This window comes from Bos grunniens, chromosome 20, assembly GCF_055505025.1.
Source record: "Bos grunniens cultivar Pamir isolate PY7600 chromosome 20, Bosgru_T2T1.0, whole genome shotgun sequence".
In the NCBI taxonomy this organism is placed as follows: domain Eukaryota; kingdom Metazoa; phylum Chordata; class Mammalia; order Artiodactyla; family Bovidae; genus Bos; species Bos grunniens.
Window position 1 is genome coordinate 62942242 of NC_141184.1, and position 576716 is coordinate 63518957.

Genomic DNA, 576716 nt, shown 5'->3' on the forward strand with positions numbered 1-576716 from the left:
CCAAGTTCAACATGAGCCAATGATATGACGCAACCTCCAAAAATAACTGATTCAACTTCAGCTGTCTTTAGAGAGCCATGGTAGGCTGCATATGCGAAGCAACCATTCTTGTCGGATTCTACATGGACAGACCACAACTGAACCCTGTGTTCTGCCCCAATATCTCACCATTAAAAAATGAACTTTGTAAACTTAACCTCATCCAGCTGGGAGAACCTAAGACAACAAGAAAACTTAAAACCATGGTCTATGAAGAACTGGACTTGTTTAGCCTAGAGAGACTACTTAAGGGCATCATGACAGCTGTTTCAAATATTTTTAGGACAGTCACATGGGAGAGGAATAAGAGTTGTTCACTGTGAAGCCAAACTGGCTTTAAAAAATCTTTCTACAGGGGTTTGGAAGAGGTACTAATTGACTGAAAATATAAACAATAATAATGAAATAAGAGGTTTCATATTACTTCAAAGAAAGTCTAGTTCAGCCTTCAGCCACTTTTTAATGATCATTAGGCATGGAAGACCATCTCTCAGAAAAAGCCCTTTCCAGAGATTTTGACCATCCTTGTGATTAGGTATACACATCACCACCCCATCTTTAGGGGATGACAATTAAGTAAAGGAAAGGCACTCCAGCAATTTTCTCAGGCTTGAATGGAGACTAGAACTCACCACTCCATTTTTCTCACTCTTCACACCTCTGCTGAAATCAATGGACTTTGATGCCCCTTATCTCAGCTAGTCATCTCATGACAGTCATGAATATGGTGATGGTTTTGGATTACATCCCAGCACCCTGCCTCTGTGTAAGCTGTATTTATTTGTGTACACTTGATTTTCAAAATTCAATGCCCTAGAAGAGTGTTAAGAGAACATTTTAGGAGAGATATGCTCTTAGCTACCATGAAACACAGCTCAAATGTGCATGGTTTCTTGAACACCATCTCAAATTCTCATTTGTGCATTGCCCCAAATATTCTCTGTTTTAAAGTAAGCTATATTTCTTAAGGAACCAGAATCAAGTGATTTGTATTCTGGTCACAATACAGAACTTTGATGAAACAGGTTCAGATTTCTCTCACCTGATCACTGAATCTAAATGAGAAAAGTTGAAATTCCATTCACAATGCAAATATTGCAGAAAACCAGAAATCATTCTGCCCTATAATCAAAACCAGAAAACTGTTATTGTAGCTCTGCACCATTTCCAGAGACTATTAATTCACTGCAGAAACCCTGTCCTAAAATGAAAGTCTGGGCAGAATGACATTGTTTCTACTAAAGTACCAATCTGTCTTGTGGCATCATTTCCAAAGATATGGATGAAATTGACTAACAATAGCTGATTAATTTGGGTACCTTGTACTGGTCACATACTTGTTTCAGAATAAAAAATTAACTTCAATCAAAGCCAGGCAGAAGTGAAGTAATTAGGACAATGACTGCCCTGGTGACATGTATTAGAGATGGGAAATCAGAGTGCTTTCCTGAGTTAACATTATATTTTATAATCACTCTGAACTTCTTGAGGTAAGTCTAACATTGTGACTGTTGATTCTGAAGTATTTAAAATGTTGTTTGAAGTTTCCCTCAGGATTTTATAAATAAATAAATATATATATATATGTATATATATAGTCTTCCACAAAATGTTATTTGGCAGCAAACTTCAAAGGATCCAACAGTGACTTTCAATTATATTTATTATTAGCTCCACAATCAGCCGACATATTAAAAAGAGCAAAGGCGTTAGCTTGGACCACTTGAGCATTGGCATCAAGTTTCAAAGTTACAGCCGGCTCTTAGAGAGGGAAACAGATTTGGTGATGTTCTGATCCCAATTCTGTTTTGGGTTGTTTTGTTTCATTTCAGTTTTCTACCACTGGTTTCCCAAGTCTCAGACAGCATTATTGCCTTTACAGAAGGGTAAAAATAAAAATAGTTTAGGTGCTTTTCTTTAAAAAACGTTCCCTGGGTCTTTATGATACCAATCTATCTCTCTTTGTTAATTTCCCTTGGATTTTTTTCTTGGGCTTCAGGATTCATTTTAATATATTATGACATCACTTCTAAAATTATAAGAAATTATATTGTCTTAAATTTCTGTAATGTTGATTGCTACTGATATAGTAAAACACAAAAAGTATTTTGATAATTATAGGTAGATTATATTACCCTGAATTACAAGTCCTAAGGAAATAAGATTAGTGAGTCAGTAGGTAAGGCCCCCCCCTTTTTTTTTCAGGGTTTCAAATAATAATTTCTAAACATCAACTCCAGTTTTAACTGGAGACACCACTTTTCACCTCCAGTTCTTTCACTTCTGTGCCAGAGCCCCGATATGAGTCAGTTTCTAAAAGGGAGACCAAGAAGACCTCTTCGCTATTATTCCTCAGAAAAGAGGATATTGTTATACCAACAGCCACCTCAATCAAATGCTCTGAAATTCAAAACAACCTTAGTAGCTTTATTCACAGCAGCAGAATGTTGTGCTCTTTAAAAACCAAGGCAGTATCATCATGGGATAGGAACATAGACTAGCACACCAGAAAAAAGCAACAGAGAGAGGAATAGGGTGCCCTCCTCTGAATAGGACAGATTCAGCTACAGGTATCTGTCTCTCTGTAGTCTCCAAAGAGCCTCAAGTTGCTGTCTCTGATAGGGCTCTTTCACAACTTCCTCATAATTTATAACTGCAGTTAGAGTGGTTATCACTGGACGAGAACCAGCCGCCACTCTTAAAGCTGGCCAAAGGCTAGTTACAAAGTTCATGCAGCATGGGTGATCATCCAGGGGCTTAGTGTAAGTTGAGTATATTGAAAAGTATAGACAGTGCTTCAGTTTTCATCTGCCCCAAGGAAAATGCTCAGAGATTCCCCAAGGTCAGGACAACCTCCCACCAACGTGGCTCCCACTGACCATGACTTTACAGACAAGTTTGTAGATTTCTTGGGAGCTTGTCAGGTCCCAATCTTCCCTTGGCTTCTTCATAATATTGGAACGAGGCCTTAGCTCTTTCATCTGATTTAATTCTTGGAATGTGATACTCAATGTACACTAACGTTGAAATGAGAACATCTTGAACATTCTCAATTATAAAATGGTAGGGGTAAGACCTTAATCAGCAAAATAAAGGTTAGCATTTTTTCTCCTACTAAAATTATGACATTATAAAGTGTGCTGGCAGACAATTCACAGCACTTTATAAGAGCTACAGGTTACATTTTTCAAAGTGTATATCTCCTGCTTCATTGTCATTACTGACAATGATTTTATTTACTGTAGACATCTACAGGTTGAATCAAGAGGGCAACATTCCATTAAAAATGAAGATGCAGAAACTCAGGTTAGCCCAAAGCCAGTGATTTTCCAGTCATGAATCAAGCCCAATAGAACATGGAGAAACCAACCACCTTCCAGTTCTTCACTCTCTTATTTCATTCATGTTGATGAGGGTTAAGAGCTTTGGTTTATCATGAAAGCAGACGTGAAAGAGAAGAGCAAATGAAGGCTCTACTGGTTCACGTAACTTATTGTCATACAGAAATATACTTTTGGAAAAGACTGTCATGAGTTTAGATCAATAGAAGTAGAAGTTCATGCCAATAAATCTCTAGTCTTTGCTCCACTAAAAAACTCAATGTGACTTGCAGGAAGAAGGATCCTTTGAACCTGAGTTCCATCCCAACTGATGAACAGATCCAATAGTGAAGCAGTGTCCCCTTCACCACCACCTCCTCCATCCACATCCAAAAACGGGGAGAAAATGAAAAAGTCTATGGAGTAAATGAATTTAAAGATGTAAGGACTAAGAAATTGGTGAATGCTTAATATTTTGGTTCACTGAGTCCTCTGGATAAAAGGTATCTTTATAAAGTAAACATTGAAACTATTGATACTAATTGCCATGAAATTCAGCTACTAAGTTTCTCACTTAAAAATACTGCTTTCAGTAGACAAAGAACAAGGTCTTACTGTAAAGCACAAGGAACTATATCCAGTATCCTACAATAAACTGTAATGGAAAAGGATATAAGTACATAACATATATTCCATGTTATATATAACATTCCACGTATATATTCCATATATATAACAAATATATAACATATATTCCATAACATATGTATATTCTTATATATATATATATATATACACACGTATACCATTGAATCACTTTATTGCACACCAGAAACTAACAGAACATTGTAAATCAACTATACTTGAATATATAAAATTTTGAATTAAAAAAAAAAAGATTTAAAAAATATTCTTGGGAAACATTTCTAAGCCTTCGCTGATTTTGGACGTCACAAGAAAACCTGAGGGTCCTTTTTACATTGAAACACAATAGGTCACCTTTACATTTAGTCTGTTGTTTAATTTCAATGGCTTTAGCTTCCAAGGTTAGCAATGCAATTTTAGGGCAAGGCCAGCGGGAAGCTTATTCAATGCTTTAATTGTCTATTGCACTTGAAAGCCATACTGAGTGAGCTTGGCCTAGTACTGTGGAGTTGGAATTCGATGATTTCCTTGTAGTGGAAGGGAAAACAATATATATATATATATATATATTTTTTTTTTTTTTGCATACAAAGACTGTGACCAGTTCCATAATGACCACTGCAGAGCAGTGATCTTTCCCTACATAGAGACTGTCCCTTTAATTCAAGGGGATTTTCATGTAAAAATGACTGTTTTAAAATGAAAAAACTAAAGATTTCTTTCTCCCAAAGAATCTCATCCAAAAACAAATCAAAACAAAATCTTAAAATAGTTCTTGAAAATATTTTTTTAAGATCAGATAAAGGATTGGTCAGACTGGGAAGATGTAAAGGAAAATATTTTAAATCATCATGGGACTTTCTAGGAATAGAAAAGCAATGTTGGACTTCCCTAGTGGTACAGTAGATGGGAATCCGCCTGTCAGGACAGGGGACCTGTGTTCAATCCCTGGTCCGGGAAGAGTCCACTTGCCACAGAGCAACTAAAGCTGGTGTGTCACAGCTCCTGAGCCCGCATGCTGCAGCTGCTGAAGCCCCCATGCTCTCGAGTCTTTGCTCCACAACAAGAGAAGACATTGCAATGAGAACCCATGAACCACAACAAAGAGTAGCCCCCACGGGCTGCCACTAGAGAAAGTCCATGTCATCGAGGAAGACCTAGTGTAGCCAAAAATAAACAAATTATTTTTAAAAAAAAGAAAAGAAAGAAAAGCAATGTTGAGCCCCCTTTAACGGTCTTCTCTTCTAGCATGGGCTTTAACTCTTGGGGCTTTGTCACAGGCCCAACTGTCTCTCTGAAGACTAATGTGACACCCACCACAGGGCAAAGTTTAACTGAGGTCTAATTTCTGCAGTTGTAGATTTCCAGTCTACAGGGCAATATAGATTGGCTGATGTGTCCACCCTGTCATAAACATTGCAGGCAATTTCTCTCCTCTGACATGCTTACATCTAATTTACCCTAAGAGCAAACAAAAGGAAAATTTCAGTGAAACCTCAAACCCACACAAGAAAGAAATGCTTGCCTCATGTTAACTTACATACATTCACCTGCAAGATGTGTTCCATCCTGGAAGCATTGTGCTTTATAGTTTGCAAAAACCTTTCATTCCCATCTTAACAACAGTGACATAGATGGGATGCTAGTGGAGAAGGCAGCTACGATTGCTTCCATTTTTTCCCCAGGTAAACCTAAGGCTCAGACAAGTAATGGTGATTGTTTCTAGGCTCTCTGAGCTAATAAATGATAGAGTCAGGGTTTTAACTTGGATCACCAGGCCCCCACTCCAATTGCCTTAAACCTACAATTCACTTTGTCTCTAATTTTTACTTTCTCTACAACCTCTGGAATTTTCTCCCTATCAGTTCAGTTCAGTTCAGTCACTCGGTCATGTATGATTCTTTGCGACCCCATTGGCTGCAGCACACCAGGCTTCCCTGTCCATCACCAACTCCTAGAGCTTATTCAAATGTATATCCATTGAGTCGGTGATGCCATCCAACCATCTCAGCCTTTGTCATTCCCTTTTCCCCCTGCCTTCAATCTTTCCCAGCATCAGGGTCTTGTCCAGTGAGTCAGTTCTTCATATCAGGTGGCCAAAGTATTGAAGCTTCAGTATTAGCATCAGTCCTTCCAGTGAATATTCAGGATTGATTTCCCTTAGGATTGACTGGTTGGATCTCCTTGCAGTCCAAGGGACTCTCAAGAGTCTTCTCCAACACCACAGTTCAAAAGCATCAATTCTTCAGCACTCAGCTTTCTTTATGGTCCAACTGTCACATCCATACATGACCACTGGAAAAACCATAGCTTTCACTAGATAGACCTTTTGTCAGCAAAGTAATGTCTCTGCTTTTTAATATGCTGCCAAGTTTGTCAAAGCTTTTCTTCCAAGGAGCAAGCATCTTTTAATTTCACAGCTGCATTCACCATCTGCAGTGATTTTTGGAGCCCCCAAAAATAAAGTCTGTCACTGTTTCCATTGTTTCCCCATCTATTTGCCATGAAGTGATGGGACCAGATGCCATGATCTTCGTTTTCTGAATGTTGAGTTTTAAGCTGGCTTTTTCACTCTCCTCTTTCACTTTCATCAAGAGACTCTTTAGTTCCTCTTTGCTTTCTGCCATTAAGGTGGTGTCATCTACATATCTGAGGTTATTGACATTTTTCCTGGCAATCTTGATTCCAGCTTGTGCTTCATCCAATCCAGCATTTCACATGATGTACTCTGCATATAAGTTAAATAATCAGGGTGACAATATACAGCCTTGACGTACTCCTTTTGCAATTTTGAACCAGTCCATTGTTCCATGTCCAGTTCTAACTGTTGCTTCTTGACTTGCATACAGATTTCTCAGGAGGCAGGTAAGGTGGTCTGGTATTTCTATGTCTTTAAGAATTTTTCACAGTTTGTAGTGATCCACATAGTCAAAGGCTTTAGTGTAGTCAATGAAGCAGAAGTAGATGTTTTTCTAGAATTCTCTTACTTTTTCTATGATCCAAAGGATGTTGGCAATTTGATCTCTGGTTCCTCTGCCTTTTCTGAATTAAATAAACAGATTTGAAGGAATCCAGGCTCCTAGAATCTGAGAGAACCCACATCACAAAATGATGTGAATCAGAAAAGACTTGCATTTTACTTCTTAGGCCTAAATCCATGGCAAGGTCATGGAATTCCCCCTTCTCTCCAGATTTAGTTTAGCTGTCCTCTTGTGGGCTGCAAATTCCATCTTCTTCCTCCAGCATAAAAACTGAAGCAATTCTGCTGGATGCTGAAAAGCTTGAGGAAAGAATCTCTTCGCCACCAAATGTCAATGCGTGCTCAGTCACTTCGGTCATGTCCTACTCTTTGTAACACTGTAGCCTGCCAGACTCCTTTGTCTATGGGATTCTCCAGGCAAGAATACTGGAGTGGGTTTTCATGCCCTCCTCCAGGGGATCTTCCCTGACCTAGGGATGGAGCTGGTATCTCTTACATCTCCTGTGTTGTCAGGTGGGTTCTTTACTACTATCGTCATGTGGGAAGCCCTACCAAATGTCAATACACCCAACCCAACTCTGGTATATTGATGTAGTCAGTCTCTGGAAGTTCTTCAACCCCTATGGTGAATTTTTCATGTACAGGGCAGCATGACTCTTCCCCACAAGAGGAATTTTGAGGACAGAGGAGATATTCAGGTACAAGAAGAGAAGCATTTCTGAAAGAGTTAAGTGCATTCTGAGAGCAGAGAGCACCATGATGCTCGTGATGGTGTTTCTGAGAGCAGCAACCTAATGCATGAATTTCTGAGGCTCAGCCAAGAGCTAGTATCTAACTCCTTCAGTTTTAAATGCCACACACAGAAAGTTGCTAAAATGGATGTGGGAGCTGGGGCCCCCTCCTTCTTCACCACCTGCTCCTTGAGCTCATTTGTAGGAGTTACCCCTGCCAGCAGGACTCTCTATTTGGACCCCGCTATAGCAGAAGGCAGAGAATGGGCATCCCCCGGGCATTTTTCACACTGTGTTTTTCAAGCTGGCACTCCTAGGGGATGATGAAAAATCGATTAGCTTTTCTAAAGCATAGCTGGAAATGAGTGATGCCAAAGAGCCAAGGTGTGGCACACCTTCGAGAGTCAACTTGTTGTGAGGAATCTCCTGGCCTGCTTAGCATGACAGCCCCAGATGCTGAACTCTATGTTAGTGCACCCCAAGGCAACTGCTCGAAAGCTTGCATGAGCCTCATTTGTCAGATTTACGTCTTGATGACTTCCCTCTTAACAAGGAAAAGCAGGCTAGCATGGCTGTGCTGCTCTGTACTTTCAAAAGCAAAGGGAGCCAACCACCAATATCCCCCTTAGAAGCTACATGCCTGCCTATCATATAGGAGAAGCATACTGAAATCAGGTAATTCATAGCTAATATGTAAAATACATTTACATTTGTATAAAGCTGTGCACATTCCCAAGCATTTACATTCATCGTGCAAGTTTCATTAGCTTCATTTGACAATGGAAGATGCTGAAGTCCCAGGGAGGTTAAAAAACCTGCCCGGGGAATTCCCTGGCAGTCCAGTTGTTAAGACTTCATGCTTCCAACGCAGGGGGCATGGGTTCAGTCCCTCACTGGGGAACCAAGATCCCACATACTGCACAGCCAAAACTTACTCCCGATCACATGAGACCAGCTGATGGCAAGGCCAGCACTAGAATCCTGCTCTTCTGATTCGTGATCAGAGGCGACTGCCCATATACAGCATGTGCAATTATTTCTTAACAATATTCAGCTCACGTCTTTATTATCCTGCTAAAGGAATTTTTCTCATCACTGTTCTCTCTCACCAGTTGTGTTGCTCCCAGACTCCCACGCATGACGCGTAGAGCAAAACCAAAGGACACCTCCTAGACAGGGCAGGTGGGTGGGCTCAGAGGCTGTCACGTGTTCTGCTGGCTACCTTGAGGGAACCCTGCTGGGCCTCCTCCCCCATTTCACATTGGCAAGTCCTCAACATACCAAATGAATAGCTTTGGCCTTTTCTGAGCTTTGTTCTTCTGGCCCCCAGAGTGTGCTGGATGTTTTAAGTGGATTGCATGGGAGCGAATGACTCATATGTGGGATGGTAATGAAATTTTGGAAATGAATACCTACGGAAAAGCAGAAAAACTACAGGCCCTCTGCAGCACTCAAAGATGCTGAGAGCTTATCTGCTGATGCAAGAGAATTACAAGAACTCTCAATTTAGACGTATTAAGTAAAGAGGATAGGACATGATACAAAATGGTACAGTAATTTGCTTTTTAAAGAGACTCTCTTCTCTTTCCTCTTCTCTCCCTGTCTCCCTCTCTCTGACTAGCTACACACACACACACACACACACACACAAATGAAGGTACATGCTCAGTAATTCTATTACCAATACAAGGTGAGCTCCTCTCCACCTTACTGCAGCCCAAGGGGATTTTAGCATAATGAGTAAGGTAACAATTTTTGAATAACAGTTCTTCAGATTTGAAGAGGGCCTTGTTTCCAGATTATAGACTCAAAGCTTGGGCAAACATTATGCCATTCTGAAATCCTCTCGGCAGCTCCCTGGGAGTGAGCAGCGCCCACAGGCTCCCCCTGCTGCAGTGAGAGGAACCATGGGGAGAGAGGTAGGAGCAGACTTGTGTCAAGGAAAAGTACTAGCCTGGGAGTCCAGAGGACTAGGGGCTGGCTCCAGCCCTGCCGTCAACCAGACGTGCAATCTCCAGCGAGTCCTCTAACCTCACTGGGACTCTGTGGATCATCTGGCTGCTGAAGAACTCGCCAAGATGATCACCCAGCTCTCCTCCAGCTCTGACGAATGTAACAAGACATCGGAACTGTACAGCACAATTTAAAAGCCCTGTCACATCTATCCACCCAGTCTTCACCACAACTCATCTAATGAGCTGAGGAAACTGGGACCCAGAGACAATAAAGGATTTGCTTGGGGATCACAGAGCTGATAGAAGAGCCAGACTAGAGAACCAGGTTTCTGACTCCAAAGCCATGTTCACGTCATAACCCCAGGCTACCTCTGAAGCAAAGACACCTCTGTGCTTTCATTTCCTATGACAGAAAAGTGATTTTTTAAAAAGAATAGTTAAAACCAAAAAAAGTGAGTTTTCAAGTTTTCCAATCTAAAAGCAGTGACTGTCCACAGGCCAGATCTTGAGCTACCTCTGGAGGAGAGTATGGTTTGACCACTGGAAACTAAGGTCCCCTAGAGAAGACCTCTGTGAAATGTGCACAATCCATATTCAGTTCCTGTGCATCCAGCATTATGTAATGGGGGTGTCCCTGGGAACACTCTCTTTATGAAAATATGTTAGTAAAGCAACTTATATTTTGAACAAAAGAACCTCACCTGCACTTTAAGATGGTCCTCTTAGAAATTTCTTGCAGAGTTTGAAAAGAAAGAGAATATTTTCTAATCCAATAGCTTTCTACTTGTTCACATTCCTAGCTAAGTACCGGAGCAGCTAGGCAGGACAAGGGAGACTATGACCAAGGAGAACAATTGGGAGCAGCTCCCAGCATCATGCCATTCACCACCCTTGAGGACGGAAGCACTCAGTCCTGCAGCTGCTGCAAGTATTGATTGTTGGGTGTTGCTAGCTCATAGCTGAGCCCTCACGTCAGGGACTGTCTAAACTGAAGACAGCTGCCTAACCCAAGGCCAAGACTCAATTCCCTGGAGCTGCCTAGGAAGTAGCATTTCTCATCAGTACACAACAGTATAAAAGCCTGGCCTTTTTGCTCCAACTGCAGATGACGCTGCAAGGTCAGACGCGCTCCAGAGCATCACCGTGGGACTGGCTGCAGCATCTGTACTGGCTGCATCACAGCCCAACTTATCCCTCTGCAGATCCACTTCCCTCACTCCCTCTTAAATACACTGCACCCCAATCTCCATCTCAGAGTCTGCTTCACAGAAACCTGACCTGCCACACATCTTCCTTTCTATCACTCTTGAGCTGACAGAATCTCTAAAATCCCCATTTCTTTTTTGTTAATTGTTAAGAGCAACAGTCCTGGTAAGAACTCCACCGGTAGAACCCAACATTGAGGAGGATGGAACATGGCTGTGTGTGAATACTAATTCACAAACAAAATCACAAATGATTTTGGAAATTGGAAACAGACTTTAAAAATGAGGTCATACAAAGAACAGGTGATTTGGCAGAAGAAACAGCATATAGAGAAACTGATATTACATAATAAAGAGGAAATTCTACCATGTACACAAGGACATCAACCAGGAAAAAATAAAGCTCTCTCTGACTCCTGAAGGCTCATGTTCTCAAGCCAGGCAGTGCTTGCTGCAGTCTGATCAAGCATCGCCTCAGTGATGACTTCACAAACAGTGTATTTTCTGCTTGAACTCTCTACCCTATATTTCAGGGCATTTGTGTTCATGATTCAATCAACTCAGTCTACCCCCAATAAAGAAAGTAAATCATTCAGTTATAAAATCTGAATCAGTTCAGTTCAGTCGCTCAGTCGTGTCCGACTCTTTGCAACCCCATGAATCGCAGCACGCCAGGCCTCCCTGTCCAGCACCAACTCCTGGAGTTCACTCAGACTCATGTCCATCGAGTCAGTGATACCATCCAGCCATCTCATCCTCTGCCATCCCCTTCTCCTCCTGCCCACAATCCCTCCCAGCATCAGGGTATTTTCCAATGAGTCAACTCTTCACATGAGGTGGCCAAAGTACTGGAGTTTCAGCTTTAGCATCATTCCTTCCAAAGAAATACCAGGGCTGATCTCCTTCAGAATGGACTGGTTGGATCTCCTTGCAGTCCAAGGGACTCTCAAGAGTCTTCTCCAACACCACAGTCCAAAAGCATCAATTCTTTCCTCGCTCAGCCTTCTTCACAGTCCAACTCTCACATCCATACATACCACAGAAAAAACCATAGCCTTGACTAGACGGACCTTTGTTGGCAAAGTAATGTCTCTGCTTTTCAATATGGTATCTAGGTTAGTCATAACTTTCCTTCCAAGGAGTAAGCGTCTTTTAATTTCATGGCTGCAGTCACCATCTGCAGTGATTTTGGAGCCCCCCAAAATAAAGTCTGACACTGTTTCCACTCTTTCCCCATCTATTTCCCATGAAGTGATGGGACCAGATGCCATGATCTTCGTTTTCTGAATGTTGAGCTTTAAGCCAACTTTTTCACTCTCCACTTTCACTTTCATCAAGAGGCTTTTGAGTTCCTCTTCACTTTCTGCCATAAGGGTGGTGTCATCCGCATATCTGAGGTTATTGATATTTCTCCCAGAAATCTTGATTCCAGCTTGTGCTTCTTCCAGTCCAGCGTTTCTCATGATGTACTCTGCATAGAAGTTAAATAAGCAGGGTGACAGTATACAGCCTTGACATACTCCTTTTCCTATTTGGAAGCAGTCTGTTGTTCCATGTCCAGTTCTAACTGTTGCTTCCTGACCTGCATACAGATTTCTCAAGAGGCAGGTCAGGTGGTCTGGTATTCCCATCTCTTTCAGAATTTTCCACAGTTTATTGTGATCCACACAGCCAAATGCTTTGGCATAGTCAATAAAGCAGAAATAGATGTTTTTCTGGAACTCTCTTGCTCTTTCCATGATCCAGCGGATGTTGGCAATTTGATCTCTGGTTCCTCTGCCTTTTCCAAAACCAGCTTGAACATCAGGAAGTTCACAGTTCACATTTTGCTGAAGCCTGGCTTGGAGAATGTTGAGCATTACTTTACTAGCATGTGAGATGAGTGCAGTTGTGCGGTAGTTTGAGCAAAGCAAAAAGCAAAAGCAAAAAAAAATCTGAATAAGTCTGCATAAAGCTAGCTATATTCTAAATCACAGTCAAATCATCATAAGCATGTCCCATGTGTGCACGTATGCATGCCCAGTCACTTCAGCTCTATGTCGGGAATGGAGTCAAAGACAGATACGAGAACAAAAGAAATTTGTAGTGTCCTTCTTGTTGTTCAGTCGCTCAGTCGTGTAACCCCATGGAGTATAGCCCACCAGGCTCCTCTGTCCATGGGATTCTCCAGGCAAGAATACTGGATTGGGTTGCCATGGCCTCCTCCAGGGATCTTCCTGACCCAGGGATCAAACCCACGTCTCCTGCATTGCAGGCAGAGTCTTTACCACTGAGCCACCAGAGAAGGTCCATAATCAACAGCATTTATCAGAATCTAATGTTCATGGACAACCAAACCATCCCCGCTGTAGGCAACACAACTAAATCAAAGACAGTCATCGTGCACAGGATTTTACCATTGGATGATGCTGTCTGACCTCTGAGACGCCATAGTTTTAACTATAAGTTGGCAAGTATGGGAAAAAAACTGGAAGAAAAAATGCCGTGCTAGTTTCTAACAATCAGGTCATTTCTAATTTGATTGTAAAAATGTTAGGTACAAATTGTGACATATAATCTGGAGAGAGCTCTGAGATGGAAGTCTGATTTTGTCCTCAAATTTGAGGGTTGTGCATATTTTTTCAGGTAGCCTGAGGAATTCATACTGAACTGAATTTTCAAAGCAAACAGTCTAAGTGCTTGTCCAAAAAAGCATCAACATCCACAGTCCCTCCAGCTTTTCTGCACAGAGACATGTGGATAGCCCCTGAAAATACACACAGCAATAATATTAAAGGGGCAGGAGAGGGGAGGGAATATAATGAATGATTTCTGTAAGTCAGATCCACTACCAATGCTGTCTTCTCTCTAAATGTGACCTTATGACTTCTGGTTGGCTTAATGCAGTATATATCTACAGAGTGATTGTCTGTTGAATAACAGGTTTAATGGTTAGTTTTGAATGACTGGAGTTCCCCACAGAGGACTGATCACAGAAAAATAGGGTTGCATGTCAATGAAAATGCAAGACAACAGAGCACAAGACCGACTAATTAGGAGAAGCACTTGGAATTAGTATCGCTCAGGACACCAGCAGGAAACGAAGTTACCCTCCATAAGGCTGATCCAAGGAGGCACTGATTCTGGAAGCAGACAGGACACAGGAGACCATAAGGAGTAGTGCAGAAGCCACAAGCAAGGAACCGTGGAGCTGCTGCCACTCCTAGAGCCGAATAGACAGAGGAAGGAGCTCTTACTGGAACCCAAAATGAGAAGTGCTGAGGAGAAACATAATGTACGAGAAGAAATGACCTTTAGCCCAGAGCAACAGCCAGCCTGAGGTGACTCCACAGGGAGAAGGCAGGGAATAATACCCCCATCTCCATTTCCTTCCTCTCTGTAATTTACTGCTCATCCTCTCTCATTGGCCAAGACCAAATGAAGCCCCCTTCTGTGGTCCAAACAGGTCAGCCTCCTGGCAAGAGAGCAGGTAGAAAAGGAAATCCTGGCGAGGCAAAGGAGGATACACCCCATTCCAAAAAAGGGAAGATACCTGGAATACAATGTATCAAGATTTGAGCATGAGCATCCTTTTTCTCCTTTCATTCCAACCTCTGATAAAAATTTTAAAAGCATGGGATAAGATAAATAAAGAAAATTTTCCTGGAAGTAGGTCTTCAGCTACATTCCAAGAAAGATGGGGACATGGCTAGGGGATAGTCAAGAAAATCATAGGAAGAGGTTATTGATGGAAGAGGTTATTGGTATTGTGGTCATCTTCATCTGCTCTATCAAATATAGCACAAACACATCACTGTTAATCTATCAAATACAGAAAAAAAATCATCTGCTATCATCTTCCACATGGGTTTTGCTATATTTGCAGGCAAACACCCCAGTGACAGGGAGCCCACATTTTACTGACTCCAATAATGCTGCATTCATAACCATGGCTATCTGGAGGCAATCTGTTGATCTTCTAGAGAACAGAGGATGGAAAAATGCTGCTTCACCACTTGTAGGACCAGATATTTTCCCAAAGTCCTGGCTCTAGAATCACATAGGCCTAGTTTGGTCTGCATCCTGGCTCAGCCACAAAAATAGCTGGATGGTCTTCAGTCAAATTCTGTCTTCTCACTAAGCCTTAATGTCCTTATTTAAACACCAGCTCCTCCTTGCACCGTGTCACAGTGAAAGAGAATAATGTATCTGTATTAAGAGAAGTCCTTTCATTGCAAATCTGATTCTGATTTGCATCTGATTCTGACTGGGAAGGTAGGAGGGAAGAAGAAAAAGAAAAGAGAAGTAGAGAATTTATTGAATACCTCGATGGTCAAGGAAGAAGGGAGGAAAGAGTGGGTTAAAATGCTCATATCACACACAGACCTCCCCATAGTTCTTATGGTTTCAAGCTCTGTAGATCTCTGAGAGAACAGTAAGTAGCACCATTCTGGGATCCCAGCAATAGCTGGGGTGCCCATTCTTTCTGGAACACATGACTATGTGGCTCCATTTCGATGGTTACAGTCCCCAGCCTCCTCATTGCCAATACAAATTCCAGGGGGAGAGAAATTTCATTGGCTCAGCAGGGATCAAGTCAATCAACTGGGTAAACCAACCATGGGATGGGGAGAGGCCCCAGCAGTCGTGTGGGGCACATGGCACTGTGAGTCCACGCTCATGTGTCTAGAGGGAGGTCCTGGGGAAGGAGGAATCTGGATGAAGCATGCGGCCTCCACTATCTAGAGAAAGGCCACAGTATCGGGGACCCATCACATAGAAGTCCTCATGGGCTGTCAGCTATTATTATTTCAATGATTATGATAGAGATAGCATTTAGAAAGTTCAGTTTCTTTCCCCTAGAGAGCTGTGGTACACCATTAGCTGTTGCTGCTAATATCTATAATTTTTAAATTCTGGATTTATCCTATATTTCTTATTAGATTATAAATTCATGGAGAGAAGAGACCATTATATTTCCCACTTTCTCTATATATCCTTATTTTCTAATGCTTAAAAAACAGTAGGTGCCCAAATAAATGTGCTCTACTCCCTAAATCTCACTGATCTATACTTATATTAGAGCTACTGTGACCAAAATATGTCCCCATCTGCCTTTCCTTAAAACCCAAGACATAAAATCAATGTTCACTCAGTGAACTGCAAGTTTAGAGTCACACTCAAAGAAAACTCCTCATATTTCAATTTGAAGAAAAAATTAACTTATCATATTCAAACCTGCCCAACATTTTCAGTTATTGAAAGTGGCTTACAATAAATATATCCGCTACCAATTCTGGTCCAATAGTAGGAGCTGTCTGGCACTATGTGGAAAAGGGTCACGAGAAAAAGCCTGAAACAAAAAATTACCATAATTATTAATGTCTGGCATGGATACAGGATTGATTAAGTTTGTCCTCAATTTTTAGATAACTTGAGAACTGATTTAAGATAGATGATGTGAAAGTAATATTTATTTACATAAATATTACCTTACTATTAGACATTATTATCATCTTTGTGATTATTTAAATACTAGAACAAGAGATGATTATCAAGAGTACAGTTAACTGATTTGTTACTTATCCTTTAAAGTCATGATTTCCAAATCTAGCATTTAAGTGATGATTGTGTATGGATAGCTATACTGTGTATCATTTAAACTTGGCCAAGTACATAAACAGAAAACTCAACTCAAAAAAATTTGAATGAGATAGAGATTTACTGTATTTTTCTCTCCCATAGAAGTCCCAAGATAGGCAATCCAAGGCTGATATAGAGACTCCAAAGTCATTAGCAACCTGGTTGTCTTCTATCTTTGCATTCTACCTTCCTCAACCAGAGGCTTCTGTCTCAAAGCTGCCTCATTGCCCATGACAGCTGCTGGATCTCCAACCATTATATTTGTATTCTAACCAGGAAGGAAAAAGAAAAGAGAAAATTGCTAGTGGAAGTGTTTTCCCAGTGAGTCAGCCCTATTTTAAATAGATTTCCCAGAAGCCCCACTTGATGAATTTCAATTACCTCCCATTCACCATCTCAAGCAGTAAGGGAATGTGGGAACTTCTCTTTTCAGCAGAACACATTGTAATTTGGGAGAATGGGTATTTTGGTAGGCAACTAAAAAGCAAGAAAGTTCCAAAAAAACTATCTATTTCTGCTTTATTGACTATGCCAAAGCCTTTGACTGTGTGGATCACAATAAACTGTGGAAAATTCTAAAAGAGATGGGAATACCAGACCACCGGACCTGCCTCTTGAGAAATCTGTATGCAGGTCAGGAAGCAACAGTTAGAACTGGACATGGAACAACAAACTGGTTCCAAATAGGAAAAGGAGTATGTCAAGGCTGTATATTGTCACCCTGCTTATTTAACTTCTATGCAGAGTACATCATGAGAAACGCTGGACTGGAAGAAACACAAGCTGGAATCAAGATTTCCGGGAGAAATATCAATAACCTCAGATATGCAGATGACACCACCCTTATGGCAGAAAGTGAAGAGGAACTCAAAAGCCTCTTGATGAAAGTGAAAGTGGAGAGTGAAAAAGTTGGCTTAAAGCTCAACATTCAGGAAATGAAGATCATGGCATCTGGTCCCATCACTTCACAGGAAATAGATGGGGAAAGAGTGGAAACAGTGTCAGACTTTATTTTTTGGGACTCCAAAATCACTGCAGATGGTGACTGTAGCCATGAAATTAAAAGACACTTACTCCTTGGAAGGAAAGTTATGACCAACCTACATAGCATATTCAAAAGCAGAGACATAACTTTGCCAACAAAGGTCCGTCTAGTCAAGGCTATGGTTTTTCCAGTGGTCATGTATGGATGTGAGAGTTGGACTGTGAAGAAGGCTGAGCGCCGAAGAATTGATGCTTTTGAACTGTGGTGTTGGAGAAGGCTCTTGAGAGTCCCTTGGACTGCAAGGAGATCCAACCAGTCCATTCTGACGGAGATCAGCCCTGGGATTTCTTTGGAAGGAATGATGCTAAAGCTGAAACTCCAGTACTTTGGCCACCTCATGTGAAGAGTTGACTCATTGGAAAAGACCCTGATGCTGGTAGGGATTGGGGGCAGGAGGAGAAGGGGACGACAGAGGATGAGATGGCTGGATGGCATCACTGACTCGATGGACGTGAGTCTGAGTGAACTCTGGGAGTTGGTGCTGGACAGGGAGGCCTGGCGTGCTGCGATTCATGGGGTTGCAAAGAGTCAGACATGACTGAGCAACTGAACTGAACTGAATGATCTCTGACACAACTTCTTTATTAGAAACATGCTCTTCTAAGTCCTTAGTGATTCCACTGGACAATACATTCCATGGAAGCAGGGACCTGGTCTATTTTGTTCACTATACCCCCTCATCCCACCCTACCTCCAACCCCCCAGCACCCAGAACATGGCATAAACAGTTAATCGGTGAATAAGAGATCAAGTCACAATGAAAACCCTAACTTTCCCCAAAGCCCAAATACCTCCCCAAACCTCCATGCTTTGAGGTTCTGTACAAAGAGGTAAATGGTAGAGCTTTGAAAGAAGCTAGAAAGATAGATTAGAGGTTAAATAGTTACAGTCCTGGGCTTCTCTGGTGGCTCAGACGGTAAAGAATATTCCTGCAATGTGGGAGACCTGGGTTCGATACCTGGGTCAGGAAGATCCCCTGGAGAAGGAAATGGCAATCCACTCCAGTTTTCTTGCCTGGGGAATTCCATGGACAGAGGAGCCTGGTGGGCTACAGTCCATAGGGTTGCAAAGAATTGGACACGACTGAGCCACCAACACTAACTGACAGTCCTGGAAGTCTTTTCACACTAGAGCTTTTAAACACAGATCCCACAAGGGGCCATGTACAGAGAGCAAGGAGTGGAAGAGACTCAGTAGAACAGTACACAGTTCAGTTCAGTCGCTCGTTCATTGCTGCCCCACAGACTGCAGCACGCCAGGCTTCCCTGTCCATCACCAACTCCCGGAGTTTAGTCAGACTCACGTCCTTGGAGTCGGTGATGCCATCCAACCATCTCATCCTCTGTCATCCCCTACTCCTCCCGCCTTCAATCTTTCCCAGCATCAGGGTCTTTTCAAATGAGTCAGTTCTTTGCATCAGGTGGCCAAAGTATTGGAGTTTCAGCTTCAACATCAGTCACTCCAGTGAATATTCAGGATTTATTTCCTTTGGGATGGACTGGTTGGATCTCCTTGCAGTCAAGAGACTCTCAAGAGTCTTCTCCAACACCACAGTTCAAAAGCTCAGCTTTCTATATAGTCCAACTCTCACATCCATACATGTCTACTGGAAAAAGCTATAGCTTTGACTAGATAGACCTTTGTTGGTAAAGTAATATCTCTGCTTTCTAATATGCTGTCTAGGTTTGTCATAGCTTTTCTTCTAAGGAGCAAGTGTCTTTTAACTGCATGGCTGCAGTCATCATCTGCAGTGATTTTGGAACCCAAAAAAATAAAGTCTCTCACTGTTTCCACTGTTTCCCCATCTATTTGCCATGAAGTGATGGGACCAGATGCCATGATCTTAGTTTTCTTAATGTTTAGTTTTAAGCCAACTTTTTCACTCTCCTCTTTCACCTTCATCAAGAAGCTCTTTAGTTCTTCGATTCCATAAGGGTGGTGTCATCTTCTTATCTGAGGTTATTGATAATTCTCCTGGCAATCTTGATTTCAGTTTGTGCTTCATCCAACCTGGCATTTCACATGATGTACTCTGCATAGAATTTAAATAAGCAGGGTGACAATATACAGCCTTGACAATATACTCCTTTCCCGATTTGGAACCAGTCTGTTGTTCCATGTCCAGTTCTAATTGTTGCTTCTTGATCTGCATACAGATTTTTCAGGAGGCAGGTCAGGTGGTCTGGTATTCCCATCTCTTTAAGAATTTTCCACAGTTTGTTGTGATCCACACAGTCAAAGGCTTTGGCATAATCAATAAAGCAAAAGTAGATGTTTTTCTGGAACTCTCTTGCTTTTTAGATGATCCAGCAGATGTTGGCAATTTTATCTCTGGTTCCCATAGAAAAACCACAAAAGGACAGCTAAGGGGCCCAGTAAAATAAGCTAAATCCGCCAACAGATTGGAGGAATAAGCCTGTTTTTAACCTCTTCGAGTTATCACACGCATTATCCTTGATTGTTTTGTAAAGGTTTTCACTTTTTGTTTTGATTACAAGCTGAGCTACTAGAAAAGAAGAATTCATGTGAACAAACCATGGTGGACAAACTCACTATTCTCTGAATACTCACTAAAGGGGGAACCACCAGCATTAGCAGCAGCTCTGCACAGTAAGTGTTACAGGCTGAGGAATCACCTTAGAACAAGTCTTCTTAGAAAATGAAAGTCAATATAATACTGCTAAATGTGGCTTTTTAAAACCTGAGAGCTTAAAACTTTGTACTCCTCCCTTCTGGTTATAATTATCAGGTTTTTTCTCTTGAACTCCACAAGGCTGCAGAGGAGGACTGCATAGTCAGCTCCCCGTATCCATGGGCTCCACATGGGCCAACATGGAGGGCAGTCTCTCCTACACCATTTTACATAAGGGACATGAGTGTCAGCAAATTCTGGCATCCAGAGGGGATCTTAGAACCAACACCCCACAGATACCAAGAGATAACTGTCCTTAGGACAGGACATGCTGGTTGCCCACTTAATCCAGAAGTCATGCAAAGTTAAAGATGGGCAAAGCATCGGGAAATATTGATACCATTGGCCCAAATTGTTCCATAAGTCTAATGTCCTTGTGGCCAAAGCACTGGCCCCAGCTCTCTGGGATTATCTGAACAATTTGATATTCACCAGATTTTATTTTGCTAACAATAATTTGGCCAGAATTCTCTTTCCAATTACAGCTTTATAGATGTTTTGCAAGGTTCTTGAAATAGGAACAAATGTGATTTATGTAGTGGAACGTAACATCGGCAGTTGATTTAATTATGGCGCAGAAATGCATATGGAAATGTTTAAAAGAAATTTCCATTGTCAATTAGTTTTTGAAAACAAAGAAAACTCAAAATTTTAATTATAAAGAGATGCACAGTAAACTATGAAAGGATACTTTAGGTTCAGCAATATATAATTTATTTCCTTCATTTATTGGTACTCCCTCCCCCACCCCCTAAGAAATATTACTATTAAAATGTGTCCAAAATATTTTATTGTCTATTTATTTCCCAAATTGAATTATAACCTGATGGATTAGTTTCATTAAAAAGTTACAAAGAATTGAGAAAATAATTCAGTAATATTAGAAATAATAAATATACCAATGCAAATAAAATAATAAAGTGAAAAAGGAAGCAAAATACCCAGAATACCATAATCTGCTTGCTTCTTAATGTCCCTAAACCAAGTGATTCATAACCAATTTCAAGAAGAGTATTTTATATTTAATCAACTCATTATCAATTAGCTTTTGGTTTCTTTTAGTTTCCTTAGAAGTTAAGGGTCAAATGTTCAAGCATAGCAATTCCTGACTTCTGTCTTTGCGATTTAAGATAGCCATTACTTAGTACCACTTTCTCTAAAGAATCCTTAAACACTTGATGGTACAGTTGTCCACACGTCATTCATTTCCTAATGAGAAAAGTATGTGTGTGTGTCAGTCAGTCATGTTAGACTCTTTGTGACCGCATGAACTGTAGCCTGCCAGCCTCCTTTGTCCGTGAGTCTTCTCCAGGCAAGAATGCTGGAAAGGGTTGCTTTACCCTCCTCCAGGGGATCTTCCCAACCCAGGGATTGAACCCAAGTTTCCCGTGTTGCAGGCAGATTCTTTACTGTCTGAGCCACCAGGGAAGCCTGAAAGTATAATTCTAAATATTCTGAGGTTTCTAAGCACTTTTTTGTTTAAGAATTTCCAGTTGTGCCTTGCATGCTCTGCCCATTCCCAATCCAACCTCCAGGGCATGAGGACTCTGGCAGAAATGGTTTTAGATGCCATTATTAATATTTGTCAGGTCATGAAATCCATGCATTTTAGAGCTTGAAGGAAACTGATAGGTTTGAAGATCTATTTTGGTATTCTGAGATCTCCAGCCTGATTCTCTTTGATGTTTCTCTGGGTATCATTGAATATTTAATCCTATTCATTACCTGGAACATATCATTTCATAAACATTCCAAATGAATATTTTCTGATCTACCCAGTGTTCCATTTTACTTCACCTTTTGAAAGGTAGATTTATGACAGAGAACTGTACACTGTTTTAGAAAATTTGGTCTGAATTTCCCAGCACATTTTTAAGCACTCCAAGGTTATAGTCCAAATATGACCATATGCCTCTCCCCAACCCCATGAAACCCTAGAAGCATCCAATACTCTGTTGCTATACTAACAAACTACCTCCAGCACTCATCCAGGAAACCAAATCTAAATCATCATAATTCCTGGACTGACAAAAAATGACATTTAAGTCAATATCTCTCTAAAGAACTTCTGCTCTCTTACTGTTTATGGACTTATTTTCAAAATACACTCTTAAGCTATAGCCTACTGTGAGCTCCCACTGAAGGCCTAGACATAATTTTCAGCAAATCTATTACTTAGACTGAAAGTCAACTTTGTTACAATGGTGCTATTCTAATTCAAACCACAAATCCTTCTCTAAAATAAAATCCTATCTCTTATGTCTGCAGGAAAAGAAAGTGCATTCTGTACAGGTTAAAAACCCATTGATTTCTGAGCATCTGACAACTCAATTCTCTTTCAAACACCTACCAAAACCCTAGCCCCTCCACAAAAGATCCCATATCTTGGAGGTAGTGATGTCCAAGGCTATACCAAATTGGATGGCTACCAGAGAGGCCGGCACCACACTGTGCAAAATAACACACTTCAAGGAAAAACTATCATTTTGCTTAATAATTTATCTCATTTTTGTTTCATGAGAATTTACCTTGATTCTGTAGCACATAACATATAAAGATGCTGTATTTATTTTGTTTTTCTTTACACTGGGTTCTGTGTTCCCCACTAATTACAGCAGTTCCAACTCTTAAAGAACCCTCAAAGCATTACTTTATGAGGTTTCTCACATAGAAGGATATTTTCAAAGATTAACTTTAAATCTCCTTGTTCTTTAACTTGGGAAAATCAAAGCAAATTGATAAATACCCACACGTAACTATTGCTTACTCACTTACAACCCCTTGGCCCTCTCTTTTTCTCTAAATGAACCAAACGTAACTGACAGGGAAGGGTCAGGGCTCTCATTTAATGGGAGTGGACTGTTGCTTACAGATTATTTCAATAATCTGAGCGATCAAGAAATATAAGGATCTGACATACATGCTCCACTGGAAGGATATCATTATTTTACTTGTCAAAGGATCTTGATGACTGTGTCTCTAGTACCTGGGAAAGACTCAGGTTCTGGAGTCTAACTGCATGAGCTCAGATCTCAGCTCTACCACTTCTATGAAGACCTGGATTTTCTGACTGGTGAAATTGGTACCATCATCACAGTAACATAATGAGAGAAGATCACAGTTTGGGCGGAGGAGGTGGGACAGGAGGGTGAACAGGGACCTCTCTATTTACTTCTTTTTTCACACTCTGACTTCTGAGTATCTCTCACTGTTATTGTTGCTTTCCTGCTGCTCTCTCAATTCAGGGTCTAACTGCAAACATCACAGCGCAGAGAATTGCCCTGTTGTACAAGCATTTACTCCCTGTACAGTCAGTGGGCCATAAGGTGAACTCGCATGATTTGGAAGATCCTATCCATTTTATTTCATCCGAAGCTTGAAATTTTTTGTAAAATATTAGGTTCCACACAAGCTAGGGCTCTTACTGGATGAGGCCTTCCAAGGCTCCATGTTGGAATCTTACTTAGTTTTATATTTCTAGCCCAAGGCTATTGACAGTCATATTCATAACTACAACTTTACAGACAACTTATAATTCTAGCTGGATCGTGGAAAAAGCAAGAGAGTTCCAGAAAAACATCTATTTCTGCTTTATTGACTATGCCAAAGCCTTTGACTGTGTGGATCACAATAAACTGTGGAAAATTCTGAAAGAGATGGGAATACCAGACCACCGGACCTGCCTCTTGAGAAATCTGTATGCAGGTCAGGAAGCAACAGTTAGAACTGGACATGGAACAACAGACTGCTTCCAAATAGGAAAAGGAGTACATCAAGGCTGTATATTGTCACCCTGCTTATTTAACTTCTATGCAGAGTACATCATGAGAAACACTGGGCTGGAAGAAGCACAAGCTGGAATTGAGATTGCCAGGAGAAATATCAATAACCTCAGATATGCAGATGACACCACCCTTATGGCAGAAAGTGAAGAGGAACTCAAAAGCCTCTTGATGAAAGTGAAAGTGGAGAGTGAAAAAGTTGGCTTAAAGCTCAACATTCAGAAAACGAAGATCATGGCATCTGGTCCCATCACTTCACGGGAAATAGATGGGGAAAGAGTGGAAACAGTGTCAGACTTTATTTTGGGGGGCTCCAAAATCACTGCAGATGGTGACTGCAGCCATGAAATTAAAAGACTCTTACTCCTTGGAAGGAAAGTTATGACCAACCTAGATAGCATATTAAAGCAGAGACATTACTTTGCCAACAAAGGTCCGTCTAGTCAAGGCTATGGTTTTTCCTGTGGTCATGTATGGATGTGAGAGTTGGACTGTGAAGAAGGCTGAGCGCCGAAGAATTGATGCTTTTGAACTGTGGTGTTGGAGAAGACTCTTGAGAGTTCCTTGGACTGCAAGGAGATCCAACCAGTCCATTCTGAAGGAGATCAGCCCTGGGATTTCTTTGGAGGGAATGATGCTGAAGCTGAAACTCCAGTACTTTGGCCACCTCATGCGAAGAGTTAACTCATTGGAAAAGACTCTGATGCTGGGAGGGATTGGGGGCAGGAGGAGAAGGGGATGACAGAGGATGAGATGGCTGGATGGCATCACTGACTCAATGAATGTGAGTCTGAGTGAACTCTGGGAGTTGGTGATGGACAGGGAGGTCTGGCATGCTGCGATTCATGGGGTTGCGAAGAGTCGGACATGACTGAGCGACTGAACTGAACTGAACTGATAATTCTAGCTACCATTACGAAGGGCCTTCTATGTGCCTGATATTCCATTTGTCACTTGCCTTACATAATACTACAATTTGGACATTTGTTCTTCTTTTTGTTTAACTTGCAGGGAACTGAGACTTGGGAACTTAAATAAATAACTTGCCCAAGACCACACAGCTAGGGATGGGCCAAGCTGGCACTCAAAGTAAGGTCTGAGTACAAACAGGGCAGAGAAGGCAGACAGATTCCAACTTATGTGCCCAAGACAATGCACTGGCGTCAGGTCAGAGCTGTGTTAAGAAGCGTTTTGGGTTTGGGCCCAGGCTCAGGGGAGAGAGGGCAGTTAACAACAGATGACGTCTTCCAAGGGCTCTTGCAGGGAGAAAGGTAGAGGGTGGTAGATGCTATGCTGCCTCCTGAATGCCTGGCAACCCTTAACCACCTAGTTTCTACACACAGAGAAAAGGGGTGAATTTGCCTTCTTGGAATACCTTCTAGTGCTTTTCTATCTCTTTTCATCAAAGAAAAACATCTCATTTTTGAAACCTTTAACCCCCACAGAAGACTTTCCAGAGCAGTTCCCTTTGTTGAGTGCAGATTTTTCATCTCCTGGACTTCAGGGAGACCAGCAGTAGCTTGACTTCACAATCTCTCCTCAACCGGGGTATCTTCCTTCCCCTGACCATTTTGATCTCCAATTTTCTGACATTGGAGCCTACCTCGGATTGCTTAATCTCTCTACAATGTAATTTCCTTGCCTATCTTTTTGTTTTTATATCTTTAAGTGTTATTGACTTTGTCACAATATTGCTTCTGTGTTTACATTTTGGTTTTTCTGCCGCGAGGCATGTGCAAACTAGCTGCCCAGCCAGGGATCAAATCCACCCCCCCCCCCACCCCCTGCATTGGAAGGCGAAATCCCAACCACTGGACTGCTAGGGAAGTCCCTATCTATCATTTTAAAAAGTTTGTGGGGCAGGGCGGGGGAGGGGGAGGGTACAGAGGTGGACAGTGATTCTCAGTACTCCCTGCTACCAGAGTCACCTAAGCAGCTTTGTAAACATGCCCATGTCTGGGCCCCAGGCCAGATCAGTTGGATCATCTCTGGAGCTGGGGCCGAGAGATCAGCTTTATTAAAAGCTCCCAAATAATTCTAATATACATCCATCCAGGGTAGAGAATCACTCAAGTACTACTAAATAATAACATGCATGATATCAATTAATATCATCAGGTAAATAAACTTGCTAGGCTTAGGTTCACTTTCATGCCTCTTGTAGAGGCTAACTAGTTCCTTTAAATACTTATCTGCAAGTGTTTTAAAACACAAATTTCAGACAACTTTTAAATACTTTGGCTTTCTTATGAAATTGTTAGGTAACTATACTGTTGGGTTTATTAGCCTTCCTCCTTCACAATGTGTAGCGCTCTGATTTGGTTTATAACTTATTATGTTTGCTAAATTAAGTGTTTGTCAAAGTGCAGTCTTTGGACCATCTATATCAGAGCCACCTGAGGTGACACTTTTTAAGGCAAATGAAGATTCCCAGAGCTACTTGAGGCCTACTGGATCAGAGCCTCTGGAGGTGATGCCTGAGAGTCAGTGTTTTTAAGCAGCATCTACAGCAGCTTGTTAGCATGCTAGAATGGAAGAGAAGGACTCCCTTCTTCTTAGGTTGATTTGTACGACAGGTACCGTGGCACCGTAGCACCAGGCACACACGGGCGTTTAATAAACACTCTCTGATAACTGTCATGGTGAGGCATACAAAATACTGACTGCAGCATTTGCACACAGGGCTTACATTGCTTTTTTTTTTAAAGCGTACTCTTTCATTTTTACTTACGTCTAAGCAAACTACTCTTTAGTTGAAGATACTGTTAGGTTTGTGTTTTTATTTGGTTTTGAGTGCTGCCTTCCTTTTTCATCAGTTTTGTTGAACTCATATAGATCTTAAAATTAGGAACAACAGTTGCTCTCTGCTGAGCTTCTCTGTAAACAGGTTTATCCTCAAGGACTTCTTCCCTGCTGCAGAAACCAATTACCTAGGAATTGGGTAGACAAATCATGTGGCCCTGGACCCCAGGTTGAAAAACAGAAGTCTCAATCTGATGTGCAACTCTCCACTGAGCTACTCAGAGCTTAGCCCTGGTCCCTGGATTCCTCAGTCCTGATTTTCTCCTTACAAAAATCATCTAGTATTTGGTTCATAAAGCCCAGTCATCATTAATGAATCAATGGATATAAAATCTTTTTAATATCTGATGTAAAAGCCCCATTTCATGTACAAAACAACCCTTCTTATTGCATTAGTACTAGAGTGATTTGTGTTGGTAAATCTAAAATTCAATTATGATATTTTATAACAGGTAGATTTTACCATAGAGGCTTTTGGAAATTGAAATTCATGTGCAGCTGAATAAGTGATGACCAGATATGGTTTTCATAAAGCATGTTTTCTTCAAGGAGGAAAGTTGTCCTCCTTGGGTTTTATGATCATTCTAAACTAGGGAGGATTTGTAATGATGTCAAAGGGTGGCTTTCTCTAGAAGATGAATAGCCACCCGTAGCTGACTCCGTGAGGTCATATTTTCCTGTTCCTAATGATTCCCAGGATGATTTTGAGTCACTTTTGTAGCCTTGAACAAAATATAGTTTTCTGAATGACCATTTCTACTTTATATTATATAAACCGAAGAGACTAGATCTTTAACATTACGATCTACATGTGCATCCGAACGCAGTGCCAGTAGCCACCAGATTCACCCATTCAGAGGCCCTCGGTTCAGCTCATGTACACTTGGGACAAACAGGAGCTGGTTTAGGACAAAATGAGCTCATTCTCCTGGACAGAGAAAAAGTTCAGTCACTCATGCATGGTTGGTTCTTCAGTACAACCATGAAAGCTTTATCTACTTTAGAATTCAAATGTCAACTCTGGAGTGCTTTAGAGGTAATAATAATTTCATAGTCCTCCCTCCTAGAAAATTCTGGTGAGACTGTCCGTCATCTGTATCATAAACAACAGCAAACATTTTGCAGCATTGGGTACCAGGCATTTCGCAAGTGCTTTACATGCATTATTTCATTCAGTCCCTCCAGCAAGTCCTAGAGTCAGTACTCTTTGTGATCCTATTTCATAGAAGAAATTAAAGTGTACAGCTGTGCCACAGGTAGCCTCAGTTAAAGTGTAGTTCAAGCAGGTCTGTCTGATACCAGAGCCTGTGCTCTTTACCACCCGTGAATTATACTGGTAACAACTAATACTAACTGAATGCTAGCTATGTGCCAGATGAGTTAGAGGTACTTTACCTGTCATTGGTCACTTTATTATCACTGTTTTGCAGAGGAGGAAACTGAGGCTGAGAGAGTAAATTGACCAAAGTCTCACAATCAGGAGGCAGAACCAGGTTCATAGGCTGGGCCTGCATTGACTGGTCAGTGCCTATCTCCCAGTCTTCCATGCTCTTATGGTTATAGAATGTCTCTGTGACCGTGGCACAGAGAAAGTCAAATGGTCACTGATGTCCAGCCATCTCTCCTGTGCACGCAGGAGCAGGGCTCTGACCTGGGCGGGGAGGGCTCTGGCAGCTGAAACTGGACATGGGAGAGGAGCTAGGGTACATGCAAAGCTGCAGTGCAGGGACCCGAGGAACGGGCAGTGTCGAATGCAGGGATGGAGGCAACAGATAAATGTGGGGAGGGGACGATAGACAGACTCACAGTGGTTGGGCAGAGAGGAACCACTAGGTCCAAGGCAAAAGAACTTGAATGAGCAGAATTTACAGAATAGGCAGTTTAGGGAGACAGCCAGAGGAGAGACCCTGAGGCCTGGGAGAGCAGCAGCAGAACCCACACGTGATTTGGAGAAAGGTGGTCAGAAAGTCAGTGGATGAGGGGGAGGGATGAGATCCTGCCAGTGACCTCATCAGACTCCTGATAAACTGAGTTAACCCATCCCCATCTGAATAAAAAGCACGGTCATCATGAACTTTATTTGTAATCTCTGCCCTACAGAGACAGATAAAGAAGTCTGTCATTCTCCCTCCCAGAACTTGCTGACATTCCCGTTTCCCATTTACCCAATTCACTTTGACTAGAACAGCCATCCACTGAATTCATTAAGGGTTTTTGTTGTGAAAGTGTCTTGACTCTGGTTAGTGTCTTCAATAAAACATGTCTCACTTTGTTCTCTCTCAGTCAATCTCCCTGGACACCCCACGTAATCATCCTTTTGTAAACAAAGCAGGCTTTGAAGCCACTAGGAATCCTGCGAGGCTGAGAGAGATGAGAATGAGCTACAGGCTCCCTGGTGGAAACCGGAGACTGAAAATCTTTCATAACCTTCACTGTTTTTCCTGATTACGAAAGTAGCAAGTGTTCATTGTAGAAAATATATGAAAGCACCAAGAAAAAACTATTATCCAACAGAGATAAGCAAATATAACATCTGGTTTAGAGTAGTTCAGTTTTTAGAGCATTACATATATGTAAAACATTTTTAATGTTTAAGTATTGTTATGTGAAATTTTATTTCCTTTTTTTCTCTCACTTAATGTAGACCAAATGTATTTCCCCATGTCAAATCAATATTTAGCATATGAATTTATAATGACTACATATTAGACCATCCTATTGAATTTCTGGTGTTTATATTTCAGGATTTCTTTTTTGCCTTTTTATATCAGGCTGTTATGCTTGCTCTTTGGTTATATATTCAAACCCTGCCTTATTGTTTCCTTTTTATGCTTTCTTTATTTTCTAAAGTGTATAACTTGATTTAATACATGTATACATTGTGAAATGATAACCACAGTTAAGCTAATTAACACATTTATCATCTCACATAGTAACCACTTTAACAACAAATGTCATTGTCTTCTTTTTTTTAGAGTGACATAATGAAATTGACCACTTTATGCTTTCAGAAATTTATAACACTGGTTCTGAGACCCAAAAAAAGCCCTGCTAAATAAGCACTAGAAAATAGAAATTCTGTTTTGTCTTGAGCTCTGCCATCAATTCCCTAAACGGCTGCAGCCAAATCCCTCTCCTCTGAGTGTCATATTCCACATCTGTCACGCACTGTCTAATTTAAACACACCACACGTTAGTAAATGAGAGGATTGTACCTGGCTGCCACGGCACTGAGCCACAGAGGAGCTGGCGTCTCCTGCAGAGAAGCGACTGCAGTGGCAGGGGCCCTTTTTCATTTAATCTTCCCAACACCCCACTGAGGTTAAGAACTATCATTATTCACATGCAGTAGAAGAGGAAACTGAGGCTTAGGGAGGCTAGGTAACTTGGTGGGGACCTAGCAAGTAACAAGTTGGGGTTCAAGCCCAGCTTGAGCTCATAATCACCGGCAGCGTCTATTGCTATTACTGGAGTAAAGCACTCCACCCCAAAGAGTCCAAGCTCTGTGACCACATCCTGTGAGGGAGCATAATGACCAACTGCTTTTCAAAGATAACACATCTGCACATTTTAGAAGCCAATGGGAGACTGTCCATGAGGCAGATTTTCTTAAATGTCCAAATGAAGTAGGAAGTACTGAAAACAGATGTGTGACACAGGAAACAAAAATGGCTCTTCAGACCCTGGAAAATTGAGACAACTCAAGGATCCAAATTTTAAAGACAGTCCCCAGATCCTGACATTTCCGAGGGCCCTGGTCTTCATTATCTTTCCTGAGTATTTTAATCACAAAAGCATGTAGCTCTTTAACATCTCCCTCATCCTGCCCCTCCCCTGCAGAAGGAAATGGTATTTTGAGTTTTTGAAAGCAGCCCACAGATACAGGTCTATTTTTGTGAATCCAGACACATCCCTCCAATATTCCCTCATCGTCCCATCCTCCACTGTGTGGGTCCCTCCCTTCCACCCTCACACACACAAAGGCCCTCAAGGAGGCCTTGGAATAGGGAGGACCTCGCCTACCATGCCTGCCAGCCTCCCTGCCCCACGATGACTCACACACATTTCACAGAGCCACCAAGACCGAAGAGAACGGATCACACAGAACAAGCCAGTTGCCATCCTTCAGTCTGAGATTTCTTCAGCTAAGCCTCTGCCTGCTGGGCCTGGTACTATCTCTGTTCAGCAACCAAGTGACACATTATTCTGGAAGAGGAAGAAAATGGAGAAGAGATGAAGGACAACTTTGGCCTGCTGGGACTAAAGCTGTGCTGACCAATTCAGCCACTAGCCCCGTGTGACTAGATAGTACTTGAAATACGGCTAGTCCAAATTGAGATGTGCTGCCACTGTAAAATAGACACCAGATTTCAAAGATCTCATATGGAGAAAAGAATGCAGACTATCTCAGTAATAATTTTTATGCTTATATATTTTTTCTATTTTTCATCTAAATTTTTACAGCGTTGTGTTGGTTTCTGCCATACAACAATGTAAATCAGTCAAAATTACACATCCCCTCCTTCCCCTCCCCACACTGGCAACTTTGACTTTCTTAGAAATGCAGGTCCCTAGGCCTTGCTGAAATTTTTCTGAATTACAATCTTCAAATGTGAGTCCCAGGAACCAATGTCTAAGAAGATTCCCAGATGACTTGTATGCACATGAGAATCCGAATGATACTACTAGAACTGAAATCTACTTTTTTGCCTGATCAGCATCCGCTTACTCTTGTTCCAGTAACATCCCCTCCTGTGCCTCAGGAAACCCCTTCTCGGGATATAGAGCAGGGCTAGGCTGTTCCTTTAATTCCAAAAAGTACATAAGACCTAGGCCCAGCCAACTAGAGCCTTAGGAGCACCTGGAATCTGCTACAGGTGATCTCTGGGGTAGGGTGAGGGGGATATATTCAGGGTATCCCACCAGCACCTGCTTCAGCCTCTCTACTGTAAGACTCTGGATAGTTTCTTCTGCTTAAAACACATATGAAAAATCACAGCTCTCGATACTCTCTGAAGTCTCTTCCAGCCCAATGGCCCTGTGGTCCAGCCTCACGAGCTCCCTCATGGACACGCCTCTGAGGGAGCAGGCATAGGAGCTGCTTCTGTGTCCTTGGAAAGGAAGAGAGGGCATCACTGTCTGAGAGAATGTGGTATTCTCCTTAGACTTCTCTCTGTTTAGCTGGGGAAGCTTTCTGATACAGGCAGATTTATCTCAGCTCTAATCCCTTTAGGTGTGACACGGTGAACGGGCAGCGGAGGTAACTCCTTTGATGATTATTCTTCTGGAAGTCCAACCCTCGAAATACAGCTTCAAATAATACCAAAAGGTTCACCGATGCCCGGTTTTGGGGGCTCCCTTTATAAACGATGTGAATCCTAGGGTCTTTCATGTTACTGTTGACCCCTCAAGCATCTCACCAGTGTTGGGGCATGATGGGTATGGGTGGGGACTCAATTCACAGAAGACACACAGGGATTGTTGATAGTTGAGCAATCCAGGGGGTCTAGGCTGTATGTGGGAGACTCTGTTTCCTGACCTGGCCTCTCTAAGAGCAAGTCAGACAGGTCCAGAAAGCCAATCAAGGAGAAAATGGAAGACAGATCCACAAAGAAAAGGTCACTTAGGTTGATAGATTCAAAGTCTCAGAAGAGTCCTATGACTTGGGGAACCAGCAGAGAGGAGGGCTTCCCTGGCTCAGTGATAAAGAAGTATCTGCCTGTAAGGCAGGAGACAGAGGAGATGCAGTTTGATTTTGGGGTCAGGAAGATCCTCTGGAGGAGAAAATGGCAACCCACTCCAGTATTCTTGCCTGGGAAATCTCAAGGGCAGAGGAGCTTGGCAGGCTACAGTCCATGGGGTCTCAAAGAGTCAGATACGATTGAGCATGCCTGAAGCAGAGAGGACATTTGCTCAGCTCAAGAGACTAACTACATGGAGCCTAAGAATATGAATTCTGTCTGTAAAGAGGATATTTTTCAAGAACTTAATTACTTGCAGAGATTTTCAGAAGAATCATCTCCTAAACTGACCAAAGTGAAATTTTCCATGTCCGGCATGCACCTGTTACCTCCTGCCCACGTGGTGCAGGTCCTCATGACAGGCTGACTTCTGACTGAAGCTTGTGTTTATCATGCTGGAGACAACTAGCCTGAGACTGTCTGTCCTCCGAACTTCAGAGAAGGCCCTGCAGAGCACAGGAAAGAAACTTCCAAGTTACGCAGCTAGATCTGCTCTTTTTTAATGCTGTGGCCTAGGGCAGGTCATTTCACATGTCCAACTTGATTAAAACCTCTATAAAATGACTGGCTTCAGCCAGATGATCTCTAGGGCCCCTTTCAGCTCTAACAGAGAATCTAAGTACAGACCCTGAGGAGGGGCTAGCCTGTGCAGCCATGGGAGTCCTCATTATCCCGAGTCAAAGATGCAGCTGAGATGCACAGCCTCTAGGTGCACACCTCTGGGACAGGCCTGTTTCACTTGGCCCATAGGAAAATGCCAACTAGAACCTCCCTGAGTGCAGAGTGGGGACATTGGGCTCTCTACACAAAAATATTGCACACTGAGCTGGCTTCCACTGCCTTCTGCTTCACTCCCATCTCCCTGGGGCCAGTCACAGCCTGGCACTTACAGCTCAGAGCCTTTGAAGAGACAGCCTCTGCTAGAGAGATGAGGCATGCTCACCTCGTGCTGAGGGCTATCCTTCTTCCTCCAGGACCAGGTCCCTTTAAGGCACATGGAAACATCCTACAGCCCTTCACCCTCTCCCAGAAGAGGGGGGTGGCATACAGTCTCAAATAAAGGCCATCTGCCATGCATCTATCCCTAAACAGCAAGGCCAGAGCACACCACACCATGCAGCTTGCCCTGCGAGCTCAGACGGTATGCAGTCAGGCTCTGGCAATAGGCTGAGCCTTTCTTTCCACAGCTAAGGAGACAGGAAAATCTCTTTCAAGATTCTTGACTCTTGTCTGGGGTCTTTGGAGCAGAGCTAAAAGTAGCTGGTTGTTATGACTTGGACCTAGGATTTCCTATCCAGATTCAAGCCTGTATGAGAACAAATTCCAAATACTGCCCAGTTGAATGCAGGACCTAAAGCAACGACCCAACAGTGGTGTCAACGTTCGTGAGGGAAATAGATACGGTGGTTCCAGCTTCAAGAATTGTCTGCTGCCCAACATTCGTGGCTTAGAAATTTTCTTTGAAACTGCTTAGTATGGCTACAGATTCCTTTCCTCCCTTGGTTGGGCTGTCACACTGCCTTTAGGGCTTTTTAAGAAGTCATCTGTGAAGTTTTACTTTTGTGTGTGTAGTTTTTTTTCTTTCTTTCCCCTAGACTGTGGCCACTGGACATAACATACAATGGCCTTTACACCCAAAAGAATTGAAACCAGGATCTCAGAGATATTTGCTCACCCATATTCATAGCCATATTATTCACAGTAACCAAGAGTTAGAAGAAACCCAAGCGTTCATAACCAGATACATGGATAAACAAAATGTGATGTGTACATATAATGGAATACTATTCACCCTTAAAAGGGAAGGAGATTTGGATACATGCTACAACATTTGAGGACGTTATGCTAAGTGAAATAAGCTGGTCAGAAAGACAAATATTGTATGATTCCATTTATAGGAGGTATCTAAAACAATCAAATTCACAGAGACAGAAAATAGAATGATGGTTGCCAGGGAGCTGGGGGAATAGAGAATGAGAAATTGTTTAATAGGTACAGAGTTCCAGTTTTGCAAAATGAAGCAAGTTCTGGAGATTGGTTACACAACACTGTGAAGGTACCTAACACTACTATCAGTTCAGTTCAGTCGCTCAGTCGTGTCTGACTCTTCGCGACCCCGTGAATCCCAGCACGCCGGGCCTCCCTGTCCATCACCAGCTCCTGGAGTTCACTCAGACTCATGTCCATCGAGTCAGTGATACCATCCAGCCATCTCATCCTCTGCCGTCCCCTTCTCCTCCTGCCCCCAGTCCCTCCCAGCATCAGGGTCTTTTCCAATGAGTCAGCTCTTCACATGAGGTGGCCAAGTACTGGAGTTTCAGCTTTAGCATCAGTCCTTCCAATGAACACCCAGGACTGATCTCCTTTAGGATGGACTGGTTGGATCTCCTTGCAGTCCAAGGGACTCTCAAGAGTCTTCTCCAACACCACAGTCAATTCTTCGGTGCTTGGCCTTCTTCACAGTCCAACTCTCACATCCATACACTACTACTGGAAAAACCATAGCCTTGACTAGACAGACATTTGTTGGCAAAGTAATGTCTCTGCTTTTGAATATGCTATCTAGGTTGGTCATAACTTTCCTTCCAAGGAGTAAGCGTCTTTTAATTTCATGGCTGCAATCACCATCTGCAGTGATTTTGGAGCCCCCCAAAATAAATTCTGACACTGTTTCCACTGTTTCTCCATCTATTTGCCATGAAGTGATGGGTCCAGATGCCATGATCTTCGTTTTCTGAATGTTGAGCTTTAAGCCAACTTTTTCACTCTCCTCTTTCACTTTCATCAAAAGGCTTTTTAGTTCCTCTTCACTTTCTGCCATAAGGGTGGTGTCCTCTGCATATCTGAGGTTATTGATATTTCTCCCGGTAATCTTGATTCCAGCTTGTGCTTCTTCCAGCCCAGCGTTTCTCATGATGTACACACTACTATACTCCAGTCCTAAAACAGCTAAGGTGATCAATTTATGTTATACATACTTTACAGCAATTAAAATTTTTTTAAAGAAAGAAGCAACAGTGGCAGTAGATGAGGTACGAGGAAAAGCAAGACCTATGTGGATCCCATCTTCACGTGCCTCAGTGAATCTGGTGGCAAGGCCACGATGCTGCAAGAGTACTTGACACTTGGTGTGTCTCAAGGAGAGCCCTTGTAAAGAGGGGGCCCAGTTCTGTTCCACAGCCCAGTGCTGCACTCATGTCAATCAGAATTTAGCCTACTTCCCTGTAAGGTTTTGCCTGGGTCACTGAAGCCTTCTCTGCACAAGATGCCTGAGCCCATGCCTGAAGAACTCACTGCCAGCACTCAGATGTGAATGCCTGAGTGTTACACGCTGAATGAAAAGAACACAGATAGCTACTGCTTCCACTCTGTCTCAGACTTACAGTCTGAAACACACCACCAAGGAAACAGTGGATGGAATCTCATCCCAACAGCCAAGGCCAAGATCATTGCAGAAACATTTTTTTCTAACTTTCCTCCACACTGCTCCCCCCCAAAATAGCATAGCAGCAGAACAGTTCAAATGTCTGCTTAGCAGATTGCCTGAATCTGACTTTGGCTCTGCCTCTTATTCATTGTTTTGATATAACCAAATTATTTAACCTTTCTTAAATTCATCTTTAAAATAGGAATAATGATGCAGTGCTTAGTGAGTTAGTGGGTTTAGTTAGTGTTAGTCACACAGTCGTGTCCGACTCTTTGCAATCCCATGAACTATAGCCCGCCAGGCTCCTCTGTCCACGGAATTCTCCAGGCTACCTACTGGAGTGGGTAGCCACTCCCTCTTCCAGTGAATCTTCCTGATCCAGGCATCAAACCTGGGTCTCCTGCATTGCAGGCAGATTCTTTACCATCTGAGCCACAGGGAAGCCCCTGTTTGGGTTTGGGGAGGATTAAGTGAATTCTGCTTGAGAGCCCTTACCCCAGAATCTGCACACAGTAAGTACTTGGTAAGAAAGGACTTGTTACTATTCTCTCCACCCAGCCAAATCCTATCCGTGTTCCAAGAACCAGTTCAAGCCCCTTCTCTTCACAAAGTTCTCCAACAGCCCACCATGAACCAAAAGCCACCATGAACTCTCCTGTAACAATGATTATTTGCATCCTTCATCCTTGTGGCAACTCATCAGTGACCGAGGCTCATCAGGCTCCTCCGCAAGTCAGGATGGAAGGGGTTAAGAACTGTCATTCTTAGAACTCCCATATGTACCAGAATCACAAGCAAAAGCTCATGGGTTGCACATAATTGATAATATAGCATTGATTCTGTCCCATTTCCACACTGATTCAGTAAACATTTCTTGAACAGCCACCATATGGCAGGCACTGCCCCTGCAAGGATAACTGCTGGGAAAGCCCTCTTTAAGATTCTGAAAAGGGAATTCTCTAGTCTTTCCAATGCTGCTTTGGCAGTCAGTGTATTAAATATCTCTGCCTGGTGATATGCAAAACATAAAGCCATTCAATGGAGCAACTTTAGTTCACGGGCAGTGATTTAATTCTTTCTTATCTTGAGTACCTTGTATATTTCCCGGCTTGTATAGGCTAGTAAGGGCATATGGATGGATGGGTGGATGGGTAGGTGGATGAGTGGATGGATAGGTGGGTGGGTGGATATTGTAGATAACATGACTACTCTGAGTTCCCTAGCAGACCTCAAGACAAAGATTTGAATGCAAGTCATTTACTTGGGCGGTGATTCAAGGAAGCTGATAAGGGAGGAGGGGAGTGAGACAGGTAAGAGAAGGAAGTCAATAAGTGGGGTGTTATCAAACAAGTTACCACCTGACAAGCATCTCGTTACTTACTATGCACTGAATACTGAACGTCTTCCCTGCCACCCTACCCTACGTAACTGAAAGGTTATGGAATTCAGATGTTCTAAATGAGGATGTAAATACACAAATATTGTAGGTGCTGTTACCTGCTTTCAAATAAAGGAGTATCTTTTTTTTTTTTTTTTTACCACCCCTTAACACCAGAGGCTTCCTAGAGATTGCACAAGAATTTGGGTAAATTCAATATCTCCTTGGGCAAATTTAAGTAAAGTTTATAGGAAAAATATTTCTTTTTTGATATATAAAGAAATAGCTTTGTTCAAAGTCACTTATGTATCTCAGGATAGGATACTTTAAAGACTAGCTCAGTTCATATCCCATCATCACTTCTTAGCTGTGTGACCCTGGGCAGGACACTTAGATGCCCTTTGTCTCAGTTTCCCCATCTGCAAAATGGCAATAATAAAAGCATCTATTTTCTAGGAATGTTGAGGTGATTAAATGAGACTGTTTGGCAAAGACTAAGTACTCAGTATATACAAGGTATTTTTATTATTGCTTGAAATGAGTTAAAATGTGTACTAGATGAATTTAAAATTTGAATTCCACTAACATTATTAAAAATACAACCATAATGGGGGGGGTGCTGTATGCAGATAGGTTAAAAATACAGACTTCTGGTAAAAAAAATTTAGCATTTATGAACACTCTACTAATAAAAAAGATGAATTGGACTAATCATCTAATACCAAAGATAAAATAAAACAGTTTTATGAATTTAATTCTTTGAAGTCAAATCTTAGAAGGAGATTTAAGGGTACAAGTACACGTATCCGCCACTTTTCCAGAGTTTATGCCAATTTGCTTTTACAAAAGAACTACATTAGTACCTGTATTCACTAACCGAAAGAAATCAGAAGAGGGTTTTAGCTTTTATGAAGAAAGGTTGAAAGTGAAAGTAGTGTTCAGAGTTTGTTTTGCAGGCATCATGGAGACAGTGAGGACGTCAAGCAGAGCAGTGAGAATGAGACCACCAGGCTCCTTCCCCAGGATCTACACTCAGCACCTCAGCATCAAGCCACTACAGCTCTGAACTGCATCTGTGGGCATCTGTGCTTTATTTTGATCTATTTTGTGTATCTGTTAGCAAAATGCGTCCTCATCTTGCTTCTTCAGTTTATGCCATTTCAACTTAGGGAAGCTTTCCCTACTTTCCGATTGCAGGAAAGGGAAAGTCGCTCAGTCTGTCCAACTCTTTTGTGACCCCATGAACTGTAGCCCGCCAGGCTCCTCTGTCCATGGAATTTCCTGGACAAGAAAACTGGAGTGGGTTGCCATTCCCTTTTCCAGGGTATCCTCCTGACCCAGGGATCAAACCCGGGTCTCCTGCATTACAGACAGACTCTTTACTGTCTGAGCCACCAGGGAAGCTCAGATTGTGGGGGAAACCATATATCAAATATCATTCCTATGGAGGATAATAAAGCTATGGTTTTTCCAGTAGTCATGTATGGATGTGAGAGTTGGACTGTGAAGAAAGCTGAGCACCAAAGAATTGATGCTTTTGAACTGTGGTGTTGGAGAAGACTCTTGAGAGTTCCTTGGACTGCAAGGAGATCCAACCAGTCCATCCTAAAGGAAATCAGTCCTGAATATTCATTGGAAGGACTGATGCTGAAGCCAAGCAGAAAAGTTTCTTGTAGATGAAAGCAATAATCCTCACCACGCCTCTTGGAGGATCCTATGGCTCTTCCACTCAGAGAGGAATCTGAGGCACAGGAAGGTTAAGGAATGTGCCCAAAGTTAAACAGTAGGAAGGTGGCAGAGCAGGGTCGGACTGTCAGAGGGACCCAGAGTCCATGTACTCCCTTTTTCTTTGCACTGCCTCACAGAGGGGAGGTGGAGGCTCCTCTTTGCTCAAGAAACTGATTGCCTGGGATGCAGGACAAGTTTGTTGTTCAGTCACTAAGTCGTCTCGGACTCTGCAACCCCGGCCTCTCCTCAGCCTCCACATAAAATGTCTAATTTAAATCCGCATTACCTAGAGTTGGTATTACTAATCTCCATTTTACAGAGGATCAGACTGTGGCTTAGAGAGGTCAAGAATCTTACCCAGAGTCTCTTGTGAAATGGTGGACAGAGATGCAAATGCAGAAATCTCATCCCAAGACAGGGGAGAGCTGTGCAGTAGTTAGGAACTCGGGTGGTTACCCGTGAGCAGGCTAAGTAAGAGCCAGGTGATACTGCAAACCGAGCGCCCTGGACATTAGCCAACCCTGTGTCTTCCGTTCTTTGTGCTGAGCGTAGGACTCCAGTCTTGAGCCCTGGGCTGCGTTCAGATAGCCATGCCAGAGCTGGTGGTGGCTGCCATTGTCCTGCAAAGGCCAGCCTGGAGCATCATGGTGCAACACAAAACTTTCAGTCCTGCCACCGTGGCCTTTTCCTTCAGGATAAATGCCACAGCATGGCGCTATTCTGGGAAACGGCTTTCCACACCCACCCCCATGCTGCCCCTCCACGGTAGCTGTTCGCTTCCGCTCCAGAGAAGACACATTATCTACCTACACACAACCGTGGTAGGGAGGACGCCTTGTCAGGCTCTCCTGCCAGGCTCGGGCTATTATCATGGCATAACCAAAAGGCATTACTAGTATGGATGTATTCCAGAAGAGACTTGTTTAAAAATCATTCAAGGGGGCAAATGCCTGAAGGCCCTGCTGCTGTTGTGCCCACAGAGCCCTCCTCGGGAGCAGTGAGTCCTGGGCACTTGACCTCCCACTGGAGAAACACAGGCGGGCCTGCAGGGCACAGGAAAGCTTCCCGAGAGAATCCCTACTTCCTTCCCAGCTGTGCTGAGCGAGAGCGAAGTGGGGACTCCCAGGCAGCAGAGTTGCCTGCAAAGGGGCCACAGCATCCTGCTGTCAAAACGGGACTAGACTGGGGCTGATGAGTTGGCTCTTTAGAAAGCTGCTGCTTCTCCCATGGTCAAAAGGGAAAGAGGGCCTCAAAACAGAGGGGCTCATGCTATTTCTCCACAAAGAAATACTGCACCCTCTTAGTGCTAAGCTCATGAAGGATCCTAACCTAGTGTGTATTGGAGCTGGGGAGTCTGGTGGAAAATCAGCAATAACTGCCTTAATCAAGCTGAGGAACTTGAGGTTCATGTGGTAATGATGATAATGATTAGAAACAAAAGCCATCATGTTTCACCACGTGCTAGCACTGATCTAACCACTTTACGCGTGCACTCAGTATCTGTGGCCACTCTATGCTGCCTGCTCTGGGTGTGCTCAGCCGTGTTCGACTCTTTGAGACCCTTTGGACTGTAGCCCGCCAGGCTGCTCTGCCCATAGGATTTTTCAGGCAAGAATATTGGAGTGGGTTGCCATTTCCTCCTCCAAGGCAACTCTATGAGATAAGTATTATTATCATTTCTGTCTACAGATGTGGAAAGCAAGGCACAGATAGGTTAGGTTGCTTACCCCAGATCACACAGCTAGAAAATGACAGAGCTAGCATTTGAATTCAGGAGGCCCAGGGAAACCTATGGGAGCATGTGTGTGGGATAGTATTAGGAGTGACTATTTCGAAGCTGGGAAGTGTTGTGGGGCTCTGGGTGACTACTTGTCTGTTGCAGAATATGGATATTGATTTTCCTTTCTTGTAACAAAGCTGCCTTCCAGGCCCTGTACCTGGGTGCCCACAGGCCCAAGGGAAGCTCAGTGGAGAGAACTCCACAGGTTTCTAGCCAGGAGCTGGAAATCTCTGATGTAAAAGCGTCTGACACCAGGTCACCTGTAAATGTACTATGTCACCTGCTCCATGAACTGGATCAAACAACTCTCGTTCATGTCCCCAAACCAAAGGTTTTTCTTCAGCTCTGAAAAGGAGGTGAAAGAGCAGGAGTCACCTGCCCAGGCTGAATTCGAAGAGTCCTATAGCCCTTGAAAGAATCAGGTTTTTCCTATTTGTTTCTCCTGAGCCTTCTCCTCACTGGCTACTGCCCAGATCAAGTCCAGAGTTGCCAGGGCACCTCTTCAGGGACTGGCTAGTTTTCTCCTGGGTGGTCAATCTGAGTTACACCCACTGCTGAGGAAGAGATCCATTTGGCTGAAGAACCCCATAGTCAGAAGCAATGTTCATCATATATTGTTGCATTTAAAAACCAATTTACAAAAGAATAAGTAGGTGATGATGGTAAAAAAATAGCAATAATAATAGCTAATTTTGTTGAATGCCCACTGTGTGCCATGCACTGTGCCACCTATTTCATTAATCCTCGGAGCAGTACAGTGGTGCATGTGTGCTATAGGGCAGGTATGAGCACCCTGAGACCGAAAAGATTAAAGAAATCAGCCCCAGGTACAAGTGGTGGAGTCAGGAACTCAACCCGAGCTGACTGACCACACACCCTGTTCACACCACCATGCACCTTCTGGCCTCTGTATACACTAAGACGTTAGCTGAGGAAAACTCTGGGGTCAAATCTTTTTAACCTCCTGTATGTCCCAAATTTGACCTACTGAAACATTATTGTTTTTGCATTTAGGGGTAAATGTTAGGCCTGTCCCCTGCACCCCTTACCCCACACTGAGATCATCACAGTAGCCAGAAGCCTCTCCTCCTGCCCTTCTTGGCCCACACGCCTCACTCCTCATGACCCCCATGACCTCTGCAACCACACAGCCCCTCGGGGAGCAGCCTCTCCCATCAGACTGGAGAAGCAAGACCATCCCTGCCTGCTTCAAACAAGATCCCAGCTGAGTCCTCCAGGACACGGGTGTCTATATTAATAGAACCAGTGCAAACATATTTTCCAGGTGGTCACCTCTTGGAGAGGGTTTGTCTGGACTCCGGGCCAGAATACTAGGAAGCCACTGGAAAGTATCCTGAAAATGCTAGCACTTCACAGTCCTCAGCCCTGAGGAGACCTAGTAGAGCTGTCTTCCAAACTCTAAAGAAAAAGCAATCCTTCAATTCCTACACAGTCCTGAGCATTGTCAATCACCTCTGCGCTCTTCTGTAAGAGATATATAGATTCATATGGGGAGTTTGCAGGCCAGTTGAAGAGGTAAGAGAGGCATCAGGTAGGTAGAAAAGAGCACACCTCTTTCAGCACAGCCCATTTGTCACACATAGATTATATTAATTCACTCTGGTGCTGAATAGTGTGTTAGTGTGTGATTCTTTCACTGATGGCCAGTCCATGCAGTGAACAGCATGCTATTGCATGTTCTTAGTGCTGGGAGACAAATCTCTGTGGGTCTCTTGTGTTCCTGCAGGTCTTACAAGTAAGGCACTGACTGCCCTTTGTTCCTGACCATCTTTTCACGAATGTTTGTATAATGAAACACCTTGGAATACCGAGCTAGTGTCTCCTTCTAGAGCAAAGGGTCGCCTTGCTGACTGCCCATTGTAAAAGACCTGGGTTCTTAATGGTTCTCCGTAATGCAACTCTCTGCCTGTGCAGGCAGCATCTAGCCCTAGTAGCCGCACACTGTGAGAACTGGGGCTCAAGGAACCCACTCAACATTGCTAATACTCTATCTAGCTGCTGCTACTGCTCTGAGTAATGAACCGTTCTTTGACCCTAACCTAGGAGTCCCACATCTTCTACCAGCATCCATGAAACTGTAGCAGGCTAACTTGCTGCTTTGCAGGGAGTGTAGAATTTCAGACCCTTCACAGTTTGTGACACATGGTTAGTGGGTTCTATTAATAACATGACATAGTTTAATTTTCTCAATCTGAGGGCCACCATCCACTCCTTTCACTCAGATGATATCAGTCCTCCAGCCATTATTTTGTTTTCTATGGATAGTTTTGATGATTAATGACTGAAGAAAGGGCTTACAAGTAACCATGCTTCATCTGCTGAAAATAAACAAAGGGATAATCCCACTGGCCATAAAGGATAATAAAGGTAGCTCAAGTCTCCTTCCTGAAAATGGTTTGAAAATCAAGGGTATAGGTCAACAAGAAATAAGGGATTGGTTGAAATTCTTCAACATCAAAAGAGCATTAACACGCCACTGTAGTTTGGGAGGGTTGATCAATAGTTGCAGAAAGAACTGGAGAATGGAGGAGCAATGCCTACATATGCCACTGAGAAGGCATCGTCTCAGGGATATACCAGGAAGACCAAATATTGCGGATTTTCTTTCTATCCCCAGAAAAACATTTTCTAAATAGGATATGCCTTAATTCCATCATACAGCACAGAGAAGTACCGTAGAAATTTGTAAACTGAGTCCATTTCTGATCCTAGAGCTGCCATGGGATGTGTGCGTGTGTGCTAAGTCACTTCAGTCATGTCCAACTCTGCAACCCCATGAACTGTAGCCCACCAGGCTCCTCTGTCCATGGGATTCTCCAGGCAAGAATCCTGGAGTGGGTCACCATGTCCTCCTCCAGGGGATCTTCCTGACCCAGGGATTGAATCTGTGTCTCTTACACCTCCTGCGTTGGCTGGTGGGTTCTTTCCACTGGGAAAGTGACCTCTTTCCCACCTCTCAGTGCCACCTGGGAAGCTGCATGTATAAATGTGACCACATTGAGACTTTTTTTTTGTCTTGAAACACAACTGGAGAAAAAAGTTAATTATTAGGTTTAGTCGAAAACATTTCACACAAATGTTCCCTTTAATTTTGTTTTCAGCTATGGGAACTCATGACCATGTTACAAATAATAAACTCTGAAAATAGAGCATTCAAGGAAAGAATTTAGTAATCAAAATGCACGATAAAATCAATCTGACTCAAGTTTTCCAGTACAAACAATCATTGTGCTACCTGGTAACCAGGCATAAACAAATCATGTAAATGAATATAATTAGCATTACTTTGATACAAAAACCAAGCTTCTGAAAGTCTTTCCTTTTTTCTTTTTGTCAGGATCCTTTAACTTTATGCATCAAGGACACTGAAGGACACACTGTGGAGCATTCAAATTACAGGACCAAGCTTTTAATGGCTGGATAGCTCAGTTCAGTTCAGTTCAGTTCAGTCACTCAGCCGTGTGCGACTCTGCAATCCCATGGACTGCAGCACGCCAGGCCTCCCTGTCCATCACCAACTCCTGGAGTTTACTCAAACTCTTGTCCATTGAGTCGGTGATGCCAATGGCTGGATAAATTAAGTTCCTTCTCTTAGCTTCCTCCCTTTGGATTGGAGAGTGGGAGTGTGCTTCTGAAGCACCCCTTTTGCCCTCAAGGAGTAAAGAATGTTAGAAGTAGCACAGTCCTGTGAGAAGAAATGAGGCTCACACATGTTCAGCTCAATTTAGCAAAGTAGAGGAACAGGAGCCAAAACTGGGAATAAAGGGTCTGCATGACAATTGTCCTTGATGTTCATAGAGGAATTCACAGCAGAGACAGATACTTGAAAGATAGAAATCCAGGGTAGGAGAGGTGGGAAACTCTTAGTCCTGCTTTGATCCGTGCTAATAGTTTCCCCACTTACCATTTTAAGGCAAATTATCTATTTTTCTCCTTTCCTCTCCCTCTTCCTCCTCTTCCTCTTCTTCTGTCTACTCCCCTCCCCAGTACACATTCAGACTTTCCTTCTTATGAAAGCACATGGCCCTGAACCTATCTCTGGCCCCAATCTCCATACACATGCATCTTGCTGATTGTCAATATCTGCTTTGGAAAGTCAGTAAACACTTCTCAAGGGGACTACCTATTTCACACAGTCCACTCAGTTCCCTGAGAACTCAGAAGATTTGCCTCACTAGATTGAAACACTCATGTAAGGGATTTCCTGACAGTCCAGTGGTTAGGACCGATGGTTCTCACTGCCGGGGCCTCAGGTTCAGTCCTTGATAGGGGAACTAAGATCCCTCAAGGGGATCGAAACAGACAACAACAAAAACACATGTATTCACACAATGACTTTCTAAGAACTTACTGTCACACCTCCATTCCTCCTATTTTAGGAGAGCCCACCTAGCCATCTCATTTTTTTTATGAGGCTTATAAATTCACATACCAAACAATTCACCCATTAAATGTACAATTAAATGGTTTATAGTATATTTAAGAGTTGTGAAACCATCACTGCAATCAATTTTAACCACCCTAAAAAGGAACTTGGAGCAGTCACTCCCAATTTTCCTCTAAATTGCCACCCTCGCACTCCCATCCCAGTCCTTGGCACTCATTAATCTACTATCTATCTATGAATTTGCCTATTCTGTACATTTGCATAAATGAAATCATACAACATGTGATGTTTTATAAACTAGCTTCTTTCACTTACCATAATGCTTTCAGGGTCCCCCCACTCTGTTGCATATTGCAGTACTCCATTCTTTTTGTTGGTAATATTCCATTGTATGGCTATATCACATTCTACTTATCTACTCATCAGTTGATCGACATTTGGGTTGTTTCCGGTCTTTGGCTATTATGAACAATGCTGCTATGAATACTTATGTATAAGTTTTTGTGAGGATGTATGTTTTTGTTTTTCTTGGTTATTACCTAGGAGAGAAACTACTGAGTCATATGGTAAGTCTATGTTTAACCTTTCAAGAAACTGCCAGATTGTTCTTTCGAGTAGCCATACTATTTTACATTCTCAGCAGCAATTGTCTGAGGGCTCTAGTCTCTCTGTATCCTTGTCAATATATGTTACTTTTTAAAATTATAGCTATTCTAATGGATGTGAAGTGGTATCGCAATGTGATTTTTATTTGCATTTTCCTGACAGCTAATGATGGTGAACATCCTGTTATGTACTCATTCACCATTTTTGTGTCTTCTTTGAAAATATATCTATTAAAATATTTGCCCACTTTTAATAAGATTGCTTTTTTATTAAGTTGTAAAAGTCCTTTATATACTCTATCTACAAATCTTTTATCAATATTTATGAGTTGTCTTTTTGCTTTCTTGATGATGTGTTATTTGAAGCAAAGAAAACAACTTACTAATTTTGATGACAGCCAATGTAACTATTTTTTTCTGTTGTGACTTGTACTTTTAGTATTATGTTGAAAAATACATCGTCTAGTCTAAAGCCACAAAGATTTATATCTGTCTTCTAAGAGTTGTATAGTTTTAGCTCTTACTTTTATGTCCTTGATCCATTTTGAATTAATTTTTGTACACTGTGTGAAGCAGGGATTTAACTTCATTCTTTGCATGTGGATATCTTTAGCTGTCCCAGTATTATTTGTTGAATGATTTTTGCTTTTTTGTTTGTTTGTTTTTTTGTTTTTTTTCTTGTGTATTTTATTTTTTTTAATTTTATTTTATTTTTAAACTTTACAATATTGTATTAGTTTTGCCAAATATCGAAATGAATCCGCCACAGGTATACCCGCGTTCCCCATCCTGAACCCTCCTCCCTCCTCCCTTCCCTACCCTACCCTCCCTCTGGGTCGTCCCAGTGCACCAGCCCCAAGCATCCAGTACCGTGCATCGAACCTGGACTGGTGACTCGTTTCATACATGATATTATACATGTTTCAATGCTCTTCTCCCAAATCTCCCCACCCTCTCCCTCTCCCATAGAGTCCATAAGACTGATCTATACATCAGTGTCTCTTTTGCTGTCTCGTACACAGGGTTATTGTTACCATCTTTCTAAATTCCATATATATGCGTTAGTATACTGTATTGGTGTTTTTCTTTCTGGCTTGCTTCACTCTGTATAATAGGTTCCAATTTCATCCACCTCATTAGAACGGATTCAAATGTATTCTTTTTAATGGCTGAGTAATACTCCATTGTGTATATGTACCACAGCTTTCTTATCCATTCATCTGCTGATGGGCATCTAGGTTGCTTCCATGTCCTGGCTATTATAAACAGTGCTGCGATGAACATTGGGGTACACGTGTCTCTTTCCCTTCTGGTTTCCTCAGTGTGTATGCCCAGCAGTGGGATTGCTGGATCATAAGGCAGTTCTATTTCCAGTTTTTTAAGGAATCTCCACACTGTTCTCCATAGTGGCTGTACTAGTTTGCATTCCCACCAACAGTGTAAGAGGGTTCCCTTTTCTCCACACCCTCTCCAGCATTTATTGCTTGTAGACTTTTGGATCGCAGCCATTCTGACTGGCGTGAAATGGTACCTCATAGTGGTTTTGATTTGCATTTCTCTGATAATGAGTGATGTTGAGCATTTTTCATGTGTTTGTTAGCCATCTGTATGTCTTCTTTGGAGAAACGTCTATTTAGTTCTTTGGCCCATTTTTTGATTGGGTCATTTATTTTTCTGGAGTTGAGCTGTAGGAGTTGCTTGTATATTTTTGAGATTAGTTGTTTGTCTGTTGCTTCATTTGCTATTATTTTGTCCCATTCTGAAGGCTGTCATTTCACCTTGCTGATAGTTTCCTTTGATGTGCAGAAGCTTTTAAGTTTAATTAGGTCCCATTTGTTTATTTTTGCTTTTATTTCCAATATTCTGGGAGGTGGGTCATAGAGGATCCTGCTGTGATATATGTCGGAGAGTGTTTTGCCTATGTTCTCCTCTAGGAGTTTTATAGTTTCTGGTCTTACGTTTAGATCTTTAATCCATTTTGAGTTTATTTTTGTGTAAGGTGTTAGAAAGTGTTCTAGTTTCATTCTTTTACAAGTGGTTGACCAGTTTTCCCAGCACCACTTGTTAAAGAGATTGTCTTTAATCCATTGTATATTCTTGCCTCCTTTGTCAAAGAGAAGGTGTCTATATGTGCGTGGATTTATCTCTGGGCTTTCTATTTTGTTCCATTGATCTATATTTCTGTCTTTGTGCCAGTACCATACTGTCTTGATAACTGTGGCTTTGTAGTAGAGCCTGAAGTCAGGTAGGTTGATTCCTCCAGTTCCATTCTTCTTTCTCAAGATAGCTCTGGCTATTCGAGGTTTTTTGTATTTCCATACAAATTGTGAAATTATTTGTTCTAGCTCTGTGAAGAATACCGTTGGTAGCTTGATAGGGATTGCATTGAATCTATAAATTGCTTTGGGTAGTATACTCATTTTCACTATATTGATTCTTCCAATCCATGAACATGGTATATTTCTCCATCTATTAGTGTCCTCTTTGATTTCTTTCACCAGTGTTTTATAGTTTTCTATATATAGGTCTTTAGTTTCTTTAGGTAGATATATTCCTAAGTATTTTATTCTTTCCGTTGCAATGGTGAATGGAATTGTTTCCTTAATTTCTCTTTCAATTTTCTCATTATTAGTGTATAGGAACGCAAGGGATTTCTGTGTGTTGATTTTATATCCTGCAACTTTACTATAATCATTGATTAGTTCTAGTAATTTTCTGGTGGAGTCTTTAGGGTTTTCTATGTAAAGGATCATGTCATCTGCAAACAGTGAGAGTTTTACTTCTTCTTTTCCAATTTGGATTCCTTTTATTTCTTTTTCTGCTCTGATTGCTGATTTTTGCTTTTTAATAAACTTCCCCCAAGAGATCCCTATGAATTTCTAGTGTTGCAATTCTGTCTCCAAAGTCTGTTTTCAGGTGGCTTCTTCTGGTCACAGAGTCGATGTCATGTTTTAATGTATGGCAGTTGAGAGGAGTTTGTCAGTGACCCCCCAGTACCCCAGATTATTCCCATTGCACCCCGAATCTTCCTTACTGGGTTTCTTCAGCTCAGCCCAAGTGGCATTACTGAAATCAAGTCCTTTGTAAAGAATGAGAATACATGTTCTACCTGGATTTTCAGGTAACCAAAGTTATTTTATGAAATTGAAACCTTTTTAACTTGGGCTTCCCTTGTGGCTCAGCTGGTAAAGAATCCACCTGCAGTGTGGGAGACCTGGGTTTGATCCCAGGGCTGGGAAGATCCCCTGGAGAAGGGAAAGGCTACCCAATCCAGTATTCTGGCCTAGAGAATTTCATGGACTCTATAGTCCATGGGGTCACAAAGAGTCATACACAACTGATCGACTTTCACTTTCTCTAATTTGGGAAGAGAAGTTATGAGGATGGAATGTAGGAGCCTTATGAGTCTAACACTTCTCTTTAAAAAGATTACAGTATCTATCACTGGGCTGGACCCAAGATTAACTATTTTCCTGCTGGGGATCTGCCACCTCCTGAGCTCTGACTTGGCTATCAGCAGCCTCCATGCAAAGCTGATGTTCAAGGAGGCCAGGACCAAGCCAGGAAAGCAGCTGTACAGCAAACTGGGAAACTCTTGACTTCAAAATTCCAGAAAGAGCTTTTATTTTTCCTGGTATCATTTTCAAGTTAGATGATGAGGATAGTCCATTGGATAAAGAAGTTGTTGTTACTCAGAAGAGTTTCCTGGGTTCCTTTACTTACCCTAGGATAAACAGTTAGGACTATTCTGAACTATTTTCATCACCAATGCCTCTATTTTAATCTTTACTTAGGATCAGAATCATCTGGGGTGCTTATTAAAAATCTATCAAGGGACTTCCCTGGTGGTCCAGTGGTTGGGACTCTGTGCTTCCAATGCAGGGGTTATAGGTACAATTCCTGGTTGGGAAACAAAGATTCTACATGCTGCATGGCCAAAAAATTTTAAAAACTTAAAAAAATTTAAATCTATCAGGACAGCCCTGGGGGTACAGTGGCTGAGACTCCTTGCTTTCAGTGCAGGGGTCCAGGTGTGATTCCTGGTGAGGGAACGAGAACACACATATCGCAACTAAGAGTTCACATGCCACAACAGAAGATCCCATGTGCCCCATCTAAGGCCCAGTGCAGCCAAATAAATATTTCCTTTAAAAAAAAAAAAAGATCTATCTTCCTTGGTCTCACGTCAGAATAGAAGTTGCATTTTTAACGGGTAGCCTAGGTGATTCCAATGTAGTCCATTCCTGGACCCACTGTGGCAACACTGCGCTGAAGCTGACCTAATGACTCGGAGTTATACTTAACCCTGCCCCTTGGTGTGGCTGTCTCACACTAGGGTCTCACCCAAGACCAGGGAGAGGGCGTGAGGGCGCTAGAGGCTGCGGAAGGGGAGAGGAGACTGTTAGCACACGCAAGATGGGAGAAAAAGTCTGGCAAAGAACAGCCCAGAGGTCTTCTGAGGATGTTCAGACATTTCAGACAGAAGGTGGAGAAAATCTGTCTTATATGAATATCACCTGTATTATTATTATTATTATTATTATTATTATTATTATTATTTAACCAATATATTTTTCTCTATATCAATGCCTCTAATATTGCCACCACCTTTAGACTTGTCTTGAGAAATAATATACAAATGAATTGTTTTCAAATACACATTACAAAAAATGTATGATTATTGACATTTTAAAAATGCCTATGTACTACTGAAAGTCTTTACAGCACTACCAGCAACCAAAATACCATCCTTGGGAAGACATCCCTTTACTATGCAAGCTTCTAGAGGAAATGTGTTTCCTCCCTTGGCAATTCTTTGTGATGGTCTAGGACCAAGAAAGTTTCAAAAGAAAAGCCTGTTTTCCAGAGTGAAGATTAACCTCTTGTCCACCTTCTAAATAGGTCATAACATCAGAGGTTGAGGGTTTTGAACAGCTTGATCTCCAGATTATGTACATATAGGATTGCCACTGTAATGTACAAAAGCCAGCAAATTTAAAGTGAATAGAGGGTTTCAGAATTACTATGACTACAATACTCTTTATTTCTTTCCTTTTTAGGAAAGGCTTTGGAAGCTTATATATTTAGTTACATAAACTAAAAAATTAAAAGGGAGTTTCTTTGAAATGGTTAAAAAGAGGCAAAAGTAATTTTTTTCCAAGTTTAAGTTCTGTTAAACACATACAAAAGAATGTGTTCAGATGAATTTCAAATATGACTTTATCTGTGGCTATTTCTCCTCCTTCAACACTCCTGAATAAAGGAGGCTTTAAAGAAGCTGTCTGTATATGCAATGGTAAGTTCATATGCCAGTCTGCTAGGGATATAATGCAATCATAGTTTGCAAATGAAAATTCAGGGTAGACATCAGACTTAGTGAATAGAGATTTATGAGATTGTCTCATTAATATTTCTTGGAAACCAGGTATTGCACAAAAAGGGCAAAATGAAATTCTGTATAGCATTTCAAGCATTCTATTCATAATGAGATATGTAAATGTTGCAAATTGGGAAGAATATAATAATGTTTTACATACAAATAGGAAAATTTAGTCCTGCTTATTATATATTTGGTTCAATTTGGTACATAAGTGCTGTATTTATGCCAGTCACCACTTTGAAAGACATAAAATGGAAGCATAAATGTGTTCTTTTTCTGGTTTAATGTCTTCATCATGCTGACTGAGTAAACATCTGCAGGGAAGATGTATATGCTCTAGGCAGAGCAGAAATCCTGTATTTGCATCAAAGCTCTAGACTCCTTTTGTTTGTGTAGCCAAAAGAAAAAAGTATCTCTGTGCTAAAAATACACTGGAGTGAAAAACCCAGAAGAGCATGCTTTCCTTTCTTTAAAAGGTTTTATTATGCTTTGCAATACATATGTGTCTCCCACTTGGAGTGAATTCTGCAGGCTTGGACTGGGACTATTGTATGGCCAGTTGATGGGATAAAGAACAGAGGCCTTTTCCCAAATTTCCTCAATGTCTTAAATCCCCAAATTTCGCTATCCCCTAGATTTTGCAAGGCCCATGGAAGGGACACAGGCTATCCCCAAATTACATATGTATTCCTTGACTCAAATAACTATTTGTCCAAACTAAAATAAATTTGACTTTTTTAAAAAAGTGATGTGCCATTTCTTGTGCCCAAGTGTTATGACACAAATTCATATCTCTTTAATATCTATGTCTTCCGTGAGACTGTAAGATTCCTAAAGTTTGGGCTTCCCAGGTGGCTCAGTGGTAAAGAAACCACGAGCAATGCAGGAGATGTGGGTTTGATCCCTGGGTTGGGAAGATACCCTGAAGAAGGAAATGGCAACCCACTTCGTATTCTTGCCTGGAAAATCCCATGGACAGAGGAGCCTGGTGGGCTGCAGTCCATGGGGTCACAAAGAGTCGGACATGACAGCGACTGAACAACAAGAACACTACAAGTTTCTTTTGTTCTAATATCTGTCTTTGACTCCATTCCTAACACAGGGCTCCTAAACGATTATAGATTCCTAAATGATGAGAGCACTAGAAGCATCTTTCATTCTAATGAGGTGACACTGGGTGATCAAGCCATGATTAGAAGCTTGGCATTTTCAGCTTCACCCTTTATCCTACAGAGGGGGGAGGGGTGCTAGAAATGGAGTTAAAAATTAATCATCCCTACATGAAGAAACTGCCATAAAATCCCAGTAGTAGAGAGTTCAGAGAGCTTCTGGATTGGTGGACACATCTTCCCTACCAGGAGGATGGGGACAGCTCCACAGGGACAGAAGCTCTTGTTCTAGGGACTCTCCCAGACTTTGCCCTGTGTGCCTCTTCATCTGGCTGTTATCTGTATCCTCTATCACATACTTCACTACACTGGTGAAAGTAAGCATGTGTATCTCTAAGTGTGCTCTAGCAACCTAATCAAATCTGAGGAGGAGGTCATTGGAACCTCCAACTACAGCCTGTTGATCAGAAGCACAGGTGATGACCTAAGCTTATGACTGGCTTTTGAAGGTGGGGTGTGGGAAGAGGATGGGGTGCAGGGGTGCACAGACTTATGAAACTGAGCCCTTACCTCTGAGATCTGACAATATCCCAGTAGACAGTGTCAGAATTGAGCTCAACACAGGACATCCAGCTGGTATAGGAGACTTGCTTGTGGTGAAAATCCACCACACATTTGACCAGAAGCATCAACATGAAGTGTCTTGCATGAGTAATACATTTACAGGAGAGAAATGGTAGCAAAGAACTTGGTTTTTCCCTGCATAAAACAGGAAGCTGAGTTTTTCCTTTATAGGCAGGGAAGAAGGTAAAGTGTTAAAATAGCAGCTTGAAAACCAAGCCCTCCTTGTCTAGTGCACCTCCCTATCCAACCCCCAGGGCTCCACACTGTCTTTCTCCAGTATGTCACAGACTCAGAACAGGCTTAGCAACATCTCCAAGGCTAGGCAAGGCACTAAGACAGGCCGACACAAGAGTCCTGTCCAGTCAAGCTAAAATAAATTTCTGTGTTTAAAAATACTCAGAAGGACAAATAGTGTGCTAAACTATAAATCAAGAGCCGACAGCCACAGGGGCCAGGCTCATGAAGGAATTCATGGTCTGTAGCAAATGCTGAGGCTAGAAGGAGGCTGTGAGATCTCTGGAACAATACTCTGTGTTCTTTCTAGATCAGAACATCAGAGGTACAGGGAGGTTAATGAGTCTCAACTGGCACAGCCAGGAAAGCAATTGATGACTTTTGACACATAATATCATCACTTTGAACTAGTCTTCATTCTTCCCACTAAAAGAAGTTTGTGATGGATTTCTACTAGGAGAAACTAGGAGAAAGAAAAAGGCTAAGCTAAAAGATTTTAAGCATGGCAAATATAACTATGAAAACTGACTGAAGAGCATGGGACATGATGGTGATACTAAACCTCAATTAAATATAAATAAAGCATAGATGGATGGCATATAGACAGATAAGTGTTTAATTGAATATCTGAGGCTACAAGAAGGTGAGAGTATTCTGCCAAAGCTGAGAACACGAGTCTAGGAAAGTAAGCAAGCTTGAAAGCCACTGGATAACTGTGTCTATACCACGACTTGTAAACAGAGGTGACAGTGTGAGACCCAGAAATGGATACCCTCTCAGGGAAAGAGAAATAAGAAAGAAAAAGAAGACCCACAGAAAATGCAAGAAAAACAAAGAGCATCTCTCTCTATCCTGGCTCTAGAAGTCAGGAATAAAAAAGTTTCCTCTGGTAACTTGTACCTTCTGATTAGCCCTTAAGTGGATCTAAGGCCCAAATCTGCATGACTTCTATGTGGTCCTTAAACAACTATAATGTAAGAATTGTAGTTAGTGACCCCAAGTCTGTGGTACCTCCTAACAGCTGAATAAAGCAGACACACATCTCCCTTGGAAAAGCATTCTGACACAACCCAGGGCTGTAAGAATTTCAAGCAAAATTTTTTCATCATGAAGACACACACATACACACACACAATCACAAAGCCCCAAAGCCACCATGTACACAAAGCACACAAGCACAGTACATAACAGAACCAGATCTGAACACACATGAGGTATCTTAATGTTTCACATATTAAAATGACCAGACACAGAATTTGAGATAAGTATTATAATTTGATTAGAGAGATAAAAGAAAAAATTTAAAACAATAAATAAGGAGCAACAAACTATCAAGATTTGAAGTAAAACCAAATAGAACATTTAGAAATAAAAGTAAAACAACAGAATTTAAAAGCCAATGAAACAGGTTTAGGAAGAGGGAGAGATGAATAGGTGGAGCACAGAGAGATTGTAGAGCAGTGAAACTACCCTGTACGCTACTAGAAAGGGGGGTTCATGTCATTACACGTTTGTCAAAACTCACAGAAATACAACATAAGAAGTGAACCCTAATGTGTAGACTTTGGTTGATAACGATGTGTCAATGCTGGCTTATTGATTGTTTAACAAATGTACCACAGTGGTGTAGGATATTGATGATGGTAGAGGCTGAGGGTGTGTGGTAAGCAGATATATGTATACTTTTCTCTCAATTTTGCTGTAAAACTAAGACTTCTCTAAAAAGTAAGGGCTGTTAATTTTTTTAAAAAGAGAAACCATGAAAAAAAACTTGATGGATGTATTAAACAACAGATTAAACATAGATGAAGAGAGACCTAATAAACCATAAAGAAATTATATACAATGCAGCATACAAAGAACCAACACATACACACACACACTTTTCACATATATAGAAATAAAGTTCAGAAAGTAAAAGTGAAAGTCACTCAGTCATGTTGACTCTTTGTGATCTCATGGACTATACAGTCCATGGAATTCTCCAGGCCAGAATACTGGAGTGGGTAGACTTTCCTTTCTCCAGGGGATCTTCCTAACCCAGGGATCGAACCCAGGTTCAGAGGTACAGAGGATAAAAACCAACACATGTCTAGTTGGAATTTCAGAAGGAACAGAGGGGATTATAGAAATAATAAAGGAAAGGCAACATTTGGAGAGATGTGTGAAAAATATTCTAAGCATTTTCAAATCAAGAATCACAATGAATCCCAAACAGGATAAATAAATGTAAAGTGAAGTGAAGCCACTCAATTGTGTCCGATTCTTTGCGACCCCATCGATTGCAGCCTAACAGGCTCCTCCATCCATGGGATTTTCCAGGCAAGAATACTGGAATGGGTTGCCATTTCCTTCTTTGTGTGTAAGACACCCAAAACATTATAGTAAAGTAGAATACAACCTAAGATAGAGAGACTATTTTAAAAGTAGCTAGAGACACTACATGGAGAAGGCAATGGCACCCCACTCCAGTACTCTTGCCTGGAAAATCCCATGGATGGAGGAGCCTGGTGGGCTGCAGTCCATGGGGTCTCAAAGAGTCAGACACGACTGAGCTACTTTACTTTCACTTTTATGCACTGGAGAAGGAAATGGCAACCCACTCCAGTGTTCTTGCCTGGAGAATCCCAGGGGCAGGGAGCCTGGTGGGCTGTAGTCCATGGGGTCGCACAGAGTCGGACACGACTGAAGTGACTTAGCAGCAGCAGCAGCAGCAGAGACACTACAAATTATCTACAAAGGAGAGGCAAGTAGACTCATAGCTGACTTTCCAACAACAGTGGAAACCACTGTAGAATAGTTTCTTCAATATGCTAAGTAAAATAAGTAAAAGTGAACTGAGAATTTTATGTTCAGAAAAAGAACAAAACCCTGCCATTCAATAATTAACAAGCATGAAATAAAAATATTTTCAGAAGAACTAAATCTGAGATTCTCAACAAAGAATTTCTAAATCATGTACTCAAAAAAAAAAGGAAAAATTTCCAGAAGAAAGTCTGAGATACTAAAAGAAATGACCAAAATTAAAAACATGAAATGATATCAGTCATTCCATTCAGTCGCTTAGTCGTGTCCGACTCTGCGACCCCATGAATCGCAGCATGCCAGGCCTCCCTGTCCATCACCAACTCCTGGAGTCTACTCAAACTCATGTCCATTGAGTCGGTGATGCCATCCAGCCATCTCATCCTCTGCCGTCCCCTTCTCCTCCTGCCCCCAATCCCTCCCAGCATCAGAGTCTTTTCCAATGAGTCAACTCTTCACATGAGGTGGCCAAAGTATTGGAGTTTCAGCTTCAGCATCAGTCCTTCCAATGAACACCCAGGACTGATCTCCTTTAGGATGGACTGGTTGGATCTCCTTGCGGTCCAAGGGACTCTCAAGAGTCTTCTCCAACACTACAGTTCAAAAGCATCAGTTCTTCGGCGCTCAGCTTTCTTCACAGTCCATATAGACAACTCTAAATTAACACTGATGAATTAAAACAATTATCAAACTGGCACAATTAGTACACTGAAGTAAACATTTTCTGTGTATGATGTTTGCTTAATAAACCAACTTGGTATTTTTCGTTAATATCTAATTACTTTCATAAAAAAACACCATATTCTATTCCATCATGCTACATTTTAAAATAATGAGCACTATAAACAAAATCATTTGCATTTTTTGGCATTTTAAAATATGGCAATAAATGCATAATTTTGAAATAGGAAGCATTTATAGCAACAACAGCCAACTGTTACTGAATGTGTACTATGTGGAAACCCTTATTATTAACTCATTTAATTATCAAAACAAGTCATTAAAGTAAGTACAAAACTGAAAAAGAGAAAGTGTTAATCACTCAGTTGTGTCTGACTCTCTGTGACCCCATGGACTGTGGCCCACCAGTCTCTTCTGTCCATGGAAATCTCCAGGCAGGAATACTGCAGTAGGTGGACATTCTGGCCATTCCCTTCTCCAGGGGATCTTCCCAACCCTGGGATCAAACCCTGGTCCCCTGCATGGCAGGCAGATTTTTTACTGTCTGAGCCACCAGGTACCATCATCATTTTATAGACGAAGTATAAGGAAAAATTAAGTTATTTGCTTAAGGTCACAAACTTAGAAAGAAAAAGAGGCAGAATTTGAAAAAAAGACAATCTGTTTCCAAAACCTTATGTTCATCAGATGGTTCTACATAGTCTCCCAAGGAGATTGCTTATCAGTTTATTCTGACTAAAGTTTCTCACTCAGAAAATAGAGTAAACACAATAGTTTGAGGCCCCATTTTAAATGTCTATAAAATTGAAAAATAGATTCAAAAATGTAATATTTTGAATGAATTCTCTAGTTGTGAATTTTGGCTGATTTGCCACTTATATGAAAACGATATGACCTACAGTATTTGGTATCTACTTTCAAATAAATGACATATATATATGAAAATTAAAAAAAACCAATAATCAAACAATAATTTGTAATTTGTGGACTAAAAATAATGAAGCAAAAATACCAATGAAAGAAAAAAATGCTTCAATTCAGAAAGGAAGGATGACTGTGGCTTTCCATTTTGTAAGTTCCTTTTATTGTTCTGGAAGAGGAAAAACATATTTACTAACATATAGGTTATTTTATTAAAATTTCAAGGATAAATACTAAAATTTGTAGAGGCTTATGAGAGCCAGAGTTGCTTCAGGCAAGAAATTATTGAAAAATAAAAAAATATTAAGAATAAACTATAGATTTAAAAAAAGATTTAAAAGACAGTAAAAATAATAACATGCATAATTTTGAAAATATGGACAAAATGAAAAACTCTCAGAAAAAAAACCTCAGCAAAATAGGATTGTCACCCCATTTACTTAATTTATATGCAGAGTACATCATGTGAAATGCCGAGCTGGATGAATCACAAGCTGGAATCAAGATTGCCAGGAAAGTATCAACAACCTCAGATATACAGATAACACCACTCTAATGGCAGAAAGTGAAAAGGAACTAAAGAGTCTCTTGATGAGGGTTAAAGAGGAAAGTGAAAAAACTGGCTTAAAACTCAACATTCAAAAAACTAAGATCATAGAATCCAGCCCCATCACTTCACAGTAAATAGAAGGGGAAAAAGTGGGAGCAGTGATGTACTTTATTCTCTTGGGCTCCCAAATCTCTGCAGATGGTGACTGCAGCCATGAAATGAAAAGATGCTTGCTCCTTGGAAGGAAAGCTATGACAAACCTAGACAGCATATTAAAAAGCAAAAACATCACTTTGCCAACAAAGGTCTGTATAGTCAAAGCTATGGTTTCTCCAGTAGTCATATATGGACGTGAGAGCTGGATGTAAAAACGTCTGCGTGCCGAAGAATTGACGCTTTCGAATTCTGGTGCTGGAGAAGGTTCTTGAGAGTCCTTTGGACAGCAAGGAGATCAAACCAGTCAATATCAACCATGAATATTCACTGAAATGACTGATGCTGAAGCTGAAGCTCCAACACTTTGGCCACCTGATGTGAAGAGCCAACTCATTGGAAAAGACCCTGATGCTGGGAAAGATTGAAGGCAAAAGGAGAAGAGGGTGACAGGATGAAATTACTAGATAGCATCATCGACTCTATGGACATGGATTTGAGCAAACTCCAGGAGACAGTAAAGGACAGGGAAGCCTGGCCTGCCACAGTCCATGAAGTCACAGAGTCGGGCACGACGTAGCAACTGAACAATACCAACTAGTCTTCTAACACTAAAGAAGTCAAATTCCTTTAACAGAGGCATCTTCCTAATAATCAAGAAGAAGAAAAAATAGAAGCACTCTTTTTGTAATCAGAAACAAGAAATATATGTCTGCTATTTCACCACTTTTGTTCAATATTATCCTTGACCTCTGCAATAAGACAAATGTATATATATAAAGTATAAGAAGTGAAAAGGGAGAGACAAAACTGTCATTATTTGTCAATGTTTTTATCTTCTACATAGGAAAAACTACACTAATTTTTAGAATTAATAGAAGAGTCTCACCAGAAAATTACATAAAAGGTCAAAAAATCATATTTCTATATATTAAGAGAAAGCACCTAGTAAATATAAAATTTTAAAGTTATTATTGTTTGTTGTACTATTCTATGCATTTTAAATTTTTTTAAATAAATAAAAAGGAAGTATAGGACAAATTATCAAAAGAAAACAGAGATACAACATTTACTAGTGGTCACACCAAAAAATAAGATATCTAGGAATAAATACCAGAGAAGGCAATGGCAACCCACTCCAGTACTCTTGCCGGGAAAATCCCATGGACGGAGGAGCCTGGTAGGCTGCAGCCCATGGGGTTGCTAAGAGTTGGACAAACTGAGCGACTTCACTTTCACTTTTCACTTTCATGCATTGAAGGAGGAAATGGCAACCCACTCCAGTGTTCTTGCCTGGAGAATCCCAGGGACGGGGGAGCCTGGTGGGCTACCGTCTATGGGGTCGCACAGAGTCAGACACGACTGAAACGACTTAGCAGCAGCAGCAGCAGCAGCAGGAATAAATACAACATAAGCAGAAAATAACCTGAATGAAGGAAATTGTAAAACTTTACTTTGAAAACTCATTAAGGAATACTAAGATAAAACAGAAATCCATGCTCATGGATATAAGACTCAGTATCATAATGCCAGTTATTCACCAACTGGTCTAATTCGATAGTGATCAGAATCACCTGTTCCAATAACCTAAGCCCAGATACAGCAATGTAATTAAGGTCAGTTCCTTACACAGAAGACAAGGGACCACATCTGTGACCCTCCCTACTCTCCAGGGAAATTTTATCATATCTCTCTGGGTGCTATCATTACACATGCTTCTATTATGCTGGTGGTAACCATTCTTTCTAAACCGAAAGCCCAGATGTAACACTGAGTGCAGAGTTTCTCAACCCTGGCACTATTGACATTTTGGACCAGATAATTCTTTGTTGTAGGCGGCTTTCCTGTGCATGGTAGGATGTTTAGCATCTACTTAACATCTCTGACCTCTACTCACTAGATTCTGGAAGCACCTGCACACACACACCAGTTGTGACCATCATAAATGTCTCCAAACATTGCCAAATATCCCTGCAGGACATAATCATCCCCTACAGGCTAGGTGTACAGTATGACAATGGAGTACATTTCCTGTGGACTTTTCTCCCTCATTCATCTGTTTTTCCACTGGACTTTTCATCAATCAATAGTTATATGAGACAACCTAGAAGCAAAGAATTAGAAATCATGATTGTATCAGACTACCATTCTAAAGGAGATCAGTCCTGGGTGTTCTTTGGAAGGAATGATGCTAAAGCTGAAACTCCAGTACTCTGGCCACCTCATGCGAAGAGTTGACTCATTGGAAAAGACTCAGATGCTGGGAGGGATTGGGGGCAGGAGGAGAAGGGGATGACAGAGGATAAGATGGCTGGATGGCATCACCAACTCCATGGATATAAGTTTGAATAAACTCTGGGAGTTGGTGATGGACAGGGAGGCCTGGCGTGCTGCGATTCATGGAGTTGCAAAGAGTCGGACACGACTGAGCGACTGAACTGAACTGGTTCAGTAGTAACACGGGAAGCCAAAGTAACAAAGCCAAGTAACAAAACAAGAATGCCTTTAAAATTATAAGGGGAAGTGTTTTCCCAGCTGCCTTTTCACTTAAGCAGTCCACATAATTGAGTTTTAACCAATGCAGCATGCGTGAAAATGAAACCAATTTCAAGGGCAGACCTCTAAAATCTTCCACAGGATCCTTTATGGACTCTTCCCCTGTCATCTGAAGGGATGCGGAAGACCTATTGAGGACTCCAAGACCCTGGTAAAGCCTCCAGGTAGATGAAACCTGAGTCCTTAAAAAACACCATGTAGAAATCTACCTACCGAACAACTGCATTTAAAATGAAGTGAGTGAAACTTTTTTTGTGTTAAGACCCTGAGATATGAGAGCTGTTTGGTACAACAGTTAGCCTATTCTGACTAATGCAGCAGTGTCAAATTCTGTACCCATACAAACCACCCATTAAATGGCCAAATAGGAAAAAAAAAAAATCCAGATTTCAAAAATGTACCTCCTCTGTATCTTTTCTTGAAAAAGCAAGTAGAGAATGCACTCTATCAAAATGAGGGGGTAAAATAAAGAAAGAAGTTGTTAAACCCAATCAGATGAAAAGAATTCTCAGGATGATAGTGAAAAATCTCAGGAGAATGGCTAGGCAGCAGGCTTAAAAAAAAACAACCAAAAAAGATCAGAGCAGAGGTCAGGAGCTTTAGAAGGGCATTCAAGAAAAAAAAAAAAGTGGAATTAATAGATTAGCTGAAGTCTTTGGTTATACTGAACAGCTTTATACAGCTTTACCAGCTAGTCTGGGCTACATTAGTGATAAAACACAAAAAACTGAGGCAATCAACTGCAATGGGGGGAAACAAGTTGAACAAGAAATCATAATACACTTTGAGATTTAGCTGTTACAGTATATATGCAGTTGTAACTATGTACATCCTGAATATTGACTTATCCCAAAATTATTATACCAATACATCTGTATAGGGAGAATAATAGAAGGAAAAGCAGGGGGAGGTGTGAGGAGATAAGAATTGGGAATACATAAAACAAGAAGTTCTCCTCTTCTATAGGAGGAAGTCCATTGATAATATCTAAAGTTTACAAATCAAGTGATAGCAGTGTAAGCATATTATTTAGAAACAGTGAGACAAATTTCTCCTTCCCCCAAAAAGAAATGACAGCTGAAAGAAATGGCAATGGTTTTATTGCGAGAGGACTCAGGGATAGAAAAGTTAGAGAAGGGCAGCTGTTCTTTCTTTATAGCCATTTTATTATCTGAATTTTAAATAGTATACATCAAAATTAAATTTTAGGAAAGGAAGGAAGGAAGGAAAAAGAAAAGAAAGAAGAAGGGAGAAGGGAAAGGGGAAGGAAGAAATGCAGGAAAAAGAAAATGGACAACTCACAAAGAAAACTCAGTAACAGTATGAAAAATTACCTCCAAATCAAAAAACTAGAAAACAAAATAATTGATCTTAACCCATAAAACTAGAAAAGTCTTTTTAAAAAAAAAAAAGATTGATAATATTCAACACTGGGTGTGGGAAAAATCCACTCCTGCCATATAAACTTGGATAACTTCTCAGGAGATCAATTTGGCTCATGCATTCTAATTCTCTGCCAAACCCAACATGCACTGCAGATATTGCTTATAAATCATAACTCTCTTTCCAGCTGAAATTAGAATAGAGCTTCAGAATCATTCTCAATACAACCCTCAAGATAGCCACAACCCATACACTGGTTTGAACTGGGTTTGATAAAAGTATGATCTCATTTTTGCACAACTTCAAAAAGTCTATGTATAATATAGGGCATCGGAATTAATGTGTAAGATTATACAGACCTATTTGCATCCTGGGATAAAAATTCAAAAATAATATTGGCCTTACCAAAATTCTCTCGTCGAACATGAGGCTAAAGCTTTCATGCTAATGCTTTATTGGAGCTGCAATCTTAGAGATGCATTAGGGAAGGGAAAAGGGAAGTGGTCAAGGAAAGAGGGAGAGCAAATACATTCTGGTGTCTTATTAAGGAGTAGGGCTGATGGCTCAAATGAAACACCCCCGGAGAGGTGACATGGAACACTGCTCTTAGAACAATCCATTGAGTGAAGAAAGGATGAACAATTTCTCTGCTGGTCCCGTCCTACCTTCCTGTCACTAGTCAAAGTCAAGGGCATTAGCCCTTTCCTCCTTGGCCTCTCCAGAGAGCCAATGGGAGTGACACAGCCTCTGCAGTTCCAATCCAGCCAAAGGATAGGCACAGTGTCCCTTCTTTTAGGTGGCAAGGACAACGGTAGCAGGTGAAACTTGCCAAGACAGTCTCATTAGGGACGCAAGGCAAAGCAGGGCCAAAGAGCTTCAGGTTGTACGTAATTTGCATTTGATACAAATATGATCCCATTTTTGCTCAACTTTTTAATACATACATTTATATGTGTGTGCTGCTGCTGTAATATGTATTATATTTGCATATATGTACTTTCAGTCCTTTGGACTGCAAGTAGATAAATCAATCCTAAAGGAAATCAACCCTGAGTATTCACTGGAAGGACAGATGCTGAAGCTGAAGCTCCAATACTTTGGCTACGTGATGAGAACTGACTCACTGGAAAAGACCCTGATGCTGGATTGAAGGCAGGAAGAGAGGGGAACGACAGAGGATAGGATGGTTAGATGGCATCACCGACTCGATGGACATGAGTTTGAGCAAGCTCCAGGAGATGGTGAAGGACAGGGAAGCCTGGTGTGCTGCAGTCCATGGGGTTACAAAGAGTCAGACATGACTAAGTGATTGAACAACAAATATGTATTTGGATAGGAACGTTTGGAGGAAAATACACATAAACATTTTCTGAGGTTACATCTAGTGATTTTTTTTTTCTTTTTTGCTTATCAAAATATATTTTTAGGTTTGCTTTAATAAACTTTTACTTCCTGCATGAAATAAAAAAGGGGATTCATTTTGATATTTGGCAAAACTAATATAATTATGTAAAGTTTAAAAATAAAATAAAATTTAAAAAAAAGGGGGGGAGATAAATGCTGGTAATTAAAAATTATTTTTAAGGTATAATAGTATCTAACAAGTACATCACAACAAAATTAAAAAGATAATTCTCTTGAACAGAATTTAAAAGTAAAAGCGACCTTTAAAATATTTTTATGTTGCTATTGTTCAGTCACTAAGTTGTGTCCAACTCTTTGTGATCCCGTGGACTACAGCCCACCCCATCAGGCTCCTCTGTCCACAGAGTTTTTCAGGCAAGAATATTGGAGTGAGTTGCCATTTCCTTCCCTAGGGGATCTTCCCAGACCAGGAATCAAACCTGTGTCTCCTACATTGGCAAGCAAATTCTTTACCTCTGAGCCACCTAGGAAGTTCACCATTTTTTTACAACGTATGATAAAAACTGTACCTGCCCATATACGTACTGAATAAAGAATGTGCTTAGTTGCTTCAGTTGTGTCTGACTCTTTGTGACCCTATGACCTGAGGCCTGCCAGGCTCCTCTGTCCATGGGATTCTCCAGGCAAGAATACTAGAGTGGATTGACATTCCCTTCTCCAGAGGATCTTCCCAAGCCAGGGAATGAACTCACATCTCTTACACCTCCTGTACTGGCAGGCAGGTTTTTTTTTTTTTTACCACTAGTGTCACCTGGGAAGCCCACTGAATAATGAATACCAAATTTAAAAATGGAATAAATCAGAAATCCATAAAACAAAAATATATGCATGTGTGAAAAACTATTACAATTAGAACCACAAAAGACCATTTTTTACCACATCAAACTGACAAATATTTTTAAATGGTAATGCCCAGTGTTGGATACAGGGTACACAAGGATACAGGGGGAAACTCTTCATGAGTTGCTGGTAGGCACATAAACTTTACATGTCTCTGGATAATATTTTGAAATACAAAGTACTCTGGATTGAATTGTGTCCCTCTCATCCCCTTCAAAAATATCCATATGTTGAAGCCCTAACAGCCAATGTGACTATATCTGAAGATAGAACCTTTAAAGTCTCACTAAGATTAAATGAGAACATAAGGGTGGGTCCCTAATCCAATAGGATTAGTGTCCTTATAAGAGGAAGCAAGTATCCCCTGGAGGAGGGCATGGAAACCCACTCCAGTGTTCTTGCTTGGAGAATCCCATGGATACAGGAGCCTAGTGGGCTACAGACCATAGGGTCGCAAAGAGTCAGACACAACTAAGCTGACTTAGCATGTACACATGCAAGCAGGGGAAGAAAGAGATCAGAACTCACTTTCTGTGTGCACAGAGAAAGGACAATGTGAGGACACAGCAAGATGGTGGCTACCTGCAAGCTAGGGAGAGAAACCTTCCCAGAAATCCAACCTCTGCTGCATCTTTTATCTTGGATTTCAAGCCTCTAGAACCGCAAAAAAATACATTTCTGTTGTTGAAGCCACTGAGTCTGTAGCCATTTATGTATGGCTTTGGGCAACTTCCTAATGAGTAATTTGTGCCTCAACTTCTCCATCTGTAAAGAGGAAATGATACTATCGACCTCACAAGACTACTGTGTAGATTTAGATAATGAGGCCATAATCAAGGGCTACTATAAGTAGCGGCATCACAGTGAGTACTGAGGACTCAAAGAGTCAGAGGATTCCATGCATGGGTTCAGCCTGCCATAACTGTGTGACCTGGGGTGAGTCATTTCACCTCTCCTAGCTTCAGGGTCTTCGTCTTTAAAATGAGGACTCTGACTGGCTGATCTTGAGGATCCCTGTGGCTCAGTCCTCACAAGAGGAAAACCTGCATCGTTATCAACAATGGGAAATATTACAAGTTTAGGCAGTATGAAAAAGAATGTAAGAAACTGCCTTCTGACGCTGTGCTCCTCTGCAGGTAAACAGTCACTTCTGGCCTTTCTGTATAACAGCCATTCTCCACACGATAGTGTCAGCAGTTTTCACAGCCATTGCTTACAAACATACACCGTGACAAAACGGTACTAGGCATTCGGCACTGCTCTTAAATTAATTTTTATTTTAATTAAGTCCAATAGCAACCTCATTTACTTGAAAAATAGTAACACTTCCATGGGAGACACTTCATTTATCTCATTCACAGGCCATGCTTAGTCCCCCTTAACTTCTTGCAGACCACTCCAAGACCACTCAAAGGGCAATTTGAGAACCACTATCAAAGACATCTTCTCAAGGCTTCTGCAGGGAGGTGCAGAAGAAAGACCTTTTCTTTCCAAGCCTGTCTTCCAGTTTGAAACTGAACCAAAAGGTGCAAGGTGCTTGTAGCCTCCAGGAAGATTGCTCCCGGTCAGAATGTCAGGCAGTGTTTAGATACCTATGCAAACCATGGGCTTTCATGGGGACTGCCTATGAAGTGAGTAATCTTTCCTGGAACCAAAAGTCATTCCCCTCAGTAGAGCCAGAAGCTCAAAAAGTAGTAAACCAGATGCTTTCCTCTTTGGGTAACCTTTATCATCAAAGAGAGACCTTACCATTGATTCATGAGAGGATCAGCCCTTAAACTGAAATCATTGTTTTTTATGATTGCTGAGTATGCAAGGCAAAGATTTTGCTACAGAATACACTGGAACCTGAGCTTGAAAAATAGTTTTCAGTCACTCTCTTAATCTCAATTTCCTTATCTAAGAAATGAAAGTGAAAATAATACCAAATTCAGTGAAGTGTTGTTAATAAAATAATTAAAAGCTCTTAATAAATTTCAAAGCACTATGAAAATAGAAGCTATTAATACTAGTAGCATCATGGAAATTTTCAAGTTAAACGATTCTTGTTTATCTCTCTCTGTGGAAATCTGGCAACCCAGATAGAAAACCTTTTAACAACATATAACCAATTTAATCCCTCAGCAAAACCTGTGTGTGAGCGTCAGCCTGTCAAAGCTGCCTTCTGTGCATAAGAATGATCCATAGAAGCCCGAAGGTTGATTATAAAACCTCAAGTGTCTGCTTGCCTCGAGCCATTTTAGATGAGCTATTCAAAACACATCTAAGTAATCAGTTTGCTCTGATAGACAGGAGTAACAAGGAGAAAAGCTTGATTTCCCCTGGTGGAAAGGAGGCACGCCCATTGTTGTCTACCTTTCCATAGATCATATTTCTAGCTCTTTGTTCTTACTTAACAATATGGCTTCAAGCTTAAAATTTGTTATCAAATGTGTATGCTAGGGAAGACCATGTTAGTTACTTTACAAAAATGTCCAAAAACTCAGGCAGAAATGAAACCAATTAGGTCAGTTGGTATGTAATCTTTTCTAAATTTAAGGGTGTATTTATCATTTCAGAGGAGAATAATTATTTTATATTGTATATTTGGCATTAAGTTCTTAAAAGTAGAATCTTATTAAATGTATCATCAAATATTTACCTCAGTCTTGCCAGTTCTGTCTTGATAAGAGAATACTTCCAATCCAAATTGTTAATTAATACCTAATTAAAATTCCAAAGCATCTTCTTGGATGCTGATGGAGCACAGGATTCAGACCTAGACTCACACTGTTTTGTGTCAATTTAAGGAAGTCTTGTCATTTCTCTGAGCCTTCTTTTCTCATCTACAAAAATGCTTCCTAATGAAATAAGAAATGAATGAAATGAGAAAATGAGAGTGAAAAGGTTGTAATCATTACATAAACATTAGTGACTGCTGTTTCCATTACCAGAAAGGTATTAGAATAAGAAATGTTCAATTATTCTCTGTGACCCAAATGCAACAATTGATACAACATTATCGTCACTTTTCCTCACCATCTCAGTGCAGTATGAACACCCATAGGAAAAAGATATATGTATTCTAAAATACAGATGAAATGATATGATGCCTGAGATTTGCTTAACAAATTTTAAAAAAGCAAGTTGTAAAATAATACAAGCTATGCACTTCCTTGTAGAGAGATATAGATATGGAAACATGGATATAGACACCGAGCTAAATAGAGAGCAACAGAGGCAGAGACATGGAGAGTGATACAGATATAAGGTCTAATAATATCAAAGTGGAGGCAGAGATCAAGATGGCAGAAAAGAAGGACATGGAACTTACTCCTCCCACAAATACATTAAAAGTAACTATACATGTGAAACAATTCTCACAGAATACCTAATGAATACTAGGAAAACTTACACAAGCAAAGTTGCAAGAAAGATCATCATGTAGCTGGGTAGGATGAAAGAAAATAGGAATCGGGATGGAAGGAGGGAGCTGTCAAAGAGGAAATTTTGCCTCACCCTAGGAACTCCCTTCATTGGCTGGGAGATCAGCTGGGACAGATGGGAAGCTTCAGGGTCTCAGAGGAGAATGCGGCAACTGGGCTCCAGCAGGCAAAACAGAGAGACCAGCACAGAGGGTCCTGCCCACCTCCCTGGACTCCCCAGTCCAGGACATGCATCCACTGGTGTGCATGGGGGCTGAGTGCTGGAAACTTGGGCTTCAGTGGACAGACCTGGGGAGAGGACTTGTCTTTGCTGCACAGAGACAGTCTGAAGGCACTGGAGTGTGCTTTGAGCTGCAATCAGAAGCAGACGTAGGACAGACCCGGGGTCTGCCATAGGAGCCACATGGCTAATGGGTGCAAAGAGAGGTGGGGCCCTGCATAGCAGCCTTGTTCTCAGCATGTCCTTAGCAGGCACAGCCCCACCTCTGTGGGTTCTGGGAGCGTGCAAGCACCAGCGGATTGTCCCCACACAAAGGTGGGGCTGAAATCTGAGCCCATCCTAGGCCGCAACCCTCCCCTCCCCCGCCCCTTAACAACTTCAGAAGCAGGGCTGAAATCTGAGTCATCTCCCAGTGGCTCTGCTACCCCATGGATTTATACACTGCCAATGGCTTTGTAAGCTCAGTGCCTGCAGGACATTTGAGCAAATTACTGGTGCTCTCAAGGTTAGGGCAGGTCCAACGTTAACAGCTACAGGCTTTGTGGGCGCATGTGCAGGTGGGGCTGGGGTCTGAGATGATTGCATAGCTCCTACAGCAGGAGCAGGTGCATGACTATAGCTGTCCTGGGGCCTGACTTCAGCAAATCTGTGCCAATGAATCTGCACTGGTGACTTTGGGAACACAGTGCCTAAGGAGCACCTAGACCTTCATTCTCATGTTTGAGGTGGGGCTGGGGGCACTGCCAACAGTATACTTTGTGAGCCCACACAACAAACAGGTGGCAGGTGACACCATGGAGTGCACCTCCCAGCAGACATCTCCTGTAGAGGAACACACAGTGGCTCCTCTCCCAGTAGAAGTACTCCAGTCTCATCTACCTCACATCACAGCTCAGAAATGGATTTGGGGGTTCCTACTCCAACAACTAGGGAGCAGACCCCGTACCAGACAGGGCTCTGACAACCACAGAGCAAACAGGAGGCCCTGCTCAATATCCAGGGCAGGCTCTGGTCACCACAATACCAATCACACCGACAATCAAGGGGATAATAGCCAGCACACTCTGAGGAAAGACATGCCAGGCACCCATATTAAAAACAGCCCTCCCACCAAAAATATTAGATTCATGCAACCAACACAGGGATGTTTTTTGTGGGATATTCCCACATTAAAAATAGATCATCAAGACCACAGTAGATAACAGTTTCTCCTAACCTCATAGAGTCAGAGAAATATAAGTAAAATGAAAAAGAAGAGGAACCACTCTCAGCTAAAAGATCAAGAAAATTCTTCTGAAAGAACAAACAATAAAACAGAAGCTGAAGCTCCAGTACTTTGGCCACCTGATGCAAAGAGTTGACTCACTGAAAAAGACCCTGGAGCTGAGTAAGATTGAAGGAGAAGGAGAAGGGGGTGGCAGAGGATGAGATAGTTAGATAGTATCACCAACTCAATGGACATGAATTTGAGTAAATTCCAGGAGACAGTGGAGGACAGAGGAACCTCGTGTGCAGCAGTCTATGGGGTTGCAAAGAGCTGGACGTGACTTAGCAACCAAACAACTACTCTAGTCTACTAGATCCCAAATTCAAAAAGGAGGGCATAAAATACTGAAAGAATTAAGGAAAACTATCACTAGAAATGCAGATTACTGTAAAATGTAACTAGAAGGTGTAGAGAAGAGCCAACTAAAATTTAAAAACTTATTTGCCAAGACAAAAGCCAAGCTAAAGGCAATAAGTAGCAAACTGAAGAATGCAAAAGAACAAATAAATGGAAGACAGAATAAGGGAAATCACCCAATCAAAACAGCAGACAGAAAGACAAATGAAAAAATGAAAGCAATATATGAGACCTATGGAATAATATAAAGCATGCCAATCTACACACACAAGGAATGCCAGAAGGTGAAGAAAAGAAAAAAGAGGATTGAAACCAAATTTAAAGAAATGATGGCTAAAAACTTCCCAAACCTAAAAAGGAAAGAGATATCCAAGTACAGGAAGCACAGTGAGTCCCAAACAAGATGAACCCAAACAAACCTACACTAAGACATATTATAATTAAAATGGCAAAAGTTAAGGGTAAAGAGAGGATTCTAAAGTCAGAGAGAGAAAAACAAAGAGTTAGTTACAAAGAAACCCCCACAAGGATACCAACTCACTTCTCTACAGAAACATCACAGGCCAAAAGGGAGTGGCATGATATACCCAAAGCCGTGAAAGGGAAAAAATTTTCAAGCTAGGATATTCTACCCAAGATTATCTTGCTGCTTAGCCAAAAAAAAAAATTATTCTAGTTTTAGCAAAAAACTAAAAAAACACAGCAATATTAACCTATTCTAAAAGAAATATTGAAAGGTCTTTTCTAAGTAGAAAAGAAGCAAGGAACTATAGAAAATAGAAAATCACAATTGGAAAGTAAATTACTTAAATAAGCCAGTAGACAGATTAAAAAAAATAATTCCCAGGAGAGTGATGGAACCTACAATGAACAGAAGAAGGATAAGCATGAAAATATAAAAGAAGACATCAAAATAATAAAATGTGGAGGAAGTGAGTGAGAAACTATAGATTTATTTTTTAGAATGTGTTTAAGCCTATATGATTATCAGTCTAAAGAAAATAGCAGGTATCCCTGGTGGCTCAGTGGTGAAGAATTCACCTGCCAATGCAGGAGACATTGATTTGATCCCTGATCCAGGAAGATCCCACAAGCCACAAAGCAACGAAGCCGCAACTATTAAGCCTGTGCCGTCCCTGGGGTCGCACAGAGTTGGACACGACTGAAGCGACTTAGCAGCAGCAGCAGCAGCAGCAGCATAGAGCTCAGAAACTGCAACCACTGAGTCTACCTGCTACAACTACTGAAGCCCATGCGCCCTGGAGCCCATGCTCCACAAGAGAAGCCACGACAACGAGAGGCCTGCATGCTGCAACTAGAGTCACCCCTACTCACCACAGCTAGAGGAAAGTCCACGCAGCAATGAACACCCAGCACAACCAAAAATGAGTAAGTAAATAAAACTCCTGAGAAAAAGAAAATAGGTAGAGTCATGGGTTAACATACTTGAAAAACTGGGTAACCACAAATCAAAAACACACAATAGATTCACAAAAGCCTAAAGAAAAGAACATGAGTACAAGAGAAAACCATCAAACTACAAAAGGAAAAACAAAAAGAAAAAGAAAGGAACAAAGAAGAAATACAAAATCAACTGGAAAACAAGGTTTAAAATAGCAATAAATACATATTTATCAATAATTACTTTAAATGTCAATGGACAAAATGCTGTGATCAAAATACATGGAGTGACAGACTGGACGATGAAACAAGAACATATGATGTGCTGCCTACATCAGATCCACTTCAGGGCAAAGGACACACATAGATTGAAAGCGAGTGGATGGAAAAAGATATTTCTTGCAAATAGAAATTACAAGACAGTGGGGGTAGCAATACTCATATCAGATGAAACAGACTTTAAAACAAAGGCTATAAAGAAATATAAAGAGGGACAGTACATAGTCATAAAGGGATCAATACAAAAATAAAATATTATGCCTGTTAATATATATGCATCCCAATATAGGAGCACCACACAACTGAGCAACTGAACTGAACTGAACTGAAATACATAAATACTAACACAGCCATGCTATAGTCCATGGGGTTGCAGAGTTGGACACAACTGAGCAACTGAACAACACAGACATAAAGGGAGAAATTAAAGGGAATACAAAAAAGTAAGACTCTTTAACACCCCCACTACACCTGCTACAATGGAAAAGGTATCAATGGACAGATCTTCCAGAGAATCAATAACACAACAGAGACCCTAAATGACACAATAGAATAGTTCGATTTAACTGGTATTTTCAGAACATTGCATCCAAAGAAAAAGAAACCAAAGCAAAAACACATTCTTTTCAAGTGCACATACAACACTCCCTAGAACAGATCTCATACTAGGACACAAAATAAGCCTCATCACGTTTAAAATCATAGAAATTATTTCAAGCATCTCTTCTGGTCACAACTGTATAAAACCATTTACAGTAATCAACAAGAGAAAGAGAAATGAGAAAAAAATTACATGGAGGATAAACAGCATGCTACTAAAAACCCAATCGGTCAACAATAAAATAAAAAAGGAAATTAAAAAATACTTTATGCAAAATGACAATGAAAACACAACCATACCACATCTATATGAGGTAGCAAAAGCAGTGCTTAGATGGAAGTTCATAATGATATAAGCCTTCCTTAAAAAATAAGAAAACCCCCAAATAAACAATCTAACCTACCACCTAAAAGAATTAGAAAAATAAGCACAACAAAACCTAAAGTTAGCAGACGGAAGTAACTAATAAAGATTAGAGAGGAAATAAACAAAATAGAGATTTTCAAAAATAGAAAAAAATCAATGAAACCAAAAGCTGGTTCTTTGAATGGGGAAAAAAAAAAATCAACAAACCTGTGGCCAGGCATACCAAGTAAAAAAGAGACAGGGCCCAAATGAAAAAATAAGAAATGGAAGAGGAGAAGTAACAACTCTTATCACAGAAATACAAAAAAGACATGAGAGAATACTATGAACAATTCAGTTCAGTTCAGTTCAGTCACTCAGTTGTGTCTGACTCTTTGTGACCTCATGAACTGCAGCACGCCAGGCCTCCCTGTCCATCACCAACTCCCGGAGTTCACTCAGACTCACGTCCATTGAGTCAGTGATGCCATCCAGCCCTCTCATCCTCTGTCGTCCCCTTCTCCTCCTGCCCCCAATCCCTCCCAGCATCAGAGTCTTTTCCAATGAGTCAGCTCTTCGCATGAGGTGGCCAAAGTACTGGAGTTTCAGCTTTAGCATCATTCCTTCCAAAGAACACCCAGGACTGATCTCCTTCAGAATGGACTGGTTGGATCTCCTTGCAGTCCAAGGGACTCTCAAGAGTCTTCTCCAACACCACAGTTCAAAAGCATCATGGTGAAGATCGCTCAGTCATGTCCGACTCTTTGTGACCCCATAGACTGTAGCCTACCAGGCTCCTCTGTCCATGGGATTTTCCAGGCAATAGTGCTGGAGTGGATTGCCATTTCCTTCTCCAGGGAACTTCCCGACCCAGGGATCGAACCCGGGTCTCCCACATTGTAGACAGACGCTTAACCGTCTGAGCCACCAGGGAAGTCCAAAAGCATCCTACAGCCCACAAAAACTGAATCAAGAATAAATAGATAATTTGAACAAACTAATCGCTGGAAGTAAAATAGAATCTGTAATTTTAAAAACTCCCTGCAAACAAAAGTCCAGGACCATTTAGCTTCACTGGAGAATTCTACCAAACATACAGAGAAGAATTTATATTGATTCTTCTCAAATACTTCCAAAAGATTGAAGGGGAGGGAACACTCTCAAAGTTATTCTACGAAGCCATCATTCAGTTCAGTTCAGTGACTCAGTCATGTCGAACTCTTTGTGACCCCATGGACAGCAGTACACCAGGCTTCCCTGTCCATCACCAACTCCCAGAGCTTACTCAAATTCATCTCCATCGAGTTCGTGATGCCATCCAACTATCTCATCCTCTGTCATCTCCTTCTCCTCCTACCTTTCCCAGCATCAGGGTCTTTTCCAATGAGTCAGTTCTTCGAATCATGTGGCCAAAGTATTGGAGTTTCAGCTTCAGCATCAGTCCTTCCAATGAATATTCAGTACTGATTTCCTTTAGGATTGACTAGTTGGATCTCCTGGCTGTCCAGGGGACTCTGAAGAGTCTTATCCAACACCACAGTTCAAAAGCATCAGTTCTTCAGTGCTCAGATTTCTTTATAGTCCAACTCTCACATCCATGACTACTGGAAAAACCAAAGCTTTGACTAGATGGACCTTTGTTGACAAAGTAATATCTCTGCTTTTTAATATACTATCTAGGTTGGTCACAGCTTTTCTTCCAAGGAGCAAGTGTCTTTTAATTTCACTACTGCAGTTACCATCTGCAGTGATTTTGGAGCCCCCCAAAATAAAGTCTCTCACTGTTCCCATTGTTTCCCCTATTTGCCATGAAGTGATGGGACTGGATGCCATGATCTTAGTTTTCTGAATGTTGAGTTTTAGGCCAATGTTTTCACTCTCCTCTTTCACTTACATTAAGAGGCTCTTCACCTAGAGCCAGATATCCTGGAATGTGAAGTCAAGTGAGCCTTAGAAAGCATCACTATGAACAAAGCTAGTGGAGGTGAAGGAATTCCAGTTGAGCTATTTCAAATCCTGAAAGATGATGCTGTGAAAGTGCTGCACTCAATATGCCAGCAAATTTGGAAAACTCAGCAGTGGCCACAGGACTGGAAAAGGTCAGTTTTCATTCCAGTCCCAAAGAAAGGCAATGCCAAAGAATGCTTGAACTACCGCACAATTGCACTCATCTCACATGCTAGTAAAGTAATGCTCAACATTCTCCAAGCCAGGCTTTAGCAATACGTGAACCGTGAACTTCCAGATGTTCAAGCTGGTTTTAGGAAAGGCAGAGGAACCAGAGATCAAATTGCCAACATCCGCTGGACCATCGAAAAAGCAAGAGAGTTCCAGAAAAACATCTATTTCTGCTTTATTGACTATGCCAAAGCCTTTGACTGTGTGGATCACAATAAACTGTGGAAAATTCTGAAAGAGATGGGAATACCAGACCACCTGACCTGTATGCAGGTCAGGAAGCAACAGTTAGAACTGGACATGGAACAACAGACTGGTTCCCAATAGGAAAAGGAGTACATCAAGGCTATATATTGTCACCCTGCTTATTTAACTTCTATGCAGAGTACATCATGAGAAACGCTGGCCTGGATGAAGCACAAGCTGGAATCAAGATTGCCGGGAGAATTATCAATAACCTCAGATATGCAGATGACACCACCCTTATGGCAGAAAGTGAAGAGGTACTAAAAAGCCTCTTGATGAAAGTGAAAGAGGAGAGTGAAAAAGCTGGCTTAAAGCTCAACATTCAGAAAACGAAGATCATGGCATCTGGTCCCATCACTTCATGGGAAATAGATGGGGAAAGAGTGGAAACAGTGTCAGACTTTATGTTTTTGGGCTCCGAAATCACTGCAGATGGTGATTGCAGTCATGAAATTAAAAGACTTACTCCTTGGAAGGAGGGTTATGACCAACCTAGATAGCATATTAGAAAGCAGAGACATTACTTTGCCAACAAAGATCCATCTAGTCAAGGCTATGGTTTTTCCAGTAGTCATGTATAGATGTGAGAGTTGGACTGTGAAGAAAGCTGAGCACTGAAGAATTGATGCTTTTGGACTATGGTGTTGGACAAGACTCTTGAGAGTCCCTTGGACTGCAAGGAGATCCAACCAATCCATCCTAAAGGAGATCAGCCCTGGGATTTCTTTGGAAGGACTGATGCTAAAGCTGAAACTCTAGTACTTTGGCCACCTCATGCAAAGAGCTGACTCATTGGAAAAGACCCTGATGTGGGGAGGGATTGGGGGCAGGAGGAGAAGGGGACAACAGAGGATGAGAGGGCTTGATGGCATCACTGACTCGATGGATGTGAGTTTGAATAGACTCTGGGAGTTGGTGATAGACAGGGAGGCCTGGCATACTGCAGTTCATGGGGTCACAAAGGGTCGGACACAACTGAGCGACTGAACTGAACTGAACTGAACTGAACTAGTTCTTCTTCACTTTATGCCGTAAAGGTGGTGTCATCTGCATATCTGAGGTTACTGATATTTTTCCCAGCAGTCTTGATTCCAGCCTGTTCTTTATCCAGCCCAGCATTTCACATGATGTGCTCTGCATATAAGTTAAATAATCAAGGTGACAATATATAGCCTTGATGTACTCCTTTCCTGATTTGGAACCAGTCTTTGTTCCATGTCCAGTTCTAATTGTTGCTTCTTGACCTGCATACAGATTTCTCAGGAGGCAGGTAAGGTGGTCTGGTATTCCACCTCTTTAAGAATTTTTCACAGTTTGTTGTGATCCACACAGTCAAAGACTGCAGTGTAGTCAATAAAGCAGAAGTAGATGTTTTTCTGGAACTCTCTTGCTTTTTCTATGATCCAATGGATGTCAGCAATGAAAACCAGTCACAGAAAACTAATCAAACTGATCACACTGACCACAGCTTTGTCTAATTCAATGAAACCATGAGCCATGTTCATCCATATAGTGCCACCCAAAGCAGACGGGTCATGGTGGAGAATTCTGTCAAAACGTGGTCCACTGGAGAAGAGAATAGCAAACCACTTCAGTATTCTTGCCTTGAGACCCCATGAACAGTATGAAGCCATCATTACCCTGATACCAAAATCGGACAAAGATAGTACTACCCTCCCAAAATTATAGGCCAATGTCTTTGATGAATATAAATGCAAAAATTCTCAACAAAATATTGGGAAACTAAATCCAATAACACATAAAAAACATCATATACCACAACGAAGTTGGATTCATCCCAGGGTCACCAGGATGGTTCAACATATGCAAATAAAATAATGTGATATACCACATCAACAAAAGAAAAGGCAAAACCACAAGATCATCTCAGCAGATGCAGAAAAATTATTTTATAAAATTCAACATCTATTCATGATTTTTTTTAAAAATAAAAGCTCTTACCAAATGATTAGAGGGAACATATCTCAACATAACCTACAGCCAACATAATACTCAATGGTGGAAAATGTCTCACTAAAATCTAGAACAACACAAGGATTCCCACTCTCATCATCTCTATTCAACATAGTATTCAAAGTCCTAGCCATAGCAATCAGACAAGACAAAGAAATTAAAGGTATCAAGTTGGAAGGGAAAAGGTAAAATTGTCATTATATAACTATGACATGATATTCTATATGGAAAACACTGAAGATTCCACACTAAAGTACTAGAACTGATAAATTCAGCAAGGAAACAGGATACAAAATTAATATATAGAAGTCAGTTTCATTTATTCACACTAACAATGAAATATGAGGAAGGGAAAGTTTAAAAAAAAATCCCTTTAAAAATTGTACCAAAAAATAAAATACTTAGGAATAAACCTGATCAAAGAGATGAAAGATTCATATAGCTGAGAACTCTAAAATATTGATAAAGGAAATGAAGATGATACAAAGATGGAAAGATAGCCCATGCTCTTAGAGTGGAAGAATTAATGACCATACTATTGAAAGCAATCTACATATTTAATGCAACTCTATCAAATTGCCCATAACAGTTTTCACAGAACCAGAACAAATAATTCTGAAATTTGTATGGAACCATAAAAGACCAAAGCAATTGCCAAAGCAATCCTAAGGAAAAGAACGAAGTTGGAGGCATAAGTCTCCCAGAGTCCAGACGATACCATTATAAAGCTACAGTAATCAAAACAGAGTGGTATTGAAAAAAAAGAAAAGAAATGGATCAATGAAACAGAATAGAGAGTCCAGAAATAAACTCACACATGTACAGACAATTAATCTTTGACAAAGGAGGCAAAAATATGCAATGGCTAAAAGATAGTCTCTTTAGCAAGTGGTGATCAGAAAGCTGGACCGTTGCATGTAAATCAATGAAGTCAAAACTCTCTCTCACACTATACACAAAAATAAACTAAAACTGGCTTAAAGATTTAAATATAAGGCTCACCACCATAAAGCTCCTAGAAGAGAATATAGACAAAACATATTTCTTAGCTCAGTCTCCCAAGGCAATAGAAATAAACAAATGGGACCTAATCAAACTTACAAGCTCTTGCACAACAAAAGGAAACACTATAAACAAAACCAAAAGACAACTTACAGAATGGGAGGAAATATTTGCAAATGAAGCTACCGACAAGGGATTAATTTCCAAAATATGCAAACAACTCATACAACTCAATAAAATAAAACATCAAACAACCCAATAAAAAAATGCACAGAAGACCTAAATAGACATTTTTCCAAAGAAGACAATCAGATGGCCAAGGGACACATGAAAAGATGCTCAATATCAAAAATTATTAGAGATATGCAAATCAAAATTATAATGAGGTTTCACCTCACATTGGTCAGAATGGCCATATTTAAAATGTCAGGAAATAATAAATGTTGGAGAAGGTGCAGGAAAAAAAGAATCCTCCTACACTATAAGAGGAAGTATAAATTGGTGCAGCCACTAGGAAAAACAATATGGAGGTTCTTTAAAAAACTAAAAATAAGGGTTGTCATATGATCCACCAATCCCATTTCTGGGCATATAATCAGAGGAAATCCTAATTCCAAAAGATACATGCACCCCAATGTTCATTGCTGCACTATTTACAATAGCCAAGACGTAAAAGCAATCTAAATATCCATCAACAATGAATGGATAAAGAGGATGTGGTATATTTATACAATGGAATATTACTCAGCCATAAAAAGAATGAAACAATGCCATTTGCAGCAACATGAGATTGTCATACTAAGTGAAGTAAGCCAGACAGGGAAAGGCAAATATCACATGATATTGCTTGCATGTGAAATCTAAAAAAAAAAAAAAAAATGAAATGATATAAAAGGACTTATATACAAAATAGAAACAGACCCACAGACATAGAAAACAAGCTTATGGTTACCAAAGGGGACAGGACAAAGGCACAAATCCGGAGTTTGGGATTAAAATATACACACTTTTTTATATAGTATATATATAGTATATATGTTTATAAATAGTCGGACACGACTGAGTGACTGAACTGAACTGAACTGATATATAAAACAGATAACCAACAAGGACCTTCTATATAGCAGAGGTAACTATACTCAATACCTTATAATAAACTATAAGGGAAAAGAATCTGAAAAAGATATAGTTATATACATATATATATAACTGAATCACATTGCTTAAACCTAAAACTAAAACAGCATTGTAAATCAAGTATACTTCAATTTTTAAAATACTGCAATAAATGTGCAAAAAAATAAAAGATGATACAAATGAATTTCTTTACAAAACAGAAATAGACTCACTAACATAGAAAACAAATTTATGATTACCAAAGGGGAAAGGGGTCAGGGGAAGGGATAAATCAGGAATTTAGGATTAGCAGATACAAACTACTACATATAAAACAGACAAATGACAAGGTCCTACTGTATAGCAGAGGGAACTATATTCAATATCTTATAATAAACTATAATGGAAAAGAATATTAAAAAGAAAATATATAATTTAAAATATATATTAAACTAAATCACTTCTCTATACACAAGGAACTAACATAACATTGTAAATCAACTATACTTTAATAAAAAGAAATTTTTTAAATATCAAAGTAATCATATCTGGATATAATAAGAGGGGGTTTATTCCCCCATGACATCTGTATTTTCCAGCTTTTTATAATCAATACACTTATTTATACAATTTTTTAATGTTTTTCTTATTTGGGTTTTTTTTTTTTTTTCAAAAAAGTTTAGAAAAAAGTTTTAAGTTGCTATATTTATGATAAGAACATGAAACACCAACTCTAGCAAGAACTCCTGGTAATTGTAGCTCTGTACAGGGTAGTCCCTTCACTTGGATCATTCTCCCAGCTCCATCAACTCTTCAAATGGCTGATTCTTTCTTACATGAGTGATTAAATGCATCTCCTCAGAAATCTCTTAGCTAGCCTATCATCAGATCAGATCAGTCGCTCAGTCGTGTTCGAGTCTTTGCGACCCCATGAATCGCAGCACGCCAGGCCTTCCTGTCCATCACCAACTCACGGAGTTCACTCAAACTCACATCCATCGAGTCAGTGATGCCATCCAGCCATCTCATCCTCTGTTGTCCCCTTCTCCTCTTGCCCCCAATCCCTCCCAGCATCAGAGTCTTTTCCAATGAGTCCACTCTTCGCATGAGGTGGCCAAAGTACCAGCCTATCATAATTGTTGCTTTTTAGTCATTAAGTCTTGTCCGACTCTTGCGACCCCGCGGCTCCTCTGTCTATGGGATTTCCCAGGCAAGGATACTGGAGTGGGTTGCCATTTCCTTCTCCAAGGGATCTTCCTGACCCAGGGATCAAACCCCGCATTACAGGGTGTCTGTAATGTAGTGTTTCCTGCATTATACACAGATTCTTTACTGCTGAGCCACCAGGGAAGCCCCGCCTATCAAAATATGCCTGACATAATTTTATAATTATATATTCTTTTATTAATATTTCTTTACTTCAGTGGTTCCCAAGCTTTTTGGCACCAGGGGTGGTTTCGGGGAAGACCATTTTCCACAGACTGGGGAGGAGCGGATGGTTTCAGGATGATTCAAGCACACTACATTTTCTATACATTTTTATTTCTATTACTATAATATCAGCTCCACCTCAGATTGTAAGGAATTAGATCTGGAGGTTGGGGACTCCTGCTCTATTTGTTCACTGGCTGTCTCACATACCCATGAGACTCACTGTGCCAGGAGGCACAGACTGTGACTGCTTTGTTCATCACTGTATATCCAGAGCCTAGCCTAGAGCATGGCACATAAATACAATATAAATATGTATTGGACAAGTGAATGCACCAGAATCCATTCAGGAAGGCAGACATCTTCACCCAGATAGATCCAAGTGCATCAGACTCTAAAGGTGAGGGCAAGATCTGAATAAACTGTCATCAGAGGGCTGGCATATGAACAAATATCTGCTTGCTGTGTTAGAAATGAAAACTGAAGTGGTCATGAATGATTTCCACTTAAATTCAAAGAACTTTTCAAGACAAGGCTTACTTGAAAATTCTAGAGCCACAGCAGTCCTTTAAAATCAAACCCTCTTTTGCAGATGGGAAAACTGAAAGCAGAAATATCACACAACCAGGAACCTTGGTCCCCAGCTACCAGGCCAACATCCACTCATTGGTCCCTCTCTGACCTCAGTTGACAGCAGTGTTACCCAGGCTCTCACAGACAGATAGCCCCAGAGGTTATTCTTGCTTCTGCTAGCACAAGGAGTCTGGACATAAACGAATAAACTCCTTTTCAGTGCTCTTCTTATAGCTTGCTTATTCTATAAAACACCGATTCATGACTAGTTTGACACTGAAAATAAAAAGTAAAAGTGTTAAACACTCATTGTGTCCGACTCTTTGCGACTCCAAGAACACTGAAATGGGTGGCCATTTCCTTCTCCAGGGGATCTTCCCGATCCAGGAATCAAACCTGCATCTCCTACATGGGCAGGCTGATTCTTTACTACTGAGACACAGACAACTTGAAATAACCTGCCTAATTAGCAAGCAGTGGAGCTGGACTTGGACACAGACAATCTGGCTCCAGCAAACACATTCATAACTACTCATGGGATATTTTTGTTGTTGTGGGGGGAGGGGTTGGGATTTGTTTTGTTTGTTTGAATTAGATAGATGTTTGTTTCTGGGTTGTGCCTTATAGCCCAAAGACACAGGATCCGGGTCTGCAGGGAAGAATCTGGTTTCCTCAACATGTGGCTTTTATCTCTATATGAAAGTCTGTCCCTGGGCTAATTGCTATTTTCTAGTCAGTGGGAAGAGGAAGAGGAGGGGAAGCAGCTTCCCTCTCTCCCAGTAAATCTTCAAACCTACAGAAAAAAAAAACAGATGTTTAAAAAGTAGAGCCCAAGAACATCTCACCCAGATGTATCAATTGTGAATATATTATACAGCGTTTGTCTCGTCTTTCTTCATATACCTAGGAAAATACTGAAAGTTACATAAAGGAGTACTTCTCACAGGATGAAGGGAAGATCAACATGCCAGTTAGAAACATTATGAATAATAACAGTTGACTTGGTGAAATGAAATATTGTGGATGGCTTCCTTTTTTATTCTATTAGAAAGTTTGTCCCACAAAAAAACTAAAAAAAAAAAAAAAACACAAAACTTTAAAAAAAAAACATCAAAGCTGCAACAACATAAACATTGCCAGTTTAGCCTCTCTATACAAAGAGCGAATGAAACGACACCTGGTTGGGTGGAAACAGAATGGACCTCAGAGCCTGCGAAACAACTCCAGCTGAAGTTTGTGCTGAACTTTGTGATGACTAGGCGAGTTTTACCATCTGAGCCACCAGGGAAGCCCAACTAATCCTCTGCGTGTAGCCTAGGAAACAGGCCTTCCTGAGCCTCAATTTCCTCATACGTAAAATATGTAGAGTCACTACAAATCTACATTTCCAGCAATTTCTGGATAAAACCCAGAAGTCTGCCTCCTAAGTCCAATGTAGGTGGTTTACAGAACATATTCCAAGAAACACTACGTAGGAGGGAAGCTAACTAAGGAATTTGTGAGAGGGAGGAAGGGGTCCCAAACCTGTTACACTGTTTCCTCAGCTCCCCTCCTTCCCTGTTCCTGCTGCCTGTACCCTTATCCTCTCACACATTACAAGATGCTCAAAAATTTGCCTCTCTGACTCCAGTTTGATCTTCTCCAAGTGAAGTCCTCCTACACCCTCTTCTCCACCCTGTATCCTAACCCCAGTACAGACATGTTTTCCCACCAATCTCCAACATAAAGCTTCTGCTTCAGATAGCTCAGTCTGTCTGGACAGCATTATGACCTACACCATTCTGACCACCTCCCACTTGGCCTCAGTCTCTGCTTCTTGTTCAGAGCCCACCTTAGGGGCCTGTTCTTCAGAGAAACCCTCTTCTCCAGCTACGCTGAGTTCTCCCCTCCTTAAATAATTAGCGTTTAATTATACCTTGCTTTATTCTCTACCCAACCCACATGTTTAATTCTGTGCATTTCTAAATGTGATCTGAGCTCCTTGAAAATATAAGCAGTGATTCTCCTTCCTCATGTTTTTTGTGACACTTAGCACAGTGCTAGACACAGAAGGTATACACCTTAGCCTATACTGATTGGTTGAGTACTTAGCTGATTTATTGAGGGAAATGAGACGAGATTAAGGGATGAGATTTTATGAAGGTAAGCACAAGCGTGGAGCTTGTTGTAGGCTGATGAACGAGGGCTGAACCAATCTTCAAGGGTGTTTTAAATAACAAACTATAAGTGGCAGAATAAAAGCAGAGTTTAAGATAAAATCTCAAATAAATGAAGAGCAATGAGCATGCAGCTGCTGTCACATGCTCTCTTGTGTTTTTGATGAGTTTCAATTAAAAATAGCCCTAATACATCAAAAACAACCTGGTGGATTCCCTTTATTGTCCCTTCAATGTGTTACTAAGGAGTTATTGGTATCATTTCATGACTCCGGCACAAACGCCTCTAGGATTTATTGCTGGGTTCACATCTCTGCTCTTTTATGGATTTCTTCCAAGAGGGGCTTGAATACAGGGCTCCCATTATGTGTCCCTTGTGGGAGGTTGGCTAGAGCAAGCAGCATCAGCGATGGCAATAAAGCTCACCAAGGCAACAACTGTTACTCACCAGTGTAGTCTGATTTAGAGCAGAGTGTTTCCAGATGGGTTCCGATCTAACCCTTTTTCTTCCATCTCCCAACAACATTGAAATTGAAACATCAATTACAGGAGCCAGGTTTTACATGTTGCTGAGTTTTGCTGGGAGTGGTTAAACACACACACACACACATATATTTATATGTATACATGCAAAAGCAAATTTTGTAAATAACTGAAAAAAAAAATGAGAGCATCCAGGAATGTGGTAGGTGTATTTAATCAAGACAACCTAGACAATAGTAAAATAAGTACTATTAGGAAAAAATCTTATTTATTTAAGGGCTTAGAAAAGCTTAAATCACAAGCTCTTAGTTTGTTATGTCAACAGGTTGTCAATAGAAATCTGTTTACTGGGGTCAATAGAGTCACTAGCGCACTCATCAGTCCTGCTTCTTCAACCAGAGGCAGTCATCACATCTCATTAGCTTGCTCTGTCTCCAGGAGAAGGGAGATCATCTATCAGTTACCCTTACTCCGTGACAAACCATATGAAAAAGAGCTTTTAATCCACTGGTGCTCTAATCAAGGAAGGAGAGGATAAATGTCCCTGGATACCAGCTTTAACAGAAAGAGTCTGGAGAAGTAACAGGAGGATCGTATGTGGGTCGCGCTGTGTGGTTGTTTTATTTTAAATTAGCCAACGACTGCAGATGTCATACAGCAGACCTGAGTTGCTCTTTTTGGATATTTCTAAATCTCACTCTCTATAAAGGACTGAAAAATGAATACTGTGAAATTAGCACAAGCTTAGTGACACGGTAATTAGATAACTTTCTCTCATGAAAATCCAACTCCTATATCACTAACTGGATGTGATGGGCTCTTCAGCGTGCATCTGGCTACAAAAGCAGACAACAGATGCAATACGTTTCTAATTAAGTAAATGACAGGACAGGAAGGGACATGGTACACAATGATCAGACTGTCTTTCTTCATTTTAATATCCTCAGGCGACCTTCTTTTTATAAAAATCAACATGCCATTTGAGCAACATTTTTTTTTCCACCTTATCCAGCTTAATCTAAGTGACCACCAGTCTAAACTGTGTCATGGACTACTCGACCTACCAGATGTTCAGCAAAAGTCTCAGGTCATTCAGTTATCCAAATACAGAGAACAGCACTTCCCAAACTTGAGTGCATTTACAAACTACCCAGAGATCTGAGTGAAATGTAGATTTTGACTCAAGAGGTCTAGGTGTGGCCTGAGCATCTGCATTTCTAACAAGCTCCCAAATAATGCTGATGTTACTGGTCTGAGATTCTAACATTGGCCATAGATCATCTTAATAACATTCTGTAAAATTTCCAGCAGAAAATAAAAACACAATTACATAATTTCATGTGGTTTGTTTCCCGGAAGAGAAGAATGATTGTTTAAAGAGAAGTCAATTTTAGACGTGAATTTCAAAATACAATTGTAGTCTTTCTAAATGTTATCTCCATGGATAGACATCTTTTTAGAGCTCAAAGAGGTCCTTTAAGGTCGATGAGTATTGACTTCAGGAAGTGATCCAAAACAGAACACAAACAGATTCATTTAAAGCAAAGCTTAAATCCAATACTTTCCTCCAGCTGTACTATTGATGATGGCTTGACTTTTTCTTTGCAGTTAATGTACACAAACAAATTGAAAAACACTCCCCTTAAGTTCAAAACACTCTTCCTGAAAATAGGACTCAAGTTCATATGCTCTTCTGCTGTGCAAAGTGTATTTATGACATACTTAAATAAAGATTTCTGTTATTCAAATTAATTCTCTTTGAAATTGATTAGCCTAATACAGATTCAACTGTGGAGATCAATGTCAAAGGTCAGAATATTCTAGTTCACCATTAATGATATTAAGGCCCTGTATTTAATAACTACTTTATTCTGGGGAGCTTGTAACACTCCTATTCATCTTCCCACTTCTGAGTTTGATAAGGAAATGGGTATAGATCTGGATTTGCAATAGTAATAGGAAAAACAATTTAATTTGTCTGTTCTTTGAGTAAGTAGATACTAAGTATAACATACTTGATGTGTATGTGACTCTTACTGAGTATAACTTCACTTTTCAAAAGCATGGTTAATGGATTCACAGATACTAGCATAATTTCCTATGCACAAAAGAAACATTGTAATAAAACAGCTAAATATGTTCACTCCACAAATATTTATTAGCTCTATAATAATAATACTAACACAATATATTATTATATATCAATAATAAAATAACTGATACTAAAGACAAGGATAATAACTAATGTTTATAACAAACCAGGGACTATCTAAGTGTTTTACAAAAAGTCATTATTTTTACAATTTTATGCTGTAAATATAATTATTGGCCCCATGGAGCATATAAATAAAGTGAAATACTGACAGGCTAAATAATTTACCTAAGGTTATACAGCTTCTATGTGACTGCTATGGTCTGAACATCTGAATCCCCACCACCCCCAAAGTCTTATGTGGAAATCCAACCCCCAAAGATGGTGGTATGGTGGAGCCTTTAGGAGGTGTTGGGTCATATGGGTGGATCTCATGAATGGGATTATGGCCCCAGAGAAGAGACCCCAGAGAACTCCCTATCACTTTCTACCGTATGGTGACACATGAGAAGGCTCAAAAGCAGTGGACCAGGAAGTGGGCTCTCACCAGAACTCAACCATGCTGGCACTTGACCTTGGACTTCCCAGCCTCCAGAACTGTGAGAAAGAAATTTCTGTTGTTTATAAGCCACCCAGTGTGTGGTATTTTGTTATAGCCCCAACAGCCTAGCTTCTGTATTCAAGCTCTGTCATATGCCAGATGCCACCCTGGGAAACGATGATCATGACAAAAGGTGCTTACGGGGATAGGCAAGCATGTTGCATTTACACCTCCATCCCATTTCTAACCATCAGTAGTCACTACAGGCCCTTCTTTCCAACTGAGCTCAGATTTAGGCTCAGACATATGCACCTTGGGCTCAGAATCCTTCATACCCAGTGTTCTAGGTCAGTCAGTTGGAGCTGACACATGAATCAAAATGTATTTGCCGTAGGAGTTGCTTGTATATTTTTGAGATTAGTTGTTTGTCAGTTGCTTCATTTGCTATTATTTTCTCCCATTCTGAAGGCTGTCTTTTCACCTTGCTAATAGTTTCCTTTGATGTGCAGAAGCTTTTAAGGTTAATTAGGTCCCATTTGTTTATTTTTGCTTTTATTTCCAATATTCTGGGAGGTGGGTCATAGAGGATCCTGCTGTGATGTATGTCGGAGAGTGTTTTGCCTATGTTCTCCTCTAGGAGTTTTATAGTTTCTGGTCTTACATTTAGATCTTTAATCCATTTTGAGTTTATTTTTGTGTATGGTGTTAGAAAGTGGTCTAGTTTCATTCTTTTACAAGTGGTTGACCAGATTTCCCAGCACCACTTGTTAAAGAGATTGTCTTTAATCCATTGTATATTCTTGCCTCCTTTGTCAAAGATAAGGTGTCCATATGTGCGTGGATTTATCTCTGGGCTTTCTATTTTATTCCATTGATCAATATTTCTGTCTTTGTGCCAGTACCATACTGTCTTGATAACTGTGGCTTTGTAGTAGAGCCTGAAGTCAGGTAGGTTGATTCCTCCAGTTCCATTCTTCTTTCTCAAGATCGCTTTGGCTATTCGAGGTTTTTTGTATTTCCATACAAATTGTGAAATTATTTGTTCTAGCTCTGTGAAGAATACTGTTGGTAGCTTGATAGGGATTGCGTTGAATCCATAAACGACCCAATCCAAAAATGGGCCAAAGAACTAAATAGACATTTCTCCAAAGAAGACATACAGATGGCTAACAAACACATGAAAAGATGCTCAACATCACTCATTATCAGAGAAATGCAAATCAAAACCACTATGAGGTACCATTTCACACCAGTCAGAATGGCTGCGATCCAGAAGTCTACAAATAATAAATGTTGGAGAGGGTGTGGAGAAAAGGGAACCCTCTTACACTGTTGGTGGGAATGCAAACTAGTACAGCCACTATGGAGAATAGTGTAGAGATTCCTTAAAAAACTGGAAATAGAACTGCCTTATGATCCAGCAATCCCACTGCTGGGCATACACACTGAGGAAACCAGAAGGGAAAGAGACACGTGTACCCCAATGTTCATCGCAGCACTGTTTATAATAGCCAGGACATGGAAGCAACCTAGATGTCCATCAGCAGAAAGATGGACCGTAAGAAAGCTGTGGTACATATACACAATGGAGTATTACTCAGCCATTAAAAAGAATACATTTGAATCAGTTCTAATGAGGTGGATGAAACTGGAGTCTATTATACAGAGTGAAGTAAGCCAGAAGGAAAAACATAAATACAGTATACTAACGCATATATATGGAATTTAGAAAGATGGTAACAATAACCCTGTGTACGAGAGAGCAAAAGAGACACTGATGTATAGAACAGTCTTATGGACTCTGTGGGAGAGGGAGAGGGTGGGAAGATTTGGGAGAATGGCATTGAAACATGTAAAATATCATGTAAGAAACGAGTTGCCAGTCCAGGTTCGATGCACGATACTGGATGCTTGGGGCTAGTGCACTGGGACGACCCAGAGGGATGGTATGGGGAGGGAGGAGGGAGGAGCGTTCAGGATGGGGAACACATGTATACCTGTGGCGGATTCATTTTGATATTTGGCAAAACTAATACAATTATGTAAAGTTTAAAAATAAAATAAAATTAGAAAAAAAGAAAAATGTATTTGCCATTCCTGACTGAGTGCATAAAGCACATCATTTACTAGTCTTTAAATACTTGAAAAAGTTTGTATAGGTTGCAAATACTTATGTGAAAAGGAGTATATTTCTAATTAATATTGATCTCAACCTGTTTCCATCATCAACTCAGAGGACATGAGTTTGAGCAAACTCTGGGAGATAGAGAAGGACAGGGAAGCCTGGTGTGCTGCAGTCCATGGGTCACAAAGAGCTGGACATGACTGAGTGACGGAGCAACAGCAACAACCCATTTAATAAACTTTGATTCAGTCATGGATCCCATGCTTTGGTTCCTGCCTTCAAGGCATTTTCACATTGGAATCCTTTACACATTCCCTATATAGGCTTTAATATTTCTTTAGCCTAAGAATTTAGGAAGGATCCATAACACCCCTGAAAGAATACATTATTTTATATTATGTAACTAGTTATTTTAATAATTACAGGAAAAATTAAAGTTAAGATTCCTATCTCCCACAACCAAGGTGCATTCAGATTTAAGTTTTTTATTATTAAAAAATTATACTGGGGACTTCCCTGGTGGTCCAGTGGCTAAGACTCCATGCTCCCAATGCAGGGGCCTGGGTTTAATCCCTGGTCAGGGAACTAGATCCCACATGCTGTGAACTAAGAGTTCACATGCCACAACTGACACCCAGCACAGCCAAATAAATAAAAATAAAATATTTTTTAAAATACATACTGGGAAAAATGTTAAATTACAGCTTTACAGTGGTGCAGAGAGGAAAACTTTCTCAAGCATAACAGAAGCCCATACACAGTAAAGAAAGATCTCATTGCATAAAATTGCAAAATCTCTGTACTGCAATGATTCTATAAGCAAAGTTAAAAGATGGAACACGTGTACACCCGTGGCGGATTCATGTTGATGTATGGCAAAACCAATACAATATTGTAAAGTAATTAGCCTCCAATTAAAATAAATAAATTTAAATTAAAAAAGATAATGATATCATTTCTAGATTGCTGAGGTAACAGTGGCCAACTAAATCTGAATCTCTATACACATCTTCCAAAAAACTATACAGATCAATAAGAAGGAAAAATGCACACACATAAATCCAACAACTCGTCATAATTAAAAAACAACACTACTACCAACTTTCAATTATCCGTAATTAGGGGAAAGACGACAGCAGCACTAGAACTCCAGTCATAAGACTTTGCAGAGATCTAAGGAAGGGCTTCTGACTTCCCAGATGACTCGGTGGTAAAGAATCCACCCACCAAGCAGGAGACCTGGGTTCAATCCTTGAGTAGGAAAGATCCCCTGGAGAAGGAAATGGCAACCCACTCCAGTATTCTTGCCTGGGCAATCCCATGGATAGAGGAGACTGGCAGGCTATATAGCCCATGGAGTTGCAAAGAGTCAGATACAACTGAGCAACTAAACAACATTAACAACGACAAACAAGGGAGAGTTTCCAGAAAATCTGCATAGAAGAGAAAAGGGAATTAAGCAAAAATAGCTCCCAGAAAGAGAAAGGCCATCTTAAGTGTCAAAATATTGAAACTGTTCTAGTCATAAGAGTATGGAATACAGGGAAGACACAGAAAAGTGATGACATTCAATGAAGCAGTTCTGGAAGGACTGGAGAAGAAAAGGATTTAAAAATTCAGAAGCAATCTTTGGGCACTACACAAGGCAGACAAAAAGAAACATGGGAGAAAGATTCATGGTCCTGCAAGACAAGAGAAAACCAAAAGCTCAAAGGACACACAAATATTACTTGGGCCAAATCATACTGGGCCCAATTATACCTATTCTGTACACTGTAGAATGTTTGACAATATCCTTGGCCTCTACCTAGAAGATGTTTTTAGCACACCATCCCCCAGTTATGACAACCAAAAATGTCTCCAGACATTGCAAAATGTCCCCTAGGATATGAAATCACATCCAGGTGAGAACCACTGACCTAGAACAAAGATTTGTTGAATTGCTGATTGGTTTGTCTGTTACTCATCCTTAAATGTATGCCTTTTTTGTAGTAAATCATTAAGAGGAAAAATAAAATTAAGGGAGGAAAAGAAACTACTCACTCACTCATTTATTCATTCATCAAATTTCTATTGAATGCCTACTAAGAAATAGGCATTGTATAAAAGATTAATAGGTAAATCAACAAATGAATGGATAAAGAAGCAGTGGTACATATATACAGTGGATTATTACTCGGCTTTAAAAAGGAATGCATTTGAATCAGTGATAATGAGATGGATGAACCTAGACACGATTATGCAGAGTAAAGTAAGTGATAAGGAGGAAAACAAATATCATATATTAACACGTATATATGGAACTTAGAAAGATGGTACTGATGAACCCATTTGCAGGGCAGCAAGGGAGACACAGGCATTGAGAACAGACCTAGGGACACAGAGGTGGGCAGGAGGGAGATGGTAGGATAAATAGAGAGAGTAGCATGGCAACATATATACTACCATATGTAAAATAGACCAGTTCAGTTCAGTTCAGTATCTCAGTCGTGTCCGACTCTTTGTGACCCCATGAATTGCAGCACGCCAGGCCTCCCTGTCCATCACCAACTCCTGGGGTTTACTCAAACTCACATCTATCGAGTCAGTGATGCCATCCAGCCATCTCATCCTCTGTCATCCCCTTCTCCTCCTGCCCCCAGTCCCTCCCAGCATCAGGGTCTTTTCCAATGAGTCAACTCTTCGCATGAGGTGGCCAAAGTATTGGAGTTTCAGCTTTAGCATCAGTCCTTCCAGTGAACACCCAGGACTGATCTCCTTTAGAATGGACTGGTTGGATCTCCTTGCAGTCCAAGGGACTCTCAAGAGCCTTCTCCAACACCACAGTTCAAAAGCATCAATTCTTCGGCACTCAGCTTTCTTCACAGTCCAACTCTCACATCCGTATATGACCAGTGGCAAAGCCATAGCCTTGACTAGACAGACTTTTGTTGGCAAAGTAATGTCTCTGCTTTTGAATATGCTATCTAGGTTGGTCATACCTTTCCTTCCAAGGAGTAAGCGTCTTTTAATTTCATGGCTGCAATCACCATCTGCAGTGATTTTGGAGCCCCCACAAAATAAAGTCTGACACTGTTTCCATTGTTTCCCCATTATTTGCCATGAAGTGATGGGACCAGAAGCCATGATCTTCGTTTTCTGAATGTTGAGCTTTAAGCCAACTTTTTCACTCTCCTCTTTCACTTTCATCAAGAGGCCTTTTAGTTTCTCTTCACTCTCTGCCATAAGGGTGGTGTCATCTGCATATCTGAGGTGATTGATATTTCTCCCGGAAATCTTGATTCCAGCTTGTGCTTCTTCCAGCCCAGCGTTTCTCATGATGTACTCTGCATAGAAGTTAAATAAGCAGGGTGACAATATACAGCCTTGACGTACTCCTATTCCTATTTGGAACCAGTCTGTTGTTCCATGTCCAATTCTAACTGTTGCTTCCTGACCTGCACACAGGTTTCTCAAGAGGCAGGTCAGGTGGTCTGGTATTCCCATCTCTATCAGAATTTTCCACAGTTTATTGTGATCCACACAGTCAAAGGCTTTGGCATAGTCAATAAAGCAGAAATAGATGTTTTTCTGGACCTCTCTTGCCTTTACAATGATCCAGCGGATGTTGGCAATTTGATCTCTGGTGCCTCTGCTTTTTCTAAAACCAGCTTGAACATCTGGAAGTTCACAGTTCACATTGCTGAAGCCTGGCTTGGAGAATTTTGAGCATTACTTTACTAGCATGTGAGATGAGTGCAATTGTGCGGTAGTTTGAGCATTCTTTGGCATTGCCTTTCTTTGGGACTGGAATGAAAACTGACCTTCTCCAGTCCTGTGGCCACTGCTGAGTTTTCCAAATTTGCTGGCATATTGAGTGCAGCACTTTCACAACATCATCTTTTCAGTTCAGTTCAGTTCAGTCGCTCCGTCGTGTCCAATTCTTTGCGACCCCATGAATCGCAGCACACCAGGCCTCCCTGTCCATCACCAACTCCCGAAGTTCACCCAGACTCACGTCCATCGAGTCAGTGATGCCATCCAGCCATCTCATCCTCTGTCATCCCCTTCTCCTCCTGCCCCCATCCCTCCTAGCATCAGAGTCTTTTCCAATGAGTCAGCTCTTCACATGAGGTGGCCAAAGTACTGGAGTTTCAGCTTTAGCATCAGTCCTTCCAAAGAAATCCCAGGGCTGATCTCCTTCAGAATGGACTGGTTGGATCTCCTTGCAGTCCAAGGGACTCTCAAGAGTCTTCTCCAACACCACAGTTCAAAAGCATCAATTCTTCGGCGTTCAGCTTTCTTCACAGTCCAACTCTCACATCCATATATGACCACTGGAAAAACCATAGCCTTGACTAGCCAGACCTTTGTTGGCAAAGTAACGTCTCTGCTTTTGAATATGCTATCTAGGTTGGTCATAACTTTCCTTCCAAGGAGTAAGTGTCTTTTAATTTTATGACTGCAATCACCATCTGCAGTGATTTTGCACCATCTGCATCATCTTTTAGGATTTGAAATAGCTCACCTGGGATTCCATCACCTCCACTAGCTTTGTTCGTAGTGATGCTTTCTAAGGCCCACTTGACTTCACATTCCAGGATGTCTGGCTCTAGGTCAGTGATCACACCATCGTGATTATCTGGGTCATGAAGATCTTTTTTGTACAGTTCTTCTGTGTATTCTTGCCACCTCTTCTTAATATCTTCTGCTTCTGTTAGGTCCATACCATTTCTGTCCTTTATCGAGCCCATCTTTGCATGAAATGTTCCCTTGGTATCTCTAATTTTCTTGAAGAGCTCTCTAGTCTTTCCCATTCTGTTGTTTTCCTCTATTTCTTTGCACTGATCGCTGAGGAAGGCTTTCTTATCTCTCCTTGCTGTTCTTTGGAACTCTTTATTCAAATGGTTATATCTTTCCTTTCCTCCTTTGGTTTTCACTTCTCTTCTTTTCACAGCTATTTGTAAGGCCTCCTCAGACAGCTTTTTGCTTTTTTGCATTTCTTTTCCATGGGGATGGTCTTGATCCCTGTCCTCTGTACAATGTCACAAACCTCCATCCATAGTTCATCAGGCACTCTGTCTATCAGATCTAGTCCCTTAAATCTATTTCTCACTTCCACTGTATAATCATAAGGGATTTGATTTAGGTCATGCTTGAATGGTCTAGTGGTTTTCCCCACTTTCTTCCATTTAAGTCTGAATTTGGCAATAAGGAGTTCATGATCTGAGCCACAGTCAACTCCCAGTCTTATTTTGCTGACTGTATAGAGCTTCTCTATCTTTGGCTGCAAAGAATATAATCAGTCTGATTTTGGTGTTGATCATCTGGTGATGTCCATGTGTAGAGTCTTCTCTTATGTTGCTGGAAGAAGTTGTTTGCTATGACCAGTGTGTTCTCTTGGCAAAACTCTATTAGCCTTTGCCCTGCTTCATTCCATACTCCAAGGCCAAATTTGCCTGTTACTCCAGGTGTTTCTTGACTTCCTGCTTTTGCATTCCAGTCCCCTATAATGAAAAGGACATCTGTTTTGGGTGTTAGTTCTAAAAGGTCTTGTAGGTCTTCATAGAACCATTCAACTTCAGCTTCTTCAGCATTACTGATTGGGGCATACGCTTGGATTACCGTGATATTGAATGGTTTGCCTTGGAAATGAACAGAGATCATTCTGTCGTTTTTGAGATTGCATCCAAGTACTGCATTTCGGACTCTTCTGTTGACCATGATGGCTACTCCATTTCTCCTAAGGGATTCCTGCCCACAGTAGTAGACACAATGTTCATCTGAGTTAAATTCACCCATTCCAGTCCATTTTAGTTCGCTGATTCCTAGAATGTCGATGTTCACTCTTGCCATCTCCTGTTTGACCACTTCCAATTTGTCTTGATTCATGGACCTAACATTCCAAGCTCTTATGCAATATTGCTCTTTACAGCATCAGACCTTGCTTCTATCACCAGTCACATCCATAGCTGGGTACTGTTTTTGCTTTGGCTCCATGCCTTCATTCTTTCTGGAGTTATTTCTCCACTGATCTCCAGTAGCCTATTGGGCACCTATCGACCTGGGGAGTTCCTCTTTCAGTATCCTATCATTTTGCCTTTTCATACTGTTCATGGGGTTCTCAAGGCAAGAATACTGAAGTGGTTTGCCATTCCCTTCTCCAGTGGACCACATTCTGTCAGACCTCTCCACCATGACCCACCCGTCTTGGGTGTCCCACAGGGCATGGCTTAGTTTCATTGAGTTGCTGCTGCTAAGTCGCTTCAGTCATGTCCGATTCTGTGTGACCCCATAGACAGCAGCCCACCAGGCTCCCTCATCCCTGGGATTCTCCAGGCAAGAACACTGGAGTGGGTTGCCATTTCCTTCTCCAATGAATGAAAGGAAAAGTGAAAGTGAAGTCACTCAGTTGTGTCCGACTCTTAGCAACCCCATGGACTGCAGCCTTCCAGGCTCCTCTGTCCATGGGATTTTCCAGGCGAGAGTACTGGAGTGGGTTGCCATTGCCTTCTCCTTCATTGAGTTAGACAAGGTAAAATAGATAACCAGTGGGAATTTGCTCTATAACCTAGGGAACTCAAACCAGAGCTCTGTGACAACCTACAAGAGTGGGATGGGGTGGGATGTGGGAGGGAGGTTCCAGAGGGAGGGGACATATGTATGCTGCTGCTGCTGCTAAGTCGCTTCAGTCATGTCTGACTCTATGTGAGCCCATAGACGGCAGCCCACCAGGCTCCCCCGTCCCTGGGATTCTCCAGGCAAGAACACTGGAGTGGGTTGCCATTTCCTTCTATGGCCAATTCCTGTTGATGTACAACAGAAACAAACACAATACTGTAAAGCAATTATCCGCAATTAAAATTAAATAATTTTTTAAGAAGATCAATAGGTAAAGTCACAACCCAAGTTTTAAGCTTTCCATGTCACTGATTTAATATAATATTATCATGGTTTGATTTAACTTCTATCTGTCCAAGAAATTGATGTCATGATTATTTCTAACCTTTCTTAACAACACAAGCAAAACATTACATATCATTTTACTACAAATGTTTAGAAAACTCACTGAGGATAACTATTAATATATTTATCCACTATATTTATTTGGCATTGGCATTGAAATTTTCTTTATCTATGGATTTATCAGTTAGCTCTTGCTTCAATAACATATGTAATAAAAAATATAAAACCTCAGTGGCATATAGCAATAGCATTTACTTAACTTGCATGTCTGTGATCAGCTGATCCAGCCCGGGCTCAGCTCATATGGCTCTACTCCATGCGTCCCTCATCCTTGTCCTACTATCCCCAGACTAGCTAGACACGTTCTTCTCATAGCCATGGCAGAGGCACAAGAGAAGCAGAATCATGTAAGACCTAAGCTCAAAACTGGCACACTATTACCTCTGCTCCATTCTCCTCAAAAACGATATTATAGTGAAGTCGTTCAGTCAAGTCCAATTCTTTGCAACCCCATGGACTGTAGCCTACAAGGCTTCTCCGTCCATGGGATTTTCCAGGCAAGAGTACCAGAGTGGGTTGCCATTTCCTTCTCCAGGGGATATTCCCCACCCAGGGATCGAACCCAGGTCTCCCACATTGCAGGCAGACGCTTTATCCTCTGAGCCACCAGGGAAGCCCAATATTATAGGCCTGATAAAATATACCCCACCTATGGGACTGAGTAAAACTACAGTTTCATGCAACAGAGAACATGAACACAGGGAGGGTTGAAGAACTATGGCCAATGTTGCAATTTAACATGGTGGGGGGGAAAAAAAATTAGTTTTGTTTTATTATCTCAAACTTAAGATTTCTGAACACAGATTAAGTTTAATTAATGGTGACTACAATAGCAGAATAATAGAAGAAGACTAAATAAACCATCAACCTCACAGGGGTTATTATTTAGTATAATTTTATTATAACAGCAAGCAATACCAAATTCATCTACATTAAAGCAATTCATTTCTAAAGACCAACAGTTCAGTGGTAAATGCCAATAAATGACTTTTTAGTATCATATATGTTACACCATTTGTAGCTATTTTTAGTAAGAAACTTTTCTGATGTCTTTATTTATATTCTACATCTGGTCTCAAAGGGAATTTTCCTGAAACATATATTTCTTAAAATCAAGTACTGATCCAATAGATTTAAATTTCTACATTCTGTATACTACATGGGAGAAAATATTTGGATTCAGCTTTCTCATTCATGACTATTTAAATATTCAGTTTCTGAGGTTACATTTTAGTGTGTTTTTATGTTTTATTCAGGACACAATGTTCCAGCAAATATCACACACTCAAATCAATGGCTTATCCTGGCATTAAATATGCCATTAACATGCTTGTTCTCAGAAAAGTCCAATGAAAAGCTGTCAACAAACCTGCAGAGAGAACCTTGTTGCATTCAAAATAAATGATTAAAAGAGGGACCAGAAATAACTTAAAACCTTTAGAATGATGAAGAGAAGAAAAAGTAATATGAAAATATCGAACTCTCCACTTGGCAAACAAAATTTATGCCAATCTTCCTATGCATAGAGCTGACAGTAAAACCAAGTTCATGCCATTTCCACAGCATTCATGAGGCTGTTCCTTTCATCTCTGTGACTTAGATGCTTATAATGTAATGTTACTAACACCTTAGAGCTCTGGTCTTTAATGTCCCATCACCATGAGGAACAGTGGGATCTCAAAGAGCAGCACTTTAAAAAAAAAAAAGAAAAGAGAAAACAGCATTGAAAGGTCAGCAACTCAAATACAGGGACAAAAAAGAAGATAGCATATTTCAGGTAATAGAATTATTTAACAGTGTTTAATCCATTCATTTACTAAACAGAGAATACTTACTGGCCAAGCCTTTGAAAAGCAATAAGTGTCTTACCAGCTGGGACTGATTTTTAAAATGAATGAGAGAAGGCTGGGCACAGCCTAGGAAAGCAGAGTGAGAACTTCTTAGTACTGGGAAGTAAAGAAGGAGAACAACTGCTATATGGCATGTGAGCTTTACTCTGTATAAATTTGGTAACACATTTGAGGCCAATAGTGCAAGAAATAGAGTTTCAGGTTAGAGGACATGCTGTTGGCAGAAGGTCATGAAGCTAACAGCAGAGAGATGGGCCAGAAGAACTTGAAGAGCAGATCAAATCCAAGGTATAGGCTGAATCACATGGTTGTCTGAGTTCATTTTTGAGGCTGTCTAGTAATAATTCATATTAATAATGATGACCCTAGAGCCCCTCAGAAGGTATTAACCGTGTTCATTTGGCTCTTTTAAGAAATAAAAAAAAAAGGAAATTATTTTTTGAAAGATTTTTATGAAAAAAATTGTTATGCATGTTTAACAACTTTGTGCTCAGATGCTAGCTGTGCCCAACTGTTTGTGACCCCATAGACTGTAGCCTGCCAGGCTCCTCTGTCCATGGGATTCTCCAGGCAAGAATACTGGAGTGGGCAGCCATTGCTTTCTCCAGGGGATCTTCCCTACCCAGGGATCTAATCCGCCTCTCTTATGTCTCCTGCATTGGCAGGCAGTTTCTTTACTATTGTGCCACCTGGGAAGCCCCATCACTATAAATTAGCTCACATTTCTACAGTTTTATATAGATGGATCACACATTATGTGCTCTATTTTGTTTAGCTTCTTTTACTCGGCATAATTATTTTGAAGTTTATCTATATCATTATATGTATCAATAGTTCATTCTTTCAAAGTTGCTGAATAGAATTTCATTACATGAATATATCACAACTGTATTGTCCACTCACCTGCTGATGGATATTTGAGTTATATCGAGTTTGGGGCTATAAAAAATAAAGCTCTTAAGACCATTCATGTATAAGTCTTTGTATATACATATGCTTTCACTTCTTTTGGATTAATACCTAGTATTGGGATACAGTAGGTATAAGTTTAACATTTTGAGAAAATGTCAAGCTGTTTTCCAAAGTGGTTGTACCATTTTACAGTTCAGCTAGCAGTGGATGAGAGTTACAGTTGCACCACATCCATACTCTCACATAGTAAAGTCAGTCATTTTCAATTAAGGATGTGAAAGTATCTCAATGCACTTTTAATTTGGATTTTCGTAATCGTGGTGCTGGAGAAGACTCTTTTTTTTTTTTTTTTTAAACTTTACAATATTGTATTAGTTTTGCCAAATATCGAAATGAATCCGCCACAGGTATACATGTGTTCCCCATCCTGAACCCTCTTCCCTTCTCCCTCCCCATACCATCCCTCTGGGTCATCCCAGGGCACAAGCCCCAAGGATCCAGTATCGTGCATCGAACCTGGACTGGCAACTCGTTTCATACATGATATTATACATGTTTCAATGCCATTCTCCCAAATCTTTCCACCCTCTCCCTCTCCAACAGAGTCCATAAGACTGATCTATACATCAGTGTCTCTTTTGCTGTCTCGTACACAGGGTTATTGTTACCATCTTTCTAAATTCCTTATATATGCGTTAGTATACTGTATTGGTGTTTTTCTTTCTGGCTTACTTCACTCTGTATAATAGGCTCCAGTTTCATCCACCTCATTGGAACTGATTCAAATGTATTCTTTTTAATGGCTGAGTAATACTCCATTGTGTATATGTACCACAGCTTTCTTATGCATTCATTTGCTGATGGACATCTAGGTTGCTTCCATGTCCTGGCTATTATAAACAGTGCTGCAATGAACATTGGGGTACACGTGTCTCTTTCCCTTCTGGTTTCCTCAGTGTGTATGCCCAGCAGTGGGATTGCTGGATCATAAGGCAGTTCTATTTCCAGTTTTTTAAGGAATGGAGAAGACTCTTGAGAGTCCCTTGGACTGCAACTAGATTCAACCAGTCAATCCTAAAGGAAATCAGTCCTGAATATTCTTTGGAAGGACTGATGCTGAAGCTGAAACTCTAATACTTTGGCCACCTGATGGGAAGAGCCAACTCATTGGAAAAGACCCTGATGCTCAGAAAGATTGAGGGCAGGAGGAGAAGGGGGTGAGAGTGGATGAAATGGTTGGATGGCATCACTAACTCAATGGACATGAGTCTCTGCAAACTTGGATAGTAGACAGGGAAGCCTGGTGAGCTGCAGTCCATGGGGTTGCAAAGAGTCAGACATGACTTACTGACTAAACAACAATAACTAACGATGATGATGTGTTTATTTGCCATCCACATTTTTTAGCAAATGCTTTTTTAGCAAAGCATTTGTGCTGATCTTTTGCCTATATTTAATTGGTTTTTTAATTTTATTATTACATTTTTCTTATTTTTAAATTTGGAGAGTTCACTAGTATTTTCTTCTGTAATATCTAATCTGCCAATAATACAGTTGAGTATGTTTTTCACCCCCCAGAATTTCAGTTTGGGTCTTTTTTTTTTTATTTTTGACATCTTTACTTAACATATTTAATCCTTCCTTTAGTTTCTTGAATATATAGCATAGTGTTATCACTGTTTTAATGTTCTTGTCTATTAATATTATCATTTGTGTCATTTTTTGTCAGCTTCTATTAATAAACTTTTAAATCTTATTAGGAGTTTTTAATCTTCTTATTGTTTATATTTCCCTGCTTATTTGCTGGTAACATTCTAGTGGATGCCAGATATTTATTATTGTTGAGTTTTGCTCTGGGATGTGGTCAAGTTACTTGCAAACTTCAGGTCTTGCTTTTAAACTTTGTTAGGCAGGACAGAAAAACATTTAGAAAAAAAATTAATTTCAGTCTACTAAGAGAACATACCTCCAAGAACTTTACCTGACACCCCATGAATATGACATTTCCCATCTCTGCTGGCAGGAGCAGGCGCTGCACCCTGTGCCGTGTGAGCCGGAGAGATCGCTCCCTCTGAGAGTTTTGAGTGGTTTTTCCCTCCAACACAGCTGAGTTGTACACATGCGTGAGCTGATCAGCACTCAGTTGAATAGTCAAAGGGATTCTGTGCAGGTCTCTGGAATTCTCTGTGTGTGTCTCTCGCTTTTCTATTCTGTTTTGTGAACTCTTGATCATTTGACCTACCTGAACTTCTAGCTTCAGTCTCTTAAACTTGGGGAGACTGCTGGACATCTGTCCTAAGTTCCCCTCACTACACCACAGCCTATAGAAAATGCCTCAAAACAGTAAATTTGGGCAACTGTAAGACTCACATGCTTTGTTTTTCACTATTTTTCTTATCTTGTATTCAATATGTTGAGAACCATTGTTTCATATATTTTTCCCTGCTTTTAACTTATTTCAGGCAAGAGGGTAAATCTAAACATTATTACTCCACTATGTGCAGAAGTGAAGCTCCAAAATACTTGTTAACCATTTTAATCTCAGCCAAATAGGGATTTTGTTTTAGTATAAGGATATATAAAAACCTTACACTAAAATCTACCTTTTCCTTTTGATGGCAGATAAATCAGGTTTTACTATAAGCAGTCATTCATCATGAGGCTGCCCAGCTGAAAACACCATAATGAACTCTGAACTAAGAGTTTTATAGATCTGGATGCACATTTTCAAGGAGCAAGAAGAAGAGATCAATAAACAGTTAACTCATTTGAGGAGTCAACACTTTAGATGTTACCAGACTGCTGAATTTTGAATGTCTTCACTAGAGTAATGCCTAACAAAGACTAAAAAAGCCTCTGCATGTAGGCACACTTCCCTTTGGAGAGCCTTTCTCAGTTTAATTCACCCATTCAGCGAATATTTATTAAGCTCCTATCTGCCAGTGATCATTCAAAACTTACAGAGATACAGCAGGGAATGAAGCAAAGGCCTCAACCTTCATGGAACTGAGTGGGTAAAACAGAAAATAAGCCAACATAAAATAATTCTATTGAGAAAAACTGAATCAGAAAGGGGGTAGAGACCTTCAAGGAGTAATATTTTTATATGAAGTTGTCTGGGAAGGCCTCTCTGAGGAGATTACGTCGGATTTGAATGAAGTGAAGGAAGAAACAATGGAAAACTCTAGAAAAAAGTTCTTGTTTTCTAGAAAAAACTTGTTCCTAAGAAAAAGGAACAAGTGCAAATACCCTGAGGCATAAATGAGTAGAACTGATTTAAGGAGTCTGGTAGGAACCTAGCCTAAAGTTAGCAAAAACTAGAAACCACTTATTTTTGTTTACCTACATTCATTCATTCATTTATTCATATAATAAACTACACATCAAGCAATCATTGTATGTGTGAATGTAAGAACATGTTGCCTAAAATATATCACAAGCATAATTTAATGGAAGAGGATCCAATATGTAAATAACAAGCAATGGTCATAATAATAAGGGTAATGGGGCTTCAAGTTTAAGGGTCCAAAGGTATGCTAATTCTAAAAGATCTGATTCACTTGGCTGTATGTCACTGGCCCACTGGCCTTTATTTGCATAAAAGTCAAAGGAGTGTGCTGCTAAGAGATGGGAGATTGGAGGGACAACTTGATTTGTGTAAAGATGTGAAGTAGCTGTTGAAAAAGAAGAGGAATTCAGAGCAGAGCATAGGGCATACAGTTAAGGCCCTTTGGCTCTGCCTCTCTGGGTTCATGCCCAAGGTCTTCAGAAGAGAGATAAAGAGCTTTACTGTTGAAATCTCTATAAGTAGCCAGAGCATCAGGCAATGCTGCTTGGGACATAGTTCGTACCGGGCCCTCCCACACTGGCTGACTGCTGGAGCATACTGGAGCAAGGCACAGTAACGAGGTCACGGGTGGAGTAGTCAGAGCCGCCGTGGACAGAAACCCCACGCCTGCCAAGGCCAGGAGTCAGGGCAGCCCCATGGGGCCACTACCCGAGAGAAGATGAAATGCTACTGTGGTCAGTAAGACTGTGTTTACTGAGCACAAGAGGACATCCCTGGGGACTGCTTAAGTTACCCCCTGAATTTTTCCTGCTGGAAATATGTGACTTCGGAATTATATATACTTCAGTTATAATCTTACATCAGGCACTTAATAGCTGTGTTATCTTGGGCAAAGTACTAAACCTCTCTGGACCTCGTTTTTTTCATCTGCTAAACAAGGATGAAAAGATCACTGTTAGGTATTAGGTTTGCTGTGAGGTTTAAACAGCATGTGGTAAGTGCTTAAACAATAGTGGCTATATTTTTTATTATAATTACTATTATCCATATCATTATTTTCATCACTGAATTTCAGGAGATCTGAAATTCTCTAAAGTTGGTGAGTAAAGGTTAATGCTTATAAACTATCATGAGGATCCAGTTCTACCCACAATCTCTTATGCCCTGGGAAGCCTGGTACAACATTAAAACCACGTATATGACTTTGGGCAGTTTAAGTTCCTCGAGCCTCAGTTTCTTCATCTATGCAACAAAGTGTTAATGATATCACTGCTGTGCTCCTCACAGGGTTGTTACAAGGTTCCCGTCCAACAGTGGGCATGGAAAGTACTTTCCAAAGAGCTATTCATATATCCCTGATGTCCAGCTGTCATGTCCCTCACCAGCCCTGCTTTGTGCAACTCTTAGGACTGAGAAAACTCATTTTCAAGCTATTTTCAGGTCTGTAAAATGCAGCTGCTCAGAGTCAACTGCTATATGGCTAGTAAGGCTCTACAAGCCACCTGTTGGGGCTGCCCCTTCAGAAGCCTGGGGACAGTCTTTCCCCAGCTCCCTGCTGCTCAAAGGACCAAAGGTAAATTATCTTATTCCTACTGTTTTGCTGTGTTTACTTCCTGTTGCCTGACTACCTGCCTCCAGCCTCAGAAATAGCCTCTGAGCCCTCAAGTATATTTATTTTTCATCTGTTGCTTGCCTGCCAGCAACAGCATTAATGCACCCCTAAAGATCCAGTTCCTGGAAATTACAGCCCAGGAAGCACTCAGTGTAGTAGAAGGATAATTTTCTCTCTTGGATTTTCACACGTTAGAGTGTGACTCCAGACCTCATGACCCAGCAAAGCATAATTTAAACCAGTGGGCTCCCCTTACCTCACCCAGTACACATGCACGAAAGGGACAATACTGATTCCCCAAGAAGGAAAATTAAATCCAACTAAAAGGTACAAAGATTTAGACTTTAAATAAAATTAAAATTTAGGACTTTTGGAAGGACAAATTCAAGGGAAAAAAAAAAAAGCAAGAAGGGCAAATGAAAGACAGTAAGAGAGGAGACAATAAACCAAAAGAAATTCATGTTTATATAGCTAGAAGGAAACATTAAAGGTGATGTGTAACTATTGGCAGGGGGAGGTAAAAAATGAGAAGAAAAAAATGAATGATACAGTTCATGACCAGAGTGGCTGAAAATAGTAGAATTTGGAATAGGATCTAGACATAGATTTGAAGATGGAGAGGGCAAAGTCAGAAGTTCTTTCTAATCATTCATGATATTGAAAGAAACAGCAGACAGCTCTTCTGTAAAAGAGGATGGGTTAACTTTCAATATAACTTTTCAATAACTTTTCAATTGATGCTTTTGAACTGTGGTGTTGGAGAAGACTCTTGAGAGTCCCTTGGACTGCAAGATCAAACCAGTCAATCCTGACTGCAAGATCAAAACAGTCAATCCTGAAGGAAATCAACCCTGAATTTTCATTGGAAGGACTGATGCTGAAGCTGAAGTTCCAATACTTTGGCCACCTGATGCTAAGAACTGACTCATTAGAAAAGACCCTGATGCTGGGAAAGATTAACGGCAGGAGGAGAAGGGGACAACAAAAGATGAGATGGTTTGATGGCGTCACTGACTAGATGGACATGAGCCTGAGCAAGTTCCAGGAGTTGGTGATGGACAGAGAAGCCTGGCATGCTGCAATCCACGGGAGTGCAAAGAGTCGGACAGGACTGAGCAACTGAACTGAACTTTCAGTAATAGGGATTTAGGATAGACATTTGAGAGTCAGACACGACTGAGCGGCTTTCACTTTCACTTCACTTTTGCAGGAGACTCGAGTTCAATCCCTGGGTCAGGAAGATCCCCTGGAATAGGAAATGGCATCCCACTCCAGTATTCTTGCCTGGAAAATTCCATTGGCAGAGAAGTCTGGCAGCTACAATCCCTGGGGCCACAAAGAGTCAGACACAACCGAGCGACTGAGAATACACACACACACACACACACACACACACAGGACAGACATTAGAAAATATCTTAGGTATGAGTATTGCAAGAAAAATGTGGAAACCCCATCCCTAAAGATACTAAGGAATCCTAAGGGTAGCCACTGTCTTTTACTAATGGCTTAAGGCCAAACCTGGACACCTAAAGTTTCAAGGATATAGCCATACGTATGTGACTATGATCCTCTGTTTTCTCACTCCATTCCCATCACAGTATATTATATAGAGGTTTTCTTAGAAATCTTCATTATTTTCTAAGTTTGTCTGTCCTGAATTGGCTTCTTAATCTAGTCCATCTCCCTGACCAGTGTGTGGCATTCTTAAAAAGGTTCTCCACAGATCTTCAAGGGCAACAGCCTGTTATTTCTCTCTGTATCCATGGTCAGCACTGTACCAGGCACACTGGTATTTGATAAACAGTCCCTGAACAACTTTCAACTCTGAGAAGTAAAGAAAACCACTTCAATTAAAAACAAAAAGAGCATCTTGGAAAACTCAGCAATATCAAAGAAAAACATTACTTCTTGCCTTTTCCACAGAAAGCTGGTTGAAGAGCCGTTGACTTTCACCCAGAAAAAGACCCTAAGGCAGAGAGCCCACTCATTCTGAGTATTTATGACTACAATACTTAAGGGGGAGAACTGACACTTCCAGGGTCCTGGTTGTCTGACTCAGTTTCAACTTTATTCCATTCTTGAACATTCCCATCTGGAGTAACTAAAGTCACAAAAAGATTCCTAGGGCCCTGGAAGGTGAATGAATGCTGATTCAACAAAAACTGATGTACACCAGCTCTTACCTCTGGCCTGAGCTCCAGACCTCAGGCCAGGAAGAGACTTTTTTTCCCCAAATGCCAGTCACTCACATATTATCTTCAAGATTTTTTTATATCTTCATAATACCTGTTCATATTCATTAGTTAACATTTACATTCATTATTTAATATTTGTCTTTACTTTGTTTTTAAGTAAATCATCCCTGGTTTCTTGCTCACACTGGTCCTAAGTCATAAAATCTGAGAAATTATGGTGCTATATGCTGGCAACATTTTTTATATGCACCTTAAACAGATAACTTTTTCATAAAAAATTCAAGTATAGTTGCTTTACAATGTTGTATTGGTTTCTGCTGTAGAGCAAATTGAATCAGTTTTATGTATACATATATGCACTCTTTTTTAGATTTCCTTCCCATTTAGGTCATCACAGATCACTGAGTAGAGTTCTCTATGGTATACAGTTGGTTATCTACTTTATACATGTGTGTGTGTTAAGTCTCTGCAGTCATGTCTGAGTATTTGCAACCGTATGGACTGTAGTCCACCAGGCTCCTCTGTCCATAGGATTCTCCAGGCAAGAATACTGGAGCGGGTTGCCATGCCCTCCTCCAGGGGATCTTCCCGACTCAGGGATGGAACTCGCATCTTGTACACCTCCTGCATTGGTAGGCGGGCTCTTTGCCACTAGCGCCACCTGGGAAGCCCATTTTATTCATAGTAGTGTATATATGTCAATCCCAATCTCCCAAGTTGTCCCACCTCCCTTGGTAACCATAAGTTTGTTCTCTACATCTGTGATTCTATTTCTGCTTTGCAAATAAGTTCATCTGTGCCTCTTTTCTAGATTCCACATATAAGTGATATTATGGTTTTTTCTTCTTTCTTATTTCACTCTGTATGACAATCTCTAGGTCCATCCATGTCTCTGCAAATGGCACTATTTTTTCCGTTTCATGACTGAGTGGTAATCCATTCTTTATATGTTCTAGATCTTCTTTATCCATTCCTCTGTCAAAGGACCTTTAGGTTGCTTCCATGTCCTGGCTGTTGTAAATAGTGCTGTAATGAACACTGGAGTGCATGCATACTTTCAAATGATGGTTTTCTGCAGATATACGCCCAGGAGTGGGATTGCAGGGTCAACTGGTAGCTCTATTTTAGCTTTTTAAGGAACCTCCATACTGTTCTCCACAGTGGCTGTACCAATTTACATTTACATCCGCCGTGTAAAAGGTTTCCCTTTTCTCCACACTCTATCCAGCATTTATTTAAACACATACTTTTAAAAGTAAAAATATGTATAAATATGCTACCCAATATTTCTCCTGCTGCTGCTGCTGCTGCTAAGTCACTTCAGTCGTGTCCGACTCTGTGTGACCCCATAGACGGCAGCCCACCAGGCTCCCCCTCCCTGGGATTCTCCAGGCAAGAATACTGGAGTGGGTTGCCATTTCCTTCTCCAATGCATGAAAGTGAAAAGTGAAAGTGAAGTCGCTCAGTCGTGTCCTACTCTTAGCGACCCCATGGACTGCAGCCTACCAGGCTCCTCCATCCATGGGATTTTCCAGGCAAGAGTACTGGAGTAGGGTACCATTGCCTTCTCCATATTTCCCCTAGAGGTGAGAAATTCTACACGGGATTACATTTCAAGCTAAAGCCTAGCCATTCTCATTTTTCCCCACTAAGATATACATGGATGCCATTCATATGATTACCATACTCCCACATGAATATCTGAATTTCTGGACAGCTTCCAACAGAAAACCTAGAACCCACTCAGTTTTTTCTCATTGAAGAAAATACATCAGAATGCAAGTGAGTGAACATAAATATAAGGGTAACTATGAACTCACAATTTGAGGATAATAATATCTTCCTCACAGAGCTGTTGAGAGGCTAAAATGAAGCAGTTAGCATGGTGCTTAGCACATGCATGAATGCATGCTCAGTCATGTTCAACTCTTCGCGACCCTCTGGACTGTAGCCTGCCAGGCTCCTCTGTCCATGGGATTCTCCAGGTGAGAATACTGGAGTGGGTTGCCATTTCCTCCTGCATGGGATCTTCTCTATCCAGAGACTGAACCTTGTCTCCTGAGTCTCCTAAATTGCAGGCAGAACCACTTGAGTCATTGAGGAAGTCCACTTAGCACATAATATGTAGTTAATAATTTGTTCCTAGTTTGTTTACATTAGCCACTCATCTTGAAAGTTGATTTTTAAAAATCAACTTTGGTCATATTTCTTCAGTCAAAATAAGTTGGCATGACCTCTGTACTGAGGGTTGTTGTGTCTGAGGAACCTTGTCACCACTCACACCAACGAGAGCTGCTCCACAAAGATAGTGGCCAGCTCCTACAAAACGCACTTTGTCCTGGTCTCCAGGAAATTGTTTTCTATTAATTCATGGGCACTGAGTCCATACTTATTTTTTACTTCCTGTTTTATACTTGACATACAGCACTATATACATTTAAGGTATACAGCATAATGATCTGCCTTACATATATCATGAAATGATTATCATAATTTTTAGGGAATTCTCCCCATCATCTCACTGGGGAGAACCTCTGCAAACATAATTTTCATTTGTGGGTCACCTACCCAGGGATATGAGTCTTGACTATACCATGACTCCATCCCTTCTACCTGTCTGGTTGTGGTACATTCTTTATATCTCAGTTAATGAAGGTCTTTTCTGGTAGGTTTTGATCTTTCTCATCAATAGTTTCTCCATAAGTCATTTTAAATTTGCCATGCTTATGAGGAGGTATGTTTAGGGTTTTCCTACTATATTATCTTGAGAACTCTTCCGACAGTACTCTTCTTTTAATAAACTCCTAATACTTTGGAAGGTATTAACACTCTGCAGGTGTTAATCAGGTATTGTGATTTCAGGACACAGCAGAATGGAGAGATCATATCTTCAGATGGCAGCTTCCAGCATATTCCAGAATGTTAGTGTTGCTGCTGCTGCTGCTAAGTCGCTTCAGTCGTGTCCAACTCTGCGACCCCATAGACGGCAGCCCAACAGGCTCCCCTGTCCCTGGGATCCATCACTCCTCTAAGAAAACTGTAGTGATACAGCCTTACCCAAAGAGATTAGTACTTAGACTTCACTGCTTCAGAAGCTGGTCCTAAGATAAAGCTCATAAAGATAAAGAAAATTGGAAATTGGCCTTTGTTGTGAATGTCTTCAGTCTGAACTGCCAAAAGACTTATATTCTTTTATTGGGCCCTGGAGAGACATTAGATTTAGGTATTTGGATTTTATTAAATTCAAGAACACTGGGTGTTTTTTTTTTTTCCTTTGAGTGTAACCAGGGCAAGACTTTATTATATCACCTAGAAGGGGAAAAAAAAAAAAAATTGATGTACTTAAAGAAAGACACTTGACAGCTCCTGGTTTCAGTTTAGCTGTTTAAAAATGAAAATAATTTTCTTATTATGATTATCAGCCTCTAATTTTATTATGTTAACATATCTGTCTTGTTTCTTTGTGTATAACCAGCTTAAAGGGGCATCTCAGGACAAGTGAAGAAGAGATGTGGTTATAAAACCTTATTAGGATTCTCTTAGTATAGACTCCCTTCCTTAAATCCTTTCTCCTAATTTAGAATCAATCATCCTTTCCCCCTAGGTAAAGGTGTTTATTTTTTTTTCCTCTCTGACCTGTCTAGAATGTAAAGCTATATGATGGCTGTCAGAATCTTCTTTCTTGTGGAATAAAGAAATGATTCTTCCTTTATATATACCATAGCCTTAGGGACTCTATTGCATGTAAAGTGAGAGAAACAACTTCCTGAGGGTCTAAATTCTAACATCACATCCTTTCCATTGCTCCAGCTGTCCTTTGCTTAATGAACTTTCCCTTCCCCTCCTCCTCTCCCCACAGTAATCTCTATAGAGCATGAGGCTTTGGCCAGAGTGCTGGGGATGGAGTTAGAAGATCAGGGTTCAAGTCTTCGTTCATCCACCTACTTGCTGGCAATAGCCAAATTTACAGCTGTGAGACAGGAAGAACTACTGGTTCCACCTACTTCCTCAGACTCTAGTGAAGATGAAATGAGATGCAATGGTCAAACAAATACATGCAGCAGGTAGAGCACCATACACATTAGGATTACAAGAGAAACGGGATGTTTGAGGTCAAAGAGCAGGGGACTTGCAGCCAGAAACCTGAGCTTGAATCCCAGCTGTATTGCTAACCACCTGTATAATCTGAGGCAAGTTATGCAACTGTTCTGTGTCTTAGTTTCCACACCCATGCAAAGATGCTGATAATGGTAGTATCTGTATCATCGGCTTTTGTAAACACTAATTGAGTTAATACCTGGGAAGTACTTAGCACAGTGTCTAGACACCTAGTCAGTACTCAGTAAAAGTTAGCATTATATTAGACTCTTACTTCTCCTTTGCCACAGATAGTAAATCAATCATCAGTTCAGCTCAGTTCAGTCACTCAGTTGTGTCAGACTCTTTGTGACCCCATGGCCTGCAGCACGCCAGGCCTCCCTGTCCTTCACCAACCACCAGAGTTGACTCAAGCTCATGTCCATTGAATCAGAGATGCCATCCAACCATCTCATCCTCTGTCATCCCCTTCTCCTTTCACCTTCAATCCTTCCCAGCATCAGGGTCTTTTCAAATGAGTCAGTTCTTCAAATCAGGTGGCCAAAGTATTGGAGTTTCAGTCTTAGCATCATTCCTTCCAAAGAAATCCCAGGGCTGATCTCCTTCAGAATGGACTGGTTGGATCTCCTTGCAGTCCAAGGGACTCTCAGAAGTCTTCTCCAACACCACAGTTCAAAAGCATCAATTCTTTGGCACTCAGCTTTCTTTATAGTCCAACTTTCACATCCATACATGACCACTGGAAAAACCATAGCTTTGACTAGACAGACCTTTGTTGGCAAAGTAATGTCTCTGCTTTTTAACATGCTGTCTAGGTTTAATCATCAGATCTCACCAATTCTCTCAGACAGCTCATTGTTCCCCTTCAGTTCAGGCCTCTATTGTCCCACTCCTGGGCCACCAATGACATCGCTCGGTTCTCAGATCTTGTTTCTCCCTCTATTTGTTTCTGTGCATGTGTGCTAAGTTACTTGAGTCATGTCCGACTCTTTGTGACCCTGTAGCCTGCCAGGCTCCACTGTCCATGGGATTCTCCAGGCAAGAATACTGGAATGGGTTGCCATGTCCTCCTCCAAGGGATCTTCCCAACCCACGGATTGAGCCCATGTCTCATTATGTCTCCTGCCCTGGCAGGCGGGTTCTTTACCACCAGAGCCACCTGGGAAGCCCATTTGTTCCTGTACTTGGCACCAAGTCCATTCTCTCAAAACATTACTTTGAGCCAATCACATGAATACTTAAAATTCTCAGTGACTCACAAATACTTATAGAATAATTTTAACTCTTAGACTCCAGTTTAAAATGTGTTATAAACTAAACGCACCATTACATCTTTCTCAGACATAATCCCTCTACTCTAGGAAGAGTTTTCCCTCATTCTAGAAAACAGCTTGTCATTTTATGCCTCCATGCTGTTAATCATTCCCTTCCTCCTACTTGGAAGGTCCTCCCTTCTTGGCCAGCTAATGAGAGGCAGTATATCCAGTGGTTAAGAGTTCCAGCTTGGATGCCTAACAGGCTTCCATTATCGACTGGCTCAACAACTTCCTGGCCAGGTGGCCTTGGGCAACTTTTATTCCTGTTCTGTGTGCTTAGCAAGAGCACTCTTATTATAGTTATAGGAAAATCCATTTTACGGTGATAATCTATTGATTTGGGGGGGGTACTTACTTTTTAGTTAATTGATGTTTTATTATAATATGTGAATCAGAACTGAAAACAAAATTAAAAGTTTTCTTCTCTCTATTGTCCCAATACATTTTCTGTTTTCTGCTAAAGAACATCAAATCCATCAGGAACTGACAACCTTCTACTTACTTTCCAGGCTAATTCCTTTATTACATTCTTACTCTGCACAGAGCTAATCTAATTACTCTCTTCCAGGTCACCTAAGAATAATGACCTAGCTTTCAGATTAGCCAAAGCAGGACACAGGTGACTCTGCAATGGGAGGGAGACAGCTTGGTACTGGTGAGGTTAGGAGTGTCAGCCTCAGAAACCCAGCAAAAGAAGATCAGATGAAGACAAAGAGAAATGACCTACACCACAGAACTGTCAACAAAGCAGGAAAAAGGAACATGAAGAGTTTGCTTGTTTGACTCCTCCTAAAACATGGAAATATAAAACAGTAAGACTCCACAACAAAGTGGGCTCCAGCCTGGCTCCACCTTCCTCTGTTATCTCTCCTCATTTCTCCTAGATTTGTTTCTTGTCTAGCACTGAAAGAGCTTTTTGGCAATATTCAGTTCAGTTCAGTTGCTCAGTCATGTCCGACTCTTTGCGACCCCATGAATCGCAGCACGCCAGGCCTCCCTGTCCAGCACCAACTCCAGGAGTTCACTTAAATTCACGTCCATTGAGTCAGTGATGCCATCCAGCCATCTCATCCTCTGTCATCCCATTCTCCTCCTGCCCCCAATCCCTCCCAGCATCAGAGTCTTTTCCAATGAGTCAACTCTTCACATGAGGTGGCCAAAGTACTGGAGTTTCAGCTTTAGCATCATTCCTTCCAAAGAAATCCCATGGCTGATCTCCTTTAGAATGGACTGGTTGGATCTCCTTGCAGTCCAAGGGACTCTCAAGAGTCTTCTCCAACACCACAGTTTAAAAGCATCAATTCTTCGGCTCTCAGCTTTCTTCACACTCCAACTCTCACATCCATACATGACCACTGGAAAAACCATAGCCTTGACTTTAATTAGCCTGATTAAATGCACAGAAACAAACAAATGAACAAAAGAATTCCCTGGCAGTCCAGTGGTTAGGACTCTGCATTCTCTGCCAAGGACCCAGATTCTATCCCTAGTCAGGAACTAAGATCCCACAAGCCTAGCAGTGTGGCCATAAATGAATAACTGTACAGAAACAAATTTACGTCAATCTGCATCTCTTCAAGTCTCTGAACCTGGAGTCCTATAACCAGAGAACATGTGTCACCCTCAAGAGCCACTTTCCCCATCATCAGCCCCTCATCTACTCATTCTATCACTCCACCTTTCTCCTCCTAGCTCCCCTTCTTACCTCTCTGCCTCTTAACCCTTTCCCTTACTACTCCCATTCCAGTGTCTACAAAGAACTCTCCAACACCTTCAAATATTTTTCTCTATTTTAGCTCAACTAGTGATTCTCAAACCTGACTTCACATTAAAAGAAGTCAAAAGAAAAAATACCTGAGCCTCCCTCCCTGCAGAATCTGACAGTCTGGGGTCTAGCCCTGGCATGGGCTTATTTGTTTAATCTTCCTAGGTGACTTCAAGATATATCCAATCTTGAGAACCACAGCCTAAACTAAGACTGGATTCTCCCCTGGCAAACAGGCTCCCTTTACCTCCTTCTGGAGACTACACTTTCTCCCACACCTGAATACCACCAGACAAGAAAGGGCAATCAAGCTCAGGCTCTTTCAGACCATGGGTCTTCCATTTTCATACAAAAGCAAACAACAAAAAATGTCTTTCTTGGAGGTATTTTATTTATACAACTCTGTTTCCTCTACCCCTACCACCAACCTTATCTACCTGAATAACTTTTATATCTGTTAAGATTCAACTAAAACATCACGTCTTCTGAGAAGCCTGGTCTGGCAGGCTGAGTGATCTAGGGCCAACCCTATGTTCTTGCTATATTCAGTGGATGCCATGACATAGCCTTTAGGTCCCTGTTCATAGTTATTATCACTTTCCTGTCTGCCTACCTCAATAAACTGAGTTCCTTGAAAGTAAGAAGTAGACCTTCTTTATCTCTGTGTTCCCACATGTAACCTATGCAATGCCTGGCACATGATTGGCATTAAATAAATACTGGTGAGAGAGCAAGTTGGAAAAAAAGAGAAGAGAAGGAAATTTGAAAATGAGGAAGAGTAAAGAAAAATATCTCTTCTATGTCATCTTCTGGCCTTCCAAGGATAAAACTGATTATACTTAGCATATTTTTGGAGCCATAATATAGAGGCACAGCACAGAAAGTAGGAATCCAAAACAACTCTTCATTTTTAGAAAAAATATACAAATTACAAGAAAGTTAGCCTATATATAGAAAGCACTTTTTGAACATATTTCTAGTTATCAGCTAAGGACAGTACTAGTCATCTCCCACGTCTATACTATTGGTAACCCAAATTTTCCCTGACAATCTCATTCTGTTCATAGTGGCCATGGGGGGAAGAATAATGTCCCTCAAAGATGCTCATATCCCAAACCCCCAGTTATGTGACTACTACCTCACATGGCAAAATGTAATTTTCAGATGTGACTAAGATGTGAATTTTGAGATGTGGAGCTTATCTGGGTGGGTCCAATGTAATCACAAAGGTCCTCTTACATGGAAGAGGGAGGCAGGAAGCTCATTGTCAGAATGATGCAGTGTGAGAAAAACTATCCATTACTGGCTTTGAAGATGGAGGAGAAGCCAAGGAACATAGGCAGCCTCTAGAAGCTAGAAAAGGCAAGGAAACAGGTTCTCCCCTAGAGCCTCCAGAAGGAACAGCCTTGTTGACACCTTGATTTTAGCCCAGTGAAACCCATTTGGATTTCTGACCACCAGAATTCTAAAGTAATACATTTGTGTTGTTTTCAGAGGTCACTAAATTTGTGGTGGTGTTTTTTTTTTTCCACAGCAGCCACAGGAAACTTAAGTGTTCACTGGGCACACTCTCTTCAGAACATGTTTTCTTTGAATTGATATCACTTCTGCCACAGTTATTGTTGAATAATTACTGTGAGTCTTGATGATGACCTTAAAAAAAAAAGAAGTGCCTGGAAAAATGTATGAAATAGTTCTTAACTTTAGACTCTGGCTATACTTGAAAAGCTCAGAGATTCCAGAACTCTAGCACACTGGATATCAGTGTGCTCTGTTATGACTCTGTTATGTCCCCTACTGAAGGTCATCAGGCTCTGCTCTAAGGCTAGGACCTTGAGAGTGGGGGCAGGGAAGAAAGGGGAAGAGGAGAGAGGGCTTCACGGTGCCCATTCTCAGGTTATCATAGATGCGAAATAATTAAACTTGCTGCACTGCCCAGACTGATAATAGCAGGCATCTCCTAAAGGACATTATGCTAAGAAGTGTCTATCCCTGTTCCAGACTGTCTGGAGGAGGAGGAAGGGAGAAGGAAAAGGAAAACAGCATATCAGTGGTGAATTCATACATATTTTAGAACGATTCATTAAAATTTAAAAGAAAATTCAGCTTAACTCTAAAGTATCCAGAAATTTTACAGAATCAGTATCTCTCATTTTCTGAACTTTCTGATCAGTCAGTATTTTAGCATAGAGCTTATCATTTTGGCTTTAAAGACTTTTTTAACTACTGTAATATATTGCACCCTTCCTTCTTCCCACTCAGCACAGAACCAATTGAGAGAGTCATAGGGATCAGAAATACAGGAATAAAATGTCAGCTTCATTACTGACAAACTAAAGAACAGCCATTAGGTGTAGGGCAACTATAGGTGTAGGGCAACACGCAGCACCTCCATGTTAAGCAGAATGACCTACTCAGTCCATCAGGAGCAGAGCTGCCCAGAGTTAAATCCCAGCAAGAGTCCAGAAGGGACCAAAATAGGCGTGCCCATTGTCTCCCAACCTCCCTTCCTGGGAAGATTGTCCCAGGGAGGAGTAAGCAAGGAAGAGAGAGGCCGGAAGTGTTACACTAGCAAAAGGTCAGGAGTAAGAAGGAAGAGAGAGGCCGGAAGTGTTACACTAGTAAAAGGTCAGGAGTAAGAAGGAAGAGAGAGGCCGGAAGTGTTACACTAGTAAAAGGTCTTCAACGTGGGTACAGAAGAATAGGGGATGAATGGTTTTCACCTGACAGCTGCTTCTAAACAACAGCAAATAAAGCTATGCTGCTGCTAAGTCGCTTCAGTCGTGTCCGACTCTGTGCGACCCCATAGACGCCAGCCTACCAGGCTCCCCCGTCCCTGGGATTCTCCAGGCAAGAACACTGGAGTGGGTTCCCATTTCCTTCTCCAATGCATGGAAGTGAAAAGTAAAAGTGAAGTCGCTCAGTCGTGTCCGACTCGGCTCTTTGAGACCCCATGGACTGCAGCCTACCAGGCTCCTCCGTCCATGGGATCTTCTAGGCAAGAGTACTGGAGTGGGATGCCATCGCCTTCTCCGATGCTATAATTAAGCTAAGTAATTGTATCTTGAGTAATCTGAAAGCAGTATTAGCAAGATCTGACTAAAGATCCATCACCCCAAAGCATACATGGAAGCAACAGCCTCCATACTCAGTGATGAGGAGCAGTCTGAGGTATGTTACTAGCAATAAAGCATAGACATTTACAAATGATGCCTCTTGGCTTCAAAAATTAGAGCTTGTTCAAAGGTGTCTCTATAATAACATTACTCTTTCTTGCCTTCTTTCAGATTTACTGTCTTGAGTGGGAGTAAAAGGAAAGGGCTTATAGATAGCATTCCAGAAATTACACATAACCCAGACTCCCTTAGCTGTGAAGTAGCTCAAAGTGAAAGACATTTCTTGGCAGCATTAATAGTTATGGCAACCATGAGTTACTGAAATGCTTGTGAGTTGGGATTTTTATAGTTACTTCTATTTCTTTTTTATTTTATCCAGGGATGAATTTGATTAAGAAAGCAAATGGAGATTTTTTTTTTAAGCATGAGTATCAACATGACACATGATCAAGAATGACCCTACAAATACTTTTGGTTAATAATGACAGAAGAACTACAATAACTTGTAAAAAGCAGACCATGTAATAAAATTTGTGAAATTTTCAAGGCCTACATTAATACCATTATAAAAAATTAATGAACACAGTTCACATATCTTAATTTAAACAATAAAATAGGAGGGTTTTGTTTTATTCTCTAGTTTTATTGAGTTACTCCTAAGGAGTTGTGGTCCAAAAAATAAATTAGAATTCATTTTTTAAATAAGTCACAATTTTTAAAAGCAGATTAGTTTACATATTTATTTTTATTATAACATCATTATGAGATTTTTAATAGTTTATTCATTTGCTTATAAAATGAATTTTTGTATACTTCTATAAACAGATATTCCACCTATTAAAAGATTTATGGCATTTTTTTCTTTTACTTTCCTACAACCAACCTCTCAAGTTGATGAAGTGTGCCAACTCTGAAAATAGTATATATTATGCACACAAATTGCTAAAAAATCAAGTATGAAAAATGAATACTCTTCTGCTATAAAGTCCTCCTCAATCCTTCTGCAACACTATCTTCTTAGGAGAGTTTTAAGTTGCCCAGAAACAAGATTTCCCCTTAACAACAAACCAGTGTTGTTGCTAGGGGATTATGACATAGGAAGAGTGACCTCCAATCAGAGAGGAGCCCCAGAAGTCTGACTGTGACATGCCAGTATAAATATGAGCACTCCCACCACCTGTAGGCCCTTCTCCTCTCCACTTGTAACTGATAAGAACAACATCTGCAATGGCCAGAAACGTCACCAAGAGGAACAAGCGCTGCAGAGGACACCAAAAAGCAATCTCCAAAAAGAAATCACATTCCAGCTCTGAATCTGGCCTTAGGAATTACTCACTCTACATAAACAGGGTCCTAAAAGAAGTGGTTCCCCAGAAGGGCATATCATCTCGCACCATTGACATCATAAACACCATGATCAATGACATGTTTGAGCGCATTTCCACTGAAGCCTGCAACCTAATGTATTACAGGAAACGCTGTACCCTCACCCCTGAAGACATCGAGAAGGCAGTGTATTTGCTGCTGCCTGAGAAACTGGCTAAGTATGCAGTGGCTTTCGGAAAAGAAGCTGTCCAACGATATGTCCGCTCCTAAACTCCATGTTCGAGCTTCATTAAATCTTGGGGAAAGTAACTCTTACTTCCCAAATGATCACTTCAATATTGAATTCATTCTTCTTTTTTATAACATAGTCATATTTCCCTGTATTTTTCCTATTTGTCTTATGTGTAGAGAAGAATTACTCTCTTGCTATTTTATGTTTTAATGATTTGCCTACTATTTAGGTTTTCCAACACCTGCTGCCCATGTGACTCCCTCCCAGAACTCATGATTTTCCTATGAATGTGTAAATCTCATTATATAAATTCAATGCTAATTGTATTGTTAAGGTATTGTTAACTATGTAAATGATTATTTAATCCAGCTATTTTGACTCCCAGGGCACACTGACTTTGAATTTATGAACACAAACATTTTAATCAGAAGCATACCAACACTGATAAATTTTCATCAAAAAAGTATTTTCTACAGCAAACTACATTCAACCACTTAGTTCTTTAGTGGAGTCCCTTTAGAACATGTAAACTATTTCTTTCAATAAGCTCAGCTCTTAACCATGTAATTTTTATCTTTGCGTGTGCGTCTTTTTAATAAGGTGGTGTACATCTGTTAATCTTTTATTCCAATCTATCCCTTTATTCCAGTCATTCCCCTTTGGTAACCATGAGTCAATTTTCTATGTCTATTTTGTAAATAAGTTCATTTGTCTTATTTTTCAGATTCCACATATAAGCGATATCATATCATATTTCTCTTTCTCTGTTGGACTTGCTTCACTTAGTGTGATAATCTCTAGATCCATCTATGTTGCTGCTTATGGCATTATTTCTTATGTTTTATGGCTGAGTAGTATTCCACTATATACATATACCACATCTTTTTTATCCCGTCATCTGCTGATGGACACTTGGGTTGCTTCCCATGCCTTAGCTTTTGTGAGCAGTGCTGCTATGAACACTGGGGTGCAAGTAACTTTTCAAATTACAGCTTTTTTTCCCAGATATATGTCCTGGATTGGGATTCCTGAATCGTATGATAACTCTATTTTTAGTTTTTTAAGGTGCCTCCATACTGCTTTTCATAGTGGCTGAAGCAATTTTTAATCTACCTTTATATTTAATTCACTGGAATGTATTATTCCATATTTATAGCATAATAAGGCCACCACACAGGAACCTACCACTCAATGTATAAACTTTGAACTTTATAGATGTCACTGGAGATATTTCCCAGTCCTATCTCCCTGTCTACTATACTGAATTTTGTTTCCCATTGCCTTGCTTTTCTTTGTACTTTTGCTACCTATGTATACATCTCTACAGAATATGTTTAATTTTCCTAATTTATAATTTAGGGGCCATACTACCTAGATCTTTTTGTGCCTGCCTTTTTCTTTTAAAACTGTTTCTAAGATTTAAATAGTTCTAATTCATTCTTTTCACTCCTGCACTCTATAGTATTCCATAATGTGAATATACAAGTTTATGTATGCTTACTCTGTTTATGGAGATTTGGGTTGTTTTCATTTTTTGCTATTATGACCAATGCTCCTATAACGAACTATAACAACAGCTACGACTTATGTAGCATTTGCTATGTGCCTTCATCTTACATAAATTATTTAATAGGGATGACCTTGTGAGGATTAAGTAATTTTTCCCTCCTACAGATGAGAAAAATGGGGCACAGAGAAATAAGTAGCTGACTGAGGTCACATACCTATGTAGTGGCAGAGCTGGGATCTGACCAGGTTAACAGTTGCTGTTCAGTCGCTAAGACACGTCCGACTCTTTGTTACTCCACGGACTGCAGCACCCCAGGCTTCCCTGTCCATTATCTCCCACAGTTTACTCTGACTCACAACAAAACATGGTCCAGACTCTGACAAAACATGGTTCACTGGAGAATGGAATGGCAAACCTCTTCAGTATTCTTGCCATGGGAGCCCCGTGAACAGGGTAAGAGAGGCCACTGTGAACACATGAGGCACGCTGTGAACATTCTTGTACATACACCTTCTCACACAAATGTACAAGAATTTTTCTAGTTACAAAACCTAACAGTGGAAATGCTGGGTAATTAATATGCCCATACTCAACTTTCTAGATATTAACAGACTGTCTTCCAAAGTGTTTTACCAATTTACATTTGCAGGAGATGAGAGGAATTTAGATTCTTCTGGTTACAAGTAACGTCACTTAAGTTTCCTCAAGAAAAGGGGGTTTCCTGTATATACTGAGATTGGAACTGAGGCTATTCTGTCTCTTGTTTTTATATGCATGCATTTGAGTTAGACTCAAAACCATCCAATTTGAGTTAGGCCCAGATAGAAGTTGTTTGCCATCTGAAAGATCTACTTAATCATTATTCGATGCCCACACCTGCCATTCTGCTAGGGGTTGGCATTAGAAGGGCTTCCAAGTTCTATCTGGGGTCAATAAATTACAGCCCTTGGGCCAAATCTGGAAGCATCCCTCTTTTGTTTGAACCCCCTACAAGTTAAGAAAGATTATTACATTTTTATAGGGATATTTAAAAGGAAAAAGAATATTCAACAGGCATAATGTGACCCACAAAGCCTAAAATATTTGCTATGGCTCTTTACAGAAAGAGTATCTCATCTACACAATGCTGCTCTTTCTTGCAGGGTCTGCGATACAGCAGGTTTTCTAAGGCTTTGCCTGGGACACCTATATCTCTACAAAATAAAGTTGAAAATGATGAAAAATTTATAGTTGGCTTTCAAATCACTGTAGTAGAGAGAGTACATAAATGGGGCAATGACCTAATTATTCAGAAAAATGTTTTACTATATATTGAGGTGTTAAAGTGGGCCTTACTTGAAGGGAACTAGGGGGCTCCTTGTGTATTATTCTCTCTTTGTATATGTTTTGAAACATTTTAATAGAATCTCAAAATAAGATTAAGATTTTTGGAAAAAACTCTGGAGTCGGTTTCAAGTCTGACTATATAAATGCATGTGGGTATAAAAAACACATTTAAAAAATTTTAAACAATTTTTTAGTGTGGTAAAAATATATATAACATAAAACATCATTTTACTCAGTTTTAAATGTACAATTACATTAAGTACATTCACATAGTTATGGAACCATCATCACCATCCATTTTTAGAATTTTTCATCTTCTCAAACTAAAACTCCACAAACATTAAATAACAATTTCATATGCCCCCCTTCTCCAACCTCTGGCAATAACCATTCTGCCTTCTGTCTCCATGAATTTCGCTCCTCTGGATACTTCATATAAGCGGAATCCAGCAACATTTGTCTTTTTGTAACAGAAGTATTTCGCTTAGCACAATGTTTTCAAGATTCATCCAGCGTAACATATGTCAGAATTTCCATTCTTTTTAATGCTGAATAATATTTGATGGTTCAGCAAGTAAAGAATCTGCCTGAAATGTACGAGATAGGGAGATGTGGGTTCCATCCCTGGGTCAGGAAGATCCCCTGGAGAAGGAAATTGTAGCAACCTACTCCAGTATTCTGGCCTAAAAAAGTAATCCCATGGACAGAGTAGCCTGATGGGCTACAGTCCAAAGGGTATCAAAGAGTCAGACACAACTGAGCAACTAAGCAATATTCCATTGTATGTATATAATACATTTTATTTATCCATTCATCCACTAATGATCACTTGGGGTCCTTCCAACTTCTGACTCTTGAGAATAATGCCACTCTGAGCATATACAAATATCCCACATTAGGTGTATACCCAGAAGTGAATTGCTAGGTCACATGATAGTTCCATTTTTAATTTTTTGAGGAACCACCATACCGTTTTCCACACAGCTGTTTCATTTTACATTGCCACCAGCACTGCATAAGGGTTCCAATTTCTCCACATCCTCATCAACCTTTATTACTTGATTTTTACATTTAATAGCTATCCTAATGGATATAACGGAGAAGGCAATGGCACCCCACTCCAGTACTCTTGCCTGGAAAATCCCATGGATGGAGGAGCCTGGTAGGCTGCAGCCCATGGGGTCGCTAAGAGTCAGACACGACTGAGCGACTTCACTTTCACTTTTCACTTTCATGCATTGGAGAAGGAAATGGCAACTCACTCCAGTGTTCTTGCCTGGAGAATCCCAGGGATGGGGGAGCCTGTTGGGCTGGTGTCTATGGGGTTGCACAGAGTCAGACACGACTGAAGTGACTTAGCAGTAGCAATGAATATAAAGTGTTTTTATTTTCACTTCCTTACTGATTTGTGATAGTGATGATCTTTTCATGTGCTTATTAGCCATTTGTATGTTTTATTTAGAGAAATGTCTATTCAGGTCTTTTGCCCATTTTTAAATTATTGTTGTTAAGTTGTAGAAATTCTTTATATATTCTGAATATTAATCCTCTCTCAGATAGTTCTCCTATTCCATGGATTGCCTCTTCACTTTGTTGATAGTGTCCTCTGATACACAAAAGTTATTCATCTTGATAACATTCAATTTGCCTATTTTTCCTTTAGTTATCCAGGCCTTTGGTGTAATATGCCACTTTAATTTTGTATTGCTCCTTTATGAGAAAGTTACATACAATACTACTAATATACTTTTTAACTTGGAATCAATTCATAAAGTCAACATACTTCTAAAATTAGCTTCTATTTTTAATTTTTTTAATGTGTCATACTAGCTAAGACATTAAGGGTCAAAATTATTTCAATGCATAATTTTGACATTAACAGGGCCAATTTACCAACTTTTTAAAGTCTTGAACTCCAGGAACCTGAGACAGTTAAATGAAAGACAAAATGTAGCACTCTGCACCAGTCTTCTACTATGCATTCACCCCCATCTTCTCAGAAATAGAACCCTCAATTTTAGCTAAATTCATTGTCACCCAGGATAAAGATCACATTTCCAAATCTTCCTTTGACTAGGTGTCTAAGTGACCAAATTGTGCCGAATTGTAAGGAACATGCAACTTCCAGGAAGTATCCTTAAAAAACAAGAGTGCTCTTTTCCCTTCTCCTCTTTCCTGCTGGCTGACTTGGGGATGCAAAGACTAGAGCTGAAGCAGCCATCTTAAACTAGGAGTAGAAACCTATATATTAAGGATGGTAGAGCAGAAAAATAAAAAAGCTTTGGTCTCTGATGATTGAACTGCCATCCAGCCTGAGACTGCCTATATTTACACGAGAGAGGGATTTCTAGCTTGTTTAAGCCACTGTTATTTTGGGTTTCTATCATTCATAGTCAAATTTTGTTCTAATACAAACATCCAGAAGATTATTGACTGCTAAACAATGCAGTTAGTTTCAAAATGATTGTATACTTATTAAATAAAAACATATTAATCTAGAGATGGAGGATGGCAAATGTCTTGTTTATTTACCAGAGGATGTTGCTGCTAAAATGAAATCTCATGCTATTTAACAATTTGTTGTCAGAGATATGTAATGCAGATGGCAAAATTCTATTTTTATTAGTCTATTGGACACATGAAGTGATTTTAAAACATTACTTAAAATACAAAAATATGTGAGAGTCAAAGATGATGGGAAAGACAACTTCTGACTAAATCAACAACATGATCAATATGTGGATTCCATGGTAATTTGAAGATAGTGGCATACAACATAATAAAAGACGTCTCATACCAACAAGAAAGAATAGGGCTGATTTTATAATACAAATCACCCAAGCAATAAAATTCCAGCAAACTTAGATTATCCTTCTCTGAGCTTAGAAGTCTTATTTTAGAAATGAAAAATGTAATATCATATAAATATATGTGTCACTTACTATGACTTTTTCAAGTCCTGATATGTACACTGCTAGCTTGCTCCTGTGTGAATTAAACGTGTCAAAGTACTAGGAAATAGGAAAGTACCATAGAGTATTATACCTTACATATGGTACTTATAGTTTACTATGGATTCACAGAAATGTGTTCTTTGTGTTAGGCGCCGAGAAAACAAAGTCCATCCCTTTAAAAGCATAGAACTTTTTGATTTGCATTTCTCTGATAATGAGTGATGTTGAGCATCTTTTCATGTGTTTGTTAGCCATCTGTATGTCTTCTTTGGAGAAATGTCTATTTAGTTCTTTGGCCCATTTTTTGATTGGGTCATTTACTTTTCTGGAGTTGAGCTGTAGGATTTGCTTGTATATTTTTGAGATTAGTTGTTTGTCAGTTGCTTCATTTGCTATTATTTTCTCCCATTCTGAAGGCTGCCTTTTCACCTTGCTAATAGTTTCCTTTGTTGTGCAGAAGCTTTTAAGTTTAATTAGGTCCCATTTGTTTATTTTTGCTTTTATTTCCAATATTCTGGGAGGTGGGTCATAGAGGATCCTGCTGTGATGTATGTTGGAAAGTGTTTTGCCTATGTTCTCCTCTAGGAGTTTTATAGTTTCTGGTCTTACGTTTAGATCTTTAATCCATTTTGAGTTTATTTTTGTGTATGGTGTTAGAAAGTGTTCTAGTTTCATTGTTTTACAAGTGGTTGACCAGATTTCCCAGCACCACTTGTTAAAGAGATTGTCTTTAATCCATTGTATATTCTTGCCTCCTTTGTCAAAAATAAGGTGTCCATATGTGCGTGGATTTATCTCTGGGCTTTCTATTTTGTTCCATTGATCAATATTTCTGTCTTTGTGCCAGTACCGTACAGTCTTGATAACTGTGGCTTTGTAATAGAGCCTGAAGTCAGGCAGGTTGATTCCTCCAGTTCCCTTCTTCTTTCTCAAGATAGCTTTGGCTATTCGAGGTTTTCATTATCAGAGAAATGCAAATCAAAACCACTATGAGGTACCATTTCACGCCAGTCAGAATGGCTGCGATCCAAAAGTCTACAAATAATAAATGCTGGAGAGGGTGTGGAGAAAAGGGAACCCTCTTACACTGTTGGTGGGAATGCAAACTAGTACAGCCACTATGGAGAACAGTGTGGAGATTCCTTTAAAAACTGGAAATAGAACTGCCTTATGATCCAGCAATCCCACTGCTGGGCATACACACTGAGGAAACCAGAAGGGAAAGAGACACGTGTACCACAATGTTCATCGCAGCACTGTTTATAATAGCCAGGACATGGAAGCAACCTAGATGCCCATCAGCAGATGAATGGATAAGAAAGCTGTGGTACATATACACAATGGAGTATTACTCAGCCATTAAAAAGAATACATTTGAATCAGTTCTAATAAGGTGGATGAAACTGGAACCTATTATACAGAGTGAAGTAAGCCAGAAAGAAAAACACCAATACAGTATACTAACACATATATATGGAATTTAGAAAGATGGTAACAATAACCTTGTGTACGAGACAGCAAAAGAGACACTGATGTATAGATCAGTCTTATGGACTCTGTTGGAGAGGGAGAGGGTGGGAAGATTTGGGAGAATGGCATTGAAACATGTATAATATCATGTATGAAACGAGTCACCAGTCCAGGTTTGATGCATGATACTGGATGCTTGGGGCTGGTGCACTGGGACGACCCAGAGGGATGGTATGGGGAGGGAGGAGGGAGGAGGGTTCAAATGGGGAGCACGGGCATACATGTGGCGGATTCATTTTGATGTTTGGCAAAACTAATACAATATTGTAAAGTTTAAAAATAAAATAAAATTTAAAAAAATAAAAAAATAAAAATAAAAGCATAGAACTTTTTGGAACAACAAACTGAAAAGAAATTATTGTGAATAGCTGACATACAGAGAGTCTAGGCTCTGAGCTAGACATTATTCTAGGTACTCCATATGTATCAACTCAATATAAAGCCCAAGACCACCACTTGAGAAGAGTACTAATATCATTTACCATCAGGGGAACTGTGGCATAAAAAAAGGCTAAGAAACATGCCAGAGGTCACACAACTAGTAATAAAAGAACCGTGGTTAAAGCCGTGTACTCCAGCTCCAGAGCCCATCGCTTAAAGTACGGTGCCTGCTTTACCTCTCATGGAGAGAGACATGTTAGAAGATACTGTGGAACATGCAAGGTGCATCTAACCCAGAATAAAAAGGTGTCTAACAGGAAATGACACCTGATCTAGATCTTGAAAACCAGTAGGATATGCACATAGGTAGAAGGAATAATATTTGCAAAAGTTTAGGACATTAATGGTATCAATTTGAGATAATTGCAAATTACATAGCTGAAAACAAGCACAGAAGAAAGGATGGGGAAATAAGGTTGGCTGCTGCTGCTGCTGCTAAGTCGCTTCAGTCGTGTCCGACTCTGTGCAACCGCATAGACTGCAGCCCACCAGACTCCTCCGTCCGTGGGATTTTCCAGGCAAGAGTACTGGAATGGGGTGCCGTTGCCTTCTCCCAATAAGGTCGGAGAGGAAGGCAAAAATCTGTGGGCTGACCTACAACTTGAATTTGATCCAGTACCCTTGGGGAGACTCATGGAGGGACATTAGGTAGGAGAAATATGTGATTTCATTCACTGTTAGAAAGATTATTCCAGGAGCAGAAGTGAGGAGGGTGAATTAAAACAGAAAGAGGCCAGTTTGCGTATGACTGGAGTGATCCATGCAAGTCTTAATGAGGGCCTGAACCAAGTCATTGGCAGTAGAAATAAAGGAGGAAGTGATAGATGTGGAAGAGGCTTAGGAGCCAGAATCCCCAAGAGACATGCGCAATGTGTACCATAACAGAGAAATAGCCAAAAAGGGATTCCCAGGGCTCTGGCTCAGGAGACTTGATGGATGGAGCCAAGCCACGTGGCTCAGCTTGCTGAACACTTCCACGTAAAATATCTAGACAGTATGCAAGAGACCGTTGTAAATGATGCCATGTGTGGGGTATCATAAGAGTGCTTAACATGCCAAGGATCTGGCAAAAGTCAACCAACCTTAGGGCAGATGATTAGCACTTGTTTAATGCTTAAACAGAAGAGGACAGCTTGAATTTTTAATGCTCAAAATCAGTTTTTATCACAACCCTGTGCTAGGCCACACATCATGTGTTGACAGATTTTGTTAGCTCTGACAGCTGATTGTTTTGAAAGACATTTGGCAGGATGGGGAGAAACCAGCAGACTATGTAAATATATGGGAGAAAGTAGCAGCCTGTAAATATAAGTTAAGGTGAAAGGTAAGTCAGTTACATTCAAAATGAGAGTCCCGAAAACCAAAAATGCTTGTCTTTTTTTCTGTTCTTGGTGGAGAGTTACTCAGAGGCAAAAGGGGCCTCTTTTCCTGAAAAACTTTGTGCTGGCCCAGGCACAGGCAGTGCAGCTCCATTCAGGGCCCTGGAAAGGCACTGGGACCAGAAAGTTGAGGAAAGGGTTGTTTTCTCTCTGCCCTGGGATTAGAATTCCAAAGTAGAGACGCAGATAGGGATTCCTGTCTGAAGATGGTAGGGAAAAGGAAGCTCAAAGCAATGTCCTAGGATGTTCCTGGCCAGTTGACCTGTGGGCACATGGATGCCAGGCCCCTCTGGGATAAGCACAGAAATGTCTGTGGGGAACTTTGCCAGGAGGGTGAGTTACAGGAACCTTGACTTACTAAGATTTCGGCTGAAAAGAACATGAAGTTTTACCCTACCTTTGAGTGGCCCTCACTTCCTCTTGTGGATTCTCCAGCAAAGGAGACAGAAAAGTCACTTAAAATCAAATTAATCTCTACAGAGAGTTGCATGCAGATCCCCAGTCAAGTCAGATTTTTAGAACATTATTATTAAACAAACTATCCCTTATTTTGGCTTCCCTGGTGGCTCAGACGGTAAACAGTCTGCCTGCAATGCGGGAGACCCAGGTTCAGTCCCTGGGTCAGGAAGATCCCCTGGAGAAGGAAATGGCAACCACTCCAGTATTCTTGTGTGGGAAGTCCCTAGACAGAGGAGCCTAGCGGGCTACAGTCCACGGGGTCGAAAAGAGTCGGGACACAACTGAGCAACTTTCACTTTCATCCCTTATTTTAGTCTGATACATTTGCATTTGGATTACCCCACAGTTTAAAAAAAAAAAAAAGAGCTTTTAAGAACATTAAACAGGGACTTCCCTGGTGGTCCGGTGGCTAAGACTGTGTGCTCCCAATACAGGGGCCTGGGTTAGATTTCTGGTCAGGGAACTAGATCCCACATGCTGCAATGAAGATCCCACAACTAAGACCTAGTGCAGCCAAAACACACACACACACACACACGCACACGCACACACAACAGTACTATTTAATTGGCAGTCAGTCTCTAAGATGAATCCCTTATGATTTTCTTACCCTATGATTCAAGTCTTTGTGTGGCTCCTCCCACAACATATCAGCATTGGTCAGTGTAACCAAGAGAATACACTTGGAAGTGACAGTGTGTGACTTTCAAGGCTATGTCAAAACAAAAACAAAAAAACACTGCCACTTCCTCCTGGTTTTCTCTTGCATTACTCACTCTGGGGAAACCAGCTACCCTGCCTTGGGGATATCAAAGCAGCCTATGGAAATATTCAAGTGGTGAAGAACTCAGGTCTCCTGCCAACAGTCAGAATTAGCTTACGTGCTGGCCATATGAGTGAAACACCCTGCAAGTGGATATTCCAGCCCAAGTCATGGGTTCTGAAGACAGCTCTGGCCAATATCTTAACTGCAAACTCATGAAAGACTCCAAACCAGAGCACCCAGCCCAGCTGCTCTTATATTCCTCGCCCTCAAAAATGTCAAGACAAATGCAACAAATTAGCATTATTGTTGCAAGTTTGGAGAGTCGTTAAGCAGCAATATTTAACCTATATTCTTAATTTATATCCACATGAATAAGACAATTTACCGAAGTAATCTTCTCAAAACAAAGAGATTGGTGCCACAATAAGCTTTATATTCCATCTTGCTGCTGCTGCTGCTGCTAAGTCGCTTCAGTCGTGTCCAACTCTGTGCCACCCCATAGACAGCAGCCCAACAGGCTCCCCCGTCCCTGGGATTCTCCAGGCAAGAACACTGGAGTGGGTTCCCATTTCCTTCTCCAATGCATGAAAGTGAAAAGTGAAAGTGAAGTCGATTAGTCGTGCCTGACTCTTAGCGACTCCATGGACTGCAGCCTGCCAGGCTCCTCCATCCATGGAATTTTCCAGGCAAGAGTACTGGAGTGGGTTGCCATTGCCTTCTCCGATATTCCATCTTAGGTCAAAAGAAATCTCTGGCACTAAAGCAAATTTCTGGCACATTTCAAATTCAGTTACAATTTTGACTCCCCTTAGAGATAGTAGTGTTCAGAAATATTAAAATCTAAGTCCAAAGCACTCATTTACGCTATAGTACCATACAGGTAGCTAGCTAGGCTGCAAAGTCTGCTAACTTCATTTTTTAAAACAGGAAAAAATTAGTCTAGACAGCATCTACAGATAAACATCATTGCATTCAATGATCTGGCTCAAGAGAGAAAGCAAAAAAAAAATCTGAGAGTAATTTGATTTTAGGAAAGAAAAGCATAATAAACTGCTACTATTATGAAAAAATGATGTATGTTCCAAAGCAAAATATCTGCAGCAACAAGAACACATTCAAAATATCTTATTGAAATGCCAAGGAAAACGCTGGCCTCTAAAATAAAGTGAGGAGCTTGAATAAATCTCAGAGGACTATATGCAATGTTATAAGCAAATCAAGATGTTTCAATTATCACACACATTAAAATAATAACCAGAACTAGAGACAACTACCCACATTTTGGAAGACTTCAGAGATGAGACTGTGAGTTGTCCTCATGCATAACCTTGTATTATGACAGGTTATGCTTCACATACCTGTCTTTTGGCCTAAATTGTAAGTTCTTAGAAAGCAGGGACTTCAGTACCTAGCTCAATTCACTGCTGATAGTGAGTTAATCTGAATTCTCCAGGGGAAAAAAAATGCATCTGAATCCAGAGCTTATTGGCAGGTGCAATCCCAGGGCAGCAAAAATGAAGGAAAAGATAAATGGAAGAAGATAGATAGTCAGAAGACGGAAGAAAATACAAGGTAATGCACTGACCACACTGGCTACTAGTCTGTAACAAAGAATCGCTTTACTGGGGTTCCCTTCTTAGCCATGCAGGACATGTCTGGACAGACTATTAGGGAAAACCATGACTTGGAACAGTCTATTGTAGGAAAAAATGGAGAGGGAATTTGTCTGCTAGCTCCATCCTGCTTTCTGTTCCCCACTGGTCACAGTTTGTTCTATGAGGATTTAATACCCCTAAGCACCCAGACTGTGGCCTCTTCAGCAACCGCTAGGGAAAATACATCATACTTCATACAAATCTGGAATTGGTAAGAGGGGCCAGAGACTTGAAGCATCAGTCTCAAGTATCGTAAATTCATGGCCCTCCCCCACATAGCCCTTTACCACAGTAGCTATGGCAAAGCCATAAAAACCCAAGGTTTAGGGACCAGGAGAGGCTGAAAGAATGCATCCGGTATAGCCAGTGTTGGTAGATACCTTAGATATCTGTGGTCAGAACCTTCTTATAGTCTGGATGACAAACAGGAGACTGACAAGCACTCAGCACAGCTACAAAGTCCAGCTTTATCCATCTTTATACATAAATCTAACTTACCTAGTTAACTCCAGCCCTTTTTCCCTGACACCAGTAAGATATTTTTGTCTCAGAGATGGGGATAAAAGATGAAAGATTTTTATTTTCAATGCTCTTATAAGCTGATCTTTTTAGGAACAATCATCAGGTTTTGGTCAAATTACTCATCTCAAGTCTTCCCAATGACTCAAGCTGGCCTCAAAATCTCTAAAATGAAGCTTTCTCCTGGGTAGCAGACCAGATTAATTCACTTGCTTTCATTTTATGCAAATCTTAAGTACCTGAATTTGAAATATAAGTAAAGGCACATTTTGTGCATAAAATTTGAAACAGTTCAAATTCACTAATTTTTAAGAAATTGTCGATAATTATATACTTTTGAAGCTGGTGAACTATGCTTTTACTATTGTCACTTATTGGGACTAGTTTAGATGGTAACAAGCATACCCATTATCATTTTTCAGAGTTAAGTCATGAATTATATGATATCTTTAAGATATCATATCATATTATGTGGTATCTTTAAGAACAGATGCTCATAAAATGCACCTGCCTCCTATTCTTGCTAGTGTTATAATTTTGCAGATGAGGAAACTGAGTCATCACATGACTGAATTTTGGGACTCAAGCCCAAGTCTTCAATCATCAATACCTGTGTCCTTTTCATTATATCATGTTCATGGTTCCATCTATCTCAACTTTGTGTTATCATCAAACTTTACCTTCAGGCATAGCATCAATAAAAATATTGACTGAGGCTGCAGTATTCTACCTAATATGTAACTTTAGGCAGACATAAAGCTATTAATAGATACTCTATTTATAGTATGATTCAACAACCCAGCTACTTACCTACTTTAAGAGTCAATAAGCCATAGTTCACCATTAATCACCAAGAAAATTAAAGAGAGTTAAGAACCACAAGAATACTATTATCTATCATTTGGGGGAGTGGGGCACCAGGTACTATCTTATAATCTTCACATACATTATTGCATTTAACACTCACAACAGCCCTGTAAGGCAATATTATTTTTCTCATTTTGCAGACAAGAAGGGGCTCAAAAACATTAACTAATTTGGCCAAAATTACCCTGCTAGCAAATACCTAAAATATCCTGCTAAGTGCTGGACCTAGATATTTTCCATTGACCCAAACTGCCAGATATTTGCAAAGGTTTGTGCAAGAATGTTTATTTTCACATGTGCATTAGCTCTTTTTAATATTTATCACAATTTATTTTATATTCAAAGAAATTGAGGCTCATGAAGTTTAGGTGTTTTTTCCAAATTCTTATAGCTATTAAGTATCAGAACTGGGATTCAAGCTTGGATTCTTTCTATCCACTGCTTCTCACCAAATACTATCAGTTGAATCAAGACTGCCTATGTTCAAGTCAGTGTCTGCTAATCTATCATCACAGAAACAGTATCTAAAATCGATTTCTACAAAAAATCACTTAGAACAATGGTTTCCACAGTTTGTACCTTCTGAATTAATGAGAAACCTCTAAGTCCACTGATGTAACTGTAATTTTATGTTGGAAACTCCCAGGGATTTTGGTGAAGAGAGAGATGAGAACTTAGGAAATTATAACAGCCTTATACAGATATTGAAGATAGAGGAATAGCAATAAAGACTTCCCCGGGGCTCAGATGGTAAAGAATCCGCCTGCAATGTAAGAGATCCAGGTTCAATCCCTGGATCGGGAAGATTCCCTTGGAGAAGAGCATGGCTACCCACTCCAGTATTCTTGCCTGGAGAATTCCATGGACAGAGGAGCCTGGCAGGCGACAGTCCATGGGGTTGCAAAGAGTCAGACATGACTGAGCGACTAACACGTGTAATAAGAATCCTCAAAACAGCTGACATCTTAATGGTAAGCCTAAAAGATTACTGAAGGAAGGAAGATAGGACTAACAAGCTAGAGGTGAACAGAAACAAAACATCCTACCATGGAAGTACTTTAATACACTGATACAGACAACTTCTCTTAAAGTTTCTCTCATTTCCCCAGAACATGTATTAGGAATAGGTTTGGCTGCATATAACAGAGCAATCCAAAGTGATGGTGGAAATAAGAAAGTTTGTACCTCTTTCGTATGTGTGTGTGCTCGCTCGGTCATGTCCAACTCTTTGCGTCCCTATTGACTGTAGCCTGCCAGGCTTCACTGTCCGTGGGATTTTCCAGGCAAGAGTACTGGAGCTGGTTGCCATTTCTCCAGGGATCTTTTATAACCAGGGATCGAATCCAGGTCTCTGCAGATTCTTTACCATCTGAGCTACCTCTTTCGTATAACGGCCAGAAATTGGCAGTTCTTGGCCAGTATGGAGTCTCCAAGTGTTAGAGAGCCAAGATCTTTCTTCACTGTTCTTTGCCATTCTTGGCTGCCATTCGACAGGTCACCTCCTGGTTCAAGCTAGTTGCTGGAGCTCCAACCACTATATTCACGTTTCAGAGAATAAAGAGTCTACTCTTTCCCTTTTAAGGAGAATTTCCAGATATAAATCACAGTTTTCCCATTTATATATCACTAACAGAATTTCATACCATAATCACATTCACACTTTGTTGCAAGGGAGGCTGTCCTGTAGCTGGATGTATTATCCCCACATAAATACAGGATTATATTACTCCGGAAGAAACACTATGGATATCGTGATGTGTAATAAGCAGGCTCTGCCACAAATGGATAAAGGATAAAAATAACAAGAAAAACAACAACAGTAATAATATAATTCATTCCATCTACCTACCTCCTCAAAGATATCCGCATCAGGATATTTCAATGCCATAAGTAAATTGGCACCATAGTACAATATTCCAGTTACAAAATTTTAAATCAGTTTAAATACTTTTTCAGTAAGAATAAGGGGAATGGATTGACTATGAAGCCAAAAAATGAGAAAACTTGAGTTTTGTATTATACAAAAATCACAATATTCTTCTAATCTGACAGTTGGCTTTTGTCCTCAGGCTGTGATGGCTGGAAGCATATGATAAGAAACTCTTTCACATTTAATGTCATCTATATTCTCACACTGTAGATTGTTTAAATTGAACTTGCAGCAGCTCTCTTTTCTACTCAACTATATTCACATTTTTAAAAAAACACAGCTCAAATTTCAAAGGAAAAACTCTATCAAAAATTATATTTAACTCCTGTATATTCAAAATACTGCATAGAAATTAAATGTTCACTACTTTCTAAAATTGGATAGAAATATGCAATTAAAGAAAAATTTGAAAAAAAATAAGGTATATGATGCACAGCTGTTCTTTTAAATGTATTTTTATTTCCCAAAACTATAATAATCGCTAACATTTATTAAGTAATTATTATATGCCAAGAGCTTCAGTGTGTAATTTTGCTCCTTAGGGTCTGTCATCCATTCAACCTTTCCATAAATATCTGCCAAACATTTCTTATATACCTAGCACTAGACAGGGGTACACAGACAAAAAACAGATACAATTCTAAGAAAATGGATAGTATTTTTTTAAGTGAACAGAGAAATTAAATAAGTACATTCTAATTCCTGAATACACAAGTTCTGAGACACACCACTGAGACTCAAATGCTACTCCATGAATTCCTAGCTGTGGGATGTGATGCAAATCCACATAACTTCTCCAGATTTCAGTTTCCTCATCTGAAAAATGGGGATAACAAAGTCCTGAATGAGAAAAAGTGTGTAAAGCACTTAACTCACTGTTTGGCACAATGTAAGAATTCAATAAGTGTTACTTATTATTATTTGCATAAATAATAGCACCCAGGGTGCTAAAGGACCACTAAGAAGGATGCTAAACTCATCTGAGTTGGTAATTGAAGGCTGTACAACTCTAATATTCCTCTAGGTTCTCCACCTTTCAGAAGTCAGCCTTCTTTTCCATATCCAAATAACCCTGACCCACATCCCTGTAAAAGCAGAAAGTCTCGTCTTTCATTGGGCTTCCCTCTCAAGGGCAGCAGTAAAAACTCTAATGATGGCAGGTTCCACAAACCCTGGGACTCCCCAAGCCAGATGCTCTCTCTGGATAATGGCTCTACTTTGTGTACAGCATGTTTGCCCACACCTAACCAGCTGTCCCCGGAGAAGGCAATGGCACCCCACTCCAGTACTTTTGCCTGGAGAATCCAATGGATGGAGGAGCCTGGTGGGCTGCGGTCCATGGGGTCGCTGAGAGTCAGACACGACTGAGCAACTTCACTTTCACTTTTCACTTTCATGCATTGGAGAAGGAAATGGCAACCCACTCCAGTATTCTTGCCTGAAGAATCCCAGGGACGGGGGAGCCGGGTGGGCTGCTGTCTATGGGGTCGCACAGAGTCGGACACAACTGAAGCGAGCACACAAGATACACACCCAAGACTTATGAGCTAAAGATCCTATCTAAACACCAAGGGAACCACTTTTTGGACAGTCAAGAACCATTTGGCATTCACATGTGTACCCCCAGAGATTTTATTTATATTACTCAAGCAATAATTTACAAGTTCAGGGACACTTACATTTTTAGTATAATAGTACTCAGGGTATAACTCAAACTATCTTCAATCATCTATTCACTGACATCTCTCCTCTGCTTCAGACAAGCAAGTTTAGACGAGTTTAGACTTTCCACCAATGTATCAAGTTTTTTCTTTACTCTTTGCAATAGAAAACTTTAAAAAATATTTTTATTACTATTGTTAGGTGCTTAGTCATGTCCAACTCTTTGAGACTCTGTGTACTGTAGCATGCCTGGCTCCTCTGTCCATGGAATTCTCCAGGCAAGAATACTGGAGTGGGCTGCCATTCTCTTCTCCAGGGGATCTTCCTAACCCAGGGCTCGAGCATGCTCTCCTGAATTTCAGGCAGATTCCTTACCATCTGAGGCACCAGGGAAGCCCAATGACTATTACTGTTACTATTAAATGTTACTATTTAACTGAAATTTTCAAAGAGAATATTTTGCTAGCCACTTCAATGGATTGTTGGAAAATCAGCTGAGATAGTAGGGTAAAGATAGAACAACTTTTAGGAAACTATGTATAAATTATTATCATTACTATCTTGTTAAGGTGGGAGACTGGTAGATAATGGTACAAATGGCATTTAATATATGGCCTGTGAGAATGGAAGGAAGAAGAACTAATGTGTATTGAGACTAATTTGGCAATCAGTATATCTTAATCCTCACAACCAATGTATGATATTTATATTTTAAAATACTTAACTGAAGATAACAGAGGTTAAATTACTTGCCTTATAGCAACAAAGTTAATAAAAACCTGAGCAGGACTTCAACACAAAGAGAGGGCTTAGGAAAGGAAACATAAGCAGAAAAGTAGCAAAAAAAAAGACTGTCCAACCTACATTCCACAGTTGCCTGTCTAACTTTGCCTGGTTCTCTCTTAAGTGAAGAATGTGAGAGATGTCCTTCTCTAGCCCTTGCAGTTCAGCCTCAGCCCCAGAGACCACCCAAGCACTGTGGACTCTGGCAACTCGACTGTGAGAGTGAGAGCTGGCACTTGGAGTTGGTATGCTGTTGCAGGTCAAATGTCTGGTGAATCTGCTCTCAAGCCCTGAGGATCCACAAACCCACCAGCTACAGCTTCCTCCAGCCTCCACCATTCTGCCCAGGTGATAAAACTGAGGTTCTAACTGCGCTTTCCCATCTGAGTTCGGGCAGGATGAGGTTTTGCCTCATATGAAGGTCTGATAAGGGTCTGCCGTAAATGAAAAGTACCCAAGGTGAAAACAGGCCACATGCTGCAAATATCCAAGAGGGCCACAATTTATCAACGGAGGAGCCTGGTAGGCTGCAGTCCATGGGGTCACTAAGAGTCGGACACGACTGAGCGACTTCACTTTCACTTTTCACTTTCATGCATTGGAGAAGGAAATGGCAACCCACTCCAGTATTCTTGCCTGGAGAATCCCAGGGACGGGGGAGCCTGGTGGGCTGCCGTCTATGGGGTCGCAGAGTCGGACACGACTGAAGCGACTTAGCAGCAGCAGCAGCAGCAGCAGCAGCTTGACTGGAGTCACAGAGCAAGAACACAAGTCCGAGAAGAGGAAGGTACGATGAACTTGTTCCAACTGCTGACTCTGTGATTGTTAGCTGACGTTTTTAGCTTCTTTGGACTTTACTTTCCTCATCTCTAAAATGAAGGTAAGGATACCCATGACTAGGTTTTTTGTAATAATTAATTTAGATAATCTTTGTCAAGGATCAGGAACAGAACTTGTTCTATAAAAGGCATAAATAAATGCCATATACCATGGATTCTAAAATGCACATTCATTTTCACATTTTAACATCTCTGAAATTGGAATGAATTTTATGTTGCATTACAGTTTAGTCAACAGGATTCCCCCCCCCCTTTTTAATGGTACGTAGTGGTACAGTCAATGGCATCTTAAGTTTGATTAAATATCAAAATATCAAAAAAAAAAATATCTTTCTCTTACCACAGACTTCAAGAACATGTTTTATTCCCTCCCAAACCTGACAAGTCATATAGCAAAAATAAAGCAGAAGTAAAATAATGGACAGTGCCTTATAACCATTTAGAACAATTGAGAGTAATTTCCCCCCTATTTTATGCCATAATTCCACTTTTAGGGTTGTGAAAAGAGCAACTGAGATTTTTGTGAAAGGGTAAGATCTTTAAAGAGGCTCTCTTTTGCCTTTTTCACAGACAGCCTTGGTTTAAAAAAAAATGCTAACTCTAGATAATGCAGTTCTGTGAGAGGAAATATGTCCACCTTGTCTAAAACAATGTTCCAGTTAGATTATACTGGTTGATTCTGCCAAATCATCACACAGGATAAATTGTTTTGGTCCGAGTCCTGGTTTTAAAACTGATTCATGTGAGAAGAGCCAAGGGCAAATGAGTCCTGCAAACATACCTATACTCTCACTGGTCACTTGTCCCTTTGCTTCTGGGATGCCCTTTCTGCAATCCTCTCAAAATTGTTATCCCCAAACCGCCTAATAAAACAAGAGAGACAAATTTAAATAATAACTATATTATAATGCTAATAACTATTGTTAAATTTGAGGTGAAATAATGGTGAAAGTGAAAGTGAAAATGTTAGTCACTCAGTCATGTCCGACTCTTTGAGACCCGATGGACAGCAGCCCTCCAGGCTCCTCTGTCCATGGAATTCTCCAGGCAAGAATACTACAGTGGGCAGCCATTCCCTTCTCCAGGGCATCTTCCTGACCCAGGGATTAAACCCAGGTCTCCTGCATTGCAGGCAGATTCTTTATCATCTGAGCCACCAGGGAAGCCAGAAATAATGGTACCTAATTCTTTAAAGGTACATATTGTAATTTTTGTAGATAAAATGATATGTCTGGGAATAATCTAGAATTGAGGAAAATGTGTGAAGGTACAGATAAAAAACTCAGTCATGAAATTATGGAAGGTAGATGTGGGTACATAAGGGGTTCATTATACTGTTCTCTCTAGTTTTGCATATATTTGAAATTTTACATAATGAAAAGTATTTTTAATGTGCCACTGTGAAAAGTACTGCAACATATTTTATACCTAAGATGAATGAATCTTGTAGAATCTTCAAGAAGTACTAGAATGGCACACATGCATATAAATAAACTACCATTCTTTCAAAGTGGTCAAATATTTCAAGATAAAGAAATATCATAGTCTGGAGGAAGTACATATTTAAGTCAACACAAAATTACTTCTCTCTAGTTTTCATCCAAAAATGCACCTTTGGATAGATTTGGCTCCAAACTCACCAATCTTCCTGCATCATTACTTCCGGAAGAGTCTCAGTCACCTATAACATTAATTATATTGTTAGAATATCTTGGAAACAATTGTGTGCATTCTCATGAGTCTCCTAGCACTGTTAAGAGTTCCCATTGGCACCAGGAGCTCTGTGTCTGCCATCCCATGATTTTACACCTCCTAGTGCTAGCAAGTGATTTTATAAAGTTATGCATCCTGGGCTCCTCTTCTGCAGTATTTGGCTCAACTCACCTAAAGACCTTAGGTGCAAAAAACCATTATATTTTCCTAAACAAATCTGCCAGGGCAGAACCTAGGCCGAAACTGGCAGCAATGATGGCAACTTCAGTGCAAAAGCAGCAGCCACAGCAGCAGTGACCACAGCCATGTGACAAAGGAAGGTTCTGCACACAGGTACCTCTGGGACCCATGGTGGGAGGCTCTCACCCCTTCGTCTTTAGAGCCCGACTGGGGCATCTGCACAAATATTAACTCTGGCCTGAGGCTGGGACAGGAACCGCCAGCACATAGGCAGTAAACTTTGTCAGTAAATTATTACAAAATAAAACTGTACACATGAACACTGCAAGAAAGCACGTCAGGGAGTCATTATAATCTTTTGAAGTGTTTAGAACCCCAGGTTTTCCCTGCAGAAGGAAATGGCAACCCACTCCAGTATTCTTGCCTGGAAAATTCCACGGACAGTGGAGCCTGGCAGACTGCAGCCCCTGGGTTCAGGAAGAGTGGAGGCTACTGAGCATACACACCCACACAGAGAGAATAGAAAGGGCCTTGTTAATGCAGAAGAGGCTGCCACTTGCTTAAATATTTCTCGAATGTTAACTCTTAAGAAGTTGAAGTTATCTTGAAAGGATAAGAGCATTCTAAGTATCATTGGGGGAACATGGATAATAAGATTTTGGTGACTTCATCAGACTTTTTCCAAGACAAAGATACTTTTATTTTGATAGTACAAGACTCTGGGACTCTAGGAATAAAATTGGCCCTGTGCACACAACTCTGTGGAACTAGGTTCCTTTCATTTTGTGACAGCTGCTACTCTACAGAAAGATTTTGATTTAGTATCTTGTTTTTAATCCCCATTTTTATTTATTTGTGTTTGGTAAGACCTAAGTGCGACAAAAGCTATTCTTCTGCAAATATGAGGTGGTACTGTGTTCTGTTAGAATCTGAATTCATTCATTGAAACATTTATTTTCAGGTTTACCAACTGTTTATTTTCACTAACATTTGAGCATGTTATTTTATAAATGACAGGATTCCAGGGTGGAAATGGAGTGCTTTTTCTCCTTTTAATTTCTATTTTAAAAAATTATGTCAGTTAAACTCCACTTCAGTGTTGTGGTTTAGCAAACTTGTGTTGCTTTACGGAAGAAGGAGTGTTAAATTTGATATTTTAAAACATGTTTCTTTATGGTTAAACATGATTTCTCAATGTTATTTTTACTTGTATTTTGCTTTTGGTATGGCCAGATAGTCAACTTGTTTTTCATAGCTCCTGATTTTCAGAAAAATCAGAATAAATTAGTTCCCTAAAAAAAAGAATCTCGGTTTTTGAAAACAGCTTCAATACTGCAAAGCACATACCCACAGACTTAGAAAATAAATTTAAAGATCAAGACATTTGATGGGAAGGTATAGTACTTACTATGAAGCTTCAGATGAACAAATTATTAATGAGGAGGCTATTTAAAAATTATTTTCTTATAGTTGAGCATGCATGGATAGAATGCATAAGCAATCACTTTAAATTTTATACAAATTATGAAGTCACATTTGGTTTCTTTTTTTTTTTTTTCCACATTTGGTTTCTTTGTACCACCTCCACAAGTCATAAGAAATGTCAGAGGAAAAATTAAAATGCCATTGTATAAATTTACATTTTTAATTAAATATATTAAAATATTTTGTATGAAGAATGAAATATTTTTAGAAAAAATATTCCATGGAACTCATTAGCTCTATAGGTGCTAAAATTTTTATTTGAAAATAATTTATCAGAAACTTATCCCAAATATTGTCTATAAAATAGACTATAAAATACTCTTAATAGCTTCAACAATTTCATCAGCAGAAGGATCCTTGTCAAAATTTAAAATTATCAAAAATTGTTTGCAACTTTTCATTTTTCAAGGGCAAGTAATGTTTCTTTGGATTGTATCAATTGAAAATAAAATTGCTAAAGGTATATATTTTAAGAACATTTAAAATGAATTTTCCTAAAAGAAAGCCACAAAATTATGATTAAGATACCACATTGATAAAGTATTATTATATTTATTATTTTATATAAAATTATGGCATCAAAAACATTTTTTGTACTTTGTGAGTTATATTGTTATTCATATACCACCATCACCTCTGTTGTATTTTATAAGTAACAAACTGTTTTTAAAGGAAAACTTTATTTGTGATACTTTTAATGGCACTTTTTTCCTGCCTTTTTCAACAAGAGCCTGCTTTTTCATTTTACGCTGGGCCCCTCAAATTATCTAGCTTGCCCTGTTCACAGAAAAGGATATTTTATATGTTTTACCTGATTAAGGGAATAGCTATATTTCTAGATGTAATCAAGGCCATTAAATCTATTCATAGTGCTGTTATATGGAAGAAGAGAAAAGCTGTCTCTTACAAATGTTTAACCAATTTCTGTAAGCCAAGCATTATAGAAGATTCTAGTTCGGTGGGATAGTGGGGACAATAAGATGAGCTATTGTCTTGCACAGATAGCAAAACTGCAACAACAAACTAATTTTTTTCAAGGTCACAAGTAATTTAGACTTGGCATTAAATCTCAAGTCTCTCAAATCTACCTGGTATAGTTTTTACCCACCAATTCTTTCTGATTGTATTAATAACAATTCAGAAAGTGCTCTAGGTATTTCAAACAGTATAATGTGAGTAATGACCACCAAGGAAAACCCATTCAAAGGCGCTGGAGCAATAGAAGGAAACAGCTATTGCTGGAGGAGAGATACCCCTGCATTCTCCCTTCCTCCCTTCCTCTCTTCCTGCCTTTCATCTTTCACTCCAGATTCCCATTAGCAGAACTGAATTCTAAGTCAGCAGACAGAAGAGCCTGGAAAACTCGGTCTGTAGGAGTCAGTCCTCTATGATATTGAGCAGAACAGGGGAAAAGTGAGCAGGGGATTGAAAGCAAATGACTGGTGCACTGAATAAGCCAGGGCTGATAACTTCTTTAGGTCTGAGAGCTTCCTGAAAATCTAAAAAGTGCTGGTAGTCAGCTATTACTGGCAGTCCTCAGTTACTGAGATAATGCATGTAAAGCCCTTAGCGCAGAACAGGGGATAGAATAAGTCGAGCTTACATCATCTTCATCATCATCATCATTACTTATCACTATCACTACTATTAAATGGGAAGAGGTTCCCTGGTGGCTCAGATGGTAAAGAACCACCTGAAATACAGGAGACCTGGATGTGATCCCTGGATTGGGAAGATCCCCTGGAAAAGGGAGTGGCTACCCACTCTAGTATTCTTGCCTGGAGAAATCCATGGACAGAGGCACCTTGTGAGCTATACAGTCCATGGGGTGGCAAACAGCTGGACATGATTGAGCAACTAACACTTTTACTTTACAGAATTATCAAGGAAACAGGAGAGTTTGCCAAAGGATGTTGAGGCCACCATTCAATATGTGAAATAAAAAGACAAAGCTGAATGTAATGCTGGTCAGTCATAGTCTCTCAAGCAGAGCAAACTGTTGACCTTATAAAGGGTTTTTGTTTGGAGGGAACATGAAGTGCCAGGAATTGTCAGATTTTCATGGGTCACAGTTTTCACTTTCATGCATTGGAGAAGGAAATGGCAACCCACTCCAGTGTTCTTGCCTGGAGAATCCCAGGAATCGGGGAGCCTGATGGGCTGCTGTCTATGGGGTCTCGCAGAGTCAGACATGACTGAAGCGACTTAGCAGCAGCAGCAAGTTGGTTGACGTCAACTGCAGTCCATTGCTACTCAGGTGAGACTGTTGTTGATTAGTTGGCACTCAGAGGTATGTTTATTGGATGATTCTGTCAATGATAAGTTGATTTCATGTGGGGCTTACTGAGGCAAGTTATTCTTGACCAAGTAAATGGGTTTAAAACTGGTTTTGTGGCTACTTGTTATCTTTGCTAATAGCAAAAATCAGCCTTTTTCTAAGTTTATGGGAAGTTCTTAATTTTCAGTACTTCCTTTTGATTGTCATTTAATCAAATCTTTAGGAGAAACTTTCATGGATGGTGCAGATCTTTACCACTGTTGTTGATTTTCCTTAAAGGTGAGGTTTCCTCTGTGGAAATTTTATTTTCAGTTTACATGTCTATCAGCAGGATTTTATCCTGTTCATTTGTTTGGTCTTTAAACAATTTCTTGAATCATCTGTAAGGACAGTGGCTGTACTAAAGTATCTAAAGTTAAAGTTAAGTCGCTCAGTCGTGTCCAACTCTTTGTGACGCCATGAACTGCAGCCCACCAGGCTCCTCCGTCCATGGGATTCTCCAGGCAAGAATACTGGAGTGGGTTGCTATTTCTTTCTCCAGGGGATCTTCCCAACCCAGGGATGGAACCCAGGTCTCCCGCATTGCAAGCAGATGCTTTAACCTCTGAGCCACCAGGGAAGCCCTAAAGTATCTAAGGCTCTGGAAAATACACATTTAACAATAGTGAGACAAGTAAGTATAATTGGAAGAGACTGGAAGACATTTCAAAACCACGATCCCAAATTTCCCAGACCTGATCATGAAAAAAGTCTCAAAGATCCTCAAGTCTATTTCAGATAGTTAGGTTACCTTTCCTTTAGCTTAGATAAGGATTATTGCAAATCAATTATAGTACTTGGGTATAACATATCGTCCCTGGTTGGCCAAAAGAAAATCCAAGGCCATTCTATTATCTATAACTACTGGGTTTAAAGAATTTAACCTGGTTTGTTGTGCCCCAGAGTTGGGGATGTACTATTTAATATCTTAGCCAAAGTAATGGAACATATTTTTGATAAATGCCTTTAGTAGTTTAACTCCTCTGGATAGGATCATTATTCTCAGGATTGACTCCTCATCAAAGGTTTTATACTTTTGTCCTCTTTTAAAGAAGATCTAGTCCATTTAGGATGTTTGGATTATGTTCGTTATCTATTGTTCTGTAACAAATAATCTCAAACTTAGCAGCTTAAAACAAGAGTATTCAGTTGTTTGAGGGTCAATCTCACATTGTTTGAGGGTCAAGAATCCGGGAGCAGCATATCAGGGTGATTCTGGTTTGCTGATCTACTTTTTTAGTCAAAAAACCCATTGACAAATAATGTCAGCACTTAGTTTTTGAGCCACAAAGAACATTAAATCAGCAGTTGGTACTGAAGTATCCAAAAACTGTTTTGGCCATCAAGTTTCAAAAACACAATCAGACAGTTCCCTATTGGGTAAGGATTGTAGAGTTGCTGGAATAAGAGTATTTCTCTAATGGATAATAATATGAAATGAAGAAAATATTGGTACTTATAACTTACTAATTGAGGTACAAATATGAGTGTTTTTCATTAGCAACAAGGAGTTACTGTATACGATAACATCAGGTTTGAAGGTAATCATAGTACAAGATCTAAAGGTGTTTTAATATATTTGGTTCATGACTATTCTGAGGCAACTAACCTAGCATTGGCTACTGTAATAAAAGACTGGCCTTATAATAGGTATTAGGTCTTAAGTGTATATCATGTTGAAGGGTTAAAACCCATATAGATGAATTTTCTCATGTTCATACAAAAAAAGAAAAGCTTATATAATCCAGAAAGACTTTTAAGGCCTCTGTTAAAATCTGTCTGTGTCCATGGAATTTTTCAGGGGGTGTTAGTGGTAAAGAACCCACCTGCCAATGCAGAAGTAAGAGACATGCATTCTATCCCTGGGTTGGGGAGATCCCCTGGAGGAGGACATGGCAACCCACTCCAGTATTCTTGCCTGGAGAATCCCACGGACAGAGGAGCCTGGTGGGCTACAGTCCATAGGATTGTGGACATGACTGAAGCAACTTAGCACACACCCATGGAATTTTTTGCCTGTTGCAATTCTGAGACCATAGTTACTCCTTCAGTGAGTTCTTAAATCACACGTGGTATAGGTATATTATTAACAATATCAGCTATAATTTTATTGTAAGAAATTTTCTGTGATTTTTAAAAGCCATCCTTTGCAGTTCATTCTATCTGGTAGTTTCATTTGCAAAGTAAATCCCTACCTACTATATTCATAGGAATTGTGTCATAGAGAAGAAAGGAATGCCTTTCTGATAATGATTCCAAGGTATCCATAACAGGTTGGGACTTAGGGAAGGACTTAGGATTCTTAGACATTCCCATTCTTTTGCTGCTGCTGCTGCTAAGTTGCTTCAGTCGTGTCCGACTCTGTGCGACCCCATAGACAGTAACCCACCAGGCTCCCGAATCCCTGGGATTCTCCAGGCAAGAACACTGGAGTGGGTTGCCATTTCCTTCTCCATCCCATTCTTTTAGTGCTTCCAATAAATCCATGCCTTCCATACTTTACTATATATACTCAAATTTGTCTTTTTTCACCACCTGGCACAGTTGGTCATTTTTAATTTAAGTGAAAATTTCTCTTTTTTTTCTTATTAAAAATCTATTTTAAATTTCAAACAACTTTAAAATTTTATTCTTGGGGATCTGATGAGATTAATGGTAGATGTAGTGGCTCCATAGCAACAAAAAAAGCAATATTAGTCCCTTCAAGAGGTTAGAAAAAGGAAAGGGAAATACTGGGGCTTAATGTCACCCTTGGAGTAACATCAGCGGACCAATTTGGGATAATTATCCCTCTATTCCTTGTGTGCTAAGTCACTTCAGTTGTATCTGACTGTTTGCGATCCCATGGACCATAGGCCACCAGGCTCCTCTGTCCATGGGATTTCCCAGGCAAGAATACTGGACTGGGTAGCCATTCCCTTCTCCGGGGGATCTTCCCTACCCAGGGATTAAACCCAGGTCTCCCACATTTCAGGCAGATTCTTTACCATTTCTTAGCCACTATTGGGCTGCCGTCTATGGAATCGCACAGAGTCGGACACAACTGAAGCGACTTAGCAGCAGCAGCAGCAGCAGCCATTATGAAACATTGATTCTTTCAATTACCATTGTATTTGCAATATCTACAGGTATTCCTAACCACAGGCTCCCAATTTTTCAGGGAATGGAGGCTTTTTTAGTTACTTTTATAGTTTATTTTTATTCATTTATTTATTTGACCACTCTGAGTCTTAGTTACTACACAAGATTCTTAGCTGTATCATGTGGGAGCTAGTTCTCAGACCAAGGATCAACCCCCCACCCACACACAGACACTGAGAGCATGGAGTCTTAGCCACCAAGGAAATCCCTTTAGTTATTTTTTAACTAGCAAGCCAAACACCATTTTCAGCTCCTTTAGTTCCTAAGACTCTGGCAGTGTCTAGCCACAACTTGTCTATTTTCTAAGTTAGCAATTTTACATTTCACTTTCTTTTTTATCATTAAATTACATATTTAAAATTTGACCCCATTTACAAGAGAAGACTTGTCTCTCTACTTTAGTTGTGGGTTTACTCCAGCTTCTAGAATATTTCCTGAAGTATATTTTTCATGTTTGTTTTGGTTACAATTTGAACCTTTTTACAATTTTTTCCTTTAAAATATTATTTCTGAAATTGTCTTATTGTAGGCAATTTTTAAATTTGCATAGCTCTCTTGAGACAACTTTTTAAAATTTATATAACTGGGTGGTTTAAATTTTTTCTTTCCTACCTTTCAGCTTATTAAGCATTTTCCATGAGAGGCTAAGCACTAGCCTAACTAGTTGGTATAGATATATAATAGAGAAAGTTAACTGTAACAAAATACTAAATTCTGTAACAAATTTCTGTCTGTATTCCAAAGTTTAGGAAAATCTTCAATTATATCCTTTAACTTGGCTCTAGATGATAATTTTAATTCAACCTTCTCATCTAGAAATTTTACAATAAAATTATTCTTTCCCTGAGAAAACCCTCAAAAAAGAATAGCTCATCTAGAAAGTCAAGTAAAACTGAGTAAAAAGAATGAAATGCAAGATGAATAGGTTTCAAGGTTACAAAGTTTTTGAAAGCGACTACCTTGAGTTAGAAATTTTTTGAGGTCTTAGCATGACACTTTAAGAATCTGACTATAGGTATTTTGTCTCCTAATATTATTAAAGTTCTTGTTAATGATATTAATTTAATGCTTTGGACATGTCAAACATGACATTATTGAATCAAAATAATTTTTTGCTATTTACCAAGAAAAATACAGAAGTTAGATTATAGAGCTTCTTAAAGGAAATAGAAGCTCTTCCAAAGAGAAGGAAGAGATTTGGCAGAGACAAACCCATAACACACAAGGAAGACAGGCCTCTACAGTCAGTTTACAGTGTGGGCTTTTGAAGGGTATTGCCACAGGACTGGAAAAGGTCAGTTTTCCTTCCAATCCCAAAGAAAGGCAATGCCAAAGAATGCTCAAACTACCACACAATTGCACTCATCTCACATGCTAGTAAAGTAATGCTCAACATTCTCCAAGCCAGGCTTCAGCAATATGTGAACCGTGAACTTCCTGATGTTCAAGCTGGTTTTAGAAAAGGCAGAGGAACCAGAGATCAAATTGCCAACATCTGCTAGATCATCGAAAAAGCAAGAGAGTTCCAGAAAAACATCTATTTTGACTATGCCAAAGCCTTTGACTGTGTGGATCACAATAAACTGTGGAAAGTTCTGAAAGAGATGGGAATACCAGGCCACCTGACCTGCCTCTTGAGAAATCTGGATGCAGGTCAGGAAGCAACAGTTAGAACTGGACATGGAACAACAGACTGGTTCCAAATAGGAAAAGGAGTACAGTCAAGGCTGTATATTGTCACCCTGCTTATTTAACTTCTATGCAGAGTACATCATGAGAAACGCTGGACTGGAAGAAACACAAGCTGGAATCAAGATTGCCAGGAGAAATATCAATAACCTCAAATATGCCGATGACACCACACCACCCTTATGGCAGAAAGTGAAGAGGAACTAAAAAGCCTCTTGATGAAAGTGAAAGAGGAGAGTGAAAAAGTTGGCTTAAAGCTCAACATTCAGAAAATGAAGATCATGGCATCCGGTCCCATCACTTCATGGGAAATAGATGGGGAAATAGTGTCAGACTTTATCCCTGCAGATGGTGACTGCAGCCATGAAATTAAAAAACACTTACTCCTTGGAAGGAAAGTTATGACCAACCTAGATAGCATATTCAAAAGAAGACATTACTTTGCCAACTAAGGTCCATCAAGTCAAGGCTATGGTTTTTCCTGTGGTCATGTATGGATGTGAGAGTTGGACTGTGAAGAAGGCTGAGCGCCGAAGAATTGATGCTTTTGAACTGTGGAGTTGGAGGAGACTCTTGAGAGTCCCTTGGACTGCAAGGAGATCCAACCAGTCCATTCTGAAGGAGATCAGCCCTGGGATTTCTTTGGAAGGAATGATGCTAAAGCTGAAACTCCAGTACTTTGGCCACCTCATGTGAAGAGTTGACTCATTGGAAAAGACCCTGATGCTGGGAGGGATTGGGGGCAGGAGGAGAAGGGGACGACAGAGGATGAGATGGCTGGATGGCATCACTGACTCGATGGACGTGAGTCTGAGTGAACTCTGGGAGTTGGTGATGGACAGGGAGGCCTGGCGTGCTGCGATTCATGGGGTCGCAAAGAGTTGGACATGACTGAGTGACTGAACTGAACTGAACTGGGTTCCCAAACCAAGCAGAAACTAGGATTGTCAAGTTGACAAAAACCACACAATCCTTGACACTTGAGTATGGACAAAACAAAGTGAACAAATTAACAAGAGAGTACTTTGTGAAGGTTTTATAGGGGACCCCAGATAAAGTTTTACAAACCTTTTTTTTTTTTTTCCCACAAATTGATTGCTGGTCTAACGGATCTCCAACAATTAGTCCTCAAGTCGGGCTTGCATTGAAAATTTATCAAGCTTATGCTCCCAGCTGTTCCCTATGGAACACTCCCTTGTGCTTCAAAAGCAACAAGCTTTCAAAGCAGAAATCCAGTTGCAGCTGTAGAAAACAAGTTTATGGTTACCAAGGGGGAAGGGGACAGGAAGGATAATTTGAAAGATTGGGATTGGCATATACACACTACTCTTTGCAACTCCATGGACTGTAGCCTGCCAGGTTTCACTGTCCATGGAATTTTCCAGGCAGGAATACTGGAGTGAATTTCCTTCCTCCAGGGGATCTTTCTGATCCAGGGATCAAACCTGTGTCTCCTGAGTCTCCTGCATTGGCAGGTGGATTCATTACCACTACACCACCTGGGAATTGTATAGCATAAGGAACTCTACTTAATACTCTGTAGTGACCTACATGGGAATAGAATCTAAAAAAGAGTGGATATATGTATAGCTGACTCACTTTGTCATACACCTGAAACTAACAGAACATTGTGTATCAGCTATACTCCAATTAAAAAAGGAAAAGGAAAAAAACAAAACAAACCAATCTAGGAGAAAGCAAAACACAAGAAATAAACAGCACCCAAAGCAAGGCAAGCTGCAGAATAAGTAGATTAATAGCAAAAAAACATTTCTTAGATGTGTGCTAAGTCACTTCAGTCATGTCCGACTCTGGGCGATCCCATAGACAGCAGCCTACCAGGCTCCTGGCATGTCTCCAAAACAAAAGGTATAATGATCTTATACAAAGACCTAAGGCAATGGCACCCCACTCCAGTACTCTTGCCTGGAAAATCCCATGGGTGGAGGAGCCTAGTAGGCTGCAGTCCATGGGGTCACTAAGAGTCGGGCACGACTGAGCGACTTCACTTTAACTTTTCACTTTCATGCATTGGAGAAGGAAATGGCAACTCACTCTAGTGTTCTTGCCTGGAGAATCCCAGGGACAGAGGAGCCTAGTGGGCTGCCGTCTATGGGGTCGCATAGAGTCGGACACGACTGAAGCGACTTAGCAGCAGCAGCAGCAGGCTTAATTTAGTAAATAGTGCATCTCCAAACCGAAAGACCTAATTGCTCCATACAAAGATCTAGGCCTAAACAAAGACATATTTGGTTACAAATCCTAGAATAACAAATTCAGTGATATAAACTCAGTGAAACTACTCAGAGATGAGATTATTGTTGAAACTGACTCACTTGACAACACATCTGAAGAGTAAATAGAATTTTGGCACAATGTGCCCAGTGAGTGTACCTGTTGGCCTCAGGCTTCCCTGGGATGCTCCTAAATGAAGATCTTTAAAAGAATCTAGGTGGACCCTCCAAAAGTGTCCAATGAAGCCATCACTCAACATCTGAAGTAAAAAGACAAAGTTAACTTATTGCTTGTGATAGTAAGAGATGCTGGTCAGACACACTGTCAGAATACATTGTCAATTCTATTATATAAGGATTTAGGGAAGCACCAAGTTCAGGAACTGGTGAACTCTCAGAGGTATAACTGGATTAACATCATCTACAGAAGCATGGTTACTCAGGTTAATTTACTGTTGGTTGGGTACCACTCAGAGGCATGCTATTGGAGTGCATCTGTCACCAATAGGCTGACTTTCAGAAGTGAGAGATTGACAAGAGCGTCTGGCTTGTAAAAGTGTGTTTACCAAGATGAGTCATATAACACAACAGGCTTTAAATTAATTATGGTGATTGCTTGTTTTATGGCTTTGTTATTAAATGCAAGTTCATGTGCCCAATGCACAGTGAAACCAAACAATACCAAAACATCGGAGTCTGGAGCACAGAAAGGTTTATGGTAGGGCCACGCAAGCAGATGGGTGGCTCATGCCTTAAGAACCTTGGAACTCTGCAAAAGCTTTCAGCAGAGCCCTATTAAAGAAAAGGTAAGGGAGGGGCATGGTTAGTGGTTGCAAACTTCTTGGTGTCAGATCCTTTGTTCTTGAAGTCAGGTCACAATCAAGTCACGATGTTTCTGAAAACTTCCACCAGAACAAATATTATTCTATGTTCTGACAAGAAGGGGCAAGGTCCCAAGGCTTTCTGAGGTCCACACCCTAGCTAAAAGGAGAGGTTTCCAGCATCAGCCAGTTACCCTGCCCCAGACCGTTCGACCCACACCCAACTGGGTCCTCCCACCAGTGCCCAGACCCTCCTGAAGAGACAGATCTCAGCCCTCAGTGCCAGGTGCCCAGACAGACCCTGCCCAGCCATCATCACTGAGGGAGCCAGGCGCCTGAGACTCAGCCTGCCCTCAGGCCGCCCAGACAGGGACCAGGTCCCAGGGACTGTGACCCATGAACACTGCAGCCGCCATTAGGTCACTGAGGTAGGGATGGGGCAGACGCTGACTGCTGCTTCGATGCCTGGGTCCAGCCAGTTGGCAACCATGGCAAGGGCTCTGGCCAGTGCACCTCCAGGACCTACCCTCCACCGTATTTTGCTTTGTTTAGAAAAAGACAGAAAGAAAGAAAGTGGGGGAGGCCAAAGGGCAGGGGACAGAACATGGGGGAGAAACAAAGGTGATCAGTCGGGGGTTTGGGGGGAGCCCCGGGTGGGATTCAGCCCTCAGCCTGTCCCCAGGCCCTCCAACTCTCCTGCTGGCCCTGAGGATCTGGAAGGCCAGGGCTGAAGGCCTTGGTTGCTTCTCACTATGCTCATGGCCCCCAGAGCACTGCCCCATGGACTGCTGAGGGAGCGGGACCTCTAATGGCTGTTCTAACGGCTGCTCTAACGGTTGTGGTCTCCACTAAAGATCTCGTACTAACAGCTGTACCCCCGCTCCACCCCATTACAGCTTCAGAATAATCAGTCTTTTCCTACATTTGTAACAAATTTTTTTTCCTCAAGTTCAAAAATAAGATAAAGTAGGAGAACTATTGGAAGCTGCCTCAAGTGGTAAAATTGCCCACTCTGAAACAGGTGCCAGTCTTTAAGTTAGATGACAGTCTTTGGTACAAGTGAGATTTCTGTGTGTACAGCTGAACTTTGTATGGTTGAGCCAGCAGATGAAGAAAAAAAAGGATTCTTCTGGAAGAAGGGTTGCAGCTGAAATTAGTACACATTTAATTTCAAATTTTCATTTCCTATTACCATTAACATTTATTGTACATAATATTCCTTTTTAGTAAACTTACGTGTAAAAAATGTATGTAGATTTGTTGAGAGAGTATTCCACCTTTACATTCCTTGTTTTTTCTTCTTTATTTCATTGTACAGCAAGGTTCTCTTCAAAGAATTTCATAACTCATCTTTTTTCATATTCAATATTGTAAGCCACCTCTAGTTTTAACTTATGATATCCTCTTCATTTCCAAGGCAACTGGTTATAATGTTATTTGTAACCACAGAGTAAGAACTTTATCATGGCATTAAACATTACAGAAAGTAAATCTAAATTTATATTTGGAAAAGAAGAGGAAGTAAAGAGAGTATCAGTATGATTCATTGCTTGATTTCTAGATTCAGACAAACCTGAGTTTAAGTCCTGGCTCTTCCATTTATGAGTTGTGTGACCTGGGGCAAGTTACTCAACTTCTTCAAGCTTCTGGGTTCTCATTTGTGACATGATAATACTAAATAAAACCCTCTTTATGGCTATTGAGAGGATTAAAGGCAATAAATTGTGTAGAGTGGTTAGCATAGCTCCTGGCACCTGGCATATGGTAGGTTTCTAATAAATGGGATGTATTCTTTTTGTAATTAATAGGAAAAATATGAAGAGATGTTAAAAAACGTAATTTGTTGTTCTTATTTCTCTTGTTTCTTGCTTTGCTTCTGTGTAAATAAAATTAAGTATTTTCAAACTCTTTTACTAACATTTGCAACACAAAACCCTGTTTAGATCTTCACAGCCCTCTAAGCAAGAAATGTGTTGTTACTACATCAATATATTTACGGTTAAAAAAAAAAAAAGCTTTATTTGGATGAGGTAACAGGGGTGGGAACATGAAGTCAAAGAAATGTATGAGTTCATTAAATGTGACTAAAGTATCCAGGGGAGATGGCAATTTACACTCCTAGAGAATTTCACTCTCACCACATTCAGGTCCATCTAGTGACATGATAGATCCATCCATGGGCTGCTGCAACAGAAAATAATAGTGTCCAATTGGCGTAGAACCTCCTGAAATTTATGAATGGCTCAAAGAAATAGAGACACAGAAGGCTTGCAAAAGTACCTGTCCTTTTGCAAGATGTGACAAGTATTTGTCACGTCAATTTGTGAAATTGATGTCCTGTACCAAGAAAAGTCCTGAACCCCTCTGGTTGAATAATTATCTATTGAATGAATGTACTATATTTAACCATTCCCCTGGTTGAACATGTTTTCTCCCAATTTTTTTTACATTATAAAGGATAATGCTGCAAGTATCATTGTATACAAACTTCTTTTCTTTCATGATGTAGTGATTATGAGTCCAGTCCCAGGAGCTTCAAATATCAATAATCTTAAGCAATTTACTTAATTTTGATGTCCCTTAGTTTCCTCATCTGTAAAATGGAGATAATAAAACTACCTACTTCATATGGCTGCAACGAAAATTAAATATGTCAAGCACTTAGAAAAGTGCCTGGCATGGAGTAAGCATTCTAGGTGGCAATCACTATTAAAGGTGAAATTTTGCCTTAGGCTGAATCTTCATTTGTAAAAGAGCGTTTATATTTTTATGCTCTCGGTGTTTAATGCTAAGCATCTTTTTAAGAACTAAATTGAGAATTTAAGATTTAAGAATTAATTTATAGCAACAAGGACAATGTCTGGTTGCTTATTTTTCCATAGCCTCTTTTAAAGTTTTATGATTTTTCTTATGCATACTTTTAAATTCATTAACTGTGAGATATTAGCTTATTGTTGTTTTAATGCAAATTTATTTAATTGCTAGTGAAGGTATTTTTTAAAGTTTCCTCTTATTCGAATGCTGTTAGTATCCTTTTGTTCTTTAGGGATTTGGTGTTAGGCTTTAGCTTCCACTGAAAACTGATGTATTTAAAATTCCATTAGCTCACATATATTTAGTACAAGTAATTCCCTAAGTCTGTTTTCTTTTTTAGCTTCCTTCATTAATTTTCATTTTATAGATACTTAAAATGTTTATATAGTAATATATATCCATCTTTTTTCATTTCTCTTTTGATGCTCTTATTTAACTTATTTTCTTACAATTTGATTTATTAATACTTAACTTCAAGAAGTGTTCTCCTAAAGAACAGAGACTCTTCCCCATCGTTGGATCTGTATGCCCAGCCCAGAACATAGTAGGCAACCAATAAATATTTATGGAATGAATGAATAAGTAAAGGAACAACTGAATTGCCCTCAGTAGTCCACAGACCACACAAAACATAATAAGATCATATTTTCTTTAATAGCCAAATTAAGAAAACTATGAAGCTGCATTCCATAAGCTGTAAGAAACCCATTCTTCCTTGGGATAGCCCTCCCACAGGCCTATTACACATCCCCCTATTACACATCAGTTCTGATCACGTAGCATCCCTGTTGGGGTCTAGCAGGTAACTCACACTGTCTATAACCAGTTTCTCCAGAACACCACTCTGTCCAATGGGTTTTCCTCGTAGCATGGACACAGATATCTTCCTTAATTCTCCAAGACACTAAGAAAATAATTTAAAAATTAAAAAGATACACTGAATGTTCAAGAATGAAATAATAATAATATAGAGTACTACTGCTAGGAGGAGTTACTATTAGAACACTCAATACAGCAATGGCCAACTCATTCCCACTAAGAGAAAATCTCAGGCATCTCCACGCTCCAGAATACTGGCCCTATGAACCCCTGTGGTGGAAGTATGAATGGGATTGTGAATATGTATGTGTTTGAATATGTGTACATACACATCGCGTGTGTGTGTGTGCACATATAGAAGAAAGAGAGATGGAGACTTTCCTCTTCAAATCCATGTCCTGTCTCATATGGCTGTTATGAAGATTGAGTTAAAACACTGACGGTAGGAACACCCACCCAGAGAGTATAATTTGGCTCCATGGCTCAAACAAGGCTATGTTAAAGGTCAGCAGTGCTTTACTCAGGTCTGAGTTATTTTGTCTTAAATAACACTATGTGAAAGTCAGTAAAAAATGGTCCAATCCTAATATTAGTGTGCCAAGCCCAGTTCTACTGACTTCCCCTTCACACTTTTAATCTCCAGCATAAAGAGATCAGGTCGACATAATCCTCTTGGCACAGTTTAGTGACATTGCATACGCGTGTGCTGTCACTTCAGTCGTGTCCAACTATTTGTGACCCCATGGACTGTAGCCTGCTAGGCTCCTCTGTCCATGGAATTCTCCAGGCAAGAATGCTGGAGTGGGTTGCCATCTCCTTCTGCAGGGGCTCTTCCCCACTCAGGGATCAAACCCACGTCTCCTGAGTCTCCTTCGTTGGCAGGCAGATTCTTTGCCACTGAACCACCTGGGAAGTCCCACTTTGCAAGGACAGTTCAGCCTAAATCCAGATTCCAGGGTGCTATAGTTTGAGTATTTGAATCCCCCCAAAATTTGTGTGTGGAAATCCCAATACCCAATGTGATGATATGAGGAGGTAGGGGGCTTAGGAAAGTGCTTAAATTATGAATGAGGAGCCCTCATGAATGGAATCAGTACCTTATAGACGTTCTGGCAATAGCCTCAGCCCTTTCTACCATATGAAGATACAGTGAAACGTCCGCCACGCAGAGGAAGGCCCTCCCTGGATCATGTTGGCCCACAGTCTCAGACTTCCAGCCTCTAGAACTGTGAGAAATAAGTTTCTATTGTTTACAAGCTGCTCCGTCTGGCATTTTGCGACAGCAGCCCAAACAGATGAAGACACAGATACATTTTTCCCCTCTGATTCTGAAAGGACATATGCCCGCCAATAAACCTAAAGTTGTCAGCTTATGGGAGACTTCCATTTCCTCCAAGAGTAACAAGTGAATACTTGTTCTACATTTGTGTAATTAAAAAGAGCCATTCTAGTGACTTTCCCAAAACAAAGAAAGTCTTTTCCAAAGATGAATTGATGACTCCACCCCTATAAGAAGCAAACAGCTGGAAACTTTTAAGTGATTTAATACCAGCTTTCAAAAACAGTAAAGTCATAACGGGCAGCTTTTTTTGCAGAAGGGATAAAAATGTAGTGCGAGGTGGAGGTCCAACTTGACTTCTCTTCATATTAATATGTAGAAATGTTAGCTGCTCAGTCGCATCCAACTCTTTGTAACCCCAAGGACTGTAGCCTGCCAGGCTCCTCTGTCCATGGAATTCTCCAGACAAGAATACTGGAGTGGGTAGTAGTTTTCTTGCTAGTTCTTAAATCATGACTCCTCTCTCCATCATTTGGGTAGACTGAGTTCATATATTAAAATTACATTATGTGCAAATGAGGGCTCCTATTCCTTCCCATTACCCTTTCCTCCATTTTTGAACTAATGCCATGTCATTTCCATTCATTTCCTTAAAAATTCTAGTACCTAGCAAAGATAGTTCCTCTTCATTGTTCTTTTTCCCTCCACAGTGTAATATTTGCTAATTCTGCTGATTTGTTTTTCCAAAACAGTTTTGGAATCACTTTACTGAGTTCTAAAAAGTACACTTTGCTTCCCTGGTGGCTCAGTGATAAACAATTTGCTTGCCAAGCAGGAGACATGAGTTCTATCCCTGGGTCAGGAAGATCCCCTGGAGAATGAAATGGCAACCCACTGCAGTATTCTTGCCTGGGAAATCCCATGGGGTTTTTAGTCCATGGCTACAGTCCATGGGGCCGTGAAAGAGTCAGATAAGACTTAGTGACTAGACAACAACATAAAGTACCCTTTGGTTTTTAATGGCATGTGTTAAATCGGTACATTTATTCAGGAAATATCATTTCTGCTATCCATAATCATGCGTGTGTCTGCCTTCATTTGGTTTTTTGAATTGTTTCATTAAGGTTTTTTCTAGCTTATTTTATGTTCCTTTAACAGTCCACATTAACTTCCACATATTTTATAATTCACTGATATTGTGAATAAGATCTCTTTTTGGTTACCTTTCCTCATTGTTTTTAACAATATTTAGGAAAGATATACATATTTACACATTTATCGTGTGTTTTCCCATTTCACTGAATGCTTTTAAGGTCTTAAATAGTTTTGTGGAGGGTGGAAATGGCTTGATTAGGGTCTTCTATTTCTTGAAATAGCGTTTTTGTTTCCTCCCTCCCCCAATAATTAGTTTTCATTCCTTTTGGAGATGCTACTGTGATAAAAACTGTTTCTAGCATTATATCAGAAAATAATAGTGAAAAAAGCACCTTTGTTTTCTTCATTTTCTTTTTTTAAGGAAAATGTTCCTAGTATTTACTCTACCATTTACAAAATCAACTTTAAATTTTAAGTTCTTAGTCTTCCCTTTTTTTATATCAAGAAAGAGCAACTTTGCTCTCACTTTTAAGACTGGATGTTGAATACAGATGGCCAACAAATACGAATAAAGATGCTCAACACTGCTCATTATTAGAGAAATACACATCAAAATTACGATGAGGTATCATTTCACATCAGTCAGAATGACCATCATCAACAAATCTACAAACAATAAATGCTGGAGAGGTGGAGAGGGTGTGGAGGAAAAGGAACCCTCTTGCATTGTTGGTGGGAATGTAAACTGACACAGTCATTAAAGAGACCAATATGGAGATGCCTTAAAAAACTAGGAAAAACTTAAAACTACCATATGACCCAGCAATCCCACTGCTGGGCATGTTCCCTGAGAAAATCATAACTGAAAAAGACACATGTACCCAAATGTTCATTGCAGCACTATTTACAATAGCTAGGGCATAGAAACAAACTAGATGTCCATCAACAGATGAATAGAGAAAGCAGTTGTGGCACATATGTACAATATGTACAATATGTACAATACAGCCATAAAAAAGAATGCATTTGAGTCAGTTTTAGTGAGGTAGATGAAACTACAGCCTGTTATACAGAGTGAAATAAGTCAGAAAGAGAAAAATATCGTATTTTAATGCATTTATATGGACTCTAGAAAGATGATACTGATAAACCCATTTGCAGGGCAGTAATAGAGGTTCTTCCAGATGTTCAAGCTGGATTTAGAAAAGGCAGAGAAACCAGAGATCAAATTGCCAACATCCATTGGATCATAGAAAAAGCAAGAGAGTTCCAGAAAATATCTACTTCTGCTTTATTGACTACACCAAAGCCTTTGACTGTGTGGGTCACAACAAAATGTGGAAAATTCTTAAAGAGATTGGAATACCAGACCACCTGACCTGCCTCCTAAGAAATCTGCATGCAGGTCAAGAAGCAACAGTTAGAACTGGACATGGAACTACAGACTGGTTCCAAATCGGGAAAGGAGTATGTCAAGACTGTATATTGTCACCCTGCTTATTTAACTAATATGCAGAGTACATCATGAGAAATGCTGGACTGGATGAAGCACAAGCTGGAATCAAGATTGCCGGGAAAAATGTCAATAACCTCAGATATGCAGATGACACCACCCTTATGGCAGAAAGCAAAGAAGAAATAAAGAGCCTCTTGATGAAAGTGAAAGAGGAGAGTGAAAAAGTTGGCTTAAAACTGAACATTCACAAAACTAAGATCATGGTATCTGGTCCCATCACTTCCTGGCAAATAGGTGGGAAACAATGGAAACAGTGAGAGACTAGTTTCTTGGGCCCTAAAATCACTGCAGATGGTGACTGCAGCCATGCAATTAAAAGATGCTTGCTCCTTGGAAGAAAAGTTATGACCAACCTAGACAGCATGTTAAAAAACAGAAACATTACTTTGCCAAGAAAGGTCCGCCTAGTCAAAGCTATGGTTTTTCCAGTGGTCATGTATGGATGTGAGAGTTGGACTATAAAGAAAGCTGAGCACCAAAGAATTGACGCTTTCAAACTGTGATTTGGAAAAGACTCTTGAGAGTCCCTTGGACTGCAAGGAGATCCAACCAGTCCATCCTAAAGGAAATCAGTTCTGAATATTAATTGGAAGGACTGATGCTGAAGCTGAAACTTCAGTACTTGGCCACCTGATTCGAAGAACGGATTCATTTGAAAAGACCCTGATGCTGGGAAAGATTAAAGGCAGGAGGAGAAGGGGACAAAAGAGGATGAGATGTTTGGGTGGCATCACCGACTCAATGGACATGAGTTTGGGTAAACTCCGTGAGTTGGTGATGGACAGGGAGGCCTGGTGTGCTGCAGTCCGTGGGGTCACAAAGAGTTGGACATGACTGAGCGACTGAACTGAACAGAGACTCAGACATAGAGAACAGACTTGTAGACACAGTGAGGGAAGGAGAGAGTGGGACAGACTGAGAGAGTAGCATTGAAACATATACATTACCATATGTAAAACAGCTAATGGGAAACTGTATAATACAAGGAGTTCTGTGACAACATACGGGGGTAGGATGCGGTAGTGGGTGGGAGGGAGGTTCAAGAACTGGGGGACATATGTATACTTATGGCTGATTCATGTTGTTGTATGGCAGAAACCAACACAACATTGTAAAGCAATTATCCTCCAATTAAAAATAAATTTAAAAAAACACTGGATATTGAATTTTATCAAATATCACTTGGAGCTCTTATTGATATGACTATGGTTTTTTTATTTTGTTATTAAAGTTATTGATATATGTTTTTACTTGATAATTTTCCTTTCATTGAATCACTCATTAATTCAGAATTTCCCTGATTCCCTAATCTTCAGTAGTCTCCCATCACTCTTTATCACATGCCCTATTTTATTCTCTTCATGACAGTTATGCTTATCAGGAATTGTCTTGCTTATTCATTTACATGTTTACATCTGTCCTTATGCATGGGACCCTTACTAGTATTTCTGCTTTGAAATCCTTACTGATCAGATCATCATTGCCATATTAAATTGTGTTATACCCTGCATTGGAGAAGGAAATGGCAACCCACTCCAGTATTCTTGCCTAGAGAATCCCAGGGATGGGGGAGCCTGGTGGGCTGCCGTCTAAGGGGTCGCACAGAGTCAGATATGACTGAAGCGACTTAGCAGCAGCAGCAGCATTACAGAACTATCTTAGAGCTGATGGATTCCAAATCTGCTCCCTAAATCCTGGTTTTCCCTGTGGATCTATTTGCAAATCACCTCGGGGTAGAAGTTGTCTTTAGTTCAGGAGAAAGCACTGTGTGGAACTGATGTTTCTCAATTTCCGAGCTAAAGTTCTGAACTACTGTTAAGTCTTGCTGCCACAGAACACAGTGAGACCAGGGACTTATATATACTTTTATTCAGAGATTATTCAAATAAGAACCCATCATCTTTAAAAATTTTTAGCAAACTACTATTTCTAAGTTGCTGCTGCTGCTGCTACTGCTGCTAAGTCGCTTCAGTCGTGTCTGACTCTGTGCGACCCCATAGACAGCAGCCCACCAGGCTCCCCCATCCCTGGGATTCTCCAAGCAAGAACACTGGAGTGGGTTGCCATTTCCTTCTCCAATGCATCAAAGTGAAAAGTGAAAGTGAAGTCAGTCGTGTCTGACTCTTCATGACCCCATGGACTGCAGCCTACCAGGCTCCTCCATTCATGGGATTTTCCAGGCAAGAGTACTGGAGTGGGTTTATTTCTAAGCAAATAAGATCAAAATATCAGCACTAGGTAAGAAGTAACACTTGGATTTCAGCCTAGATGTTTTTACTTATTTACCACGTGACCTTGGTCAAGAAATTTATTTTCCTCTTTATAAAATGAGAGGACTGCATTAGATTTATCAATGCCTTCCAGCTGCAATTCCAAGTGAAAAATTTACTAGAGAAAATTATAAAATCAATATGAATTAACTATTCTTTTTATATCTAAGTAGTTAAAATAAACGTTGGTAAACCTTTAAGTACTGCTATTTTACCAGAATATGTTGGTAACTTGGTGGGATTTTTGTACCTGAGCATCAGATCATCTCTTTGAGTTAAATCTCATGACTCAAATGATTTGGAGATGTACTTTTCCAGTGGAGAACTCAGAAACAGTTTCCTTAGCCTAACTGCTTATCATAGAAACTGCACTTTCTCCTCTCTTTTCCCCTCCTGCTGTTATGCAGCCAGTGCAGGGAAGCCATATTGAAAATGACCCTTCATTCTAGCCACAGTTAATCATTCGTGGTCCAAGTTGGGCTCCTCACTCAGTCAAGCCCAATAAGTCCCATCCCCAGGAATTTAGGTTTTAAACAGCAAAAAAAAAAAAAAAAAAAAAAGATGTAGAGTTGGTCCCAAATGCTTGAAAGAATAAAATGTAAACCTTGGTCATATCAGGCAGTCATGCTCCACACAAAAGAGATGTTCATAAAACAAGAGGCAAGCAGAGTGTCTGACTTTTCTGTTCCATAGACAAGCTGTATTCCAATCACTAGAATGGGTAGTTTAGTTTAGGTTTTTTTTTGGGGGGGGGGGGGAACTATTCCAGTATACTTTCAATAAGTTCGTTTTGCCAAGCCAATCAAAATCTGGTTTGCTTGCCTTCCTCTCCAACCCCCAGATCTAAAGTGGCACAACTTCTCTACAAATAAATTGAACTCTCTCATCTTCAGCTAATCTCCCTACCAGGAATGATAACTTCTTTCATAGCCCTGTCCATCTCCACGACTTCTGTAATACTTCCTTGAGTCATCTGCTCACAATCCTCCTTTCTTTTAAATTTAAAGATTTCCATTAGCTCAACTACTATAAGAAGTACATTCTCCAGCTAAAATTGACCTGTATGACTTACAGATATTTTCACCTTATTTCTTTAGTCATAGAGCCTTCCTCCTTCTCTGTTACACAGAGTATTAGAGTTTCCTGTAAAAGAAAATTCTATAGACACAATTCAATGATATGTATGTATATAAACAATAGTAATATATATATTACAGTATATAATATATACTGTTGTATTTGTGTATAGGTACTTCTATCTACTCAGATCTTGAGGAGAGTAGATGGGGGAAAAATGTGTGATACTTTATAAGAAATAATCCTTTGAACCTAACAAGATACTAGAATCATGGTAAATTATCAAAACAGCAATGTGATGACATCCTCTTTTCCCAGCAACCCAAATTCCATTTGTAAAAATATAAATATGCCCTTCACATAGTATTGGGAAATCCTTCTGAGGAAGGAACACAAATTATTTGAGTAAAAATATTGCTAACTGGGGTCTTCCCAGGTGATGCTATAAGAACCCGCCTGTCCATGGAGGAAATGTAAGAGATATGGATTTGATTCCTGGGTCGGGAAGATCTCCTAGAGGAGGGCATGGAAACCCACTCCAGTATTCTTGCCTGGAGAATCTCACGGAGAGAGGAGCCTGGCAGGCTACAGCCATGGGGTCACAAAGAGTCAGACATGACTGAAGCAACTTAGCACTCATGCACACACGTTGCTAACTGGCATAGAAAAAAAAAGCATTAATGAGAAAATGGGAAAGGTGGTAAGGGACACAAATTAATAGCATATCCACAGCTATTATTGAAATATTCTTTGTTTTGGTTTTCTAGATGTCTTATCAGTTTATATGTACTTCATGATAAAATTTCCTAATGGTTTTTCTTTCTGATTTATGTGAATACATATCCTCACAGAAAAATCCAATTCCAAGATTAGAAAGCTTTCCTTCTGTTCAGTCCTTGGGGACCATGAGATACGTTTACCCCCATAGGCAATACAAGTCTTGTGAAATGCAGGCAGAGCTTTCATGCCTTACGATTCATTTCTCTGACTGTACAATCATTACCAGCATAAGCAAAGCAAATCCAAATTACCACTTCTACTGCAAGCCAGCTAGAGAAGAGACAGCCCTCATTTTTAGAATTCTTTAACTCTGCCCCAACAGAAGTGCTAGGAAAAGCATAACACACGGAATCACACATTGGTCTTTTGACAAACGGCCAATCTGGTGACTCTTAAAGGAAGAACGACAGGGAACACTAAGGAAGGGACAAAACAAAAGTAATGGCTGAGAGATGAAGTTGAAAACTGAACTAAAAATGCAGAAGGTGGGGGAAAGGAGCCAGTCCAGCATACATGTAATTTCAGAGCCCCAAGAGAAGCCTGCATAAGGATACATTTTATTGCTTTAAAATTTATGAATAACTCTGTAGCAGAAAGTCCCCATGGTTTGGTGGATTCTTTGGATGCCTGGATATTATGACCCCAAAATTTTTGATGCAGAAATTAAAAGTTAGAAAAAGACCTTCCCATTTTCTGTCTCAAGGGATGATTCATTTTCAAAGATATGCATATATATTTAATCTATAAATTTTGCTATAGCAATCTGTGTTTAAAAATATAAATCTTTCTGAACAGAATGTCTGTGTTCTATGAAAGCTGCTGATCCATTTGTAAATTAATCTTATGAAGAATTTTCATGACATACAAAACATGGAAAATTATATGGCAGTTTATTGGCATCAGTCTCATGTACTATCCCATGGTCTATAGCAAAATCATAACACAGACTCCTAAAATGTCACTGGAATTAAACCTACATTTAATTTTTAAAATACTTAATTCCCAGTTGCTAACCTACTGACTCAAAATTACATACATTAAAATAGTCTCTCTCTTACTAAAAATTCAAAATGAAACCATGTCCAGTGTAACATCTAATAGCTACTTTTTAAAAGTAGAATACAAAATTCTAGTTTAACTTTTAGACATATTTTTCTCTTTTCTGAAATCTCCTGAAAATGACAGCAAAGGGAAATTTTTCAAAGATCTAATTCACAAGCACAAGGACAGCTAGAAAGATGCTACAGCAGACAAGAAATGTTAAACTTCGTTAACAAATTTGTGGAGACAGAAAGCAGATGAAGAAGTGGAAACTGGCTTAAAAGAGAAGAGAAATGTGAAACTAAAATGCCTGACCCCAAACTGAAACAAGCTGAGTCTCTCCATGGAGCTCAGGATGGGCTGAGGAATGGAAGGCATTGAAAGAGGGGCAGAGATGCACTGACAGCAGAACTGGCTGAGAAACATCCCTGGAACCCTATCCTACCCCATGAAGCAACACGACAACTCATCCTTGTCTCACGTTGAGCAAATGGCAGGTTTATTCTCTGTGGCAACTGAACCAGACAGGCCCAGACTAGAGGAATCCAGGCACAGGAGAGCACAAGGACGAGGCACCAACATGAAAATAAAGGACGAATCAGATTTAGGCTCAATAAACAGTGAGACCTCCTACTTCCACCCCTATAGCCTGTTCCAGGTCCTAAAACTCCAGGAGCCATGCTTAACTCTCCCAGTCAAGACACCAGAGAAGTTGTTGTCACAAAAGTTGTCTCAGTGCCTCATCGCTGAGGGGAGGTCCACGCTTAGTTGTTCAGCCGTGTCCGACTCTTTGCGACTCCGTAGACGGTAGCCCGCAAGGCTCCTCTGCCCTAGTATTCCTCTAGGCAAGAATACTAGAGTGGGTTGCCGTTTCCTTCTCCAAGGGATCCGACTCAGGGATCGAACTAGTGTCTCCAGTGTCTCCTGCCTTGCAGGCAGATCCTCTATGCTCTGAGCCATCAAGGAAGGTCCACAAATTCCTCCATCACAGCAGCGCTTACAATCTGCTTTTCAGTGCCTTATTCTTATTAATGAAAATGTCTGAATGAAGAGCCAGTCTCACCAGACCCTTAAGGAAAGCTCCCAAATGACAGGCAAAGACAAAAATGAACAGAAGAAAAAGAACCTGCTGTGGGGCGGGGGTTGGGATGCAGGCAGTAGAATAAAACTTAGTTTTGTTTTGTTTTGTTTTATTTAACTCTGATTAACATCCTCCAAGAGGTGAGAGGAGTAAACTGTCTATTCTATCCATGCCTTCCATAAAAGAGCTGGATATAAGATCACTTTGGGTAGCATTCTAGTTAAGTTTTGACACTATTTGCCATTATTTCTGCCTTGTTGGGGTTAGACAATCTGCCCAACTCCTCTTTAGTAGAGTATAACACAAACACTCAAAACATTTATCAAAAAATAAACATTTTTAAAGGAAAAAGTTCACATTCCTCTATTATACTGTTACTGTTAGTATGTGTGTGTTACTGTGTGTGGTGTCCAACTCTTTGCAACCCCATGGACTGTGGCCCACCAGGCTCCTCTATCCATGGGATTCTCCAGGCAAGAATGCTGGAGTGGGTTGCCATGCCCTTCTCCAGGGGATCTTCCTGATCCAGGGATTGAATCCAGATCTCCCGCATTGCAGGCAGATTCTTTATGGTTTGAGCCACCTGGAAGGCTCAATGCTAGTATAGTTAGAAGTATTTTCAACTCCCCTGGAAAAATTATTCAGTTCAGTTCAGTCGCTAAGTCTCTTTGCAATCCCATGAATCGCAGCACGCCAGGCCTCCCTGTCCATCACCAACTCCCGGAGTCCATTGAGTCAGTGATGCCATCCAGCCATCTCATCCTCTGTCATCCCCTTCTCTTCCTGCCCCCAATCCCTCCCAGCATCAGAGTCTTTTCCAATGAGTCAACTGTTTGCATGAGGTGGCCAAAGTACTGGAGTTTCAGCTTTAGCATCATTCCTTCCAAAGAGCACCCAGGACTGATCTCCTTCAGAATGGACTGGTTGGATCTCCTTGCAGTCCAAGGGACTCTCAAGAGTCTTCTCCAACACCACAGTTCAAAAGCATCAATTCTTTGGCCCTCATCCTTCTTCACAGTCCAACTCTCACATCCATACATGACCACAGGAAAAACCATAGCCTTGACTAGACGGACCTTTGTTGGCAAAGTGATGTCTCTGCTTTTGAATATGCTATCTAGGTTGGACATAACTTTCCTTCCAAGGAGTGTCTTTTAATTCCATGGCTGCAGTCACCATCTGTAGTGATTTTGAGCCCAGAAAAATAAAGTCTGACACTGTTTCCACTGTTTCTCCATCTATTTCCCATGAAGTGATGGGACCAGATGCCATGATCTTCGTTTTCTGAATATTGAGCTTTAAGCCAACTTTTTCACTCTCCTCTTTCACTTTCATCAAGAGGCTTTTTAGTTCCTCTTCACTTTCTGCCATAAGGGTGGTGTCATCTGCATATCTGAGGTTATTGATATTTCTCCCGGCAATCTTGATTCCAGCTTGTGCTTCTTCCAGTCCAGCGTTTCTCATGATGTATTCTGCATAGAAGTTAAATAAGCAGGGTGACAATATACAGCCTTGACGTACTCCTTTTCCTATTTGGAACCAGTCTGTTGTTCCATGTCCAGTTCTAACTGTTGCTTCCTGACCTGCATATACGTTTCTCAAGAGGCAGGTCAGGTGGTCTGGTATTCCCATCTCTTTCAGAATTTTCCACAGTTGATTGTGATCCACACAGTCAAAGGCTTTGGCATAGTCAATAAAGCAGAAATAGATGTTTTTCTGGAACTCTTTTGCTTTTTCGATGATCCAGTGGATGTTGGCAATTTGGTCTCTGGTTCCTCTGCCTTTTCTAAAACCAGCTTGAACATCAGGAAGTTCACGGTTCACATATTGCTGAAGCCTGGCTTGGAGAATTTTTTTTTTTTCTGGCTTGGAGAATTTTGAGCATTACTTTACTAGCATGTGAGATGAGTGCAATTGTGCGGTAGTTTGAGCATTCTTTGGCATTGCCTTTCTTTGGGATTGGAATGAAAACTGACCTTTTCCAGTCCTGTGGCCACTGCTGAGTTTTCCAAATTTGCTGGCATATTGAGTGCAGCACTTTCACAGCATCATCTTTCAGAATTTGAAAGAGCTCAACTGGGATTCCATCACCTCCACTAGCTTTGTTCATAGTGATTCTTTCTAAGGCCCACTTGACTTCACATTCCAGGATGTCTGGCTCTAGGTCAGTGATCACACCATCGTGATTATCTGGGTCATGAAGATCTTTTTTGTACAGTTTTTCTGTGTATTCTTGCCACCTCTTCTTGATATCTTCTGCTTCTGTTAGGTCCATACCATTTCTGTCCTTTATCGAGCCCATCTTTGCATGAAATGTTCCCTTGGTATCTCTAATTTTCTTGAAGAGATCGCTAGTCTTTCCCATTCTGTTCTTTTCCTCTATTTCTTTGCATTAATCGCTGAGGAAGGCTTTCTTATGTCTTCTTGCTATTCTTTGGAACTCTGCATTCAGATGCTTGTATCTTTCCTTTTCTCCTTTGCTTTTCACTTCTCTTCTTTTCACAGCTATTTGTAAGGCCTCCCCACACAGCCATTTTGCTTTTTTGCATTTCTTTTCCATGGGGATGGTCTTGATCCCTGTCTCCTGTACAATGTCACGAACCTCATTCCATAGTTCATCAGGCACTCTATCTATCAGATCTAGGCCCTTAAATCTATTTCTTACTTCCACTGTATAATCATAAGGGATTTGATTTAGGTCATACCTGAATGATCTAGCAGTTTTCCTTACTTTCTTCAATTTACGTCTGAATTTGGTAATAAGGAGTTCATGATCTGAGCCACAGTCAGCTCCTGGTCTTGTTTTTATTGACTGTATAGAGCTTCTCCATCTTTGGCTGCAAAGAATATAATCAATCTGATTTCAGTGTTGACCATCTGGTGATGTCCATGTGTAGAGTCTTCTCTTGTGTTGTTGGAAGAGGGTGTTTGCTATGACCAGTGCATTTTCTTGGCAAAACTCTATTAGTCTTTGCCCTGCTTCATTCCGTATTCCAAGGCCAAATTTGCCTGTTACTCCAGGTGTTTCTTGACTTCCTCATTCCAAATAGCAGGCATTTATTGAGTGCTTACTTTGTAAGTACAGCTTGGTGCTGACAAAATCTTTACAAGCTTAATCCTCTCAACAACCCTAGTCGATGGGCACAACTAATATTTTCATCACACAGAAAAGGAAACCAAGGATCCCAAAGGTCAACCGACATCTCCAAGATGACAAAGCCATCTGAATCTAGATACGCCTGGAACTAAAGTTTCACCTTTAACCTCTGTGATCACTATTCCTCAAAAAAATTTTAAAAGTACATCAAAGTTGTAACGTGAGAGTATGGAGAGGAAGTAAATGGTAAATTGGTAATATGTGTCTCTTGATAGATGGTTCCTCAAAAGTTTTATAAGTTGATAAAAAAAAAAAAAACCCTAGAAATATTACAAAGGGAGCAGAGGTGTCCCTTAACAGGGCCTCACGTAGCACCCTTAACTAGATAGGGTTTTGATAGGGTTACCATGGTCCAAGGGTGGGGTCTTTAGTGCTATTCCAACAGAAGGTGCAAAACAAGATAAAGGGTCACCTGTAAAGACTCCAAACACAGCTGTTCATCTCCATTTTAGGAGCAAACTCTCATTAACAAAAAGTGGGGAGAAACACGCATTAGAACCAGAATATCAGTCAATGTCTAAATATGATTAGAATGTTGTTTCTCCAATAATCAAATTTTTCTGGGAAGTTAAGTTATAATCAGAAGGTTGCTCAGTGAGCATGGAAACAAAGCCAAGGAGTTAGGTTCTCTTAATGTTTCACCAAGTTAGTCATCCATTCATCCATTTATTTATCTACTCTCTACTTACTGAGTACCTACTTTATATCTGGCATTCTTCTTTATACTGAGAATATGATTGCTGTAAGAAAGACAAAGTTCCCACTCTAATGGAGTCCACGTTTTAGTGAAAGAGATCCTCAAATGAACAGAGAATATGATTTTAGATACTGATACATGCAATGAATAAAATTAAGCATGGTAAGAAGATAGAGGTTTAATAAGGTGGTCAAGGAATAGTATCTAGCAGGATCTTTGAGACCTGAAGAAGTAAGAGGGATCATTGTGCTATTTCTGAGGGGGACATCAATCCAGCAGAGGAAACAGCAAGCGTAGGGATTCTAAGGTGGAGATGAGCTCACTATGGTTGAGGAACAGTATAGCTGGAACCCAGTCAACAGGTAGAAAGTGTTAGTCGCTCAGTCGTATCTGACTTTTTGCAACCCCGTGGACTGTAGGCCGCCAGGCTCCTCTGTCCGTGGAATTCTCCAGGCAAGAATACTGGAGTGGGTTGCCATTCCCTTCTCCAGGGGATCTTCCTAATTCAGGGATCAAGCCTGGGTCTCCTGCATTGCAGGCAAATTCTTTACCGTCTGAGACTTCAGGGAAACCTAAAGAAGAGGAGGTCAGAAAGAGGAGGTCAGCAAGAGCCAGATCGTGTAGGGCTTTACAGCTATGATAAGGATTTAATTCTAGGAGTTACTGGAAGCCATTGGGGAGGTTTTGAGAATGATAGAGCCCAACTTCTGGGAGTCAGGCTTTGGACTGGAGTGAGAGGAAAACTTAGACTTTTCTTTGGGAATGGAGTTAAGCCCGAATATTAAGCTAGGTATGTGTCATATAACAAGAGACAAAGTTCTAGCTAATGACAAATGAAAGTGATGTGTGAAACTTTTTCAAAGGGAGGTTCTTACATCTCTCCTTTTTTTTTTTTTTTTTCCTCTCTTTCCCAATGACTGGGTTGTGGTTGTAAATGGCTAAGCTGAAATCTGGTATTCCATACTAGACCATGAGAAAGGGGATTCATATAAAGGATGGAAAAGTAGCAAGATGGAGAAGCCTACATCTGATAATTACAAATCTTCCAGACAAGCTGTGAACTGCCTTTGTTGACATGAAAGATAAATTACTATCTTGTTAGAAGTTTTCTGTCACTTGTAGCTGAGTAATCCTAACGTATTTCATTCTTAGCTTGTTTGAGATTGCATAATGACTAGAAATTTCAAGCCGGGACACTGACTTGAGTTGTCTCAGAAACCCTGATGGAACATACTGGTCTCTATTTATAGTTTATAATAGGTTCTTCATAACTTGGCAGAAGGATTGCTCATTGGGCATCCAAACTCCACTTAATAAGCAGCTCTAGTCTATTCACTGAAGAAGGAAATGGCAACCCACTCCAGTGTTCTTGCCTGGAGAATCCCAGGGACGGGGGAGCCTGGTGGGCTGCCATCTATGGGGTCGCACAGAGTCAGACATGACTGAAGCGACTTAGCAGCAGTCTATTCACTGAAGTCTGCAACTTTTATTCTGGTTGATGACTTGATTGGATGGTGTGTTTCTTTGGCCCTTAAGATATACAGATGAATTCTCCCTTCAACCACAAAAAGACTTTCAAACTTGATGGAATCTTGAATTCTTCCTTTACTTAGAATCCCACAACTTTTATAAACATTAAAGTCATATCCAGTTAAATTTTGGAAAGGCTTTTGATCCAATGGAGAGGCAGAGGTTGAAGATACAGGTTAGAGAAGGCAAGAGGAAAATCAAGCAGAGAGAAGGAACTTTGCTAGGAGAAACCATGGATTGGATTTTTTCCACTCATCATCCTCTGGAGCTTCATCCAAGTTTCTGTGTATATCAATAATTTGTTTCTATTTATTGCTGGGCCTTCCCTGGTGGCTCAGATGGTAAAGCGTCTGCCTACAATGTGGGAGACCCAGGTTCGATCCCTGGGTCAGGAAGATCCCCTGGAGAAGGAAATGGAAACCCACTCCAGTACTCTTGCCTAGAAAATCCCATGGACAGAGGAGATTGGTTGGCTACTGTCCATGGGGTCGCAAAGAGTTGGACACGACTGAGCGACTTCACTATGACTATTTATTGCTGAGTAGTATTCCACATATTGAGTGGTATTATGAATATACCACAGTTTCATTAACCATTCATTCATTGAAGAACATCTGAGGTGTTTCCAGTTTGGGGCTATTACAAATAAAGCTGCTATAAATGTACATGGACAGGTTTTGTGTGAAAGTAAGTTTTTATTTCTCTGGGATATATATTCAAGAGTGCTCATACAGACAAATGCTCATACAGTAGTCACGTTTCATTTTTTAAGAAAGTGCCAAACTGTTTTCCACAGGGACCATACCATTTTATATTCCCGATAGCAATGTATGAGTGATTCAGCTTCTCTGAATTCTCATCAGATTTTGGTATTATCACATTTTTTCAGTTTCATCCATTCAGATGAGTGTGTAGGGATATCTTATCACCTTGGTTTAATTTGCATGTCTCTTGATGACTAATGTTGATTGGTTTCTGAAAACTGATTTAGCCTTGAGTCCCTGGAATACCCACTTGGTCATGGTATATAATTATTTTTATATTATATTATAATTATTTTTATATTAGTAGAATTTCATTTCTACTATTTTGTTAAGAGTATTTGAGTCTATGTTGAATCTATGTTTGAGTCTATGAGAGATACTGGTTTGTAGTTTTCTTTTTTGTACTATTTTTGTCTGGTTTTGCTATCAGGGTAACAGTGACTACACAACATGAGTAGAGAAGTGTTTTCATCTCTTTTTCTAGGACAGACTGTGTATAATTGGTATTAATTCTTTAAATGTTTGGTAGAACTCTCTAGTGAAACCATCTGGGCCTGGAGATTTCTTTTGGAGGAGTTTTAAAATTATGAATTTCCTTAATAGTTATAAGTTTATTTCAAATAATCTGTTTTATGTCAGTAAGTTATGGTAAATAGACTTTTTCAAGGAATTGATGTATTTAATCTACATTCTCAAATGTATGTGTGCTAAGTTGTTTATAATATTCCTTTCTCATCCTTTTGGTTTCTGCAGTGTCTGTCATGATATCCCCTGTTTCATTCCTGAGTTTTCAGTAATTTGTGTCTTCTTTCTTTCTCAGTCTTACTGCTGCTGCTGCTGCTGCTGCTAAGTCGCTTCAGTCGTGTCCGACTCTGTGTGACCCCATAGACGGCAGCCCACCAGGCTCCCCCGTCCCTGGGACTCTCCAGGCAAGAACACTGGAGTGGGTTGCCATTTCCTTCTCCAATGCATGAAAGTGAAAAGTGAAAGTGAAGTCACTCAGTCATGTCTGACTCTTAGCGACCCCATGGACTGCAGCCCACCAGGCTCCCCTGTCCCTGGGATTTTCCAGGCAAGAGTACTGGAGTGGGGTGCCATTGCCTTCTCCTCTCAGTCTTACTAGAGGTGTGACAACTGTATTGATTTTTTTCCCCCAACATGCATTTTGTTTCATTGACTTTCCTTATTGTTTTTCTATGTTCAGTTTCAGTGATTTCTGCTCTTTATTATTTCTTTTTATTTTAAACCTGCTTATATCATATTTGAAGTTAGTTTCTTGTAAACATACTTGGATCATGATTTTAATCCACTTCTGCCAATCAAAATACATTTATGTTTAATGTAATTGATATGTTAGGGCTGTCATTTTATTCCTTGTTTTCTGTCCTTTATTATTATTATTATTATTATTATTATTATTTACTTTTCCTGCTTTCCTGTGGGTTACTCACACATTTTTTGAATTCCATATAGATTTGCTTGTAATGTTTCTTCATGTGTCTCTTTATATAGCTTATTTACTGGTTGCTTTAGGTATTACATTATATACACATATATTTATTTAAATTACATACATATATGAAAGAAAGTGTATTAGCCACTCAATCCTGTCTGACTCTTTGCAACCCCAGGGACTGCAGCCCACTAGGCTCCTCTGTTCGTTGGATTTCCCAGGCAAGAACACTGAAGTGAGTTGCCATTGCCTTCTCCAGGGGATCTTCCCTATCCAGGAATCAAATACAGCTCTTCTCTACCGCAGGCAGATTCTTTACCATCTGAGCCATCAGGGAAGCCCCATATATGCACATATATATGAGTATAATTAGAAATGTATATATATGTTTCTATTATAAGGTTTCCACACTTCACTTAAACTGGTAAAATGGCAGCACAGTATACTCAGAAACATATGAAGTATAGAAACCGTATTGCCCTTTATGTTTCTCTACCTTTCCATTAATGATACAATTGTCTCAAATATTTCCTCAAACTAAATTCAGAATGACATCAGACAATGTTATAATGTTTGCTTCAGCCACCAAATAAAATTTAGAAAACTCAAGAAGAAAGGAAATCTATTATATTTACCTATATTTTTGTCTAACTTGTTCTTTCTTACCAATGATGCTATATTCCTACTTTTATACTTTCCATTCTGTTTAGAGTCTTCCCTTAACCATTCTTTAGAAAAAAGTCTATTAGTGACAAGATCTCTTAATTTTCCTTCATCTGATAATATCGTGATTTTTCCTTCAGTCCTTAAAGAGGTATTGTTGCTGAATATAGGATTCTGGGTTGATGGTTCTTTCAACACTTGAAAAACAGTATTATTTCCTTTCAGCCTCCATAGTTTGTGGTGTGCAATTCACTGTCATTCATATTATCTTTTAGGTAAGGTGTCACTTCTTGTTCCCTAAGCTTTCAGTTTTTTCCTTTACATTTTTAGAAGTTGAACTATGTGCCCTGACATGGATTTTTCTTTTTGTTTGATTAATCCTATTTGGATTTCATTTTTATTTTTTTAAATAACAGCTTTACTGAGGCATAATTTATATACCATGAAATTTCGCCTCTTAAAGTTTACCATCAAGTGTTTTATAGTATATTCATGAGGTTGTGTAACCTCTACTATCTAATTTTAGACTGCTTTCATTCTCTCCAAAGAAACCTACCTAGCAGTAGTCACTCTTGATTTCCCCTCCAGTCTTTGGAAGCTCCTAATCTACTTAGTCTCTGTAAATCTGCCTATTCTACATATTTCATATAAATCTGATTATACAATACACAGTCCCCAGTACTGCTTTCTTTCATTTAGCAAAATGTTTTCAAGGTTCACTCAAATTGTAGCATGTATTAATACTTTATTCATTTTTTAATACCAATTAATATTCCATTGTATGGATATACTAATTTTGTTTATTCATCTATCAATTGATGGGCATTTGAATACAAATATTGCTGCTATGAATATTTGTGCACACATTTTGTGGAGATGTTTTCATTTCCATTAGGAATGGAATTTCTGGAAGATATGGTAACTCTGTTTGAAGAAATGCCAAACTGTTTCCCAAAGCAGTATTAGCATTTTACATACCCCCCTTCCCCACATCCTTGCCAGTACTTATTATTATCTATTCTTCTTACTCTGGCTATCTTAGTACATGTGGAGTGGTATCTCATTGTTTTGATTTGTATTTTCTTAATAGCTAAGACTAGAGATCTCTTCAAGAAAATTGGAAATATAAAGGGAACGTTTCACTCAAAGATGGGCACAATAAATAAAGGACAGAAACGGTAGAGACCTAGTAGACACAGAAGAAATCAAGAAGAGATGGAAAGAATACACAGAAGAACTGTACAAGAAAGATCTTAATGAACTGGATAACTATGATGGTATGGTCAGTTACCCAGAACCAGACATTCTGGACTGTGAAGTCAAGTGGACCCTAGGAAGCACTGCTGTCAATAAAGCTAGTGGGAATGATGGAATTCCAATAGAGCTATTCAAAACCCTAAAGGATAATGCTGTCAAAGTGTTGCACTCAATATGTCAACAAATCTGGAAGACCCAGCAGTGGCCACAGGACTGGAAAAGGTCAATCCTCATCCCAATTCCCAAGAAGTTTGGTACTAAAGAATGTTCTAACCATTGGACAGTTACACACATCTCCCATGCTAGTAAGGTCATGCTTAAAATCTTGCACGCTAGGCTTCAGTATTATGCAAACAAGAACTTTCAGATGTTGAAACTGGTTTTAGAAAAGGCAGAGGAACCAGAGATCAAATTGCCATCATTTGCTGGATCATAGAGAAGGAAAATGGCAACCCACTCCAGTGTTCTTGCCTGGAGAATCCCAGGGACGGGGGAGCCTGGTGGGCTGCTCTCTATGCGGTCGCACAGAGTCGGACATGACTGAAGCGACTTAGCAGCAGGAGCAGAGAAAGCAAGGGAATCCCAGAAAAATATCCACCTATTTCATCGACTATGCTAAAGCCTTTGACCGTGTGTATCATAACAAACTGTGGAAAATTCTTAAAGAGAAAGGAATACCAGACCATCTTACCTGTCTCCTGAGAAACCTGCATGTGGGTCAAGAAGCAACAGTTAGAACCCTGTATGGAACAACTAACTGATTCAGGATTGAGAAAGGATTACAACAAGGCTGTCTGCTGTCACTCTGTTTATTTAATCTATACACTGAGCACATCATGAGAAATGCCAGGTGGATGAATTACAAGGTGGAAATAAGATGGGCGGGAGAAACATCAACAACTTCAGATATGCAGATCAGTTCAGTTCAGTTCAGTCGCTCAGTCGTGTCTGACTCTTTGAGACCCCATGAACTGCAGCATGCCAGGCCTCCCTGTCCATCACCAACTCCTGGAGTTCACCCAAACCCATGCCATTGAGTCAGTGATGCCATCCAACTGTCTCATCCTCTGTCGTCCCCTTCTCCTCCTGCCCTCAATCTTTCCCAGCATCAGGGTCTTTTCCAGTGAGTCAGTTCTTCACATCAGGTGGCCGAAGTATTGGAGTTTCAGCTTCCACATCAGTCCTTCCAATGAATATTCAGGACTGATTTCCTTTAGGATGGACTGGTTGGATCTCCTTGCAGTCCAAGGGACTCTCAAGAGTCTTTTCCAACACCACAGTTCAAAAGCATCAATTCTTTGGTGCTCAGCTTTTTTTAGAGTCCAACTCTCACATCCATACATGACTACTGGAAAAACCATAGCCTTGACTAGACGGACCTTTGTTGACAAAGTAATGTCTCTGCTTTTTAATATTTTATCTAGGTTGGTCATAACTTTCCTTCCAAGGAGTAAGCGTCTTTTAATTTCATGGCTGCAATCACCATCTGCAGTGATTTTGATGCCCCCAAAAATAAAGTCAGCCTCTGTTTCCCCATCTATTTGCCATGAAGTGATGGAACCGGATGCCATGCTCTTAGTTCTCTGAATGTTGAGCTTAAGCGAACTTTTTCACTCTCCTCTTTGACTTTCATCAAGAGGCTCTTTAGTTCTGCTTCACTTTCTGCCATAAGGGATATGCAGATGATACCACTCTAATGGCAGAAAGTGAAAAGGAACTAAAGAGCCTCTTGATGAGGGTGAAGGAGGAGCCAGCTTAAAATTAAATATTAAAAAAAAACTAAGATCATGGCATCTGGCCCCATTACTTCACAGCAAACAGAAGGGGAAAAGGTGGAAGTAGTGTCAGATTTCCTCTTCTTGAGCTGTAAAATCACTGAGGATGGTGAGTGTGGCCATGAAATCAGAAAGCAATTGCTTCTTGGCAGGAAAGTGATAACAAACCTAGACAGTGTGTTGAAAAGCAGAGACATTACTCTGCCAATAAACGTCCATATAGTCAAGGCTATGGTCTTCCCAGAGGTCACATCCGGTTGTGAGAGCTGGACTGTAAAGAAGGCAGAGCACCGAAGAATTGATGCCTTCAAACTGTGGTGCTGGAGAAGACTCCTTAGACGGCAAGGAGATCAAACCAGTCAATCTTAAGGGAAATCAACCCTGAATACTCATTGGAAGGACTGATGCTGAAGCTGGAGCTCCAGCATTTCAGTCATCTGATGCAAACAGATGACTCATTGGCAAAGTCCCGAAGCAGGGAAAAATTGAAGGCAGAAGAGGGCGTCAGAGGCCTCTGTTGCCCTCTTCTCCTTCTGTCTTCAATCTTTCCCAGCATCAGGGTCTTTTCCAATGAGTTGGCTGTCAGAAGATGAGATGGCTGGATGGTATCACCAAAGCAATGGACATGAACTTGGGCAGGCTTTGGCAGATGGTGAGGGACAGGGAGGTCTGGCATGCCATAGTCCATGGGGTCGCAAAGAGTCTAGTTTGCAAAGCAATGGACATGAACTTGGGCAGGCTTTGGGAGATGGTGAGAGACAGGGAGGTCTGGCATGCCATAGTCCATGGGTCGCAAAGAGTCTAGTTTGCCCAGTTGCCCATGACTGGGCAACTGAACAATAACTAATGAGATTGAGCATCTTTTCAAATGCTTACTGGCAATCTATGTGTCTTACTTGGAGAGATGCCTATACAGATCTTTTGCCTATTTTAAACTAGATTATTTGTCTTTATATTATTGAAATATGAGTTCTTTATTCTAAAAAAGTCTATCAGATATGTGACTTGCAAGTATCTTTTTCCCATTCTATGGGTAGCCTTTTCACTTTCTTTATGGTATCCTTTGAAGCACAAAAGTTTTAAATTTATTTAAGTCCAATGTATCTAGTATTTTCTTTTGTTGCTTGCACTTTTGATGTCATATCTAAGAAGTCTTTTCCTAACACAAGGTACAAATATCTACTTCCATGTTTTCTTCCAAGAATTTTATAGTTTTGGCTCTTAAATTTAGTTCTATGATCCATTCTGAGTTAAATTTTGTAAATGGTACAAGGTAGGGGTCCAATTTTACCCTTTTGTGTAAGGATACTCAGTTGTCCCAGGACTATTTGTCGAAAACACTCTTTCCCTCATTTAGCTGTCTGGGGACCTTCATTAAAAATACACTGTAGATGTATGTCTTTTGTCAAATTTCAGAAGTTTCCAGCCATTATTTCTTTGAGTATTTTTAGGCCCACCTTCTTTCTTTTCTCTTTCCAGGACCCTGATGACATGAATGTTAGATCTTTAGTCACTTAACTCCATGAAACTCTGCTCATTTTTTTTTAAATCTATTTTCTTTCTATTGTTAGATTGGATAATTTCTATTTATCTATCTACAGGTTCCCTGATTCTTTCCTTGTACTCCTCCATTGTGTTGTTAAACCCATCCACTTAGTTTTCTGTTGATGTTATTCAGTTGTCAAGTCACATCTGACTCTTTGTGACCCCACAGAATGCAGTATGCCAGGCCTCACCATCTCCCAGAGTTTCCCCAAGTTCATGTCCATTAAATTGGTGATGCCATCCAACCATCTCATTCTGATACCCTCTTCTCCTTCTGCCTTCATTCAATCTTTCCCAGCATTGGAGTCTTTTCCAATGAGTTGGCTGTTCATATCAGGTGGTCAAAGTATTGGAGTTTCAGCTTCAGCATCAGTTCTTCCAATGAGTATTCAGGGTTGATTTCCTTTAGCATTGACTGGTTTGATCTCCTTGAAGTACAAGGGACTCTCAACACCACAGTTCAAAAGCATTAATTCTTCATTTTTTTTTAAATTTCATAATAAAATGCTAATTTTATTATTTTTTTTTAATTTTTTATTCCTTTATTTCTCCCACTCTGCCTTCTTTATGGTCCAACTCTCACATCCATATATGACCACTGGAAAGACCATAGCCTTGACTATACAGACCTTTGTTGGCAAAGTGATGTCTTTGCTCTTTAATACACTGTCTAGATTTGTCATAGCTTTCCTTCCAAGAAGCAATTATCTTCTAATTTCATGACAGTAGTCACCATCCACAGTGATTTTAGAGCACAAGAAGAAATCTGTCACTGTTTCTACCCTTTCCCCTTCTATTTGCCATGAAATGATGGGACCAGATGCCATGATCTTAGTTAATTATTAAATTTTTAGTCCTAAAGTTTCCATTGGTTCTTTTTAATATCTCCTATTACTTTGCTGAAGATTTTCTTTTTCTGTCTCAAGTGTTTTTGTAGCTGTTCAGAGAAGCATTTCTCAGATTTCTATGTCTGCTTTAAAATCTTTGTCAAATATTCTAAGAACACTTTCATCTTGGTTTTATCATTTATTGTCTTTTTTATATACAGTTTGAAATCTTCCTAGTTCGTTAAATGATCACTGATTTTCAGGTGAAATCTAGATATTGAGGGTATTGTACTATGAGATTTTAGATCTTATTTAAATCTTTTATTTTAGCTGGCTTTTTCTGACACAGCATTCCAAGTGGAAGTGGGGGTGGAGAGCAGGCACCACCTCATTACTGCCAGGTTGGGGAAGAAGTCCAAGTTCCCTATTTGGCCTCCACTGACACCCAAGATAGGAGGCTTCCCATTACTGGTTAGTGGGATGAGTGTCCTAACTCCCTACTTAACTTTCTCTGACACCAGAAGAGGTGAGGGGAAGTTGAGATGAAAGTCTAGGCTCTCCACCAGACCTTTGCTAGCATGAATTAGGGGACAGGAGTCATATTTTTTTCTTAGTTTTTGTCTGGAGTAGAGCATTTATTGTCTAAATGTTTTCTGTCTGCTATACTGCCCCTTTACTGGTCCTTCAGCTAAAGAGAGGAATATTTTCTTGGGTCTTTCTTGGTCTGCACCATAGACACTTCCAAGTAGCCAGCTTCTTCAGTTTCAAGTCTAGGATCTATGAGGCAAAAAGAAAACTCAGGTAACTAATTTTTATATTCCTTGGGTTTCCAGGACCTTAGCTAGTCTGTTTTCTCTCTTTCATGGATGTTTTATGTGTAACATATGTGTAATGCTTTATGTGTAAAATGTATGCTTGTTTTGTGTGTAATGTTCAAGGATTTCAGCTGTACTTTGTGAGAAGAGCAAAAAGTAGGTCTACTCCATCTTCCCAGAAGCAGAAGTCTAAGTCGACATTTTTATAAATAGAATCATATTTTAATCACTAGGAGATATTAATAGTTAAAGGAACTTTGAAGTTCATCTTTTCCCAGTTAATAATAATTCCCTTGTATATCTCTTCTGTACAAACTATAAATTGGGTTTAAGTGAGAAATGCTTATAGATTATTTAAAAATATCTGAATATTGAATACAACTGTCCTTTTCCAACATTTGAATTAAATTCCTCTATATAATTACTTTTTAAATGTTTTTACTTATTGCCAATCTGAACATATTGCAATAGGCATTTCCTTAAACTACCTAGTGTTAAAGGATCTAGTGAGAATCCACAACTTTCCAGAAGTGTAAAATGGAAGCATTTCTCAGAAGTTTTCTATTTGAAAAGCTTCCCTGTATCTAATAGTTTCAGTTATCTTACTGAGTTTCTATATACTCACTAATCATTGACTATTAAAAATATTTAACAATTTCTGGATTTCCAGACCTATTATCTTTTCAATAACCATTCCTCCTTCTCAAACCTCTGCTCTTTTATAGGTGTTAATACCTAATAATACTATCTTTTATTGCCCTCCAACTATCTGTCAGGCACTCTGCTAATAAGCTCCTAATATACTTTATCTGATTTAATCCTGTTTAAGACAAAGTGATGCTCAGAAGGACCACACTGAAAGTGTCTGTAAGTGCATACAGAGCCTCTGCTTATGAGATTCATGCTTGATTTGACAGTGCTACAACCTACAGAGTAAGCATCTTTTCTTTCCAAGGTGAAAGCTTATAGGTATGTTTTCTCCCTTAATACTATTTTGTAACTTCTATCATGCCTTTATTTTATCTTGGTTATGTTTTTACCTAAGAAATAAATTTTAATACAGAAATTTAAAATATGATATCTGTAATGGTTCTGAAGTTAAACTCAAAGTTTATTTACTATTTTTAATTTCAGTATATGTCATTAAAAATACCAATAATTCTTAAAAGTTTATCACATGAACACTGTTGTACTGTATTTGGATGTGAAGAGAAAACACTCCTGGATTAGATGCTACTTCATTTGGCTAATTGTGCCAAGAGGAAAAAATAACAGGAAATTTAAAATAAAATAAGCTGTGTTAATAAATCCTTGTTAATGATAAGATTTACTGTTTAAAACACGTATTTTTAATTTAACCTAAAGGACAAATATTAAAAGCCTACATGTCTAAATATTTCTGTATCCAATAGAGAACTATTTTATATTAAAATTTTAATTCATTTTCATTTACATTTTATAAAAGAACATATTTAATTTGCCTAGTCTCAATTTCAAAATATTGATAATCAGTATTTTTTCCTTTCAAAATATCTTGGTCAATAAATCTTCTCACATACATTAAATAATACTTTACTTCTTTCCAATTCAACTATTTCCAAACTATTAGTCAGGCAAATTCCTTAGTAATTGCTTAATCAATATATCTTTACACCTGTCATTATTTGCCAATCCTACACATTTTAAAAGTATTCCTGTTATTTTTCTTTAGTACAGTAGCATACAAATACCACATACACCCTGATTTGTAGAGAACAAGGCTCCCTATTCCATGACAGGACTTCTCAAACGCAGAAATATGATGTTTGTTATTTGGATAAATATACATATTTTGGATAAATATCCCTGCAGATATACTGAACTACCAGTTAGGAAGGTTGACATTAAGATTTTTTTTCTTGATAACCTATTCCTCTCTCAGGGGTCTCTTTTTGCTTCACACTACTGCATGGAACTGCTACTGAATTACCGTTAGAAAATGTTAATCATAATTATAAATATTTTAGTTATTTAAAATATTTTTTCTGCTATGTTCAATTTCCTAATGATAGAAAAGCTCCTTTTATACTCAAAGTCTAAGTTAAATAAACATTTTTTCATAAAATGACTGTTGTTGCAAATGAAAATTAACAAGTTTATTAACAAATAAGATGTCTCAGTATGAAAAACACACTTCTAGTATTGGTACTACAGTTTTATCTAGATATACCTGAAAGGCAACAACCACCACACATTTTCAAAACATAATGTATACAACATTTGCAAGTAGACTAGTCAAAACTGCTGGTATTTTTACACACATTGACCACGTGAGGAAGAATATTATCAGCGGCATCCTCACCTTAGGAAATAATATTTAAAATATTCACATATAGTAAATTTATATGTAACAATAATGTGGAGAAGGGAACTATTTATCTACTCACTACCATTATTATAAATGAGTATATAAAACATCTGCCTTTATATACTCATTTATATAAAGTATAAATATTTTTCTGTTCAGAAAATAGAAGACATTTTAATTTCTCGTGATGGCCTGTTACGGAGAGGAGAACCTGTTACTTCTAACAGCAAGAAACGACACTTTTATATGAATACACGCCTGAAGACGTAAAACCTAATTTTAGAAAGCATTTAATTTCACCTACATAGCAGTCGATGTGTCAGACACAGCATACCTCAAAAGCTATCCTGTAATATTCGCGGACAAGCGTCCACCCTATCTAGCCATTGAAGACATTTCTGCTTTTTACCAGCGGCGATGGAACTGTATTATTGTGGAATATGCGGCACATTCGGTATTAAATAGGCTCCCGGGGCAGGGCTGTCACTTTGGAGTTGGTCCCGGGGAAGGGCCGTCGTGCTCAGAGGCAGCCACACTTGCAGGGCCATTTTGTCCGAGGCCTCACAGGGCAGAGCAGCGTCAGCTGCGGCTCCTCCTTGAGCCACAGGCTCGGGCCCGCGAGCCGGCCACAGGAGGCGCGAGCTGGAGCCCGGCAGCGGGCCGAGGCCCGAGGCCGGAGCCTGCAGCGGGGGCTTAGAAACCGCTGCCACGCGCTGCCGGGCGCAGGTCCTTAGGCCCCGCAGTCCCCCGGCCGCGGTTTTCCCAGCCCCGGCGCCGTTGCCAAGGCGACCGCCGCCGAACGTTCCCGCGGCGGGCCCCGCCCCCCGTCCAATCGGACCGGCGCTCGGCGGAGCCCAGATTCTCTTTGTTCCGCAGCCATTTCAGGCCCCGGACGGGAGGCAGCGCCGCTTCGGCAGAGGGCCCGAGCGCCGGAGGCCTCTGGGATGGTGTGGGACCGGGTAGGTGGCGTGAGGGTGCGCGGCCCCTGACTGGAGGGCGGGAACTGAGGCAAGCTGTTCGCAAGCTGCCTCACGGCCGCGGGGAGAGGCGCCGCCGCCTCGTCGGTGCCAGCCTGGCCGTTTGGAGCCCGGCGGCGGCGGCGGCGCGGTTCTAAGCCCAACAGCTGCTGGCCCGGGCGTCCTTGGGGATCCGGACAGGGGGCGGGCGGCGGCTCTTCAGGTGTCCGAGGGTAGGGCCCGTAGCCCCTGAGGGGTGGCGGGAAGAACGTCTGCGCCTCAGGGCGCTGACTGAACCGCGGCGTTTGAGGACCCCGGGACAGCTGCTCCCCGCGGGTTCTGGGCACCGTCGGGCGCTGCCCCGGATGCCCGCTCTTTGTCCCCGCCCGGCCGCCTCTGCTCGGCTGTCCTGGGCCCGCACCCACCACCGCCTCCACACTCCGACGGCTGATCGCTGTCTCCAGGCGGCTTTTTTCCCCTTGGGGACTCGTGGTTTCACGACATGTTTACATAATTTTAATGTTTGTAACTGTACGGGTTTTGCGTGGGTGTGTGTTTTTTGCACTTCTGCCCTTCTGTACTTCTCCCACGCGAACACGCCCCAGGGAACTGCTGCTGAGAAGCGGACCCACGCCACAAGCAACCTGTTTGGGGAGTGGTTTTCTTCCTATTGAAAGCAATCGCTTGTTAACTTGTTTTCAGATTTTAAGAATCAACTAGATTTTACAAGGATTGCATAGTTTTAAGCGCGTTACCTTAACCATCACTAATCAGTTCCGTTCTTCCACAGATAAAAATATAGAAAATTAAGTTGGAGACTGTCCACAAACTGATTTTGACAGTTGTATTAAGAAGCTCAGTAGCAATCCTGCCTTGAAGCTTGTAGCTTGAATGATGAGTGTATAAATGGTGCTTTTTTTTTTTTTTTTTACCTAAAGGAAAGATTTTTTTAAAAATACAAGTTGTATCGTGTAGTAGGTATTTGAAAACGCAAGACTGTAAAATGGCTGTCCTGACATGCTCATTTTTAGGATAACAAAAGTTACATTTGGTTTTAAGTTTCTCTATTTTGTCAAAGCTTTCATATTAGAATGGTAAATAAGTTATACTTAATCAGGGGAGGATTCCGTATTTTGAAATCAATTCTGTTTTCCATTTTTACCCTCTCCTGCACCTATTTTTCTTAGAGAATGACTCTGCCAAGTTGAAAACTTGGAACTGCAAAAGAGAAATACTAGCTTGAAGGTGCAGATTTCTTTTTTACTCTGCACTGTATACAACGCATAAATGCGTTAACAGTTTGGCAGTTCACCTAATTTAACGGGAGCCTAATGAACTATTAGTGATCCACTTTCTTTTACCTAAAAGAGGCCCCTACCAGATTAGCCTTGGTGTTGTTACATTTTCATCCTAGATATTCAGGGAATTACTGAATTCCCCCCCACAGAAGTATCTTAAAATATTTTAAAGTTGTATAGCTTATTATCATTGTATATTGTGATCAGGATAAGATTTTGGTAAAAATATATATGATTCCGGTTGTAAATCTTTCCATTATCAAAACTTTTTGTATCCATTGTTTTTATGACTAGTTTTTTTATATAATGTTAAAGCCATCTCATGAATTCTGTTTTTCTAAATCCTATAAATGAACTGCATTGAAATGTAAATGTATTATGTTTAGAAGAATTGCTTGCAGTTAACCATGTTGGATTACTGCAGACACTGTTTTTAAGAAAAGGAATTTGGTTATAAAGGAAGCCAAACCAAGTGACATATATAATGAAATAAATTTATCAAATATAAACTGCAGAGAAGAACACAGCAATAAGTGGGAGTTATTTGTTTTGCCCAGGATATAAATTATGAATTTTTTCCTAAAACTGATATTTGAATACATATTGGTGTCAAAGATCTTGTTCCTAAAAAACAAAAGGGTGAAAAAGCTGAGAAAATCAAAGTGAGAGTTTTTTAGAAACAGTGTAGAATAATTCCAGCTTCAGAAAGGTAGGATCAGAGACAGCTAAGAGACAGCTAACTAAATTCCCCAGGTGTTGAAAATCTTTCTTAGTTGGTTCCATTCAGCCAGTGCTATGATAGCTCTCTGGTGAGTGCTGGCAGGTAAGAGAGGTCTCCTGGATTGTAGAGGGTGAGGAGTTTACAATGGAGGACAGAGGTCTGCAGAAGTGGTGACTGTAGATTTGTAGTTCTGTAGATGGGTGTTGAGCTTCCTCGGTGGCTTAGTGGTAAAGAATCTGCCTGCAATGCAGGAACCTCAGGAGACTCAGGTTCAGTCCCTGGGTCAGGAAGATCCCCTGGAGGAGGGCATGGCAACCTATTCCACTATTATTGCCTGGAACGTACCATGGAGAGGCTAAATCCATAGCGTCCCAAAGAGTCAGGACATGACTGAAGCGACTTAGCACACAGATGGGACTTAGGGTGGGAAAGAGTTTTCAGAAGCCACGTTTGCTTATTTCAAGACTTCCTTACTAGAATTATTTGACGTACTATGTAATAATGTTAAGAGTTCCAGAATCTTAATGGTTAAATGAGATACTAGAATGGGAAATTAGGGTGCAGATTTGTCTTAGAATTTTTTGCAGTAGATAGAACCAATACAGGAATGGTGGCTACATCTCATTCCAAAATGGCACCTGATAGCTGAGCAAATATTTGAACTCAGAATTGAAGGAAAGCTGAAGGAAATCTGATATCCGAAAGACTACAAGATTTGAATCATCATATGTCTTTTTAATGGTAAAAATTTTAAAACAAAGCAAGTCTTTTCAGTGTAATATAGTAAGTTCTTAGAACTGGGCCTGGCAGGTAGTAAACACTTCATAAATAATAACTGTTATTATCATCATCTTTGACATGGTCATTGGTATTTTAGAAAACTATAGAAAGCAACCATAAAATAATGATCACAAATATCAGGACCATGAGGTAATTAAGCCTTTTGATACATTTCCTTCCAATATTTTTTCTCAGTTTATTTGATTTTTATACAGTTGAGACTTTTATATTAATAATTTTGCTTTTTTCACCTAGCACCATAAGCATTCTGACATGCTGTGAAATTATTTTGTCAGCATCTTTTTAAATGAGCACATGATGTTTTTATGAATTTCTCATAAACATTTTGCTGTTGAACAGTTAGCAAGTTTCTTTTTTTATTATATTTTTGCGGTTATAATAAACACTACAATGAACATCCTTATACATAAAACAATTTCTTTGTTTTAGATTATTTCATTAAAATAGATTTCCCAAAGTGAAAATATTGGGTCAGTGTATATGAACATCCAAAAACTCAGTTCATATTGCCAAACTGCTTTTACTTAAGGGAATTTAATAATGGAATTAAATTGAGCACAGCGTTTATTGCCCTTTTGCTTGAATTGAAAGGGAAGAGAGAGTGAATTAACATTTTTTTTCTGTTGTATGATGATGTAATATGATAGTCATCATTTGTAGGCATTTGGCATACATTATTACTTTTACATACAGTATGCTCATTATCCTAGCCCCCTGTTGCTTTGCACATGATAGTTACTTCCATTTTACTTACGGGAGAACTGAAGTATCAGTAGGTAAGTAGTTTGCCCAGAGACTCAAGAGTGTTCTTGGCTGAATCTGAATCTAAATCTGCATGATTATGAAATGCATATTCTTTTATTTGTAAAGTTTTATGTGACACACATATTCAGAATCTTGTAATGAATATATGTATACATTGAATGAATGCAGAATCTTAAAATGTATTTTATAGTTCACTCTAACGGTGAATCTATTAACTATAGATCATAGACCACATTTTTTAAAATTTTATTTATTCATTTATTTTTGGCTGCTCTCAGTCTTCAGTGCTTCTCGGGCTTTTCTCTAGTTGCGGGGAGCAGAGGCTGCTCTGTACTTGGTGGTGTGCGGGCTTCTCATTGCAGTGTCGTCTTTTGTTGCAGAACACGGGCTCTAGGGCATGCAGACTTCAGTGGCTGTGGTTCCAGGGCTCTAGAGCACAGACTCAGTAGTTGCGGAGCTCAGGGCTTAGTTGCTCCGGCATGTGGGATCTTCCTGGATCAGGGATAGAACCCATGTTTCCTGCATTGGCAGGCGGATTCTTTACTGCTGAGCCACCAGGGAAGCCCCATAGACCACATTTTGAAGATAGTAAACTGAGCTGGAAGTAATGAATGAATGACTTGCAAAGTTTTAAAACAGATAAGGTTTAACTATTCAGGTGTATTTTAAAAAGAAAAAAAAAAAAAAAACAACTCTTTACCAGGATGAGGTGTAATTGATAAGGAGTATATAAAGCTGGTTTCTAAAATGATTGCAGCAAGCATTTGTGGGTGAAATGCTCTTAGTAAAGACCTCTTAGAGGAGGAGAAAACAAATCCATCAAATATGGAGGTTAAGAGAAATGACAAAGGCCCATTAAATAACTAAATTGAAAAAACATGTTTAGTGAAGTCCCTGGCAAAGTGTCAACTGAAGTCTTAATAGAAAAGAAAAAAAAAATATGTTAAGGAGAGTAGAGTATCAACAAGGTGTGTGAAAATAATTTTATACTGAAAACTAAAGCAAAAAAAATTTTTTAGTTGCATTTTGTAGTTGACTTTGAAGCACTCTGAAGCCATTAGTGAAATAATTATTGGTGAAGTCCCTGAAACCTCAAATACCAAAGTAACCACTACAGTGAAAAGATTGATCCCAGAAAGGTCAAGATTCCATTGCTTTTGTCTTTACTAGGGAAGGAATTAGGGGAGAGAAATACTTCACCAGATTGTAAGTGTACAAAATAGGTGCAAATAAATAATTAGGAATAGGTGGTATCCATCAAAATCGTAAGTAAGTGAATACAAAACATGGATCATTATACTGCCATTAGAAATAATGTTTTTAAAAAATACTTAATGAAGTAAAAATATAGTTTATTTTAACTGGCAATAGGAAAATGATGGAAAGATGCCAAATTATGGAGGACTTCATTGTGCCCTTTATGCATTTAATGAGCATTTTTAGTGCTGAGATTGTTCCTTTTTCTCAAGAGATTTAGATCCTACTGTCGAGAGAGAGATGTAAATCAAAAAAGTGCAATGAAGTATAGGTAAAGCTTTTATGATATAAATCTGATGAGACCCTGTAAATAGTTTCCGCTTTGTAGACAAACCAAACTTAGCCACTGTAGTGCAAAAGCAACCATAGACAATATGGAAACCAAGGGGTGCGACTAGATTTGATTGGTAGGCTTTAAGGAGAAGAAGGGGACAACAGAGGATGAAATGGTTGGATGGCATCACCGACCTGATGGACATGAATTTGAGCAAGCTCCAGGAGTTGGTGATGGACAGGGAAGCCTGGCGTGCTGCAGTCCGTGGGGTCACAAAGAGCCAGACACGACTGAGTGACTGAACTGAAGTAGAATTTCTAGTATACAGTAGAGGGATTTCAGGAGGAGATACTTACTGAACCTTGTATTGCCCTAGCATGAGCCATTGAAAGATTTGAAACAAGAAATTTGCAGTGTTGATTTGTGTGATTCATTAAGAATAGAAAAATAGGTTAATTTTAGGTGCTCTAAACTAATAGGAGGATTCATTTTTTAAATGGGCAAATTCGTAGACAAGGAAATACAGCTAGCCAATAATCATGAAATTAATGCTCTACCCCACAAATAGGGAAATGCAAAGTAAAACAGTGAAAAATTTTTTTACCCATCAGATTGGCAAAAGTGATAAGAATGTAGAATGTATTTTGCTAGAATGTATTGATAAGGTTGAAGGGAAATGCAAACATTGAATAAATCAGTACAGCCATTTTAATTTTCAAGTAAAAACTTTTTGGACTTGAGCAGTTTCTATTTCTTAGAGAAACACATGGGTATATCAGGAATCATGTATATTCAAGGAAGTCTTTGTCAGTAGCCACAGAACCTCCAGACTTTCAGGTCACCTTTTATCTCCTCTACACTCAATCATTAAAAGGTCTATATTTGGCTCCTTTTTTTTTTTAACCCCCATCCCAGCTCTTCATATTCTTCTACTGTGCATTCATCTGCAAAATCCAAAGCTTGAAAAAGCTACTGTTCTCTCTCCCTTCTGCCTAAAAATCCTTAGTTTTGGATTATGTCCTCGGATTATGTGACTACTTCCCTTTATGATTGCTATCAACTGCTAATATTAAGGTCATTCTTCCTCATTTCTCTCTTATTTTTGCTCCAGGCTCTTGCCCCTCTCTTCAATACCACTCAGTCTTTATATTGAAATTAGAACAAGCATCCCTGATTTTTCCTCCAGTGTTCCTTTCTCCTCTGTCTTATCTCAGTCACTCATTCCCAAAGTTTTCCCTCTTGCATTGTCAGTAACTGCAGTCCCTCTGTGGTTGCTATTTCACGTTTTCTGCTCTTTGACCACACTTCCTATCTAGTAGTTCACTCCTAGTTAGTATCTCAGAGCCAACTTTCTCTTTACCCCGATGGAATCGCCCGTTTATTGATCCTATTACTGTGTCCCTGCCACTCACCCTCTTGCTGTTTTTACTTCCTTTCTTACTCAGTTTAAATTCCATGGTTAATCACTCCCTTGGATGACTCCCTTGCTCTTCGCTTGTTTAGTAGAACCACACACTGGTTAAAACCAACTCTCTGCTTTCTTTGCACCTGCCCCTAGGTATCTTAGAATGGCTAGAAGAAAATACAGCCACACATGACCACATACCTCGTGTGGATTGTTAGGCTGCCTATTGATTATACTGTATTTTCCTGGTCTGTTCGCTTTCCTACTTTTCTCAATGACTATTTTGTATCTTCTTTTCTTCAAACCTCCAACATGTCTTTTCCCATCCTCATTTTCAGTTCATTACCTTGCTTCCTATTTTGTTAAGAAAACTGAAGCAGTCAGCAAATTTCCACACACTTCCACCGCCCCATGAACTATGGTCATCTGTGTCAGTACATGCTGTCTTCTTGCTTGTTAGATGAGCTGTTCTGTGTCCTTGTGTCTGCTTCTGTGTTAGATCCCATCCTTTCTCCTCTATCATCTGCTCAAGGAATTGCTTCAGCTTCTGTCCTTCCACATTAATTTTTTCCTTTACTGGATTATTTCAATCAGCAAAGAGACAAGCTATTATTTCTACTATGTTAAAAAAAAAGATTGATCCACTCTTTACCACCTGTTTCCCCATATTTTTGGTTTCCTTTTGCAGCATTATTCCCTGAAAGAGTTGTCTATATTTGCTATTGCCCTTTTCTCCTCCCATACTCTGTCAAACCCATTCCAATCAGGCCTTTGCACCATTCTGAGCTGAGACAGTTCCTTAGTTTCTCCAGTAACTTCCTTGTCGCCAGATGCCATATGTTATTGAGTCTGTTCATCTTACTTGACCTGTCAGCAACCTTTGACAGAGCTATTTCTCTTAATCTTGAAACTCTTTCTTCTTTGCTTTGCAGGATAACTCACACCCCTGGTTATCTCCTACGTCAGTGCTGGCTCCTTGTAATTCTCCTTTGCCTTTCTTTACACAGACTTAGTATTGGAGAGCCCCAGAGCTCAGGCCTTGTTTTTTGTGTTTCACACAACTCACTCCATTAGTAATCTCATTCAGTCTCATGGCTTTAAATACTGTCTAAATGCCATATATGCTCAGTCACTCAGTCGTGTCTGGCTCTTTTTAACCCCATGGGCTGTAGCCCACCAGGCTCCTCTGTCCAAGGAATTTTCCAGGCAGGAATACTGGACTGGGTTGCGGTTTGCTTCTCCAGGGGATCTTCTCCACCCAGGGATCGAACCTAGATCTTCTGCATTGTGGGCAGATTCTTTACCAACTGAGCCACCAGGGAAGTTGCCATCTCAATGTTCAGTTCAGTTGCTCAGTTGTGTCTGACTCTTTGCGACCCCATGAATCGCAGCACGCCAGGCCTCCCTGTCCATCACCAACTCCCGGAGTTCACTCAGACTCATGTCCATCGAGTCAGTGATGCCATCCAGCCGTCTCATCCTCTGTCGTCCCCTTCTCCTCCTGCCCCCAAGCCCTCCCAGAATCAGAGTCTTTTCCAATGAGTCAACTCTTCGCATGAGGTGGCCAAAGTACTGGAGTTTCAGCTTCAGCATCATTCCTTCCAAAGAAATCCCAGGGCTGATCTCCTTCAGAATGGACTGGTTGGATCTCCTTGCATTCCAAGGGACTCTCAAGAGTCTCCACCAACACCACAGTTCAAAAGCATCAATTCTTCGGCCCTCATCCTTCTTCACAGTCCAACTCTCACATCCATACATGACCACGGGAAAAACCATAGCCTTGACTAGACGGACCTTTGTTGGCAAAGTAATGTCTCTGCTTTTGAATATGCTATCTAGGTTGGACATAACTTTCCTTCCAAGGAGTAAGCGTCTTTTAATTTCATGGCTGCAGTCACCATCTGCAGTGATTTTGGAGCCCAAAAAAATAAAGTCTGACACTGTTTCCACTGTTTCCCCATCTATTTCCCATGAAGTGATGGGACCGGATGCCATGATCTTCATTTTCTGAATATTGAGCTTTAAGCCAACTTTTTCACTCTCCTCTTTCACTTTCATCATGAGGCTTTTTAGTTCCTCTTCACTTTCTGCCATAAGGGTGGTGTCATCTGCATATCTGAGGTGATATTTCTCCCAGCAATCTTGATTCCAGCTTGTGCTTCTTCCAGCCCAGTGTTTCTCATGATGTACTCTGCATATAAGTTAAATAAGCAGGGTGACAATATACAGCCTTGACGTACTCCTTTTCCTATTTGGAACCAGTCTGTTGTTCCATGTCCAGTTCTAACTGTTGCTTCCTGACCTGCATATACGTTTCTCAAGAGGCAGGTCAGGTGGTCTGGTATTCTTCAGAATTTTCCACAGTTTATTGTGATCAACACAGTCAAAGGCTTTGGCATAGTCAATAAAGCAGAAATAGATGTTTTTCTGGAACTCTCTTGCTTTTTCGATGATCCAGCAGATGTTGGCAATTTGATCTTTGGTTCCTCTGCCTTTTCTAAAACAGCTTGAACATCAGGAAGTTCATGGTTCACATATTGCTGAAGCCTGGCTTGGAGAATTTTGAGCATTACTTTACTAGCGTGTGAGATGAGTGCAATTGTGCGGTAGTTTGAGCATTCTTTGGCATTGCCTTTCTTTGGGATTGGAATGAAAACTGACCTTTTCTAGTCTTGTGGCCACTGCTGAGTTTTCCAAATTTGCTGGCATATTGAGTGCAGCACTTTCACAGCATCATCTTTCAGGATTTGAAAGAGCTCAACTGGGATTCCATCACCTCCACTAGCTTTGTTCGTAGTGATTCTTTCTAAGGCCCACTTGACTTCACATTCCAGGATGTCTGGCTCTAGGTCAGTGATCACACCATTGTGATTATCTGGGTCGTGAAGATCTTTTTTGTACAGTTCTTCTGTGTATTCTTGCCACCTCTTCTTAATATCTTCTGCTTCTGTTAGGTCCATACCATTTCTGTCCTTTATCGAGCCTATCTTTGCGTGAAATGTTCCCTTGGTATCTCTAATTTTCTTGAAGAGATGTCTAGTCTTTACCATTCTGTTGTTTTCCTCTATTTCTTTGCATTGATCGCTGAAGAAGGCTTTCTTATGTCTTCTTGCTATTCTTTGGAACTCTGCATTCAGATGCTTATATCTTTCCTTTTCTCCTTTGCTTTTCGCTTCTCTTCTTTTCACAGCTATTTGTAAGGCCTCCCCACACAGCCATTTTGCTTTTTTGCATTTCTTTTCCATGGGGATGGTCTTGATCCCTGTCTCCTGTACAATGTCACGAACCTCATTCCATAGTTCATCAGGTACTCTATCAGATCTAGGCCCTTAAATCTATTTCTCACTTCCACTGTATATGTTAGCAGTGCCCAAATTTAGATCTTTATCCTCTCTCTCTCTAATTCCGTACATATTCAACTCCTTTTTGACATTTCTACCTAAATGTCTAATAATAGGCCTCAGGCTCAGCTTGTCTGTAACTTACCTCCTAAACTTCCTCCCAGTACTGGCTCTACCCACAGACTTCACCATTTTTGTTTGCCAATGGCAACTCCATCCTCCTAGTACCTCACACTAAAATACTGGAGTTGTTCTTGACTTTGCTGTTTCTTTGACACATCCATTCCATCAAGACAGCTTTTTTTTTTTCCCTATATCATCAAAATATATCCAGAATTTTACCATGCTTCACCCTCTTCACTACCCTTATCCTGGTCCAAACCACAGCCATCATATCTTTTTGGATTACTTACTAGGATTCTATCTGGTCTCCCTGTTGTATCCTGCCCTCCTGCCTACAGTCTTCCTTCAGTATAGTAGCCAGAGCAAACCTTTTACGATTAATACAGTCTCTGTCACTTCTCCATTCAAAGCCCTGTAGTTCCCCCTTTGACTCAGAAAATCTAGTCCTTACGATCACTTACAAGGCTCTACATAATCTACCCAACCCACTTCCCTTTCTCCTTACCTCCCTGACCTCATTTCCCACTACCACTTTCCCTTTTACCCACTGGCCTTTGCTCGGCTCTCACATTCTCTAAACACTGTTTAATACTGCATCCTATCCCCTTATCCCCCTTATCCTGGATTCTTTTTTACTTTGTGCATACTACATACCACCTTCTAACACACAGTTAGGGGTCAACAGGCTAGATCTCCATTGCCCTGTGGCCTGTTTTTGTACAGCTTATGAGCTAAGAATGGTTTTTACATTTTTTTAAGGATTATAAAATAGAAAGACTATATAACAGACATATTCTTAGTATTTGGCCTGAACATGGTCTGCAAAGTGCAGAAAATTTACTTTCTAGGCCTTTACAGAAAGGTTAGCACTAAATATTCTGTTTATTGTCTTTTCTCTTCTTACATGAATGTAAGCTCCAAGAGGGCAAAGACCTTTGTTTTCTTTATTGCTCTATTTGCAATAAAAACAGTGCCTAGAATATAGACAGTCAGTAAATATTTGTTAAAAGAATGAATTGCTTGTAATGGTATAAAATTAAAATGAAATGGCAACCCCCTCCAGTATTCTTGCCTGGAAAATTCCCATGGACAGAGGAGCCTGGCAGGCTACAGTCCATGGGGTTGCAAGAGTCGGACATGACTTAGCGATTAAACCATTACCAAACCAGAGCTAAATATAATAAGTAGGAAAGCTAGGGCATATTTTAGATGAGTTTTTATAGAACCAAAGTAAAATTCATTTTATTTTGACGTAAAGATATGTATTTAAATGCCCCCAAAACGGCTCTGTAAGGATACAGCATCAAATGAATATTAGAGTACCTTTGGGGAAGAGACCAGGATTAGGAGAGGTACTTGAAGGGAACTTGAATTTCATCTATATTGTTTACGTTAATACAGTGAGAAGCAGCAGATACTAATTTTTCATTTAAAGATTCTTCTAATGAAGAGAAAGGGGGAAAAATAGGTATTGATTAAAGCAGTGAGAAGAAATAGTAAGCGGGTAGAGAGAGAGGGAAGAAAACATTGCTGGCCAAATATGACATTTAAAAAAGGCAGTCTGAGAAGTGAGCAGTATCAATATTTGAAGATGGAACAAGCAAAAGTAAGACTCTTAAGTAGGGAAAAGCATAACATCAGGGAACTATAAGAAAACTGGTGTGGAGCATAGTTGGAAAAGGGGACAGAGTCTGCTAGGAGATTAGTTCGGAGAGAGACAGAATCCCACATTAGGAACAATTTTGCACGCTATGGTAAGAATAAAGTGAAAGTCGCTCAGTCGTGTACGACTCTTTGCGACCCCATGGACTGTACAGTCCATGGTACTCTCCAGGCCAGAATACTGAAGTGGGTAGCCTTTCCCTTCTCCAGGGGATCTTCCCAACCCAGGGGTCAAACCCAGGTCTCCCACATTGCAGGCGAATTCTTTGCCAGGGAAGCCCATGCTAAGAATATGAGGCTTTATTTTTAATTGTGAAGAGAAACCATTGGACAGTTTTGATGGAGAGAAGATATAATTGCAACTTTAACTTGATCATTTTTGCTGCTTCATTTCAAAAAATGGGACTGGAAGTGAGCAAGAGGGAAGGCCAGGTAACCAATTAGACTAGACTACTTTTGTAGAAAATGGTATCTGGACTGTGGTAGACAATATAGGTGAAAAGTGGTCAGAGTATATTTTAAGCGTATATTTTAAGAGTATATTTCGACAGAACTGACGGATGGTTTAAGTGTAGAATATAAGGGAAATCAAGGATGACACCTTGGTATTTTGGCATGAACAACTGGATGAACACTAGTAACATTTACTAATAATAGGCAACTGGAGGAGGAACAAATTTGAGTGAGATGAAGAAAATCAAGTTCTGTTTTAGCCAGCAAAGTTTGAGATATCCATTTAATAAACAAGTAAATAATCTTACAAGACGTTAGAATCTTGAGTCTGCAATTCAAAGGGCTGTTCATTGGCACAAACTGGATAGATTATGTAGATAGAAGAAAGATGCCAGGGATATTTAGGGGTGGGGGGGTCAGCAAGGTAAAATGAAAACCAAAGGAGATATATTGCCACAGGCTAAGAGGTGAAAGAATTGTTGCCTGTTTTCAGCACTGTGGAGAAATTAAGATGAGGCCAAGAAGAAACCATTTGGTTTGGCAACAAGGAAATCTCAGTCTCATGGAATATAGTGTTGGGGGGGAAGGGGGGGTGGTGGGAACAGGGTGATTATACCCAACTTTCAAGATGTTTCTGTGAATGGAAGGGAATAATCGAGCATTAATTGGAAAGAGTGGGTAAATGGAGTCAAAGCTTGTTTTTAGAGATATTTTTAGATAATTTTAAACTTAGAGAAAAGTTATGAGAGTAATTGGGAGAACTCTCATATACCCACCCTTTACCTGCATTCACCCATTTGTAACATTTTGCCACATTTTTCCAGCCACTGCCACATGAAATTATGTTTTTGAGTAGATTGCATACATCTTGCTCCTCTACCCCTTAATACCTTAATGTGTACTTCTTAAGAGCCACAGGATATTCTCTTCTGAAACCACAGATAGTCATCAACTTGAGGAAATCTAGTGTTTTACAGTCTGTATTACGACTTTGTCACTTGTTTTGGTACCATCCTGTATAACATTTTTTTCCTGCAGTACAGGATCCAGTCTAGGGTTTTATATTACTTTTCGTTGTCATCTTTTTAGACAATGAGTTTTTTTGATGGAACTTAGCCATTTTTCATCATAATAGCCCCATAGGTAGAAGTACTATTAATTATCTCATTTTGTAGATCATAGGTTAATTATTCTTTCCATGACTAATAAGTGGCAGAGCAAGAATGCAAAGTCAATCTAAGGAACAACAGAGTTTGTATTCTTAAGCTATATACAACAGTGCCTCCCGTGTAGTGCATGGAAAAGTCTGAAATTCCTCATTTGACGTGGGCAAATAAGTCAAATAGAGAAATCAGAGACAAAGATTCTTATATCAAAAAAGTCCTTTTAAATTTCTAGATCTAGGTTATAACTCTTGGCAGTGGTGGATCAGAGTGTAATGTCACCTTGATGAGCATCAGGACAGAAGGAAACAAGGAAAGAAAAATGAAGATATTTAAACTTTATATGTAAATTTTACCAGCGTGTGCATGCATGCTCTGTCATGTACAACTTTTTGCAGCCCCGTGGACTGTAGCCGCCAGGCTCCTCTGTTAATGCAATTTTCCAGGCAAGAATACTCGAGCGGGTTGCCATTTCTTCCTCCAGGGGATCTTCCTGACCCAGGGATCAAACCCATGTCTCCTGTGTTGGCAGGCAGATTATCTACCACTGAGTCACCTGGGAAGCCCAAATTTTACCAGACACATTTTTGAGTTACTATTGCTGGTTGTTTAGAAAGGTAAAATAAAGTACTTGAGTTAATTCTTTCGTGGTAAAGTTTTAATTGGCAGTATAAATGGGTATGAACTGGAGAGTCCTGACATAAGTTTTGGCTCATAAAATACTGCTTATCAAACCTTTTTTAGAAAATATTAGGAGAATTAATTTAGGAAAAGAGCTTTAAACCGTGAATCGTTAAAACCACAGGTGATCCAATGAGCAGGAATTAGAACACTACATTGGATTTTTAGCTCAATAATGTTTTATACATTTTTTTGTTACACAGTTTTGAGGATATAATAGGCAAAGACTTCCATTGGGTAGAAATCCAAGTTAAAATGAAAATTTCTGTACATAATGTTTTCAACTAAAGAATGAATTCGATAAGAACTGACCTAAGCCTGGTGCAGACCGTTCACAGGAGCCCAGGTATTTGCTGAAAGAATCACATGACATGAAATTCTTACTCAAGTAATTTAGCAGTCCCAGAACTACAACTGAGTTGAATATAAGTTTCTGTGAAGACTTGGAGGATTTCAGTAGCAAGTCTAAAGTAAGGCTGGCTTTGGTATTAGAATATGACCAGATTCATTATTTACTAAATGTTTTAATTTCTAAAAGCTGAAAAGGAGCATGGTCTTTAATTGCTTTGTAAGTAAGGAAGTGAACCAAACAAGTGTAAATGACCTGTACAGGATTGCCCGGCCAGCTCTTTGTTAGAGACGAACTGAGACAAAAGCCCCAGATCTGTGACACGCCTTTTTCACTGATGTTATTTTGGCTTGTCATGGCACGGAGGATTTGAAGACCCAAGCAGGTTGTCTTAATGCCTGGTGAAATTACACTGGCTAGGAGCTAAAGGGTCCATTTTGCTTCCCCAAATTTCATCCCTCCCTTGGTCTGACACCACCCCCACCTTACGTCAAGGATGAAACAGTGGAGAAACTGCAGGAGGCTTTTCTGGAGTCTTGTTTTAGCATAGATGGGCTTCCCTGGTGGCTCAGAGGGTAAAGCATCTGCCTATAATGCGGGAGGCCCGGGTTCAATCCCTGGGTCAGGAAGGTCCCCTGGAGAAGGAAATGGCAACCCACTCCAGTATCCTTGCCAGGAAAATCCCATGGACAGAGGAGCCTGGCAGGCTACAGTCCATGGGGTCCCAAAGAGTCAGACAAGACTGAGCGACTTCACTTCACTAGTAAGCTCAGAGTCAAGACAGTGATACAATAGTTTCAGATGTAATGTAGGAATTTGTTGGGGAAGCTTAAGAGCCAGTAAAAAAAAATTAAAAATTGAGTCATTAAAAAGGAAAAATCTCTAATAAAAAGCCTAGCTTTGTTTTACCCTTACATTCCAGTGGGCTAGAGGCTTTTGTATTGGTGGTGTTACTTGCCGATCACACGTACACAGCAGGCATTTTTATTTGTTAAACAGAATCTACACCTTCACACTCCAGTGAGATTCTAGTAGAGTTTAAATTGCTCAGCAACTCAGACAAAACTATGATTTCAGATCAAATTATTATTTGGGAATTATTATTTATTTGAGAAATAAAAACTCCTGTCCATATCAAATGCTATGGGATCAACTGTGTAGCCACATACTGAGTTGTTGAATTGAATAACGTAAAGAAATCTTAGGAATTTCCTAGTTCCTCTCTTTTTCCAGGCTTTTATTGTATTTGTAGTTTCCAGATAAAAAATCCAGCATATGTAAGTGCTGAATACATGTTTGCTTATTGATTTGATTTCTGGAGTTTTCTTCTTTCTAGAACATGCATGTTACTCCTGTAAGAATGTATATGAAGAGTTGAATGAAGTCTATTTATTTCATTAACTGTAAATAATATGGATTAGTGACTTATGACAATTTTTTTCTTAAAATTGAAATATGACTTAAGACAAAGATTTTGCTTTCTATGTCCCCAGCCCTACTCCAGGAAAATGATTCAGGAACAATTTGTTTTGTAATAAATGAATTTCTTTTTCTAAGAATCAGTTTAGTGTAATAGAAATAGTGTGTACTCTTAAGGCAGTTCATTAGATTCCTGTGTCTATCAATTTTAAGTGTCTAATCATAGATGTTATCTATCTCATAGACTAGACACAGAACTATACCATTAGTGTCAAGTTATCATTTGTAAGCATTTTTTCCACCCCATCTTACTACATTAGCTTCCTTAAGGAGAAAAATATATTAAGAATCTGTTGATGAGTATAACATAATCTTTTTTATCTTAAGTGAACAATTTTCATTTACTGTTTTTCAAAAGGTCTTAATTTTATTTAAAATACTTTAAATTTTTTTTCTTCTTTTAAACTGGAGTATAATTGATTTACAATGTTGGCTTAGTAATACTTAGAATACTCCAGTATTCATGCCTGGAAAATTCCATGGACATAGAAGCCTGGCAGACTCAGTGAATGGGGTTGCAAAGAGTCGAGCACGACTGAGTACACAGACACTTCCTGTTTGTATTTCTGAGAAATCCGATTGACTTGCTTTATCTTTTTGTGCTGGGATTCATCATATTGACAGCTGAGTGCCCAATCCTGGTTTAATCAGTTGCATTTAGGAAATGGAATCACGAAGTGTCAGCCTTGCCATTAAAACCATTGGTTAGACATGGGCTGTAGGCTTCTCTATTTCCTTTAGGAAAGACCTTTGAGTTTACTATAATTATCAGAAAATCAGTGCACTATGCAAAAGCAGAGAGAGAAAAGAGCCTCATAATATATAACCAGATGTTGTTACTATGTTTTTTTAAATTTTTTAATTGAAGAATAATTGCTTCACAGAATTTTGTGGTTTTCTGCCACACATCAATAAGAATCAGCCATAGGTATACCCATGTCCCCTCCCTCCGAAACCTCCCTCCCATCCCACCCTTCAGCCTGTCACAGAGCCCCTGCTCGCATTCCCTGAGTCACACAGCAAATTCCCAATGGCTGTCTATTTTATATATGGTATTGTGAATTTCCATGTTACTCTCTCCATACGTCTCACCTTTACCCTCCTCCCCTCCTCCCATGTCCATAGGTCTGTTCTCTGTGTCTGTTTCTCCATTTCTGCCCTGAATGTTACTGTTTTAAAAAATAGAAATCAAATTATTTTCCTTAATTAATTTGTAATGTTGATTTCTGGGTCTTGATTTCTCCATTAAAAAAAAAAAGTTAGATACTGTTTATTGCTGTTTTCATTTTGATGATAAGATGTTGGAAGATCTATTTTCTAATGACAAAGTTTAAAGTGATAAATTTCAATTTCATGGGATGAGGGGGATGAATGGTGACATGATATTTATTTGGCTGATGTTTATAAGACACTAATAAGCTTTTTAACCCAGGGTTCAGTTTTAAGGGTATATTCTTAAAACTAAACACTTTCTTAGTACGTATAAGAGATGAACGTTATCTTTTACATGTCTAATATAATCTCAGATTTCCTTGCCATCACGTATTTTATTCTAGGTTTTATATTCATTAATTTTTTAATGTCTCAATCTTGATTGAGGCTTGTTGTTTCTTTGTCATGGTAATAAAACAGACAAACACAGAGTATGTGCTGTTGTTTGTCATACTAAACAATTACTTGTACATACCATGGATCATACAGCATTATTGCCTGCTGTTTTTCCATTGTGGATTATCTGTAGAATTTACTTTGTGATACTCTTTTCCTATCTCCTTACATACCATAAAGACTGCCTGTAATCACCTACTTAGTTTTCACTCTTGTGAAATTTTTACAAACTGATTATAATACATTTATATCTGATTTAATACTCACCACTTGATTTCTGGTTCTTTTCTTCGTTCCTCTATTCCTCCAGTATTTTTCTTTTGATTTTTCTATTTCTTTAGAATATCACCTCATTTAAATGATGAGTCAAACAGCCCATTTTCTTATATATTCTTTGCTCATACAAATATAGTTTAAGTAATCTTCATCTTAATTCTACCTGATGATATAAACTATCCTCATTAAATCTGTTTTTTTAAATGATAATTTTAATGGGGAGTGAAGTGTGACGGGAATGAACATTAAGTGCCTACTATTGCATCATTTTACATTCTCAATTAATCTTCTCTTCAACCCCATTTCACAGATGACTAAACTGTGACTCAAAGTTAAGCTACTTTCCTGAAAAAGACAGTTGGTAGGACTGAGATTGTATGTATGATTCTGGATCCCATGCTTCGCCTCTATCCTCTTGCTTAGCAACAAAAATAGTGTAGAACAATATTCAGCTCAGGCACTAAAATTATAAAAATTGATTTCCTTTCATAAGTTTTTTTCTGCTGTGTCTTCCCACAGCTGAAATCTGAATAATGTATGCCCCTATTATGAGTGAGATTTCAATGAACAAGGAAAGGTTAGATTAAAACTGATGATAACCAACCTACAGGCTACTTATCATTTGTTACCTTTCTGTTGTACTGTCTAAACTGCTCTGACCCTTTTACCAGTTCAGCCTTGGCCAGGGAACACTGTGCTATGTTCCTTTTTCTGTTTATGCTTAAAAATGTGAAATACTGAATCAACCTATTACACTTTAACAGTCAAAGATAGTTTGGAGCATGAATGAGAAACTCATAGGGCCCTCTCACTTGAGAACTTTAGGAGAAATCTTAACTGTAACAAAATAATATACCTGTAATCACTGAAATGATCTGTAGTGGATGTCCCGTGTGCTACCTTGTTTTTCAAAGAACTACCAGCTTAGCTCCCAATCAACTATATTGATGTGTCTCCCTTTATAAACTAGATTCTGAATTACTAAATCATATATATTTTTTTACTTTATAATTTCAGATGTGTTATGTAGGAAAATATGTGGTTATTTGCATCATACCCTTTTTTACCATGTTTTTAAATACAGTAAGTATAGCTGTAATCAATAGCTTGCCTGGTACTCATATATTTTAATCATTTAATGCCAGAATTTTACCAAGAGCTACCATAGTCTTGCTAGGGCACGTACAGATTTATCTCCATCTTGCATATATGTCCACACATAAACCATCAAGCAAATAATCTAGCAGTGTAATGTTACTTTAATCCATTTTGAGTTTATTTTTGTGGTCCAGTTTCATTCTTTCACATGTGAATATCCAGTTTTCTCCCTAGGTCTTCCCTGGTGGCTTATATGCAAAGAATCTGCCTGCAATGCAGGAGACCCAGGTTCAATCTCTGGGTCGGGAAGATCCTCTCGAGAAGGGAATGGCTACCTGCTCCAGTATTCTTGCCTGGAGAACTCCATGGATAGAGGAGCCTGGTGGGCTACAGTTCATGGGATCGCAAAGAGTTGGACACAACTGAGAGACTAAGATCTAGTTTTCCCAGCACCATTTATTGAAGAGACTATCTTTTCCCCACTGAGTATTCTTGGCTCCTTTGTCAAGTATTATTGACTGTATATGCATGGGTTTATTTCAAGGCTCTCAGTTCTGTTCCGTTGGTCTATATGTCTGTTTTTATGCCAGTACTGTTTTGATTTCTTTTGCTCTGTAATACAGTTTGAAACCAAGAAGTGTGATGCCTCTAGCTTTATTATTTTTTTGCAGGATTGCCTTGGCTAATTAGGGTCTTCTGTGGTTCCATATGAATTTTAGAATTTTTTTTTTCTATTTCTGTAAAGAAAAAAGACATTGAAATCTCAAAAGAGATTGCATTATCTCTGGATGGCTTTGGGTATTATGGACACTTTAATAATAATCTTCCAGTCCATGAACATGGTATATCTTTCTGTTTGTTTCTTCTTCATTTTCTATCCTCAGGATGTTATAGTTTTCAGTGTACAGACTTTGGTATCCTTCATTAAATTTATTCCTAAGTATTTTATTGTCCTCTTTGATGATATTGTAAATGGAACTGGATTTTTTTTTCAAACAATTTGTTGTTAGTGTATAGAAGTGCATTGGTTTTTGCATGTTGATTTTTTTTTATCCTGTAACTTTACAGAATTCATTTATTACTTTGATAGAATCTTTATAATTCTCTATGTGTAATATCATGTCATCAGCAAACAGAGACAAATTTACTTCTTCTTTTCTAATTTGGATGTCTTTTACTGCTTTTTTTCTTGCATGATTGCTCTAGTATTCCATTGAATTGGAGTTTTGAGAATGGGCACTCTTATCTTATTCCTGATCTTACAGAAAAAGTTTTCAATCTTCATTATTGAGTATAATACTACCTGTGAGTTTGTCATATATGGCCTTTTTTTATGTTGAGATATGTTTCTTCTATATCAAGTTTGTTGAAAGTTTTTATCATTAATAGATACTGGATACTGAATTCTGTATGTTTTTTCTGCCTCCGTTGACATCATTATTCATATCTTTCATTTTGTTAATGTGATATATCAAATCAATTGATTTGTGTGTGTTGAATCAGCCTTTCATCCCAGGGATTAATCTCACTTGATTATGACATATGATCTTTTGAAAGTGCTGTTGAATTTGGTTTGCTAGTAATTTGTTGAAATTTTTTTTCCTGTATCCATCAGAGATGTTGGCTTGTAGTTTTCTTCTAGTGTTCTTATCTGGTTTTCCTATCAAGGAAATGCTGACCTCATAAATTGCATTTGGAAGTATTCTTTCCTCTTCATTTTTGGTAAGAGAGAATTAATATTAATTCTTCATTAAATGTTTGGTAGAATTCCCCAGTGAAACCATCTGATCCTGATCTGGTCTTTGTTAGGATTCTGTCTGATTCAGTCCGCTTACTTATTATTTGTCAGTTCATATTTTCTATTTCTTCATGATTCAGTTTGGTACATCATATATGTTTCTGATAATTTATGTATTTTTCCTAGTTTGTCCAATCTATTTGTGTATAATGGCAGTCTCTGGTCATTGCAAGCACCCTCTTTCAACAACACAAGAGATGACTCTACACATGGACATCACCAGATGGTCAATACTGAAGTCAGCTTGATTATATTCTTTGCAAACAAAGATGGAAATGCTCTATACAGGCAGCAGAAACAAAACTGGGAGCTGACTGTGGCTCAGATCATGAACTCCTTATTGCCAAATTCAGAGTTAAATTGAAGTAAGTAGGCAAACCACTAGCCATTCAGGTATGACCTAAATCAAATCCCTTACGATTATACAGTGGAAGTGACAAATAGATTCAAGGGATTAGATCTCATAGAGTGCCTGAAGAACTATGGATGGAGGTTCGTAACATTGTACAAGAGGCGGTGATCAAAACCATCCTCAAGAAAAATAAATGCAAGAAGGCAAAGTGGTTGTCTGAGGAGGCCTTACAAATGTATAGCTGAGAAAGGAAGAGAAGTGAAAGGAAAAGAAAAGGAAAGATAAACCCATCTGAATGCAGAGTTCCAGAAAATAGCAGAGAGAGATAAGAAGGCCTTCCTAAGTGAGTAATACAAAGAAAGAGGAAAACAATAGAATGGGAAAGATTAGAGATCTCTTCAAGAAAATTAGAGATACCAAGGGAACATTTCATGCAAAGATGGGCTTGATAAAGGACAGAAACATGAACCTAACCGAAGCAGAAGATACTAAGAAGAGGTGACAAGATTACACAGAAGAACTATACAAAAAAGATCTTCATGACCCAGATAACCACGATGGTGTGATCACTCACCTAGAGCCAGACATCCTGGAGTGCAAAGTCAAGTGAGCCTTAGGAAGCATCACTGCAAACAAAGCTAGTGGAAGTGATGGAATTCCAGTTGAGCTATTTCAAATCCTGAAAGATGATGCTATGAAAGTGCTGCACTCAATATGCCAGCAAATTTGGAAAACTCAGCAGTGGCCACAGGACTGGGAAAGGTCAGTTTTCATTCTAATCCCAAAGAAAGGCAATGCCAAAAATGTTCAAACTACTGCACAATTGCACTCATCTCACACTCTAGCCAAGTAATGCTGAAAATTCTCCAAGCTAGGCTTCAACATTATGTGAACCGAGAACTTCCAGATGTTCAAGTTGGAGTTAGAAAAGGCAGGAGAACCAGAGACTACATCATACCCCTTTTACCATCTTTTTAAATACAGGAAACAGAATGCCAACATCTGTTGGATCATAGAAAAAGCAAGAGAATTCCAGAAAAACATCTATTTCTGCTTCATTGACTATGCTAAAGCCTTTGACTATGTGCATCACAACAAACTGGAAAATTCTTAAAGAGATTGGTATACCAGACCACCTTACCTGCCTCCTGTGAAACCTGTATGCAAGTCAAGAAGCAACAGTCAGAAACGGTCATGGAACAACAGACTGGTTCCAGATTGGGAAAGGAGTACATCAAGGCTGTATATTGTCACCCTGCTTATTTAACTTATATGTGGAGTATATGGTGTGAAATGCTGGGCTGGATGAAGCACAAGCTGGAATCAGGATTACCAGGAGAAATAGCAATAACCTCAGATATGCAGATGACACTGAAGCCTTGAAATTAAGACACTTGTTCCTTGGGAAAAAAGCTATGACAAACCTCTGCTTATTAAAAAACAGAGACATTACTTGGCCAACATAGGTCCATCTTGTCAAAGCTATGTTTTTTCGAGTAGTCATGTATGCATGTGAGAGTTGGACAGTAAAGAAGGCTGAGAGCTGAAGAATTGATGCTTTTGAACTGGGATGTTGGAGAAGACTCTTGAGAATCCCTTGGACTGCAAGGAGATCCAACCAGTCCATCCTAAAGAAATCAGTCCTGAATATTCGTTGCAAGGACTGGTGCTGAAGCTGCAGTACTTTGGCTATTGGATGGGAAGAAATGACTCATTGAAAACAACCCTTATGTTGGGAAAGATTGAAGGCAGGAGGAGAAGGGGACAACAGAGGGCGAGATGGTTGGGTGGCGTCACCGACTCAATGAACCTGAGTTTGAGCAAGCTCTGGGAAATGGTGAAAGAAAGGGAGGCCTGGCATGCTGCAGTCCATGGGGTTGCAAAGAGTCTGACACGACTAAGCAACTGAGCAACAGATGATAGTCTCTTGGGACCCTTGTATTTCTGCGGTATCAGTTATAATGTCTCCTCTTTCATTTATAATTTTAAGTTCTCCTTTGTTTAGGCTAAAGTTTTTTGTCAATTTTGTTTATCTTTTCAAAGAACCAACTCTTGATTTTGGTAATTTTTTTTTATTATTTTGTTTTTCACTGCTTCCTTTATTTCTGCTTTAATTTTTTAAATTCCCTTCTGCTAAACTGGGAGTTAGTTTGTTCTTTTTCTTGTATCTTTAGGCATAGGGTAAGGTTTTTTATTTGATATCTTTATTTTTTTCTTGATGTATGTGGTTTTGGCTGTAAACTTACCTCTTAGAGCTGCTTTTGCTGCATCTCATAAGATTTGGTGTGTTGCGTTTTTACTCCATTTTGTCTGAAGATATATTTTTATTCATTTTTAAATTTCTTTTTTGATCCATTAGTTGTTCAGGAATGTGTTCATTTCTATGTATTTATGGATTTTCCAGCTTTCTCCCTATTGTTGATTTGTAGTTTCATACCATTGTTATCAGAAAAGATATTCGATATAACTTCTGTCTTGAATCTGTTGAGACTTGCTTAGTTGCCTGCATATGATCTAACCTGGAAAGTGTTTCATGTGTACTTGAGAAGAATGTGTGTTCCATTCCATTTTGGGTGGAATGTTCTGTATGTGTTTATTATGGCCATTTGGTCCTCTATGGTGGCTCAGATGGTAAAGAATCTGCCTGCAATGCTGGAGACCTGGGTTTGATCCCTGGGTTGGGAAGATCCCCTGGAGGAGGGCTTGGCAACCCACTCCAGTAATCCTGCCTGGGGAAGCCCTGTGGACAAAGGATCCTGGTGAGCCGTAGTCCATGAGGTCTCAAAGAGTCGGACATAACTGAGTGACTAAGCACATGGCCATTTACTCTACAGTGTTTTTCAGTTCCACTGTCTCCTTATTTATCTGTGCGGATGATCTAGCCTTTGTTAAGAGTGGAGTATTAAAGTCTCCAACTATTACTGTATTGCTGTTTATTTGTTCTTTTAGTTTTGTGATTATATGCTTTAATACTTAGGTGCTCTGATGCTAGGTACTATATATTTACAGTTGTTATATCTTTTTGATGGATTGATTCCTTTATGATAATATGAATTTTTTTTGTCTCTTTAGACCATTTTTAATTTCATGTTTTATTTGTCTACTATAAATATAGCTACTTCTACTTTCTTTTGGTTACCATTTGTTTGAGGGATCTTTTTCCATTCCTCATTCTCAATCTACTTGTGTCCTTAAAGATAAACTAAGTCTCTTTTAGACAGCATATTGTGGATCTTGTGTGTTTTAAAATTTTTTTAGAAATTTTTCTCCACCATTTTGTCTTTTGATTGGATAATTAACCTATTTATGTTTAATGTTTAAGATAATTATTGATATGTAAGGACTTACTGTTGCCATTTTGATAATTGTTTTCTAGCTGTTTTGTAAATTGTGCCTTTCTTGCTATCTTTGTGGTTTGATGACTTTTTGTAGTGTTATACTTTGAATCCTTTATCATAATCTTCTGTGTATTACTATAGATTTTTCCTTTGAAGTAACCATGAGGCTCACATAAAAATAACATCCTATTTTAAACTGATAACAACTTCAGAAGCATACAGAAACTTTATACTTCCACATATCTCCCTATCACATTTTAGATTACTGATGTTACAGTTTCCATATTTTTATATTCAGTTCAGTTCAGTCACTCAGTTGTGTCCGACTCTTTGCGACCCCATGAATTGCAGCACGCCAGGCCTCCCTGTCCATCACCAACTCCTGGAGTTTACTCAAACTCATGTCCATCGAGTTGGGGATGCCATCCAGCTATCTCATCCTCTGTCGTCCCCTTCTCCTCCTGCCCCCAATCCCTCCCAGCATCAGGGTCTTTTCCAATGAGTCAACTCTTTGCATGAGGTGGCCAAAGTACTGGAGTTTCAGCTTTAGCATTAGTCCTTCCAATGAACACCCAGGACTAATCTCCTTTAGGATGGACTGGTTGGATCTCCTTGCAGTCCAAGGGACTCACAAGAGTCTTCTCCAGGACCACAGTTCAAAAGCAATTCTTCGGCACTCAGCTTTCTTCACAGTCCAACTCTCACATCTATACATGACCACTGGAAAAACCATAGCCTTGACTAGACAGACCTTTGTTGGCAAAGTAATGTCTCTGCTTTTTAATATGCTATCTAGGTTGGTCATAACTTTCCTTCCCAGGAGTAAGCTTCTTTTAATTTCATGGCTGCAATATCAAAGTATTGTAGCTTTGGTTATTTTTAATACTTTGAAAAAAACTTTTAAACTAGAGTTGTAAATAAATTAAATACCACCTTTAAAATGTCAGTGAATCTGTGTTTCATAATATATTATGAAGCTAGTGGAGGTGATGGAATTCCAGTTGAGCTCTTTCAAATCCTGAAAGATGATGCTGTGAAAGTGCTGCACTCAATATGCCAGCAAATTTGGAAAACTCAGGAGTGGCCACAGGACTGGAAAAGGTCAGTTTTCATTCCAGTCCCAAAGAAAGGCAATGCCGAAGAATGCTCAAACTACCACACTATTGCACTCATCTCACACACTAGTAAAGTAATGCTCAAAATTCTCCAAGCCAGGCTTCAGCAATACGTGAACTATGAACTTCCAGATGTTCAAGCTGGTTTTAGAAAAAGCAGAGGAACCAGAGATCAAATTGCCAATATCCGCTGGATCATCGAAAAAGCAAGAGAGTTCCAAAAAAACATCTATTTCTGCTTTATTGACTATGCCAAAGCCTTTGACTGTGTGGATCACAATAAACTGTGGAAAATTCTGAAAGAGGTGGAAATATCAGACCACCTGACCTGCCTCTTGAGAAACGTATATGCAGGTCAGGAAGCAACTGGACATGGAACAACAGACTGGTTCCAAATAGGAAAAGGAGTACGTCAAGGCTGTATATTGTCACCCTGCTTATTTAACTTCTATGCAGAGTACATCATGAGAAACATTAGTCTGGAAGAAGCACAAACTGGAATCAAGATTGCTGGGAGAAATATCAATAACCTCAGATATGCAGATGACACCACCCTTATGGCAGAAAGTGAAGAGGAACTAAAAAGCCTCTTGATGAAAGTGAAAGAGGAGAGTGAAAAAGTTGGCCTAAAGCTCAACATTCAGAAAACGAAGATCATGGCATCTGGTCCCATCACTTCATGGGAAATAGATGGGGAAACAGTAGAAACAGTGTCAGACTATTTTTTGGGCTCCAGAATCACTGCAGATGGTGATTGCAGCCATGAAATTAAAAGACGCTTATTCTTTGGAAGGAAAGTTATGACCAACCTAGATAGCATGTTCAAAAGCAGAGACATTACTTTGCCAACAAAGGTCCGTCTAGTCAAGGCTATGGTTTTTCCCGTGGTCATGTATGGATGTGAGAGTTGGACTGTGAAGAAAGCTGAGAGCCGAAGAATTGATACTTTTGAACTGTGGTGTTGGAGGAGACTCCTGAGAGTCCCATGGACTGCAAGGAGATCCAACCAGTCAATTCTAAAGGAGATCAGTCCTGGATGTTCTTTGGAAGGAATGATGCTAAAGCTGAAACTCCAATACTTGGGCCACCTCATGCAAAGAGTTGACTCATTGGAAAAGACTCTGATGCTGGTAGGGATTGGGGGCAGGAGGAGAAGGGGACGACAGAGGATGAGATGGCTGGATGGCATCACCGACTCGATGGACATGAGTTTGAGTGAACTCCAGGAGTTGGTGATGGACAGGGAGGCCTGGCATGCTGCAATTCATGGGGTTGCAAAGAGTCGGACACGACTGAACGACTGAACTGAACTGAACTGAATGAGTTTTATACATTTATGTTTTTAGGATATTAATTAATATACTTTTCTTTAATAAGCATTCTTTACAACTTGAAGAATGTTGTTTTATCATTTCTTGTTCTAGTGGCAATAAAATCCCTCAGCTTTTTTGTTTGGGTATGTCTTTATCCTTTGTTTCTGAAGGAGAGCTTTCTGGGTATAATATTCTTGGTTGACAAATGTTTTTCTCCCTCAATATTGGGAATAATGTCATTCCACTCTTTCTGTCCCTGCAAAGTTTCCATTGAGAAATCTGTGTCTTGTGGAGGCTCCCTTATATGTTAAGAGTTGCTTTTCTCTTGCTGCTTTCAAAATTCTCCATTTATTTTTGACTTCTGACAGTTTAATTATAAATTCTTGATGTATCCCTTTTCACATTTAACCTGTATGAGATTTGGATGTTCATTTCTCTCCCCAAGCTTGAGAAGTTTTCAGCCATCTAACCCAAATCTTAGCCTTTAGTAACCAGCTGAATTGTGGCAAGTTGCTTAACATAATTGAAACTGTTTCCTCAACTCACTAAACTCAGTTTAGTTTTGAAAAACAGAGATAAAATATGACAGTACTTTGAAAATTATTCAGCAGTCTGTTTACCTGAAACCAGTTGGCAATGATCAGTCAGCATTCTGAAGTAGAATTTACAATTATGTTGTTAAAAGAATGTTTTTCTTAAATTGATGTCATGGAAATAAAAACCATGCTGCTGCTGCTGCTAAGTCGCTTTGGTCGTGTCTGACTGTGTGCGACCCCATAGACAGCAGCCCACCAGGCTCCCCCGTCCCTGGGATTCTCCAGGCAAGAGCACTGGAGTGGGTTGCCATTTCCTTCTTCAGTGCCTGAAAGTGAAAAGTGAAGGTGAAGTCGTTCAGTCGGGTCCAACTCGTAGTGACCCCATGGACTGTAGCCCACCAGGCTCCTCCATCCATGGGATTTTCCAGGCAAGAGTACTGGAGTGGGGTGCCATCGCCTTCTTTGACAAACCATGCCAGAGTACAGTTAACATGTTCATTGAGCATAATCGGTTGAATGTAGCAATGGGAATATCCCTAGTAAAGCTCATTAATGAATATACAATATGAAAAGAATCAGGGACCTAATTTACTTATTTTGTATGTTTGTATTTTAATGTGTGGGCTTATTATTTAGAGAGGTTTTCTTTCACTTTTATAAATGTCTTAATATTGCTATCTGAAGAAAGATGTGATTATTATTTGCCAAATAAGTTGATTTGATATATGAATTTAAATCATATTTGGCCAGTCAAGAACCATGATTGTCTAGTATGTTTTACCTAATAGTTTACTTAATGTATTTAATTTATATAATGACAACTTACTTGTCCCCCTGTATATTGACTGAAAAGTTTCCATTTATAAAAACCTAAATGCAACTCCTTACTAAACTCCTTGAATAAATTATGAAGTAAATGACCATTGTACTTCATAGCTTCCAACACATACAGTCCTTACTAAGTAGTGGAAACTGATGTGACTTTAGACAGTATGTTCTTATGTTTTGGTTTTCATCAAAGACATTTTTCTAGTGGTTGGAATATTTTCATATTAATCAGTACAGTCTGCATGCTTCCTCTTTCTTCTGTTTTCTGTCATTTATGTTACAGCTAGGACACTGCTGCTCATTAGGATAAGAAATTCATAAAAATTGCCAAGAGCAGGCTTATTAAGCTAATATTAATGATTCTCAACTGGCTGTATATTGGAACCACCTGGGAGTTATTTAAACATACCCATGCCTGGGTCTTAGGTCCCACTCCTGTGTAGAATCATAAGGAACAGGCATCATATTTTATTAAGCCCCCAATGAGTATAATGTGCACTTAGGACTGAGAACCACTGGTTTAAATAACATACACGGAGAGTGAGACCAATTGTGATATAGTTTAATCTTGTTTTAAAAGTCAACAGAGAATTGGTGTTTTAATGATGAAAATTATGTAACTGAAAGTTAAATATATGGGAAGTATTACTCCTATCAGCCTTTTATTTTGTTGTATAATAAAAAGTTTGTATTGAAAAGCAAAGTGTAGTTATCATACCTGAACTTAAAGAAAGGAGACCCTTAAGTAACAGAGCTTTTGAGTTCTTGAGAATTCATGAAATAGAAAGAAAAAGATAAACCTACCTATGAACTCTAGACCCAAGAGTTCTGTTAAGGGTTAGTCACATGTTCATGAGGTGGCAGAATTAGAATAATATGGCAGCATGGTTCAGTGCACAGGCTCTGGAGTTCGGTGGATCTGAGCTTGAGTCTTGCCTTTATTATTTACTATCTTTACGACCTTGGACACTTTACTCAACTTGTCTGAAGTCTGTTACTCTTCTACAAAGTGGGGGTAAAATAGTAATCCCTACTCATGGAATTAAAGGAGATCATGCATTTATATCATTTAGTATATTTAGTGGCACATAGAAGTGCTCCATAAATGATAACAGGGTTGCTTATTACTAGACACAGTCCATACTTTGGTTTGCCACATACTGGCTGGGCAAGCTACTTAACCTCTTTGAACCTCAGTTAACATAAAGTGGAGTTAATATCTACCTCATAGTGCTGCTGTGAATATTAAATAAACTGAACTATATATAAGAAGTAACTGATTGTAGATTAGAGTGAGTTTTGAGATCAAGTTTTCCTTCTTGTCACCTGCTCATTTTGATACTAGTCTTAAAATATTTGTTTGTAAACTTTAGTCCTTGAGTTGCATGTCTAGTCATCTTCAGAGGTCTTCCTGAAAGGGCACTCTAAGAATACATTTATTTACATCTTCCATAATACTTATTTTCCATTTCCTTTTTTTTTTCTGTTAGTCTTTCAGCTCTTAGATGACAATAAATTGTGAAGTCAGAGAATTGTAATTTTAACCTCTTAGCATAATTCTTCCAAGTGGTGAACAAGATCCTAGTCAGTAAGTCAAGAACTGTTTAAACCTACTTTGTATCTAGCACCATGTAACATCAGAGGGTCCATATGCTGTGATCCCTGCCCTTTAATCTGGTTGAGCTCATTTTCTCAAGTAGCTTGGCCTCAGTGGTTGCTTTTACTTTTTCCTCTCTTCTTTTTTGATCCTTAATCTCTGATTACTTTATAGAATCTCTTAAAGAACCTTCTAGTTCTACTGATATCTTTTATTTACCAAGCCTGTTGATATTTCCTTCTCTGACATTAAAAAAAAACTCATTTTTAAAAAGTTTTAATAATCAGCTACCTTTAGACTTTTCCTTTGTCCCCTTCATACCTGAAATTTGGTTCAATTTCTTCTAAAAGTTTTATTAAATAACTTCTTAAAAAATAACATGATCTTTTTAGCTCTGTAGGCATCTCTGATTTTTTTTTTCTTCCTTGTTCATCATAGTATTTTTTTTTGTAAAGAACATTTTATTTTGAAAGATCTGATTCACATTCAGCAAATGATTCAGCAAATTACTTAAGCTGTATTTTGATTTATCTGCTTGTCGAATGAAGATAATACTTGCCACCTACTTACAAGAAAGGGATGTTGTGAAGATTAGACTTAGAATGTTATGAATTCATCTACTCAAGTGCTATTAAAATATCTCATTTTTTCCCACACTATATACATATTGCTTTTTTAGATCTATTTTTATAATAGTGAAATATGATTTTTACTTTCTCTTTCACCTCACTACTAAGATATCAAATGGTTCTCTAGTCTCCATGGATTGTAGCCTGCCAGGCTTCTCTGTCCATGGAATTCTCCAAGCCAGAATACTGGAGTGGGTAGCTGTTCCCTTCTCCAGGAGATCTTCCCAACTCGGGGATTGAACCCAGGTCTCCTGCATTGCAGGCGAATTCTTAACCCACTGAGCCACCAGGGAAGCCCAAAGATATCAAATAGTTCTTTAGTATACAAATGGTTTTCTTTATTATTAGCTTCCAGGTTACAGAAATTGATGTTTCTGTTTAAAAGGCAGTCTTATCAGGGGCCTAGAGACTGAACTCTGGAACCAGGTTAGTTGGGTTTGAGTCATGGCTTGTCATTTGCTGAGTAACCTTGGGCAAGTTACTTCTCTGCACCTTAGTTTACTGATCTATAAAATGTAGTTAATATCTTATAGACTTCTGAGGAATAACTAAGTTACGTAGTTCTTAGGGCATTGCCTGGCAGTCAAAGAAAATATTAGCTATTACTGTAATAGACAAAATAATAAGATATTAAATTTTTAATATTTAAATCCTAGAATTTGGGGTAGTATTTTGGCTCCTGAAACATGACAGCCCTTCCTCTAGCAAACAACTCCATTTTAAATGCAAATTGGACAGTTAGGTATTCCTGTGACTCCTCCTGCCCCTTCAAGTGATTTTCCTACACTGCAGCCTGATGGATTTTTTAAAAACTAATTTTTCTTATAAAAATATGCTTATTGTAGAAATTAGCATAATACTGCACAGCAGAAGATGACCCTGTCCTTCCCCATTTCTACTTCCTAGGAGGAGTAGTCCTTTTCCATATTTTTATTTGATCATATCTTTTATAACTTGTGTTATGACTTCATAACCATCTTCACAAGTTTTCTATTAGCCTTAGGATAAAGTCCAAACTTCCTTACATAGTAGTCTGTGAAGTCTTCCTAGCCCTGCTTTCATCTCACTTTCTCACAGTCTTTTGTTAATTCCTATTGCTGCTCCTGCTGCTAAGTCGCTTTAGTCGTGTCCGACTCTGTGCAACCCCATAGACGGCAGCCCACCAGGCTCCCCCTGGGATTCTCCAGGCAGGAACACTGGAGTGGGTTGCCATTCCCTTCTCCAATGCATGAAAGTGAAAAGTGAAAGTGAAGTCACTTCAGTTGTGTCTGACTCTTCATGACCCTATGCACTGCAGTCTACCAGGCTCCTCCATCCATGGGATTTTCCAGGCAAGAGTACTGGAGTGGGTTGCCATTGCCTTAGATCTCAGGTGAAAAGTCACTTCCTCAAGAAGTTCCTTTCCTGACCTCTAACTGACCTCTTGGCATAATGTCCCCACAGCCCTCTGTACTATCCCCTACTGTGTTCATTCTCCACTGAGGCAGTGCTGCTCTCTGAGGGGACGGGCTAGTAACTAAGGGGCTCCATCACTTAGCAGGTGAGGAGTGCTTATGTTCATCTTTAAGAATTGTCTAGAGCCTTGAATGACTTCTGAATGTTCCATTAGGGAATCACATAGCTGAAAAAAAATCTGTTACAGCTGTCAGAGCCTAAAACCTAACTTAGTTTCACATTTGCATATGGAATTTTTTGCAGGATTTTAATTAAATGTTGAGTTTTCCAGGAATAAAACTACTGTATTATTTGAAGGAAGATTACACCAAGAATTGGAACTCTACCAAAGAATTGGTCACCATTTTGGGAAATCATGTCACTGATGGCAACATTTATCACATTCATAGTGATTCTCCATATTAGGTAGAAACATCTGACTGCTCAGTAAATATTTGTTTGAATTTAATTGAAATTAGGAGAGAAAAATATGGGAGAAAAGCACTTATTTCTTCCTAGCAAAATGTATTTTCTTTCCTCTCTTTTCCTGTTGTTCATCATTCATACACTTCATTTGTAGACAGTTTATCTGACTCTGCCACTGAATGAGAACTAAGGGCAAGGACAGTATTTTACTTACTTTGAGTCTCTAATGCTCACTGAGTACATGGTCGTTGCTCAGATTAATTGAATTATTGGACGAGTTGTATTTTAGTAATTAACAGCAAGAGTATTTATTCAGCAAATACTTAATAAATTACTATAGTGATTCAAAAAAGGCAAAAAGATAGTCACTGCTGTCAAGGAACACATGATGGGTTGCTAAGACAGACCTGGAAATAATTATAATATGGCTGTTGGTGAAATGGAAATAGCCACAAACTATAGATCTGTGATGAAAAAAAAAAATCAGTACTTAAGTCTTGTGGAGAGGTCCTATAATAATGTTACAGAAAAGAAATAGTATCCAGTATCAATTGTAGTGCCAAGGAAGACACTCAGTAAATACTTGGAAACTGAGTAAATGAGCATATCTCTGATGAGTGAGATGGAGTTTGCCAAATGGTCAGATGTAAAGCAGGCATTCTAGGGCTTCCCTGGTAGCTCAGTGGTAAAAACAAAAATCTGCTGGCCAATACAGGAAACACAGGATTGATCCCTGGTCCGGGAAGATCTCACACGCTGTGGAGCAACAAAGCCCGTGCGCCATGACTCGAGCCTGCACTCTAGAGCCCAGAAACCGCAGCTGCTGAGCCCACACACTGTAGAGCGAGTCCTCCACAGCGAGAGAAGCCACCACAATGAGAAGCCCACCGGCTGCGACTAGACGGTAGCCCCTCTCCCCACAACTAGAGAAAAGCCCATGGAGCCACGAAGACCCAGCATAGCCAAAAAGAAATAAATAAAATGATTATAAATAGGGCGTTCCAGAGAGGCAGTCCCTATGCAGAGACTTAGAGGTATGAGAGGCGCAGTTGGTATTGCTGGAGCATAAAAGTTGGACATTGAATTGTAAGAAATAAAGCTGTCCTTGGAGATGATGGGCCAGATCATGAAGGGCCTCGTCCATGAAAAAGAAGAAGTTAGATTTTATGTTGCAGGCAGCAGAAAATCATTGATGTAACAAACAAAACTACTAAATTTCAAACCATACTGTATGCCAGGCAAGTACCCATAATCCTATTACAGAGTCAGTATATTCTCATTTTATAGTTGGGACACTGAGGCTCAGAGAGATTAATTTATCTTGCCCAGGTTTTCACAGCTACTAAGTGAAAGAACTAGGGCTTAAATTTAGGTTGGTTGAGTCCAGACCTCCTGTCTGCTTTTTAAACTAGATTTTACAACCCCTGTAGCAGGGGGAAAAAAATAGATATTTTTACTTTTTAACTAGTCTGACTTCTTTACCTCCCATCAACTCTAGTAAATTCAAGTTTTTAATGTAAATTCAAGTTCTTAACAGTTTAGGACTCAAGTTTTAGTCTTCTGAAGACTACAGTTATTTTAGTTACCTCTTGCAAACTTTTTATTCTGGTGCCATCTTCTATATAGATAATTCAAATAACTGTCTTGGTTTTTATTGAAATGCCATTTGTGGGGGAGAGGAGACTTACCATTGAATGTCATGGACCAATCAACATGATGGCATCTGGTCCCATCGCTTCATGGGAAATAGATGGGGAAACAGTGGAAACAGTGTCAGACTTTATTTTGGGGGGCTCCAAAATCACTGCAGATGGTGATTGCAGCCATGAAATTAAAAGACGCTTACTCCTTGGAAGGAAAGTTATGACCAACCTAGATAGCATATTCAAAAGCAGAGACATTACTCCTTGGAAGGAAAGTTATGACCAACCTAGATAGCATATTACAAAAGCAGAGCCAACAAAGGTCCGTCTAGTCAAGGCTATGGTTTTTCCAGTAGTCATGTATGGATGTGAGAGTTGGACTGTGAGGAAAGCTGAGCACCGAAGAATTGATGCTTTTGAACTGTGGTGTTGGAGAAGCTTCTTGAAAGTCCCTTGGACTGCAAGGAGATCCAACCAGTCCATCCTAAAGGAGATCAGTCCTGGGTGTTCATTGGAAGGACTGATGCTGAAGCTGAAACTCCAATACTTTGGCCACCTCACGTGAAGAGTTAACTCATTGGAAAAGACCCTGATGCTGGGAGGGATTGGGGGCAGGAGGAGAAGGGGACGATGGAGGGTGAGATGGCTGGACGGCATCACCGACTCGATGGACATGAGTTTGAGTGAACTCCAGGAGTTGGTGATAGACAGGGAGGCCTGGCGTGCTGTGATTCATGGGGTCGCAAAGAGTCGGACACAACTGAGTGACTGAACTGAAGTGAAAAGAGAAAAATTTGAAGTACTAAGTCCATTTCTGAAACATTTCTGAATCTTCAATATGTAAAAAGAATGGTAATTATTTTAAGAAAATTTAATATTAATCTTGATATTCTATTTAATTTATATAGATGTAGTTCACTGCTTAAGTAAATGATTTCTACCTCATAATCCTGGTGTGCACATTTAGCTTGAAATACTTCAGATGTTATCCATATAACCCTGAGATATCTCTCGCTACCTTAAGGTAGTATTCTCCTAACTTTAATGACTGTTACTGTAGTAAGTCCTGGAGATAGAGATGGCAGTGGTTGCACAACAGTGAAAATGTACGTAATGCCACTAAATTGTACACTTTAAATGGTTAAAATGCTAAATTTTGTATTATGTGTATTTTGTTATTGTTGCTGTTGAGTCACTCAGTCGTGTCTGACTCTTTGCCACCCAATGGACTGCAACACGCCAAGATTCCCTTTCCTTAACTATCTCCCAGGGTTTGCTCAAACTCATGTCCATTGAGTTGATAATGCCATCCAACCAACTCATTCTGTCTCCTCCTGCCTTCAGTCTTTCCCAGCATCAGGGTCTTCTCCACTGAGTCGGCTCTTAGCATCAGGTGGCCAAAGTATTGGCTTCAGCATCAGTCCTTCCACTGAATATTCAGTGTTGGTTTCCTTTAGGATGGACTGGTTTGATCTCCTTGTAGTCCAAGGGACTCTCAGGAATGTTCTCCAGTACCGCAATTCAAAAGCATCAGTTCTTCAGTGCTCAGCCCTCTTTATGTTTCACCTCTCACATCTGTACATGACTACTGGAAAGAGTTGTGTCTGACTCTTTGCAACCCTGTGGACTGTAGCCAGCCAGGCTCCTCTGTCCTTGGGATTTGCCAGACAGAAATACTGGAATGGGTTGCTATTCCCTTCTCCAGGGGATCTTCCCAACCCAGGGATCAAACTCACATCTCTTAATGTCTCCTGCATTGACAAGTGGATTCTTTACCACTAGCACCACATGGGAAGATAGCATTCTCTCTATGGACCTTTGTCAGCAGAGTGATGTCTGCTTTTTAATATGCTGTCTAGGTTGGTCATAGCTTTTCTTCCAAAGAGCAAGAGTCTTGATTTCATGGCTGCAGTCACCATCTGCAGTGATTTTGGACCCCAAGAAAATAAAGTCTGTCACTGCTTCCATTTTTTTCCCCATCTGTTTGCCATGAGTGATGGGACAGGATGCCATGATCTTTGTTTTTTGAATTTTGAGTTTTAAGCCAGATTTTTCACTTTCCTCTTTCACCTTTTTTAAGAGACTCTTTAGTTTCTCTTCACTTCCTGCCATAATGGTGGTGTTGTCTACATATCTGAGGTTATTGATATTTTTCCCGGCAATCTTGATTCCAGCTTGTGCTTTATCCAGCCAGGCATTTCTCATGATGTACTCTGCATATAAGTTAAATAAGCAGAGTGACAGCATATAGCCTTGACGTACTCCGTTCCCAATTTTGAAGCAGTCCATTGTTCCATGTCCAGTTGTAATTATTGCTTCTTGACTTGCATACAGGTTTCACAGGAGGCAGGTAAGGTGGTCTGGTATTCCTGTCTCTTGAAGAATTTCCCACAGTTTGTTGTGATCCATACAGTCAAAGGCTTTAGTTAATGAAGAAGTCAGTGTTTTTCTGAAATTCCTTTGCTTTTTCCATGATCCAGCGGATGTTGGCAATTTGATCTCTGGTTCCTCTGTCTTTTCTAAATCCAGGTTGTACATCTGGAAGTTTTCAGTTCACATAATGTTGAAACCTAGCTTGAATAATTTTAAACTTTACCTTGTTAGCATCTGACTTGAATGCAATTGTGCAGGAGTTTGGACATTCTTTGGCATGGCCCTTCTTTGAAAACTGACCTTTTCCAGTCCTGTGGCCACTACTGAGTTTTCAAATTTACTGACATATTGAGTGCAGCACTTTAACAGCATCATATTTTAGGATTTGAAATAGCTCAGTAGCTCAGTAGAAATTCTACTACCTCCATTAGCTTTGTTCTTAGTAATGCTTTCTAAGGCACACTTGACTTCAACACTCCAGGATGTCTGGCTCTAGGTGAGTGACTACACCACATGGTTATCAATATAACCATGGATATAGTTCTTTTGTGTATTTTTATATAGTTCTTTTATGTATTCTTGCCCACCTTTTCTTAATCTCTTCTGCTTCTGTTAGGTTCTTCTGTTTCTTTCCTTTATTACGTCCATCTTTGCATGAAATATTCCCTTGGTATCTCCCAAGTTTCTTGAAAAGATCTGTCTTCCCCATTCTGTTGTTTTCCTCTATTTTGCATTGTTTACTTAAGAAGGCTTTCTTATCTCTCCTTGCCATTCTCTGGAACTCTGCATTCAATTGGGTATGCCTTTCCCTTTCTCCTTTGCTTTTCTCTTGTCTTCTTTTTTCAACTATTTGTAAGGCTTCCTCAAACAACCACTTTGTCTTCTTGCATTTCTCTTTCTTTGGGATGGTTTTGACCACCACCTCCTGTACAGTGTTAGGAACCTGCATTCATAGTTCTTCAGACACTCTGTCTACCAGATCTCATCCCTTGAATCTATTCATCACCTCCACTGTATTCTCATAAGGGATATGTTTAGGTCATACCTGAATAGCCTCATGGTTTCCCCTACTTTGTTCAGTTTAAAGCCTGAATTTTGCAATAAGGAGCTCATAATCTGAGCCACAGGCAGCTCCTGGTCTTGTTTTTGCTGAGTGTATGGAGTTTCTCCATCTTCAGCTGCAAAGAACATAATCAGTCTGATTTCAGTATTGACCATCTGGTGATGTCCACGTGTAGTGTTGTCTCATGTTGTTGGAAAAGGGTGTTTACAATGACCAAGTGTGTCCTCTTGGCAAAACTCTGTTAGCCTTTGCCTTGCTTCATATTGTACTCCAAGGCCAAACTTGCCTGTTTCTCCAGGTATCTCTTGACTTCTACTTTTGCACTCCAATCCCCTATAATGAAAAGGACCTCTTTTTTGGTGTTAGTTCTAGGTCTTGTAGATCTTCATGCTGGTGCTGCTGCTGCTGCTAAGTCACTTCAGTCGTGTCCGGCTCTGTGCGACCCCAGAGATGGCAGCCCACCAGGCTTCCCCGTCCCTGGGATTCTCCAGGCAAGAACACTGGAGTGGGCTGCCATTTCCTTCTCCAATGCATGAAAGTGAAAAGTGAAAGTGAAGTCGCTCTGTCATGTCTGACTCCTAGCGACCCCGTGGACTGCACCCTACCAGGCTCCTCCGTCCATGGGATTTTCCAGGCGAGAGTACTGGAGTGGGGTGCCATTGCCTTCTCCAGTAGGTCTTCATAGAACCATTCAACTTCATCTTCTTCAGCATTAGTGGTTGGGACATGGACTTGAATTTCTGTGATATTGAATGGTTTGCCTTGGAAACAAACAGAGATCATTCTGTCATTTTTGAGATTGCACCCAAGTACTGCATTTCAGACTCCTTTGTTGACTATTAGGGCTATACCATTTCTTCTAAGGGATTCTTGCCCACAGTAGTAGATATAATGGTCACCTGAATTAAATTCACCCATTCTGGTCCATTTTAGTTCACTGATTTGTAAAATGTCGATGTTCACTCTTGCCATCTCCTGCTTGACCACATCCAATTTACCTTGATTGATGGACCCAACATTCCAGGTTCCTAAGCAGTATTATTCTTTACAGCGTCAGACTTTCATCAGACTTTACTTTCACCACCAGAAGTGAGTGAAGTGAAGTGAAGTCGCTCAGTACTGTCCAACTCTTTGCGATCCCATAGACTGTAGCCTACCAGGCTCCTCTGTCCATGGAATTCTCCAGGCAAGAATCCTGGAGTGGGTTGCCATTTCCTTCTCCAGGGGATCTTCCTGACCCAGGTATCGAACCCAGGTCTCCTGCATTGCAGGCAGACGCTTTACCGTCTGAGCTACCAGGGAAATCCCTCACCACCAGACACATCTACAACTAAGCATCGTTTCCACTTTGGCCCAGCCTCTTCATTCTTTCTGAAGCTATTTCTTCACTCTTTCCCAGTAGCATATTGGACCACGTACTGGCCTGGGGGGCTTATCTGGTGTCATATCTTTTTTGCCTTTTCATACTGTTCATGGAGTTCTTAAGGCAAGAATACTGGAGTGGTTTGCCATTCCCTTCTCCAGTGGACCATGTTTTGTCAGAACTCTCCCCCAGTGTGCATCTATTAAAAAATGAAAAGTTAAATCTATATGTAGTGGCCTGGAATGATGGCCATTCAATGTTGTGTGTTTAAAAGTTGTAGAGTTATTTAATAATACAGAATGTGGCATGATCCTAAAATACAAACCAGAACTATATATATGTTTGCGAATAGAGAAAGGTGTAGATGGATTCGTTTCAGACTAGTAAAACTGATTCTGTTAGGGCTGTAAGTTTAGTGATGGATTTAAATTAACTTTTTGTACAACCATGTTGTTTAATGTGTTGTAATATTGTTTTTGTAATTGTTTTTGAAATTTCTGAAGTAAAAAAGCCAGGAGGGAAGGGGGAGTTGTTTTTAACGATAGAAATTATAATAGGGATCACAGTGTGAGTTGCTGACCGAGAATGGTACAAGAGAAACCTTGGTACTAGTAGTGATCTTTATCCTGATGCAGATGTTGGTTACACCAGGTATATTCACTTTATAAACATACATAAGTTTGTATGCTTATGATTTGTACAGGTTATTGTACATATCAATTAAACGTTTCTTAAAATTATGGCACAGAAATACAATGGAATACTTTGTTTTTAAAAATACTCTAAATATTTAATGATATATGGAATTGGCCCAGAAACAACAGTCTCATCATTATAAAATATATAAACACACAGAATGAGACTCCAATAAAAACATGACAATATTATTAATAGATATTATGTCCAGATACCATTTTTTTGTTTGGGGATTAGGGGGTTGGGTCATTGAGGAAGTTGGTAGAATTTGGTAAAGAAAACCAGATTACAGGATATTAAGCAGAAAATAAAAGTGAAGGAGAGAGGGAACGTTTTTTTTTTTTTTACAAATATAAGAAAGAAAAACAATACTAACTGTTGTTAGTGTTTTTTTTTAAACGAACTGTAAGGTCAGGTAATTTTTTTTTAACCCCAGCTAGGAAGAGACTCCTACTAGGAAGGGACTAATTTCAGATTTCAAACTATCAAGTATAATAGTAGGTCGTTATGAAAAAGCCCCTCCTTCAGCAAATTCATGCTGAATTACAAATAATTCATGCTGGATACTTAAGTTTTGTTTAAGCATTCAAAGAAACTGTCATTGATAGGATAGTTTCCATTATTATAGTAGATGCAGTTCATAGTAGTTTAAGAAACCTGTACTCCTCCCAGTTTTAACTAATTAACTATTGTCATTTCCTGTGATCTTTTTGCTCTATAGTTACCACTCAGGGGGCAAATAATATCCCCTCCGGCCAGAGTGATAATAAAATGTATGTGAAAACACATTAATAGAATTAAACACTATCCAGTTGTAAAGTTACATTCTTTTTCTTGTTTTTTTTCTTCAGCCCTAAGTCATTAGTTGTGAATGTGGTTATTTCAGGTGGAGTTTAACTTAAAGAGTTCAAAAATTGAAGTTTATGAAAGAATGCATTTTTTTCAGTCGTTTTGCAAATGTAAATGCAACATGTAGTGTTTATTCAAGTGTGAGTTGTGATGCAATCCATTTTTAATATTTTAGACTAAATTTTAGTATTTAGTACTTTATATATCAAATTTAAATATAAACATTTGTTATTCTAAGTATTGTTGAGCCGTCAGGGGAATTAGCAGGCTTTTTTCCCTATTAACAGTCATTCTTAATTATTAACCATGTTAATTTAAAATGATTAAAATCCCAAATCAGATCTCCAGGTGTCTCGCAGGGGGTTTGCTTTTTTTAGATTAGCCCTTAAATCAGTAATAATCTGGGTGGAACTAGAGTTGGGTTAGGTTGGAGAAAACTGCGTGGCACTAGGACCCAGGGGGCTCCCGTGAGCGGATCTAGGGGCCAGATTGCAAATTCGCGGTGACTCAGTCTGGTCGGCTCCTTGCGCTCAGCGGCCGCGGCGGCAGCAGCAGACGTTGGCGGCCGAGCTGCTAGGATCAGTTCCCCCGGGTTTCACCGTCCGAGACTTCCTTCGGGGCGCCCCAGGCAGGTCTGAGGCGTCCGGGGAGCGCAAGGGTCGTTGTGGCGGGGAGGAACGGGGGTTGCTCGGCGGGGGAAGCCCTCGGGCCTGTGCACGGGGAGTAACATTTGCTCCGTCTCTTCCTGTGTCTGGCTTTATTTGCAGCAAACCAAGATGGAGTATGAGTGGAAACCTGACGAGCAAGGGCTTCAGCAAATCCTGCAGCTGCTGAAGGAGTCCCAGTCCCCCGACACCACCATCCAGAGAACCGTGCAACAAGTATCCTTTGCGAGGCCTCGCCACCGCCCGCGCCGCTCTGCCGCGCCGGGCCCGCTCTCGCCGGCCGGGAGGCTCCCGCCGCCCCTCCCCCTCCCCGCTCCCGGATCCCTCCGCCCTCCGCGCGCCCGCCCGCGAGCAAGGCCCGCCTGCCGCCGCCGCCCCTGCCCGGCGCCTCGCGCACGCGGCCCTCGTGCCCGGAGCCCGGGCCGCCGCCTGGCCCGGCGGCTTCCGGCCACAAGAGGCCGGGGGCGCCCAGCCGCCGCCCGCGATCGCGACATGTGCACCGGCCGGGCGCCACGTCCTCCCTCGCGGCGGGCCGCTCAGGAAGGCGGAGTGGCTGGGTGCCGGCGCGGACCCCCGGCGAGCCGGCCCACACAATGCGCCGGGCGTGCAGGGGGCGGCGGGCGAAGCGAGGGGCCGGGCGGGCGCGCTGCGTGCGCGGTCGCGCTCGCCGGCCTGAGTAGGGTGGAGCCGGCGCGGGGTTTGAACTCCCTGGGTGTGGGGCCCGGGATTTCTTCCAGGCCCTGATCCTGAAGAGCCGGAGACCTAGGAATGAGGGCTCTCGGGACTCACTTCGGGGCTGCTCAGGCTAACACCTGTTGCGAGCTCCCTGCCTCCCAAGTGAGAAATCTTTGGCTCGAGACGGTCTGCTCAGTTACCCAAGTCTTGACCGAGTTTGCTGGTGTAGCGGTCCTGTTGCTAAGGCTTTACTGGCAGAAAGGCTTAACAGAAGAACCAGAACCTCTGCTGTGTGTGCGCTCTGCAGTGCCCTAAACTGCGGTCAAATGGAGAGCTCTTCCTGCATCTAATAAAGGAAACAAATTCACCCGATCATAAAATAACTTTTATTTTAAGATGAAGTTAATTGTTTAAAAACTTCAGCCTGTGTTCAAAAATGCCTCTTAATTTTTATTGTTAATAAAGAGGGGAAATTGGTTAGTACGGAATTTGGTAAGCTCTTTTGGTGTAGTTTGGACTTAAGTTTAAAATACTATAAACTTGGGGTTAAATCGAATTACTTGAAAAGCTCTGGTAAATAAAGTTTCTCAAAGTACTGCATTGCTGTAATTTAAAACCTCGAATAGGCGAGTATCTAGCCTTTTGATTAATTAATACTGATTATTTTAAAATGGAGGTGTTAATGATTTAGGTCTGCTTGGTTTGGTGTTTGTTTTTCTTAAGCCATTTTGCTACATAGTACTGAGGGAATAGTAGTTGGTTTGGGGTGTATTGGAGCTTGTATTTGAAACATTGCTGTTGCGCAATCTTAATTTGTATTATCATAGCTTTAGAAATGATAGAAGTTGAGTTTTGATGAATTATAGGTGTTAGTATGACAGTTAAGTTAGCCAAGTCACAAACCACATTGTAATTTATTCTGTAGCATTGTATATCATCATTTCTTGTTTTAGTGCGTTATTTATTAAGTACTCTGTATGCTCAGTACTGTGCCTGGGCTAAGAATCAAATTTACAGTTCATTCTGTATGCCTGGAGCATAGTATACTGTCTGCATAAGGAACAATTTAAATTTCAGTAGATAAAGGTTAATAGTATTTTAAAAATACACACTGCTCTATATTTTCAAAGTGCCTAATGATGACCTTGTTCTTTGTTTCCTTAGCAAAGAATGTAATTACTGTTTTTGTATAGACTTGAGCACTTTTAGAAAGACCGTTATAATAATATGGATAGATAGCTTAAGTTCCTAGGAAGTAAACCTTATTAGGAAGTATTTATGAAAAATTATTAGCATATTAGCATACTGTTAATCTTGGCTGTTCACTAAAAAAAGAAATCACTAGGGTTTTTTGGTCAAAGAAAGTACAGCTTCTAGAGAAATGTATGTTGATAGTTAATTTATGTTCTGGCCACTGAACACTGAGAATATTCTAGTGTGTGATAAATAGCTGATATGGTGTGCCTGGAGTTTGTATAGTGGATTTAATTTAAAGATCTAGGTCTACTGAGAAAATTCTAATAAAACCCAATTAGAGGTGTTATTAAAAAGCGTATTAGGGTTTAAAAGGGCATGAAGAAAGACGTAGCAGAGCAGTATGTCATTGTCGCCTGCCACAGGATGGAAACCTGCACGTGTGTGTCACTGGTAATGGCAGATCCTGGTGGGGGAGTAGGGGAGAGGGGATAATTGTAGAACTATTGCAGTGCAGTAATTTCATAACAGTGACTTTATATAATAAGATTTGATATGTGGACTTGTACATAAATAGCATTTTATGTAAATTTCTTGAATTCTGAAGAAAAATTCTAATAGTGTTTAAGTTAAAAGGCGATTTTTATAAGGTTAATTTCTGTAAGTGATCTCTGAAAGACTTGTTTTTGTTCATTTGGAATGCTTTTCCTTTTTGTCATTATTTTATATGTTAATACCTTTCTGATTAAGGTTTGTGTTTTTTTTTTAGTTCAAATAGGTCAAAGAAATTGTTTTGAAAATTTTTTTCATACAATGTGCACCTATACTGAAGGTGGAAGTTGACTTACTTGTATTGAAAATAATTGATGTAAAATAGTTTAATATTTTAACCATAAAGCTCATAAGAGGTTTAACACAGCCATTGGTGTGTTCTTGGAATAGTGTATTGATGGTTTTAATAGGATAACTTTATTCTTACTGAAAAAAAAATGCAGGCCTAAAAATCACAAAAGAGATTATTGATTTTAGATTAAAAATACTGAATTCCTTCCTTATAAGTTTCCTTAACTACTGTTTGTTCTAGAAACTGGAACAACTCAATCAATATCCAGACTTTAACAACTACCTGATTTTTGTTCTTACAAAATTGAAATCTGAAGGTAAGTAGGGTTTGTGTTGAAAGCTACTTAAAAGTTTTTTACATTTTTTTTTAATAAGTCTTTAAGATGTACTAAAATATATGAAGAATTACTCATTTTAAAGGATTTCATTTTGTAGGAATCACTTGCTTTAAAGATATGGAATGAAAGTGTTACTAAAGCATTTGGATGCTTGATGAGCAGTCAGTTGTTAGTTGGGGGTTTTTGTAATAAATTCATTCTTCGCAAATGAGAAAGCATTTTGCTAGAGAGATTGATTTCTTTTATACACAAATCGAATGTAGGATTTACTAAAAACTTACTATATGGGTGATCATATTTGTATGATTGAAAGTTGATTTAACCAAAATGAAGTCATGTATAATACCATCACCAGGTAATTGTTAATGCCTTAATTCTGTACTTCAGTTATATGGCCATGTACTATTTTAATTGTTAACAAAAAGTAGAATCATTCTATTCATAGACTTGTAACTTTTTTAAACCTTCTAACAGTATACATGAAACCTTTTCATTAACTATTCTACAACCATTTTAAATTACTTTTATAACAAAGCTTGAAAACTAACTTGATTTTTAAATGACATAGTCATTTGATTGTTTCCTATACATGTAATGTATCTCTCTTGACTCTGTTTATTACATGAATATTTATGGAGCACCACTCCTTGCCAGGCAGTTTGCTGGCTCAAGAGCAGTGAAAGTGAACAGAATAATAAGGATCTCTGTCCTCATGGAGCTTACACTGTAGTGAGAGGTGTTCTCAGAGTTGAGTATTCCCTTCCTGGGATGTTGTCAGACACTCAGAATGCACTCGGGTAATTTTTGAGAGACTGATTGGCCTCTAAATGAGAAGTTACGGTGTTTCATTAGTGCTTCTGTAGTTAGTAAAAGCACTACACTTGGAGTTAGGAAATAAGTCTTAAACTCTGACACTCATTTCATCTCTCTTTCATCTACAAAATGCCTGTGTTAGACTACCAGACCATATGTAAGGTTTCAACTCTTAAGTGCTAGCGAGCGGGTTAATGACCTTAAAATCTCACTAATCTTGTATTTACTCAGATTTTAATGTTTCATGCCAGTGTATAGTGATTTATTTTGAATTATTTTAAAATTTTCTAGTTAATTTTAGGAATTTTAATTTGTGATTGAAGCATGTAAGAGAAACTTTAGAAAGTTCAAAACTTAAATTGCAAAAAACTAAAGTTTTTTGGCATATCTTTAAATTCAGCAGCTAATATTCCTAGTTTGATAAGTGCATATTAATGTGATGTGTTATTTCTTAATATAGAAATTTTCTTTTTCCCACATAGAAGTTGTAATTAGATAATGCTTTAAGAACTTTATATTTAGTAAATGAATTTTTCTAAACATAAGTGTTTTACTTGAAAATTTTATTTTCACCAAGCCATCTATTCTCTGTCCTGTCCTCATCTTAAATTCCAAATGTTAAGATTTTTATAATGTTATACTCTTTCTTAAAACTTTCTTGGGATATGAGGATACATCAGAAGTATTTTTCAAAGCAGACAAATGACAAACTTAAGTAGCAAGAGAGGTTGGTGTGTAACTGTCTCCCAGAAGACCTATGAATTATAAAACCATGAAATGTTGGAAAAGGTTTTACTAACATTTGCTATTTCTTCCTGTGTTTATTCATTTATTTGGAACACAAGGTTGCTATATCTAGTTTTCTGTTTTAAAAAATTAGCATTGTGACCATCCATATTAGAGGAGGAGCATAAGTAAAGTCTTTAAATCAATATGCTTATTTATTTAGGAACCTTTTTGCCTTTCTTGCAGTAAAATTTTAGATATGGAGAGACCTCAGATCAGCTCATCTACTTCCCTCACTCTGCAGATGAGAATTGAGACCTAGTAAAGGAGTCTTTAAGAAAGAGGACATAGTTAATTTTAACTCCTTTCACCTTGTGATTTTTTTAAAACTCTCCATCTTGTAATCATAGTTGTAAAAATGGTATAGTGTGTTCATTGTAAGTAAATACACATGCCATTTAAAATAAAATTATACAACTGAATTATTGATGGCTAACAAGACAAAAACATGTGTTGCTTGAGGAAGTTAAATATCTGGCTATTCTTTTATTTTATGGAAGTTTTAAACTTTGAAGAGAATTTAGAATTGCTTTTGTTTCTAAGTTACTGATTGAATGGTGGTAATTGAAACCAGGAAGAAATTTTTGGAGGGTGACATAAAAGGGCTCGTAGGCTGTGTTGTGGTGGCTCTAATGGTTCATTTGCAAAGAAACACAGTCTTTTTGTCCCCCCATGCTGTACCCTTGGAGAGTTCAATACCAGTCAGACTTTGGGGACATACTGAACTAACTAGAACAAGTTGGGTTATTTTCTTTTTTAATAAAGTACGTAAAATAACAGTGCCGAAATAGCATTCTGTGTTCCGTAAACCAGTTCCACACGTCTTCCAGCCCTTTAAGGAGGGTGATACTATGCCATCATCAAGTAGAGGCTCTGGAGACAAACTCCTCAGGTTGACACTTTGGCTTCCGCAACTCATGGTCTATTCTGTGTGAGTTAGGCAAAGGCCTCAGTTTCCTTGTTTGTGCAGTGGAGATAAATTAATTCTTGTCTCATGAGGTAGTGAGGATTAAATGCAGACTACTTGGAAAGCACTTAGCAGTGTTTGGTATGTAATGAGCATTGAGAAAATGTTGACTATTGCTAATATTGTTGGTGATAATACAGATTCTTAAAGCATCAGTTATATTCTACTGATATTAAATTGGTTCTTCAGAATTTGTTAAATCATCTACGGATTAAACTTCTTTTACATAGATTCTTTTTTATTTAATCTTCTGGAAATTTAAAAATTGTTTTACCCTCTCCCCCCTTTTCTTTTTAGCTCAGAGGCAAGTGAAAAACATGATATAAATGAACGGCAATTATTTGTATGTGAAGGTGATCCCATATGTTCTTTGTCCACTTAATTTTTAATAGGATATCTTTAGTGACTAATACTTTCATATCTGTAATTTGATGTTTGCATCAGGTTCCAATAAAGCTTGAGTACATTGGCCATATATAAACTTAAATTCAATCAGTGGTTCTCAACCAGGTGCAGTTTTGTTGTGTTTCCCCCGCCCATCCCCTTCTCAGTGCCCAAGGAGACATTTGACATTATCTGGAAACATTTTTGGTTGTCACAATTTGCAGAGGTAATACTGGCACCTGTGGTCAGTGATACTGCTAAACATCTTACAGTGCATAGGACAGCACTCCTAAAGAAAGAATTACCTGGCCCAGAATGTCAACAATGCCAAGGTTGAGAAACCCTGAACTATAAATCATGGAGCTAATCCTTTGTAATCATTTACAGTATTTTCCCCCCTGGTTATAGCAGATTAATGAAATATTACAATCAATTTTTTAATATATTTTAAAAGTTATATTCTTGATATATTTTGAAATGAAAACGACTTTAAAACTCAGTAGTAGTGTTATTTTATTACAGATGAACCCACAAGATCATTGAGTGGTCTCATTTTGAAGAATAATGTGAAAGCACACTTTCAGAACTTCCCAAATGGTGTAACAGACTTTATTAAGAGTGAATGTTTAAACAATATTGGTGACTCCTCTCCTCTGATTAGAGCTACTGTAGGTAAGTAATGTTACAATTTTGTTTATCTTGTTTGTGACTGGGTTGGTTTCTGACATGATTGATGATTTCCATAGGAATTTTGTCATCCGGTTCATGTTGAATTGTGATGGGGAAAATTTTTCATTGCTTCTTTTGACATAATGTTAATGATTACAGGAAAAGTTCTCTGGATCCTTTGAGACCAGATTCACTAGTAGTTGCTTTGTCAAAGTTGGTTAAAATGGGCCGTTAAAAAGTGATGCTAGTGTAGAACTCCTGTTTTTCCTTTGAGTTCTTTAACTGTCTTTCTTGTGTTATACATGGGGTATAATTTCCAGTTTCACTTTCTTTTACATATAAAGAGAAACTTCTTTGTAAGACAATTTATGTGTAGGACTTTAGGTTTTTACTATGTACCCCCTTGTTTTTAATATTTGCCTTGTATATACCTAATTAACATCAATTTTTTAGTCTTTTTAGAGTATTTCAACTTGTTTTCAGTGGAAGAACAAATTTCTATCACTTTATGAAATACTATTAGATGCTTAATTACAGTAACTGAAATAAGTAGTTTTGGGAACCAACACAACTGACTCTTGGTATGCACACACATCCTCTGGTAGAAGCAGAAATAAACATGTACTATGGAACAGCCGACCAGTGGGTAGATTTCATATGCCATGGGGTTTCCGCAGCCATATTTCACGGGGACCTGAAAAGCTTCTGTTAATCAGGTTGGTTAAATGGGATTCAGTTAAGAACTTCCATAATGAATCAGTCATTTTCATTAAAAGTTCTCTGCTTTTATATATTTTGTCTCCTGGTGGGTTTGAAAAGTACCTGGTTTATCTCTTCCTTACAAAACAGAAGCTCTTTGTAACTTCCCTCCAAATACTAAACATTGCCATTATTAACACTCATTTTAAATAGGATATGTAGAGGGCATTTATAATTGAGAAAAGGGTCTCCCTCCATAGGTTATTCTTGTGGACCCTCATGTATGCCTGATTTTCTACCAGACTCTTAACACTGGTTTAAAAAAAAAAAAGATGGTGAGTGTATACCAGTCTTAATTTTTTTTTTTCATCTTAAGAATGCATTTTGGAAATCTTGCCAAGGAAGTGTATTTGGAAGGACCACATTTCAGTGACTGTGTGGTAATCCATTAGATAGACGTAGAATTGTTTCTGTTAAAGAATGTATGGTTGGTTTGTAATGGGTATTGCTGAGTACTCAGTTTTCACGCCCATCTTTGGTAAATCCACTGAAAATTACAGTTTTTCATTTTCTGTAACTATGGTAGCATTAGAATTTTTTTGTGAGTGGATGCAATTATATGGGGCCAGATTAATTTGAATTTGTCAGTCTACAAACATTCTTTAATACTGTCTTAGAAGTCGTGAGTGTCAGCAGACTGTTAGTACCAAATTTTATCTTGTGTTTAATTTTTATTATTACTTGTTTTAAAACATGGCTTGGTTTCCTTTAGGCAGATCCAGAACTTTCTTGTTCCCCCAACTCTTTATATTTTGACTTTGGGAAAGAATACATGGCAAGAAAGAACAGATTTACTATTAGTCTTGCTGCTTTTTGATCTTACCAGAAAGTAACTTATCTTTAAAATGCTATCAATACAATGATCCTCACCATACAGTTCAATTTTTTCAGTGGGGAGTAAATCCTGGCCAACAACTTTACTCTTTACATTTTTTAGCTCTTTACCATTGGGAGCAACCGCTCAAAACTCACAATGGAAAACTCAAAGAGAATTTATGCACACAAACAGTAAAATTTGTTGTTCAGTAATAATTATTATTATATGCTCTGCATTTTGTGTATACATCACTGAATTCTCAAAATAACTATGAAGAGAACTTTTTCTCTTCTAAAAATTTTCTTTTGCAGATTAATAATTTGAAGTACATATAATTTGCCTACTGTCAGTTTATACTCTTTAATTATGGTGCTGAAAGATCTGTAATCACTAAGCATATTACATTATGTTAACTACTATTAAATTTTCTAAGGCAGAGAAAAACAATGACACAAAAGTTTTTTGTTACATATTTCTGTATTTGCATAATCCTTAACTAAGAGCTAAGTTACACAACACAGTTGAAATAATCCAGTCAAAGTGACATGATCAGTAAGCCTATGTCAGTCAAGCCTCCACAATCCACGATCACCTTGCCAGTGATTCATCCTTGATCCCCATAAGTGGGAACTGTTGTAGGGTTGTATGGCCTGTCTCCAGGAGAGGGATTGTTGCCAAAAGAGTGGGCATGTAGAAATGTTCTTGACCGATGGCTCATCGACTTTCTCTACCATGGGTCACAGCTTTGATACTAGGTTAAGTCGGAGCTGCTGCTGCTGCTAAGTCGCTTCAGTCGTGTCCAACTCTGTGTGGAGAGCTGTTCTTAGTTCTTTGATGTGTTTTTAGTTGAATCTAATAGTCATATTCATCACCCAGTACTAAGTGTTGCTAATAACATTTTGGTGTATTTTCTTTCTGCTCTTCTGTATGTATTTTTTATAAAATAGGAGTAATTTTAATTAGTAAAAGTATTCTTGGCATTATTGGAGAAGAGCAAGTTGTCTTTTGTACAGATACTTGTTAAAAATAAAAAGAGGGTGAATTGTTAGAAAACAAGATGAGAAACGGCTCTGATTTCTACTGGGATTTTCCACAGATACGCTGTGATGATGCAGGGATCCTTGATAAATATTACGATTGACATGATTTGCAAGTCTTACCATGATTTGGAACATTTAAATGTGTGTGTGTGCGCACGTGAACGCGGCAAGAACATGATGTAAGCGCTTGGCATTGGCTTGTGGTTGCCCACAAGGCAATATATAACATAATGCAGTCACATTTCCTAAACAGACATGTTTTCTTTCAAGGTATTTTGATCACAACTATAGCCTCCAAGGGAGAATTGCAGAATTGGCCTGACCTCTTACCAAAACTCTGCAGCCTGTTGGATTCTGAAGATTACAACACTTGTGAGGTAAGGATTTTTGCTTCATACATAATTTGTCTTGTCATGTTGTGTATTAGTAATCTTGAGAAAAAAGAATTCCTCTGAAACAAAAAACATCAAAACTTAGAGACCTAAAGTTACCTTTTGTTTTAAGTCAGTGATCATTTACCTTACTGTTTTCCATGAAGACCGTTAAGTTATGAAACCTCTTTACTATACTTCCTACAGAGGAAAAATCTTCTGTTGTTGTATTTTAGAGCTATTCTTGGGTGTGTATATGTATCATCAGCAAAGCTACTGTCAAGCTTAATCGGTTGTAGTATTTTTCAAAGGTGGACTTAATTAAATGTACTGAATTCCCAGACCATGGGTACATCTTCAGTGTCTCTAAGTTGTTTGGTGCCTCTTGTATGATACGTCTGAGGTATATCTAGTATTGTTTTAATTATAAATTATAGTCTCTTGTTGTTTGTCACTGATCAGGTCAGTAGCAATTTGGGGAGAGAAGAGGGAGTCTGTATGGATTTGTTTTCCTGTAATTTCTCACCTAATGAGGATCTTACCCATCTCTTTCATTAGCAGGTGAAAACGATGTCTTAAATGGAAATCATTTTAGATGTTTTGCCTCTTGAGGCAGTGACTTAATCTCCTCAAAAAAGAGCAAGGCTTGGAGGCAGGGCGGATATAAAAATAACCTAATGTAAAGGAATCAAGTGGTCTTTTTAACTTATCATTTATTGCCAGGTTGGCTTGGGGGAGAGAGGACCAGGGAGAGGAGAAGCTAGCAAAAAGGAGTCTTAAAAAGTCACTCTTCTCCCTCCTTAAAAGAGAAGGAAAAAAGCTTGCATTCTTACATACATGTTTTCTAGTAATGCCTTGGGAATACACTAAGATTATAGGAAAATAAAAATAATACTTAGCTGTAGGGTAACAGTTGATGAAAATTTAAATAGTGCTTTGGTATAAAGACAACAACATAAAGACCAAAATCTTAAGCAAGCACTTTGCAAGAATAAAAAGTTTAAACTGATAATCATGAAATCATGGAGCTGCTGTCATACAGTATTGAGTTAACTGTACTGTAGCGAATGAGCACCAAGGTGCTGCTGATAAGATTATAAACAGTAAACGAGGTGGTTGAGGTAACTAACAGGCTAGATGATCCATGCAGGAGCTCTCCAGATAAGCCGCTTGGTTGTAAAATGGTTGTAGGAAAATTGCCAGTTGAATACAATTTTTATCAGTGAATGATTTATATGTAAATAGTTATGATAATTAAGGTTTCTTTTGGTATTTCAAAAAGAAGTGATACAGTGGTTAAATAGACTTATACATAAAAGTAGAGTTTACATTGTTTTAACAAATCAATATTTAATAAGAGAAAAATTAGTGTTGATTTAAAAATTGACAAGAATACTTCAAAAGTTGTTTTTTAATTAGATGACATTACTTACAATCCCTGCCAACCAGAATTCTAATTCTGAGTCATTTAATGCTAAAATTAAAATGTGCCATTATGTTTAAATTATGGTTTTAAATCAGTGGTATATTTTTTCTTAAAATTGATGATTAAATATATGGATTTCATGATGCAGATTTTATGTGGGCTGAGAACATTAATCCATACAAATTAGTTAATATTCCTCAATTTGCTTTTTAAATGGCTTCATTTTTAATTCTAATAATTGAAATGTCTTTTACAGGGAGCATTTGGCGCCCTTCAGAAAATTTGTGAAGATTCTGCTGAGATTTTAGATAGTGATGTTTTAGATCGTCCTCTCAACATCATGATTCCCAAATTTTTACAGTTCTTCAAGCACAGTAGTCCAAAAATAAGGTATCTATATAGCCAGTATTAAATTCACTTATAAATTCTGATACAAACCTGACCACTCCCTTACTTTGCATTACCTAGTACTTCTGTGATTGCATGTGTGCTCAGTCACTAAGTCACGTCCACCTCTTTGCGATCCCAAGGACTGTAGCCCACCAGGCTCCTCTGTCCATGGGATTCTCCAGGCAAGAATACTGGAGTGGGTTGCCATGCCCTCCTCCAGGGGATCTTCCCAACCCAGGGATCGAACCTACGTCTCCTGCATTGCAGGTGGATTCTTTACCACTGAGCCACCTGGGAAGCCCTTTCGAAAGGAATGCATACCCATTGTTTTTTAATCTAAAATAATTCTCATTATGTTCCCATCCAACATCCCACTCTTGAGAGTGAACATGTCCTTTCAGACACTTTTACACTTTCTTAAAATTATTATTCCACAACCTGCGTTTTTCACTTGACACAGAAAGAATGTGAAGGATATGTTAATACATAGAGAATTTTGACTCAGTCTTCTTATTGGTGTGTGTGTACATATGGCTATACATACACCATAATATTTTTATGGAGGAATATTTAATTTCTTGCCAGTCTTCTGTAAATGGAAAAAAAAACTTCAGTGAACATATTTTAAATTTTGTTTCTAGGTCTCATGCTGTTGCATGTGTCAATCAGTTTATCATCAGTAGAACTCAAGCTCTGATGTTGCACATTGATTCCTTTATTGAGGTAAGATTCCCGCCCCCCCCCCACCCCCCACCCCCCGCCACCTTACTTTTGAGAAGGTTGGAAAATGTTAAATGCATATAGTTTTATTTTATAAATGTAATAAGTTATAATTATGAACTGGCAATATTTAAATTGCTTGTGATAGTATTAAAATTGGATACAGTTAAACTTTATAATTCTCATTAACTGGGAAAAAAAAACTACTTCTCATACTGAGTTTTTTACTTGTATAAACATTGTGATATATGTTTGTTTGATACCTTGATTATAAAAATTTCTGCTTCAATCTACTATTCAAATTGCATATGGAAATTAAGCCTCCAAGCTCATTTGTGATAGGAACATGAAGAGGTTGAATGAACTTACTTTGATAAAGAATCTGAAGTCTGGACTTCAGACTTCAGACTGGAAGGATAGTACTTTATTTTTTCCATTGGTTTTCAGTGTAAAATGAGAGGTTTGGGAGAAAAATTGGCGCATCTTAGTATTTCTGAAATTACTTTTTTTAATAAAAGCGGAAAGACGACAGATGTAGTTTTTTGGCCATTCAGCTCTAAGCAGTAGAGTTTCTTTTCAGAACTTCTGCTCAGTAACAGCAATTTTGAAAGGGTTATTAAAGCCTTAAGTATTTCACTTTTATTTTCATCATATGAAATTTAATTAAATAGTCTATTCCTTTTTAGCTGTTCTTTAAAAAAAAAAAACAAAAGATCCTCCAGAGACTATACTGCTGGTATTCCTGTTGGGAAATTACCAGAAAGAGCTGAGGAGAAATTGTCTTTTTTTGCTTATCACTTAAATTGACAAACTTCTTTCTTAAACGACTGAGTGACTGAACTGAACTGAACCAATCAAGTGCAAATAGTAGCCATTAGAATCCTCGAGCCATTTGAAAACTGAAACAAAACTAGGCATCTTAAATGCATTTTCCTGAGTACCTACTGTGCTTGTGCTAATACTACATAAAGAAATGTTACGCTTCAAGGTGTTTCAGTCTGTTCAGGGTAGTGGACCACTTGTAGTACAGGCAGTAGTAGAAGTCTGGAGAGTAAGACTGCCTGGGTTCAGATCCCAGCTCCACAGCTTAGTAGCTGTTAACCTTGGGCACCTCATTTAACTGGTATTTTCAGTTTTTAATAAAGCTAATAATAGACCTACTTTGTTGGATTGTTATAAAGGTATTTGCTAAAAATGGAATAGTGCCTGATGGAAAGTAAGCACTCCACATGCTAGCTACTGCTATTATTTTTAGAAGCAGTAGTAGTTTTTGTTGTAATTACAATAGTATTTCCACTCAGTAGTGTTCTTTCATAGCTCATTAAAGAGAACAATGGTGGACACACCAGCATCTTATACAGAGATGTAATTTAGAATAAAATTTTCTGAAAATAAAAACTCCACAGGACCATACTTAGCAAGTGGAACAAAAACATTTCCTGACATTTAAAATTATTTTCCGTTAGTATTAAATACCATATTAACACTTCTTTGCTGCTTGATAATACAGTAAAGCTCACCTGGTTCTTCATCCTTTGCTTCGGTTGCCAGTGTTTTTATCTGGGGCTGAAGCCATGCCTCTGAGTCTGGTGGCACTGATAACGAGTGGTCAGCCGCCAAACTGTCCAGCTCTGTGACTCCATGGACTGTAGCACACCAGGGTTTCTGTCCTTCACTGTCTCCTGAAGTTTGTTCAAACTCATGTTCATTGAGTCAGTGATGCCATCCAACCGTCTCAATTCTCTGTCACCCCTGCTTCTCATGCCCTCAGTCTTTCCCAGCATCAGGGTTTTTCCAGCGAGTTTTTTCACATCAGGTAGCCAAAGTATTGGAGCTTCAGCATTGGTCCTTCCAATGAATACTCAGGGTTGATTGATGAAAAGTGTATTGATCACTAATACATGGCTATAACATACCTTGATAAAGCTGGGTATTCATGTGTAAGACAGCATCAAATTTAATGAACAATTGTATAAAAGCAGCACCTGCTGGAAAAACAGTACTATTTCCGACTATGTAAAATTAAAAGTGCAACTACAGAGTTTTGAAAGCCTCAGAAATAGAGGCAGGATTTGGAGAAATTAAAGTTCTCAAAATGCAACATACTGTCATATTTGATATTTAAATTATTCTGTTGTCTTACCCTTTCTTTGTAATTAGATTTCAGATTCATATGTTTGGAGACGTTTCTGTGGTCCTGGGAAGAGACAGTGGGACACATTGGATTTTACTTATTTTATTTTAGCTCTTTTTTTTGCTGCTTTCAATTTGTGTGTGTGTGTGTTTGTGTGTAAAGTAAAACCTCAGGAGTGAGATAGGGAAGGCTTACTGTTTTCTCTTCTTGAATCTCCACTTGAACCTCTTCAAGAGACAACTTCTAGTGAAGGCTTGTTGGTATAGTTAACTGAGCGTGGACTATAGTTTGACTTAGTGAACAACAGTTGAGGGTTAGGTTGTTAGAAACTCTCAGTATATATGTCCCAATTGTTGATGCTCTCATAGAACATGCGCCTGTTAAGAATCAGTGTTGGTAGGAATACTCTATTGACAGTAATTTTGAAGGATAAATCAGATTGTATTTTAATAATTATCTTTATTTCTGGGTGAGCTGGATGAATGCTCCTCTGTCCTAATGACATGGTTTTATTCTCGAAAACTAAAAATTACTTCAGAACACAGCCGCTCATACTCTTGTTTAAAAGAATGGCTATAGATCATTTACTGAAATCATAATTTTTGGCAGTTAGCTTCCTGTGTTTGTCTTTATAATCTAATACTGTGGGCCAATTAATTCATAAGCCTTTATTTGTGCTATATCTTAGAGTTTCTTTAAATATTACCACCTTGAAGATAATATTATATATAAATCTTTCTAGTATATTGGAATATTTAACTAGAAGAAAATTTTTCTTGTGTGATAGAATCTCTTCGCCTTGGCTGGTGATGAAGAACCAGAGGTACGGAAAAATGTGTGCCGGGCACTTGTGATGTTGCTTGAAGTTCGGATGGATCGCCTGCTTCCTCACATGCATAATATAGTTGAGGTAATACAAGCAATTTAAAAACTTTGTCCTCCTCTTCCCCTCAGGGAAATTCTTGGGCACAAAACATACAGTGTGAAATCACTGTTTTCTTATTTGTCACATTTGGGCTATAAAAATTAATTATGATTGCCTTAAAATTATAAGTTATCATTATGGTGATTTTTCTTTCATGAGATTTAAGATGTTATAGAGAGGAAAGTAATTTACAGGAGTAGACAGCTTTTAACTGTAGTGTAACTAGGAAATATGTAGATGATTTGTATTTACTAGATACGACTTAGGCCGATAAAATTGTAGTAGATAAAAATTTGTTTTCTACACATAACTGCTAAGTTGATCTGATCAACTTTTGATTTATGGTAACAATGAGATTTCTAAGTCGAAAATATATAACCTTTATAGTGAGTTCTAGTAGACCATTTAGATTTTAAGAGATTCTCTTTCAGTTTTTATGTGATGAAAATAATTTTATGTAAGTACATTGATCACTGATCAGATCAGATCAGTCGCTCAGTCATGTCTGACTCTTTGCGACCCCATGAATCGCAGCACTCCAGGCCTCCCTGTCCATCACCAACTCCCGGAGTTCACTCAGACTCATGTCTACCGAGTCAGTGATGCCATCCAGCCATCTCATCCTCTGTCGTCCCCTTCTCCTCTTGCCCCCAATCCCTCCCAGCATCGGAGTCTTTCCCAGTGAGTCAACTCTTCGCATGAGGTGGCCAAAGTACTGGAGTTTCAGCTTTAGCATCATTCCTTCCAAAGAAATCCCAGGGCTGATCTCCTTCAGAATGGACTGGTTGGATCTCCTTGCAGTCCAAGGGACTCTCAAGAGTCTTCTCCAACACCACAGTTCAAAAGCATCAGTTCTTCGGCGCTCAGCCTTCTTCACGGTCCAACTCTCACATCCATACATGACCACAGGAAAAACCATAGCCTTGACTAGCCAGACCTTTGTTGGCAAAGTAATGTCTCTGCTTTTGAATATTCTATCTAGGTTGGTCATAACTTTCCTTCCAAGGAGTAAGCGTCTTTTAATTTCATGGCTGCAGTCACCATCTGCAGTGATTCTGGAGCCCAGAAAAATAAAGTCTGACACTGTTTCCCCATCTGTTTCCCATGAAGTGATGGGACCGGATGCCATGATCTTCATTTTCTGAATGTTGAGCTTTAAGCCAACTTTTTCACTCTCCACTTTCACCTTCATCAAGAGGCTTTTGAGTTCCTCTTCACTTTTCTGCCATAAGGGTGGTGTCATCTGCATATCTGAGGTTATTGATATTTCTCCCAGCAATCTTGATTCCAGCTTGTGTTTCTTCCAGTCCAGCGTTTCTCATAGTGTACTCTGCATATAAGTTAAATAAACAAGGTGACAATATACAGCCTTGACGTACTCCTTTTCCTATTTGGAACCAGTCTGTTGTTCCATGATCAGCCGTTATTAAAGTAAGGAATATGTAATAGCAACTTATTATTAGGACAGTGTAATTTATTGGGTAATACTCATTATTGCTAAAAGAGTCATGCCTAATTTTCATATTACTGGACATAGTTGTACTTGAAGGATGGCATTTCTAAGACCTGTTAGAGAAAGGATAGCATTCATGCTGTTCAGCAATTCCTTTTCTAAAACATTAGGAAGAATAGATGTACTGATAAGGATATGTAGCAGCAAAATGGGAATAAATGACATTTTTGCTGATAAATCTGTTCTCTCTGAAGTGTTTAGAAGAATCAGGTGGCGTTGGTTGAAAATTTCGTTAGAGTTTGGAGTTAACCAGAAAATCAAGAAAAATGTTTTATCATTTTTCATGTCACACCTGGGGAACCTAATTTGTGCGGCTGCAATTCTTTCTTCAGCAGTGCTCAGCATTGTAGTAGGACATGGGAGGGGGTGACCTATCAGAGTGGTTGTGTGGCTGTATTTTGTAATACGAGATGTTTCATTCAGGAATTCATCACTTGACCCCAGTTTCAGCCCCTGGTACATTGGGAATTCATGCCTTTGATCTTTTGTTTTTACGTATAAGGTTTTTGTGGAGGGGTGGGGTTTGCTGAGCTGCACGGCTTGCAGGATCTTAGTTCAAACCCAAGGCCCCAGCAGAGAGAGCACTGCATCATAGCCACTGGGTCTCCAGGGGATTTCCTGGTTTGGGGATGTTTTTTTAAAGGAGGGTAGGTTTGGATAGATTTGGAGATCAGATAGATGTTCTTTCAACTAAGTGAATTTGGCTTGGTATGTTCAAAGGACATGATAAACCTATTTTGTTGGCAACTGAAAATTGCAGTTGACAAATGTGTCTACTTTCTTCAAAAAAAATCTTGTATAATACGTATATATCTTCTTAAATATTGGAAGTATTAATATATATATAGGTGACCCTTGAACAACACAGGTTTTAACTGCATGGGTCCATTCGTAGACAGATTTTTTTTTTATACTAAATATGTACTACAGTACTACATAACCCAAGATTGGCTGAAACTGCAGATGAGGAACTGTATATGTGGAAGATGGGCTATATATGTGGATTATTTGACTGCTTGAAGGGTTGGCACCCCTACCCTTGGTTGGTTCAAGGTATAGTTGTAATTATAAGAGACAGCTTGGGTCGTTATATTATAAAAAGATTATCCATTTTATGAAAAGTTTAGTGGAGTTTATTTTGAGAAGCAGACAGACATGAATTGGACACTTTATATTAGGCAGCATTCTAAAATAGTAGTTCTTAAGTTTGGCTGCTTTTTAGAATTGATTAGGAGGCTTTTAAAAAAAAAAATCCAAACCCTAAATTGAGAACTACTGTAAAGGGTAAGGCCCATAGCAAAGGACTCTTAACTTGCTGAAATTGGATTAGGTTTAATTGTATGCTTTAAACCTATTAATACTAAGGCTCTTTTGTTTACAGTACATGCTACAGAGGACCCAAGATCAAGATGAAAATGTGGCTTTAGAAGCCTGTGAATTTTGGCTCACTTTGGCTGAGCAGCCAATATGCAAAGATGTACTCATAAGGCATCTTCCCAAGTAAGTATTTCTTAGCAGTGCTGTCTTGTTAACAGTGATGCCTCATTTTCGTATTTTTAGATTGCATACTTATGCCATCAGGTAGTGAAGTTCTGAAGAAGTTGAGCTTAATTTTACTGATGTATAAGTAAAGATGTTTATTTAAGAAGCAATTCCTTTTGTTTTCTAAACTACATGAGGGTGGTTTATGCTGTGAATTATAACTTACTTTGGATAATCCATGGCAGTTTTTTATAATCTTATAATTTTGACTGTGGACTCTTTTCCCCCCTCCACAGATCTTCTTACTAGTTGTGCTAAGAGTTTTTTGTTAACATATTGTTAAGTCTATTTTTAACCCAATGAATGCTGTTAAGTCAGTTTTTTTAATACATTTTTCCAGTATTGAGATAAATTGAATTGATGTAAAACTATTATTTTTAGGTATATAGCAGTGGTTTATGAAATATATATGAAATCAATTAAAGTCAGTTACTTTTAAAAGTAGTGCTCACATTCTTTTGAAATTAAAATACAGGCTCATAAACTTAATTTTCTACATGAAAATTTAAACTCCATTGGATTTCCACCCCCTTAAGTAATCAGTTGTTCTTTTTGGTGTGTTGTCTTTTAATGTGTTTTTCTCTGTATTAATACTGTATGCATGTGTGCATGTTCAGTCGACTCAGTGGACTGTAGCCAACCAGTCTCCCCTGTCCTTGGGATTTCCCAGGCAAGAATTCTGGAGTGGGTTGCCATTGCCTCCTCCAGGGGGTCTTCCCAACCCAGGGATTGAGTCCACATCTCCTGCATTGGCAGGTGGATCCTTTATCACTGAGCCTGAGCCACCTGAGATGCCGAGTACTGTGTACCAGATGTCATATATCAGTGTTTTGGAAAGAAATAAGTTTGATAGTATGAATAAGGCATCTGTCTATAGTTAGTGCTTAAAATTTTCATTTACTGTTTTGTGGTCGGCTCTTGTCAGTTACTATAAGTTGTGCCCTTTCCTCCATGTCATTAGTCTAAACTTTGAAGTGCTGTCCCGTCACGGTGTTCTCCAGTTTATAATACACTAGCAGTGTCTCATCTTGTCACAACTTTTGCCATCCATTAATTACAGTTTTTCTAATCTTAGCCATCTAATACGCAAAAAAATAACCATTTGTTTTAATATGTTGTATTAGTGGAGTCACATTTTTTTCAGAAGTTCGTATACTCAGATGTTCTCATTTTCATGTAGTCAGTTCTTACCAAGAAAACAATTCCACCTATATTTTATTCTAGTCAATCTAGAATTTATTATCTAGAGTAAAGTATAAGGTGTGCTAAATGGATTGCCTTCACTCACCCCCCACCCCACCAGGAAATTTATTCTTCTTTCTAATTTGTGATGCCACTTTTAAGATATGCTTGTTTCTTACTATTGGATCATATAGTTCTACGTCTTATAAAAAACAGACATTAATTCTTATAAAGCTGAAGAGATTTTATTAATTCAAACCTAATCTCTAACATTAGGAGATAAGAGCAGTTATAGATTGGTGGTCTCTTTCATTGCCCTAATAAAATCCAAATTTTTTTAAGCAACCAGTAACTTGGTAGCAGGCTAAAAGATCAGCAATTTTAGCTGATTTTTTGATGAGATGAGATCAAAATGAGATCTCTTATTTCACATAGAAAACATTAATGTAACAAAGAATAGGATTAAATTCTTTTATCTGTTTCTGGGCTATGTTGTGTGGTTTTTGTTGTTGTTTTTAGCCAGTAGTATGTTCTTTTGGTTATTGAGCATTTGTTACCTGGTAGAACAGGTCTTTTTTCCACCAGAATTATTTTGTTTTTTTTCCCCACCTTTATTCTTACACATAATACATTAATATCTCCTGGGGCTTATTGACGGATTGATCCATAGAAAACAATTAACCCAGTGCCTGGTATATACTTAGTGAAGTGAAGTCGCTCAGTCGTGTCCGAATCTTTTCGACCCCATGGACTGTAGCCCACCAGGCTCCTCCATCCATGAGATTCTCCAGGCAAGAGTACTGGAGTGGGTTGCCATTTCCTTCTCCTGGTATATACTTAAGTACTCAGTAAACATTCATTATTGGTATTAACATCATTGCCTTTCCATGATGTTGCACTAAAATTCTCTCTTGTTTTCTAAAACATGAGGCTATAGGAGAAAGCTAAAACAATTCTTTACTCAGTCACTCAGCTGTGTCTAACTCTTTTGCAACTCCGTGGACTGTAGCCCGCCAGGCTCCTCTGTCCATGGGATTCTCCAGGCAAGAATACTGCAGTGGGTTGCCATGCCCTCCTCCAGGGGATCTTCCCATCCCAGGGATCAAACTGCATCTCTTGCATTGGCAGGTGGATTCTTTACCACTGAGCCACCCAGGAAGCCTGAACCTTAGCTTACTCATCTAGGTTATAAAGAAGTTGCTTTATTAATAAGCCCACAGCATATGAGTATGAATTTCTTTTGCCTATTCATTCTTTTCCCATGCCACCCAGAACAATTAAAGATAGAATTTGGGAGCAGCAGGCTGTGGGCATTGTTAGGTGTTTCCAGAGCGTTCCCCTACCTTCTGTCCTCACTAGACTCATCTTAGTGTGCATGGCTGAACAGTGAGAAAACAAAGTGTAAGAAACCTGTCAAAGATGAAAACCATCATAGCTGCAAGCGGAACTAAAGTTAGTATTCTGACCTTTACCTAACATGTTTTGATACATATTTTTTTTAGCTAGTCGTAAATATTTCAGTATATCTGAAATTCCATGTTTATAGACATTGTGATTCTCTTAAGAAATTAAAAATAAAATTTCTAAACTTTTATCAGACTATGATAACCTTGTCCATAGAACTCTTTCTTCCTTCTTGCATTATTTCTTTTGAATAAAATCCTTCAAATTTTCTGTTTTTATATTTTAAACACTATCATCTCTTTTATTAAGGAGAAGGCAATGGCAACCGACTCCAGTACTCTTGCCTGGAGAGTCCCATGGATGGGGGAGCCTGGTGGACTGCAGTCCATGGGGTCGCGAAGAGTCGGACATGACTGAGCTACTTCCCTTTCCCCTTTCCCTTTCTCTTTTATTAAAAAGAATAGAAATACTGAATGTAGGCTCATTGTAAAAATATCAGCCATTTAGAAATAAAGTAGAAGATGGATATTGTCCCTTGTTAGCCTACTCACTCACCTCTGAAGATACCAGTTTATTGTGTAGCTTTCCTAGTTAGTCTGTGTATATAAGTAATTATATAGGTAATCTTGTTTTTTAAATAATTTTTTATTGGAGGTTAGTTGATTTATAATGTTCTATTAGCTTCAGATGTGCAGCAAAGTGAATCGGTTACACATGCACATATATCTACTCATTTTTAGGTTCTTTTCCCATATAGGCCATTACACAATTTTAAGTAGAGTTCGCTGTGCTCTGCTTAGTCACCTGTTTTATAAATTGTTGTCATACTCAGTCATGTTCAACTCTTTTGTGACCCCGTGGACTGTAGCCCACCAGCCTCCTCTGTCCATGGGATTTCCCAGGCAAGAATACTAGAGTAGGTTGCCATTTCCTTCTCCAGGGGATCTTTCTGACCTAGGGATCAAACCTACAAGAGATACATCTCTTGTATCTCCTGAATTAGCAGGTGGATTCTTTACCACTGTGCCACATGGGAAACCCATTTTATATAAACTGTATTTAATCAATCCCAATCTCCCAATTTATCTGCCCAACAGCCCCCACCCCCGCCCCCTGTTGTTGACCATAAGTTTGTTTTCTGCATCAGTGACTTTATTTCTGTTTTGTAAGTTCATTTGTACCTTTTTTTGTTCTTTCCACATATAAGCAATATATTTGTCTTTGTCTCTCTCTGACTTGACTTCACTCAGTATGACAATCTCTAGGACTGTCCATGTTGCTGCAGATGGCATTATTTTTCTTGTTTTTATGGTGAGCTTCTTTTCATGTGCTGCTTTTTGCCATCTATGTGTCTTTGGAGAAATGTCTGTTTGGATCTTCCACTTTTTGATTGGGTTGTGGGGTTCTTTTTTTCCCGAGCTGCATGAGCTATTTGTGTGTTTTAGAGTAAGTCCTTGTTGTGTGCTTTGTTTGCAAATATTTCCTCCCATTCTGAGGGTTGTCTTTTCATTTTATTTATGGTTTCCTTTGCTGTACAGAAGCATTTTAAAGTTTAATTAGGTCCCATTTGTTTGTTTTTGTTATTTTCATTATTCTAAGAGGTAGATCAAAAAAGATCATGCTACAATTTATGTCAGAGTGTTCTACCTATGCTTTCCTCTATGAGTTTTATAGTGTCTGGTCTTAAATTTAGGTCTTTAATCCATTTTAAGTTTATTTTTGTGTATGGTGTTAGGGAGTGTTTAATTTCATTCTTTTACGTGTATAGCTGTCCGCTTTTCCTGGCACCACTTATTGAAGACGCTTTTCTCCATTGTATATTCTTGTCATCTTTGTCATGGATTAGGTGACCATAGGGAGAAGGCAATGTCACCCCACTCTAGTACTCTTGCCTGGAAAATCCCATGGACGGGGGAGCCTGGTGGGCTGCCGTCTATGGAGTCGCACAGAGTCGGACACGACTGAAGCGACTTAGCAGCAGCAGCAGCAGGTGACCATAGATACATTGGTTTATCTCTGGACTTACTGTCCTGTCTGACTGAAATATATTTGTTTATGTGCCAGTACCATACTGTTTTGATTACTGTAGTATAGTCTGAAGTCAGGGAGCCTGATTCCTCCAACTTTGTTTTCTTTCTCAAGATTGCTCTGGCTATTCAGGGTCTTTTGCGTTTTCATACAAATTGTGAGATTATTTGTTCTAGTTCTGTGGAAAATATTATTGGTAATTTGATAGGGATTGCAATGAATCTGTAGATAGCTTTAGGTGGTATAGTCATTTTGACAATAGTGATTCTTCTAATCAAAGAACATGGGATAACTCTCCGTCTGTGTCATTTTTTTCTTTCTTTCATCAGTATCTTATAGTTTTCTGAATACTGGTCTTTTGCATCCTTGAGTAGGTTTATTCTTAGGTATTATTCTTTTTGATGTAATGGTAAATGTGATTATTTCCTTAATTTCTCTTTCTGATCTTTTGTTGTTAGTATATAGGAATGCATCCTTTATTTCTTTTTCTTACCTGATTGCTGTGGGTAGGAATCTCATTGTTTTTAATACAAATGGATATGAGCTTTTTATGTATTTTGCACGGGTGGTTTTTTGTTTTTCCAGTTTCACTGTCATTTGTTTCTTTGTTTATGACTGTGTGCATCCAAAAATAAGATCCTTACAGGATCTTAGTTCCCCAACCAGGGATTAAAACCCAGCCCCTACAGTGAAAATGCAGAGTTCTAACCACTGGACTGCTGGGAAATTCCCAGTTGTAACTTATTTTTAACCAGGCCCTTAGTGATGAACATTTAAATTGTTTCCATTGTTCTTAGTCTTGCATCACGGAACATGAGTCTTTACGAATTGGGAATGTTCCTTCGTGTATTTGGGATAAGTTCTTAGGGGAGAAATTGCAAAAAAAAAAAAAAAGAAATTATTGTTTTTATTTTTAAGCACTCTTGGCAAGCTATCTTGTCCAGTCTAAAATTCCATCCAGTAGATTCTATGCATGAGTATGTAAAAGGCCTAAGATACACATTGGGAGTACTCATCATTGGAGAAAGACAGACATAGAATATGCTATAAGGCAGTATTAACAGTAGTGGTGGTATTATTAGTATTCATGAGATTGTTGAGACCTTGAGATCTTTAGATCTTTGATTCATGAATTTCTGTCTTTATAGGTTGATCCCTGTGTTAGTGAATGGCATGAAGTATTCAGATATAGATATTATCCTACTTAAGGTAAGGAAACTATTCCTTGGTGAATAAGGATGTTTATTTTCACTGACTTACAGATGTTTGAATTTGACTAATAGGACATTTATTTAGAGTAGGCTCTATTTAAATAGGCTTTCTGTTATATAATATGCTATGGAGTTCAAAGATAGAAGCAAACAGTGAATTTGACTGGCAGTAGATTCTAGCTTAATTGAAACTAACTAGATGGTGACACTAGTAGAGTTAGAGTTAGCGTGAATTTCCTGTTAATTCTGACTGTTTGGGGTTCATTTTAAAATAATCTTAAATATGTTCTAAATTCGATTCAGATACTCTAGATTATACCAGATGTTGGGAAACTGTCTTATGTGGTTCAAAATCCCTGATAATCTAACATGGGTTATGTGATAGCCTATTCTCCCCTTCACAAAGAGCTATTTTCAACAGCTGACCCTTAACAATGGGATATTAGGGGCACTGACCTCCAGTGCAATCAAAAATCCCTGATTAACTTCACAGTTGGCCCTTCGTGTCCATGGTTCCATATCTGCAAATGCAACCAACCACAGATTATGTAGTCGTCTAATACTTCATTTAGAGAGAAATCTGCATCCTGTTTGAACTGGACATGCAGTTCACACCCATACTGTTCAAGCATCAGCTGTATTTCAGAATCATGTGTCATGCTATCTGTGAATATTCTCATTCTTTTACCCATATACGTACTATTAGCTTATATGAATATAACCAGAATTTTCCTTTTAAAAAATACACAGGGTGATGTTGAAGAAGATGAAACAATTCCTGATAGTGAGCAAGATATAAGGCCACGGTTTCATCGATCAAGGACAGTGGCTCAGCAGCATGATGAAGATGGAATTGAAGAGGAGGAGGACGACGACGATGAAATTGATGATGATGACACGATTTCTGACTGGAATCTAAGTAAGTCATAGAGAAGCACAGTCGCCTGCTTGGATAACAGTTTAATTGGGAAGTAACACATCCTACAGTGCCCTCATACATAGTTCACTTAACCATACAAAAGAATACAATTTAGTGGTTTTCAGTGTATTCACAGAGTTGTGCAACCATCATCTCAGTAAATTTTGAAACATTTTTGTCACCCTAAGAGAAACTACATACTTAGTAGTCACTCCCATTTTCTGAACTCTAATGGACATTTTCTATAAGTGGAATTGTACAAAAAGTGGTCTTTGTGACTGATTCATCTGTTAATTAGCAGATGGACGTTTTGTTTCCCCTCTTTGGCTACTGTCGGTAGTGATGTTATGACCAGTTACATAAGGTTTAATATGTGGTCCTAAGTTTTCAGCTCTCTTGGGTATATACCCAGGAATAGGATTATTGGATCACATGGAAACTTTTATGTTCAATATTTTGAGGTACTGCCAGACTGTTTTTCACACTTACTTTGCCATTTGCTTTCCCCTAGCAGGGTCTTAGGGCTACAGGTTCTCCACATTTGCCAATACTTTCTGGGTGTCTTCTTCTGGATGTGAAGTAATGATCTTATTGTGGATTTGTTTTGTTTCTTCCCAGTGGGTCTGTTCTTCATTTGCTTGTCATCATATTCCTTAAAAAGACTTTAATCTCACAGTGTCACTTCTCAAAGGGGGTGTATGTTTTGTTGGATACAAAATATATAGGAAATGTGTTTTGTTGGATGCAAAATGTATGTTTGATAACAAAGTATATACGAAATAGGAACACTGGCCGTGGCTTTTCCTGTTTTCCTAACTTATTTTTTTGTATGTCATAATTTGCATGAAGATTGGTTGATTATCATGCATATTTCTAAGATAATGTAAATCCCTTTTTCCTCCAGACTTCAAAATATGCTTTTTAAAACTTCTGTTTTCAATATTAGCGACAAATCCACATCATCTGTTCACCCTGTGTTGTGGGCCACACACTAATTAGATAACTCTGGGGAGAACCTCGACACCTGTGTTTCGGTTTTGCTTGGGTGCTGGTTTTTAAATCTTTACTTCTGTAGTTCACAGCACATTGGATGTTTTGGGCCACTAATTCTTTGTTGTGGGCTTGTCCTGCTCATTACAGGATTTTGAGCAGCATCCCTGATCTCTCACCAGTAGAAGGCAGTAGCGCAGGAGATCAGAGGGAGAACACACCTAAGACTGCGACAAGCAGCAGTGTCCTGAGATACTGCCAGATGGTCCCTGGGACACAAAGTCACCACCAGTTAAGAACCACTCTGTGATTCAGAAGACTGAGATTTCTAATAACTGATGGCACAGTTAAGGACGTGAATGATCATCCTGAACTGTGTCGTTCATTTGGAATAATGCTGATTACTCCCATTTAGTTCCCTATAAGTAACAGTTCCTTACAGTGACCAATGTGCCCAGCCCTAGGCCAAGGGCTTTGTATGCATATCACGTTTAATCTTTTCAACAGCCTTAGGAAGGTAAAGATACTGCAAAAAGAGAAACTTGCCCGAGGTTAGCATAGCTAGTTCTGGTGGCACAAGTAGTTCTGGAACCCATATGTTACAGAACAAGAAAACCCAAGGTCTTCATTACTATCACAAATTACTTCCCGTTGTATACCAACTGTAAGGGGGAGGATGAATTAGGATTTAATGTAGAGAACTGCAAAAGTAACAGTGTATGTTGCATTGGGGAGGGAGAGGGGACACTTCTTTTCACTCATGTGTATGTTTTTCCGTAAACACCTACAGGCTTACCTTAGTCTGTTACACTTTCTTTCTTATACTTCATCAGTTCAGTCGCTCAGTGGTGTCCAACTCTTTGAGACCCCATGGACTGCAGCACGCCAGGCCTCCCTGTCCATCACCAGCTCCTGGAGTTTACTCAGACTCAAGTCCATCGAGTCGGTGATGCCATCCAACCATCTCATCCCCTGTCATCCCCTTCTCCCACCTTCAATCTTTCCCAGCGTCAGGGTCTTTTCAAATGAGTCAGTTCTTGGCATCAGGTGGCCAAAGTATTAGAGTGACAGCTTCAGCATCAGTCCTTCCAATGAATATTCAGGCCTGATCTCCTTTAGGATGGACTGGGTGGATCTCCTTGCAGTCCAAGGGACTCTCAAGAGTCTTCTCCAACACCACAGTTCAAAAGCATCAATTCTTCAGTGCTCAGCTTTCCTTATAGTCCAACTCTCACATCCATACATGACTACTGGAAAAACCATAGCTTTGACTAGATGGACTTTGTTGGCTAAGTAATGTCTTTGCTTTTTAATATGCTATCTTGATTGGTCATAACTTTTCTTCCTATGAGCAAGCATCTTTTAATTTCATGGCTACAGTCACCATCTGCAGTGATTTTGGAGCCCCCAAAAATAAAGTTTGTCACTGTTTCCACTGTTTCCCCAACTATTTGCCATGAATTGATGGAACCAGATACCATGATCTTAGTTTTCTGAATGTTGAGTTTTAAGCCAACTTTTTCACTCTCCTCTTTCACTTTTGTCAAGAGGCTCTTTAGTTCTTCACTTTCTGCCATTAGGGTGGTGTCATCTGCATATCTAAGGTTATTGATACTTCGAACCCAGCAATCTTGATTCCAGCTTGTGCTTTGTCCAGTCCAGCATTTTGCATGATGTGCTCTGCGTATAAGTTAAATAAGCAGGGTGACAATATACAGCCTTCATGTTCTCCTTTACCGATTTGGAACCAGTCTGCTACAGTTTTTCTTATACTTCATAGATAATGCATTTTTTTATAAAGTGAAGTTTGTAGCAACCCTGCATTGATCAAGTCTGTTGGTGCCATTTTTCCAGTAGCGTTTGCTTGCCTTTGTATCTCTGTCACATTTGGGTAATTCTTGGAATAAGAATTCAAACTGTTTTGTTATTATATCTGTTATGACAGTGTGTCATCTGTGATCTTTGATGTTAACTGTTATAATTGTTTTGGGGCTCCATGAACCGTGCTCATAAGACGGAGGTCTGTATGTATGTTGTATGTGTTCAGACTGCTCTATCCATAAGCGATTCCCCATCTCTCCCCTTCTCCTTGGGCCTCCCTGTTCTCTGAGACACAACACTGTTGAAATTAGACCAGTTAATAACCTTTCATGTCCTCTTGAATGTTCAAGTGAAAGGAAGAGTTGCGTATCTCTTACTTTAAATAAAAAGTTAGAAATGATTACACTTAGCAAGGAAGCAATGTTAGAACTGCAGATGATGGGTAGCATTTTTTTAGGTATAAAGTGTGTATCAGTTAAGGTTTTTTCCGACATAAATAACACTATAACTTGAGCATAATTTTATATGTACTTGGAAATGAAAAGTTTGATTTGACTCACTTCATTGCAGTGGTCTAGAATTGAACCTGCAGTATTTGAGGTATGCCTGAATCTTCTTTTTTGGAGGAGAAGCTGATTTTCCAGAAGTGAAATCAGATTGTGTGTACTTTGCTGATTCTTCTCTGCACATCATACAACTCATTCTGTATTAGTACTTAAAGATTTCATTTTGTTTCATGGCAGTGTAATATTTATATGAATGAAACTACCATACAGTTTAACTAAGATCCTTATTGATGAGTAAAGTGTTATTTCTGGCCAGTGTAACAGCTTTATTTAAAAAAAAAAAAAATTGGTAGTCATTTGCAAAATAAAATATTTTTATGATTAGTTTACTGATTCTTGGTCATAAAGTGTTTTGGTCAATAGAGTTTTTTTTTTCTTGTGATTACCTCCTATTTAATTGAATTCTTAAAAACTTTGTATAGGTAAAAATGTGTTACTTACAACAAATTTTATCTACGTATAGATAGATTTATAGTTATATAACTGAATGATAGAAGTTAATGTAATGTTTTTGAATTAAATATTTCCTTAGGAAAATGTTCTGCAGCCGCCCTAGATGTTCTTGCTAATGTATATCGTGATGAACTTTTGCCACATATTTTGCCCCTTTTGAAAGAATTACTTTTTCATCATGAATGGGTTGTTAAAGAATCAGGCATCTTGGTTTTAGGAGCAATTGCTGAAGGTAAGTCTGAGTCAAACTGAAACTGTCAAGTCCTCAGTAGGTGCTAATGTGACATGACTACTTTAATTAAGCAGAAACGAGACACATACTTTGTTTACTGACTTGTGTTCCTAGTAAGATAAGACTGTTGAGGTAGATAAGACTGTGATCCATATTAACCTTAAAAAGGATATTTGAGTCTAAGAGCCATCTTAGAATGAGTTTTCACTTTTGAGCTAGTTAATTATTACTAAACAACCATAGAGTGACTTAGAACCCCAGCCAGATATTTTGCAAGTGCTTTTGTTGTAATGAAGAGAACAGAATGAGAGGGTTCTGATCTCGGAAACATCCCTGTTGCTAGAAAAATAACTTCCATATGTAGGTGTAAGGAACGTAAGTCAAGTGTCACTGGCCCTAGAAAGAATTATTATTCTTTTCTAGCTGTAAATATCTATCTATAAGAAATTGATGCATTTTGCATAATTTCTGTAGCAGAAGTAAAATGAGCTTTCTTATCCCTACTGGGAAGATAGGGAAGCCTGGTGTGCTGCAGTCCATGGGGTCACAGAGTCAGACACGAGGGAGTGACTGAACGACAAACCCTACTAGAAGATACTTAAGAGCAGTTAGCTCTCATTTCAGTTATTTAAAAGTTTTGAAACAGATTATTAAATATACTTATTAGAATAGAAATAATTGAATATTTTTCATTGATGCATCTATCAGTTTAATATTCACCTGAAATAATTTTAACCAAATTTGAGCACTTCCTGAAGTATTTGGGGTTTTTTTCCCTAGGTTGCATGCAAGGCATGATTCCATACCTACCTGAGCTCATTCCTCACCTTATTCAGTGCCTCTCTGATAAAAAGGCTCTTGTGCGTTCCATAACGTGCTGGACTCTTAGCCGCTATGCACACTGGGTAGTCAGCCAGCCCCCAGACACGTACCTGAAGCCATTAATGACAGAACTGCTAAAACGTATCCTGGATAGCAACAAGAGAGTACAGGAAGCTGCCTGCAGGTAAGACAAGTTCATAACAAGTTGTTCATGGTGGGAGAAGGGAGTGTGAAGATTTCAGGGCGAAACTTAATTTTCAAGCCTGTGATGACATGTTGATATTAAACTATTAATGGGATTTTTTTTTTGTTATCCATATCTTCCAGCTGATGGTTTTGCAAATCCAAGTGAGACTCTTAACTAGAGATTTGTATTTGCTATTTTCTTCATTTTTTTTTTTTTTTTCTCACTGGCTATAACATTAGTGTTATCTTTCACCCTCATTCCCACAGATATTTGGAGTGGTTGTGGCAAGAGTCCTATTCTTGGAGAAATACAAAAGTTTGAGCAGGACTGACTTTTTTAGTCTACAGTCAGCTCCATAACTCCTCAGGAAGTCCTGCGGTGACGACCCATCTGCCACAGTGGTTCAACTCCAGTAACCACTCTTGTCAGTTGCATTTGGGGTTGTCTGTTCATCAGATCAGCGGTTTCATTACTATGAATATTTCAGTTTTCTGGAATAAATCTTCATGTTCTAAAAATGCTTGCCATTTATGTTTATAGTTCTTAATTTTTCAAGTAGAATTGCTTCTACTGTTCACTTTGTTAATAAGGAAGAAATAGCTGCTGAAAGAGAGGAAAGTAAGTTTAAGTGTAGTTAGACTCTACCAGATTTGAAAGAGTTCTAATTCATAATGATATGAAAGAAAGTTAAACAAGGGAGCTTTGGTGATTAATAGCACCAAATTTTTTTTCAAGGGAAGGGAGGGTACACATTATATTTGGTTTCTGGTAGATGTTTCATTCAGCAAGGTGTTTTTTTTTTTTTTTTTTTTTTACTAATTGTTAGACATATATAAAATGTTGTGCGTACAGTCTCTGCCATCTTAAAATTTATAGGCTAGTAAGGTATATAATTTGTGGAAAGTGCCATGAAAGAAATATAGTTCAGTGTTAATGAACAAGACTTTAATTAACAAATGGCTTAAGCCTGTCATTTTAGGAAATTCCTGCCTGGCTAGGACAGAATACTATAACCTTAATTTCACAAATGAAGGGCCAGATACACCTTAAAGTCAAGAAAAATTTAGGTATAAGGTGAAGTAATTGCCCGAGACCCTAGAGCTTGTTCCTTTCTTGTGTATTTGTCCTAACAGATAAGCTACAAGTAAACAAATTTCTAATAACAAATGCATTGTACATTCTTATGTATAGTGTAGGGCTTAGAGAAAAAATTTTAAACTTTACTGAGGAAAAATTGACAAACATAATTGCAATACTTAAAGTATACAACAATGATGATTTAATACAGATAACCGTGGTAGAACATTTACCAGGATTAACACAGGTAACTCTTTTTTGTGAGAATGCTGAAAATCTACTCAGCAACTTCTAAGGACTCAATACTGTATTAACTGTCATCACCATGCTGTGTATTAGATACTTTGGAATTTGTTCTTATAGTTGAAAATTTGTGGCTGCCAGCACCTCATTCCCTCTCCCTCTAAGAGAAGCATTTGAGAGACCATGATACTGCTGTGTTCTCAGACATCTCAAACACACTGTTAAAGCTGCTTCTATCTTTTTGTGGTGCTTGGTATGCAAGTGAAGGGTGAAGAGTTTTGGGGGTTTTTTTTGTTGTTGTTTTTTATTGAACGATAATTGCTTTACAAAGTTTTGTTTTCTGTCAAACCTCAACATGAATCAGCCATAGGTATACACATCCCCTCGCTTTTGAACCTCCCTCCCATCTCCTGCCCCATCCCACCTGTCTAGGTTGATGCAGAGCCCCTATTTGAATTTCCTGAACCATACAGCAAATTCCCATTGGCTATCTATGTTACATATGGTAATGTAAGTTTTAATAGTTTTAATTCTGGTGTCATTAGTCTGGAACATCAGTAAAATGTAAACTCCCTGAGAAAGGGGACATTGTTTTGTTCGTTGCTATATTCCCAGCCCTCAGACACTAAATAAGTAGTAAACACCAAATAAATTGTTGAATGAACCAGCAGTTTTCGACTTTACCATTGTTTAAGCAGATACCCATAAGTGTCAATCTCTTTGAAATAAGTGGTAAGGAATGGGAAGGAAATGATAAAAATAAGTATCTGGTGTGGTGACGTAGGGAGATGTGCGTGTAAATAAGTATTCTTTAAACTCTATACTTAATTTCTTGTCTCTGTTGTGAACTGTTTCTTTTCTACAACAGTAATCTCTCCCTTTTTAAATTATAGTGCCTTTGCTACCCTTGAAGAGGAGGCTTGTACAGAACTTGTTCCTTACCTTGCTTATATACTTGATACCTTGGTCTTTGCATTTAGTAAATACCAGCATAAGAACTTGCTCATTCTTTATGATGCCATAGGAACTTTAGCAGACTCAGTGGGACATCACTTAAACAAACCTGTAAGTATCTATGATGAACCATTATGAGAAAAATCAAATATAAAGCATAGTTATACTCAATATATATTTGAAAAATGTTTAGGGAGGTGTGAACACTTAGTGTTTTCTTCTTTAAGACTATAGGGCTGAAAAAGATTGCAAGTGTACTTTTAAATAATATTTTAAAAAAAGAAATACGTGCAGGGTGTGAAAATTAGAACAGTTTATCACATGAATATACCAACACCTTTTTGAGTGACAAAAGGAAAGGGGATAAAGGTTTTATACTCTGGATTTCAGAGTTAAGAATAGAAGAGATGAATGAATCTGTTTGTAAATGGGGTTTAATATTTGAATTTTAATATAGCTTGAAATCCCCTGCTGAAGAATAGACTTCATGTTTATGATTACACTGTTAAACATCTTAAGAAATAGTCTGTGTTTATAGGTTATGCTTAACACTTGGTGCAAGACACTTGTTTGTGGGTTTGCTTTGATGGTTGTTTTGATTTTGTTTGGTAGGGGGTTTCCTAATGTCTTAGGTTAGACTACTTGTAATGCTCCTGTTTACATGATGACTGTTTATTGATTTGATTGCAGGGATTCTTCTGTCTTAGAACACTTAAATGATTATGAATCTTTTTCTACAAATGTCTTTAATAAATTTATCTTGTCATTTATAACCTGCTGAACAGCAAGTCATATTACATGTCTCAGGTCATGGGACTAAAAAAATTCAAAGAATAAGTCTTAAAATTCTTTCTGTAAAAATTTCATACAATTACTCTAAATGGATTTTAGTTTTCATAGACTCGGTATGGACTTGTTTACATATGATAGTGGAGCTTTCTGTGTTTTTCATCATTGTAATTTAGGAATATATCCAGATGCTAATGCCTCCACTGATCCAGAAATGGAACATGTTAAAGGATGAAGATAAAGATCTCTTCCCTTTACTTGAGGTATGCTACTGACCGTGTGTATGTTTGTTAGTCACGCAGCTGCATCAGACTCTGCAACCTCATGGACTGTAGCCTGGCAGGCTCCTCTGTCCATGAAATTCCTCAGGCAAGGATATTAGAGTGGGTAGCCATTCCCTTCAGAGGTATACTAAGCTGGCAACATTTAATTAACCTGTTTTTCATCAAAAAAACACATGTTCAGACCTATGATGATTATATGTAATAAGTGTTAATTTACATTCTGAACCATTTCTGTTAAAATGCTGAATAAACACGCAACTCCATATAACTTGACCTGTATGCTCAGTCTCTTCCATCGTGTCCAACTCTGCCCCGCATGTAGGGTAGCCCACCAGGCACCTCTTACCTCTGCATGGGATTTTCCTGGCAAGAATGCTGGAGTGGGTTGCCATGTCCTCCTCCAGGGGATCTTCCCGATCCAGCCATTGAACCTTGTCTCTGCATTGCAGGGGGATTCTTCACTGCTGAGCCACCAGGGACAAACTATTGAATTTGTGTTTTCTAACCTGTTGTACTTGATAGTAAATTATCCTTGGAGATCTTTCCATATGAGAGTGTGTGTGTGTGTGTGTGTGTGTGTGTGTGTGTGTATGTCTGTTTCTACTTAACTGTATTTCTTTATGTAGATATACAGCCATGTCATAATTGATATAGCTTAAATTCTTTACTCTATTGTTTATGCATATATATACTCATATACATGTGAAGTAGCATTGACACCTTTTCTATATAGTTTGAAGTTTTGTTTTTCATGTATTTAAATACTTTTTTTAAACACCTCCCCCTGCCCCACCAAGTTTATATGCTATTCAAATAACTGAACACACACTCAAATGTGCCAACTTAAATCTGGATGAATTGATTTTGATAGAGCCAGATCAGTCATTCTAGTCTCCCCTGTTATTTCAGGGGTCACCACTTCTGCCTTGAATGGTCCCTACCCAACAAAGTAAAAACTTATGTGACAAAGAGCAATGGCTAATTCTGGGCCCAACAGAATAAGAATAATAATTATAGCTAAACATATTTACTTCCAGGCAAGGCTCAGAATGTGCCCACATTCTGAGATCTACCCACATTATTGACCAAGATGGGAAGATAAATAATTCTCATATTTGAGGAGAAGAAATAGGAATACGTAATACTGAAATTTGTTCCTGAAAGATAGTGTTCATTATAGAAACCTTAAGTTTTTTTTCTGAGGAAACCTCCCTTGACCAGCTAGTAAACTTAGCAGCAACAACCGCATCCAAAAGAGAGGTGTGAAAAGATAAACTGCTATACTACAGAAGAGTAGAAATGACCAAGATTTTTATTGAGCACTCTTTCAAGCATTTATCATAATCTTAGTTATACCTGGAGGTGTTACATGCATCTGCTTTATCCTTCTAGTGCCTGTCTTCAGTCGCCACGGCCCTGCAGTCTGGCTTTCTTCCGTACTGTGAACCTGTGTACCAGCGCTGCGTGAACCTAGTGCAGAAGACTCTTGCACAAGCCATGGTATTTAAACAAGTTTTTATATCTCTCCCTTATTGGCATCAGAAACATTTTTCTAAGGATAGGCATAATGCATAAAAACTTTTTCAGTAATTGGTTTAAAGTAAGTTTTCAAAAAATTGTGTGTAATTTCAGCTGAACAATGCTCAACCGGATCAATATGAGGCTCCAGATAAAGATTTTATGATAGTGGCCCTTGATTTACTCAGTGGCCTGGCTGAAGGACTTGGAGGCAACATTGAACAGCTGGTAGCACGAAGTAACATTCTAACACTAATGTATCAGTGCATGCAGGTGAGATTTACTAAATTAAAATGAACAGAAACTTTTTTTTTTTTTAAACTTTACATAATTGCACTAGTTTTGCCAAATATCAAAATGAATCCGCCACAGGCATACATGTGTTCCCCATCCTGAACCCTCCTCCCTCCTCCCTCCCCACACCATCCCTCTGGGTCGTCCCAGTGCACCAGCCCCAAGCATCCAGTATCGCGCATCGAACCTGGACTGGCAACTCGTTTCTTACATGATATTCTACATGTTTCAATGTCACTCTCCCAAATCTTCCCACCCTCTCCTTCTCCCACAGAGTCCATAAGACTGTTCTATACATCAGTGTCTCTTTTGCTATCTCGTACACCAGGTTATTCTCTGTGTCACATTGGGATTAATTTCTGCTTCTTTCTTTCAGGATAAAATGCCAGAGGTTCGACAGAGTTCCTTCGCCCTGCTAGGTGACCTGACAAAAGCTTGCTTTCAGCATGTTAAACCTTGTATAGGTATGAATATTTTCTATTGCTGTGATGTGGTTTTTAACATTATTTTTCATCAGCTGGTGGTTTTTATTATTAAACTGAAGTCATGTACTGGTTAAATCTACTCTGATTGAAGCAGGTGGTTTGGAAACCCCTATTCTCTTGTTTCCTTGAATTCACCATCAGTTCAGCGGCTCGTTAGGTGTTCATGTTGCTGAAGAAAAGTTGGAAAAGTATTGCTTTAGAGTAAGGGACATACCCACCTGTGAACCTTGGTCCTATATGCTAGTTCATAGATACTTCTTAAATGGCCTCTTTCTTTTTGGTAGAGGTACCCAGAAATAATAATATAATCAGGTTTTCTCATGATAAATCAGCATAAACTGTAGGAAATTTCTGTTTTCTTAAAAGTAAATGAATTTTTTTTTTCCTGTTTTAGTGGCGTAGTGTTTGCTTAGCCTTTTGTGAAGATAATAAGCAGTTGCTTGAATAATGTAACCTGAATTGCTGTCAGACCCATAAATTAAATCAAATTTTGGTTAATTTTCTTCATTTGTATACCCCATCATTTAATCTTGTTTAAAATATTCATGTTAAAATTTTTTTTCATTTGATGATATAGTGTGCTTTGGGAGGCCCCCCTCCAGTTGTTGTTTTTTTTTTTTAAGATGTAATTGGCATATATCAAGACTTGTGTGTGGATTGAGAACTTTTAAGATCTACTGTCTTAGCAACTTTCAAATAAACAATACAGTATTGTTAACTGTGAACTTCCCAGGTGGCTCAGTGGTAAAGAATTTACTTGCCAATGCAGAGGATGTAGGTAGGTAACACAGGTTCTATCCCTGGGTTGGGAAGATTCCCTGGAGAAGGAAATGGCAACCCACTCCAGTATTCTTTCCAGGAAAATCTCATAGACAGAAGAGCCTGGTGGCCATACGGTCCATGGGGTCACGAAGAGCTAGACATGACTGAGTGACTGAACACACACACACACACACTAGTAACTGTAGTCATACTATGATATACTACATCCCCCAGAACCGAACTTATTTTAGAACCAAAAGGTTGTATCTTTTGACCTTCACTCAATTGCCAGTTGTATTTTTCAGTAATGTGTTTCTCAACTTGAATAATAACATTAATTATGATGTATTAAAGTAAGGCATCAAGTTTAAGCCTATCTACTCTAAATGAAATTGTGGTGAATTATTGCTTTATGGAAAACCTTGTTCTGCAAATACTTTCCACCTGATTGAAGTTTTTGAGTTTAAATTTGTACGAAAAGATTTCTTTTTTTTTTTTTTAAAGACTTTATAGGTCAAGTACCTTCTTTAAGAGATACACAGTGTCTGGTTGTTCTCTGTTTTTAATGTTACAAACTGTGGATTATTTTCTAGGTTAGTTTTCTCAAGAGTAATTTGGAAATATCTGGAGACACTGTTACACAGGGAAGGTGTTACTGGTGTCTGGTGGGTGGGGGTGAAGGATGTTTCTAAATATCCTGTAATGTGAGACAGCCCCCTACAATAGAATAATCTGACCCAGATTATCAGTATTGCCGAGACTGAGAAATTGTGAAATCAACTGGTTTATTAGGGATTAAAAAATGATATTCTAATTCTTCATACAGTAGAGAGAATACATATGTAGAGATATTTCCCATATCAATAAATTATTGCCCATAGGTGGCTCAGATGGTAAAGAATCTTCCTGTAATGCAGGAGACCCAGATTCAGTCCTCGTGTGGGGAAGATCCTCTGGAGAAGGGAGTGGCAACCTACTACAGCATTCTTGCCTGAAGAATCCTATGAACAGAGGAGTCTTGCAGGCTATAGTCCATAGGGTCGCAAAGATTTGAACATGACTGAGTGACTGACTTTGACAAATCATATAGAAGAGGCAGGATTATTGCTTGTTTCTTTATCTTTATTTACCAGTTTTGAAAGGAACAAATTGATTTCCAGCATCTTGCACAAGTCCTGTATTATATTTCAAAAGTTTAGTTTTTGTTCATGTTAGTTATTGGAGTGTCAGTATGAACTGACACTCCATTTTTCCTTTTAAATGGAAGATGATATTCAGAGACCACAATCTGACATTAGAGTAAACATTACTATAAAAACCAAAATCATTGATTTAAAAAATTCTTTGTGTGTGAAAAACCAGCTTTGAAGAAGTTCCTATTGTATCATATTTTCACTTTTAAAGTGAGATATTTAAAATAAAATTTTTTGTCTGATGCCAAGAGAAATTACTCTGACCAACTCTTTTTAATGATACTTAAAATGAAACCAAACTGGGGCTGCTGCTGCCAAGTCGCTTCAGTCGTGTCCAACTCTGTGCGACCCCATAGGCCGCTGCCCACCAGGCTCCTCTGTCCCTGGGATTCTCCAGGCAAGAACACTGGAGTGGGTTGCCATTTCCTTCTCCAATGCATGAAAGTGAAAAGTGAAAGTGAAGTCACTCAGTCGTGTCCGACTCCTCGAGACCCCATGGACTACAGCTCACCGGGCCCCTCCATCCATGGGATTTTCCAGGCAAGAGTACTGGAGTGGGTTGCCATTGCCTTCTCCCACAGCCAGACTGCCTGGGGTCAAATCCTAGCTTTGCTGCTTATTATAGGTGGTGCAGTTGGTAAAGAATCTGCCTGTAATGCAAAAAGTACTGGAGTGGGGTGCCATTGCCTTCTCCGAAACTGGGGCTACTTCACATGAAAGTTCAGTGGCCAGATATTTCCTCCTTCGTTTTCTTAAGATAATTATTACCAACACTTTGTTTTTTTAAAGGTTATATTTTGCCTAGGTTTCAGTTTCCATCTGGTAGATGTCCTTTAAAGCACAAAACAAAAGCTTTTTTTTTTTTTCCTAGCTGATTTCATGCCAATATTGGGAACCAACCTCAATCCAGAATTCATTTCAGTCTGCAATAATGCCACATGGGCAATTGGAGAGATCTCCATTCAAATGGGTAAGATTCCCACCCTGCCCACCCCACCCCCACCTCCCATTTACAAACATAAAAATTTTTAGATAACTTAATATTTTTGTAATTGCCTTTTTCTAATGAGCTTTACCTATGTAAATATATAACATATCACAGTAAAGGGGGCAACTATTTTCCATTGATATTTTAACAATGAAACGTTTCTTTTTTTGTTTTCTCTCTCGGGGATGATCTAGGTATAGAGATGCAGCCTTACATTCCTATGGTGTTGCACCAGCTTGTAGAAATCATTAACAGACCCAACACACCAAAGACGTTGTTAGAGAATACAGGTACCATACGACTGAACTGTTAACGGTGGAGAGAAAACGATCTGCCTTGTCATTTTAAGTTGAGATGCGTAGAGAAACCAAAGCAAAGCTAGCTTTAGAAACCCAGCTTATTAATTAACGGGTGTTTGGGATTCTCAGTCATGAAATGAACTGTTTGAGCTTCATTCCATAGCCAGTTTCCAGAAACTTTCCAAAAAACACTTTTTTCCTCTGCTACAGTGTTTTAATACTCCCTAAAATGGACCCCAGCTCAGATAACTATATGAATTTTTCATTAATTCAGAGTAACTGCTAGCTGGGGAGAATTTTTTTTTAATATGTAAAAATGTAGCCCAAAATAGATTGTATTGTGGTAGTTAGTCTTAATAATGGCATATGTATTTTGTATTTTGTTGTATACTTTTCTTCAAATTGGGAACTTGAGCAGTATCTTGTGTGATTTTTATTCAGAAGGCTTGTTTCTCTTTTGCATTTATAGAGAGCATGTTTATATTAAAGAGTACCTTCCATACTATAGAACACATTGCAGGGTGATTTCTTCTTGCTCTGCCTTTTTGCTAATGATTTTTTAAAGTGTGAATTTTGTTTTCAATCAGGCATGTCTTTTTCTTTATATACTAAGACAGTTCCAGCAGTATAGTCATAGTCAATGAATACCTTACCAAAATACTGGACAAAGATTTAAATAAGTTTTTCTAAATAAATTTATCTTCAAAGGTATTTTAATTTTATGGTTTTTAATTGTAGAAAGTTTATTATATCCTAATGTGATTATTGGTATGGAAGGAAGTCTTTTAATTATGAAACAGTTATATGACTGTTTGGCTGTATGGGTACTGTTTGTATCTTAAAGTGAATTAGATTTTCCTGCTAAAAAGCTCAAAAACTTATGTGTAGGATGGTTATGAAATCTTGTCAGGTGTTTATCTCTTTAGAATGCAGTACCTATACATGACATTCAGATTTGAAACACTTGCCATTATAAAATTACTGTTGAACATTAAAAAACTTATTTATTTTTAAATGTGAATGCATAACTGCAAATAAATGTTGAGTGTAATGTATATTAAAGTTTCTTGTGGGATATCAGCTGGTGAATTTGCTATATAGTTCCTTGAACAAATTGGCTTTATTTATAAGATTATATTCTAAGTATGAATCTACCCTAAGTAAATAAAGAGGTAGTTGATAATGCCTTTCAAGTTGATGGATTGAATTTGTACCATTAAGAAATACACTTGGGATTCACTGGATTATTCGTATCACAAGTGACTGCAGAAAATGTTTCTCTTATTCCTTACCCAAAGGAGGAGAGATTAATTATTAAAATTGTCTGTGGGTAATATCTGTAGATTTTAGCAACTTAATTATTAATACCATTGTCTTAATATTTCATAAAGTCAATTCCTTAGTGTTGCAGTTACTTGCTTTTTTTCTAATTAGTATATCCTACACTGAACTTTCTCAATGGACCATCATCTGCTTTATCGCATGTTTCATTGGATTGTTCATACTTGCCTGTTTAATGAGAATGTTGCATAGTTTGTGTCTTTTGAACATAGGTTTTCTTTCTCTTGCTTCATATGAATCTGCTGGATTTTAGTATTATCTGTGTAGTTTGCTTCAAGTAATCCTTAAACATTTTTCTTTACCCCCCTCCCCACCCTTTTTTTATGAAAGGTTAACCTGTAAGTTTTTGAGAGAACACCATTAAAGCACCTCATGGTTTGTTTTCTGTTTGTATTTTTTTTCCCATTGTGTATAAATGTATTTATATGTATGTACCTTTGAACTGCACAATGCAGTTCTGAGTTGCACTTGTTTTAGCTCTTTGTAAGTTCAAGAACTTAACTGAATTTTGATGGTGAATTTATATTTGATTGAGTCCCACTTCAGATTTTTTAAAATAAAATATTAGCATGTAATCATGTTTTATTATCTATCATTTTGTGCTGTGCATTTCATATCAAGGACAGAATATTTGTTCCTTTGGTCCGCATATCACATGCCATTACAGTGGACTAAATTTTCCTTTTGTCAAATAGGACTTGAAATTAGAATTGTTACCATTAGAATTGTTTTTTTTGGAATGGGATTTTGACATAGCACAGCAATTCTCCAATCCATTTATTCAGTATGTACCATAACACCTAAAATTTGATCATTGATTTTGATGTCAGGCAAGAAATGGTCCACTGGCTTATTTTGGAAATGTTGGCAAACAAACCAAAAATATACCAAAATTTTGATTAAATTCCTAGATAATTGCAAAGAATAAAAATCACTTTTAAAAAGCATTATGAAGAAGTGAGAAAGATTTTAACTTCTGAGAAGTATGTTTGAACAGACATTCAGAAATGTAATCATTTACGTTTATTATTTCTTGGGAGGGGGGCTAGATTTCATTATTAAACTCTGGAATTTTAACTGACTGTGAAGGAAGAATCTATAGCTATTTAATCCGCTCATCGTTTTTATTAACAGAATATCTTTTAACACTTGATTGAGCGAGAAAAGCAGTTCATCCTGGTTTTTGGTGTTCTCTCAATCTTTAAAGTTTTTTTAATTCCTTTTGTTTTTCTTTTTCCAAGAGTATGCCATATATGTTGCTGCCCCTTATTATAGGGGGTGGTAATAAACAGCACTGGTGAAATCTTATGTTTATTATCATACACAAATTCTGTTGGTTTCTGTTTCTGAGTTATTTGTTGTTTTTTCTTTATTTTTTCTCCTTCCCCCTCATTTGCTCATGTCTTGGTTGGCGTTTGGTGGTGTATAACCGTGATTGCGTTACCTTAGCAATAACAATTGGTCGTCTTGGTTACGTTTGTCCTCAAGAGGTGGCCCCCATGCTACAGCAGTTTATAAGACCCTGGTGTGTATTATTCAATCTTTTTTTTTTAATTCATTTTTCTTCACTCTTTCTTTCTCTTTCTATCTCACTTTTAGATATATTTTCAGTTGGTTACAAAAATCACAATCCTTAATCATTGCCAACCATGTGACTAATCTTGTCCTATCGGGTTTGTGAGGTTTTCAGTAGCATCGTCATGTATATTTATTTTATGTTGTGGCTAACGACTAATTGATGCATGGGATAAGATTGTCACATGCTTGCTGTGTTAAAAAGCTTGATTATACATAAAAAGCATTTAAATATCCACCAGTAAAATAAAGATGCATGCAAATTCTATAAATTTTAGGTTTCTGCATTATGTTTCCTTTTTAGAATTAATTTGAAAATTTGGATTGCATTAAGAAATACATGTTTAAATTTGTTATGTATAAAAATCTTATTTGCTTGTTAATGTAAAAATTAAACATCTACACCATAAGTTGTATAGTAATAGTTTCTATTGTGGCAGTATATCCTATGTTCTGCTTCTTTCAATTGACAGTCTTTCAAGTCATTTTTAGTAGTGTTTAATGGAATACAAGTCATAATACAGTTTTAAAAATTGATAATTTACTCTTGGCTCAAGCTAATTAATAGTGTAAATGGGAGATTAAAATCAGTTGTTATTAGATGCAATCTGTTGGTAAGAATTGTGAATTTGAAGGTTTTCACTGTATTGAGACTAGATGGGCCTAACATAATATAGTATGAGAAGCTTAAGCTTTATGAAAATTCTTTGAATATAAACATTATCTCTACTCTGGTGCTTATTCCATTAAATACTGTCCATTAGAATTGTAGTTGAACTTACTTTTTACTTAAATGCTAAACTCAATTCTATAATTTAATAGGTGCACCTCTCTGAGAAACATAAGGGACAATGAGGAAAAGGATTCAGCATTTCGTGGGATTTGTACCATGATCAGTGTGAATCCCAGTGGAGTAATCCAAGTAAGATGTTCATAAGGTTTTAATTTTTAATGTTCTGAATTATTAAACTTTAAAGGAGGGGAGGTATTTTTAAACTATAATTATGAAAATAATTTTTACCTATTTTATATTTATGAAAATAATTTTATCTAAAAATTATCTATTTTTACTGAAGATACTGAAACGTGTTTTCAATGTATATTTCTTAATACCTTGAAATGATAATATCTATTTTTATTTTTTAAATCTTTTTTTCTGTTGTGGCTTATAATAATAACAGATTGGAAGAATAAAAGTTATATTCTTGACTTGAATTAAGCCAAAGTTTCTTTCATCCTTTGAGATCTCATTTATTTGTAAATGCTTCCTAAAACAGTGAATGTAAATTTCCTGAGTTTGAGGCTCTCTGTACTTAAGAGAATGATTAAATAGGATACTCTTTCTCTTATTTAGTGAATAAAAGAGTACTGAGTCAACCATTATAACTGCTTTAACTTTGATTTATTATCCTTATTTTGTTTCCTATACTAGTTCAGATTGTATTTAGACATCTTTAGCATTTAAAGAATTATTTGGCAAGAGTACCAAACGTGAATCTGATCAAACGTCTGGATCCAACTTACACGTAAAATGTAAAGGAACATGTTGCTTGACACCAGATGTGTGAAATCAACGAAATACAGGCTGAGGGCTTTAGGTTAAATGCCCCACATTCCTCAACAGATAGAAATTGTAAGGAAAAGAAAGTGTATCAAGAAAACCTTTCACTTTTGAGAGATTGGTGCTTTGAACATTTTTTAATTGATGTGTAGAAAATAGGCACTGAACCATGTATACAAAATAGAACTGGAAAATAAAATCTTTCAATTTCACTAGCGGCAAAATAACCTTCTGGCATTGAGTTTCTTGGTTTTTTCCCAAAGCTTAGGAACTTTCTGTCACTTTAAATATGTTTTAGAGGTATCTGATAGGTAGTATATACCATATCAAGAAGGAGCATTTTCCTATAGGGATTTTTTGTTGTTGTTTTGCTTTTTGAATTAATGTTTAAGAACACGAAAGTAACACATGTGTAGTCATGAAATCACTACCAATTACAAATTTTGCATGATTATATAATTTAAATTTTTAACATCAGCTTTCAATATTGGGAAGACATAGGAATCATAATTTGAATAAACCATAGATTTTAGGCACATGCATTTTATTTGCCTAAATATGTGTTTTATGTATATATTTTGATATTAGTGAATTTTGGAGTTAATGAGGTTCTCTGAATTTAATAGTAAAATTTAAAGTAGTCTATATCTCACACCATCAGCAATATTTTGTATGTTGAACTGTTTCAGTAAGATAGTTGAAAATGGAAAATACTTAAGTGAAGTATTTCAAGTATATACCTATTATCTTGTTCTTTTAGTCAGAATAACCTGATTGTCTTTTAAATAACAGTCTAAGCATTGGGAGTTTTTTTGTTTGTCTGAGTTGAGTTGGATTAGTTGCTATTGGTAACTGCATAATTTTTGTTCTAACTTAATGGTCATTTCATTTACATTTCTGTCTGAAGATGGATCTTGAAACTTAGGCCTATTAATTTTCATATACTTTAAATAAAATTTATTTGATGTATATTTAACTAGCTTAAAATTCTCAGTGATTCAGAACTGTAAAATTACTGAATTTATAGAATTCTTTAATTCTATAAATGAAGGTTTTTTTGAACTGGTGCTTATTTGATGCTTTCAGTCTTTGCTGATGCTATACATTTACTAGACTGGGGTTTTGTTCTGTAATGTAAAATGAAATACAAGAAGGCACTAAATTCTAATATAAACTGTATGAGTTAGATATTCCTTGATAAGGTGGAGTCTTAAGGACAACCATTAAGAAATCACTTACAATTCCTTATCATAGTTGTTAATTTTTTTTTTTACCTAGGATTCTCTTGGTATATATTCTGAGGTTTACATATGTCTTTTGTAGTGCTTGACAAATATAGTATCAATATAAGATGTATTTCTTGCTTATTACAGGATTTTATATTTTTTTGTGATGCTGTTGCATCATGGATTAATCCAAAAGATGATCTGAGAGACATGTTCTGTAAGGTAACTAAAAAGTCTTTATGATGAATATCTTGTAACTCTTGCAGTCCTAGTTGGGAAATAAATTATGTTTTTATTTCATATGAGACTTAGACTCTTTGAGTCAGTTTTGGTAGACTATGTAAACTTTGTTTTGGTAAAGAAGTTGACTTTCTTTTCTTGATATACAGTCGTGACTTTGTTTCAATAGAGTACATACTTTTAAAATGTTTTCTCAAGCAGTACCACTGATTTGTGTAGACCCATTATCCCAGCTATACTAAATAAGTAGTTTGTTAGTTGCCCAGTTGTGTCCGACCCTTTGCAACCTGTCCCCTTGCCAGGCTCCTCTGTCCATGGAATTCTTCAGGAATACTGGAGTGGGTTGCCATTCTCTTCTCCAGGGGATCTTCCCGACCCAGGGATCAAACCTCGGTCTCTTGCATTGCAGGCGCATTCTTTAGCATCTGAGCCACCAGGGAGGCCCATGCAAAATAGGATGTATTTTCAAAAATGACTGACTAAGACTGGAGTATAATATGATCTGCTGAACAAAGTCAGTCTTAGTAGTCAAAGCAAGGATTAAACCTGTCTGTTTCAGTAATGCCCCCTTGGATTAATTCTAGTCACCCCTCAATAGTGAACTATATAGTTGCAACAATGAACCCAAAGCTTTGTATATTTTCAATTTGAAAATATGGCATAAAAATTTTAATTTCCCTTGGGTGGATTCTATACCTTTATGCTTGCTTTTCATTACTATTTTGGCAGAGTTGCTTAGAGTACTTCTTTTACTAGGACTCTTAACTGAATTCTAACCTCAAAGCAAAGTGTGCAGTATATCTATCCTATGAGGTGCTTTTGGGCAAGACATGGAATGATACAGATTTCAACAAAGTTTGAGAATACTTTAAAATGAGTAAAATTTTAGAATAATCAATAGTGTTTGATTTCAGAAGCTATGCAGATACGAGTTCCTCTTTTGTTACTGATTATTTAATGATTATTTACTTTTTGCAGATCCTTCATGGATTTAAAAATCAAGTTGGAGATGAAAATTGGAGGCGTTTCTCTGACCAGTTTCCGCTTCCCTTAAAAGAGCGTCTTGCAGCTTTTTATGGTGTTTAATCTCATATACTTAAGCTGCAGTCCCAAAATTAGGGGTAAGTTGTAAGAAATTTGGAATTTTTCAGGATGGAAAAACTTAAGTTAGGACTTCAATCTAGAACTACTGTGAATAGAATAAAAGCTGTTTGTTTTCCACAGAGGTTGAGTAGAAGAGTCTTACATTTGACTTAAAATTGACTTATGTGAAGTCTACAGATTTATTTATTTATGAACCAGCAAAGCAAGATAAAATGCATGGTTCCACTTTGAATCCTCTTGGAAGGAAATCCAAGTTGGTACGCTAGTTAAATTTCAACCTGTTCTTTTCTTAATTTTTTAAAATATAGTCTTTTATATATTAAGAGCTTTCTGTGTTGTGAACTTTAGGGAAAACCCAAGTAGAACTAGAACTCAATGTAGTCTCAGTAAAAATAATTATTCAATATTTATTCTTAATATTTTATTGAGTCCCTACCTTGTGCCCAGCACTGTTGTTTTTTGTTTGTTTGTTTGTTTGTTTGTTGAAAGATTAGTTTTTGATTTAGGGTGGTAAAGAGGTAAGTCTACCTGGACTCTTGTTCTTTCAGTTTTTCTGACATAAGTCAAACTAACAATTTTAATTTTAAATACCAGAATTTTAAATTTTAAATTTAAAATACCAGAATTTTAAAATTCTGGTATTTTAGCCTTTGTTCCCTCATTAAGTTATTTTAAGGATTAAATACTGTGCTATATGTGGTGCCAGGAGTTAGTATATTGCCTGACACACTAAGTTGGCTCTTTTATAAATATTAGAAATATGGGTGATAATGTTTTAATTCAAGAAAAAACAGCTGCCATTGAGATCCATTGTACAAATAGGGATAAAGAATTAGACTCATGTCATCCTACAAGCCATATTTCATCTGTTTAAAGTGCTGCACACGTCTCTTTGCCTGACATCACTTTCTGTATCTGATGCAAGAGACAGCTGAGAGCCGTAGGAGAAGGAGGCAACATGGCTTCACTGACCAGCGTGATCTTGGGCAGTTGTCCAGTTTTTCATGTGATTGTATTGTTACTTGATTAATTTTATGTTCCACTGGGCTTACAAAAGAAACAATTTTGTTGAAGTATAAAATTGTTTTGTTTTCTTACAGGTCCTTCAGTCTTGGAGACTATGAGGGAGCCTCTGCACCCAGGGAAAATGTTACCCTTTACAGGGGGGAAGGGTAAACCAGTAGGGAATACAGTACAATCCCAACCCTACTGGGAGGGGCGGGAGGGAGGTGTTGCCGTCACTGTATTAAGTCGATGTTGGGAAACGTTTTAACATCTGGAGCCTTTGTGGGTGGAAATCTATCTCCAATTACAACTCTGCACTGGATGTGAAGAAGCAAAAAAAAAAAAAAAAACCTATCTACTCACAAAACAGTACATTCTGGAATATTATGGGGAATTGTACCAAAACAAGAACCATATAAATGATGCATAGGGATAAGAAAGAAGAAAAATTCTATAGCGCACAATAAAGGAAACCTAAGAATGGGGATTAGAAACAGTAAAGGGTTTTGGTTTTGGTTTTGTTTTTTTAATTTAAAAGGTTTTATAAAATTTCCCACATGATGGGGCCTTGTTTTTTGCATGCTGATAAAGAACTACACAAATGAAAGCTAATAGAGTTAAAATCAGCTTGCCTACCCATAGTAGAAGCAGGTTCTTGGAAGTTACAGTTTAAGGTACCCCAAAAAGTTGGAAATAAAACAAAACAAATTTAAACAATGAAGCACCCTGTGAAATGCCAAATGAGTCACTCCTTTTACCTTTGTGGGGTGGGCAGGGAGGGAGGAATAAATGGGGCTGGACATATCGAACTAAAGATTGACATCTTGATTTTTCATTAAGACATTAACGTAGTGGATATAATTTGATGGTTGTACATCATTAGATTTAATTTCTAGGCCAAGATATTGTTCTTTTTAAAGTGCAGTTTAAGGTTCAGGCATGCGTTCTGGCTCATAGTGATTGAAAGTACTTTAAATTAGTGGGAAAGTAGCATGCTTGCATCACATAGAGTGAGATTGGTATTCAGTTACCTCTGTTGCGCCAGTTTGTGTTGCAGTTTACCGATTCAATATAGCCCTGCATTTAAAATTCCTTTTTAAGATTTGTGAATTTTATTTTTATTAAGAATATAGATATAAAGTACTGTAGTTTACAGCTAGGCCTTGAAATAATCTTCTTAGGATCTGTTAGGAATAAGATTGGTATTGTATCGCGTGTAACCTGCACAATGTGGAAAGCTGATATACCTGTGCAAAATCTTTGCCTCTGTGCTGTCAGTGTGGTGTGCTTTCTGCATGGTTATATACTACTAGTGATTTTATCAAAACTTCTCTAAAACTTAAATTACATGGTAAAAGATCTGTAAGAGGCTGCATAAATGTTAGTTGGCACATAAAGACAATTGTAGAAGTTGAAGACATGATTGCTATATTTCAATGTTTATTCCCACTCAACATATTGCCTTCTAAGCTTTCTTTTTTTGTTCAAAGCATGATCTTAAAGATATGTTTAAGTTAATGGGTGTAATGCAGGGTTCCTACACTGTATTGGCGCATGTTGGTGGCCCTCAGTGCCCTAGACACATGCACACGGGGTGCAAGTAAAAAGCTACAGAGTGAAAGTGGGTTTGGATCCTCTTCATTTCATTTGTTTAGCTTTTCTGTTGTTTTTCTCTACTTACATGTATTCCTGTGAATAAATCCTTGTTAAGTTAACCCTTTACTTTTCCTTCCATGTGTATTTTCTTATATACTGTGAATGTGAAAACCTAACTGGTACACTTGATCTTGTGTCCATATGGAAGTGCAAGTCTTTATTAATTTGGATTGCCTGAACAGTGTATCCCATGATGATGAAGGAAAATGGAGAGATTTTTCTTTTTAACTCTGCTGGTCAGAGATGAAGCCACACCTTTCCATTTTTCAATGCTGCATATTTAATCTGCAACAGAAATGTTAAGCCATAACAGCCTTTTTATATTTTAGTTTGTCACCTTTGCATTGCAGAATAAATACTGAATAACCATTTTTGTAAGCAGTTGCTCCTCTTTGCATGGTTCTATTCCTCTAGAGGTGTTGAATGATACAGCCATTGCACTGAAGTTTGAGCTGTATGCGTGTGAATTTATAAATACTGTTTCAAAAAAATTCAAATGCATGGTAGCATGCAGAAAGGGTTTTGTTGTGTGTGTGTATGTATGTATTTTTTTTAACATGTTCTTTCACCTTCCTTTCTCTACTTTGGCTTTGCAAATTTCAGTCTGTAGAGCCTGAAATTAAATCATATTTTTAGTGTCCAGTTGTTTTTAATCGTAAGTTGGATCCAAAGGGTATGTAGCATTTTGCTTTCTAGTACCATTGCCTCATTGGGAGCTCAAAATGTGCTTCCTAGTTAGTGTTTAAAAAGCTGATTAGGGTAGCTGTTTTATCCTCAACTTCTAGTGATCTGTAGTTCTCCAAAACTTTTTAATATGGGAGATATTTTAATATTCTGGAATAAATAGTAAAGATTTTAAATTGAGAGAAAAGACAAAATTCTCAAGAACTCTTTTAAAACATACAGTCTTCAATAAAGTTATCTGGATCTGTGATAATTCTGTATTGACTGAAAAGCATTACTGTTAACCTAATTGAGTAGAAAAATTAATTTCTAATTATATATGTAACAAGTCGTGCCCCTTTTTTGTAGTCTGTGTGTTTTTAAATTAAAAGGAAATTTAATTTAAAAATACAACATATAAATAAATAGACTGCAACCTGAGATGGGGTTGGGTTTTGGGGTTTTCCCCCCCCCTTGAGGTTATAGTTTCTTCCTAATTGTATTTCACATACATAGTATAACATAGGAATTTGCAGAAGCCATTTAAGTTTAAGTTATCTTTTGAGGTAAGCTCTGATTTAGCATTTATTCTGATAAAACTTAATACATCATGGGATATATATATATATATATAAAGCAACTTAATTCTTGTGGTGTAGTCTTAATAGTTTTGAATGTTGACTGAATGTCTATGAAATTGTGAGTTTGTCTTTGTTACATTCCAGTGTTTCTGCCTCTTGGCATGCTTAAAGCACGGCTTACTTCATCTGCTCCTTACACACTAAAGTGCTGTTAGTGTGCTCAACTACAGAAATAGCCGCTGCTAAGTGATGTAGATTTTCTACTTGAATATTTTTATGTTGTAGGAACCTCAGGAGGTCAGTGTTTACTGTTTTATATGCCTTCTTTTTCCTGTTTGAGCTTCTCTCTTTGAAGGATTCTAACAGAACAAAAGCTGCTGATCAACCTAAGTTGGAAACAGAAAGTGTATTTAATATAGTTTAAATGCATGTTTGCCAGTTCCATGTTACAGTCCATTAGTAAGTGAACTTAGTGCCACAGATATTCATTTATTCAGGAAAGAACTTTGCTTTTTGTATTGTCTAATCTCTTTAATAACTTCATACTGTGTAAAAAAAAAAATCACACTTTTTTATATTTTTTGGTTGGTTATTTTCCAAATAATCAACATGTAAATAATCTTAAAGAGCCAGTTCTGATGCTTTACATTATTGCTACTTGATTTTGTGACGCAAGTTAGATTTCAGAAGAATAGATTTTAAAACACTTAACCAAGCCATTACATCTTAAAAACAAAATAAGTAGCATACATTTTGTAATTAACATATTGATAAACACTGTGATTTTTTTTGTTAAGACTTTTTCATTGATCTGAATTGCTTAAATTGCATATATTGTAAAATAGGATCAGATGTATATTTTAAAATAATCTCAACTGACTTTCCTCTATTGAAATGCTTTGTCTACTCAGTTATAAAATATTCAGATACAAGTTTTATCTCAGGTGAATACTCTTGTATCCTTCTTTCTTTGGTGACATATGCTTATAAAGGGTCATCATACTTAACATTCTTTGGTTTTGTTTTTTTAGTGTATTTCATGAAGAATCTTTCCATTTAGTCTGATTTTGTAATTCTTAGTCTAGCAGACCATGGCGGTATAAGTCCTTACTGGCTAGCCCTTTGGCATGCAGGCTTATCTTGAAAGGGAATTCAGTCTGGTTCTCCTTTTCTCCAAACTCTTTTTAAGATAGTAGAGTGGAAAATTTTCTGTCGTGTATTAAATTACCCTGCATATAGCTGAAATGCCAGAACTAAACTAATTATGTCTTAAATCTTTTAGTCTAAATTTAACTTAAATCCTTTGCCATAAAGAAAAAAGTAGGTTTGTTTGCTCCATATAGTTCATCTATATTATTCATATTGAATGTATTAACAGATAACGGTGCAAAAACATTCTTCCCAAGAGAAGAGTGTATCATGCATAACTGCAATTTAAATCCTTTCTTTAGTAGCCCTTTAAACTACACACAGCTTCGCTTATTGAATTATTTTTGCAGATAATACAAGGGGGAAAACACTTAACTGTCACTACTAGTACTGTTACTGCAATGTAGGCATTGAAATCTTGATGCAAACTATGGTCTTCAGGTTAAGGGCCTAAAATAATCTAGAATAAAAGTCAGATCAATAAAGAACTGTTTAACAATATTATCTAGTAATACCATGCAAATGCATTATATTAGTACTTAGTCATACTGTATTAGAGATGTTTCTAATGTCTCTTAAAAATTGTTTTATTTAAAATTTTCTCACTTGTACACTTTGCAGGTGACTTGTGACTAATTTTTTCAGTCTTACATAGATCTTCCCCCATTAGTATTATATATGAGGGATTCTTTATCTTTATGCCTAATTATTATGCTTATCAATTTTAAGATACACATGTTTATTGTGATTTGTATCCCAGAATGTATTGTTTTTATTTTTTTTAATGTGTGCATGATTTTGAGGGAAGTTAAAGTGGTGATTGTTTTTTTCACCTCTTGTACATTTTAAAATCAAACCAAATCTATTTGCCAAGCATTATATCACTAACTAAGAAGATAGGATTTTTCCCTTTTATTACTATTTTTGTTCATCTACCATAGAATCCCCTTAAAGATGGCTTGGTATTTTTCACAATTAGCTATTTTGCAAGTCCAGTTATCTTCTAAAAGCTTACTATAATATGGTTAGCCTATAAGGCAGTGTTGATTTCCTTCCCAATACCAGCCTCATAAAGGGGTCCTGCTGTTCTTTCCCCATATTGCCTCATTGTTCCTCTGTGGATATATAACCAAATTAAGATTGGATGAGTTTTATGGAGATAATAATAAGACAATACGGTATAAGTAATTTTGCTTAATAGATTATCATCTGTGAGAAGATGTTTAAACGTGGTTAATGACTTCATATTATAAAAGTTTTACACTTAATATTCATGTTAATATTGGGTGCAATAATTTAGTAGTTATAGCTTTAGTTATAAATAACTGGATCTTTCTGCTGACAACTTAGGTTGTATGAGTTACGCTTAAAAGCTTTAAATCTGATGTTTCTTGTACCTGCCACACTATGTTAGAATGTGTCCTTCAAACATATCCTCCTGCAACTTCTCAAACTGTACTAAATTGATATTTCTTGAAGTCAAACTCTGTGCTAACAGATCTTCATTTTAAATAGAATACGGTTTTAATTTTTGATAAGCTGCTGAATTTTAAAGAGAGTTTTTTGGGGCCACCAAATATTTTGGATCATGCAGAGAATATATATTGTACTGTAGTAATTTTGTATTTACATTTGTATGATGTGACATAATAGATGTGAATGTTAATCACTGCTTGACTATGTTAATAAAGTTGTTTAACTATAGATGTTTCACTCTGATTTTTAATGACAGGAAACAAGCTTTCTTCCCCCACTCCTCCCCCCATTTTGGGTCCAGATAGGTCTTGTGTTCCTTGTTTTTTGTTTTGAGGGGCCTGTTTTTTAGCTTACACTTCAGTACACTCTTGTTTGACACCATGTATTTTTTAAAATTGAGTATTAGTTGTATAGTGTAGTTAAAAAAAAAAAACCTATTTTCCCTACATTTAACTTCTGTTATTGATGTATTTCTACAGAGTTGATTCTAGGTTCAGCTTCCAGTGGGGGAGGAAGAAAAGATGATGCTCTGCAAAAAAAAGAAATTAAACTAAGTGAAGTCGTGAATAAAACATTGAAAAGGATAGATTGCATGAATGTGTGTGAATGTGTGGCCTATTTAGGCTTTCTGGTCATCCTCCAGAAAAGATAAAAGACTTGTAATTTTGGAAATTAATATTTACAAAAGCAGTAGTTTCCTCTTAAGGTTGTGACTTGTTATTACAGTTGCATGTTATTAATTTAAAATATAATTATTTAAAAGGAAATGTGTACATAACTGTCAAGTGGGTTTTTTTTTTTTTTTTAGAGCAAGCAAAGTGCCTGAGGTTAGATTAGTGCAACCTAGAAAATTTAAGAGAGATGGGACTCCCAAGTCCCATTTTTTTCTTTTTTTTCCCTTTTGTTACCTGTGCATGGAAACATTGAGATACCTTACTTGTGTTGGAGAAGAGTGGGAGGGAATGACATCTGGCTATCACGCTGTTCTAAAACATCAAGAAAGATTCCAGGACTTAGGTTGTGGAAGAAGATAAAACCAGCCTCATCCTTAAGTTTTTCATCATTCTGATTTGCTGCTAAGGTCTTAAAATGTGCCTGAATCTAAAAATCTTTTGTAAATCTTTAACATTGTAATGAAACTAAAGTACAACATTTAAGATGTTTTCACTTTATACTTACTGTTACAGATGGGTGTTTGTTACCTTTCAATGAGTTATCACCCTAACTCTGGTTATTTGCATTACATGTGGTTCTTGAGGAATGATTCGAAAAGTAGCAGGTGGCCCTCACAGCTCTGAGGTTGGACTCCCTTACTGCTCTGGTGAACGCGGAAGCTGCCATCTTGTCCTTAACCTCAGAGTCTTGTGCTCACCTGATGTAAAAGAACCTGCTGAATCATCCTCGTAGATCTCCAGTGTTCAACACAATTTACAAATCACAGTTTAGAAATTCAACCCAATTTCTAAATCATTGGGAAAAGTAATCCCAGAAAATTGTTATACTAAGAACCTTTGAGATTTTGTGTCAGTTATTAGTGTAATTCATTTCTATGCATATTACAGCCATTTTGTTCTGACAATTGAAATTTTATACTAAGTATTCCTTTTCAAGTTTATGTGACCTTTTGATGAACTTCATTAAACAGTTTTAAGAAAAACAACTGAACAGTTTTAAATGAATTTCATACAACTGCCCCCCAATGATAACAATGACTTGATCTTTCTGTGCACATATGAATAATAAAACTTGCCTGTTAATATGCATGATAGCTATATCATCTTCTATAAATAATTTACACAACCTTCTTATTGTTGGACATTTCAGAAGTTATTTCTCATTTTTCACTCCTGGAGATAGATGAATGCCCCTATACTTAAATGCCTACATCTGCAGCAATTTTTCTGGAATTACATGTCACAGGAGGTCTCTTTCATAGAAACTTGTACTAGTTTTCACACTCAGCAACTTCAGTGAGTGTTACCATCTGTGCTGTAAATTCTGATTTAAATAGCATGATTTTATAATTTTGTTTTTAGGAAATCTTACATATAAGGTCATTTTCACATTACATACTTAAATATCTGAGCCTTATGTTACAGGCACAGTCTTACAGAGCTTACATTCTGTTACAGCAAGGTGGATAAGGAACTGTTCAGTCGCTCAGTCGTGTCCAACTGTGACCTGCAGCATGCCAGGCCTCTCTGTCCATCACCAACTTCCGGAACTTACTCAAACTCCTGTCCATCAAGTCGGTGATGCTGTCCAACCATCTCATCTGTCGTCCCCTTCTCCCGCCTTCAATCTTTCCCAGCATCAGGGTCTTTTCAAATGAGTCAGTGTTACCTGGTGGCAGGTACCAATGAAATGGAAAGTGATGGTGGAGATGTTTTCAATGGGGTAAGTGAACAGAGGAAAGTCTGAAGGGGGTCATTTCAGCAAAAACTTGGAGTAAAACTATAGCTGTCTGGGGGCAACTCTGAGGTTTGAAGGACGTGGGACCCCTTTCAGGGCCCAAAAGGGGACTTTTAGACATCTAACATTCAGAAATGAATTGTCCTTGGAGACACATGTGATGACTAAGAGACTTTATTGGGAAGGGGTAGTTGGGCAGAGAGCAGCAGGTAAGGGAACCCAGGAGGACTGCTCTGCCATGTGGCTCACAGTCTCAAGTTTTATGGTGGTGAGATTAGTTTCCAGATTTGCCTGGCCAATCACACTGACTCAGGGTCCTAACTAGTGGCATGTGCATTGCCCAGCCAAGAAGGATTCTGGGACGTTGGTAAGAACGTGACATCTCCTTTTGACCTTTTCTGAATTCTTCGGTTAGTGGTGGCTTATTAGTTCCATGTTCCTTACCAGGACCTCCTGTTGTAAAATAACGCATGCAAATGGTTACTATGGTGCCTGGTCAGGGTGGGCAGTTTCAGTCAAGTGTTTCCCCTAACAAAAGTAACAGTAAGGACAAATGTCATGAGACAGTAAAATGTTTGGTGTGTGGGTTTTGCCCTTGAGTAAAATTAAAGGAGCATTGTACGGTAAGGATGAGCTTTGGTGGTGGCTCAGATGGCAAAGAATCTGCCTGCAATGCAGGAGACCCAGGTTTGATGCTGGGGTCGGGAAGATCCCCTGGAGAAGGAAATGGCAACCCACACTAGTGTTCTTGCTTTGAGAATTCCATGGACAGAGGAGCCTAGAAGGCTATAGTCCATAGAGTCACAAAGAGTCAAACACGGCTGAGTGACTAAGATTTCAGGCTAAGGATTCATGATTTGCAATCATCCTAGAAATGGGTTTGAGAAAAGAAACCAAGGATGGCTCTTACGGTTTTGGGGTTGACCTGAGCAGCTAGAGGGATGAAATGTGAACTGAAATATGGAATATCTTAACATTTGGTTTGAGCCATCTATAAAGAGAAGTGGAGTAGGTAGGTGGAGTTCAGGGGAGATAATGTGGCTATAGACAAAAAATTGAAAGTGTGTAAATGTGCTTTAAACCATGAGATTGAATTATCATCTGAGAACAGGAAAAAGGGAAGATGGGAGCACTAAACATGAAACTCCCAACAATGAAGTCTGAAGGCTTCAGTAAAGAAAACAAGAGAAGCCTGATGTTCTGATGTGTAGAACAAGACAGAATTTATATTTAGCAACATGGAGGGCATTTGTTCTGGCAGATTTTTTTTATGGCTGTAGAAGAATCAGAATGAGGGCTGTTTTCCCTCCCTCCAGAAGACCATAGGCTTCCTTTTTCCTCAAGACCATGTGAAGTAGCTTTGTTGTTTTCTAAAAACTGGATCATTTAAGAAATGTGGAAGCTTTTGAAGCGTGAACAGGCAAGAGTTGATAGATAACTCCCCTAAATGACTACCAGCATGTAGTGTTTAAATTTGAAAGTTAAAACATCCCCAAAGACTAACAACAATTTTTGTTTGTTACTAGACAAGGTTATTTTAGAATTTATATGAAAAAGTCAGAGAAGCCAGAAAAATTGTAAAAAAAAACAGGTAATGAGGATGGGACAGTCCCAAACAGGTGTGTGTGTTTGTTTTAATTATGGCTACAGGAATTAAACTGATTCATGTATAGGCAGCTTAAAAGAACGAAGACCAGAAGTACCTAAATGCTTCACATGAAACTCAGATGTGGCGCTTAAGTGGGGGTGGGGGGAAGGGTTATTTGACAAGTGCTGGAAAACCGGGTAGGCATTTGTTAAAAAAAAAAAAAAAGTTAGATTCCTACTTCAACCTCATACTAAAAATTCTTGTTCTTTAGTCTCTTGTGTCTGACTCTGCGACCCCATGGACTGTAGCCCTCCAGCCTCTCTGTCCGTGGGATTTCCCAGGCAGGGATACTGGAGTGGGTTGCCATTTCCTTCTCCAGGGTCTCTTCCTGACTCAGGGATCAAACCCATGTCTCCTGCACTGGCAGGTGGATTCTTTACCTCTGAGCCACCCCAGGGAAGCCACCAAATGCAGCTCCTTTTACAGAAAATGATTAATTTTCTTAAATTATAAAGAGTTCCTACAAGTCAGAAAACAATAGAAAATACGCAAAGAATATTGAGTTCACAGAAAATTTAACCTTAGATTGCTTTCTCATTGACTAGAGTCAGAAAAGGCTTCACAACACACCTAGGGAACATGGTAACAGGAATTCATACATTGCTCAGTTCAGTCGCTCAGTCGTGTCCGACTCTGTGACCCCATGGACTGCAGCACACCAGGCCTCCCTGTCCATCACCAACTCCCAGAGCTTGCTCAAACTCCTGCCCATTGAGTCGGTGATGTCATCCAAACATCTTATCCTCTGTCATCCCCTTCTCCTTCTGCCTTTGATCTTTCCCAGCATCAGAGTCTTTCCTAATGAGTCAGCTCTTCGCATCAGGTGGCCAAATTATTGGAGCTTCAGCTTCAGCATCAGTCCTTCCAGTGAATATTCAGGACTGATTTCCCATAGGATGGACTGGTTGGATCTCCTTGCAGTCCAAGGGACTCTCAAGAGTCCTCTCCAACACCACAGTTCAGAAGTATCAATTCTTCAGTACTCAGATTTCTTTAGAGTCCAACACTCACATCCATACATGACTACTGGAAAAACTATAGCTTTGACTAGACGGACCTTTGTTGGCAAAGTAATGTCTCTGCCTTTCAGTATGCTATCTAGGTTGGCCATAGCTTTTCTTCCAAGGAGCAAGTGTCTTTTAATTTCATGAATGCAGTCACCATCTGCAGTGATTTTGGAGCCCTAAAAAGTAAAGTCTGTCACTGTTTCCATTCTTTCCCCATCTATTTGCTGTGAAGTGATGGGACCAGATGCCATAAACTTAGTTTTCTGAATATTGAGTTTTAAACCAATTTTTTCACTCTTCTCTTTCACTTACAACAAGAGCCTCTTTAGTTCTTCATTTTCTGCCATGAGGGTGGTGTCATCTGCATATCTGAGGTTATTGATATTTCTCCCAACAATCTTAATTCCAGCTTGTGCTTCATCCAGCCCAGCATTTTGCATGATGTACTCTGCTAGCAGGAATGTAAATCAGTATAATATGAAGGACAATTTAAAAGCATCAAAATTATAAATACATTCTTTGACCTACAAATGATCCCCTAAATACTTAACCGATATGATAGCTCATAAACTAATGAAGATACTACATATCCTTTAATAGCCACTAAATTCACAAAAATTGAAAATACTAATTGTTAATAATGATGCATGATAGAGGAACAGGAACTTTTACAACACTGATTTAGTATAACTATTTTGGAAACTAGTTGGCCATTACTCAGTAAAGTTGAGCACTTGTATATTTTGACTAAGCCATTATACTACCAGCTGTATACCTTGAAACAACTTCATGTGTGTGCCAGAAAACACACAAGACTCTGTACTGGCATTGTAATAACAGAATAAACAGGAACAATCCAAATGTCTCACAGGATGGATGAATTCTTAAAAGAGTTCTGATCAAAAGAAGCCAGTTTCAGTAAAATACCTATAGAAAACCATTTATATTAATATAAAATTCAGAAACAGGCAAAACTGCATAGAGATGCAATTAAGTGTGTAAATAAAGAACACTACATCTTGGAAAAAGAGCTGAGGGTGGCAATCATGAGGATTTTGGGCGGTGGGTACATTTTATTCTTTAAATGGTGCATGAATGTATACTCATGTATATTTAATACATAACTTTATATAGTACCAGAGAAGACTTACCTAGTACCACACATACTCCCTCAAATTCATCTTTTATAATAAAATCAGACAAGTTTATGGTAAGGGTATAGATGTGTTAGCTTAAGTTCATTTCAGTCCAACATACTTAGGGACTAAATCTCCATGAGAGCTTTTGTTGTTAAATGTCTAAGATATCCAATGCTTCCTACAAGGCCAAGTCTATACATATCTAGATTTACCTTCTGAAATCTTTATTGATAAACTTCTCTACATACTTTGTTTTTATATTTTCACTTTGGCATTACATTTTCTCAAACAGAAAAGTTTATATAAGATGTCTGATTAACACGTATTTCCTTATCACAACTTAGACTTTGAAATATTTAACTTGTGTTCAAAGACGCACTCTTTTTTTCCTTGGCCACACTGTATGGCTTGCAGAATCTTAGTTCCCTGATCAAGGACTGAAACTGGGCCCTTAGCAGTGAAAGTGCAAAGTCCTAACCCCTTGGACAGCCAGGGAATTCCCCAAAGGCCCTCTCTTCATAGGCAGAAAGGAAGGAATTGATACTTAGGTTGAGCTAGTGGTAAAGAACCCGCCTGCCAGTGCAGGAGAATAAGAGACTCAAGTTTGATCTCTGGGTGGGAAGATCCCCTGGAGGAGGGCATGGCTACCCACTGCAGTATTCTTGCCTGGAGAATCCCATGGACAGAGGAGCCTGGCAGGTTACAGTCCGTAGGGCTACAAAGAGTTGAACACAACTGAAGCGACTTAGCACACACACAGGTTTTTCTTCCATGTCTGCTAGGATTTTACAAGCATTGCCGTTTTGTTAAGCCTCATCATTTTTTTCAACTGTAGGCATGCACATTTTCTTTAAGCTTCTTAATTCGATTCCCTGAAATCCTTTTGCTGCTAAGCCGCTTCAGTCGTGTCCAACTCTGTGCAACCCCAGAGACGGCAGCCCACCAGGCTCCCCCGTCCTTGGGATTCTCCAGGCAAGAACACTGGAGTGGGTTACCATTTCCTTCTCCAATGCATGAAAGTGAAAAGTGAAAGTGAAGTCGCTCAGTCATGTCCGACTTCTAGCAACCCCATGGACTGCAGCCCACCAGGCTCCTCCATCCATGGGATTTTCCAGGCAAGACTACTGGAGTGGGTTGCCATTGCCCTTAAACAATATCCAGTTCAGTCGCTCAGTCGTGTCCGACTCTTTGCGACCCCATGAATCGCAGCACGTCCATCACCAACTCCCGGAGTTCACTCAAACTCACATCCATCGAGTCGGTGATGCCATCCAGCCATCTCATCCTCTGTCTTCCCCTTCTCTCCCGCCCCCAATTACTCCCAGCATCAGAGTCTTTTCCAATGAGTCAACTCTTCGCGTGAGGTGGCCAAAGTACTGGAGTACATCATGAGTACATCATGAGAAACGCTGGGCTGGAAGAAGCACAAGCTGGAATCAAGATTGCCGGGAGAAATATCAATAACCTCAGATGACACCACCCTTATGGCAAAAAATGAAGAGGAACTAAAAAGCCTCTTGATGAAAGTGAAAGAGGAGAGTGAAAAAGTTGGCTTAAAGCTCAACATTCAGAAAACTAAGATCATGGCATCTGGTCCCATCACTTCATGGGAAATAGATGGGGAAACAGTGGAAACAATGTCAGACTTTATTTTGGGGGGCTCCAAAATCACTGCAGATGGTGATTGCAGCCATGAAATTAAGACGCTTACTCCTTGGAAGGAAAGTTAGGACCAACCTAGATAGCATACTCAAAAAAACAATACCCAACAATGTATAAATTCATACATGTACCACTAGGTGGAGCCGTTGACCTATATTAACCTGGCTTCCCAGGTGTGGTTCAGTTGTTCAGTCCTGTCTGACTCTGCAACCCCATGGACTGTAGACCACCAGGCTTCTCTGTCCCTGGAATTTCCCAGGCAAGAACACTGGAGTGGATTGCCATCTCCTTCTCCAGGTTTGGTGCCAACTCAGGGATCTAATCTGGTTTCCCGTGCTGCAGGAAGTCTCCTGCATTGCAGGCGGATTCTTTACCAACTGAGCCCACCTGCCAATGCAGCAGACGTAAGAGACCCGGGTTCGATCCCTGGGTGGGGAAGATCCACTGGAGTAGGAAATGAAAATCCACTCCAGTATTCTTGCCTGGAAAATTCCAGGGACACAACTGGGCACCCACACACTCACCTATTAGTACAATATTTTCCAAGAACTGAAAACGTGTGTATAAATAAGATTTCCAGCCCTTAAGCTCACCTCCATTAACATGACATTTTTACATGAAAATAATCTTGAAAACTGTTAAGGCCATTCTTCCTTTTGTATAAAAAAAAATCTTTAAGAAATGTTTTCCTAAGTCCAAGTACAGAGACTGCAGTCTAAGAAAGGCATCTTAAACTTGAAAGTGCCCACATACCACCTGACAGTCTTTTAAAATGAAGACCCTGATTGAGTAGGTTCCGACGAGGCCTCAGGTTGTGCATTTTCCACAGATTCCCTAGTGATGACTTGCAGCTTGTTTAGGGATCTTTGAGTTAGAAAGGGCCTAGAGAATTCTTTGGAACCTGAAGTTCCCTGATGACATCAAGGACTAAATAGTTACTTTGGGCATGTCATGTGAAGAGTTGATTCATTGGAAAAGACCCTGATGCTGGGAGGGATTGGGGGCAGGAGGAGAAGGGGACGACAGAGGATGAGATGGCTGGATGGCATCACTGAGTCGATGGACGTGAGTCTGAGTGAACTCCGGGAGTTGGTGATGGACAGGGAGGCCTGGCGTGCTGCGATTCATGGGGTCGCAAAGAGTCGGACACGACTGAGCGACTGCACTGAACTGACTGAAGCTTCACAGGACAGCAGGGGCTTCTGCGGGTGTATTTTGTTTGCTCAAATGACTTCAATGCCCTGAGCAGTTCCTGAAACAAAAGCTAGGTGCTCGATAATATTTGAGTGAATGAAGACAATGTTTAAGTGCTTTATGTATATTAACTTATTTCATTTTTTTGACAGTCTATGAAGTCAGCTGATTTGCTATTCCTGTTTACAGAGAAGAATACTGACATTATACATAGTGGAACCAGGATTTAAACTCAAACACTTGAACTTGTCCCTCTGGCTCCAGAGCCCACGCTTTTAACAAAAACATTCTACTGCCATTCATTTTTAGGGACCCTGTCACTAACAAAGAGATAGTCCCAAGACTGATTCAGAAGCTTATCGTCCCAAGGTCTGTTACCATTTATCTTTTTGTGGTCACTTGTTCCTAACACACTGTAGGGTTTGTTGTGCCACAGCAGAGAGTCCCAGGGACAGGAGTCATGGGTACTCACTGTCAGCGGGCAGAGCATCCCCTCTCTCCTAACCTGGCCTATAGAGCAGAGGTGGGGAACAAAAGAGGGGCAGCCAGCCCGTCACTCAAGGCTCATGAGGGAATGAGGCGCCGCCAGTCCTTACCTGGTCATCTAATTGGGTTACGTCCTGTAGTTTCCACAATCGAAAGAATGATTCTCATGATCCCAGATTGCGGAAGATCAATAAAGACAGGAGCACCCAAAGTGCCCCTGCGCACCCAACGAAACATCAACATCTACCTCGCAGGCCTTTTGCTGCGCCAGGCTTCTGCGCTGGGTCAGCGCTGGCTTCTCCATGGGAATGGCTGTTCCGGTTAGATCATCATATCGTGAGAAAACCATGTGACTTTACTTTGTTTATTTTCCCTAATCTTCCACAGCAACCATTTGATCTCATTTGTGAATCTAGTGAAAAGGAGGTTGATGCTTCTCAATTTTGAATTGTCCGATGTTTCCTCATTGCTGAACTGGAGTTGTGAATGGTTTTTTTTTAAGACTTCTACAAAGACAAAGCATCCTTCTCACTGCATCATATCAGCAGGTACTTGATATCAATATGACTTATCACTAATGATGTTAACTTTGATCACTCTGGTAGGGTGATATCAGCCAGCTTCTCTGGAGTCAAATTACTATTTTCCTCTTTCCAGACTCCACTCTTTGGAAGTGAGGCATTGAGTCTAGCCCACACTTAAGAGGAAAGGAATTAAACCTCACCTCCAGAAGGGAACGTACCTACATGTGTTATTTGGAATTCCTCTCTAAAGACGATGTGACCCTTCTCCTTAAGATATGTATGTATATATCTAATTATTTACATCAGTACAAACTCATGGACTTTTTTTATTCTTTGGATAATAGTCTAATACTTTTTCTACTTTGTTGCTCAAATTCTTTCCGCTTTGACCATTGGGAACACTTGTAGGTTGGTTTCTGGGTACTTTTTAAAAAATTTTTTATTGGAGTAAAAAAACATTTAAAAAAAAAGTTTATTGGAGTATAGTTGCTGTACAACATTGTTCTGGCTTTTGCTATACAACAAAGTGAATATATATAAATATGGACAGAGGAGCCTGGTGGGCTGCAGTCCATGGGGTCGCTAAGAGTCGGACATGACTGAGCAACTTCACTTTCACTTCTCACTTTCATGCATTGGAGAAGGAAATGGCAACCCACTCCAGGTTCTTGCCTGGAGAATTTCAGGGACAGGGGAGCCTGGTGGGCTGCCGTCTATGGGGTCGCACAGAGTCAGACACGACTGAAGCAACTTAGCAGCAGCAGCAGCAGCAGCATGCTTATACATATCCCCTCTTTTTTGGGTTTCCTTCCCTTTTAGGCAATGGCACCCCATTCCAGTACTCTTCCTGGAAAATCCCATGGATGGAGGAGCCTAGTAGGCTGCAGTCCATGCGGTCGCTAAGAGTCAGACACGACTGAGCGACTTCACTTTCACTTTCCCTTTTAGGTTCTGTGTAATTTTAACATGTCCCCATTCTTTTTTATTCTAATTTTTAGCTTTTACTCTCTGGCAATAAGTGATGCTCCAGACTCATCCTATGTATTTCCTGCCCCAGCCCTAAAATCAGCTATTTTTCTAAGGAGTCTTGGTTCCTTTTTCTAGAGAATGGCATTTAAAAACTAACATCTGGGTGCTGGTTATGCTAACTGCTGCTGATGTATCACTGTTCCTACGTCTTATCAGTGGACAGAGCTAGAAAATGTATGTATACTAACCCATCTATCACCACATATCTGCATTTATTACTATGTTGTTGTTTAGTCGCTAAGTCATGTCCAGCTCTTTTGCGACCCCATGGACTATAGCCTGCCAGGCTCATCTGGCCATGGGATTCTCTAGGCAAGAATACTGAAGTGGTTGCCATTTCCTTCTCCAGGGGATATTCCCAACACAGGGATAAAACCCACATCTCCTGTCTGGCAGGTGGATTCTTTACCACTGAGCCACCTGGGAAGCCCCGTTTACTTCTACATCAGTATATAAAGATCATGGAACTGGAGATACATCATGATAATTTGACGTCAAAGTAATGTCAGAATATCCTGATAGTGTCTCCAACGCGAATCCAGTCTAGTCCTGCCTCCTACTCTTGCTTTGCTTTATTATAACTTCTTTCTCTGACAGTAATAAGCCTGGCTCCAGTTATCTTCAACATCTTTACTTATTTGTTCAATCCTAGTAAACATGACAGTACTTTTGGAATTACTAGCCTGTACCACTGAGAGAAACAGCTTAGTAGAGTCCAGTGTTGACATGTAGTATTCAGTCATAAAATCATTTCCAAAGTTACCTAGGTCAGCTCCTTTTTCTGCGACCCCTTCAGCGAGGTTGTGTCATACTCATGATACAATTAGAGTCACTTGTCTCAACTGCATTTCAGACTTTGATTCTCATCTCCCCCAGCATCCTGGTTTGTTTTTTAAATCTGCATACTGTGAAAGCTCTATGGATTCTGACAAATGTAACGAATCGTTTCTCCACTGTCCTGAAACCATACAGAAGGGTTCCATCACCCTAACAAATTTCCCCATGAGGCTGCATTGTAGTCAGCCACTTTCCCTTCTTCCAAGCTCTGGCAGCCACTGATCTGTTTTCCATCCCTACAGCTTTGCCTTTTCAATAGTATCATAGGAATGGAATCATACTGCATATAACCTTTCGCGTCTGACCTCTTTCACTTAGCAAAACGCTTTTAAGATTCGTTCATATTGCACAGATCGATGGCTTGTTCATTCTCACTGAGTAGTATTCCACTTTATGGGGACGCTGCAGTATATTTATCCCTTCATTTGTTGAAGAGCATCTTGGTTATCTCCAATTTCTGGAAATTATGACTAAAGCTACTGTACATCTTCACATACTGAGTTTTGTGTGAACATAGGGTATTCACTTGGATAAGCATTAATGGGTAAACATTATTGTTTTTTCAAGTCTCTAAGTTTCAGGGTAATTCGTTCAAAGAAATAGATAACCAATGCTCTTTTTTCCCCCCTACACTATTTGAGTATAAGCTGAAGATGCCTCTTTAGTGTGTTGTCCTAAAATATTCTCTTATATGACCGCAGAAAAATGATCAAAATTTGGATGTACTTTGCATTATTCAAATTTTACTAGTTTATCCTGATAACATCACTAATAACAAAAGAACATTCCCTTATTATTCATCATATTCAGGTGGCATTGCTTTAGCTTTTTCAACCTGGTAAGACTCCCCCTAGCCACTGTCTTTCATAACATTGACATTTTTGAAGATGATAAACCAAATTTTTCATGTCATGTCCCTCCATTTAGGTTCATATTATTTTCTTTCTGTTAGATTCAGAAATATGAATTTTGGGCAGAAGCACTGTGATGTTAAGAGACATATTATGCTAATCTGTACTGTTATGAAAGATGTCAACCTTGACCTCTTATGGTCCTGTCTACCACATTTCTCAAATCTAAAGTTACTATTTTCCCCTTGACAATTAAAAGTATATTGTGGGCTTATACTTTGAGATTATGCAAATCCTGCTTCTCATTGAACTTTCACCCACTAGTTTTAGCATTTATTGATTATTCTTGCCTGGGTCAATTATTATTATATTGATTTTTCATTCTTATTATTCTATTTTTCTACATTTTAGTTGACATTCTAAGGAAGAGGTTTTTCTTTCCCATTATTTATTTATTCTTTTATATCAATATGAATCAATGCATTTTAATAAATTTTGACTTTATGTGTCAGATGAAAATTTGGTAATATTAAATATTTTGGTTTAGCTGCTCAGTGGTGTCTGACTCTTTGCTACCCCATAGACTATAGCCTGCCAGTCTGGGATTTCCCAGGTAAGAATACTGGAGTGGCTTGCCATTTCTTTTCTTCTCTCTTCCTCACCTCCTAACCTTCCCCACCCATAGGCTTTAGAACCTCAGCAAGCATTTATTTGCTTCAGAGATGGGCTTAAAGAATTAGAGCAAACAAAACACCTAATTGAATTTCCAAACGTATTTTTTAAAACTTTCTGCTATCATGTGAACTTTTGATAGCTCATATTGGCTTGGCCAATAAGATTGTATAGAAAAACCCAAACAAACTTTTTGGTCAACCCACTATCTTAGGAACTAAAATTTTAAATTATCTACAACTGATTTGTATTAATTAGCAGTAGAAAGGGAATGAAGGGAAGGAAAATTTGTAACGATGCACAATATGATAATAAGAGGTGAAGTAAGAGATCAGGGGTGGCTGCTATCGTCCTTTTTTCTTCTTCTTCAACTAGTTAGAGCACTAGTTGATATGTGTAACATCCTTCCTCCGCTGTTCATTCCATGTTCTCTTACTCTTAGCCGGCCAGCCCCTCAGCATGTTGCAGTACTTAAGCGGGTGAGGTGAATTAAACCTTCTTTCCTAAAGCTCTCCTGAGCAGTAGGTGGATATAGCAGACTCTGTTGGTGCCCGCCAAGATGCTCTTCGCAAAGCCAGTCAGTGAAGCCCCAGCTGATGAAAGATAGGCTGAGAAAACCCACAGGCACCTTCTTCTCCTGACCGTTGCCCTTGGCTGATGGGCAATGCCCCATTCAGCATTTGCCAAAATGGGTGCCCCAGCAGAACCCATAGAGGCAGCCCCACACACTGTCACGCCCAGGGACACACTTGGGAACTGTGCTTCCTGCTCCCACAGTCTCAGGCTCTTGACTACGATCGAGAGACCTTGTTTCCCAGAGGGAGATGCTTCTAAAGGGTCCACAGGAGGAATCTCACTAAACTTAAAAGCTGCTATGGCTACCGAGTCATGTTAGGCTTTTTATGCCAGTAAGCCCGCAGGTTAAAAAGGGACTTATTTACTGGTAGGGGTGATTGGCCCTGATAATCATCAGGGGGTAGAACTGTTGCAAAGTAGAGCAGGAAGCAATAATCTGGGCATTCAGACAATCGACTGGGTCTTCTTTGTGTTGTTCTGTTGCGTGTGTGTGCTCAGCCATGGCCAGCTCTTTGTGACCCTATGGACTGTAGCCTGCCAGGTTCCTCTGTCCATGGAATTTTCCACGCAAGAATACTGGAATGGGTTGCCATTTCCTTCTCCGGGGGATCTTCCCAACCCAGGGACGGAACCAGAGACTCTTGTGTCTCCTGCGTTGCAGGTGGATTCTCTACCGCTGTACCACTTGGGAAGCCAACTGGATCTTCTTTAACTCCTCTCAAGTATGTTTAATCCAACTCAGAGGGTTGGAAAGTAACTCCAGGTAAGTTCATGGATCCACGGAGCCTACTACTTGATCTACAAATTTCTGAGAGAAGTATACTAAAATCTCGCATTATGGACTGTGAATTTTCCTATTTCCCTTTGTAGCTCTGTCAAAATTTGATTTATATACTTTGAAGATAAGTTGTTAGATATATAAAGTATGAGTGGTGACTGCATCTCAGGGGAATTGAATTTTTATCATTGCAATAAATTATTAAGTAATTTGAAATGAATATATTAATAACAATAACTTTCTTTTGGTTTATATTGCCTGATATGTATTTTCCATCATTTTTTTCTGGCTTTCCTTATTTTTACGTGTGTCATGTAAAAATTACAGTTGGAAAGTATAATTGGATTTCCTTTTGTTTTTTAACTTTTTAAATTTTTTGCTGTGCTGGGTCTTAGTCGTGGCACTTGGGTTCTTCATTGCCGTGTGTGGGTTTAGTTGCCCCTGAAGCGTGTGGGATCTTAGTTCCCAGGACAGGGACTGACCTTGTGTCCCCTGCCTTGGAAGGCAGATTCTAAACCACTAGACCACAGGGAAGTCCCCCTAGTGGAATTTGTCTTTAAAATCCAGTGTGACTCAAAAGAGTTATATATGGGTTCATATGTCCCACAGTGTTCTCTTTCCTTTCTTTTTCCTTGACCTCTTTTTTGTTTTGGAACTTTTTCTTCTTTCTTTAATCCATTTTTCTCTATTAATCTGAAAGTTATATCCTTCAATTTTGGCTTTCCAAGTGGCTCGGTGGTAAAGAATCTGCCTGCCAATGAAGGAGATGTGGGTTCAATCCCTGGGTCAGAAAGATCCCCTGGATCTTTCTGGAGAAGGAAATGGAGAAGGAAATGGCAACCCACTCTAGTATTCTTGCCTGGGAAATCCCATGGATGGAGGAACCTGGAGGCCTACAGTCCATGGGATCAGAAAGAGTCAGACATAACTTAGCAACTAAACAGTAACAACAATCCTTTCATTTTAGTATTTTATGGTAACTTCACCTATTTTACCCACATACCTAATGTCATTCAATGATATTTAAGTTAATCAGTATCCTTTCCCTTCGTTTGGAACATTCCCTAGACCCTAGAATGCTTTAACTCTGATTACTACCCTCTCCCACTTAGGTGCCATTATTGAATAATATTTTAGTTCTCTTCTTTTTTCTCCATAAAGTATACATTATATTTATTTTATATATTTGACTTTTTTTAGATTTGTCCATATATTATATTATCCTTTTGTAATCTTCCTTTATCATTTCAATTTGTATGTCACATTTTTGTCTAAAGTCATTATATGAGTATCAATTCAGTTCAGTTGCTCAGTCATGTCTGACTCTTTGCAACCCCATGAACCGCAGCATGCCAGGCCTCCCTGTCCATCACCAACTCCCAGAGCCCATCCAAACCCATGTCCATTGTGCTGGACATGCCATCCAACCATCTCATCCTCTGTCGTCCCCTTCTCCTGCCCTCAATCTTTCCGTGCATAAGGGTCTTTTTGAATGAGTCAGCTCTCCGCATCAGGTGGCCAAAGGATTGGAATTTCAGCTTCAACATCCGTCCTTCCAATGAACACCCAGGACTGATCTCCTTTAAGATGGACTGGTTGGATCTCCTTGCAGTCCAAGGGACTCTCAAGAGTCTTCTCCAACACCACAGTTCAAAACCATCAATTCTTTGGGGCTCAGCTTTCTTTATAGTCCAACTCTCACATCTACATGACCACTGGAAAAACCATAGCCTTGACTAGACGGACCTTTGTTGGCCAAGTAATGTCTCTGCTTTTTAATATGCTGTCTCATGAAGTCATGGAGTCGCTCAGTCATGTCCAACTCTTTGTGACCCCATGGACTGTAGCCCACCAGGCTCCTCCATCCATGGAATTTTCTAGGCAAGAGTACTGGAGTGGGTTGCCATTTCCTAGGTTGGTCATAACTTCCCTTCCAAGGAGCAAGGGTCTTTTAATTTCATGGCTGTAATCACCATCCGCAGTGATTTTGGAGCCCAGAAAAATAAAGTCAGCCACTGTTTCCACTGTTTCCCCATCTATTTGCCATGAAGTGATGGGAACAGATGCCATGATCTTAGTTTTCTGAATGTTGAGCTTTAAACCAACTTTTTCACTCTCCTCTTTCACTTTCATTAAGAGGCTCTTTAGTTCTTCTTCACTTTCTGCCATAAGGGTGGTATCATCTGCATATCTGAGGTTATTGATATTTCTCCCGGCAATCTTGATTCCAGCTTGTGCTTCTTCCAGTCCAGCGTTTCTCATGATGTATTCTGCATAGAAGTTAAATAAGCAGGGTGACAATATACAGCCTTGACGTACTCCTTTTCCTATTTGGAACCAGTCTGTTTTTCCATGTCCAGTTCTAAATGTTGCTTCCTGACCTGTATATCCTTTGCAGCCAAAGATGGAGAACTCTATACGGTCAGCAAAAACAACACCAGGAGTGGACTGTGGCTCAGATCATGAACTCCTTAGAGCCAAATTCAGACGTAAATTGAAGAAAGTGGGGAAAACCACTAGACCATTCAGGTATGACGTAAATCAAATCCCTTATGACTACACACTGGAAGTGAGAAATAGATTTAAGGGACTATATCTGATAGACAGAGTGCCTGAAGAACTATGGACAGAGGTTCATGACATTGTACAGGAGACAGGGAGCAAGACGATCTGCAAGAAAAAGAAATGCAAAAAAGCAAAATGGCTCTCTGAGGAGGCCTTACAAATAGCTGTGAAAAGAAGAGAAGTGAAAAGCAAAGAAGGAAAGATATACCCATTTGAATGCAGAGTTCTAAAGAATAGCAAGGAGAGATAAGAAAGCCTTCCTCAGCGATAAATGCAAAGAAATAGAGGAAAACAATAGAATGGGAAAGACTAGAGATCTCTTCAAGAAAATTAGAGATACCAAGGGAACATTCCATGCAAAGATGGGCTCAATAAAGGACAGAAATGGTATGGACCTAACAGAAGCAGAAGATATTAAGAAGAGGTGGCAAGAATACACAGAAGAACTATACAGAAAAGATCTTCACAACCCAGATAATCACAAAGGTGTGATCACTCACACTTACCTAGAGCCAGACATCCTGGAATGTTAAGTCAGGTGGGCCTTAGGAAGCATCACTATAAACAAAGCTCGTGGAGGGGATGGAATCCCAGTTGAGCTCTTTCAAATCCTGAAAGATGATGCTGTGAAAGTGCTGCACTCAATATGCCAGCAAATTTGGAGAACTCAGCAGTGGCCACAGGACTGGAAAAGGTCAATTTTCATTCCAATCCCAAAGAAAGGTAATGCCAAAGAATGCTCAAACTACCACACAATTGCACTCATCTCACACGCTAGTAAAGTAATGCTCAAAATTCTCCAAGCCAGGCTTCAGCAATATGTGAACTGTGAACTTCCAGATGCTCAAGCTGGTTTTAGAAAAGGCCAAGGAACCAGAGATCAAATTGCCAACATCTGCTGGACCATCGAAAAAGCAAGAGAGTTCCAGAAAAACATCTATTTCTGCTTTATATGAGTATAGACTTTAGAATTTCCTTTGGAAAGGGTCTGTTGAAGTAAAATATATTTTCACTTATCTTAAAATTTTTCCTAATTTTTGTTTCCTTTTTTGAGAGCATTTTGGCTGGGTAGATAATTCTAGGTTGACATTTATTTTCACTCAGCACATGGACGATATTATTTCCCTCTCTTGAGCCTTATATTGTTGCTATTGTGAAATCAGTGTTCATCTTAGATGCTTTTTTTTGTTTAAAAAAAAATTTTTTTTTAGTCTTTGGTATGTATTTCACCATGATGCATCTGAATGTGGAAATATTTTTAATCTTACTTGAGATACAACAGACTTGCTAAGTTTGAAGATTTATGTCTATTAATACTTTTTAGGGGCTTCCCTGGTGGCTCAATGGTAAAAAAAAAATCTGCTTGCCAATGCAGGAAACATGGCTTTGATCCCCAGTCCATGAAGATCCCACATGCCATGGAGCAACAAAGCCCATGTGCCATAACTATGAAGACTATGCTCTAGAACCTGGATATATGTGTTAAGTCACTTCAGTCATGTCTGACTCTGCAACCCCATGGATGGTAACCCACCAGGCTCCTCTGTCCATGGAATTCTCCAGGCAAGAATACTGGAGTGGGTTGCCATTACCTCCTCCAGGGGATCTTCCCAATCTGGGGATCGAAACCATGTCTCTTATGTCTCCTGCATTGACAGGCAGGTTCTTTACTACTAGCGCCGCCTGGGAAGCCCCTAGAACCTGGGAGTCACAACTATTGAGCCCATGTGCCCATGAAATTACTTTACTGAATCCCATGTGCCCATGAAATTACTTTACTGAAGCCCATGTGCCTTAGGGCCCCTGCTCCCCAACAAGAGAAGCCACCACCAGGAGAAGCCCATGCATCACAGTGAAGAGTAGCCCCCGCTCTCCACAGCTGGAGAAAAGCCCACAGCAGCAAAGACTCAGCACAGCCACAAATAATACATAAATAAAATTATTTTTTAAAACTAGTGATTTTTATGATTCTCTTTTTAAACAATCTTTTTGTAAATCTTCTTTTTTCTTACCTACTAATCTAATCTCTTATCTACTTCTGGAACCATAAATGTTTGTTAGAATTCACTTTTATCTTTCATCCTTTAGCTATTTTTTTTATTTCTTCCTAACTGTCCTCAGAGACTCTTTTCTTTCTCACTATCTTCCAAGTCACTAATTCTTCTTTAGTTCTGACTGATCTGCCATTAATTTCTCCACTGTTTTAAGTTTTAATTATTTTACTAAAATAAACTAGACGCTCTAGATGATTCTTTTTCAGATTTGCTCATTTTATATAGTCTCTAATTCCTTGCTTATTATTTTCAATCTCTCTTTTTATTCCTTAAATACACTTAGCTTAGTTATTCATACTGTGTCTGGTGATTTCATTATCTGAATTTGTTGTGTGTCTGATTCTGGTACCTTTGTATCTCTTTCACTTGTGGTACCTGGTTCCCTTGTATTTTGTGATTTTTAAATTAGCTTTCAGATTCCTTGGAATTTCATTTGTAGAAATTCTTGAGGCATGGGTTGGCATGGACCGAAATTATTGTCCTCCAGAGAGGATTTTAGTTTGCCTGTGCTACTTACTTGGCATGTAAGTAACCCAGGGACACTGAAGTAAGTTCTCTGCTTCAGTTTTGGTTTTTTTTTTAATATAGTGTGAATTTAGGCTACGAAATCATGTAAGTGCTAGCTTGTGGTAATGAATTTTTAGCAGACATTTGCCCTCTTCATTGAGTGTATAGGCCAAAATCCACAAGGTTCCTTGCTATCCCCTTCTTTCCAGCAGGTTTATTTCGTGCTCACCTTTGCCTTGATAATATTGACTTTAGGGTCCCAAATCATGATTAAAAGTGCTGCTTTAAATCAATAATGAAATGATGGAAAATATAATAAACAGTTGTGTTATAACTTAAAAAATTGTTAAATCCCTGTATCATGCCTTAAACTAAAACATATTCTAAAGAGATTAAAAATGTTAAAGTAAAAAATGAAATCAGGGGAAGGTTATAAACATACTCTATGTATTCTCCCTCCCCTGAAACAACTCAACAGTGTGGAAGAAGTTGTGGGGGAAATGTGATCACCACCAGAGCCTTCAGGGTAAGTCCCACCTATGAGACTGAAGCTTTGGATTTTATGGAGACAAGCAAGTACTATTCAGACATGTAGTAATATCTATTACTGCATAACAAACCAATCTCTTCAACACTCACTGGCTAAAAACAATAACAATGCTTTGCACGTGACTCTGCAATTAGGGCAGGGCTTAGAAGGAAACTGCCGTCTCCACTCTGCATTTCATTGGCTGGGGTGGCTTCCTGGAAATGGGAGGACCCACTTTCAAGATGTGTCATTCAAATGGTTGGGGAGTTGGTTCTAGCTGTTGGCTGGAAGCCAGATGGGAATGTATTCTTTGGGCCTCATTCCTGGCTGTCTGGATCGCTCCCGTGGCCCACAGGCTTCTGCACAGCATGGTGCTTAGGGGTCAAGATCGAGTGTCCCAGGAGAACCAGATAGACGTGGTACAGCTTTTTACGACCTTACCTCAAAAGTCATATATTATTTTCATTGTAGTCACAATCTTGCATAGATTCAAGTGGAGGAAACAGACACCACCTCTCACAGAGAAGGGTGTCAGAGTCACATTGTTAGAAGAATATGTGGGATGAAAAATATTGTTTTGCCCATTTTTGTGAAATACATTCAATCACAAGGACATGAGTTTGCTGTAAACTTGACTCTTTGATGTGACATAGGTTATTGAACCCACAGATGACCCTGCCCACCTGGGAAGGACCTGATTGTTTCACAGAGCTTTGGGAATTTTCCATTGGAGAGGAAGCCATTGCATACCTATTTACACACCTACCTGGCAGCCACCACCTCTGCTGACTCATGACAATTGTCATAAGACTTCTTGGATTTAAATCTTTCCTCCACCACTTCCTGACCATGTGACCTCTCTGTGTCTTGGTTTCTTCATCTGTAAACTGAGGATAATAATAATACATATTTTAGAAAACTGTCATTAAAGTTAAAGGAATTAACTCGTGTAGAGGCCTCATACAGTACCTGACACATAGCTAGCCTACAGAGGATTCCACCCCAGGGACTCAGCTCCGTGCCTACCTGCTCATATTTCCAGGGTGAAGTAAAAGTTGCTTCTGGCCAGAGAGGGCCTTCCAAGTGTTGGGGTCCAAGTGCCATCAACCAAGGAGTCACATGAAAGAGATCTAGGGCCGGGATTTCGCTGGTGCTCCAGTGGTTAAAAATTTACCTTCCAATGCAGGGGACGTGGGTTCAATCCCTGCTCAGGGAACTAAGATCCCACATGCCACAGAGAAACTAAGTCTTCACGCTTTAACTACTGAGCCCGCCCATCGCAACAAAGACTCAGCACAGCCAATGAATAAATAAAGAGATCTAGAGCTGAGCATCTCTGAACAAATCTGGGCAGCCTAGTCATTTGACCTGCATCCTTCTGCTTCTGGCCACCTGAGGGTGGAAGACACCTTTGACCCCAGGCCACTAGCTATTCACCTCAGAGACAGAGCACCTCCTGGGTCACTCCTCTCTGGCCATTATGAGTGGTCTCCATGAACAGAGCAATTCAGTTCAGTTCAGTTCAGTTGCTCAGTCATGTCTGACTCTTTGCAACCCCATGGACTGCAGCACGACAGGCCTCCCTGTCCATCACCAATTCCCGGAGTTCACTCGAACTCACGTCCATCGAGTCAATGATACCATCCAGCCATCTCATCCTCTGTCGTCCCCTTCTCCTCCTGCCCCCAATCCCTCCCAGCATCAGAGTCTTTTCCAATGAGTCAACTCTTTGCATGAGGTGGCCAAAGTACTGGAGTTTCAGCTTTAGCATCATTCCCTCCAAAGAACACCCAGGGCTGATCTCCTTCAGAATGGACTGGTTGGATCTCCTTGCAGGGTTTTCCTCAATTGGAGCCCAGTGGAAAGGCAGACAGCTTCAGTCAGTAAGCCAAATTGCCCCCAGAAACTTCTGTGAGCCAGTGGCCTGGTTAGTCAGTCATCCTTCAGGACAGTGAGCTTGCAGGAAAACCACTGGTCATAGCATCAGCCTCCGAGATATAAATGGAAGTGACTTCTAACGAAAAGTTAAGGCATCAAATAGAAGGACTTCTGCTTTGCCTCTCCTCTGTTCTCATTCATATGGCCAAGAAATAGAAAAATAAATTCAAAGCAGTACAGGAAAACCAGAAAGGGTGCTTCCAGCAGACCAATACAGTAAGAAATTTTCAAAAAGAAATGAGACTGATTGACAGAAAAATCTGGCAGAGCAGAAGAAACTAAAGCCCTTACCTGGACCAGGGCACTTGAGCAGTTAACAAAAGCGAAAAACAATCGAGCCATACCCCGGCTCTGCTTCTACTTCTGCTCAGTCGCTCAGTCACGTCCAATTCTTTGTGGTCCCATGGCCTGTAGCCCTTAATGCCCTTCTGTCCATGGAATTTTCCAGGCAAGACGACTGGAGTGGGTTGCCATTTCCTACTCCAGGAAATCTTCCCAACCCAGGGATTAAACTCGTGTCTCTTGTGTCTTATGCACTGGCTGATGGATTCTTTACCAATGCCCTGCCTGGAAAGCCCATACGCCTAGACTCTACCAACTCATCAACTCCTGGAGTTGCTCCCACAGCAGCTGGCTGTAATTGTATGGGCTCAGATGAGAGTCACCGGTACAGTTTTCTGAAGTAATTATTTACCACAGCAGACCCAGAGTAGTGGTGTTCTGAAGACAGGCTCTTGGGAGTCTGTGCTCATCTCTTCCCAATTCCCATTCAGTACTGTTACATTGCCAGCTTGAAACTGGCCAGAGTAGGAGAATTTATACCATGAAAATCAGCAAATGCTGCAAATCAAGGCTTCCTTCCCTCCACCCTAGAGCTAGTTGTTAAACATTTACCAGCATACCACTGCTCCAGAGTAAGCTAAGATTGGAGGAAAAGGACACTGCCCAGAGGGTCAGGGAACCAAAACTAAAAAGAGAAGTTTACCTTCACAATCACCCTGTCCTTCCACAATCCCACGAGGCAGATTTCTCTAATGAACACATGCATTCACTGCGAAGTAAACAGGAGTTTTCATTTGACGTGAGGAAATGCATTCCAACTATGGATAAAATTTAGTCTAGAGTTGCACCTACAAATAGGAACAGGCAACTAAGAACTAATAAACATTTGAGAGGAATCAACAACATGAAAGAGAGCACCAAATTCAACGTACAGAACTAGCTCATGCTAAAAAACACAGAGTTAATGGAAACAGATTAGAAATAGTCAGTATCCTCAGAGTTACTTGAAAGTATATTACATTTAAAAAAAGAGATACTTCCCAGGAAACACAATCAGAATTTATGGAAATTTTAAAATATAATTGCTAGACCTAAAAGTTGGTTTGAATATGCAATTAAAGAGTTAGAAAATTGAGTTGAAAGATTCTTTGACTATGATATGCCCCAAAAGACAGAAAGAAATGAAGAAATAGGGAGGAAAAAAGAAAGAAAGAAAAGTAACATTAACAGACATGGAGGGTAGGTATAACTAAAATTGTAGGTATAGAACTGTGAGAATAAACAAGAGGAAAGTACCAAAGGAATAAGAAAAGAACATATGCCAGAACTCAAGAGGGACTTGCACTGAACGGGCTTATTAAATACCAAGCAGAATTAATGCACGGAGAAGGCAATGACATCCCACTCCAGTACTGTTGCCTGAAAAGTCCCATGGACGGAGGGGCCTGGTGGGTTGCAGTCCACGGGGTCGCTAGGAGTCGGACACGACTGAAGCGACTTAGCAGTAACAGCAGCAGAATTAATGCAAAATTATTTTCTAAAGGTGTCTGAGTATTAATATGAAGAAAGTTGGGTTTTCCTTCCTCTTCTTTTAGAAAACACCTATAAATAACAGGAAAATTATAACAGGAAAGTGAGAAACAGTGATGCCAACCCCATATCTAATGAAATGAGATGGTGTCTGAAACTAAAACAGGAAGGATCGCCAAAAGTGGCAAGGGTCACACAGAGATCCAGAGAAGCATGGAACCAGGAGCTGAAGATGTGGGAAAAGGCAGCAGAGTCCGTGACTCTAGTGTGCAGAGCTTAAGCTGAAAATCAATAAGCACTCATTTGCAAAAATGAAATGAGGTTCCGGTGGGGAGAACCTCTTTGGGCTCAGTTTGGTACCAAGAAAAAGCTGAGGAAGTAGATTTGAGCTAGAAATAGCTGATTTCTTGCTAATCATATTTTTCAGGACTCATCATATTTTTCAGGAAGCAGTCTGTTGCTGAGGGAGGAGAGTAAAGGAGAAAGATGTATTGTGACATCCCTTTGTTACTGACCTCAAGTAGGCTGTGGAGAAGCAAAACCTAAAGGAACTGACTCACACACATACCCTGTATTATGAGGACAGTTTCTACTGATCTTGAATAATTCTGGCCTCTTTCACACAAAACTCCAGTAAATAGATAGTCTGGGGAAAACTTACCTTATTTCAGAGAAGGCAATGGCACCTCTTGCCTGGAAAATCCCATGGACGGAGGAGCCTGGTAGGCTGCAGTCCATGGGGTCGTGAAGAGTCAGACACAACTGAGCGACTTCACTTTCACTTTTCACTTTCATGCATTAGAGAAGGAAATGGCAACCCACTCCAGTGTTCTTGCCTGGAGAATCCCAGGGATGGGGGAGCCTGATGGGCTGCCGTCTATGGGGTCGCACAGAGTCGGACACGACCGAAGCGACTTAGCAGCAACCTTATTTAAAATTTAATAAATGAATTTTTTTAAAAAAGCTACTCCAGGAACTATGAAAAGATATGAGAAAGAATGAGGTGGAAGAAACCAGGCAAAGCAAATGTCAGATGAAGAATTTTTACCAGGGAGCAGGAAAAATTTGAGACCAAGCAAACTGCCATGAAATAAGTTTTAAAATTTTATTTCAATAAAATTCATTTGGATAAAATAAGAGCACAAAGCAGAAATATGAGCATTCAGGGAAGATAAGATAAAAACATGGAGATATATTTTTTTCCACATCGATGAAACACGAGACGGTAGGGCCCTAGGAGAAATGAAAGGAAAACAAAAATTTCAGTTGTCACTACAAGGATATATTGTACAATACGGAGTATACACACAATATTTTTAAATAACTACTTAAAAATTTCAGGTGTAAGCATGACACCAGAAGCAGCACAAAGGAAAATAAGCATTTCTGGAAACACAGTGAGGTAGGAACACAGAGGATAGGATTAAAAAAAACAGAACAAAATGAAAAAAATATGTTTTAACAGGATCAGACAAAGAAAGAAAAATCTGTTTATGCATGACTAGTGTCTTTCAGTCTAAACACTAAATAAGATGTTTAGATATCATTCAAGTAAACATTAAGAAATATTTAAGATGTACTTCTGAAGAATATTCCGGAAATAAAAAACTTTGTACCAACTCATTGAAGAAAGACATCATATCATTGGCAAAATCGGTTCTTCCACTTTTCTAAAGAGCTGGGCATATGGCTCAAGTCTCCGAATCACAGTGTGAAGTGAAGTTCAGCTGCATAGTCGTGTCTGACTCTCTGTGACTCCATGGACTGCAGCACGCCAGGCCTCCCTGTCCATCACCAACTCCCAGAGCTTACTCAAACTCACATCCATCGGGTCGGTGATGCCATCCAGCCATCTCATCCTCTGTTGTCCCCTTCTCCTCCTGCCATTAATCTTTCCCAGCATCAGGGTCTTTTCAAATGAGTCAGCTCTTCGTATCAGGTGGCCAAAGTATTGGAGTTTCAGCTTCAAGATCAGTCCTTCCAATGAACACTCAGGACTGATTTCCTTTAGGATGGACTGGTTGGATCTCCTTGCAGTCCAAGGGACTCTCGAGAGTCTTCTCCAACACCACAGTTCAAAAGCATCAATTCTTCGGGGCTCAGCTTTCTTTATAGTCCAACTCTCACATCCGTACATGACTACTGGAAAAAAATTGTCCTGAAACCTGGAATACTGGTTGTATTCTGTTACCTTAGGAAGAAATGAACTTCTATTTTGTTAAGACCATTTCATTAGGGATCTATCATAATAGTTCAGCGTATCCTAACAGGGGCACAGAAAAAGTGAATGTGGAACATCTATAACAAGTTATGTTGTGATAAATTTATTTGACTTCAAAGAAAACCCTTTGGACAGACAGGTTGAAAAAATAATGTAAAAAGGGAAAAAACAATTTTGGCCAGCTTCAGACTATATTCTAATATAATATTCAGACTTCTCCATGGAATATTATTGCTGAGAGCCAGTAGAACAATTCTATAAAATCAAGGAAATAAAGTGTCATGCAACAGACTTGTCAAATAATCTCTGAAGTAAAAAAGGCAACAGGAAGACATTTCATTTTTGTTTTGTTTCAAGTATACACTTACTAGTATCTTTGGTGGTGACATCCAATACATTTCAGTACCTTTGTTTGCTACCTTATCCCTCCATTTTTAAACATCTTGGTAAAATGATTCTGATTCTTTTGTTCCCCTTTAATGTTTAAGTTTATTTTTAAATGGTGCATTCACATGGATGGGACAAAATTCAAAAGGTTCAGAAGTCAGTCTCCTTTTTATTCATCTTACTTAGTTTCCCTCTTTAATAGCAGTCATGATTGATTCTTGGCCTTTCAGCTAAGATTATGTTTAAAGGCAATCATAGTTACCAGTTTCTTACATATTCTTCCCAAGAGAGGGTACAGTTCAGTTCAGTCTCTTAGTCATGTCTGACTCTTTGCCACACCATGAACCACAGCATGCCAGGCTTCCCTGTCCATTACCAACTCCCAGAGCTTACTCAAACTCATGTCCATCGAGTCGGTGATGCCATCCAACCATCTCATCTTCTGTCATCCCCTTCTCCTCCCGCCTTCAATCATTCCCAACATCAGGATCTTTTCAAATGAGTCAGTTCTTCACATCAGGTGGCCAATGCATTGGAGTTTCAGCTTCAGCATCTGTCCTTCCAATGAATATGCAGGACTGATTTTTTTTTTAGGATGGACTGATTGAATCACCTTGCAGTCCAAGGGACTCTCAAGAGTCTTCTCCAACACCACAGTTCTAAAGCATCAATTTTTTGGTGCTCAGCTTTCTTTACTGTCCAACTCTCCCATCCATACATGATTACTGGAAAAAACATAGCATTGACTGGACGGACTTTGTTGGCAAAGTAATGCCTCTGCTTTTTAATATGCTGTCTAGGTTGGTCATGGTGTCTAGGCTATCTAGGTTGCTTCCTCTTCCAAGGAGCAAGCGTCTTTTAATTTCATGTCTGCAGTCACCATCTGCTGTGATTTTGGAGCCCCCCAAAATAAAGTCTGTCACTGTTTCCATTCTTTCCCCATCTATTTGCCATGAAAGTGATGGGATCAGATGCCATGATCTTAGTTTTCTAAATGTTGAGCTTTAAGCCAACTTTTTCACTCTCCTCCATCACCTTCATCAAGAGGCTCTTTAGTTCTTCACTTTCTGCCATTAGGGTGGTGTCATCTGCACATCTGAGGTTATTGATATTTCTCCTGGCAATCTTGATTCCAGCTTGTGCTTCATCCAGCCCGGCATTTTGCATAATGTACTCTACATATAAGTTAAATCAGGGTGACAGTATACAGCCTTGACGTACTCCTTTCCTGATTTGGACCCGTCTGTTGTTCCATGTCCAGTTCTAACTAACTGTTGCTTCTTGACCTGCATATAGATTTCTCAGGAGGCAGGTCAGGTGGTCTACTATTCCCATCTCTTTAAGAATTTTCCATAGTTTGTTCTTATCCACACAGTCAAAGGCTTTGGTGTAGTCAATAAAGCAGATATTTTTCTGGAATCTTGTGCTTTTTCTATGATCCAACAGATGTTGGCAATTTGATCTCTGGTTTCTCTGACTTTTCTAAATCCAGCTTGAACATCTGAGAGTTCATGGTTCATGTACTGTTGAAGCCTGGCTTGGAGAATTTTGAGCATTACTTTGCTAGTGTGTGAGACGAATGCAATTGTGTGGTAGTTTGAACATTCTTTGGCATTGCCTTTCTTTGGGATTGGAATGAAAACTGACCTTTCCCAGTCCTGCGGCCACTGCTGAGTTTTCCAAATTTGCTGGGATATTGAGGGCAGCATTTTCACAGCATCATCTTTTAGGATTTGAAATAGCTCAACTGGGATTCCATCACCTCTACCAGCTTTGTTCGTAGTGATGCTTCCTAAGGCCCACTTGACTTCACATTCCAGGATGTCTGGCTCTAGGTGAGTGATCACACCATCGTGATTATCTGGGTCATGAAGATCTTTTTTTGTACAGTTCTTCTGTGTATTCTTGCCACCTCTTCTTAATATCTTCTGCTTCTGTTAGGTCCATACCATTTCTGTCCTTTATCGAGCCCATCTTTGCATGAAATGTTCCCTTGATATCTCTAATTTTCTTGAAGAGATCTCTAGTCTTTCCCATTCTGTTGTTTTCCTCTATTTCTTTGCATTCATCACTGAGGAAGGCTTTCTTATCTCTCCTTACTATTCTTTGGAACTCTGCATTCAAATGGATATATCTTTCTTTTTCTCCTTTGCCTTTAGCTTCTCTTCTTTTCTCAGCTATTTGTAAGGCTTTCTCAGACAACCTTTTTGCATTTCTTTTTCTTGGGGATGGTCTTGATTACTGCCCCCTGTACAATGTCACGAACCTCCGTCCATAGTTCTTCAGGCACTCTGTCTATCAGATCTAATCCCTTGAATCTATTTCTCACTTCCACTGTATAGTCATAAGGGATTTGACTTAGGTCATACCTGAATGGCCTAGTGGTTTTGGCCTGCTGCAGGGTCAGGGGCACTCAGTGCAGCAATGCATACATGGGACCTTTTGAAGGAGGTCACCATTATTTTCATTACCTCCACTATAGTTTGGCCTCAGGTCAAACAATAAGGAGGAACACAGCCCCACCCATCAACAGAAAGTTGGATTGAAGATTTACTGAGCATGGCCCCACCCATAAGAACAAGACCCAGTTTCCCCCTCAGTCAGTCTCTCCCATTGGGAAGCTTCCATATGCCTTTTATCCTTTCTATCAGAGGGCCAACAGAATGAAAACCACAATCATAAAAAACAAGAGAAGGTAAGTACACATAAAAAAAAAAAACACGTTAATATATGTTGTATACATGTTATATGTATAAAAAGTTTTTGCATATGTGTAAAATGCTTGTGTATATATACAGGTGTTTGTACATATATACAAACACACACATGTATAGTTTTCTTACTTTATGCAAACAGAAATACACCAGGCACTCTGTCCTATATCTTGCTTTTTTTCTGCATATTACTGTATCTTGAATACTGTGTAGTGATGTGCTGGTAAATATTTCACAAACAGCTCTCTTGCCCCTCTATAGCTTAATCTCCATGGAGCAGCTAGGATGGTGCTTCTAAACATTTGGTCACAGCCCTCCTCTGCTGGAAGCCCCTGATGGCTTCTCACCACCTTTAGAACACCATACGTGGTTTTTCTATGCCTGCAAGGCCCTATCTGGGAATTCTCTGGTGACTCAGCTGTAAAGAGTCTGCCTGCAATGCAGGAGACTTGGGTTCGATCCCTGGGTTATGAAGATTGCCCTGGAGAAGGAAATGGCAACCCACTACAGTATTCGTGCCTGGAAAACCCCATGGATGGAGGAGCCTGGCAGGCTACAGTCCACGGGGTCACAAAGTCGGACATGACTGAATGATTTCACTTTCACTTTCAAGGCCCTAGCTGATCTGACCCCCAGCTCCCATCTCACTTCCTACCACCTGCTTGCTCCGCCCAAGGCATATCAACCTTCTGTTTATATTTTGTCCTTGCTTTCCCTTCTGCCTAGTAGGTTCTTCCGCCAGACATCACAGAAGACTCTCCTCCACTCCTTTTACCTTCTCACATAGGTCTCCTATTGAGAACATTCTTTCTGAAGTCACACCCCTCATCACTCCCTTTGTTGTTCAGTCACTCAGTTGTATGCTACTCCATGGACTGCAGCATGCCAGGCTTCCCTGTCCTTCACTATCTCCCAGAGTTTGCTCCAACTCATATCCATTGAGTCGAGGATGTCGTCCAAACATCTCATCCTCTGTCACCCCCTTCTCCTTCTGCCCTCAATCTTTCCCAGCATCAGGGTCTTTTCCAATGAGTGGGCTCTTCACATCAGGTGGCCAAAGTTATTGGAGCTTCAGTTTCAGCATCAGTCCATTAATTCCTATTCCTCTTGATAATACTAGTAACTTACAGTTATTGAATTAACTATATTCCAGGAACTATCTGTTTTCCATATTTTAAATCATTTAATCCTTCCAACAATCTTTGGAGGTAGATGATATTATTCTTCCCTCTTTCAGTTCAGTTCAGTTCAGTCGCTCAGTCGTGTCCGACTCTTTGTGACCCCGTGAATCGCAGCACGCCAGGCCTCCCTGTCCATCACCAACTCCTGGAGTTCACTCAGACTCATGTTCATTGAATCAGTGATGCCATCCAGCCATCTCATCCTCTGTCGTCCCCTTCTCCTCCTGCCCCCAATCCCTCCCAGCATCAGTCTTTTCCAAGGAGTCAACTCTTCACATGAGGTGGCCAAAGTACTGGAGTTTCAGTTTTAGCATCATTCCTTCCAAAGAAATCCCAGGGCTGATCTCCTTCACAATGGACTGGTTGGATCTCCTTGCAGTCCAAGGGACTCTCAAGAGTCTTCTCCAACACCACAGTTCCAAAGCATCAATTCTTCGGCACTCAGCCTTCTTCACAGTCCAACTCTCACATCCATACATGACCACAGGAAAAACCATAGCCTTGACTAGACAGACCTTTGTTGGCAAAGTAATGTCTCTGCTTTTGAATATGCTATCTAGGTTGGTCGTAACTTTTCTTCCAAGGAGTAAGCGTCTTTTAATTTCATGGCTGCATGGAGTCATACAAACGATTAAGTAACTTCCCTAAGATTACAGAACTTGTAAGTGTCAGGGATAGGTTTAAAACTCAGTTGAATTCCTGAGTCATATTCTATATAGTCCCTCATCTGCTTTTTTAAAAAATATAGTATTATACTGCCTTTGCCCAGATTTTTTAACATAGTACTTATCACTATATTATATATCTGACATATATCAGATATTATACTATATGTCTACATCTTTATTATATATTATTTTTGCCTATTAGACCTACTGGGTTATAAGATTTCTGAAGGCAAACTTTACTTATTTTCTTCACTACCATATATCACATATCTAAAACAATATCAACACACGGTACATGACACACAATTATTCAGTGAGTAAGTGGGGATATATATATATATATATATGTGTGTGTGTGTGTATATATAGGGCTTCCCTGGAGGCTCAGATGGTAAACGATCTGCCTGCAATGCAGGAGACCCGGGTTCAGTCCCTGGGTTTGGAAAATCCCCCGCAGAAGGGAATAGCTACCCACTCCAGTATTCTTGCCTGGACAATTCCACGGACAAAGGGGCCTGGCAGGCCATATAGTCCATGGGGTCACAAATAGTCACACATGACTGAGCAACTAACACACACACACACACACACACACACAGAGTGTGTGTATGTAGAAACTTACAGATAAACTGAAAAGTAGGAGAGGATGTGTTTTTGAGAGTGAGGAAAGAAGGGTGAATACCCCCTACCCCAAACACTGACATCAACACATACGGCTGCAAACAATAAAGATGCTACAAAGAACAGTTTATAGCTTTTTGTGACAAGATATAAACTACTTCATCTAAAGGATATATCAGTGAATATGGATTAAAAAAAAGAAATATAAGAGTTATACAGAAGGCAATGGTTTAGCAACTTTCTTTTTCTGGGGAAAGTATATTTGAAGATGGTGTTGAATAAAGAAAAAAAGTGGTTTTAGCTGGCAGGTGGGAAGTGAGAAGAAGAAAATAATATTTTTTGGACCTAAATTTAAAAAAAATCTAATTGATGACAGTTTGGTCTTAAAACACTATTTTAAAAAAAGTATATTAAGGCAGATATCATCCAGCGGAATTTCAAGATTAGAAACAAAATTTTATCACATTTGGATCTGGTCAATTTGGCCTAGTCCTGGTTGCCTCCCTGAAAACAGTTCATCATAATGTAGTGGTCTTTCTTAATTAGTTGATGGAGAACATTGTAGTCATGTCCATAGGGTGATTTGGTTGTCTGTTTCCTTCTGCCTGTAAAAAGGGACTTTTTAAAAAGCTAGTACAATGACCAGATGTCCTGTTTAGGGTGGGACATATCTAGTTTCTGATTAGAATATGAGCTTTTGGACAATTACATTTTTTGCATGTTTCAGAACTGATGGTGAGGAGAGAAAAGACTTTTTGCTCAGCGGCTCAGTCATGTCCAACTCTTTGAGACCCCACACACTGTAGCCTGCCAAGCTTCTCTGTCCGTGGGATTTCCCGGGCAATACTGGAGTGGGTTGCTGTTTCCTCCTCCAGGGGATCTTCCCAATTCAGGGACCAAACCCGCTTCTTCTGCGTCTCCTGCATTGCAGGTGAATTCTTCACTGCTAAGCCACAAAGGAAGCTCCAAAGACTTTTTAAAATAATATATATGTAAATAAATTAACTCGAAACTTTTATGTGATCCTTATTAGTTATCATTCATATCCGTTTAGAGAACCTGGGTTGAGCGATAATAAGCAAAGAAGGGACTTCCATATGGAAAGAATGTGGCAATTGATGAACATCAGCGTATGATTTAAAAAATAAATTAATAAAAGCCCTGGGTGGATGAGTTTAAATTTTACCCTTGACCACTCATCTTCTCTTGACTTCTTCTATTGTTTGCAGTCTCATTTACCATCCTTCATAACACTCTGTTCATGCCTCTGTTAGCGGTACTGTAGCTTATCACTGTTAAGAAATTTACCACAAGCTAACGGTAATTTACCACTCAACTACTTTTGTTATCTTTGCAACTTATTTAATCTTGTGGAGCCCATCTTCTTCTTTGTAAAACTGGGATAGGCTTCCCTGGTGGCTCAGACAGTAAAGCGTCTGCCTACAATATGCGAGACGCGGGTTCAATCCCTGGATCAGGAAGATCTCCTGGAGAAGGAAATGGCAACCCACTCCAGTATGGAAAATCCCATGGATGGTGGAACCTGGTAGGCTACAGTCCATGGGGTTGCAAAGAGTCGGATACAACTGAGCAACTTCACTTTCACTTTGACTGGTGGCTTAGATGGTAAAGAATCTGCCTTCAAGGTGGGAGACCTGGGTTCAATCCCTGAGTTGGGAAGATTCCCCTGGAGGAGGGCATGGTAACCCACTCCAGTATTCTTGTTTGGAGACTCCCCATGGACAGAGCAGCCTGGTGGGCTACAGTCCATGGGGTCACAAAGAGTCAGACATGACTGAGCAACTAAGCACAGCACAGCACAATAGCAGTGACCTCATGAGGTCACTTATGTGAGGATTCAGTAAGGTAATACGTGAACATGCATGCTAAGTCATTTCATTCGTGTCCAACTTTTTGCTACCCTATGGATTGCATCCTGCCAAACTCCTCTATCCATGGGGATTCTCCAGGCGAGAATGCTGGAGTGGATTGCGGTGCCCTCCTCCAGGGGATCTTCCTGACCCAGGGATGGTGCTCTGTGTCTCTTATGTCTCCTGCACTAGGAGGTGGGCTCTTTACCACTAGCACCAGCTGGGAAGCCCAATACATGAACTAAAATTGCACACACAGTTATAATTATTTTTCCAAAGAATTGATCAAGATTCGATTAGAATTATTAGCTGGGAATTCAGAAACACTCTGTCCTTAAAAAATATTTATTTATATGGCTGCCTTGGGTCTAAATCGTGGCACACAGGATCTTTGATCTTGTGGGATCTTTCGTTGTGGCATGTGGGATCTTTAGTTGTGGCATGTGGGCAGCATGTGAACTCAGTTGAGGCATGTGGGATCTAGTTCCCTGACAAGAAATCAAACCTGGGCCCCCTGTGTTGGGAGCATGGAGTCTCAGCCACTGGACAACCAATAAAGTCCCCAGAAACATTCTCTTGACGTTTTGATTTTGCTCTGGATCCCAGGTCCTTTCCTCTACTCAGGGACCACATTTCTGTAATTATCTCCCCTTTCCCTTCTTTTTGGCACATCCCCTTTGACCCCCAAGCATGACTTTTAAGGCTTCTTCCCTTTGCTTCCTCGATCCCTTCAATAACTGCCTGTTTCACTGTACCCTTTCACAGCAAAGCTGATTGAATAAGTTGTCTGTACTTGCTGTCATTACTTCCCCTTCTCTTTCAACTCACTCCAGTCATGTTTATTTCTCCACCACTTTAAAGAATCAACACTTGCTAAGACTACTTCCATCCTGCTAAATGCAGTGCTATTTTTTCGTATTTGGCCATTGATCAGTTCTTAAAACATTCTCTTAGCTTCAATGTCATCCTTTTTTCCTTATATTTCTTCTATTTTGCTACTCTTTTTAAATCTCTGACGCTGGCTCATCTGTTTCTCCTGACGTGTAAGTGTAGAAGTGCCCCAGAATTTTTGGTTCAACTTAATTCCCTTCCCCCTTTATGTGTGATTTGTTCATCTCATCTATATGTGGTGATGACTCTCAAATTTATGTCTTTGAAACTGACATCCGTGTTCAACTCCCAAGTCTTGTATCCGAAAGTCTGATAGCCATTTCCACTTGGATTGTTAATAGGCATCTTAAACCGAATATGTCCAAAACCCTTGAGTCCTCCTCCCTTTCTTCAAACCAGCTGCTCTCCATACCTTTTTCATCTCCGTGGCACCATTATACACATTATGCAACATTATACACCATATGGAGAAGGAAATGGCAACCCATTCCAGTGTTCTTGCCTGGAGAATCCCAGGGACGGGGGAGCCTGGTGGGCTGCCGTCTCTGGGGTCACACAGAGTTGGACACGACTGAAGTGACACAGCAGCATACACCATTATACACCAAGCATAACTCCTAGGCCCATCCTTGATTTCTTTCTCGCTTTCACACTCTACTTCCAATCCATTAGCAGATTCTGTCAGCTCTACATTAAAAACAAATCTTGCGCCTGACCACTTCTTATCTCTTCCACCGCTGTCACCTAGTCCCTGCCACCACCTTCTCTTCCCAGGGCTACAATATCTATTTATTAAGTGGCCTTCCAATTACTGCCCCCCAAACCCCTTTACACAGAGCAGTCAAAGTGACCCTTTTAAACATAAATCAGATCATATCTCTGTTGCTTTAAAACCCTCCATTGGCTTCCTTGGACTGCAGCTTAGAATACCACCTTCCTTAGAATATAACCAGCCTCTGCCTCCCTCTCTGACCTCATCTTGGATCCTCTCTCAATTTATCACCGATCTCCAACTATACTGCCCTCCTTTACATTTATTTTAACAAATCAAGCTCATTGCTAAATCTGAGCCTTTGCATTATCTGATACTTCAATGTAGACCTGTGCAGGTGTTTGCCTGGCTGATTCTTTGGTTCATTCAGGTCTGTGCTCAAATGTCACCTTCCTCAGAGAGGCCACTCTCTGGAAAGAGGTCCCTTCTCCTCACCACGTGCGTGCACGCTAAGTCACACTAATCGTATCCAGCACTTTGAGACGTTGTAGCCCACCAGTCTCCTCTGTCCATGGGATTCTCCAGGCAAGAATACTGGAGTGGGTTGCCACACCCTCCTTCAGGGGATCTTCCCAACCCAGGGATCAAACCTGTGTCTCTCTTGTCTCCTGCTATGGCAGGCGGATTCTTTATCACTGGCACCACCTGGGAACCCCAGTCCTCACCACTCTCTATCCCAATTATACTTCACAGCATGTATCACTCTCCTCTAGGATCTCGTTTATATCCTTGGGGCTCTCTTCCCACACTACGTGCCGCAAGAGCAGCAAAGGCATTTGTTTTGTTCACTATAACATCCCCCGTATTTAGAAGAGGGCCTGTCTTACTATAGGTGTTCAGTAAATGTTACTTAAATGAATGGACAGGGCTCCATTTATTTGACTATTCGTTCTGTCTCCTCATTTGACCAAGAAACTCGGGGACTCTGCTTCTTACTGGAATACCATGCTGTTACTGAAATCTGGTGCTCCTCAGTGTGCAGAAGGTGCTGGTCTGGCAGTGACTGAGATCTCTGTTCAGGCTTCAGTGAGTTTTAAAGGGAGACCAAGCCCACTCCTCCATTCTTAGCTCAGCCAAAAGTATCTCTTTTCTTGGGTTCCGATGGTTACAGTTCCTATTCTACTCTCTATTCTTCCAGTCGCCATACACAGCCACCTCAGAGGAGGCTACCTGGTCCCAGAAGCACTGAGTTTCAGAATGTGCTCTGGACTCCACTACCCACATGAACCTCAAACCAGCTAACAGAAAAGAGCCTCTTTGAATCCAGACAATCTCTTGTCACCTTCCTTGTAAAAGAAAGAATGAGAGGGGAAAAGGAAAGAAAGAAAAAAATATATAAAAAGAAAAGAAAAAGCACAAATTGAATTTTTTTGAGGTTATTCCTCTGAATAAAGTGATTCACTGATTTAGTCATTTAATAAATGTTTATTGGTTGCCAGCCAGATACCAGGTATTCTTCTGGGCAATTGTTATATTACTGTAATCATCTCTATTGTCTTACACATCAGTCCATATTGCATTGTGAATTTTTTAAGAGCAGTAATACTCTTCATTGTATTAAATACTCAATAATTGTCTATTGCTTGAATAAATGAAAGCGAGGAGATAGTTAATGAAAGACTTAAGGAAGATTTGGCCCAGTTATAGTCATAATTAAATGAAAACAAAGAATAATGATTGCTCTTTAAATCATATTGCTATTACAATAAAACAAGTTTTAAATGTTTAATAATTGTCATAATCTGACAACCATAAAACATAAACATTTTCCATGTTTTCTTTTGATTTTTGTCCATTTACACATACATTTTCACATATTTCTAACTTTATTTTCTGTGTTATCTTTTGCATTTCTCCTTAATACTGATGACAGACATTTTTGCATGTTTTTAACTTGTCATATATTACCTTTCTGTCTGTATTTTAGTAATTTCTCTTTATTTATTATATCTTGAAATTTTCGTTTATTTATTTTTGGTTGTGCTTGGTCTTGATTGCTGTGCCCAGGCTTTCTATAGCTGCGGCGAGTGGGGGCTACTCTCCAGTTGCCCTGTGCAGACTTCTCCTTGTAGTGGCTTCTCTTGTTGGGGCGCACAGGCTGTAGGCACACGGGCTTCAGTAGCTGTGGCACGTAGGTTTAGTTGCCCTGTGGCATGTGTGATCTTCCTGGACCAGGGATCGAACCTGCATTGCATCCCCTTTATTGGCAGGCAGATTCTTAACCACTGGACCACCAGGGAAGTCCTCTCTTCCCTTATTTTTGAAATCCCTGTTGGATTCCCTGTGGTTTAGCACTATCACCCCCGAACAACGTACCAGGTATTTTGTACTTTTTTCACAGATTGCAAGGTAAGGGAGTCCCTGGGAAAGTTCATCTCACTGTGAAGGAAGAGGTGCTGCCACGTCAAGGACCAGTCAGTCCCAGATGCACTCAGGAGAGAGAAGAGGTGTGCCTAACCAAGCTGCTCGAACAGAGAAGAGTGTGTGGAGGGTGATGTTTAGCTCCATCTTGCATTCTGAACGTTTCTACCTCCTGGCCCTTGGAGAGCAGCCTTTCTAGATACCATCTGCCAAGTTTGTGCTTTTCTTTCTGTTTTGCATAAAGCTTTTGTTTTCACTATGCTGCTATTGAGTAGGGGAAAGTGAGAGAACACCAGATTTCAGGGGCCTGCATGTTTCTCCTCTGCCTTTTAATGGAGCTTAGCTTTTTTTTTTTTTTTTTTTGTTAACCACTTGTTATTGTCAAGTATAAGATGAGTACAGAGAAGGACTACTGCATCTAACACAGGATGGTGCTCCTTGAAGAAATTAGCAGGAAATAAGAGAGTTTTTTTTTTTTTTTTTTTTAATAGGAGCTTCCTCTCTGCCACTCTCAGCTTGGGAAGAAGCAGAAGTTTATTTGCAAAATTATATTGAAAATAAATGAGAAAAAGAGTTCCAGGCAACTCTTCTGGAATAGAACTAGTTTTAAATTATATAATGAAGAAATGGCTCTTGTAATTCAATGTTGATTAGTATTCTGTGAGCTATGAATCCAGGATTGGAAATAGGAGATCCAACTAAGGAATGAAAGAAGGAAGTTCTCTGGGTGACTTGCTCTCAAATCTTAGAGATATTCAATATATCGTAAACCAGAGAATTGAGGATTTAAGTTATTTTGTTTTAATTTCTCCTCTTTTACTTATCAAGGTATGTTTTAACACTTGAAATATGCTTTGAGCTGTTAAGAAAAAATTCAGCTGAGTAAATTTAAAGATATAATTGACTTTATTAAAAGATTCATGAATTCAGCATCCCAGCTAACAAATAAAAGAGGCTCTCAGGAGCTACAGCAAATGGAAGGCTTTTATAAGCAGAAGGAGGCTGGGACAAAGACATTAAAAGACTATATTATTTCAAGCAAGGTCACCTTCCTTTAGGGGAAAGTTGGGGGTCTTAGGTAGATTACCTCACTAGTGCTGATCAGGAAATTCCAGATATCAGTTTAAAATTCCACTCCTTTGGAGAAGGAAATGGAAACCCACTCCAGTGTTCTTGCCTGGAGAATACCGGGGACGGGGAAGCCTGGTGGGCTGCCGTCTGTGGGGTCGCACAGAGTCGGACACGACTGGGGCGACTTGGCAGCAGCAGCAGAAGCAGCATAGACTCATTTACCAGTGGATGATGACTCAGATCTACAGGATCGAAGATTTGATCTAAATGAGAACAGATTCAGTTCTTACAAGTATGAAAGCCTCAAGAAGTTATCTTTTTGCAAAAGAAATAGTAAATGATTTAACAGTCTTCATATATGTTAATGTTTCAAATGTATTTGTATCATAATATGTAACATAATGTATGACAATATCTGCAGTAAAAAAAAATAAAAAATAAAAGTCCACTCCTGGGAGAGGATGAAACTGCAATGTCATTATTTAGTCACTCAGTTGTATCTGACTCTGCAACCCCATGGACTGTGGTCCGCCAAGCTCTTCTGTCCACGGAATTTTCCTGGCAAGGGTACTGGAGTGGGTCGCCATTTCCTCCTCCAGAGGATCTTCCTGACCTGAGGATCAAACCCACGTCTCCTGCATTAGCAGGCAGATTCTTTACTGCTGAGCCACCAGGTAACTCACCAGCCCTAACCAGGGAATTCCAGACATTGGTTTAAAATTCCACTGCTGGGAGAGGCTGAAATTGCAACTAAGTTAGGTATTAAATCTCAGTGAGGCTTAGTGTAAGTGACCCTGCTTTGAGGTCTGTTGCTTCTTTTTAACAACTCCCCCCTTTTGATCAAACACTCAGCCTAACTGAAAGATGTGGCCAACATTTAAAGCTTTAACGCCACTCTCAGCCACCACTCTATAGTTCTCACAGCTCTCCTTGATTCCTGTTTCTTGCCGAATCTTATATGGTATTCACAGGTTGCATTTCAGGCTTGTATTTTTTAAGTTGGTCACTCCTTTGTTTCTTTTTCCATGTTCCAAACTTAGGGAGATTATTTGCTTGGAGATCATTTTGCTTGGTAGTTAGCAGCTAGGAACATGCATTTGATAAGCTCTTACTAGAATACAATGCACAAGAGAGATTGTTATGATTATTTTAAGCAGGATCATTTCCATATCTAAAGTATATTTTGGAGCCATGGCCCCCAAGACCCAAACCAATCAAAATCATGTAAGTCAAAAAAAGACACCTTGATGAAGTCAGCTTCTAAAGCCAAATGGCTTGTTCAGTGATAGTATGTAACTGAGTTTCAACTTCCTCAGAAGGTTGCAGCAGGTGGTGGTGGCACAGACCACCATCTTTTTCAGCTAAAAGATGAGATCAGATCAGTCGCTCAGTTCAGTCCGACTCTTTGCAACCCCATAAATCGCAGTGCCAGGCCTCCCTGTCCATCACCAACTCCTGGAGTTCACTGAGACTCACATCCATCGAGTCAGTGATGCCATCCAGCCATCTCATCCTCTGTCATCCCCTTTTCCTCTTGCCCCCAATCCCTCCCAGCATCAGAGTCTTTTCCAATGAGTCAACTCTTCGCATGAGGTGGCCAAAGTACTGGAGTTTCAGCTTCAGCATCATTCCTTCCAAAGAAATCCCAGGGCTGATCTCCTTCAGAATGGACTAGTTGGATCTCCTTGCAGTCCAAGGGACTCTCAAGAGTCTTCTCCAACACCACAGTTCAAAAGCATCAATTCTTGGGCGCTCAGCCTTCTTCACAGTCCAACTCTCACGTCCATACATGACCACAGGAAAAACCATAGCCTTAACTAGACGAACCTTTGTTGGCAAAGTGATGTCTGCTTTGAATATGCTATCTAGGTTGGTCATAACTTTCCTTCCAAGGAGTAAGCGTCTTTTAATTTCATGGCTGCCGTCACCATCTGTAGTGATTTTGGAGCCCAGAAAAATAAAATCTGACACTGTTTCCACTGTTTCCCCATCTATTTCACATGAAGTGATGGGACCGGATGCCATGATCTTTGTTTTCTGAATGTTGAGCTTTAAGCCAACTTTTTCACTCTCCTCTTTCACTTTCATCATGAGGCTTTTTAGTTCCTCTTCACTTTCTGCCATAAGGGTGGTGTCATCTGCATATCTGAGGTTATTGATATTTCTCCCGGCAATCTTGATTCCAGCTTGTGTTTCTTCCAGTCCAGCGTTTCTCATGATGTATTCTGCACATAAGTTAAATAAACAGGGTGACAATATACAGACTTGACGTACTCCTTTTCCTATTTGGAATCAGTCTGTTGTTCCACGTCCAGTTCTAACTGTTGCTTCCTGACCTACCTTCTCAAGAGGCAGATCAGGTGGTCTGGTATTCCCATCTCTTTCAGAATTTTCCACAGTTTATTGTGATCCACACAGTCAAAGGCTTTGGCATAGTCAATAAAGCAGAAGTAGATGTTTTTCTGGAACTCTCTTGCTTTTTCCATGATCCAGCGGATATTGGCAATTTGATCTCTGGTTCCTCGGCCTTTTCTAAAACCAGCTTGAACATCAGGAAGTTCACAGTTCGCATATTGCTGAAGCCTGGCTTGGAGAATTTTGAGCATTACTTTACTAGCGTGTGAGATGAGTGCAATTGTGCGGTAGTTTGAGCATTCTTTGGCATTGCCTTTCTTTGGGATTGGAATGAAAACTGACCTTTCCCAGTCCTGTGGCCACTGCTGAGTTTTCCAAATTTGCTGGCATATTGAGTGCAGCACTTTCACAGCATCATCTTTCAGGATTTGGAATAGCTTAACTGGAATTCTATCACCTCCACTAGCTTTGTTCGTAGTGATGCTTTCTAAGGCCCACTTGACTTCACATTCCAGGAAAATTGGGCTCAATAATGGACAGAAATGGTATGGACCTAACAGAAGCAGAAGATATTAAGAAGAGATGGCAAGAATACACAGAAGAACTGTACGAAAAAGATCTTCACGACCCAGATAATCACGATGGTGTGATCACTGACCTAGCTAAAAGATAATCAAGGGCTATCCTGTTATCAAGAAGAACTTTGGCCAGATTGTCTAAAGGTCTGTGTTGCATGGTCTTCCCACGTGGTCCAGTGGTAAAGAATCCACCTGTGAATGCAGGAGACGCAGGAGATGTGGGTTCGATTCCTGGGTCGGGACAATCCCCTGGAGAAGGAAATGTCAACCCACTCCAGCATTCTTGTCTGGAAAACCCCACGGACAGAGAAGTCTGGTGGCTACGGCCCATGGGGCTGCAAAGAGTCTGACGCAACTTAGTGACTGAACACACACACGCGCTATTGCTCTTGCATCAGATACTGCAATATTTTTAAGAGTCAAGGAGAGCTTCCTGATTATAGTCTAATTTGTATTCACTCATAACTAGAGAAGTTGAGCCCTACCAAAAGAAGTAAATACTGAAACAAGAATGCCTCTTGGTCAGCCCTTTCAAACTTGATAATTTAAATTCTAGGAAGTTGACCAATGAGGTCTCAATTCGTTTTTAGACAATTAAGGGCACAGTTAGATAACCTAAAAGGCATTGCCTGGCTATGTGCCAGCCTTCTAGGTATTCACAGGCTCAAGGAGGATGATAATCATCACAGGCAAAGATAAATCCTGTGGGGGCACAAACCACTTTCACTAAGGTACTGTTACCGGACTCATTTGCAGGGAGTGCTGCATTTTCCTGTTCAAGCCAAGAGTCAGTTAGGTTCTTTTCCTGGCCCGAAATAAAAAGTTGTTCTAAATTCCAGAGATCACCCCCTCTAAGCAATGTCCTGGGAGATATGGGTGACATCATTATTTTGCAGGCCATTGAGATCCTTTGTAAAGGGAAGAAGAGAAGGTTTCATGTTTAGTTAAAATATGAAATCTTTATCTTGCAACTTGTGTGGAAGCAGTCTACATTGATGTCAGCTATTTCTTTTCTTAGTCAATTTGATTTGAAGGTGTACAGCATTTACACAGGAGCAGATGGCAGGAAGAGTATTCAGCTAGGAGATGTATATCCAGAGTTCAAATTCTTGATGTTTGGTTGTCATTTGGGTAGTGAAGAAAGCCTGGTGTAGTCCCTTCCAGAGAAATTTGAGGGCAGTCTTTGCTCTTAGGGATTCAAAAATAGAAGGGTGGAAGAAAACTGGAAATGTTAGTTTGGAGAGTTGTCATCAGATATTTGAGGAAACTACAAGAGTTCAGGTTTTTTTTCAGATATCTTCTCAGGTTTCAGCTGGGACAACAGTGAATATTTCTGGCAGTACTGAACAATCCCTTGGTTTTAGGAGGCATTCCCAAAGAAGGTGCAAAAGACATTACCATGCCAAGATCTCAGAGTTACTCCCAAAGATGGCCAAAATAAAGACTTAGATAATGACCAAAAAGAAGATGACAGCTGTCCCAGGGAGAGAAAGGATCAATAACCACTGGGTCTGGTTTTGGAAAGGAGGGGATAACATGACATTATATCTTCCTTTCTCATTTGGACCTACACACTGAAATCTAAGGAGAGCTGACTCTGGTAAGAATTCTCACACTTAGCCAACTTTTGCTGGCTTTCCCAGGACTCCATCTGCGGGCTTTGGTATTTACCAGAATTTGGCAAAGTTCTCCATTAATTTTATATTTAGTTTTCCCTTTGATGATTATGGAAATAACAGCAATTTACCAGAAAAATCCCTTGGAGTCCCAGACAACTTTGGGAAGTGCCCAAATGGGGGCCCTCCTTTGAAGATAGATATAGGGGTGCTTGTCAGGTCATTAACTTGGCAGAGTTTTGTGTGTGGTCATGTAGTCTTTTCAGAGTGGAAAAACAATTCAGACAGAGGATGACTAGAATGAGCACTCAAAGGAGTATAGCGGGGAGAGCAGGAGTTTTGTCAGTCTTACAGTCTTTTGTTTTAGGTACCTCAAATATCTTTAATCTTTCATTAGTCTCTAACAGTGAATCTTTTAATGAAGCTATTTTTTGGAATTATAAAGCCTTTTGGAGGCTTCTATATACAAATTAAAATAATTATTCTACTGTTTTATGTGAGAATTGTTACTTTTAAGTGCACTTTTTGAATAATCTTATCCAAGTGGGACAGTGCTCACCATGGCCATTATATTCTAGATTGTAAATCCCCTGAGAGTTTGCAGCAGTTTGGCAGGATCTCAGGCATAGACAGAATTTAACCTGCATTTTTGTCCCGCCATATCTGGCTGCAAATGGGGTGCAATCCACATCTCTGTCCAGCCATATTTTGGGAACCCCTCCACCACCAACCTGATGGTTAGTTACCAAGTCAGATTCTCAGGAGACAAAATTCTAGATCGTCTTTGTAAGATCTTGCCAATTTTGTAGGTATTTATAGCTTTGGGACCATAGTTTTCAGATATAAAATAAATAGATTGCCAGACGGTAGCACATTCAACTTGAAACCACGCCCCATAGAGTTAACAGAAGCTAATGTCGTAAAAGAAATCCCAAGTGTGTCTTACAGAACAACAGATAAAGGAACGGTTTGTTTAAAAACTCTTCTTCTAACATGCCTTTAGTGATGAAGCTTGCTTTATGTATTCCTTTTTCTTATTCTTCTTTCTTTAATTGTATACTCTCCAAGCTTCACATAGGTTAGATAATATATTACAAGACTTTTTAACCACTTAGCTAACACCTCTAATCCATGAGGTCACTACAATGGGGGCTTAAGTTGTTTCCTAGAAACTCAGTCAGCCTGTCCAGTTCAAGTTGGCTAAAGTTGTTTGGGATCACTGACCCTAAAACTGGGCCTGTGTAGGTATTGGATGAAATGACCTTTTGATGTCAGAGGGCTGAAAAGTCCACTCTCGAATAAAGCTAATCACCTCCAATTTTGAATATGCATCCCACTAAGAAGCATGTAACCCAAATATACCTGCCCAGGAGGCTTACTACCTCACCTTTTCCCTACCTCCAATCACTTTTCCCTACACCTAAGACCACCTTGCTTCTTTATGCCATTGATATCTCAAGGCCCTTGCCTTCAGGGAGGTAGATCTGGGACTTGTTCTATCTCCTCTCTTGGCTGTCTTGTGAATAAACTCTTTCTCTGCTACAAACCTTGGCATCTCAGCATGTGGCTTGCTACAAGTCAGGCAAGTAAGCCTGGCTGGGTAACAAAGTCTGGATATAAAGGATGCCATTTCTTTAACTAGGCCTTTGGTTTTGTGGAGCTGAACTAACACCTAAGAGAGATACATGTGGTGTTGGAACCTGTGGGGTGTTTTACAGCATAACTTGTTGCACAGAAATTTTCTTGAGTCTGGTGGGAAACTTAGCATCCAACCAACCTATTCCATAAACAACTTATTGTGGAAGTTTTCTTGAGGTGGCAAGCACTGTACAATGTTTAAATGTACAATCGATAGACACCAATTTTTTAGGTTTTCTGGCTTCCAAAATCCCCATTAGCCGTAGCTTTTACTGGACCTAGTCCAGTTTTTAAACCAACCCAGTATGATCCCAGTAGGAAACCACCAACAATTCTCATGGCTCTTTGGGCTGGGGAAATGGATGAAACTAGTAAAGGAGCCCCACACTGAGATCCTCCAGCCCTCTACAAGGGCTGTGAGCCCGCAAGTACTGAGGTTACTACTGCCCAAAGCCCCCACAGGCTGAGGTCAAGGGCAGAAACCCTGGGACTCCCACACTCACATAATTTCCAAAATCCTTCTGTCACCCCAAAATTCTCCATGAAATGCACCATGACTCCAGTTTGGGTTTGTTGTTTCTTTTTAGCGGGGCTATAACATAATTGCTTGAGCCAGAGATTTAATGGTGAACAGGAGCATCCCCTGGAAGCCAACATATGGATAGCAGGTATAATTAAAGAGAGCTGCTAAGAGGGAGAAGATTCTGGAGGTGAGGGTCAACCCAAAACTGAAGGCTAAACTGTTTAGCAGCCTCTTCCTAATAGAAGATCTCCTGCCAGAGCCAAACTTGAATATTATCATTTCAGTTTTATTTTTATTACAAAAGTAGCTTATACTTTGATAAGTATCCTCAAGCCCCTCCAAATTCTTTTGAAAATATTTAAAGTAATGTGAGGAAATCAAGTCAAGTGGAACTTAAATAACGACATTTTTATAAGCGCTAAGATCTAGCACAATTAAAAGTCTGAGTTATTAAAATCAGAATGGAATTACTGAAAAGCCAAAGCCCATCCACCCCGACATTCTAATATGCTCATTCATTCATCTATTCTTGCACTGAACAGTTACTGAGTGACAATTAAGTGCTGGGTATTATAGGCAGGAGTGAGTGGAACACTGTTGTTATCTACGTATTTAATACATTCAGAATGTGTTTGGATAAGTGAGGCTTAAGTGTGTGGGGCACAAATACTTTAAGGCATGAGTGAGGCTACCGGCTCAGGGCCTTATCTACACTCTGCATCCTTGGAAATTTCACTTGATGTCAGAATGTGGTTAATGCTATCCACATTCTTCTACTACACCATCTTGTCTGAAGATTAGTGACCTTAATCACTATTCACTGTAAAGTCCCACAATTTAAATACCAGGCGATTATAGCATATGGTTTTTTGAGCCTGATGAATTTTGTATCAATAGATACCCAAAATATATAGAAGATTTCTCTTCATGGCCTCTGATATACATGGGAACAGTGTGAAGAGTACGAAGTGGAAGTCAGTGTACCTTGTGCAACTCTGAATACTGTGCAAAATTGTTGGTGTTGGAATCATAGATTGGAACAGTAAAACAAGGAAAATCTGTACTAGACACCACTTTGTTATGCAAAAAAAAAAAAAAAAAAAACCCACCAAAAAAAAACAACTTTGTAATGCAAGTATTTATTGCACTCAGCTGAGAGGAAGCCTTCACAAGTTAATTTGTCTTCTGATTTACCTAACTGCTTCTGCTGCTCAGATTCTGCGTAACTCCAAAGCAGTTCTATCTCTGATATGGGCAGCTATAGCACCCACAAATTTTCACTGCATTTGGAGTTCTACCTTTTGTTTTGAAGATAAAGGGCAAGAGATCCAAAATGTTTCCTAGGAGCCTGAATAGTACTGGTCATGGGAGAGGGTACTGATAGTTAAGGGCCAGAGTTCAGCATCTGTAGGAGAGGCACTCATGTTTTTTAATAAATCTGTGATATGTAAGGTCTTTTAAAGCATGGGGTCCAGGATAAGGGCCCCTCCTGTCTAGGTCTAAGTGCCGTAGTGGTTAGTGAAACTGGGAATTTAATGCCACGTTCATCTGCAGGGTGATCTAGATGGCTGTGGGCTTCCCCGGTGGTGCCAGTGCTAAAGAACCCACGTGCCAACGCAGGAGACATAAGCGACCCAGGGTTCAGTCCCTGGGTCGGGGAAGATCCCCTGGAGGAGAGTGTGGCAACACATTCCAGTATTCTTGCCCAGAGAATCCCAAGGACAGAGGAGGCCCTCTGGGGTTGCAGAGTCCAAAAGGACTTAAGTGACTTGGTACGTGCGCGCTAGGTGGCTGAATTTTTCTTAGAATTTCTTCAGCATCAAGAAAGACAGTGCTAGAATACTGGCTTAGAGAATTATAGCAAACCTCTAAGTTTGACTTTCTTCCAAACTAGGTGTAACTGATAGTGCTATGAAGACTTTTTAAAGAAAGGAAAAAGCATATACACCAAAAAGAGGATAGTAAAGTGAACCCCATTTCCAATGCCTAGCTCCAAGACTTACCCACTGATGGTCAGTCTTCATCTATACCTCTACCCATTCCTCCTCCCTCAAAGACTCATTTTAAAGCAAATCCTAGGTGTTTTATAAGTGAAAATCGCTCAGCCGTGTCCGACTGTTTGCGACCATGGACTATACAGTCCATGAAATTCTCCAGGCCAGAATACTGGACGGGTAACCGTTCCCTTCTCCAGGGGATCTTCCCAACCCAGGGATTGAACCCAGGTCTCCCACATTGCAGGCGGATTTTTTACCAGCTGAACCACGAGGGAAGCCCAAGAATACTGGAGTGGGGAGCCCATCCCTTCTTCAGCGGATTTCCCAGTCCCTGGAATCCAACCAGGGTCTCCTGCATTGCAGGCGGACTCTTTACCAACTGAGCTACCAGGGAAGCCTAGATGTCTTATAATATCCTATTTATTTCTGTAAGATATAATCACAATACCATTATCCAATGATTCCTACTTAACTACCCTTCACAGCAACATCCTTGTGAAAAGCACTGTCTGGTTCTTACTTTGAGGATGTAAATTATTTGCCATGAAGAAATAGTGGTGTAGTGTTCCGCATGTTTGAAGTCACAAGATCTGAAGAGGTGTGCCATGAATGTACAGTTAAAGTTACACTAAATCTGTTTGTCCGGCTTGGCTTCAACAACTGCATATTTTGGACCTAACTGACCTGGTTTAATTTTTTTCCCCTTACCCTCTGGAAAGCACGGCGTGGGAAGGAGATTTGGTGTCTGTGTTAAATGCCGAGGCGTGTTTGAACTTGTTTCTTTTTCCAAAACGTACAAGTTGCTGAGCGAACCATGGACTTATGTGAACAAGTGCTGCAAGAAAAAAATAAAAGGGACAAAACTGGCTGAGTTAGGAAAAATCGTCGGCTTTGGGTCACGTTCTTGCAGTCGGCAGTCCCGGCCGGTTTGCTCCGGGCGTGCTGCAGGTCAGCGGCCTCGGACTGGGTGCCTGGGTCTCGGGCAGCTCTCTGGCTCCAGGGCGTTTCCTCCTTTTCCGGCCTCGGAAAGTTTTGTTTTGGTTCTTAATTCCCTATCAAGGAAAGGCACCCTGTTGACCATTTCTCAGAGTCTCCTCCGGTTGGCCAGAAGCCAAGTTTCCCCCGTCCCAGTTGGCCCCAACTTGGGTCCCTCTCCGAGATCCTCGAAAGCTCAGGAAGCGAGTCTTCTGAGGAGGGAGAGAGAAGGCAGCCTGGCGGTGGGTTCCACTGTTTCTGGCCGACCCTTCTCTTCGCTCCGTCCCTATGCCGGTACCCATCGCACAGCGAAGGGGGCGGGCAGTCTCCCGGGTGATGCTCCGGGGCCGGGTTAGCCACCATTCCAAAAAGAATACTCATTCTCCGACGCGCCAGCGCTGGGCAGAGAGGAAGAGGACGAAAAGCCCGGGAATGGGGCCTAGGGCGCATGCGCAACCCAGCCTGGGCGTTTGAAGGCTCGCCCCGCGGCGGCAGCCGCTAGGTGGCGCATGCGCCCTGGAGGGTGCGGGCAGGTCTCCGGGAAGAAGGCGGCGGCTGCAGCGAAAGGCGGGGGCGCCGTGGGGGCCGGGCCCGTGTTTACGGAGCGGCGGGAGGGCGCGGACACGGAACCCGGCGCGGCGTCGGCAGCGGCACGATGGTCATGGCGCATTTCGTTGAGAATTTCTGGGTAAGAGAAGGATGTTGGACATGGTGTGGGTTTCGGAGGCCGAGAGTTTCTCCGCCTGACCTCGGCCTGCGGGCGCTTCGGGCGGTGGCGGCGGCTCCGCGGTCAGGGCCGGCGTCCTCGGACCTCCGCCTGCTGCGTCCCGCCTGGACGAAGCCCGTCGAGTGACGACGGGTCGTCGGCCGCGCCGACTCGCGGGCTCGCCGCCCCGGCGGGGGGCGGGGGCTGTCAGCGCGGCCCCTCAGCCCGCGGCGGGGACGCCGAGGGGCCGCCCGCCGCCCGTGCGGGGACAAAGCGCCGGATGGGGCGGGAGACGGGAGCCGGCCCCGCCGGAGACTCCCGGCGCCGGGCGCGCTGCGCGGTTCGGACGCGGACGACGGGCCCGCAGCGCGGCCACCCCGGCTGCGCGCTGCCGGCGAGTGCGGCCCGGAGCCGGGCGGGGAGGCTCGCCTCCCTCCCGCCCCGCAGGCCCCCATCTTAGCCCTTCGGCCCCCCACCATTTCCCCACGAATTCCCATGCGGACTTGGGCTGGATCAGCATTTCCTCTCGGCCTCGCAGCTCGACTCGTTGGTCTGCGCCCAGGACTTTGCCTCTGGGCCTGTTCACAAAGCGTACAAAAGTTGAATTTAGTGTAACTGGATTCCTTGAGCTTGAATGCACCCATACTTCCCCTTGTTCCCTGGGCTCCTTCGCCTTCCTCATTCTTTCCACACCTCTCTTCTAAATTCAGTATTGGTTTTAGGTGGTTCGCTGAGAGTGACTTCCCAGTCTCCCAGTGGAGTGTTTTTCTGCAGTTACTGTTTGTTGTATTGGGGAGTAGAGTTCCGCCGTGTACAGGAGAGGAACATGTGTGTGTACTTAGGTGTCTCAGGAATCCCATTTTATGGCTTGACAGTTGCAAGAGGTACAATTCTATTTTAGTTAAGATGTAGAAATATTTAAAGTGGTACGCATAAAGTGAATAAGGAATGTCTTAAATTCTTAGTTTCTAATTGTTTCACTCACGGGTTTGCTTAGTAATCAAATCAGTTCATAATTATTTGTCTTGAATGTTCCTTGTTTTCCACAAGCGACACAAATCCTAGACGTCAGCTTTGTTTTTTTTTAAATAGCTTTATTGAGGTACAGCTCACCCACCATACAACTCATTTAACAATTCAAGGATTTTTCGTATATTCATAGAGCTGTGCAGACGTCAACGACGCTTTATTGAGGTGTAATTCACCTGCCATACAACCCATTTAAATGAACAATTCAAGGTTTTTCATATGTTCATAGAGTTGTGCAGACGTCAACCATGCTTTTAGAATAATTTCTTCATCTAAGGAAGGATCCCAGTGTTTATTAGCAGTCATCTTACCTTACCATGTAGATTTGTAGTCATCTTTCCTTACCATGTAGATTTGTCTACGCTGGGCATAATAATATAAATGGGTTCATACACGTGGTCCTTTATGACTAACTTCTTTCATTAACATGTTTCCAGGATTCACCCAGGCTGTAGCATGCAACAGTAGTTAATTCTATTTAATGGTCAGTGTTCGTGGGGGGGTGTGTGTGTGTGTGTGTGTGTGTATCGTATTTAGCCATTCATCAGTGTTAGAGATTTGTTTGGTTGTGCTTTTTGGCTGTTATGAATAATGCTGCTGTGAACATTTTTGTACAAGTGTTTATGTGGGCACATGTCTTCATTTCATTTGGGAGTCGAATTGCTGGGTCATATGGTAACTCTGTGTTGAACATTTTGAGGAACAGCCAAACATTTTCCAAAATAGTTGCACCATTTTACAATCCCACTAACAATGTCTGAGGGTTCCAGTTTTTTCACATGCTGGACTACACTGGTTGTTATCTGTCTTTTATTGTAGTGGATGGGTGTGAAGTAATATCTCATTGTAGTTTTGGTTTGCAGATAACATGATTTTGTAAGTATTATTTCCCATTGTTGGGGTTGTCTTTTTCACTCTCTTGATAGTGTCCTTTGAAGCATGTAAGTTTTTAATTTTGATGAAGTTGGATTTGTCTAATTTTTCTGTTATCTGTTATGCTTTGGTTGTCATATCTGAGACGTCTTTCCTAATCCAGGATCACAGAGGTCTACTTCTGTGTTATTTCTGTGGGTTTTATATGACGTTTTAGTTCTTACACATAGGCCTGTGATCCATTTGAAGTTAGTCTTTGTGTGCAGCTCTGGGAAGAGGTACACCTTTATTCTTTGCATGTGGGTTTAGTTGTCCCAGCATTATTTAAAAGACTCTTCTTTTTCCATTGGATAGGTTTGGCACTCTTGTCAAAAATCAATTAGCAATAGATACATGAGTTTTATTTCTGGATTTTCATTGGTGTCTCTATCCTTAGGTTAGTACCACACTGTTTTGATTACTGTCGCTTTTTAGTAAGTTTGAAATGTGGAAGTGCGAGTGCTCCAACTTCATTTTTCTTTTTCAACATTATTTTGGCTCTTCTGGGTCCCTTGATTTTCGATACAGCCTACTGATTTTAGATACAGCCTATTGATTTTAGACTTCAGTTTTTACGTGGACAGTTTGTGAAACTTCTGTAAGGATTGTCTGAAATTTGACGTTCTTAGAGGTGTTTTTGTTTTTTGTTTTTTTTTTTGATGCATAATTGTGTTTTTGAAGTTTGATAACTGCACATTAACATTTAAAAGTTACGTTTTGTTTTTTGTCCATGATTTTGAACATAGCCTTTTGGGGATGTGTTTGGCTATCTTATGAATAATGTTTTGTGAACATTTTTGTGCAGATTTTTGTGTGCCCCTTGTTTTCCCTCTTCGTCGAGGCATGGGGATAAATTTGGGTATCTGAAATCTAGAGGGAATCTCCAGTCTATGTTTTAGTGTATGTTTAGTGTTTGTTTTCACTTCCAATATTGTGCACATATTCTTAAAATAGACTGCATTTGATTTTACCTCCAAGCCTGGTTGTGGCTGAACGTGCTAAATTGGCTCTTAAAAAGCTCCAAAGAATGATAAATGAACTGGAAAACCCTGAGAACTAAATAACTTCTCAAAATTCTTAGCTGTCTATTTAGACAACTTAAAAATTTGCATATTTCAGAATCATTATAAAATAATTTCTTAAAGTAGAGAATTTATTTCTCTATTCAATTTCACGTTTCTCCCCTAATGTTTAAAGTGGCACTGTCAAAACAGAATAAAACTTGTCAAAGTGAGGTAATGGGAAACTTTAAAGCTTTAGGTTTCTAACCAAACCTATTAATTGTTTTTTTCCCTACATATAAAAAGACATATCTTTTTGTTGTGGCATTTTGTTAGAGGAAAATTTGAATCATTCAAACTCTCTTCAAGTTCATTTGAAAGCAATACATCCTGCCTTTTTCTTTATAGTTTTTTTCTTAACTAAAACTATATGCTATGTTACATATTCCTTTATTTAATACTAACCTTTGAAGAGAAAAATATATACAAAACTTCCTACGCAACAGGTGTTTGGTTGCTGATAAGTCAGTTTTTGCCACAGAGTATAGTGCTGCAAAGATAATCAAGTAGAAAATGTTTTTCTATTAAAATTAGACGGCAAGAATAATTTGATAACATATCCACAGTTACTTTTAGTATATAAAAGCAGTTGTTAGCCCTTCAAAAGATTATTTAACTTTTTAAAAAAAGTTACTGACAAATATCACAGTAAAGAAGTGTCTCCAAATGCTGCTTCTTTCTCAGAGTGCAGTACTAGTTTTTAGTACTCTTGAGATTATAGATGTCCACTTTACATTATAGTGATTAAAATGGTGATTTATATTTTTTATAAAGCCCAAATTATTTTAATTCAGGAGTTAAAAGGTTTTTTATTTTTAAGAGGTAGCTGCTGCTGCTGCTAAGTCGCTTCAGTCATGTCCGACTCTGTGCGACCCCATAGACGGCGGCCAACCTAATAAGGGAAAAAAACAAGTACAATATAACATGATTTAAATAGGTCTCATTTTACATAGTGATCCCGATCTATATAAGATATAAAGCATTCTCCCAAAGACAGCAAGTATTTTTTAGCATACATTACATTGTAATAAAATGACATTTTTACTTAGGTAACTTTTTTCAAAGATCTCCATTCAGCATATCAAGAATGAATGAATAACAATTATCTTAGATATTTTTGTTCTGAATCTTTCTTTTGGCTGCAGCAGGTCTTAGCTGTGGCACGTGGGGTCTTTACTTGTGACATGTGCGCTCTAGTTCCCTGACCAGGGATCGAAGCCCAGGCTGCTGCACTGGGAACTCGAAGTCTTAGCCACTAGACCACCAGGGAAGTCCCTGTTCTGAAGTTTTCTTCCTTTTGTTTTCTTTTCCTTTAGTGCTTAACTAGTTAAGAAGTCTCAAGTCATTTATCTGCTGATTTCACTGGTATTGGAGTGCTTTACTTTTAAATAAATTCAGAGCACCTGGTTATACAGTGCTCTCTGGTTATCCTTGGGGGATTGTTTCCGGGACCAATACCAAAATCTACATAATGCCCCGGTCCCCCCTGTAAAAGGCATAGAATGCTGTATAGCCCAAATTTGATCTGTCATTACATGGATAAACTGGGAGGATTAAAATTTAAAAAAAAAAAAATCTGGAGTTGCTATTAATAGGACTATGGAATGCAAACTATTATTATGTTTTTGCTTGGTTATTTAATCTAAATTTAGTACACGTTCTTTGGGGTTATTTATCCTTATGAAAAATTTGAAATACGTATTTTTAGAAAATTAGTACGCATTCTTTGGGGTTATTTATCCATATGAAAGATTTAAAATATACATTTTTAGAAAATTAGTTGACCATAGAAACGCAGAATATAGACTGTTACTTGAAATTTACAAATATTGTAGTTGGATCTGATCCCATCAGATGATATACAAAAATTTTTAAAGGATGTACGTTTGTATATTTGCATATATATGTTAACATATTTGCATGTTTTAGTATTTAGCAGGTGCAAAAGGGAATGTAGTATAAGATCTCCCTCATTTTATCCACCCACCAAGATCTCCCAAAAGGCAATTCACTGTTACCAATTCACTGTTATCTTATGTAGCTTTCCAGAGGTAACGTATGTATATACAAGCAAAGAGCATATATGTTAAAATGTGTCATTATATGTTAGCCAGTTATCTATGCCCAAACTATTTTCAACTGCAACAGGCTATGAAAACTCAAACTACAGGTTCATCTATCTTGGTTCAAGTAGACTTGTCAGGTAGATATTATATAATTATTTTAGATGAAACTGAATTCTTTGTCAGTCCCTTAGGTTTTTTTCTGGGAGGGAGGTGGAGTGGAAGGCTGGTTTATTTTTTGTTTTTGCCTTTATTGTTGAAGTTGAGAAATTGTTACTGGTTTAGTCTCTTTTTACTAAATTTGCTAAGAAATATAGTCTGCATTTACTAAGAAATTGTTACTGATTTAGTTCAATTTAGGGGAAGGATTTTAGAGAATTGGTACAGAGTGATAAAAATCTGCTGTCTGGGTTCTTTTCCAGCCCTACAGACTGAATCTTAATTGTTGGACTCCTTTGAGAACTACTTAAATTGTTTGGACAAAGGCATGGCAGAGCGGTGTGCCTTGTGGCGTCCTGCAGTTTGATTAGCATAAGCCCTTTGGAAATACATTGTTGTTGTTTAGTCCCTAAGTCGTCTGTCCAACTCTTTTGTGGCCCCATGGGCTGTAGCCCACCAGGCTCCTCTGTCCATGGGATTTCCCAGGCAAGAATACTGGAGTGGATTGCCATTTCCTTCCCCAGGGGATCTTCCCAACCTGGGGATGGAACCCGCATCTCCTCATCTCCTACATTGGCAGGCGGATTCTTTACCACTGAGCCCCCTGCGAAGCCCTTGGAAATACACACACACACACACACACACACACACACGTATGTTTTGGGAGGAGAGCAAGTAATTTTTTGAGTCAGAGGGTATCTTCTCAGATTATCCATCCTGATTTTATAATTGTGGAATAATTTAACAGAAGCACACTGGGAAGTCTTTCTAGGAATAAAATGCAAGGAAAATTATGCAGAAAGGGGAATTAGGACTTATCTTTACATTTATCTAGTGTGGAAAAATTAAGATATTTGAATTGGAAGAATTTTAGTAGAAATCTAGCGCATAGGGATAAGCAAAAATTGGTCAGATGTGAGGAAAAACAAAAGCCAGGCAGTAATGGAGACCTATAATTACAGTTGACCCTTGAGTAATATGAGGTTTAGGAGCGCTCCTCTGCATTGTTGATGCTTCCTATCCACGGTTCTCTATGGTGGGACTCTGAGTCCTTGGATTTAACAAGCCCCTGATCGTGTAGTAGTACTGTAGTAGTTACTGTTGAAACATGTAAGTGGTCCTGCACAGTTCAAACCTAAGTTGTTCAGGGTTCCTCTGTGTATCTACTGGTAAAGAGGCTAGAGAACATGGCTGCAGTGGCCAGAGGCAGAGAGGATTAAATTGAGAAGTGATTAGTGAACGGTGTGATGAAATTGAGGCACAGAATTCCATCATTTCCATTACATGCTCCGTGATGGAATAGCAGGAGTAAAATGTATGGAAAATATGACAAGCATGTTTGCTTGACTTGAGGGAAAAAATAGGAAGGTACAATACAAGTAATGCAAATTAGTGGCTGCTGCAACCTTAGATAAGAAGTGTTAGCTACTAGTTGCTTAATAGCCAGTGACTGGCTCATATCATGAACTCCCGTATTGCAAAATTCAGACTTAAAGTGATGAATATAGGGAAAACCACTAGACCATTCAGGTATGACCTAAATCAAATCCCTTATGAGTATACAGGGGAAGTAACAAATAGATTCAAGAGATTAGATCTGATAGAGTGCCTGAAGAACTGTGGACAGAGGTTTGTAACATTTTACAGGAGGCAGTGATCAAAATCATCCCCAAGAAAAAGAAATGCAAAAAGGCAAAATGGTTGTCTGAGGAGGCCTTACAAATAGCTGAGAAAAGAAGAGAAGTGAAAGGCAAAAGAGAAAAGGGAAAGATGCGTCCATCTGAATGCAGAGTTCCAGAGAATAGCAAAGAGAGATAAAAAAGCCCAAGTGAACTATGCAAAGAAATAGAGGAAAACAGTAGAATGGGAAAGACTAAAGATCTCTTCAAGAAAATTAGAGATACCAAGGGAACATTTCATGCAAAGATAGGCACAGTAAAGTACAGAAAGGATATGAACCTAACAAAAGCAGAAGACATTTAGAAGAGGTGGCACGAATACACTGAATCTTAATGATCCACGCAGAGAACCACAATGCTGTGATCACTCACCTAGAGCCAGACATCCTGGAGTGTGAAGTCAAGTGGGCCTTGGCAAGCGTCACTACAAACAAAGCTAGTGGAGGTGATGAGATGCTGTGATAGTGCTGCACTCAATACGCCAGAAAATTTGGAAAACTCAGCAGTGGCCACAGGACTGGAAAATGTCAGTTTTCATTCCAGTCCCAAAGAAGGACAATGCCAAAGAATGTTCAAACGAATGCACAATTGCACTCACTTCACATGCTAGCGAAGTAATGCTCAAAATCCTTTAAGCTAGGCTTCAGCAGTATGTTAACTGAGACCTTCCAGATGTTCAAGCTAGATTTAGAAAAACAAGAGGAACCAGAGATCAAGTTGCCAACATCCCTTGGATCATAGAAAAGCAAGAGAATTCCAGAAAAACATCTGCTTCATTGACTACTCTTAAAGCCTTTGACTGTGTGGATCACACCAAACTGTGGAAAATTCTTGAAGAGATGGGAATACCAGACCACCAATACCTCCTGTGAAAATTATATTCAGGTCAAGAAGCAGTAGTTAGAACTGGACATGGGACAACATACTGGTTCCAAATTGAGAAAGGATTACATCAAGGCTGTATATTGTCACCCTGCTTATTTAACTTATATGCAGAGGACATCACGCAAAATGCTGGGTTGGATGTAGCACAAGCAGGAGTCAGGATTACTGGGAGAAATATCAGTAACCTCAGGTATGCAATTGACACCACCCTTATGGCAGAAAGTGAAGAGGAATAAAGAGCCTCTTGATGAAGGTGAAAGAGGAGAGTGAAAAAGCTGGCTTAACACTCAACATTAAAAAAACTAACATTGTGGCATTTGGTCCCATCACTTCATGACAAATAGATGGGGAAACAATGGAAACAGTGAGAGACTTATTTTCCTGGGCTTCAAAATCACTGTGGATGGTGACTGCAGCCATGAAATGAAAAGACACTTGCTCCTTGGAAGGAAAGCTATGACAAACCTAGACAGCATATTAAAAAGCAGACACATTACTTTGCCTACACATGTCCATATAGTCAAAGCTATGGTTTTTCCAGTAGTCATGTACAGATGTGAGAGCTGGACAGTAAAAAAGACTGAGTGCCGGAAAATTGATGCCTTCGAACTGTGGTGTTGGAAAAGACTCTTGAGAGTCCCTTGGACTGCAAGGAGATCAAACCAGTCAATCCTAAAGGTAATCAACCCTAAATATTCGCTGGAAGGACTGATACTGAAGCTGAAGCTCCAATACTTGGCCCCCCTGATGTAAAGAACTGACTCATTGGAAAAAGACCTTGATGCTGGGAAGGATTGAAGGCAGGAGGAAAAGGGGACGACAGAGGACGAGATGGTTGGATGGCATCACCAACTCAATGGACGTGAGTTTGAGCAAACTCTGGGAGATAGTGAAGGACAGGGAAGCCTGGCATGCTGCAGTCTATGGGGTTGCAAAGAGCAGGACACGACTGAGTGACTGAATAACAACAGACAGACAGTGAAGATGTTTTTCCTTTTTTTGGGGGGTGTGTGTGTGTTTTCCTTTTTGTTTATAGCTTATTATATGATAGTTAGAAGACATAACAAAGTAAAAATTACCTATAGCCTTTTGTTCCAAGATTTTCTTTGGAAATACAAAATTCTTAGCGAGTTCTATATACTTCTGTATCTTGATAGCTTCAAATGATACTAACATCAAAGCACTTTTCTCGTGATTAAGTATTCTTTGAAAATATTTTCAGTATAGGTTTCATGGAACAGATAAGATGTAATTTTTAGCATTCTCCTTTTGGACATTTAGGTTACTTTCAGTTTTTGTTTTTTTCCATTCATGAATTACGAGGATTGGTGATTTAAATCACCAATCAATGTGAATGAAATGCCAGATTAAGAAGGTAGCCTTGTGTGTCTTTCCAAGCATAGATTGAGAAGTTTTTAAAAAAGCTGAAATTGTTTTATTTTTCATTTTGAAAGTAATGAAAACAAATTTATATACAGAATACTACAGAAAATTTGAAATATAAAACAGTAAGAGAATTAGCTCAAAACTATTTGCTTCTGCTGTTTTTGTTGTATCTGTAAAATATTTTTTTATATGGCTTAAGGATTTAACTAACTGGAAGAGCTGAGTTGTAATTTAAAAGATATGGGAGGAGTATTTGAGGGGTGAGAAAATGATTTTTTTTTTTAAGTAATAAGATTTGTTTCTTTCAACCAGTCAACAGATGTGTTTGAGTAACTACTGTTCTGACTGCTGAGCAGTACTCATTCTACATTTTAATCACTGTTTTCTGCTTTAACAATATCTTGCCAAGAGCTCTACATAATAGTTTTAGTGATCTTGTGTGAAAATTTTAATATGTAGAGGTTATAACTTGTGGTTGAAGTCCTGTTTACCTGTAGAAAAACTGTGCATGTATTCTTTTTTTCGTAGTGGTTTTCAAGGCAAAAAAGAAATGGCCCTGGAGGGCCATCATTGCATATTTGTTGAATTCCTATCAAAAATATCTAGAAAATTCCTCACTAGAGGGGCCATTCTTCAAAGCAAAAAAAAAAAAAAAAATCTTCAGAATTAGTTTAATGTTTCATCATGTTTTTCAGAGAAGACAGAGTAAAATGAGATGATATCAAACACAAATTAATGTTATGTTTTGCAGTGATTTGTCCTAGGTTACCTGTTAAATGTCAGTAAGAGCTAGAGTGAAGGGAGAATGTAGAAAGGTTGGAAATGATGATATTTATTCATTTCTGCAGCAGTTTAGAGTGGAGAGGGAACTTAGGCAGGATATTGCTGTCCACGTGACGGTGCCTCCTGATCCTGTTCTCCTTCCAGAAAAAAGTTTGATTAAAAAGGAAACTAGGTAAAATCAACTTTTTAATGAATAGCCTGATTATCTAGCATGCACTCTTAATCTTTTGCCTATTTTCTCATTCTTTGACTTCCCCAAAGTGAAGAATATCCAGGTTTTTAATTTTAGTGTTTAATATACGGTTGCCCTTAAAAGTTCTTTGAAGGAGAAGTATCAAAGCCCAGTTAAAATCTATAGGATTTACAGTTTTGTGCTTTTTCATTATTACTTTCCATAGCTCTCTAAAACCCAGATATGTAGACAGTTCTACTTTCATTAAGATAGGAGTTTCATAGCATCATTAATACAGTGCACATTTTTCTTCAGATGGAAATACTTTGTATTTTGATTGTATTTTGTAACTATTAAAAAAATAAAAGTGTATAGTTAAGAGATCAGCCAGAAAAGTGAATGTTTTGAATTGCCAAAATAGCTTTGATGACTTAAAGATTTTAACTTGAAATTTCAAGGCTATCTCACTTGTAGACTGTATATTGTATGCTTAGTCACTCAGTCGTGTCCGACTCTTTGCGACCCTGTGGACTATAGCCCACCAGGCTCCTCTGTCCATGGGTTTTCCAGGCAAGAATACTGGAGTGGGTTAGCATTCCCTTCTCCAGGCGATCTTCTTAACCCAGGGATCAAACCCAGTTCTACATTCCAGGCGTATTCTTTAGCGACTGAGCCACCTGGGAAGCCCCAAGACTCTATATTAGACCAGAAAAAAATCTGAACATTTTTAGTGACTTGGTGGCCTTTTTATTTAGTTATCTTTTCAGCTAAATTCACTTAAATTGATGATTTAGATGTAAAACAATATGCATAAATTATCTCATTTTTATATTAAAAAGAAGCATGTTTTTGTATGTATGCAGAGGAGGAATCTGCACTGATACAAATCAAACTGTTAATTTCAGGAATCTTACTTCAATTAGCGTATTTAGAAGAAATGATAGGTGGTCTTCTCTTAAAGGATCTGTTAAAAAAAAAAGCAGGTTCCAGAAAAACATCTATTTCTGCTTTATTGACTATGCCAAAGCCTTTGACTATGTGGCTCACGATAAACTGGAAAATTCTGAAAGAGATGGGAATACCAAACCATCTGATCTGCCTCGTGAGAAATCTGTATGCAGGTCAAAAAGCAACAGTTAGAACTGGACATGAAACAACAGACTGGTTCCAAATAGGAAAAGGAGTATGTCAAGGCTGTATATTGTCACCCTGCTTATTTAACTTATATATGCAGAGTACATCATGAGAAATGCTGGGCTGGATGAAGCACAAGCTGGGATTGAAATTGCCAGGAGAAACATCAATAACCTCAGATATGCAAATGACACCAGCCTCATGGCAGAAAGTGAAGAACTAAAGAGATTCTTGATGAAAGTGAAAGAGGAGAGTGAAAAAGTTGGCTTAAAGCGCAACATTTAGAAAACAAAAGATCATGGCATCTCGTCCCATCACTTCATGGCAAATAGATGGGGAAACCGTGGAAACAGTGGCAGATTTTATTTTGGGAGCTCCAAAATCACTGCAGATGGTGACTGCGGCCATGAAATTAAAAGAGTCTTACTTCTTGGAAGGAAAGTTATGACCAACCTAGACAGCATAAAAAAAACAGAGATATTACTTTGCTAACAAAGGTCCATCTAGTCAAAGCTATGGTTTTTCCGGTGGTCATGTATGGATGTGAGAGTTGGACAATAAAGAAAGCTGAGTGCTGAATAATTGATGCTTTTGAACTGTGGTGTTGGAGAAGACTCTTGAGAGTCCCTTGGACTGCAAGCAGATCCAACCAGTCCATCCTAAAGGAGATCAGTCCTGAGTGTTCATTGGAAGGACTGATCTTGAAGCTGAAACTCCAATACTTTGGCCACCTGATGCGAAGAGCTGACTCATTTGAAAAGACCCTGATTCTGGGAAAGATTGACGGCAGGAGGAGAAGAGGGCGACAGAGGATGAGATGGTTGGATGGCATCACCAACTCAATGGACATGATTTTGGGTAAACTCCGGGAGTTGGTGATGGACAGGGAGGCCTGGCATGCTGCAGTCCATGGGATCACAAAGAATTGGATATGACTGAGCGACTGAACTGAACTGAAAGGATCTGTATGATTCTGGACTTCCGTCTTTAAAGGATGATGAAACTTTGTCCCACTTCATATTAGGAATTATTAAAAAGATTTTTACACCTGTTTGTACTGGATTATGACAAAATTTTATTTACCTTGGGCACTTTCAGGGGGACTTTCTATGAAAATGCTACCTCTTTGCAATGTACATTGAGATTGGCAGAGAAAAGATTCTTAGTCTGAGCCTTCATTGTAATTGTCCTTCTTGGATCAGCAATGGTGTTAGTAGCTGTTCTTGCCAGTTAATACTGAAAATTTCCCTGCTAGAATTGATTATCAATAATGTTGATAAACTGTTATTTAGTTGGGCTTCACTGGTGGTTCAGGTCATAAAGAATCTGCCTGCAATGTGGGAGACTGGGGTTTGATTCCTGGATTGGGAAGATCTGGAGAAAGGAATGGGTACCCACTCTAGTATTCTTGCCTGGAGAACTTCATGGACAGAGGAGCCTGGCTGGCTACAGTCAACGGGGTCACAAAGAGTCCGACACGACTGAGCTTCTTTCACTTCACTTTGTTATTTAGTTTTTTAGACAACTTTATTGAAGTATATTTTGTGTACCATAGTTTTTCATTTGAAATATACAGTTTCATTGTTTTGGTAGTGTTCACAGATATTTGTAAACCATCATCACAGTCAAATTTAAATTACCTCAAAAAGAAATCCTGTACCTTTTATCAACCCCATCTCATCCTCACCCCACCTCGAGAAACACACTAATCTACTTTCTGTTTCTCTCTTCTGGCCTTAAATAAAGTGGAATCGTATAGTCTTTTGTGACTGGTTTCTTTCTCTTAGCATAATGTTTTCAAGGTTCATCAATATTATAGCATGTATCAGTATTTCATTTCTTTTGTAGCTGAATCATATTCCAGCACATGGGTATATCACATTGCTTATCCATTTGTTAGTTGATGGACGTTTGGGTTGTTTCCATCTTTTGATTATTATGAATAATGCTACTCTAAAATTACAAACATTATAAGCATTTGATATACATTAGTGTACTGATTTGTTTTTGTGGACATAGGTATTTTCTTATGTGTTGATTGAACTAATGACAAAGACACAGTGAAGGAAGGAGAAGGTGGGATGGATTGACAAGTAGCATGGAAACATATCCATTACCACATGTAAAACAGACAGCCAGAGGGAATTTGCTGTGTGACGGAGCTCAAACCCGCTTTCTGACAGCCTAGAGGGGTGGGATGAGGTGGGAGGTAGGTGGAGGAAGGGTCAAGATGGAGGGGACATATGTGTATCTATGGCTGATTCATGTTGATAATATGGTGGAAACCAACAAAATATTATAAAGCAATTATCCTCTAATTATAAATAAATTTTAAAAAACAATTGAAAATAAAGCTCATCACTGATGAGTACCTTCTCTTAAAAACTTAGCTGTTTGGATTTGAATTTCTTTCTGGTGTTCTAAAATTGATTGCAGTAGTGGTGCGGTAGTGGTGTTATGACTCTGTAAATATACTAACATTTTTTGCATTGTATACTTTGAAAATTTTGTATCATGTGAATTATATCACAATAAAATTGTTACTAAAAAAGAATAAAACTTTGAGGAGAAGGAAAAAACTGGCTGTTGATAATCAAGATTTTATATCAACAATTGTAACATACCTGGGAGAAAATTGCATTTTCAAACTGCTTATCACCATAGCTTTTAACTCTACTGCTTCTGTATTAAAGACTTGACTTGTTTATTAGAAAGTTAATCTATGCTCATTATTCCAGTTTCCAGAAATAATTTGCTGTTAATACATTCTTTTTGTATGCATATATGCAACCTTTTGGATTTCCTGGATGGCTCAGTAGTAAAGAATCGCCTGCCAGTGCAGGAGATCTGGGTTCAATCCATGGGGCAGGAAGATTCCCTGGAAGAGTAAATGGCAACTCGCTGCAATATTCATGCCTGGGAAATCCAAGCACAGAGGAGTCTGGCAGGCTACACAGTCCAGAGGGTTGCAGAGTCATACACGATTTAGTGACTGACTGTGCATGTGTGCAACCTGTTAATTTTTTCAGTGAAAATCAAATTCTACATGTACTGTTTTACACCTTTTTAGAAAAAAGTTTTACTGGAGCATATTTTATATATCATAAAATCTACCCAATATAAGTGTGTGAGTCATTGATTTTTAGTAACTTTACTGAATGGTGCAGCCATTATCAATTTTAGAACATGTTTATCCTCCCAGAGATTAGATTATGCCCGCTTAACAGTTAATGCTCTTTTCTACCCTCAACTCTGTAGATTTGCCTGTTCTTACATTTTGTATAAACGGAATCATACAATATATAGTCTCTTGTGTCTGGCTTTCACTTAGTAAGTGTTTATGAGGTTAATCCATAAGGCCTTATGTGTCAGTGTTTGTCACTTTTTATTGCTGATTTGTATTCCATTGTGTGATGCTACCTCATTTTGTCTCTCCATTCATCAATTTGAGACATTTAGGTTGTTCCCAACATTAGATTATTTTTGCTTTTATGAATAATTGCATCATGCTTTTTTTTCCTCACTTATATTACATATATCTGGGCAGATTTAAGAGATTAATACTAAAAATTCGACTGCAAGTTTTTAATGCAATTAAAAAACACTATATTTCATTGTAGGATATGCTGTCGTTTAACCAGTAATGTTAATGAATGTTTTTGAGTTGTTCTGTTTTTTCACAGTTATAAACAGAACTGCGGTGAATATTTTTCCACATTTATCTTTGTATGTGTGTTTTTGCAGTATAGATTTCTAACTGTGGAATTGCTGGACAAAGGGTATGAAAATGTCCAGTTTTAGTGAAATACTGAAGACCAGAAAACACCTTTAGTTATAATTCTACTTGATGATAAAACTGTTGTCTATTTGCTTGTACATTTGTGTATTTGTAGTTAGCTAAGAAAAAGCAAGCTCTGCTTGCTTGAGTTAACAGAATACGTTAAGATAAATTTTTTTGTGTGTCAAAAAAAACATATCACCAAAGGGAAACGGTGCTCGATGGGGATAAATTAGGAGTTTGGGATTAACATGTACATACTACTGCATATAAAATAATCAACAAGGGCCTACTGTATAGCACTGGGAACTTTATTCAGTATTCTGTAATAACCTATATGGGAAAATAACCTGAAAAAGAATGTGTATATGTGTATGTGTAACCGAGTCACTTTGCTGTACACCTGAAACTAACACAGCATTGTAATCAATTATACCCCAATATAAAAGAAAAATGAATGTAAAGGAAATGATAGGAACGTATCCACTTCAAGGTCTAAGATGATAAAATGGATATGTAATTCAGAAATACTTCCTGTTATTTTACTTGTCTTTGAATTAGAATAAAAACATTGGCAGCTATTAAAAGATGAATTAGAACTTGCATGGAAGTACTTGTAGTTTTAAGAAAACTGGTTAATCTCAAATGGTGACAGAATTATGAGTTAGGATTGCTAGTTTCAAGAGTAGTCTTCCCCATCTCCCCACAATTTCCAAATGTTTTTTCAGGTGAAGTTACTGAAGCCACGTGTGTCTAGACATGAGCTCCAGTGCTCTGTCTCCCACTGTATTTTTCACCTGTATATAGATATGTGTATGCTTAATACACTGTCGTTTCTTATCAAAAACTATAAAGTCGGTTTTGATAAGGTAATAGTAGGCTTGGGTTCTTTTTTGGTACTTACCTTTGAATATTTTTCTTTAAGATAATGTATATTTGTGTCTGTGTGTGTGTGTGTGTGTGGAGATAGAGCCATTTGAAAGTATTACAATTTTTGCTTAGTTTTAACAAAGAAAAGTTAATGATCCATTAAGTATTTGTATTAACAGGTTTGTGAAATTAAGAAAACAGTGCCTAGAATCGGGCGTTTTTACATTTAGAATGTCAAATGAGTGAGTGGGCTTCCCAGGTGGCTCGGTGGGTAAAGAACCTGCCTGCAATGCAAGACAAACCAGAGATATGGGTTCAGTTCCTGGGTGGGGAAGATACCCTGAAGGAGAGCAAGGCAACCCACTCCAGTATTCTTGCCTGGAGAGTCCTGTGGACAGAGGAGTCTGGTGGTCGATAGTCCATAGGTTGCAAAGAGTTGGACACGACTGAACACAGCATAGCACCAGCTTCTTTCTAATTTGAATATGCATAATGAATATGCATAACACACATTGGGAACCTGACTTAGAATTACGTGCCAGTGAAAACTGGTAGTTGTCAGGGAAGAATTTTGGGGACTGAGAGCTCCAGACTATGGATTTTATGATTTTAGATTTCAGATTTGTTTTTTTTTCAGGGTTCATGACTATATTAAGGGAGTTGCTGGATAGTTTAATTATTTGTAGTTTCTGCAGTATATTCAAGTAATGGAATAAATCCCTTGGAGATTTCAGGTCCTTGATTATTTTGTCTGTAATTTTATTTACTAATCTTCATGTTGTTTTTTTTTTGCTTGCTATAGACTAGAGATAATGGTTACCTCAGAGAATATTTTGGCTGGAATAAATTTGCATGAAAAACCCAGAGAAAGTAAAGAACTAAAGTTAGATCATAGTTTATTTTAAACGTGAAAAATTATAGAAGCAAAAATGGATGTGTTTAGATTTATAGGAGAACTGGAGAAAGAAATGGCACCCCACTCCAGTACTCTTGCCTGGAAAATCCCATGGATGGAGGAGCCTGATAGTCTGCAGTCCATGGGTTCGCACAGAGTCAGACACGACTGAAGTGACTTAGTAGCAGCAGCAGCAGATTTATAGGAGACTCTAGTTTTATATCCTTGATAAAATGGAAATGGATGTTCAGTATGCTAGGGATACTATTTGTATTATCTCATTACATATATTTTAATTTTTTGTATGTGTAACAGTCTGGTTACTTGCTATACTAGCTGACAGGTTTATTAGGAATCACTTCAACATAGCCGGAAGTTTCTATAATATGTTTCCTGTTTTTGTTGAACTGTGGAAAACTAAGTCTCAGATTGCATAATACTTTTGCTTTTGGCATTGCTTTCTATTTCCAACAAATACATTCAGTTCTTTTTATTATCACTAAGTGAAGTGAAGTCGCTCAGTCGTGTCCGATTCTTTGCAACCACATGGACTGTAGCCTACCAGGCTCCTCCTTCCATGCGATTTTCCAGGCAAGAATACTGGAGTGGGTTGCCATTTCCTTCTCCAGGAGATCTTCCCGACCCAGGGACTTAATCACTAAAGAAAAACTAAAACTGCTGATTGTAAAAAGAGTTGTTGAACTTAGTTTTTTTTTTTTTTTTTGAACTTAGTTTATACTCTTTCATTTCACCCATAAAATTTCTGTTTCTAATGTTTTCTTTGTTATTACTTGCTAATTTAAATCTGTATTGGATTAAATGGCTCTAAGATTTTCTAGGGTTGTACAGTAGTCTGGTTCTGTTAATTTTCCATTAGTTGAGGTCATGGGGTTGCAAAGAGTCAGACACAACTGAGCGACTTAACACACAGCCAGTAGTCTGTTACTGCTCTTTTATTAAGATTTTACCTCCTTTCTGATATCTCAAGTTAAATTTACTGAAAGACTTACGTTAGCGATTATAAAGTGTTCTGTGGTGTTTAGTGCTTATGTGATTAGTAAATGCTGTTTTGACTCAAAAATCAAGATTTAGTTATTTTAAAGTATAGACTCTGAGTTAAATAATCAGGAATACCTCAATATAGGTAAAGGGATTGACATGAAATTTGGTAATGGTCCATGTTTATCTTTCCTAAATTCAGTTCAGTTCAGTTCTGTTGCTCAGTTGTGTCCGACTCTTTGTGACCCCATGCACTACAGCACGCCAGGCTTCCCTGTCCATCACCAACTCCCGGAGCTTGCTCAAACTCATACCCATTGAGTTGGTGATGCCATCCAACCATCTCATCCTCTCTCATCCCCTTCTCATCCTGTCTTCAATCTTTCCAAGCATCTGGGTCTTTTCTAATGAGTCAGCATCAGATGGCAAAAGTACTGGAGTTTCAGCTTCATCATCAGTCCTCCAGTGAATATTCAGGACTGATTTCCTTTAGGATTGACTGGTTTGAGTCCAAGAGGCTCTCAAGAGTCTTCTCCAACACCACAGTTCAAAAGCATCAGTTCTTCAGCCCTCAGGCTTTTTTATGGTCCAACTCTCACATCCATATATGACTACTGGAAAAACCATTGCTTTGACTATGCGGACCTCTGTCGGCAAAGTAATATCTCTGCTTTTTAATATACTGTCTAGGTTGGTCTTAGCTTTTCTTCCAAGGAGCAAGCCTCTTTTAATTTCATGGCTGCAGTCACCATCTGCAGTGATTTTGGACCCCAAGAAAATAAAGTCCTAAATTACACTGTGTTTATTTTTTTAAATTTCAAATGTGTTTCATTAATATATCCTTAATAGTAATTATAGAGTGTGTTTATGTATGTTGTGTATATATGTGTATACAATGTACACTTTAACAAAGCCTATAGTATTCCTTTGATACAGTTTAAAATTATACAGTGAGGAGCAATGCTTAACTTAAGGAAAACAGTTCATTTGAACATTGGAATTGCATGTTAATTATGCTTAAGTAATTTTGATCTCTTCTTTTGTTAAACTAAAAATCTTTTTAAATTTTAGGGGGAAAAAAATAGTGGCTTTGATGTCCTTTACCATAATATGAAACATGGACAGATATCGACAAAAGAACTAGCAGATTTTGTAAGAGAAAGGTATGTATTTTTTAATAAGTCATTTAATAATTCATTATTGAGAAACATTTCAGAATATGAATAATTGAGAAAAATTTTAGTTGGATTTGAATAAAAGTAATCAACTACTCTTAAAAAAGTATGCTCTTTACACTCTAAAGCAGTGGTTCTCTGTCATCCGTACGCTGCGGCCTAAGTCGTGGCTCTCAGTGGCACTAATCTGGTTTGCAGATCACTGCTTGAGAATATTATCTATATATTTTTTATTAAATATGCTAGCAAGGTGATAAAACAGGAATTTTGTAGGGTAATAATTACTGTTTCTTTAAACAAGTATGTCATTAAACATACTAAAATAACTTGAAAAGACTTAAGTTTTCTGAATTTGATATTTAGCTATAGTTTTATGACTTTTATTTTTAAAAATCCTTAATTATGTGTTTTTAATTGTGCAAATTTACAAAACATAGTTTTCTTTAATACTCTTAGAATATAATAGTCAATTAAAAACTATTAGTATCAGCATAATTTAATTTGATTAAGGCTATTTTGTGGCTGGTCCCACTTGGTAATTTTTATGTGAACACATTTAAAATGTTTTCCTTGCTAGTATAGGGATATGCTGCCTTTAGATACAATATACCATTCATTTATTCTTTACATATATATCCCATATCTGCTGTGTGTTGGGGAATGTGGCAATAAGGATTCAGCTTCTGCCTTCTTGGAGTTTATCAACTTGTAGGAACTGAGGAACTAGGTAACGTTAGACAAATCCTCTTTGACTTCTAGCTTTCTGCTGCAGTTGAAAGGGGGACCATAAGCCCTAAGTGCTGTGGATAAAGTTGTCCCTTACTGACACACTTTCCATCACTGGAAAGAGTAAAAGGAAAGACAGTGGAACTCTGCATCCCTGGCCCTTCCTCCAGCCTCCTTCTCAACCAACACTCCAATCACTACTGTAATTATCTACCTTGCGACCAACAGGGCAGTTGTAATTACGCATTTTAGTCCTGTTTGTGTCAGTTACTATAAGAAGTCCAGGACTCCTGGGTCATCCTTCTTTGTTCAGAATCTGACCGCTGCTACTTTATTTTTCTCCATAGCACTTAATAGCCACCTGATATGAGTGATATTTTACTTATTTAGCCTGTCTCTCCCCACTAGAATATAAACCTCACGAGAACAGGGTTTTGTTTTCTTTTTGTTTTTTTTTTTTCCTTTTTTTCTTATTCATCGTCCTGCACTTAGGGTAGAGCTTGGCCCTTGGTAGGCCCTCAGGAAACATTTTTTGATAGAATGAATTTCTAACAGCACTGTCCTGATCCAAGCTATCATTATTGTTGCCTGGACTGTAGCAGTAGTGCCTAACTGTCCTGTCTACATTCATTATTATTCTCCTGCAGTTTATTCTCTGTACTGCAATTGGAGGTTTCTTTTTCGAACTACAGTTTGAAAGTTCAAAGTGAAGTCTTTCAAAGTTGAAGTTTCAACTTCTGTTGAAACCACTTCAGAGGCTTCCCATTGCTCTTAAGAGGCCTACGTAGTATGACCCCAAATTGCCTTTCAAACTTTAGCTCATACCAGACTTATGTTTATTTAGATTCCTTTTTCCTCTCTAGAAACATTGGCTGTTTTATTGACAGGCTTTTATCAGTCGAAGTTTTATACATGCTTCAGTTCAGTTCAGTCAGTCAGTTCAGTCGCTCAGTCGTGTCCGACTCTTTGCAACCCCATGAATCGCAGCACGCCAGGCCTCCCTGTCCATCACCAACTCCCGGAGTTCACTCAGACTCACGTCCATCGAGTCAGTGACGCCATCCAGCCGTCTCATCCTCTGTCGTCCCCTTCTCCTCCTGTCCCCAATCCCTCCCAGCATCAGAGTCTTTTCCAATGAGTCAACCCTTCGCATGAGGTGGCCAAAGTAGTACTGGAGTTTCAGCTTTAGCATCATTCCTTCCAGAGAAATCCCAGGGCTGATCTCCTTCAGAATGGACTGGTTGGATCTCCTTGCAGTCCAAGGGACTCTCAAGAGTCTTCTCCAACACCACAGTTCAAAAGCACCAATTCTTTAGCGCTCAGCTTTCTTCACAGTCCAACTCTCACATCTATATATGACCACTGGAAAAACCATAGCCTTGACTAGACAGACCTTTGTTGGCAAAGTAATGTCTCTGCTTTTGAATATGCTGTCTAGGTTGGTCATAACTTTTCTTCCGAGGAGTAAGCGTCTTTTAATTTCATGGCTGCAGTCACCATCTGCAGTGATTTTGGAGCCCACAAAAATAAAGTCAGCCACTGTTTCCCCATCTATTTCCCATGAAGTGATGGGACTGGATGCCATGATCTTCGTTTTCTGAATGTTGAGTTTTAAGCCAACTTCTTCACTGTCCTCTTTCACCTTCATCAAGTTCCTCTTCATTTAGTTCCTTCATTTTAGTTCCTCTTGATTTAGTTCCTCTTCATTTCACTTATACATGCTTAGTCCTTATTTGTACGTATTGACCTTAGAGGTCAGCAATGTATTAATACTCACCTTTCCAGGAATGCCTTTCCTAATCTCTTTGACTAGGTCAAAATCACCTTTTATAATCTCTCTCAAGATCACATATCTCTTTGTAGTATTTATAAAATGTTGTAATTTCTTATTTTTGTTATTTGTTTCTATGTTCTCCTATAAGGGAAACAGTATACAATATTCTGTTGTATCCCAGTGCCTAGCAGAGAGCCTGAAACAATTGGATACTCATATTTCTTGAAGGAGTGAATGAGAAAGAAAATAAGAAAAGATATACACACAAATATATGATGTGCACTAAAAATTTGCGTGCGTGTGCGTGTGCGCTAAGTCACTTCAGTTGTGTCTGACTCTTTGCAACCCTATGTACTTAATAGTGTCTTTTCGAGCCTGCCCGGTTCCTCTGTCCATGGGGTTCTCCCAGCAAGAATACTGGAGTGTGTTAGTATGCCCTCCTCCAGAGATCTTCCCGACCCAGGGATTGAACCTGCCTTTCTTACATCTCCTGCACTGGCAGGCGAGTTCTTTACCACTAGTGCCACCTGGGAAGCCCCAGGATTTGCATACGCCGTCTCATTTAACTGTCGAAACCCGCCTAAGTCTTATTTTATAGTTAAGAAAACTGGGGCCCAGAAAGGTTAAATAACTTCTTAAGCTAATCATTCAGACTTACTTTCTGTCATACCCTTGTAATTCTTTCCTGCCCTCCTCCATGCTTCCTTCCTTTCTCTTTCCTTTCTCCTTTGCTCCTTTCTTTCTTCCCTCTCTCCCTTCCTCCCTACCTACAGCTTTATTGAGGTATAATTGACACACAATATAGTGCATATATTTAAAGCGTGGAGTTCGATACATTTTGACGTATACATACACTCATGACCATCACCACAATCAAGATAGTGAACTTATTTATCTTTCCTTGGTAATTCCTTCCTTCTCTCCCCACCCCCATCCATAAGCTAATACTAGTTTGCTTTTGATACTTAGGTTAGTTTGCATTTTCTATTATTTTATCTGAATGGAATCATGCAGGATATACTTAGTTGTCCAGTGCTTTCACTCAGTATAATTATTTTGAGATTGGTCCATGTTGTTGCATGCGTCACTAATTTATTCTTTGCTATTGAGTAGTGTTCCATTTATGAATATATGGTAATTTTATCTGTCAAAGGAAGTAAGTTATACCTATTTTTTGAACTTTGAATTAATTCTGTAGTAGGTATTTTTTCTGACTTCTGTTATTCAGCACTGTTGTGAGATTCATTTGTGTTGAATTTACTTATAATGCTGTTTAATATCAAATTATGTAAATATACTGAATGTATTTATCTATTACTGTTGACAGACATTTGGGATGTTTCCAGGTTTTTACTGTTACAAGTAATACTGCTTTGAATATTCTTGAACATGTGTCTCAGTGTACATATATTTATATCAGTTAATTACCCTGGAGTAGAATTGGAACAGGATTCCATGGACAGAGGAGCCTGGTGGGCTGCACCCCATGGGGTCACAAAGAGTAGGACATGACTGAGCGACTAACGCTTTCAATTTCACTTTCATTTACCCTGGAGTAGAATTGCCGAGTCTTAGAGTATATGTATGTTCAACTCTAGTAGATAATGCCAAAGAATTTTCCAAGGTGGTTGTACCAATTTACAGCAGCAGCGGCCTTGTTGGAGAGTTCCAGCTGCTCCATGTCCTCAGCAACACTTGGTTTTATTTATCCTTTTATTTGAGGCATACTGATAAGTAGTACTCATTGTGGTTTTAACTTGTATGTCCCTGATGAATAATGAGATTGAACATCCTTTCATATATAATTGGCATCTTTTCTTTAATGAAGTATCTGTTCATCTTTTGCCTATTTTTCTGGTTTTTCTTTCCTTTTATAAATACATTGAAAAAAATTTCTTTATATATTCTAGGTAAAAGCAATTTGTCAGTTATTTGTTGCAGATTTATGTAAACATGCTTGAGTTTTATATTTTGATTTTTATGTCCAGCAGCCTGGAAGTTCTTTCTTATTCTGGTAATTTTATTTATCTGTAGATTCTTTCGAATTTTCTGTGTGTTCAGTCATCTTGTGAAAATGACAGTTTTCCCTCCCCCTTTTTAATCTGTATATATTTTATTTGATTTCCTATTGCACTGGCGTACATCTCCAGTGTAATGCTGAACAGAGATGGTGATGAAGAGGCGTCCTAGTCTTGTTTCCAGCCCCACATCCCACTCTTAAATATTTATTTCAGTTCTTTTCCCTTCTGTTTATCAGATTGTGGAAATTCTACATATTGTTTTGTAAGGCTTTTGTTTTCCTTTTCAAGAAAATCATGAATGGATGTTTTCTTTGTTTTTTATTTCTTTTGTTAATCTGAATTACATTGAATTTTGAACTTTCCAGTGCTGATATAAGCCAAATTTAGTGGAGATGTATTTATCATTTTTATACATTAGTAGAGCTGTTTGCTGCTATTTTATTTTGTATTTTTGCATCTATATTTATGAGTGAGATTGACTTGAAAATTTCCTTTCTCTAAATGTCCTTTTTCGGTTTTGCTAATCAAGGTTTGTTGGCATCATAAAATGAGTTGGGGTATATTCCCTGTTTTTCTATTCTCTGGAAAAAATTTGTGGAAGATTATAGTTTCTTCCTTATGTGTTTTATAGAATTTGCTGGTAAAACCACCTGGGCTTGAAATTGTCTTTGTAGGAAAGTTTTAAATCATGTATTTAATTTTTTAAATAGTTATAGGACTATTCAGATACTGAGTTTGGTAAGTTGTATTTTAAGGAGTTTTCCCTTATGTAAATTTTCAAATATATTGGCAAAAAGTTTTTCTTAATATTCTTTAGAGAACTTTTAAAATTGTCTACAGGATCTGTACTGATGTCTTACTTTTTATTCCCGATACTGGTTATTTGTGTCTTCTCCCTTTTTTCATGATCAATCTCATTGGATGTTTGTTGGTTTTAATAGTTTTTATGAAGAACCAGTTATTAACTTTGTTGATCTCTATTTATATATGTATTTTCTGTTTTGTTAACTTCTGTTCTTTATTTCCTTAAACTTTGTGTTCAATTTGCTGTTCTATTGCTAAATTTTGGGGGATGGATGCTTAACTTAATAATTTTCAACTTTTTTCTTTTCTGATATATTCATTTAACTCTATGTATTTCCCTCAAGCCTTGCTTTTGTTGTACTCCATTATTTTTGAGAAATAGGATTTTCATTGTACTTTGTTTAAATATATTTTTAAAGTTACATTGTGTTTTCTTTTTTGCCTCTGTGGGTTATTCAGAAGTGTATTTCTTAATTTCCAAATACATGTTCATTTTTAAAGGTATATTTTTTTCTTTTTTTCAAGCTTAATTGCATTGTGGTTAGAGAACATACTCTGTATGATTTAAGTGTTTTGGAATTTGTTGACACTTGATTTATGACCAGGATAGAGTCAATTTTAGTAAATATTTTTACCTACCTGAAAGTGTTTTGCATTTGTTGGATATCAAGTTCTCTATATATTATGGTAAATTTGTGAATTCTGCTGTTCCAATTCTAATATATTCTCATTGTTTTTTGTTTTTTTAATCCTGCTCATTTTATCAGTTTCTGAAAGAGCTGTTTTGAAAATCTCATGTGTAGATTATGAATGTTCATCTATGTAATTCTGCCACTTTCTGCTTTGTATATTTGGGCCATAGGGATAGAAATTTAGAACTAGTACATCTTCAGGTAAATTGAAGTTTTAAAAAAAATCCATTCTAAAGTATCCTATTGTATCTCTAGCAGTGTTTTTTTGTATTGAAGTCTTTATTTAGTTTCATCTTTTTGCATTTAGATAGTATTTGCATTATACTTGTACTTTTTTTCTTACCTGTATTGTTGTGGTGTAAATGTGTTTCTTGTTTGTTTTTAAAGCCATTTTCACAATCTTTATTCTTTATTTGGATCATTTAGTCCTTTACATCAGTGTATTTCCAGATACATTTAGGCTCAAATCTGTTGTGTCAGAGGCTGTCAAACTTTCTGTAAAAAGGCTTTTTGTGTGATTTGGTGTCTGTCGCAGCTATTTAGCTCTAGTGTTTTTGTTGTTGTTTTAATGTATTTATTTATTTGGCTGCACTGGGTTTTAGTTGTGGCATGTGGGATCTAGTCTCCTCACCAGGGATCCAGCCCAGGCGCCCTGCATTGGGAGCTCGAGAGTCTTAGGCACTGGACCACCTGGGGAGTCCCTCTGTTCTTTAATACAAAGGCAGCTATGACCAACGTGTAAAAATGAGTACGGATGTGTCCCAATAAACTTTATTTATGAAAACAAACAATTGGCCAGATTTGTTGATGGTGCTGCAATTTGCTAACCTCTTTTACTATTTTAATGTTTTTTTCTGTTTATCTTACTTGTTTTATATTTTGTCCTTTTCTTTCTTATCTTTTGGCCTTAAATTTTTTTTTATTCTATTACGTATTTTCCTTCTCTCACCTTAGAAGTAATAGCCTCGTTTTTTAGTGGTTAACCTAGAGATTGTAACATACTTCCTTGATGTATTAATTTCTAGTAATAATTGGTACTTTTATCATTTTCCTGAAAACGAAGGAACCTGAGAACACTACCACCTCCTGACTTCTATGCTTTATATTCCATTAGTGAGTATGTGTGTTTAATTTTTTACTCTGGAAATTAAAAATTTTCTATTTTTAAAACACTTTTTATTGTGGAAATGTACACTTATATGCCATTTTTGTGTGTGTTTCTTTAGCTTTTTATTATAAACCACTAAGTAATGAACTGTAATATAGTTTCAACAGTTTTTAGTATTTTCACAGTCTTGTTTAAAACAGTTCTCAGACATCAAATTATTACCTGTCCATAGACACTTATGTGTAAGTGTCCATAGATACTTATGTATCTGTAACAGCTAATGATTTAGAGGACAATAATATTACCCAGCTAACAAAATTAATGATAATTAAATATTTTTAATATCTAGTTTATTTGTTCAAGTCAGGTGGTTATGTTTTTTATATGTTTTGTATAGTCATTTTTTAGATTTATTATTTTACTTTTCCTGTGATGCTTTTGTCCTGGGTTGTTTTTCTGCTTTTTAAAAAACATCTTTTAATACCCCTTAATGTGGATTTTCTGGTGATAAATTCTCAGTTTTTGTTAGTTGGTCATATCTTTAATTTATCTTCATCTAAGAAACTTTTGTTATGGGCACTTTCAAACATGAAATATTAGGGTAAAGGAAAACGTTAAACAAAACTATGAATATGCAATTAGTATGTTCCAGGATGTGGGACCAGAGAAGGCAGTGGCACCCGACTCCAGTGCTCTTGCCTGGAAAATCCCATGGACGGAGGAGCCTGGTAGGCTGCAGTCCATGGGGTCATGAAGAGTCGGACACGACTGAGCAACTTCACTTTTCACTTTCATGCATTGGAGAAGGAAATGGCAACCCACTCCAGTGTTCTTGCCTGGAGAATCCCAGGGACGGCGGAGCCTGGTGGGCTGCTGTCTGTGGGGTCGCACAGAGTTGGACACGACTAAAGCGACTTAGCAGCAGCAGCAGGATGTGGGACCCTCTATAGAACAAATAATTTGGTTCCTTCAACATCAAAAAAACAGTACGGAAAGGTTGAGGAAAGCCAGAGATAAAGAGACTCAGAAATCACATCAATTAAACATAATATATAAATCTTGCTGTGATCCTGACTGGAGAAGATCAGTTACATGTACTATGTGTGTGTATGACAATTGAGGAGAACTGAGCACTGACCGGACACTTGGTGACATTAGAGAACTAATACTGTATTTTTAAATAAGGTAACATACTGTGGTTATGTTTTTGAAATTGCCCTTATCTTTCACAGACACATCTGAAATGCTAATGGATGAAATGCAATGTCTTTGATTCTGAGATCTGCTTTGTAACAATTCAGTAGTACTGGTATGGAATAGACAGAACAAACCTGGCCATGGTTTAACCATGCTGAAGCACAGAGATTGCAACATGGAAGTTCACTATATTAAGATCCTAGCGTCTGAGTAAGCTTTATACATGTTTGAAAGTGTTCATAATAAAAGGTTTTTTTAATGAAGACAAATTAAAGATATGACCAACTAACACAAACTGAGAATTTATCACCAGAAAATCCACATTAAGAGGAATTAAAAGATATTTTTTAAAAAGAAGAAAAGTGATCCAGGACAAAAGCATCACAGGAAAAGTAAAATAAATTAAATCTAAAAAGTGACTATACAAAACATATAAAAAACATAACCACCTGATTTGAACAAATAAACTAGACATTAAAAATATTTAATCATCATTAATTTTGTTAGCTGGGTAATATTATTGTCCTCTAAATCATTAGCTGTTAGAGATACATAAGTGTCTATGGACAGGTAATAATTTGATGTCTGAGAACTGTTTTAAACAAGACTGTGAAAATACTAAAAACTGTTGAAACTCTATTACCGTTCATTCAGTTCAGTTGCTCAGTTGTGTCTGACTCTTTGCGACCCCACGAATTGCAGCACGCCCAGCCTCCCTGTCTATAACCAACTCCCGGAGTTCACTCAAACTCACGTCCATCAAGTCGGTGATGCCATCCAGCCATCTCATCCTCTGTTGTCCTCTTCTCCTCCTGCCCCCAATCCCTCCCAGCATCAGAGTCTTTTTCAATGAGTCAACTCTTCACAGGAGGTGGCCAGAGTATTGGAGTTCCAGCTTTAGCACCATTCCTTCCAAAGAACAACCAGGACTGATCTCCTTTAGGATGGACTGGTTGGATCTCCTTGCAGTCCAAGGGACTCTCAAGAGTCTTCTCCAACACCACAGTTCAAAAGCATCAATTCTTCAGCACTCAGCTTTCTTCATAGTCCAACTCTCACATCCATACATGACTACTGGAAAAACCATAGCCTTGACTAGACGGACCTTTGTTGGCAAAGTAATGTCTCTGGTTTTTAATATGCTATCTAGGTTAGTCATAACTTTCCTTCCAAGGAGTAAGCATCTTTTAATTTCATGGCTGCAGTCACCATCTGCAGTGATTTTGGAGCCCCAAAAAATAGTCTGCCACTGTTTCCACTGTTTCCCCATCTATGTCCCATGAAGTGACGGGACCAGATGCCATGATCTTTGTTTTCTGAATGTTGAGCTTTAAGCCAGCTTTTTCACTCTCCTCTTTCACTTTCATCATGAGGCTTTTTAGTTCCTCTTCACTTTCTGCCACAAGGGTGGTGTCATCTGCATATCTGAGGTTATTGATATTTCTCCCAGCAATCTTGAATCCAGCTTGTGCTTCTTCCAGCCCAGTGTTTTCTCATAATGTACTCTGCATATAAGTTAAATAACAGGGTGACAATATACAGCCTTGACGTAGTCCTTTTCCTATTTGGAACCAGTCTGTTGTTCCATGTCTAGTTCTAACTGTTGCTTCCTGACCTGTGTATAGGTTTCTCAAGAGGCAGGTCAGGTGGTCTGGTATTACCATCTCTTTCAGAATTTTCCAAGGTTTATCGTGATCCACACAGTCAAAGGCTTTGGCATAGTCAATAAAGCAGAAATAGATGTTTTTCTGGAACTCTCTTGCTTTTTTGATGATCCAGCAGATGTTGGCAATTTAATCTCTGGTTCCTTTGCCTTTTCTAAAACTAGCTTGAACATCTGAAAGTTCACGGTTCATGTATTGCTGAAGCCTGGCTTGGAGAATTTTGAGCGTTACTTTACTAATGTATGAGATGAATGCAATTATGTGGTAGTTTGAGCATTCTTTGGCATTGCCTTTCTTTGGGATTGGAATGAAAACTGACCTTTCCCAGTCCTGTGGCCACTACTGAGTTTTCCAAATTTGCTGGCATATTGAGTGCAGCACTTTCATAGCATCATCTTTCAGGACTTGAAATAGCTCAACTGGAATTCCATCACCTCCACTAATTTTGTTCATAGCGATGCTTTCTAAGGCCCACTTGACTTTACATTCCAGGATGTCTGGCTCTAGGTGAGTGATCACACCATCATGATTATCTTCGTCGTGAAGATCTTTTTTGTACAGTTCATTACTTAGTGGTTTATAATAAAAAGCTAAAGAAACACACACAAAAATGGCATGTAAGTGTACATTTCCACAATAAAAAGTGTTTTAAAAATAGAAAACTTTTAATTTCCAGAGTAAAAATTTAAACACACATACTCACTAATGGAATATAAAGCATAGAAGTCAGGAGGTGGTAGTGTTCTCAGGTTCCTTCGTTTTCAGGAAAATGATAAAAGTACCAATTATTACTAGAAATTAATACATCATGGAAGTATGTTACAATCTCTAGGATAGCCATTAAAAAAATGAGGCTTTCTAAGATGAGAGAAGAAAAAAATGTAACAGAATAAAATGTAGCAACTAGATAAAATTCAGTTCAATATTTTGATGAGACTACTTCATCGGCAATATGTATACTTCCATCAAAGACATATAGTATTTTGTTTTTATCTCTTTCATGATGTTAGTAGCCATTGATGCTCATCACCTAGATCCATTATTTTATTAAGGGTTTACTTTCATTTGTATTTTTGCTGGGTATAGTATTCTAGTTGAAAGATTTTTTTTTGTAATTTTTTAGGAGCAGTTTTAGATTTACAACAAAATTGATAGCCAGGCTCCTCTGTCCATGGAATTCTCCAGGCAAGGATACTGGAGTGCATTTCCATTTCCTTCTCCAGGGGATCTTCCTTACTCAGGAATCAAACCTGGGTCTCCTGCATTGCAGGCAGATTCTTTACTGACTGAGCCACCAGGGAAGCTGAAATTAAAAGGAGGTTTTGTGTGTGTCCCCGTCCCCAGACACATAGCCTTTCCATTATCAACATTACTCATCAGAATGATACTTTTTTTTTTTTAACCAAGAATGAATCTACATTAATACATCACAATCATCTAGAATCCGTAGTTTACCTTGGGGTTCAATCTTGGTGTTACACATGCTGTGGGTTGGTCAATGTATGATGACGTATACCCATCATTATAATATTCTGCGAGTATTTTCACTTGTCTAGAACCCCTGGTGTTCTGTTCCAATGTTTCCATAGTTTTGCCTTTTTGAGAATGTCATATTGTAGTTGACTCTTAAGTAGGGGTTCCACCCCTCTGTGTAGTTGAGTGTCATGTATATTTTTACAGTGGACACTTCATATCTGCAATTTTGTATTCATAGATTAAAACAGTTGTGGATCATTTAGTAATCTGTGTATAAGTGGTCCCACACAGTTCACACCTGTGGTGCTCAAAGGTCAACTGTAGTTGGAATCAGACAGTATGTAATAATAACATTTTTAGGTTGGCTTTTTTCACTTAGTAATATGCTGAATAATATTCCACTGTCTGGATGTGAATTCATTATCCATTCTGTCTGTTCTACTGAAGGACAGACATCTTGGCTGCTTTTCAGTTATGAATAAACCTACTGTAACCATTCTTGTGCGTGAACTTAAGTTTTCAACTCCTCTGAGTATATAGCAAAGAACGCAATTGCTAGATTGTGAGGAAGAATCTTGTGAAGTGGCTGTATTATGTTGCGTTCTCACCAGCAGTGAAAGGGAATTTCTGTTGCTCCACATCCTTGCTGTTGTCAGTGTTCTAGACTGTGGCCATTCTAATAGATACATAGTCGTATCTTGTTTTAATTTACATTTCCCTGATGACATATGATGTAGAACATCTTTTCATATGCTTGTCTGTCATCTCTATGTTATCTTTGGTGAGGTGTCTCTTAAAGTTTTTGGCACATTTTTTAATCAGGTTGTTTTCTTACTGTTGAGCTTTAAGAGTCAACAATATATTTGGGATAACTTTTTTTTTTTTTCCTCATTCTTTTGCAAATAATTTATCCCAGTCTGTGGCTTGTTTCCTTATTTTCTTGACATCTTTCATAGAGCTGGTTTTTATTTTAATGAAGTCCAGCTTATCAGTGAATTCTTTCATAGATTGTGTCTTTAGTGATTTATCTAAAAAGACATCACCATAGCCAACGTCATCTAAGTTTTCTCCTATGTTATTTTCCAGGAGTTTTATGGTTTTGCATTTTACTAGATTAAAAAACAATTCTTCAAAGATGATTGCATTGTTTACTGTTCAGATATTAGCTGTCAGTCTCATTATTGTTCCTTTGAAGGCAACATTTGATGGTGGGAAGGCTTTAGCTGCTTTTAGATGTTCTTTTTGTCTTTGACCTTCCCCAGTTTTACTATGATGTGACTTATCTTTTTATTTTTATTGATGTGTACATATCTTTTTATTTGTCCTCTTAGGATTTGTTGGGCTAACTTGAACCTGTGGTTTGATAGCTTTTATCAGCTTTGGAAAATTCTTCAGCATTATCTCTTGTAGATATTTCTTCTGACCTGTTCTTACTTTCTTTACATGTCAGACATTTTTGCATTGTCCTTTGTCTTTTATTTTTCTTTTCTGTTTCCCAGTCTTGTGTTTCATTGAGCTTTTCTTTTTTTTAAATTAATTTTTGTTGGATTGTAGTTGATTTACAATATTGTATTAGTTTATGTTTCACTGAGCTTTAAACCAGAATAGATTTTTCTCACCTCTCTTTAGTTTACCAATTCTCACTACAGTATATTGGAGATTGGAAATGGCAACCCACTCCAGTATTCTTGCCTGGAGAATCCCATGGACAGAGGAGCTTGGTGGACTTTAGTCCATGGGGTCACAAAGAGTCGGACACTCTGAGTGAGTGACTGAGTGACTAACACACACTACAGTGTATTGAATCTACAGTTTAACTGCATCCGTTGAGATATTAATTTTAGTTATTGTATTTTTCAGATATAGAATTTATATTTTTATAATGCATAAACTCATAAAGTCTGAGCTTTATAATATTAACATTTGGAACATTGTTAAATTTGTTTCTTCTGATTGTTCATCTTATCTTGTTTCTTTATCTGCCTGGTGGTTGTTTGAATGTGTTTAAGACAACCATGCAGGGTCCAGTATCAGAGTTTGAAAAGATAAGAGTTTGTGGTCACTTTGAGAGCTTGCCTACTTATGGTTCATCCTTAACTCCTTATGCTTATTCTTTGGGTCTCAATTCAAAGGATATGGATTTTCTCATGCTCCCCACCTGTGGCAAGTCTGAAGCTTACCTTGTGAGGCTTTGCTCCATTTCTCAGTCTTAGCTGCCTCTTCTAGATGCCCCCAGGGAAAAGCTGCCCTACATATCTGTCTCTCTCTCTGGATATCCTCCTCTTGGATCTTGGCTTACTGATTCTTAACTGGTCTTCAGTTCTCTGATGCTCTTTAAGCATACCCCCCACGTCTCCTACTTTTCTCTTTTCTCATTGGAAGGTTTTTAGATCAATTTGCTATTACTGGAAATTGAACTATTTTTCCTTGCTGTTTAACTTATTCACGGATATATAATTTCTGTATTAACTTTTAAAAAATTATTAAAGTACTACTCTTGTAATATAGTATATTAAAAAGATGCATAGAAATTTAAAGGAGCAGGAAAAAAATCACAGTGCTGTCAGTGAGAGGCAGTTACTATTAATAGTTCCTTTTTTTTAAAAGAGTTTTTGTGGGGTTGGGTTTGGGGAAGAGTTTGGAGGTAAGCTTATTTTGGCTATTCTGAGTTTGAGGTGATTAAAATATCTAGGTAGAGTTATGCTTGAGGCATTTAGATATTAAACAGATGATTTGATTCAAGAACAGGGTGTCGATCTGAATTTGCACATTAAAAACAATGTTAGTTGAACCTATCAGAGTAAATAAATGGAAGGCAGTGGTAGTTGTAGACTTCCTCTGTTAAGGGTGGCGCAGATTGCGAAGGGATAGGGTAATTATGGGAGAGGTAAGATAGAACTCAACTTTTGTAGAGTTGGAAAGGCCAAGACAGTATCATATTTTTTATTTGTAAGTTATGTGCCTATGGGAACATTTTTTTCTATTCCATATTTAATGGCTTTGGTTCAGTTTTTTTAGCATAAAATTCTGTATGCTGAATAATAGTATGTAAAACAATATTATAGTGTGAAATATTAATTTGCAGTTATTCTGTGGCCCTTCTACTCTAGTCAGTAAAGAAGAAATTATGTTCAGAAGAGGCAAAGTCTACATGGAGGAGTTAAAAAGAGGAGGATGCGAAAAAAGTGAGGAGAGAGAGGGAAAAAGAAGGAAGAATGAAGTTAGTGTTTTACATCTAATCACAGACCAGATTAAGAACTTGACGTTCAGGATCTCAGACTTGCTAATAGTCTTGTGCAGATGACTGTCATCAATCTCGTATTCTATTAAGTGTGCATAATCATGAAATCACAGTGTTAATAATAAAACTATGTTAAACACAAAAGATTTTCATACTAAATCAGTTTGTATGTATAGAGACAATATAGGAAGCAGTACTTTTGTTCTTCCTGTTCACATAACCATTGGTACTAAAAAAAAAAAGAGTGACTTTATACTGAAGTTTCTTGGTGACATACGTTATTTTAGTTCTATACCAGACAAGTTCTTTAAATAGACGTGCACAAAGGGCATTTAAAGATAGATTAGAAATTCATGACCACATACCTACTTATTTTTAACATATACTTTGAATTATCTGTTTATTTCTGCAGTTGTAATTATTTTGTATTTTTTGTGTTTGGTCATTAAACAAGAGCCCTTACAATATTGATATTTGATTTAACAGAGCTACAATAGAAGAGGCGTACTCCAGGTCAATGACAAAACTAGCAAAATCTGCAAGCAATTATTCACAACTTGGGTGAGTTAATTTCTTTGAACAGCTCTTTCAATGTTGATTTAGCCGAAGTTTTTGAGAATAATAGGTTTCCATTAAAGATGTAATAGTTCATAAATATAAAATATATAGTTGTTTAAAATATGCCTATATGAATATATTCTTGACTTAATAGAAAATACAGCTGAATTTGTTGAATCAGTTAATGCAAAATGAAACTTACTTTTCCCCCTTTAAAACTACGTAGTCTTTCAGTAGTATAATTTTGGGATTATAAATGTTATGTGTTATGCACATTATTCTGGTTTTCTATAAGTTCATTTACATTCTGTTGAACAGTGGTCTTTAAAAACCCACTTAATATAAATTTTATTAAAATGATTAAAATGCATTAGAAATGTCAGTTAGGATTTTATAGACTACCTTTAAATTTTCCTTTTAAAAATATGGGCTCAAGAAATGTTTTCTTTGAAAACTGAATATTATTAATAAGAATATATTTTGAATGAGGTATACTTATAGCCATAACAACTCTGGAAAGAGTAATTGTATAATTTGAATAATAACAAGTCTGGAAGGAATACTTAGTCTGACTTATATAAAATTGGGGGAGATATATTTTAACTAAGATGTTAAAATAGTCTTATATTTACTTAGTGTAAAGATTTTTACAGTGATACTCAGTAAAAGATTCCTCTTCCTCTGGGATTCTGATGAATCTATGATTCTTCTGAAATTTTATATAAGATTTTGTGTAGGTGTTAATCCATACTTCTGATGAAGGGGTGTATACCGGTTATCAGATTCACATATGGTTCTTATGATCTAAAAAGCTGGTTAACAATGACTATTTTATGAAAGTATTGTCTAGTGTAATTGGATGAGTTTAAACAGAAGTCTTCCTAGTTTGTAGCCCAGATAAAGGGGGTTAGGGCTCTTAGTTCATCCTCAGGGTGGTGACACTGTCCTTTATGTAAGTGCTAACAGCCGCAGCCAAGAGGATCTTCTGCAGTTCTGTTTTCACCCAGAGGAGAGTGGAGACTGGTAGCTGATGGCTGTGTTTGTTTTTTCCTCCCAGTTGTTCTGCAGTTATTGGTTCCTTCCATGCAACTTCATTCTTCCTTCTTTTTCCCTCTCTCTCCTCACTTTTTTCGCATCCTCCTCTTTTTAACTCCTCCATGTAGACTTTGCCTCTTCTAAACATAATTTCTTCTTTATTGACTAGAAGGGCCACAGAATAACTGCAATAATAGAAACTAGCTTTAACGAACTGGCTTTTTTTTTTTAACATATATATAACAAATTATTTTCTTTCATATGCTCACTCTTTTAGGTTTCCAGTATGATTGATATTTTAGAAATAATATTTTAAAACAATTTTTATTGGAATATAGTTGATTTACAGTGTTGTGTTAATTTCAGTTGTACAGCAGAGTGAATCAGTTATCCGTGTGTGTGTGTGTGTGTGTGTGTGTATGTATACACACACACACCCAGTCTTTTTAAAATTTCTTTTCCCATATAGGTCATTATAGAGTACTGAGTAGAGTTCCTGTGCTTTGCATATAGCGTAGGTGCTTGTCAGTTATCTATTTTATATATAGTAGTCTCCCAGTTTATCCTCCCCTGCCCCTTGGTAACCATAAGTTTGTTTGTTTTCTGCATCTGTGACTCTACTTCTGTTTTTTGTTTGTTTTTTGAAGATTCTTTTCCCATGTAGGCCATTAACAGAGTACTGGGTAGAGTTCCCTGTGATACACAGTAGGTTATTGTTAGGTGTATTTTATACATAGTGGTTTGTATCTGTCACTCCCTGTCTCACAATTTATCCTTCCTCCCCCTTTTCCTGGTCACCATAAGTTTGTTTTCCACATCTGTGACTACTTCTGTTTTGTAAATAAGTTCATTTATGCCGTCCTTTTTTTTAGGTTCCACACATGAGTAATATTGTATGAAATTTGTCTTAGTTCACTGAACATGAGGCATAGTTTTAATCTAGGAAATTCTACCTTATTTTTGTTACCAGGTGGGAGGTAGAAAAAAACATGTGTTTCCTAATAAAGTTGTCAGTAACTTTCCTATTAAAGTTGTCAGTTCTGTCTTTGAAATGTATGCCTTTCATGAATAATAGATGTTCTATCATTTTTTTAACAGAAAAAATGATTTTAAATATTACTGAAATTGAATTTTATCTTTCTGAATTTAATTTCATTTAAACATATTTTGGATTCATTAGCTTCATTTCTTAGTGCTTATTGTATGTTACTGTGTATTACTTGGCCAGAAAAAAGTTGTGTGTATCAACCTTTATAAAATGGAATAGTTGTAATTCCTTAAAGAAACCTTATTTAAAGAAATCTTATGCTAAACCTCCTTTGTTAAAGTGAAGGGACACTCTGGTCTGTTTTGTGAAATCCAGACTGTCAGGTATCAGGTTTACTTGAAGTGATACACATGTATTTTGGTGCTGTTGTGAGTGCATACTTTTCAGGTGTCCTTTTTTCTCTTGAAATTTTCCATCTAATTACTTGCCAGTTTTAGTGCTGATTAGATTCTAAAGTGGGAGGTAAGATCTAATCAGAACAGTCCTATTTAAGTATTTATCCTCTTTGAACATTATTGTTACTGCTTAAAATGATTGTCAGTCAGCTTTCTTGCAGGCTAAGAAACACAGCAACTGGTAAAGAGTACATATTAGGATGAGTGATTTCTTTCTCTACCTTCTTGCCTTAGTGATCATTGCTACTCTTTGTTTTTGTTTTATCATAGAGCAAGGCAAGTGCTGTTGAAAATATCTGACAAAGTACCTGAGGAAAGCATAGGATAAAATTACTCTTATATCATTCTCTACTGACCAAATTAAACTGACCTTTGACATCCTAAGTATTATCCAAGATATTATAATATAGTCATTCTTGGAAGTACTTGAACCTGCTAAAAATATTAAATTCTCAATGTTGAGAAAAAGTGATAGAAAAGTGTCATACGTTCTGTACCAAGTGTAGTAGGAAGGGGACCGTCTAGTGTTTGTTGAAGTACATGGTAAAATCTGAAACAAAGTTTCGGAAGACAGTTCTAAAATAATTCTTAAATAAACTTTAATGATGAAGACATTTAGAAAATCATGTGCAGATTTAACTTTTGCATGTTGAAATTCAGAAGAGTTTTTACTTTTTAATTGTATTTTTTTATTTGGCCACACTGCATGGCATGGCTTGCGGGATCTTAGTTCCTTGACCAGGGGTTCAACCTGTGCCCTCTGCACTGGAAGTGTGGAGTCCTAACCACTGAATTGCCAGGGAATTTCCAGGAGCTTTTATTTTCAGTGAAACTTTTTAAATGGAGCACTACAGGGTCTAAAATTGAGATTTGATAATAGATTAGTTTTAAACAGACAGTGATTAGAAAGTCTTCTGATAGAAATCTAAATAACCAAATCAACTCAGAAAATGACATTTTATAGTTAAGAGAGGGTCATGGCCAGACCTGTGATATGAATTAAGTCATTTCTGTGTATCTGAGGTATAAAAATATTTTAAATAATTAACCAAGGCCTAAAAAATCAAGATCAGTCTTTCAGTCATTTCATTTGTGATTTAATTTCATCTCATCTTTTGTTCATTATTTCCTGTTTTGGTTCTATTAGGTTCTATTTTGGAGCTTAAACTTTTTTTTTCCTTTTAGTAAATTATTCCCATGTTTTCTTCACTTTAGAACATTTGCACCAGTGTGGGATGTATTCAAAACATCTACAGAGAAATTAGCAAATTGTCACTTGGATCTTGTTAGAAAATTACAAGAATTAATAAAGGAAGTTCAGAAGTATGGAGAAGAACAAGTTAAGTCACATAAAAAGGTATCAGTTTTGTTAATCATTGGTTTGGTTGGTCAGATATTGAATACTTTGTAGTTCTGTTATTTTGATGAATCATTTCATACCTAACAGACTAAAGAAGAAGTTGCAGGAACTCTGGAAGCTGTTCAAGCCATTCAGAGCATAACTCAGGCCCTCCAGAAATCCAAGGAAAATTATAACACCAAGTGTGTAGAACAGGAACGTTTGAAAAAGGAAGGAGCTACACAGAGAGAAATAGAAAAGGTAATTGTAATAAAAATAATACCTCTGTGTTTTCAAAGCGTTTTCAAATACAAGACTGCATTTAATCTTTAAACACTCAAGAATGATCTCATGCTAACGATGAAAGTCACTGCGCATGTTAATGATTTCCCTAAGTGAAACAGAAGTAGGTTTGCAAAATATGTTGTGTATGGTAAGTAGTTTAGCAAATACATGAAAAGGGATGATTGCTTTATATCAGTGACACATTTGTAGGCTATTTGTATAAGATAATTGATGAGATAGTCCTTGGTATAAGATTTAATAATAAGGTAAAAAAAATTTTTAAGCTAGACTTTGGTATATTTAGCAAGGCAATAGATACTTGAAGGTAAGCTATAAATATATGTTGTGGGTGATTTATTGCTGACTTTGAGCCCATGTATCTAGCATTGTGGTAAACCACAACGCTTTCCCTGACTCTCATCTTGATTGAAAGTAGATTTTTTTTTTCTCCCTTTCAAAACAGTTTAACCATCCACTTGTTTGATGTGGTATATTATCATTTAGGAATCAGTCATAGAGAGTGATAATTTTGAAAGCTTTGTAGATTATTTGAAATATCCAGTTAAAAAAAATGTAACTATCTTGGAATTATAATAATTATAAACTTGTATATACATGAGCAAAAACTAGAAATCTGGAAAAATCAAAACAGTCAATGGAATTTGGGATATTATGTTTCCTTTAGTGTTGTGCAATAAATAAAAATTGGGAGGGGGTAAAAAATGAGGCACAGCAAATTCATGATTTTCAAACACAGCATTTCAGACACAGCAGTTAAGAATAAAATATAAAAAGAGAAAGTAAAGCAAAATAAAAGGCAATGGCACCCCACTCCAGTACTCTTGCCTGGAGAATCCCATGGATGGAGGAGCCTGGTGGGCTGCAGTCCATGGGGTTGCGAAGAGTCGGACACGACTGAACGACTTCCCTTTCACTTTTCCCTTTCATGCATTGGAGAAGGAAATGGCAACCCACTCCAGTGTTCTTGCCTGGAGAATCCCAGAGACGGGGGAGCCTGGTGGGCTGCCGTCTATGGGGTCGCACAGAGTTGGACACGACTGAAGTGACTTAGCAGCAGCAGAAGAACAATATTATTCTTCTTAATGAACTAGAAATGGAACAGAAACTCAAAGGCATGTGTCAGGATTGATTATGCAGGCTTGTTGGACCCAAGGTCCTAAGTTAGGCGGTGGAATTTAGCTCTTGTATGGTATAGGGGACTAAATACTGCCCACTTGAGGTGAAGCCACAAGGAACCCCACTCCCTTGGAGAAGCTATAAATAGCAAAAAAAAAAAAAGACGTGCTGCTGAAGGGCTGAAGCATTATTGGAAGCTGGGGCTTAACGGACACAGTTCTGAGTGGCAATCAGGCCACGGATTTGCCCTGATTATGACAATTTTGATCATATCCTCAATATTCTTCCAGGGATGTAATTAAAAGCTGCCTTTGTAAGACTGGTAGTAAATTGGAACCTTGGAGGGCTGGCAGGAGATAACCTGAAACTGCTAGATGGGGACGGGTGAGCATAAATGATTAAATACAACATAGTTCTAGGAGGTGATGTTTACCTTGTATTCTATAGAGTTGTCCACCGATGGAGGGACAGGGAGAAGAGAGGGGAAAAAAAAGAAACCTCACACTTGAAACGAGCAAACAACCACACTTTTAGAGTACATCTTAAGAAATCTCATATAGCTTTCCCCTGCTATACAACAGTGGATTTTTCGCATGAAAACTTACATGAACCAAAATGGCAGAGAAGCAGTTGCCTTAGAACACATCTTGCTAATGAACATATGAAGGAAATTGAGTTAAAGCACAGATGCTTACAGAAGCAGTTCAGATCTGTGGAGACCAATGCCGAGATGCTAAGTGTAGATCCTGGAAAGGAGCTTGGATCACTCTCACTGGTCTCAGGGTGTGTGCTCCCTTCATATTGGCTCCTGCAAAGCAAACACTCAGTACTGTTTTTCTTTTCACCTTTTTTTTTTTTTGTAAAAGTGAAAATCCTCCCTGGATTTTTTTCCAGTTTGTGAAGACAGGTGCTAATGTAATTCATTAGTAAAAGCAAAGTGGCATAAGACAAACTTTGGGAAAGCAAGGGAGACCTTTGTTAAGACAGATGGCAACAAATTTAACAGCTAGAAGAAGAATTCAGTTCAAATAAAATTTAGATTTATTAAACATGATCAGAAACATTCATATATGTTGAGGATGTTCAGAGTTGCAAATGAACGTAACACTTATATAAAAGAAATTAAGAAAGACAGATGAAACAACTAGTAGATGGGAAAACAGCTAACTAGAAAACTTGGCAATGAAATATATAGTTACTTCAATTTTAAAAAAGCATTAGAGAAGATAAACTTCAGAGTTGATATAGTGAAAGACTGAATTCGGGAACTTACCAGTGACATATGCAGAGAGTAAAGGTCACCATGGTCTGCTGTGGATTTTAGAAGAAAAAAATTGGAGAGGATGGTAGACAGGTAATATTTGAAGAGTTAACAGATCAGAATTTTTTAAGAATTAAATTCAAGAATTAGATCATAAATACATTCTCGGTATTAAGCAGGTTAAAGATAATTCAGACTGAGACACCAGAAAAAAAAAGAGAATGTTAAAAGCTACCAGGTATATCTTTTCCCTCACATCTCTGAAATTAGAATGCATCTTCACATGGTGGTGGTGTTATAATCACTGTGGGCAGGTGGCATCTGCCGTGCGGTCTCACTGGCTCTGTGAGCTTGGTTGTATATCTGGTGGCTTGACTGGACAGCTGCAGCACTGGTGTTTCAGGTGACAGACCACGTTAAGACCATCGAGGGAGGAATGGTTCTGATTGTTACTTGAAAACCTTTTGTTGAGATCTGGTAAAATCAAGAAAATGTAAACACCACTGTTTGGAAGAAAATCTGAAGATGGTGGTGCAGCACTTTTAAGATATTCTGTGTCAATAATATTTTTGGTGACTTTGAAGACAATAATATGTAGGGGGAAAAACAGACCTTAGCAGCCCCTGACTTGGAAGTAACTGAGAAGAGTCAGACTCTGAATGTGAAGAAAAATTTAGGAGTATCTCAAACAGTTTATTTTGCTGTCTTTTTTATTTTTATCACACAAGAATAAAAATCTACCTCCAAGTAAGTCTAAAAGAGCTCTTACAATAAGTCTAAAATAAAAATTTTAAGTGATAAGAAAGCATAATTTAATGGTTTAATCGACAGTGTTTTTCTGTTTGAGTGGTATACAAAATAATGGTGTGTTTTACAATTAATGGTATATTAGACTTCCCTGGTGGCTCAGACAGTAAAGCGTCTGTCTACAATGCGGGAGACCTGGGTTCGATCCCTGGGTTGGGAAGATCCCCTGGAGAAGGAAATGGCAATCTACTCCAGTACTATTGCCTGGAAAATCCCATGGACAGAGGAGCCTGGTAGGCTACAGTCCATGGGGTCGCAAAGAGTCAGACACGACTGAGCGACTTCACTTAGAATTAGTAGTAGTCAAGTATAACATTAAGCATAACTACTGAAAAGAGTATAATTTAAATCTTCTGAATCAGCAAAAAGAAGAGAAAGCAGTGCTTTTTTCTAATTGTTCTGCTCAAGAGGTGATATTGTTGCTTGTGATACTTGAGGTGTTAGTGTGTCTCTGATTCATATGTAGTTAAATCCAAGCTTAAGTAAATATTTTGGCCTGTAATAAGCTCTTTATTACCATGAATGTAGATTTTTTTTTTTTAAACATAGATCTTTGAACTATTTTTTGTGTGTGTGAACTTGAAAACATACTTACTGGATATTATGACATAGTATGCTTCTCATCTTCATTTACAAACCCTTTTATAAAGCGCCATTTAGAAGTTACTCATATTTGTGGACTGTGACAAAGTACTTATTTTTTATGTATATATTTGATTCATAAGATGTTACTGGGAAAATTATATAGACCCTTAAACAGAGTTATTTCCAGTAGTATATCAATAAATTTATTTATAATGCTAAGGAAATGATAAAATACAGGATTTCTTTCATTATCACTAGGTAATCTATTAGAACCCGTCTTTTAATTATGAGAAGAAATGTAGCTATTGCTTTTAAAGCTTAGTTTCTTCTGACCCAGTTTCCTGTTTACTTATTTATTTTATTTGGCTGCATTGAGTCTTAGTTGTGGCGTGCGGCTCTTCATTGCGTCACGCGGGGACTTCTGTTGTAGTGCGTGGGCTCTGTAGCTGCAGCCCGCAGGCTCAGTAGTTGTGCACGGGCCCTAGAGCATCGGACTTGGTTGTTCCCTGGCATGTGGGATCTTCATTGCCAGACCATGAATGGAAACCGCATTCAGTTTTGATACAAGATATGGTTTTAATACACTGCAAGATAAAGTGGTGCCCTATATTCTTTGTTTATAAAGGCCAGCAAGGATAGAGCATATATGTTTAACATAATATATGCAGTAAAATTTTCAAGACAGTGCAGAGTTAACTTTTTTAGGGTCTAGAACTGTATGCATCTCTTGCCATTCCCAACTTCCAGGTAAACCCAACTTTGTGTTTCGAATGCTTAATAGATTAGTTTCTAATACTTATTTTTAGACTCCTGAACGTAGCTGGAAATAATTGCCTATGGTTCTGATTGTCTGTGTACAAATTGCAGGTTTTGCAGCTTAGCCCTCAGTGGCTCTTTGTAATACTTTTACTCCTGTAATTATTACCAGTTGCATCCTCCATAACCATGGTTTGAAACTTTATTCTGAAGTTTCCAACCACAGCCTTCTCTTCTTCACTCATAGCAGACTACCTTTTATCACACCAAGAAAGTGGAGATCTTTTATCTTGAAGTGCTATAGCTTCTCTCCTATTTTTTGATCTTCTTTAAACTCTTATTTACTTCAACACCCCTTCCCTTCAGACTTCCTGTATTCAAATTGAGCAGTCTTTTGAGAATAATTAAATTCTTGATAGCCACATGTCTGCCCCAATCTACTGGTTACTTTCCACCAATTTCTAGCCTTTTTTGTATAGGTTATGCTTCTTTTATGAACTCCCTGAGGAAGAGAGTCCTACATAATTTGTCTTCCTGTTCCTTGGTGCCTAATATTTAATGTATTGTTAAGTTTGTGTTGAATAAGTAACTTTGATAAAAGTTAAAACTATTATAATACAGTAGCAATTAAAAAATAGAAATCTTGAAAAATAGACAATGATTAAAACAAATTACTGACTTTCTGAAGTGTAAAAAATATTAAGCAACATCAAGGAAAATTGAATTTTTTTTTTTTTTCAACTTTTGTGCTAGCTTTATAGTCACTGATCAGACCTTAAATGGAGTATCTGTTGTGGGAGAAAGGAAGAAGACTCATAGCATATTCTGCTGGTATTGTCACATTCTTGATTGCTGAATTTTTAGTAACATTGTACTGTTATAATGTGATTGTGTGATCTTCCTCTGGGTTATAAATGAAAGTATTTTAACTTTTAAAAGCACATTCCATTGGACAAGAGAATTAGGATTTAATTTCTACATCATTGTATGACCATAACAAAAACACTAATAAGAAAGACTTGAAAAAAGGTGTTAAAGTTAGTTTATGTCATCTTGAACTCAGCATAGGCCTCATCTCTTAAAATGAACTTTTTTTTTTTTTAAGGAAAGTAAAGTGATTTTGTGTAATTCTAAATGTTTTTGTTTTGTTACAGGCAGCTGTTAAATCTAAGAAAGCTACAGATACTTACAAACTCTATGTGGAAAAATATGCATTAGCAAAAGCAGATTTTGAACAGAAAATGACAGAAACAGCTCAGGTTGGTACTTTTAAGGCTTTAAATCTAAAATAGGATATTTGTATTTATTGTTTATAAATTACAGTAAGTTATATTAAATATATTTCTGATATAATTTTTTGTCATAAGATTTTTTTATATAGAAACTGTTAAAATACACAGTCTCAATATTTTAATAATGCTGTTTTAAAAATACACCTCTTATTTTGGAGATTGAAAATTATGGTCAGTCAGTAGTTATAATATCATAAGGGATTATTCAGATCAACTAGAAGAGAATGTTCTAAGAGAACATTGGAGAAAATGAGGACATTGGTAGATGATGAAGATTATGTATGGGTTTTAAAATTGACTTATACTTAAGTAGAAAACTGGAAATCACTCAGTGCTGAGGATGTAGTAGTTAATAAATAAAGCAATCAAGAATCCCTGCTCTCCATTTTAGTAAGGGAAAATATAAGATTTTAAAAAGTCTGTCTCCCATTAACTTGGGATAAATTATATTCAATTTGATATTCTTAAGGCCTTAATTACAGGGCTAGATTTAAGATGGGTGCCTTTTATGAATCATATCCAAAGCTTCTACCCTCATGTCTTGTTCTCTTGGTTTGTTTTTTTCCTTAACAGCTGTCATCATCTAACACCATGAATTTTATTTACTGTTTCAGACAGGATAGGATGGGTATGCTGTGATGACAGAGAATCCCCACAGATCTCAGTGGATTACAATAGCAAGTGCATGCTACTTGTCCATGATGAGTCAGCTCTTCACTCTGGCACTGAGACTGGTAGAGAAACCTCTTTTTAGAGCATTCTTAGTCATCGTGTCTGAGAGGACTAGAAATGTGGTGAAGCACACTAGCTTTGCTGCCCATATTTTTTATTGTCTGTCTTCCACCATTGAGTAAGTTCTGTGAGAGCAGAGACTGATTTGTGTGCTGCTATCTCCTCTGCATTTAAAACAGTTCCTAGCTCATGGTAGGCACTCTGTAGGTGTGAAGAAGGACTTTATGAATCTGCCTTTCTGGATTCTAGGGCGTCATCCTGCTTGGAGTGCTAAATGAGTCACGTCCCAGAAACAAAGGGTTTGCGTGCTTGTGTGTAGGCATAATGTACTCATCTTACCATGTTGCAGGCACTGCTAGATGCTAGATGTATACAGTATGTATGTAAATAAATTCTCTGTGCTTTATGTGGAGTATACAGTATAGAGGAGGGAGACAGTAAATATATGCTTAATTATAAAGTTACAGATTATTATAAATGTTACAAAGGAAAAGAACAGGCTTCCATGAGATCATGAGATAGAATTATAGAGATGACCTAATTTGGACTAGAGACTTCCTGGGTAGCTCAGCTGGTATAGAAAATACCTGCAAGGGAGATGAAGAGGAATGTGACTGAGAGACCATGGAAAAAAAAGAAAATACCTGCAATGCAGGAGACCCTGGTTTGATTCCTGGGTCAGGAAGATCCGCTGGAGAAAGGGTAGACTTCCCGTTCCAGTATTCTGGCCTGGAGAATTTCATGGACTGTATAGCCTGTGAGGTCAAAAGAGTCAGACATGACTGAGTGGCCTTCACTTAATTTGGATTAGGGAGTTAGGAAAGGCCTTTTTGGAGAACTAACATTTAAAATTGAGCCTTGAAGAATCGGTACAAGACAGTCTAGGGTATGTGTGTTCCAAGCATTGGGGACCATGGCTATGAAGGCCTAGGTGTATAAAAGAGCTCCACATTCTAGAAAGTAAAAATGCTTACTAAAACAGGAGAGATGGTGGTTAGAAATGAGATTAAAGAAATAGTCAAGGACCAGGCTCTAGTGAGGGCTTAGGTTTTCTTCTAAGAGCAGTTGGAAGGCACTGAAGAGCTGTATGCAGGGATACGACATGATATGATCTGCATTTTTAAAGCTAATTTTGACAGTTTCATAAAGAATGGATTATAGTGAGGCCAAAGGAGAATCATAGTCCAATTTGGAAGGTAGTATTGTAGTCCAGTGAGAAGGATAAGAGTCAGTGTGGTGGCCTTGGAAAATGAGAGAAGTGAATACATTTGGATGTGGCAGGGTTAGGGTGGATGGGAGAATTCTGAAGGAGTTCCAGGTCTCTTCCAGGTTTGACAGAGATGAATAGCAAAGTCTAGATGAAGAGCTGTTAGTTTGAGGGGTCGGAAGGGGATCTCCTGCATTGTAGGCTGATTCTTTATCCACTGAACCATCGGGGATTAATCCCTATATACTTAAGTGGAGAAAGCAAATGGCTGTTTTGGAGGCTCTAAGTAATCTGGACTGGACATAATGTTCACAGTCCCTTATTGACAATTCTGAATTCTTTGAACCCCCCCCCCCCCCGCTTTTTTTTCTAGAATTCATTTGGCAGCAGAACTTGATTTGATCTGATGTGAGGCTATATATAGTCTCTTTATCCTACTTAGGCTGAATATAAATGTTTTCCTTTAGTGTTTGATAAACAGATGCCACTGCAGATCCTACTGGTAGTATAATGACATATATGATAACACGTTACCTTTATTTAAAAAAAATCCAAAATATTTAAATTCCCAAACACTTGGTCCCGAAAATTTTGAATAAAGAATTGGGCCTTTATAATATAGGGGCTTGGCAGTATACAAAACCATAATGACATGATCTTTGGATAGAGAGTGGGGAATTAAGCCAAACTCTGAGAGGTTCATCATTGTCAGTTTGGAAGAGGAAGAGATGCTGAAACCCAAGTAGGAGAAGCCAGAGAAGGAAGAAAACTGGAAAGTGTCATGTCCTGGCAGCTCAGAAGTGATAATGTTTCAGGAAGGGTTTAGTTGTGTTAAATGAGGCTCCAACTCCAGTGAGATAGAAAGTTACAATTTCTGTAGCAACTGTGGTGGTTGTGGACTCCAGCAAGTTCTGTTTTATCTTTTAAATCATTAGGAACACTCATGTATAAGGCAGTTATTGATTTATTTTCTATCGGAAAGATTAGTTTCTATCAGTGAAAATCTTGCCTTCAGTTATTTAATTTGAAAAAAGAGAAGTTAGAATTTGTTCAAGTCAGTGTTTTCGTTTGTATGTGTTACCTTATATAGAATCTCAGCACTTATTTTTCCCTTCCCTCTTGCTGCTTCCTCATTACATTTTTTTTTTCAGATTGGCATTTTAATTGTTTATCTTGCCAATCCCAAGATGGAATAATTAATTTGTTTGAGCAGATGTTTAGCCACGCTGCTTTTAAATAAAGGTGATGGTATGCGGTGCTAATACGTGTATGTTTTCTCTCGTGTTCACTCTTTCTCTCTCTCTCTCTAGCATGTACACACAACCATAGAACCGGTTAACTCTTGTTTCTTAATAGATAGTAGGCTTTATTTTGGGTTACTTAGAAGGGGAAAGAATTCTTTTGCTGCTTTGGTTTTTGTTCCAGGCCAAGCAGGTTGACCTAATCCTAATGGGAAAGGGGTCTGTCAGTCTAGCAGTAATGAGATTTTGGTGGCAGGACCACACCAGAGTGAGAAGAAATTGAGTCCTTGGGTGAAAGAACTTAGACTTTACTTGGAGTACTTGTGATGTAAATTTTTTCACTTGAGAATGTGTGCTCAGTCACTCGGTCGTGTCTGACTCCTTTGCAACCCCTTGGACTGTAGTCAGCCAGGTTTCTCTGTCCGTGGGATTTTCCAGGCAAGAATACGGGATGGGTTGCCATTTCCTCCTCCAGGGGATCTTCCCCATCCAGGGATTGAACCTGCATCTTCTGTGGCTCCTGCACTGGCAGGTGGGTTTTTTTGTTTGTTTTTTTACCACTGAGCCACCTGGGAAACCCTGAGTTAAGAATAAGCATGACTAAAATTGTGACTATGCTTATGCTTTTCACCACTATCAGTTTAACTTGAAACAGTAGGGAGATTTTGTTTACTTTGAACAGTAACATGGCTAGTACAAAGAATTTGAGATTTGTTTAATTAACACCCTCAGATTAAGTTTAGTATTAGAGTGCTTTTATATCTCTCTCTCTATCTATCTATCTATCTGTAGTGGTGGTGTTCAGTTGCTAAGTCATATCTGACCCTTTGTGACCCCATGGACCCCATGCAGCACGCCAGGCTTCCCTGTCCTTTACTATCTCCTGGGGTTTGCTCAAACTCATGTCCATTGAGTCAGTGATGCCATCCAACCATCTCATCATTTATTGTCCCCTTCTCCTGCTGCCTTCAATATTCTCAGCATCAGGGTCTTTTCCAGTGAGTTGGCTCTTCACATCAGCATCAGCCAAAATATTGGAGCTTCAGCTTCAGCATCAGTCCTTCCAGTGAATGTTCAGGGTTGATTTCGTTTAGGATTGACTGGTTTGATCTCCTTGCTGTCCAAGGGACTCTCTCGTCTTCTCCAACACCACAGTTCAAAAACATCAATTCTTTGGCGCTCAGCCTTCTTTATGATCCAACTCTCACATACATACATGACTACTGGAGAAACCATAGCTTTGACTATACAGACTTTTGTTGGCAAAGTGATGTCTCTGCTTTTTAATATGCTCTCTAGATTTGTTCGGAGAAGGCAACGGCAACCCATTCCAGTACTCTGCTTTTCTTCCAAGGAGCAAGTGTTGTTAAATTTCATGGCTGCAGTCACCATCCACAGTGATTTTGGAGCCCAAGAAAAGAAAATCTGTCACTGTTTCCACTTTTTCCTCATGTATTTGCCATGAAGTGATGGGACTGGATGCCACGATCCTAGGTTTTTGAATGTTGAGTTCATAGCCAGCTTTTTAACTCTGCTCTTTCTCCCTCATCAAGGGCTCTTTAGTTTTTCACTTTCTGCCATTAGAGTGCTATCATCCATCTGCATATCTGAGGTTTTTGATGTTTCTCCTGGCAGTCTTGATTCCAGCTTGTGATTCGTCCAGCCCAGTATTTCACCTGATGTACTCAGGCAGGGTGACAATATATAGCCTTGTCATATTCCTTTCCCAATTTTGAACCCAATTTTTGTTCATCTGTAGTGGCTGACAAAATTGTACTTTTTAAAAACGCTAATGTAACAATAATATGAGCCCAGTGAATTTGAATGCAAGGAAGAAAAATCTGTTCAGGAAAGTTTATTCATTTATATTCAAACACTTGATACTATATTCCTTTGCTAAATAACTTAATTTATTTAAGTCACTAATTTTGAGGAATTGTGATATTTAGCAATATCTTCCCACCAGAAATAAAGCATAATTTCAAAATTGCAGCTAAATCATGCTTTTGGGTTCTGTTTGTCTTCACGCTTCAAGATATTTCTCACTTATTAAGGATCTGACTTAGGTTTGGTGTTTCAAAAGAGAAAGAAGGTGCATAGTTTTCTTGGTATTAGGAATCATCCATATGAAATTAGTGGCCATTTGACCAGTCTTTTCCTGGATTTGAGACTACCTTTCTGTGGGAAAACATCTTGTTCATCAAATTGCCAAATATTAAGCTAAGGGTGAATTCTTATAATAGAAACATAAAGTAGAATCATGTTCTGGCTGACTGTTCCTCAGTTCTTAAGAATAATTCAGGATCTTGCAGTTTTGGTATTCTTATTGGACTTGGTCAGAATTAGCCAAAACAAGTTCTGTATTTTAACTCTGTCATTCCTCACGAATAAAATTGGTAAGTTTTTGGACTGTTGTTACATTACTGCCAAAATTGTAATTTCACCATTATTGATTTTTTTTGAAGTTCATACCCTTTATACAAATACGGATATGATTATTTGGCTTAGAGATTCTGATGCATGCTGAAGGAAACTGAACATTTAATATGGGGTGAGGGAATTTAATTTGATAAACTAGGGAAAAATAGCAAACATCTAGGCCTGCTCCTTAGACCTGATATAATTTGCCAAGAAAGAGGGTAGTCAGGTTTGGCAGTGGAAATGACAGATGTATTTTTTCTTTTTTTATTTGAAAATGACTAGTTCAGCATTTCCCAAATCCTGTTTTGAAGAAAATTATTGTGAGATATTAATAGATACTCAGAGAGGAAGAGAAGGGTTGTATGGTTAAATTTGGAAGACACAGGGTTAAGCAGAGTAAAATAAGCTTTGTTACTTTAGTATTTCTCAGTTTTTAATATATTTTTACTTTAATATATCTTTACTTCAGTTTTTAATATATTTCTTATGAAGTGAAGTATAGCACTGGTTTTCTTCCCGGGAAGTAAAGACCACAATAACGTGGAATTTTTTTCCCAGCAATATTCTTACCTCTTTCTAGCCCATTTCCTGAATAGTGCTGGGGGATCTGTGTGTTTTGTAATTTGAAAACATTCCCCAGGTCATCTGAATCATCCCTGCCTTCAGTTGAGAACTGCTGAGATAGAGTATACACACAAGTTTTCACAGATTTCTTAAACCATAGATTACCTCTTTTGGAGAGTACATATTAACATTTTAAGAATTAGACATTTTGAAAGTCGCTGGGCTAGATTGTAAAGTCTTAAGAAGTAAACTGTAGTTTTAGCTCTGCCAGCTAGTTGTTTTTCAGTTTTTTTAAATACTTCTCCTTTTGGTTTTTTGACACTATTCTCTTCTGGGTCTCCTCCTAATTTTCTGACCCTGATTATAAATTTTAATTTGTGGTATCTTCTAATACTGAAAAAATTCATATTTGCCTGTGAAATGGCACAACAAAAAGTTAACTTTTTCTGATGTTATATTTCAGTATCTAGAAGCATAGTTCAGTTCAGTCGCTGAGTTGTGTCCAACTCTTTGTGACCCCATGGACTGCAGTACGCCAGGCCTCCCTGTCCAACACAGACTCCTGGAGCTTACTCAAGCTCGTGTCCATTGAGCCATCCAACCATCTCATCCTCTGTCGTCCCTTTCTCCTCCTGCCTTCAATCATTCCCAGTATCAGGGTCTTTTCAAATGAGTCAGTTTTTCCCAACAGGTAGCCAAAGTATTGGACACCAACTTCAACATCAGTCCTTCTGATGACTATTTAGGACTCATTTCCTTTAGGATGGACTGGTTGGATCCTTGCAGTCCAAGGGACTCTCAAGAGTGTATGTTTAAAAAAAAAAAAAAGAGTCTTCTCCAACACCATAGTTCAAAAACATCAATTCTTCGGCACTCAGCTTTCTTTACTGTCCAACTCTCGCATCCATTTATGACTATTGGAAAAACCAAAGCTTTGACTAGATGGATTTCATTGGCAAAGCAACATCTCTGCTTTTTAAAGCATTGTTAAATTTTATATAATAATGGTAACTTGTTAAATTTGGTTAGCTGTATTAAGATGACTTCGAAAAATTTGTTTTAATTTCAGAATATATCTGTGTGTGTGTAATTTTTTTTTTTATATATTTGCTCCCCAGAAATTTCAGGATATTGAACAAACTCACCTCATTCACATAAAAGAAATTATAGGATCCTTGTCAAATGCTATTAAGGAAATTCATCTGCAAATAGGCCAGGTAAGTTTTCACTTTTAGTAAACTGATTCATGAGAATTTCATGTTCTCTTATGACTTTAAAAATCCAAATTCATTGCGTGGTACTGAATTATTTCAGATGAAGACTATATAAAGACTATATATTTACATGTATTAAATATGAAATAACCTGGAGTTTATAATCCTATCAAGGATGATAATTTAATTTTAAAAATTAACTTTGCTCAGTCTCTTTACATTAAAAGTCTGCTGTTAACAATTTTTGAATATTTCTTTTTAAAGTTTTATTTTAAAATTTAGAATAGCAACTTTAGTAAGTTATAGAATTTATACTTAGAAATTTTCCAAAAATATAAAAGTGGTTTAATGATGATATTTAGGGTGCATTGAAATATAACAGAGAAAGATGAAGTCTTTGTTACTAAAATTCTAATACTATTTTCATTGCTTTATGAGTTTTATTTCTTATAAGACTGATGTCTCTAAAACACTCAGATATAAACATGTTACTGCACTGACTTCTATTTTAATTGTTTTGTGAAAATTTTGTCTGAAATACAGTAAGAATATTTATGGAAAATGAAAAAAACTTATCTTTATTTCATTTTAACAGGTCCATGAAGAATTTATAAATAACATGGCCAATACTACAGTTGAAAGCTTGATACAAAAATTTGCTGAGTCAAAAGGCACTGGGAAGGAAAGACCTGGTAAGATGACAGACTCTGCAAAGAGGCATATTCATATTTCCCATTCAGTAACAAGTGTGTTTGCCTTTAAATTCCAAAATTGCAAAATGGAGCTTGGGAGATACCTAAAAATCTGTGTGAAACCTCAGATGTCATTTACTTTGCGTCAGATGGTACATTAGGTTTTTGTTTTGACCTTCAGTATTAATAATTAAGTACTACCTAAAATGGTTATCACGGGCTTCCCTGGTGGCTCACACAGTACAGAATCTGTCTGCAATGCAACAGACATGGATTTGATCCCTGGGTCAGGAAGATGCCCTGGAGAAGGGAATGGCAACCCACTGCAGTTTTCTTGCCTGGAGAATTCCATGGACAGAGGAGTCTGGCAGGCTGTAGTCCATGGGGTCGCAAAGAGTCAGACACGATTGAGCAACTAACACTTACTTACTAAAGTGGTTATCATACTTTACTAAATGAATATATTAAAGTTTATATTTTCATAAGTGTAGTTAGCAACAGAAGGCCATTTTATAAGACAAAGAGTGGAAGAGAATATTGAGCCCTCAGAGCATTGAAGACAGTGGAGAACCTTTCTTAAAATTTAGTAAGAATTTAAATTTTCTTTCCTCATTCATATATGTATTCAATGTTTTTATCGAGTGAGTATAGGAATCCTCTTTCCTATTTTATGAAGAGATGACTATAGGTTTCCTTAATCTCACTTTTAATATACATTTTATATCAGATATCATAAGCAGCATTCTCTTACCTACTCAGCATACTTACAGTCTTCTATTTAATAGATTTCTTGAATCTATTTATTATACTTACAGTCTTCTAGATTTTTAAAATCATTTATTCCATATTCTTTCAAGATACTTGTTTTCATTCCACAGGTAAAAAGTATTCAGTTCTCAGTGGACTGAAGTTAAAATCTAGTTTAGAATTCAGGAAAATGAATAAGTGATTTGAGAAGTCTGAGCCATTTTTCTTTAGTTCACAATACTAAGTTTAAAACCTAAATCATCTTCACTTCCTTTTTCCCACATTTTGTTAAGTTTTACATTGTATTGATTCAGTTTCTTCAGTATTTTTCCCTTCAGGCTTTCCTCCTTATATCATTGAATGCAGCAGGAGGTTTCTAAATACAGGCACAGTAAAGATTTCTCTAGTCTGTCTTATATTGTATAGCATATTAATGCTTTGGCTGTATAATTATGAACTTAATAACTGCCTTACTCATAAATCGCTGTCTTTTCATTATCAGTTCAGTCGCTCAGTCGTGTCCGTCTCTCTGCGACCCCATGGACTGCAGCACACCAGGCCTCCCTGTCTATCACCAACTCCTGGAGTTTACCCAAACTCATGTCCGTTGAGTTGATGATGCCATCCAACCATCTCATCCTCTGTCATCCCCTTCTCCCCTTCTCCATCTTCAATCTTTCCCAGCATCAGGGTCTTTTCCAATGAGTCAGTTCTCCGTATCAGGTGCCCAAAGTAATGGAGTTTCAGCTTCAGCATCAGTCCTTCCAATGAACACTCACGACTGATCTTCTTTAGAATGAACTGGTTGGATCTCCTTGCAGTCCAAGGGACTCTCAAGAGTCTTCTCCCAACACCACAGTTCAAAAGCATCAATTCTTCGGTGCTCAGCTTTCTTTACTGTCCAACTCTCACATCCGTTCATGACTACTGGAAAAACCATAGCCTTGACTAGACGAACCTTTGTTAGCAAATTAATGTCTCTGCTTTTTAATATGCTGTCTATGTTGATCATAACTTTCCTTCCAAGGAGTAGGCGTCTTTTAATTTCATGGCTGCAGTCACCATCTGCAGTGATTTTGGAGTCCCCCCCGCAAAATAAAGTCTGCCACTGTTTCCACTGTTTCTCCATGTATTTGCCATGAAGTGATGGGACCGGATGCCATGATCTTAGTTTTCTGAATGTTGAGTTTTAAGCCAACTTTTTCACTCTCTTCTTTCATTTTCATGAAGAGGCTCTTTAGTTCTTCTTCACTTTCTGCCATAAGGGTGGTATCATCTGCATATATGGGGTTATTGGTATTTTTGCTGGCAATCTTGATTCCAGCTTGTGCTTCATCCAGCCTAGCTTTTCTCATGATGCACTCTGCATTTCTCCTTTATAGAGAGAATGAACTTTAGATTCTGGACTTAGATTCAAAGTCTTTCAGGATCTGCCCTTGCCCAGTCTTTAGTGTTACTTTCCATTACTTCTTTTCTGTCATCCTCCACTGCAGCCAACCTGAACTGCTTGCTGTTTCCTATTCATACTCCCTTTGTGCCCTTGGTACCTTAGTTATGTTCATGTGTACTCTAGAAAATGCTATATCCCCTCATTTGCCTGCACCATCGTTGTTGTCTAACTTAGATTTTAGTAATTGTGCTTTTGTGAAGAAAGGTTCTGTATTTGATTCATCTGTTTATCTTCATTATGTGTAAATAGTACATTTTTGCTCAGTGAATGAACAGATGGACATATATGGTAAGGTTAGGATGTTAAAGAGGTTGGAATGGTTGAAGATACTGGAATGGATGGAATGCTGTTAAAAAAGTCTTGGTAAAGAAATAGTAAATAGTTATGGCTAAAAGTTTAATGAGTACTTATTTGTACCAGGTACTGTGTCAACTGCTTTGCAGGCAAAGCTTGGTCTTCAGGAACTCTTTGAAGTAGGTACTTTTATTCCCATTTTACAGATGATGGAAATATTGAGAGGTTAAGTTATTTGCCCAAACTAAGTACATGGCAGAATACTGGGATTAAATTTCAGAATCCTTGACCTCAAGGCCCATGCTTTGGAGGAATGAGAATTGAACTGCTTAAGTTGACATATGTAGAAAGAATGAGAATGCTGAGATATATAACTATAGAGTAGTGTGAAACCCTAAAATTTATTGTAAAGATTGGATGATTGGATGGCATCACCAACTGGATGGACATGAGTTTGAGTAAACTCCGGGAATTGGTGATGGAGAGAGAGGCCTGGCGTGCTGCAGTCCATGGGGTCGCAAAGAGTCGGACACGACTGAGTGACTGAACTGAACTGAAGACGAGTTATGAGAGGTAAAAACAAAGAATTTTTATATAGATCATTTAGAAATATTGATAGAATAAAAGCAAATGTGTATTGGCTGACTGAAAATGCCTTAGAACTGAGTGAGGCTGGTAGATTGTATCATTATCAGTATCCTTTTTGTGACACTATTTTGTAGTTTTGCAAAATGTTATTTCAGGAAACTGGGCCAAGTGTACAGGGAATCTTGTTGTATTTCTTTCCTTTTTCCTTTTTTATGCTGCAGCTAAGTCACTTCAGTTGTATCCGACTCTGTGCGACCCCATAGACGGAAGCCCACCAGGCTCCCCCGTCCCTGGGATTCTCCAGGCAAGAACACTGGAGTGGGTTGCCATTTCCTTCTCCAGTGCATGGAAGTGAAAAGTGAAAGTGAAGTCGCTCAGTCGTGTCCGACTCTAGCGACCCCATGGACTGCAGCCCACCAGGCTCCTCTGTCCACGGGATTTTCCAGGCAAAAGTACTGGAGTGGGGTGCCATTTCCTTCTCCAAGACATGAAAGTGAAAAGTGAAAGTGAAGTCGCTCGGTCATTCCTTTTTTATAAAACTGTGTAAATCTACAGTTACCTCATTAAGTTCAGTTACTTGCTTATCTGTGGTATAGCACAGTACTTAACCCTGTAGTTTGTGATCTCTACTTTACTACTCGTGAGATGTAAGCCTCAAAGTCTTCATCTATAAAGTGAGGATAATAATAGTACCTACCTTGTGGGGTTTTGTGAGGTTCACCTGAGATAATGTAACATTTATTGAGTACTTAGTGTTATTTTCCCCAAATTAATACATACTCGATTAATAGATAGGTACTATGGGATATTGCTTATTTATAAATTTAAATGTATTTGCCTCAAGATATACAAAGACATGGAGCAAATTTCTGTGACTAACTGGTAAGAGGGAGGCCAAGATTGGTGACGACATGGGCTTTCCTAGAATTACTTAACCCAGAATTAGGTGACAGTTTTAGGATGACTGTTGACATCATGTATATAGGTGACTGATTTTCAAGATAAATGATCCTAGAACTAATTTAGGGGAAAGAAAAGGCGTGAGTAGGGGTGGAATGGAAAGGTTGAATACTACTTCTCTAGTTGACTTGCTGTGGGCAACAAGTTACGCCTCTTTCATACATTTTGCACTATCTGTGGGCACTAGAGGGAGCTCATTTCAGTAATGGAAATTTTGTGTGTCTCAGAAAATAATACATGTGATTGTAAGAAATTACTGGATTTAAAGAATTTTGTTTTGTAAGAAATACACTTCCTTCAATTGTGTATACTAGGGCTTCCCTGGGAGCTCAGCAGTAAAGAATCTGCCTGCAGTGCAGGAGATGAGGGTTTGATTCCTGGGTTGGGAAGATCCCCTCAAGTAGAAAATGGCAACCCACTGCAGTATTCTTGCTTCAGAAATCCCATGGACAGAGGAGCTTGGCAAACTGTGGTCCAGGGGGTTGCAGAGTCAAAACACACACACACACAAGCACTCTCTGTCTCTCTCTCTCTTTCTCTCTCTCACACACACATTCTCTCTCTCTCTCTCTCTCTCTCTCTCACACACACACACACACATATGTCCCTCACACACACATACACACAAACACAGACGCACACTGCTGGTAACGTTTTTTTCTCTTTTGTAAGGGCTCCCTCTGGTGGATGAGTTCTTCTGTGAACTGGTTTTAGTCCAATGGGACACAATTTTAAAAGAAAGCAAGAGGCTGACTTCTTTAGAAACTTTGCATAAACTGAAAGTTAAACTATTTGTCTTACACTGAAAAATGAGTATTTTTTTCTGTAGTCAGTTATCTGTTGAAAGATGTAACCTCTAGCTCTGTGTCTCTAATTTTCCTGTGTAAATCACACTTTGAGAGCATTAAATTTTCTCACTATTCATTGAGACTATTTTATATATAACATAAATATACATATATAATAATCTATATTTAGTAAATATATATTCCATTCAGTTCAGTTGCTCAGTCGTATCCGACTCTTTGCTACCCCATGGACTGCAGCACACCAGGCCTCCCTGTCCATCACCAACTCCCGGAGTTTACTCAAATTCATGTCCATTGATTCAGTGATGTCATCCAACCATCTCATCCTCTGTCGTCCCCTTCTCTTCCCACCTTCAGTCTTTCCCAACATCAGGGTCTTTTCCAGTGAGCCAGTTCTTCACATCAGGTGGCCAAAGTATTGGAGTTTCAGCTTCAACATCAGTCCTTCTAATGAATGTTCAGGACTGATTTCCTTTAGGATGAAAGGAAAGGAGAAAAGGAAAGATATACCCATTTAAATGCAGAATTCCAAAAAATAGCAAGGAGAGATAAGAATGCCTTCCTCAGGGATCAGTGCAAAGAAACAGAGGAAAACAATAGAATGGGAAAGACTAGAGATCTCTTCAAGAAAATTGGAGATACCAAGGGAACATTTCATGCAAAGATGGGCTCAATAAAGGATAGAAATGGTATGGACCTAATAGAAGCAGAAGATATTAAGAAGAGGTGGCAAGAATATACAAAAGAACTATTCAAAAAAGATCTTCACGACCCAGATAATCACAATGGTGTGATCACTCACCTAGAGCCTGACATCCTGGAATGTGAAGTCAAGAGGGCCTTAGAAAGCATCACTACGAACAAAGCTAGTGGAGGTGATGGAATTCCAGTTGAGCTATTCCAAATCCTGAAAGATGATGCTGTGAAAGTGCTGCAGTCAATGTGCCAGCAAATTTGGAAAACTCAGCAGTGGCCACAGGACTGGAAAAGCTCAGTTTTCATTCCAATCCCAAAGAAAGGCAATGCCAAAGAATGCTCAAACTACCGCACAATTGCACTCATCTCACACGCTAGTAAAGTAATGCTCAAAATTCTCCAAGCCAGGCTTCAGCAATACGTGAACCGTGAACTTCCTGATGTTCAAGCTGGTTTTAGAAAAGGCAGAGGAACCAGAGATCAAATTGCCAACATTGGTTGGATTATCAAAAAAGCAAGAGAGTTTCAGAAAAACATCTATTTCCGCTTAATTGACTATGCCAAAGCCTTTGACTGTGTGGATCACAACAAACATATATATTAAGATTAAATATACATATATAGAAATAAATGTATTTTATGATATGTAGTATCATTTTTGTCAATACTTTTTTATTGAGTTATAATTGACAGATACCATTGTATTAGCTTTAAGGTATGCAACATAATGATAAATGTATATATTGCAAATGATTGCCAGAGTAAGTTTAGTTAACATCTATTCCCATGCATAGTTAAATTGTTTTTCTTGTGATAAGAACTTTTAAGGACTACAGTTGGCCCTCTCTGTTTGAGGATTCCACATCCATGGACATGGAGGGCTGACTGCATTAGGCCTTATAAGGGACTTGAGCATCTTCAGAATTTGGTATCTGCAGGGATCCTAGAACCAGTCGCCTTCAGATACTGAGGGATGACTGTACTCTCTTAGCAGCTTTCAAATACATACTATGTTGTGCATTATGTCTGTAGGCTTATTTTGTCCTATAACTGGAAGTTTGTATGTTTTGACCACTTTCACCCATTTTACCCAGTGGGTTTCCCCCTCACCCAATCTGTATCTGTCAGTTCAGTTTTATTTTTTAGGTTCCACATGTAAGTGAGATCATAGAGTATTTGTCTTTCTCTGACTTATTTAACTTAGCATAATGCCTTCAGGTTCCATCTGTGTTGTCACAAAGACAGGATTTTCTTCTTTTTATGGCTGACTATTTTGTGTGTGTAGATATATATATATGTGTGTGTGTGTGTGTGTATGTGTGTGTGTAGATATATATATATATTTTTTTTCTTGATCCATTCATCTGTCAGTAGAGACTTAGGTTTGTTTCCATGTCTTTGCTCTTATAAATAGTGCCACACTGAACATGGGGCTTCCCTGGTAACTGCTCAGATGGTAAAGAAACCGCCTGCAACGCGGAAGACCTGGGTTCGATCCCTGGGTTGGAAAGATCCCCCAGAAAAGGGCATGGCAACCTGCTCCAGTACTCTTGCCTGGAGAATCCCCATGAACAGAGGAGCCTGGTGGGCTACAGTCCATGGGGTTGCAAAGAGTCGGACACAACCGAGCGACTAAGCACATACATACACTGACCATGAGAGTGCAGCCTCTTTTTTTTTCGGTAGTGGTTTAATTGTCTTCTGATAAATATGGAGAAGTGGAATTGCTAGATCATATAGTAAGTAGTTCTATTTTTAATTTTTTGAGGAACTTCCATACTGTTTTTGTCATTACTTTTTAAATGTTGTACTGCCTGGCTTTTCTGGAATTTGAGTTACCCTGAGCAGATGCTTTGGATGTCAAAGCACTGTGTCTGAAAGAATCGTGAATAAACAGGTGTTTTCTAATTGTGAATGGCTTACTATGTTCTAATGACATTGTCTTAGTATTTCTACTCATCCTCATATATTTTAGTTGCAGCTAAAATTAAGATTAAAATCTGTATTTTTAAAATTTCCTGTTTTACAGTCATTCTGCTAATTTCACTCTGTGCTGTTTATAATTCATAAAATCTAAGCGAGTTTCCATTTATAAGAAATAAAAGGATAGATAACTTAAGTAAAAAGTTGGTAAACCAGGTCTAATATGTTTAAATAAAAGATTTTGTTGCAAAGCTTATCTATATATTCATTATATAATAATATAGGTTTATGGCTTCCATCTGAGGACATCCAGAGAGAAGGAAATGGCAACCCACTCCAGTATTCTTGCCTGGAGAATCCCAGGGACAGAGGAGCCTGGTGGGCTGCCCTCTCTGGGGTCACACAGAGCTGGACACGATTGAAGCAACTTAGCAGCAGCAGCAGAGACTATATATTGTGTTTATAGTTACAAATAGAAAAAGCCCCAGAAAGGTAGGCATAAAACCAGCCACCAAGAAAAAAGGAAAAATGAGATTCTTGTAGTCAGATCACCTACATGTGAAATTGATTAGTTTAGATTTTTAGAATTTTTCAGCTTCTAATTTTAGATATATTATTTTAAATATAGGGTATAGATAATAGAATATTATTTTAAATATAGTTGAAAAAAAATCTAGTGATCGTCTTTCTAGGCTCCTCAATGATTTGGAGTAATGCCAAACCTATAAATTAACCTTCTTCCACAAAGTTTTTTTTTGTTGTTTTTTTTTTAATTTGGAGAAGCATTGAAACGCTTCTGTAGAAAGCAAAATTAAAATTAGCTGATAAAACCAGAGCCCCACAAACCACACCAGATTTTCTGTGATTACTTCCTTTTTCTAATTGATAGTAAATGGGAATGATCAGAGAAAGAGAAAAGAATGGATGATGATTAGTGAAGAGGATAATAAGATTTGCACAAATCAGAGAGTGAAAGAGGAGAACTTCCAGAAAGGCTTTTCTTTGTGCAGAGTACACCTCTACCTTTGGATAGGGCAATGGCAGCCCCCTCCAGTACTCTTGCCTGGAAAATCCCATGGACGGAGGAGCCTGGTAGGCTATGGTGCCCTACTTACCTAGGACAGAGGCAGAGGAGTCTGCCCTGTGGGATGCGTGTGCCTCCTGATAATGGTTATCTCCTGAGCCAGATTTAGCTTTGCCTCTTATTTTGAGGCCCACAAAGAATGAATGTGGGGTGGGGAGAACATGTATTTTGTGATACATAAAATTATAAAATTCAGGTGTTGGTGTCCATGAAAGTTTTTTGAAACCAGTCACACTTGTCTGCTGTGACCCATGTCTTATCTGCTCTCACACTTTGGTAGCCAAGGTCACTAGTTGTGACAGACTTTATGACCTACAATGTCTAAAACACTTATTATCTTGACTTTTTATAGAAAATCTTTGCCCAACTTTGGAGAATGTACTTTTTTGATGTAGATGGTAGCAAGCTTGATAATACATTAGAATTGTATAACTTATAACAATACTAATTTTTTTTTTCTAAAAGTTGATTCTGCTGTTCTTGGATTCAGAAATCATTTAATCTGATACCTTACACCAACTACATCTGTGGTCATATCACAGCACAGTACCTGATCATCATCATCATAATCCTGAATTGTGAAGTAAAGATTAAACTGTTTTGAGCAGACTTTAAGGAAAACTTAGTTCTTTAATTTGAAATAACCATTAAAAATATTCACTGTATGTGCATGCTCAGTTGCGCCCAGCTCTTCACGACCCCATGGACTGTAGCCTGCCAGGCTCTTCTGTCCATGGAATTCTTCAGGCAAGAACACTGGAATGGGTAGCTATTCCCTTTTCCAGTTGATCTTCCCAACCCAGGGATTGAACCCAGGTCTCCTGCATTGCAGGGAGGTTCTTTACTGTCTGAGCCACCAGGGAGGCCTATTCAATGTATAAACACTGATCCAAAAAAAAAAAGTAAAAAAAGAAAAAAAACTAAAGGAAGCTCGTTACAATTTTTACATGTGCATCAGAATAAAGACAGGGTTTTAGTTCCTTTTGCAGTATGTAAAAGAAGTTAAATCAACTTGACCTTAAAAGGAAGTTTATGGAAAAGAAACTGAGGTACCTCAAGGATTCAAAATCAGGAATATAGCCAGGCTACAGAAGGAAACCCAAACCAGTAGAAATACTAGGTATTATTTTTCCTTTACTAAGTCTCTGCATTCTACTGCTTTTTTTTTTTCTTTGCAGAATGGCTTTCTTTGCTTCTCCGGGTACATTATGTAAGGTGATCTCTTAGTAAATTCTAGATATTTTCACTTGTCCTTTAATTGCATCCATAGCTCAGAATTAACCCAGGTTTTTGTCCTTTTTCTTGACCAGAAAGAACCTGGTCTAGGTAATCTTGGGTTGGGGTGATCTTCTTTCTCGTTCAGTCAGTTCTCACTAGGTATTACTAGTGGCTGCTGTTCTACTTGTGAACAGTGGGAAATTCCCAGAGAAGAGAGATTATAGCAAGCAGAGTGTTAGTTCCTAAAGGTTTTATTAGGATCCCAGAAAGTGAAAACATGACTTAGTCGAGGGAATGGAAGCAATGTCAGATTTTGGACATAGGGGGAGATTATGTTTCAGTGCCAAGATGCTGTGTTGGAGAACTTGGTGAAAATTTAGATTTTACAGTGACTGAAATTCTGTGGTTAAAACCTGTTCTTTTTATTTGAGATCAAGGTTCCTAAATTAGCTTCATCACAGCTTCTCAAGCCTTGGCTACCTGTGAGAATCATTTGTTGAAAATATTTTCCTTTTCCTTTTTATTTCTTTCTCTCTCTTAAAAAAATGTACAGACATTGTACTATCCCAGAAATTTTGATGTCATTGGTGAAGGGTGGGTCCTTGGTAACACTATATTTTAAAACTTATTCGATTCCAACATGCAGCCATTGTTGAGAAATTGTAGCATTACATCCCTGGATGCTTGTCATAAATGCAGACACTCAAGCCCTACCCAAGACCTACTGAATTAGAATCCAAATTTTAGTAAGATTGGTGGGCAGTTTGTGGTGCTTCCCTGGTGACTCTGGTTCAGTGGTCAAGAATCCACCTGCCCATGCAGAAGCCACAGGAGAAGTGAGTTCAGTCCCTAGGTTTGGCATATCACTTGGAGAAGGAAATGGCAACCCACTCTAGTATTCTTGCCAGGATACTCATGTGGACAGAGGAGCCTGGTGGGCTACAGTCTATGGAGTCCCTAAAGATTAAATGACTGAGCATGCACGCAGGCAGTTTGTGCAGTAAAATGGGAGAAACACTGTCTAGACTTACTGAATATCTGACAGTGGACCCAGGGAATCCTTGGGACTATCATTCTCAAAGTGTGATCCTAGGACCTACTGCATCACCTGGGAATTTGTTTAAAATGCAAATTCCTGAGCACCAACCTAGATCTTCTGTAGAGAACACTCTGCAGATAGGCCCCAACAATTTGTGGTTTAACAAGCCCTCCTGGTGCTTCTAATACAGGAAGCATTGCATTAGGAGAGTCAGAGGCAACTAGGACTTGGATTGAGGGAATTGTCTCTATAAACCTTTATTAAAAGAAATACTCCTGAAATGAAGTAGTATTGATGTTTGCAACTTTATTTTCTAATGGTTTAGTGGGTGGGGGAAAAATGTGTCTCTGAGTATGTGTAGAATAGTTCAGTCACTCATTCGTGTCCAACTCTGTGACCCTGTGGACTGCAGCACGCTAGGTTTCCCTGTCCATCACCAACGCCCGGAGCTTGCTCAAACTCATGTCCATCGAGTCGGTGATGCCATCCAATGATCATCCTCTGCCTCCCCTTCTCCTCCTCTCCTATGAGTCAGTTCTTCGCATCAGGTGGCCAGAATATTGGAGTTTCAGCTTCTGCATCAGTTCTTCCAATGAATATTCAGGGTTGATTTCTGTTAGGATTGACTGGTTTGATCTCCTTGCTGTCCAAGGGACTCTCTAGAGTCTTCTCCAACACCACAGTTCAAAAGCATCAATTCTTTGGTGCTCAGCTTTCTTTATAGTCCAACTCTCACATCCATACATGACTACTGGAAAAGCCATAGCTTTGACTAGATGGACCTTTGTCAGTAAAGTAATGTCTCTGCTTTTTAAATATCTTTCTAGGTTGGTCATAGCTTTACTTCCAAGGAGCAAGTGTCTTTTAATTTCATGGCTGCAGTCACCATCTGCAGTGATTTTGGAGCCCAAGAAAATAAAGTCTCACTGTTTTCATTGTTTCCCCATCTATTTGCCATGAAGTGATGGGATGATGGGACTGGATACCATGATCTTAGTTTTCTGAATGCTGAGCTTTAAGACAACTTTTTCACTCTCTTTCACTTTCATCAAGAGGCTCTTTAGTTCCTCTTCACTTTCTGCCATAAGGGTGGTGTCATCTGCGTATCTGAGGTTATTGATATTTCTCCCAGCAATCTTGATTCCAGCTTGTGCTTCATCCAGCCTGACATTTCTCATGATGTACTCTGCATAGAAGTTAAATAAGCATGGTGACAATATACAGCCTTGACATACTCCTTTCCCAATTTTGAACCAGTCTGTTCCACGTCTGGTTCTAATTGTTGCTTCTTGACCTGCATACAGATTTCTAAGGAGGCAAGTAAGGTGGTCTGTTTTTCCCATCTCTCTAAGAATTTTCCACAGTTTGTTGTAATCCACATGGTCAAAGGCTTTGGTGTTGTCAATAAAGCAGAAGTAGATGTTTTTTTGGAACTCTCTTGCTTTTCTGATGATCCAGCGGATGTTGTCAATTTGATCTGATTCCTCTGCCTTTTCTAAATCCAGCTTGATCATCTGGAAGTTCACAGTTCATGTACTGTTGAAGCCTGGCTTGGAGAATTTTAAGCATTACTTTGCTAGCGTGTGAGATGAGTGCAATTGTATGGTAGTTTGAGCATTCTTTGGCATTGCCTTTCTTTGGGATTGGAATGAGAACTGACCTTTTCCAGTCCTGTGGTCACTGCTGAGTTTTCCAAATTTGCTGGCATATTGAGTGCAACACTTTCAGAACATCATTTTTTAGGATTTGTACCCCCACTAGTTTTGTTTGTAGTAATGCTTCCTAAGGCCCACTTTATTTCGCACTCCAGGATGTCTGGTTCTAGATGAGTGATCACACCATCATGATTATCTGGGTCATGAAGATCTTTTTTGTATAGTTCTGTGTATTTTTGCCACCTTGTCTTAATATCTTCTGCTTCTGTAGGCCCATACCGTTTCTGTCCTTTATTGTGCCCATCTTTGCATGAAATGTTCCCTTGGTATCTCTGATTTTCTTGAAGAGATTTCTACTCTTTCCTATTCTGTTGTTTTCCTCTGTTTCTTTGCATTGATCACTGAGGAAGGCTTTCGTATGTCTCCTTGCTGTTCATTGGAACTCAGCATTCAGATAGTATATCTTTCCTTTTCTCTTTTGCCCTTAGCTTCTCTTCTTTTCTCAGGTGTTTGTAAGGCCTCCCCAGACAGCCATTTTGGCTTTTTGCATTTCTTTTTCCTGGGGATGGTCTTGATCATTGTCTCCTGTACAGTGTCATAACCTCTCCGTCCGTAGTTCATCAGGCACTCTATCAAATCTAATACCTTGAGTCTGTTTGTCACTTTCACTGTATAATCATAAGGGATTTGATTCAGGTGATACCTGAGTAGTCTAGTGGTTTTCCCTACTTTTCTTCAAATTAAGTCTGAATTTTGCAATAAGGAGTTCATGAGTGGAGCCATAGTCAGCTCCCAGTCTTGTTTTTACTGACTCTATATAGCTCCATCTTTGGCTGCAAAGAATAAAATCAGTCTGATTTCGGTGTTGACCATCTGGTGATGTCCATGTGTAGAGTCTTCTCTTGTGTTGTTGGAAGAGGGTGTTTTCTATGACCAGTGTGTTCTCTTTGCAAAACTCTGTTAGCCATTGCCCTGCTTGCTTCATTTTGTACTCCAAGGCCAAATTTGCCTGTTACTCCAGGTATCTCTTGACTTCTTACCTTTGCATTCTAGTCCCCTGTGATGCTGCTGCTGCTAAGTCACTTCAGTCATGTCCAACTCTGTGGGACCCCATGGACTGCAGCCTACCAGCCTCCTCCATCCATGGGATTTTCCAGGCAAGAGTACTGGAGTGGGGTGCCATTGCCTTCTCTGCCCCTATGATGAAGAGGCCACTTTTTTTGGTGTTAGTTCTAGAAGGTCTATAAGTCTTCATAGAACCATTCTTCTTCAGCATTAGTGGTTGGGGCATAGACCTGGATTACTATGATATTGAATGGTTTGTCTTAGAAACGAACAGAGATCACTCTGTCATTTTTGAGATTGCACCCAAGTACTGCATTTTGGACTATTGTTGAGATGAGGGCTACTCCATCTCTTCTAAGGGATTGTTGCCTGTAGTAGTAGATATAATAGTCATCTGAGTTAAATTCACCCATTCCAATCCATTTTAATTTGCTGATTACTAAAATGTTGACGTTCACTCTTGCCATCTCCTGTTTGACCACTTCCAATTTACCTTGATTCGTGGACCTAACATTCCAGGTTCCTATGCAGTATTGCTCTTTACAGCATCAGACCTTGCTTCCGTCACCAGCCACATCCACAACTGGAAGTTGTTTTTGCTTTGGCTCTATCTCTTCATTCTTTCTGGAGTTATTTCTCCACTGATCTCCAGTAGTATATTGGGCACCTACCAGCCTGGGGATTTACTCTTTTAGTGTCCTATCTTTTTGCCTTTTCATGGGGTTCTGAAGGCAAGAGTACTGAAGTTGTTTCCTGTTCCCTTCGCCAGTGGGCCACGTTATGTCAGAACTCTCCACCGTGACCCGTCCATCTTGGGTGGCCCTACACGGCATGGCTCATAGTTTCATTGAGTTAGACAAGGCTGTGGTCCATGTGTTCCATTTGATTAGCTTTCTGTGATTGTGGTTTTCATTCTGTCTGCCCTCTGATGGCTAAGGATAAGAGGCTTATGGAAGCTCCTGATGGGAGAGACTGACTATAGGGGAAACTGGGTCTTGTTCTGATAGACAGGGCCATGCTCAGTAAATCTTTAATCCAATTTTCCATTGATTGGGAGGGCTGTGTTCCCTCCCTGTTGTTTGAGCTAAGGCCAAACTATGGTAGGGGTAGTGAAGATAGTGGTGACCTCCTTCGAAAGGACTTGTGCACACACTGTTGTATTCAGTGCCCCTGACCCTGCAGCAGACCCCTGTCGATCCACCTCCACCAGAGACTCCTGGACACTCCCAGGAAGTCTGGGTCAGTCTCTTGTGGGGACACTTTTCCTTTCTCCTGTTTCCTGGTGTGCACAAGGTTTTGTTTGTGCCCCCCAAGAGTCTGTTTCCCCAGTCCTGTGTAAGTTCTGTAATCAAATCCCACTGGCCTCCAAAGTCAAATTCCCTGAGGGTTCTAAGTCCCTTTGCCAGCTCCTTAGATTGGGAAATCTGTTGTGCGTCCTAGAACTGTATAAGCAGTGTGAGAATTTCTTTGGTATAATTGTTCTGCAGTTTGTGGGTCATCTGCTCAGCAGCTCTGTGTTGGGGCTATTGGTGGCCTCCTCCAAGAGGGCTTATGCCACATACTGGGTGACCCAGATCTGCTGCACGCATAGCCCCTGCCCCCATGGCAGGCCACTGCTGATCCGTGCCTCCTCAGGAAACACGCAGACATTCAAAGGCAGGTCTGTCTTACTCTCTTTGGGGTCTCTGGGTCCTGGTGCACACAAGGTTTTGTTTGAGCCCTCCAAGCATCTCTGGTGGGTATGGGGTTTGATTCTAAATGCAATTTTGCTCCTCCTCCCATCTTGTTGTGGCTTCTCCTTTGCCCTTGGACATGGGGTATCTTTTTTGGGTGGGATCCAGCATTCTCCTGTCGATGGTTGTTCAGTAGCAAGTTGCAATTTTGGAGTTTTCATAGGAGAAGATGAGCGCACGTCCTTCTAGTCCGCCATATGTGTAGATAAGAGAAAGAGGAAGGAAATACGGCAAAAGGTATTATCACCCGTCCATATCATTTATAAAAATGATAAGACCTAGGTTTAAAAAAGGTAAGTAACTAGTCCAGGATAACTAGCCAACAAGCAAGTGGCAAAACCAGGACCTGAACCTCCATGTCCTTTGAGTACCACTGCAAGCTAGAGTTTGGTGCTCTTTTTCCTGTTAGCTTTCTTGGTTCAGCATCTGAGACACGTAGGAATGTGGCTGTGTTGCGGTCCACAGGCCCAGGAGCAAGCTTGAAAATGTCACTGACTCCCATTGTTTACGAGCCCTCCCCCGACTTTGCCTCTTTCTCTCTCCCTCCTCTCTTCCTCATCTCTCCCTCATTCTCATCACTTTTTGTTGAACTTTGAGGTCTGGGCATATTTGTATGTTTTAATTTGGCTTCTAAATAGAACCAGTGATCTGTGGTTTTAGTTGAGTATATGCAGTAAATACTTGATTTAGGTAGCCCAAACCTATTTGATTTTGGGGGCCAGTTTATAACTAGACAAAATTGCTAATTTTGTTGATGGCTTGAGATTTAGAATTGATTCCAAAACAATGGAAACTATTAATTAAATGTTTCACATTTTTTTAATATTCTACCTCATTCCACAAAATACATGTAGTGATGAAAGGTTAGTGTTAAATACATTCTTTCCTCCTGTAACATTTCTTAAAAGTTTTGCTCCAGATTAGATTTGGATGAATTGTTTAGGTTATTGACTTTTTCTCTTGCTAGCAACAATTTATTCCTACCTGATGATTAAAGCATCATATATAAGAATTGTTTGGTTTTGGATCATTGGCCCTCTTTGAGGTCTGCCTTCAATTTCTTCTGCATTTAATTGAACTCTTGATGGCATTTTTAGATAATGTATAAAAGAGCATCAGGAGGCAGAGCCAAAATGGTCTTATTTGCTTTTATACAAACTAAATTGCCCTTGTGGCCCAGCATAAAATCTAAGTACTAAGAGCAGTTATTTATTTTGACAACAGAATTAATTGAGCCTAAAACAATTGAAATTCCAGTTGTAGCAACTATTCTTTGACTCTCACTCTGGCTTTGGTACTGTCAAAAAAAGTAACTTGTCTTATGATTAAATAGCAGAATGATGGGCAGTGGACTGCATTTGGGAGAGATGCTGAATAAACTTTCTACTTGTGAAACGGTTCAGAAGTGACATGCTACCAGGGGGGTCAGAATGTGCATTGATATCCAGCTGAGCTGTCAACTGGCACTGAGCCAGGCACGCAAAGCTTTGCCATGTGAAGCAGCATGTGGAGCGTATGCCATTTGAAAGAGAAAATCTTTTTCATGCATGATTTAATGGTTTTTTTAAGGGCATATATTTAGTTTTATTGTTCCAGAAACTGTTAGTATTTCTGTTTTAATAGAAAAGATTATGTGTGGATGGAAGTCAATTAATTCTTTTAAATATATAGTAATTTTATAATTTGAAAGTATTTGACATCTAACATTTCAGAAATGTCATTTTGAATAGCTTATTTTTATTTGATATTTTTTCTGTTTCAGATAGATTTTAAGAAGATTATGTTTAAAAAAGATAAAGGGAAAAATAATCAAGATATGTCTAGGTAAAATGTGAGAAAAAAATGTAGAATTTTGTTTGAAAGGATTGATGTTAATAGGGATAAGGAATGTCTTACTATTTTCACATATTTGAAGACATCCAAAGATCTTAAAAGAATATATACTATATTTACTCAGGTGATGTTTTAAAAGGTTTTCTAGATACTGTTTTTTAAAATTGTAAATAATGCAATTTGGTATTGCTCTTTTGTTTTGTTCCCTAGAAAAAGCTCATAGCTTGAGTATTATAGATTCTGTAAATAGTTACTGGGCACAAATGATGTGCTTGTAATAGGAAAATTTTTGATTAATTATGTTTCTGGTTGTCTTTTTTTTTTTGACTGGTGGTTATAGTCTCTCAAGCTTTATTAGGAAGTGATAAAATTAATAATACATAATAAACGGCTGGTGATTTAGGCAGAGATTTTTCATTCTTCATAATTCTTAAACAGCAAAAGATGGCTGTTTATCAGATGCACATACTACTGAAATTCCTTACCTTTATTAGTCTTTCAGTTCTCATCTCTCTGTAAACTATTAGTGTAGGCCTTTAAAGGATTCTAAGACCAAGCTCATTACCCTTTCAGTTAATGAATTTTTAAGCTTCCAGATTTACAGAGTGGACCTGAAGTCCTTGAAATTTTAATTGGGCCATTTTCTGACTCTTAAGAATTTTTTGGATGGAAGTAGTGAATGTATTTTTTTCGTTTTAGCCAAATGATGTTTATTATAAGAATGCCCCAGTAGGGAAGGTATTGCTAATTAATTAATTAAGACCTTGTTTATCATCACATTTATGACTTTTATTCTGCCTATCACTAAATGTTAATCTTCTCTATTTGAATAGAAGCTGGAACTGAGGAAGTAAATCTTTGACTTAGAGGTAAAAAGAAGGACATTTTAGCCAATATTTTTAGATGCTCCTACTTGTAGAGAAATTTTCCTTGTTCGTTAGTGGTTTTCTTTCATAATGGAATGACCTATAAGAACTCTGATCATGAATTTGGACATAGTTACAGTTAAGCTTAACATATCAGAAGGATCAGTAGTGAAATCGATTATGTACTCTTTACTTCAAGCTCTATTTAAAAATCTCTTGATGTAGCAGATTGTACCAATCACCATTAATAAATTAAAAATGGTTTCACAAAAAACCTTGACTTGCATAAATTTGTATATTACAGAATAGGGCTAAAGTGACAATTTAGTGGAACGTAAAATTTTAGTTTGATAATTTGTTTTATGTATATTTCAATAGAAAAACAATTCCTACTGTTCACTACTTTATTTACTGTCTAAATAATTTGGTATTTTACATATATGAAAGATACCACATTTTATAGCATTTAAGGTTAGTCTCAGCAGACCTGTCATTTCAGGGCTGTTTTAATTGTTTTTCAGCTGGTTTCCATTTTGTTTTTGTCCCCTTCTCTGCAGTCTATCTCTGGTACCAGTGCTGAATTAATTTTATATAAGACCACTTTCAGGAAGGTGTATGTGTATCTCTTTCTCACATGAAAGCTCTTCCCATTGCCTGCAAACTAGAGTTTAAATTCTTTGACCTGCTATATGGATAGATCTGGGTTTTGACTTTAGCATCACCTCTTAGCTAGTATGTAATTAATTCACTTACTTATTTAGCAGATACTCATGGAAGACATTACTTGCTGGGGCGCAGTGGTGAACTGAACAAGCAAGGTCCCAGGCTTCCATTCTAGGAGTGTTTGCTGTCTTGGCCTCTTGGTCTTACCACCAGCACAACCAAGGATTCAGCAACTGCCTCTTACTGTTGTTTTCTCTCAACTGTACATACAACAAGCTCCCAACTACATGTTAGATCTCTGTGCTCCAAGTTGTGTGGCATCATATATAAAAGGTTTGCAGTAAATTGTGGTCATAATAATGGGCCAGTCACAGTTTTTTTTCCAGTAACACTGAACATGCTTGCTATTTGATTTTTAAACTATTGCTGATATTTTAGTTAACATCAGGTAACCCTGAAACATTTCAGAATCATTAAAAAGATGTAATGGGATCCCATCTGATTGTTTTCTGTCACTTTTTTTTTTAACCAGTACTCGTCCATGTAATAACATTTTTCTTTTTAGGCCTTATTGAATTTGAAGAATGTGACCCTGCTAGTGTGGTTGAAGGTAAGTTGACTAGTTGTAATGTGTGGCAGCTAGCTGATAGCTTCTGTTTACTGAATAGAGAGGCTGCTGCCCATTGGTGTTGGCATGTCTGTGGAGTGATGTAAAAAATCTGAATGTGGTTTAAAGGCTTGCTGTATTAATGTTTGCTTTATAAGTAATAAGTTTGCCCGAAGGATGCTAATGTGTTAGAATATATATTTTTTAAAAGATTAAATATAACATATATTTGTTTTTAGATAAACATTGAGAATGTTTTCTCCATTGATATCCTTCTTTAAACATTCTAATGTTATAAATATGAAACATCACTACATATTGATGTATACTGCTTATTCTACAATGGGTAGCATTTCAGTAATTAATAAGGTTATGCATTAATGCTAATGTGACTGTCATTCAAAATAGGTGATGATTTGAATTGGAGAAAGGGTCCACAACACTTCCTATTTAAATTTATGTTGTTTATAGTATGAAACCCAAGAGATACCTGCAGTTTTTGTTGTAGGTTTGTGTGTGTGTGTGTATTGTGTTTTATATATCACTTTGTGAGCTGCTAGAAATAATTTGCAAGCAGTCTTTGATTTTTTTCCAAGACCTGTATAAGAGTTTAGAGAAACGGTTTGCTATTTATTGTGTGTGTAAGGTTATTACTTCAGCAGTCAAGGAGCTCTAGGGCCTAGACTTTTTATAGTTACTAGCTGTTTGATTAAGAGCAGTAATTGTTTTAAGTTCTCTGTAATCTTTAAAAATTCCTCAAAAGCTGAAAAGAATTTAAAGAGTTCTTTAAAAATGTTTATAAGAAATAATACCTACTCTGAGGAAAAAAATGTATTTTATTTTTAAAATATTTTAATATGCTATACAGATATATGGTTCAGGGAATTAGTTGTACATGAAAGCAAGTACATTATTCTAAGACATTTGAATTATTATCCTGATTGTAGTGATAATAGCTGTATAACACTTAGTTACAAAAACTTAGTTACATAATACTTTTGAGTTTCTTCATCTACAAGATGTGAAGTTAGCTTGGGTGTACTCAAGCCAGTCAGTCCTAAAGGAAATCAACCATGAATATTCATCGGAAGAACTGATGCAGAAATTGAAGCACAATACTTTGGCCATCTGATCCGAAGAGTTAACTCATTGGAAAAGAGCCTGATGCTGAGAAAGATTGAAGGTGAAAGGAGAAGAGGGCAGCAGAGGATGAGATGGTTAGATAGCATCACTGACTCAGTAGACATGAATTTGAGCAAACTCCAGGAGATAGTGGAGGACAGGGAAGCCTGGTGTGCTGCAGTCCATGGGGTCGCAAAGAGTCGAACATGACTTAGCAACTGAACAACAGCAGCTAAGCTTTAAGTGCTGAATTCTATTAACAATTGATAGCATTACTGACCTTTTTAAAAAATAATTTGTCATGCAAGAAGAGGAAGAACTGCCTTATTTGGCAAAACAAATGATATTTTCCCTCATTTATGGTTGGATCCACTTATGACATTGTTTTTATTAGAGATAACACATGTACAAAAGAATGCCATATTATAAATATCTGTCATACTGTTAATGGACCTGTTGTCACTTATTTATTTAAAACAGCACATTTATATTTTGTGACCTTTTATACAGAGAATGTGATCTGACCTGCATTTATAACCAAATCTCTTATAATGAATGATGTACTTTCTTTGAAGTCTTAAGATATCTGCAAATGCTTACTTTGCCTGAGGTAATTTAGAGGAGGAGAGAATGTCATCGCTCAAGTGATTGTTCTATGTATAACCTTTTGGTGAATAACAGGCTATATTATATTAACATAAGAAAAATTTAAACAGATTATGGCCCTGATTTAAATTTTAGGGCTTAGTAATTGATGCTTGTATTTCTTTCATCCAAATTTAGTATCAACATTTATGAGCAAATCATGTGTCAGGATACAAGATGCATTCATAAATTTAATATGTTTATCAGGAAGAGTCATGTTTCTATAACAATATATGTTTATTTTAAGGTATAAAACCAAGGAAAAGAAAGACTTTTGGTTTACCAGGAATAATTAAAAAGGAAAAGGATGCAGAGTCTGTGTAAGTATATTAAGTATTGTCAAAATTCTTTCCATTTTTAGAAATAATATTTTATAAATAGTCTTATAACAATAAAACTTATTATGAATTTGAAAAGAAAAAATTATTTTGGAAATAACTCAAAAGTATATATGGCTAAGGTGTGAAAAATACAGACTTTTCTAAGAACATTTGCCAACCCCTCTAGTTTTAATTAAAAATGTTAACCTTTTATATTATTTTAAAATTTCAAGATGAAAGCTTTAGTATTTTCAAATTGAAACTTCAAAGATGCCTTTATTTTATAAAATTATACATGCATATTTAAAAAAATAAAAAATACAGTGAAAACTAAAAATTGTTCTAAGTCTTAATAACCTAAAAGCAGCACCATGGTCAACAATTCGATGAAAATCTTTCAAGACAACTCTAAGCATATAGGAACTTAGTGATATACGTATACATAAATGGAAAATGTTAAATGGAGGAGAAAAAAGCCATAACACATTTTAAACATTTATATTCATCAGTTTTAGATGGAAGATGCAGTATAAACTTCTTTTACCTTTAAAAAAAATAAATTGGTATACAGAGAAATACAGTTATCATATGTGAAATTAAACTAGTATATTAACTAACTCAAATTTTGTACCTTGGCTACACAGTAGAACTACCTGAGAAATTAAATGTATCTATGCCAGCCTCTGCTTCAGACCAGTGAAATCAGATTCTTTGGGTGTGAGGCCCCAGAAGTTTAGAAGTTTTTGTGTTGTCTTAATATACAATGGGGGTTGAGAGTCATTAAACTATGATTAACCAGAGACAAATTGGAATTAAAGGAACTTTTCTTTGCTTGATTATTCAACCCATTTAGACTGCAGAGACACTAATGCAAAATCTCAAGTGATTTGTTGATCCAGTAACACTGAATGAAATTTGTTTAAAATCCCTGCTATGCTAGCACAATCAGAAAAACCCTCCCAAGAGTTAGTATTTTGATGGACAGTCATATTTTCTATGTAAGAGAACAATTTGTGCTTTGGGTATTCTTGTCTCCTCCCTGGTTATATGCTTATCTGAGTTTCTAACATTCCAAATGTCTGTTTCTTTCCTCCTCCCTAGTGGTATTTTGGTTTAACAAATTAAGACTATTTGCAAAGTGACTTATGCCTATAGCTACTGTCTCTTCTGCAGATGTCTTTTGAACTTTGTGAAGGGGGTATTTTGCTTTGTGAAGGGGGTATTTTGCTAAGGGATGGAACCTAATCTCTTTTATAACATTGGAATTGAAGTCTAAACAGTTGATTTGTAAGTGAATTTTAAAAATGTAGCCAGTTTATCTGTTAGTGACTGTATTATAAATAGTTAATATATATAATTGACAGCTTTCACAGCTGTTCATTTAGGGAGCTTCTAATATTTTTGTGTATTTCATGTTTTTAAAGTAGTTTTTCATGATCAGTAATTTCCCAATATGATCATTAGGCCACTTGGATATTGGAATATTTTAACCAATAAGAATACTAAGTCGGAAAACTAATGCCTAAATCATTGCATCACTATCGCCATCTTTCAACACTGCTTGGCAGGAAAAATGTTAAGAGTTCACTTTGCTTGAAATGCCCGAGGCTCTTGGCGTGCTTCTTCTCATAGCCTGAAGGCTTTTGAAATGCCAGCAATTGTGTACGAGGGGTCCTGCTCAGAGCTTGGTCTTCCTGGGGCTTCATCTTCAGGTCTCATACTGCATGCTGTGAAGGCAAACAGATAAGTGCTTTACCACAAAGACTAGAGAATTCTGGCTTAAAGCCAGAGAATAAATGGTTTGGAACTTTTACATTTATATTTCAACTTTATCTTTTAAAAAGTAGATAACATCTTAAGTGATTTGATTCGTGCAGGGATTGAATTGATCATTATAGTAGCTTTTCTAGTCATTTCCTCAGAGTATACATAGGTTTTTTTGATAACAATATTCCTTATAATCTACCAATAATAAGGAAGCCCTTTTTCAGCATTTATGATTTTAAGTAAATATAAAGGCAAGTGGGATTTGCATTTACCCTCGGTGCTCCCTTTTGAATTAAGAGCAGGATAGTCATTTCCCTCTTTTTATCATTCTTTTAGTCTACTCCATCTTATCTTTATTTAAGAAAGTTCTTCATGGATTTTTCTGGTTTGTGCTTGGTCTTTGAATTGATACAGATTACCTGATTATCTTATATTTTAATTTTTTTTTATTTTCTTCATTTAGCTCTTAAAGTGTAATGTCTGCGTTTTCAGACTGTTATTAAAGTGGCAGAATCTGATATGATATTCAGTTAAGTCTATCAAGCCAAAGACTATACCTAATCCACTGCCTTTTAAATAGACACTCTAATTTCTGTTTGTGAATTTGTTTTAGAATGTATATGTATAAATTCTTCTAACCTCATTCTAATGACTTTAATGCCTTTAATTTTATATATTTAGGGCTTTATTTGTTTAGTTGAGAAGGTTGGTGTCTTTTGTTTTAGATTTAAAATAATAGTTTTCACTAGATTATATCCAGATTTATATTTGCTTATCAGTTAAATGATAAAATATCAGTGCTCAATTGCATATTACATTAGACTAGAAACTATTCCAACTGGAAGTCTAGCTGTTCATTTAACATATTTGGAGAAAAGTGGTTTCACTTCTGTATATTCTGCCTTATGGAAGTACTTCAAAGGGAATAAGTTAAAATTTTTTTATTTAAAAATGTTACTGTTGTTTACCAATAAATGTAAATACAGGCTTTTTAAAAGCCAGACTTTCTTCTTTAGGGGAGCTTTTTGTTTGTTTGCTTTTGTTTTTTTTTACCTTTTTCTACCTGAAGGATTAAAAGCCACTAGAAATCCTTGACAGCTTCGTTGATACGATTCATGTGCCAATTCATGGAAAAGAAGTAATTTTGAAAGTTTTAAAAATATTTGTAAGCTTTTGGTTTTATTTTGTCTTGTATAAGTAAAGGGGAATGTCTGAATTTTAAAATCATTTGGTATATTTTAATATTCATGATTTGATTTCTCTAAATACTTTGATGGGGTTTAAATGAAAGTTATGTTTCAGTACCAAAGCAAACACTTTCAATACAGTATATTTACCAGATAGTTCTAATAGTTGTATGTTTATAATGTTTTGTTTGTTTTAATAGGGAATGCCCTGATGCAGATTCACTTGTAAGTAGATTTTATTTTGGTTCAAACAGTTTAGCTATTTTCATTAGGAATACTGAGCATATTTGGGTTGAGTTTGTTTGCAGATCTTTCCAAAAAAAATACTAGCCATATTATTAGAGATTCACTATTGAAATTATTTTACAGATGTATTTTTGGTTTTACATTGCCAGATGCTTTCCTTTAATAAATGTAAGTTATTTCTAACTAACTTTGAAAAGTGGACATTTACTTTTAAAATTGGTGTAGAGCCATAGTATATTACTCTGTCTTGGGAAATATGTCAGATATCAAATCTGCCTGTTTTATTTTAAAATGTGCTGTTACTAATTGATTCTCACCTCTATTAAAATACTACTGTATCTGTTCATGTATTTGAGGTTTGTTTAGGAGACTGACATTTTAGAAAAAGTAGCAACAAACATGGTTAGTACTTTTGTGTGCTCTTTATTTTGTGTTTTAAAGAAAATTTGTATGTATTTCTTATTTAAATATATTTCTTCATGTATAATTAAAGAAGACATCAAATGGAGCTCCCTGTGGTTATAATGAGAGAATAGACTTACCAAGTGATGTTAAGTAATGGGTAGACAGATATGGTCAGATCTGTCATTAGGATTGGTCATTAGACACTGGTTCTGTTGCTAAGTGTAGTAGAGTTAAGCTTTCTCCTTTATTGTTCTTGCTTGCATAACTTGTTTCTTTTGACTCCAAAACATTATGGTCTTTTTCAGCATATTGGCATACCAACATAAAGAACTACATATTTTGTAAAACATTGTGGTTTATTTTATTTAAGATAAAACTCGTATTTTTGTTGCACGTTTCAGCTTTAAGATAAGAAAACTATTGTTTGTTAATAAATTTATAGTGAAAATAAATTAACTTCTGATGAGCTCTAGGCCTAAAATTATTGGTGTGTGTGGAATTTTAACATTTACTTTCCACTTGCCTGTTTTGATACCCTTAGTTTACTAATTAATGAAAAAGTCAACAGATATGTTTGGCATTTACTGTAGTGCTCATCATGCATTTTATTTCTGAATGATTTATAGCATTTATTTGATGAGTGCAACATTGAATATAAATTTTAATACTTTGTTTTATTTTATATACACACTCCTATAAATAAAATATTTAAAATTTTCTTAGTTTATTGATACTTTTCTGTAATGATCAATATTTAGTAGTTTTGAACTTTAGCCAGTACTTATCTGGAATTAGGGGCTTTAAAAGAGGACATGAAATTCTACTGCTATGTAAGAAATGATTGATCAATTTGATGGTATAGAAATGAATATCATAAAATTAGAAAAAATACACCATAGAAGGATTTGAATCACTAAAAATACAGTTGGGCAGAGTGTATTTGCAAGATGTTTAACAAGGGGCTAATTATTTTCCTTTGCAAAATTTTTATACAAGTAAGTTTAATAAAAGACAAGCAAGTATCCCAGTAGGAAAAGGGCATTAGGATAAAAACAGGCAATTTTAATAAGAATAAATAAAAGGTTGTGGTGAGTAATCATGCTGCTGCTACTGCTGCTAAGTCGCTTCAGTCGTGTCCGACTCTACAACCCCATAGACAGGAGCCCACCAGGCTCCCCCATCCCTGGGATTCTCTAGGCAAGAATACTAGAGTGGGTTGCCATTTCCTTCTCCAATAAGTAATGTTATTCAAAATTGTAGTCTTCTTCTGATGCAAATTAAAATGAAATTTCTATATTCACCAATCATACTGGCAAAAGTTTTGATACATGTGTACTGTTGTTAAGACTGTAAACTGGTATAATCTGTCTTGTGCATAGTTTGGCAGTATCTCTCCAAATAAGAAATGTATATTCTTTTTGACTTTGCAGTGCTGCTGCTAGGGCTTTACTGTTATTGCTATAGTCACAGGCATTGTGTGTATGTGCATGTGTGTGCTGCTAAGTCACTTTAGTCGTGTCCGACTCTGTGTGACCCCATAGACGGCAGCCCACCAGGCTCCCCCATCCCTGGGATTCTCCAGGCAAGAACACTGGAGTGGGTTGCCATGTCCTTCTCCAGTGCATGAAAATGAAAAGTGCAAGTGAAGTTGCTCAATCGTGTCCGACTCTTAGCGACCCCATGGACTGCAGCCTACCAGGCTCCTCCGTCCATGGGATTTTCCAGGGAAGAGTACTGGAGTGGGGTGCCATTGCATGTGTGTATTGATATATATATACACACATGTATATATATATTCTTCATCAAGATATATGCTTATATAGATAAGGAGAAAAGGTAGATAGAGACATGTTTATTTCAACACTGTTGATATTAGCAAAAAATTGGAAGCACTAAAGAAAGCATCAGTTAAAATGGGGATTGGTTAAATTATTAAACATTCACTTGAAGACATAGTCATGTTACAGAGCTAGATGGCTCTGTGTCTGTTGATGGGAAGAACTATGTGGTCTTTAAAATAATTGCTTTTTAAAATATATACATGTGTATATGATATGCATTCTCTTTTTTAAAAAGAATGAGTTACAAGATGTTGAATTTTGGTTACCTTTGAAGAGAAGGATTACAGTAGTGATCAGCAGAGAAAGGAGGCTTTCATTTTTTGTTGTTTCCTTTTGTTTATGGCCTCTGGTTTATTTAGGGCTTCCCTGGTGGCTCAGTCAGTGAAGAATCTGCCTGCAGTGGAGGAGACCTGAGTTTAATCTGTGGGTCAGGAAGATCCCCTGGAGAAGGAAATGACAACCCACTCCAGTATTCTTGCCTGGAAAATTCCATGGACAGAGGAGCCTGGTGGGCTACAGTCCATGAGGTTGCAAGAGTCGAATAGGACTTAGTGACTAAACCACCATGATTTATTTATGGCCTCAGTTCAGTTCAGTTCAGTCACTCAGTCATGTCCGATTCTTTGTGACCCCATGGACTGCAGCACGCCAGGCCTCCCTGTCCATCATCAACTCCCGTAGTTTACCCAAACTCACGTCCATTGAGTTGGTGATACCATCCAACCATCTCATCCTCTCTCGTCCCTTTCTCCTCCTGCCTTCAGTCTTTGCCAGCATCAGGGTCTTTTCCAATGAGTCAGTTCTTCGCATCGGGTGGCCAAAGTATTGGAGATTCAGCTTCAACATCAGTCCTTCCAGGGAATATTCAGGACTGATTTCCTTTAGGATGGACTGGTTGGATCTCCTTGCAGTCCAAGGGACTCTCAAGAGTCTTCTCCAACACCACAGTTCTAAAGCATCAATTCTTCAGCGCTCAGCTTTCTTTATAGTCCAACTCTCACATCCACACGTGACTACTGGAATTTCCATAGCCTTGACTAGACAGACCTTTGTTGGCAAAGTAATGTCTCTGCTTTTTAATATGCTGTCTAGGTTGGTCATAACTTTCCTTCCAAGGAGTAAGCGTCTTTTAATTTCATGGCTGCAGTCACCATATGCCGTGATTTTGGAGCCCCCCAAAATAAAGTCTGCCACTGTTTCCACAGTTTCTCCATGTATTTGCCATGAAGTGATGGGACTGGATGCCATGATCTTAGTTTTCTGAATGTTGAGCTTTAAGCCAACTTTTTCACTCTCCTCTTTAACTTTCATCAAGAGGCTCCTTAGTTCTTCACTTTCTGGCATAAGGGTGTTGTCATCTGCATATCTGAGGTTATTGATATTTCTCCCAGCAATCTTGATTCCAGCTTGTGCTTCATCCAGCCCAGTGTTTCTTATGATGTACTCTGCATATAACTTAAATAAGCAGGTTGACAGTATACAGCCTTGACGTACTCCTTTCCTGATTTGGAACCAGTCTGTTTTCCATGTCTAATTCTAACTATTGCTTCCTGACCTGCATACAGATATCTCAAGAGGCAATTATGGCCTATTTGTCACCTTTTTGTTTATGGCTAGTCTTACTGTAACTTAAATGTCAGCTACTTTGGTAGGGAAATATCCATCATTTTCTTTTCCTTTCTTAAAAGGTCTATGTATGTAATTTTAAAAAATTATTTTGAGATACAGATCTTTTGAAAGTTGACGAACTGTAAATTGCTCTCTTCTTTTAGTTTTAGCTAATTTCCCCTCTCCAGAGAGATTGAGAAATATACCGTTGACTTGTGAGCTCTTATCCCAATATTTAAAAAAAATTACTACTACCACTATCCGCCAACTGCCTCTAAGGTTGTTGACTAAAGTTACCTGCTCATTTCTTTTTCTTGTACTGCTTTTGACTTAATAGTTTGCTCTAGCAGTATGGGGCCCTAATATAGAAACCATGGATTGAATGGACAAAGGTGTAAACAGGTAATGTGTAAGTTTTTATCAATATCATGAATAGTTCTAGCATTGAAAACCTTATACAGTAAAAATTACTGCTATTTTTAAAAAAAAACACATACCAAGAAAGCATTTTATTTTTAAATAATTGTCAATTTATAGATCATTACAAAGATAATACAGAGCAGTCTCATGTGCCTTTCATCTTGCCTCTCCTGATGGTAACATCTTGTAAAACTTTGGTACAGTAACATATATAACTAGAATATTGATACTGCTGCTGCTGCTGCTGCTAAGTCGCTTCAGTCGTGTCCAACTCTGCAACCCCATAGACGGCAGCCCACCAGGCTCCCCCGTCCCTGGGATTCTCCAGGCAAGAACACTGGAGCGGGTTGCCATTTCCTTCTCCAATGCATGAAAGTGAAAAGTGAAAGTGAAGTCGCACAGTCGTATCTGACTCTTAGCAACCCCATGGACTGCAGCCTACCAGGCTCCTCTGTCCATGGGATTTTCCAGGCAAGAGTACTGGAGTGGGGTGCCATTGCCTTCTCCAATATTGATACTAATACAGTCAAAACAACATTACCATTAAATAAGAATCTTTTTTTCCCTCACCTATTTAACCCTGTCCTAGTGCTCAGATCCCTGGAATTTACTGATCTGTTTATCACCTCTATATGTTGACCTTTTCCAGAATGTCAGATAAATGGGATCCTATAAGATACAACTTTTTTAGACTGGATTCTTTTGCCCTAGGAATATTAGATATGCATTTAAGATTTATTCATATTGTTGCATGACTCCATAGTTCATTCCTTTTCTGGCAGTAAAGAGTATCACTGTATAGATGTCCCACAGTTTACTTATTTACCTATTGAAGGATATTTTGCTTGCTGCTTCTTTTAGGTGATTATGAATAAAGCAGCTTAATAACATTTGTGTGCAGGTTTTTGTGGGAAAATAGTTTTACTATCAAGTGGGTGAATACCTAGGAGTGTGATTGCTGGATTTCTGGGAGGATCTTTCATTTTAATTGCCCCTTTTCTGTCACTTTTCTTCTGATACTACCCTCCCCCCACCAACCACCTCTGGCAACTACTAATCTTTTCTCCATTTCTATAAACTTGTCATATCAGTAATGTTATTTAAGTGGAATTGTATGTAACCTTTTCAGATGGACATTTTTTTACTCAGCACCCTTTTCTGGAGATTATTCCAGATTGTTGCATGTATAAATAGTTCCTTCCTTTTTATTGCTGAACAGTATTCCACGATGTAGGTATACCAAAGTCTGTTCACTTATTGTGGGATATTTAGTTGTTTCCAATTTTTGACTATTAGAAATGCTACTTTGAACAATTGTATACAGGTCTTTGTGTACATAAAGTTTTCTTTTGACACTGGTATTTTTCTTTCTGAAGTCTATTTTATTAGTATCTAATAGTGAAATAGTCACTGTCATTTTTATTTTTTAAATGAATATTTCCTGGTGTATATACTTTTTCATTTTCCTTTCAACCTACCCCTTTTTGTTTATTTGAAGTGAGTTTCTTATGGGTAGCATATGGGTCATGTTTTTTTAATCCATCCTGTCAATCTGTCTTTTGATATATATGTGTATAGTATATTAATATGTAATGTAATTATTGACATGTTGGGGTTTGTCTGCCATTTAATTTTTTGTTTTTGTTCTTACCTGTCTTTGAATTTTGTTTTCTTGTTCCTACTTTTCTGTGGGTTATTTGAACCTTTTGTTTTTAGAATTTCACTTGGATTTATAGTTTGGTTTTTTTGTTTCTTTTCTGAAGCATATCACTTTGTATATCATTTTAGATGGTTACTGTGGGTCACTCTCCAGTGTCTTCAGATGGATGTTTTTGTTTATTTTGACCAGAGTTTATTGATGTAATTTGCAGGAGGTTGATTCAAAGCAGTTTATTTGGTCTTATAGAAAACAGCTCTGTATTATTTTAAATTAGTACATTGTATAGTATAGTGTATTGTAAACAAATTTTAAAATAGGGTAAGTAGCAGATCCCACATAGAACCTCTAGGAGATTAAATATCTGCTATATTTATAGGGTATCAAGAATACAAATAAAGTATTTTGAAAAAAACTTTTTCATTCTGATTTTTAATGAATCCACATTTGGCAAGGTTTCTTTAAAGTATCATTTGCTTATTATTTGCACTTTTAAGTATTATTTGCACATTAGCAAGCAACATACAGAACTCAAAGAAAGTGCTCTACTTCTGGGGTCATAACTACATCACTTGTCATCTTTTTGTCTATGGAATCTGCTCTTTACCTTATATTAGATATTTCACTTCTAAACTTTAATCCAGTCTGTTAACTCACTGCTAGCTACATTAGGGAGAAGGCAATGGCACCCCACTCCAGTACTCTTGCCCGGAAAATCCCATGAATGGGGGAGCCTGGTAGGCTGCAGTCCATGGGATCACGAAGAGTCGGACACGACTGAGCGACTTCATTTTCACTTTTCCCTTTCATGCATTGGAGAAGAAAATGGCAACCCACTCCAGTGTTCTTGCCTGGAGAATCCCAGGACGGGGAAGCCGGTGGGCTGCCGTTTATGGGGTCGCACAGAGTCAGACACGACTGAAGCGACTTAGCAGCAGCAGCAGCAGGTACATTAGAATCTAACAGGCACAGCACAAGGTTTATACAGTTATAACTTGGAAGCTGAAACTGTGTAAACCTTGTGCTGTGCCTCTTAGATTAGCAATCCCTCATGTTTCTCTTGATGAGCTTCAACCAGTGATTGGAGGAAGACTGGGAAACTTTACCAGGAGAAATGATATAGGCTGTCCTCTGCATGCATGCTCAGTCGTATCCGACTGTGTGACCCCATGGACTGTGTGTAGCCCACCAGGCTCCTCTGTCCATGGAATTTTCCAACCAAGAATATTTATGTGTGTTGCCATTTCCTACTCCAGGGATCTTCCCCACCCAGGGACTGAACTTGTGTCTCCTGCATTAGCAGGCAGATTTCTTTATCACTACATCACCTGGGAAGGCCATTGGCTGTCCAGTTACATACAACTGGTAAACCCTGGTTTTTCTTGGCAGTCCTTTTTTCCTCCCCATTTTCAAAAACTTTTAATTTGGAAATATAGTCTAACCTCAAAAAATACATATACAAGAGTAAACTAGTACAAAGAACACTTGTATACCTTTAACTTTTTACTACATTTGCATACGTACATGTGTTTTTAATATTTTTCAGATCCATTTGAGCATACATTTTATAGTCTTTAGCCTAACTACAAAAGCATTTTTAGAGAAGTGACCCTTCTGTATCCCTTCTGCTTCATTGCCCTTCCTTCTTTGGAACCAGCTTTATTTTATTTATCTTTTCAGTATTTTTTTTAATAAAGATAAACATATCTATATGTTAAATTTTAAATTAACCCATCTTTCTTACTTAAAAGGTAGTATACTATATATGTTCTCTTGTACTTGTTTTTTTCAGTTAGCAGTATTTCCTGGAGGTCTCTACATATCAGTTCATAAAAACTTCTCATCTTTTTTGTTTTTAAATACCTGCATAGGACTTAATTTTGTGTATACACCTATAATTTATTCATCTATACTTGGACACGTTGTGCTTTCCAAAATTGTGAGTTACAGATAACCTTATTGCATGTATATTTTTAAATTCTTGGGGGGTATATCTTCAGAATAAATTCCTAGAAAAGGAACTCTTGGGTAGAAGAATAAGCATGTAAATATTTTTATTAGATACTGCTGTTTTTCTCTCTGTGTGAATTGTACTATTTTGTATTTATACCAGCACAATATAAAAGTACATTTCTTCACAGCTTTGCCAACAGAGTATATTTTCAAACTTGAATTTTTATCCAGTCTCATGGGTAAAAGATGGTATTTTAGTATAGTTGAAATTTTCTTGGTAGTCTTTTATTTATTTGTTTTGTAATTTTGATATGTATTTCCATGTACTCAAGCTGTCAGTCCTCTGATTTTACCTCCTCTCTTCCATGATACACACAATCCCAAGCTTTTATTTCTTCATTTTGAAGATTTGGGTGAAAAGTTGGTTGTTCGCAGAACTGCTGGCATGCCTAGTGGAACACCTGTTCTCTTCCTTTCCGTGTGTATCCTGTTTGGTTTGCAGTGCTCTTCTCTTTTAGACATCTTAAGTATGGAGTATCATTAGAAGCTAACTAAAAAGACATAATTTCCCATAGTGTTAGTAATTTTGTTAATCTCTTGATATTTGATAAATTATAGTAAAATCCCTCAGTAATAGTTAAATTAAGACTGTTTTGATAACCTTTACTGTTTTTGCAGTTGGAGCCATTGTTAAAGTTGTTTTCTTTCCCCATAGAACATTCCTGATGTGGATGAAGAAGGCTATAGTATAAAACCAGAAGCAAATCAGAATGATATCCTTTTACCATCTGGGTATTCTTGTGGATTGTGTTGGCATATATAAGTAGACAGTTATAACAAAATAATCTATTGTTTAATAAAGACTTTAATTTCTAATTGTAATAAAATGTGCCTCTGTGTTCTTTATTTGATATGTTATGAATAAGTTAGTAGTTATATTTCTGGTAAAATCCATCTTACCTTTTAAAGTTTTTTGTTCCTTTTTATCAATGTGTGAAAAACTGGTTGTGCACTAAGATAATGTAAAAACTCGATTCTTTAACCAATACTCACATACCAAAGAGAACCATTTCTACTCATCTAGTGATTCTGATTCTGAAGATGAAGAACCAAAGAAGTATCGGATAGAAATCAAACCTGTGCATCCAAACAACTCACATCACACAATGGCTTCCTTGGATGAATTAAAAGTGTCTATAGGAAATATAACACTCTCCCCAGCAGTATCTGTAAGTAAGAAAATAAGCAAGTTTCCACTCACTATATAGAAGCCTTTGGGTTTTGTTTAGTAGCTTATCTACCTGCGTCTGGATAGTTTCTAGTGAAGTCACTCAGTCGTGTCCAACTCTTTGTGACCCCGTGGACTGTAGCCTACCAGGCTCCTCTGTCCATGGGATTTTCCAGGCAAGAGTACTGGAGTGGGTTGCCATTTCCTTCTCCAGGGGATCTTCCCAACACAGGGATTGAACCTGGGTCAAAGGACTAACAAAAATTAAAAATCACTTAGTGAAAGAAAGTGAAGTCGCTCAATCGTGTCTGACTCTTTCTGACTCCATGGACTGTAGCCTACCAGGCTTCTCCTTCCATGGGATTTTCCAGGCAAGAGTACCGGAGTCGGTTGCCATTTCCTTTGCCAGGGAATCTTCCCAATCAAGAGATCGAACCTGGGTCTCCTGCATTATAGGCAGCCGCTTTACCCTCAAAATCACTTAGTAATAGTTAGTTTAAGCATGTTGGATGAGGAAATAATTTATTATATTTTTAGCTTTATTGAGTATACAGTTTATAATCTTTATACAGGCAAATGAGTTTGTGAGTTTGGCTTAGTTTTGTTTCCTTTTGAATGTGTTTTAAGTGAAAGCATGGAAAATACACTATTTTTGCCATTGATGTATTTTATAAATACTACTATATGTCTCAGGCAGAATTTTGTAAACTACAGTATTAACCTTTTCCTCATCTGATGTTAAAGTCTTTCATCCATTTTTTGGGTTTTTTTTTTTTTTGGTAAGCTTTATTGTAAAAGGGAATTCCATTAAAATGAATCTCATGATTAAATTGTATCTTCTTTTTTTTCCTGTCACTGTAATTAATGGTTGTTTTCCATAATTTTCATACTGGAAAAGTCACAGATAAGAATTCTTAGTTGATAGTGATTAATTCCTCAATTCTGAGATACTAAACGATAGGTTTTGAGACAGAAAAACAATCAACATAATGGATCTTTCTAATGATGTCATACTTTTAAATTCAGAAATGTTAAACTGTGGGGAATAAAAGTATGTCTTAGAATGTCAAGTTAGTTTATCTGTACATACTTATTGTGGTTGATATTAAACTTACTGTTCTTGATAATGGAGAATAAAACTTCTCGCCATTTTGTATTATTATTTAATTGCAGATTTAAGTAGTTTATATGTATTTGTTGGAAAAAGTGTTTTTCTCCCAGTGTCATCAGTTCAGTTCAGTTTAGTCATTCAGTCATGTCTGACTCTTTGCAACCCCATGGACTGCAGTATGCCAGGCTTCCCTGTCATCACCAACTCCTGGAGCTTGCTCTAACTCATGTCCATTGAGTCAGTGATGCCATCCAACCATCTCATCCTCTGTCATCCCCTTCTCCTCCCACCTTCAATCATTCCTAGCATCAGGATCTTTTCCAGTGATTCAGTTCTTCGCATCAGGTGGTCAAAATATTGGAGTTTCAGCTTCAGCAGTCAGTTCTTCCAATGAATATTCAGGACTGATTTCCTTTACACTTTTAGAATTTGAGAACTGTTTTTTCCACCAAAAAGATATTTCTGAAGTGAGGTTTTATTCTACCATTGTTATTAATACCAAGGTTAAATCATGGTGCATATATATATGAAATAGGAAGTTGTAAAGCCATTAAAAAGTTTTATTGTGTAAGAGCATAAATAATTTAAAATATATATGTAAATAAAAGCCTAGAGGAAATAAAATATTAATCATCTTTGGGTAGGGAGATAATTGATGCTTTGTGCTATTTTCTTTTTTTTAAAAGGAATGTATTGATTTCATACTCAGAAAATAAGTAATAATCAGAAAAATTAATTATTAATATCAGGTTTGAAAAGAGGATCTTGAGAGTATATTTTGTTGCCTAGTTTGCTTGTCTAGCTTAAATTGTTTTTTCCCCCAACAGTGTATGTCTTTTAAGTATATATATATAGATTTTAGATACGATTAAGAAGGGAATAGACAGATTGTTAGAGCATAGATATATATTTCAAACTCTGAAATGAATACTGTGGTTTTTCTTTTTCCTTTTTTTAACACTGTTTTTCTTTTTCTTTCCATGTACTACTAGAGACACAGCCCAGTAAGTGCAAAATTTTATATTTTCATTTATTGACTTAAAAAATCATTGTATATTTAAACATTGATTTTCAAAATATTTGCTTTTAGATTAGCAAGTCATAGTATCTTGCTGTAGATACTAGTATTTTAAAACATTTCATTTTATTGAATTATTTAAAGGTACACATGTTATTTTTGATTATAAAACAAAAGGTTTTTTTCTGTAATCTCTTTAGCTAAATACAGTTTATAATTGAGCAAATATATGAAAAACTTAAAATTATGTTCTCAGTGTTAACATTTTATCAAGTAATTGTATTACAAACATTAAATTATTTGTTTGATGGCACTTGGTTTTTGCATTTCTATTTTAGGTGCAGATGAATCGGAATTCATCTAGTAAGTTTGACATTTAAATTGGTTATTTTAAGTCTATTAAAATTTATCAGAGAATTTGCTAAGCTTGTAGCCTAACATACGTAGTTGTAGGAATGGTCTTTGCTAATCATTAACCATGACAACAGACTATAGAAGTATACCTATTTTGCAACAGAAGACAATTTATGTGTATTATTTCTTTTAGTTTTAAGATGTGCTTTAAGCTTTAATACATGACTACCACATTTTTCATAAATCAGCAAAACCAAAGAGCAGCTTCTGATTAAGCTTATAAAACAGTTAAACTATCATAACTCTTCATGAAGCAGAAGGCGCTTCTGAGTTTTAGCTTGGTCTTTAAGTCATATCACATTTATAGTTTCTATTATAAAGTTTTTAGTATAGTAACTTAAATTATACTACAAATGATTTGGGGATGGTAACATCATTTGCAGAATCATGAGTTAAACATAACAGGAATTGAACCAGGGTCTCCTGCATTGCAGGCAGATTTTTTACCAGCTGAGCTATCGGGGAAGCCCAAATACAGCGCACATTGTGGGAAAAACAGAGCTGAGCAGCCCACACCAAAGTTATGCAGTTTTGTGAACAGTGCCTAATAAAAACCATGACATCAGTCGTAATTAAAAATTCTAGCACAGTTCAAAAGACCTATTCTTAGTAAATACCAAACTAAAAGTAAGATTTCATTAATACTTTTAAAAAATAAATGGTAACTAGCTTGTTTATAGGGGATAGGAGGAAAAAGAGTATAAACTCAGTTTCAGCAACTGAGTTATGAAGATGAGGGCAAAGTGCAGAAAGATAAAGAACACCACAGTAAACACTTTGAGGCAAAACATATGGCTGAGAAAAGCCAAATGGGAGAATGTGATATGAATGGGCATTATGTACAATGTGGAATTATTCCACATTTGTTATTGTTTAGTCGCTAAGTAGTATCCAACTCTTCTGTAACCCCATGGGCCCACCAGATTCCTTTGTCCATGGGATTCTTATCCAGGCAAGAATACTAGAGGGGTTTCCCATTTCCTTCTCCAGGGGATCTTCCCAACCCAGGGATTGAACCTGTTGCCTCCTGCATTGGCAAGTGGATTCTTTACCACTGAGTCACCAGGGAAGCCTGTTATTCCTCACAGTTTGCTGTAATTACCCATGCTGATGTGTTCTGCATTCATCAGCTATTCTTGGTGATGCAAAACATTAAGGTGCAGTGAAAATTGCTTATGAACCAACAGAACTTTTGCTTTACTGATGCTGTTCCCCCAGGTATCAGTTGCTTATGAAATGATTCATGTTACAAATGCAGAAGGTAGAAAAATAGACTATCTCATAAAGAGACTGTTGTTCCAGTTTGTTACAAAAATTTTATTTTTCAAAATAAGGTGTTCTTCAAGAGTTAGTATCTACTTTTGGTCAATAAAATAATCACTAATAATATCTTAGAGCTTGAAAAGTGCTTTCATGATTCATCAGTTAAAATTGTTGAGTAGTACATACGCTTTTAAACATCTGTTCTGATTTTTAGAGTTGCATCCCATATTTTTTTATGAACAGCAGTTTAACAAATATGATGGTTTAGTTGACTCAAGTTATTTCTTATCAAAGATACTAGAGATAAAGGTTCAGCAGAAATTCAGCTCTTATTTTAATATTCTTAAATGGTAGAAAATTTGTAAAAGGATTGTTTTCCTTTTCTTCGTGTGTGTGTGTGTTATTATCAGAATTTAAAAGTTGATCTGTGTGTAGTAGTTCTCTTTACATTAAAATATTTTATTGGATTAATTTTTTCATAATATTTCAACTTTTTAACTAGGTGAAGAGTTAACAAAATCAAAGCCGTCTGCTGCATCCAATGAGTAAGTTTTACGTTCAAAATCTTTTGTAAATGACTTTATTTTTTAGAGAAATTTTAGGTTCACAGCAAAATTGAGTGGAAGGTACAGAGGTTTTTGCATATACGCTTTGCCTCCACATATGCCAAACCTCCCCTGCTATCAGAATCCACCACCAGAGGAGCATAGTTACAATTGATGAACCTCTGTTGACAAATTGTTAACACCCCCAAAGTCCATGGTTTACATTAGGATTCACTCTTGGTGTTGTATGTATCCTGTGAGTTTTGACAAATGGATAATGACATGTGTCCACCATTATAGTATCGTACAGAATAATTTCACTGCCCTAAAAATCCTGTGTCTTCTACCTATTTAATCCTTTCCTCCCCGCTACATTTAAATTTTAAGTATCCTTTTTTTCTTTCTAGAGAGTTTTACTTTCTCTGTAGTTTTAACTCTAGAAGACTGTTTATATTCATCCCATTTCCTAAGCTGTGAAATGTCAGAGTTTTTAGATGTTTTAAATTATTTCTCATTTGACAGTATTTATTTCTATGATAATTAGAAAAACATTCATTCCACTGTATTTGGCTTTGGGATCCTCACTGCTGTTTTAAGTAAATGATAGTATCCCAAAGTCATGCACGTCTATTTGTTTTTAACTCTAGTTTACATTGGCGTGTAGCTGATTACCAGTGTTGTGACAGTTTCAGGTGGAGAGCAAGGGACTCAGCTACACATGTACATGTATCCTTTCTCCCCCTGACTCCCCTCCTGTCCAGGCTGCCACATAACCCTGAGCAGAGTTCCCTGTGCTGCACAGTAGGACACTGGTTATTCATTTTAAATACAGCAGCGTGCATGTCTATATTTCAACTAGTTATTCCCATGGAAATTCTCTCACTTTTCCTTCAATTTTGACTTTGTAAAGTAGACTGTATACTTTATGAACCTCAAAACGAAATGTTTCAATTAAGTTGATAAAGGAGAGAAGACGTGTTGCCAGTTGTTCTTAAAAAGAAAAAATATTTTAAGCCAGTGTTGCATGGGTTTTTTCCCTCACTTCTATATTAGTAAGAATACTTTAAATATTTATTGCATGAGTAAAAGTAGACTTAATTAAATGGATAGTTTGAAATGGAAACTTCTGAAGCTAAGCACTAATTGAGCACACCAGTGGTATTCATTTGATTTTTCATTTTTAAAGATAAGTTGTTTAGTGTTTTAAGACTGTTTTCAGGAATCATTTATACAATTATGATTCTGTACTTTATCATAAGTGTGTTTCCATATGGGTACCTGTTGAGATATTAGATCTCTACTTATAAGTGATTGTAATATTTTATTATCGTGGGCCTGTTTTCTCAGATTTCTAAAAAATATTTTAAATAATGGTGGTTTGATACATTAAATTATTTTAAAGAGGGGATTAATTTTATTTTTTTGCATAAATACAATTTTTATTTGTCAAGAATATCTCAGTAAATTTGGGAAAATTAGTTTAAAAAGGGGTACAAACGTCAGGTGTTCAGAATAGAGATTAAGCGTCTTAAAAGGGGTATGACTAAAATGAAAAAGAGAAACATTTATATAAAAGTTTGTATTAAAGTGAAGAGCCAAGATTGAAATCCTGAGAGTAACTAGTTTGGAGGATTCCAAAGGTTAGTGGAGGAAAATCTTTGGTTATGCAGCACATGGAGGTTTCTGAAACGAAAATGTTCATGCTCTTGATTTTGTAGTTAGTCTTGGTAACCTCTCATAAAAAGGCATGTATGACCCATACATCCAGTGGCCCAGGCAGGGATTACCGAGGGAGAAATTCTGCCTGTTTATGATTTACTACAGTGGTCAGACCGTTGAAGTTTGTAGCGTCATTTATATACATAGGGCTTAAGCCACCACCCTGTACTTAAAAGATACTTTTTAAAAAGTCCTTTACCCCCTTTCTTCATCAACTTACAAAATTTCTATTTGATTTCATGTCACTTAAGAAATTTCTGTCCAAGACTGGGTTCTAGATGTGAATTTCACAAATCTGACACTGCCATAGAGTTAGCTCTGTGAGTTTAGGCAGCTCTTTTAGACTCCCCATGCTGCTTTTCATTTGTAAAACTGAAATTAATTTCCATTCTGGCAGCTCCTATGATTATTAGAATATAACAAGATTTAATTTGTAGGGATTAAATTATTCTCACTTAAGAACTTTACATAATGTTATTGTAGGGTTCTGTTTATAGCAGTTAATACAGTTTATTAAACCTATTTACCTGCTAATTAAGTTCTTCATATATTCAACTGGCAGAACATCCAGTTCTTTGATCATATATATTGCTGTTGTAGTTCTTTCTATGAAATGTATTCCTAGATTTTATAACTAATAAAATGCTCATTTGCTAAAATGCTTCTTTTTAAAATGTTGTGATAGGAAAGGGACCAGTGATTTACTTGCTTGGGACCCCCTGTTTGGACCATCTCTTGATTCATCGTCTTCAGCTTCATTAACTTCATCATCGTCATCAGGTAAATATATTTATTTTTTTAAACTGCAGCAGTTATTTTTTCTAACTGATTTATCCATTATTTCAATGTTGTACTTCACTATCAAAAATTTAACTTGTCCTCTGATCATATTGCCATATAAAAGTAATTGTGTACTGATTTGTTAATTTACATTAAAGACCATATGTCTTTAAAGTAAAAATTCATCAAAAACCAACTTTTTTTCCCTTTGTATATCACTGCACAAATAATAATTTTTAGTATTCAACTGTGTGTTAATATAGATGTGTGTTATTGTGTTAATATAACTAGTGTATGTTATATATAACTAGTAATATATAAGATGTGTGTTAATATAACTAGTCCATTCTTGATGTACATTCAAATTGCATCCAATTTTTATTGTTATGGACATTAATAGATAAAACAGATTTTGTCCACACGTCTCATATCTTTATAATAATTTATCAGTACAAGATTTAGGAGTCACAAGGTATGCCCATTGATGCTTATTGCCAAACTGCTTTCCAGAAAGGCTTCAGCACTTCCCAAGAAGTGCATGAAAAGAACTTAATGAATGCATTTTAGTTAGTCTTCTGGAAAGAATATATTAAATTCCTCTTTTCTTCAAAATATAAAATCCCATTAGTCAACAATCAAAGCATGTTTAATAAAACCGCTTGTTCAAAAACAGAAAATAAAATCACTTTAAGTTGATCTTCAAACTTCTTTGGGATTTCAGAAATGCCATACAGTATTTAGAGTTAAGGAAGTGTTGCATGAAGTCCTTTTTATTGTCAGTATTTTATATATGAAAAAATTAAAGTTCAGAGATGATCAGGAACTTCTCTAACACCGTGTAACTAGGAAATGAGGCATAGATTCAAACCTGGATTTTACTAATTCCAAAATCTTCATTCAATTCATCATATTCTGGCAGATAAAACAGTAAGTTACATTGAAACACTTTGCTACAAATACTAAAATAAACACTAGTATTTCCAGTTGGATTGTTTAGAAACTAATGTTTTTTAGTTCTAGAAATTATGTGGATTTTAGGCAACCTTAACTGAAAAATTGAGAATTTTGAAGAGCAAGAATCAGTCGTTAGATAATTGAACATATTCTGAAGTGGCATTATAGCCTTTCTCATTTGGCTTTTGTTTACTGTTCAGTTTTAGGAAACTAATCTTACTAATGGATCTTATAAGTAAAATAATTGTATAGGAAAAACTGAAGTTGTATTAAGGTCTTAATCAAAATTCTCACATTGTCTGTTCTCACAGAGGTTTCCGCCATACAGAAATTTCTTCATAATTCCACCATTGTTTCTGTTTTCTTTAGCACAATCTCTCTCTTTTCAAAAAATTGCTCTTTTCCTCTTGCTACCATCTAAAGAATGTTTTGCCCATATTCCTTTCAACTTCAGGTAAAACAAAAAAATGATACTTTAGTTGTCATTTGATGTTTAGTGGGTTGGGAGTGATAAAACTTTGTTTTTGCTTATTTTAAAATTTATTTTGATACGCTTTTTAAAACCTTCCTATTAAGTCTAAAAAATACTATATTATTTTCCCTTCAAAGAATGTTAGTGTTGTTGAAAAGAGTTATTCTGCTGTGCAATAATTATTATTAGGTCTTCACCCATAATTATTATTAGGTCTTCACCTGGACAGGATATAATTATTGATAAAACTGATGAATACATTATGATGATTCTATTTCATAAGACTGGCGTAAGTGAAATTATTAAATAGGCATTTTGTCTTAAATTTCCTTCCACCTCTTTTTGCAGTACATGTCTCCCTTATTTTAACATTGTCTACACCATTAACCCATTTTCACGTTAGAATGGGCCAGGTTGTCAGATTATTCCCTCCTCTCTTTTGTCCCCTCCAGAATGTTAATTCATTAATGACTCCATCTCAACTAAACTAGTCTAAGAAAATAATTCCTATCAGTTAGTAACTGATACATTAAACCTTTCAGTGTTTTGTATTTAAAAAACATGCTTGGAGCTTGGTACAGAAGTGTTTTCAGTTGCTTTTTCTACCATATAGATGTTATATATGTATAACTTACATACAAATTTATATATAATAAAAACATGTATATAAAGTTTAATATAAATATCTCATACCTGCCTCCCCTTTGATAAGTGCTAGTATAGACCATCTCAACTCCAACACTGATTTCGCCTGTCTTACTCCCTGTGACAGTTTTAAGTTTTATTGCTTGTTGAGGAACACAGTACCCAGCACCATCACTTTGACACCTTGTCAAATCTTTTAGACTTTTACAGACTCTTAGCATTACCTTTTGCTCCTCTGGGAAAAAAAAAAGAATAATTCTGGCTTTATATATTTTGGGGCCTTAAATTTAGTTTCTTATTCTTGTAATTATTTTCCGCGATGAATATAAAGTTTGAGCTCCTTGTCTTGTTCCATGTATTATTAAAATTTTCTGTTTTTGAGTAATTAAAATAATACTACCTGAAATAAGAACTATTTGCCTATATAGATTTATATTTTAATTTTAGAATTTTCTTGTTGCTTCTAGTTTTCAGTTGCTTTCTTCTGTTGCTGTTGTTCTTAATGAACAAAGTAGGAACTCCACTTTTCTCTCCCAGATTGATTTGTCTGGGCGTGTGATAATTCAAAGTTAACTTGAAACCAGGTCAGATTTGGGGTCTAGAAAACCCATCACCAGACTATTCCACCAACCCTCTCTGCTCTCCTGCTGTGATGACGCCACCAGGAAGCATAAAAAATTTTCTTTTGCTTCATGGTTGCAAAGTTGGTGGATTTCCTTTACTGAGGAACTTGTTAAAATTACTAGTGGAGCCCAGAAGGCACTCGAGATTGCATTGTAAAGCTGAATGAAAATACTTTCAGGTTCTCTGGTGCTTTGGATAGATTTGTTTATAATTTATGTATTATAACTTACAACTAATAGATTAATTTATAACGGTGAAGACAATGAATATTGCTGTTAGTTTTTCTCAAAAAGCAAATTCTGATTATTCGAAGAAGTGGAACTTGACACTCCTACCAGGCTTGGATTGAATCAGTCTAAATGCCACTTGTTCTGTATTCACGTGTTAATACCTCTGCTATGTTAAGCCCTCTCACAAGCGTGAAGTAGCTTGAGTGTTGGTCACTGCTGGTTTTGTTGATAATGAACACATCTTTAAAGTAAATGTGTCATCGCACAAGGAAGTATTCCAGCCCTCAGGTTATTTCACATTTTTTCCAGCGTTCAGCTTACAGTAAGGGGGCAGCATGAAAGAACCGGTGCTGACTGGAAGATGGCAGCTGCTAAACTTAATTTCTCATCAGGGTTCTACTGTTTTCTTCAGGCAGCCTGAACTGTGCTTGCATCTTTTATCTCTCCATGTGATCTGCTTTCTAGATAATTCCGTGCCCCCATGCATTTGCTTTCACTCCTATGTAACTGCCTTTTTCTTTGGGTCTCTTCCTACCACCTCCACGCTCCCTTTTACTCCTCCATTGCTGACTAAGAGTTCTCAGCTCTACTGTTTATTTTTATGTGTGCGTACTCAGGCACTTTCTTATATTTTTAGCTTGGCGCGTTGTAAATGTACAGAAGTTACTGAGATACAGTCTTCAATCTAAATTATAGACCCACTTCTTAGAGTGGACCAAAGGAATTTGAAGGGCCTTTTAATTAAGGATTATTTAAATGTATTTGCTTCCATTCTACATTCTTGCTTTGATTATGCTAATACGTGTGTAACTTTTGATAATATACGTTTGAACTTTATTCATTAATTTCTGTCATGCTGAGAGTTATTTTTAATTAGGACTACTAAGATTTGTATTTCTGATTTTTAAAACTGCAACATTTGCAAATAGTGTTGAAAAACATTGAACACTAAATTTATGTAGGATTTAGGAAGTTAATATATAATTTTCTGTGTTTGCCAAAAATTAATTATAGTGATTTGGGGAGGGTTTTTGTAAACTAATAAGATATTTTGATTGTCACCAAAAAATGGCACAGTGTGGTTCAACTTAAAAGTGAGATTACAAGTTTAATTAAGGTAGATATTTTATTTAGAGTTCATGTTTTTACTTTGAAGATGTTGCTTCAAAGGCTTGTTCTTACATAAGTGTAAAGTACAAGTATTGGCAAGAAACTAAAGACCTTAGGCCTTAAATTAGTTTACTTTTACCTTCTTATTAGGTTTAATTTTTATATGTATAAATAATTGAAGCTAATATAATTTATAATTGTCAGTTTTATTGAAAACTTAATTTTTTTCAGGAATATTATTGGTAACTCTGAGAAAGTCATATTTGATAGACTCCCAGCATTTCACAAATAGCCATAATTACATTTGAAAGAAAAAGAACTTCTGAAAAATGAGCTTTGAATCCTAATGATTCCTCTGTCATGGAATGTTTTTATCTAAGGATTGCTATGTATTAATGGTTTTCTTCAAATCCTCTTTTTCCACCCACCAGCCAGGCCCACAACTCCTCTTTCTGTAGGCACCATTGTCCCACCTCCAAGGCCTGCTTCCAGACCAAAGCTTACTTCAGGCAAACTCTGTGGGATTAATGAAATAGTATGTACTCAGTTTTCTTTTTCATTATAACTGTTTTGATTTAATATGCAAATGATATTTTTCTGTATATTCCTTTACTGCTAAATCCTTGGCATTTTCTACTTAAGTCTTCACAGTATAGAAAAATTTTCCCTGCCTTATTTCATCTTTTATTTGCCAGTTTAATTGCCAGAATTAAATTTCTAAGTGTCAAGCTTAATCTTTTCCCCTGATACACATCTGCAGTGTTACCCCATAATCCATGTATTGAATGTTTTAGCTGAAGTAAAACAGAACAGATTGAAGGAAAGAAGACTAGTTTGGGAGAGTCTGACTCTGAATAGAACCCAAATATCTGGGGACAGAAAGTGTCTTTCACCTCTTTGTATCTAGTACCCATGACTTGACATGTAGTAGGCACTAAATAGGGAGAAGGTGATGGCACCCCACTCCAGTACTCTTGCCTGGAGAATCCCATAGACGGAGGAGCCTGGTGGGCTGCAGTCCATGGGGTCACTAAGAGTCGGACACGACTGAGCAACTTCACTTTCTCTTCACTTTCATGCATTGGAGGAGGAAATGGCAACCCACTCCAGTGTTCTTGCCTGGAGAAACCCAGAGATGGGGGAGCCTGGTGGGCTGCTGTCTGTGGGATCGCACAGAGTCAGACACGACTGAAGTGACTTAGCAGCAGCAGCAGGCACTAACTAAATACTTAATTCACATAACTTTATAAACAGGAAAGGGTTGTTTTTAATTAAGCTCAGTATTCCATATTTTAAAGATGAAACACCTCAGGAAGTGTTGGTAATGTATTATTGGAACAGTTAGGAATTTGGAAGGAAAAAATCCATTCACCAAGTAAAAGATAAATGGATTAGAATCATATTTTTTGTATTTGTTTTTAACCAGAAAACTGGAGAGACAATAGAATTAAGATTTTCTCCTCTGAATGGGGCAAACTTTTCTCAGTAAGGAGGCATTACAATGAATTATAAGGAAAATGTAGACAGGTTTATAAATGCCAAAAGTGAAGCAATATTTAGGAAGAAAATACTTGCTTCAAATGAAAAAAAGAGTTAGTGAAAACTCAGATAATACTAAGACCTCCTCAAACTAAATCAGGCAAAGCTAATATAGACAGCTCGTAAGACAGAAATGCCAGTTTTGTTTTTATCTATAGCATTAGCTAAAATATTTAAAAATTTATTATTTTTTCCTTCTTCTAAGGTTCATCGATTCATTGCTGGCAAGAGTGCAGAAAAATATTCTCTTATATTATTATAGGCAATGGGGTAAATTGAGTTACCCAAATAGGAAGCAGTTTGGCATTATGTATGAAAAGCTTTCATACTGTTTAATAATTTAGCTTCTGAGAATATATCTTAAGTACGCTTTTTAAAATACAGAAAAAGTTTTATATACATTACAGAAAAAGTTTTATATACAAAGATTCTCTTGACAGGATTATTTTAAAATAGCCTTTTCAGCTCTATGGTATCTAATTGTGAGTTTTAAGAAACACAATAAATTTGGTTTATTAATAGTATGTTAAAACTAATCTTACTTGATACCTAAAAATATTTTCTGATAACTGGGGGATTGTTTGAGCATTTTGGTAAATGACATTTCGTTTTTAAGCCCAGGCCATTCAGCCCACCTGTAACTTCTAATACCAGCCCACCTCCTGCTGCTCCATTAGCACGGGCAGAAAGTTCTTCCTCTATCTCATCTTCTGCTTCACTAAGTGCTGCCAATACTCCAACTGTAGGTAAGTGAGTATCACAGATTGCATGCAAAAGTTAATGTCCAAAATATGATCAGGTTGATTGATGGTAGTAAAGTTTTAACATTTGACATTTTGGTTTTTGGAAACACACCTGGCATTATCAAACTAATAATGATAGTTCCTTTTCTTTTTCACATTTTATATTATCTGAATAGAGAATTTTAATCATGATTAGCACTGTTAAGAATGCATCAAACTTATAAATTTTTGACCAATATAAATATAATTGAAGGCAGAATATGATGCAGTACTTTCTACTGTGAATTGATATTTGCATTCCTAAAAAAATTTGTTTTAAAAAGCAGTTGACTCTGAAAGAAAGAGGGCTTTGTGCTTGCAGTGTGATCCTTGGACCTGCAGCATCTGTCTGTATCACCTGGAAACTTAATAGAAATGCAGTCCTTTTAAGTTAGAAACTGTGAAGTGGGGCTAGCAGTCCTTGAATAGGCCTTCCAGGCCATTCTGATGCATCTTAAGTTTCAGAATCCCAACTCTAATTAAGCTGATTTAATTATACCCAATTTGATTTGTCCGAACTCAGAAGAAATGCATCTTCTGTGTGTATCCAATACAAAAATTGCATGAGTGGTACAGGCTGAGAAAAATGATTTGATTTCTAAATGTCTGAACATGGTGTTACTATTTTATTTTATATACCTTTGTGAACAGACTGTTTTTCCCATGTTTTAACTTTATGTAAATAATATATTCAATAAGTATTTCTGTTTGCTGTAATGGGCACTTTCTTTTTATATTTTGTTTGCATATGTGGTTTTCTTACTTTTTATTTCCATAGAATCTGTGTTTTACTCATAAAGAACATAGGTGGGTCCTGTTAGAAATCAAGCAGGTCTGAGTTACCAAAATTGCTTTAGTCCTTTCCCATTACCTAGATAATTCATAAGGTTTTCTGTTTGTAAAGGAAACTTTAATTTTGATTAAGTTGGAAAATATTTATCGTTATAGCCAGTGCTGGCAATAGGAGAATCAAAGTAGGTGGCATTGATGGTACAGGCATGCAGGAGGATGTAATGTGGACTTTGTGCAAGAGTTTCTTTAAATCTATCTAAAATGTTCTCTCTCTCTATTGTGATATTTATTCAGCTCTGTGTTCAGATTTAAGTTTTTGCTTCTTGTTCTTGAAAGTATTTTCTTTTCCTGCAATATTTTGTTTTATTTAAATATGATAGAAGATGATAATTTGATTGGGACACTCTGTGAAATTGAAAAGCACAGTGAAACTTCACAAGGTATTGTATTGAAAGCAGATGTATGTGTTGACTAATGATCCTAAAGTATATCTAAAATACTGTTACCCAATTTTTCCTTTTCCAGCAATGTATAGTGTTTAAGAAATCAAGAATAACTCTGAGGTTTAACTGTCTCAATTTTGTACTAATTATGTCCAGTTTCTATACAGGATCTATTAATGATACTGGATAAAGTATAAAAATATACAGTATTTTTGCATTATCTTCCATCCCCCTGCTCTTCTTTCCTCTCTATTAAGATATAACAACAAATATTACTCTGGGGCTATCAGAAGCAGAGAAAAACTGATTAGGAAAGAACCAGAAAGATTATATCAGTGTAAAGAAAACTATAATATAAAGACATCCAAAGCAAAGGCTGTCATACAAAAACCACTCGTACAGTGAGCTGAAGTTAGAGGTGCAGAGGCGGGAAGTAGTTGGATTAAGCACCTGTTTTTCACTTCTGAGCTGAAAGGAATTCCACAAAAATCTATTCATTGATTGTTACAAAGGTAGATACTCTTTATTTCAGCTTTCTCTGTCTGCATTTTCAAAACACATACAGTGTTTAAATATGCAACAGTTAAGTCAGAATTAGAATGCATATTATCCTTAAAAAGAATATCCAAGGAATTATTTCTATACAGTGAGTTATTCTAAATAATAATGCATATTATCCTTAAAAAGAATATCCAAGGAATTATTTCTATACAGTGAGTTATTCTGAATAATACAGTACACATTTAGACTTTTAGGGACTTAAGTAAATATTTCCTATGTCAAACATTTTAAGTATGCATATACAATATGGCCTTGGGAGCAAAAATGGAAAATACAAAGGAGGATATGCAAAAATGTTAAGTAGATTTTGAGTTTTTACCTAACTCTCCAGTATTTTTTCCTTCTCACCAGTATTTCAATAACAGGCTTTACAATTTAGGGGAAACTATTTCAAGAACTCTCATTTTATATGCCTAAATTGGGTAATTGAAAAGAATAACTTTGTAGGTTCTTTTGATTTTTAATGTCAGAGCAGTAGCAGACATTAATGTTACCCCTGACTGTGTGTAAATACTCACTTGTGTAGATTATTTAAGGGAAAAGATTAATTTCATATTTAGGAAAACATAATTTTCTCTAATAAAATATTACTATAGCCTTCCTCTTTCTCTGAAAATATGCTTTCCTGAATTTCTAGTGACTCTCTAGTTTAGAACAAGATATTTTTTAAAAAATTGAACTAATTTAGATTTACAAAGAAATTTTCCCACTGCATGAACATGTGATTGCATAGTTGTAATCACATATCCTAGAAACTACTGCCTCTCAAGCCCTTCATTTAATTATCTCTCGCCTCATTTTGAATTCCTGTCAAGTCATTTGTATCTTCAATCCAGGATTCACAGTGTTCAGTGATCTTGCAGAATGAAAAACACAATCATGTTTCTTTTAAACGTTTCAGTGGCTTTTAGTGCCAGAGGAATAAAATTAAAGGTCCTTCGTGTCCTGTCTGGGTCATAAACACTTCTTCAGACACATTTTCATGTCCTTTCATCACTCAGCCTATCACCCACAAAGTATGTTTCTGATTTGCAAAAAAACTCCTTGTGGTTCAAAAAGGCACCATTTCTTCCATGCCTCTTTGGCAAAGTGTCTGGCATATATTAGTGCTTAGTAAATAGTAGCTGTTGTGATTTTGGGAATACATTTTAATACTGAGTTTATTTTCGTATGAAATTTTAAGTTGTCTTGTTAGGGAGGATTTACTTTCCCAGTGACCTAGAAATAGCAGTTCCTGTTTCTGTGTATTTTTAATCACGGAGCCCTTTTTTTAAATTATGAAGAACCTTCTAAATCAGAATTTATCAAAATCTTTAACATTACAAAATCTTCCTGTCCTCTAAAGGTAACAAAAGCTCTTTCTCATTGTTTGTAGGATACTAAGTTTAGTTGCAAGGCAAATAAAACTGATTTTTGTCAGAATTAATATTGTGGGTATCACGAAGTAACTCATGTTGAAATAAACATATCTGGTGGCTGTGAACATTGTATAATGTTTACATAACAAAAACATACATTCCAGTTTCAGAGCTATGTGTTGATCTAGGTTATTTTTTTCTTTAAGAATGAATAATTACTCTATAGACTTACTTTTACAAAATTGCATCATAAATCATATGTTAAAAGAAATGTTCCACTTTCCGATCAGTAACAGTAATGGTAGGCATAAATGAAAAGAGTACATTTGTAAAGAAAAAAAAAGGCAGTGTGCTATTTGAACGGATTTTTCTGTCATGAAGTAAACCAGATACTTTGTTTAGGTTTTTAAAATACACATGCATTGAATTTGTTTACATTTTGTTATGCTTTTAAAACATGTATGATTTGTCTCTAAAGCTATCTTACTAAGTGAACTTTATGTCAGGAATGTTACACCCAAATGATGTTATTAGTCATATTTCAAGGAAAGATAATATGGGAATATAGTACAAGCATTAGACAAAGAAGAGGTAAAAGAGAATTATAGCAACCCACTCCAGTGTTCCTGCCTGGAAAATCCCATGGACAGAGGATCCTGGCAGGCTATAATCCATAGGGTTGCAAAGAATCAGACGTGACTGAGCATGTGTGCGTGTGCACCCGCACGCACACACACGTACATACACAGCGGTAAGGAGTACATGATCACATTACATTGCTCATTTAGAAGTACTGAATGGAGAGCGATACCTTAAGTAGAAAAATCTCAGGGTAGAACCTGAGAGAATTTAATATCTGAGTGGTTTTGAAGCCATATTTTAGTAACTTCAGCTCTTCATGTGAAGAGCTTTTTCCCCTCTGACATTCCTTAACCCACCCCTTCTGTGTCATTCCATTAAAAGTCAGTGTGACATGTTTTCTTGACTTTTTATTTGTCCAATTTGTTTTATGCTGTTTTTTAACCAGATTTATACTTGGGGCATCTTTGAAACCAGAAATAGAGTTAATTTTGACAAGCTAACATTTTGACTCTACTCTGTCTTGGTATTCAATAGATATCTTTCTATAGGATTAACAAATGACTTATATTTATTCTAGGTGTGTCACGAGGTCCCAGTCCTGTCAGCCTTGGAAATCAAGACACCCTGCCTGTGGCAATTGCCCTCACAGAATCTGTTAATGCCTACTTTAAAGGGGCAGATCCCACCAAGTTAGTTTTTCAAAGATGTGTGTGTGTGTGTGTGTTGCAGGGCACAGGGGACTTGGTAAATTTTGAGAGTTATCTTTTGATTCTCTATAGGCTAGGGTTTTCTATTACTTGTTTACTTGCTTTTTGCTACCAAATATAGTCATTTAGAGATTGTCTTTCAGATATAAGAAACCACTATAATCAGAGTGTTGGCTTTTTTCTAGTTTATGTACCTTTTTGGCCAGGTTTTATGACCAGTGTGACATATCTGTTGTTTAACACATCTGTAGAACAGGATTGTGGCAGCTGACCTAGATGGGGACAGAATTCTGAATCTTCACCTAATGTATATCTTTGGTGAAAGTGTGATTTTTGCAAGAACGACCTACAGTGTATATCTATTTACAGCAGACTCTTGAAGGATTAGTTTAACCTCTTACTTTTAAGAAAATGATCTTTGGGTAAATGATCACTCATTTATTTTTCATGTATAACATTCATTCATTAAATATTTTAGTGCAGGACTAGTATAAGTTTGCATTGTTGTGAAAGAAAGTTTATTAGTTTTCTCTTGAGATAATGTAAGCTCTCTAGAGAAGAACTTTTGTTTACTAAAGTATCCTCAGCACTTATAACAGAATCTTACACATGGTAAGTGTGCAAATATTTTATGAATGAATGTGTGTTGAATGAATAATGTTACTTATGAAAAGTAGAGGTATTGATAATATGCTATGAAGCAAAACCAGGTTAAGGGGATAAACAGTTAACAACAGTCAGCTACTATTTTAGATAAAATGATCAGAGAAAACTTTTTTAGGTTGATTTAAGTAGATGTGTGAAAGACACTGAGGGAAGAGCATTAACTAAAGACACATAACTTGAGTGAAAAGCGTTCCAGGCGGTGTAAGGGACTGAGGTAGAAGCACACTTGAAATATTCAAGAAACAGCAGAAAGAACCATGTCACTGAGTAGAAGTAAACAAGGAGGAAGGTAGCCACGCTAAGTCCACAGGCGGAACAGATCAAGTTGGGTATTGCAGACCATGATAGCGAGGTTGGAATTCATTCTGGGTGAGGTGGGAAGCAAGTTGAGACTTTTGAGTAGAGAAGTGATGAGGTTACTAACCTATATTTTTGAAGTAGCACTCTGCCTGCTATATGGAGAATAAACTAGAAGGAGCCAGAGTAGATGCAGAGAGAAAGGGTTAACCACTGAAGTCCAGGTGAGAAATGATGGTTATTTGTATAAGGGTATTAGCAGAGGAGATGGTGAGTGGTAATGGGAGTTTTGAATATATTTTGAAAAGAGAGCTGGCAAGATTGTTGAGTGTGTAGATTGCCAAATTTAAGACACCTTAGTGGAGATGTTGACGGTAGTTGAATACATGATTCTGGAGTTAGGGAGATAGGTTCAGATTAGGGAGAAAATATTTGGAAGTTATTAGTTTGTACATGACACTTTAAACTGGGGGCATTAGGGTGTAAAGAAGAGATCTGATGAGAACTAAATCCTGGCAAAAACAGGAAGCTAAGAATGATCAGCAGTGGAGTTTGGGACAGCAAGCAATATGAGAGGTGGGGAGAGAACCAATAGAGCAGTATCCCAGAAACTGTGAATAAACTCTCATGAAAGCAGGCGTCAGGTCAAGAAAAATTGATACTGACATTATAGAGGTCATTAATGACCTTCACAAGAGCAGCTCTAGTAGACTGGTGGAGATGAAAGCCTGCTTCAGGGGAGCTCAGGGGCAGGAGATGATGCAAATACAGACAGCTGTATTCAGAGAGAGCAAATGTTAGGCAGTTCTTTTAGGATAGTTTGCTCTAAGTAAGAGCAGAGAAAGTGGGCGGTAGCAGGAGAGAAATCAGAGGAGGCTTTTATTTATTTTAGTTTTTGTGTTTTTTAAAGATAATAGGCATTTCAATATGCATGTGGGAAAAATCTAATATTTATGGAAAAAATTGAACCTGCAGGAAAGGGGACAATTGCATGAGTGAAATTCTTCAGTGTGAGATGTGCTTCAGGACAGAAGTGACAGGATTAACCTTAGGTGCATAGACTTATTATCTCTTGAAATAGGAGGGAAGGCAGAAATATAGATGCCTTCAGCCTAAGGGACATTTAGGATTTTAGCAGTGAGACTGTGAGGAAGTTCTTTTCTCATTTTATTTCCTTCATAAAATTTAAAGGAAAGTCATTGACTGCAGGTGGAGGGGGTGATATTTTACAGGTTAAAGGAGAAAGTAAGTATGAAAAGAGCTAGGGAATGTAGTCGAATATCCTATACCAATACTAAGGGGGTCCAATTGAGAGTTCTGGCTGTATAGTTATATGTTTTTTCTAGTCACGTTGAGCCATGTAGAAGGGGGTGAGGATCTGGATTTGGTTAAGACTTTCGCCAAGCAAGCATAGTCAAGTGAGAGAGAACCAACGGGTGGGTTATACAAAGGAGTGTGCATAATGATGGACCATGAAGTCTCAGGCTGGGGAACTGAGGATATGAAGGGAAGGGAGAATGAAGATTAGTGGAAAAGCTAGAAGGAACATGGACTATGGAGGGTTTTGATGAAGTTGGGGATGCAGTACTAGATGGAATGATTTAGAAACATAGGAGGTGACAATCTGATCCGTGGGGAGTCAGACTGAGATGATAGCGGGGCTTAAGTGTGGCTGAGGTAGGCTGGAAGGCAGGATCCAGAAGGTAAGGGGCTGAAGAACTAGGTGACCAAAGTACTGAGAAGATTTATCTGTGTGGATATTGAAATCACTAAAAATTTATGACAGGAGTAGTGGTACAGAAACAGATTGACAGTGAGTCAGGAGCTTAAATTTTCAGGAAACGAAATGTTGAAAATGATTTGAAGGGTTCTGATAGAGAGTAGTATAATCTGATGGTTTTTCAAAAGAAGGTGGTTCTTCTTTCAAAAGAACGTTTTTCAGAAGGAGGAAAGAATATACAGTTGTGAGAAGCAGTGAGGAGCAAGGCACCTGCCACTGCCACCACCAGGCCCAGCACTTTGTAGGGTTTGGAGGGAAAACAGCTACAGCTGGAGATAGTGTTTCCAGGGAAGCAGTGGCCTCAGGAGGCCGCCAGCGGATGGTCTGAGCAGACATCATCAGTGTGCTTCCATTTGTGTTTGGAATTTAATTCCAGGAAAGGCTGGTGTTAGACGAATATGTCATTTCACAATTGATCATTTTTTATTAAGAAATAATTCATCCACAATTATAAAATGCTGTATGTATAAATAAAGCCCTTTTTAAACTAAATATGCTTTAAATGGAGATTTAAATGCCTCATTTATAAACTTAAAATTTTTCACAATCTCCACTTTCAGGTGTATTGTGAAGATCACTGGTGACATGACAATATCATTTCCAAGTGGAGTTATTAAAGTCTTCACCAGTAATCCATCTCCAGCTGTGCTCTGCTTCAGGGTGAAAAATATCAGCAGACTAGAACAAATTCTTCCAAATGCACAACTTGTGTTCAGGTTTGTGTACTTTTATTTTGAAGGTGAAATTCCTTTTTAAGAAAATTTTATTTCTTCTTTGAAGCAATAATAGTTCAGTTTGAAGATAGTACCAAAATTATTATGATTAATTAGGCTTCTGCTGTCTTTGTTTTATGCGTGCCGATGGTGGTAATAGTTATTGTTAAATCCTTCTCTGCTGTACATCTTCTCATCTTTTAGGTAGCCTTCTACTGTGTACCATTCTTTATCCCCTAACTTTAATTTTTTCTATCCTATCTTTTGGTTCATTTCTACTAGTCTTTCCCAAGTCACCAAATTACTACAGACAGGCAGATAAAAAAGATAAATAAAATAATGAAAATATTTCTTACACATACAGTGATCCATCACAGTGTGATTCTAACACAAAAGATTTCTGGATGAACATGCAAGCTGTTACTGTCTACCTCAAGAAGCTATCAGAGCAAAATCCAGCTGCTTCTTACTATAATGTAGATGTATTAAAGTATCAGGTAAGTGTCATATCATTAATAAAATATTAAAATATTTTAATATTCAATTAAAATATTAGCAAATAGAATATTGCATGTCATTAAATAACATGTCATAGCCAAAATGAAGTTCATTTGAGCGATGCAAAGGTATTTCAAACTTTAAAAATCTTTTCATAAGCTTACGGAGATTTTGACGAATTTGATCAAATTCACCACCTATTACCAATTAAAATACTCTGTAACTATAAATATATGAATATGTCCTTCATCTGAAAAGACTAGCATATCAATCTTAATAGTGAAATACCTAAAGCATTGAAAGAAGTGGCAAAGACACCTATTATTCCTATTAGTACGTAAGATTTTTCTGGATGTGTTAGTATAGTTCAGTTCAGTCACTCAACTGAACTGAAAAGTGTCCAACTCTTTGCGACCTCATGAATTGCAGCACACCAGGCCTCTCTGTCTATCACCAACTCCCGGAGTTCACTCAGACTCACGTCCATTGATTCGGTGATGCCATCCAGCCATCTCATCCTCTGTCGTTCCCTTCTCCTCCTGCCCCCAATCCCTCCCAGCATCAGAGTCTTTTCCAGTGAGTCAGCTCTTTGCATGAGGTGGCCAAAGTGTTGGAGTTTCAGCTTTAGCATCAGTCCTTCAAAAGAACACCCAGGACTGATCTCCTTTAGAATGGAGTGGTTGGATCTCCGTGCAATCCAAGGAACTCACTCTCAAGAGTCTTCTCCAACACCACAGTACAAAAGCATCAATTCTTTGGTGCTTAGCTTTCTTCACAGTCCAACTCTCACATCCATACATGACTACTGGAAAAACCATAGCCTTGACTAGACGGACCTTTGTTGGCAAAGTTATGTCTCTGCTTTTTAATATGCTATCTAGGTTGGTCATAACTTTCCTTCCAAGAAGTAAGCGTTTTAATTTCATGGCTGTAATCACCATCTGCAGTGATTTTGGAGCCCCAAAAAATAAAGTCTGACAGTTTCCACTGTTTTCCCATCTATTTCCCACGAAGTGATGGTTAGACAAGAGAATTAAGAATTGGTGATAAATTTGGTAAAGAACCAAAGTTATCAGTACAGGTGATATATTTCTGAATATATCAAGAGATATATTGATATCAATATATCTCAAAAGAATCAACTTAAAAACTGATGTAGGAGAATTTAGCAAAGTGGTCATTTAAAAATTAATATTAAAATTAATAGCTTTCAAAATAACCATTTAGGAAAACTAATGGAGAAAAATATTCACATCAAAAAAAAAAAAACTAATTAGAGCTGGAGACAGTGTCCAAGGTGTTAACACAGGAAGATCCTGAACTCACTTTCTCTCAGGGACACATCACATCTGTAGCTGCATGTGGAATGTTCCCTCTTAAAGAGACTGAAAGATAGCTAAATAGATTCTTCACATCAGCTCATAAGAAAAGGACCACACTGAGGCAAGTAGGAGAGGCTGAGATCCAGCTTCACCACAGGCCTCAACCCCAGCAAAGCAGCCTATTTATTACCTGATGGAACTCAGAAACATGGAGCTTCTTTCTGAGGAACAAACGGTTTGTAACCAGCACAGACACTCCAGCTTCTGAGACCTGCACTTGATAGACAAGTCCCTGAAACATCCAGCTTTGAAAACCAGTGGAGCTCACATCCACAGGAACCAAGGGCTGCAGGGATCTGAAACAGCTTTAAAGGGCTTGCATGCAGACTCAAGTACTCTAGGTATACAAGTGGCCATGTGAAGGAGATGCATTTGCTGATCTTAAAGTGTCAGCTTGAAGGGCCAGGGTGTGAGGTGAACACTCTCCAGGGAATGAGGTGCTGAAGGGCACCTCTTTTGCTCTCTCCCAGCAAACAGGTACCACTTTATGATTATTTTTACTATAGACTTTTTCTCTTGGTGGGCACTACTTTATCCTCCAACCAGTGGACTCTCCCTCTCTCATGCTAAGGCTGGCAGGTGCTATCTTTTTTATTTAAGACTTCCCCACCCCCCCTTTCCTTGATGAGTGTCATCTTTGTGCTGTCTTCTGCAACACTGGTATCTACTAGAGGAGTTTTTATAGATGTCTGGTGCCCCAAGTTTTTCAGCTGTAGCCCAGGGGACACCCCTTGTTCTGGAGGCCAGGGTAGCTTATAATTCTGAGTCCCACAGGACTATAACAGTTAGTGAGACAGTTCTTGGCAGGCTACTGCCACCAGGGTAATGCACAGAAAGCAGACTGAAAAGCTTCTGTAGTCTTTCTCTAAAAGACTTCATTTGCTTGGCCTGGAATAGCAGTCCAAGGGACAGGCTTCAGATTTGATGCACATCTAGGAGTCTGCAGGTATGTTCTCAGAGAACATAGGCTTGGGGATGCAGTCAGTTCACTCTCTCTGCCTTGCCCCAGCTCGCCAGTTTCTCCCAGAAAGGAACTTACACACTTGTCCAGAGCCCTGATTTTTATGACTGTCAACCAGGGGACATCTTCAGATCCCCTGATCAGGTGGCCAGCAGGGCTTACACTTGTGTTCAGTCCCACAGGACTATATCTATTTGCCTGCTTTCAAAGCTGCTGCCTGAGGGTCTAGCTTCCTAATCTGAATCTACATGCTGGCAGATTTCCTGCTTTGGAACACAAACCGGTCTTGGCACACCCTTGATCACCAGGAGCTAGTAAATATAAAATAGGCTGCTTGGACAATCACCAAGGTTTGAGAAGCAACCAAGAGCTAAGGCAAGTTTGAACAATAAGGTTCATCTCCTACAAGAGGTTAGTCATTCAAGACTGGAAGGGATGGCTGTTTCACCTAATACAAAGAAGTACAGAAAATCAAATAAAATGAGGAAACAGGAATATATTCCAAACAAAAGAATAAGCTAAAACCTTAGGGAAAAAACCTTGATGAGACAGAGGTAAGTAATTTACCTGATAAAAAGTTCTAAGTAGTGGTATTAAAATGCTCACCTCACTTGGGAGAAGAATGGATAAGCACAGTGAGAATTTTAACAAAAAAATAGAAAACAAAAGAAAGTAACCCATAGAAGTCACTGAACTGAAGAATAGAGTAACTTATTTGAAATATGTACTGGAGGGGTTCAGCCACACACTACATGAAGCAAAGACAAGACAAGTGAATGCAGACAGGGCAGTGAAACTCACCTGAATCAGAACAGCAGAAACAAAAAACTTTAAAAAGTGGACATAGCTTATTGGACAGCATCAAGCAAACTAACATTCACATTTTGGGAGTTCCAGGAGAATAAAGGGGCTGAAAACTTATTGAAGAAATAATAGCTGAGAACTTCCCTAAGAACCTGGGGAAGGAAACGGACATTAGATCCAGGAAGCCCAGAGAGACCCCCACTAAGACACATTATAATTAAAATGTTGAAAGTTTAAAAAAAAAGAATGTTAAAAGCAGCAATGGAAAAAACCAAGGGAACTCTCTTAAGACCATCAGCAGAAACTTTGCAGGCCACAGGGATATATTCAAAGTAAGTTTTTAACCAAGAATTCTCTACCTGGCAGTTATTGCTCAGAATTGAAGGAAAGATAAAAGAGTTTCCTAGACAAGCAAAATTTAAAGGAGTTCATCACTAATAAACCGGCCTTACAAGAAATGTTAAAGGGACTTCTTAAGCTGAAAAGGGTGCTAATTGGTAACAAAAATATGAAAGTATAAACCTCACTGGTAAAGGTAAATATAAAGTAGAGGTGGATTAATCATATATAGGTAATATGAAGGATAAAAGACAAAAATAGTAAATAACTACAATAATTAGTGAAGGGATACACAAGATTAAAAGATGTAAAATGTGACGTGAAAAACAAAATTGGGAGAAGTAAAAATGTAGAGCTTTGGAAAGTATTCAAACTTAAGTTGTTTGCAACTTAAGACTGTTAGGTTGTTAAATGTAAAGTGTTAATGTTGGTCACTTAGTCGTGTCTGACTCTGCAACCGCATGGACTGTAGCCTGCCAGGTTCCTCTGGCACATTAGACTAGATAGACTTAACAGATAATTAGAAAACATTCCATCCAAAAGCAGCAGAATACATATTCTTCTCAACTGCATATGGAACATTCTCCAGGATCATACATCAGGTTAAAATACAAGTCATAATGAATTTAATATTGGAGTCATATCAGGCATCTCTTTCTGGGTCACAGCAGTATGAAACTAGAAATTGGTTACAAGAAGACTGAAAAATTCACACATACGTATAGATTACACAGTATGCTACTGAGGAACCAGTAGGTCAACAAAGAAATCATAGGAGAAGTAAAAAAATACCTTGAAACAAATGAAAATACAATATACCAAAATTAATGGGATGCAGCAGAAGCATTTCTTAGAGTGTAAGTTCAAAATGATACATGCCTACCTTAAGAAGAAAGAATAATCTCAGACAGCTTAACTTTACACCTCAAGCAAGTAGAAAAAGAAAAGCAAACAGAGCCCAGCATTGGTAGAAGGAAGGTAATAACAAAATTCAGAGCAGAAATAGATACTAAGAAAAATGATCAGTGAAACTAAGAGCTGGTTCTTTGAAAAGATAGACAAAATTGACAAACTTTTATCTAAACTCACCAAGATAAAAGGAGGGCTCAAATAAAATCAGAAACAAAGGAGGAGTTGCTACAACCAATACCACTGAAGTACAGAGAATCACAAGAGACTGCTATGAACAATTATATGTCAACAAATTGAACAACCTATAAGAAATAGACAAATTGATAGGAACATCCAGCCAGCTTTCCAGTACTGAATCATAAAGTAGAAATATGAATAGATCAGTTCCTAGCAAGGAGATATGAATCCATAATCAGAACCCTCCCAACAAACAAAAGTCCAGGACCATATAGTTTCACTGCCAGATTCTGCCAAGCATTAAAAGAATTAATACCAGTTCTTCTCAAACTGATTCCAAATAGATGTCAGGGATTAGATCTGATAGATAGAGCACCTGAAGAACTATGGATGCAGGTTCGTGACATTGTACAGGAGGCATGATCAAGACCATCCCCAAGAAAAAGAAATGCAAAATGGCAAAATGGTTGTCTGAGGAGGCTTTACAAATAGCTGAGAAAAGAAAAGAAGCTAAAGACAAAGAGAATAGGAAAGATACACCCATTTGAATGCAGAGTTCCAAAGAATAGCAAGGAGAGATAAGAAAGCCTTCCTCGTGATCAATGCAAAGAACAATAGAATGGGAAAGACTAGAGATCTCTTCAGGAAAATTAGAGATATCAAGGGAACATTTCATGCAAAGATGGGTACAATAAAGGACAGAAATAGAATGGACCTGACAGAAGCAGAAGATGTTAAGAGGTGGGAAGAATACACAGAAAATACACTATACAAAAAAGATCTTCATGACCCAGATAATCACAATGGTGTGATCACCAACCTAGAGCCAGACATCCTGGAGTGCAAAGTCAAATGGGCCTTAGGAAGCATCACTACAAACAAAGGTAGTGGAGGTGATGGAATTCCAAATGAGCTATTTCCTGAAAGATGATGCTGTGAAAGTGCTGCACTCAGTATGCCAGCAAATTTGGAAAACTCAGGAGTGGCTACAGGACTGAAAAAGGTCAGTTTTCATTCCAATCTTAAAGAAAGGCAATGGCAAAGAATGTTCAAACTACCGCACAATTGCACTCATCTCACACGCTAGTAAAGTAATGCTCAAAATCCTCCAAGCCAGGCTTCAAAGTTCATAAACCATGAACTTCCAGATGTTCAAGCTGGATTTAGAAAAGGCAGAGGAACCAGATCAAATTGCCAACATCCATTGAATCAACAAAAAAGCAAGAGAGTTCCAAAAAAACGTGTACTTTGCTTTATTGACAACACCAAAGGCTTTGACTGTGTGGATCACAACAAACTGTGGAAAATTCTTCAAGAGATGGGAATATCGGGTCACCTTACCTGCCTCCTGAGAAATCTGTATGTGGGTCAAGAAGCAATAATTAGAACTGGACATGAAACAACAGACTGGTTCCAAATAGGGAAAGGAGTATGTCAAGGCTGTATATTGTCACCCTGCTTATTTAATTTATATGCATAGCACATCATGCAAAATGCCAGGCTGGATGAAGCACAAGCTGGAATCAAGATTGCTGGGAGAAATATCAATAACCTCAGATATGCAGATGACACCACCCTTATGGCAGAAAGCGAAGAAGAACTAAAGAGCTTCTTGATGAAAGTGAAAAAAGAGAGTGAAAAAGTTGGCTTAAAACTCAACATTCAGAAAACTAAGAGCATGGCATCTGGTTGCATCACTTCCTGGCAAATAGGTGGGAAACAATGGAAACAGTGAGAGGCTATTTTTTGGGGCTCCAAAATCACTGCAGATGGTGACTGCAACCATGAAATTAAAAGACTCTTGCTCATGACCAACCTAGACAGCTTATTAAAAAGCAGAGACATTACTTTGCCAACAAAGGTCCATCTGGTCAAAGCTGTGGTTTTTCCAGTAGTCATACATGGATGTGAAAGTTGGACCATAAGGAAAGCTGAGCGCCGAAGAATTGATGCTTTTGAATTGATGCTTTGTGGTGTTGGAGAAGACTCTTGAGAGTCCCTTGGACTGCAAGGAGATCAAACCAGTCAATCCTAAAGGAGATCAGTCCTGAATATTCATTGGAAGGACTGATGCTGAAGCTCCAGTACTTTGCCACCTGATGTGAAGAACTGACATTGGAAAAAACCCTGATGCTGGAAAAGATTGAAGGCAGGAGGAGAAGGGGACAACAGAGGATGAGATGGTTGGATGGGATCACTGACTCGATGGACATGAGTTTGAGCAAGCTACGGGAGTTAGTGATAGACAGGGAGGCCTGGTGTGCTACAGTCCATGGCATCGCAAAGAGTTGGACACGACTCAGCGACTGAACTGAACTTCTCAAACTCTTCCAAAAAAAAGAAAGAAAAAGAGGAAAGACTTCCAAACTCATTTTATAAGACCAGCATTACCCAGATACCAAAACCAGATAAGGACAGAACAAGAAAAAAATTACAGGCTGATATCCCTAACGAATCGGAGAAGGCAATGGCACCCCACTCCAGTGTTCTTGCCTGGAGAGTCCCAGGGATGGGGGAGCCTGGTGGGCTGCCGTCTATGGGGTTGCTAAGAGTCAGACACGACTGAGCAACTTCACTTTCACTTTTCACTTTCCTGCATTGGAGAAGGAAATGGCAACTCACTCCAGTGTTCTTGCCTGGAGAATCCCAGGGACGGGGGAGCCTGGTGGGCTGCCGTCTATGGGGTCGCACAGAGTCGGACACAACTGAAGCGACTTAGCAGCAGCAGCAGCAGCAGCAGCATCCCTGATGAATATAGATGTAAAAATCTTCAACAAAATAATAGCATACTAAGTAATACATTAAAAAGGTCATACAGCATGATCAAGTGGGATATATTCTAGGGATGCAAGGATGGTTTTACACCCAGAAGTCAATCAACATAATATACAACATTAAGAAAAGGAAGATGAAAATCATATGCTCATCTCAGTGGATTACAGAAAAAGAATTTGACAAGATTTAACATCTATTTATGATTAAAAACTCCCAATGTAGTGGGTACAGAGGCAGTGTGCCTCAACATAAAAAATGTTATATATTGCAAGCCTACAGCTAGCATCAGGCTCAGTGGTGGAAATCTGAAAGCTTTTCCTCTAAGGGCAGGTATAAGACAAGGAGGCCCACTCCTAACTCTTTTATTCAGTAATAAAAGTTCTAGCCAAATCAATTAGGGAAGAAAAAGAAAAGGCATCCAGTTTTATCACTCTTTGCCAATCACATAATATATGTAGAAAACCTTTAGACTCCTTCAAAACAAAACTTAGAATAAATACTGAATAATAAATGAATTCAGTGATGTTGCAGAATCCAAAATATATCTGTTGTGTTTCTGTACACTAATAATAAACTAGAAGAGGAAATTAAGAAAATAATCAAAAGAACAAAATACTTGGAGATAAATTTAACCAAGGAGATGAAATACCTGTACACTGAGAACTAGAAGACAGTGACAAAAGACAAAACTAAATGAAAAGCTAATCCATGCTCATTGGTGGAAGAATTAAAATTGTTAAAATATCCATACTACCCAAACAGATGTAATGTAATACCTATTAAAATTTCAGTGGCATTTTTTCACAGAAATAGAATGTGCTTAGTCTCTGAGTCATGTCCGACTCTTTGCGACCCCGTGGACTGTAGCCCACCTGTCCTTGGGGGTTCTTCAGGCAAGAATACTAGAGTGGGTTGCCATGCCCTCCTCCAGGGCATCTTCCCAACCCAGGATTCCCACAGCGCAGGTAGATTCTTTACTGACTGAGCCACCAGGAAAGCCCCAGAAATAGAATAAACTATCCTGAAATTTGTATGGATTCACAAAATTTGTATGGATTTGGTCAAGTAGCCAAAGCAATCTTGAGAAAGGACAAAATGCTACAGGCATTGCGCTCCATGATTTCAAACCATATGACACAGTAATGGAAACATGGTATTGGCAAAAAATAGTGAAATGAGTCAAGCAAAGGAAGACAGAAATCGCAGGATCTTTCTTATATGTGGAATCTATAAAACCAAACAAAGTAGACCAAGTTCATAGGCACAGGGAACATATTGGTAACCACTGGGGCACAGGGGGCTGGGCATAGGTGAAATGCATGAAGTGGGGGCGGGGGGAGTAAAAAATTACGGACTTGTAGATATAAGTAAGTCATGGGATGTAATGCACAGCATGGTGACCAAAGTTGTTAATTCTGGGTTACATGTTTCCAAGTTGCTAAGAGTATATTTTAAAAGTTCTCAGGACAGGAAAAAAATTTGTAGTATATACGTATAGTGACACCCAATAACTAGACTTACTGTGATGATCATTGTGGTCACTGCACAATGTATATAAATATCAAATCACCACATTGTACACCTGAAGCTAATATATCATTTATACTTCAGAATTGTTTTTAAAAAGATCTATTATAGCATCCCTTTCCTGTGGCTACAGTGAACACACAAATTTTTTTTTCAAACTAAGAAACATACCTCTTCTGCCTTGAATATTGTTAGAAAGGTATACTTTAAAAAGGAAGACTTATTTTGTAAAAATCTGTTTCTAAATTAGCTTATAAATTCAATGTGACCCTGATCAAAAACTTGGTGAATTCTGGAGACCTGACAATCATTTTTAAGTTCTCAGAAGCATAAAGCCTGGAAAATTAAGAAATGTTTTAAAAAGTAACCTAAAGTACTGTTTAGTTTTAATGGGAAAACATTATAAGCCAACAGTATTTAAAATAGTTTGGAACTGGCAGAACAATAGATGGCCAGATGAATGGAAGAGATGAGAGTATCCAGAAATAGATCTAAGAATAAACAGAAAACTGCTTATATGACATAGTAGCATTTCAAGACAATGTGGAAATGATGAAGTTTTCAATAAGTGAAATTGGGGCAACAGACTAGAGATTTGAGGGGAAAATTTGGCTAAATCTCCAGCTCATACCTTAAACCAAAATAAAATCTGCATGTATCAAATGTTTAATAATAATAAATCAAGCCATGAAGTGAAATGAAGTGAAAGTTGCTCAGTCGTGCCTGACTCTTTGTGACCCCATGGACTATACAGTCAGTCCATGGAATTTTCCAGGAGTGGTTAGCTGTTCCCTTCTGCAGGGGATCATCCAAACCCAGGGATCAAACCCAGGTCTCCCACATTGCAGGCAGATTCTTGACCAGCTGAGCTACCAGGGAAGCCCAAATAAAAACATAAAAAACACTAAAAGCATGGGTGAGTATATGTATACCCATGGGTATATGTGCATGTGTACCGTGTGTTTATTACATGTTTTAATCTTCAAGTGTGGAAGACCTACGTATACTGCAAACCCAGACGACATGCAGTAAGCGAGTAAGATACTTGAGACAGAAAGAAATGAATCTGTGTGTGTTTGTATTTGTTTAAACAGAATCAGTATTTAATCTGAGGGAAAAGTATTATGTAAAATAGATCAAAAGGTTTACTTCAAAGGATCCTTATAAATTACAAGTAAAAGATGAATAATTCAATAGATAACTTTTAGAAAGATGCTCCATGTCAGTAGTAATCAGAGCAATGACTGTTAAGACAACAATGAGATACCAGTTTTAGTTCTCATTAGATTGACCAAAATGAAAAAGATTGCTCTATTAGAAAAGGTGTGTGTGGGTGTGCATGCTCATTCATGTCTGACTCTGTGACCCTATGAACTGTAGCCCTCCAGGCTCCTCTATCCATGAAATTACCACTTGTTAATAGAAGTACAAATTAATAGAACCTCTTAGAAGGTAACTCTATTAGATTGTTGAATAGATGTAACCTTTAATTCAACAGTTCCAGAAATCAGTTCTTTGGAAATCACACAGATGGGGTTGGAAGGTACAAAGGATATTCACTTCAGCATTGTTTGGAAACCACTCGAGTACATGTCCACAGAGAAAGAGATTGATTAAATTAATTATTATGGCCATTTCAAAGAATGAGACAGATCTCGTTTGCATCCCTAGGAAGTCTGGAAGTGTATGTACCATGAGATTAACAGTGGGGAGTAAGTGCCAAGGGATAAGTTTCCTATTTTCATATTCTTATGTCTTGTTTGAATTTTTAATAGGGTAACTGTATTAAAAATGACTTATGTTTCTAGGAAATAGACTTAAAAGAATAAAAAAGTACTGCCACTTAAGTTGGCTTAAAGTTTATTCCAAGTATTCATTTTATCATTCATTCAGCAAGTATGTATTATTCAATGCTTGCTAATTGCTATGAATAGCATAGGGAGATAGTAAACATAATAAGTAAATAATGTATATTGTGCTATGGAGAAAGAAAAGTCTGTACAGGATGATCAGAGTAGGTCTCATTGAAAAGAAGTAAGTGATTGTGATTAAAATTTCATTTGGAGTTTGGAGTATTCCAACTCCAGGCTTGTGGAACTGCATGGTGACCCAGTTTTTCTGTTTTAAATCCAAATTCTTATGAAGAATCTTAGAACTTTCTGTTGAATGTTGACATTCTCAAATGTTACCTGCATAAATAAGAATCATGTGGTTAACACCCTGATTTCTGTACCTGTTGAATCAGATGTTCTGCATTTGGAAGGTAGCAATGGTTGGAGAAGGCAATGGCACCCCACTCCAGTACTCTTGCCTGGAAAATCCCATGGACGGAGGAGCCTGGTAGGCTGCAGTCCATGGGGTCGCTGAGGGTCGGACACAACTGAGCAACTTCACTTTCACTTTTCACTTTCATGCATTGGAGAAGGAAATGGCAACCCACTGCAGCGTTCTTGCCTGGAGAATCCCAGGGACGGGGGAGCCTGGTGGGCTGCCATCTATGGGGTCGCACAGAGTTGGACACGACTGAAGCAACTTAGCAGCAGCAGCAGCAATGGTAACACTAATATCACCAATGCCTCCAGATTTTCTGCATTTGGAGCCAGAGAAATATGCATTGTCCACAAGCACCACAGAAATTTTGATGTAAACAGTCCCAGGTCTACACTTTGAGAGTCATGCTTATACCTTTGAGATGAGCCTGCTTCACTCTACCTAGCAACAGACAACTCCCTCATTATTGTTTTTGAATGTGTGATCTCTTGTGTTCATGTATATGTCAGTATGACTTGTTTACTTTGTAGGTCAAAGGTTTGTTTTTTTCTTGTTTGTTTTTTTCTCTCTTTAAAGGTGTCATCAAATGGTATTCAGTCCACTCCTCTAAATCTTGCCACATATTGGAAATGTAGTGCTGGCACCACAGATCTTAGGGTGGATTATAAGTACAACCCGGAAGCTATGGTGGCGCCAAGCGTGCTCTCCAACATACAGGTGGTGGTACCAGTGGACGGCGGAGTCACACACATGCAGTCCCTTCCCCCTGCAATATGGTGAGTAAGTAGATTCTGAATTCCTACTACATTTCTGTCTGCAGTCCCCCAGTATAGGACCTCATTTCTGAAAGTTGTCTTACAAGTTTGAAAATTTTTAGTGTATTTTCACATAGAAATCATGTTATAAAATGTATTGTAGATTTTACTAGTCAAGCTACAGTAGCTTCAACCCAGAATAAACAAACCAAGTTTGCTGTCCCCACCCAGACTTGAGTGATTCAGTACAACTTTACCCTCAAAGTACATTACTTCTCTAAACTTTTTTCATTTAAAAATAAAGATAATTATTTTACAGAGTTAAATATAGTATCTAGCATATCTATAGGAAAACCTACCTGGTTAGTGTTAAGTATTAGTCCCATCTCTTAACTGCCTCTCTTGCTTCCTCCATTAATGTTAGTATATACTCTGACGATTCTTTGTTTATATCTGCTTCACCATTTAATAATAAAACTATTTTCCTTGAGTAATGAAGGTACTCGATCACCTATACATTGTTTTCCTTTCTCTTATCAACAGAAATAGAATTATATAATTTGGTAAATATCTACTTATTAAGAAAAAGAATAGTATTTTGTTTATATTATCCATAAACACATTTTCACCAGTGATACTATTCTGAAGTAAATTTAGCACTAGTTCTAGTGAAATATTTAAAATGTATTTACTGAAGTGCTCATCCATGTACAAGGAAGGCATCATACTAGACACATTAGCTGAAGATATTTGTTCTTACAGGAATGCAGAACAGATGAAAGCCTTTTGGAAACTGTCTGGTATTTCGGAAAAATCAGAAAATGGAGGTAAGTGTGTGCATGGTTTGTTTATGATATAATGGCACTGAAAATGGATCTTTTAGGCATGTTTATGGAAAATTTTCTCCTGGAATTTCATGCCTTCAGTTCTAGAACTGACCACTAGGTGGAAGTTAATACCTTAAAGAATGGACCAATTGAGATTCAGAACACATTTTTTTCTTCTAGATTGAAAGTGCTTTCTCTGTGAGAAAATGTTTTGCTATAACTTTATAAATATTATGTAAATATTCCTTATGTTCATGTGCTAACTAATGTTAGCACATGAGAAGATACCGATTAATTTATAGATGTCTGGGAAACCTGATAATTGAAACTGATAACTAATTAAAGTAATTAACATGCTGTTTAGTTCATTCTGTTAATGGGGTCTGCCTGGCCTCCCGGAAATAGTACAGAAGCTCTCAGGCTTTAAAAACTCCCCTTGCCTATCTTGCCTACTCTTTCTCAAGAGAACCTTTCCTTGGTCATATACCCTTATTAAAACTATTAACAGCCTTTAATTCTGTGATCATTATTTCAAGAAGAAGCAAGGTAATCGCCTCCGCCCACCACGTCTGCATGTGTGCTCACAGTGCAGAGAAATCTCTACTAGTCAGTTGGTCACTCCTAGTGTATCCTCTCACTCAGTTTAGAATATAATTCCCAGGACAGTCTTTAACATTTTAATGGCAGTTTCTCTTAATCAAAGGAGACTTCTCCTATCTCTTTTGAATGCCTAATTAATCTCCAATAACTTTTCCTATTAGGTAGGTTTTTTGGCTTTTCAAGTTTTACTCACTTTTTTCCTTTTGAACATTTTAAGCATCATGTGATTAAAATATATCATCAGTAGTTTTTCTTAAAGGTATTTCTGCATAAAAGACCAGGTGCATACTTGTATTGTTCACCTCCTGTGCTGAACTAGGCTTTTACAACTAGAGAACCACACTCCTAACCCAGCTAATCTCTGGTTCCTTTGTTTGTATTTGGTACTTAAAGGTTGCCTGTGCTCAGGTGGCAAATGTACTGATTTTTACTCTAGCTGTATGACTTAGGAGATAAAACTGAAAGTCCTAGTTGAAACTGGAAGTACAACCAGTTAGCAAGGAAGAAAGGGTTTTTATATTTTAATATTTTCCCCATATTTAATGAAACAGTGTTATTGTAGGTATTTGCCAAGAAGGGAATTTGTTCTCTGAAAAACAGGATACAAATTTTCTAACTGGGTGTTGTAATTATAGTTTCCCTCTGCTGTTCAGGTATCAGAGTGACTGTATGAGGACTGTGTGAGAATCACATCTTACAAGTGTGGTTCTGATTTGGTTAGTCAACCTTTAAAAAGATATCTCCAAACTAGAATACGATAAAGTAGAAGTCTGTTTCTGTTTTGGCTTTATGCTCCGGAGAGGAGCAGGAAATATTCTAAAGTTTAAGGGTTGCCCTGTTGGCTGCTCTTGGCCTGTGGTCGCACTTTCACAGAATTGAGTTGCATATCACAAACTAAAAGCTTAGGGAGCACTTGGACACGGGCTAAGGGTTAGACAGCAACTCATTTTCCCAACTGATCTGTGTGCCACCAGGTACAGTAGTATAGGATGGGTCTTTGTTATATTTTCTTTCAAGTTTCTGTCTGTGGTGTTCAGTTTCTGCACGGGGAATCACAGAATGTCACTGTTTCTACCCAGCAATTCTGTCTGCTTTTCTCAAACCAGAAACCTGGGAACCCTCCCTCTTAGGCTTCTCCTCCTATTTACCCTTTGACTTCAACTCCTGAATGTTTTCCAAATTCATTCTCCTCTTTCCTTTCCCCCAGTGTAGTTCAAACACACTTTTCCTGTCACCTAGAGTCCTAGACCATTTTATTGACTTGCAGGTGGTGTCCCTGCCTTGCATCTTGTACCTTGTTGCCCTTCTAAGATTCTTACCTGAAATGTTTTGTCTTCCTTGTCTTTGGTGGCTCCCTACGTTTATTTATTATTGTGGTCTGTAAAGATACTTAGAGCTTTCCTCAGCTACCAGTCTATCGTCTTCTGCCACTTTGCTCCACTTACATCTGTTCTCCTGATCTTCTGGTATAGATGTAGTTACCTTAAATGCATCGTGCTGTCAGCTCTCCCGTCTCTGCACCTGTAGTTACCTTTTCCTGAAACAGACCCCATCATCCCCACGACATTTTATGTGCTTTGTATCCATAGCTTTTGATAGTTTCTTTTGTATAATACATTTATAATACTATAAATTTATAATATTCATAATTATATACTATTTCTGCCAGACTATTAGACTGAGGAATGTGGAATAAATGGTTACATTGAAAAGAAAGCCCCTCAGACATATTTGGCATGATTTTAAAAAGAAAGATGAATACAGAGGTAATACTGATACAGCTCTTCCCAATCTTAGCTATCTTAGCTTCTTTACCTCTCCTGCCCCATGGTACTCAGCAGTCATTTCCCTTTGGCTTTAATGCCCATTCATTGTTTCCAGGGCTTCCTTCCTTCCTGTCCTCAGCCTTGCTTGTCTTTTGACTCACTTCAACACACACAGAGTGTAGGAATATCAATAGTAAATCTCTCTGAAGACTGTTATTAAGTCAAGGAGAAGCATGGATTAAGATTACTTAATGAAAATTCAGATTCACTGACTAAAATCTGATTTGAAAACAGGACAATGATTCACTTATACGTTTAAAGAATTTGGAATAGGATTGACTTTTTTTTAGCTTTTACTTGCTCACTTGCCTTTTTTGGTGTGAAATAGTATCCTGTATAAATTCTTTCTTCTCTTCCTTATAGGTTCTGGGTCCCTCAGAGCAAAATTTGATCTTTCAGAAGGACCCAGTAAACCCACAACACTTGCAGTGCAATTCCTCAGCGAGGGAAGTACCCTCTCAGGAGTAGATACTGAACTTGTAGGCACTGGCTACAGGCTTTCCTTAGTAAAGAAGCGGTTTGCCACTGGTAAGTTGGGAGATTTCAAGCTTTTTCATGTACGTGGGAAACATTTATATTCTAATAGTTACTAAATGACTCTCAAGTAGTTTATAGTCTGAAGGCATGTAAATGTTTCCTTTGACCTTTGGTACAAAGTGCCAGATAGAGACACGCCTGGGAGAGAGAGTACTCATGGTCAGTATAGCTGAACACCTGTGATCTGATTCTAATGTACTGTAAACAGCAGATGGGAACTGGGGTTTGTGTCTGTAACCACAGTGGAAATGTCCTCCTTTGAGTTCATTTGAAATTATAATGGCAAAGGTCTACTTGGTGTTTTCCAGGACGATACCTGGCGGATTGTTGATGGACCTGGGAAAGTGGTTGGCTCAAGGGAGTAGTACAGACCTGCCGTTCTGCATTATTTTTCTTTCCAAACACTATTCTGACTTGTATTATATCTTTAAGAGCTAACTACAAACATTAAATTGCACTTTTGAAGTGAGTCACCGAAGAAAATAGCACTGAAATGATTTTCAACGCTGTAAATGATCAACTGCAATATTCAGGAAGCACATTTATTCAGATTCTCAGTAAAATGAAGTTTTTATAGGCTGGAAATTTTATCTTCAGTGTCTATGTTGAAAAGGGGGCTTTTAGTGTAATATGAGGCCTGAAATTTCAGGAGAGGAAGCACAAGATAATTTAGCTTTCTATAAGTTTTTAGAGTCAGAGGTAGCTTTTAAAAACGTTTAAGTTTGATATTAAATGGATACAAACAGAACGTGAATTCTAAGTTTGGGATAATGTTGATAACACTCAATCAAATTGAGTTATGTGCCATAAAGTAATCAGACCAGAGTCCAAGGTGTATGCAAAATTTATAATTTGATTCTCATATAAACATATTAATAAAGTGTAAATGGTGTTTTATATGATTTTTTTAATCCTCAAGTGCAATGTGTTTTAAAATAAGCTTGCAAAAGACAGCAGAGAAATTTGCTTCTGCAGTTAACTTTATAGAAGTTGTGATTGTTTTGATGAATTAATGCTGTTAGATTTAATTTATTTTTATATGGATTGCATAACGTGTGCCTTTAAAACAATAACAAAACCCAGAAATGTGCCTATCCAGTTTGTGTTCATTAATGTGCCTCACTTTTTTCCTCACAGTCCAGATTTTGTATTCAGAATCTTAGTCAAGAATTTTTACAAGATAATTGCGATTTTTTATAAAAATCTTTGGTTGCAATTGCAGTGGGAATTCAGAATAACTAGAGGACAATTTATACTTAAGAACCCTGGCTCCCTTCTTTAGTGTTACACTGTAGCCACTAGAGAAATATAACTAACAGCCTATGTTTACAGGGGAAAAGATTACCTTCAGATGTTCCATCCTAACCTTATCAAAAAATTCTGCAACACCGTAATGGTAAATTGGTAACTGGCATTTTCACTCTCAACTTAACATTTCCCCTCACTCTTATTATTGGAAATTTATATATTTATTTACTGAATGTGATGTGAGCATGAGTTTGTAGTAGTTTGTGAGGAACACACTTTAGAAAAGATCAGTTTTGGCATTTTCAACACTTGGAAAAATTGGCAGTTTTTATGTTCTTTTTCTTATCACCACCTGCTAAAAATGAGGAAACTATTTGAAACGATGGATTGGGTTAAGCGTTTCTTAAAATAAACTACTAATATTAAATAGTAAAAAACCTAACTTTATAACAAATCCTGATTAATTGAAGGAAGTAAATATTTTGGACACAGTTTCATAATTTACAAATGGGAATTTTATTTATAAGGATAAGTACCAGTGTCCTGCATTTTGCATAGAAGTAATAAATTGTGTTATATATAGTAAATTTATATAAAATCACTAATTGTTCTCTTAAGCTCTACAGAAAGTAAAATCCCTCCCTCTATACATTTATGTAACATCTTGCTATATTAAATACAGCAGAAAATCTACTCATTAGCAATATATATATATAACACAATATGTGCTTTTTAAATATATTCAGTGTTAGCCCCATTCTAAATTTAGATTTGACTAAAGCAATACATAAGATAATTTGCTAAAATTTTCATCTTGACTAGATAGTGGACAGAATTAGAATTTCTAACATATTGTACCCTTTTAAATGCCAATTACAGTCCCTTACTGGAATCTTAACTGTAATTGCTTTGCAAACTGCTTTTATTGGGAAGTTAATATTTTATTATTGGATAGACACCATTATACTCACCATGTTTGTTTTTAATCAAGTATTACCTTAAAATGTACAAACTAGTGAAATGGTTATACTTCTGCACTTTCTTAATTACCAGTCCTCATACCAAGTATTGGTACATAAATTTGTATCGGGTGCAGGTTACAATTTTGAAGCCATATGAGTTTATATTGATTTTTTCATTTAAAAATCCACTAATGGTGTAAAAAAAGACCAATAGATTTTCAATGGGAAATGTATTTTAGCAAGCTGGTTCTTGCTTATGTATAGTGATAAACTTTGTAGCTGCCTCTTTAACCAAGAATTTGTAAACACAGAACTCTTAACAAATGTGAGTTTTTAAGATTTGTTATTTACTACTTTGAGTTGTAATTAGAACAATGCAAATCTTACAATATTTTGTAAATATTTTTGATTTTTCATAAAAATGTAAATTTTACATAAAAGTTGTACCCTTAATAAACATGTAATATATAATTTATCAGTTGGTTTGTGTGTTGTACTTTTGTTGATGGTAATAATAGCTATGTCATAGACATTATGACAAGGCAGGCTTGGTAAGTAATGAATAATTGGTTTTGAACTTTGTATCACCATTTAGACAGCCATTTACTAAGTTTTAATTGGTTATATAGGAAAACTTCATTTAGCATATAACCCAAAAATGTAGAAATTGTTTAACAAGGGATTATTTTGGTTTCTAAATATACTTAACTTGATGTTAAGCTTTAGCAAATACTCTCCCCCTGACCAGTTTTTTAGGAACACAGTGTTGCCGTTTCAAAATTATACTCTTCCAAGGAACATCAAGGCTTTCAGAAACCAGTGGATTTAGAAAGGAGTTAAAAAAAAATTTGAAAAAGATTTCCTCATAAATATTAAAAATTTTGCTGACTCTATGTCATAAAAAGGACAGGTTGTGTTGGGTTGGGGACCCTGTGTAACGAACAGGTAGCACTCTTACATTCATGTCATACACTTCACTTACCTTATTTCTTCATTAGTCTCTTTTTTCCCCTTCCCCTGCTCCCACCTGTTATAGTGAATGATGCTAGCTGCTATAATAAGTAAGGTCTCGACCTTAAACACTGTAAAATAGTATTGCTCACATCACAGTTCTAAGGAGGTTGGAGGAAGAGCTCTGCTCCTCACAGTAATTCAGGGCAGGCTCCCTCTGTTTTTGTGACTCTGCTCAAAGTCTTCTCCATTTGGCCAGTGGATGGGGAAAGAGAGAAAATGGGTATTTATGGACCAGGCCCAGAATTGGCATTATTTCTGTTCACATTCCTTTAGCAACAACTTGATCTGTGCTCCCAACTAACTACAAGGAAAGATGAGAAATATATAGTGTGGCTGTGTGCCTAGGAGGAAAAGAAAACATGTTTTGATAACCCAGTAATCCTCTGGCATGTATCCTAGCCTTTCTCTATTTGGTTAACTTACTTTATTCCTTTCTCCTAAATGTGTATTTAATGGTGTCTGTGGCTTTCACTACAAAGGGTCTATTCCATCATCTCTTGCTATATATACATATTTTACCCCTATTTTAAATTATATCTGATTATTTCTGTATTTCTTCTAATTATATATGATATTTATGATTATCTATAACTCAGAAACCAGTGCTTTAGTATGCAGCGTTCCATTGTCAGTAATTTTTTAACTGCAAGTAACACAAAATAAAACTAAAAACGTTGTAAACAAAGTGTTTTTCACATCACAAAGTCTGTGAGTTTGTTTGTTGCTGTTGTTGGACAGAACAAGTGATTCTCTTGGCATTTTTTTATGGTTGCGATATGGCTGCCACAGCTTCAGATTATATGTTCTCATCCAAAGCTAGGAGAGGGGCAGTTTCAGGTATGTCTGTCCTTTTTGTCAGGAGAGTTAAAGCTTTTCCAGCACATTTCTGCTTATTTCCTGCTGGCCATAATTGTGTAAGGGGCAGAATTGTTTAAAGTAGCCTTTTTTTTTTTTTTAAATGATAAAGGAGAAGGTGCTGGGAATGGCTTGAAAATGAGCTGGCCAGCAGATCAACCACAGAATTTCTGACTGGTGGCACTAGTAGTAAAGAACCTGCCTGCCAATGCAGGAGACAGACACACGTTCAGTCCCTGGGTCGGGAAGACCCCCTGGAGGAGGACACGGCAACCCACTCCAGAATTCTTACCTGGAGAATCCCATGGACAGAGGAGCCTGGAGGGCTACAGTCCATAGGGTCGAAGAGTTGGACATGACTGAAGCGACTTAGCACACCAGTGCACGTGAGCATCTTTTTTTACAGCATATTTCCAATTCAATCTCTGTGCTTAGCCCAGTCAACTTATTTGACAATTTTAAATTTTAACTCCGCAAGGAGCAGGGTGAACTTGAAAGTGCTCTATGTTTTATCTTCAGAAGAGTGAATCAGTATAATTTCCCTAAAGAGCAGTTTTCTAAAATCTTTAAAAACATTATTTATCATTTAAACTAGTAATTCATCACTGTTGGGAATTTGTCCTAAGAAAATGAAACAAGTAAGCAAAGATAAGTTTATAATATGAAAAGCTTGGAAGGATTGGTTGAGTTGATAACTCCCATTTAGTGAAATACTATATAGCTAGCTAGCTAGCTAAGTCACTTCAGTTGTGTCCAACTCTGTGCGACCCCATAGACGGCAGCCCACCAGGCTCCCCCGGCCCTGGGATTCTCCAGCCAAGAACACTGGAGTGGGTTGCCATTTCCTTCTCCAATGCGTGAAAATAAAGTCGCTCAGTCGTGTCTGAGTCCTAGCGACCCCATGGACTGCAGCCTACCAGGCTCTTCCATCCATGGGATTGTCTAGGCAAGAGTACTGGAGTGGGTTGCCATTGCCTTCTCCCGAAATACTATATAGGTATTTAAAATAATCATGATCAAGGTTCTACTGAATAGCACAGTGAATACCTATAATAAACCATAATGGAAAAAAATATGAAAAAGAGTATGTGTATATATGTATAACTGAATCTCTCTGCAATACACTAGAAACACATTGTAAATCAACTTCAGTAAATTAAAACAATCATGAAGGTCTATAGTCATTAATAATGAAAAGGTCAGTTTTTATTCCAATCCCAAAGAAGGGTGATGCCAAAGAGTGTTCAAACTACCGCACAATTACACTCATTTCACGACAGCAAGGTAATGCTCAAAATCCAAAGACGTTCTCCCACTGTTGTGAAGGTTCTGAACCCCACTTCAGGCTTCCCAGCCTGAGGATCCGACAAAGAGACTACGAATCCCCAGGGAATCTGACCTTCAAGGCCAGCGGGACTTGATTATAAGAATTCCACAGGACTGGAGAAAACAGAGACTCCAGTCTTGGAGACCACGAAGAAAACCTTGCCCACACCAAGAGTCAGAGGAAAGGAGCAGTGACCCCATAGGAGACTGAACCGAAACTACATGCTAGTGTTGGAGGGTCTCCTTGGTTGGGGCTCATCACAGGGATGGGAACACTGGCAGCAGCAATCTGGGAAGGTCCCCCTTGGCATAAACCCTCTTGGAGGTCGCCATTAACCTGACCATAGAGCCCAACATAGAACCCGTAGACCTGAGGGCTGGGTCACCTCAGGCCAAGAAACTACCAGGGAGGGAGTGCAGCCCCACCCATCAGCAGATAACTGAACTGAAGCTTTACTGAGCAAGGTTCTGCCCAACAGAGCAAGACCCAGTTTCCCCATCACCAGTCCCTCCCATCAGGAAGCTTACCAAAGTCTCTTAACCTCCTCTATCAGAGGGCAGACGCAAGAAGTGAGAAGAACCACAGTCCCACAGTGACTAAAAAAGGCACATTACAGAAAGTTAATCAGCATGAAAAAGCAAAAAGTTATGTCCCAAAGGAAGGGACAAGATAAAAACACCGTAAAAACAACTAAATGAGGTGGAGATGGGCAACCTTTCAGAAAAAGGGTTAATGATAGTGAAGATGATTCAGGATCTCAGAAAAAGAATGGAGGCAAAGATTGAGAAGATGCAAGAAATGTTTACCAAAGAATTAAAGAACTAACAGAGATGAATAACCCACTAGAAGGAATCAATAGCAGAATAACTGAGGCAGAAGAACATAAATGCCCTAGAGGACCGAATGATGAAAATCACTGCTGCAAAACAGAACATAGAAAAAAGAAGGAAAAGCATGAAGACAGCCTAAGAGACCTCTGGGACGGCACTAAATGCATCAACATTCACATATAGGGGTCCCAGAAGGAGAAGAGAGAGAGAAAGGACCTGAGAAAATATTTGAAGAGTTAATAGCTGAGAACTTCCCTAACATGGGAAAGGAAATAGTCAACCAAGTCCAGAAAGCAGAGAGTCCCAGGCAGGATAAACCTAAGGAGGAACACATGGAGACACATAATAATCAAACTGGAAAAATTAAAGACCAAGATAAAACATTAAAAGCAACAAGGGAAAAACAACAAATAATATACAAGGGAACTTCCATCAGGCTATCAGCTGATTTCTTGACAAAAACTCTACAAGCCAGAAGAGAATGGCATGATATATTTAAAGTGATGAAAGGGAAGAACCTACAACCAACAAGACTCTATCCAGCAAGACTCTCCTTCACATTTAATGGAGAAATCAAAAGCTTTCCAGACAAGCAAAAGTTAAAAAGAATTCAGCACCACCAAAGCAACTTTACAACAAATGCTAAAGGAACATCTCTAGGCAGGAAACAAGAGAAGGAAAAGACTACCTACAGAAAATAAACCCAGAATAATTGAGAAAATGATAACAGCCTCATACATTATTGATCAGTTCAGTTCAGCCGCTCAGTTGTGTCCAACTCTTTGCGACCCCATGGACTGCAGCATGGCCCCATTTATTGACTTCAGCACATTATTGATAGGATCATAAATATCATTAATTACCTTAAATGGATTAAATGCACCAGCCAAAAGACATAGACTGACTGAGCAGATGAAAACATATGCATGTATGCACTTTCACTTACTACATCACTCTGCTTGATCTCCCCAAATTGTATGTAACTTACACTGTTAGGTTAATCATGTTCCCATTATGGCTTGCAATTGTAATTATCTTTTTGTCTGGCTGTTGATTGTGAAAACTGGTAAACATCTTTTACTATTGTGATTATGGGACCATTACTCAATACCACTGTATCATGATTGGTCAACAGAAAAATAATAGAATTCTGTATCACCAAAACTACCACTTAATAGAAAAACCTGTAATCACTTTTTAAAATCCAGATGCATATCAGAATTATCTTGGAATTTTTTGAAAAATACAAAATGCACAGGTATTGCTTTCTTTTCTGCCAGAGTTCCAGATGTTTCTAATGAGCAGTCATGTCTAAAAACAACTGGACTATATGAAGATCTGTTACTTTTATCTAGTTTGTTTCACTTTTTCTATTTCATATTCATGGTTCCCATTCATTTAAGTTTATATTTTCCAATTTCTCCATCTTTTTTTGGATGTTCCTCCTTAAACCTTTAGTAGAAAAAAGCTTATATATATATATATATATATATATGTAATATGTATAGTGTATATATAGTTTAGAAAACTAATGAATTTTTGCCAAACTAAAAAATTAATGACATTTTGATTCCACTTAATTGACTTAGTATGAATACAGTGCTGCTGCTGCTGCTGCTGCTACTGCTGCTAAGTCGCTTCAGTCGTGTCCGACTCTGTGCAACCCCATAGGCGGCAGCCCACCAGGCTCCTGCGTCCATGGGATTCTCCAGGCAAGAGTACTGGAGTGGGTTGCCATTGCCTTCTCCGAATACAATGCTAGATTTGTAATTAAAAAAAAAAAAGATATGCAACAAAAGTTTACTGTATAGCACAGGGAACTATAGTCAATAATAACTTATCAGTTCGGTTCAGCTTAGTCATGTTCAGCTCTTTGCAACCCCATGGACTGCAGCACACCAGGCTTCCCTGTGCATCACCAACTCCTGGAGCTTACTCAAACTCAGGTCCATTGAGTCGGTGATGCCATCCAACCATCTCATCCTCTGTCATAATAACTTATAAAGGAAAATAATCTCAAAAATATATGTGCATATGTATAACTCAATCACAAAAGAATTCTGTTTTTTGAAATTTAATGATGTTTATCTTTTTGCCAGTTTTTCTAAATGTCCTATGGAAATCTAATAAGAAGGTATGAGATACAACATTCTAAATATGTTTATGTAGGACATAAGATTAATATTGACTATGCCAAAGCCTTTGACTGTGTGGATCACAATCAACTGTGGAAAATTCTGAAAGAGATGGGAATACCAGACCACCTGACCTGCCTCTTGAGAAACTTATATGCAGGTCAGGAAGCAACAGTTAGAACTGGACATGGAACAACAGACTGGTTCCAAATAGGAAAAGGACTACGTCAAGGCTGTATATTGTCACCCTACTTAATTTAACTTATATGCAGAGTACATCATGAGAAATGCTGGGCTGGAAGAAGCACAAGCTGGAATCAAGATTGCCAGGAGAAATATCAATAACCTCAGATATGCAGATGATACCACCCCTATGGCAGAAAGTGAAGAGGAACGAAAAAGCCTCTTGATGAAAGTGAAAGTGGAGAGTGAAAAAGTTGGCTTAAAGCTCAACATTCAGAAAACTAAGATCATGGCGTCTGGTCCCATCACTTAATGGGAAATAGATGGGGAACCAGTGGAAACAGTGTCAGACTTTATTTTGGGGGGCTCCAAAATCACTGCAGATGGTGACTGCAGCTATGAAATTAAAAGATGCTTGCTCCTTGGAAGAAAAGTTATGACCAACCTAGATAGCATATTGAAAAGCAGAGACATTACTTTGCCAACAAAGGTCCGTCTAGTCAAGGCTATGGTTTTTCCACTGGTCATGTATGGATGTGAGAGTTGGACTGTGAAGAAGGCTGAGTGCCGAAGAATTGATGCTTTTGAACTGTGGTGTTGGAGAAGAGAGTCCCTTGGACTGCAAGGAGATCCAACCAGTCCATTTTAAAGGAGATCAGCCCTGGGTGTTCTTTGGAAGGAATGATGCTAAAGCTAAAACTCCAGTACTTTGGCCACCTCATGCGAAGAGTTAACTCATTGGAAAAGACTCAGATATTGGGAGGGATTGGGGGCAGGAGGAGAAGGGGACGACAGAGGATGATATGGTTGGATGGCATCCCTGACTCAATGGACATGGGTTTGGGTGGACTCCCGAGAGTTGGTGATAGACAGGGAGACCTGGTGTGCTGCAGTTCATGGGGTCACAAAGAGTTGGACACGACTGAACGACTGAACTGAACTGAACTGAATGCTGGGAAAGATTGAGGGCAAAAGGAGAAGGGGAAGGTAGAGAATGAGATGTTTAAGTAGCATCGTCAACTCAGTGTACACAAGTTTGAGCAAACTCTGGGAGATACTGAAGAACAGGTAATCAGGGCATGCTGCATTCCATGGGGTTGCAAAGAGTTGGACACAACTGAGCAGCTGAACAACAGCAGCAACATGGAATATTGCCATGACATTGTTAGATGTTAAAGGTAATTATTTTTTGTTTTTAAAATGCATATACCTAAAGCAAAAAACCTTTGTACAATTATATACCAAGTTGTATTATAATTTCTGGGTGATGGGATATTTTCTTTAATATAGAATGTTTAATATCCAAATTGCACGTTTTAAAATAATGAGTAGGTATTACATTTATACCAAAAACTTTATTTTGAAAAACAGTTTTAGAAATAGAGTACAAGCTGATATAAACAATGTACAGGATCTTTTTACGTGGTGGTCTTCCTATTTTGATCATTGCCTTAACCTTTCACTTGATTCTGTCATTCTGCAAAATAACTACTTTATTTTGTATTGCTTATTAATGTATGGGAGTAGATTTCTGCTCCACTTGCCCCCCCCCCACTACCACACACATACACTTTTTTTGTTTCAAAGCTAAATACCCCAATTTATTTTTCCTAAGTGAATACAAGATCAATTCTTTTTTCTGCCCAAATCAATCTCTTTTAAAAAGGTATGATCAAGAGAAGGGACAGAAGAAATGTGTAAGTACAATGTAGTTCAGGCTATCTTTTTTTTTTTTAAACATAACAATATTTAATTACATCAGTTTCCTGTCAACACACAAGTCAGTTAATGATGTTGACACTGGCCATTTTCATGGGTTGGCAGGAAGCTCTTCCACTAAAGTCTCCCATGGTTTCCACTGAATCATTTTTCCGTCTTAGGGTAGCTTTTGGCAAAATTAAGAGCCTTTTAAATTTCAGAAACTTGATGTTATCACCTCAATATCATTCCTATAGTTTAGGTGGCTGGGCTTCCCTGATAGCTCAGTTGGTAAAGAATCCGCCTGCAATGCAGGAGACCTGGGTTCGATCCTGGGTTGGGAAGATCCCCTGGAGAAGGAAAAGGCTACCCGCTCCAGTATCCTGGCCTAGGGAATTTCATGGACTGTATAGTCTATGGGGTTGCAGAGAGTCAGACACTACTAAAGGACTTCACTTTCACAGGTAGCTCTACTATTAGCTCTATTACTAGCTCTATTAGCTCTGTTATTTTCCATCCCAATTCTAGCAATTATCTCAGTAGTTCATATCAAAGCATAACATTCTGACCCCTCAGCCAGTGCTCATTCTGACTTCTAGTAGCAGACCTACCAACGTAGAAGAGTTGGAAGATAACCAGTTAAACACCCATTTATCATCACTGGACAACTAGCATCAATCTTTTCTTATTCTCTACTTAGGCTACTTACGATCTTAATTGAAAATAACCTAAAATGAAGACTCTTTGTAGTTTATTTATCATTCCAGTATTGTAACCCAGAAAAGGAGAAAAACCTCCCTACAACATCAAGGAAGAAGGTCCAACTCCACCGTCAGCACCCAGAGCTGGAATTCTACCTAAACTATTCCTTGAAAGTCGTACATCAACAGTGACCTACTCCTGCCTGTGATATTAAAAACTCCAGAGGGTCACATTGCTGTACTTCAGATACTAAATGACCTACCCTATTACAGTGTGTTAGTACATACATACTTGATTATACATGATACACTCTATATAAGTATACATTGTTTACTCCATGCATGAATACAAACTATGAATATAACATAATTACACAGAACAAAATACTAATTGTACAAATTCCATTACGTCAACTCTAGTCACCGTACTTATCACAACCAACAACTTTCCTTAATCCCAAGCTTTGGGAAGTCTGCAACTCATTCACAAACATGTCCCTCTTTTTGATTTGGGCCCATTTAACACGTGGAGGTTTCTAGAACTGAACTATATCTGCCATCTGGTTCTTCAGGACCATCTCACTTAAAATCTCCCAACCTTTCCTCTTAAATAAGACATCTTGTTGGACTAATGACTAATCAGCCCATGTGCACACATAACTATGATGTCATACTTCAAATATTTTTAAATGTGAGGGCAGCTATGGCCATCTGAGTCCTTGATGCAGTCAAGCAACATATAGCCAAGTCTGTATTGAATATTATTTTTCAACATCAGGAACCATAGATATTAGTCAACGCTTGAAATACATATGAAAATGGATACATGTGTACATTCATGCTCCAAATAAAAATTAGCTAATTCCCCTTAGCTCCTGTACACCTCACAGCATATATTTATTACCAATCTTGCCAAGTTTCCAATAAGTACATAAAAGCTTACTTTCTATAAGAAATAACTAAATCATAAATTAAGACATACTTTAGCCAAGATTTTTAACAAAATGAAATTTTCAACACCAAAAACTCTAAACCTACTCACCTGCACTTCCTTGTTGGTACAGGGGATAAGAATCCACCTGTCAATGCAGGGGACATGGGTTCCATCCCTGGTCTGGAAAAATTCTGCATGCTGTGAGCAATTAAAGCCCATGTGCCACAACTACTGAGCCCTTAAGCTACATCTACTGAAGCCTGTGCCCCTTAGAGTCTGTGCTCTGCCACCAAAAAAAGGCACTGCAATGAGAAGCCCAAACACCACAACTAGGGAAAGTCCTCACACAGCAACAAAGACCCAGCACAACCAAAAAAAAAAACAACCTATGGACTAGGAAAATGTACTCCCTCCACAGTAACTTAAAATATTTCCACTAATGACCTGCCTCTTGAGAAACCTGTATGCAGGTCAGAAAGCAACAGTTAGAACTGGACATGGAACAACAGACTGGTTGCAAATAGGAAAAGGAGTATGTCAAGGCTGTATATTGTCACCCTGCTTATTTAACTTATATGCAGAGAAACTCATGAGAAATGCTGGGCTGGATGAAGCACAAGCTGGAATCAAGATTGCTGGGAGAAATATCGATAACCTCAGATATGCAGATGATACCACCCTTATGGCAGAAAGTGAAGAAGAACTAAAGAGCCTCTTGATGAAAGTGAAGGTGGAGAGTGAAAAAGTTGGCTTAAAGCTCAACATTCAGAAAATTAAGATCATGGCGTCTGGTCCCATCACTTCATGGCAAATAGATGGGGAAACAGTGGAAACAGTGGCAGACTTTATTTTTCTGGGCTCCAAAATCACTGCAGATGGTGATTGCAGCCATGAAATTAAAAGACACTTACTCCTTGGAAGGAAAGTTATGACCAACCTAGACAGAATATAAAAAAGCCGAGACATTACTTTGCCAACAAAGGTCCGTCTAGTCAAGTCTGTGGTTTTTCCAGTGGTCATGTATGGATATGAGAGTTGGACTATAAAGAAAGCTGAGCGCCAAGGAATTGATGCTTTTGCACTGTGGTGTTGGAGAAGACTCTTGAGAGTCCCTTGGACTTCAAGAAGATCCAACCACTCCATCCTAAAGGAGATCGGTCCTTGGTGTTCATTGGAAGGACTGATGTTGAAGCTCAAACTCCAATACTTTGGCCACCTGATGCAAAGAGCTGACTCATTGGAAAAGACCCTGATGCTGGGAAAGATTGAGGGCAAGAGGAGAAGGGGACGACAGAGGATGAGATGGTTGGATGGCATCACCGACTTGATGGACATGGGTTTGAGCAAGCTCCAGGAGTTGGTGATGGACAGGGAAGCCTGGCGTGCTGCAGTTCAAGGGGTCGCAAAGAGTCGGACACAACTGAGCAACTGAACTGAGCTGAACTCTAGCATGCTACTTAAATTCACAAAATTTTGATGGACAGGGATCTCCCTGTATCTAGCTTGTTACTCTAACAATAAAGCAAGGCACTAAAAATACCTAGATGAGATTACTAATTCCATAAACACATAGGTTTGGCCCCAGTCTTTCCATTAATTCTTAATAAAATTACACATGCAAGTATTCTCCATCCAAGTAAGAATGGCCTTTGGATCACCAACAATTAAAAGGAGGAGGTATGAGGCACATTACCCAGTAGCTTATGACACCTATGTGGAGCCCTGCACCAAAGTCACAGACTGTACCAAAGCCACAGATGCAGAGCCCTGCATCAAGGTCATCTCCAGAACTGATTGAACCTCATACCAACCGTTGCCAAAAGCCCAGTGATCTAAACTGGCAAGCTCCCTAACCCCACATTAGGTAAAAATACCCAGCCTAACCAGTCACCTAATGCCATCCTTCTGGCAGGAATTTTCTTTGTCTTGAGGCTATAAAAATTGGGTGCTAGCCCACAAAAGCATGAGCTCTCCCTTGAGCTGCCCCTGCTGTTCTAACAGCATCCCCTGCTCTAATAAACTCTATTCTGAAACACTCTGGGTCTGAAAATTCTTTTCCAACCCCTGCTTAGACCATAACATCTGGTGGCCCAAATGGGGCTTCCCTGGTGGCACAGAGGTAAAGAATGCCTGCAGTGCAGAAGACAGGGGCTTGATCCCTGGGTTGGGAAAATCCCCTGGAGTAGGAAATGGCAACCCACTCCAGTATTCTTGCCTGGGAAATCCCATAGACAGAGGAGCCTGGTGGGCTACAGTCCATGGGGTCACAAAGAGTCAGACACAACTGAGTGACTAAACAACAGCAGGAGTTGTGAAATGTCATGCCAGCCATCAAGGTCATATGAGTAACTCAAATTAATAAAACTTACAGTGTAAAGTATATTAAAGATATAATAAACTTAAATTTTAATTAGGCTAAAAAGTTGCACCTAAAATGACTTTAATATTCCTGATCACACAATAAGACTCAAACAGGGATCCAATATTCCTTTATGCTTAGCCCTAAATGTAATAATTAAAACTATACCAGAGTACTACTTGCAATAGCCTGAAATTCAAAGGACTTGGTATTAATTCATCTCTCTCCTAAAAGATGATGCTGTGAAAGTGCTGCACTCAATATGCCAGCAAATTTGGAAAACTCAGCAGTGGCCACAGGACTGGAAAAGGTAAGTTTTCATTCCAATCCCAAAGAAAGGCAATGCCAAAGAATGCTCAAACTACCACACAATTGCACTCATCTCACATGCTAGTAAAGTAATGCTCAAAATTCTCCAAGCCAGGTTTCAACAATACATGAACAGTGAACTTCCACATGTTCAAGTTGGACTTAGAAAATGCAGAACCAGAGATCAAATTGCCAACATCCATTGGGTCATCAAAAAAGCAAGAGAGTTCCAGAAAAATATCTACATCTGCTTTATTGACTATGCCAAAGCCTTTGATTGTGTGGACCACAACAAACTCTGGAAAATTCTTAAAGATACAGGAATACCAGACCACCTGACCTGCCTCTTGAGAAATTTGTATGCAGGTCAGAAAGCAACAGTTAGAACTTGACATGGAACAACACACTGGTTCCAGATAAGGAAAGGAGGACCTCAAGGCTCTATACTGTCATCCTGCTTATATGCAGAGTACATCATGTGAAATGCCAAACTGGATGAATCATAAGCTGGAATCAAGACTGCTTGGAGAAATATCAATAACCTCAGATACGCAGATGATACCACCCTTACGGCAGAAAGTGAAGAGGGACTACATAGTCCCTTGATGAAGGTGAAAGAGGAAAGTGAAAAACCGGGCTTAAAACTCAACATTCAGAAAACTAAGATCATGGCATACAATCCCAGCACTTCATGACAAATAGATGGGGAAACAGTGACAGACTTTATTTTCTTGGGTTCCAAAATCACTGCGAATGGCGATTTCAGCCATGAGATTAAAAGACACTTGCTCCTTGGAAGAAAAACTATGGCAAACCTATCCAGTGTATCACTTTGCCGACAAATATCTATCTAGTCAAAGCTATAGTTTTTCTAGTAGTCATATACAGATGACTCTCAAGTCCAGTTCTCAACTTAGACCATGAAGAAGGCTGAGCATTGAAGAATTGATGCTTTCAAACTGTGGTGCTGGAGAAGACTCTTGAGAGTCCCTTGGACAGTAAGGAGTTCAAATCAGTCAGTCCTAAACGAAATCAATCCTGAATATTCAATGGAAGGACTGATCTGAAGCTCCTATACTTTGGCCACCTGATGTGAAGAGTCAACTTATTAGAAAAGACCCTGCTGCTGGGAAAGATTGAAGGCAGGAGAAGGGGGCAACAGAGGATGAGATGGTTGGATGGCATCATTGACTTAGTGGACATGAGTTCAGACAAACTCTGGGATGTGGTGAAGGACAGTGATGCAGTCCATGGGGTCACAGAGTCGGACACAACTTAGCAACTGAACAACAATGACCCTTTCAACATTAATCACTATTCAAGAATACTTATGTCTTAATTTTTCTATCTTGGCTGCTGGCCATAATATGATTTCTCTCAATCCCAGCAGAAACCAACCAAGCTCCTTTCTACTTAATAAAAGGAGAATCAGAACTTGTCTCTGGCTTCAATTCTGAGCATGCAGCAGGTCCATTTGCCCTATTCTTTCTAGCAGAATATGCCAACATTACTATCATAAATATGTTTTTTACAATTCTATTCATAGGAGCATTTCACAACCCTCACAAACCAGAAATATACTCAATTTTATTACCTAAATCATCTTCCTAATAATTTTTCCTATAAATTTGAGCATCCTATCCATGATTCCAACTTATACATCTTCTATGAAAAATTTCCTACTAATAACACTAGCTCTTTTAATATGAAATGTATTATTAACCATCATTATAACAAGCATCTCACCAAAAATAATGTCTGACAAAACAGTTACTTTGATGGAATAAATTATAGGAGTTTAAATCCTCTTATTTCTATTATTATAGGGATAGAACCTACTAAGAATTCAAAAATTTCTGTGCTACCAATTACATCATATTCTATAGTAAGGTCAGCTAAATAAGCCATCAGGCCCATGCCCTGAAAATGTTTATTAATATCCTTCCCATAGTAATAAATTCCCTATTTTTATTATCATTTCACTATTAGGAACTACAGTTGTTATGATAAGCTCACACTGATTAATAATCTGAATTGACTTTAAAATAAACATATTAACTATGAGTTTTAATTAAAAATTCAACCCACGAGCCAAAGAAGCCTCCACTAAATATTTTTTTGACACAAGCCATCACATCTGTTCTTACTAATCTAATATATTCTAGCCAGTGAACAAGTATAAACATGTTTAATTCAACAAAATCCATTATCACAGCAGCCCTTGTCATAAAACGTGAACCTGCCCCATTCTACTTCTGAGTACCTAATTCTATTAACATGACAGAAACGTATCACTTTCAAGTTTCTTTTTGATAGAAATATAAAAACTTTTATATTGAGTTTCATCATTCATTCATCTAAACATGTTGCTAAATAAAGCTATTTTATCAGTCATAGGAGGATGAAGTCTCAACCAAACCCAACTACAAAAAATCATAGCCTGCTCATCAATTGGTAACATAAATTGAATAACAGCTATTATCATTTATAATCCAGCTATAATAATCCTATACTTATAAACACTAACTACATTTATATTATTTATATATAATTCATCCACCACAATGCCATCCCTCCCCTAATTTATGAAATAAACACCCTTAATTGCTGTATTTATTCTCATATTATAATTAGAAGGCCTCCTACCACCTTTTTACCTGAATGATTACTCAAGAAATAAAAAATATTTCACCAATATTAATAGCTATCAGAACACTGTTCAATTTGTATTTAAATATACAATCTATTCCGTATCATCAACCACATTCCCATCAATAACATGAAAATAAAATGACAGTACAAAAATTGTGAATTGAATAATGATTTTACCACCACTAATCATAGTATCAACAGTACTTCTTCCCTTTTCATCAATATTATCAGCACTGGAGTAGGATCTAGATGAACACAGACCAAGAGCCTTCAAAGCCCTAATCAAGTATTATTTATGTAATTCCTGAAGATAAGGATTGCAAGACTTATATCCTACATCAACTGAATGCAAATCAAACTTTTTAAAACTTATTTTTAATTGGAGGATAATTATAAAATTGTGATAGTTTCTGCCATATATCAGTATGTCCCATCCCTTTTGAACCTTCCTCCCACTTCCTTCCCCAAACACTTTTATTAAACTAAATTCTTACTAGATTTGGTGGGCTTTGATCCCATAAAAAATCAAGAGATCCCATAGAAAAAGCAAGAGAGTTCCAGAAGAACATCTATTTCTGCTTTATTGGCTATAGCAAAGCCTTTGACTGTGTGGATCACAATAAACTGTGGAAAATTCTGAAAGAGATGGGAATACCAGACCACCTGACCTGCCTCCTGAGAAACCTGTATGCAGGTCAGGAAGCAACAGTAAGAACTGGACATGGAACAACAGACTGGTTCCAAATAGGAAAAGGAGTACATCAAGGCTGTGTATTGTCACCCTGCCTATTTAACTTCTATGCAGAGTACCTCATGAGAAACGCCGGGCTGGATGAAGCACAAGCTGGAATCAAGATTGCCAAGAGAAATATCAATAACCTCAGATATGTAGATGACACCACCCTTATGGCAGAAAGTGAAGAGGAACTTAAGAGCTTCTTGATGAAGGTGAAAGAGGAAAGTGGAAAAGCTGGCTTAAAACTCAACGTCCAGAGAACTAAGATCATGGCATCTGCCAACACTTCATGGCAAATAGATGGGGAAACAATGGAAACAGTGTCAGACTTTATTTTCTTGGGCTCCACAATCACTGCAGATGGTGACTGCAGCCATGAAATTAAAAGATGCTTGATCCTTGGAAGAAAAGCTATGACCAACCTAGACAGCATATTAAAAAGCAGAGACATTACTTTGCCAACAAAGGTCCGTCTAGTCAAGGCTATGGTTTTTCCGTAGTCAAATATGGATGTGAGAGTTGGACTATAAAGAAAGCTGAGCGCCAAAGAATTGATGCTTTTGAACTGTGGTGTTGGAGAAGACTCTTGAGAGCCCCTTGGACTGCAAGATCAAACCAGTCCATCCTAAAGGAAATCAGGCCCAAATAATCATTGGAAGGACTGGTGCTGAAGCTGAAACGCCAATACTTTGGCCACCTGATGCAGAAAACCTACTCATTGGAAAAGACACTGATGCTGGGGAAAATTTAAGGCAGGAGAAAGAGATGACAAAGGACAGATGGTTGGATGGCATCACCAACTCGATGGACATGAGTTTGAGCAAGCTCCGGGAGTTAGTGATGGACAGGGAGGCCTGGGGTGCTGCAGTCCATGGGGTTGCAAAGAGTCTGACACAACTGAGTGACTGAACTAACTGATGTCATTCACCACAGGGCTTGGCCAAAAGGCCTCAGCCTGTCTTTACATTTACAGTCTAATGCTTGCTCAGTCTTTTTTTCTGTGTTCATAAACTGCTGATTATTCTCAACAAACCATAATGTCACAGACACTGAGCATCTGTTTTTTGGTCTGTGCCAGAGTGGAAGTCCTGCCTGAAGCCTTTTAATTGTGCCAAATCAGGCCTGGAGCTTTACTAGAAGTTGATCATATCTGCAATGTAGCTGTACCACTCATGCATCTGTAGTAATTTTTCCTAGTTATACCTATTATTAATATAATTGGAGGATCCAGAAACTGAATAGTTCCACTAATAACTGGAGCACATGATAGCATTTCCCCCAATAAAAAAGCTTTTCACCTTTCCCACCACCATTTCTAGAACAGGCTGACAGGCTCAGCAGTGTATCTATGTCTACTGGCAATCTGGCCTACATGGGAGCTTCTGTTGACCTAACTGTTTTTTCCCCTACATTTAGCAGGTTTATACTCAATTCTAAGTGCTGTTAATTTTATCAGCACAATTATTAGCATAAAATCTCCAGCTACATCTCTTTACCAAACACCACTGTTTGATTCATTCTAATTCTGGCCATACTATTATTGTCACTCCCAGTTCTAGCAGTCAGAATCACTTTGTTAATAACCACAGTCAATTAATTTTTCTTTAATCCTGAAGGTGGAGATGATCCAATTTTATATCAACATTTATTCTGATTCTTTGGCCATCCAGATTTTAATGTCCTTCATTTACCTGGCTTTGGGATAATTTCACATATCATCACATATTATTCAGGAAAACAAGAACCTTTGGAGTACACAGTAATAGTCTGAAGAGTTATGTCTTCCCAGGCTTTCACATGTGAGCTCAACACGTGTTCACAATAGGAGCAGATGCTCATATGAGAGTGTATTGCATCAGCTACTCTAATTACTGCTGTCCCCGTAGGAGTTGAAGTATTTAGTTGACTAGCAACCTTCTATGGAGGTGATATTAAATGACCATCAGCCACATTATGGGCCTTAAGTTTTATTGTTTTATTTTCAATAGGAGTTTAACTGGAATTGTCCTAGCTAATTCATCTTTAGTGCTTTTCATCATACATACTATGCAGCAAGACATTTTCACTATGTCTTAACAACAGGAGCCATATTCACCATTTTAAGAGGCTTGATCATTGATTTTCATTATTTTCAGATTACAGACTCAACTCAACCTAAGCAAAGTTTCATTTTACAATTCAATTTGTAAGCATTAATATAAATCTCTTTCCACAACATTCTTGGCCTTTCAGGAATACCACATTACTCTTGCTGATATAGATGTATGCTGCTGCTGCTGCTAAGTCACTTCAGTTGTGTCCAACTCTGTGCGACCCCCTAGATGGCAGCCCACCAGGCTCCCTCGTCCCTGGAATTCTCCAAGGAAGAACACTGGAGTGGGTTGCCGTTTCCTTGTCCAATGCATGAAAGTGAAAAGTGAAAGTGAAGTCGCTCAGTCGAGTCCGACTCTTTGCAACCCCATGGACTGCAGCCTACCAGGCTCCTCCATCCATGGGATTTTCCAGGCAAGAGTACTGGAGTGGGGTGCCATCGCCTTCTCCGGATACAGATGTATACACAACACGAAGCATCACCTTATCCATAGGTTCATCATTAATAGAAGTAATACCGGTGATTTTTATAATTTGTCAAGACTTTGTATCTACACAAGAATTTAGACGCAGTAGTGGAATTAACAAATACCTTGAACATCTGTTTCCCACCATAACATACTTGAATAACTTACATAAATTTAAGAAGGAAGGAATAAAATCTTCTCCAGCTGGTCTCAAGCCAACTTCATAATCACTATGTCTTCTCAACAAGTGAGATATTAGTAAAAATTATGTAACTTTGTCAAAGTTAAATTACAGGTTCAAATCTTTTATATCTCTATGCCATATCCACTCCAACTAGGCTTGCAAGACACAACACTGCCTTTTATAGAAGAAGAACTGTATTTTCATGATTATACAGTCATAAGTGCTTTCCCAATTAGTTCTGTGGCTCTTTACATTATTTCATTAATACTCATCAAGGCCATGCTTTTTCCAGTGGTCATGTATGGATATGAGAGTTGGACTGTGAAGAAAGCTGAGCGCCGAAGAATTGATGCTTTTGAACTGTGGAGTTGGAGAAGACTCTTGAGAGTCCCTTGGACTGTAAAGAGATCCAACCAATCCATTCTAAAGGAGATCAGCCCTGGGTGTTCTTTGGAAGGAATGATGCTAAAGCTGAAACTCCAGTACTTTGGCCACCTCATGCGAAGAATTGACTCATTGGAAAAGACTCTGATATTGGGAGGGATTGGGAGCAGGAGGAGAAGGGGACGACAGAGGATGAGATGGCTGGATGGCATCACCGACTCGATGGATGTAAGTCTGAGTGAACTCCGGGAGTTGGTGATGGACAGGGAGGCCTGGCATGCTGCGATTCATGGGGTTGAAAAGAGTCGGACACGACTGAGCAACTGAACTGAACTGAACCATTAAACTAACTCACATAAGTTCAATAGACGTACAAGAGGTAGAAACAGTGTGAACTATTCTAGCTGCTATCATTCTAATTTTAATTGCTCTACTATGGTTACAAATTCTTTACATAATAGATTAATAATCCTTCCCTAGCTGTAAAAACTATAGGTGACCAATGATAGTGAAGCTTTGAACACACAGACTATGAAGTTCTAAACTTTGATTCCTATATAATTCCTACAATGGATCTAAAGTGAGAACTACAGCCACTGCAAATCGATAATGGGACAACCTCACCTTCAGAAACAACAGTCTGAATGCTAATTTCACCCAAAGACGTTGTACGCCCATGAGCTATTCCCTCGTATGTCTAAAGACAGATGCTATTCCAGGGCCACAGGCTTGGACAACATTCAGAAATTTAGGGGTCAAGTCACAGCCTCATGCCTATTGACTTCAAATTAGTTTCTCTAAAACATTTTAAAAAGGGTCAGCATCAAATTATAAAATCATTAAGAAGCTAAATAGTATAAACTTTTTAAGTTAAAAACTGAGAATTTCAACATTTCCCTAAGGATAAGCCACAATAGATACATTAACACGATTCATCACTATTATAGTTCAGTTCAGTTGCTCAGTTGTGTCCGACTCTTTTTGACCCCATGAATCGCAGCACGCCAGGCCTCCCTGTCCATCACCAACTCCCGGAGTTCACTCAAACTCATGTTCATCGAGTCGGTGATGCCATCCAGCCATCTCATCCTCTGTCGTCCCCTTCTCCTCCTGCCCCCAATCCTTCCCAGTGTCAGAGTCTTTTCCAGTGAGTCAACTCTTTGCATGAGGTGGCCAAAGTACTGGAGTTTCAGCTTTAGCATCATTCCTTCCAAAGAAATCCCAGGGCTGATCTCCTTCAGAATGGACTGGTTGGATCTCCTTGCAGTCCAAGGAACTCTCAAGAGTCTTCTCCAACTCCACAGTTCAAAAGCATCAATTCTTCGGTGCTCAGCCTTCTTCACAGTCCAACTCTCACATCCATACATGACCACTGGAAAAACCATAGCCTTGACTAGACAGATGTTTGCTGGCAAAGTAATGTCTCTGCTTTTTAATATGCTGTCTAGATTGGTCATAACTTTCCTTCCAAGGAGTAAGCGTCTTTAATTTCATGGCTGCAATCACCATCTGCAGTGATTTTGGAGCCCAAAAAAATAAAGTCTGACACTACTTCCACTGTTTCCCCATTGACTTCCCATGAAGTGATGGGATCAGATGCCATGATCTTAGTTTTCTGAATGTTGAGCTTTAAGCCAACCTTTTCACTCTACTCTTTCACTTTCATCAAGAGGCTCTTTAGCTCCTCTTCACTTTCTACCATAAGGGTGGTATCATCTGCATATCTGAGGTGATTGATATTTCTCCCGGCAGTCTTGATTCCAGCTTGTGCTTCTTCCAGCCCAGTGTTTCTCATGATGTACTCTAGTACTATTTACTATATTTATTTCAATTGAAAATTTCAAAACACTCTTATTTTTCAACTCAGAAATGAAATTAAAACATCAAACATTATACCCCTTGAGGAACAAAATGAACAAGGATTTTTTTCACCTCTTTTACTACCCAAACAATAACAGAATTACCTATTGTTGTTTCAATAGTTTCTCAAACCCCACTAACTAATTAGCAACTGTGTCATTTCTATCCAACGATGATGAATTCAACATACACCAAAACAGATAATGGCCATGTGAGGCTTTTGCCGTCCGCAGCTCTGCCACTGGGGAGACAGTGCCAGGACCCTTCCAGGCGAGGGCTCTCGTAGGCACAGGGCTCCTCTGAGTGGGCGGGGACTGAGACTCACTGTGTCCTGCTGTTGCTCAGTCGCGTCTGACTCTCTGCAACCCCATAGACTGTAGCCCCCCAGGCTCCTCTGTCCATGGGATTTCCCAGCCAAGAATGCTGGAGTGGGTTGCCATTTCCTCCTCCAGGGGAACTTCCCAATGCAGGGATTGAACCTGGGTCTCCTGCACTGCAGGCAGATTCTTCACCAGCTGAGCCATCAGGCAAGCCCCCTCACTATATGATAAGCATGCAAGTAAAGGCAACCCCGAACACTCATATCATTTATTTATTGGCTCAAAAAACCTGCTAGGCACATTTATACCTTCTACACAGTGCTCAATAAATCTAGGAATTGCCATTCCCTTATAAGCAGAAACTAATTACTGGATTCCCCCACCCCAAAAAAGGAACATTTTGTTTCCTACTCCAAGGGACACCCATTCCACTTATTCCTGTATTACTAATAATCAAAACCATTAGGCTATTTCTTCAGCCAACAGCCTTAGCGATATGACTAACAGGCAGTACTACTGCTGGCCACCTATTAATTTTTTAATTGGAGGAGCAGCCTTAGCCTTATTGTTAGCCCTACTACGACTTCTATCATATTTATTATTTTGATCTTGATCTTATTTACTGTTGTTGAATTCCCAATAGCATTAATTCAAGCTTATGTCCTTAACAATTAGGAACCCTTTATTTGCATGATAACACTTAATGACACAGACTCATGCATATCATCGGAGAAGGCAATGGCACCCCACTCCAGTACTCTTGCCTGGAAAATCCCATGGACGGAGGAGCCTGGTGGGCTGCCGTCCATGGGGTCACTCACTTTCACTTTTCACTTTCATGCATTGGAGAAGGAAATGGCAACCCACTCCAGTGTTCTTGCCTGGAGAATCCCAGGGGCCGGGGGGGGGGGGGGGTGGGCTGCTGTTTATGGGGTCGTACAGAGTCAGACACGACTAAAGTGACTTAGCAGCAGCATGCGTATCATATAGGAAATCCCAGTTCCAGCAACTTCTAGGAGCCCTGCACTTATAGGAACCCTCACTTGGAAGGGTACTGGTGCTTTTTCCCCACTGACAGAGCTGTCTTGATGGCAAAAGTTGAGTTGCTTCCTGCCACAACCCCCCTTTTCAATGGACTTGACCCCATTCCCAGCGCCCGTCTTTCCCAATGCAACAGTCGAGTCCTCTTTCCCTCGGGACTCTGTCTTCCTGGGCAAGGTTTCCTTCACTGTTTCTTACTCACCTCTGATTGCTTCCTCCTCCATTCATCTTCCTGCTTCTACAGGCTTATCCTGAAATCCATCTTCATCAAATGGGAGATCTCTGGATTGTTTCCCTTTCATTTTATTTTTTATTTATTTTTTTAAATTTTATTTTATTTTTAAACTTTACATAAATGTATTAGTTTTGCCAAATATCAAAATGAATCCGCCACAGGTATACATGTGTTCCCCATCCTGAACCCTCCTCCCTCCTCCCTCCCCATACCATCCCTCTGGGTCGTCCCAGTGCACTAGCCCCAAGCATCCAGTATCGTGCATCGAACCTGGACTGGCAACTCGTTTCATACATGATATTTTACATGTTTCAATGCCATTCTCCCAAATCTTCCCACCCCCTCCCTCTCCCACAGAGTCCATAAGACTGTTCTATACATCAGTGTCTCTTTTGCTGTCTCGTACACAGGATTATTGTTACCATCTTTCTAAATTCCATGTATATGTGTTAGTATACTGTATTGGTGTTTTTCTTTCTGGCTTACTTCACTCTGTATAATAGGCTCCAGTTTCATCCACCTCATTAGAACTGCTTCAAATGTATTCTTTTTAATGGCTGAGTAATGCTCCATTGTGTATATGTACCACAGCTTTCTTATCCATTCATCTGCTGATGGACATCTAGGTTGCCTCCATGTCCTGGCTATTATAAACAGTGCTGCGATGAACATTGGGGTACACGTATCTCTTTCCCTTCTGGTTTCCTCAGTGTGTATGCCCAGCAGTGGGATTGCTGGATCATAAGGCAGTTCTATTTCCAGTTTTTTAAGGAATCTCCACACTGTTCTCCATAGTGGCTGTACTAGTTTGCATTCCCACCAACAGTGTAAGAGGGTTCCCTTTTCTCCACACCCTCTCCAGCACTTATTGCTTGTGGACTTTTGGATCGCAGCCATTCTGACTGGTGTGAAATGGTACCTCATAGTGGTTTTGATTTGCATTTCTCTGATAATGAGTGATGTTGAGCATCTTTTCATGTGTTTGTTAGCCATCTGTATGTCTTCTTTGGAGAAATGTCTATTTAGTTCTTTGGCCCATTTTTTGATTGGGTCATTTATTTTTCTGGAGTTGAGCTGTAGGAGTTGCTTGTATATTTTTGAGATTAGTTGTTTGTCAGTTGCTTCATTTGCTATTATTTTCTCCCATTCTGAAGGCTGTCTTTTCACCTTGCTAATAGTTTCCTTTGATGTGCAGAAGCTTTTAAGGTTAATTAGGTCCCATTTGTTTATTTTTGCTTTTATTTCCAATATTCTGGGAGGTGGGTCATAGAGGATCCTGCTGTGATGTATGTCAGAGAGTGTTTTGCCTATGTTCTCCTCTAGGAGTTTTATAGTTTCTGGTCTTACATTTAGATCTTTAATCCATTTTGAGTTTATTTTTGTGTATGGTGTTAGAAAGTGTTCTAGTTTCATTCTTTTACAAGTGGTTGACCAGATTTCCCAGCACCACTTGTTAAAGAGATTGTCTTTAATCCATTGTATATTCTTGCCTCCTTTGTCAAAGATAAGGTGTCCATATGTGTGTGGATTTATCTCTGGGCTTTCTATTTTGTTCCATTGATCTATATTTCTGTCTTTGTGCCAGTACCATACTGTCTTGATAACTGTGGCTTTGTAGTAGAGCCTGAAGTTAGGTAGGTTGATTCCTCCAGTTCCATTCTTCTTTCTCAAGACTGCTTTGGCTATTCGAGGTTTTTTGTATTTCCATACAAATTGTGAAATTATTTGTTCAAGCTCTGTGAAGAATACTGTTGGTAACTTGATAGGGATTGCATTGAATCTATAAATTGCTTTGGGTAGTATACTCATTTTCACTATATTGATTCTTCCAATCCATGAACATGTATTAGTGTCCTCTTTGATTTCTTTCACTAGTGTTTTATAGTTTTCTATGTATAGGTCTTGACCCTGTCATGAACCAGCAGTGTGATCTTGGGCAAACATTGCTTTCTCTGGGTACAGCTTCTCTGTGTGTAGGGAGAAGGGGCCGGTCAGATGGGGCCAGGCTAATGCTCCAAGGGAGTCCAGCCCAAGATCTGTTCCACACACTGAGCCTTCCTGGTTGTCCACTCTCAAGACTGCACTTGAGTAAAGGCTTTGGGGCTGAAGGAAGATCTCCACCTCTGAGCTCCAGGGCCCATCCTGCCCCTCTGCCCTTCGAGGCAGCGGCAGAGTCGGGACTGGGATTGCCTCTAGAGCCACTGCTCCTTTCTGCTCATGGCCTGCATGACAGGTGCCCACTGCTTCTTTCCTGACACGGGGTCAGACTGTCAGTGGACATGACTGAGGACCATGCCTGGACCTGCCTGGCCTGTCAGGTCCAGGCACCTTTCAAAGTCTTGGGCCAGCAAGGGTTCCTCTGCTGGGTGGGCTCCTGCTGCTGCTCCCATGCCAGCAAGCATTCCTCTCTTCCATGACCTCAGGACAGAGGCCAACAAGGAAAGGGATCATCTCGCCCCACTTTACAGATGAGGAAACTGAGCTACAGAAAAATTAAACAAATTCCCCAGCTTCTGCTCAGAGCCAGGATGAGACGTGGGTCTTCCAGGTCCCATCCATGTTCCTTTAATTGGCTCCAGAGAGAAGCAAGTTTCACAAGTCTGGTTGATGTTCCCCAGCTGGCGTCTCACCTAAGGGTTTTCACATGGGAAAATACAATGGCTCCTACCTTGATAATGCCAGAAAGATCGAAGCAAATCCAAGTGCAGCCGAGGAGAGGTCCCGCGGGATTAGCATCCACCAGCAAGGGTTGGGGAGATAGTGTTGGAAATGAAGTTGACCTGTTTGTATAAATGACAACGAGATGACTCCTTCTATAGGGCAGGGTCACCCATCACCTTCAGTGGGTGCTCCTCCTGGCTGAGCATGGGTTTCAGCATCCCTGAGCTCCACCTCCTCCTAAACTCAAAGCCGGAGAGCAGCCTCCACACGTCTGAGAGACGTCCTCAGGGGATGGAGATGTCGGGAGGGCTCCACTGCCCCATTTTCAAGTCCTTCCCAGGCCAGAGCGTCCCCTGCCTCCCTCAGTGACCTCTTCTTTGGCCTACAAAGTCCGCAGGAGAGAGATGAAATGACAGGCAGCTTCCTGTCAGCCTAGCTGCCCCTCTCCTCCATTCTTTCTTATGTGTCTGCCTCCCAAAGGGGAGGAGAAAGACTTTCGAGGCATGTAGGTCTGGTCTTCAAAGAACTCAAGTCAGGTGGAGGTGGTGGGCGGGCAGGGTTCTATTCCATAGCATGGCATTTGTTATTTCACTTTATGTACTTGCATTATGTCGTTTGTAAACCAGCTTGAATCTTTGTTGACATATATTGTATGAATAAATCGATGTAAAGAGAGAGAGAGAAAGTGTGTGTGGGGGGGGGGGCGGGGGCAGGAGGTTGATTTCTCAGCACTTCTCTGCGTGTGTCAGCAACATCTCATCACTGGTTTGTCTGATGCTTCATCCACTTTCAATCTGTTTTATAAGCTATGACCTGCTAAGGCTCTGTTTATAAACTTTCAGTGGTTCTCCTTTGCCTATATGTATGCACTCTGTTGTGTTCGCCTCTTTGCGACCCCATGGACTATAGTCCACCAGGCTTCTCTGTCCATGGGATTTCCCAGGCAAGAATACTGGAGTGTGTTGCCATTTCCTTCTCCAGGGGCTCTTCCCCACCCAGAGGTCAAACCCACATCTCTTGTGTCTCCTGCATTGGCATGCGGATTCTTTGCCACTGAGCCACCTGGGAAGCCCCTCCTGTGCCTACAGAACTCAATAAACACATCCCATCTGGCAGGAAAGGATTTCTGACTTTTCCTAAGTAAGTTTGTCTCACATTTCCCCTGACCTCATTCAGTGTTTTAGCTTAACCTAGTCTGGCTCATTTACTCTTGCCTGGAAAATCCCATGGACGGAGGAGCCTGGTAGGCTGCAGTCCATGGGGTCATGAAGAGTCGGACACAACTGAGCGACTTCACTTTTCACTTTCATGCATTGGAGAAGGAAATGGCAACCCACTCCAGTGCTCTTGCCTGGATAATCCCAGGGACGGCGGAGCCTGGTGGGTGGCCGTCTATGGAGTCGCACAGAGTCAGACATGACTGAAGCGACTTAGCAGCAGCAGCAGCAGTCTAGCTTGTTAACTCCAAAGCACTCTTCCAACCCCTGACCTTCATCTATCACCATCTCTTGCTCCACATGGGATACCTGCCTCTCTCCATCGCCGACATTCAAAACCCTCCCCAGCCCAGGTGATGGCTCCTTTACAACAAGTGCCGCCCTCTTCTCCCCCTTCAAAACTGTCCCTCGACAGTGATGACAATGAGAAACAGAAGTGCAAATTACCCCCTGGACAAAGCCAGAGGACATGTATAATGCAAAACCACAAGACATAATATTAATAAAGAGCTATCAGTGCAACGACACCCAGAGAATGGGAATCACCTGGGTGGCCCTGCTGGCTGACCTGAGGGAAGGCTGCTCCCCCCCATCACCTCATCACCAGGTGAAAGCAAACCCATCAAGCGGGAAGGGTACCTTTGGAACTGTAGGTGCACATCCCAAACAAACCAAACACACGTGGTTCTCCAAAGGCCAGAGACAACCACTCTCGGGCTCAATTAAAGAACTGTTCAGCAGCGAGAGCAAGCAAGTGCCTGGGCAGCAGATGTGTTTCTGACCTGATCTGTCTCCAAGAAAATGTGGGGAAGAAGGGTCAAATATAGAATCACATATACAAGCCGTACTTGTAGGGAAGGCTCCAGCAGAGGAACTCGATAGTTGCAATCTTGGCTGGCTTGCGGGGAGTGATGTCTAAAAGAATCAACTCACACGACCCACAGCACATCATAGGGGAATACCTGTAACAGCTTGGAACACAGGCCTGTCCTCTCTCCGCACATAACTCCTAACAATATCTTGCCCACAAAACACTGACCTTATCCAAAAACAAGTACTAATTTTAAATGTCTATGCATTGATTGTTTTTAGAAACACCAACTCCTTTTACAAAAGGGAGAGAACAAAACAGAGAGAAGCACGACAGGTGAAACCAATGGCAGGTCACCAGAAAGAGGCTTCCATCAAATACATTTGAGAAACATGAATAACGAGGCCAAACATAAAATTATGAGTTTGAGAACTTGATGAGGCATTGACCTCTGTGGAACAGGAGCTCCTGGTAAGGCTAAGAAAGCAGGAAATGAAAGATGAGCCATCACAGCTGAAGAGAGCAGTGGAGGAACGTGGAAGCCTGGCAGCCAGGAACCAGTAAGAAGGAATTATTATCTATGTCAGTTCATATCTAGACTCAGCCTTACGAATTCCCAGGATTCTTGATTGGCTCTGCATGGACCCAGACCTGGCTGGCTTGTCTTCTGTCCCCAGAGGCTTTTATCCAGTTTCCTTAGAAATCCACTTCCACTTAGAAATCCAGATCCACTTAGCTGACTGCTGGCCTAGTTCCTCCACCATCATTAGCTTTGACACAGGGAGTCTCCTGGTTCGGTTTCATTTCCATCTCATCCCATCCCAAGTCATCTCATCCTTCATTCAGTAAATATTCATTGAGCACCTACCATTATTCCCTGGTAGCTCAGATGGTAAAGAACCCGCCCACAATGCAGGTTCAATCTCTGGGTCAGGAAGATCCCCTGCAGGAGGGAATGGTTACCCACCCGTGTATTCTTGCCTGGAGAATCCCATGGACAGAGGACCCTGGCAGGCTGCAGTCCATGGGGTCACAAAGAGTTGGACACAACTGAGTGACTAACTTTCTTTCATCATGGTTCCACAGGTATGTTGCCAGGCCCTGGGAATATGGTGGGGAGCAGTTCAGACACCTCCCTGCTCTCTTGGTGCTTCAGTTCAGTTCAGTCGCTCAGTCGTGTCTTTGCAACCCCATGGACTGCTGCACACCATGCCTCCCTGTCCATCACCAACTCCCAGAGTTTACTCAAACTCATGTCCATTGAGTTGGTGATACCATCCAACCATCTCATCCTCTATTGTCCCCTTCTCCTCCTGCCTTCAATCTTTCCCAGCCTCAGGGTCTTTTCCAGTGAGTCAGCTCTTTGCATCAGATGGCCAAAGTATTGGAGTTTCAGATTCAGCATCAGTCCTTCCAATGAATATTCAGGACTGATTTCCTTTAGGATAGACTGGTTTGATCTCCTTACAGTCCAAGGGACTCTCAAGAGTCTTCTCCAACACCACAGTTCAAAAGCATCAATTCTTCGGCGCTCAGCTTTAGTCAAATAAAACACACAGATCTTTAAAACAAAACAAATCAAATCAAATATACGTATAATTGTATTGTGAAGAAGGCACTGGTAAAATAAAGCTTTTTTCTTAGGACAAAAGCTGCTATTTAAGCAATCAGGGCCTCTCAGTTTAAGAAGAAGCACAGCACCTCGGACAGATCTTTGTGAAATAGATCTCCAGTCCAGGTTCGATGCATGAGACAGGGCGCTCAGGGCTGGTGCACTGGGATGACCCTGAGGGATGGGATGGGGAGGGAGGTGGGTGGGGGTTCAGGATGGGGGACACATGAACACCCATGGCTGATTCATGTGAATGTATGGCAAAAACCACCACAATATTGTAATTAGCCTCCAATTAAAATAAATAAATAAAAAGAATCTCCCAAGGAGCCTCTCGGCTATAAACTATAAGGCCAGATGGGCCCCTCTGCTGGGAGACAGTATCCCAGGACTGTCTCGGCGATGTCGTAGAGGCTGCTCCACCTTTTTGGAGCACAGAGCTCTGAGGTTTCTAGGGAAAGGATGAGGAGAGGACAGGACAGCCAAGGAGACATCCCGCACCACCACCAAAGAAAGCCCTGCTGAGGCTGACCCTGAACTCATTTTTAAAACTATGTAGTCCCTTGTCCTTCCCTGGTAGCTCAACTGGTAAAGAATCTGCCTGCAGTGCCAGAGACCCCAGTTCGATTCCTGAGTTGGGAAGATCCCCTGGAGAAGGATAGGCTACCCACTCCAGTATTCTTGGGCTTCCCTGGTGGCTCAGACAGTAAAGAATCTGCCAGCAATGTGGGAAACCTGGGTTGGGAAGATCCCCTGGAGGAGGGCATGGCAACCCACTCCAATATTCTTGCCTGGAGAATCCCCAGGGACAGAGGAGCCTGGCAGGCTACAGTTCATTGGGTCACAAAGAGTTGGACACGGCTGAGTGACTACACACACACACAGCACAGTCCCTTGCTCATTTAAAGTTGGCGTGTAAAATTTTCATCATAAATGTAAGTAGACAAGATTTCTATGTCACGTAATAAATACATGTAAAAATAAAACACACCTCATTTTAAAAGGTAGGATACACACCCACTGTTAAATGTCTGTGATTTATTTTAAAACTCTGCAGCCAAGTGTGACATTGTGTATGTGCTACTTAGGTTAAACTCCAACAGGCCAGTTAGGATATCCAGAAGTCAGCTAAGATAGAAAGGCCACAGGTCAGGTGGCTCCCACAAAGGCTTCTGCATCCTCATCTCAACCCATACCTGGACTTGGCTAATTAGCGTAAGGGTCCAAAGTGTGGTTTTATTGGTGAAAGTAGTGGTCTGTTAACCGCACAATGAAGCTAGCGATGGGCTTTTTCCCTGGGGCATCCGAGGTATGCAAGATCTGTGGGTGGCTATGATTTTAGAGGTATCCCTTACTCTAGAGTAAGCAAGGTCGACTTGCCCATAGGGAAGGCACCAGTGGCTCAACCCTTCCCAGGTCAGCCAACAGCTGATGGACAAGGATGTCTGATGACCTGATGCTCGTTGAGCATTAGAGAATTCTGGCTCCAGAATGGGTCAGGGCCACCTCCTGTCAGGTCAGCGTGTTCATGCTCATGGGATGGGCAGCCATATACACTGCTTTGTGCATGTTAACACGTTTAATAAGCATCTGTATGTCTAGTAGAATTTGACCTGAGATGTCTGAGATCTTTGCTTTCACATGTTAATGGGATTGTGAGGGAATAGCAAGCCTTCAGGTACTTCAGATATTTTTGGTAGCTACTGAAACAAACCACAGGGTGTATATGATTAACTTGGTTTAGCCTGTTAGTTCATGAAATAATCATAATATCTTATTAAAAATTAGCCAACTTTTATGGTGGCTCAGATGGTAATGAATCTGCCTGCAATGCAGAAGACCCAGGTTCAATCACTGGGTCAGAAAGATCCCCTGGAGAAGGGAATGGCTACCCACTCCAGTATTCTGGCCTGGAGAATTCCATGGATAGAGGAGCCTGGAGGGCTACAGTCCATGGGGTTGCAAAGAGTCGGACATGACTGAGTGACTAACACGTTATTCAATATATCAAATATTACATGGTTTTTGTTACAGTAAACTTTTATTTCCATATACTTCCTCCCCACAGAATTTTATCCCAATGTAATAGTTTTACTACAAGAGCATTTCTTATTAATCACCTTACTATATTTCTTTGAAATAAATATATTATGCTTTGGAAAAACGGAGAAGGCAATGGCACCCCACTCCAGTACTTTTGCCTGGAAAATCCCATGGAAGGAGGAGCCTGGTAGGCTGCAGTCCATGGGGTCGCTAAGAGTCGGACACGACTGAGTGACTTCACTTTTACTTCTCACTTTCATGCATTGGAGAGGGAGATGGCAGCCCACTCCAGTGTTCTTGCCTGGAGAATCCCAGGGACAGGGAAGCCTGGTGGGCTGCTGTCTATGGGGTTGCACAGAGTCGGACACGACTGAAGCGACTTAGCAGCAGCAGCAGCAGCTTTGGAAAAAATATACATTATATATATTTTCCACATCACAAAATATTCTCATTTCAAATTTTTTTAAACCATTTATAGTGTAAAAATCATTCTTACTGCTATAGGCACTTTAAAAAACAGCAAATGCAGAGTCTTTCTTGGAACTCCCCTTGTCTACCCGAAGACAGATCTTCCAAACAAAACTCAATTGTCATAAATCCCCTTCCCAGGAGTTTCATCAACCAGGGAAGACTGACTCTTATCACAGAAGAGAAGTTCCAGAAGTCAACACCACACCCCAGCAAACTGTCACGAATGATCACACCTCCCATCTATTTCTCTAGGGGCCCATTCATCTCTCCTAAAAACCACGTACTCTCCCCTAAGAAGCCACCATTCCCCTTCCCTTTTCCCTACTAAGCCTGAATTCTAGACCACCTTGGGGACTTACTCATTTTTCCCTGGGTATCTCCCATATATCCAGGAAGTAGCCATAATGGTAAACTTCAGTCGGTTTTTCTTTTGTTAATATTCTTTGGTCATGGGGTTTCAGCCAAGAACTTGGAAGAGTAGAATGAAAATTACCTTCCCTCCCTTACATCTTGCTGATGGATGGAGGTGGTTCTGACTTTGGCCTTGGCAAGAGATAATCTAGGGCCCTGGAGGAAGAACTCATCCCAAGGGGGCCTAGAATGATGACATGGGTCCAGTGTCAGGGCAGGGTCACTGTGAAGGAAGAGCTGGCACTAGCTCAGCAGGAGTCCAGGGCTTGAAGCCCCTGGCTTGAGCTAGAAGCCATTCTGCTTTAGGAACCAAGCATTTGAGAACAAATTCAGGAGTGTAACCCCAGGACCCCATGCCAGGGGCATCTGAGGTGGAACAGGTTCCACCAAGGGCTTGTCTTCTCTTGAAAAACCATGCTGGCCAGGCAGGGATTTGGACCATCAGGGGTGTCACCAGAGTGGAGCACAAGGCTCCCTGGGCCTTGGGCCACCTGCTGGAACAGTCCAGTCGTTGGAAAGTGAGTCTAGGAGCAAAACCAGGCTGGGTTGCCAGGCACTGCCTAGGGCTCTTGGCTTTGGGAACACTGATTTACACAGAGAGCAATTGAGCCTAGAGCTGTTCTTTCCCCAGCAGCGCTCTGCTGCTCAGGTGCTGGCTCTGAGCAAAGCAGACACGTGAGCAAAGGCCGTGCTGGCAGATGGTGTGATGAAAAGATGCAGGCCTGGAAATGCAGAGCATTAGAAAGACTGCCACTGACCTGGTCGGCCATGGACTGTAATCCATGAGAAAGACGTGAAGGAGGGAGAGGCGCCCTCTGGAGCAGGCGCAGCGCACGGGTGAGCATACAGGATGGTTGTAGGTGGAATGACTGGATGAGCATGCCAGACAGAGCTGGCGCAGCTCCTGCATTTGAGGAGGAGCTGCTTCAGGTCAACTGTGGCGCAGCGCGAGCTGGTAGGGGCAGCCCCTGAGGTGGACAGAGAGGAAGGGCTGGAGAGCAGAAGAACAGGTGTCCCCCATGCGAGGTTGAATGCATCCAGGAGTGGGTAGGACTGGAAATGGAAGCGATCGGAGCACCCGGTGCCAACACCTGAGCAGGAGATCTGGGAGGTCCGTGATGACAGCAACAGAAAAGGCAGAAGGCGGCACCATGGCATAAACAGCAAACGGATAATAAATAGCTATGCTGGTGATAAGTGCCCTGAATGAAAGCTACCAAGGACTCCGAAAACAGCGGGTGGTGTGGGGGAGCCGGGGCTGTTTCCCATGAGGGAGTCTCTTTGGGGAAGTGCCATTTAGCTGGAGAATTAAAGAATGGGTAGGAGTTTGTTAGCTTGCTCTTGACTGCTCTGCTGCAGCTGCTGCTAAGTCACTTCAGTCGTGTCCAACTCTGTGCAACCCCATAGATGGCAGCCCACCAGGCTCCGCCGTCCCTGGGATTCTCCAGGCAAGAACACTGGAGTGGGTTGCCATTTCCTTCTCCAACTTGACTGACTCTAAATTGATGTTAACAAAATAGCCATCGCCACCTCCTGTGCTCACCCATGAGAGGGGAGAAGCTTGGTGCGTCATGGCCAGCTCGGCCACTTCCTGGCCAGCCAGGAGCTGCTCCTCTTTCTGTGCGTCTGTAAAATGGAGCACAGCCATAGCCACCTCATCAGCTTATTACAAAATGCAAGAGACTAAGAGGCGGACGTCACAAAACAGAGTAGCTTTTATGCAGGGTTAGCTGTTATCACTGTTTAGGAGAAAATATTTCTCCCCGATCTGCATCCAAGCACAACTTACAGTAGGTCTTTCTGTATTCATTTAATCCTTTCAATAACCTTATGAGGTAGGTTAACAAGAAAAAAAAAAAAAAAAACCCAAAGCAGCTTTCTTTTCCTTCTTTTGGAATCAGCACTGCCTCAAGCCCTGGCTTTACCTGCATTCTGTGTCTGTGACAAGGGACCTTCTGTTAAAAACAGGGCACTCAGGAGGTGGCTTCCCGCCAAACCACCTTTAATTTGTTAGATGCCTGCTTCTCAGGTGTCCAAGTTCTTATTGCTTCACTTCTGAGGCCAGCAGTGGTGGCCACAGAAGTCAGGGCTCGGGTGTGTGACCGTGAGGAGATAACCAACGCCACCGGCTGCGCCCCACCCACTGGACCCTCAGCTGGGTTTGGAGAAGCCCCCGGCAGCCCCCATCTGGAGAGCCATCTCCAATGTCTCAGACATGTTTCCAGATGTGATCCTAAAACGGGTAAATGACTCGAATGCACAACAACAGAAGGATTCCAGCCCACCCTATAGGAACCAGGCGGGAAAAGTTAACCTTTTCTTTCCCTCTTCTTTTTCTCATTTACTGTCATATTTATTTCACCTGGGTTTATTTTCACAACAGTCAAGACTGATTTGAGTCCTTTTTGGAATCATCAGTGGCAGCCAGGACGTGGAAAGCCAGAACTGAGGGCACAGTGATGGGGTGGATACCGTTAGGTGGACGTGGGAGAGGCTGGCAGGCAGGACCCGAACCCCAGCCCCTGGCTGCTGGGGGAGGGCCTGGCAGGGTCCCCTCATGCCTCCAGGGACACCCGCAGCAGAGGCGCCTTCCTGAAGCTTGGGTGGCTGCAGACGGTGGTGGAACAGAGGCAGAGAACGACAGGGCAGAGAACACAGGGTGGCCACCTGCATGGCTTGTCTTTGAGATCCTGCGACAGCCCTGCGAGATGCCGAGAAATACTGGGAGACATGTTTCAGAAGAAGCGAGTTGAGCTGGCATTCAAAGCCAACGTGACTCACCTTGCTCTCAGCAAGCATCCTGACCCTGACCTTTCTTTTCCTCTGTCTCTACCTTCTCTATGGATTTATCAGATCAACCTTCCTGAAGATTGTGGGGAAGGAGCCGCAGATGGAAGACGAGGCAATTAGCTGAGCTGGAATACATTCACTGACAGCCCTCCGTGGGCCAGAAACTTCCTCCTCCAGGCATCTTTTGAAGTAGGTCTGCTTATTTCCTTATTATAGACGAGGACACTGAGGCACAGAAAAGTTGTGTGCTTGCCCAAGGTCACACAGCTAATAAGTGGCAAAGCCAAGATCTAAACTGAGTTCTGATTCATCCCTTTTGTATATGCTGGGGAGGAATGACTCATTGTTTGGGAGCTGTAGGTATCTGATGGAGCCAACAGCAGATGCCAGGCAACAGGGACCACTGCATTTCCGTGGACCTCTTACTATGCACACCTCCTCTAGTCTCTGCCCAGGGGCTGCCACCTCTGTCGAAGTGTGTCTCTCTCTCTCCCTTAACAGTGAGAAGGCCTCCATCGAGAAAATCAAGTGGCAAATCCTCACTTTCATTCTCTCTCAAACAACTCCTTGTGTTCCACACCCCCAGTTCCAGCTAGCCACACTCAAGCTGAGCTGTTATCAGCCATGAAAAATCAACAGCAATATTTATCCCAGGCAATAAAATGACTGCAAAAAAATTCATCTTTGCACTGGGAGTCAGCTAAGGGGCCAAACTAAAACAATCAACTCAAGTTTGCCAAATCCCATCTCAGATATGGAGGGCTTCCCTGGTGGCTCAGACAGTAAAAAATCTGCCTGCAATGCAGGAGACCCGGGTCAATCCCCAGGTCGGGAAGATCCCCTGGAGGAGGAAATGGCAACCAACCTTTGTATTCTTGCCTGGGAAGTCCCATGGACAGAGGAGCCTGGTGGGCTACAATCCATGGGGTTGCAAACAGTCAGATACAACTGAAGCAACTAACCCACCTCAGATATAGCTCTCAGGCCCCTGGGTCAACAGCTAACACAAGTGTGGGGAGGAGGAAAATGCCCCAGGAACCTTGGTCTCCCCTGCCTGCAGCACCCTCTACAGGGTTAGGCCGCTGGAGGAGGCCCAGCCTGATGCAGAGGCATAGCTGGGAGTCCTGGGAATATGAGTTGGAACATGGATCCAAGAAAGCACTCGAGAGCAAATTCCTGTACCCCAGGGGAACCTCAAGAAATGTCAGGAATTGGAAGAGAGGAATGCATGCCTCTGGGTGCTCAGGTTAATCTGGAGCAGAACCAGAGGGCAACCAAAAAAGAAAAGAAAAACTAGAAGCTGGCAGAATCGACTGATGAACTGTCTTTGTGCAATCCTGTGAATTCTGAAACATGAGCATAGTTAATTCTACAGTCTTGAGCCAACCACTCGTTCTGAGCTGCTTCTCTGGGTTGGCAGTGGCCTGGGGAGTGTCAGGCATCACTCGGCCCCTTGCTTTCTGCCTGCCTGGAGCCCTCAGTAGCCATATATGCACATGTCAACTCTCCTAGAGGATGGGCCCAACCCTGTTGATGTTCTAATGACCATCACTGACAAACACAGGAAGCTGTTTCTTTAAGAATTCCTGAACTTCAGGACGATACATTCCATTGCCTCCTCACCTTCACCACTCAGATGTCTAATGGGCATCTCAAAGTTGTTGTTCAGTCACTAAGTCATGTCTGACTCTTTGCAACCCTGTGAACTGCAGCATGCCAGGCTTCCCTGTCCTTCACTATCTCCTAGAGATTGCTCAAACTCATGTTCATGGAGTCAATGATGTTTCTGTCACCCACTTCTTATCCTTGTCGTCCCTTCTCCTCCTCCCTCAATCTTTCCCATCATCAGGGTCTTTTTCAATGAGTCGGCTCTTTGGCTCTTTACGTAACCAAAGTATTGGAGTTTCAGCTTCAGCATCAGTCCTTCCAAGGAATATTCAGGGTTGATTTCTTTTAGGATAACTCGTTTGATCTCCATGCAGTCCAAGGGACTCTCAAGAGTCTTCTCCAGCACCACAGTTTGAAAGCATCAACTTTCACACCAATCTGTGAAGCCTCACCCTCAAACTGGCCTACCTGCAGTCTCAGTCAACTCCAGAACCATGTTTCCAGTTCTTCAGGTCAAAAACCTTTGGGTCAAAACCCACATCCAGTCCATGGAAAACTCTGCTGACTCTATCTTTGAGATGTATGAGACACATTCAGAATCTAATTGTGTTGATCACCTCCAAACAGTAGCCACGGTCATCTCTCTTGGATTATTCATAATGGCCTCCTTAATGGTCTCTTCATCTCCACTTCCTCCTCCCATGGCTATTCACACCCGGAATCCTGTTTTCTTTTTTAAAATAAGACAGATCAATCACACTCAGTTAAAAAACCTTGAAAAGGCTTCTCATCACTCTCAAAATATTTACAACAGGGAATTCTCTGGTGGTCCAGTGGTTAGAACGCTGTGCTTTCACTGCTGGGGGCCTGGGTTCAATCCCGGGTTAGGGAACTAAGATCTTGCAAGCTGTACAGAGTGGCCTGTGGGGCGGGGTGGGGCGGGGTGGGGCGGGGCGTGGGAGGAAGTACTCACAAGGGCCTACCAAGCCTGACAAACTCTAGAGACGTGACATACACACCTTTTCTCTCTGACATCCTCCTAGTCTCTCCCCCTTGCTTAACTGCTCAAACTACCTTGGCTTCTGGTTCTTCCTTGAATATGCTATGCCTGCTCCTGCCTCAGGCCTTCGTCCTTGCCGTTTCCTCTGCCTGAAGTGCTCTTCCCTTCTCCCAGCAAATACCTCCACATTTCTCTGCGACAGTTTTAAAATATATTCACAAATTCTTTGATACTCTCCCCTTCAAGAGGTGGGGCCTAATCCTTCTTTCCTTGACCTAGTGACTCAATTCTAAGGAACCGAATAAAGCAGAAGCAATGATGTGGAACTTCAGAAACTGTGTCATAAAAGGCACTACAGCTTCCTCCTCATTCATCCTCTCTTGAATCACGCCCCCCAGAGGAAGCCATCTGCCACATCCTGAGAACATTCAAGCAGTGTGGTGGAGAGAGGTTTACAGAGTGAAAAACAGCCCTCCCCCGCAACAGCCACGAGAGAGAGGCACCCTGAAAACAGATCCTCCAGCCCCAGTCAGGTCTTCAGACAAGGTAGCCCCAGCAAACTGCTTGACCCCAGCCTCATGAGTGATCCCAAGCCAGAACCATGCCCTGCTAAGCTGCTCCCAGATAAGTGACCGTCAGAAATCATGAGAGAGGATAAACCTTTGTTGTTTAAACTCTGCCTTTGTAGATCATTATGCGATGATAGATATCAATAGGCTTGCTTTCTCATTCCCCTTAAGTTTTTGCTGCCATATCACTTTCTCAGACATGCCTTCCTCAACTACCCTATGAAACTGGAATCTCCCCAGCACTCCCCAATCTGCACTTGTGATTTCTTTTTCTCCACAGCACTTATCACCTTCTGCATGCCTGCTCAATCGCTCAGCAGTGTCCAACTCGATAGCATCCCCATGGATTGTAGCCCACCAGGCTCCTCTGTCCATGGGATTTTTCCCAGCAAGAATACTGGAGCGGGTTGCCATTTCCTCCTCCAGGGAAATTTCCCAACCCAGGGATGGAAGCCTTGTCTCCTGCATTGGCAGGCAGATTCTTTACCACCGTGCCACCTGGGACCCCCAATCATCCTCTAGTACTCTGTGTTATTTCCACATTTCTTTCACTGCCTTTCTCCTCATTAAAAACACAAGTTCCATGAGGCAAAAGGATTTTGTGTTTCTTACTGGCACATAGTCAGCACTTAATAAATATTTGCTGAATGAATAAATGGATGCATTCCTCAGCTTTACTCTCCATATTCATTTCCTGAATTCAAGATTCATCCGTTTTTAAGGCTTGTTCTGATGCCATTTTTCTAAAGACTCAGACTGGACTGATCTTTTTTCATACCACATGGGCTGGAAAAGGCCACCAGGTCCTAGATAGTGACAAGGTCATCCAGTCTCCTAAGAACAAGTCTGCTACAAAGATAAGCACCTTGAAGGCTGGTGGGTACGTCTTTCATACTTGACTGGTGAGTGGTTTCCAAGGAGTTTAATTTAGTCAAACAGGCTCCAAAAGACACAAACAGTCCAAGCAGCAGACATCCCAAGTGGAGGCTAATCTGATTGTCCTTGGTGCCAGTACATTCAAATCTGTCATGTGTGGCCAGCCTGCAGTCATGTGGCACCGGAGGGGCAGCTGTATCAACAGGCCCCTCGCGGGCCCACACACGACGGGGCCGGAGATTGAGTTTCAAATAAGGAAGGAGGAAAAAATGCGTAGGGGAAGGAGAAGGAAAGCCCTTTGTACAGAAAGGAGTTGCTAGCAGGCCTGTGTAGAGCAGATCCTACAGTCGGGGCTGCGTTCTTAGAAAGCTGCACGCCCCTGCTGTTGTGTAATCACCACTGCTGGCTATTTGCTCCTTAGCTGGGCGTGCTGGGAGGCCCTTCCAGCAGGTGGTAGAACCTGACACTTTGACCAGCTCCACCCAGACACAGATTGCCGCAGTGTCCTTGGGAACAGTGTCTGTTTTGTTGATGATCAAAAAGCCACATAATAAAAAAGCCATTTTCCGAGTTTGTGGCACTGTGTGTCCTCTGGGTGACAGGCGTCCCCCAGGAGGAACAGTCAGTACATCTGGTTCAGGCCTGTGCTCCCCGTTAACCAGTTGTGGAGGTCACTCTACATCTCTTAGGCCTCGGTTCCTCAGCTGAAAAATGAACTTTTTAGCTCCCCTGTTGCCTGTAACCTTTCTGGAGTTGCTGGAGACACATAGCGGAGAACCCCACACAGGCTGTATGTAGGTGAAGTAGGTAACACAGAACCTGGCCCAGAGCAAGGGGTGATGATACTCAAGATGGTAATAATCTTCTGGCACTGCGGTCAGTGGCCCAGCAAACCCCTCCCACTGGACCCTGCCAGCCTTCCTCCCCGAGGGAGCCCTGTCTCACCCGCCCAGCCTTTGGGCTGCAGAGCCCAGGTGGCCACCCTTCCCTATTTGCCTCCCTCTGGCCCCTTTGAGTCTCCCTCTCACTTCTGTAATCAGCTAAACCAACTCAATCTTTACTGCAGTGGAAAAGGACTGGGGACAACTTGTATTAGGCATGCAAGGCGCTTACTCTTTCAAAAGGTTAAGGCAATGGTTGTGAACTCTTGACTGGGTTTCAGAAGTGGACAGGATCCCAGAGAGGAGTGGCAGGGATGGGGAAGGGCTCAGGGCGCTCCCCTGTTTGAGCTTGACTCACCTTTCACAGCGCCCTGACCTCTGGTGTGGAAACTGGCACAGTTAATTCCGTGTCACGTGTTATATGGGGCAGGTTACAAATAGCACGGGGATTAGCAAACCCATCCCGAAACCGCCTGGTTCAAGGGCAAAGTTACCAGTTTAATTCCAGCAAATCATTAGCGACTGAGAACTGGGAAGGGAGTTCGATGGCAAACAGGGGCTGTGACCATACGTGAATCTCGGAGCTAGGACTGAAGGCAGGGAGGACCCTTATCTCCCACACCAATGGAGCGCACGTTTCTTTGTAACCTGTTCGTCCGGGCGCTCGCGGTGAGAGGCTCGCTCCACTGACCCCGGCCAAGATCTCCGGAGCGGCAGGAGGGCCACAGGCCACTGGGTGGACCGTCGCAGAGGGCGCAGCGGCGGAGACCTGGGGACCCCTGCCTAGGCGGCGGTCAAGCCGAAGAGAGGGGCAGGAGCTGCCCTTTTCCCCCACTCCCAGCCCAAATTCTGGGCTCTAGGCCCGGAAGGGAACCGCCTCCTACACGCCGCCCGGATCGCGACCGTCGCCTTGTGACTTGGGACAGCCAGGAGAACCCCAGCTTCGGCCCCCTGCCCGAGGGCCACAGGCCAAGGAGGTGGCGGCGGGGAGCACTTTTCCCGGATTCCTTGCGCGCACCGGTACGGACGCGGAGCCTCCCGGGCCCCAAAGCTGCCCCTCACTCTCCACCCCGGAGCCGGCGCGCCTCTGGCCCGCAAGGGCAGCACCCGGCGGCGGCCAGCTCCGGCCAGTCCGCCCGGCCCGCGCCGCTGCGCCCTCCCCGCACTGCGTCCTCTGTAAACACTCCGCGCCCCGACGCGCAGGTGGGAGAGCGCGGGGCCGCCGGGCGCCGGCCAGGCCGCGGGCGGGGGCGGGCGCCGCGCTCTGCCGGGTGCCAACGGCCCGTGCTGCCAGCCGATTGCCGGCGCAGGCAGCGCGCTCGCAAGACCGAGCCTCAGGTAAGCGCCCCGGGCCCCGCGCTCCTCCGCACCCCTGGGGACCGCGCTCTGCGGTCGCGGGCCGAGCGCTGAGTTTAGCATCCAGGCGGGGTGCGCGGAGCGGCGCCGCGCGGAACAGCCTCGCTAAACCTGCTCCAGCGCGAGCTCTGGCGCTCGAAACTCACAGAGCTCTTTGCCAGGAAGGGCTTTGCCTCTCTTTGCGTCAGCCCCCAAACACAGCGCTTTGGACGTGTTGACCCGCTGCTCATTTGGAAATGTCCTTGGCAAACAGCGTCGTGAGGCGGATTTGGCTTTGGGGAAATGAAGTGTAGGCTGGTATTTGGGAAAGGTTTACTTTCCTATTACTAAAGATATCTGTGCCACTGTGTGAGCGCATCGGTGGTCGGGGGTGGCGGGCAAAGAGATGGACGAACTACTCACGTACTAACTTGAATGGGGGATTAACTACCTATGCCAAGTACTTAGTCCATTAGTCCATGGAAAGGAAGCTACACATCCAAATTTAGGTTTTACTAGTATTTGGGAATTTTCCTTAAGGCAACTGAAGCCTTGTGACTCACATCAAACTCAAAACACTACCCTACAATGAATTGATAGGGCTTTGTAGCAGAGTCACCCTTCATCTCTATCTCCAGACCAGCAAAAAATATTACAGGATTCAGAATCTTTTTGTTTTTTAACTTGGGCAATACTTTCAGTGTTTGTTTCAGCTTAATTTCATCTTCATAAATATAGTTTGTCCAAGTGTAAAGTACAAACTTGTTTCCCACTTCTATTTCCTTCTCACTCCAACTTCCTTCTGATTTTATCTTATTTATTCCTGGAAAAGCACTTCCTAGAATAAGATCAGCCCTTTCCTTTCTTTACTGAAACTGACGCTACTTGCACATGATTTGCATTTGTCAAGATGGCCTTGGCTTTAGCGACTCAATCTCTAGCTCTTTCATGGGATCATGGAGGCAAGTGGCATAGAATATGTTTCAAGTTTTCTTTCTTTGAGTAAGTGAATATGTTCTTCACACTGGGGTTGTCTTTTTGAGTGCCCTGACTAGAAGGGTCCTGGAAAAATATTCCATTCATTAGCATAAGACAAGGTAACTGGCTGATAAACTCAGTCTGTATAAAGTAGACAACTCGTGACCCACTGCTTGGGGGTACATTTAATATAGGAGACCTTTGAAGTACAGGGCTCGGGTGGTCTTGTGGAAGCTGCTTTCCCACTTGATTTCATGGATACTCTTTCAGAGTCAAAGTTCTCTTGCTGTTTAGTGTTTTGTAACTGGTGATTTTTATCAGCTGCATATTTTTAATGGGGCCGAAACTTTTTGTGGAAGTGGGTGGCCCCATGAAGGAAGGGGAGCAGGAGGCCACCTGCCCACCTGGGGGACAAGGTCTACGTGGCCCACTGTGCCAGACCCCCCCAAGTCATCTGAGACCCTGTAACCAGACCATCAGATTTCAGGGCAACCCCAGTGTGTGCCTGTTTGAGGTCTCAAGACTCACATTTTGACAATATTAACTTAATCTCTCCCAAACTCACTGTGTTCCTGAACCGCCTTCGCCTTCCATTGAAACTGTTGAACTTGGGTCTTCTGTAGATGGAGCCTTAGAATAAAGCCAGGAATGGAAAGTTGCTGCAGTCTAAAAGAGGAAATGGAAAGTTAATTACTGAAGGAGAAAATTTACCCACTTGGAAATGCTCAGAGCAGCTGTGATGAAATGTAGGATGTCAATAAATCAAAACAATCCGTGTGGTTCTTCCTTCACTTACCATTGTGTGTGTGTATGTTTGGCCTGGGGAAGTGAGTCCATAGGACTCATAACAGGAAAAGCCACACCCAGTTACTTTTGTTGCATGGCTTTTGAGTTTTCAAGATACTCTTAGGTGCCTGGCAAATGCATTTCCCCTTCTTACATATCTTTATAAAAGTACATATTCAGGAGTTTCTGAATGCCAGCTCCTCTGACTCATGAACCAACTCATTGTTCTACGGTGTATCAGTTCCACAAAGTTGTTCCTTATGATTTCGTCCTAGTGTGATTTTGGGAAAAGAACAGGGCGGGACAGGAACACCTGTAGCCCTTTTATAATTTGGTGTTTGGTTATGTCTGCAGAGCTGCTAAAACCATCGAAGGGAACCCATACATCCCACCCACCTCGGGCAAGGGGCCTCTCCTGGCCATGTCTCCTGCAGCCGCTGCTGAGCCAGACGGGGTCCGGGGAGACAGGCATGTCAGCAAGCTCATTTTCTTCCTTTTTGTCATCGGTGCCATCCTGCTGTGCGTGGGAGTTCTGCTCTCCATCTTTGGGTTCCAGGCATGCCAATACAAAACCTTCCCAGACTGCAGCATGATGCTGAAGATCGCTGGGCCCGCGTGTGCCGTGGTTGGGCTGGGGGCTGTGATCCTGGCCCGCTCCCGGGCACGACTTCAGCAAACTGAGGAGCGCCTGCGAGGCAACAACCAGGCGGACTCCGACCGACCCTTCCTCTGTGGGGAGAGCCGCCAGTTTGTCCAGTGTCTCATCTTTGGGTTTCTGTTCCTGACGAGCGGTATGCTCATCAGCGTACTGGGCATTTGGGTACCTGGGTGCGGCTCAGACTGGATGCAGGAATCACTGAATGAGACAGACACAGCTGACTCAGAGCCCCAGATCTGTGGATTCTTGTCCCTTCAGATCTTGGGTCCCTTGATTGTGCTTGTGGGATTGTGTTTCTTCGTGGTCGCCCACGTTAAGAAGAGAAGCAATTTGAATGGGGACCAGGATGCTTCTGAAAGTGAAGAGAGACAAACCCAGAGCCTGGAGCCCATCCAGGTGACCGTAGGTGGGTCGCTGTCTTTCCTTTGCTTGTTCATATCACCGTGGCTGCAACATCAAGGCTGCTTTTGGGTCTGGCCTAAATTCTCTCTCTTCGTCTCTGTCCTCTGTCTGTCTGTCCTTCTCTCTCTCTCACACACACATAGATGCACACAGACACAGTTCTGCCTCTGTCATTATCCCCGTAAGAATCACTCAGCACATCCTTTCCTCCCAGCAAAACCCTATTATCTAACAAAAGCGTCAGGACATTGAGTTGTGACCTTGACTGAGGTTGCAGGGCAAATAAAGAGGACAGTGAGAGGTCGTGAGGCTACCCTGGGAGCCTTCTGTCACCTAAGGGACCTGCCACGTGACCCTGTTTCCCTGTTATTCTCACAGCAAACTCTTATGGCACTTCTGGTTGTTGAAAACGTGGGTTCTCATCACTGGTTATCCTTGACTGGCTGCCCTCGGAAGTCCTTAACTTCTCCTGGCCTTACTTTGTGTTCCTGTAAAATGAACACTGCACTTCTGAGTTTCCTGGCAGCACTGACATTCTAGGATTCTGAGTCTGTTGCAAGTCCATTGGTCTTCCACATTTTGGAGGAGTCTTCTCTACTCTTGTCCACCTTATTCTTCATCTTCTGTAATTTTGTCCTTGACTTCAGGGTCGGGGCAAAGTTTGGGAGCAGGGGCATAGATACAGATGAAATGTGACTGCCCTGGTCACTTCTTTGCCCTGTGGGATGCCCAGAGATTCCTTTTGGGTCCCCCTGCAGAAGGTCAGGGGGTCCCGGGGTCAGGCCCGCCATGTCCCGGGGTCAGGCCCCCACAGAACCACATCAGGAGCTCTGGTCTCACCTTCACACAGAAAGAAAAGCCCCCATCGCTGCTTGTTTTTGCAAATCGCTGTTTTATTTCAGTCTCCCACCGTGAAGGCACAGCCTTAACATCTAAAAGGCTGGGTGGGCAAAGGGGATTACAGAGCAGAAACTGTGGAGGGAACAGGGAAGAAGTGAGCTGTTTCTCGTGGGTGAGGCTGTCTGCTGAGCCGGCAGTTCTCACTGGGAGGATTCCCGGGGCTGTGGGCTTTGCATGGTATTGGCCTCAGAGAGGAAGGGCGGATGGATTTATAGATGATCATTGTGTTCCGTCAGGGTTGAAGCTCCCAGCTTACTTAATTGTGCGTTTATACACTTATGGTGACATCAACACTAGTTATTTGTTAATAATCGCTAACACACATAGAGCTTATTCTTGGGCCAAATAACGATCTAAGTGTTTTAGTGTGCGCTCTTCAAGAGCCTGTTACGTGAAATTCATCCATGCCCTCAACAGTCCACTGTGGCAGATACTTAGTGTCTCCATGTAAAAGATGAAGAAACCGAGGCTCAAGGATCCCAAGTAATTGGCCTAAGGTCACAAACTAGCGGGTGGCAGAGCCAGGATCCTAACTGAGGCGGTGGGCACGCATGTGCTCACATAGGCCCTCCCGGGACACTTGCTGTAATTCTATTTCTGCAGGCTTCATCCTTCACCTGGTGTCCTGAGTCATTGTTAAATGATGAAAAGGCTCACCCAATATTATAGATGCTCTTAGTTCTTTTGGGGAACACAGTGCGAGCCAAAAAAATATACTCGTGGGACGCTCATGTTCTTCCACTTAGGTGGGGGTGTATTGAGTGTGCCCTTTGGGTTTACTATCAGGGAGTTTGGGGGTCCAGCCTTACTCCTGGTAACTGGAATCAGGGGGAACTGGGGGCAGAGCTGGAGCAGGGGTGTGGTGATTCCTGAGCATTTCTGTCCTGATGTTGGCACTGAAGAGTTTAAAATCTTTTCCATATAACCATTTAAGTCCTATCAAATTTGTGAAAATCTGGCACTGTAATTCACTGTCTTTCTCTCCTTTGATATTATGGAATAGGGTTTACATCTTTAGAAATCATGCCTTTTCGCACAATTGTTAAGACTCTGGACATTGTCTGTCAATGGTCAGTTCTGCCTTATGAGGGAAAGTGAGGGTGATATGAGGCAAATCTTATCCAAGTGCCAGAACTCAGCTCTTCCCAGAACAGAAGACAGAGTAGATAAACCAGATGCACGGTACGCACTGTGGGCACACCTGGTGTTGGGCCCTGGATACACAAGCAGGTGACCGGTCAACCCACAGAGGACAGCAAGTCCTGCAGGAGAAACCCCATAGTGAAAGGGAGCCAGGAGTTTCCCAGGGATAGCAAGAGAGCTGGGCACAGACCTGGCAGAGGGCTGGGTAAGCCTTGGAGATGGCTGGAGGAGGAGTACTTCCTTGTCTGTGTTTGATAGGTGATTGGCCTGCTTTGGAGGCTTATTTCCAGCTCCTTTGTCCTGCAGTGTGTAATTAAAGTGAACACTCAACCTACCTTCCTCCAACCTACCAAGACCTTTTGAAAAAATCAAATGAGAATCCCAAGACAACCACCATTGTTTTTCGAGCTTCAGTTAGCCACGCATATTTTAAGCTCCAATTGTCATCTCCTTGCAGAAGGAGGGGTGGAGTTTATGCGTTTTCTGCAGGGGAGGCATTTGAGGCAACAAGGGGGAGAGTGGAGCCACTGGCCAGACGGCCAGTTGGGAGTGTTTCTTCAGACATGCAAACAGGCACCACTTGCTGCTGGGTGTGGAGAAAGTCCCTCTGAGGGTGTGTGACCTCTGAGAGAGCTTGTTCCATGCGCAGCACCGTCTTAACCCCTCATATGAATCTGGTCCTCCTATCTGTCCTCTGAGGCAGGTGCAGTTACTGCCTGCAGTTTACAGATGTGGGCTGGGGCCTGGAGAGGGCAAAGGGCTTGTTTCGGCCACGCCGGGTAATAACTGGCGAGTGGAACCCCGGTCACTTTCGAGAACCCTGCAAGCATCAGGACTGCCACGTAGAAACCAGTCTCCTCCCTGAAGGGAAGTAAAGTCCTTTCCTCCTTCCTTCTTCCCGAGCTGTCATGTGGAGTGGCCAGCTTAGCAGAGGTGGCCCTCAGACCTCTTCATAGTGGTGCCGCCACGTCTAGAAGGTTCCGGGCAACTCATCTAGTACATTCTGAGTTGGAATCTGAGCTTGTATCTGGTCCCCTGTTCCCCTCCCCAAAACACAGGAATGTGTTCTGGAGTGAACAGTAGCAATAAAAAATGCAGGGGGGAGAAAAACCCTAGCTTTGCTTTGAGTTTGACTTTCTTTGATAAAGCTTGGAAGAAACATTGGTAGATAATAAAGCTCAGCAAGAATGGAAACCACATTTGTGGAAATAGGGATGAGGGATATATTGTGGCTGTGCCGTCATTTGTCCAGAGGCTGAAACTGCATTTGAGGAGCAGAGGCGCTTTATCCAACAGCTGACTTTTGAAGAATTAAAACTGTAAGTGGGAAATAAAAACTTGACGGCAGTGGACATCCCAGGGGAGATAAGGAACATTGTTAGCAAACACTGGCCAGAAACGCTTTAGCTGAGACTTGCTATGAAATGTAGGCTGTTTTTTTAATATGGTAAAAAAGATATAACCTACAATTTACCAGTTTAATCATTTTTAAATGTATAGTGGCATTCGGTCCATTCACCATGTTGTACAGCCAACCATCACCATTATCAATTCCTGGAGGTTTCTTCGTTACCCTGAACAGAATCTCTGCCTCCATTAAACTCTAACTCTATTTTCCTCTCCTCCAGTTCCTTAGTGACCTCTATTCTCAAATCTGTAAATTTGATAGGCCCACTTTTCAATTCTGCTGTTCTGACCTTTGCTATAGATGGGCCAAATGTATAATTAATGTCTTTAGCTCTTGCTCATTTGCTTACATTTATTACTCATCCATCTTCAACAAAATGTTGTGTTTCCTTAGGTGATGCCGTGATCATATTCCCACCCCCTCCACCACCTTACTTTCCTGAGTCTTCAGCTTCTGCAGCTGCCCGGAGTCCTGGGACTGACGGTTTGCTTCCAGATGAAAGCCCACCTTCATATTACAGTATTTTTCAATCTGGGTAAGATTCTCCCTTTGAACTGGAAGTGTAGAAACATTGAACCTTTTCAGGCCTATGCCTGTCTTCAGGCCAAGTCAGCTTTATGCTGTGATACAGGTGTAACCATCAAGGAGGAGTATCTATTTTGCTGACATGATGTCAGAATTATCGTCTTAATATTCACAGTACCTTCCAGGAAACTTTGGCTAGCACATAAGTTAAAAATTATAAGCGTGCTTACGCCAGGTTCATGTGAAGCCTTCTCCAGGCATCTGTATGCGCTTGTAGCAGAACTGGGTCTCAAAATGCTGGACCACCTGTCAGCCAGCCTGAGCGCTGGACCAGAACTCAGGAGGCCCCTGCTAAGTTAGGCTGCTGTGGACTGTGGGAGGTGTGGGGGTCCCAGGAGACCCCCAGAATGTACAGAGGTTCTGATATCTAATGGGGATACTTGAGTGACTGACTGAAATCAGCCTGCACCCGGCCTTGAGCATGCCAGTCTTTTCCCCTCAATTTTAAGTTGTTCCCTGGGCCTCAGAGTCTTCTCAGACTGATTGAAGAGAAATGTTAGATTCCCATTTACATCCCCCAGGCTTCCCATTTGTCACAAATTAGGAGGCCTGCCTGGAGTCACATTAAACAGTATAAATGTGAGTGTTTTTCCTTGAGGCAGAGGGATGCCATTGAAAGCTGAGGAGTTACAGCAACGGAATGCGAGCAGTGGTTAGCTCAGCTCCGACTGGGGAAAGGCTGAGGGCGGCCAGACCATTTAGGAGGCTGACTCATGATCATGGAAAGGCTGGAGGTAACAGGAGCCTGGGACTGTGGTGATCAGAAAGGGAGGAGCAGGACTTCTTGGTGGTCCAGTGGTTAAGACTCTGTGCTTCCACTGCAGGGGTCGTGGGTTCAATCCCTGGTCAAGGAGCTAAGATTCCCACATGCCGTGTGGTGTGGCCAAATTAAATAAAATGATAGAGCATTTCCTTAAAAAAAAAAAAAAAGAGTGGGGAGGAGGAGTATGGGAGGGAGTCTGTGGTGGAGGATGATGGGAAAATCAGAGGTTGTGATGTCAAGGGTGAGAGACAGGGACAGGGGAGGTCCCTGACTGAGGAGGATGGGAATGGGCTCGTATAATCAGGAGAAGAGAATGTCTGGCTTGTGGTGGAAGCAGAGCAAGGCCTGGGCCTTGGAGGGAGACTGGACGGGCCTGAGCTTGGAGGGAATTGAGGTCCTGGAGATGGAATGGCCAAGAGGCAGCTGAAACCAAGAGGTCAGAAGCATCAGAAACCTGTGGAGAATCCACGGGCAGGGAGGGTATGAAAGGAAGGAGTTCTGGGAAATGCCAGGGCTGGTGAAGGCACTGTACCTTCCCAGATGGGAACCCAGGGTGTAGGAAGTGAAGGCAGGATCGCTGAAAAATCTCCCAGGACAGAGCAGCACTCAGTGAAAATTGACTTTTGAAAGGCACATTTTTTAAAGGCAGTGAGAAGGGGGACCCAAAAGATTGCTAGGGACCTGGGCATGCTAGGGATGAGTGCTGCCTTACCGGGTTGTTCATGTTTTAGGATACACAGTCTAGTGCTCCAGACTGGGTGGCGAGCTGGAGATCCGACCAGGGGCGAATGCAGGAGTTGCCCTGAGTGGATGAAAGGGAGGTTAGGTTCTGGAATTTGGAGAATTCTGTTTGTGAATTCTTTTCTCCAGTGATGAATTTCACAGAGATAAATAGATAAATGTCTATTACTGCTACTAAAAACGACTCCCGCTACTATGCCAGAGTCTGGCTTTTCTTCCATTTCCTTATATCATTCTCATAGTTCCTTAGAAGGTAGACATTGCCATCACCCCCATTTTACAGACGAGAAAGCTGAGGCTTAGAGATCAAACAGCTCAAAAGCAGCAGGGTGGAAGTGTAGATGCAGGTCTGCCCTTTGCTGGAGCCCCTCCATTAACCAGGATGCCTTCCCAACTCCCTTCAAGCTTTTGGCTTAATGATTTAATTTTCTATTTGCATACGTTTGTCTCCCTTATGTTAGCTGTCTCCAGATGAAGTAGCAGAGAAGAGTAGCTGTGTGTGTGTGCATGTTCTTTTTGGAAGGCATCTATATGTTTGTGTGAATAGTGGCTCTGATGGTAAAGTGTCTGCCTACAACGCGGAAGACCTGGGTTCTATCCCTGGATAGGGAAGATCCCCTGGAGAAGGAAATGGCAACCCACTCCAGTACTCTTGCTTGGAAAATCCCATGGACGGAGGAGCCTGGTAGGCTACAGTCCACAGGGTCGCAAAGAGTCGGACACGACCGAGCAACTTCACTTCACTATATGTTTGTAGCCTTTGTCTTTTCAATGACAAGGGGAATGACAACAGGGATGAAACTGTCTTAATATTACAATCAGCGCTAAGGACAGTAAGGGGTAAGAAGTTAAAACATATCTACGCAAAATATATATGGGAAGAAACTACTCTGGAAGCCCTTGCAAATGCTTCCAAATGCATGTAATTAAACATGTGAAAAGCACCTGGTATTGAAGTGTGATGACTGATTTCCTCTTCTCCCGTTCACGTTCCCTCTTCTTCTTCATAGGTCCCCAACTCCTGAGGGCCAAGGCGCGGCCTCTGAGAGAGATTGTGAATTGATATATACTATTTCTGGGACCGCTTCATCCTCTGAGACCTCCCACACGCTCCATCTCTTATCTGAACTGCCTCCCAGATACGAAGAAAAAGAAACTGCTACTACCACATCCTTGTCTCCATCTTCTGAGCCTTCCCCGCCATGAACCATGGACTCAAATTCAATTTTATATAGAATCAATCACTATTTTATTTAATTTGTTTTCTAATAAAAAACACAGTAGCATCAGCTGTGTCCTGACTTCTTGGAATAGCATAAAAATTAGTAACAAACCTTCCAGATTAAGCCGTCAGTGCTTTAGACCACGGGAGAGGCAGGGTGCCTCCAGATGGGAACTTAAGCAGGTTCTCTCACTGAGACCTACTATTCCGGGAGACTGGTGGGGATTTGTACTGGGGCGTGGAGAGACAAAGGCTCAGAGAGGCTGATGAACTTATTTAAGGTCACATTGCTTCTCAGTGGTGAGGTTAGATGTTGAACCCACCTAGCTGGTTTCTGAAAGCCAGGTGGATATCTCTACCCTGTGCTGTCAAAGGCCAACCAAAAGCAGTGGTTAATGTTTAGCTTGGCCCATTGGCTTTCCAATGTTAATTGCTTCTGGGGCAGGGAAACCAGATTACTCTCATTTATTATTTCTTCCTCTTCTTCCCTCTCCTCTTTCTTCCTCCTCTTCCTATTCCTTTTTTCTTTTTTTTCTATTTGAAAGAAGGTAGTTAGGGTAACTAGGTAATCTACACTGGGGCAGTTACCAACACACTGATGCCTGAAAGCCGTCTTACAATGATGTGACATTTTGGAGAAGAAATTTCTTGGGACATTTTGGTAACTAGTTTCCCCCATACAGATTCAGGAAGGATGTGTCTTTCTGTATTATAAGGTGCCCAGCTGTCTGCACCACCAGCTTTTATTCTTATAAGTCTATTGCTGAACAAAAACACTGGTATAGTTGGGTACTATAATAGATATTTATTCAAGCTATAAACCTTAAACAATAATCACTAAGTATTATCGATTTTACCTGGGAAAAACTTATTTTTAGAATTGAAAATTTGTAGGAACTTAGCATTTTTGTTAACAAAATTTGATGTAGCAACAATGTGAACTTTTTAATGCCTTTTACCACAAGCCCTTTCTACCATAATCCCCATAAAAATCAGTATTGTCCAATATTTAAGTGCCTGAAAGCAGAATTTAAGGCGTTAATGCTTCAATAGTTTAACTGAAGTAATGACTGATTTCATGGGAATTGCCACTGCAATAAATCAGGAGTAACAGTCTGTACCAGCAGGACCGACCTATTTCTAAACTGAACATTTATTGGATTGAACTACTCTTAAAATTCTGCTTTTTTCCCCCCTGGAAGGTTAATTATTCACATTCTAAAATTAGGACAAAGGGTAGATTATCACCACTTGCTTCTGCTGTTTCTTGTTTAAAAGGATTAAGCCCAAACTTCTAGGTACACTTAAGTTTTAAACACTTACAAGTTCTCATATATAATCAAGAGCCTTTTGAATGGCTCAGAGTTAGGGTTTGTAACTGGGTGTTTTACTTTTATATGCTAGTAAATTTAAATGGCAGTTAGAAATGCTTAGGTATAAGTTTGACCTTCCGGTGGGAGAGGTCTGTTTTACTTCCATCCATCTCCTCAGTATTCAGCCAAGTGAGAGCTGATGAAGCCACAGCATTGCAAGGGGACCCTAAGCAAGAGATGTTCATTGCAGGACTGAGTCTTGGGCAGCCAAGCTGGGACGAATCCTTTAGTCATAGGAAGATGCATCCTTCACCTATTAAGTTTCTTAAAAACTATGACACTCTGAAAACCCATCTGGCAGGCTGTTACTGATTTTCTTTTTGTCTTTTTATCAGTTAACTTTTTTTTTTATGTGAAATTAGTCATATAAGATCAACCGTTTTAAAGGGAACAATTCAGTGGTGTTTAGTACATTCACAATGTTTTGTATAGTCACCATCTCTAATTCCAAAATATTTTCATCCCTAAATAAAACCCCATACCCAGTAAGTAGTCTCTGCCCCTATTTCCTTCCCATCCCCTGGCAACTACCAACCTGCTTCTCTCTCTGTAGATTTACCTTTTCTGGGTATTTCATATAAGTTATATCATACACTATGTGAACTTTTGTGTCTGTCTTCTTTCATTTAGCATGCTGTTTTAGAGCTTCATCCACGTTGTAATATGTATCACCACTTCATTCCTTTTTGGAGCTGAGTAATATTCCGTTGTATGTATACACCACACTTTATTCATGATAGACATTTCAGTTGTGTCCACCTTCTGGCAGTTGTGAATAGTGTAGCTACTAATATTTGTATCCAAGTATTTTTTGGAGTATCTATTTTCAATTCTTTGGGGTATATACATAGATATGAAATTGCTGGGTCATACATGACCTTTAAGTTTTTGAAGAACTGAATACTGTTTTCCACAGAGGCTGCCCCATTTTATATCCCCACCAACCATGTACAAAAGTTCCATTCTTCCACGTCCTCAGCACCACTTATTTTGTTAATATTATTATCACCTTCAGTTCAGTTCAGTCCCTCAGTCGTGTCCGACTCTTTGCGACTCCATGAATTGCAGCACGCCAGGCCTCCCTGTCCATCACCAACTCCTGGAGTTCACTCAAACTCATGTCCATGGAGTCAGTGATGCCATCCAGCCATCTCATCCTCTGTCGTCCCCTTCTCCTCCTGCCCCCAATCCCTCCCAGCATCAGAGTCTTTTCCAATGAGTCAACTCTTCACATGAGATGGCCAAACAGCTTTAGCATCAGTCCTTCCAGTGAACACCCAGGACTGATCTCCTTCAGAATGGACTGGTTGGATCTCCTTGCAGTCCAAGGGACTCTCAAGAGTCTTCTCCAACACCACAGTGCAAAAGCATCAATTCTCTGGCGCTCAGCTTTCTTCACAGTCCAACTCTCACATCCATGACCACTGGAAAAACCATAGCCTTGACTAGACAGACCTTTGTTGGCAAAGTAATGTCTCTGCTTTTTAATATGTTATCTAGGTTGGTCATAACTTTCCTTCCAAGGAGTAAGCATCTTTTAATTTCATGGTTGCAATCACCATCTGCAGTGATTTTGGAGCCCCCCAAAATGAAGTCTGACACTGCTTTTACTGTTTCCCCACCAACTTCCCATGAAGTGATGGGACCAGATGCCATGATCTTAGTTTTCTAAATTTTGAGCTTTAAGCCAACCTTTTCACTCTCCTCTCTCACTTTTATCAAGAGGCTCTTTAGCTCCCCTTCACTTTCTGCCATAAGGGTGGTATCATCTGCATATCTGAGGTGATTGATATTTCTCCTGGCAATCTTGATTCCAGTTTGTGCTTCTTCCAGCCCAGCGTTTCTCATGATGTACTCTGCATAGAAGTTAAATAAGCAGGGTGACAATATACAGCCTTGACGTACTCCTTTCCCAATTTGGAACCAGTCTGTTGTTCCATGTCTGGTTCTAACTATTGCTTCTTGACCTGCATACAGGTTTCTCAGGAGGCACGGGAACAACCTAAATATCCATTGACAAAACAATTCAGAGGTTTGAGGAATGTGCACTAAGTTTTCCTCCTTGTCAGAGGTTGGAAATGGCAATAAGGAAGACCCTCTTCCAGCACTAAGAAGCTGAAGCTGATGATCTGGCTGTGGTGGGGACACAGTGGACGTGTCAATTGCATGCATATCTCAGGAGATTTCGTGAGTCTGGTTTCACACCCCTGCAATACAGAGAATATCACAATAAAGCATTTATCCCAGGAATTTTCATCTTAGTTGACTTTGACACATGTCATAAGTTCTGAGATCAAGCCTTGAGCCTTTGGAGTGGGAGTACTGACTCCAAGACCCTAGACTATCAGAGAACTAACCGTAGGGAGTATCACATAGTGAGAACTCACACAAAGGAAACCACTTGCATACAAGACCCAGCATCACCCAACCACCATTAGCACCCTGTGCAGGACGCCTCATCTAAACAACAAACAAAACAAAAATACAAACCCAATCATCAACAGACAGGATTACCACCTCACTCAGCCTTGCCCATCAGAGGAAAAACAAACAAGCAAACAAAAACTCAGCACAAATCTCACCCTATACGAAGCTTACACGCACCACTGGACCAACCTTAGAAGGGCAGAAACCAAAAGGAAGAAAGAATTCAACTCTGAAGCCTGGGAAAAGGAGACCTCAAACGCAATAAGTTTAAAAAAATAATGAAAAGGCAGATAAATACTACACAAATGAAGGAACAAACTAGAAACACAGAAGTCCAAATAAATGAAGAGGAAGTAGGCAAACTACCTGAAAAAGAATTCAGAATAATGATAGTAAAGATGATCAAAAACCTTGAAAACAAGATGGAGAAAATGCAAGAATCAATTAAAAAAGACCTAGAAGAAGTAAAGAATAAACATACAAACAACATAATTACTGAAATTAAAAATACTCTGGAAGGAATCAATAGCAGAATATCTGAAGCAGAAGAATGAATCAGTAAGCTGAAAGATAAAATGGTGAAAATCACTTCTGAAGAGCAGAATAAAGTAAAAAGAATGAAAAGAACTGAGGATAGTCTCAGAGATCTCTGGGACAATATCAAATGCACCAACACTCAAATTATAGAGGTACCAGAAGAAGAGAAAAAGAAAGGGTATGAGAAAATTTTTGAAGAGATTATAGTTGAAAATTTCCCTAACATGGAAAAGGAAATAGTCAATCAAGTCCAAGAGGCATAAAGAGTCCCATACAGGATAAACCCAAGGAGAAACACACCAAGCACATACTAATCAAACTAACAAAGACTAAACACAAAGAAAGAATATTAAAATCAGCAAGGGAGAAGCAACAAGTAACATACAAGGGAAGCCCCGTGTGCTTAACAGCTGATCTTTCAGCAGGAACTCTGCAGGCCAGAAGGGAATGGGGGATATATTTAAAGTACTGAAAGGGAAAAATCTACAACCAAGATTACTGTACCCGGCAAGGATCTCATTCAAAATTGATGGAGAAATAAAAAGCTTTTCAGACAAGCAAAAGTTAATAGAATTCAGTAGCACCAAACCAGCTTTACAACAAATGTTAAAGGGACTTATATAGTCAAGAAATACAAGAGAAGAAAAAAGATCTACAAAATCAACCCCAAACAATTAAGAAAATGGAAATAGGAACATATATATCAATAATTACTTTAAATGTAAGTGGATTAAATGTGCCAACCAAAAGACAGACTGGATGAATGGATACAAAAACAAGACCCATATATATGCTGTCTACAAGAAAACCACTTCAGACCTAAAGACACATATAGACTAAAAGTGAAAGGATGGAAAAATATATTCCATGCAAATGGGAAGCAAAAGAAAGCTGGAGTGGCAATCCTCATATCAGACAAAATAGACCTTAAAATAAACAATATTACAAGAGATAAGGAAGGACACTACATAATGATAAAGAGATCAATCCAAGAGGAAGATATAACAATTGTAAATATGCACACAACATAGGAGCACCTCAATACATAAGACAAACACTAACACACATAAAGGAGAAATTGACAGTAACATAATAATAGTAGGAGACTTTAACACTCCACTCACACCAATGGACAGATCACCAAAACAGAAAATTAATAAGGAAACACAAATCTTAAATGATACATTAGATGAAATGGATCTCATTGATATCTTCAGGACATTCCATCCAAATGAAGAAGAATACACCTTCTTCTCAAGTGCACATGGAATAGTCTCCAGAATAGACCACATCTTGGGACACAAATCAAACCTCAGTAAATTTAAGAACATTGAAATCATATCATGCATCTTCTCCAACCACAATGCTGAGACTAGATATCAATTACAAGAAAAAAACTGTAAGAAAAACAAACACATGGAGATGTGTTAAACAACACGTTTCTAAATAACCAACAGGTTACTGAAGAAATCAAAAGGGAAAGCAAAACATTTCTAGAAACAAATGATGATGAAAACACAACAACTTAAAACCTACAGGATGCAGCAAAAGCAGTTCTAAGAGGCAAGTTTATAGCAATACAATCCTACCTCAAGAAATAAGAAAAATATTGAATAGACAACCAAACTTACACCTAAAACAACTGGAAAAAGAAGAAGAACAACAACAAAAAATCCAAAATTAGTAAAGGGAAAGAAATCATAAAGATCCGAGCAGAAATAAATGAAAAAGAAATGAAAAAAACAATAGTAAAGATCAATAAAACTAAAAGTTGGTTTTTTGAGAAGATAAACAAAATTGACAAGCCTTTAGCCAGACTCATCAAGAAAAAAAGAGAGAAGAATCAAATCAACAAAATTAGAAATGAAAAAGGAGAGGTTACAACGGACAAGGCAGAAATACAAAGGATTATAAGAGACTATTATGAACAACTATATGGCAATAAAATGGATAACCTGGAAGAAATGGACAGATTCTTAGAAAAGTTCATTCTTCCAAGACTGAACCAGGAAGAAACAGAAATTATGAGCAACCCAATTACAAGCACTGAAATTGAAGCTGTGATCAAAAATATCCCCAAACACAAAAGCCCAGCACCAGATGGCTTCACAGGAGAATTCTATCAAACATTTAGAGAAGAGCTAATGCTTATCCTTCTAAAACTCTTTCAAAAAATTGCAGAGGAGGCCACCATCTTCGAGGCCACCATCTTCGAGGCCACCATCTTCAAGGCCACCATCACCCTGATACCAAAACCAGACAAAGACAACACAAAAAAAGAAAACTACAGGCCAATATCATTGATGAATATAGACGCAAACATCCTTAACAAAATTTTAGCAAACAGAATTCAGCAACACATAAAAAATCTCATACACCATGATTAAGCGGGGTTTATTCCAGGAATGCAAGGATTCTTCAATATATGTAAATCAATGTGATATACCATACTAACAAATTCAAAGGTAAAAACCATATGATCATCTCAATAGATACAGAAAAAGCCTTTGACAAAATTCAGCACCCATTTATGATTAAAACTCTTCAATAAATGGGCACAGAAGGAATCTACCTCAACATAGTAAAGACCATATATGGTAAGCCTACAGCAAACATTATTCTCAATGATAAAAAACTGAAAACATTCCCCCTAAGATCAGGAACAAGACAAGGGTGTCCAATGCCACCACTATTATTCAATATAGCTCTGGAAGTCCTAGCTACAGCAATCAGAGAAGAAAAAGAAATAAAAGGAATCCAGATTGGAAAAGAAGTAAAGCTCTCACTGTTTGCAGATGACATGACACTGTACACAGAAAACCCAAAGATAGTATCAGAAAATTACTAGAGTTAATCAGTGAATTTAGCAGAGTTTCAGGATACAAAATCAATACACAGAAATCACTTTCATTTCTATATATTAACAATAAAAAATCAGAAAGAGAAATTAAGGAACCAATCCCATTCACCATTGTAACAAAAAGAATTAAATATCTAGGAATAAGCTTACCTAAGGAGACAAAAGAACTGTACACAGAAAATTATAAGTCACTAATGAAAGAAATCAAAGATGATATAAACAGATGGAGAGATACTCCATGTTCCTGGGCAGGAAGAATCAATATTATGAAAATGACTATACTACCAAATGCAATCTACAGATTCAATGTGATCAGTATAATTACCAATGGCATTTTTCACAGAACTAAGACAGTACTCTTACCTGGAAAATCCCATGGGCGGAGGAGCCTGGTATGCTACAGTCCATGGGGTCATGAAGAGTCAGACACAACTGAGTGACTTCACTTTCACTTTTCACTTCCATGCATTGGAGAAGGAAATGGCAACCCACTCCAGTGTTCTTGCCTGGAGAATCCCAGGAACGGGGGAGCCTGGTGGGCTGCTGTCTATGGGATTGCACAGAGTTGGACACGACTGACATGACTTAGCAGCAGCAGCAGCAGGGCAAAAAATTTCACAATTCATACGGAAACACCAAAGACCCCGAATAGCCAAAGCAGTCTTGAGAAAGAAGGATGGAGCTGGAGGAATCAACCTTCCTGACTTTAGATTATACTACAAAGCTACAGTCATCAAGACAGTATGGTATTGGAACAAAAATAGAAATATAGACTAATGGAACAAGATAGAAAGCCCAGAAATAAACCCATGCACCTATGGGTACCTTATTTTTGACAAAGGAGGCAAGAATATACAATGGGGCAAAGACAGCCTCTTCGATAAATGGTGCTGGGAAAACTGGACAACTACATGTAAAAGAACAAAATTAGAACACTTCCTAACACCATACACTCAAAATGGATTAAAGAACTAAATGTAAAACCAGAAACTATAAAACTCTTAGAGGAAAACATAGGCAGAGCACTCAATGACATAAATCAAAGCAAGATCCTCTATGACCCACCTCCTAGAGTAATGGAAATAAAAACAAAAGTAAACAAATGCACAGCAAAGAAGACATACAGATGGCTAACAAACACATGAAAAGATGCTCAACATCACTCATTATTAGAGAAATGCAAATCAAACCTACAACGAGATATCATCTCACACCAGTAAGAATGGCCATCATCAAAAAGTCTACAAACAATAAATGATGGAGAGGGTGTGGAGAAAAGGGAACCCTCTTTCACTTTCAGTGGGAATGTAAATTGATACAGCCCCTATGGAAGACAGTATGGAGATTCCTTAAAAAAAACTAGGAATAAAACCACCATATGACCCAGCAATCCCACTCCTAGGCATAAACTCCAAGGAAACCAAAGTTGAGAAATACACATGTATCCCGTTGTTCATTGCTGCACTATTTACAATAGCTAGAACATGGAAGCAACCTAGATGTCCATCGACAGATGAATGGATAAAGAAGTTGTACATACACACAATGGAATATTACTCAACCATAAAAAGGAACACATCTGAGTCAGTTCTGATGAAGTGGATGAATCTGGAACCTATTATACAGAGTGAAGTGAGTCAGAAAGAGAAAGATAAATATCATATTCTAACGCATATATATGGAATCTGGAAAAATGGTACTGAAGAATCTGTTTACAGGGCAGCAATGGAGAAACAGACATAGAGAATAGACTTATGGACATGGGGAGAGGGGAGGAGAGGGTGAGATGCATGGAGAGAGTAACATGGAAACTCACATTATCATATGTAAAATAGATGGCCAATGGGAATTTGCTCTATGGCTCAGGAAACTCAAATAGGGGCTCTGTATCAATCTAGAAGGGTGGGATGGTGAGGGAGATGGGAGGGAGGTTCAAAAGGGAAGGGATATATGTATACTTACGGCTGATTCATGTTGAGGTTTGACAGAAAACAACAAAATTCTGTAAAGCGTGTGTGTGTGTGTGTATGTGTATAACCAAATCACTGGCTATACAGCAGTAATTAACACAACATTGCAAATTAAAAGAGATATGGTAGTCTGGTTGGATCTGCAAGGATCCATAATGATAAGAACCAAGATAATTGTTGAACGTTAAAATTCCTGAGTCCCATTTCGTCCTGGCCCAAATCATCTCAATCTGGGAAACACTGCCGAGAGGACAACAGAGGGAACTGCAGAGGCAACATCTTGTGGGCTAGAATATCTGGGATTCTGAGCTCCTTGTTTTAACTTCAGTTCCTTCTGGAGGGTTCTGTTTATACTTCCCAGCCTGCACTAAGGATCTTTGAGGGGTAGCATGTGAGTTCCTGGTTAGTCCCCAGTGCTGATGGAGGCTTTGCAGTATTGCCCAGCCCTAGCCTTCTACACAACTCTGCATGTGATTCATGAAAGAGCCCCAAGGCAGTGGGACAACAAAGCCAGGGTGATGTCACCTACCCTTTCCTCCTGTATTTCCAGACTGAGGAAATTTGGACTCATTTATTAAGGAAGGCATGGTTTTGGGTTGGAAGAGGTCAAGATGGCTATGTGTCTACAAACTGGAAGCGTCAATGACATTTATCAAGATGAGACAGAGTGGAGGAAAATGCTAATCGGGTTGAAATGGAAAATGCTCAAGATCGTCCAAGTGGGCAAAAGTATGAAACTGCCTCAGCCAGGACTCCTTCTTCTCAGTTCTTCCCAGTCCATGATGGACCGAACAGTGTGGTGGCCTGGGCTCTGCTAGCTGCCACCCTGGACACTGATCCTTGAGTCTCTGGAGTAGAAGTTTCTACAAAGGAAAGGGAGGTCAGGAAGCACGCTGTGGGAGTGGTGTCAAACGAAAAAACACACCCAAGCTAAAAGTTGAGAGTTATTGTTTATTTGGTGGAAATTTTTAGGACTCAAGCCTGGGAGGCAGCATGTAAAGTAACCCCGAGAGAAATGTTCTGAGGAGGTGAAGTGGGAAGCCATGATGCATAGGAGCTTTACAACAAAGGGCAAGTAATCGGAACATCAAAAGATTTTTGTAAATTAAAGAAAACCAGATATCTCAAGTTAAGGAATTTGGTACTTTTCTATGTATAGGAAGATGCAAGAGCCTGGGCTCACTGAAATCATTCCTTTGATATGCATCTCAGCTATCTGGGGCCAGTATCCTGTGTTTTCACATCCTGAATTTCCTCAGGGCTCATCTTAGGGAGTGGTTGCAGTCTTATGGCTGCTAGATGGCAGGTATTCTTTCCTTCCTGAGTTCCCTCAGAGCTCACCAGCTCACTGTAAGTGTGGCTGCAAGTGCTGACATCGTTTGTTCACTGATACGGTAGGAAATATTCCATTCTCAGTGGTGAGTGGGTGGAGGGGTAAAATGTCCTCTAGATGTTGGTGGGCAATCATGCATGGTTGGGTGCTTCATGCCATAAGCCCTCCTGGATCTTGCATACCTGGGATTCCTGGAGTATCATGCATGCTGCCACCAATCCGAGTACCCCAACAGGAACAAAGTGGAGGACATGGATGGAGCTTTTGCTAGTAAGGAATGCTTTGGGGGATGGGAGGAGATTCCTGCTGAGTGAAGTATGTGACTGCTTAGAAATGCTGTCTGCACCTTGTTTCACTGAGCGGGTGCCCGGCCCTCTGTCTGAATGGGACCAAGGCTAGGAGTGCAGGGTGACTTAACGCTCTCCCTCCCTGAGGGGACAAAGTGACAGATAGCAACTTGATGAGGAAGAGAGTTGGGCGGTGATTTAACTGCTTTACCAGTTCTCCAGGAGCTTGCTCAGGCCTGAAGGGGCGGAAGCTGGGCAGGACAGTTTGGTTGGGGTGGATGAGCCACCACTGGTGTCATGTGCCAAACCACTCCTAGGAAATTTCCTTAAAGGCCTTTGAATGAGCCAGTGAATCTGCCAACAGGTGCTGTGCGGGTCAAATGGCTTATTAGGGGTTTTCACAAATGAGGAGGACTGTCTCTTCCAGAAGAAGGAGGGAACCAGGATCTAGTATGACTGCAGAGGCTTGGTGAGGTCCCAGGCCCTAGAGGAGCTGTGGTTCTTCCGCAAGCTCAGGTCCACCCTGGTGGCTCCAGACCCCAGGTAGCAAGTAACCATTGCCCCGCCTGTCAAGTTGCCCAGGCCCCGCCAGACGTTCTGGTGCTCCTAGCTTCCTTCAGGTCTTTAGCTGCTATGTTGCCTCCAAGCTTTCCTTCCTCAGGCTCTGAAGCTCTGCTCTCAGCCCTTTTTCCAGATGGAGTTTTCCACAGGAGCCTGCAGGTTGGGGGCTAGAGTACAGCTCTGCGGGTGCCAGCTGGCTGAGCTGTTCCCCCATAGCTGCTCTGTGAACACTAACAGCTGTTATCAATCCCATGGGTCAAACCTGGCAGAGCCAGATGTCCTTCAGGAGGGCCTGTGCCCTTCAGGGCTGTGTGCTGGGGCGGGGCCTTCACAGCTGGTTAGATGTGTGTGGCCTTGGGCGGGTCGCTGCTCCGTTCCTGCCCTGGCCCATGTCTGAGGTGCCCTTTGGCTCTGGAAAAAAGCCAGAATTGTAGTCCAGCTTCTATCAGGGTCTCCTCTTTCCATAGTAGGTTGCTGGCTTTGGAACTGTTTCTCTCTTTGGATTACAATTCAGTGTTACTACCATTAAAACTACAGAGTAAAGTAAAATATTTTTTGAAGTTTTTAAATCCTTAAAATATATCTTACTAAGCATATATGTAAACTTAGAATAGTGTGTTGAAAGTTATTTAGATAATTGTTTTTCTTTGCTTTTATATTACTGACTTGATATACAATTACAGTCATTTATTCCTGTTAATATTCAGTATTAAGATTAATTTTGATTTAATTTTTGAACACATAAAACATATACTATATGAAAAAATGTGCTAGAAAAGTCTTGGTTCCACCCATTTCTCATCTACCCTGTTCCACCCATTCCCTTTAGGCCATCATTATTTTTATTAGTTTCAAGTATATACTTCCAGTGTTTCTTTTTTCGTATGTATATGTGTGTGTGTGTGCGTGTGTGTGTGTATATATATGTGTATATATGTGTGTGTGTGTGTGTGTGTGTTAAGTCACTTCAGTCATGTCCGACTCTTTGTGACCTCATGGACTGTAACCCACCAGGCTCCTCTGTCCATGGGATTCTCCAGGCAAGAATACTGGAATGGGTTGCCATGCCCTCCTCCAGAGGATCTTCCTGACCCAGGGATCGAACCTGAGTCTCTTATGTCTCCTGCCTTGGGAGGCAGGTTCTTTACCAATAATGCCACCCAGGAAACCACCTATATATTTATTTATTTATATACTGGGCTTCTCCTGTGGCTCAGTGGTAAAGAATCTGCCTGCCAATGCAGGAGACACGGGTTCAATCCCTGGATCAGGAAGACCTCCTGGAGGAGGAAATGGCAACCCACTCTAGTATTCTTGCCTGGAAAATCTCATGGGCAGAGGTGTCTTGTGGGCTACAGTCCGTGAGATTACAAAGAGTCGGACATGACTGAGCACGCATACACATGCACACCATTATGTGAATATCTCATGGTTTGTTCAACTTTTATGGACATTTAGATGGTTCCTGTTTTTTAAATCAGTTTTTGGTTGTGCTGGGTCTCTGCTGTGTGTGGGCTTTCTCTAGTTGCAATGAGCAGGGACTGCTCTTCGTTGCAGCACACGGGCCTCGTTGTGGTGGCTTCTCTGTTGCAGAGCACAGGCTCTGGGCTCACAGGCTTTAGTAGTTGCACCACAAGGGCTCCGTAGTTCTGGTGCCTATGCTTTAGCTGCTAAGTGGCATGTGGGGTCTTCCTGGACCAGAGATTGAACCTGTGTCCCCTTCACTAGCAGGTGGCTCCTTAACCACCGGCCCTTCAGGGAAGTTCCCTAGTCTTTTAATATTATAATAGTATCACAATGAGTAACCTCATATTTATGCTGTTTTTTATTTGAGTAGATGCATCATCACTGTAAATTTCTAAAAGTGATATTGCTACTTTGACATGTAAATGCATATTTAATTTTGTTCAGTTTAATTCAGTTCATTTCAGTCGCTCTGGTATGTCCGACTCTTTGTAACCCTGTGGACTGCGGCACGCCAGGCTTCCCTGTCTGCCACCAATACCCAGAGCTTGCTCAAACTCATGTCCATTGAGTTGGTGATGCCATCCAACCATCTCATCCTCTGTCATCCACTTTTCTTCCTGCCTTCAATCTTTCCCCGCATCAAGGTCTTTTCCAATGAGTCAGTTCTTCACATCAGGTGGTCTATGTATTGGAGCTTCAGCTTCAGCATCAGTCCTTCTAGTGAATATTCAGGACTGGTTTCCTTTAGGATTGACTGGTTTGATCTCCTTGCAGATTGATCAAATTGCCAAACATCTGTTGGATCGTTGAAAAAGCAAGAGAGTTCCAGAAAAACATCTACTTCTGCTTTATTGACTACACCAAAGCCTTTGACTGTGTGGATCACAACAAAATGTGGAAAATTCTGAAAGAGATGGAAATATCAGACCACCTGACCTGCCTCCTGAGAAATCTGTACACAGGTCAAGAAGCAACAGTTAGAATCAGACGTGGAACAAGGGACTGGTTCCAAATCAGGAGAGGAGTACATCAAGGCTGTATATTGTCACCCTGCTTATTTAATTTGTATGCAGAGTATATCATGTGAAATGATGGGCTGGATGACACACAAGCTGGAATCAAGATTGCCAGGAGAAATATCAATAACCTCAGATATGCAGATGACATCACCTTATGGCAGAAGGCGAAGAGGACCTGAAGAGCATTTTGATGGAAGTGAAAGAAGAAAGTGAAAAAGCTGGCTTAAAACTCAACATTCAAAAAACGAAGAGCATGGCATCCAGTCCCATCACTTTCTGGCAATGGGGAAACAATGGAAACAGTGACAGACAATTTTCTTGGGCTCCAAAATCACTGCAGATGGTGACTGCAGCCATGAAATTAAAAGATGCTTGCTCCTTGGAAGAAAAACCTTTCTTGGTGGCTCAGACCGTAAAGCATCTGTCTACAATGCAGGAGACCTGGGTTCGATCCCTGGGTCGGGAAGATTCGCTGGAGAAGGAAATGGCAATCTACTCCAGTACTATTGCCTGGAAAATCCCATGGACAGAGAGAAGCTTGGTAGGCTACAGTCCATGGGGTTGCAAAGAGTCGGACACGATTGAGCGATTTCACTTCACTTCACTTCAATTTAGACAGAATATTAAAAAGCAGAGACATTAATTTGCCAACAAAGGTCCATCTAGTCAAAGCTATGGTTTTTCCAGTAGTCATGTATGGAAGTGAGAGTTGGACCATACAGAAAGCTGAGCACCAAAGAACTGATGCTTTTGAACTGTGGTGTTGGAGAAGACTCTTGAGAGTCCCTTGGACTGCAACCAGATCAAACCAGTCAATTTTGTTAGATATTGAAAAATTTTCCTCCATAAGGTGTGTGCCATTTTGCACTCTTATTAGCAAGATATAAAAGTGCCTATTTCCTTACAGTTTCATCAATAGAGCATGTCATTCAAATCCAACTTTTGGATTTTTACCAATCTGTTAGGTGGAAGATCATATTTCAGGGAAGTTTTAATTTATACTTCTCTACCTATGGCATCACAGACTCAATGGAAATGGGTTTGAGCAAAGTCTGGGAGATAGTGAAGGACAGGGAAGCCTGGTGTGCTGCAGTCCATGGGGTCGCAAAGAGTCAGGCACAACTCAGTGACTGAACAACAATAACCTATGAGTCAGATTGAAAATCTTTTCAAATGTCAAGGGATTTTGACTCTGTGAACTATCAGTTTACATTCTTTGCTCATTATTTACTGGCTTGTAGTCTAATTTTTTTTAATTTAATTCAAGTCTTACTTGATACAAACAACCTCACTTTTCATTTGTACCTACCAGAGAAATATAAAACAAAATGTCATCACACTGTACTTTGCTCCCCCCACCCCCTGCAAACTCACTGTAAACCGAAAAATACTGGCGATCCCTTAACATTTAACCTTTCTTCATAGCTCTTATCAAATTTACTAGAGAATTCTGGCACCAAAGCAATGTTATAGTCTTTTTCAAAATCACAGCCAGCCAGCTGGTTTTGTTAGAACATGGTGCTAATGAAACAAAGGTGGCTCTTTTTGATACCCACATGTGCTATTGGCTCTACATTGAGTAGAGCTGTTCTCCAGCCAGTAGTGGGGCTGTCCAGCTGCATCCATTCAGACAGAAGTCTCAAAAAAACACTCTGCGGGTAAGGACGGGGCAATGGTGTCATCTCCAAACATTGTTCACTTGGGGGGTGGATGTTCCAACTCCCGATTCTTTGGAGGCTGGGCACAGGTTTCTGCCTAGGAGTTTCACTGTGAGGTCAGCCACCAGTTGAGAAGACACATGTGTTCAACAGGAAAGCGTGCAGAGCCCTGCGTAATGATGTTCTTAAGTTGGAGAGACAGATGGGGCTCACTGGCATGGTCTCAGCAGCAGTTCTAAAATCATGTGTGATGTCTCTGTGTTATTAATTATGTATTGCTGCATAACCAATGATCCCCAAATGAATAAACTTATTATCCCATGTGTTTCTGTGGGTCAGAAATTTGGGAGCAGCTTAGCTGGGTTTTTCTGGCTTGCAGTCTCTTTGGAGATGGTGGTCAAAATGTTAGCCAAGGTCACAGTCCTCTGACTTGATTTGATGGGGGCTGGACAGCCCACTACCAAGATGGTCCCTCACACGAATGACAAGGTGATGCTGGCTCTTGGCAGGAGGCCTCAGTTGCTTTCCATGGGGATAGCCATAGTGCTGCTAGAGTCCTTCCCAGCATGATGCCTGGATTCCCTTCAGCAAGAGGTTTAAGAGAAAGAAAGGGGGAAGCTGCAGTGCTTTTCAGAATTTAGTCTTGAAGCCAAAGATGATCATCTCCACCATAACCTATTTGTTATAAGCAAATCACTAAGTCTGGCTTACTCTCAAGGGGAGAGAAATTAATTTCTACCTTTTGAAGGAAGGTGGCCCAAAGAATTCATGGCATATTTTAAAATCACCACAGTCACTAGGGCCAGGATGCTTTTTCTCCTGTAACTGAAGGACTGCCAGACCCTGGGGATGTCCTTTATGTCTGCCTTTCTGGTAAATCAATGGAAAATGTAGCCTCCTCCTAGGTGGATGGTTTGCCCCTTAGGAATTAACTTTCATCGCAACCTGCTTTCCTTTGACCTCTTTTAACCACAGGTTTCTGGACCTTGCCAAGGGGTTCTATTTCAATGGATCTGAGGGGTTGGTGAATCTGTATTTTTACAACTGTTTCAGATAAAGTGAGCCCTGTGGCTCTGACCCAGAAAGATGGAGTAAGGCACTGACTTTTCTAGCTCTGTGCTTTTCTGTCACCCAGTCATTGAGGAAAGACTTGGCTGCACCATTGCGTCCATCAGAGCACTCAGCATCACATATGACAGAGGGTCAGCTCATTGTAGAACCTTGATGGATGGATGATGGATGCGTGAGTGAATGAATGTGTGAATCAATGATTGAAATGCATCAACTTGGATGAGGTTTTTTCAAAAGTTAATATTCCCAACGTTACCTATGGCATCATTCTCACCCCCAAATATTTAATCTGACTCTCATAAAGCCTCTTGACCTAATTAACAGTTTATGGAGAATATAGAGGATGAAGGAGTGCATTACACAATACCTTGAGAAACTAACGATCAATCTAGAATTGGGGGAATTCAATAAGATGATTGGCTTGGACTCTTCAAAAAGTTTACGGCACGGGGTAAAGGAGGGCAGAAGCCCTGCTCTAGATCGAGAGTTGCCAAACTATGACTAGCAGGTCAGCTGTCTATTTTTGTAAATATAATTTTATTGGAAACCAGTCATGCTTATTAATTTGCAGGTTGTCTATGGCTGTTTTTGTGCTACAGTGTCATAGCTGAGTGACTGCAACACAAACAGTGTGGCCTGGAATATTTTCTCTCTTGCTCTTCAGAAGAAGTTTAGACCTAACTGGTCATTAAAAATAACTCGTCTGCTTCCACCGATGACAGACTAAGTAGTACTGGCTAGCCATTCTGGCATATACAACTAGAACTCTGGATGAAACATGTGAAATAATTGTTTTCAGACATGAAATGACTGGCAGCACAGGGCTGGATTCTGGGAGAAAGGAAACAAACCAGGAGAGCCCTACGATCATTTAGGCTTTCTACCAGAGGCACTCCCCAGATCCCCAACTTAGGGAGGGGTGTGCAAACAATAGAGTTCTCACTGAGCGGACAAGACGGACACGGACTGGCCGGGAGGGGAGGCTGAGGCAGCTGGAATTTGCATTTTAGAGGAAGAAACTCCACAGAGAAGGAGTTCTAGACCCTGCTTTTTGAGTCTTTGGCTAAATACTAGGCTGTGCACATATAGTGGGAGACACCAGAAGTCAGATTGAAAAGCAACACCCTGGGAAAGAAAGGTTACCAGGGAGCTGTAAACATAATAACTCCTGGAGCCCACAGAGTTGGGAGATGCTTGAGTTCTGACCAACCGGAATGGAAAGGCCTCACGGAGCACAGAGGGTTTTAGGGCTAGACTACCAGAAAGGCCACACCTCAGGATTAGGGCTAACCTACTTTAGATAAGCTAACTCAGCAAAGCTTAAAAACAAGTCCTAAAAGAATCAAGTCAATCCCTGAATTAACTGCCTGTGAAAACAAAACTCAACATCTCTGAAGGAAGACAACATAGATGCCTTTGACTTTTGATTCCAAGTTTACTGAGAATTCTAATCATGAATGGGTTTTGAAATGTGTAAAATGCTTTTTCTGAGCCTATTAACCTTTAGCTAGCACCGCATATTTTGGTAAAAGACTAGTTCCCTCCAAGATCAAAGACAGGAAGGGAGTTTTCTTTCACCATTTTTATTCAACATTTTACGTGGTCCTTGCCAGTAAAAAAGGCAAGAAAAGAATGGGATAAATATTGGAAAGGAAGAAGAAAACATGGTTGTGAGCATAGAGAATCCTAAGGATTCCACAAAAAAGCTACTAAAACCAAAAAGTGAATCTAGCAAGAATACAGAACACAAGGTCAATAGACAGAAATTAAATGTATGTCCTTATTTAGCAAAAACAAGAGGAAAATGAAATACTGCTTATAATATAGAAATTTGTTTTCAGATAAACTTACATATAAATATACGAACTGTATACTGAAAACTACAATAGATTGTTGAACAAAATTAAACAATCTCTATGAAATTAATTTTTAAAATTAAACTAAATCTCTATGAAATGTCCAAATGAGTGGACAGATTTACCATGTTCATGGATCAGAAGAATCAGTATTGTTAAAATGTCAGTTCTCCCAAACAGATTAACAGATTCAGTACGATCCCAACCAAAATCTCAACAGCTATTTTTAAAAAATAAAATGGGAAGTTTATTATAAAATTTATATGACAAGGACCGGAAGACTCAAAATAATTTTGGAAAAGAAGAACAAATCTGAAACACACTCTGAATTCAAGACCTACTATAAAGCTATAGTAGTCAAGATACTTGGAGAAGGAAATGGCAACCCACTCCAGTGTTCTTGCCTAGAGAATCCCAGGGACAGCGGAGCCTGGTGGGCTGCCGTCTATGGGGTCACACAGAGTCGGACACGACTGAAGTGACTTAGCAGCAGCAGTCAAGATACTGTGATATTGGCATAGACTAGACAATGGAATAAAATAGAATTCAGAAGTAGACCCATATACACAATGTCAATTTTTTTTTTTTTGCAAAGCTGTCAAGGCAATAGAATGGGAAAAAACAGTCTTCTTAAATGTGCTAGAACAACTGAATATATGTTAAAAAAAAAAACCTCAACCTCTATCTCACACTATATATAAAAATTAACTCTATGAATTCTAGACCTACATATAAAAGCTAAAACTAAAAAACTTCTAGAATAAAACAAAGAACAATCTGGGAATAGGCAAAATTTTCTTAGGATACAGAAGGGTGTCAATCTTAAAATATTGGATTTCACAAAAATTAAAACGGGTCTTCAAAAGACACCATTAAAAAATGAAAAGCCAAGTCACTGAATAGAATATTTGTAATACATAAACCTGGCAAAGGACTCATATATACAAGTCAATAACAAAAAGGCAACCCAGTTTTTAAAAGAGCAAATATTTGAATAGACACATCACAAAAGTATATATGTGTGTATATATATATACATATATATGCAATAAGCACATGAAAAGATGTACATCTCTAGCTATGAGGGACATGCAAATTAAAACCACACTGAGATACACCCAGTAAAATGAAAAAAAAGTAAAAAGATTGATAACATGAAGTATTGTTAAGAATGTGGAGAAACTACTCATATATTCCTGCTAAGAGTATAAAACATTATAAGCACTTTGGAAAGCAGTTTGGCAGTTTCTTATAAAGTTAAACATACACTTACTCTATGATCTAGCAATTTTAAATCTAGATTTTTACTCAAGAGAAATGAAAATATATGTCCACAAAAAGAGTTACATATGAATGTTCCCAGTGGCTTGAATCACAATAGCATAAAACTGGAAGCAATTCAGTTCATCAATCGGTAAATGGATAAATGATCTGGTATATTCATACAATTGACTCTTACAGATCAATAAAAAGGAACAAATTTCTCATATACACAATAAGACAGATGATTCTCAAAAATATGCTGAGCAAAAGAAGCCAGATACAAAAGAAGCAAATCCAAATTCTTGGATTTATGAAGTTCTTGATAGGCAAAGCTATCTATATTGGTAAGAAAATCGGACCAGTGGTTGACTGGGGCAGAGTGGTGAAGGGGCAGTTGGTTGCAAAGTTGGCATGAGGGAACATTTTCTATATTTTGATGTGGTGATTGTTGTAAGAGTATACATATATATGTGTGTGTATATATATATATATATGTAAAACTCATCAAATGTACATTTAAAACAGATGCATTAAAATTGAATGTTAACTTTACTTCAGTTGAAAAATGTTCTAATAGACTGAAGACCAAATAAAGACTAATAACCAAATGCACTCTGTGAATTTCAATTGGATCCCAATTTGGTGAAAACAAAGCTATAAAAGGTATTATTAAGATGACTGGAATTTATGACTATGGTCTGGCTATTAGATAATATCCCAGAATGTTGATAGCCTTAGGTGTGCTTATGCTATTTTGGTTGGGTAGAAGCATGTCCTTATTCTTAGGAGACACATGCTAAAGTTTTTATAATTGAAATTTCATGATGCCTGCAACTTACCTTCAAATGGTTCAATAAGAACAAAATTCCGTACACAAATGCAGAGAGAGGAGCAAATCTGGTAGACGTTAATCCTTGTTGAAAAAGATGAAGGGCATTTAGAGTTTCTCTGTACTTTCAACTTTGATGACTTTTCTACATTTCCCACCAACTTTCAATAATAATGATGATGATGACAGTTACTATTACTATTGCTGCTGCTGCTAAGTCACTTCAATCGTGTCCGACTCTGTGCGACCCCATAGACGGCAGCCCACCACACTCCCTCGTCCCTGGGATTCTCCAGGCAAGAACACTGGAGTGGGTTGCCATTTCCTTCTCCAATGCATGAAAGTGAAAAGTCAAAGTGAAGTCGCTCAGTCATGTCCGACTCTTAGTGACCCCATGGACTGCAGCCTACCAGGCTCCTCCGTCCATGGGATTTTCTAGGCAAGAGTACTGGAGTGGGGTGCCACTGCCTTCTCCATTACTACTAGTGAAGAAAAATTAATGTTGAGGTGTTATCGCTTGCCCCAAGTCTACAAATTCTTCTTTAGGGAAGGACACTTATAAAGACATGGCTAGAATCATAATTTTCTCCAAACTCTTCTAAGTGCTTGTTTTTAAACAGAATTCTAGAAACAAAGAGCATTACAAATACCTGCCTGCAGTTCTGCTGGATTTCTGGGTCTCTCGGCAGCTCCCTGGGGGAAGGAGGGTGGTCTCAAAACACGTCAGGGACACCTGGGCAGGGGCCATGTCTCTGCTGCCCTAGGTAGGAAGGAGGTGAGTGGTTACCTAGTTCCCCACTCCTGCACGGTTGAACCCTCTCTGAGCCTGCACAGGCTGAATCCCAGCTAAATCCTGCAGGCCAAACTGAGTCTCAGGGAAAACAAGACAGGTGGCCCGGTTTGCTAAACAATGAAGACCAGGTTTATGCGGGCACCTTGCAAAAGGCACTCCTTACAAAAGGCTACACATCTCTTACAAAATGGTACATTTTGGTATTAAAATGTCTCCCTTCAGACCTCTAACTCACCAGCAGCCTGAGACAGTGCCCAGGCGAGGTCTTGGATCCAAGCTGAAGAGGGAAGGGTGGGACATCCCAAAGCTCTTCCTTAGGAAGGTCCACCATTAGCAAGTAGGGGCAGAGCCAGAGAAGAGTGTGATAGGGGAATGTGTGGTAAACGTGTGAGACATTACACAAGAGTGGGGCATCTCAGGTTAAGGGCCGAAATTACTTTACTGGATCTGGATGCTGGGTGAGCTTGGGGATAAGGACCTTAGTAATTTCCCCCAGGGAGGGGGAAGGGGATAAATAGGCCTAGAGATTGCCCTAAGGCACAGATGATACCACTTTTATGGCAGGAAGCAACAGGAACTGAAGAGCTTTTTGATGTAAGTGAAAGAGGAGAGTGAAAAGCTGGCTTAAAACTCAGCACTCAAAAAACTAAGATCATGGCATCCAATACCATCACTTCATAGCAAATAGATGGGAAAACAATGGAAACAGTGAGAGACTTTACTTTTTTGGGCTCCAAAATCACTGCAGGTGGTGACTGCAGCCATGAAATTAAAAGCCTCCTTGGAAGAAAAGCTATGACCAACCTAGACTAGACAGCATATTAAAAAGCAGAGACATTACCTCGCCGACAAAGGTCCGTCTAGTCAAGGATATGGTTTTTCCAGTAGTCGCATATGGATGTGAGAGTTGGACCATAAAGGAAGCTGAGCACCAAAGAATTGAGGCTTTTGAACTGTGGTGTTGGAGAAGACTCTTGAGAGCCCCTTGGACTGCAAGGAGATCCAACCAGTCTGTCCTAAAGGAGATCGGTCCTGGGTGTTCATTGGAAGGACTGATGTTGAAGCTCAAACTCCAATCCTTTGGCCACCTGATGCGAAAAACTGACTTATTAAAAAAGACCCTGATGCTGGGAAAGATTAAAGGCAAGAGGAGAAGGGGACGACAGAGGATGAGATGGTTGGATGGTATCACCAACTCAATGGACCTGAATTTGAGTAAACTCTAGGAGTTGGCGGTAGACAGGGAAGCCTGGCGTGCTGCCATCTATGGGGTCTCAGAGAGTCAGACACGACTGAGCGGCTGAACTGAGAGATTGCCCGGGAGGGAGGAAAATGGGGGCACAGGATGCAAAGGATTTTTCAAGAAGTTGAGCGGTTGCAACACTGTTATGGGTCTAGGAGAGAAGGCTCCATTACCGGGTATGTGTGTGGGAGGGGGGTGTGGGCAGTGGCAATTCCCTGAATTGGGAACAGTTGTGACCTATTCTCTGCCACAGTCACAGTAGCTAGAGGGTGGGTGTCCAGGCTCCGCTAAGGAAATTTGGGCCAGGATTTTCAATCCATTTACAATTAATCTCTGATGGTTTCCAGGAGCTCCCCTCATCTAGTTTTCCTTTCTCTTCCCTTTTCTCCATCTTAGCTAGCCCTACAGGGTCCTGATTCCAACCGGCTGCTACTATGACTGATGCTCTGAAAGGGCCACAGGGAATTAATGTAGCTGATGGTCGCTTACAGCTCAGGTCAAGTTCCATAGACAGGCACGCCCACAGAGAAATCCATTCACTAATACTGTTCACCTTTCACAGTGTAGCCTTGAAATGTCCCTGAGCTGAATGATCTCTTCCCACTAGTGGTGAGGAGCAGTGGGGCACAGATGAGATCAGCGCCCTGTTACTGCCACTCAGATAAAGTGATCACCTTAGAATTTCTCCTACTTGGTGAAAGAGATAATGTTCCTGCAATTTTGCTTCACTAGTCAGGGTTCAGTCTAAGCTGTACTAACAAGCAGATCCCAAGGTTGCTTAGTAAGACAGTTGTGTATTATTCTCTCACAAAACAGCGTGGAGGAAGCTGAGGGCTAGAGAGGTGGCTCTGCCCCAAGAGGCTGTCCAGGGACCTGAGACCAGGAATTCGAGTCACTCCGTGTGGTCCCATTGCCATCCTTGATACTCAGCTTCATCACACAGTCTGCAACAGCTGCCCCAGCTCTTGCTGCCATGTCTGCGCCAGGGGAGGGGGAAAGGGCAAGAAGGGCCCCTTGCTTTTGTTTGTTCATTCATTCATCCATATTGGGGGGAAATACACATAATATAGAACTTTTCATTTTGGTTATTTTAAAGTGTGCAATTCAGGGGCATTAAGTATATTCACATGATTGTGCAACCTTCACCACCATTCATCACCAGAGCTTCGCCCATTTCTTTTACAGGCACGATCCCAAAAGTGACATAGATCAGTTCCACTCACATCCTTCAGCCAGAAATTAGTCACATGGCTACACCTGCTGGAAGGGAGATTGAAATGAATGTATTCTCTACCCAATTATGTGCTCAACTGAAACCTGAAACTTCCTTGTTAAAGAAAAATTGTGCAGTCCTAAAATCCTGACTCAATTTCATCCTCCAAGAGGCTCAGCTCTCTTGCCTGTTCTTACAGTCTTGTGTTTGGTCTCCCGTCTGTATGCTTTGTATGTGCCAGCCAGCATCAGGGCTAGCTGCCTGGGGTCTGGTACCTAGAAAACACAGCTGCTTTCAACAGCTGGTGGTGAGTCCTGCATTTAGAATTTAGCGCATCCTGCTATGTTCCCCAAAAGTTGAGTCTAGATAATTTTTCGTAAAGAAAAATAATTTTCTTTAACTTATTTGAAATACTTGCATGTATCGAGGATGCTTTGTGAGTCATTTAGTAAAATGAGTAATTATTTCTAGAAAACTGGTCACTACCTGATTTGTCTTTCAAGCAAATGTGGAGGTATATCCCTAGCTTGGAGTATGGGGCTATCTGCTGCATTTCGTTAGGTTCTTCTGATCCTGCTGTGGCAGGCATGGTTCTGAAGAGAGATCAGGCCACAGGTGTGATTACCTCTTCAAGGTCAGCTCATTCTTGCATCTACTGCTGTATAAAAATCATCCCCAAACTTAGGGGATTAAAGTAACAATAGTCACTTCATTATCTCTTACAAACTATGGATCTCTGGGTCAGAAATTAAGGAATGGTCACGTCCAGCTCGGGGTCTCTCATGAAGTTGTAATCACCTGCCAGATGGAGCTGGAAGAAAGAAGAGATGAAGCAGCTGGGGCTGTCCAGACATTGATTTCTCACCTCACATAGTCTCAGGACCTCTGCGTGTGGTTTCTCCACATGGAGCAGCTTGGGCTTCCTCACAGCATGGCTGTCTCTGGGCAATCAGACACACGGCGACTGACGTCTTCCAGATTGAATACACTAGTGGACAGTGTGGAAGCTATGTTTGATGACCTAGCCTTGGAGATCACATGGTGTTGCTTCCACCATATTCTAGGGGACAGTCACAAAAGCCCATCAGTTTCAAAAACAGGGAACATAGACTCCATCTCTTAAGGAGAGTAACGTCAAAGTAACAATGTGAGAAGAGAAGGAGAAATAGGAAATGCTATTGTTGCTATCTTTGGGGGAAAACCACCTGTTACACCAACTTTGGCTAATTAAGAGCTTTGTGAGCTCCAGAAGATGTGAGGTGGGAATCAGGAAGTCACTTTTGTGTTTCCCAACTTGAAATTTCTAAGTGTGCTGCACTTTGCTTATTTCTTTTTAATCTGGAAGATAAGCAGCACTGGTCTGGAGAGAACTGTTTTTAATACAGAAGAGTCATCTGCTACAGTCTTCTCCTTGGCAATGAAGCAGAAACAGCAGCAGCAGACAGAAGCATCTGGAAAGAGTCTCTGCCAGGATCTGAAATTGGCTATGGTGGTTTTTAAGGAAAAAGCTACCGAAAGTCAATTTTCCTAAAATATAATCGGTGTCCTCTACTTATTCATAGCTCCTGCTCTTAAGTTTTGTTTACATATGGCCACCATGGCAGCTCCTCAAGGCCCCTTGCCTTCTCTCTGTATCATAGCACTTTTACTTCAGACCCTGCCCTCAACCTTTTAGCTTCCCAGTTTCTAACGGAGAAGCTGATTGCCCATGTTATTGTTTTGAACTTGGCTACACAGGTCATAAGTCCCTTTCTGCTAGGGTTGCCAACTTGTCCTAGTTGGCTTAGGAATTTTCTAGTTTTAGCACAGAAATTTTTGTGTTCTGGGCACTCGCTCAGATCAGGCAAATCATGGGGATTGGCCATCCCTCCCTCTATCTAGGGAAGGCTTGCCCTGGATCAAATGCCCCATCAAGAGGAGGGCTGCATCATCTGGTATCCAGCAAGGCTCCTGTCTTCCAGCTTCTCTGAGGAGGGGATGTGAGTTGGGCCAGCAATGATCAACATCTCTAGTTAAAACTGTAACTGCATGAATTACTCATTAGAAGAGGAGGCAAGGAGGTATCATAAGCGCATGTGCAGCAGTTAGACGCAGTAGAGGGGGCAGTGAAGTAGGAATCAAAATATCTGGTTTCTGCCATCGAGTACAGCCAAATAATTCATCTTTTTGAGTCTCCGTGTCTCCATTTGCAAAATAAAAAGACTAGACTAGGTAGGGCTTGCTTCCTTTCTTTTAACTTTTGTTCCAGAACTTCATTCTAAAGGGTAGAATTGCTCACACTCCTCAAGACATAGTCTGCTACCATTATCTTTACAGCAAGTTTCTCTCCTCCCCTCCCTTCCCCTACTCTCCCCTCCCCTCCCCTTTCTCCTCCCTCCCACTTTCTTCATTTTCTGCTCTTCCTGCTTTTTCCATTCCCAGCATTGATCCCTTTTCTCCCAATAGGCAACCACATCAATATGAAAGATATTTCTCTTTGAGTAGGTATGTAGTTTTATAACATGAGCATCATTTCATGTATGGACTTTAAATTTTCATATATTATATTGTACTATCACTTCATTTTATTCCTAAATTTTTTAAACTCAGCACCATTTGCTAGTCTCCACGGCTCCTTCCATAGTGACATTTTACAAACCCTGTTTAGTATGGCAGAATACTGTTATACAGACTTCTCACTAACTGAAATCGGCAGGTTTTCTAGAGTGGCAAAAGGGAGAACAAGAACAAAATATCTTTAATCACCACCTCCCCAGTTGTACTATGTGGTCTGCATTAAGGGGGCCAAAGGGATGAACATGGAGAACACACGGCTGGGGAGTGAGTGAGGAGTTAGGCTGCGAGAGAGGTTACGGAGGTACTCCTGGGCCTCGGACTCTCTGAACTAGCAGGCCTTCCCCAAACATCCCATATCTTCCGAACTCTCACTGGGGGAGCTCACCTATCCCTCGAGGCTGGAGGGCATTTTCCTGGAGGAACTGAGAGGAGTTCCCTGGTTCTGGCTCATATTTCATCAGACACAGAAAGAAAAGCAGTTGCTTAAGACCTCAGCCAGAGATTCACCTCCAACAGCACAGATATCTGCTAGCTCTGATTCCTCTTTCCCGGATGGAGATCCGGGTTGGCATCCTGCCCGGAGAGTTCCCGAGGTTAATCGTGGCTATGAGCAGAGCAGTGTCTCTCGAAGGCCAAGTCGCTCTCCTGGTGGTAGTGAGGCTCGGGGGGCCATATGGGGGCTGGGGAGAAGCTGCGGGCGGGGAGCAGAAGCGGGGAGCAGCCCCTCCACCTGCTGACACCTGGAGACTGAATTCCATTTCAGGCAGCAGCGATTTACGCGGGGTGGCCTCTGCCGTGTTCCCCACACCAGCACCACGGAGAACTATCCAGAAGGTTGAGAGGAGCGTAGCTACCCTTGGAGAAAAGACAGCCCCTCCTCTCTCTCCTGCTTGTGGTCCACAAGGCCTTCATCTCCCACTCCCACCTCTCAGCAAGCCTGGCAAGATCTCTGTGAGGCTTGGCTGCTGAGGGGAGGGAGGGATGCGGGGTGGAGGGGATCTTCTGTTCCCCCAAATGACACACTTTCTCACCTGAGCTTCGTACAGAGGCACCTCTGGACTCTGTTCCAGGCTCAACTATTTCCGCTCCTTTGAAGATACAGAAACAACAAAATACAAACCCAAAATAAGCAAATCTATAAACAGGCACACACAGAGACAGCAGAGACCTATTGTTTCCAGTCCCTCTCCAAATTTCAGCTGATTCTACATTAAGATCTGAGTTTTCCACCTTGTGATTTTCAACTTCCCGGAGAAGAAGATAAATACCATCCTAGAATTACATACACACTTAACCTGTATGTCTTCCTTTGCTGTGATAGGACTTTTGCTGACGCTAAGAATCGGCGAAGTTTCATCTTGGCCTTCAGGTCTAGTGGCAGCTAATCCTCGGTACCCAGGCAGTGGCCTCAGGGCCTCCTGGCGAGGGCCTGGGTATTCAACCCCACCAGGGACCCAGCTCCTCAAGCACCCAAAGGGGAAGTGTAAAGAAATGTAGCAAGATAAAAATAAATGTAGCAGAGAGACTTCCCTCATGGTCCAGTGGCTAAGACTCCATGCTAGCAATGCAGGGGGCCTGGGTTTGATCCCCGATCAGGGAACAACTAAAGATTCCATGTGCAACAACTAAGACCCTCTGCACCCAAATAAATTAAAAAATAAATAAGCTCTTTAAAAAATAATAAATAAATGTAGCTGATAGTTGCTGAGCATATACCATACCATTCTCTTTCTCTATCATCTCACTTGCTCCTCATACCCTTATCACACAGATACTGTCATGAGTCTCTTTTACAAATGTGGAAACTGAGGCTCAGAGAATCTAAGCAGCTGATGGAGTTGATATCTAGTGATCAGTGGAGCCAGGCTTTGATCACAGAAAAGACTGCAGAGCCCAAGCTCACTCTTAACCACTTTGTGTGTGTAAACTCATACACACACACACACACACACACACACACACAATGGTGTATACATGTACCCTTTTTTACCCTGTTTATACAGTGTAATCACTTTAATAATATTCACAGAATCATAGGTTGTTGGGCGTAAACTTAGAGATGACCTATCTGGCCCGTCCTTGACTTTTGATTTCCACAAAAAAGGGAAGAGGAGACTTTCCTTAAAGAAATAGTTCTTAACTGGCCAAGCATCGGAATCACTTGGTTACTTTGGACTCCAACCCCAGAGCGTCTAATTCAGTAGGTCTGGGTGGGGTCTCAAATCTGCATTTCTGTCAAAGTCCTGAGTGACGCTGATGCTGCTGGCACTCGGACTGCATCCTGACAAAACTGCATGAGAGTAAAGTGGACTCAGTAAGAACCATAGTACCCACTGCAGTGCTGTTACTTACAGTTTCTTAGCAATGTCAAAACCTATGCGAGCCCAGCCAGGCCATTCTCAGCTGAGTCACTTGTTCATAAAATAACTCTCTTGCTCTCAGCAACAGAACCAGGATGCGGTAGGAAGAATTCTTTAAAAAAAAGACCTCCCCCTCCCGAAAAGGATTTCATACCCATTTCCCCCCACCCCAGACTGTGGATATGATGGCATTCCTGTGATTGTGCTATGTTCTATGGCACAGTCCACCTAGAAGAGGACTATCTGAGTGGGTTTCATTTAATCATACATGGGACTTGCCTCCACGCTTCCAGTGCAGGGGTGTGGGTTCAGTCCCTGCTCAGGGAAATAAGACCCCACATGCCTTGAGGCCAATAATAATTTGATCACACACACCGTTCAGAGAAGCAGAGAACTTTCTGTGGTTGTCACAGCACAAGATTAAGGCAAGGAGGAGGCAGAAGAGAAGACAGAGGGATCTGAAGTCTGAGAATGAGGGCAAGTGCTGCTGTGACGATGGAGAGAAGGAGTGGGGAGGCAGAATGTGACTTCCAGCAAGGAAGTGGGCCTCCACTCCTGCATCTGCACAGGGTGCTTGCAAACAACCTGAAGGAACCTGGGAGCAGATTCTTCCCAGAACCTCCCAGATAAGCTGATGCCTGACCTACTATAACAGGAGTGACCTTGTAAGCCTCTAAGTTTGTGGTTATGACCATGCTAAGTGCTAAGTCACTTCAGTCGTGTCCGACTCTGTGCGACCCCAGAGAGGGCAGCCCACCAGGCTCCCCTGTCCCTGGGATTCTCCAGGCAAGAACACTGGTGTGGGTTGCCATTTCCTTCTCCAATGCACAAAAGTGAAAAGTGAAAGTGAAGTTGCTCAGTCGTGTCCGACTCTTAGCGACCCCAAGGACTGCAGCCTACCAGGCTCCTCCATCCATGGGATTTTCCAGGCAAGAGTACTGGAGTGGGGTGCCATTGCCTTCTCCGGGTTATAACCATAGTAGGAGGCAAATACACAAGTACACACATTCCTGAATTCAGAAAGGAGCTACTGCCCAACACAGACCCACCCCATCAGAAAATCCTCAGACCATAAGCTAAGCCCCTGGGAGGTTTACCTTATTGTTTGCTAAAAGTGTTAGTGGCTGTGACCTAAATTCCAGTCCCAACAAGGTAACATTAAGTTCAGTTAGAACAAAGGTCATTGGAGGAACACCCCAAGGACTGCCTGCCCCAGTGCCCCTTGCGGACAGCCTGACTCAAGAGCTCAGCAGACAGCTTGCACACATGTGCCTGCCATTCATGGAAGAGCAGTTTAAAAACAGTTCAAGAAAACACATTGTCCTCCTGTGCTGCTCCTCGGTCAGATAACATACTTCCCTGTTTCTGAGATTAATCATCTATAAAGATGTCCCTTGCCAGGATACGGAAGCTCAAGCAACAGGATGGGATAAGTATATAGATCCTTTACAGCAATGATCCCCACACCCTACCCCAAAGATTCTTGTTATTCTTATAACAAAGTGAAATACCTGGGACCATTTTGATTTTCAATGTGATTATAGTACAACTCTGATAGTACAGGCATTCCTTTGGTAGCTCAGATGGTAAAGAATCCACCTGCAATCCAGGAGACACAGGTTTGATCCCTAAGTAAGGAAAGGGAATGGCAATCCACTCCAGTATTCTTGCCTGAGAATTCCATGGACAGAGGAGAGCCTGGCAGGCTACAGTCCATGGGGTCACAAAGAGCTGGACATGAATGACTCTCACACACACACACAGCTCTGATTCAACCACCATCGTGACTTTTTATTGTAAAAGGTCAATATAACTCTCTGCCACCAGTCAGATGCAATTCAAGTAAATAAAACTGGTTAGTGGTGGACAATTCCTACTATTGAGATGTCCCCAAATACCTCCAACTGACTTACAGGTCCCTGCCATTCATATAGTGCAGATCACCTCTCAGGGTTGAGGTTCCACATCTGTTCCACCCTTACTGTGCATTGATCCTCCTGCCACAATTCCTGTTCTGGGTGTGGCTGAGTACATGAGTGGCCTTGCTCATGCTCTCTGAAGTCTGCAACCTTGGCCCCCTGAAGGCACAGAGCTGGTTGGAGCATGGCTTTGGACCCTAGCTGCCTCTCTCAATGATAGCTGCCTGATTTCCCTGCTCTAGCCCTAATGAGAGGTACGTCTCAGAGGAAGTACCTGCCTTGTGTGGGACACCAGAACCAGTGTAGAGTCTGGACTTACAAGCAGGGTTGGAAGCTGTGAGTTCTGACTCTGTTTTCTTCTCATAGCAGCTAGATGCAGAGTTGAGCCCAAGGACCAGTTTCCCTGAGAATCCAAACATGTCCTCCAAACCTTGCTTGATTTTGCTGATCTCACCATTGCAGGATGATTGCATTGCAATCCACTGCATGGACTATTGCTGTGTCCATTGACGCTGGTCTGCTGTGCAGAGTATCCAGCTCCCTCCTGCTGCTCTGTTCCACCTCCAACCCCTTTTACACCCCTTGGCCCACAATATGCTCGGGGTAGGGGAAGCCAGGTGGTGTCACTTCTACCCAAATGTGAAGAAATTCTTTCTGAATTCTAGAAACTGTGAAGTGTTTTGAGACACGTATTTGAAAGCAAAACTAGTAGATAGCTGTTCTTGCATGTTGTCCAAGCTCATGGCTTTGTTTTATTCTGCCTTTTATGCACTTTGAATGGTTGAAATATTTGATACTTTTTTTTTTTTTTTTTTTTGCTATTAGAGAACTGGTGGTACTTCATCTGTAATCAAATCAAAGTCAACGTGGCCTGCACAGCAGGAAAACAGGTTACACTTCAGGAGCATGGCTGAGCAGCTAGATTGCTGACAGACGTGTTTGTCACTATCAAACATTTTTTTTAAAGGCATTTGCTCAAACACATAACACACACCCACACGGCTCCCACAAAGCAATTTACTTCCCACCACAATGTGTTCAGTCAAATGTTTCGTTAACAAATGTGACTGCATTTAGTTTCGCTTCCCACCAGAGCTCTCTGATAAGCTCTGAAAGCTCTGTTTTTGTGGTTTAAGTGTCAGTTTTCATTCAACTCTTTGAACTGTAATCATTTCAAAATTATAATTTTTCACTAGGAGTGTGGATTAGTGCTTAAAAATTGAAATGATGTTTAAGTCTGAGAGACAGTGGAAATATGCAAAAAACTCAGAACAAAACAGAATTTAACATTATTGATGACGGCAACAGATTTGTCCGTGCAGATCCCATTGAGAATTTGCCGGTAAAGAAAGATGAGGCTACTAACCAACTGTAAGTGAATAAGCAGACAAACACGCCTGATTTAAAATCTTGGGGCATATTTGGATGTTCACACAGACAAAAATTCAAGCAGTAGCACAGATGAAGACTGTATTTTCCAGAGTGACAATGATATCTATTTCACATGTTCGTTTGTACTATGACCTTGACATTCTTCCCCTAGAGAGGAAGAATCTAATTCTCTTCCTTTTGTATCTGGATTGACTCAGTGACTTGCTCAAGCAATAGAATGCAACGGAAGTGATATTCTGGGACTTCCAAAGCTATTAACAAGACACCTTGCAGCTCCCACCCGGGACTCTTGAAACACTTGCTGTTAAGACATTATCTCTCAAAAGCCAGTTGCCGTGCTTAGAGAAATCACCTGGAAAGGCTACAGGCAGGAGGTCTGGTAGACAACCCTTGCAGAACTCTGAGCAATAGCCAGGATAACTCAGCCATGTGAGTGAAACATCTAGGACATCCAACTCAATTGGGCTTATAAATGACTGCAACCCTAGCCAACTGCCCAGCAAAACTCAGTCAACTTACAGAATTACGTTTTAAGTCCCAAAGCTTGGGGGTAGTTTGTTCTACAACTGAAACATTCTCCCTTTTCTCTTTCCCGATTGATCATGCATCCTTTCAGTGATATTTTATGCATGTACCTTCAGTGACAAGTATACCTTGCTCCCCTTGCAAAACGATAGCAAATACACTATTCATTTTGCTTTTTTTTTTCAGTCAACAGCACATCTTAGAGATTATTCCATACCTGTTCACATAGACCTGCCTTGCTCTTGAACAATGACAGAAAAAAACAACACACACACAACCAATGTTTGTTCCCAAGCAGAAACCTAAACAGGGCAGAATTGAACACCCTGTTCTTCTCTCTTCCGAAGCACAAAAAGTGACAGAAAAGGAAACACAGGTCTTGAGAGTGTACCCTCTCTGAAACAGTGACAGGATACCCCATTGTTTATCAGCATAACTTCTTTATCCAGGCCACTACTGATGGACATTTAGATTTTTTTCCCCCCAAAGGCAGTGATTCATTGTCTATTGTGCTAAAATATGCTTTTGTGCAGATATCTAAAGGATATACATCAATTACATTCCTATAATTGAATTCAATTATATGTGTACTTTAAATGTTAATAGATATTACCAAATTGCTCCCCTCCAAAAAAGAAAATTGTCAAGTCATATTCTCACCAATTAGATTTAAAGATGACTATTTTCCTATACTCTTGCCCCAACAGTGCTCAACCTAAGTTTAAAAATTGTTTACCCTCTAACATGTTCTTTGATAGGTTATTCTTTTCCTTTGCTTGTTGATTAAATACTCAATAAAATAGAGAAGCACACTACCAAGATAATACTGTATTGTCTCTCCACCTCTCTTCCTCCCCTTGCTTAATTTTTGTTTTGTTTGGAAGAGAAGGTCCTTAAGACTACTATCATTCTCATGAATTTGGTTTAAAAATGTCATGGTGGATACATACCTCAATGATGCCTATTTTAAAAACTAATCTTACAAGTTAACAAGCCAGCCTGGCGGCAAGTTTTTCCATCATCATTTAACCAGTAACGGGTCTAAAGGTTTTGTGCGTCCACACGGGTGTAGAGCTCCTTCTTTGCTGCTGTTGTTCAGTCGCTCAGTTGTGTCCTGCTCTTTGTGACCCCATGGGCTGCAGCACACCAGGCTTCCCTGTCCCTCACTGTCTCAGAGTTTGCTCAAATTCATGTCCATTGAGTCGGTGATGCCGTCCAACCATCTCATCCTCTGTCGTCCCCTTCTCCTTTTGCCTTCAGTCTTTACCAGCATCAGGGTCTTTTCCAATGAGTCAGCTCTTCACATCAGGTGATTAAAGAATTGGAGCTTCAACATCGGTCCTTCCAATGAATATTCAGGGTTGATTTCCTTTAGGATAGACCTCCTTTTAATGATTGTACTAACTTACAAGCTCAGGTAGTATTTTTCTTAAGGCTCTGTCTCAGAGCACACTGACTGAATGTCAATGTTTGTAGCAAAGTGTTCACTTGCTTTAAATGACTGGCTCTGGAATAGTTCTTTGTGTTTCTAGCAGTCTGTATAGTTATCTTTTTCAGAGGAAGATTTTTCATGTTTCCACAGTGTTCTTATTTTTACGGTGGTAAGATTCCTTTTTTCCCCTTCTTTTCCCCTAAATTCAGTACAGGTGAGAGGGTGGGTGGGGTAAGGGAAGTCATTTTAAACCAGCTTATTAGTTATATTCCAGTGGGTGGGAGGGTTGTTAGCTTTTTTTTTTTTTTAATGAATTTTGCTTAGTACTGTCCATTCACTGTCATGGCCAGTCAGCAAAATGCTTTAATTTTCAAGTGTAGAGCATGTGGCTTGGTTGAAGTTTATTTTGGTTTTCCGTTGGTTCTTCACCATCGGAAAAGTATTCAAAAACTCCTGTGTTAGCTCACAGGCTTCTGAATATTTTGCTGTGGTCCACAGAGGAGGCTGAGCAAGGTAGCAAGGAGATGCCATATCAGCTATTGCAACCTTAAAACAAAGTTGGTGTCTCTTTGAACTTTAAAATTGTTCTTATGCAGCTTATTTTATTTTTGTCTAATCAAACAAGGTTTTTCCATGGTGGGGGGGAATTGTTTACCCTGAATTCTCATAGAGTTTATGGATTTTATTATAGTTGCAAAAAAAAATGAACTTAATCCTTGATTTCTATTTGATATCTAGATACCACTTATTGAGAAACTCCCAGCTATAATTGTATGAAACAATTATCTATGTCAGAATATTAAAAAATAAATTTTATGGATTGGGAAAGATAGCATGAGCTATTAGGTAAAAAGAGAGTTGATGAATAACATAGTTTCATGTGATTCCATTTCTATAAAATGTGTAAACTTCTTGTAAGAAAAAAAAGTCTGGAAGTATAAATACAAGGTGTCAATAAGAAGCAAAGCCTATCCAAATTATAAACCACAATCAAACCAGCAATAAAACACTGCCTGAAATTTCCTGCAAGGAAAATGTCATGACTGCTTCAGAAGGAGGTGACTCTAGAGAGGGCAGAAAAAATATTTGGGTTGAAAGAGGCAGCCAAACTGAAAAGGGTGCTCGTAAGAAAAGATATTCTAATGTGGTATTTGAACAATTAGTGAAAGAATGATTTTAACATTTTTAAAAGCATGAACATCAATGATTTAACAAGTCTTAGTTCTATACATGAGAATGGATCTAGGTTGATTTGCTGAATAATTTGCTAGTTGTTTAAGTATTTAGCTTTAATTGACTAGTTTTCACTTGTTGTTGTAACTGCACCTTGAGTTATTTTGTCTCTGATTCAGTTAGTTACACATCTGATGCAGCTGGAGATGGAGACAAGGGGAGCCCAAGGGAGATAACTTTAATTTATAATGTCTGTGAGGACCTTTCCGGTTGATCAGACAATACCTGGTAGAGAAATTTTCAATAAGGTGGAGTCCTGAGGTCTCTCCAGCAGCCACTGCTTTCACTGAGAATCCCACCCCAAAGAATTTGCCCCTGCATTTTTTTATTTCGAGGAATTAAAGAAAGCTTTGTTTTTTAAAAAAGAAAGTGTATTGAATGCAAATACTTTCAACACATTTAAAATTAACAATTATTCATCATTGTGGAAATTTACCAGCCAGACTTTCTGAATTCAGAGTTGAATTATTTGTATTCATTGGAGAACTATTCCACTGGTACAAAGGGTAACACTGTGGATAAAAGGAAGGAATTGATTGCTCACTTTAAGGACAAAAGGCTCACAAGGTTGGTTTACTTAACACATATTTTTCAAGTTTCAATGCTAAATATTCTTGAACAACAACTGCAAGGGGAAACTGGATATTTTTATTTATGAAGTCACGATAGTAAAAATAAGAATTGAAAACTGAAGGAAGAGACTTACTTGATCAGATATACTATAAGTCATTTGAGACAGTTTATTTACACTGAAAAAATTTTGAAGAGAGAATAGAGAAAGACCTGGTTCTCCGGACTGCCTGCGTGCCAAGTCCCTTCAGGCCGACTCTTGCGACCCTATGGACTGTTAGCCCGCCAGGCTCCTCTGTCCACGGGATTCTCCAGGCAAGACTCAAGTGGGTTGCCATGCCCTCCTCCTGGGGATCTTCCTGACTCAAAGATGGAATCCATCTCTCTAATGTCTCCAGCATTGGCAGGCGGGTCCTTTACCACTAGCACTACCTGGGAAACCCTCTTATAAACTGATGCAGAAAAAAGTCTTTTTTTTTTTTTTGATCAATCACTGTGTCAGGTGCCAGGGGCTACGATGATTTTCTCTAGTTAAAATCTATATTTGGACTATCAACTACAATTGGTATCACCACTTGATAAATTTATGATAATAAACATCCATTCTTTAAGATTTACCTGGCTTCTTAAGAAGTCAAAGGGGTGAATCAAATAGGATGTGATCACCCCAGTATCTTTCAAGTCTTTCATGATGACACTGATCTCTGCAGTTGCCTCCAGGAAAGTATCACTGATTTTATTTTTCTGTCCTAATAAGGAAAGACTTCTATTGGGCTTTTCCTACCATAGTAGCCCTTGCTCCACGGATTAGAAAGTCAATGTGGGGATTTGCCAATTGCCAAGTGTATCTATTCTGATTTTACATTCAGCAACTGGGGAAGTAAACACAGGGGAGTTTCACAGACCTACTGGCCTCATTGTCATTCAGTAAGACAAAATTCCATTTAGCACCTGACCACCTTAAGCCCCCCCTTTTATTTATGGAGCAGTGGCATTTTGGGTCCCTAGAAAGAATGTCAGTTCAGACTCAGGGTATATCAGTCCCCAGAGGTTTGGGCAAATGCCTCTATGTCCTTTGAAAAATAGTTGGAGGAAGACCTAAAGTATGTATATTGTAGCAGTGTGGCAGGGTTCTTTTTCAAGGGGAACCAGCCTCTCCTCCAATCAAGGCCCTCCAGGTCTATGAATGGATTAGATTCAAAAACTGAAAAAGAAGCCTGACTCTCTGTTGTGATGACACGGGTCAGGTTTTGGTCACCAGATCTGGAGTTTTCCCTGTTATACACACCAAGTAACATTTTAGTAGTATACTCATCTATTTCATTCTTAGGGACACAATGATCAATTAGCCATAGCCAGAGATTACGGAAAGTCAAAATATCCATTATAATAAATGCAGTCATCTTGTCTCTGGCTATTAAGTGCTTTCTCTTGGCTTCTACTAGGTTGAAATTCCCACATCACCACCACTAAAATAAGGGGACCCACCTCATTGGCAATTTCTCGATATCATACCTGGCCTAGAGAAGACAGCCATCGGCAAGCTTATCAAGGGTACTGATGCTCTCTGCACTAGGGTACTTCTCAATCCTTGGAGAAGGGATCAAGGGGTGGAAAACAGGTACAAAGATCAGTCATAAAAAGTCCACTCCAATAGCTCTCTCTCTCAAAGGCTTTGAACTCCTGTACATTATACCAGAGAACTTCTGGTGTCTCAACCTCATTGAATACAAGCCACATACCAATCAACCAAACAAGTATACTAGTAAGGTCACCTCCAGCTATACAAATCAGCATTAACTTAAATCTAGAATACATTAACTTCAATTTAAGTAACAATAAATTAATAGCACTAACATTAAATCTAGAATATCTGTTAAGTGCACCTACACAAAAATTTATCAATCCAATATTATTTTCTATTCTCCTTGGTCTAGCATCCTTAGGATTAATTTCTACACATATTCTCCACACTTATGCCAATACAAATTTTTTAAATCTTGTAAGTCTTTTGCAGAGTTCACCATTTTTTTCTGAGTCAGAAGAGAATGTACTATATACCCCTAGAGTATGCTGAAATCTAATATGTTTAGAGCAGTAAGAGGTACTTGGCACGAATTTTGAGGATAGGCGTCCTTTGCCGGTGAAGGCAAGGTTATTATAGCATATTCGGGTAAAATAAGTGGGGAGAGGTGCTTCTGCCAACAAAGATGGCTCAGAATGACTCCAAGCTCAAGATTCTCACTTCCTCTGAGCCTACGGGTGTCCTCATTCCAAGTCTCAAGTTCCCAGTGCTTCACAATCAACCTAACTTTCATATTAGAAACTTGATAAGGTTGTGAATTAAACTTTTGTTGTAATTACGTAAATGGCATATTTAAATTTTGTGTTTGATTTTTAGTGAGCCCTGTAGATACTAGAAAGAATAGATTCTTTTAAGGCCAGTAGAAACTCTTTGGCTTTCTCACCATTACTTGGGCTGAGATTTTACAGGCTTGAGGTGGTTGTTTTTCTTTTTGTAAGTATTCAAGGGCACTCAGAAGTGGCCATCTCCATTCCCCAGTTCTCACAGCCCATCATTACTATCATTCAAGGTGCCAGCCACTTGGTCCCTAAGGCTCTTTCTTCACTATGAAGAAGGAATTCACAGGGCCTGGACTCCATCTTAGGCCTGTTCATACTGATCATGCTCGGCCACCTTTCCAATGGACTCTGAACTCTCTGTTTAGTGCCTATGAAAACAACAACAGAAGGATAAGACCCCCTCCAGACAGGGGAACCTTGAAGATGGTATCTAGGTTACTCATCACCTAAGAGAAAACATACGCTAATCACCCCTTCCTCCAGACAGGCCATAAATTTTTCTGTATCTATCGGAGTGTAACCTCGGGCTTATTGATTATTGGCTAATTGTTTGAGCACATGAGCACATAGCCCGTGAATGATGGGGTTATTGGGATTGTATTTTCCTTGGTTTATGTAAGTCTCAAGGAATTTGGGGTGGTGGGTTCAGACACACGCACATGGGGTATAAAAGATTTTCACAGATGCTGGTCGGGGTCCTTGGCTGAGAGGAGGCTCTGCCTTGGGCCCGCCGGTGTAATAAACTGCGCTCCACTGTCTGCATTGTCCTTCTGAGGGAGTTTGTTTCCCGGAACGCGTGGCTACAACAACTAGGCACTTTTTTGCAGCCTACTGCAGGTACTATTTTGATTAATTTTGATGTTACTGCATGCCATGGGTTGCTAATGTTCCATTTTTCACTGGGCTTAGCATTGTATGTGAGGGCAAGAAAAAGACCAAACCAACTCCCGAATCCCATCTTTGTAGGTCTGTTTCCTAAACCCACTGTTGGTAATATGTGTTAGTCAGGATACAGTTGCTGTGCCATGCTCACTTCAGTCATGTCTGACTCTCTGTACCCCATGGACTGTACCTGCCAAGCTCCTCGGTCTATGGGATTTTTTAGACGAGAATACTGGAGTGGGTTGCCACACTCTCCTCCAGGAGATCTTCCCAACCCAGGGATGAAACCCGCATCTCCTGTGTTGCAGTTGGATTCCTTACCCCTGAGCCACCAGGGAAGCTCCAGGATCCAGTTAGGGAAACACAAACCATATTAGTTATTTTAATAGAGAGGGCTTAATTTAGGAAACTACTTAAACAGGTATTAGAGGACTGAAAAGGCAAAAAGTGACCTCTGAGGTAACTCAGAGATAGTGGGAAAAAAAAAAGAAAGAAAGAAAGAAATAGGTTGGGGGAACAGAGGGAAGAGGCTGGAAATACATTAGAATGTAAAAGCTCAGAGATGGGACCCTGTGGAGCTGGCACCTGGCCTTCTGAATAAAGGATGTCACTCAGCTTGTGCTGGCATCTCAGGAATTTAGATAAAGAATCTTTGGGGAGCCTCCATTAAAGTCTTAAAGGACCGGGTCCAGAGAGCTTCTGGGTTGGTGAGCATGTGGAGATTTGGGGAGAGAGGTGCCCTCTAAGAGAGGATGGGAGCTCCTCACACCTTTCCCCATACCTGCCCTGTGCACCTCTGCTGTCTGACTGTTGCTGAGTTACAGCCTTTTAAAATAAGCAGCAATCTATTTACAAAGAGCAAGAGTGACTCTGAGGAGAGCGCGTGGTTTGGCTGCTGGTGGTGTTTTTGAAGGGGCACAGTGAGGCTGGGTCTGGGGGGGTGTGTGGAGGGAAACTGCAAATTGAAAGTGTTGCTGCTAGGATGAAGTGCTACTGGAACGACACTGCCGGCAGCAGCAAGACAGGAAACAGCGCAGCTGACCCTTGAGCAGCGGAGGGAGTGGTCAGGGACGTTGACCTTCCATGCAGCCGAAGAACCCACGCACCACTTACAGTTGGCCCTTGGTATCTGTGGCTTCCCTGTATCTCTAGTTCTGCATCTGCAGACTCAACCAATCACAGATCGTATAGTACCGTGTATTTACTACCGAAAAAAAGCCCAGTTTATGTGGACCCATGCCGTTGTTGTTCAAGGATCTATTGCTTTCTCCTTCCTTCCACCTTGCAATCTCCCTCTAATGCACCACGTTAGCAGAACTGGATATGGAACCACTGGGCAGAGGAAAATGTCCTTGGCAGAGTCTCAGCCAAAGCAAAGTATCAAAGGGTGGGTTTGGAGCAGACTCACAACAGCTTAATAATCAGCATACTTCTCTTGATTGTAACCTGGTTGTCAAAAGGATGAAATGAAACTATGTATATTAAATATCTAGAATAGTTATAACCTGATTCATTACAAGTATTTGATAAATGTTGACACTATTTTTCCTGGCACATAGTGAAATGAGCACATGGAGTCTTTTCCCTTCATTCTGTTACGCAGTGGATTACACTGATTGGTTTTCATATGTTGAATCATCCTTGAATTCCAGGGATAAATCTCAGTTGGTCATGATATATAATACTTGTTATAGGCTATTGAATTCAGCTTGTTAGCTTTTTAAAAATTGGTATCTACCTATATATAGGAGATTCCTATACACACACACACACACACACACACACACACACACGGGATTTGAGTTTTCAGTGAGAGAGGCTGAGTCAAGGTGACCTTAAAAGTGTAACTAGAGGGATCTGAACCAAGATGTTAGACAAGAGGGTGGAGCAGAAAGAACCTCAGCTTACCTCCTCTTACGGCACACCAAAACCACAGCTATTTACAAAGCAAGTATTAGAAAGAAAGACTGGAATCTACCAGAAGAGACCCTCTACAACTAAAGATATAAAGACGGCACTGTAATGAGACAGGTAAGAGGCGTGGAGTCACAGTATAGTCATTTGTGGTGACCCACAAATGAGAGATACATTCGCAGAGGCCTTCCCCAAGGAGTGAGGGGTCTAAACCTCACATCAGGCTCCTCAGCCTGGGAGCTCTGCACAAGGAAGACAAGCCCTCAACCGTTTGGTTCTGAAGACCAGTGGGGTTTACGACTGGGAGCCCCCCAGGGCTGTGGGAATTAGACTCCACTCTTAAAAGGCTTACACAAAATGTCACACTGTCTGAGACCCAGGGCAGAAGCAGTCATTTGAAAGGAGCCTGGGTTAAACCCATCTGCTGATCTTGGAGAGTCTCCTGAAAAGGAGGCACCCAGAGCTCACCCTGGGGCACAGGCACTGACAGGAGCTGTCTGGGGAGCTTGTGGACACTAGGGCTGCCAAGTTCTATTCTGTAACCCTCTCTACAGCTTCTTGGCCTCAGGACCCAGGCCCACCCCCTGCCCGCTAAGCTGTAGGCACCAGTGCTGGGATGTCTCGGGCCAAGCAACAAGCCAGGTGGGGTTGTAGCTCCACCTGCCACGTGGCAGGCATCCTTAGGGCTCCCTGAATCCACAGCCATCCCTGGACACAGCCCTGTGCACCAAAGGGCCCAGAAATCAACCGCACACACTAGTGCACAGGTGCTAGACCCAAGACCCAGGGTCTTCCAACCAGCGACCGGGAGACCCAGTGGCAGGCACTTACCCCAGGATAAACACAGCCCCGCAGCCAGCCATGGCCAGACCCAGCCCACTCACTGGTAGGGTAGAATCATCCCCCGGACCTGCTGGGCCCCAACCCCGCCCTCCAGCAGCCCTACCCAGCTTGAGACACCCTGGGCCCTTCAGCCAGCTGCCCCCAGGATCTGGCTCCACTCACCAGTGGGCTGACACGAGATTTGGGACAGCCTGGACTTCACAGCCATCAGTGTCTGGAATCAGCCTTAACCACCAGCAGTCTGACAGCAGCTCTGAGCAGCGTGGGCTCTGCAACCAGAGATTCTAGAGCCTGACTCTGCCTGCCAGGGGGCCGCCACTAGCCCTTTGGTTGTTTTTCAGTCACTCAGTCGTGTCTGACTCTTTGCAACCCCATGGACTGTAGCACGCCAGTCTTCCACGTCCTTCACCATCTCCTGGAGCTTGTTCAAACTCATGTCCATTGACTAGGTAATGACATCCAGCCATCTCGTTCTCTCTTACCCCTGCTCCTCCGGCCTTCAATCTTTTCCAGGGTCTTTTCTAATGAGTCAGTTCTTTGCATCAGGTGGCCAAAGTATTGGAGATTCCGCTTCAGTATCAGTCCTTCCAATGAATATTCAAGACTGATTTCCTTTAGGATGGACTGGTTTGATCTCCTTGAAGTCCAAGGAACTCTCAAGAGTTTTTTCCAACACCACAATTCAAAAGCATTAGTTCTTTGGTGTTCAGCCTTTTTTATGGTCCAACTCTCACATCCGTACATGACTACTGGAAAAACCATAGCTTTGACTAGACGGACCTTTGCCCATCGGTGGGTAGGCACCAGTCCTAGGAACTCTTGGACCCCAACTCTGCCTACCAGCAAGGGGACACTGGCTTCAGGGCCACTGCAGGACACAGCTAACACACCAGTGGGCCAGCGCCAGCCCAGAACCCCTTCAGTCCTGGCTCTGCCCACCAGCAGGCCAATTCTAGCCTCTAGGACAACTCAGGTCCCAGCCCCACCCACAGGCAGGGCAACACCAGCTTAGAGACACCTTGGACTCCTCAACCAGCCATCTTGGGATACAGTCCCTCTCACAAGGGGGCCAATACCAGCTTTGGGACACCCTGGAACCCACAGCCAGCTGTGTCAGGAACTGGCCACACCCACCAATAGGCTGTCACTAGATCTGGAAATCCTGGTCCCACAATTACCCACCCCAGAACCTGGCTCTGCCCACTAGCGAACCAAACTAGCCCTGGCATCCCCTAGAGTTCCATAGCCAATTGCCTTGCATTCTGGCCCCCCTAACCAGCAGCCAACCACTTCCACACAAACCAGAGCCTGGCAACCAACCAGACTGAATGCCAGCCACACCTACCAGACTGGCTACGGCAGCCAGCCACCACCAGAGGAAGACCCAGGCAGCCCACACACGGGGAACCCCTGGAGTATGTAGCTTTGGGGACCAGAGAGGAGTGCAGTCCTGGGATACATAGTACATTTCTTACAAAAGATCACTTCTCCAATGTTGGGAAATATATTCAATCTACCAGATATGTAGAAATTAAAAGCAGAAAGAATATTTTCCAAGTCAAGGAACAAGCTAAAACCCCAGAAGAAGAACTAGGTAAAGTGGATTTACTCAATAAAAGTTCAAGGTGATGATCACAGAACTTGGGAGAAGAATGGATGAACCCAGTGAGAAGGGTTACAGGGCATTAGAAGGGATAAAGGAGAATCAAACAGAGCCCAAGAATACAATGACTGAAATGAAAAACACATTAGACGGAGCCAACATTAGATTAAATGATACAGAGGAATGGATTAGCAAGCTAGAAGAAGTGCAGTTGATGGAAAACACAGAAAAAAGAATAAAAAGAAATAAGGACAGTTTAAGAGACTTCTGAGACAAACATCAAACATATTAACACTTACATTATAGGGGTCCCAGAATGAGAAACAAAAGAGAAAGGAGCAGAGAATTTATTTGAAAACATCATATCTTTAGGAGAAAACATACAACACTCTTTGACATAAATTATAGCAATAGCTTTTTTGAATCTCTCTCCTAAGGCAAAAGAAACAAAAATAAACAAATGGGACTTAAAACCTTTTGCACAGCAAAGGAAACCATTGACAAAATAAAAAGACAACCTACTGAATGGGAGGAAATATTTATAAATGATATGACTGATAAGGAGTTATTATCTAAAACATATAAGTAGCTCATACAACTGAATATAAAAAACCCTGACCTAATAGAAAAATGAAGAGAAGACCTAAATAGACATTTCCCCAAACTGCCACCTGGCCAACAATCACAGGGAAAGATGTTCAACTTTGCTAATCAGAGAAACGCAAATCAAAGCCACAATGAGACATCACCTCACACCTGTCAGAACTGCTGCCATGAAAAAGAACACAAATAACATATGTTAGAATGTGGAGAAAACGGAATCCTCCTATGCTGTTGGTGGGAATGTAAATTGGTGCAGTATGGAGGTGCCTCAAAAAACTAAAAATAGCACTATAATATGATCCAGCAATTCTGCCTCTGGGTATATATCCAAAGAAAATGAAAACAGTAATTCAAAAAGATACCTGCACCAAACAGAAGAAGACTCACAGACCCAGAAAACAAACTTATGATTACCAAAGAGGAAAGGTTGGGGGGCAATAAATTAGTAATATGGGGTGAACAAGTACAAACTTCTACATACAAAACAGATTTACTGTATAGCATGGGGAATACTATTCAATATCTTATAATAACCTATAGAGGAAAATCATCTGAAAAATACATATAACTAAATCTCTTGCTATATACTGGAAACACAATATTGTAAATCAACTATACTTCAATAAAAAAGATAAATGCACCTCAGCTTTCACAGCAGCATTATTTACAGTAGCCAAGATATGGAAGTAGCTTAAGTGTCCAGGAACAGATCAATAGATAAAGAATATGAAATATATATATGTATATATATAATGGAATATTACTTAGCCATAAAAAAGAATGAAAATTACCATTTGCAACAACACAAACGGAATCGGAGGGTATTATGCTTAGTAAAATAAGTCAGCCAAGAAATACAAATACTGTATGCTATCATTTATACGTGGAATTGAAAACAAATAAAGCAAATGAATGGAGCAAAACAGAAGCAGAAACAGACTTGTGGATATAAAGAACAAACCAGTAGCTACCAGCAGGGAGAGGGAATGGGGGAGGGACAAGACAGGGGTAGGGGATTAAGAGGTACAAAACACTATGTATTAAATAAAGAAGCCACAAGGATGGACTGTACAGCACAGGGAATGGAGCCAGTATTTTATAATAACTTTAGAGTATGGCACCCCACTCCAGTACTCTTGCCTGGAAAATCCCATGAATGGAGGAGCCTGGTAGGCTGCAGTCCATGGGGTTGCGAAGAGTCAGACACGACTGAGCGACTTCACTTTCACTTTTCACTTTCATACATTGGAGAAGGAAATGGCAACCCACTCCAGTGTTCTTGCCTGGAGAATCCCAGGGACGGGGGCGCCTGGTTGGCTGCCGTCTATGGGGTCGCACAGAGTCAGACACAACTGAAGCGAAGCAGCAGCAGCATCTATACAATTTTTAATCACTTTGTTGTAACCTAAAACTAATGCAATATTGTAAATCAACTACACTTCAATTTAAAAAAATGAAATAAAAAGAAAGTACAGCTAGGATTTTCTTACCCGTGTGCCCGGGAAGCCCTTCTAGTTTTGAATTCAAGGGCTGTTTGGAGGAAGTTGATCTCTCTTGCCTACTCTTTCCATGTTTCCAGTTCTTAATCGCTTCCCTTGTGGCTCAGCTTGTAAAGAATCTGTCTGCAATTCAGGAGACCTGGGTTCGATCCCTGGGTTGGGAAGATCCCCTGGCGTGTTCTGGCCTAGAGAATTCTATGGACAGTCCACAGGTTGCAAAGAGTTGGGCATGACTGAGCGACTTTCACTTTTCAGTTCTTATCTTAATTACAAGTGGCTGTAGCTAAAGACAAATGGGAAACATGAACTGAAGGATTTAGAAGAACAATGTTTTCAGAGCCCAACTGTTAACTCAGGGGTTAAGCGCCTGAAAAGAATGTCAGGCTAGCTGACCAGAATTTTCATGATTAACGAGAAAAGCTGGCTGCCCTGGATCTCTGATCTAGCCCAGTGAGAAAAAGGGCAGACCACGCCTACTGCAACAACGCTCCGTCCTTGCTGCTCTAGGACGCTTGCAGGGAGATACCTGAGAGGGTTATTTCCTTGCTTTCCCATCTGTTTGGCAGCAAAGCTGGTCACAAGCCTTGTCCTATGGCAGGGAGAGGTATTTTGGAGGGGAGAAAAGCCCCCTAGTTTCCCAGGAGCACTTGGGATTAACGTGGGGTTTCCAGAGATTCCTGATGATAAGAGCCACCTGGGGCATGTTCCCTCCCTTGGAAATGTTAGTTCTGTTGAGCTAAGGTGGGAACTCAGATGTTGCCAGTTAAAATAGTGGCCCAGGTGATTTTTATCATCAAGCAAGTTTGGGAAGCCCTACCATAGGGCAAGAGGACAACTCTTCCTGGACCTTGAGCTCATGCCTGCAAAAGGGAGCAGATATAATATTTAACCACTGAAGAGAGACATCTGTTTGGAGACAGGAACAGGGCTACAGTTACTGTTCCATGAAAGATGAAACCGGTGGGACTGGGCACTTCCCTGGCAGTCTAGGGCTTAAGACTCCATTCTTCCAATGCAAGGGGTGTTGGGTTCCATCCCTGGTTGGGGACCTAAGATCCCACAAGCCTCCTGGCCAAAACAACCAAAACATGAAACAGAAGTTACATTGTAACAAATGCAATAAAGATTTTAAAAAGGGTCCACATCAAAAAAAATCTTTTGAAAGAATATCGATGGGGCTGTTCTTAAGTTCTGTAGTTATGAATGACAGATCACATCACGGAAGGGCAAGTTTTCTTCCCAAAATGAGCTTGGCTGTGGTTGCAAAAACACAGGAGGCTTGAAATGCAGCTATTTACTTCGCCATGGAAACCAAGGACTGTGCTGCCACCACTGAGCGAGGGTCTGAAGTGGGTGTCCCTGAGACCCCAGGTCATACCCGATTCTCTGCCAATGATGCAGTGCATGGAAAGGCTTCCAGGGTGTTTCTCCTCTCCCACAGCAGCAACTACTCCCCAGATGCTGACAGCAAAGGCACTTGGAGCTGGTCAGGGAAGAGCAGGACCTCAGGACTCTGCGAGACTTGCTGTGAAAGTTTGTCATTACAACTAGAGGTTCCTGAGGTGGGGAGGAAAACAGACCATCCTCAAACAGGTCTCTGCTTATTTCTAGTGAGCTGACCCAGCAGGAAAGTTGGGGTAGATTCCTGAGCGTGTGGTGGACACATCTAGGGCATCTGTACAACCCAGCGCCCTGGAGGTCCTCTGCCATTTCTACAGTCTTGGTTTGGGCAGGGTGTGAACAGAGCTTCCCTGGTGGCTTAGCAGCAAAGAATCCACCTCCCAATGCCTGCCAATGCAGGAGACAAGGTTTCGATCCCTGGCTGGGGAAAATCCCCTGGAGAAGGAAAGGGCTATCTACTGCAGTAGTTTTGCCTGGGAAATCCCATGGACAGAGGCGCCTGACAGGCTACGGTCCATGAGATCACAAAGAGTTAGACACAACTTAGCAATTAACAACAAAACAGAGTCTTGGAGCAGCCCCTGACACATCTAAAAAAAGTACCTCCTGGCACATAAAATGTGCTCAGTAAAAACTTTCTGAATGAGTGAAAGAGAGAGTGCTTGTCATTGAATTGCAAATCAGAGGCCTCCAACTGTTAATAAAATTTATGAGAAAGCTTCAGGCTTCACTTCTCAGACCTTTATTCTTCTAAACAAAGTTCAGGCCTCTGAATGTTCTACTCTGTTAACCACAGAAGCCCAAAGTTCTTCCATAACTAACCTGAACCAGGGGCTCCTGGGCTCTGCTCTCAGGAGCTCTCACAAGCCCTCTGCCCTGGGGCAGGCAAGAGGACAATGGAGCAGGGCTGCAGCCGCCTGGAGGACTTCCCTCTCAACGTGTTCTCGGTCACTCCATACACTCCCAGCACTGCCGACATCCAGGTGTCAGACGACGACAAGGCAGGGGCCACCTTGCTCTTCTCGGGCATCTTCCTGGGACTGGTGGGGGTCACATTCACCATCATGGGCTGGATCAAATACCAAGGGGTCTCCCACTTCGAATGGACCCAGCTCCTCGGGCCCATCCTGCTGTCGGTGGGGGTGACGTTCATCCTGATTGCCGTGTGCAAGTTCAAAATGCTGTCCTGCCAGTGGTGCAAAGAAAGTGAGGAGAGGCTCCCGGATCCGGAGCAGACGGCGGGAGGACAATCCTTTGTGTTCACTGGTATCAACCAACCCATCACCTTCCACGGCGCCACTGTGGTGCAGTATATCCCTCCTCCTTATGGCTCTCAAGAGCCTATGGGGATGAATACCACCTACCTGCAGCCAGTGGTGAGCCCATGTGGCCTCATACCCACTGGAGGGTTGGCGGCCACCATGCCAAGCCCCCCTCAGTACTATACCATCTACCCTCCGGAGAATGCTGCCTTTGTTGACGACCAGGACTACCCTTCCTTTGCGGACACTGCAGATGGCAGGTAGGGTGTGTGGAGTGCGGATGATCCCCTCCCTCCTGTGGGAGTCAGAATCTATGGCTGTGTTCTGTTTGCAAGGGAGGTGGTGGGAGACTGCGGATCTCTGTGTGGTCTGTTGCTGCGACGGTGGCATCGTTTTCGAGAGTCGTGCTGGGGGCTGTAAGGCATCTTGTCCTTTCTGCTTCCGTTTCAGGTCCAGCCCTGATGCTGAGCAGCTAGAAGAGACACCGCTGGGTGATGAGGACTCTGCCTGCTTCTCCCCTCCTCCGTATGAGGAGATATGCTCCCCTCCTCGATAGACTGTGAGGCTGAGGGCACAGCATTGTCATCATGTTGCTGACAGCTGAAGTGTTCTGTGCGCAGAGCTGTCTAACCAGGAAGTCTTGACAGATACCATTTGGGGAGGTTGGGGCAGGGAGTAGTGGGAGGCTGAATCTCTCTGGTTGGTAAAAATTAGGCAGGGGTGGGGAAATGCCTTTCTGATAGAGCTAGAAATCCCCTGGATATGATTCAGGATCAGGAATTTCACCTGTTTATCCACCACCCATCCCTTTCCCACTGGGAGGCACTGGTGTCTTCATTTGAGCTCTAGCAGCCAAGGGAACCTGAGGAGGGCATGGCAACCCACTCCAGTCTACTTGCCTGGAGAATCCCATGGAGAGAGGAGCCCATGGCTACGGTCCATGGGATCGCAAAGAGTCAGACACGACTGAGCAACTGAGCACCGCAGAGTACAGCACAGCCAAGGGAAAATCACTGCTGCTGTGACTTTGGGAGTTTCCACAGCAGTGAGAGTAGGGGTGGGAAGGAAGCAGGGGACAGAAAACAGGCTCAAATGGAGATTTTCAAGTACCTGTTCTCAGCCCCTAAAGGGCATCTGCATGTTTGTAAGAACTTGGTGGCCAGCTGGTGTCCCTGGAGGACTCTGGATATCTTAAAGTCTGCAAAGATAAATGAATTAAGTGGAATAAAAGAACATCTCCTGTTAGAATAGTATTAGATAGCTGGATTAAACATATGAAATAAATCATAATGGGACAATGAAATCAATAAATCCTTAAGTTATCACTGGGTCCCAGCAGTTCTTCAGCAAGGTTGAAGCCCATCTACCCCAGGAAAGGATCTGTGCTGGAACCAGGGGCCAACAGAACATGATCACTTCCCTTCACATGGATGAGATCTGTTAAATTAGAAGAGAGTTCCTGTGTCAACACCTGGAAAACCATGAGTCATAGAAACAATCTTTATGGTTAAGAAAAGCTCATCTTCTTTATATATAAAAAAAAAAATCTTTGGTACCTTTAACTTCCAAGAATCTGAACTGACAGCTAGAACAGACTCACAGACTTTAGAAGAGACAGATAAAACCATCAGGGCTTAAAAGAAAGTATTTTCCATAGGCTAAAAGGACAGGCCATGTAAGGAAAGGGAAGCTCAAACCAAAGGAAGACAGGACATAGCAATCCTTTAGAGTCTGGGTACTGCATTTATATATGGAGTGATTTTTACTAATCTTGATCAGAAATATCTAGTTTTCCAAGGATATGATTAAAATAAGCTTGATATTATTATTGTGATTTGTACTCTTACAAATTTCATCTTAGGGATGAAATCTCTGTGTTTGAGGATTCATTTTCATGTTCACTGATAAAAGGTAATTGAAAGATATAATTCATTTTATAGAAACTAGCTTTACACTCAATGCATTCATGAACTGCTGGACTCCTGCCTGAGGACCATCAGTTCAGGGAGGACATTTGGTGACAGGGACACAGTGGTGTCCCCGCCATCAATGCCTACACACCTTCCTCCTCCTCCCTCCTCATCCTTGTTCACCGCACAACTTTTACTCCTGGATTTGGGTTCTGGCAAGTGGCAAGGGTAGCTCAAAAGGGGAAGAGGTGTTTGGAAAGGATATGAGTGTGGAAGGTGGGAGGGCAGGATAGCCAGTTTGTTGTGGTGATGCTTGGAGTCTGATATGCAGGGAACCAACCTCGGTGGGGCTTAGTTCCAGGCAGCAGACTCATTCAACACCAACTGCCTCAAGACAGAAAAAGTGCTAACACAGAGGAAATTTATGTTTTTAAAGACAGAGCATCAGAGCTGATGGCTCAAGGTGGGAGGTGGGGCTCCCAACATAGGAATTCAGCACCTATTTGCTGAGCATCTCCTCTGTCTTCCCTCGGACTTCCCTTGTAGCTCAGTCAGTAAAGAATCTGCCTGCAATGCAGGAGACCTGGGTTCGGTTCCTGGGTGAGGAAAATCCCCTGGAGAAGGACATGGCAACCCACTCCAGTATTCTTGCCTGGAGAATCCCATGGACAGAGGAACCTGGCAGGCCCCAGTTCATGGGGTTGCAAGAGTCAGACATGACTTAGCAGACAATCTCATCTCATCATCTCCTCTGCGTCAGGACTGAGGCCATCAAGTGGGGATGTATCACTGAAAAAGCAAAGCACAGAACAAGAGCTGTGGGTTTGCTCTGGTGAAGCCTCTAGAGAGGAAGACGGATACTGACCACTTATTCCTGGTCCCAGAACCATAAGAGGGGGACTTGGACTAGTCAGAAGGGTCATCAGGGCTTCCTTGCCGAAGTGAAGTCAGGACCACTGCCCTGTAGAACCCTGGGAGCACTGTTACACAGACAGCCATGCCATCAGACTCCTTGGACTTCTGGGGACTATGCTGGGAGCTAAAGGAACAGTAGCTGATACTAGACAAGCAGGAGGAGGAGGGGGAGCCTGGCAAGACCGTGGAGTGGGGGGATGGTACCAGAGGGCGACTTGCAGGCTGTGTATACCTTTATATTTCACTGCTGCTACAGTTTCCAAACAGAGCTGCCGTCTAACACCCAGGAAATCATATTCACCAGCTCTCTGGCTTTGAAACAACCCCACCTTGCTCTCTTTCTGTCTTCATTTCGGGGTTGCCGGGATCAACATGATGGGAAGTCCACTGAGTGGCCCCTGGACTCACACCAGGTCTCTGGCCAGCAAGGACACACTCCTAGCAGAGTTGCAGGTTTATTGTCCGGATATCTGCCTTTCCTCATTCTCTCTCTCAGCATCCATCAGGGCTGAGTGGAAGATCACAACTGGGGACGGTGACTTGGGGTCTGCCTGGTCCCGGCTGTGATGTCCACCCTGAGATTCCTGGTGTGGAACGTGGCCCTGGCTGTAGGTACAGGCTGAAAGGTCTGGTGACCCAAGCAGAACCCACGGGGCCTTGTCAAACATCTTAGCCTATGTCTGCAGAACTACTAGGAAGTCGTTGAAGAGTTTTAATGAGGAGGGGGATGCGATCTGATTCTGAACACTTGCTGGTTAGAGCAAGACCCAGAGGTGTATACGGTGTGCTACTGACCTTGCTGGTGAAGTCCAGAGCACCGGGAGACGCCCTCTCCTCCACCCTCCGTCTTTGCTGGGGTGCCATGGCTGGGCAGCCTCTTCGATTTACATGTAATTCCAAACAAAGCTTGTCAATCAAAGGAGACAGGTTTTTAAGAACTAAATATTAACATCTCTCAGGAGTCAATTGGGGTTGGGGCTTTGGGCTTGACACACTGCTGACAGCTGGCAACCTTGACGCGGCAGGAAAGGACCGTCGGAGCTGGGAAGATGAGGCTCAGGCACCAAAGGGAAGAGGTTTTCGCAAAGCTCTTAGGCTTCTTTCTCCGCTCGGGCCAAGGTCTCTGCTGCAGTGTGGGTCTCGTCCACTTCCTCCTGCCGGGCCCTGGGAGGTGAGTGTCTTTTGGAGACTGCCATCAATTACCCTCTTGTTTCACTGAACCAGGCACGGGTGTAAGTTTCAAATGCATGAAGTGGTTCTGCTCCAAAACAGCTTTTTAAATGCTCACCCCACATTTTGGGGGTCGGGTGGGGTGGGAGGTACAGTATAAAAATAAACTAATTGTTTGTGATGAGCTGGCCTTGCGTACCTGTCTTCAGCTTCCCACTGCTGGGGCTCCTCAGCAGCCATGTGGAATGTCAAGTCAGTGGAGTGATGCTAAGCAAAAGCCCCACACCCCGGATGGGGTGCTGGTGTGTCTCACCTCAGAAGCACCTCATAGCCAGGCACTGCCTGCAGAGCCTACTGCCCACACCCCTTGGCAACTACTGAAGTCCTCCTGCAAAGGCCTCCACATGACTGACACTCAGTTCCTACTGAGTGCTGCTGCTGCTGCTAAGTTGCTTCAGTCATGTCCAACTCTGTGCAACTCCATAGACGACAGCCCACCAGGCTCCCCTGTCCCTGGGATTCTCCAGGCAAGAACACTGGAGTGGGTTGCCATTTCCTTCTCCAATGCATGAAAGTGAGAAGTGAAAGTGAAGTCGCTCAGTCGTGTCCGACTCTTCGCGACCCCATGGACTGCAGCCCACCAGGCTCCTCCGTCCATGGGATTTTCCAGGCAAGAGTACTGGAGTGGGGTGCCATTGTCTTCTCCAATGCATGAAAGTAAAAAGTGAAAGTGAAGTCGCTCTCTTACTGAATAATCAATGTGAAATGAATAAATGAAGAACTTTTCAAATAGATACAAACAAATCGTTCAACTTAGCTCCTTTTATTATGAAAAATTTCAAAAATTTCAAAGAAGTAGAAGCGTAGAGAGAATAGTATATGAAACCCTCTGTAGCCCTCAGTTCAGTTCAGTTCAGTTCAGTCGCTCAGTCGTGTCCGACTCTTTGCGACCCCATGAATCGCAGCACGCCAGGCCTCCCTGTCCAATACCAACTCCCAGAGTTCACTCAAACTCACGTCCATTGAGTCGGTGATGCCATCCAACCATCTCATCCTCTGTCGTCCCCTTCTCCTCCTGCCCCCAGTCCCTCCCAGTATCAGAGTCTTTTCCAATGAGTTAACTCTTCGCATGAGGTGGCCCTCACCTTCCCTCAACTCATGGCCAATCTTACTTCTTTTATCACCCCCCGCTTCCACCAACTGGATTTTTAAAAAGCAAAACCAAACCATCAAATCATTTCATCCTAAAAAATTTCACTGTGTAGCTTTAAAAGATAAAGGCTCCAAAAAAAGGCAACACTGTTGTTACACCCTCACAATTTATAATCCTTTAATGTCTTCAAATATTGTCAGTATTCAACCTTCTTGATTTTCTCTATTTTATTTAATTTTTTTTACTGCTTTGTTTTGTTTGAATCAGTATCCAAATGAGATTGGCTTTTGGCTAAATGGATCCTAAATTTCTGTCTACATTATACTATCTTTTGAGAGGCAGAGAGTTGGCATGACATGGTAGCAGAGTCATATTTATTAAATTTCGCTTTCCAAACAAAAATGTTTTTCAAGATTTTTTTCAATTCATATTTCCCTCTCTGTAAGTTCCCTGAAACTCTAGGACTCCACTGGAATTAGAAACTTAGTGTTTTCTACTTTTAGCATATTATTAGAGAATTTTTTTCCCAAACATTGTCCTAGAAAATAATTTTCATGAAGAGAAAAAGATCTTCAAGTGTTGGAGAAGTACCTGTTGCATAATAATTTCAAGAGTTTCAATATCAGAAAACTGATAATCATAAGCATCTTTGGCTTGGTTGGGAAAAGTTTATTCCTCCAGAGACCATAAAAACTCCTTTGAACATTTCAAAAGTGAGAACCAGTGTCTCCTCTTTAAGAAACAAACCTCTCACTCTGCACTAAAAAAGTTGTACCATCACCTGGTATAATTGAATTCTCTGAGGCTACTGACTGTGGGGCTCTTACCAATGAGTTCTCAATTCTCAAATTAAAAACTAATGTATTTTCTGGTTTTACCTACAACTCTTCCTTTGAAGGTGTGTGTGTGTGTGTGTGTGTGTGTGTGTGTGTATGTCTGTTCGCCTACACTCTTTTATTATAGAATGTGATTTATGGATTTCTTACCCACTCACTACCTGTAAATCATCAAGATTTTATGTCCCAAGCAGTCAGCAGTTGGTTATAAAATCAACAGTGAGCTGTACTAAATAAACCTTCACTGGATTGCTCTTAAGAATTGGTGACAAATCAGAAAGTGAAGACAATTCCATGGGAATGATTCTCACCTGCCTCTGGGATACCACAAAGGTCTCAGATATGGGGATTTTATTTGTCTTGAGCTTTTAGGAAGATTAACAACCAGGTGAACTGGGAAATCAGTTTTCTAGGTTCCAGAAGTTTTCTTGGAACAAAGAATTTGTCCTCCAGCACAAAACCTACACATGTGTAAATCATAAGACACAGATATGTATGCTAGAGTCTGTGCTTACACACAAGGGGCTGGAAATGAAGATGTGATTTTCCTGTTCTAACCTTTCATTAGTTTAAAAGAACACATTTTTTTTTCTAAAAGGGGGGTATGTGTGTGTATACTCTTCTTTAAATATATAGAATATCTCTTAAAGAAGACATAAGAACTGGTAATAATTGTGTCTGTGGCAGAGGATGGGAGACTTATCACTTTAATTCATGCTAGTTAATAATTTTTCTACCATGTTCATGTATTTCCTGTTCCTAAAATTATTTTTAGAATACAAGAAGAAAACTAAATGATCTATCTCCATGTACTTTTCTTTTTTGATGGGATGATAATCACTTTACAATATTGTGTTGGTTTCTGCCATACATCAAGATGAATCCGCAACAGATATACACACGTCCCCTCCCTCTTGAGCCACCCCGCCATCTCCCTCCCTACTCCCAGCCCTCTAAGTTGTCACAGAGCACTGGGTTGAGCTCCCTGTGTCACACAGCAAATTCCCACTTGCTATCTATTTTATATACGGTAATGTATACGTTTCCATGTTACCCTCTCCATTCATCCCACCCTCTCCTTCCCCTACTGCTGCTGCTGCTGCTAAGTCGTTTCAGTCGTGTCCAACTCTGTGCGACCCCAGAGACAGCGGCCCACCAGGCTCTGCTGTCTCCGGGATTCTCAAGGCGAGAACACTGGAGTGGGTTGCCATTTCCTTCTCCAACTGGGTCAAGTCTGTTCCCTATGTCTGCATTTTCACTGCAGAATACACTTTTTTCCTCCATGTACTTTTAATGTTTTTAATGTTTAATGCGGGAGACCTGGGTTCGATCCCTGGGTTGGGAAGATCTCTTTCCCCTGGAGAAGGGAAAGGCTACCCACTCCAGTATTCTGGCCTGGAGAATCCCATGGACTGTATAGTCTATGGGGTCTCAAAGAGTCGGACACGACCGACTTTCACCTTCACTTTTCATCTTCTTGAGTCCTCACCTAAATGATTTTCATTGCTATTGTTGCTTATATATGTAACAAACACACAAGACACATAGAAACAAATGTGGTATATAGATGGACACAGTGCAATACAACATGAATAACACTTCTACATAGACACATACATACAAAGTCTCCGGGAGAAAGAACAGTTTTCACTATGTATGTGGAAGAATTTTCACACATACATGTTGTTGCTAAAGTCCTCTGTGCTGGGATAAAACACTAACCAACGTCAACATAACAGCAGCACACACACAGAGTCAGAAATCTGATTCCACATGGTTCTTTCTTTGATGGTTTGTTTCAACCCCGCCTTCACACTGGGAAGAACTGTTCACAGCAGATAGCCATTCACTTACCAAGGAGCCACAACCATTGTACCTTCAGAGATGAAACAAAGCCACCTAAGTAAACCGGTTCCACATCAGAAGGAGCGGATTACCTTTGCACCCTCCCCCACCTCCCCATTGGGTGTGAGAGGAAATTGTGTCTGCAGCAGCTGCCCCTGCCCTCTTCCCTCCTGGAATCTGTCTGGGACTCCTCCTCTAGGGCCTGTGGGGCTGGTTTGATCCCACTGCAGCCAGGAAGGATGCCCTGATCCCTCAACAGATTGAACAGGAGCCCCACAAACATGCTTGGAATTTTTCAGGAGGCAAACAGATGGCAAAGGGGAAACAGAAAGCTCTGTCTGCAAAGTGCAAAGAGGGCAGGTTTAGGCTGGAGTGTGTCTGCGCCTCATTAGAGCCCTTCAGAGGCCACGGGGCTCACCCGTGGGGGTCACCTTTCTGGTCCCTGCGCTCAAGTCACCGCAACTGACTTCCTAGCTCACCCTGTGGTCCTGAAGGCCTGCGGCAAGAGGCATCAGCATCGTGCATTTGTGCACTTAGCAGACATGTTTCCAAAACTGAACAAAGTGAGCGCACTCCCTGGGAAATAACTGACCGTATTTGTTGCCATTGAGAACTTTCAACCTTTCAAGTGAAAATTAGAATTTCTGAAACCTTCTATTTATCATCATGAACTTGACAATTTCTCTAAAAGTGGACTTTTCTTTACAGATCAGTACTGATATTTTAAATGGTAATTTCTAAAAATGTATATAATGAAATGCTTCAACATTTGAAAGGTCTGTATAACTCAGTGAACTAATATTTTCCACACGACCACTACAGGATATTACAAAATCATTTGTGGGGAAAATGCATTCAGAGTGCAAGACAGACCAATGGATTTTAATGTAACAGTACAAAATGTTCATTGATACAACTTCAGATTCCACACTGCAACTAGCCTTTCAGAAATTACCACCTAGGTTTTGGTTTAGTATCCAAGAAGGATATACAGAATTATCTGAAAAGCTTTTAAAATACTTCTATATATTCCTACTATACATCTGTGTAGGCCAAATTCTCTTCATAAAATTCAATCAAAACAACATATGGCAACAGATTCAGTGTAGAAGCAGATATAAGTTCTGAGAGTCTATTTTCTGTTAAGTAAGATAATAAAAACTTTGCAAAAATGGAAAACAGTATCATTTCTCATTTTTTTTTTTGCTTTGGAAAAATAGTCTATTTAATACAGAAAGGGTTTATAATACTTTTAATTTTCATTTTTTAATATTTTTGAAGGTCCTGGAGTTGTTTTAATTTTTTTCCTAGCTTTACTGAGGTATAATTGATGAAAAAACTGTAAGGTATCTAAAGTGTACAATGTGATGATTTGACACATGCATTATAATTTTTAAATGAATAAATGAATATTTTATCCTTTTTAAATTTTAATTCTAATAAGGTAAATAGGAAATACTGATAGTCCATAAACAAAAATTCTTTGGGCTTCTCAGTAAATTTCACAGGTATAAAAGGTTTTTAAGACCACAAAGGTTGAGAACTGCTGGAATATATTATTACAGGGGGAGTTGGTCAAGTGCCCTGTAAAAGACTACAGTTCCCAGCCTCCTTTGCAGCTAAGTTTGGCCATATGACTAAGTTCTGGCTAATTGGATGTAAGTAGAAGGTTTTGGAAGGGGGTTCCTTGAAGACTGCCTAGAAAACAGATAGCTGGAGAATTCATTTCTTGACTTTTCATTTTTCTTCTTGAAGACTACAACTTATATATAATCACAGAAACTTCAGCAGTTGTCTTGAACCGTGAGATGACCTTGAGGATGGAAGCTACAAAGCTGGAATAGAAAGATAGAAGAAGGCTGGGTCCCCATTGACTACAATGCTGCCTAGTAATTTACTTAGATCTTTTACATTAGAGAGAAAGGGACTTCCCTGGAGGTCTAGTAGTTAAGACTTTACCTTCCAATGCAGGGAGTGTGGGTTCCATCCCTGCTCAGGGAGCTAAGAGCCACATGCCTCAGGGCCAAAGAGACTAAGACATAAAACAGAAGCAATATTGTAACAACTTCAATAAAGATTTTTTTTTTTAATTAGAGAGTAATATGGGAATTCCCTGGTGGTCCTATGGTTAAGACTCTTGAACTTCCGCTTTAGGGGGCATGAGTTCAATCCCCAGTCAGAGAACTAAGATCCCTCAAGACACATGGTAAATAAATAAATGAGAGAAATAGATTCTGCTGTGTTCTACAGAATCTAATTCTGCCTCCTTTAAGTGTGACAAAATGCTAAGGCCGGATACAAAGGAGCCATCTTTATGTGGATGATATAACTATTTCAAAGGTATTTCCATGGGTTTTATTCCCATGTCAACCACTGTCTTAAGGTGTGATGCTGAAAAAGCGTTTTTCAGGGTTAGTATTGCAGGTACTCAGGGATTCATTCAACTCTTTGAGTGACAAACATTTCAGAAGCCCATCCTATTGGCAGGCAGTGAACCAAGCACTGCGTACAGCTGCCCCCAGGGCCCTTGTGGTCCATGGAGGAAACTGCTTCACTCCAGGACCTAGCACTGCCCTCCCAGCTCTGCTCCACAGTAGGAAAACAGACTGTTTGGGGTATGGAGAGAAAAGCAGACAGCTTGTCCCCTCATTGGTATTTCCTGGGCGTGACTTAAAGTTCTCTTGAATAAATTTCATCATCACCCACACTCACTGAACCAGAATGGCCCAAATAAACAAAAAGGCTTTCCTCTTCCTTCTCTTTCATTTTGATGGGTTGACATATCTCATGCTGCCGATTAGCCATGTCAGTTGTTGAAGGCTCTCTCACGCTACATTGTTAACATAGTAACTGGCTGGATTTCAAAGGCCAGTTGTAGGAGGGCAACCCACCTTGTGCATGGAACCACCTGTAACTGAAATCCTCTAAGCAAAGGCAACTTTCTGCAGAATTTCAACAGTCCCATTATACAGAGTCTATTACCATTCACACAGGGGCATCATAGGTGGGGGCTGGATGAAAGAGAAACACACAGAAGCCTTACAGAGTCCAGTAGATTCCAAGCAGGTTCAGCATCTTTGGGGTAAACAAATGTCTCCCCAGCTCATTGGGCTTGGGATGGATTCAGGCCAGAGCTGACCTGCACAGCCTACTGAGGCTTAAACATAATATTGTTGATGAAAAACTGCAAACCCTACAGAGTTGTATTTACTGACTCATGCTCCTCCGACAGAGAGAGCAGACTTACGTAAAGGCGTAGCGCCTCTGCCATTCAATCAGTAAGCTGCGTAACCTTAGGCACGTGGCTTAAGCTTGCTGAACACAAGAGTCATGTCCAAGCTCTCAAATCAAGTTATTCACTTTAGCAGATGGACTAACATGGGCAAAAATGTACTGACATGGTATAAGAAATGACTTTTCTATTAGTTTTACCCTATCCTTCGCTATCAATTTGGACTAGCCTTGTTTTCATATAAATAAAAACCCCAAATAAACTTATTTCTTTCTCACATATAATAAATCCCGAGATGGATAGTAACAATACAGGGCTTATCCTTTGTATTACATCATCAGTGGCCTATTTTTCTGCCTTCTTCGTTCAGCACCTGGCTTTCCTCTTCAAAGGCATCTCACGGTCCATGATGGCTACTGAAGCTCCAGTGTTACGTCTACAGTCGAGAAGGAAGGAGAAAAAGAAAAGGTAAAAGGATACACTTCCTATCTGACTTGATTCTTTTCAAGAGTTTCTGGAAGTTCCATGTCATACTTCCAATTTTAATTCTTTGACCAGAATTTGGTCTTGCAAGGACCTCTGGGAAATGTAATTTTTAAAAATTACTGTTGTTCACCTGAAACTTTGGTGATTGTTTCAACAATTCAACAATGTTAATCGACTGTACACCAATACAAAATGTTTTTGGTGTTAAAAAGTTAAAATTAAAAAACATACTGTTTTCCACTGCAAAGGGAAAAGAGTAGAACAGATGCTGGGTAATGACTCAGCCTCTTCCATACTTGGTTTCTCTCTCTCTCACTCACTCCAGTCAGATTCAAACATCTGCTCAGGAATTTGGAACTTTTCAGAAACTGCTTCTTTTAGATCCCTCTGCTGAACCAAAAATATTAATTCTGAAATGCCAAGTATAAATATACATGCCAGATGCAAGGTTTCAGCCAAAGAAGTTCAACTTGTAAGTTTAGAAGGACAGATGCAGTCACTGGCGGGGAGCTTCAGTGAGTTACAGAGCATCCAGGCTGTAAAACAGGCGAGCTTTTTTGACTGAACCTCGACTCCGTGGATTTGCTTGTATCACATATTTGTCTCATTCCTCTGGGTTTTTGTGGGAATTTTGGTCTCCCCCTGTGTCCCCCTTGAAGGACATTATTTGTTGTGGAAATGGTGACATTAAATTCAGATGGCAGGAGCTGGTGATAATGACATATGCAAAACAAAGTGTGTTCATTCCAGGAGCTTGTGATTTAGCAAGTTTGAACTGTTCAGAGTTTAACCTGCTCCTTGAGTTTGGAGAGGAGGTTGGTAAGGGGAGAGGGTGGGAAGCCAGACACCTTTGGGAGCTGCCATAACTTCTTTGTGGGCATTAGAGCTATATTTAGTGCAATTAAGTTGCTAATTCAGTAAAGACTGCACAGTTCCCTTGTGGCCTGGGAGAGCGAAATGCAGCTGCTAACAGTGGTTGATTTATAATCAGGGAATGACCTAGGTACCAGGGGAAATAAGCCAGATTCTTCTGAGGACCTAAATCACTCTCTCCGCCAGGTGATCAAAACAGCATGCTCACCCTGGGCAGAGCACCGGAGTTGGGCAGCCTCCAAAACCAGGCTTGAAAAACTCCCAGTTTTCAGCAGGATTAGACCCCTGCCTCTCCCTTGTCCCTCAGAAGGATGCAGGAAGTGTAAGAGAGTCTTCAAAGGCTCAGAGATCAGTACCCACACTTTCCTTAACCTCAATCCCAGCCCGAGGGAACACATGACTCAAAAGGCAGAAAGGTGTGTATATCCTGTGGTCTCTCCCACTAGCGAGTTCGGGTCATTGCAGATCACGTCTGGGGGCAAGCAGCGCCGAGAGGAAGGGTTAGCAGGTTGTACTGCACACATCCTCAAGGGATGCCATTCTTAGCTAGTCTAACTCAGTGGTCCTCATACATGGCTGCATATTAGAATCTCCTGAGCAGCCTAAAAATCCCAGTGCCCAGACTGCACCTAGACCAGTTAAATCAGAGGAGGCGGGACCAAGACATCAATAATGTTTACAGTCCCCCAAGTGAGTCCGGTGTGCAGCTGAGTTTAAGAATCGATGGTCTGACTCATGCAGACTTTGATGTAACGCCTCCCCGCATGGCCCGCAGCTGTGCTGGGAACAACCTGCACAGACATATGTCACAGCCCTGGGTGGGGGTGGAGAAGAAAAGTGGTGGCAGAGAACAGTAGGGAGATGGATACACCTTCTGGAAAGAAATAACTCAAAAGGAAATCTAGAAACTGGACCTGCGAAACATTAAGGCATTGTTTGATTTGGGGTCCCTGGATGGCTTCTTGCTGTTTAGTCGCTAAGTCATGTCCAACTCTTCTGCGACTCCGTGGACTGTAGCCCGCCAGCCTCCTCTGTCCATGGGATTTTCCAGGCAAGAATACTGGAGTGGGTTGCCATTTCCTTCTCTGGGGATCAAACCCATTTCTCCCGCAGTGGCAGGTGAGTTCTTTACCACTAAGCCACCTGGGAAGCCCCCTGAATGGCTTACATAATTGCAAATTTCACTTTTAATTTGCCCCAGTTCCTGAGCTTCATTTCTTGGATATTTTTCTAAGACGTGTATTTTATGTCATTAAAACAAGCAACCCACACTCAAGTGTCACTTCAGAGTTTGCAAAGCACCGTTCCCAAACACACCATCCTTACCAGGCTGCACAGCTTATCCAGATACTGCCCTGGCTTGTGGGGTCCAAGCGCCTTTCCCTGTCACATCCAGATGCCGTTAGAACTGGAGGGTGGCTTTTTCATTTATGCTTTCTGCTGGGAATTTTTTTTTTTCTTTTTGTCTTCTCTGAGTTTTCAATTCCTACAGGTAGACATAGAGGATGCAGAGTAAGGGCAAAGTCGGCATTTATGATGTAGTCTCATCCTCACCAACCTTGACCCGCAAGCTGGGGCCTAGCTCACAGGGCCCTGCCAGCCCCTCCTCGAAAGGCTCAGAGTTTGGAATATGGGAATCACTCAGCAATACCCGTGGAACATGTGCGCAGGTGGATGGAGCAGCAGCAACCCCTCCTGGGAGGCCACAGGTCAGGAAAAAGGCTCTGGGTGCTGAGAGGGAGGCCATGGCCCTGGAGAAGGACGAAGCATGTGCAGCCATTTATTTGTTTTATTGAAGTACAGCTGATATACAGTTGTGTTCATTTCTGGTGTACACAAAATGATTTAGTTATTTACATATATGGGGCTTCCCTGGTGGCTCAGATGGTAAAGAATCCTCCTACAATGCAGGAGACCCGGGTTCGATCCCTGGATCAGGAAGAGTCCCTGGAGAAGGGATTGGCTACCCACTCCAGTGTTCTTGCCTGGAAAATTCCATGGACAGAGGAGCCTGGAGGGCTACAGTCCATGGGGTCGCAAAAGTTGGACAAGACTGAGCAACTAACACTTTCACTTTTGCATATACATACATGTATATGTACGTATGTATATATATACACACACACACAGAGATATATATTCTTCTTCAGATTCTTTTCCATTTTAACTTCCTGGGAAATATAGTAGGACCTTGCTGTTTATCTATTTTACATATAGTAGTATGTATCTGTCAACTTCAAGCTTCTAATTTATCCCTCTCCTGCCCTTTCCCCTGGATAGCCATAGTTTGTTATCTAGGTCTATGAGTCTGTTTCTGTTTTGTAAATAAGTTCATTTGTATCATTTTTTTTAGATTCCGTATATAAGTGATATCATATGATATTTGTCTTTCTCTGATTTCAGTGTCAGTTCAGTCACTCAGTTGTGTCCGACTCTTTGTGACCCCATGGACTGCAGCATACCAGTCTTTCCTGTCCATTACCAACTCCCAGAGTTTGCACAAACTCATGTCCATCGAGTCAGTGATGCCATCCAACCACCTCATCCTCTGTCGTCCCCTTCTCCTCCTGCCTTTGATCTTTTCCGGCATCAGGGTCTTTTCCAAGGAGTCAGTTACTTACATCAGGGGGCCAAAGTATTGGAGTTTCAGCTTCAGCATTAGTCCTTCCAATGAATATTCAGGACTGATTTCCTTTAGGATTGACTGGTTTGATCTCCTTGCAGTCCAAGGGACTCTCAAGAGTCTTCTCCAACACCGCAGTTCAAAAGCATCAATTCTCTGGCGTTCAGCTTTCTTTATAGTCCAACTCACATATCCATACATGACCACTGGGAAACCATAACTTTGACTTACTTACTATGATAATCTCTAGGTCCATCCATGTTGCCACAAATGTCATTATTTCATTATTTTTTATGTCTAAGTAATATTCCATTACATATATACACACACACACACACACACACACACACACACACCTCCTCTTATTTATTATTCACCTGTTGATGGACATTACCCACTCCAGTACTCTTGCCTGGAAAATCCCATGGACGGAGGGGCCTGATGGGCTGTAGTCCATGGGGTCACTAGGAGTCGGACACGACTGAGCGACTTCACTTTCACTTTTCACTTTCATGCACTGGAGAAGGAAATGGCAACCCACTCCAGTGTTCTTGCCTGGAGAATCCCAGGGACGGGGAAGCCCGGTGGGCTGCTGTCTATGGGGTCGCACAGAGTCGGACACGACTGAAGCAACTTAGCAGCAGCAGCAGCAGCAGGTTGCTTCCATATCTTGTCTACTGTAAATAGTGCTTCAAAAAACCTTGGGGTGCATGTATCTTTTCCAATTAGAGTCATTGTCTTTTCTGGATGTATGCCCAGAAGTGCAGTTGATGAATCATATGGTAACTCTTTTAGCTTATAAAGAAATCCCATACTGTTCTCCATAGTGGCTGTACCAACTTATATTCCCACCAACAGTGTAGGAAGGTTCCCTTTTTCCACACCCTCTCCAGCATTTGTTATTTGTAGACTTTTTGATAATGGCCATTCTGATCACTGTGAGGTGATACCTCATTGTCATTTTGATATACATTTCTCTCATAATTAGCAATGTTGAGCATCTTTTCACGTGCCTTTGGCCATCCGTCTGTCTTCTTCGGAGAAACGTCTTTTTAGGTCTTCTGCCCAATGGCAACCCATTCCAGTACTCTTGCCTGGAAAATCCCATGGATGGAGGAGCCTGGTGGACTGCAGTCCATGGCGTCACTAAGAGTCAGACAGGACTGAGCGACTTCACTTTCACTTTTCACTTTCCTGCATTGGAGAAGGAAATGGCAACCCACTCCAGTGTTCTTGCCTGGAGAATCCCAGGGACAGGAAGCCTGGTGGGCTGCCGTCTATGGGGTCGCACAGAGTCGGACACGATTGAAGTGACTTAGCAGCAGTGCAGCCCATTTTTTAATTGGGTTGTTTGGAACATGTGTGGTTAAATCGTTGCAAATTTAGCTGAAGGTTCTTCTGGCCTCACTTCGCCCTCAGCCTTGTCAAAGGCAATAGTCTGAGGGGCCTCTAACCCTGCCCTGATCATATCCTGGTCCTTGGGGGGCCCTGTCACACAGCAGTTGCCAGGCCTCTGGCCTGCAGTCAGCAGAGCACAGCAGTCAAGGGCCAACTTCTGTACCCAAAGGTTCGGCCCCTTACTGGCTGAATGACTTTGGGTAAACCTCCAAAACTATCCCTGCTCTGTCTCCTCTATCTGCCCAGGGGGTAGCCTGGGCCTCTCACTGTCGCTGTGAGGCTCGGTACAGGCTTGGAGCCCCGGTAGGAGCTCTGTGAGTGGTTCAGGGGTGTCTGAGCATAGCCCTGGGGCTACGATTGCACCACCTTCACCAGGTGAAAAGCGGCAGACAGAGCTTGGTCACCCTCCAGGTCTCCCTGGGCCCCAATCTGATGGATGCTCTGTCCAGGACAAGGCTTTGTGAGTTTTGTGGGTCTAGTGAAAGGAAACACTTCTGGCAGATTACATTCCACCTCTAGGGTTGTGGTTCAGTCTTTAAGGACATAGAACAGGAAAGCAGATTCTGGAATCAGAATGGGCTCATCTTTCTCAATTATTCTCTTATGACCTTTGTCAAGCTCTTGGCCCTGCTAGGTCTCAGTTTCCACATTTGTGAGCTGGACACAACGTTACTATCCGGGCCATAAGGTCTATTGGAAGAATCAAAGCATATAACACTGGGAACATACTTGGGCCAGTGGATCACTCATGTCTGACTCTTCGTGACCCCATGGACTGTAGCCCACCAGGCTCCTCTGTCCATAGAATTTTCCAGGCAAGAATACTGGAATGGGTTGCCACTTCAGCACCTGATAAAAAAGAGTCGATATTGCTGGAAATCTTGTTACAGCCTCCTCCCTGTGGACCAGCTCTGGAGAGTCTCTCTGGGCCCCAAGGCAGTTCCCAGCAGCTTCAGGTCTGCTCAAGTCCAAGCACCCCCAGAGAGACCCATTTCAGACTTGCCATCTCAAAGTGTTCCCACCTGATTAGAAATTCCTTATCTCCAAAAAGAGCTCTTGCTTCCTAAGGCAACAACCACTCAAGAAAACATCCTAACATTTGATCACGTTGTCAATGTGCCTCTTGAGGTCCCCTTTCCCTTCCTCCCCACATGGTCTGTGGGCAGATCACGTCCTGTTGCAGCATGGCTCTGTATTCTAAGACACTTGTGCTCTTCAAAAACAGACACTTTCTTGGACCTAGAGAGAATCATACTGAGTGAAGTAAGTCAAACAGAGAAAGACAAATACCATATGATATCACTTAGATGTGGAATCTAAAAAATAATACAAATCAACGTATTTACAAAACAGATACAGACTCACAGACATAGAAAACAAACTTATGGTTACAAAGGGGAAAGGCTGGAAGGCTGATTTAGGAGTTTGGGATTAGCAGATACAGACTAATATATAAAACAGACAAACATTTTAAGTTTCTATAGTATAGCACAGGCAATTATATTCAATATCTTGTAATAACTTATAATGGCAAAGAATATGAAAAAGAAAATATTTTGTGTGTGTGTATATATATATATAAATGGAGAAGGCAATGGCACCCCACTCCAGTACTCTTGGCTGGAAAATCCCATGGACGGAGGAGCCTGGTGGGCTGCCGTCCATGGGGTTGCTGAGGGTCGGACACGACTGAATGACTTCACTTTCACTTTTCACTTTTCATGCATTGGAGGAGGAAATGGCAACCCACCCCAGTGTTCTTGCCTGGAGAATCCCAGGGACGGGGGAGCCTGGTGGGTTGCCATCTATGGGGTCGCACAGAGTCGGACACAACTGAAGTGACTTAGCAGGAGCATATATATATATATAACTGAATCACTTGCTGTATACTAGAAACTAACATAGTGCTGTAGGACTAACTATATCTCAATTAAAATAATAAAAACCAAAATGGACACTCTCTTCCAAGCGAGTTGCCCACACCCCGCCCCCGCCTGGCAGACTGCTGCTTCCAAAACACGGGGCCTGTGAGGGCTGGCCTGCACAAATGGGCACCTCCTAGACCCAATAATAACTCGAGCCCCCTGTGATGAACTATTTTGTATTTATTCATGCCCCCAGCCCCACCTGTACCAATTTGACATCACTGTTTCCATAGCAAATAATAATTTTCAAATGGAATAAAGCAGGAGCTGAAAGCCCCACAAAATGCAGCCAAATGAAACAAACATGTTCCTTAAACAATGGAGTCAGTGGTGTGGTATGGCCGCAAGCCTGTGTATTTATGTTCCAGATGACTTCCATATCTCCTCCCCCGGCTCCCCCACTAACGAGGAATGAGGAAGACTGGTAACTACGAAAACAATACACCACAACCTCACGAATCCTATGGGAGCATATATTTATACACAGAGACACGACTCTCACATTAAAACTGAAGACTCATTAATGCAGCCCTGCATCTGGAGCATGTGTTACTCCTCAACGTTTCAAAGGAAGTATGCGGACTGAAGTTCTCTACAGAATTTCGAATAGACTCTGGAGTCTCCCTCTCAGTCACCGCCTACAGCCCTCCTTTAGCACTCAGAATAGGTCCTTTGACTGGCTGCCTACATTTTCATGTTTAGGTGTTGAGTATAAGCTCCTAAGACAGAGGCCCTGCCGTACAACAGAGACTTTGATGTCCCAGAAAATCCAGCACAGAGTCTCACACACAGAAGTAGGTATTTATGTTTCCAGAGGAACAGGATGATGCAATACTGCCCAAGAGGAGTCCACGTGACAGGTAATATCTGAATCCACTGGAGAGCGTTTGTTCTAGGATGTCCAAAAAGGGCATGAACTTGTCCTCACCTTCACATCTCAAAGGGTGGTCCACGGATCAGCAGCGGGATATCATCTGGAGCTCATTAGAAATGTAGAGTCTCGGGCTCCAGCTCAGCCCTCCTGAGGCAGAACCTGCATTTTAACAAAATTTCCAGGATTTTTATGTGCACACTGAAGGCTGAGAAGCCCTGGTTCATCTATACTACCTTCATGTGGATAATTGAGAGCAGTGTTTGAGTAAGAGAGAGTAGGTGTGTATGTAAGAGAGAGAGAGAGCTACAGAGACAGAGAAGCCAATAGCAACATTTTTGGAGTGCTCAGAAAGAGCGCCAGATGTAGGCACCACCATTATCCCATTCCACTAACCAGCAAGGTGAGGAGATGGCCTCAAGCAAGCCTTCAGTGTGTGTGCTCGAAAACCATTCTGTTCTGTATCCTAGGAGCCTCGGAAATCCTGTGGAGTTCATTACCCCGGTAACACCTAGGAAGAATTCTAACTCACAGAATAGCAGGTAGCAACTTACGGAGTATCTACACGCCAACAGGACTTCAGGCAGTCTATATTCTTTACCCTCTAAGCCACGTTACATAGTAATACATGCTTACTGCTGAACAGTTAGAAAACACAGGTAAATACAAAGAAGAAAGTAATGCCCAATGATAACATAGCTAACATTTTCATAAATATTCTTCCTTATATCGTCCTGGGGCTTCCCTGGTGGCTCAGTTGGTAAAGAACCTGCCTGCAATGCAGGAGACCCAGATTCGATCCCCAGGTCAGGAAGATCACTTGGAGAAGGAAATGGTAACCCACTCCAGTAGTCTTGCCTGGGAAATTCCAAAGACAGAGGACAGAGGAGCCTGGCCGGTGACAATCCTGGGGGTCACAAGAGTCAGACATGACTTAGAGACTAAACCACCATATATCATCCTTTGAATAGATACAAGTGTCTGCATGCATATGTGTATATTCGTACAAGTTTTTAACAAAAAAGGAATCATGGTGTCTATTGTGTTTTGTGACTTTTTGTTTTAAAATACCTGTAGAATTGTAGATTTCTTCAGCTCTCACTTTCTTCTTTTCTCTACAACTGTGTTAATTACCACCCGTCCTTGAAGGACTGGCTCAAGGTCCACCACCTCTAAGAAGCCTCCCATGGTCACCCAGCCCATGGGTGCCTGTGATGTTCGGCTGACCCAGCCAGCCTGGCCACCACTGCCTGTATGTCGACGTAACGCTTGTGCCCAGGTCACACCAGCTCAGCCCAGGATTCGGATGATACAGGACACTGGTCTTGGCCTGAAGCACCTGTCCAGAGAAATGCTTCCGCTACAGCAAATTCCTTCCTCTGGGCTCAAGGCTCTCTTGAACACCTCAGGACTGATATGACCTCTGTCCTCCCTGAGCAGCTCGCTCAGTCGTGTCTGACTCTTTGTGACCCCATGGACTGCAGCACACCAGGCCTCCCCATCATCATCAACTCCGGGAACTTGCTCAAACTCATGTCCATTGAGTCGGTGATGCCATCCAACCATCTCATCCTCTGTCGTCCCCTTCTCCTCCTGCCTTCGATCTTTCCCAGCCTCAGGGTCTTTTCCAATGAGTCAGTTCTTTGCATCAGATGGCCAAAGTATTGGAGTTTCAGCTTCAGCATCAGTCCTTCCACTGCAGGACTGATTTCCTTTAGGAAACATCTGGAATTTCACGGTTCACTCTGCTGCTAGCCGCATTAAATTAGAATTAACAAGTGCAATTACCAATATCCTTCTTCTTTGACTTAGCTCCAAGGCAATTTCATGAGTTTCACCCTGATGCTCCCTCTGTTCACTGGATGAGACCACCCCTCTGTTTAGCTCTGACAGCTCTTTCTATGACCTGGAGCAAAGACTCTTCCCGCTGCCTTCTTCTCCATCACTGGGGCACAAAGCAGAACAGGCTCTCCTCCCAGTTTCCCTCAAGCCTCCTCTGGACCAGGTCTTTCATTAAACCTGCTCTGTTTAGAGGTGATAGCACCTTCTCCTGGAGAGGCTGCCCCAGTGCCCTTGGGTAGGTTAAACCTGAAGACAAGCTGAGTGACCCACATTGGGCAGTGCTCAGAATGGCCCCTTGTCACTGACCGCTCACCTGGGTCTCTGGCATGGCCTCCACAGGGAGCCCCATCCTTATCTGGCCACTGCCTGGGGGTGTAAGAGGGCCAGTGCCTCTCCTGTGCTTGGTGCTACTATCTCTCCAATGAGGCTGCTGCCTCCTGGCCTCAGTTCAGTTCAGTTCAGTCACTCAGTCGTGTCCAACTCTTTGCGACCCCATAAACTGCAGCACGCCAGGCCTCCCTGTCCATCACCAACTCCCGGAGTTCACTCAAACTCACATCCATCGAGTCAGTGATGCCATCCAGCCATCTCATCCTCTGTCATCCCCTTCTCCTCCTGCCCCCAATCCCTCCCAGCATCAGGGTCTTTTCCAATGAGTCAACTCTTCGCACAAGGTGGCCAAAGTATTGGAGTTTCAGCTTCGGCATCAGTCCTTCCAAAGAAATCCCAGGGCTGATCTCCTTTAGGATGGACTGGTTGTAAGTCCAAGGGACTCTCAAGAGTCTTCTCCAACACCACAGTTCAAAAGCATCAATTCTTCGGCACTCAGCTTTCTTCACAGTCCAACTCTCACATCCATACATGACCACTGGAAAAACCATAGCCTTGACTAGACGGACCTTTCTTGGCAAAGTAGTCTCTGCTTTTTAATATGCTATCTAGGTTGGTCAAAACTTTCCTTCAAAGGAGTAAGCGTCTTTTAATTTCATGGCTGCAGTCACCATCTGCAGTGATTTTTGAGCCCAAAAAAATAAAGTCTGATACTGCTTCCATTGTTTCCCCATCTACTTCTCATGAAGTGATGCGACCAGATGCCATGATCTTAGTTTTCTGAATGTTGAGCTTTAAGCCAACTTTTTCACTCTCCTCTTTCACTTTCATCAAGAGGCTCTTTAGTTCCTCTTCACTTTCTGCCATAAGGGTGGTATCATCTGCATATCTGAGGTTATTGATACTTCTCCCAGCAATTTTGATTCCAGCTTGTGCTTCTTCCAGCCCAGTGTTTCTCACGATGTACTCTGCATAGAAGTTAAATAAGCAGGGTGAGAATATACAGCCTTGACGTACTCCTTTTCCTATTTGGAACCAGTGTGTTGTTCCATGTCCAGTTCTAACTGTTGCTTCCTGACCTGCATATACGTTTCTCAAGAGGCAGGTCAGGTGGTCTGGTATTCCCATCTCTTTCAGAATTTTCCACAGCTTATTATGATCCACACAGTCAAAGGCTTTGGTATAGTCAATAAAGCAGAAATAGATGTTTTTCTGCAACTCTCTTGCTTTTTCCATGATCCAGCGGATGTTGGCAATTTGATCTCTGGTTCCTCTGCCTTTTCTAAAACCAGCCTGAACATCTGGAAGTTCACAGTTCACATATTGCTGAAGCCTGGCTTGGAGAATTTTGAGCATTACTTTACTAGCGTGTGGAGAAGGCAATGGCAACCCACTTCAGTACTCTTGCCTGGAAAATCCCATGGACGGAGGAGCCTGGTAGGCTTCAGTCCATGGGGTCGCAAAGAGTCTGACGTGACTGAGCGACTTCACTTTTACTTTTCACTTTCATGCACTGGAGAAGGAAATGGCAACCCACTCCAGTGTTCTTGCCTGGAGAATCCCAGGGACGGCAGAGCCTGGTGGGCTGCCATCTATGGGGTCGCACAGAGTCGGATACGACTGAAGTGACTTAGCAGTTACTAGCATGTGAGATGAGTGCAATTGTGCAGTAGTTTGAACATTCTTTGGCATTGCCTTTCTTTGGGACTGGAATGAAAACTGACCTTTTCCAGTCCTGTGGCCACTCCTGAGTTTTCCAAATTTGCTGGCATATTGAGTGCAGCACTTTCACAGCATCATCTTTTAGGATTTGAAATAGCTTAACTGGAATTCCATCACCTCCACTAGCTTTTTCGTAGTGATGCTTTCTAAGGCCCACTTGACTTCATATTCCAGGATGTCTGGCTCTAGGTCAGTGATCACACCATCGTGATTATCTGGGTCGTGAAGATCCTTTTTGTACAGTTCTTCTGTGTATTCTTGCCATCTCTTCTTAATATCTTCTGCTTCTGTTAGGTCCATACCATTTCTGTCCTTTATCGAGCCCATCTTTGCATGAAATGTTCCCTTGGTATCTCTAATTTTCTTGAAGAGATCTCTAGTCTTTCCCATTCTGTTGTTTTCCTCTATTTCTTTGCACTGATTGCTGAGGAAGGCTTTCTTATCTCCTCTTGCTATTCTTTGGAACTCTGCATTCAGATGCTTATATCTTTCCTTTTCTCCTTTGCTTTTCGCTTCTCTTCTTTTCACAACTATTTGTAAGGCCTCCCCAGACAGCCATTTTGCTTTTTTGCATTTCTTTTCCATGTGGATGGTCTTGATCCCTGTCTCCTGTACAATGTCACGGCCTCACTCATTCCCAAAGACCCCCAACTTCTCAATGGGTGTCAGCTGATGCCCTTACTCTGGAGGTTTTGTTATAATTAGCCTCTTCTTTGAACCTGCTTGCTGGGTAGCATGTGTGGGGTCTTACTGGTGGGTTCAGCTGGGTTTTGAATTCTGACTCTGCTACTTGCTAGCTTGTGTCAATCTCGTTAGTGTCTCATTTTTCGCCTCTGCCTGCTGCATTAGGTAGTTTTGAGGGTTTAACAGAATCAACCGTGAGACATGCTTATAGCAGTGCCTGGAACACAGAAAGCACTTAATAAAACGTGGCCTGAAGGTACTGACAACATTTCCCTCTTCTGAGCACTTTGGTGCGTGTCTGAGTACAGACTTGGCAAGTGATTAACGCTGCCTGTAAGAACACAGAGGCAGCAGTGTCTGTGTTAATTAAGGAGCAAGGAGACTGTAGGGAAGAGGGGTGAATGAGAAGAGGTATAGAGATGTCTGTGTTAAAGGGACCCTGGGCCCCGGTCCCCCAGCTCCTGGTCATACCCGCTGACCCAAAGCTCTCATCCCAAGCCTCTCTGCCCAGTATCTACATACACTCAGGTGTTTGCAGAGGCTTCTGGAAGCCTCAGGCGGGAGCAGTGTGAATTTCAGAACGTTGGGAGAGAAAGTGTCCTCGCTCCATAAAAAAGTCATATAAGCCCCAAGAATCTGGGAACCAACTGCAGGGACTTCATAAACATCAAAATCTGACAGCTTCAAAAGTGGAGTGTTCAGTTTCAAACACACACGAAGACTCCACATTGATGTGTAACTTCTGAAGATCAGTGCAAATTAAAGGACAAAGAATGAGAGGGAACTCTGCAGGGAGAAACGCTCCAAAGTGTCAGCATCAGGCCAGGCTCACACTGGGAGCAAGCTGGGACGCTTGGGGTGGATGCATATGTTACCACCCAGGCCTCCCTGGCACTTGCAAGCTTGCTGCATCGAAATCCACCCCAAAATGCCCCCCACGCCCCCACCCCACAGCAGATTCACTTTCATCTCAGCTTCCATGTCTACGCACCACCATGGTTTTCACATTTAGTTTTATAATAATACTTACTATGTTTATATCTAGCTCTGTTTTAGATGTAGCCAACCCTTTGGTGAACAAGCATTGCTTACAGAAATAAAACAGTGCAGAAAGCACGATGCAGGGATGGTGCATGCGGCAGGCAGTGGGTCTGACCCATGGGTAGCATCCTCTCATTGCTCCAGCCCTCAGTGAGGATTTCTGCTAAAGATGTAAGATTTGGAAACTTCTGCTACATGGGGATGCAGGGGCATGAATTTTTGCAGGACTGGCTACTAATTCATACACGAGTGCAAAATGACAATGTGGGGCTCCTTGTTCAGAAATCAAGAGGTTCCAGATGGTGAGAGCAGAGCCTTAAACTATGTGGGGGGCTCTTGTAGGTGTGAGGCCCTGGGTGACTGCATGGCTCACACGCCCATATCGTCAGCCCTGAAGTTTAGGCCACAACGTGAAATTCAAGGAATGTCCCATCCCTCTATTTCTCCCAAATAAAATTTAGCCTCCACTTACACTGTTGGTTGGAAGTGTGAAGCTACTATGAAGTGAAGCTACTATGGAGACCAGTATGGAGGTTCCTTAAAAACTAAAAATAGAGTTATCATCTGATCCAGCAATCCCACACTTGGGTATATATCAGGAAAAGATTTTTTAAAACTCTAATTAAAAATGACACATGCACCCCAGTGTCATGCAGCACTGTTTACCACAGCCAAGACATGAAAGCAACCCAAATTGCTATCAACAGGCACGGCATACATATGACGATGTGGTCATCTACATACAATGGAATATTACTCAGCCGTAAGAAAGAAATACTGTCATCTGCTACAACATGGATGGTCCAGTAAGTCAGACAGAGAAAGACTGTGGAATCTGAAAGATAATACAAATGAATCCATATACAAAACAGAAACAGTTTCCTAGACATAGGAAACAAATTTAGGCTTACCAAAGGAGAGAGGAGGAGGAGCAATGGACAAATTAGGACTATGAGATTAACATATCCAAATGACTATACATAAAACAGATAGGCTACAATTTACCAGGTAGCATAGGATCTATACTCAACATATTATAATAACGTATAATGGAAAATAATCTGAAAAAAATATACAACAGAATCACTTTGTTGCAGACCTGAAACTAATACAGTATTGTAAATCAACTATACTTCAATAAAAATTTTCACTTCAAAAAAATTAGGGCGCTTCCTCACCTAATCCTGAGAGCCTACAGGAAACCTGGCTTATGCGGTGCTAAATGGCAGGGGGTGGGGAGGAGGCCATGTCCTTGGACCCTGGTGGTTTCCTCCTTTACCAGTGTCCTGAGGCTACAGGAAGCCACAGCTGACCCCAGTCATCACAGTCCTTGGGGCACTCCTGGGACTCAGAGAGGCACTCACCAGTCTCCTTCCCACTGGCCACAGACGTGACATGTACTAGCGATCAAATCCCTGCCTCCCTTGTTCCTTGACCCTCCCTTTTCCTCTCCCAATCTGGGAGAAACTGGAACCCTCTTTAAGGATCTGGCTGCTTCTCTCCCCTGCTCCCCAAGGCAGGTCCCTTCACCCTCCCTTCTAAGCTGATTCCAGATCAACTGCCTCTGAGTGCCTTCAGGAAGACAGAAGGTAGACACCTACCTCAGTGGGGCAGATTTTCATGTTCTCCCCAAGAGTTACCAGGACTGTGGTGAGACTTGGGCATCACATCTTCTGGGTCTTCAAATCCCCATCACTTGTTGCATCCTCAGAGGACTATGGGAAGCCCAGAGGGAAATGGGAGAAGGTGAGTAGATGAACCAAACCAAGCAGAATAAGCAGAGACCTTGCTGATTGCTGACTCCATCACCCTCTGTTGTCATGACCTTCATTTCCCCATCTGTACAATGGGCAGCAGCACCTGCCTCTCAGGATGACTGGGGAAATCAGATAGAGCATATACTAAGCCCTTTGCTACTGTTGCTTCCCTGGTGGCTCAGCTGGTAAAGAATCCACCCGCAATGCAAGAGACCTAGGTTTGATCCCTGGGTTGGGAAGATCCCCTGGAGAAGGGAAAGGCTACCCACTCCAGTATTGTGGCCTGGAGAACTCCATGGACTGTATAGTCCGTGGGGTCACAAAGAGTCGGACACGACTGAGCAACTTTCGCTTTGCTGCTGTTAGTTCTCTCTTCTCCCTTCCCTTCCTCTCATCTTTTGACCTCAAAGCAACCCCGGGGAAGGAAAGGAAGGGAAATCAGAGGAGATTTATAGATTTGGAAAGCTCTCTAAAGGTATTCAGAAGAGATCATTGAGTAAAAAGACAGGCAATAAGCTAGCATAGTCTGGTTCCATTTATGCAACATCACACACAGATCCATTTCCATCAGAAACGTTTGGAAGGACATTCACCAAAATAAAAGTGGTGGTTTTCTTCAAATGGTAGGATTTCAGGTGATTATTACCTAGTTCTTCATACTTTTATGATTGTTTTATTTTTTTTTTTACAATGCATGTATCTCTTTTTAAAAAAATTTAAAGCCTAAAATGTAAAACACAAGGATCCAGAATAAGAGTGGTTGGTTTAGATGTCTAAAGGTGAAATGCATAACGTTGTATTAGGACACAGGGCAAAGTTATGACCATCAGATGTAAGCTCAAAAAATAGCTGTCCCCAGTATAAACTGGTCCAGCCTCTTCAAGAATCATTTAGCAATATCAAGCAGAACTGAAAATCTGTATTTCGAGCAATTCTATTTTTTTTGTTATACTGCTGAGAACTGAGAGAAACTCTCCAAACTCATCCGCAAACTCAGGTCTAAGCACAAAAGATGTCAACTGCAGCATTGTAAATAATAGTGAAAAACTTGAAATAATGCCAGTGGCCATTGTCTTAGTCTGTTTGGGCTGCTATGATAAAAATCCCTTAAACAGGGTGGCTTCTAAACAACAAACATTTATTTCTCACAGTCTGAAGGCTGGGAAATTCAAGATCATGACAACTGCGGATCTGGTATCTGCTAAGAGCACATGACTCATATTTTATTGGGCAGAACTAGTCCCTGGTCCCATCCCACTGCAAGGAGTTCTTTCAAATGAAAATAGGGCTAATTTATGCTGCTATTATTCTTTAAAAGCAATCATATGTAGCTTTGTCTAAACATGGGAAATCAGATTCATGGTATGTTTTCAATCTTTTTTTTTTTAATGGGTTAAAGGATCTTGCAATAAATTCTGAGTCTGTTTAGTAAGCTCATTGTTATGCAAAGAAATTACACTCAGAAGCAGGAAGCTGCTTTATTTGCTTAAGAAATCATTTCACTAACCCAGACAGTGACAAAGTAGATTTCTGAAACTTCTAGGGCCCAGGACCACTGTGGAAAACAGGTATCTGACCTCACACTTCCTTCTACTTCCACATAAGTTTATTTCTATGTTTATTCCTGCTATTCTAAAAGACCAAAGTCCATCCCAGCCAGTACATTTCCCTATTTCTGTCTCCACCTAATCTTACAGATTCATTCTTAGCTTTGTTTTCCATTATTCACTTTCATATGTTTCAGTTCAGTTCAGTCGCTCAGTCGTGTCCAACTCTTTGCGACCCCCATGAATCGCAGCACACCAGGCCTCCCTGTCCATCACCAACTCCCGGAGTTCACTCAAATTCACATCCATCGAGTCGGTGATGCCATCCAGCCACCTCATCCTCTGTCGTCCCCTTCTCTTCCTGCCCCCAATCCCTCCCAGCATCAGGGTCTTTTCCAATGAGTCAGCTCTTTGCATGAGGCGGCCAAAGTACTGGAGTTTCAGCCTTAGCATTGGTCCTTCCAATGAACACCCAGGGCTGATCTCCTTTAGGATGGACTGGTTGGATCTCCTTGCAGTCCAAGGGACTCTCAAGAGTCTTCTTCAGCACCACAGTTCAAAAGCATCAATTCTTTGGCACTCAGCTTTCTTCACAGTCCAACTCTCACATCCATACATGACCACTGGAAAAACCATAGCCTTGACTAGACGGACCTTTCTTGGCAAAGTAATGTCTCTGCTTTTGAATATGCTATCTAGGTTGGTCATAACTTTCCTTCCAAGGAGTAAGCATCTTTTAATTTCATGGCTGCAATCACCATCTGCAGTGATTTTGGAGCCCCCCAAAATACAAAGTCAGCCACTGTTTCCACTGTTTCCCCATCTATTTCCCATGAAGTGATGGGACCAGATGCCATGATCTTAGTTTTCTGAATGTTGAGCTTTAAGCCAACTTTTTCACTCTCCACTTTCACTTTCATCAAGAGGCTTTTTAGTTCCTCTTCTCTTTCTGCCATAAGGGTGGTGTCATCTGCATATCTGAGGTGATTGATATTTCTCCCGGCAATCTTGATTCCAGCTTGTGCTTCTTCCAGCCCAGCGTTTCTCATGATGTACTCTGCATAGAAGTTAAATAAGCAGGGTGAGAATATACAGCCTTGACGTACTCCTTTTCCTATTTGGAACCAGTTTGTTGTTCCATGTCCGGTTCTAACTGTTGCTTCCTGACTTGCATATAGGTTTCTCAAGAGGCAGGTCAGGTGGTCTGGTATTCCCATCTCTTTCAGAATTTTCCACAGTTTATTGTGATCCACACAGTCAAAGGCTTTGGCATAGTCAATAAAGCAGAAATAGATGTTTTTCTGGTAC

General features: G+C 39.8%; 6 protein-coding genes and 1 long non-coding RNA gene across 14 annotated transcripts; 5 read left to right on the top strand and 2 right to left on the bottom strand.

Annotated features, from left to right (window-relative positions):
• Window positions 1-116700: 116700 nt before the first annotated feature.
• LOC147350514 (histone H2B subacrosomal variant) lies at window positions 116701-117181 on the top strand. Its single transcript, XM_086362109.1, has one exon. It carries the CDS (start codon window positions 116747-116749, stop codon window positions 117113-117115), a length of 369 nt encoding a protein of 122 aa, XP_086218235.1. The 5' UTR covers window positions 116701-116746; the 3' UTR covers window positions 117116-117181.
• Window positions 117182-180746: 63565 nt separating this feature from the next.
• On the top strand, window positions 180747-274419 carry TNPO1 (transportin 1). 3 transcript variants are annotated; one of them, XM_086362110.1, is made up of 25 exons: window positions 180747-180838; window positions 221710-221823; window positions 224561-224636; window positions 228130-228279; window positions 231163-231269; window positions 232946-233079; window positions 233721-233802; window positions 236721-236843; window positions 239753-239871; window positions 245676-245736; window positions 246489-246657; window positions 250567-250719; window positions 251500-251725; window positions 253942-254113; window positions 254968-255054; window positions 256468-256575; window positions 256708-256866; window positions 257264-257351; window positions 260199-260297; window positions 260510-260605; window positions 263405-263480; window positions 264353-264452; window positions 266465-266539; window positions 267536-267678; window positions 268762-274419. In XM_086362110.1, the coding sequence occupies exons 1-24, from the start codon at window positions 180824-180826 to the stop codon at window positions 267641-267643; spliced, it is 2697 nt and encodes an 898-aa protein (XP_086218236.1). In that variant the 5' UTR covers window positions 180747-180823; the 3' UTR covers window positions 267644-267678; window positions 268762-274419. The 3 variants fall into 3 exon arrangements, with proteins under 3 accessions (XP_086218236.1, XP_086218237.1, XP_086218238.1); XM_086362111.1 differs by lacking the exon at window positions 180747-180838 and adding an exon at window positions 221447-221574; XM_086362112.1 differs by lacking the exon at window positions 180747-180838 and adding an exon at window positions 221447-221570.
• Window positions 274420-278749: 4330 nt separating this feature from the next.
• LOC147350516 (uncharacterized) lies at window positions 278750-299187 on the bottom strand. Of its 3 annotated transcripts, XR_015148959.1 has the most exons (4): window positions 299073-299187; window positions 297585-297650; window positions 295428-295548; window positions 278750-279706 (listed from the first exon to the last, which is right to left on the bottom strand). XR_015148959.1 is itself a non-coding variant. In XM_086362114.1 (3 exons), the coding sequence occupies exons 1-3, from the start codon at window positions 297645-297647 to the stop codon at window positions 279567-279569; spliced, it is 324 nt and encodes a 107-aa protein (XP_086218240.1). In that variant the 5' UTR covers window positions 297648-297744; the 3' UTR covers window positions 278750-279566. The 3 variants fall into 3 exon arrangements, 2 of the variants coding, with proteins under 2 accessions (XP_086218240.1, XP_086218239.1); XM_086362114.1 differs by lacking the exon at window positions 299073-299187 and having other exon boundaries at window positions 297585-297744; XM_086362113.1 differs by lacking the exon at window positions 299073-299187 and having other exon boundaries at window positions 278750-279709; window positions 297585-297744.
• Window positions 299188-322630: 23443 nt separating this feature from the next.
• FCHO2 (FCH and mu domain containing endocytic adaptor 2) lies at window positions 322631-449419 on the top strand. Of its 2 annotated transcripts, XM_086362117.1 has the most exons (26): window positions 323216-323539; window positions 342434-342525; window positions 357727-357801; window positions 361492-361633; window positions 361724-361876; window positions 367601-367705; window positions 375022-375120; window positions 375713-375809; window positions 394998-395042; window positions 397054-397126; window positions 400281-400305; window positions 408926-408983; window positions 409264-409439; window positions 411542-411553; window positions 411906-411930; window positions 413747-413789; window positions 416194-416288; window positions 420755-420858; window positions 422479-422608; window positions 426958-427069; window positions 430391-430546; window positions 430908-431040; window positions 442766-442965; window positions 443707-443771; window positions 446561-446725; window positions 447043-449419. In XM_086362117.1, exons 1-26 carry the CDS (start codon window positions 323507-323509, stop codon window positions 447063-447065), a joined length of 2436 nt encoding a protein of 811 aa, XP_086218243.1. In that variant the 5' UTR covers window positions 323216-323506; the 3' UTR covers window positions 447066-449419. The 2 variants fall into 2 exon arrangements, with proteins under 2 accessions (XP_086218242.1, XP_086218243.1); XM_086362116.1 differs by lacking the exon at window positions 342434-342525 and having other exon boundaries at window positions 322631-323539.
• Window positions 449420-488674: 39255 nt separating this feature from the next.
• Window positions 488675-499197, top strand: TMEM171 (transmembrane protein 171). Of its 3 annotated transcripts, XR_015148960.1 has the most exons (5): window positions 488675-489547; window positions 491663-492372; window positions 496213-496354; window positions 497007-497138; window positions 498919-499197. XR_015148960.1 is itself a non-coding variant. In XM_086362118.1 (4 exons), the coding sequence occupies exons 2-4, from the start codon at window positions 491730-491732 to the stop codon at window positions 499112-499114; spliced, it is 981 nt and encodes a 326-aa protein (XP_086218244.1). In that variant the 5' UTR covers window positions 488675-489547; window positions 491663-491729; the 3' UTR covers window positions 499115-499197. The 3 variants fall into 3 exon arrangements, 2 of the variants coding, with proteins under 2 accessions (XP_086218244.1, XP_086218245.1); XM_086362118.1 differs by lacking the exon at window positions 497007-497138; XM_086362119.1 differs by lacking the exon at window positions 497007-497138 and having other exon boundaries at window positions 488675-489229.
• Window positions 499198-546711: 47514 nt separating this feature from the next.
• TMEM174 (transmembrane protein 174) lies at window positions 546712-549074 on the top strand. The gene is made up of 2 exons (XM_086362120.1): window positions 546712-547508; window positions 547699-549074. The coding sequence occupies exons 1-2, from the start codon at window positions 546883-546885 to the stop codon at window positions 547802-547804; spliced, it is 732 nt and encodes a 243-aa protein (XP_086218246.1). The 5' UTR covers window positions 546712-546882; the 3' UTR covers window positions 547805-549074.
• A 17322-nt stretch (window positions 549075-566396) lies between these two features.
• On the bottom strand, window positions 566397-573821 carry LOC147350520 (uncharacterized). Its single transcript, XR_015148961.1, has 2 exons — window positions 573706-573821; window positions 566397-566647 (listed from the first exon to the last, which is right to left on the bottom strand). It is a non-coding gene; the product is annotated as an uncharacterized LOC147350520 (long non-coding RNA).
• Window positions 573822-576716: the final 2895 nt, after the last annotated feature.

Bases quoted from the DNA above. Each gene is read 5' to 3' on its own strand.
- LOC147350514 (XM_086362109.1), top strand. From the start codon at position 116,747: ATGGCCAGAAACGTCACCAAGAGGAACAAGCGCTGCAGAGGACACCAA.
- TNPO1 (XM_086362110.1), top strand. The intron at 251,726-253,941 runs GTAAGACAAGTT...TTTAAATTATAG, and splicing joins GTACAGGAAGCTGCCTGCAG to TGCCTTTGCTACCCTTGAAG. The intron at 264,453-266,464 runs GTAAGATGTTCA...TGCTTATTACAG, and splicing joins ATCCCAGTGGAGTAATCCAA to GATTTTATATTTTTTTGTGA.
- LOC147350516 (XM_086362113.1), bottom strand. From the start codon at position 297,647: ATGCATGTGTTCATTAGAGAAATCTGCCTCGTGGGATTGTGGAAGGAC. The intron at 295,549-297,584 runs GTAAACTTCTCT...TATTATCCTCAG, and splicing joins AGGACAGGGTGATTGTGAAG to TTTACAGATGAAGAAACCAA. The intron at 279,710-295,427 runs GTAGGTGTGTAA...CATTCCTGCTAG, and splicing joins GCAGAGGTGGTGGCTGCCAG to CAGAGTACATCATGCAAAAT.
- FCHO2 (XM_086362116.1), top strand. From the start codon at position 323,361: ATGCGCCCTGGAGGGTGCGGGCAGGTCTCCGGGAAGAAGGCGGCGGCT. The intron at 400,306-408,925 runs GTAAGTAGATTT...CTTTCCCCATAG, and splicing joins GCCCTGATGCAGATTCACTT to AACATTCCTGATGTGGATGA. The intron at 411,931-413,746 runs GTAAGTTTGACA...CTTTTTAACTAG, and splicing joins GATGAATCGGAATTCATCTA to GTGAAGAGTTAACAAAATCA.
- TMEM171 (XM_086362118.1), top strand. From the start codon at position 491,730: ATGTCTCCTGCAGCCGCTGCTGAGCCAGACGGGGTCCGGGGAGACAGG. The intron at 492,373-496,212 runs GTGGGTCGCTGT...GTGTTTCCTTAG, and splicing joins GCCCATCCAGGTGACCGTAG to GTGATGCCGTGATCATATTC. The intron at 496,355-498,918 runs GTAAGATTCTCC...TCTTCTTCATAG, and splicing joins TACAGTATTTTTCAATCTGG to GTCCCCAACTCCTGAGGGCC.
- TMEM174 (XM_086362120.1), top strand. From the start codon at position 546,883: ATGGAGCAGGGCTGCAGCCGCCTGGAGGACTTCCCTCTCAACGTGTTC. The intron at 547,509-547,698 runs GTAGGGTGTGTG...CTTCCGTTTCAG, and splicing joins GCGGACACTGCAGATGGCAG to GTCCAGCCCTGATGCTGAGC.